General features: G+C 49.1%; 6 protein-coding genes and 2 long non-coding RNA genes across 22 annotated transcripts; 3 read left to right on the top strand and 5 right to left on the bottom strand.

Moving 5' to 3' along the window:
* Nucleotides 1-31,796: 31,796 nt before the first annotated feature.
* ANK1 (ankyrin 1) lies at nt 31,797-274,230 on the top strand. 9 transcript variants are annotated; one of them, XM_061404576.1, is made up of 44 exons: nt 31,823-32,297; nt 171,675-171,776; nt 193,761-193,859; nt 199,055-199,153; nt 199,914-200,012; nt 200,988-201,173; nt 202,191-202,289; nt 202,690-202,788; nt 203,051-203,149; nt 203,977-204,174; nt 206,729-206,827; nt 207,244-207,342; nt 207,799-207,897; nt 210,047-210,244; nt 210,701-210,799; nt 211,746-211,844; nt 215,129-215,326; nt 218,007-218,105; nt 220,307-220,405; nt 221,132-221,230; nt 222,303-222,395; nt 222,890-222,962; nt 223,713-223,736; nt 225,121-225,214; nt 226,610-226,688; nt 228,727-228,824; nt 228,910-229,134; nt 230,272-230,426; nt 230,714-230,925; nt 231,420-231,624; nt 231,911-232,007; nt 232,267-232,495; nt 233,876-234,001; nt 234,186-234,305; nt 235,564-235,639; nt 235,880-235,954; nt 237,714-237,845; nt 239,594-239,740; nt 254,791-255,349; nt 258,354-258,591; nt 263,681-263,764; nt 264,678-264,743; nt 265,061-265,194; nt 271,775-274,230. In XM_061404576.1, exons 1-43 carry the CDS (start codon nt 32,172-32,174, stop codon nt 265,157-265,159), a joined length of 5,700 nt encoding a protein of 1,899 aa, XP_061260560.1. In that variant the 5' UTR covers nt 31,823-32,171; the 3' UTR covers nt 265,160-265,194; nt 271,775-274,230. The 9 variants fall into 9 exon arrangements, with proteins under 9 accessions (XP_061260562.1, XP_061260560.1, XP_061260557.1 ...); XM_061404573.1 differs by having other exon boundaries at nt 264,678-264,818; XM_061404577.1 differs by lacking the exon at nt 31,823-32,297 and adding an exon at nt 164,781-164,956 and having other exon boundaries at nt 264,678-264,818.
* LOC133240043 (uncharacterized) lies at nt 74,950-89,737 on the top strand. 2 transcript variants are annotated; one of them, XR_009734081.1, is made up of 3 exons: nt 74,950-83,015; nt 86,904-87,519; nt 88,768-89,737. It is a non-coding gene; the product is annotated as an uncharacterized LOC133240043 (long non-coding RNA). The 2 variants fall into 2 exon arrangements; XR_009734080.1 differs by lacking the exon at nt 74,950-83,015 and adding an exon at nt 83,023-83,138.
* LOC133240041 (uncharacterized) lies at nt 159,097-164,514 on the bottom strand. Its single transcript, XR_009734079.1, has 3 exons — nt 164,180-164,514; nt 159,874-159,986; nt 159,097-159,785 (listed from the first exon to the last, which is right to left on the bottom strand). It is a non-coding gene; the product is annotated as an uncharacterized LOC133240041 (long non-coding RNA).
* A 1,386-nt stretch (nt 274,231-275,616) lies between the features above and the next one.
* Nucleotides 275,617-281,879, top strand: NKX6-3 (NK6 homeobox 3). Its single transcript, XM_061404571.1, has 3 exons — nt 275,617-277,748; nt 279,876-280,045; nt 281,640-281,879. Exons 1-3 carry the CDS (start codon nt 277,367-277,369, stop codon nt 281,877-281,879), a joined length of 792 nt encoding a protein of 263 aa, XP_061260555.1. The 5' UTR covers nt 275,617-277,366.
* A 17,022-nt stretch (nt 281,880-298,901) lies between these two features.
* On the bottom strand, nt 298,902-329,819 carry GPAT4 (glycerol-3-phosphate acyltransferase 4). Of its 2 annotated transcripts, XM_061404569.1 has the most exons (13): nt 329,710-329,819; nt 315,102-316,046; nt 307,466-307,535; nt 307,034-307,334; nt 306,277-306,351; nt 305,435-305,524; nt 305,204-305,297; nt 304,438-304,553; nt 303,659-303,714; nt 303,180-303,265; nt 299,899-300,027; nt 299,736-299,815; nt 298,902-299,556 (listed from the first exon to the last, which is right to left on the bottom strand). In XM_061404569.1, the coding sequence occupies exons 2-13, from the start codon at nt 315,264-315,266 to the stop codon at nt 299,448-299,450; spliced, it is 1,371 nt and encodes a 456-aa protein (XP_061260553.1). In that variant the 5' UTR covers nt 315,267-316,046; nt 329,710-329,819; the 3' UTR covers nt 298,902-299,447. The 2 variants fall into 2 exon arrangements, with proteins under 2 accessions (XP_061260553.1, XP_061260554.1); XM_061404570.1 differs by lacking the exon at nt 315,102-316,046 and having other exon boundaries at nt 329,710-329,752.
* Nucleotides 329,820-338,665: 8,846 nt separating this feature from the next.
* LOC133240112 (uncharacterized) lies at nt 338,666-342,037 on the bottom strand. Its single transcript, XM_061404734.1, has 5 exons — nt 341,999-342,037; nt 341,794-341,838; nt 341,515-341,538; nt 341,230-341,319; nt 338,666-341,010 (listed from the first exon to the last, which is right to left on the bottom strand). The coding sequence occupies exons 1-5, from the start codon at nt 342,035-342,037 to the stop codon at nt 340,384-340,386; spliced, it is 825 nt and encodes a 274-aa protein (XP_061260718.1). The 3' UTR covers nt 338,666-340,383.
* A 27,156-nt stretch (nt 342,038-369,193) lies between these two features.
* On the bottom strand, nt 369,194-383,736 carry GINS4 (GINS complex subunit 4). 2 transcript variants are annotated; one of them, XM_061404567.1, is made up of 8 exons: nt 383,542-383,736; nt 382,434-382,548; nt 377,338-377,424; nt 376,152-376,265; nt 373,023-373,120; nt 372,778-372,866; nt 370,333-370,423; nt 369,194-370,241 (listed from the first exon to the last, which is right to left on the bottom strand). In XM_061404567.1, the coding sequence occupies exons 2-8, from the start codon at nt 382,527-382,529 to the stop codon at nt 370,145-370,147; spliced, it is 672 nt and encodes a 223-aa protein (XP_061260551.1). In that variant the 5' UTR covers nt 382,530-382,548; nt 383,542-383,736; the 3' UTR covers nt 369,194-370,144. The 2 variants fall into 2 exon arrangements, with proteins under 2 accessions (XP_061260551.1, XP_061260552.1); XM_061404568.1 differs by lacking the exons at nt 382,434-382,548; nt 383,542-383,736 and adding an exon at nt 380,295-382,396.
* Nucleotides 383,737-401,854: 18,118 nt separating this feature from the next.
* On the bottom strand, nt 401,855-418,920 carry GOLGA7 (golgin A7). Of its 4 annotated transcripts, none has more exons than XM_061404562.1 (6): nt 418,831-418,899; nt 418,370-418,502; nt 413,127-413,279; nt 406,918-407,019; nt 405,640-405,702; nt 401,855-403,239 (listed from the first exon to the last, which is right to left on the bottom strand). In XM_061404562.1, the coding sequence occupies exons 2-5, from the start codon at nt 418,478-418,480 to the stop codon at nt 405,655-405,657; spliced, it is 414 nt and encodes a 137-aa protein (XP_061260546.1). In that variant the 5' UTR covers nt 418,481-418,502; nt 418,831-418,899; the 3' UTR covers nt 401,855-403,239; nt 405,640-405,654. The 4 variants fall into 4 exon arrangements, with proteins under 4 accessions (XP_061260546.1, XP_061260547.1, XP_061260548.1 ...); XM_061404563.1 differs by having other exon boundaries at nt 418,718-418,839; XM_061404564.1 differs by lacking the exon at nt 418,831-418,899 and adding an exon at nt 418,769-418,810.
* Between the last annotated feature and the right edge of the window lie 90,312 nt (nt 418,921-509,232).

The following is a 509,232-nucleotide window of genomic DNA, read 5'->3' as shown; positions in this document are numbered from 1 at the left end:
CCCTTCAGCTATTATCCTAAGTTCAAAGTCTCTGGTGAACAAAGTAAAGAAAGACATTTGTACACAAAACCTCTGCCAGAACGGAGGCTCTGCCTCATGTACAGGCAGGCTCTAATTGTTTAATTGATGTATTCCATTTAATAACATTGGTTGATTTCATTTTCTTTTTAAAAGAAAGTAGAAGAAAGCAGCTGTAGTCAATTATGTCAAAAGGACTGAATTTGATAGTTTTCCAGAGAAAGAGCAGTTGTATGTTGACTAGGAGACAGTGACAAAGGCTTTGCTACAGGCAAGGACCTCTTGCAAAAATGGAATAATTACACAATTAAAAAAAAAAAAGATTGTCCAGCTCCTATTTAAGGGAAAAAAAAAAAACCTAGAATTGACTAGAACCCCTAACTTGGCATCCCCGAAAGTTTTTTTTTCTTAATATATGTATTGTATTGATGTATAGTTCACTTACAATGCACATAGCAAGGTGATCCAGTTATACACATATATTATTTTTTAAATTATTTTCCATTATAGGTTTTTATTTTACAAGACATTGACGACAGTAAACCTTTGTTGCTTGTTGCATATCTATTTTGTCCTTGATGGAAAGAAAGTCTTGAATCTGAAACTAAATAGTATGAAATATTGGAAGAACAACCGTGGAAGGCTGAGAAACAAATTCTATTAGAATCACAAAGGAAAACAAAGCCAGAGAGGTCGAAGCCAGGCACTACAGCCTATCTTAGTTATTTCTTTGGGGCGCCAAGGTATTTTATTCTCTTTTGGTGTGATTGTGAATGGGCTCATTTCCGTGGTTTATCTTGCTGATAGTTTCTTGTTAGTGTACAGAAATGAAACAGATTTCTACACAGTTTGTGTCCTGGAGCCTTACTGAATTCATTTATGAACTCTCGGATTAGTCGTTTGCTGGTGGCATCTTTAGGGTTTTCATGTCATTTGCAAACAGTGACAGTTTGACTTCTTTTCCAATTTATATTCCTTTTATTTCTTTTTCTTGTCTGCTTGCTGCAGCTGGGACTTCTAACACTCTGTTGAATAAAAGTGGTGAGTGGGCACCCTTGTCTTGTTCCTGATCTGAGAAGGAATGCTTTCAGCTTTTCGCTGTTGAGAATGATATTAGCTGTGGGTTTGTTATATACAGCCTTTATGTTGAAGTATGTCCCCTCTATGCCCACTTTCTCGAGAGTTTTAATCATAAATGGATATTAAATTTTACCAAAGGCTTTTACTGTAGTAATTGAGATAATTGTATCGTGTTTATTCTTCAATTTGTCAATGTGGTGTATCACATTGATGGACTTGCAGATATGAAAAAATCCTTCCATCCCTGGGATAAATCTTGATCACGGTCCTTCTAATATATTGTGGGTTTGGTTTGTTAGTATTTTGGTGAGGATTTTTACATCTATATTCATCATTGATATTGGCCTGTAATTTTCTTTTCCTGTCATATCTTTGTCTGGTTTTGGTATCAGGATAATGCTAGCCTCATAGAATGAGTTTGGAAGTGTTCCTTTCTCTGCAATTTTTTGGAGTAGTTTGAGAAGGATAGGCTTTAACTCTTTGCCAAATGTTTGATAGAATTCACCTGTGAAGCCATCTGGTCCAATCTTTGTTGGGAGTTCTAAAACTACTGACTAAATTTCATTGCTGGTAATTGGTCTGTTCATATGTTCTGTTTCTTCCTGATTCAATCTTGGGAAATTGGACCTTTCTAAGAAGTTGCCCAGGAGAAGGCAATGGCAACCCACTCCAGTACTCTTGCCTGGAAAATCCCATGGATGGAGGAGCCTGGTGGGCTGTAGTCCATGAGGTCGCTAAGAGTCGGACACGACTGAGCGACTTCACTTTCACTTTTCACTTTCATGCATTGGAGAAGGAAATGGCAACCCACTCCAGTGTTCTTGCCTGGAGAATCTCAGGGATGGGGGAGCCTGGTGGGCTGCCGCCTATGGGGTCGCGAAGAGTCGGACACGACTGAAGCAACTTAGCAGCAGCAGCAGCAGCAGCAAGAAGTTGTCCATTTCTTCTAGGTCGTCCATTTTATTGGTGTATAACTGTTCATAGTCTCCTATGAGCCTTTGTATCTCTGTGATGTTTGTAACTTCTTTTTATTTCTGACTTTATTGACTTGGATCATCTCCTTTTTTTTGCTTGTCAAGTCTGGCTAAAGCTTTATCAATTTGGTTTATCTTTTCAAACAACAAGCTTTTCTTTTCATTGATTATTTTCTGTCTCTCTTTCATTTACTTCCTCACCTTTAGGATTTCTTTCCTTCTACTAACTTTGAGTTATGTTTGTTCTTCTTCCTCTAGTTGCTTTAGTTGTGGGATTAGGTTGTTTCTTTGAGATTTTTCTTGTTTCCTGAGGTAGGATCGTATTGCTATAAACTTCCCTTTTAAACTGCTTTTGTTGCGTCCCGTAGACTTTGTTGCGTTTTTGTTTTCTTTTGTCTCCAGGCATTTTTCTTTAATTCCTCTTTGATCTCTGCAGTGACCCGTTTGCCTCTTTAGCGGCATGTTGCTCAGCCCCCATGTGTTTGCAGTTTCTCCTTACAGTTGATTTCTAGTCTCATTGGCCTTTTACTTTCTTAACCGTCTTTTGATGAACAGAATTTTTCCTTTATGGATAGTGCTTTTTCTGCCTGGATTAAGAAATCTTCTCCTACCCTGAGGTTATAATATTATTCTCTGTAACTTATAATAGCCTCCTTGTTTTGCCTACATAGCTAATATCTGAAGTTGATTTTTGTTCACAACCAAGGTAGGGACCAGTTTCATTCTCTTCCCGTATGGATATACAGTTTTAACACCGCTCTGTCTTCCGCCACCTCTCTCAATCAACTATCCGTGTATGTGTAGATTTCACTCAGTTCAGATCAGTCACTCAGTTGTGTCTAACTCTCTGCAACCCCATGGACGGCAGCACACCAGGCCTCCCGGTCCATCACCAACTCCTGGAGCTTGCTCAGACTCATGTCCATCGAGTTGGTGATGCCATCCAACCATCTCACCCTTTGTCGTCCCCTTCTCCTCCTGCCTTCGATCTTTCCCAGCATCAGGGTCTTTTCCAATGAGTCGGTTCTTTGCATCATATGGCCAGAGGACTGGAGTTTCAGCTTCAGCATCAGTCCTTCCAGTGAATATTCAAGACTGATTTCCTTTAGGATGGACTGGTTGGATCTCCTTGCAGTCCAAGGGACTCTCAAGAATCTTCTCCAACACCACAGTTCAAAAGCATGAATTCGAAAGCACCACAATTCAAAATATATCAATGTGTAGATCTATGTCTGGACTATTTATCCTGTTCCACTGATCTATATCCATCCTGTCTCAATCATTTTAGCCTTAAGATAAGCCTTGATATTAAGTAAAGCAAGTCCTCTTAACTTGTTCTTCTTCTTCAGGAAAGACCAACCCTTCTAGGTCTTTTGTCTGCCCGTATATTTTTAGAATTAGCTTATTGGATTCCTTAAAAAGTCCTAATGACATTTTATTATGATTGGATTGACCCTTAAAGTCAGTTTGACAAAAGTTGACATCTTAACAGCACTGACTGTTGCATTCATTTAACATAATGCATTTGTTTGATTTCTTTAATTTATATAAAAAATTTAATTGATTTTTTTGCATACATGTTCTGTACTTTTTTATTTTATTCTTGTATTTTAATATTTTTGAAATATTAACTTTAAAAAATTTATTCTATGTTTATTTTTAGTATATAAAAATTTCAGTGATTTTGTATTTTGCCCTTGTATCCAGTAACTTTTTAAAATTCACCTAGTAATTCTAATAATTTATCTACACATTTTTGGACTATTTACCTATTTTGTCATATTATCTCTAAAATGAGAGTTTTATTTCTTATTTCCAATTTTTATGACTTTTTCCTTTTTCAGGACTCACAGTGCTGTTTAAATGGTAAAAGTAGGCACATCCTTCATCAGATGAAAGAAGATTCATTTAGTTCCCAGTGTTTTAAAAAGAGTTTTTATCAAAAATGTACGTTAAATATTATCAAGTGCTTTTTCTGCATCTATTGAGAATGGATAGGATATTTTTTCTCCCATAATCTGTCAATGTGGCCAAAATATTGATGCTTTTCTAATGTTAAACCAGTATTTAGGAAAACAAACTAACTGGTATGTGTGTAAATCTACTTGATTATATACACATATCATTAAAATGAAAAATGACAATTTCACGTAAGTTAGAGGATTAAAACAATCTTTCTTAAACATTTTTTGGAAAAAAAAAAACCCTAAAAATCTTCTTAAAATTCTATTATGTGCTGTTTATAAGAGAAAGAGCAAAAACTTAAGGATGATCCAAAATTTTAAATAAAAAAATAGGTATGTCAGGAAATTACTATAGTAGTAGGAAAGCTGCTATAGCTGCATTAACATGAGGTAAAACAGAATTTAAAGCACAAAGGATTACTAAAAGAGGACTGCTTAATAGTGATGAAGTTTTAATTCACTACTAATTTATAAAAATGCTACATACGTATATACACTTATTGTCATGACTCCAAAAGCAAAAATGGAAAAACTATGAAAAGAAATTAAAAAAAAATCTACAGTCATAGAGATTTCTTTCTAGATTAATAAGCTTTATTGGAGCAGTTTTAGAAAGCTCCTATACAGAAAGTTCCTATAAAAACCCTGTGCCTGTGCCACACGTGTGCACACCTTGCCCACTAAGGAACCCTCTCCCACAATGGAGCATTTGTTACAGTCGCTGAGCCTGCATTTCACGTCATTATCACCTTCAGTTCATAGTTTACATTAGGGTTCACTCCTGGTGTTGCAGCTTCCATGGATTTTGACAAATATGTATCATGTATCCACCAGCATGGTGATATACAGAACAGTTTTGACTGTCTTGAAAACCCTCTGGGTTCCACCTGTTCATCTTTTCCTCTACCCTGCTGCTGCTGCTGCCGCTGCTAAGTCACGTCAGTCGTGTCCGACTCTGTGCGACCCCATAGATGGCAGCCCACCAGGCTCCCTTGTCTCTGGGATTCTCCAGTCAAGAACACTGGAGTGGGTTGCCATTTCCTTCTTCCTCTATAATAAACCCTGCCAATCACTGATTTTTTTTTTTTTACTGTCTCCCTAGTTTTGCCTTTTTCAAAATGTCATGCAATTGGAAGCATACCTATGGAGTCCTTTCCCCTAGGTATGTCCATCCAAGGTTTTTCAGTGTCTTTTCATGTCTTGAAAATTCTTCTTTTTAATCATTGAATTATATCCTGTTGCCTAGACATGCCACAGTGTATATTTGCTTCCAAGTTTTGGCAATTATGAACAAGGCTTCTATAAACATCCATGTGCAAGTTTTTGTGTGGACATAAGTTTTGTAGTAGGAGAGTGTTCAGTTTTCTGAGAAGCTGCCAAATTGCCTTCCTCAGTGGGGCTACACCACTCTGCATCCCACTGGCGATGAATAGGAGCTTCTGTTGCTTGACATCCCCACCAGCATTTGCTGTTATCAGTGTTTTAGGTTTTGGCCATTCTGACAGTTTCTCACTGTCGTATTAATTTACAGTCCCCTAATGACACTTTGTGGAGAAGGCAATGGCACCCCACTCCAGTACTCTTGCCTGGAAAATCCCATGGACAGAGGACCCTGGTAGGGTGCAGTCCATGGGGTCGCTACGTGTCGGACACAACTGAGCGACTTCACTTTCATTTCTCACTTTCATGCATTGGAGAAGGAAATGGCAACCCACTCCAGTGTTCTTGCCTGGAGAATCCCAGGGACAGGGAGCCTGGTGGGCTGCCGTCTCTGGGGTCGCACAGAGTCGGACATGACTGAAGCGACTTAGCAGCAGCAGTAGCATTAATGACACTTTGAGGGTTTCCCAGGGGGTGCTAGTGGTAAAGAACCTGCCTGGCAATGCAGGAGACAAAGAGATGTGGTTCGATCCCTGGGTCAGGAGGATCCTCTGAAGGAGAGTGTGACAACCCACTCCAGTATTCTTACCTCCAGAATCCCATGGACAGAGGAGCCTGACGTGCTACAGTCCATAGGGTAGCAAATAGCCAAACACGCACGACTGAAGTGACACAGCATAGCACACAGCACAATGACACTTCATATCTTTTCATTTGCTTGCTTGCAATCCGTGGTCATCTTTGGTGAGGAATCTGTTCAGATGTTTTGCTCATTATTTAATCATGTTGTTATTTTTCTTATTGTGGAGCTTTAAGAGTTCTTTGTATATTTTGGATAGCAGTCCTTTATTAGATACATACTTTGTTGTTTTCTTGATGTTGTGTCTTGCAGAGCAGAAGTTTTAAATTTTAAGGAAGTCCAGTTCACTAACTACTTCTTTCATGGATCATGCCTTTGGTGTCTCTGAAAAATCATAGCTATGTGCAAGGTCAGCTAGGTGGTCTCCGAAATTACCTTTTGAGAGTTTTACAAAGTTTTGTGTCTTACACTTAGGTTTATAATCCATCTTGAGTAGAGTTTTGAGTTTTGTGCAGAATGTAAGATCTGTGTCTAGATTCGATCTCTGGTTGGGGAACAGAGATCCCCCCTGCCTTGTGGCCAAAAAAACCAAAACATAAAATAGGAGCAATATTGTAGCAAATTCAATAAAGACTTTTAGTATGGTCCACATCAAAAATCTTTAAAGAAAAAAAAAAAAAAAAAACAAATAGGAAAGGACTGAAAAGGACTGAAATCAGAGTAAGTCTTCTGACTACTCTGTGATAATGCTGGAAATTGGTAACAGAAAGATGACTAGAAAATCTCCATATATGTAGAAATTAAGAAATACACTTTTAGATAATTCATGGTCCACAGAAGAATAACAATTAGAAAATATTTTAAGCTGAGTTATTTGCCACCCGTATGAAATAGGGGGCCCAAGGGGGGACCATCAAACACTGCTAGCATCATAGTGAGAGAGGCGTCCAGGACACATCCGTGAAAATCTTCCTGCCAGAAAGTCAGCCTGATTCAGAACCAGCCTCAGTCTGTCCGTGTACAGGAGACAAGCGACTATAGAACATGCTAAACAGCACCACAGTGAGGCAGTCAGCAACATCCAGAATGGGAGGAACTTGCTGGGATAAGTGACAATTTCCCCAACAGGCAAATTGCAAAGAATAACGAAAGATAGGAGGTGGCGGAAGACCAGCAGTGCAGTGGGAATCTCTTAAGAGATTTAAGAGATGATCATGAAATGCAGTGTGGGGACCTTGTTTGAATCCTGAGTCTAGGAAATTAGCTTAGAAATGCTCGTGAGACAGCGGAGTCTGAACACTGTGTATTGGATCATATTGGAGGTTTATTATGATTTTATTGTGTTATTCACATCTTTAAGTATAGTATAATGATTTCATTTCATGTTTCTTTTTAAAAAGACCATTCTCAAAAAGAAAGATAATTTTCTTTTAGAGTTAAATGCTAAAATATGTATATCAATGAGAGGATATGTGTGAATGGGATTTGCTTCAAAACAACCCAGTGATGTTGTAAAATACATAATATTAGCAGTGGGCTGATAAATGTTGAAAGTCGCTAATGAGAACAGGAGAGTTCATTATACTATTTTCTCCACTTTTGAATTCATTAAAATTTTTCCTGAAAAATTTTAAAAATCACAAGATGCAACCAAAGACATATTTAGGGAAATTTATGGCTTCATTGAAACACCTGTATTCAGAAAGAAAGTCTGAAAAATGAACAGCTACTGTGTACCCATAAGATTAGTAAAAGTGAAAAGGATAGAAAATATAAACCACTGGTGAGACTGAGAAGAAAATGGGACTTTCATAAGCTGCTGGCAGAGTGCACATTAGTTCACCTCCTTCTGGAAACTTCTTGGGATCACCCAGTACGGTTGAAGTTACACACGTCCCGTCACTCATCCAGCAATTCAAAGGCTAAGAGAATGCACTGGTCACAGAAAACACCCTCTTCCAACTACACAAGAGAAGACTCTACACAGGGACACCACCAGATGGTCAACACCAAAATCAGATCGATTATATTCTTTGCAACCAAAGATGGAGAAGCTCTATACAGTCAGCAAAAACAAGACCAGGAGCTGACTGTGGCTCAGATCATGAACTCCTTATTGCCAAATTCAGACTTAAACTGAAGAAAGTAGGGGAAACCACTAGACCGTTCAGGTATGACCTTACGATTCAATCAAGTCAAATTTCTTACGATTATACAGTGGAAGTGACAAATAGATGCAAGGGATTAGATCTGTTAGGCAGAGTGCCTGAAGAACTATGGATGGAGGTTTGTGACATTGTAAAAAGAGGCAGCAATCAAGACCATCCCCAAGAAAAAGAAATGCAAAAAGGCAAAATGGTTGTCTGAGGAGGACTTACAAATAGCTGAGAAAAGAAGAGAAGCTAAAGGCAAAGGAAAAAAGGAAAGATATAAGCATCTGAATTCAGAGTTCCAAAGAATAGCAAGGAGAGTTAGGGAGACCTTCCTCAGTGATCAATGCAAAGAAATAGAGGAAAACAATAGAATGGGAAAGACTAGAGATCTCTTCGAGAAAATTAGAGATACCAAGTAAACATTTCATGCAAAGATGGGCACAATAAAGGACAGAAATGGTATGGACCTAGCAGAAGCAGAAGATATTAAGAAGTGGCAAGAATACACAGAAGAACTATACAAAAAAGATCTTCATGACCCAGATAATCACGATGGTGTCATCACTCACCTAGAGCCAGACATTCTGGAATGTGAAATCAAATGGGCCTCAGGAAGCATCACTATGAACAAAGCTAGTTGAGGTAATGGAATGCCAGTTGAGCTATTTCAAATCCTGAGAGATGATGCTGTGAAAGTGCTGCACTCAATATGTCAGCAAATTTGGAGAATTCAGCAGTGACTATAAGGCTGGAAAGGGTCAGTTTTCATTCCAATACCAAAGAAAGGCAATGCCAAAGAAAGTTCAGACTACCACACAATTGCACTCATCTCACACGCTAGCACAGAGAAGGCAATGGCACCCCACTCCAGTACTCTTGCCTGGAAAATCCCATGGATGGAGGAGCCTGGTAGGCTGTAGTCCATGGGGTCGCTAAGAGTCAGACACGACTGAGGGACTTCCCTTTCGCTTTTCACTTTCATGCATTGGAGAAGGAAATGGCAACCCACTCCAGTGTTCTTGCCTGGAGAATCCCAGGGACGGGGGAGCCTGGTGGGCTTCCGTCTATGGGGTCACACAGAGTCAGACACAACTGAAGCGACTTAGCAGCAGTAGCAGCACATGCTAGCAAATTAACGCTCAAAATTCTCCAAGCCAGGCTTACACAGTACATGAATCATGAAGTTCCAGATGTTCAAACTGGATTTAGAAAATGCAGAGGAACCAGAGATCAAATTGCCAACATTTGCTGGATCATTGAAAAAGCAAGAGAATTCCAGAAAAACATCTACTTCTGCTTTATTGACTACACCAAAGCCTTTGACTGTGTGGATCACAACAAACTGTGGAAAATTCTTAAAGAGATAGGAATACCAGGCCAGCCGACCTGCCTCCTGAGAAATCTGTATGCAGGCCAAGAAGCAATAGTTAAAACTGGACATGGAACAACAGAATGGTTCCAAGTCAGGAAAGGAGTATGTCAAGGCTGTATATTGTCACCCTGTTTATTTAACTTATATGCAGAGTACCTCATGAGAAATGCTGGGTTGGATGCAATACAAGCTGGAATCGAGATTGCCGGGAGAAATATCAATAACCTCAGATATGCAGATGACACCACCCTTATGGCAGAAAGCAAACAGGAACTGAAGAGCTTCTTGATGAAAATGAAAGAGGAGAGTTAGTTGGCTTAAAACTCAACATTCATCAAGCTAAGATCATGGCATTCGGTCCCATCACTTCATGGCAAATAGATGGGGAAACAATGGAAAGAGTGACAGACTTTATTTTCTTGGGCTCCAAAATCACTGCAGATGGTGACTGCAGCCATGAAATTAAAAGACGCTTACTCCTTGGAAGAAAAGCTATTGCCAACCTAGCTGCTACTGCTAAGTCGCTTCAGTCGTGTCCAACTCTGTGCGACCCCATAGACAGCAGCCCACCAGGCTCCGCCGTCCCTGGGATTCTCCAGACAAGAACACTGGAGTGGGTTGCCATTTCCTTCTCTGTTACCAACCTAGACAGCATATTAAAAAGCAGAGACATTACTTTGCCAATAAAGGTCTGTCTAGTCAAAGCTATGGTTTTTCCAGGAGTCATGTATGGATGTGAGAGTTGGACTATAAAGAAAGCTGAGCCCTGAAGAATTGATGCTTTTGAACTGTGGTGTTAGAGAAGACTCTTGAGAGTCCCTTGGACTGCAAGGAGATCCAACCAGTCCATCCTAAAGGAAGTCAGTCCTGAATATTCATTGGAAGGACTGATGCTGAAGCTGAAACTCCAATATTTTGGCCACCTGATGTGAAGAACTGACTCATTTGAAAACACCCTGATGCTGGGAAAGATTGAAGGCAGGAGGTGAAGGGGATGACAGAGGGTGAGATGGTTGGATGGCATCACAGACTCAATGGACATGAGTTTGATCAAGCTCTGGGAGTTGGTGATAGACAGGGAGGCCTGGCGTGCTGCAGTCCATGGGGTCCCAGAGTCAGACACACCTGAGCAACAGAACTGAACTGATAAAGCTAAATAAATACATGGAAACGTGTCCCTGGATACAGTTATAAGAAAGTTCATGGCAGTGAAATCTGTAATGGCTGAAGACAACCCTCATGTCATCACCAGTAAAGTGGATGAATAATGTGCATTGCGTACCTGCCAGGGCCGTGCACCAGTCACAGTGAAGGAACTACAGTGCATGTGATAAATCAGCCCTAGGAACAGTGGTGAGCAAAAGAAACCAAATATGAAAGATCCACAGGACACCAAGAACATGAACCATGCCATGAAACAATTGATAAATTGGATTTTGTCAAAAGAAAAAGCTTCTCTTCAAAAGACACCATAAAAGAATGACATTTCGTCCACAGGCTGGGTGGCATACATGCTTGCCATACATATATCAGCCAAAGGACTTCACCCAGAATGTATAAAGAATACTTCCAACTCCATAATAAGACAAACAGCTCAATTTAAAAAATGTGTTTATTTGCCTGTCCTGGGCCTTCATTGCTGCATGAGGGCTTTCTCTAGTTGCAGAGAATGGGGGCTGCTCTGAGTTGCAGCGCGTGGGCTTCTCATTGCGGTGGTTTCTCTCGTCGAAGAGCTCAGGCTCTTGGGCGCTCAGGCTTCAGTAGTTGCGGCTCCCGGGCTCTGGGCACAGCAGGGGTTGTGGTGCATGGGCTTAGCTGCCCTGCAGCATGCGGGGTCTTCCCAGACTAGGGATCCGGCAGGAGGACTCGTCACCACTGAGCCACCAGGGAGGCCCCAGTTAAAAAAAAAACAGGCAAGTGACTTAGACACTTCACCAAAAAATGTATGTGAATCACCAATACGTAGATGAAAAGGTGTTCACACCATTAATCATGGAGGAAATGGAAATTAAGACCACGAAGGGACCTCACTTCATGAACAGGTCTACCTTATGATCCTGGATGTGGAGCACTTTGAACTTTCATATGGTACAGGTGAGAATGCGTGTAATGCCACCACTCGGAAGAAGTTTGACAGTTTCTTATAAAGTCAGTTGTAAACTGACCACACACTTCACTGCATGTCCACTCCCTGGTTTTCACCCAAGAGCCATGGAAGTAGACATCTCTTGCAAAGACTGATCTGAAAATACAGCAGCTTGGTTTACAAATGCCCAACCCTGGAAAGAACCCAGTGTCCAACAGCTGCTGAATGGATCAACCAATGTGATTTATCCATCCAATGGAATAAGGAACTCTGCAATAAAGGAAAAACTATGGGTATATAACAACAGAGATGGATCTGAAAAACACTAAGCTGAGCGACAAGAAGCTAGACTCAAAAGAGGAATTTCTGTGTCATTCCCTTTAATGAAATTCTAGAAAAGGCAAAACTGATCTCTAGTGACAGGAAGTAGATCAGTGATTGCCTAGGGGTGGGGTGAGGAATTAACAGCAAAAAGAGACAAGGGACTTCTTGAGGTGATGGACATGTCCTGTATCTAGTCAAGCTAATCAAACTGCACATGTAAAATGGGTGAAATCGTTGTATATAAATTATACCTCATTACACTTGATTTAAAAACCAAACGAGAGATGTACAAGCATGTTCACAGCTGCATTATTGGCAATGGCCCCAAAATGTAAGCAGCCCAAGTGCCCACTGATGGGTGAATAGACAAGCGAAACTTGGTCTATGCAGAGAATGGAACAATACTGAGTCTTTTTTTTTGGCCGCACCATGTGGCTTGCGGGATCTCAGTTCCCAGACCAGGGATTGACCCCGGGTCATGACAATGACAAGCTGAGAATCCTAACCAGTAGGCCACCAGGGACCTCCCTATTCAGTCTTAAAAAGGAGGGAAATTCTGACCTAGGTGACAATGTGGATAACATCGGAAGACATTGTGTGCATGCATTCTAACTGGCTTCAGTTACATCCGACTGTTTGCGACCCTTGAGACTAAAGCCCGCCAGGCTCCTCTGTCCAGGGATTCCCCAGGCAAGAATACTGAAGCGGGTTGCCATGCCCTCCTCCAGGGGATCTTCCTGACTCAGGGATCAAACCCGCGTCCCTGGCACCTCCTGCCTTGGCAGGTGGGTTCGTTACCACTAGCATCACCTGGGAAGCCCTTGAAGACATTACGCTCAGTGAAATAAGCCAGACACAAAAGGACAAAAGCTATACGATACCACTTAGATGTACCTGGAGGAGTCAGGTTCACAGAGAGAAAGCAGAAGGGTCATTACTAGAGTCTTGGGAGGAGGAAGGGCTGGGGAGTGTTTGACGGCTTCAGAGTTTCAGTTGGGAAAATGAAAAAGTTTTGGAGGTGAATGTTGGTGGTGGTTTCACAGCAATGTGGATATACTTAATGCCATTTAGAAATGCTTAAAATGCTGAAATTTAGGTTATATATATGTTACGACAATTTTTAAAAGGAGAGAAGGGAAAGACCAAACAGGGGGCATTGGGGATCAGATTTTTATCCCTGAGTCTTCTGAGACTGCAGGTCAAAGGGTGTCTCAGGGGCCTGTTTCCCAGCAAGATGATGTTTGGGGGACTCTGCCACTGGGCACAGCCAGGTCACACAGCTGCTGAGAGAAGGGCTGAAAAGTCGCTGACAGTGGTCACCAGACGGGAACACACGCAGGAGAACGGGAGCTGTCTGAGCGAGGCTTATGTAACCAGCTCAGACATGAGTCCTTTACGAGGGCTTCAAGGAGGTCACGGAGACCCTCCCAGAGACAGCAACCAAAGAAGACCTGGCAGGTGATGTTTCTGGGTGCAATTAACTAGTCATTAGTAGTAAGTAAAGTAAGACGTGGGCTTCCCTGGTGGCTGAGTGGTAAAGAACCCACCTGCCAATGCAGGAGATGTGGGTTTGATCCCTGGGTCGTGAAGACCCCCTGGAGAAGGAAATGGCAACCCCCTCCAGTATTCTTTCCTGGGATAATCCCATGGACAGAGGAGCCTGGCGGGCTACAGTCCCTGGGGTCACAAAGTGTCGGACACGACTCAGCAACTGAGCACACACGTGATAAGACATACACACCTCAGACGATGAGAACCTCAGAGGAGGGTCCGTTTGCATGTTTGTCTGACTCACTTTGCTGTAAGGCAGAAATTAACACAACATTCTAAAGCAACTCCAATAAAATTTACTCCGATAAAAATTAGTTAAAATAAAAAAAGGTATGTTTGCAATGAGCAGCTCCTTCCTCTCCCGTCCCACCTCCTCCACGCCCTCCCCCTAGAGCAGCCTTGTGAAGGATTTCCCTGGGTCTTTCCAGACAACCTTCAGTGTGGAGTATGTGGTTCATTTGCCAGTTTCACTACCCAGACTCAGGTCCACCATCAACGCTCTTGTTCCTCTTCTCTGAATTCCTCACTCCCTTTTGCAGGGACTCAGGTCTCCAACCACCACACTGGGCATTGCCTCATTTTTGGTAAATGCTGGATGGCTCTCCTTTGTGGGGAAATGTTCATCACAGGCAAACGCAGACCCCTTTCCACTTCTCTCTGGGGCCACGTGGCCTCTCCTGTGGCCTGGTCTGGCGCTTGGGGCCTTAGCCATGTGGTGTCTCCTCTGCACAGGCCCACATGCTCGGTCAGCCCTGCAGTGAGCCACATGGAGGCTCCATCCTCTGGGCCGCCTAGACACTGCCCTGCCCCCACAGCCTTCCTGGAGCCTCTCCGCATCAGGTGCCAGCTTCTCCTTGTTCATTTTCTCTCCTCTCTCGTGCCTGGCTCCCTTCCTCCTAAGCTGGCTTTGCGGCAGGTATGTTTTCCCTGATCTCCACCTTCACGGCCTCAGCCTCTGCTCTTGCCTGCGCGGCCAGGCTCCCCAGAGCCTTTTCCTTCTGTGTGATGAGCACAAAGCCCAGTCAGTTCAGTTCAGTCACTCAGGTGTGTCCGACTCTTTGCAACCCCATGAACTGGAGCACCCCAGGCCTCCCTGTCCATCACCAACTTCCGGAGACTGCTCAAAGTCATGTCCATTGAGTCGGTGATGCCATCCAACCATCTCATCCTCTGTCATCCCCTTCTCCTCCCGCCTTCAATCTTTCCCAGCATCAGGGTCTTTTCCAGTGAGTCAGTTCTTCACATCAGGTGGCTAAAAGGAGTTTCAGCTTCAGGATCAGTCCTTCCAATGAATATTCAGGACTGATTTCCTTTATTGACTGGCTGGATTTCCTTGCAGTCCAAGGGACTCTCAAGAGTCTTCTCTAACACCACAGTTCAAAAGCATCAATTCTTCAGGGCTCAGCTTTCTTCACAGTCCAACTCTCGCATCCATACATGACTACTGGAAAAACCATACCTTTGACCAGACGGACCTTTGTTGGCAAAGTAATGTCTGTGCTTTTCAATATGCTGTCACAGATTGGTCATAGCTTTCCTTCCAAGGAGCAAGTGTCTTTTAATTTCATGGCTGCAGTCACCATCTGCAGTGATTTTGGAGCCCAGAAAATAAAGTCTGTCACTCTTTCCACTGTTTCCCCATCTATTTGCCATGAAGTGATGGGACCAGATGCCGTGATCTTCATTTTCTGAATGTTGAGCTTTAAGCCAACTTTTTCACTCTCCTCTTTCAGTTCCTCTTCACTTTCCGCTGTAAGGGTGGTGTCATCTGCGTATCTGAGGTTATTGATATTTCTCCCGGCAATCTTGACTCCAGCTTGTGCTTCATCCAGCCTGGCATTTCTCATGATGCACTCTGCATGTCAGTTAAATAAGCAGGGTGACAATATACAGCCTAGATGTACTCCTTTCCCAGTTTGGAACCAGTCCATTGTTTGATGTCCTGTTCTAACTGTTACTTCTTGACCTGCATACAGATTTCTCGGGAGGCAGGTAAGGTGATCTGGTATTCCTATCTTATAAAGAATTTTCCACAGTTTGTTGTGATCCACACAGTCAAAGGCTTTGGCATAGTCAAGAAAGCAGAAGTAGATGTTTGTCTGAAACTCTCTTGCTTTTTCGATGATCCGTCGTCATGGATGTTGGCAATCTGACCTCTGGTTCCTCTGCCTTTTCTAAAACCAGCTCGAACATCAGGAAGTTCACGGTTCACGTACTGTTGAAGCCTGGCTTGTGGAATTTTGAGCATTACTTTGCTAGCATGTGAGATGAGTGCAATTGTGCAGTAGTTTGAACATTCTTTGGCGTTGCCTTTCTTTGGGATTGGAATGAAAACTGAAAAATGTCCTGTGGCCACTGCTGAGTTTTCCAAATTTGCTGGCATATAACAGCAGCATCTTTCACAGCATCATCTTTTAGGGTTTGAAATAGCTCAACTGGAATTCCATCACCTCCACTAGCTTTGCTCATAGTGATACTTCCTAGGGCCCACTTGACTTTGGACTCCAGGATGTCTGGCTCTAGGTGAGTGATCACACCATCATGGTTACCTGGGTCATGAAGATTTTTTTTGTACAGTTCTTCTGTGTATTCCTGCCACCTCTTCTTAATATCTTCTGCTTCTGTTACATCCACACCATTTCTGTACTTTATCGAGCCCATATTTGCATGAAATGTCCCCTTGGTATCTCTAATTTTCTTGAAGAGATCCGTAGTCTTTCCCATTCTATTATTTTCCTGTATTTCTTTGCACTGATCACTGAAGAAGTCTTTCTTATCTCTCCTTGCTATTCTTTGGAACTCTGCATTCAGATGCTTATATCTTTCCTTTTCTCCTTTGCCTTTAGCTTCTCTTTTTTCTCAGCTATTTGTAAGGCCTTCTCAGACAACCATTTTGCCTTTTTGCATTTCTTTTTCTTGAGGATGGTCTTGATCACTGCCTCCTGTACAGCATTACGAACCTTGTCCCTAGTTCTTCAGGCACGTTATGAGATCCAATCCCTTGCATCTATTTGTCACTTCCACTGTATAATTGTAAGGGATTTGGTTTAGGTCATGCCTGAATGGTCCAGTGGTTTTCCCCACTTTCTTCAATTTAAGTCTGAATTTGGCAATAAGGAGTTCATGATCTGAGCCATAGTCAGCTCCTGGTCTTGTTTTTGCTGACTGAATAGAGCTTCTCCATCTTTGGCTGCAAAGAATATAATCAATCTGATTTCAGTGTTGACCATCCGGTGATGTCCATGTGCAGAGTCTTCTTTTGTGTTGTTGGGAGAGGGTGTATGCGTTCTCTTGGGAAAACTCTGTTAGCCTTTGCCCTGCTTCATTCTATACTCCAAGGCCAAACTTGCCTGTTACTCCAGGTATTTCTTGACTTCCTACTTTTGTATTTCAGTCCCCTATGATGAAAAGGACATCTTTTTCTGGTGTTAGTTCTAGAAGGTCTTGTAGGTCTTCATAGAACCATTCAACTTCAGCTTCTTCAGCATTAGTGGTTGGGACATAGACTTGAATTACTGTGATATTAAATGATTTGGCTTGGAGATGAACAGAGATCATTCTGTCATTTTTGAGATTGCATCCAAGTACTGCATTTCAGACTCTTTTTCTGACCATGAAGGCCACTCCATTTCTTCTAAGGGATTCTTGCCCACAGTAGTAGATAAAATGGTCATCTGAGTTAAATTCACCCATTCCAGTCCGTTTTAGTTCACTGATTCCAAAAATGTCAATGTTCACTCTTGCTATCTCCTGTTGACCACTTCCAATTTACCTTGATTCATGGACCTGACATTCCAGGTTCCTATGCAATATTTTTCTTTACAGCATTGGACTTTGTTTCTATCACCAGTCACATCCACAACTGGGTGTTGTTTTTGCTTTGGCTCCATCTCTTCATTCTTTCTGGAGTTATTTCTCCACTGATCTCCAGTAGCATGTTGGGCACTTACCGACCTGAGGAGTTCATCTTTCAGTGTCCTATCTTTTTGCCTTTTCATACTGTTCATGGGGTTCTCAAGGCAAGAATACTGAAGTGGTTTGCCATTCCCTTCTCCAAAGCCCAACCCACATTCAAATCTTCAACATGCCAGTGTATTTCTGGAGAGGTCTACATTTAAAGTGTGTTTGGTCTTCGTAGGTGACACAGTAACTTGGACTTCACGGGCTGTGGCCATATCTGGGTGCAGGGTCCTTGCAGAACAGCTCCTTGTAGAGGTGGGGGATGGGGTCCCAGGCAGTGAGGCGCAGGTGGCCTCCCTGTGGTCACACGAATAGATGGTCATGTTGAGGCTGCGTGTGATGGAGGTGTGGAAAGGGGTCTTGCTCATTCACTCAACAGACATTCACTGGCAGAGGCCACCACCAGGGGGGGACAGAGAGGCCACCTGTGGAGGCTCAGTGAGTCATTTATTCAAGCCTCAGTGTGCACCCCAGGGGCCACTGCTAAAGGCCACGTGGCCTGTCCCACTCTGGACTCCACTCAGGCTGGCGTGGTGTGGCCCTGAAGTCTGCCCCCTTCTCCCGGCCCCTTCCCTCCCTGCTGCTGCCCCTGCCAAGGCCGTCCGGGCCCTCCCTGCCCTCAGGACCCCGTGGGAATCGGGGAGACTCTTGGCTGCTGGCTCCTGGCACAACCTTGGGATGGATCTCTTGACCCCATGCTCCCAGTGGGCTGACTGTGCTTACTCACCTCGGGCCACAAAGCCCTCTGGAAGTGCCATGGTCCCTGAGCCCAGGCCCTGCATGTCTCAGGCTGCCTAGGCTGCTCTCCTGGCCCCTCCAAGTCACACTCCCTCCCCGGGCCTCAGTTTCCTCTCTGCAAGAGGGTCAGAGAACCTTGACCTGCCCTTGGCTCCGATGGGGATTCCGCCAGCAGCCTGGGTCTTGAGCCTTGGATCTCATTGGTGACCTTGACATCCTGAGGAGGGTGGGGGATGCCAATGAGATCTTCTGAGCCTGATGCTGAGACGCACCTTGTCCCTGGGTCACAGGGGAACTCGAAGGAAGCTGCAAGGTCCCCTTGGTGCTGGTGGGCAGAGGCGCACGTGGATCAGCCTCCCTCTTCAACCTTCCACGTTACCCCGCATCACCATCCCGCAACCTCTGCTCACACACGTGCCTGAGTCCAAAGTTGGGAGCCCAGAGCAGCCATGTAGAAATTCTAGGGGGAAAAGACAAAAAGGTCCAAAGAAATGCCAGGAGGGCTGGGCCTAACTCAGCACAGGATGAGGGCCCTGGGTGGTATTAGATGAAGGCAGATGTGGATGTCAACCCACATTCTAAAAGCGCCCGAGGAAAACCACTATTAAGGAAATGCGCACTGAATCCTTTAAAAGAAAATAAGAATTTTTTTTTTTTTAAGATCCATTATGCAGCAATCACCCTTTCCTTTTGCCCCCTTCCTTTATTTGATGTTTTTGGCATTTTCAAATTTTTATGTATTGAGTCTTCTTAAAGCCAGGCCCACAATTACAGAAAATTTCACTGGAGGGGGGAAAAAAAGGCTACATTTATGCTTCTCAGGGTGTGTTTTTAAATACCAAACAGAAGGGCAGGAGGGAAAAAAATTACACGCCTTCTGGTGCCAAAAGGAGATTAAGAAACGAAAAGGCCTTTTGCAGTTGGATTGAGAAGAAGGCACTGGGGGAGAAATAGTCCACTAACAGCTGAGCGAAGCCTGGCGCTCAGCACGAGCGCACGTGGTCGAGATGGCGAGTCCAGTTCCAAGCTCATTACGCGATCTTTAATAAAAGTATTCAGTGAAAGAAATATGAGCACCAGGGTGTTCTGGAGGCCTTTTAAAAATAGTTGTGGCTTCAATCAATTCATTAAACACGTATGAATTATATATGTGAGTGATGCCGTATTAGCGGAGTGTCTGCTGGGTCCTGGGCTCAGTTAGAGGCCCTGGGAATAACGCACTGACCACCACAGACCCAACCCTGCCCTCATGGGGCTGACATTCAAGTGAAAAGACATAAGAGAAACAAAATACAGAACCCAAACTCACAGTGTGACAGATAGCATCGAGAGTGGAGGAGAGAAATATACACAGGAAAGGGAGAAAGGAAGGGAATGGGGCCGAGAGGATGAGGCTTTAGGGAACATGATCAGGAAGAGTTTTATGGGCTTGAGGTGTGTCCCCCCATCCATACTGAAGTCCTAACTTGGCAGCATTTCTGAGTGTGACTGTATTTGGACACCAGGTCTTTAAAGAGTTGGTTAAGTCAAAATGAGATTAAAAAAAAAAAAAAAAAGAGATTGTGAGGGTGGGCCCTGATCCAAGATGGCTGGTGTCCTTGTAGGAAGAAGAGAAGACGGGGACACAGATGCACACGAGGAAGTTCATGGGGGGACACGGGGAGAAGACGACTGTCTCCAAGCCCAGGAGGGAAGCCTCGGAGGAAACCCACCTGCCCAGCACCTTGGTCTGGGACTTGTAGCCTCCAGATCCACAAGACAGTCCGTTTCTGGCCCCCAAGCCACTCAGCACGTGGGCCTTTGTTACGGGAGCCTTGGCAAACCCACATGAAGACCTCACCAAGAAGGGAACTTTCGAGCAGTGGTCGGAAGAAAGTGAGGGCTGAGCCCTCAGGGGCTGTGAAGCGTGAGGTGGCCGAGCAGGTGCAAGGGCCCTGAGGCAGTGGCGCAGCCCGTGGGGCCAGAACAGCACAGCGGGAGAGGATGCAGGGGTACCAGGGGGTCTGGGAGGTGAGGCAGGGGAGGCCCTGGCTTTTACTCTGAGCCGGGAAACCGCTGGAGGGTTTTGAGCAGAGATGTGAGACATGGTCTGACCTACATTTTACCGGAAGCATCCCGGCTGCCTGCCGTGTGACTTGCGAGCATATGTCGGGTAGATCAGTGAGTACGCAGGAGGACCAGTTAGGAGGCTGGTCAGGGCCTCCAATGAGAAATGATGTCAGCCTCCGCGAGGGTGGGCTGGGGTGGCGTGATAAAACATGGCTGCATTCTGGTTGTGTTTTGAAGGCGGAGTTGATAGGATCGGCTGACAAATCTCGTGTACACAGTGATCGAAAGAGAAGGGTCGAGAACGCTGCATCAACCGATCCACTGGAGGGAGGCAGCCTCCAGCACCTGGGATGGCAGTGAGGGGCGGAGCACCGGGGCTCCGTGTTGGGCATGTCGGGGCCTCTGGCCTGAGACTGGCTGCGGGAAATCCAGATGGAGACCACTGACCATCCGGGGTAAGCGTGGCTTGAAGAGCGACACGGGCCTCTTTGGCAGATGGAGGGTCTCAGCCGAGAGTGTGGGTCCAGGGCAGAGGGGTCTCTGCTGGCAGAGGTCGGAGGATCGGCACGTGGACCATAGCTGGCTCTGGGGTGGAGGACGAGGTCAGGAGAGGAGCCAGGGGCAGCCAAGGCCAAGAATTGGGGAAAGGGACACGGAAAAGCTGCAAAGGCTTTTAAATTGGGTGTTGTGTGTGTTAGTTACTCAGTCATGTCCGACTCCTTGGGACCCCATGGACTGCAGCCCACCAGGCTCCTCTCTCTGTGGAATTCTCCAGGCAGGAGCACTGGAATGGGTTGCCATTCTCCCTTCTAAGGGATCTTCCTGACGCAGGGATCGAACCCACGTCTCCTGCACTGCAGGCGATTCTTTACCACCTGAGCCACCAGGGAAGCCCTAAATTAGGTAGGGGCCCCGTTTTATAATCTGGAGATTTGACAGGACCATCACTGGCCGTGGGCATCTTCCCTCCCTCATCACTGGCCACTCAGCAGAGGCTTGTTGACACGGCCTGGGCGTCCCTGGGTGGGCTCTGGGGTGAGGGGATGGGGACCTCTGGTCCAGCTCTGGTAACTGCACACCCCCCAAATCCTCAAAGCCATCCTTCCTTGGTTCTTTCGCTGACTCATCTCCCTCATCCCCCCGGAAACTGCTGGGTCCCAAGGGTTCACCCTTTACTCACCTGGGTCTCTCAGAACCTCAGGGGGTCTCTGCGTCCCCTACTAGCAGATGCCTAGGATGTGTAGCGACACAGACACGCCGCCAGCTCTGGTCCTGGCGATGCCTTTCTCGCCAGGTGGCGCTGGGGCTGCTCACCTACCTGTGCTCATGTTTCCCATAAGCTGTAGCTCAGGGGGTTCTAAGGATGACACGAGACAACAGACACGGTGCCCACCACGGTGCCCGGGTGAGGGTGGTGGGGCGAGAGAGAGGGTGGCCCTGAGCAGGTGCAGGGCTGGCTTTTATGACAGTGGTCCTGACCCCTGAGTGAGTGAGACTGATTGATGCCAACAACTCAGGAGTTCGGGAAGTTTGCTTGGTGCCCAGCCTGGTGGATGGGGCAATGGGAGGAAAGAGAAGGGCAGGGGGGCATGAGCGAGTGTGACCACAGGGTTGGGAGGTGTGCAGACACTGTCCTCTGAGGGGCTATAGCGAGGGAGTGTGGTGAGGAGCCTGGGAGCAAGGGAGCCAGGGAGCCAGGGAGCCAGGGAGCCAGCCTTGACCACCATCACCCTGAGGGGCCCTTTACTTCCCTGGGCAGCAAGCAGGAAGGCAGCTGCTGAGCTTCTCAGTAACAGAGGAAAGTGAGTGTCGGGCGTTGAACTATGTCCCCATAAAGTGTTGCAGTCCTGACCTCAGCATCTGTGGATGGGACCCTGGGAGTGTCACTCAGCCCTGTGTGTGACATAGGACCCTCCCACACAGAAAAATGGTCTTTGCTGATGAACAAGTTAATATGAGGTCGTTAGGGTGGGTTCTAATCCAATATGACTGGTGTTTTTATAAAGAGGAGAAATTTAGACACCTGGCCCCCAGATCTGTTAGACGAGCAATTTCTGTGATTTAAGCTGCCCCGTCTGCAGCCCCTAGGAGACACCACGGTGAGTGATCAGATGAGGAGGTTCAGGCTGGAGGCTGGACTGGCCAGAGGGGTCACAGCTGGGCAGGGAGCTCCTATAAGGGAACTGGAGCAGGGCAGGAGTGAGGAAGAGCCCATAGTCGCAGAGAGGAAAATGCCACGACCCGATGAAAGACGCACAGGAGACCCAAGCAGACGCTGCAGGTAAGAGGAATATTCTAAAGGCTGATAAACACTTAGCTTGCACAGCTTCTCTCGCCATCAGAAATGCAAATTGAAACCACAGCAGGCAAGCTCTTCTCGCTCACCGGAAAGGCGGAACCATCAGTGATAACAAGCGCGGGCAAGGGTGTGGAGCCACTGGTGGGAACATCACTGGTGGGAACATCACTGGTGGGAACACAACTTGGTGTAATCACTTCGGAAAAGTGCTTGTGCCAAGCAAAATGCACACATGCCTGATGATCACGCCATTTCACTCCTGGGTCCTCACCCAGCACAGATGCGTGTTAATGCTTCTGTCCATGGAAAGGACACACTTGATTGCTGTGTCCATAGCAGCTTTATTTACAGCAACCTCCAGGCAGAAATAGCTCGCGTCCATCAGCATGAGGGGGCCTCTCAGGTGGCTCAGTGGTAAAGGATCTGCCTGCAATGCAGGAGACGTGGGTTCAATCCCTGGGTTGAGAAGATCCCCTGGAGGCAGGCATGGCAACCCACTGCAGTATTCTTGCCTGCAAAATCCCATGGACAAAGGAGCCTGGTGGGCTATAGTCCGTGAGGTCAAAAAGAGTCAGACACAGTTGAACAACTGGGCATGAGCACACATCAGTATGAGGATGGGTAAATTGCTGTACATTCACACCATGGAATATACCACACAGTAATGGCAAGGAAGCGACTCCTGAGAGATGCAGCAACATGGACGGATCTCAGAGATGCGATGTTGGGTGAAGGAAGGCCCTTACAAAAGGGTCTATGTTGTGTAACTCCATCGAGATGAAGTTTAAACCCAGGTCAAGTTATCGAAGGGGATGGAGGTCAAAAGAATGTTGACCTCAGGGGCAGGCACCATGAGGGAGGAGGTCAGACGTAGCCCGCTGCCACGCTGGAAACGTTCCCCACCTTCATCTGGGTGGCAGTACCCAGGGTGGACACGTTGAATTGCTGTGCAAGGAAGGGACAGAGTCTAGGGACTTTGCTTGCAAGCCACACCTCCTTGCTGACTCCGAGTTCAAACTTGAATAGATCCCTAGGTGATTTGAATGCGAGTTCAAATTTGAGAACAGGTTTTGAAGAAAGACTCTACTATCTAGAGGGCAGTGGAGCTGGGGGTGGAAGGGAGAGGAAAGAGGGAGCTCCATGGGACCCCAGGTTCCTGACTTGAGTGAGCAAGTGAATGCTGGTGGCGTCATCTGGGGACAGAGACGCCGGAAGGCGTGGGGCTGGGTGTGCCCTCTGACGATGCTGCCTCCAAGGCTTGGTCCGCTGCTTGACTCTCAGGAGAGAGATCAAAGCTCCAGTTAGAAACCCAGTGTCACTGGAAAGTGGGTGCAGGTCACTGCCAAGCTGGGGATCATGGCAGGAAAGTGAAAGTGAAAATCGCTCAGTTATGTCCGACTCTTTGCGACCCCATGGACCATACAGTCCATAGAATTCTCCAGGCTGGAATGCTGGAGTGGGTAGCCTTTCCCTTCTCCAGGGGATCTTTCCCACCCAGAGATCGAACCCAGGTCTCCCGCATTGCAGGAGGATTCTTTACCAGCTGAGCTATCAGGGAAGCCCAGGAATCATGGCAGGAGGAGAGCTAAACTGAAAGGGGCCTGGGCAGAACTGTTACTTATGAGCCCTGAGAAGAACTGAGTTCAGGAGACAGGAGGGGAAGCAGGCAAAAGGGGGGCGAGATCCGGGAACTCAGGGAGACACAACCGAGCCAGATGTCCCCGGGAGTTACCTTCAGGATGGAGACTTGGCTGTAGGTTCTGGGACGCGAGGACAGCATGTTCAGGGTGAGGAGTGAGTGGTGGGAGGCAGTGACTGTGCTTTCAGGCAGCTTGGCGGTGGAAGGAAGAGCCAGTGGTCCTGCGGACGTCATGGCTAGTGGAGAGGCATTCCGCGGGTATCTGCAGAGGCAGGGCTGATAGAAGCTGCTTTATTTCAGGAGGAGGGAGGGGACGAGGTCCAGAGGACAAGCCAAAGGAGGAGCGTGGACCAGGGGGGTGGGCATAGACAGGTCCACGTGCTGAGAGGTGAGGACGGCCAAGCTGGTGGTTTCTTCTGTGACGTGGACACGTGAAGACACGGACACACATGGAGAGCGACAGGGGACCGGGGGGGCAGCACAAGGTGCAGGGGGGCAGGCAGGAGGGGAGCAGACGGGGTCTCCTCGGGCTCTGGGGCCCAGGGCAAGGTGAGTGAACGCATGAATTTGATTCCAGCATTTTCCAAGAATGCAAATGTAATACCTCCTTCTGTTTTTCCATTTCCCCCGAGTATCTTGGCTTTAGGGTTCCTTTATCTCTTCAAATCCCACTCTGGAAAAGGCAATGATTAAAATGGTAAGTTCCATCATAAGTAAACCTTGGGCAGGAAACGAGGAATCCGGGAGCTCAGTGATCACCTTTGCGATGAGCTCCTGACATTATTTCGGACAAGCTTGGGAGACGAGGGAAAGCCTTCCTCAAATATCGGAAGGGACATCACACAGAAGAAGAGTTTGATGAGTCTCTGTGTCGGCAGTGCAGGGGCCGATAAACACGCTCAGGGAGAGGCTGTGGGCGCAAATGGAGCAGAGAATGGACACTGCAGGCCGCCTGGGGAGTGACCTGGCTTGGGAACGTGGGACCAGCCAGAGGGACCAGCGCTCACACTGGTTGGGAAATGGAAAGGCAATTCCTTCGGATTCTAAGTCTCTGATTTGGAGCTCTCTCTGGCTTGCATTTGACTTGCACACCTGCGGGGGTGGCACTGGCTGGGGCGTTGGGACCCACAGTGGGGCAGGACAGCCTCTGTTCTCAGAGGGCTCAGAGCTGCCCGAGACTTCCCGGTTCCTTCTTTGCTAAAAAGGGATGAAGAGCTCAGGGACAGAGTTGGACAGGCCTTCCTACCCCTCCTCCATCTAGGATGTCAGCCCCAGAATTGCAGCAAAAACTTAGACTCTACAGACTGACTTTTTGTTCCAACCTTTGGTTTCCTAGGTGGCGCTAGTGGTAAAGAACCCAGCTGCCAATGCAAGAGACATGAGAGGTGCAAGTTCGATCCCTGGGTCAGGAAGATCCCCTGGAGGAGAGCATGGCGACCCACTCCAGTATTCTTGCCCGGAGAATCCCATGGACTGAGGAGCCCGGTGGGCTACAGTCCACAGGGTCACAGAGAGTCTGACACGACTGAAGCGACTTCACACAGCACATGCACTGGGTCCCTCGGCTTACCAGCTAGAGACCTGGAACGAGTTATTCCCTCTGTGCCTCAGTTTCCTCACCTGTAAAATGGCAATGGTGACGATGGGAGCTCCCACATGGAGCTGTTCTTGGGGTCAAATATGCTCAGAAGAAGGCCTGGCGCACTCAGGGTATTTTAGCTATTTATATTATTTAGCGCAGGAGGCAGCTTTTATCTCGGGAAGCTTTATTAATTATTAATAATGTTTCTTTTAAGAACACAAGTCGGTCTAGTTGCATAAACTCATAATAACAGAATGGGGTTGGGAATTGGAAATTCTAGGGAAGAAAGCAAAAATATAAAAGTGGATGCCCTGCCTTTCCCTTAAGAGCAAAATTAAAAGACCCCACTGAAATCTAGAGTTTACTTGAGTAGTAATTGTCTCTGGGGAGGAGAGAAAAATAGGGGCTCCCAGGGACTATCTCCTACTCTGGGGTTTCAACTCGCATCCCACGGCCACTTTCCCGGACATCAGAGTGGACAGCCCGCACTGACCGTGGGCACACACAAGACCCTGGGGAGCAAGAAGAAAAGGCAAGAAGAGCCCAAGGAGGGTGATGGTCCTACCCCGCCAGCTGTCAAGAGATGTGGGAGGTGTCCCTGGCAATGCTGTGCAGAGCCCCGTGGATTCTGCTTCTACAGCTTCAGGGGGATAGGCTGGTCCTTTGGTTGCCTGCCTACGGACAGTACCACATGGGCACAACTCAGGGCATTGCTGTTTCTTCTGCACCACGGGGCCTGCTGAGTCACCTGCCCAACCAGTCATCTGCTGGTTCCCTTTAGGTCAGCCTGGGACTTAGGGAGCTTGGGTCTGAATTCTGACTCTGAGTATTACATGTATGACCTCAGGGAATTTAGGTCAACACACTTGGTAAAGAATCCGCCTGCAAAGCAGGAGATCCAAATTTGATCCCTGGATCGGGTTGATCCCCTGGAGAAGAAAATGGCAACTGACTACAGTATTCTTGCCTGGAGAATCCCATGGACAGAGGAGCCTAGAGGCCTTAGGGTCACAAAAGAGTCAGAGATGACCGAGCCACTAAACCACCGCCACCACCTGGCCTGTTTCCTCGTGTGAGAAACAGGGATAAGAAGGCTCTTGTCATAGAAGTAAATGGTGCACAATGCGTACCAGTGCTTTGGCCACAATTAATAAATGTGATTTCTTTTACTATCATCTATTGACATGGGGCGGAGAAGGCAATGGCAACCCACTCCAGTACTCTTGCCTGGAGAATCCCATGGATGGAGGAGCCTGGTAGGCTACAGTCCATGGGGTCGCTAAGAGTTGGACACTACGGAACGACTTCACTTTCACTTTTCACTTTCATGCATTGAAGAAGGAAATGGCAACCCACTGCAGTGTTCTTGCCTGGAGAATCCCAAGGATGGCAGAGCCTGGTGGGCTGCCGTCTATGGGGTCACACACAGTCTGACACGACTGACGAGACTTAGCAGCAGCAGCAGCATTGACATGGGGAGTGTCTGGAAGGGCTATCCTCTGAACCCCCTAGATCAAGGGTCCCCAACCTCTGGGATCCAATGCCTGATGATCTGAGCTGGAGCTGATGTAACCATACTAGAAATAAAGTGCACAATAAATGTAATACACTTGAATCATCCCGAAACAACCCCTCTTCCCCCACCCCCGCACCACCATACCTGGCCCATGGAAAACTTGTCTTCCCCAAAACCAATCCCTAGAGCCACAAGGGTGGTACACAGATGGCCAACACTTCCTGTCCTCTGACTAGGACAGAGGAACCCCTCCAGTGGCCAAGATAGCTGATGTTGCCCTTTTCTCCCATCTCTTCATCTGCTGCTGGGACTCAGCTAAAGCGCCCACGTCCAGGTCACCCTGTTGGAGCAAATACCTTCAGACGGCTCAGTCGCATCTTCTCCTTCTCAGTTTGCAGCCTTCTCAGTACCTAAGATCCAAGGGAACAACGTTATAAGTGACCCCCAGCTGTGGACCAGATTTCCGTCTTGCCCTCACTGAGGTTTTGGAAATCTAGGGCCATCCAGAGGGTATTTGGGGGAAGTGAGGCAGGACTTTTGTACCCAGCTCCCACTGTTGATCATTGTTTCCCCTTTGTGCCTCAGGGGTTTTTGTTTGTTTTGTTTTTGATCTTTGAAAGGCTCCTGTAAGGATCTAGACGTAGAGAAATCAGGACTCCAGAGCTAAAAATGACCTTAGACACCAATTTGTCTGACTCATTGCCTTAAGAAACTAAGCTCACTGCATTACTTTCTGTTTACTGAATTGCTTCTCCCTGGCCCTCCTGACCACCCTTTAAGGGAGGTATTATCAGTATCTCTGCCTATATATAGATAAGCAAATTGAGTGATTTAGTGATGGTTAAGAATATGCACTCTGGAACCAGACTGCTGCTGCTGCTGCTAAGTCACTTCAATCGTGTCCGACTCTGTGCGACCCCATAGACGGCAGCCCACCAGGCTCCCCTGTCCATGGGATTCTCCAGGCAAGAACCAGACTGCTCGGGTTCAAATTGTGGCTCCATTGTTGACTAGCTGTGTGACCTTGAGTGACTTAGTATACCCCTCTGTGTCCAGTGTCCCCATCTGAAAAATGACGCCAACATCCAGTGCAGTGGAGGGCTGAGTGAGGGTCAGCTCATTTTATTGTTGCAGAGGTCCTGCGGCTTCTGTTCCAGACCGCCACGGCAAAGCGAGTATGGCAAAAAGTGAGTCATCCGAATTGTTTGGTTTCCCAGTACAAATAAAATGATGTGTACACTCCATCATTAACTGTGGTCTGTTAAGCGTGCAAAAGCATGACATCATTAAAACCGTGCCTACCTTAATTAAAAAACACTTTATGGCTACAAAGTGCTAAGCAGCATCTGACAATGCGGGGTGGCCACAGACTTTCATGTGGTGACCCAAGGATGAAAGAGCAGATGAAACCAAGGAGGGTCTTGGAATGCAGGAGTGGAAAAACCAGACCCTTATCCACCTTCCCTTCCATCCCCAATGTTGTAACTATTAATGAATTCAGGTCCTCCCGACCAGTATAACCTGTCTCCCCTCCTTCCCCATATAGGAACAAGGTATTTGCCTTACTCTTCCCCCCAACCCAATATACCTGCCTCATCCAATCAGCAAATGACCTGCAAGACCCCTATCCCGCTCCTTACACCCAGGGTATAAAAAGGAATCAAGGACCCCTATTCAGCGTCAGCTCTCCCCGACCATGAGGAAGCCAGCCCACTGTGCTGGCAGCCACTCTCCCCTCCCCGCTCTCATAAACTTTATTCTTCTTTTCATCCTGCCTCATGTCTGGAAATTCTTTTCCAACCCACACACAGACCACAACATTTCACTTTGCAAAAAATGTTGTATCTGGGAAGTGCAGGAAAGTGAAATGCAATAAAACGGGATAGCCTGTCTTCCTTGAGCCAATACAGAGTAGACTTGTTGATTTCTTCAACACACATTTATTGAGTCGCTACGGTGTGCCTGGCCTGCAAGGTGCTGATGATACGAGGGTGGGCAAAACCAGCGTTCCTTCCCTCATGGACCTTAACATCTAGTGGGGAAGATGGGTGTCGGTGGAGACAGTCACATCGTGTGCAGTTGTACCACAGCAGGTCCTATGCAGGAGGCACAGTGGGGAAGGCAAGAGTTGGCAGGGCCTCCAGAAGAGCTTCCTTGAAGAAGTGAAGACCACTGTGATGTCTGATGATGGGCTGGACTTAGGCAGCCTGGGGATGGTGGGGTGGGGTGGGCAGACAGGCAGAGCAGTCCGAGCAGAGGGCAGTGAGGTCCAAGTCCCTGCAGAGGGACAGCACTGCCCCTTCAAAGGCTGCGGAGGCTGGAGCCCGGGGTACTAGAGCCAGTCTGAGGAAAGACCAGTTGGTGGGAGGAACCGTCTGATCCTTCAGAGCCTCATCAAAGATTTTCTTCATCCCCAGAGCAAAAGAAGGATGCTGAGCTGAGACGTGACAACCATCAGATTGGTGTTTTCAGAAGATTCGTGTGACTGCAGTGTTCGGGATGGGTTGTGGGTGACCGAGGGGATGCAGGGATGATGGAAGGAGGACAGGGGTGGGCACCAGTGTGTGGGCCTGGCATTCGGAGGAGAGGTCTGGGCTGGAGATAAAACATGTGCTTGTTGGCAGGGTAATTACAGCTGGGGGCACAGGGGTGCTGCTCTGGGAAGACAGTCTAGAGTCACCTTGTCCCAGTAACCACGAGTCACCTGCAGCTCTTACATGACTAAAACATGCCTCCTCTGAATTTAGATGTGCTGAGTATAAAGTACACACTGAATTTTGAATTTATTTGAATTTTTGCATTTACTATACTAATCAAAACAGCACTTCCCTCATGGCTCAGCCGTAAAAAATCCACCTGCCAATGCAGGAGACATGGGTTTGAATCCTGGGTCAGGAAGATCCTCTGGAGAAGGAAATGGCAATCCACTCCAGTGTTCTTGCCTGGAGAATCCCATGGACAGAGAAGCCTGGTGGGCTACCGTCCATGGGGTCGCAAGAGTCGGAGGCGACTTAGCAGCTAAACAACAACAAGAACAGTATAAAACAATGTGAACTATCTCACTGATACTTTTATATCGGTTGCATGTTGAAATGATAATATTTCAGATATAGTGAATTGAATAAAATATATTATTAAAATGAATTGTACCAATTTCTTTGAATTAAAAAAAAATGTGGTACTTGAAAAAATGAATTACATGTGGGACGGGGATTAGTGGCTCCTGTCATGTTTTGCTTGAACAACGCTGATCCAGGGTGAGAAAGGGAGAGGGTCTAGGACCCAGCCCTGGGAAAGAAGGATGTTCAAAGCAAGATTTCAGACAGCACCTAAGCTACGGGCCAGCAGCTGGGTGGAGACGGTTGCCAGGGACATGGAGATAGAATGCTCACTTCCAGGCTTTAGTTCGTCTGGTTAGCCTGCCTCTCAGGCCCTCAGTTTCGGAGGGTGGAAAGAAGCGAGTGTTTGACCAAAACTTTTCACTAATCCTGAAATACCGTCCTCCACCAATTCCTCTTTAGCTCTACGTGGACCAAGAGCTCCCTCCCACTGGCCGGGCTAGAAGGGTCCTGGGAAAGGCCCCAGACTGAGGGACGGTGGCTGGTACTGGGTCGTGCAGGGAGCTGGGGGAGGAGCCGAAGACCCCTTCCCCTCCGCAGCATGGGTCTGTGGCCGGTGACCCACACGACCAGGGGTGTGGCTCGTACGGCCGCACACACACGCGCAGAACGGGGTGTGAAATGCCAGGAATGGGGGGAGGGGGGTCCCCGGAGCCGATACCTAGATCCACTCCTCTCAAGAGACAACTAAAGGCAAACTTCGTCTAGGACGCGTTTCCCATCTGTAATTGGTAAATATGCAAATGAAAGGCCCACATGGTCTGGCCGGGCAAATCAAGCTCTAGGCGAGCGGCTGGGGGAACCGGCGCTTCCGGGGAGCCTGGGCACGGTGCCCCTCCGCGGACGCCCGGGCCGGAAGGCCGGGCGGGCGGGGGGTGCGTCCCGGCCCCCTCGGCCGCCGCCCGGGGGCGCTCCAGGCCCGGACCCGCCGCGCCCCCCCACCCCCGCCCGGGCCACGCGGGCCTGGCCTCCGCGCCCCGCGATGCGGTCGCTTCCGCCGCCGCTTCCCGGCGCGCTGGTCGGTGGGGCAGCCTGGGCGCGCGGCCCGTGGCCGGCCGCAGCCTCCCCCGCGTCCCCCGGCTCGTTGCGGCGGGGCCCTCCGGCAGCTCCGGGCGGCGCGGCGGCTTTGTTCCCGCGACCCGACGGCGCGGGGGCCCGTGCGTCTGGCGGCGGCGGCGGCGGCACTGCAGTGGCGGAGCCCGGCTGGCCCGCGCGCCTGCAGCCGGGCGCTCGCAATGCGCCAGCGCGGGCGCCGCGCGCGCCGAGCCTCGTCGGGCCGGCGGGGCAGCCCGGCCGCCAGCTGCCCCCGCGCCCTCCTGCGTTAACTGCTGGGGTCCGCCCCCTCCCCGCGGCCCGCCGCCCGCCGCTCGCCGCAGTACGAGCCGCCTCCCCGCCCCCGCCCCCGCCCCCCGCGCCGCCGCCGCCGCCGCCGCCGCAGGAGAGGGAGGGGGCCGGAGGGAGGGAAGGAGGGAGGCGGTGGGGCAGAGCCCAGAGCCCGTCCCGGGCGCCCGCCAGGAGCTCCGGCCGCGGCGGGAGGCGCCATCCGGGGGCCGCCGGGCAGCTGCCGCGCGCCTCGCCCTCAGCGCCTCTCGCGGCCGCGTCCCCGCCGACCCGGCCGCAGCCTCCCCCCGCCGGGAGGGCAGCTCCCCCCGCCGCGCCGGACCCCCCGCCCCGCCACTCCGCGGAGGGCAGACTCCGTTTTTCCTCCCCGGGAGGGTGTCGCCACCTGGATCGCCAAGTGCGAAGGGCCCGGGAGGCGGGGACCCACCGGAGCACGGTGACCGGCCATGGCTCAAGCGGCCAAACAGCTGAAGAAAATCAAAGACATCGAGGCGCAGGCCCTCCAGGAGCAGAAGGAGAAGGAGGAATCCAACAGGAAGCGGAGGAACCGCTCCCGTGACCGAAAGAAGAAGGTAAGGGGTGGCGGAGGGGGGGCGGCAAGCCTGGAGGCAGAGGAGCCCGGAGGTGGCCGCTGGGGGAAGGGGCGCGGCGGAGCCCGGAGAGACAGGGGGACGCGGGGCCCCGCGGCCGGTCGAGACGATGTTGCCGAGCGCAGGGCGCGCGGGGCAGGAGCGGTGGAGGGAGGGGGCTTCGGAGCGGCCGGAGGAGGACCCGGCAAGTGGGCTGGAAGGGCAGAGAGGGCGGCCCGGAGGCTGAGGGCGCGCAGGAGCCCGCCCGCCCGCCCGCGGAGACCTTTCAGCACCTTGGACAGACGCCGCGGGCCCGGCGCCGCCGGGAGGAACTTTTCCGCCCCCCAACCCCCGTAGTCGGCGCGGGGTGGGGGGCTGCTCGCCGTCTCTCCGGGGCTTTCCAAGGAAGCCGCTTTAGGAAATGCGGCCCCGGGCTCCGGAGACCTCTCTGCCCGCCGCCTCCCCGGTGACCCACTCTCGGAGGCGCGGAGAGCCTCCTTGCCAGGTCTCTGAATGGTGGGGCCTCTGCCCTTTCCCCACCCTCCTTGAACCCCGGGAAGCACCTTGACTGACCCTGTGGGGCCCCGGGGCAGAACTGCTTAGCCTGGTGGAGGCGGGGGACGGGTGGGCATTTGGCACCGTCTCCAGTTCGGGTCACTCAAGATGAGCAGCGGATGACCAAAGGAACTTCCCTTTGGAAGCCTGCCGTGAGTGCTGTCCAGCGTGGCCCAGGGGCCTGGTCAGAGAACAGGTCTCCTTTCTGTGTAGGAGTCGGTTGGTGGTGGGGGCGGGGGCTGGTAGTGACAAGACAGCCCCCATAAAGACCCAGACCCCTTAGGGCAATTGCTGTCTGCTCAGGACTCTGGGTCTGGGGCCTTCCTACCCCCAACTCAAAGCACCTTTTAATAAAGACACCTTTGGTGAGAAACACTTTCACTTGTGAAGGGAGGGAGTCAGTTGACTGGGCGAGGGCTCCAGTTGGGGTGTTTTGGAACCCCCCACGGAGGAGGCCAGGTGCCTATGGATGCGGTTCTTTGGGTTGGAGACAGGCCGAACTTCAGCTCCAGCAGAGCCATTTTAACCTGCGGACGGCAAGCTGGGGCATGGCCTGTGAACCCATTGCCTGGGAATGTGGCCCTCGGGGTTCCAGGACTGAGGACTGAGGACCAACTGAGACGCTGGTCTTGGTTGAGAAGGAAACATTTTTTTATTTCTTGAAATTGGCTACCTCTGAGAAAGAAGTTTGAAGCCTGTGGTTGAGAGCAGCGTGGGGACAGGCTGCCTGTGGGTCCTACTCCTCCTCGTACCAGCCAGTCGGCAAGACCCACATCCAGCCAGTTCCTCGAGATGAAATCCAGGAGCAGAGACGTTCTCTGATTGCACCCCAAGTGGCCGGTGCGCTAGGCTTTCCTATACCCCTTCCAAAGGCAGTCTTCCTCCCCCCCAGGGATTGCCTTCTCATGTGTAAATGGTAGTCTCACCAAGGCACCACCACTTTAGCAGGACCTAAAAAGAAGCCTTCTCCAAACTGACGGGGAGCGGGAGTTTGGGTTGGTGCCACTTAGAACACTCCATCAGGTCCTTCTGCTGGGTCTGAAATACTGGAGCCCATCTTGTGAGTCAGGCCAGGGGGAAGTCTGGTTATATCTGACAGTGCTCACCCACTTTCTTGGCATGAATGTAAACTTCTCCTTAGGAAGGCGTGTTCTCTATTTCCATCCCTGCCTCATGCTTTAGGAGCCAAGCCCATCCTCTCCCAAACTGCTCACTCAATGTTTTTATCCCACTTTTTGCTCCCCAGCCTCTTCCTTGAAAATATATATATATTTTGAGCCAGAGTCAAAACAAAACTCTCCCTTTCCTCTCTTCTGAGAATTCTTTCCATTCTCTGTAACTCCCTTCAGTATAACTCTGAATCCCAACCGCCTGCAAGACACACATAGAAAAGCAGCAAGTCCAATATTCTTTTTGTTTCTTAGTCTGGACATTCTTGGTCAACTTAATCTCCATGTCAAGTCTAGCTGATAACATATTCCGCACTCCCCCCTTCCCCCAACCAGTTGGGTTATTTTGTTTTACTAGCTGGTCACAGCATACTGCGTCAGTAAGCATTTGAAAATCTTCCACACAGATTTTCATTATTTTACGCAGTATCCTGGGTGCTAGGAGGGATACAGCAATAATAAGGAAATCTGAATTCAAAGTGATAGCGATGCTATAAACTCTTTAAGGGATTTTTGGGGTAGAGGGGCACTAAGGTACGAGGTGAGGTGTCGGGGTGCTGCGTTTGTGTTTCGTAATGCTAGTGAGTTCTTTTTGCCATCGGCCTATAAAATTTATAGCAAAAGGCAACGTCTCAAGAAGGTGGCAGGCCCTTGGGGAAAGGTGAGGGAGGCACAGCAGTGCAGAAAGGCTGGTTGGAGAGGGCGGAGGATGTGCGTGCAGGAGCTGGTTGAGCAGATGGCCGAGGTGGGGGTGGGAGCCCAAGGGAGGGTTCACATAAGGTGAGGTCTTCGTTAGACCCATTTTTCACCACCAAAGTCATGGTTTGAAGCGAAGTATGTTAAGACCGAGCAGCTGAGGACTCTACCCTGGTCACCCCAGACTCGGGGACGCTGTGGAACCACCCTCATCTCAGCAGGAAGAAAGAATTCACACATGCAGATAGTCGTTTGATGCCAGTGAACTGGTAATTCAGGGGAGTGTGGAGCTCAGCAAGGGCATTCTGGATTTACGGAAAGGGAAGGCGTTTGTCCCACGGGTAACCTACTTATCGGGGCCTGACGGAGCAGAACCGCAGCGCTCCCCGTTTGTAGAAATCATCACGGTTGTAACTTCAGCGGTGGTTGCAGCTTTTACAGTTGCTGGTATTGTGTGGGAAGGCGCTGGCTGAGGGGTGCTGTGCAGCGGCCCTGGAGGCTGCTGTTGTGACGTGCTGACTGACACAGATAGAAACCACCTCAACGCAGGGAACTGAGCTCAGACTCTGTAGCTAGAAAAAGGCCTGCATTCTTCTGGGGCTTCATTCAGCTTTCTGCTTGTGCAGCACACGTCCTCATCAGATGCCTGCTGTTGGAGCTGCAGCTTTTTGGGAAAAAAAGAAAAAATAAGATCCAGTATTTATGATGCTGACTTGATAAGTCCCCTGCGTCTGAAGATGGGGATGGAAGTAAATAGATTGCAGGGCATGTGTTAAGCAGGCATTTGCATTAAGAACGGCAGCTCTCTAGGGCTGGAGAAGCCTTGGGCATAAGGATATGTGCACTGTTTCTGCCTTCTTGGAGCTTGAGGTTGGGAGACGAGGATGAGGAGTTTGGAGACGAAGGTGAGGTGAGGCAGAATTCAAGAAAGGGGGAGGGGGAAGTGGGAAGAGGGAGGGAGGCAGACAGAGAAGGGGGCTGGACTCTCAGCCCTACTTTAAGGGGTGACCCTCAGCCTGCAGCACCTGTAAGTGCCCTGGGGTGGCATTTACTGAGCTTTCTCCTCGTCTCTTATTCTGTCCATCTCCTTCATCCTCTGATGTTGGTGAAGGAGGGGACCAGGCCCTGTTCACAGCTGTCCATCTGATACCCAGAAGGCATGCCATGAATGTGGGGGTGGTGATGGGTGGGTGAATGGGTGGGGTCTTATGTCTGTCTCTGTTCGCCCAGGTGGTTTTTGGTCATCACTTGTGTTAGGTGAGCAATGCGCTCTTGACTATCTTCAGTCGGCACCTGAAGAAAGCCCGACTTTTCTTTCATTCCTGATCACTTTGCAAACCACCGGAGCCTTGTAGGCAAGCAGTGGAACCATCTAATTTTTTGGTGCAGTGACTTCTACCACCGAGCCTGCAGTTAGTTCCTTGCAGGGTCCCTGCTGCACTAAATGTCAAGTGAGTTTAGCCATTTGGAACAGCAGTGTTTGCACAGGGCCCTGAGGAGCCCAGGTGAGGATACAGAAAGGAAAAAACAGAAGCCCGGGAGCAGAAAGTGGCCATCTCTGCTTAGCTGTGCAGACAGTGTTGTCGGCCCTGCCGGCCTCCACAGCTTCCTCCAGGGCCCTGGGCCTTCCTCATGCAGTGGGCGAGGCCCTGCTCCTGGACTGTGGAGATGTCTTCCGTTGATCCAGTGACTGGAATCACAGGGAGATTTAGGGGGACCTATGGGAGACTGTCGGCCCTGCCGCGTGGCCAGGGTTTGTTCCCAGGAAGAGGGTGGGATGGGGAGGCATGGGTGAGTAAGAATGGGATGAAGGGCAGGAAATTAGGCAGGAGGGTCCTGTGAACCCACCTTTCCCATTTGTAAAGGGTCCCGAATGTAAACTTCTGCTGGTACCTCCAAATGAGTCTATGCATTCAACCCAAGAAGAACACACAGGATCAGAAAGAGGCATGTTCCTCACGCATCCTTAAACCAAGGTCCTGCCATGAAATCACTGTAGTAGTGTATGTCGCGGTACGCCTTGATATTTGTATATGAAATCTCCATTTGGCTTTTGGAAAGCATCATGATTGCATGTTCGCTATTAAACGGACTCATTTATTTAGTTTTGAGCCTTTAAATGTACCATGACTTGGGTAACTGCCACCTTGGTGTCTCCTATTTTAGTACCCGGGGAGCCTCATTACAGGGACGTGGCCTTGCTCCTCTCTGGGTGCTGGGAGGCGCTGGCACTGGCTGAAGATGCGAGAACTTTCCTAACTCGCTCTCTGGCCATCTCCCAATCCAGGCCTCCCTCCCTGCTGCAGGAGCAGTTTTGGTGGGGCTGTTCCCTGGGGGCTACCTGACATCACCCTCAACCATCCGCTAGACCCAGAGAGCAAGGTCTTATGGGCAAAGAAGGTGTTACACCCTTAGTTGTATCTGGCAGCGTGTGGTTGGCACATTGCAGCCGCTGCTCAGAGTAGGTGGAGCAGCAGCTGAAATTCAGAACCTGGAGCAAGGGACCTCCCTGCCAAGGGGACCAGGAGCCAACCCTTGGACCCTTCTCTTCCTCGCTAGTTCTGCTTATCTCCTCTTAATATGACAAAGTTTATATTTTCACCTCAGTCTAAGGACTTGCTTGTTTGTTTTGGAAAGAAGGGGGAAAGAGTTGTTCAGTTCAGTTTAGTAGAGTCAGACATGACTGAGCGAATGAACAACTGAACTGAAGGACTCTTCCTTCGTCTTTCCATAAAAACAAGCAAGCTTTAGTGAGTGGGTTCCATGTGCCAGGCAGTTTTCATGTATGTTGGTTCATTCCCGGGCTTTGTCTCCATAGGGTGAACCCATCAGCCGTTCCTTCCTCCTTCACCATCAAAGCCCATCACTCTTCAAGAGAGCTTTCCTGAATCCTCCATCACTCTTTCTCTGTATTCTGGGTTGCCCCAGCCTTTGTTCTGGTGCGTGTGTGCACGCGCATGGGTATGTGTGTATGAGACATGTGTTCTTATTTTATCCCTTCTACTAGATTATAAGCTCCTTGAAGCCAAAGCCAGAGTCTTTCCACGTAACCACTCAACAAATATTTATGGCTTGAAATGATTCAGGAGCTACATTTAACTGGTTCAGAAGTTTTTCCCTTGGTCTTTGTATTTGATGTTTGAAGAGTTGGCCTTATAGAAGTAGAACCAAGTAAATCTGGGTTTTTTTTTCCCCTCCCTGAATTATTCCGACTAAAGCTAAGTCTGCTGTCATCAGTGTTTTGGTTTTTGGGAAAGACAAATATGCTTTGCTTGGCTCCATCTCGCCATTCCTGGTTCTTGAAAAGCAGCTCAAACATCTACCTCGTACAGAGCGCTGGGCTGGGAGTCAGGCGCCCGGATTCTGGTTTCAGTTCTTGTACTTACTGGCCACCAAATTTCTTTGAGCCTCAGTTTTCTCCTCTGTGAAATTGAAATGAGAATAAAGGAGGTGTATTTTGTAAACTTTAAAACTCCTGTCTATTTAAGAGGTTACAGTTAGTAACATAATAATGTTTGTTAATTAAATTATTCTTTCTGATGAATTCAAAGCCAAAGCTCTGGCCCAGACTTCCAGTGGTGGTGTGAAATCTTGACATTGGCTTGGCAAGGCCAGCCCATTATTATTTCATTGCTGGTAAATGAGAAAAAGGATACTTTAAATCATTTTCTCCATTTCATTTTCAGGAAAGAAATGAATTTCCTATTTTGACAAGATTTATTATCGCAGGCTTAGTTATCTCCATGGGTGCAGTCTAGAACTTTGAGATGGGCTTTATTAAAGCCCTGGGTGACAATTACAGCTGCCTGCCAAGAAAGGCACATAAACGGGGTTCCTGAACTTTCTGAGAATACCATCCCTGTTAGGGCCCTGGCTAGTAAATCTGGGGTGTGGAATATTACAGACAAACATGTGTTGTTATGGGCAGACTAGACTCCTCCAGGGAAGACCCTGTGCATCTCAGGAGTGTAAGCCCAGCACATCCTCCAGGAAAGGAGAACTTGCATGAGGAACTCTCAGGGATAAAGCAGAGACCGAGTGGCCGGCCAGTTTGAAACCAAAAAACCTTTTGTTTCTCCTTTGCTGCCCACGTGGCCAGGTGCTTTCCTGAGAAGAAAATTTTCCTGTGTTTTTGCTAAGGTGATAATATTTTTGCAGTGTCAGTTAATGCCTTTTTATCCATTTCAGGGCATCCTTGGCCATGACAGCTGCAAACAGCCTTCTTTGCTTATCCGAGGAGGGCCTGTATGTACTGAGAGGCTATGGGTCCTACGGGCATTGTCTCGCTGGATCCTCTGACAGCCGGTGACCTCAGAGCCGGGGCCTGGCTCCAAAACTCATTCACAGGCCTCTGCGCTAGGCTGCCTTCTTAGCTGTTTGTTACATCCTCGGTGTGTTCAAGGCTACCAGGTGCTGGGAGGGGAGTCAGAATGCCGGTACTTTTCCTGCCTACGCAGGAAGGATTTGCACGTTAGAGGGAAAGCTGCCAGTGTGGGAAGTAACCCAAGGAGGCTGAGAACAGGGACCAGTGATCTGGGCTCAGGACGGAAGCACTGGCGTCTGGATGCTAGATGGGTAGTGGGGTCCACAGGCTCCTCTGAATGTCCCTGGAGCAGCCCGTGGATGGTGAAGACCCCTTTGAGGCCTTGGGTTAAGACAAGGGGCCGGATGATGAGTGACTCCAAGGGGTGCCTGCTCTGTTTCCATCTCACCTGCCTCACAGAACGGTCCTTTCTCCCTTTACTGCCTGTTTTAGAGGTTTCTCTTCCTACCGGTGGTACAAGTGCTAAAGAGTCCGCCTGCCAGTGCAGGAGATGCGAGAGATGCGGGTTTGATCCCTGGGCCAGGAACATCCCCTGGAGAAGGAAATGGCAACCCACTCCAGTATTCTTGCTTGGAAAATTCCATGGATGGAGGAGCCTGGTGGGCTACAGTCCATGGGGTTGCAAAGAGTTGGACATGACTGAGCATGCGCCCGCCACACTTCCTGCCACAGAGCTGGCATCTTCTCTGTATAATCATTTAATAACGTGCTTCTACATGGAGTTATAGTGAAGACGTGTCTCCGTTTTCATCCATTCTCCCTAACTCTCCGGGACTTTTGCTTTCTTCTGGATGCCTGTGAGGTCCTGGGCCTCTATTTGTAATGCTTGCCAAGACCTCAACTTGGATGTGTGGGAACAGGAACAGCAGGGCCAGACTCTTGCCCTGAGTCCCTCCCTTGAATCTCTGTGGTTTCATTTTCCGTTCCTAAGAAGTCCAGTGGGCTAAGAGGTGCTCATGAAGAGCAGTGCAGTCAGAGAGAAAACAGGCTCAAGGGATGAAAAGGCACAGACTAGCCTTAAAGTCGAGTTGGGAGAAGTCAGGGTGGAGTCAGAGGAAGCATCCCAGGAAAGGGAAGGAAACGAGGCACTTCATTATGGACTGGCTGGAGCCATGACGCCTAACCTAGTTCTGAGATGGAAGGGATAGCCCCAGATGCTCACGGTGAGACCCATAAGGAAAGAGGGAGGAGAGAAAGAAACGGTCCCAGCAGCTCCCCTATGTTGCCAGTCTCAGAGCCACCCTGGGGAGAGGGTTTGACACGGGCAGACCTGCCCCACTGCCTCCCTGCAGAATCGGCCACTGGAGGTGGTGGGGCCAGGAGCCCGCCTGTGCAGTAAGGTCCCCCAGGTGATGATGCTTCCATAGAGCAGCGTGGGGGCTCTGTTCTAGCAGATAGACAGGAAGCAGCTGGTGGATGTGGCAAGACCAAGGGAGAATCGAACCAGCAGGTGAAGGGAAGAGAGGAGAGGGTAGGAGGTTTGTCTGGACTTTTATTTGTTCTGTGTCCACTTTCCCAAAGGAAGTGGGGAAGGAAGGGTTGACTTGAGCACTGTGGCCAGTCTTGTGGGAGTAAGCCTGGCTGGGAGTAGGGTCTGGGGAGGCTCTCTGGGGGAGAGGCTGGGTCCTCATGGACTGTTGAAGGTCAGCCAGGTGATGAGGGCCAGGACATTCAGCTGAGGCCACAGCAAGGGCGGAGGGTGAGCCAGTGGGGTCTGGAGACAGAGGTGGCCCAGGACCTGTGAGCCCAGTAGCAGGAGCTGAAAGAGTGCAGTCGGGAGGACAGGGGGAGCTAGAGAGGAAGCTGAGCTGGGGCCAGGCCAGGGCCAAAGCCCAGAGGAAGCTTGAGGAACTCCAGAGGGAAGTGTGCAAAGCTGCTGTGCCTCCAGGGCAGAGGTGGGTCAGGATAGGGCAGCTGCATGGTGAGCAGGGCATTGAGAACGCTGAGCAGTGGTCCAGAGGAGGGTAAGGTGGTCGTGCTAGGCAGCCAGTGGGGATGGAGAGTGTGACTGACTGTAGACATCTGGGTGGTGGAGGAAGTTGGTCTTTGTGAGTAATAAAGTGGGTGTGAGTAAGTAATCAGGGCTGATGCTGTGGGTTTCTTCTGGACATATGTTAACACATCCACGTGTGTGTGATATGAAATGGCAGTGAGGCCTCGTATCTGACTTGGTGCTGGGGTGGTTAGTTGGTGGTGCCCTTCATGGAGCTGGGTGCCCTTCATGGAGGGGGTGAGGAGGAAAATGATGAGTCCTTTTTACGGAATCTACAGTTTGTCTAGTCAAGGCTATGGTTTTTCCAGTGGTCAGGTATGGATGTGAGAGTTGGACTATAAAGAAAGCTGAGTACCGAAGAATTGCTGCTTTTGAACTGTGGTGTTGGAGAAGACTCTTGAGAGTCCCTTGGACTGCAAGGAGATGCAACCAGTCCATCCTAAAGGAAATCAGTCCTGAATGTTCATTGGAAGGACTGATGCTGAAGCTGAAACTCCAATCATTTGGCCGTCTGATGCGAAGAGCTGACTCATTGGAAAAGACCCTGATGCCGGGAAAGATTGAGGGCAGGAGGAGAAGGGGATGACAGAGGATGAGGTGGTTGGATGGCATCACCGACTCGATGGACATGGGTTTGGCTGAAATCCGGGGGTTGGTGATGGACAGGGAGGCCTGGTGTGCTGAGGTCCATGGGGTCGCAAAGAGTCGGACACGACTGGGCAACTGAATTGAACTGAACTGAACTGTTCGTGAGCTTCCTGGGGCTCACGTGCTGGAGGGGGAGCTAATAGGAAGTGTTCCTCAATGTCGGGGGAAGCTGTCAGACTCCATGGGAAGGAGAGGAAAGGCCCTCAGTTCAAGCCTGAGCTCTCCCACAAAGCCCTGGTGTGCACAGCGTCTGAGAGATCGCCTTCATTAAGGCCCGTGCACCCCACAAGCCTGCAAGACTAGGCCTTGGGGGAGCTCAGGCATTGACTGGCGGCTACTCATGCCTGCAGGGGAGGCCCAGGCAGAGGTGGACCGCAGTGGGGACAGGACTTACCATCTCAGTTCCCCGCCAGGCCTTGAATCCAGGCCTTTGGCAATGAGAGTGTGGAATCCTAACGCCTGGACCACCAGGGAATTCCCCGTCACTCTTTTTTTTTTTTAACTTTATTTTCGGCCGGACCGGATCTTCGTTGCTACATGGTGGGCTTTTCGCTGGTTGTGGTGTGCGGGCTTCTCACTGCAGGGCTTTTGCTGTGGACTGTGGGCTCTAGGGCGTGTGGACTCGGTAGTTGCGTTCCCAGGCTCTAGAGCACAGGCTCAGTAATTGCGGGCTTAGTTGCCCTGAGGCACGTGGGATCTTCCAGGACCAGAGATCGAGCCTGTGTCTCTCGCGTTGGCAGGCGGATGCTTAACCACTGGGCCACCAGGAAAATCACTGCCACTCTTAAAGATGTTACCTCGGTGCCATCACCCAGGTTGTGAAATGCTATGCGTTCATTCAAAATGATGCTTAAGAGAACAGGTTTTTAAGAATATGCTTCTAATAAAAAAGTAGGAATAGGCTTCAGCTGTAATAGCATTTAAAAATGTAATGTAATTAAAAGACAGAGAATGCCTTGCTTGTCAAGGAGGGTCCCAGGCCTCCTCCGCTTGTGTGTCTCCTGGAGACGGAAGCTGGCGTGGATGGATGACCTCACATGCCAGTAAAGAATTCCAAGGTGATGTGGACTGGAGCCCAGTAGGTAACAGAATGTTCTGGCGCCAAGTGGAGCTGGATTGCGGTCCTGAGAGTCCAGGCAGCTGGGTCTTGGCATGGGGAGCTGTCCATTGTAAACCAGCCTGAAAATGTATGTGTGTGTGTGTGTTGGGTGGAATGCTCAATTCCACAGCCAGAGTGATCTTCCAAAAATGCAAATCAGATTCCAATACTCCTGCCTTTAAATCCTTCGCTGGCTTCCTAATTGCCCTTAAAATAAAGTCCTAGAAGTTTACTCCAGCGTCCAAGGTCCCCAGTCTAGCCCAGAGCTGCCTTTCCCATCTCATCTCTCCTGCAAGCTGCACTCAGCTGTCCTCCGACCTTCTTCTAGACTCAGGATACGTACGTGTTCTTCGCCTTTGGACCTCCCGTTGGCTGAGTTTTTGGCCTCAAACACAGACACCAGCTCCACTGTCAGAATCAGTTTCAACATCGCCTCGCGGGTGCTAGATGGAGTTAGGCCATGCTGCCCAGTAAGGAGGCCAGGAGAGTGTATGGACCACTGTGTATGCCAGGAGGGCATCTTGGGTCAAGATGTCCGAGCTGCAGAGACGCGAACAGTGGCCTTGGATGGAGTCAGGTGGCTCAGGGACTGTGTCCTGGATGTTTGCTAACTGGGTGACTCTGGGCAAGGTTCTCAGTTTTCCTCTGAGTCTCGGTTTTGTCATTTATAGGGCAGAGGAAACATCTACTGGACAACCGCGCAGGGTTATTGGAAGGACTGAATGAGTTAATGTATGTGAAAGTGTTAGTTGATCAGCCGTGTCTGACTCTTTGCAACCCCTTGGACTGTAACCCGCCAGGCTCCTTTGTCTGTGGAGTTCTCTAGGCAAGAATACCGGACTGGGTTGCCATTCTGCTCCTGCAGGGGATCTTCTTGACCCAGGGATCGTACCCAGGTCTCCCACATTCAGGCAAATTCTTTACTGTCTGAGCCACTAGGGAAGCCCCCAAGCACCCGACGTACAGTAAGCACTCAATACCTGCCCGTCCTATGCCTTAGTTCCTGCTTGCACCCATCTCCCCCCTCCTCCATGGGGAGCAACCAATGAGATCCAAGGCGTGACCCTTAATAGGCTCACGGTTCCTTTCCAGAGATGGCCATCAAGGATTCCTCCCAAGGTTAGTATGCTCATCCAGCATTACTGCCAATGTCTTAAATGAATTAGGAAAAATGAAGAAATGTGAGCCTGATCTCAAATGCCAGTGAAAGCGAAGAATCGGAAACAGCCCAAGTCAGAAAGATGTCCAAGTCTGAAATGTCGGTAGAGTTGCGTTGAATCTATGGAGATGTTACTTTCTCCTGTGGTGTGGAGGTTTGGCAGATCCATTCACTGCCCTTGGAAAGAGGTGGTTTGGTCTCTGCCCCCTGGGAAATGAGAAGACCGCTGTGCCGATCCCAGCTCACGGCGGTGTGCCTGGTGCACAGGACCCAGTGCCCCTGTGGACGTGGAGCCGTGTCCTGGGAACCACAGTGCTGCAGCCGGACCTCGCACTCTGCCGTCGGTGGAGCAGACTATAGTTCAACAGTTGGCCTTTTTTTCACGTGATCTTCTGGCTTGTGTGTGTGTGTTGTGGCCTGAGGACCTGATTCTTGAGCATATCTGCCTTTGAAGGACATCTGGGCTACAAGCTGTGGGGTTGAGTCTTAGCACTTTAACCCGCTTGTCGATGTTGCCTCACTCACAACAGGACTTGGAAGAGGCAGATGGAAAGAGCATCTTTCATGACTCTGAACCAAGATGAAATGACTGTAGCAAGGTGAACGCGATAACACCATTAGATTCTTCTAGAGGAGTGTGTGAGGGTCTCTCGCATGAACTTAGCTTCCTCCACCCAGTTTATGCCTCCACTGTGCCTTCTGGAACCTCCAAGGTCACCCTTCCAGTCCGGCCTACATCCTTTCTCGTCATGAGCCCTTCTGGTTCCCTCTTGTCACCTTTAGGCTCAAGTCAGGCTTTTCCTCACGACTTCTGAGGCTGTTGACACCCTGCCTACCCCTGGGGGGTCTTACCCCATGCCCCCCATGGTGCCACCTGGGTTTATGGTGCCACCCTGCCCCCTGCACCTTCCGTACCCACTGTCACCCCCTCCAAGAAGCTCTCCCAAGTGTGGGCCAGGGATACCAGAGAAGAGGTGCCTGGCCTGAAGGGAGGTCAGGGAGGGGGATGTCCAGGACACCTTTCCACTCTGCCGTCTGCCACAGAGAATGGCACTTGCCGCCAAGTCCTAGGACTGCACAAGGTATGGACCCACTACCTTGCGTTTCTCAGCGGGTGATGACTGTGTGTGGTCTGCAGAGTAGGGGCCTCCCCTCCTCACTTATCACCCCAGATGATGTGCAAGCATTAGCTACGCGTGGCTGTGAACAAACAGAGCAGACTGTGGGATCAGGAGAGCTGAGCGTGTGTTCTAGTTCTTTTCTCTCTGTAGCAGCTCTGGACACTTCTCTGGCCTCAGTTCTCCACCTCTCCGTTCAGTTCAGTTCAGTCTCTCAGTTGTGTCTGACTCTTTGTGACCCCATGGACTGCAGCACACCAGGCCTCCCTGTCCTTCACCAACTCCCAGAGTTTACTCAAACTCATGTCCATTGTGTCGGTGATGCCATCCAACCATCTCATCCTCTGTCATTCCCTTCTCCTCCCACCTTCAGTCTTTCCCAGCATCAGCATCTTTTCTAGTGAGTCAGTTCTTCTCATCAGATGGCCAAAGTTTTGGAGTTTCAGCTTCAGCATCAGTCCTTCCAATGAATATTCAGAGCTGATTTCCTTTAGGCTGGACTGGTTGGATCTCCTTGCAGTCCAAGGGACTCTCAAGAGTCTTCTCCAACACCACAGTTCAAAAGCATCAGTTCTTTGGTGCTCAGCTTTCTTTATAGTCCAACTCTCACATCCATACCTGACTACTGGAAAAACCATAGCTTTGACTAGATGGACCTTTGTTGGCAAAGTAATGTCTCTGCTTTTTAATATGCTGTCTAGGTTGGTCATAACTTTTCTTCTAAGGAGCAAGCATCCTTTAATTTCATGGCAGCAATCACTGTCTGCAGTGATTTTGGAGTCCCCAAAAATAAAAATAAAGTCTATCACTGTTTCGATTGTTTCCCCATCTATTTGACATGAAGTGATGGAACCAGATGCCATGATCTTAGTGTTCTGAATGTTGAGTTTCAAGCAAACTTTTCCACTCTCATTTTCATTAAGAGGCTCTTTAGTTCTTCCTCGCTTTCTGCTATAAGGGTGGTGTCATCTACATATCTGAGGTTATTGATATTTCTCCCGGCAATCTTGATTCCAGCTTGTGCTTCATCCAGCCCAGCATTTCTCATGATGTACTCTGCATATAAGATGAATAAGCAGGGTGACAATATACGGCCTTGACGAACTCCTTTTCCTATTTGGAATCAATCTGTTGTTCCATGTCCAGTTCTAACTGTTGCTTCTTAACCTGCATAGAGATTTCTCAGGAGGCAGGTCAGGTGGTCTGGTATTCCCATCTCTTTCAGAATTTTCCACAGTTTGTTGTGATTCACACAGTCAAAGGCTTTGGCGTAGTCAATAAAGCAGAAGTAGAGTTTTTCTGGAACTCTCTTGCTTTTTCAGTGATCCAATGGATGTTGGCAATTTGATCTCTGGTTCTTCTGTCTTTTCTAAATCCAGCTTGAACATCTGAAGTTTCATGGTTGATGTACTGTTGAAGTCTGGCTTGGAGAATTTTGAGCATTACTTTACTAGCATGTGAGATGAGTGCAATTGTGTGGTAATTTGAGCATTCTTTGGCATTGCCTTTCTTTGGGATTGGAATGAAAACTGACCTTTTCCAGTCCTGTGGCCACTGCTGAGCTTTCCAAATTTGCTGGCATATTGAGTGCAGCACTTTCACAGCATCATCTTTTAGGATTTAAAATAGCTCAACTGGCATTCCATCACCTCCACTAGCTTTGTTCCTAGTAATGCTTCCTAAGGCCCACTTGACTTTGCATTCTGGGATGTCTGATTCTAGGTGAATGATCACACCATCATGGTTATCTGGGTCATGAAGATCTTTTTTGTATAGTTCTTCTGTGTATTCTTGCCACCTCTTCTGCTTCTGTTAGGTCCATACCTTTTCTGTCCTTTATTGTGCCCGTCTTTGCATGAAATGTTCCCTTGGCATTTCTAATTTTCTTGAAGAGAACTCTAGTCTTTCCCATTCTATTGTTTTCCTCTATTTCTTTGCACTGATCACTGAGAAAGGCTTTATCTCTCCTTGCTATTCTTTGGAACTCTGCATTCAAATGGGTATATCTTCCCTTTTCTCCTTTGCCTTTCGCTTCTCTTCTCTCCACCTCTTAAGCAAGGGAACTGGTTTAGAGGGCTTCTGAGACTCTTCTGGGCTTCCTTGGTGGCTTAGATGGTAAAGAATCTGCCTACAATGCAGGAGACCCAGGTTTGATCCCTGGGTCAGGAAGATCCTCTGGAGAAGGACATGGCAACCCATTCCAGTATTCTTGCCTGGAAAATTCCATAGACAGAGACGCCTGATGGGCTACATTCCTTGGGGTTACAAAGAGTTGGACATGACTGAGCACGCATGCACGCAATTAAGACTTTTCTGGGGGAGTAAGGGTAGTTCCATGAACATGTGAATTTCCAAGGCCTCGGGGCAGCTGGCCTGCAGTGGCTGAAGATGTGCCGGGTGGACACTTGGGTGCAGGAGGCCCTTGGGTGTCGAGGTCCAGCTCTGATGGACCCCAGACCTCTGGGCACAGGGATGTTGGCACCAGGGTGGAAGGCTGCGTAGCTCGAGGTGCTGGCTCAGTGTGTGGACACTCATCCCCTCTGACGGGTCACCCCCATGAGGCTAGCACTGTCGTGGGCAGACCAGGGAGAGGAGGGCGTGCTGGCGAGGGCCGGGGTCACGCGGGCTGCCGGAAGGCGGCCGTGCTCAAGGTCAGCAGTCTGGTCCTCTGGGCGCAGGGCCCATCAGGCAGCCCCCATGGCTCCTCAGACTCCTTGCTGTGGCCAGTTTGGTGCCGCCTCCTATGTTTAGCACGAGTGCAGCCTCTGGGAGGGCAGAGGGCACCTGCCAGGTGAATAAAGAATGAGAGCGCGGGCACCTTCTGTTTTCAGAGCTCGGCGAGGGAGGCTGTCACCTGCTTTCAAGGTCATGAGCAAAGCCAGCCTCCTCCCTGAGCTCGAAGGAGCCCAGGAGGCCCTGACTCTGATGGGGGAAGGGGCTCCAGGGGTCCCCACCGCCTGCCGTTTCCTGGAAAGCAGACGCGGTAGACCCCCAGCCCAAAGGACAGGGGACGCGCCACGGGATAGATACGTCCTGCAGTTTGTCAGCCCGTGCTGGCTCTTCAGAGACTCGGCTTTTAAAGCCGAATTACGTAATTTTGGAAAATCCCTGCTTTGTCACCTACTGAGTTCCCAAGGAGCCAAGATTTTCAGAAGTTGATGGTGATGGTGATGGTTCAGTCGCTAAGTTGTGTCCCACTTTTGTGGCCTCAAGGACTGTAGCCCACCAGGCTCCTTTGTCCACGGGATTCTCCAGGCAAGAATACTGGAGTGGGTTGCCATGTCCTTCCCAACTCAGGGTTCAAACCCATGTCTCCAGCATTGGCAGGTGGATTCTTACGGCTGAGCCACGAGGGAAGTGCTGTTTTATTAGTATAATAAATGCAAAAATTCAAATAAATTCAAAATTCAGTGTGTATTTTATATTCAGCACATCTAAATTCAGAGGAGTCACGTTTTAGTTATTTAAGTGTTAGTTGCTAAGTTGTGTCCCACTCTTGTGAGCCCGTGGACTGCAGCCCTCCAGGCTCTGCTGTCCATGGGATTCTCCAGGCAAGAATACTGGAGTGGATTATCATTCCCTCTTCCAGCGGATCTTCCGGACCCAGGAATTGAACCTGGGTCTCCTGCATTGCAGCTGGATTCATTACTGGCTGAGCTACAAGGGAGAGGTTGGTCTCCCCCAGTTCAGCCCCAGACGAAGCTCGTTTACTTTTTTCAGCCTCTGTCCCCCGTGGTCCTTGCCTTCTTCGGGGAATGCAATGCCCCAGGCCCTGCAAACCCATCCTCTTTTCTCCAGGGGCTAGGAGGGGAAGGAGCGACGTTCCAGGAGGGGGATGGCCAGGGCAGGGCTGTTGTTGGGCTAGAACCTTCTCCAGTGCTTGTGTCATCTGGGAGGTGAGTGCCTGGGTCTCAGCCCCCAGAGAGCCCCACGGACAGTGGCCACTGTCACATGGAGCTGGGTGGGTGGCCAGCAGGGCCCGTGAGTTACTTTGCTGTACTTTTGGCAGCTGGGCAGAGAGGCAGGTAACAGGTGTGTCTCTTGGGGGAGGACAGTGAGCCTGGGAAGACTCAGTGCGGTTCACACCGTCTGGACATGCCTGTGCTGCGTGTCTTCAGACTGTCTCTCTCTGAAGTCCTGGAGTCTGTAACAAGCGGGCGGTAGCAGATGTAGCAAGTGGTGCATTGAAATCCGTGTTGCGTTTAGTTTTCCACATCCCCCAGCTGCCTAGCCTGCTGCCCGCAGGGACGCAGTGAGGCCTGGCCATCAGTGGCCGTATTCTCTCTGCTGAGGAACAGGAGGGACAGCAGGGGACGTGACTGACCTGAGCCTACTCCACCCGGGAGGCTGGCTGAATGGGCCATTATATAGGACCTTGGAGGGCTCAGGAAGGTTAAGTAACTGCTCCAGGTCACACAGCTGATCAGAGCCAGGGCTGGGGTTCACACCAACTGCCTGATGGGAAAGCCTGCACCTTACCGCCTTTAGGACTGTGATGAGGCTCAGACAGAATGAAATACATTCCTCAGGGCGGAACCGTGAGGGGCTGGAAATGGAGGACATTTTAAAAGCCCTTAGCACTGAGCTTGGAGGTGGATGAGACCACCACACAGGTCAGTTCCATGACTCTGCAAGATGAAATGTGTCCCATTCTACACAGGCCTCCAAACCATGTGGTAGAGAAGGCATGAGCCCTCCCTTGTGAAGACTCAAGACGCACAGAGACCTGGAGATGGATACAAAGAGACGTCCAAGGCAGTGCCCCAGCAGTGCCGGCTCGTGGGAGCGTGCAGCACTGAGGATGCTGAGACGTGGCTGGGCGACCTTGGGACCGTTGCTTCACCTCTCTGAGCCTCTCACCCGTAGCACAGAGGGCCTGGACTAGGCCAGCTAACACAGCGTCTTCGAAGGGACCTTGGCAATCTCACTGCCCTGCCCCTTCGTGGGGGGACCGTGGTCCAGAGACAGGAAGTGGCTCATCAGATCACACAGCCGTTCCTAGTGGCCCAGCTCACGCTAGAACCAGGCCCGCAGGCTCGACTCTCGTGTGTAAAAGTGGCGAGAAATCCCTGCCCTTACAAGCTGGGATTCGTTGAGCATGACCTGGTAGGAGGAACTCAGAGAAGGGCTGAGGGACTCTGGTCCTTTGGTTCTATGTGGAAAGAGCCCTGCCACGTCCAGGTAGCAAGTGGGAGAGCCTGCAGAGATGGGGTGTTTCCCCTGCACTGTGGGCGGAGGGCCCTGCCGGGCACCCTGGCACAGAGAAGGCTGCCAGGGGGCTGAGTTTGGGTGGAGAAGCCTGAGCCTTCCCCAGGCCGGGTGGACGGAAAGGTGCTCTGGATGGATTGTTCCCACAAGCCCTCAGCCACTGTCCTAATTAGTGCTCTCCGGCCCTGCTCGGGACCTGTGCGCAGCCAGCCACAGCCTGCTGTGGATGCTGGGTTTGTTCCATGCATCCGCAGCCTCGGGGGCACGTTTGTGAAGGACACCTCCTCATTCTATACGCAGGAACTGAGGCCAGGGCAGGGGTAGGGAGCCACTTCTCCCAGGCACACGCATGAGCAAGCTCTGAACCTGGGCCTTCTGGGTTTTATTGGGAGGCAAGGCCTGGTTGCCCCTTGAGTTACCAAGTGCATCTATCTGTCTGTCTGTTATCTATCTTGTGCTGTGCTGTGTTCAGTCACTAAGTCGTGTCCAACTCTTTGCCACCCTGTGGACTGTAGCCCGCCAGGCTCCTCTGTCCATGGAATTTTCCAGGCAAGAATACTGGAGCAAGTTACCATTTACTTTTCCAGGGGATCTTCCCAACTTAGGGATCGATCCCACATCTCCTACATTGCAGGCAGATTCCTTACGGTCGAGCTACCTGGGAAGCCCTATCTATCTTCAGTTCAGTTCAGTTCAGTCGCTCAGTCGTGTCCGACTGTTTGCGACCCCACGAATTGCAGCACACCAGGCCTCCCTGTCCATCACCAGCTCTCGGAGTTAACTCAAACTCATGTGCATCGAGTCGGTGATGCCATCCAGCCATCTCATCCTCTGTCATCCCCTTCTCCTCCTGCCCCCAATGCCTCCCAGCATCAGAGTCTTTTCCAATGAGTCAACTATTCACATGAGGTGGCCAAAGTACTGGAGTTTCAGCTTTAGCATCGTTCCTTCCAAAGAACACCCAGGACTGATCTCCTTTAGAATGGACTGGTTGGATCTCCTTGCAGTCCAAGGGACTCTCAAAAGTCTTCTCCAACACCACAGTTCAAAAACATCAATTCTTCGGCACTCAGCTTTCTTCACAGTCCAACTCTCACATCCGTACATGACCACTGGCAAAACCATAGCCTTGACTAGACGGACCTTTGTTGGCAAAGTAATGTCTCTGCTTTTGAATATGCTATCTAGGTTGGTCATAACTTTCCTTCCAAGGAGTAAATGTCTTTTAATTTCATGGCTGCAATCACCATCTGCAGTGATTTTGGAGTCCTCCAAAATAAAGTCTGACACTGTTTCCACTGTTTCCCCATCTATTTCCCATGAAGTGATGGGACCAGATGCCATGATCTTCATTTTCTGAATGTTGAGCTTTAAGCCAACTTTTTCACTCTCCTCTTTCACCTTCATCAAGAGGCTTTTTAGTTCCTCTTCACTTTCTGCCCTAAGGGTGGTGTCATCTGCATATCTGAGGTTATTGATATTTCTCCTGGCAATCTTGATTCCAGCTTGTGCTTCTTCCAGCCCAGCGTTTCTCATGATGTACTCTGCATATAAGTTAAATAAGCAGGGTGACAATATACAGCCTTGACGTACTCCTTTTCGTATTTGCGTGTATTTATTTTAGAATGTTCCTGTGTTTCCTGTTTTTGTGGACACAGCATACTTAGAATTTTGTAGTTTGTTTCCTTTATTTTCTTTATTCAGTTCTCCTGTCTAGGGTTGGGGCCTACACAGAGCAAATGTGCTTCTGCTCTTTAGGGGCGCACGTTTGACTAAGGGAAAGGGGGCAGAATAGATGATTGAAATGCCAGAAATTGCCAGCTGTCCCAGTCTGTCTGGGACTGAACCAGTTTTAGGTTTGGAAGCCCTGTGTCCCAGACAAACCAGGACACTGTCTAATAGGTCACCCTACTAGAAGCAAGTCCAGAGTTGGGTGAACTTTTAAAAGGCCAGATAGTAAATATTTTTCAGTCTCAGTTGGAGACATTCAACTCTGCCAACCTGGCAAAGAAGCAGCCGTAGACAGTATACAAATGAATGAGCATGGCTGGGTTCCAATAAAACTTTATTTATGGACACTGAAATTTGGATTTCAGCATCTTTTCACGTGTTACAAAATGTTATTCTTTTATTTTCCACCCTACTATTTAAAAATGTGAAAGCCATTCTCAGCTTGTGGACTGTATGAGAACTGCCAGCAGGCTGGATTTGGTCCTTGGGTGCAGCTTGCCACGCCTTGGCTTGACTGCTGCTTCCTCATTAGACCTTGCTGAGAGGCTGTGCTGTGGTCATTTCTGTGTCCCTAGAACCTGCTGGTTGGATAAATCTGACGATTTACATTCAGCATGTGTGCAGAAACAGAATAATCACTGACTTCTTTTTTAAAAGAAGTATATATATATATATTTTTTTTTGGGCTGCATTGGGTATTAGTTGCACACTCGGAATATTTGCTGTGTCATGTGGGATCTTTCACTGTGGCTCACGGACACTTTAGTTGTGGCATGAGGGCTCCAGAGAGCCGCGGCTTCAGTACTTACGGTATGCGGGCTGCGTTGCTCCGGGGCAGGTGGGATCTTAGTTCCCTGACCAGGGATCAATCTCAGGTCCCTTGCGCTGCAAGGCAGATTCTTCACCACTGGACCCACCAGGGAAGTCCCAGTGGTTGACTTTTTAAAGGATCTTTTTGACACATGGAGACGTATGAGCATTATTGCTCCCATTTCACAGACAGGAAAACTGAGGCCAGAGGACTGGTCCACGGGAGAGTCTCAGGATCTCACCTCCGGCAAGGGCGCTATTACGTCTTTTTCCAGGGGCTCCTCTGGGTTTTGAGGTCCCCGCAGTTGCTGGGGAAGCTCGGAGGAGCCAGGCCAGCAGGATGGCTGGGCCGCGAGGGTGAGATTGGCTGTACAGGAGTGCATCTTTCGGTTGTGAAAACAGAAGCAATCTGGTGCCTGCCTGGCAGGGGGAGGCCTGTGTCACCGCACCTTGGTCTCCTTCCTGCGTCTCTGGTGCCGCGCTGCTCGGATGTGAGGCACAGTGTCTGTGCTGCTGAGGGGGGATTGTTACACATACTAAAATTAGATGTTTTGTTGGAATTATGTTAATTTGACTTAATTGCCGGGGGATGTCAATGTTCTTCAGAAATCCTGGTGCTCGGCAGTCTGGCTGAATAACAGTAATCCGTCCTGTTTGGGTAGCGCCTGCCACCCTGGCCCTTCCACCTTCATTATCTGATCTGATCGCTAACAACAAACTCAGAGGCCAATGGCCCAGAGGGCGCCATCGGGTGGGGGAGTGTGTGGGGGTGTCACGTGGGTCTGAGCTCTAGGTGCCCTCGGTCTCACTGGTGCTGGAGTTTGACAACTTTGTGCCTTTTTTTGAGCTGTGGGTGAGGCTGGAAACCCCTGAAGCTGCTGGGGGTCCTGTGCTTGCCTTTATGCTGTCGTGGTCCTTTTGAATTCTTCCTCGTTGTTCTTTTCTTTTATTGGAGTATAATTGCTTTACAATACTGTGTTGGTTTTTGCTGTACAGCAATGTGAATCAGCTGTGTGTACACATATATCCCCTCCCTCTTGGACCTCCTTCCTACTCCCCTGCCCCACCATCCCGTTCACGTAGGTCATCACAGAGCACCTAGCTGAGCTCCCGCTGCTGTACATCAGGTTCTCAATTGGGAGTTGTTTTTTTTTAAGATTCCTCATTTTTTAACATTGCATTTTCATTTTGCACAGGGCCACAGAAACCACGCAGCTAGCCCTGGCCATGAGATCACAGCCCGGCTCTTGTATATTTCTACCCTGTTAACCCTGGGATGTGATCTGATCTTGGCCATGGCAGCTGGGATGTTCAGAAGAGCATCTTTTCATAAACAAGTCCCCCGACCCTGGCTCGAGGTGAGGTTCCTGGATGATGTCCGGCAAGAGGCCAGCTGGTCATCCCCTGGCTCCTCCCCATTCCGCCTTCGCCCTGGACCACAGGGCAGGTGTGTGTCCCTGTGTGTGTAGGGGATGACTCTCCCGTCCGAGGTGAGGTTGAAAATGTACAGACGTGTGCTCCGAGCACTGCCTGGGGATTCGGCCCCAGGCTGGGCGCACAGTCAATCTCTGGGTGCTGTCTCCCCGGTGGGTTGAGCATGGGAGCCACCCTGGCTCTCCCGGTCTGGTGTAGACGACGCTCTCTCTGAGTTCTTGTTGCTGCTGCAGCTGGCGTCTGGGATGACGTCACAGGTCTCAGAGTGGGCGAAGCCAGGGCTGTTGGGCCCGCTCCCTGCCAGAATGTCGGTGCCTGGACTTCTAGTGGACTGTGTTCTGCCAGGAGTGACAATGGTCTGGGTCACTGACCCCCAGCTGGGTGCCAGGCGTGACTGCCAAGCCTGAGTCTCCCCCTCATATGCTGCCCTGTGATCCGTTCCCCAGACCCCCCTCCCCGCCCCACCCCACTCAGGGCCTTGGCACATGTCCGTGTCACTGTCCCCTGGAGCTCCCTGGGTCCTCCATGCCTGTCTCAGCACAAATGTCACCTCCCCAGAAAAGACTGCTCTGAAGTCCCCACTCAGCTCCCCACCAGCCGTCCATCCGCCCACCAGCACGTCATTCTGTTTGATTTAATTCATTATCTGGAATCATCCTATCCCTGGTACTTTATCTGTCTCCCTCTACCTGTGTAAAAAAGTACATTCTCTGCCATGTATACGTATGGCTGAGTCCTGTCGCTGTCCACCTGACCCTAACACAACATTGTTCATCGACTGTGGTGGTGATTTAGTCACTCAGTCGTGTCCGACTCTTTGTGACCCCCTGGACTGTAGTCCACCAGGCTCCTCTGTCCATGCCATTCTCCAGGCAAGAATACTGGAGGGGGTTGCCATTTCCTTCTCCAGGGAATCTTCCTGACCCAGGGATCAAACCCAGGTCTCCTACACTGCAAACAGATTCTTTACCGACTGAGCTACCAGGGAAGCCCGACTATGAAATAAAAAGCTAAAAAAAAAAAACAAAACAATTATCTGAGACCAGGGACCTTGTCTGGCTCATTTACTACTCTACTTCCAGAGTCAGAAAGAGTCTAGAAGTAGTAGGTACTTAATAGGTATTTGTTGAATGAAATGATGAATCTACCCTCCTGTAAATTAGGCACCATTAGTCTCATAGATGGGGAGACGGAGACCCGAGAGCAATTCAGAAACCTGCCCAAGGTCCCACTGCTTGGAGAGGAGGGATTCTGTGGGCTCCACAGTCCACATGTGCCGCCAGGACCAAGGTCTCCCGCCTCCCCAAGGACCCTGCCCCCGGCCCCAGCCTGGGGTTCGTGTCAGGAGCACGTGTGCACTTGTGCAGCTGGGCTCTCGCTCTTCCAGCCTGTGCTGTGCCTGGTGGTTCCTTTCCCGGGGTCCTCCTAAGTCAGTGTGGAAGTTCCGTACAATATCATTGCTTTTCTAAAATAGTGGATGCCGAAATTGCTTAAATTTACAGATTTTAAAATGAGTCTTTCTACTAAATCACATTCAGTTTTACATTTTACATTAGTTTTATATTGATCAAGTGGCCTTTATTGACAAGAAAAAGTTCCACAACACCTGCCTGAACCCTAATGAAGTAAATTGAAGTGAAAATCACTCAGTCATGTCTGACTCCTTGTGACCTCTTGGACTAGACAGTCCATGGAATTCTCCAGGCCAGAATGCTGGAGTGGGTAGCCGTTCCCTTCTCCAGGGGATCTTCCCAACCCAGGGATCAAACCCAGGTCTCCTGCATTGCAGGCAGATTCTTAACCAGCTGAGCCACAAGGGAAGCCCAAGAATCCTAGAGTGGGTAGCCTATCCCTTCTCCAGCGGATCTTCCTGACCCAGGAATCGAACTAGGGTCTCCTGCATTGCAGGTGGATTCTTTACCAACTGAGCCACCAGGGAAGCCCCTGACGGATTATTCCATCAACATGTGATAATGTACTTAGAACTGCTCAGAAAACCTAGAAGTGGTACAGAAACAGGAAGATTACCCAGCAACTCTTGGTTTCTGAATAAAATCAATCAGTCCAGTGAGGATCAGGTGAAGGGGTTTGGGAGGTTTCTTTCTGAGTTCTTCAGCGTTCAGGTCGGAAGTCAAACCTTTCAGTGGTTGGTGTAAAGGAAAGCGCCTGGCTTCTGGGGCTGGACAGACTTGAGCTCAGTCTAAGCCACACCGTGTGCTTCTTTATGAGCCTCAGTTTTCTTCCTTGTAAAACAGGCCTGCGGTTCCTCCTTAACTCCTCAGTGTGGCTTAAAGGTTAAGGGAAATGTTAAATGTACCACCCCCATTCAGGTGTATGCCCAAGGTCAGCCCTGTTCCTGGGTGGGGCTGGGAGATGGGTAGGGAAGGGACACGGACTCAGGACAGAACAGCTAGTGGGGGAGGGCGGCTCACAGCCTGCAGAAAAGGAGACTGGCCTCCGTGTCGGGGCAGCAAGGCCAGGGGAAGTCGATGGGATGCGAAGGCTTCTGTCCTGGTGGGAGGGTGCCGTCCCAGGCCCCACCAGGCGTGCTCTGGGCCGGAGGGGGAGCCTTGGAGGTAACCCAGTGATGAAGGCGGAGGAAGGAGGTGTCCTTGGGCTTCACTTCTCCTGCCTGTCTGCCCCCCCTCCCCCAGCCCTTGGCTACTTTAGATCATCTGAAAACACAGCAAAGAGAACACACAGAAGCTGTGGTCCCTGTGGAAGAGAGGGCACCCTGGGGACCCATCACGCCCAGGACAGCCTGCGCTTTGCTGCCTGTGGCCACGCGCCCCATGCGCTTCGGGCCGCCGTTACCTGGAGCAGCAGGGCACCTGGTCCGGCAGGGTGATCCGAACATTGTGAGCTTCCATCTCCTGTGTGTGCACGTGTCCGACCCGGGCGCTGAGTTGGCCCTGATGCTGGGTGGCCCCTTAGAAAGAGCTGGGAATTGGGGGTTGGGGGGCCTAGGGGTGGCATCTAGGCTCCACTCGGCCGGGGCACTTGGAGCTCTTCCCTTCGCATCTTGGTAGCTGTTCAGTGTCAAAACTGCGCCCTGCCACTGATGCATGGGGTGGGAAGGCCAGTGACCATGCTCTAGAGGACTTCTAGGTGCCCAGGGCTGAGGCTTTCATCTCCCTCCACACGGACCCGTCTGTGCATCACCCCTCTCTCCTCCTCACCCAGATCCCTGTGCCCCTGCTGGTGCTGCCAGTCCCTGTGGGCAGGAGCCTGGTGCGGCTGACACCATGTGCCAAGGGGGATGCAGAGACCCAGCTTCCGGACCCCAGAGCCTGGATGAAGGCCGGAGGGCCTGGGGTTTGAAGAAAGGGGAGGAAGGGGGCAGGAGGATGGGGATGTGGTCCTTCTGGTGCCTTCTAGCCTGGTTCCCTGCTCTCGCAGCTGCCACCCCGGGCTCCATAAATGCCCTGGAGGAGATTGTCCCAAGGGCCTCCCTGGGGCCGGCACAATGCCTTCCCCTGGACCACCGCAGTCTCCCACCTGCGCGTCCTGAGAGTCCCGCAGCTGGGACAGCGCTCTTTCTTCTCAGAGTTGGACATCCGTGGTGAAAGGGCCTGGAGGAATGGCCCCCGGAGGGCCCATCATCCCGGAGAAACGTAGTAAGTCACGACCCTGGAGGGAACACAGAGGGAGATGAGGCTGGAGCCAGAAGCCAAGCCCTCGGTGCTAAACTTTCTCCTTGCAGACCCGGAGAGTGGGGCGGCCCTCCGGGAGGCTCGCCAGGGTCTCCTTGGTTATCATTGGGGATGATGCGGGCACTTGTCATCACCTCCTCATTAGGATACTGTGCCCAGACATGAAGAGAGGGGCAGAGGGGACTCACGGTCCCCTGGGGGCCCGCTGTCTCCAGGGCACTCTGAGAACCGGGTATTCATCCAACACCGCTGGCCGTCCAAGGGCCCGCGGGCATGTGACTGGGGTCGGGGGTGGGCATGAAGCTGAGCAGGTTGACCTCAGGAAACTGCTCGTTGGCGACACAGTTCTTACCCCAACTCCCTGTCCTTCTCCTAGGCCCAAGGCAGCCTTTGAAATTTAATTTAGTCCAAACGAATTGTGATGGATGTGAGACAAAGCATGATCTGAAACAGAGGCATTTCCAGATTTCTGCGGGACCTTGGTGAACAGCAGTGGGCCGTTCAGTGAACGTAGAAGCTTCAGTCCAGGGTGGGCCTCCCCTCGACAGCCCAGGGCGCCCCCTCAAAGGCCCCGGGTACACGTCCCCTGCCTTGCCCACCCCAGGGAGCAGCTGCCCTCCCCCCACCCCAGGATTTCCAGAAATCTGGGCCCCTCCCCTCCCTGTTACATGTCCACGTTGCTGGTGTTCTGTGTCAGACCTCTGCCTCTGTCCCCAGGGACCTGGGCCCTCGGACAGTGGGTAGGACAGGCTCTGAGATTTGGGGCCAGGGCAGTGGGGAAGGGAGACCCCAGCAGATCTCTTAAAGATCATGCCAGGGAAAGACCTGGGCAAACCTCCTTTCTTTCCAAGGCTTCATAAAGCCTTGCTGCAGGCGTCACCATTAAAAAAAAAATCTTAAATTCCTTTTATAGTCTAGATTGAGGATTATGAAGCGAGGGCCCGCACCCGCTTGGCAGGCGCCCCAGCTGTGCTAATCAGACACCCACGGCTGGCTGTGTCCCCACAGCTCTTGGGGTCTGACCCCAGATCTTTGCCGTCACTGTCACCTTCGCCCGGGATGACCTTCAGTAGGATGGCTCAGATGGGAGGAGGAGCTGGGTGTTTGGGCTTTAGAGCTGGACTAGGATCTTGGCTTCAGATCACCATCAGGGGAGCTTCTGGTGTGTTAACTGAACTTCTTTGGACCTGAGTTTCTTTTTCTCTGAGATGGGGGGGCAGCAGTATTGGAGGGGTCCGTGGGGTAGTGGGCACAGAGGGCCTGGGCCAGCGCCCAGCAGATGGCAACTGATGGTGCCAGGCAGGGCAGTGGGGGATGGACAGAGGCAACCTGGGCTTGGAGTGGCCAAGTCTCTCGATGGCCATGTCCCAGCTCTGTTTGGGGGTGCTGGAGCCTCCTTGGGGACCAGCTCCTTCCCTCTGCACAACCTTTGAAATGTTTAACTTGAAGTCATCTTGCCTCATTCCTTGGGAGGAAGTGATTTGTATGACTAAGAGCACGAATCAGCTTGGGCAATGCGAGGCTCATCTGTTTCTGAAATATTAAAAACTCTCTGAAGTGAGTTAGAGCAGAATGATGACAGAGCCTTATAAATAATAAACCACTGGGGGCTGCTGCGGCCCTGTCCTCGGGACCGTAGGTGCCTCTCTCGGGCTGCCCCTCCCCGCCCCAGGGGGCCCTCCTCCCCAGCCAGGGTCCTCGGGAGGGGCTTTGCAAGATGCATGCATCCCTGGCAAGCACAGACCCTGCCCTCTGTTCCCAGGCAGCTTCCAGGGCTCTGTGCAACTTCCCAGCCTTCAAATCCACACTGTCTATCAGGACTTGGTGTATTTGATTGCTAGGTCAGCAGCTGTAACAGTGGACTGCAAACTGGGCAGCTTGAACCACAGAGATTTACTCTTCAGCATTTCTGGAGGCTGGAAGGCCGAGATCAAGGTGTCAGCAGGGCCAGTTCCTTCTGAGGCTGTGATGGGGGAAGGTGCCAGCCCGCTCTTCTTGGCTGCAGGTGGTTTGCTCCAAGTCTTCTGTGTTCCTTGGCTTGTAGACACGTCACCCCATCTCTGCCTCTGTGTCACGCAGCATCCTCCCTGTGTGTGTCTCTCTGTGTCCACACTCTCCCTTTTTATAGGTTACCAGTCACACTGACCTCATGTTAACTCAATTGCCTGTGTAAAGAGCCTACTTCCAAGGAAGGTCACATTCTGAGGTCCTGGGGGGATGACATAATTCAGCCCGTAACACTCAGGTGGGCATATGCTGAACTTGTGTGCCCCGGAAACCCTTGACTGTCATTGGAGAGGGGCTCCGGGCTCTTGGAGCTGGTGAGATTCCCCCCTCACTTACTGATGAGGAATAAGCTCCACGAGGGGAGCCTCCGAGGCAGAATGTTGGCTGCCTGGACCCCTCTTGCCTTTACATCCTGCTCCTGTTGTTGGGTCAAGTACATGCCTTCCCGTGACCAGGAGGAAGAAGGAGGGAGGAAACGTTTAGGGTGTGCCACGTACTTTCACATCTCATTTGATTTTTAAGAGAACATCTATGCTGGTTATGAGCATCCCCATTTTTCCTTTTATTCATAAAGTACATAAAACATGAAATTTACAATCTTAACCATGTTTAAGTTCAGTGGCATTAAGTAGCTTCATACTTGTGCAGCCATGACCCCCACCACCAGCATCCATCCACAAGCTCTCTCCATCTCACAGATCTGACGTTCTGTACCCATTAAACAACGCCCCCTTCCCTCTCCCTGCAGCCCTTGCAACCACCACCCTGCTCACTGTCTCTATGAATTTGACTCCTCTAAAGACCTTGCGTAAGTGAACTTATACAGCGTTTGTCTTTTGTGGCTGGGTTATTTCATTTAGCATCAAGTCCTCAAGGTTAACATATGCTGTAACATACTAAAGGATTTTCCCTCCTATTTGAGCAATGAATAGCATTGCATTACACACACACCACACACACGGCCATCTGCTCGTGGACATTTGAGTTGCTTCCATGTTTTGTCTGTTGTGAATAATGCCTCCATGAACACGGTCTACAAACATCCATTTGGGAGTTCCAGTTTCTCCACAGCCTCCTCAATACTCGTTCTCTGCGTCTTGGATAGTAGCCCCCCTAACAGGTGTGAGATGGTACCTCACTATAGTTTTGATTGGCATTTCTCTAGTGATTAGTGATGCTGAGCATCTTCCTATGTGCTCGTTGGCCATATCTGTATATCTTCTCTGGAGAAATGTCTACTCAAGTCCTTTGTCCATTTTTGAATCAGATGGTTTGTTTTTGTTGTTGTTGAGTTTCCGCCTACATTTTTAAGATGAGAAAATCCAGCTCAGAGAAGTTAGGTAACTGGCTGGAGATTGCATTGCATGGGCAGTGGTGGGCCTGGAATGAGGACCCAGTTGGTCCACAGCAAAGTTCTCCCTTTCCATTTGTACTGAGTGCTGCCTTAGGAGTGCCGCGGAGCGACGCTTGAATCTAATGGTCAGTGGGAAAGCGGGGGAGGGGGAGAGTCTAATCAATACTCAAGGGGGGGATTTGTTGAAGCCCCCACTCTCGGTTCAGCCCCTGCCTAGAGTTGTGGGAAGTTAGGTGGGCATATCCAGAGCCCTATCTTCCAGTGGCTTCCAGTCCCGTTGGGGAGAGAAGATTCGGACTCAGAAATGAATCAGAATTGGGACTGACACATACACATGGCTATATATAAAGTAGATAACTAGGGACTTCCCTGGCAGGCCAGTGGCTAAGACTTCTCATGTCCAGTGCATGGGGCCTGGGTTTGATCCCTGGTCAGGTAATTAGATCCTTCATGCCCCAACCAAGATTGAAGATCTGGCATTTCTCAACTAAGACAGTGCACCAAATAAATTTTAAAAAATTCTTCTTGTTTAAAATAATAGATAACTAATAAGGATCTACTACAGAGCACAGGGGACTCTACTCAATACTCTGTAATGGCCTTATATGAGAAAAGAATCTAAAAAAGAGTGGATTTATATATACGTGTAACTGATTCACTCGGCTGTACAAAAGAAAGTAACACAACATTGTAAATCAACTGTATTCCAATTAACATTAAAAAAAAAAAAAAAGAAATTGGAGACTAATACAAGAGCTATGTTACAGTCCACATCAGCCTGAGTAGACAAGTCATAGTCTGCACTGAAACCCCGGGGATGGGGAATGGGCCTCCCTGGTGGGAGGGGCTGGCCTCGGCAGGTGTGTGATCCAGGAGGAGACGGGGCGGGGGGCGTGCTCTGGAGATGGAGGCTGTGAAGAGGACCCTTCTTGAGAACGGTGGCTGCTGGCCATGAGTTTGGAGGACAGTGAGCAAAAAGGGACAGATAGGCCCCTTGATCACAGAGGGGGTGCAGCTTGTCTTGACTCTGGATGGAGCTTTCGTCAAGAGGAGGCTGCGACCCTGTCTCCCCAGCTGTGCTCCTGGCATGCAGGACCCAGGTGCCCCAGTCAGAGCATCTCCAGCAGGACCAGGTGCTCTGCGGGTGTGAGCATGGGCTGCTGCCGGTGGGTGCCAGGCCGACCCCTTCCCCCGCCTCTCCCAGCTCGACTCTGCACAGCTCAGAGCCGATTGTGCTGCCTCTCTCTAGAACTGGAGTCTGCTCATCGTGCCAAGAATTGGGCCTCTTAGGAATGCTCTTGCCCAGGGCTGCATGTCTCATGGGTGTCTGATAGCCCTGCGGTTCCATGACCCGTGGAGCTAGGGGTTCACTACGTGAATCCCAGTGCTTGCTAAAATCCCAGAGTCCTGCCCTCCTCAATCTGCCAAACTGGATTTTCTGGGGGTAGATCTTAAGAATCTGTATGTTGGATCCTTCCTTTCTTAAGTCTCTAGACGCTAAAATTTGAAAGGCCAACATTATTGCTAAATGACTGGACGTTTGGATTTGTGACAAAACTGAAAATACACAAATTCCTAGTTCCCTTTGACTAACATCCAGTTTTACGATGTTGTTTTAGTCTCTAAGTTATGTCCAACTCTTTGCAACCCCTTGGACCATAGCCCTCCAGAGTCCTCTGTCCATGGGGATTCTCCAGGCAAGAATACTAGAGTGGGTTGCCATTTCTTCCTCCAGGAAATCTTCCCGAGGCCTAGGGATTGAACCCAAGCCTCCTGCATTGTCAGGTGGGTTCTTGACCACTGAGCCACCTGGGAAGCCCTTTTTACTGTGTATGGTGTCGCCCAATCAGAATCTTGTGTCAGCTGACCAGAGCTAGAGCATCCAGGTGCTAGAATGCGTCTCCAGGCCCCCATGGGTGCAGCCTCTGCAAGTCCTTGGGCCCTTTTCCTCTTTAGGGTGGCATTTCTCAGCGGGGCCCTTGTCTTACCTGTGTTCCCCCATAGAGCCCATCATAAAAAGTATATATGTATAAAATACCATCTGGGTCCTGCCTCAGAATAACAGAAGGAAGATCTCCATAGATGTGGTCCCTGAATCAGCATTTCCAGCCAGATCCCCAATGTGGGATGTTCTTTTGCTCGGGAACATTCCAGAATCACAGGCTTCACGTCCCCACCTGGGACCTTCACAATGGCATGGGGCAAGATGGGGGACCTGCTGGTCCTGGGAGATGGGAGCCACTGGGGACCAGCCTTGTCCAGCCACACGGACTTTGAGACGAGGAGGGCCTCATTTTCTCATCCCTCCCTGCTCAATGGCTATGACTTTTCCCCCTCTGAGCACAGGAAGGAATTTCCCCCAAAGGAAGCCAGTATATATGGAGCTCAAGAATATGAAATGATTTAGCAAATGTTTCACGCATCCCTTTCTAATTAGGATACGCTTCACCTGGGGCTACAATTCTGGGCATTCCTCCTCCCCTGAACCTCACCCTCTTCTGTTAAACAAGCTTTGGGTGAAATTTCTTCCATCGGAAAGTTTGGGCCTTTATAAATTTTTATCCCAGGAACTTTGCTCCCCTCCCCCTCCCTCTAAATTTTCTAAGCTCTTTTTAAATAAGATCTGGATGGGAACTACTTTGACGCAGCATTTCCACAGCCCAGGCTTTAGTGAGGTTTGTAAATAATGAATCAGACCAGGGTCAATATCTTATAGCAAATGATTTAAGATTCCTATCAGACGATCTGTTGGAAGAGGTTCCCAGGCCCGTTTCTTAATTATTCACAAGATATATAAAGTTATAAATCATTCAGGAGACGATAATAAATGTGGTATTTCTGATGAGATTTCATACATTGTCTGGAGTCCGCATCCAGGCTGTGCACTTTTAGAATGTCCCTGAGGAGCCCTGCCTGGATCTTGGTGCAGTGGTTCTCACTGGACATGGTCCGCAACCCCACCACCACCCCAATCCCCAGGGAAAATTCGGCAAAGTCTAGAAGCATTTCAGTTGTTGGGAGAGGGCAGAAGGGTGCTGGCATCCAGTGAGTTGAGGCCAAGGGTGCTGCTGAGTATCCCACAATGCACAGGACCGCCCGCCCCCCACCAGCAAAGAATTCTCCAGCCCCAAGTCAGGAGTTCCGAGGTCAAGAGAGGCCCTATCTCAGTACATACCAATGCCCTTGGCCACAGAAACTTACCTGGGAAATATCCTTCACCCCTCCAAAAATATGTGAAGAGCTTCAACCGTGCTAGGTTTGGGGGAGACAGAGATGTCATTTTGAGGAACACAACTTCATGAGGTGATGAACAGAAAGCCAGCAGCCTGGTGGTGGAGACGTGCTGAGCAAGTGGGCATGACCAGCCTGGGTAGGGGGCGGGCGGCCAGGAAGGCTCTCCTGGGAAGGTTGGTGCTCGAATGAGATGCTGGGGCATCAGTAAGAGCCTGGCGGGAAGCTGCTCCAGGTGGAGACACAGAGGGGCTGCCATTGGCTGCGGCTGGCCTGCAGAGCACCTGGGGAGGAGGGGCGCATGCCTGGTCCAGATCCCCTCTTTCAGAAGCGTTGCTCCTTAGGCCTGTCTTACAGGGATTTTTCTTGGGGCTATGCTATCAGCTGGACGCCACAGGCACCAGGGCATGAGCATCTCCACTTGGCTCTCAGGTGGCTTATTTCCGAGAAGACATCTCCTCCCTCTACAGACCTTCACACTTCTTCCCTTCATCCGCCCCTTCCGCCCTGGAACGAGCCCGTCCTCAGAGCTGTGGGCCTCACCCGGCCACCACCCTTCTCCCCAAGACTCTTGTGCTGAGAAATCTCCTTCTGAGGCCTCTTAAGGAACTCCTAGCAACTTGTGTTACTGAGTCCAAGCTCACCCTGCTCGCCCCACAGTGGGCCAATGAATCCGAGAGAAGAGGGGCTGAGGCAAGGAAGAGACTTTAATTGAGGAGCTAGCTGACCAAGAAGATGGCAGCTAGTGCCTGCAAATAACTGTCTTATTGGGATCTGGGTGCCAGGTTCTTGTATAGATCAGAGATGGGGGGAGGTGAGGAAGCAAAAGTAAAAAGGCCATGAATCTTGCACACGCCTCCTAGAATGGCAGGCCTTGGGCAGGGGTATGTGTTAATTTCTTCCTTCCTGCCATCTGCAGGTGGACAGGGTTCTGAATAAAGGCACTTTGGTTAAACAGGCGGGCAAAGGGGCAGAATTCTCAGAGGCAGGCCCTTCTGTATGATTATAGTAACAGAAGCAATGAAAAGCAAGTCAAAGAAGCAGTTCCAACATGGAGTCAGATTCGGCTTCTTCTCTGCCACACTCGCAGCTTGACTGCTTCTCCGGGTGTCTGGGTCTGTCCTCTCCATGTTCAGAGTTGATGAGTGAGAAGGATGGAAAAGAAAATGACATTTGGATGGAAGACAGTCTGGTGCTTCCTAAAAAGTTAAACAGAACGACTCTGGGTCCAGCTACTCCGCACCTAGGTACCTATGTCTGTCAGTCACCCAGTCGTGTCCAACTCTTTGCAACCCCATGGACTGTAGCCCTCCAAGCTCCTCTGTCCATAGAATTTTCCAGGCAAGAATACTGGAGTGGGCTGGCATTTTCTTCTCCAGGGTGTCTGTGAAAGTGCCTTAGTCGTGTCTGACTCTTTGTGACCCCATGGACTATACAGTCCATGGAATTCTCTAGGCCAGGATACTGCAGTGGGTAGCCTTTCCTTCCTCCAGGGGATCTTCCCACCCAAGGATCGAACCCAGGTCTCCCACATTACAGGCGGATTCTTTACCAGCTGAGCCACAACCCCAGGAGAACTGAGAGCAGAGACTCAAATAGGTATTTGTCCATTCACGTTCACAGCAGACTATTCGTAATAGTCAAAACATGGAAGCAACTCAAGTGTCCAGTGATGGATGAAAGGAGAAGCAGAATGTAGTTCATACATACAATGAAAAGTTATTTTTAGCCTTAAAAAGGAAGGAGATTCTGACACACGCCACAGCATGGACGAACCTTGAGGATAGTATGCCGAGTGAAAATAGCCAGTCACAAAGCGACAAATACTGTCTGCTTCCATTCAGATGAAGTCCCTAGAGGAGTCAAGTTCACTGAGACAGAAGGTAGGAGGTGGTCACCAGGGGCTGGGGGACGGGGTGGGGAGCCATTGTCTCATGGACATGGAATTTCAGGGCTGCGGGATGAGGAGAGTTCTGGGGACAGCTGGGGTGATGGGCATGCAACAATTGTAAATGTACTTAATGCCACTGAGCTGTACCCTTAAAAACGCTTAAAATGGGAGATTTTATGTTATGTATATTTTACCCCATTAAAAAGAAAAAGGAAAGTTCAATTTGGGGAAAGGTCGAAGGCATACAGATTACCACTGGGTGGTCTTGTGTATCTGAAAAGGGAACGTAAGGCAAGGGGGAGGGCAGCTTCTCCACGGAAGGGGTGTCCGCAGAGGCCCTCCAAGTTCAGAGGAAGCTGGCGTCGGGAGAGGGGAGCGTGGGCAGAGGGGCTGGTGGTGGCCAGGTGTAAAGTGACTTGTACCCCCGGGTGCTGGAGGCCCGTGGAATGGCCGTGTCACACTGGCAATTTAGGGAGACCTTCCAGGATCGCTGTGGTCCACGGCTCTGAGGGATGCTGCAGAGATAGGGGAGCGATGGTGCTGGGGAGGAGCCTGAGGGCAATGGGAGGCGATATGGGGTTCAGCTGGGAGCTGCTGGGAGCCGAGGGAAGTGGGGAAGGCAGGTGGAGAGGAGCAGTTCCCCAGCCCCTACATTGGGAAGAGGGGAGCTGAGGAGGCAGGGTTCTAGCCTAAGGCCCCCCACCCCGGGCATCTGCTCTAGTAGCCAGTGGTGGGCATAGATTTGGCATTGGGGAGGAAAGTTTGGGGCCTTCCCTAGTGGCTCAGTGGTAAAGAATCCACCTGTCAATGCAAGAGACACAGGTTCAATCCCTGATCTGGGAAGATCCCACATGCTGCGGAGCAACTAAGGCCCCACACCATAGCTACTGAGCATGCTCTCTAGAGTCCGGGAGCCACAGCTACTGAACCCATGGGCTGCTACTATTGAAGCCTGTGCTCTGCAACAAAGGAAGCCACTGCAACGGGAAGCCCGCACTCCTCAATGAAGACTAGCCCCCGCTCAACTAGAGAAAAGTCTGCACAGCAACAAAGACCCAGCATGGCCAAAAATAATAGAAAAGAGGGCAGAGATCATTTCCTTTCTTTAAAAAAAAAAATTAGAGAAAAGACTGAAGCCTTGGGAGAAGGCAGAGATGCAGGCTTCAGTTCAGTTCAGGTCAGTCACTCAGTTGTGTCCGACTCTTTGTGACCCCATGGACTGCAGCACGCCAGGCCTCCCTGTCCATCACCAACTCCTGGAGTTTACTCAAACTCATGTCCATCGAGTCAGTGATGCCATCCAACCACCTCATCCTCTGTTGTCCCCTTCTCCTCCTGCCCTCAATCTTTCCCAGCATCAGGGTCTTTTCAAATGAGTCAGTTCTCATTAGGTGGCCAAATGATTGGAGTTTCAGCTTCAGCATCAGTCCTTCCAATGAAAATTCAGGGACTGATTTCCTTTAGGATGGACTGGTTGGATCTCCTTGCAGTCCAAGGGACTCTCAAGAGTCTTCTCCAACACCACAGTTCAAAAGCATCAATACTTTGGCACTCAGCTTTCTTTATAGTTCAACTCTCACATCCATACATGACCAGTGGAAAAATCATAGCCTTAACTAGACAGACCTTTGTTGTTTAATATGCTGTCTAGGTTGGTCATAACTTTCCTTCCAAGGAGCAAGTGTCTTTTAATTTCATGGCTGCAGTCACCATCTGCAGTGATTCTGGAGCCCCCAAAAAATAAAGTCTGTCACTCTTTCCATTGTTTCCCCATCTGTTTCCCATGAAGTGATGGGACCAGATGCCGTGATCTTCATTTTCTGATTGTTGAGTTTTAAGCCAACTTTTTCACTCTCCTCTTTCACTTTCATCAAGAGGCTTTTTAGTTCCTCTTCACTTTCTGCCATAAGGATGGTGTCATCTACATATCTGAGGTTATTGATATTTCTCCTGGCAATCTTGATTCCAGCTTGTACTTCTTCCAGCCCAGCGTTTCTCATGATGTACTCTGCATATAAGTTAAATAAGCAGGGTGACAGTATACAGCCTTGACGTACTCCTCTCCCTATTTGGAACCAGTCTGTTGTTCCATGTCCAGTTCTCACTGTTGCTTCCTGACCTGCATACAGATTTCTCAGGAGGCAGGTCAGGTGGTCTGGTATTCCCATCTCTTTAAAAATTTTCCACAGTTTGATCCACACAGTCAAAGGCTTTGGCATAGTCAATAAAGCAGAAGTAGATGTTTTTCTGGAACTCTCTTGCTTTTTTAATGATCCAATGGATGTTGGCAATTTGATCTCTGGTTCCTCTGCCTTTTCTAAATCCAGCTTGAACATCTGGAAGTTCTCGGTTCATATACTGTTGAAGCCTGACTTGGAGAATTTTGAGCATTACTGTGCTAGCATGTGAGATGAGTGCAATTGTGCGGTAGTTTGAGCATTCTTTGGCATTGCCTTTTTTGGGATTGGAATGAAAACTGACCTTTTCCAGTCCTGTGGCCACTGCTGAGTTTTCCAAATTTGCTGGCATATTGAGTGCAGCACTTCCACAGCATCATCTTTTAGGATTTGAAATAGCTCAACTGGAATTCCATCCCCTCCACTAGCTTTGTTTATAGTGATGCTTCCAAAGGCCCACTTGACTTTGCATTCTAGGATGTCTGGCTCTAGATGAGTGATCACTCCATCATGGTTATCTGGGTCATGAAGATCTTTTTTGTATAGTTCTTCTGTGTATTCTTGCCACCTCTTCTCAATATCTTTTGCTTCTGTTAGGTCCATGCCGTTTCTGTCCTTTATTGTGCCCATCTTAGCATGAAATATTCCCTTGGTATCTCTAATTTTCTTGAAGAGATCTCTAATCTTTCCCATTCTATTATTTTCCTCTATCTCTTTGCATTGATCACTGAGGAAGGCTTTCTTATCTCTCCTTGCTATTCTTTGGAACTCTGCATTCAGATCCTTATATCTTTCCTTTTCTCCTTTGCTTTTCACTTCTCTTCTTTTCACAGCTATTTGTAAGGCCTCCTCAAACAACCATCTTGCCTTTTTGCATTGCTTTTTCTTGGGGATGGTCTTGATCCCTGCCTCCTATACAATGTCACAAACCTCCGTCCATAGTTCTTCAGGCACTCTATCAGATCTAATCCCTTGAATCTATTTCTCACTTCTACCGTATAATCATAAGGGATTTGATTCAGTTCATACCTAAATAGTCTAGTGGTTTTCCCTACTTTTTTCAATTTAAGTCTGAATTTGGTAATAAAGAGTTCGTGATCTGAGCCACAGTTAGCTCCCGGTCTTGTTTTTGCTGACTGTATAGAGCTTCTCCTATCTTTGGCTGCAAAAAATATAATCATTCTGACTTCGGTATTGATCATCTGGTTATGTCCATGTGTAGAGTCTTCTCTTGTGTTGTTGGAAGAGGGTGTTTGCTATGACCAGTGGGTTCTCTTGACAAAACTCTATTAGCCTTTGCCCTGCTTCATTCTGTACTCCAAGGCCAAATTTGCCTGTTATTCCAGGTATTTCTTGACTTCCTACTTTTGCATTCCAGTCCTCTATGATGAAAAGGACATCTTTTTTGGGTGTAAGTTCTAGAAGGACTTGTAGGTCTTCATAGACCTGTTGAGCTTCAGCTTCTTCAGCCTTACTGATCAGGGCATAGACTTGGATTACTGTGATATTGAATGGTTTGCCTTGGAAATGAGCAGAGATCATTCTGTCGTTTTGAGATTGCATCCAAGTACTGCATTTCAGACTCTTTTGTTGACTCTGATGGCTACTCCATTTCTTCTAAGGGATTCCTGCCCATAGTAGTAGATATAATGGTCATTTGCATTAAATTCACCCATTCCAGTCCATTTTAGTTGACTGATTCCTAAAATGTCAATGTTCACTCTTGCCAACTCCTGTTTGACCACTTCCAATTTACCTTGACTCATGGACCATTCCAGGTTCCTATGCAATATTGCTCTTTATATTATCTGACTTTACTTCCATCACCAGTCACATCCACAACTGGGTATTGGTTTTGCTTTGGCTCTGTCTCTTCATTCTTTCTGGAGTTATTTCTCCACTGATCTCCAGTAGCATATTGGGCACCTACCGACCTGGGGAGTTCATCTTTCAGTGACCTATCTTTTTGCCTTTTCATACTGTTCATGGGGTTCTCAAGGCAAAGATACTGAAGTGATTTGCCATTCCCTTCTCCAGTGGACCACGTTTTGTCAGATGCAGCCTTGGGAGAAGGCAAAGCACTGGTCCAGGTGGATCAGGAAGGAAGGAAGCTGTTTGCTTACTCGTCCAGCAAGTGTCCGCTGAATCCAGTTGAAGTCAAACACCATGGTGGGCACAGCCAGGGGATACATGTCCCCTTAGTTACATGCTCAGGGAGATGGGCTGAGTGCTGGGTGCGGACTGGGCCCTCCCTAGGAATACAGATGGGGGGAGGCCCAGCTCAGCCCCAGAGGAGGCCCTGCTGCTCCCAAGAGCTGGCATCTTTAGACGGTGGCTTAAAGCCCCTCCTCAGACTCGCTGGGACGCCAGGGCCAGGGCCAGCCGTGGAGTTAGCACAGCCCCTGAGAGCAGCTCACCTCAGGGCTCCTTCATAACAGGCAACATGGTTCCTATCAACCCAGGAATCCCATGGGGCACGTGGCCGAGTCTCTTTCTTTTAATGATTTTTACTTGAAATTTCATTTATTTTCATCTGTGCTGGGTCTTCATTGCCGCACGGGCTTTTCTCTAGTTGCAGTGCTCAAGCGTTACTCTCTAGACGTGCTGCTTCTCATGCGGTGGCTTCTCCTGTTGCAGAGCCCGGGCTCTGGGGCACACGGGCTCAGGTGCTGTGGCTCCCAGGCTCCAGATTACAGTTTCAATAGTTGTGGCCCCTGGGCTTAGTTGTTCCGAGGCATGTGGGATCCTCTTGGATCAGGGATCTAACCCGTGTCTCCTGCACTGGCAGGCGGATTCTTTACTACTGAGCCACCGGGGAAGCCCGTGGCCAAGTTTGTAATGTGTGAGTCTGTGGCAGTGAAGTCTGCTCGCCCCCAGCAGTGCAGAAGTCGGCAGCCTTATAAGTTCTGGGTTTGTTTGTTTGTTTTTGCCAAGACTAAAATAGGGAGTTTGTCCCGGCTGAAAACTTGGGCATCTGCGCTCACAGATCCACACTGGGGCATCAGGCTGTTTGCACCCATGGATCCGAAGCTCATGGGGTCTCTGGAGGCCAGAGGATCCGAGGGACAGAGCCTGATGGAGTCTGGAGCCAGGCCTGCACTCAGAGCTCACAACCGGGCTCCAACTGGGTGGCAGGAATGGGCACGATGTCCTGGGTCCCTGGGGGCATAAGGCTCCCTGAAGGAGAGTTACCTGGATGCCCCTCTCGTTTGCTTGGGATCAAACTGGTCTGCATTCCAGCCAGAGACACCTTTCCTGGAGGCGTAGCGGGGTTGCTTGGGCTGTGGAAGGTTTAGCTGATGTTGCTGGAGGCGCGCTCAGTTGTGCCTGACTCTTTGCAACCCCATGGGCTATAGCCCACCAGGCTCCTCTGTCCATAGGATTCTCTGGGCAAGAGTACTGGAGTGGGTTGCTATGCCCTTCTCCAGGGGGAAGGTTGAGTAGGGAACACTTTACACAAAGCTAGGCATTCAGCTTCATATGCACGCAGCTTGGACCAAGGGTGCCTGCAAGAGAGAGGCAGGGAGATGGGTCCCCTGTGGTCCTGGGCTGCTCAGCACACACTCCACATCCATGGGTTCAGTGATCCGCACAGGGAGGGTGTTGGAGGGCCCCGAGTGATCTCCCTTTCTGCTTCACTCTCTCTATGCGAATCTCCCGAAGGGCTTACTTTGCCTTAAATTCTTCTGTTGATTTTATTGATGACGAACCAGTGGTTACGGTCTGCTGTTGTTTATGATGCAGCCCAGCATGGTCACCAGACAGCAAATCCTGCACTCTGACGCGAGGCCCTTTCCCGTAGAAGGACGAGCCCTGGGTGGGGAGGGCCTGGGGCTTAGATGGATCCTTCACCATTGGGCACACCCGCCAGTGCCTTCCTCTGCAGGACAGGCTGTCTGCAGCCCCAGTGGCCTCGGACAGTCATCCCGGGGCTGCAAATAAGGAGACCTTTGTATTGGCTTTTTCGTATATAATCCAGTGGGAGAAACACTATTCCAATCAGCTTTTGGGTGAAATGGCTAAAGAAAGATAGCACCGAGCCGACTCATTCTTTGCACCTGGTGTTATGTAATCAGAACAAACCTGAACTGACCTCTGGCGCTTTTTCAGTCCCAAGACTCTCAGGAACAGCCTGAAAGGAGGAGTGTTCGCTGCTCCAGGAAGGAGGAAGCCTCAGCTCTGGGCCCCAGTCCACCTCGCACAGCTTGTCTGACCTTCCTCAGGCACCGTTATGGGCCTCAGCTGTTTCATCCACAAGATGGGGTTACTAACATCTCACTGACAAGGGTGCTATCGGAAAAATTCTTCAGCTAGTCCAGCCTGGGCCTTCACACCCAAAGCTTAGATTCCATGAACATCATTCAAAGCAAAAATGTCTTTTTGTTTATTGTGTGTGAATAGGCACAATAACATGCATCCATTAATGTGAATTCATGGGAAAAAAAAAAGGCAAATTACCAAGCAGTACATCTTGCATGATGTCCTTTTGGTCAGTAAGTAAATATTTGCAAACTCCATGTGCCTAGGAGGACGGCCACCAAGTTGTACACAGTTTCAAAATTACTTTTAGCCAATGAGAGTGTAATGATTTTTTCTAAGAAGGCATGTTAGTAAAGTAGGATACGAGTCTCTCTGAAGACTTAGCAAGAGAGGCAGAAATCCAGAGAGTGGCTGCAAGCCCCTACCTCAACCCCAGGGTTCCTCGTGTGTTCATTTCTGCCCCGGGGTCATTAGGCCTGGCTGTTGCTGATGGGCTCGCTGGGGGGCTGGCGGATCATGAGTGTGGGGGCCTGGGGATGGGAAGTGACCCCTGGCTTAGCAGCAGAGTACAGACTCCCAGCTGGCTTTTCTTCCGTAGCAGAGCTCCACCGTGGCACCCTCATAAAGTGTGTTCCATGGGTTCTATTGCAAAATCGAACACTTCTGGCTTCAGACAAACTGCAGGGCCTCTTGGTCCATTTCTTCTGCGTTGCAAATGGATGAAGTGGTTCTGGGTTCTCGGCTAGTATTTCAGCCCCTCATCCCAGTGTTTCTAGGATGGAGTGTTTCTGAGGTTGTTGAAATGACAGGGGGGTGTCCTGGAAGCGGCGGTTGAGCACGTGTGACCCGTTCATATCACTTTTGCTGGCAGCGTGGCAGCCTGGTTGTGGAAATGTTGACTGGACCTCGGGCGTTGCTCTGGGCGCACGGGGTGGTGCTCCAAGGACCCGCCTCACCCCGTCTGTTCCTCATTCGGCCCCTAGGGCACCCTAGGAGAGCCACCTCCTGGAGAATGTTCTTAGTTACCTGGATACTCCTTCACTTCTGTGTTTCCCCCGAACTTGAGAGAGATGCCTACGTGGAAAACAACAGTTCCTGTTGTTTTTGCTTACTTGGTTTCAGGCACCATCCTGTGAGCACCGCCTGTACTGACCCTCACCACAGTCCTTGGAAGGGGACTTTCTTTGTTCCCACCTTACAGATGAGGAAGCTGAGGTTCAGGGAGGTTAAGTGAGCCGCCCAGGTCACACAGCTAGCGCATCCACTGTAACTCACAGCCCTGAGCGTGGCGCTTACCCTCCAGGTGTCTCCTGAGTACCTTCTCGGGGCAGTGGCGGGGGGCTCACCGTCTGGTCCCGGCCACGTTTTCACTCTGGGTGTTAGGTTTGGCCTCGACTGTTCGTTGACTGCCCTGTCTCCTTCGCCAAGGGTGGGGTGGGGGTGGCGGGCTCTGGCCCCTTTAGACCTTAGGAAGCCTGGCCCTGAGCCCCAGCCTTGGAGCTGATCGAAGCAAGATTGCTCCTCTTACCCAGAGGCAGCAACCAGGCCAAGCAGGACTCTCCAACGTGGGGCATAAATCTTGAGCTATTCTTGGCCTGCAGAGACAAGATTTTAATGACCTGGCTCCTCTGGGCTTTGGAGACTGTGCAGAATTTTAAGGAGTCCGTGAGAACTGCAGGCCCGCCCTGCCCCCTTGGCCCCTGCCTGCATCTTGTCCTCAGCGTCTGAGCAGGTTCTGTCTGCCTGTCTTGTTCGCTGATGTAGCTATCAGGAGGGCGGTGTCCTTGCTGCAGACCCTACCGTCTCTCTAACCGTATCTGCCTCCTCACTTTCCCTTCACTGCAAGGGACCTCTTGGAGGCAGAGGTCTGGCACGACAGCGGCAATTTTTCAGGGAATGTGGTCGGTGGGCACATTAATTCTGCCGGGTGACTGGGGCCAGGGTCGAGCTGCCCTGTGTGACCGCGGCCCCGCCGACCCCCGCCTGGACCTGTCGGACTCCGGTTCCTTAGAGGTCGGAAGCCAGCCATTCATAACCCTGTGCCCGAGCTGCTGCATGGGTAGTTTCATTCCTGGCAACAGTAGCCAAGGAAGAAATCCATCAATATGTTATTTATTGAGCACGTAGTCTGTAACTGTTGAAAACAGTAGCCACTAAAGCAATCTGGATTTAAGAAACTCAGCTCTTGCCAGAGGGCCAGGCCCCGGGAACAGCCTTCTAGGTGCTGACGGCCCACACTGTCCTCCTGCCCCCAGTCCACAGAGCCAGCCACCCGCTGTCCCCTTGTGCCTATTCCTGCTCCCCAGCCCTAGGCTCTTGTGGAGCCCCGTAGGGTCTCAGATATCCCCTCCCTGTGGGACCACCCAGTGGTAACCCCGATTCTGATGCCAGATTCCAGGCCCCTGTTCAGCATCCTTCTTCCGCTAGGCTCCATCTCTGATGACCGTGACAATGTTCCTGGGTGACCCCTGCTCTCACTCCCACCTCCCTTCCCGCTCTGAATCCTCTCTGCTCTTCACTGCCCGTTGTCTTCCCTCCCCCCAGCAGCCTCCTCCGTCACCATCACCCCACACAGGTGTTGAGAAGAGCCTTGATCTGTTCAGTGCCCTCAGGGGCATCCCAGACTCGGCGTTTGTGTAAGCAAGTCCCTTAATCCACGTACAGCCCTGTGAAGTAGGTTTCATTATTGCCCTTCTCTGCTGTTTGTTTTTTCAGACCAGGAGACTAAGGTGACCTTGCCCTGTGTTTTATAGGTGGTAAGTCAGGGGGACAGCATTCAAACCACGGTCTGCCTGCCCCTCTGAGCCCAAGCTCTAATCAGCAGAGCCTCAGATGCCCCCGGGTCTGCACTTACTGTCTGAATGGCTCACCTGGCTCTTGGTAGCCACGACCCTTAAGTCGTATTGTCTTTTTTAGGGACTGTGCTCATTTTAACTACACCCCGAGGACCACCCCCATGGTACCTCCCCCAGTGACTCACATGGAAAGAAGTGTTAAAAAATTGTTTCTTGACAGTTGATGTTGGTGTTACCCTCTCAGCCCAGGTGGATTTTTCGCAGAATTCCTCAATCAATGTCTTAGTATAAAGGGATGAGTCAAAGAGGGGGTTCAAGGTGTGTGAGGGGGAGAAGCTTTCTTGGGGAATCTGTCAGTTCTCATGAAGGAAAAGGAAAGGAGAGGGCGAGACTGTGAAATAATATGTGTTAAGCACCAAAGCGTAATACACAGTAGTCACTTTTTGAATGCGTTGTCTGAAAACTACGTTGTCTGAAAACTACGAGGTACTGTTATTATTCCTGCTTTTCAAATGAGAAAATGAGGCTCAGAGAGGTGAAGGGGCTTTGCCAATATCCAGAACTATTAAGTGAAGAATTGGGACTCAAAGCCAGTTTTCTCTGATCAGACTCTGTATAGTTCCCACTCTGCACAAATCCTTTTCTGTCTAATTTCTTAAGTAACCTTTAGGCCAAAGGTTTAAGTCAACTCTCATTGGTGTCGACATTTGATAAGGTTCAGGCATGTTAGAAAACCAGAGCAAAAGGCTTCAAGCTTGCATTTCTATCAGGGTTTGTTAACCTAGAATTTCTGGACCCTAGAGATTCTGCAAATAGCTCTTAAGAAGTTCCCTTAAAATTAAAAGCAAGAACGGTATTCATGTGCATTTTCCCTGGAAGAGGGAAAGGGGCCTTTATCAGCTTCTCACAGGTATCACGACTCAGAAAAAGGTCAAGGGCTTCCAGTTTAGAGGGAAAGGAAACAGATTCCCAAAGGAGAGTTCATCCGTAGACTTCTGATGGAGGCGACGTTGTCCTGGGTCATTGGCAGAGTTTCACGTGCGCTTGGGAGGGAGTCAGTGCCGGAGGGTCTCCCCAGGCCCCTTTGAACCTCTGGATCAAGATGTCTTGGCTCTGCATCCTTGGAGCCTGCAGCCTCCAGGCCCATCCTGGGCTGGGTGATGGATAGGATGTGATAGACCGTGGATGGTAGGGAGCCAGGACCTATAGGATTTTCCACTTGGCGGGGGCAGGTTCCGAGGGAGGCTCTGCCCTCCTGGGTTAATGCATTCCGATGAACTTGCTGATGCCAGGGGAACAGAGGGCAGAGATGTGTCTAGGCTGCAGGACACGCTGCAACGTAACGTCCAGTTCTGGATGATTCAGTGTTGTCGTGGCATTCACATTTATAAAAGTAGAGTCAGTTATCTCGGGTAAGGCAGAGCGCTTCCTCTTGACTTCTCTCACTCAGAATAATTTGATTTCCAACGTGGCCAGAAAACAGTGGCTCTGTGGGTTTTTCCGCACATCTAGTGGCTTCTTTCATTGAGTTGGACTGTGAAAAATACTCTCTAAACATGACCCAGTGATCTGAAATGTTGACAGGAGGAGGATGCCTTCTCGGCAGTGTGGTTGGCCCATGCATGGTCCAAACGGAGGGCTTGTCTCAGGCCTTGCAGCCCACTTTCTTCACCTAGCGATAAATGATGGGAAGAGGATGAATCTAGAGATGACCTGGATTCTGCAGGGTCCATACCTCTGTGACTTTGATCACTTCACGTTTTCTGGGTCCCATCAGAGAGTGTATCTTGTTTATTTACATAATTGTCCAGGCATCTGCCTATCTGTTTGGCTGTCTATCCATCTATCATTTATTATCTCTTCAACTAACATTTCTTGAGTATGAGCTATTAACCAACACTGCCGTTGGGAACGCGAAGATAAATAAAACATAGTCTCTAAGCTCTAAATACTAGAGCAGAGCTTCTCAATGTCAGCGTACAGACAGATCCCCAGGAATCTTATTAAAAGGCAGGGTCTGAGTTGTGGGTCTGGACCCAGAGTTGTGTGTTTTTAAGATGCTCACAGGTGGTGCTGATGCTGCTGGCCTGGCAGCAAGTGACTCCAAGGTCCTTAATGTGTCCCCCATCTCCTCAGCATCATTGTGAGGATCCAGTATATAAACTGTTAGTGTCAGTCACTCAGTCATGTCTGACTGCGATCCCATGCACTGTAGCCCTCCAGGCTCCTCTGTCCATGGAGCTCTCCAGGTAAGAATGCTGAAGTAGGTGGCCGTTCCCTTCTCCAGGAGATCTTCCCAGGGATTGAACCTGGGTCTCCTGCATTGCAGGCAGATTCTTTACCATCTGAGCCACCAAGGAAGCTCCAATGTATATAAAGGTACCTGTCAAATAGGATGTTTGTTCTTGCTGGATTTCAAGACAGTTGCGTGACACAGATGCTTCTGCTGGAGGTGTTCTTGGCCACCTGGTTGACTCAGGGGAATCAGGGCCAAGCTGAGGTACGTGGATGCTGAAAGATTCAAGTTTTAATCTTGATTTGAAGTTAGGTCAGTTTCTTTCTCATATTTTTTTCCCTTATAGGTTATTACAAAATACCGAGTAGAGTTCCCTGTGATACACAGGTCTTTGTTGGTTATCTATTTTATATATAGTAGTGTGTAGATGTCAATCCCAGAGAACCTTATATATATCTGCTTCACAGGTGAATCCTACCAAACATGCAAAGAACTTATACCAATCTTTCTCAAACTCTTCCAAAAGACTGAAGAGGAGGGAACGCTCTCAAAGACATTCAGTGAAGCCACCATCACACTGATACCAAAGTCAGACAAAAACACTACCAAAAAAGAAAATTACAGGCCAATAGCATTGATGAATATATTCATAGGAATATGTATTCATCTCTTTATATATGTATACATATATATGAATCACTTTGCTGAAAATAGCACAGTATTATAAATCACCTATACTTCTATTTAAAAAATATCAAGCAGCCACGTACAGCAAGTCCCCTCTTCCTGCTTCCCCTCCCTCTGTTTCATGTGAGCTTTTCTACGAAGGATGTTCTCTCTCTCTCTTGAGATTACTCTGTCCCTGTATCACCCACAGGACCTCAGACCACCCAGTAGGGAACAGCAGCCTGCTGCAGAGAGACGTGGTTTTGCTATTTAACTACTCAGCAAGATTGGCAGCCATATTAAATAGCCAAACATTTAACCCAAGGTGAATTAGTGAAAAAATCCTATGTTAGGTTGGTAAGGATGTCAACCTAACAAAGGTATGTCTGTCCTTTTTGAGGCAATGGTATGTATCTTATTCCGAGGTTGAGCATGGTACCCCTTTGTTAACTGGTGCAGTGTTAACCCAAGGAGCGATGACCTTGTGTTTTGGTAAGAACACCCGCACTCTTTAAGTGTCTGGTATAAGGTGGTAGGGGTGTGAGGGGATTGAACTGAGAGGAGACAAGAAGCAGTTTATTCTAGTCTCATCCTTTCACTCTCTTTAAGATATAAAAATTAAAATAAATGTGATTTGTAAAAGCAGTACACCAACCTCACCTAGAGCACAATCAATACTAAAATTTCAAGGTGAAAGATTACCCAGAGGAAGAAAAACATGAAGTGTTCGGACCCCAGAAGAAGGAAGAAATCTAAAATATATTTCATTGATCTCATCAGAGCATTTTTAAGTTTGCTGGTTTTCACAATGCAGAAATTCCAAAAGTTTATTTGAACACTGCACTCAGAAGACATTGTAAGCAAAGTTGCCAGAACATTTTCGTAGAGTAAATCATTTTTCAGCAAACCCTGGTTCTCTTTGGCATTTTGGTATCAGGAGGAAAGCCAGGAAAGAGAGCAGTTTTATTCTCTTGTAAATTGATGATGATCCCGTTCCTGAAAAGTTGAGCATCAAATGAATTTTGTAAATTGAGTCTTATTTTTGAATGCACTAGGGGAATCCCATAAAAACAAGAAGCCTTTTGGTTAAATGAATACTTTCTCTTTCTCACTCTCTCTCTCGTTTTGCAATTTAAGATTTTCTTTCTAGGTCTGGAATTTTGTATCTTTTGTCTGATCAGAGCAGGGACCACCTGTGGATAAAGAGAAGGGAAGGAAGAATAATCAGTCTCATCACACTCCTCGGGGTCCAGGCTAGGAGACCCTTTCAGGGAGTCCGGCCAGATGCAGGGGTCCTCTGAGCAGCCTTGTACATGGCAGGTCTTCAGGAGCCAATGAGCCCACATCCCAGATGGTGAGGGCGCCAGGCAGGGGGCCAGGCCAACCTGGGTTTGGCTCCTGGCTCTGTCACCAACCAGGTGTGCCCTAGAAAACCCATCTGACCTCAGCCCCTGCAGGTCCTCAAGTTCATGATGAAGCTGCTTCCCTTAGAAAGTGCTGGGGGGCGAGCCAGGACTGCACCATGCAAACAACAGATGCTCCGTAAGCGGTGGCTGCGTTTAGGGAGGGTTTCCCAGGTGGCTCAGTGGTAAAGAATCCGCCTGCAGTGCAGGAGACATGAGTTTGTTCCTGGATTGGGAAGATTCTCTGGAGAAGGAAATGGCAACTCACTCCAGTATTCTTGCCTGGAAAATCCCGTGGCCAGAGGACCCTGGTGGGCTACAGTCCATGGGGTCACAAAGAGTCAGACATGACTGAGCGACTAAACAACAGCAATCGAGTGTTTTGGTGCAGAGTCCCTTGACCCAACGGGGACATCCTGTGTTTTCCACACTTCTCTCTTTCTTGTCCCTACTTTAGCTGTTCTTACCATCTCCTAAAGATGGTCTTTCTCTCTGAGATCTGTGTGGGGAGGGCCATGATCAATCAGCAGAGTTTCTCACAATGTAACCAGAATGTCACAGTCACCATCTAGGTGTTTTGTTTTTTTTTTTTTTTTTGAATATTTGGCGGTGAGTTGGTTGCTAAGTTGTATCCGACTCTTACTATCCCACGGACTGAAGCCTGCCAGGCTCCTCTGTCCATGGGATTCTCCAGGCAAGAATACTGGAGTGGGTTGCCATTTCCTCCTCTAGGGGATCTTCCCAGCCCAGGAACTGAACCCGGGTCTCCTGCATTGCAGGCAGATTCTTTACCAATTAAGCCACAAGGGAAGCCCCTTTCAATATTTATTTTTATTTACTTACCTGGCTATGCCAGTCTTACTTGCAGCATGTGGGATCTAGATCCGCAACCAGGGCTCAAACCCAGGCCTCCTGCATTGGAAATGCAGAGTCTTAACCACTGAACCACCAGGGAAGTCCCTTACCATCTAGTTTTTACACCAACCTGCTGCCCCCATGTTCCCTGCCCAGGACAGAACCTTCAGGGGGCCCCTGGCTCTTAACTGACCTGCTGTCTGTCTCACGGCTAATGGCTCAGAACAGCCCCGACTCTCCATACTCCTCCTGCCTCCTCTCTCCTACCCTGGATGCTTTCCAAGGTGTCCCTAGGCCCTGCGGCCGCCCCTGCAAGGCTCAGCATCCCTAACGTTGCTCTCCTTCCCTCCACTTGAATTTCTCCCCCTAGGAAGATGTCCAGGGCTCAACCACCTATGGAGAGCCTGGTCTACCAGCCTTCATCCTAAAACCACAGAATAGGGTGCTGATATCTGACTGAGAAGGTCCCAAAGACCAAGGATCACCGTGCCGAGAGCCCCCAGTCCCGGTTATTTTTCTGAGCTGTCTGAGCTGAGCTAGCACACATTATCTGCATTTGGCAGAAGCTTTCCATACTTGGAGGCAAAGGAGCCATCCATCCCCAGAGGCAGAGAGGCTGAGGAAAGGGACCACAGGCAGGAGGGATGGAGGGGATGAACGTGATTGAGAGCTCACGCTGCTCTGGGACCAGTGCTGGGCCCTCCACATCGGGTTAGCCTCGTGAGAACCCTCTGTGCCTCCGGGTCCCCTGAGTCTGGCTGTAGGAGATTTGGGTCCAGTTGGTGGCAGGTCAGACCCTGGCCTTCCAGTTGAGTCTGTAACGTCCCTGGCCGTTCTTGGGCCTGACGAAGCCTTTGAGAGAGGAGAGGGAGACAGCAGGAGGAGCTGCCGAGCAAGCTGATGACCGTGCCGTGCTGTCAACATCGATCCAGATTCGATCGATTTCTGTCTGTGAACTCTGCAGCCCCGCTATTGATCCTGAAGCACTAGAATCAAAAAGGAAAACGTCTTCCTCTCAGAAGGTGGGCATGCCGGCCAGCTTGAGTGCTGGAGCGCCTTTGGAGTGAGGGGACACAGGTCAGATTCCCGTGGAGGGGACCTCCCTTCCAGAGACCACTGGACTCTTCTTGAAGGACCTCCTTGAGGTGGCGTGGGGATGTGCGAGTGGGCTTTGGCTCCAGCTCAGCCACTTGCTTTCCTGGCGTGTTGCACATGTTTTTCACTCATTTGTTTTCCATTCAGTAACCATTTATTGAGCACCTCATGTATACTGGGTACTTGGAATACATGAGTGAAGAAGTTCAGCCTGACACCTGTTTTAACAATGTTCCTTTTTTCTTGCTTGAGGAGGTCACTTTATTTTAAATTTTTATTATGAGGAATGTTAAATATACCCAGAAGAAGAGTTTTCACTAACCGCCCTCCCCATTACAGGGCACTGTAACGTGTGCTGGAGAGGTTGCCGTGAGACCTGAAGTCAGTTACTGAGCCCCACCAAACCTCAGTTTCTTCATCTGCAAGATGGGGGAAATGTACTTCCCTTAGAGGGCAGTACAGAGGACTGAAGGCTGCGCTTAGGGCCCTGCGTGCAGGGTGGGGAGGGCCTCATACCCATGAGCAGACACAGGGCTGCAGGGAGGACTCAGTGAAAGGATGGCGTAGCGATGGGGGAGGCATGGCACCAGTGGGCCCAGGGACCATTGGGGCCATGGTTGGACGCTGGTTGCTTATGGCAACTGCCTGACCAATAGCGGAGGCCCTCAGTAGACGATGATGATGAAGATGACGGTGGTGACGGTGGTGATGGTGGTGATGGTCCTTACAGTGATCATAATAATGGTGATGACAATGATGGTGATTCTAATGATGCTGGTGGTGGTAATCACGACTGTGGTGATGGTGGTGGTGACGGAGGTGATGGTAGTGATATGGTAATGATGATGACATTGATGGTGGTAATCATCATCGTGATGATGGTGGTGGTGATGATGATTATGGGGTGGTGAGATACGTTTTCTTGAATTTAAACATGGTTGATAAAAAAGAGAGAAGAGAGAAAATTATGTGCTAAGGAAAGGAAGTGAAAAGATCACTTAGAAGAGACGTCATCCTGTTCAGTGAAAATAATACATTAAATATGAAAGTATGAAAATGCTGAGATGACGTGAAACCCCCTAGTGTGGGTTGAGGACCTTCCATGTGCAAGGCATCAGGCTGCACGTTCTGGGGGCTCACGGCTCACAGTCAAGGTCAGGCGTTTTGCCTTTGCCTTCAAAGAGATTATCTTTGGGGGAGACACAACACAATCTCCTGATAAATTTTGACAAGTATTATTTAAATAGCAGCCCAACACTGAAGAAGAGCTGACACAGGTGAAGTGGATTAATCGGCCGTTAATGGTGCAGATGTTAAATGCTCCAAGGTCAGAGGAGAAGAGATCCCTTCAGGCAGAGCCATCATCAACCTCTTCTGATAGATGAGTTTCTGTTCAGTCCTCAAGGATATGTGACAGACACAGAAAGTCCCTCAAATATGGTTCAGAGGTCAATGCAATAATGTCAAGTTTGATTCAAACTTGAGTTTGCATAGAGTTTAGTGAGTTTTAAATAATTTTTAGGTGTGGTTCAAATCTCTGGGTTCCTATCTGGCACTGGAGAGAAGAAGCCCATTAAACAAAGCTTCAGGGCAGGCTGCTGCCCCCAGGCCTGGAGGCTGGGTTGCGTGCAGGTGGGGGAATGACTTAGCAGCCAGCCTTGGGCAATCCACCTCCCTGCTTGGACTTGGTGGTTCCAGCTATAAAATGGGAGTAACCAAACCCTCCACATGGCAGGGATTGTTGGGAGGATTACGAGATGACTTGAGGGCACAGTATATTCAGCTGTACAGACTCGGGTTGTTTACAAGTTGGTCTCATCTAATCCCACTTTCAAAAGGGTGAGTTTTTCCTTCACCCCCCAGGGACCCATTTTTCCCGGCCCCCAACACCCTGGGTGGTTTGATGAGAGACAGTCGACATAGGACAGAGTCTTGGGCAGAGATGTGAGTGTCTCCAAGCCAGGCTCTGGGCCAAGGGTAAGAGAAGACATTGGTTCTGTCCTTCTGTGTCTGGCTCTACAGAGACAAATGATGTCAAGCTAAGGGGGTGAGTGGCTATTGGTGTTTCATGTCTACAGGTCTCTTGGGAGGTATTTGCATTTTAGCCAAGACCTTATGGAGATTGTACTTTATGCCAAGAGAATTGCTCCTTGATGGAAATCTTGGAGGTTGAGAGATCTGGTGATAAAACTCTGGATACTTATCAGGAGGTATGTATTAGATTTTGTTACAAAATAATGTGTGTAGTATCCGATGTTGTTGTTCAGTTGCTAAGTCATGTCTGGCTCTGCAACCCCGTGGACTGCAGCACATCAGGTCCCTCTGTCCTCCGTTATCTCCTGGTGTTTGCTCAAATTCGTGTCCATTGAGTCGGTGATGTTATCTAACCATCTCGTCCTCTGCCAATCCCTTCTTCTTTTACCTTCAATCTTTCCCAGCATCAGGATCTTTTCCAATTAGTCGGATGTTCGCATCAGGTGGCCAAAGTATTGGAGTTTCAGCTTCAGCATCGGTCTTTCCAATGAATATTCAGGGTTGATTTCCTTTAGGATTGACTAGTTTGATCTCCTTGTGGTCCAAGGAACTGTGTGTAGTAGAGGTCTATTTTTTAAAGAAAATGACAAATCAACTGAATAATCACCATGAATACCATTCACGCGCATAAATGCATGTACGCAAAGATCCACAGAGTCGCACATCAAACTGATAACAACTGTGAATTTGGGGGAAATCTGGGATGGAAGGTAGGGTGGCCAAAAAGAATTCTAGTCTTCTCTATGATGTTTTGGTTTTGTTTGCTGCTAAGTCACCTCAGTCGTGTCCGACTCTGTGCAACCCCCTAGATGGCAGCCCACCAGGCTCCTCTGTCCCTGGGATTCTCCAGGCAAGACTACTGGAGTGGGTTGCCATTTCCTTCTCCATCGGTTTTGTTTGGGGGAGAATATACTCATGTGTCAGAATAGGGAATTTGGAGTTGGAGCACTGTGTGTTCCTTGAGTCTCCTCAGTGTAAATGAAAATGAGTAAGCTCTCCTGTTGGCCCAGATGGTAAGGAATCTGCCTACAATGTGGGAGTCCCAGGTTCGATCCCTGGGTTGGGAAGATCCCCTGGAGAAGGGAAAGGCAACCCACTCCAGTATTCTTGCCTGGAGAATTCCATAGACAGAGGAGCCTGGTGGTCTGCGGTCCTTGGGGTTGCAAAGAGTTGGACATGACTGAGCAACTAACACACACACACACACACACAGTCTTCAATGAGCTGTCATGGGGACTGAATGAGATGATGTGTAAGTAGCTGCCGTCACAATGCGTGGCACAGAGAACTCCCTCGAGAAGAGCCAGTGTCATCATTCCTTCTGTGAGTGATTGGATGCTCACCTGTCCATTTCCTCTTCCTGTCCCACAGGAAGACTACATTTCCCAGCCTGCCTTGCAGCTGGCAGTCACACTGCCAGCTCTGGCTGATGAACTGTGTGCAGAAGTGCTGTCTACCTGTCCTCACCACAGATCCACCCGCGCCATCCTCCTCATGTTTTATCTCCCCAGGTTAATGTTAGATAAATGTGTCTCAGAGGACGTCTACTCAGAAAGCCACCCGACTCACATTAGACGGTGACACAAGCAAAAAGCAAACGAGTTTGTGTTGAACCACTGAGATTTGGGGGTTGTTTGCTGTCAGCGCGGATGTGATAATCAACCCAATGTATCGTTTCCTAAATCCATATTGGAAAATCCAATAAGAGCTGATTGTGAAATTGCTCTGGGCTGTGAAGGGGCCCATGCGGAACTGGCCAGGCTGGGCAGTGAGGCTCCTGAGAGGAGGGCCTGGTCTCAGACTCCGGGAGGGCCAGGGATGGTGGGTGGGAGAAGGGCTCAGAAAGAGGGCTTCCAGGCCTCCGCCAGCTACAGAGAGGAGTCTCCATCTGCAGATGGCTGCTGCCGCTTCTCGAGTTACAGGAGAGTCTGTGGATCAGGCAAGGCTCAGGTCCCAGGATCAATTCTCTGCAGGCTGATAAGAGACTGGATTGTTGTTGGGGATTGGCCGTTGCCCAGGCCAAAGCAGAAAACCTGCACTGTAAGCAGTAATTAAGAAGCGATTTGCCCTTGGCCCCTGTTCCTGGGACGAATGCCAGGCCCTGGAGCCGGCTCAGCTGGGGGCAGGTGACACGCGCCCACAGGTGCCTCGGCCCAAGTGGGCCGGGGCAGAGCCCTGCCCTAGCTCTGGGCCTGGCTCCTCTGACGCTCCTGTTCTGTGGGTGAATACTGCTGCAAAGGGGGGCTTCTAGGGCATGAAGGTGAGCCAATCCCGGGGGCAAGCTTGCTGGTGTGAAGGGCACTGTGGAAGTGTCAGTAGCCGGCTGTGTGAACTTGGCCACAACACAGCCATGCCCTGGGCCTGTTTTCTCTTCTCTGCCACAGCCAGGGGGGGCCTGTTTGTCCAGTTCCGGACCCAGGGAGATGATCCGGGTGCTGACAGCGTCCCTGCCCTCTTGGAGCTTCCAGTCTGGTTCATCAGTCCATGTCCTGCAGACAGGCAGTCTTGGGGGCTGTGGACAGTGAACCCTGAAACTGGAAGCTTCTCCCTTTGCAGACCAGATAGTGGAGCTGAGTTTGGGGATGAGGTAGGGAGAAGCGATGGAAGAAAGCAGGACTTGTTGGTGAGCCCAGTGTATAAACATTCCGCACATCTCTGTAATATATGCAGTGACATATACTTTTTTGCCTGTGGAAGCTTAAAATCGTGTTGGTATATTTAAGACAGTTGTGGGAGGGGAGGGAGAAAAACAGATGGGAAGGAGGAACAGAGAGGCAATTTCCTTTTGCCTTGACTCTGGGCGGATTATTTCGTGGGAAGGCACGGTTTATGTTCCTCTTGGCGAGCCGTTTCCTACAGTTAATCATCCCCACCCCCCGCCCCCCACGGAGGTAGGGGAGGCGCTGCAAGACAGGAGTGACTCACCGGTTCACCACCAACCCCCCAAGTCTCAACCCCTGCTCCCCAAGGCCCACACCTTCCCATCTGGGGTCTCTTGTGCCTTCTAGGGAGCAGCCCCAGCAGCAAAACCCCAGCCAGGAGGCCACCAAAGGATGAGAACTGAGTGAACAAGTTGCCAGCCCACTGGCTCAGACATTCCCATCTTCGTGTGATGAGATCGGATGCCCTGCTCTTTCGGGGGGTGAAGTGTCTCTTTCAGGATAAAAATGAACAGGTGGATTAGTTTAGTAAGAAAAAGGATTTGCCTTTTTCTTCCCTGCAATCCTGTGGCTGGTGCCAGGGCTCGTCTCTGGCCCGGGGAGGTGCAGGGGGCTCCAGAAAGCTGATCCAAGGGCGCCTTCTGGGCTCCTGCTTCCGACCTGCCCTCCCTAGCCCTGCCCACCCTACCCACCCCCACTGGGACTGCCTCACTTGACTACTTAATGAGAGCAACAGCTTACCTTTGCAATCTGACTTATAAATGACACAGCTCTTTCAGACTTTTTTCTCCCCTTGTTTGTTCTTTGTCGAGTCTCTTTGTTGGTAGGTCTGTATCTCGAGTGGTGGGGAGGTTAAGTGATGTGCCTAGGACCAGTGGAGCCTGATTCTGTATCCCGTGGGCTTCCCAGGTGGCGCTAGTGGTAAAGAACCCCTCTGCCGATGCAGGAGACAGAGGAGACGCAGGTTTGATCCCTGGGTGGGGAAGATCCCCTGGAGGAGGGCATGGTAAACCCACTCCAGTGTTCTTGCCTGGAGAATCCCATGGACAGAGGAGCCTGGCAGGCTACAGTCCATAGCGTTGCAAAGAGTCAGACAGGACTGAAGCGACTTAGCACGCACACATGCCCTATATCCTGTGCTTGCCCTTGCAGGGCAGCACTGTGAGGGGTGGGGGGCATGGAGTGTGTGTGATGGGATGTCTGTGTGTGTCTCTGCGTGCAGAGGGCCGTGCTGTGTCTGGAGTGTGTCTGCATGTGGTGGGGTGTGTGCCTGTGTGTGTAGGGTGCAGGGATGATGGAGGTGGGGGAAACTGTTGTCTGTGTCCGCTCATCGTGGGCTGCCAGGTGCCTGTCCATCTGCCTTCTCCCCCCGGGCCCGCCTGGATTCCTGCAGCTTCCATGTTGCACCTGAGTCAGCCATCCTTATGAGACCAGGTCACACCCGTGGTTTGCCTGTGGGCATTCCCGAGAGGGTACCAGGGTTGAGCAGGTGGAGGGTGGACAGGGGCCGGGTGCAGCTGGCTCCTGAGACATCAGTTTCAGAAGGCCAGGGACACGGCCACACCTGCTGGCTCCCTCAGTGACAAATGTGTGGTGTCACGATGGGAGACTTCTGGAAGCCCTCTCGACTTCCCTTTCTCTGATTGCCAGACTGCACCATGTCTGGGGCTAACGAGCTCCATGCACATATAAGCTGCTGGAAATTCGTTCCCAAATCACCGCCTTCGAATCTCGAGAGAGGTCCCTTGTGTCGTGTTCTGGGGTTTGGTGAAGTCCGCATCCCCAGGTCCCCCTCCTTGAGATTCCCCAGACGCCTATCACATCGTCCCTTCAGCCTTTCCAGGAAGGCCTGGGGCTTGACTGCCCCACAGGACAGAGCGACTCTTGCAACCCCAGCCACCTGGTCCGCATCGCTACCGAGTGCGGGCTCTGTGTTGACCCAGGGCCGAGCTTTGCCTGCACAATGTCATGCCTTCCAAGTAACTTTATCCGAATGATGGATGCAGGTGGTTCACTGAAGGCAATGGTTCCCCCCCAACCCTGCCCCGTCTCATCCAACCCCATCCCCCAAGAAAGCATCTTTAACAGCTTCTCCATGCAAGTCTTCGGGTGGCTGTCTCCTGTCTTGATATTAACATGCTCTTGGTTAGTCTCCACCGCAGTCCCGAGGGGCAGCTGCAGTGGAGACTAACCAAGTGTCTGAATTTTACAGATGAGGAGACTGAGTCTTAAAGGAGACATGTGCTTTCTTCAGGGTCCCCGGAGCTGGGACACAGCCAAGCCACGGCCCGCCTCCCTGCCTTTACCTGAAAGCCACAGTGCGTCCAAGAGGCCACCCTGTGCATCTGCTCTTTCTGCCTGGCTGCCCCCGGAGCTCTGGCCCCCTCGCCACCCGGAGGGGGCTCCTCTGGCTCCAAGGCCGGGCTAGCCATAGGCACAGCGCCCTCTAGCTTCCACCCAGCTCGGAGCATGGCCATCACCGGAGCTCTAGGATCACAGTCTGTTTCTTCTGGAAGTGATGCTCCCAGGAGACAAGAGCTGGTGGCTGAGGGGTGTGCGCTGCTCTGCCCGCCCCACGGCAGCTGCCTGAGCATGCTCCAGGGAGGAGGGGGCAGGTGAGTGGTGGGAAGCATCACTTTTCTCCCTCCCGCCCTTCCTTCCTGCTTTCCATTCAGCTTTATCAAGGCATAACTGATATATTAAAAAGCTATATGTGTAATGTGTATAATCTGATGACTTTGGACACATGCGTGCACCTATTATGCCATCACCACACTCATAGTGGTAAACATATCCATCGCTTCCAAAAGTTTCCTTGCATCCCTTTATTTTGTTTTGATAGTTTGGGTATTTTTTTCCTGTTTAAGAACACTTAGTATGACATCTACCCTCTTAGCAAACTTTAAAGGGCACAATGCCAAGTCGTTAACTGTGGGCACAGAGCTGCACAGCAGCTCTCTGGGACTTGCTCATCTTGAGTAGTTGTCTGTATCCACCGAACATCCCGCTGCATTTCCCCGCCTGCAGCCCCCGACAACCACAGACCCATCATCCGCACCTGTGAGTTTCAGTGCCCTGGGTGCCTCGTATAGGCGGAGTCAGGCAGTGTTTGTTCTGTGACTGACTGACTTTACTCAGCATAGTGTGTTCAGGGTCCATCCATGATGTCAAAAGTGGCAGAATTTCCTTTCCTTTAAGGCTGAGTGATATTTATTATATGTGTATTAACCACATTTGCTTTATCCATTCATCTGTCGAGGGATATGGAGGGGTTTCCATACTATTGATACTTTGAATAATGCTGCGATAGACATGGGGTTACTAATATCTCTTTGAGAGCCCAGTGTCAGTTCTTTCAGGTATACAACCTGAAGGGGAGTTGCTGGATTATAAGGTGGTCTTATTTTGCATTTTTTTAGGAACCTCCACACTAGTTCTGAAAGCAGTCTCACCATTTTACACGCCCACCAACACTGGACACGGGCTCCTATTTCTCCACCCCCTCACCCACTCTTGTTACCCTTTTTGATAACAGCCATCCTGACAAGTGTGAAGCGACAGGAAGGGTCACTTTCATTTTCAAGGGGCCACTTTTTCCTTCTTGGCATGCGTATACTGCTACTGAGGCTTCCACAGCGGCTCAGTGGTAAAGAATCCACCTGCAGTGCAGGAGCCACTGGAGATGCAGGCTCAGTCCCTGGAGGGGGGGGGGGGAAGATCCCCTGGAGGAGAGCATGGCAACCCACTCCAGTATTCTTGCCTGGAGAATCTCATGGACAGAGGAGCCTGGCAGCCTACAGTCCGTGGTGTCACAGAGAGTCAAACCCAACCGAAGTGACTTAGCATGAACGCATACTGCTGTTAAAGTCAATTGTGTTAATGGACTGAATGTTTGCGTTCTCCCCAAATCAACGCAGTGAAGTTATAACCCCTAATGTGATGGTGTTGGGGGTGGGGCCTTTGAGAGATGGATAGGGTCAGATGAAGTTGTGAGGGTGCACCCCTCATGATGGGATTAATGCCCTTATAAGAGGAGGAAGAGATGGCAGAGCCTCAGCTATGTGGGGACATGGCAAGAAAAGAGCCATCTGCCAGCCAGGAAGAGGGTCCTCACCAGGAACCGAGTCAGCCAGCACCTTGATCTTGGACTCCCAGCAAACTGTGAGAAAAGTAGTGCCTGTGTTTAAACCACCCTGTCTAAGGTATTTTGTGATAGCAGCCCAAGTTGAATAAGACAAATTGAAATGTGAAAAAGTAGACAGCTGTAAGTTTAAGTGGTACCACTAATGAGTATGCATGTCTTATATTTTTAGAGCAATTTTAGATTTTCAGAACATTGCACATACAGTACCAAGGGTTCCCATACTCACTGCACCCAGGTTCTCCTGTTGTTAGCACCTTAGCCTGGTACACTTATTACAGTTAGTAACCCAAAGTTGACACGGTTTGTTTCACTGGAAGCCCACTTTGTTCAGGCTTCCCTAGTCCTCTCCTCACGTCCTCTTTCTGTTCCAGGATACATCCCTGACGCCATGCTACATCTTGTCATCGAGGGTCAGGCTCCTCTTGGCTGTGACGGTGTCTGACTGTCCTTGTTTTTGATGATGTAGACAGTTTGGGGAGCCGTGGTACCCACTGGTTTCCTAGGATGTCATTTGGCCGATCGGCTGTTTTCCTTTCCTGGGAAGGCGAGGTCCCCGCTGAAGCTGTCCAAATCTTACGTTGGGAAGTTCCTGCCGTGGGTGAGGATTTGGAGCTAAATAGACCAATTTTCCTGGGCAAAATTTCAATCAAAGGAATTCTCACCCCACCCATCTGTGCGAGCTGGAAATGGAAGCCGCATCCAGGGCGGGGAAGGGGGTTAGCCAAGCCTGTTGTGCGCCCTGCGAGGCTCGGGGGCGGGGGGTGAGAAGGGGGGGTGAGAGGAGCCCCACGGTCTGGGTCTGCTTCCAGCTCTGCCCCCGCAGCCACCCCGCTGCCAGTGACTCTGCATCTCCGCCTCGGTTGGTGGGAGAGTGCCGGAGACCCGCCTTGGTTAGCTGGCGCAGATACAGAGCACCTGGACCTATTAGCACCAAGCAGGCACGGCTGTGCTGACGTCAGTACCAGCGGTAACTGGAGAGCACTGACACGGAGGAGACTGGTGAGTTCTCTTCCGCAGCGCCCAGGTGGTACGGCTGTTTTTATACTCGCAAGATCCCTTTAAGACACAGCGCAGGAGTGTGTGGCATGTAGTAAAGTCTTTACAAATGTCAGATAGTGTGTTTCACTGGCACCTGGGCTCATTGCCAGCCCACTGACCCTCCCAGGCGATTCCAGTCCTACAGCTCTGTGGGTAACCCATGGGCTCTGCGGTCAGATGCATGAGGGTTCAAATCCTGGCTGCTCTTGAGACAGGCTGGGACCTGGGACCATCTCCTCCAGCAACGAAGTACAAAGAAATTATAAGGGACTAAAAATAACTGCGTGCATGAGCAGTTGGTGCAAATTATGAACAAAAGATACAAAAAGGCCAAGAACCCAACTACCCCTTCTGAAGGTCTGGGAACAAAACAGTGTGTTGGGAGCAAAAGCAGGGTCTGCATGCCCCCTACATGCACCACCACTGAGGGGGTGGGCAGACCACCTAAGGCATCCTCAGGCTTGATCCCCACACACCCCCTACCCTCACCACATATAAGGCACAAGCTCGCCCTCCTTGGCGAGGAGGATGCCCCCCGCTGCAGCATGAGCCCCAATAAAGCCTTGTCTGTATTCCTTGTCTGGCCTCTGATCAATATTTGCCGTAACAGTAATCTGGAGTTCCGTAGAAAGCCAAGAACCCAGACTGGTAGCACTCTCAGCACCAGCTGCGTGATCTCAGGTAGTTCACCGACCTTTCTGCACCTCACTTTCCCCAGCTGTAAAATGGGAATAACAGTAGCCCTTCCGTGTACCACTGTTGTCAGAGTTAAATGAGATGATGGGTGTGGCATATCGTAAGTGCTCAATAAAGGGGAGTGATTAGTGTCATCAACACATCTGTGGGGACAGCCTTTGTGGAATGCACTGTTCAGGGGAGTTGCGGGAAGCATGTATGTGTGCAAGAGGTGGCCTCTGAGGTCCACTCACCCCTCCGCTGGGGGCTCAGGTTACCTGCACTTTCCCCATAGCTTCAGTCCTTAAGGTGAATATGTTTCTGCCACCCCATATTGTTTATTGGGGTGTCATCTGAGTAAGGTAACGGTTTTAAAGTTCTGCCCTGTCCAAAGGCTACGCTGCATGCTTTCATACATATGATTTCACTCAATTTTCACAAATGTAATGCCATTTTACGGATAGAAAAACAGAGGCTCACGTATCCATCCACAGGTCACAAGACTGTTGGCAATGGGCTTGGAAGCCCACGGGCCTATGCTTTTGCTTCCCAACGCTTGACCACAGAGAGCATGTGCCCCAGTAATTACAAGCACAGCACCCTCATTATGAAAAGTAGACTTGAATCTCTCCCGGGGGCAAGGGCTGTTTCTGCCTTGTCACCTTCATCCTACACCTTAGTCCCGGAAGTGCCATGGATAAGGGCGTGATCAGTGGTTGCTGAGTGAGTACATGACTGTCAGGCTTATCGCTTACAGCCCTGTTGCATCCTTCAGCCCATCTCAGCCTCAGAACCACCTGGAGGGAAAGAGGCTGATAATGTAATCTCCAGCTCCCGGGTCAAGGAAATGTATGGGAAATGAACACTGGGCCAGGCTGTTCTGCAGGCGGATGTGTTGTAGGTGTAACCTTGTTTAATCCACGCGAGTGGACTCTGAGGAGGTGTCCCATGGCAGCAGGCTGCAGAGAGCCAGGATAATGGCCTCCATCCACGTCCAGACCCCTAGGCCCGTGTGCTGCCCTGGTTATCCCTTGCCCTCCTTTCCAGAGAGTCCTGGAGCCCTAAGCCCTCGTGGTCCTTAGTCCAGGCTGAGTTGCCAGCATTCAAAGCCAGGGTGCTGAGAAACAGAGCTTGGCCTAGGACAACATGATGCTCAGCCCCCTAAAACCACCCCTGGGGGGATGGGGAGACAGGAGCCCGCCTGCGCTGCTGCGACAATGTTGTCAGTAAAGGGCCTGGCACGGCGTCCAGCACGTGAGCTGTGCTCATAGCGCAGGGCTGGTCATCAGGCGTTCTTGCTCTCATCACACGGCCCCTAACGTTGCAGACGGGAGATGGCAGGAATCAATGAAGGGCGAAAACCCTGCCTCACTCATTTATGTTATGAACGACTTCCTCTTCCTTCCACAAGAGCAAGAACTGAGGTTGTTTTTTTTTTTTTTTTTTCCCTTCTTAAAAAAACTTGGGATTATTAACAAAGGAACTGAACCGTCAGCAGGTTTTCCTCATCAAGAAGGGATTTGCAGCACGAAAGGAGGTCATTTTGACAAGTCTTGTGAGCTGCGCTGGGTACAGGGGAACTTTTTGGCACATCTGGGCCTTCCAGAACTGCTGCCTCAGAGGGCCGCGTCATCCCCAACGGGGTCCATGGGGGAGCATGACTCCCTCCACTGGAGCAGCTGGGCAGGGTGCAGAGTGCCCTGGGGGGCGGCACGTGGACCCGAGCCGCTCCTCTTCCAGTCCTTCCGCCCTCCCACAGCAGGTCCTCTCCCCTTTCCCTAGTGGGGGCTCCCAGGACATTGGCCACCCTGGATGCTGTGTGCGAGGGTCCCAGGGGGTCGTGGGAGGTCTGTCTGCTCGGAGGAGCCAGGACCTTTGGGTGACGATGTCCCAGAGTAGCCGGGCCCCCAACTCAACATCTCAGATGGCAGAGACCTCAGGTGTCCCGAGGCCAGGAGTCAAGAAACTTCTGTGAAAGGCCAGACAGCAGATAAATACCTTAGATTTTGCAGACCATGCAATTTTTGTCACAGCTGTTATTCCTGATCTTTTTTTCCCCAACCATTTAAAAATGTAAAAAAACATCCTTAGCTTGTGAGCTGTACAAAAATCAGCCAGTGGCTGCCTTTGGCCTGGGGGCCATAGTTTGCAGACCCCTATCTAGTCCATGTTCCTCCTCTTGCCTCCTGAAGCCTCCTCCGCCCCCCACCCCTGGAGCAGGTGTTTGTCCAGCCCCGGCCTGAATGTCTTCCCAGCAGCGATCAGCCATCACTCTTGCTAATGAATGTGAAAAGGCTCACTGGTAGTGGCCTTGGTCTCCAAGACACCTCCTGCCTTCTAGCTACGCCCACCTTCTCGCTGTCTTCAGATCAGACGTTCAGTTGTTGGAAATTAGCCCGGCCCTGAGGCTCAGTGACCATCCTAGTCAGAGCACGGCCCTGGGAGGACCCAGGTGTTCAGTGATGCCGAGTGTGTGCAATGGCAGGAGGCGAGCAGTAGGCGGCAGCACTGAGCCACCTTTATCTAATTTCGCCCTCAGCAAGAGCCTCAGACCCAATAGGGCCCTGGCCTTTGCATCCTCATCATTGGAGGAGATGGAGACAAGACTGCTGCGCTCCACAGCAGGGGCCGGTGCTCCGGACTGCTCACCTGGGGCTCCGGACTGCTTACCTGGGGCTCCATCCGCCACATTGTTTCCTCCAAGACTGAGCCACATTCCTTCACTTTGGGTGCCCTCTTTGATGCCTCTAGGACATCCCCGCGGTGACCACTAAAAGTCCGCTTGGGACCCTGATCATCTCTCTGCAGGTCCAGGTCAAGCCACTCCATGCACCAATGCTGCAGTTGTGGGGGCGGGGCTGGGCCAGGCAGAGACTGCAGAGCAGACTCTGTTGTTGGGCTGGGGACCGTCTGAGTGGCCGGGCAGGTGCTTGGGAGTACACCTGGACTTTGCAAGAATGAAACCCCAGTATTGCCCCCTGACATCAGATCCACTTCTTTTCTATCATCCTGGCTAATTGACTGGTATTCCGGATCTGAAGCTGGGGTTCACCTGCCTCTCCCCTCTCCCTGCCTCACCGCCCATCTCCAGTTCCTCCCCAGGTCTGCTGAATCGCCTCCTTCGCGCTTTTCAAACCTGTCTCCTGCTCAAGACCTTGGCATCCTAACCCTGGACCAGCCCACCCCTCTGCCACCAAGCGCTCCTCCTAAGATGCACCTGGACTCGGTCCTGTCTCCCTCGTGCTCTCAGCATCCAGTTAGACCCCGGTCACCAGGGCCAGCCAGTCCTTCCACTCCCGTCTCCTGCCACACTGTTCCCTGTAAACCCTCCGTTTTGTGTGTGTGTGTGTTAACCTCCAGGCCTTTGGGCGAGCTGGGTCCCCCGCCTGGAGCGCCACCCCCGCGAGCCCCCCGATTCCGCACCTCCTCCGGGCCCACTTCTGCCGGTCCTCCCAGAGTCAGCTCAGACATGGCCTCCAGGAAACCCCGCCGACCCTCCTGCAGCCCCCCGCGTGCTCCCAGCTCTGTTGGGTGCTGGTTGCCCCCGGAACGCGACCTCCCTGAGTGCCAGCACCGTCTGGACGTGGCTGTGTAAGCGCAGCGCTTGCTCAGCAGCTGGAACACAGGCGCCGGGAGATGGGCGGTCGTCATAGCAACAGGTGACCGGTAGGTAGTGCTGGATGAGGCTGAGACACGCCCAGTCCCCACACCGGGCAGCTCTCACCCGAGTTTGGGGCAGCCAAGAACAGGAGAGGACCCGAGCGTAAGCGGGGACCATTCCCTCTGTGGCCATCGGAACTTCCCGAGATCTAGTCGAACCCAAGTCCCAGGCACTTCAGTTTAACCTTGTTCCATCTACCCCTGCAGACGGAGAGCAGCTGCTTCGAGTCGGCTGGGGTTTTTAATACAAATTCTGCACCGATTTGCCCTCTGTTAATGGCAAAATAAAAAAAGCCCAAGAAGAGAAGTGACACCCCCTTCCCTACATGGTGGGGGCCAGTGGGTGACACCTCCCCCAGACACCTGTCACAATCATGGGGTTTTGGAAAGTGTAGAGACTGCTGAGAGTCCCCTAGGGGTGACCAGGGAGGACCCAGGCTGGTGGCAGAGTCTATCTGAGTTGAGGGGGGCATCTCGAGGATGAGCCCTAATGTCTTTTTCAGGGGGTCTGATGCATCCTGGAGGGGCTGCCTTCTCCCCAGCCTGCTTGTGAGCAGAGTCTTGCTGGGTTTCCCTTTCCCACCCGCGGCCCTGGAGTCCAGCTTCCAGTGGGGAGTAGAGGTTGAAGAGAGTATCTCCTTTGCTGGCCTTTTCTGCCCCTTCCCCAGTGCCCCAGTCTGCTTTGGGGCCAGGTTTGTAGAGAGGTTTTCCTAACAGACCCAGCTATGCAGTCCCCAGGGGAGGCGCCAGGAGGCAAGCACTGTGTGTGCGTGGATTTGGACGCAGGAAGGCGTAACAAGCCACCTTCAGACGCGTGGTAGGCGGGGCCACACCGTGGTGGGGGGCGTGGGGGAGGATAGGGCTGCCCCGAGAGTTCACTTGGGGAATCCAGCAGTTAAAAAAATGGGTGCACATATCGCACGAGACACACAGCAAACACACTTACACCAACACGTTACTCCTCACTTATCTGCAATTCCAATTTATGGAGCTTTCTGTCTTTTCTCTGGCAACCCTGGTAAAGGCGGCTCCCTTGAAGGGGGTGGGCGTTCCCAGTGTCAGTCAGTCCGGAGACGAGTCCTCCTTCAGAAGAGGGGCTGGGAAGCTGGGCCCTGGGTACCAAAGCCATTCCTCTTGGCTTTACTTTCTTGGGGTTCCAGGTCTTTGCCCACGTGGTGGTGGGAGAAGCGGCCCCATCCCATTGATGCTGAGCAGAGCTAGGCAGGAGCCCGTGAGCTGGGCCTTAACCTCTGGGTTTCCTTCCCCCTTGTTGGACTCCCGAGCCTTTGGGGGGGCCTGAGAGAATGAGGGGAAGAGTGTTGTCCTTGGGGGGCAGCAGCGTCTACGGAGGCCCAGCAGGCGGGTGTGGGAGGTGGGCCCCCCGGGAACCGAGTTCACTTGGAAACCCCTTCTTTCTTCCCAGTGGGGAGTCTGGCTCTCTTTTCAGTCTTGGGGGATCTGGGCTTGAGTTTTAAAGCAGTTAAAAAAAAAAAAGCAGTAACAGTGAAATCCACCTCTTTTGTTCAGTCCTGTGGGTTATGATGAATGCACGGAGCCACGTCCATCACAGTGGAGACCAAATGCTTCCATCAGGCCCCCAGATTCTCTCAGGCAGCTCCTCACTAGTCACAGCCTCACCAACCAGCCCCACAGTTCTGTTCTCCGCCCCTGGTTCTGCCTCTCTGTACCCGGATCATGCCAGCTGCATATGAGAGCCATCCATGTTGCTGGCTGTATCCGTGATTCATTCCTGAGCAGTGATCCACTGCGTGGATGTGACAGGGTCCATTGACTCGCCCGCCAGGGACATCTGGGTCAGGTCCAGTTTGGGGCGATTATAAACAAAGCCGCTGCAAACACTCACGTACAGGTGTTGTGCGTGAAGGTAGGGTCTCACTTATCTTGGACACATACCCACTGGTGGGCCTGCCAGCACATGCCGAGTCTATGTTTGATGTTATAAGAAGCTCTCCAGGCCTGAGGGTTATGGGGAAACCGGTGGATACCCAAGCCTCCCACGCTTTTCAGTTGATGGCACCATATCCCTGTTCGGCACTTTTACTGACGGGGAGATGGAGGCCCAGGAGGTCCAATGACTAGTGATTGCATCACGGGCCTCTCCCAGGTCACCCTTCTGCTGCTTCTCACGTCCCCCTTCGTCAGCTCCTGCTGCAACTCCATCCTTGTATTATCTGCAGAATATGTAGGCAAAAGTAAGGGAACCTCACTTAGAAAAAGGAAGATTTGACAGGTCAGTTTTTTGTGTGTGTGAAAGGTCAGATAAGGGGATGGCAGGCTTATAAACAATAAGGCCTCCTCGTGCACTTGGAGAATCAGAAAGAGAATCTGAATTTTGGAAGACGATGTACACTTTGCTAGGGCACTATGAATTCCAGCTCCTAGCGAGAGGGTGAGACCAGGAGAAAGCAGAGCTTAAAGTGAGGACTGGGACTCTGGAGTTCGAGTGCCTGGGTTCGAATCCATCTCTGTTCGCTGCTCATGTAGCCTTGATGTGTCCTTTAGGGGACACGGTGGCAATGACCGCGGAGCTTCTCCATCCACTGATAAGGGGAACATGACCATAAGGATTAATCCATTGGGTGGAGAAAGTCAAGAAGCTTAAACACAGCCACATCGATGTGCTGAACTGGCTTTAATGAGAGGAGCACAGACACAGTCCTGGCTCTGAGTGGTTGGCTTGATGGAGTCACCTACAAAGGCTTTCTTCTGTGACTCATCTACTCAATGATTCTTCTGAGAGCCCCTCAAACTGCTGGCAACTCTTTGCTTCATCTTGTTTGGGCCTGACTACATCCCCCGAGCGCCGCATCTGGGACTTGTGTCCCGCCCCTGAAAGTCTGAGCCCCAGCCCTCACTTCCTGTATCTGCTCCAAGTTCAGAATCAAGACGGCAGGACCTGATACTCTCTGGGAATCTTGCCTTGACCACAGTCCCAGCTTTTGAACATTTCCATGGAGAATTAATTATTATTCACGCTGTCATTGGTATGTAGGTCATTTTTTCTTTGGAGCAGTTGATGGGATTTTTATTATCTGTGGAAAGCAGCCATGCCAGGATGGAGACTACTTTTGATTGATGATTTAGCTTAAAAATAGTTTCCTATTTTAATAATTCTCATCAGGAACAGATGACCCCAGAGAGCAACTGCTTGCTTATCTGGTAGGCTGTGTGCTTTGAAGAAATGTGTGTATTTTGAAGAAAAGGAGAGGTGCCCTGGCAGCTGAGCACTGGGGCAGAGATTGGCCATTCCAGCTTGACTCGCTGGCTTCTACACAGAGACCCACCGTGTTCCTCAAGCCGAGAAGTCAGGCAAGGCCAAGGGGGCTTTTTCCAGTTACATTCAGGCAGGCAAAAAATCAGATTCAACAAATATTGAGTACTCCCTGTGTGCCAGGCAAAACATGCCAGATGTTTTCATTTATATTATCTGTGGGATACGTGGGCAAAGGTGAGGGAACCTGAGAAATGAAAAGATTTGGCAGGTCAGGTTTTTCTTTGTAAAAGGTCAATTAGGGGGATGGCAGGCTTATAAGCAATAAGGTCTCCTCATGTACTTGGAGAATCAGAAAGAGAATCTGAATTTTGGAAGATGATGTACGTTTTGCTAGGGAACTATAAATTTCAGCCTTTAGTGAGAGGGTGAGACCAGGAGAAAGCAAAGCTAAAAGTGAGGACTGGGACTCTAGAGTCTGAGTGCCTGGGTTCAAATCCACCTCCATTTGCTGCTTATGGAGCCTTGAGCACTTCGTCTCTCTGAGCCTCAACTTCTGTACCTGCAAGTGGGGGTAATGATGGTCTCTCCCTCATAAAATCACTGTGAAGATTGAGTGACGTACCTGCAACCCTCAGAAACATCATCTAAGGTCTTGAAGCCACAGGAAGAAACCTCAGAGCTTTTTTTCTAGAAAACGCTGTAATTGAGGTTTTGCCTTGCAGCCTTGTGGAGGAAGCGTCGGAAAACCAGCTAATAGATCTGGAAAGGTGCTTCCCTGGCATCCCTGCTGTGTCAACAGAGGTCCCCGGACTGGGCGGAGGAGAGCGGAGGGGACTTGAGCACGTGGTGGCAGGCTGTGCAGTGAGCGCCCCCTCCTCCCGCCCCCTAAAGCCCATGTCTAACCATTGTAAAGTCGGGTCAGAATAGCATTTCTTGCATTTGATCTTTTTTTTTTTTAATTGGAATATAATTGCTTTACAATGTTGGGTCCGTTTCTGCTGTACAGTGAAGTGAATTGGCCATATGCATCCATGTATACCCTTCCTCCTGGGCTACCCTCCCACCCCCACCCTCCCCTAGGTCATCACAGAGCCCTGAGTTGAGCTCCCTAGGCTACACAGTAGGTTCCCACAGGCTGGCTGTTTTACCCGCGGTGGTGATATATTGTCAATCCTGGCCTCCCAATCCGTCTCACCCTCCCCTTCCTGCACCGTGTCCACATGTCCCTTCTCTACGTCTGCATCTCTATTCCTGCCTTAGACATAGGTTCATCTGTACCCTTTTTTCTCTACATTCTACATATGGTTGGTTTAGTGACTAAGTCGTGTCCGACTCTTGGGACCCCGTGGACTGTAGCCCACAGGCTCCTCTGTCCGTGGGATTCTCCAGGCAAGAATGCTCGAGTGGGTTGCCATTCCCTTCTCCAAGATTATACGTGTATGTGTTAATATTTAAGCAGTGAGTCCGCCCTCCGAGGCCCAGCGGCCACCAGGGGGCGCCGGCGACGGGGGCACCGCTGGGCCGAAGCGGGGGCGGGGCTCTGGGTCTCTGCGGGGGCGGAGTGATGGGGACCCGCTCCTTTTCGCTCATTTTCAGGGTTCTCCAGGAGGAGGGACAGCTCGCGGACACCTTCTCCCTCCCCAGCGCTTTTGCCAAATGCTTTCCCCCAAAGTCTGCAGCCTTGCATGGAACATTTAAAGAGAAATGAAAAAAATCACTGCCCCACCATAGGGTCCCCTCATAAAGAATGCGTCTGCAATGCATGAGACCCCAGTTCGATTCCTGGGTCGGGAAGAACCTCTGGAGAAGGGACAGGCTACCCACTCCAGTATTCTTGGGTTTCCCTGGTGGCTCAGCTGGTAAAAAAAAAAAATCCACCTGTAATGCAGGAGACCTGGGTTCGATTTCTGGGTTGGGAAGATCGCCTGGTGAAAGGAAAGGCTACCCACTCCAGTATTCTGGTCTGGAGAAGTCCGTGGACTGTATAGGCCATGGGGTTGCAAAGAGCCAGAGACGACTGAGCGACTTTCACTTTCCCAGAGTGTCCCGGATGGCGGGGCACGTGTGAGGAACAGGGCGTGCTTGGGTTACAAGTGCCCTCTGCCCAGCCCTGTAAGCGGGAATAATTCCGTTAACAGACGCATTCAAGGACATTTCAGTGCTATTTCAAGGACAGAGAGTGGGTATAAGACTCAAACAGAGGAGCAAACAAATCGCCCTTGGGGCACACAGGAGATGCTCCATCTGGTGACGGGGGTGATAATTATAAGGAAAGAGGGGCTTCCTAGAGGAAGTGACATCAGGGGTGACCTGGGCTGCTGTTTCAGGGAAGGGGTGTCGGGCAGGACTTAGAGGCTGGTGGCCTCCGATGGAGCCCGCACCTCTGCCCACGTCAGACGACATGGCCCTTTGAAATCTGGAACATGAGATGGGGAAGGTGCAGAAGGTTCTTCCATAGAACACTGGACCCAGGAGCGGGAGGGAGGCTGGCACGCCTGTATGGAAAAGGAAATGCAGCTCAGAGAGGTAAAGTGATTTTCCCAAATCATACAGCTAACTAGGCAGGGGCTGGGCAGGGGTGGGGAGCACAGGGAGGAGTGGTGAGGGTCTGGAGGGAAGAGGGGGCACCCAGACTTCCTGTTTCATTGTCCCCCGGCACACAGCCTTCACTGTGAAACTGAGCATCAAACATCAGAGTGAAAGCGAGTATTGGTTGCTCACAGAAGTGTGTCTGACTCTTTGCAACCCCGTGGACAGTTGCCCACCAGGCTCCTCTGTCCATGGGATTCTCCAAGCAAGAATACTGGAGGGGGTTGCTGTTCCTTTCTCCAGGGTATCTTCCCGGCCCAAGGATTGAACCTGGGTCTCCTGCATTGCAGGCAGATTCTTTATCATCTAAGCTACCGGGGAAGGCCACATCAAACACCAGATGATGAAGAATTGGTAACTCCAAGTAGATGTCTGGAATTACCCCCACCCCCCCCCCGCCCCGCCCCACCCCATGATCTAGGGCAGAATGTCCTGTTTAGATTCTGTGACCCTGGGACTGTGCTGAACTCATGAATGATCTTGGTCCATATTACTAACAAGTGAGTTGGAGAGAGTGGGGCACTGGCTCTTTCTTGTTCCAACTGGGGGGCGGGGAGTGGGGGTCTCTATGTGGGAGTGGAGGGAACAGCCTTTGCAAAATAGTGTCAGAAAAAAAATGCTGCTTCAGCGTGTCTTTAGTGTATCCTCAGTATCTAGAACAGTGCCTGACAGAAAGCAACAGATGTTGAGTGAATGAATGAAAAAAAAAGCTGCTTCAATGTCAGCAAATAACTCTTGTTAATTTGCAATCCCATCGAACCTAAATTTTCTTTGGAAGACCTTTTTACTCATATTTAAGTTTTGAAGAGAGGGTCAGAAGGAGAGTTTGCATTTCATTATTTCTTTGTTTGATGAACTGGCCAGACTGTGGAATGGTCCACCCTTGGTAAAATCTGGCCCAGGAAGGTCCAGTGTAGTTCTTAGAGAACCAGGCTGCGTCTCCGCCACCTGCCAAGGGAGGGGCTGAACATGAGGTGTGAGCCCCATACTTTTCGTGAGATTGGTGTTTATTCCTGGCTTCTGGCAACTTCTCTGAGAATTCCACAAACATCAGAGGGCAGGGGGTGTAACAGAATTCACAAAATAAGAAACTGTCTGAAAAGCAGCAGTACTTACTTATCATACATGAGGCACAGTCGCTGACCTTTAGGGGCTCACATTAATTCCAGGGACATAAGACCAATTCAGTTAGAAAAGATAAGACATGAGATGAAGCTCTGAATTTTGCCATCTGTATCACAAAGGCAGAACATATTGACAGGAACCAAATTAATACCAACTGGGATTACCAGACCAGGCTTGGCAGGACCGGGAATTAAAGGTAGGGGGAGATTTAAATGGATGGAGGAAAGGGAGGAGAATTTGTGAACAGCGCGCCTCAGCTACAGAGGGAAGAGTAAGACTGGTGTGTTTATTGTTGGGGTGAGGCTGGAAAAAATCTCAGTGTACAAGCCATTGTACATGGTCTAAATCCAGTTCTGAAAAAATATGTTTTATTCATATGCAAGAAAAAACTGCAAGCAAGTGTATCAAAATATAAACACTGCTTGTCAAATGATGGAGGGATGATGGATGGTTTTTAGTTTCTCCTTTTTACTTCTTGGTATTTTTTTGTTTATAATGAAACGATTTAGTCTTACAGTGAGGAAAACATAACACACGGTTCCTTGTTTTTATTCTTTAATGTTTGTTTATTTGGCTGTGCCGGATCCTGGTTGTGGCACACAGGATCTTATGTTAGCAGCACGTAGGATCTAATTCCCTGACCAGGGATTGAAGCGAGGCCTCCTGCATTGGGAGTACAGAGTCTTAGCCACTGGATTACTGTATAAGTCCCCATTGTTCCTTATGGAAAGAAAGATACACTCGTGTGTGTGTGTGTGTGTGTGTGTGCACGCGCTCAGTTCAGTTCAGTTCAGTTCAGTCGCTCGATCGTGTCTGACTCTTTGCGACCCTGTGGACTGCAGCACACCAGGCCTCCCTGTCCATCACCAACTCCCAGAGCTTACTCAAAACCACGCCCATTGAGTCGGTGATGCCATCCAACCATCTCATCCTCTGTCGTCCTCTTCTACTCCCATTTTCAATCTTTCCCAGCATCAGGGTCTTTTCCAATGAGTCAGTTCTTCCCTTCAGGAGGCCAAAGTATTGGAGTTTCAGCTTCAGTGTCGGTCCTTCCAATGAATATTCAGGGCTGATTTCCTTTAGGATGGACTGGTTGGACCTCTTTACTGTCCAAGGGACTCTCAAGAGACTTCCCATGTCCAGTTCTTTTGCAACCCTATGGACTGTAGCCCACCAGGCTCCTCTGTCCATGGGATTCTCCAGGCAAGAATACTGGCGTGGGTTGCCATGACTCCCTCAAGGGATCTTCCCCACCCAGGGATTGAACCCACATCTCTTGTGTCTCGTGCATTGGCAGGCAGATTCTTTACCACAAGTACCACCCGGGAAGCCTGTGTACTCATGGTCCTGTGCCCAGTACCCTGGTGCCTAGGGAGGCGAGCCTGGGATTGCACAGACCAGCACTAGGAAGATGTGCGCGTGGCAGGCCGCAGTGGTGAGGGGTGAGGACCCGTGGGTGGTGTGGGGCAGGTGGTGCCCTGCGGGCTGCATTGCATCCTGTCCACCAGTGGGGAGTGGAGGGGGCCTGGTGGGACGGGACCAGTGCAGAGGCTGTTACAGTGAATAATTCAGACCCAAGAGAACAGGAGACCCGGCCCTCGTGGGTCATGAACATTAAGGGAATGAGCTTGGCCAGAAAAGCCTTTTCTAGAAAAATACAGCAATTGCACAGGCAAGAAAGGAAGGATACAGCATCTAACAGTGGGCTGTCAGGGGTGCTGAGGGGCCCTGAGATGATGTGTTCCATCCCTCGGCCTGGATGCCGCGTGTCAGGGAGGGCTAATCCCCAGGACTCATCTCGAGCTCTTGTGGCTGGACTGATCATGAAATTAACACGGGATGGATTAACAGGAGAAAAAAGACACAAATCTGAGCTCGTGCCCATGGAGGTCACACAGAAACTGGGACCTAAGAAGTGGCCCAGGCCAGCAGCTTTTATACTTTTTAGACAAAGAAACTGGGTTTGGGCGCTCAGTTAATGAAGAGTCTATGCAGAACTTGGGCTCGGGGTCGTCAACGAGACAAGTAACAGGGTTTGTTCATACAGGTTTCCTGGCCCCGATTCCCCAGCACTGGTGCTGTTACTCCCCGTTTTCTGCCTCCAGATGCGGGAGATCACCTTTTGAGGAGGAGATTTATGTCCTGCTTTTTGGGAGACAGAGAGGAGGGTCCAAGTGTCCCTCTTGTATGTCTTTTCTTTTCCTTTTTTTAAAATGCTTACTTAAATTTATTTTTATTTACATACTTTTCGGCTGAGCCTCAAGGCAGGAGAGATCTTAGTTTCCCAACCAGGGGTTGAACCCATGGCCCATTTAGTAACTTGAATTCAAGGTAACCAGAGTGCCATGGAGGGAGATTTGGGAGCCACCCACTCTGAGACCCAGCCCCTCCTTCAGCAAGTGGTGAGACTTCCGAGTTGCTGGGCCTCTGGACTGGGGTTGAAGGGTCGTGGTTGCCTGCAGACCGTCACTCGCAGGCAGGATCCGGGTGCAATGCCTTCACTCTGTCCCAAACCCCCACCTGGAAATGTGGTGGCTCCCTGGTGCCTGGCGCCTGCCTGGGACTCAGGAACCTTCACTTTGTCAGCAGGGCAACTTCTCAGAGACAGCGGCCGCACAGGTGGCCCTGAGCTTTGGAGCTATACCCGGGGTGGGGGGACCCTGGGGTGCTGCATGGCCATTTCAAGGTGTGGAAGGGCAACTGGGCCACGTGTTGCCTAGGACAGAATCCTCACCAACGTCACTGCTCACCTGATCGGGACTCACCCATCCAGAGGCCTGAGAAACACTGGGTTTTCCCTGGTAAACACCACTGACTTCCATCCTGCGGGGGCTGGAGGCGATTCTCCCACCTAGAATGCAGGGGCTCAGTCAGCGAGCATTCCAGCATGAGTGGGATTAACTAAAAGTACGACCCCAAGGCCAGTGCTTGGGGCCACAGAGGCTGGAGGAGTCCCGCAACTTACCAACAATCTTAATAAAAGATGAATGGTGTATCGATCACTTAAGGTTCACAGGAGGATTGCTGTGTACATCATCCCGAGGACAAGGAGGTCGTGAACCCTAGAAGCCCTGGGAACAGGTAACCAGACTGGCTGCAGCGCGCGCCCTGGGTCCTCTGCTGGGAACTGGTGGAAATGACTTCACTTTCTTGGCCTGCCCACGGGTGACCTATGGAAAGCAAGAAAGTGGGGCCTTGAGGTCTTCACCCTTGAGTAGATGCAGGGCTGGAGCCTGTGAAAGGAACACGGGTCCCAGGCCCCACAGCAGGTTTGTAGCCAGCCCTCTCTACACATGAATCCCCTGGGGGACGGAACCCAGAGGGTCAGGAGTGTTTTCAGTATCAGCGCTACTCAGATGCCTCCATAAATGAACTCCCAGGGATCCAGTTCAGGAGAATCCTGCTCTGTTCTGAACTCTGATGTCTAGAGCTGAAGCCTTGTGGAAGTGGGGCTTCCAGGCAGAACTCCTCCTCCATCCCCATCATGCACACCCTGCCTGCCTTCTGAGGGAAAGCCGGTTTAGGCATTTGTGGCAAGTTTTTATGCCCCAGTTCTCAAATCGCAGAGTCCAGCTTTACTCTGTCTAATAACAGAGTGGTGGGTTCTCTCTTGAGATAGTGAAATAGAAGCAGTCGGAATTTGCAAAGTCTGAAGATGACTTTGCAGAGAACCATTTTTCATGTGGCTTGTGCTGACATCTTTGTCGGGAAGGGATTTCCCTGTGTATCACAATCCATCATGGCACAGAGAGTGTTGTAGGTGCCTTAGAACTGTCTGTTGTGTGGATCAGTTAACAAGGCAATGTGATTATGGTAACGAAATGAGAAGACATGTTTTTATGTTTAAAAATACTTCAAATGATACTAGGCGCTGCTTAGGGATATATCCATATGTTATAAAGGTGTGCAAATGTGTGTGGAATTACAAACACCAAATTAATATTATTGGGTTGGGAGGAAGTTGCAGAAGATGGGTTTAAGTGTTTCCAATGTTTTATTTCTTGAGAAGAGCGTTGGATACACAGCTGTTGTATTGTATTTTTCTTTGTCCCCTTTAGTATGTCTTCAATGTGGTATGATACATTTTAAATATAAATAAAACTAGTTTTGGAAGATATCTCATATAAAGATGGCTTCACAGGAGAAAAGCTGGAGGGCGGGACAGCTGAGTAAACGTCTGTTTCTCCCCAAAGTTGGGCGCTTTTTTCCTCACTCCCTTTCTTATCTACACCAACCACTTCTCTCTCCATAGATTGTGCCTTCCAGCGTTTCTAAGTAATTATATCTTCTACCACCGGCTAGAAGAAAAATACATCCATGCAGTAAGATGAGGGCGCCTGTTGTGATCTGAGCAGCTTCATTTCTTCCAGACACCAGCTTCTAAATAAAAAGATTGTGCATCATACATGAGAGGGTACAGACGTTGCTGGGTGGCCACCCATTTTGTGCCCACGAGGCACCTGTTACCTCATTTAATTCTCATAACAGCCTGAGATGTCGGTATTAGCCTTCCTACTTTATATATAAGTGATGGAGCTTGGTGGTTCTCAGCAGCTTGCCCAGAATAAGGTGCCCCCTGTTTCTACCCCACCCCCGCGCTGGAAGTCCTTGTGGGCTTCCCTGGTAGCTCAGACGGTAAAGAATCTGCCTGCAATGTAGGAGATCCATGTTTGGTTCATGGTTGGGAAGATCCCCCGGAGAAGGAAGTGGCAACCCACTCCAGTGTTCTTGCCTGGAGAAGCCCATGGACAGAGGAGCCTGGTGGGCTATACTCCATGGGGTCACAAAGAGTTGGACACGACTGAGAGACTAAAGCTTCACTTTCACCAGGGGTTCCCAGTCACGGTCACTCTGGGGCTCATGCCCAAAGTGGCCTCGGTTGCCCACCTTCTTGAGCTGTGGTCCCCAGAAGGGGGTGCAGATCCAGCCATGTGTTGGGGCTTTCTGCCTTGTGATGAGTGGCTCCCATTTGGGAGACACTTAGGAGGGTACCAACTGACTCATTGGAAAAGACCCTGATACTGGGAAAGATTGAAGGCAGGAGGAGAAGGGGATGAGATGGTTAGATGGCATCACCAACTCAACGGACATGAGTTTGGGTAAACTCCAGGAGTTGGTGATAGACAGGGAGGCCTGGCGTGCTGCAGTTCGTGGGGTCGCAAAGAGTTGGACACGACTCAGCAACTGAACTGAACTGAGCTAGAGGGTTAAGGATACAAGCCAGGTGGCTGTGGAGGGCAGTGAACAGCTCTGGCCCTCAGGAGTATTGGCTCATGATCCTGACAGTCCTGGGGTCTCCTAACTGGGGTCCATGTACCCTCCTTGGTGTGCAGGAAGATGCAGGAAGAAGATCTCCATCCTGTAACAGTTTCTACCTCGCTGTGTTTTTTTGTGTGCACATAATGCATTGGCATAGCAGTACATGTATATGATTCATAGATAAATAGCCAGATATTGAAGGTACAGGCTCAGAAATATTCGTATTAATAGGAGTGTGCAATGTAAAATGTTTGGAGGCTTTGAAAAGTCTACTCAACTGCCCTGGTCCACCTTGTTTCCAAGGTGTGTGAGCCACTGTGTGAGCACACGCATGAGGAAAGAGCCCAGGTCTTCTCGTCAGACACACGTGCTCCCTGGGTGCTGAGCGCACTAGACACGTGGGCACAGAGGCACTCTGGGGAATGTTGGTGAAATTCAGAGAAGAAACCTGGAGACAGGTAGATGTCTCACTTTTCAAGAAATCAGATTTCATAGTGCCACATTCTGGAAAAAAAAAATTTGGTGGCTCAGATGGTAAAGAATCCACCTTGGCAATGCAGGAGACCCAGATTCAATCCCTGGGTCAGGAAGATCCCCTGGAGAAGGGAATGGCAACCCACTCCAGTGTTCTTGCCTGAAGAATCCCATGGACAGAGGAGCCTGGCGGGCTACTGTCCATGGAATTGCAAAGAGTTGGACATGACTGAGTGACTTTCACGTTAAGCAGATGTTTAATGGCCATTCAGGGGAAAAATCATGGTCTCTGGCAGCTAGCTTGGGTTCAGCAGGAATGCATCAGCCCAGCTGAACTCCTTTCGTTCATAACACTCTACAGTGATTTATTGGGAGACATTGTTCATTTGTTCATTTTTTCATGCGTGCATACAATTCATGGTCCACTTGACAGGAAATTTCTGAGCATCTAGAATGCTTAAAAATCTCATGTTTAAATGACATCTAATGATGGGTGTATTGGAATATCTGGCCCCAAAGATCTTTCCTTTTAATAAAGGAGACCAACAGATGCACAAGTATCTATAACAAAATAGACTAAGTGCCACGTTTGCTGTTTTTCAAACACTTCAGTCCTGTCCTACTCTTTGTGATCCCACGGATTGTAGCCCGCCAGGCTCCTCTCCTTTTTCCCAAGCAAGAATACTGGAGTGAGTTGCCATTGCCTTCTCCAGGGGATCTTCCCGACCCAGGGATCAAACACACGTTTCCTGCATTGGCAGCTGGGTATTTTTTTTAACCACTGAGCCACCAAGGAAGCCCATAATTGCCACACAGTGCTTCTATTATAAGCAATGTGGTTCTTTCATAAAGGAGTGTGACCAGGATTCAGCAACAGGAGGATCGTCTAGAGACAGTGATCCTGACAGCAGAACCACACACTTCAGAGAGGAAGGAAAACACTAGAACTTCTAAAATTCTTATTATGAAATATCGTATTTCCAATTTTTTTTAACTTTATATATGTGTGATACTGGCAGAGTCACTCAGAAGTCTTTGTGGACAAAATGAAGAAAACTGAAGACAGTTTGGGTCGGATGAGATGGTTAGGGAACTTGAAACTGGTTGAGCAGCCATAGCCAAGTGGGACGCTTGGTGAACCTTTACCAGCCCCAGGAGAGGGCTTTCGTGACGTGCGTGGGGTCCCGTCCTCAGTGGGCACTAGCTGACCCCTTCAGTTCAATTCAGTTCAGATGCTCAGTTGTGTCTAACTCTTCGTGACCCCATGAATTGCAGCATGCCAGGCCTCCCTGTCCATCACCAACTCCTGGAGCTCACTCAGACTCACGTCCATCGAGTCAGTGATGCCATCCAGCCATCTCATCCTCTGTCCCCTTCTCCTCTTGCCCCCAATCCCTCCCAGCATCAGAGTCTTTTCCAATGAGTCAACTCTTCCCATGAGGTGGCCAAAGTCCTGGGGTTTCAGCTTCAGCATCATTCCTTCCAAAGAAATCCCAGGGCTGATTTCCTTCAGAATGGACTGGTTGGATCTCCTTGCAGTCCAAGGGACTCTCAAGAGTCTTCTCCAACACCACAGTTCAAAAGCATCAATTCTTCGGTGCTCAGCCTTCTTCACAGTCCAACTCTCACATCCATACATGACCACAGGAAAAACCATAGCCTTGACTAGACAAACCTTTGTTGGCAAAGTAATGTCTCTGCTTTTGAATATGCTATCTAGGCTGGTCATAACTTTCCTTCCAAGGAGTAAGTGTTTTTTAATTTCATGGCGGCTGCAGTCACCATCTGTAGTGATTTTGGAGCCCAGAAAAATAAAGTCTGACACTGTTTCCACTGTTTCCCCATCTATTTCCCATGAAGTGATGGGACCGGATGCCATGATCTTCGTTTTCTGAGTGTTGAGCTTTAAGCCAACTTTTTCACTCTCCACTTTCACTGTCATCAAGAGGCTTTTGAGTTCCTCTTCACTTTCTGCCATAAGGGTGGTGTCATCTGCATATCTGAGGTGATTAATATTTCTCCCGGCAATCTTGATTCCAGCTTGTGTTTCTTCCAGTCCAGCGTTTCTCATGATGTACTCTGCATAGAAGTTAAATAAACAGGGTGACAATATACAGCCTTGACGAACTCCTCTTCCTATTTGGAACCAGTCTGTTGTTCCATGTCCAGTTCTAACTGTTGCTTCCTGACCTGCATACAAATTTCTCAAGAGGCAGATCAGGTGGTCTGGTATTCCTATGTCTTTCAGAATTTTCCACAGTTTATTGTGATCCACACAGTCAAAGGCTTTGGCATAGTCAATAAAGCAGAAATAGATGTTTTTCTGGAACTCTCTTGCTTTTTCCATGATCCAGCGGATGTTGGCAATTTGATCTCTGGTTCCTCTGCCTTTTCTAAAACCAGCTTGAACATCAGGAAGTTCATGGTTCACATATTGCTGAAGCCTGGCTTGGAGAATTTTAAGCATTACCTTACTAGCGTGTGAGATGAGTGCAATTGTGCGGTAGTTTGAGCATTCTTTGGCATTGCCTTTCTTTGGGATTGGAATGAAAACTGACCTTTTCCAGTCCTGTGGCCACTGCTGAGTTTTCCAAATTTGCTGGCATATTGAGTGCAGTACTTTCACAGCATCATCTTTCAGGACCTGGAACAGCTCAACTGGAATTCCATCACCTCCACTAGCTTTGTTCGTAGCGATGCTTTCTAAGGCCCACTTGACTTCACATTCCAGGATGTCTGGCTCTAGGTCAGTGATCACACCATCGTGATTATCTGGGTCATGAAGATCTTTTTTGTACAGTTCTTCTGTGTATTCTTGCCATCTCTTCTTGATATCTTTTGCTTCTGTTAGGTCCATACGATTTCTGTCCTTTACTGAGCCCATCTTTGCATGAAATGTTCCCTTGGTATCTCTGATTTTTTTGAAGAGATCTCTAGTCTTTCCCATTCTGTTGTTTTCCTCTATTTCTTTGCATTGATCGCTGAAGAAGGCTTTCTTATCTCTTCTTGCTATTCTTTGGAACTCTGCATTCAGATGTTTATCTTTCCTTTTCTTCTTTGCTTTTCGCTTCTCTTCTTTTAACAGCTATTTGTAAGGCCTCCCCAGACAGCCTTTTGCTTTTTTGCATTTCTTTTCCATGGGGATGGTCTTGATCCCTGTCTCCTGTACAATGTCACGAACCTCATTCCATAGTTCATCAGGCACTCTATCTATCAGATCTAGGCCCTTAAATCTATTTCTCACTTCCACTGTATAATCATAAGGGATTTGATTTAGGTCATACCTGAATGGTTTAGTGGTTTTCCCTACTTTCTTCAATTTAAGTCTGAATTTGACTGTGGCCTGAGCCACAGTCAGCTCCTGGTCTTGTTTTTGTTGACTGTATAGAACTTCTCCATCTTTGGCTGCAAAGAATATAATCAATCTGATTTCAGTGTTGACCATCTGGTGATGTCCATGTGTAGAGTCTTCTCTTGTGTTGTTGGAAGAGGGTGTTTGTTATGACCAGTGCATTTTCTTGGCAAAACTCTATTAGTCTTTGCCCTGCTTCATTCCGTATTCCAAGGCCAAATTTGCCTGTTACTCCAGGTGTTTCTTGACTTCCTACTTTTGCATTCCAGTCCCCTATAATGAAAAGGATATCTTTTTTGGGTGTTAGTTCTAAAAGGTCTTCTGGTCTTCATAGAACCGTTCAACTTCAGCTTCTTCAGCATTACTGGTTGGGGCATAGACTTGGATTACTGTGATATTGAATGGTTTGCCTTGGAAACAAACAGAGATCATTCTGTCGTTTTTGAGATTGCATCCAACTATTGCATTTCGGACTCTTTCGTCGACCATGATGGCCACTCCATTTCTTCTGAGGGATTCCTGCCTGCAGTAGTAGATATAATGGTCATCTGAGTTAAATTCACCCATTCCAGTCCATTTCAGTTCGCTGATTCCTAGAATGTCAACATTCACTCTTGCCGTCTCTTGTTTGAGCACTTCCAATTTGCCTTGATTCATGGACCTGACATTCCAGGTTCCTATGCAATATTGATCTTTACAGCATCGGACCTTGCTTCTATCACCAGTCACATCCACAGCTGGGTATTGTTTTTGCTTTGGCTCCATCTCTTCATTCTTTCTGGAGTTATTTCTCCACTGATCTCCAGTAGCATATTGGGCACCTACTGACCTGGGGAGTTCCTCTTTCAGTATCCTATCATTTTGCCTTTTCATACTGTTCATGGGGTTCTTAAGGAAAGAATACTGAAGTGGTTTGCCATTCCCTTCTCCAGTGGACCACATTGTTGTAGATCTCTCCACCATGACCCTCCCATCTTGGGTTGCCCCATGAGCATGGCTTAGTTTCATTGAGTTAGACAAGGCTGTGGTCCTAGTGCGATTAGATTGACTAGTTTTCTGTGAGTATGGTTTCAGTGTGTCTGTCCTCTGATGCCCTCTTGCAACACCTACCCTCTTACTTGGGTTTCTCTTACCTTGGGTGTTGGGTATCTCTTCACGGCTGCTCCAGCAAAGCGCAGCCAGTGCTCCTTACCTTGGACGAGGGGTATCTCCCCACTGCCGCCCTTCCTGATCTTCAACGTGGGATAGCTCCTCTAGGCCCTCCTGTGCCCGCACAGCCACCGCGTGGGGTTGCTCCTCCCGGCCGCCGCCCCTGGCCTCGGACGTGGGGTAACTCCTCTCGTCGCCGCCCCTGACCTCAGACACTGGGTATCTCCTCTGGGCTGCCCCCCCTGACCTCGGACGTTGGGTAGCTCCTCTCGGCTGTTCCTGTACCGTCGCAGTCTGGCACTCTCGGCCGCTGCCCCTGACCTCAGACGTGGGGTAACTCCTCTTGGCCGCCATCCTTCGGGCATGGGGTCCTCCCGGCTTCTGCCCCTGACCTCAGACATGGGGTAGCTCCTCTCGCTGCAGCCGCCTGCACTTTAGCACGCCCGTCGCAGATAATGAGATAATAATAGCTGCATTTCCTGAGCGCACACTATTATGCCTGGTGAGCTTGTACACACGTGATCTCATTAGTCCTCATAGAAGCCCCAGGAAGTGGCCTCTGTGGTCATTCCCACCAGACAGCTGGACACAATGAGGTTTATAGAGGATCCCCAAGCCTGCTTGGCTGCCCAGGACTGGGGGAAGGACCTGGGCTTGTGGCTAGGAGGGGAGGCAGCCTGAGGAGGTAGAGCCAAAGGAGGTGGGGTTACAGGGTGGCAACCCCCAAATGTGAAGGAGCTTCTGAACCCCGGAGACAGTCCTCCTGGATGGTCAAGAGGAGGTGGCCCCATTCCCCATCGAGATTCTGCCACAAGATGACCTTTAAGGTATGTTACCACTTTGAGTTCCGTGATATGTGTGAAACACTGGACTTGTAGATGGTGGGTTTGCCGGCCGTAAAAGAGACATTGATCTGGTTCCGGGTAGCATCCTTGGAGGAGCACAGATGGCTTCACTGTGGACACCAGCTCTCTTCCAGATAGGCCAGATCCCTGGCCCGAGGGGTGGAGGGAACCAGTGTGAGTGGCCATTACCTGAGATTTGCCTTTTAGGGGAGGAATGAAAATCAGCTTTCAAACCTTTATATCATCTAATGTGAAACTTTAGATGCACTGATTATTCAGCTACATTTTTAACAGTCAGCATTTGTCAATATGACTGACTTCCTCTCCAAACGCTGCTGAGATGTAGGAAATGCCAGGTATAAATAATCAGACAAACTGCGCTGTGTCGGGAAGCATAATTTGGAGAATCAAGGTGTCTAAATGCCCTCCCAGTTGGAAAATGACCGCCAGACAGAACATTCCACACTTGAAATGTTATCATTGTTGGATCCAGGGTAAACCTAGAACTGGAGGGATCAAGGGAAATTCTCTATGTCTCTCTTTCTTTCCCTGCCCCTTCTCTCTTTCCTCCACCCGTCACCCCTAACATAGGACCCCACCCATTGGATACCCATGTGTGTGTGTGTGTGTGTGTGTGTTAGTTGCTCAGTCATGTCTGACTCTTTGTGACCCCATGGACTGTAGCCCGCCAGGCTCCTCTGTCCATGGAATTCTCCAGGCAAGAATACTGGAGTGGGTAGCCATTCCCTTCTCCAAGGGATCTTCCTGACCCAGCAGTTGAACCCGGGTCTCCCACATTGTGAGCAGATTCTTTACTGTCTGAGTCACCAGGGAAGCCCTTTGGTAGCATATGGTCCATGCTAAAATGGTGACCAGAGAGCCCCTGTGACCAGGTAAGCCCAACAGCAGGACCAATTTCCTTTTACAAAGTCGAGGAAGCCCTGTGGTGTGAGTCTGGGATTAGTTGGATGAGTGGATTCCAGCCTTGATCACTAATTAGCTGTGGGACCACAGTGACTCAGTTTGATTTTCTGTGTTTCCATTCCCTGATTTGTAAAACAAATAGTAATCATCAATTTTCACAATAATAAAGACTCTGGGATTGTCCCGAGGATCACACATCACAGTGTATGCTGATCTGTCTGCAAACTGCTCTACAAATGCGTATTATTACCTTGGCTTTTTTTTTTTTTTTTTTACCTTGGCTTTTATAGGGAGGAACTTCCCACAACTCTGGAGGCTGTTTACAAAGGTGCACTCACTCACTCACTTCAGTTGCTCAGTCATGTCCAACTCTTTGTGACCCCATGGACTGCAGCACGCCAGGCCTCCCTGTCCATCACCAACTCCTGGAGTTTACTGAAACTCATGTCCACTGTGTTGATGATGCCATCCAACCATCTCATCCTCTGTCGTCACCTTCTCTTCCTGCCTTCAGTCTTTCCCAGCATCAGGGTCATTGCAGATGAGTCAGTTCTTCGCATCAGTTGGGCAAAGTATTAGAGAGTCAGCTTCAGCATCAGTCCTTCCAATGAACATTCAGGACTGATTTCCTTTAGGATGGACTGATTGGATCTCCTTGCAGTCCAAGGGATTCTCAAGACTCTTTTCCAACACCACAGGTCAAAAGCATCAATTCTTTGGCGCTCAGCTTTCTTTATAGTCCAACACTCACATCCATACCTGACTACTGGAAAAACCATAGCTTTGACTAGACAGACTTTTGTTGGCAAAGTAATATCTCTGCTTTTCACTGATGTGGAATATGTCTCACTAAATATCAATACCCTGTGCTACCTAAATCTCAGTTCTAAATGTCAGGAAAGACTGTTTTGTGTGCCACAGAGATTTAAAAATTCCTTCCACTGCATTCCTCAAAATCATATAATTTATTGACTATCCCTTTGTCCATGATTGAAGGATCTAAGGAAAGAAATTAATACCTTCATTAATAGACGAGGTTGGAGTCTCTTGAACTCAGTATTCATCCCACTTGCATAATATCTAAGACAGATATTATCATCATTCATAAAGTATTATAGCTCGTGCATGCTTCAGCTTTCATTTCTCTGAAGGTGTTTTCACCCCCATTTCAAAAGATACTTTCAATGAATATCTATTACAGAATTGACAGCTTTAATTTTTCAGCACTTTATTTTTGCTTTAGTGAACTTTATAGATACATGTTTTCTTTTGGTCCCAATTTGCATGGAAAATCTTTTCCAGCCCTTCACTTTCAGTCTGTATGTGTCCCCTGTTTTGAGGTGGGTCTCTTGTAGACAACATATGTAGGGGTCTTGTTTTTGTATCCATTCAGCCAGTCTTTGTCTTTTGGTTGGGGCATTCAACCCATTTACGTTTAAGGTAATTACTAATAAGTATGATCCCGTTGCCATTTACTTTATTGTTTTGGGTTCGAGTTTATACACCATTTTTGTGTTTCCTGTCTAGAGAATATCCTTTAGTATTTGTTGGAGAGCTGGTTTGGTGGTGCAGAATTCTCTCAGTTTTGCTTGTCTGAAAAGCTTTTGATTTCTCCTTCATACTTGAATGAGATCCTTGCTGGGTACAATAATCTGGGCTGTAGGTTATTTTCTTTCATCATTTTAAGTATGTCTTGCCATTCCCTCCTGGCTTGAAGAGTTTCTATTGAAAGATCAGCTGTTATCCTTATGGGAATTCCCTTGTGTGTTATTTGTTGTTTTTCCTTGCTGCTTTTAATATTTGTTCTTTGTGTTTGATCTTTGTTAATTTGAATATCTCTGCTTTTTAATATGCTGTCTAAGTTGGTCATAGCTTTTCTTCCAAGGAGCAAGTGTCTTTTAATTTCATGCCTGCAGTCACCATCTGCAGTGATTTTGGAGCTCCCCAAAATAAAGTCTCTCACTGTTTTCATTATTTTCCCATCTATTTTCCATGAAGTGATGGAACTGGATGCCATGATCTTTGTTTTCTGAATGTTGAGTTTTAAGCCAACTTTTTCACTCTTCTCCTTCACTTTCATCAAGAGGCTCTTTAGTTCTTCTTTTATTTCTGCCATAAGGGTGGTGTCATCTGCATATCTGAGGTTATTGATATTTCTCCCGGCAATCTTGATTCCAGCTTGTGCTTCATCCAGGCTGGCATTTTGCATGGTGTACTCTGCATGTAAGTTAAATAAACAGGGTGACAGTATACACCCTTGATGTACTCCTTTCCCTGTTTGGAACCAGTCTGTTGTTTCATGTCCAGTTCTCACTGTTGCTTTCTGACCTGTGTACAGAAATCTGCATACATATTTCTCAGGAGGCAGGTCAGGTGGTCTGGTATTCCCATCTCTTTAAGAATTTTCCACAGTTTGTTGTGATCCACACAGTCAAAGGCTTTGGCGTGGTTATAAAGCAGAAGTAGATGTTTTTCTGGAACTCTTGTGCTTTTTCAATGATCCAATGGATGTTGGCAATTTGATCTCTGTGTTTTCCTAAATCCAGTTTGAACATCTGGAAGTTCAAGGTTCACATACTGTTGAAGCCTGGCTTGGAGTATTTTGAGCATTACTTTGCTAGCGTGTGAGATGAGTGCAGTTGTGTGGTAGTTTGAACACAAAGGTGTACATTTGTCATAAATGCAGAGTTTGACTTACAGCCCCTCAAGCACTTGAAATAATTAGATAAATAAATCTCTGCTAAGCCAGGATGTGTAACTGCCCAAACCGGTGGTCCTGCTCTTACCTTATAATATGTGTGGAGAAGCAGTAAGGAGTGGGATCACGGTGGGGATTCAGCGTTGCTCCCCAAATAAGGATGGTTCTTAAAAGCCTTCAGGCAGGGTGGAGCCTCCACCCTGGGTGGAGTCCCCACCCTGGCTGGAGTCCCATCGGTGTGGTGCGTCTGGCTGTCCACCTCAGGCCCCCAGGCCAGACCACGACTTGCAGGACTGGCTTGCAGCTTCATAAGTGGTATGGGGTGATAAGGCTACCTCAAGAACTTCACTTTTCGAAAAGTGAAAGAATAGTTTGTCCCCATTGCCAATGGGGTGCCTGAAAACAGTTCACCCATTTTCTGGAGGAAAATTGACAATGCTCATCAAAGCCCCAGATCCAGCTAGCCTAGAAAAATGTCTGGGAAAGATGATAAGGGAATAATCGCATTCAAGAACACAAAGATATTAACTGTCACATTGTTTAAACTGGCAAAATAGGGCTTCCCTGGTTGTCTAGTGGTGAAGAGTCCACCTGCCAATTTAGGGGACATGGGTTTGATCGCTGAACTGGGAAAATCCCACATGCCCAGGGGTAACTGAGCTCATGCACCACAACCACTGAAGCCCGAGTGCTCTAGAGCCTGTGCTGGGCAACAAGAGAGGCCACTGCAATTGTTACCGAGTCCAAGCCTGCTCTGCTCACTGCATGGCGGGCCAATGACGCTGAGAGGCGAAGGGTTGAGACAAGGAACAGACTTTAATCGGGGAGCTGGCTGATGGAAAAGACGGCAGCTAGTGCCTCAGAATAACCTCCTTATGGGGTCTGGATGCCAGGTTCTTGATATCAGAGATGAGGGGAGGCGAGGAAGCAATATAAAAAGGCCACGAATCTTGCGAACATCTCCTAGGACGCCCAGCCTCAGGCAGAGGATATGTTAATCTCTTCCTTCCTGCCATCTACATCACAGGGTTCTGAACAAAGACACTTTAGTTTAACAGTCAGGCAGAGGGGCAGGATTCTCTGAGGCAGGCCTTTCTGTACAATTATAATAACAAAAGCAACGAAAAGCAAGTCAAACAAACAGTTCCAACATGGAGTCAGAATTAGCTTCTTCTCCACAACAATGAGAAGCCAAGATCCACAACAAGAAGTAGTCCCCCCTCAGCACACCTAGAGAAAGCCCACACGCAGCAATGAAGACCCAGTGCAGCCAAAAGCAAATACATTTTATCTATCTTTCTCTTTCTGACTCACCTCACTCTGTATAATAGGTTCTAGGTTCATCCACCTCATCAGAACTGACTCAAATGTGTTCCTTTTCATGGCTGAGTAATATTCCATTGTTATATGTACCACAACTTCTTTATCCATTCATCTGTCGGTGGACATCTAGGTGGCTTCTGTGTTCTAGCTATTATAAACAGTGCTGCAGTGAACAATGGGATACGTGTGTCTATTTCAATTTTGGTTTCCTCAGGCATATGCCTAGGAGTGGGATTGCTGGGTCATATGGTGGCTTTATTCCTAGCTTTTTAAGGAATCTGCATACCATCTTTCATAGTGGCTGTATCAGTTTACATTCCCACCAACAGTCTGAGAGTGTTCCCTTTTCTTCACACCCTCTCCAGCATTTATTGCTTGTAGACTTTTTGATGATGGCCATTCTGACTGGTGTGAGGTGAAATCTCATTGTAGTTTTGACTTGCATTTCTCTAATAATAAGCGATGTTGAGCATCGTTTCATACGTTTGTTAGCTATCTGTATGTCTTCTTTGGAGAAATGTCTATTTAGGTCTTTTCCCCACTTTTTGATTGGGTTGTTTGTTTTTCTGGTATTGAGTTGTATGAGCTGCTTGTATATTTTGGAATTTAATCCTTGGTCAGTTGTTTCGTTTGCTATTATTTTCTCCCATTCTGAGGGTTGTCTTTTCACCTTGCTTATAGTTTCCTTTGCCATGCAAAGCCTGTAAGTTTAATCAGGTCCCACTTGTCCACACTGTTTACTTTTGTTTTTATTTCTGTTACTCTAGGTGGTGGGTCATAGAGGATCTTGCTTTGATTTATGTCATTGAGTGTTCTGCCTATGTTTTCCTCTAAGAGTTTTATCGTTTCTGGTCTTACATTTAGGTCTTTAATCCATTTTGGGTTGATCTTTGTGTATGGTGTTAGGACATGTTCTAATTTCATTCTTTTACATGTAGCTGTCCAGTTTTCCCAGCACCATTTATTGAAGAGGCTGTCTTTGCCCCATTGTATATTCCTGCCTCCTTTGTCAAAGAGGTACCCATAGGTGCATGGGTTTACTTCTGGGCTTTCTATCTTGTTCCATTGGTCTGTATTTCTGGTTTTTGTGCCAGTACCATACTGTCTTGATGATTGTGGCTTTGTAGTATAATCTGAAGTCAGGAAGGTTGACTCTTCCAGGGTCCATTCTTCTTCTTCAAGACTACTTTGGCTATTTGGGATCTTGTGTGTTTCCATATGAATTGTGAGTTTTTTTGTTCTAGTTCTGTGAAAAATGCCATTGGTAATTTGATAAGGATAGCACTGAATCTGTAGATTGCATTTGGTAGTATAGTCATTTTCACAATATTGATTCTTCCTACCCAGGATCATGGACTATCTCTCCATCTGTTTATGTCATCTTTGATTTATTTCACTAGTGTCTTATAATTTTCTGTGTATAGTTCTTTTGTCTCCTTAGGTAAGTTTGCTCCTAGATATTTAATTATTTTTGTTGCAATGGTGAATGGGATTGATTCCTTAATTTCCCTTTCTGATTTTTCATTGTTAGTATATAGAAATGCAAGTGATTTCTGTGTATTGATTTTGTATCCTGCAACTTTGCTAAATTCACTGATTAGCTCTAGCAATTTTCTGAAACTATCTTTAGGACTTTCTATGTACAGTATCGTGTCATCTAAAAACAGTGAGAGCTTTACTTCTTATTTTCCCATCTGGATTCCTTTTATTTCTTTTTCTTCTCTGATTGCTATAACTAAGACTTGCAGAACTATGTTGAATAATAGTGGTGAAAGTGGACACCCTTGTCTTGTTCCTGATCTTAGGAGTATTGTATTCTAATGCATACATATGGAATCTAGAAAAATGGTTCTGAATAATTTATTTACAGAGCAGCAATGGACAAACAGACATAGAGAATAGACTTATGGACATGGGGAGAGGGGAGGAGAGAGTGGGATGTATAGAGAGTAACATGGAAACTTACATTACCATATGGAAAATAGATAGCTATTTTAAAAACTAGGGAATTTGTTGTATGGCTCAGGAAACTCAAACAGGGGCTCTGTATCAACCTAGAGGGGCTGGATGGGGCAGAAGATGGGAGGGAGGTTCTAAAGGGAGGAGATATATGTGTACCTATGGCTGATTCATGTAGAGGTTTGACAGAAAACAACAAAATTTTGTAAAGTAATTATCCTTCAATAAAAAAATTAATTAATTTAAAAAGAGAAAAAAATACATTTTAAAAATTTAAAAATAAATTAGCAATATATTTTAGGAAACACCTAAGTGGTCAGCAGTAGGGGGTAGTTTAAGTGAAATAGCAAACTTTCTTAGGAACCCTTACTCTGTAACCAATAAAAGATGAGCAGATGTGTATTTTTCTTACATCTAAATATATTAATATTAAATAATATTTCATATGAAAAATATTTAACAAGAGAGGCTTCCCAGGTGGCACTGGTGGTAAAGAACCCCCTGCCAATGCAGGAGACATAAGAGACACGGGTTCGATCCCTCGGTTGGGAAAATCCCCTGGAGGAGGGCATGGCAACCCACTCCAGTATTCTTGCCTGGAGACGCCCACAGGCAGAGGAGCCTGGCGGGCTGCAGTCCATGAGGTTGCAAAGAGTCATACGCAACATAAGTGACTTGGCGTACACGCCCGCACATGTAGACAAGAGCGGGTTGTAAAGCACTGTGAGTCCTATTTCTGGAGCCATGTGTGTGTTCATATGTGTTGCACGTGCGCGTTTAGAGGTCTGTGGAGAGTCACTTAAATGGCAACGCCAGCTACCATTTCTGGAGTGCTGGCTGTGGGGCAGGCTCCATGCGTGTGTTATCCCCTCAGACCTATCACCAAACCTGAAGCCAGCACGTGTGTCTTGTCTCACAGTGGAGGGGATTTAGGGACTGAGAGCAGCAAGCAGGAGGCCAGGCTCCCGCAGCTGCTCAGGGTAGAACCCGGGTCTGTCTGCCTGCAAAGCTAGGGTTGACAAACCTCTTCTGACCCAACCTTTCTATCACAGTAGTGGTTCTGTTCAGACTGTGAGATTACGAGTCATTTTATTATTTTGAGGACTTCCTTGGTGGTCCAGTGGCTAAGACTGAGCTCCCACGGCAGGGGGCCTGGGTGTGATCACTGGTTGTGGAACTGGATCCCACATGCCACAGATGGAAGGTCACAGGGCTCAACTAGAGATGCTGCATGCCAGAACGAAGGCCTGGCGCTGCCAAATAAGTAAATATATATAAACACATATTTTAAAAACCTACCTTTAAAAAAACCTTTTATCTGATGATATATTCTCATTTCCTGTGTATTTAAATAGATGTGTGTTCCACGCAACTGAATTGGATGGGGATGTCAGCATGGGGAATGACTGGCATGAGGCTATTGGCATTTTGAAAATGGCCTCCAGTCCTCAGCTTGTTGAATTGCAAGAACAGGGGATTACATAACCCAGGCCATTAACTGGACTGTGACATTGTTCAGGGGATAAAAATAAAGTGCTTTTAGATCAGCACTTGTCCTCATAAAATTCTATGAAGCAAGCAGAAACGATTTCTTATACCCATTTTGTAGATGAGGAAAACTGAGGCTTGGAGCCTATAAGTGGCCTGTCCCAGGCTCTGTGGTCTGAAGTGACAAAGGATCCATTAACACTGAGACCATCTAACTCCTAGTCCAGAGCTGTTTACATAAGAAGGGAGTTTCAGAAAGAGGTGTTCTGGGGTGGAAAGAACCCCCTGGGAATTTGGGTGGGACTGAAGTTGGGTGGAGGGTCTGCAGCAGGAGTTCTTGGATCAGGAAACAAAGCCCTGTGACCTCTGAGGAGGTGGAAGGTCAAGCACTGATCCATCTACATGAGACCCTTTCGGGTTTGGTTCAAAGCAGAGGGCTGCTGATCTGGAGACAGGCCAGACAGGCTCTTTCTCCAGAAAAGTAACCTTCTTTCCCCCTGACCCCTCTCCTCCTCCAGACCACTGTTCTCCTAGAGAGAAACCCAACCCTGTAGACACTTGTAGAGAAGGAAGTTTCAGTGACATGGATCTGACCTTCTTCAATTAAGGCCCCCCTTGAAGACCAGTGTTTTATTCTCCAGTTTAAACCTAAGAGAGCAGCCTCCTTGGCAGTACATGTAGCCCGTTGCCTGCACGGCTGGCCCTAAGGGACCTGGAGACAGCCCTGCCCGGTGGACATCCATGACTGACATGCTGTCCCCAGTCCAGGCTCCATTCAGGTGTGCGTGGTGCCTTTGAAAAGCCCCAGGGCAGAGACCAGGGTCCAGACTGGCCAAGTCCTAATGTCCATCCACACCAGGCTGTAGAACAAAGAACATGTGACTGAGGCCCCCTGCACGGCCAAGTTCAAGTTCCCTGGCCGCCAGAAGATCCACATCTCCAAGAAGTAGGGGTTTACAAGGTCGAATGAGGATGAATGTGAAAACAGGGTGGCGAAAAGCGGCTCATCCTTGATGGCAGTCAGGTCAAATACAACCCCAATGGTGACCCCCTGGACAAATGACCAGTCCTGGACTCACGAGAGCCTTGGCGCTGTCCCCTCCTTACTCACGCCCACCAATGAATCCTACTTTCCTGTCCAAAAAAGAGAAAAAGAGAGAGGGGAAGTAAATGTCCTTGATTTCTTACAACTATCTCAGAACCTCTTAGAGATGGTCAGAGGTTTCAGGTACCGCCCACTATATTCAGCACATCACCCGTCCCCAGGAGACCCAGTGTGGGGCAGTGCACGGCCGTCTCTTAAACTACTTCCTGTCACGTGGCAGCAGTAAAGTCATACTCCTGAACCTAAGGTTGCAAAGTGTGGGTTAGACGCTCGCCGAGAGAAGGTGAGAGGGTCAAAAGGAGTGGGGCAATAATGACTCGATTTTCCACGCTAGTCTTCAGGGGGCGGGGTGTAAGTTCAGATACATGAACTGCAAGTGGCTCAAAGCCATTTGTAGGCTCACGCACTGCTGTGGGGACAGGAGACTGCCAGAGTAAGACACACGTTCCTTCTCGAGCTCCGTGACCTTGGCGAGCCTCTTATGCCTTGGTTACTTCATCATGAAAATGGGGTTATCACAGTATCTATGCTGTGGGGTGGACGGAGTGAGAGGTGAATGATGGATGCATTAGACTATTTCCTTAACCATCATGTCTGTGGTTCCATGCTTGGCATGTAGTAGTTGCTTGTAAATACTGAAAGATAGAAAGATGGAAAGAGAGAGAGATGGAGAGAAAGAAGGGAAGTGGGGACGGCGGAAAGAAAATTGAATGAACAAGTTCATGATAAGTGCTTAATAAATGCTATTATTATTGTCAAGCATTTAATTCTTCCACCCCTCCTCTGGAAAGGAGAAGTACAGTTCTGTTGATTTGAGTGTGGTTCCCTGGCTTTCTCGTGTCTCCTGATGGTGAGACTGTTCAGAGTAAGAGAACAAATCCGATGCAGCATTAACAAGGGATATCTGAGGAAGAGGAGGGCCTAGCAAAAACCATTGGAAAATCAGCACGTGAAATAGTACAGAAGGGTCGCAGTTGGCTGTCTTAGATCACTGAGCTGCGGCTGTACCAGCGTCTTCCTCTTCCTTTTCTCTGCATTCTTCCTCTTTTTTCACCCAGCAGAGCAAAGGCAGAGGACTCAGGATTTGGCTCTGCAGATGTCCTGAATGAATTCCGGTGTCTCTCGGGTGGGACTTTCATTTGCACAGTGAGGACGCAGGCATGGTTGCTCTCTGAGTTGTGATCAGCCTCTCTGGCTCCATGATTTTCTTTCATAGCTCAATGTCAGAGGATGTTTGATTCCCTGTATCTGCAGTTTGGAAAGTCTTAGGGACTCTCCCAGGTGCTTTCAGTGTGTGTGTGTGGGGGGTGTCGGTGGTAGGGGGTGGTAATGGTGGGGTGGTGTCCAAGGGCAAAACTATTCCCATAATACCAAGATCTTACTTTCCCTTCTCCTCTCACTCTCTCCAGAGAAGGCACTGGCAACCCACCCCAGTACTCTTGCCTGGCAAATCCCATGGGTGGAGGAGCCTGGTAGGCTGCAGTCCATGGGGTTGCACAGAGTCGGACACAATTGGAGCAACTTAGCAGCAGTAGCAGCTCACTCTCTCACAAGTGGAAAGAATATGAGATTTCACTGATAGTCCCTGAGATTACACACAGCCGCTAACCTTTAAGAAATGTCCGCTTGCCGAGTGTTGGTGTCAGATCCAACAAGAAAGTTTATGATTAACTTACAAGGCTGTGACAGCACTCCTCCCTTTCCCACCTACATATCTGAGTGAGGCTGACTTCATGGACCTCAGCCTAAACAGGTTACGACACTGGACTGCAGAAGCACAGGAGAATTCAGCTGCCTTTTCTTTTAAGCCAGACATTAGACAGATCTGTGAACATACAACAACCCTCTTCTTACTTTTTAAGAAAGTAAAGTCGTTTCCCATAAAAATGTTATCTAGGTCCGTCTAGTCAAAGCTCTGGTTTTTCCAGTAGTCAGGTGTGGATGTGAGAGTTAGACCACAAAGAAAGCTGAGGGCTGAAGAATTGACAATTTTCAACTGTGATGTTGGAGAAAACTCTTGGAGAAGTCCCTGGGACTGCAAGGAAATCCAACCAGTCCATTCTAAAGGAGATCAGTCCTGAATATTCATTGCAAGGACTGATGCTGAAATGGAAACACCAATACTTTGGCCACCTGATGCGAAGAACTGACACATTTGAAAAGACCCTGATGCTGGGAAAGAGTGAAGGCGAGAGGAGAAGGGGACAACAGAGGATGAGATGGTTGGATGGTATCACCAACTCGATGGACACGAGTTTGAGCAAGCTCTGGGAGTTGGTGATGGACAGGGAAGCCTGGCGTGCTGTGGCCCATGGGGTCGCAAAGACTTGGACACGACTGAGCGACTGAACTGAACTGAACTGAACTGATGTTCATGTGAAATAGGCTTACTGTGCCATGTTCAAGTGAATTAATAAGCACTAGTTTAAAAAACTTTCTGATTTAACTGCTAATACAATAAATATTAATAGATAAAGCCCACATTTAAGAAAATGCTCAATTATTTTTAAAAGATAAAGGGGTCCTGAAACCAAAAGGTCGGAGAGTCACTGTCCTAAATTTATGAGAATGAGTGGGTCTACCAATGGATTACTTGTTATTAGTTGCTGCTGCTGTTGCTGCTAAGTCGCTTCAGTTGTGTCTGACTCTGTGCAACCCCATAGACGGCAGCCCACCAGGCTCCCCCCTCCCTGGGATTCTCTAGGCAAGAACACTGGAGTGGGTTGCCATTTCCTTTTCCAATGCAGGAAAGTGAAAAGTGAAAGTGAAGTTGCTCAGTTGTGTCTGACTCTTCGCGACCCCATGGACTGCAGCCTACCAGGCTCCTCCATCTATGGGATTTTCCAGGCAAGAGTACTGGAGTGGGGTGCCATCGCCTTCTTCATAAAGTAGGCTACTGTATCCAAAATATCAAGGTTAGAGTGATTCAAAGATGTGGCAATGAATTGTTTCATGGGTCCTAAGCAGTCTAGTTAAGTGTCTGTTATTTAACCTCTTCAGCCTTATACCTTCCCCAACTCTTCATCCTGAAATACTTTAAGTGAATGAGGTTACGTCTTTGTTTCAGTGTACTGCTGAATGTAAGAATTTTGCAGCAGGCTAGGCTAGGGCAAGGTAGATAAAAGATGTTTCAGGTTTAAGAAAATGGGAGTAAGTTTTCAGAGTCTGGAACGTGTTCTAAAAATATTGAACGCTTATCAAACTTGTAGTCTGAAAACACGTGTGACATTAAAACAATTAGTGTTCCCCCTCCCAATAGTCACCTTCACTTTGAAAACCACACGAGGACAAAATGATTTTGCCGACAGCTCACCCCTCTCGTGGACAAACCACGGCAGGGAACAGACAAGGAAGGAAAGCTATCCGACTCATCTTATGAGTTTGGTATAGCATGGTAAGAAAACTGGAGACAATATGGGGAAAAGAAATGATAAACCAATGTGACGGCTTAAAGTATGAACACAAACTCTTTGATATACTCCCTTTGACAACACCCTTGCCCTTCGGTGCGGACTGGGCTTAGTGACTTGCTTCTAGCCAGTGGACTCTGGTAGAAGTGATGATGCATGCTGTCCTGCTGCTGTTGCTGTTTTGTCGCTAGGTCGTGTCTGACTCTTTGTGACCCCATGGACTGTAGCCCAGCAGCTCATCAGAGGCTTGTGGCTTCTGGCTTGCTCTCTTGGGTCCTTCTGGGGGCAGCCGGCTGCCATGCTATGAGGACACTCAAGCAGCTCTGTGGAGAGGTCCATCCAGTGAGGAGTTGAAGCCTTTTGCCAATAGCCATCCAAGTGGCCCACCCGAGGACCTCGCAAGCAGCCCCCAGCCTGGCTGAGCCATCAGGTGACTGTAGCCCTAAGACACCCTGCCTGCAATTTCATGAAAGACCCTGAGCTGGGCCACCCAGAGAAGCTGCTCCTGAATTCTTCTTCTTTTCTTTTAATTTTTATTTTATATTGGAGAATAGTTGATTTATAAGGTATTAGTTTCAGGTATACAGCAAAGTGATTCAGTTATATATACATCTACATATATCTATTCTTTTTCAGATTCTTTTCCCATTTAGGTTATTACAGAATATTGAGAAGAGTTCCCTGTGCTATACAGGAGGTCCTTGCTGGTTATCTATTTTATGTACAGGAGTATGTGTCTGTTAATCAAGCTTCCTGATTTATTCCCCCCTTTCCCCTTTGATGACTCACTTTTACATATATGTGTGTGTATATACCACACAATTGCACTCATCTCACACGCTAGTAAAGTAATGCTCAAAATTCTCCAAGCCAGGCTTCAGCAATATGTGAACCATGAACTTCCTGGTGTTCAAGCTGGTTTTAGAAAAGGCAGAGGAACCAGAGATCAAATTGCCAACATCCGCTGGATCAAGGAAAAAGCAAGAGGGTTCTAGAAAAACATCTATTTCTGCTTTCTTGACTATGCCAAAGCCTTTGACTGTGTGGATCACAAGAAAGTGTGGAAAATTCTGAAAGAGATGGGAATACCAGACCACCTGATCTGCCTCTTGAGAAATTTGTATGCAGGTCAGGAAGCAACAGTTAGAACTGGACATGGAACAACAGACTGGTTCCAAATAGGAAGAGGAGTTCGTCAAGGCTGTATATTGTCACCCTGTTTATTTAACTTCTATGCAGAGTACATCATGAGAAACGCTGGACTGGAAGAAACACAAGCTGGAATCAAGATTGCCGGAGAAATATCAATCACCTCAGATATGTAGATGACACCACCCTTAGGCAGAAAGTGAAGAGGAACTCAAAAGCCTCTTGATGAAAGTGAAAGTGGAGAGTGAAAAAGTTGGCTTAAAGCTCAACACTCAGAAAACGAAGATCATGGCATCCGGTCCCACCACTTCATGGGAAATAGATGGGGAAACAGTGGAAACAGTGTCAGACTTCATTTTTCTGGGCTCCAAAATCACTACAGATGGTGACTGCAGCCGCCATGAAATTAAAAGACGCCTACTCCTTGGAAGGAAAGTTATGACCAACCTAGATAGCATATTCAAAAGCAGAGACATTACTTTGCCAACAAAGGTCCGTCTAGTCAAGGCTATGGTTTTTCCTGTGGTCATGTATGGATGTGAGAGTTGGACTGTGAAGAAGGCTGAGCGCCAAAGAATTGATGCTTTTGAACTGTGGTGTTGGAGAAGACTCTTGAGAGTCCTTTAGACTGCAAGGAGATCCAACCAGTCCATTCTGAAGGAGATCAGCCCTGGGATTTCTTTGGAAGGAATGATGCTAAAGCTGAAACTCCAGTACTTTGGCTACCTCATGCGAAGAGTTGACTCATTGGAAAAGACTCTGATGCTGGGAGGGATTGGGGGCAGGAGGAGAAGGGGACGGCAGAGGATGAGATGGCTGGATGGCATCACTGACTCGATGGACGTGAGTCTGAGTGAACTCCAGGAGTTGGTGATGGACAGGGAGGCCTGGAGTGCTGCGATTTATGGGATCACAGAGTCGGACACGACTGAGCGATTGATCTGATCTGATATATACATATATATATGCTTTTTCTTATTCTTTTCCACTACGGTTTATCACAGGATACTGAATGCAGTCCCCTGTGCTCTCCGTAGGACCTTGTTTATCCATTCGACATGTAATACTTTGTATCTGCTAATCACAAACTTCTGGTCCTTCCCTCCCCCACTTTAATTCTCCCTTTGGCAACCGCAAGTCTGTTCACCATGAAAAGACACTATTTTAAAAAGTAAAAAGGTTAGCCCCACCCAGGAAAAAGCTTCTTGCAAAGTAACTGAGAAACGATTGGTATCCAGACCATGTCAAGAACTCTGACACCTCACTAAGAAAAAGACAACAGAACAGAGAAATGGGTGAAAACAGGCTTCACAATCCTTTCACAGGAAGGAAGAATAAATGGCCCAGAAGCATGTAAAAAGACGCCCAACCTTACTAGTAATCTGGGAAACGCAAATGAAAACTATGACCGTCGTTCACCTGTGTGCTCCGTCACTCGGTCGTGTCCAGCTCTTTGCGACCCCGTGGACTGTGGCCTGCCAGGCTGCTCTGTCTGTGGGAACCTACCTGGCTGACAAAAATGTCAAAGTCTGACAGTGTCAAGTGCTGATTCAACTGGGGAGCAACTGAATCTTCTGCTCATGGGAGTTCCATACACATCTTGTCAATTCTAGGAGAACTGAGTGTGCACGTTACAATCCCGTGACTTCACGCCCACTGACACACACGCCAAATGGATCTTACACATGCGCAGCAGGAAGCATGTCTAAGAATGTTTGTAGCAGTGAGTAGCAAAAACCTGAAGACGGCTCAAACTCCATTATCTGCCAAATGGATAAATGACTTGTGATAGTCAAGTACCATGGAACACCTTCCAGCAGTGGAAATGAACAAAAGACTCCCTCTGAAGCTCAGGAATTATGCTGCATAAAAAAATACAAATATTAGTAGAAGAATGCATATAGCAGGATGCTACTTATTCAAAATCAGAAAACATGCAAAACTAAACAATTTGTTGTTGAGGGATACATTCAGAGGTGTTAAAGCTGTAGAGGAGGCAAGGGAGTGATAACCAGAATTCAGGACGGTGCTTACACCTGGTGGGCGGGATGAGGGCAGCAGGCAGGAGGCAGCAGAAGGAAGGTGTGAATGTGGGGGCCTCTAACCCTCTCTTCATTAGCTGGGTCAGGGTTCTTGGTGCTCAGGTTTTTTACACATTAAAAAAAATATATATTCTTCTCCATCATGGTTTATCACAGGGTATTGAATATAACCCTGTGCTATACAGTGAAAGTCGCTCAGTCGTGTCCAACTCTTTGTGACCCCATGGACTGCACAATCCATGGAATTCTCCAGGCCAAAATACTGGAGTGGGTAGCCTGTCCCTTCTCCAGGGGATCTTCCCAACCCAGGCATATAACCCAGGTCTCCCACATCACAGGCGGATTCTTTACCAGCTGAGCCACCAGGGAAGCCCTGCTACACAGTAGGGCCTTGTTTATCCATTCTAAACTCGATTGTCTGCATCCACCAACCCCAAACTCCCAGTGCACTCCTCTCCCTCCCTGCCTCCCCTCAGCAAGCACAAGTCTGTTTTCTGTGTCTGTGAGTCTGCTTCTGTTTTGTGGATAAGTTCATGGCTGATTCACTTCCCTGTAGAGCAGAAAAACAAACACAGCAGTGTAAAGCAATGATATGCCAATAAAAAAAAGATGTGGCACATATATAAAGTGGGATGCTACTCAGCTATAAAAAAGCACTTGACCTTCATTTAATTATCTTTCTTTAAGCCTTCTGCAAGGCTATAGTGGGGTTTTTTTTTGGTATTGAAAATTCATGAGACCAATAAATACCAAATTCTGATTAGTCGTTACCTTTAAGCAAGAAGGGGATGGGATTAAGGTACATTGCACTGGGCCTTCAACAGTATCAATTATGTTTTATTTCTTTAAAAAATCTGACATGAGACAAAATTTTAATGAAACTGAGGGATGCTTCCTGGAGTATTTACACAGACATTCTCTGTAATTTTCATTTTGTTTGAAATGTTTCCTAATAAAAATACTAGAGGAAAAGAAACATGTGTGGAAAGTCTGGAGGGAAATGCATCAAAATCTGAGTGTGATCATATTAGGGGGTTGCAGAAGGGCTGAGATTATAGGTGATAATCTGCATTTTTCAAAATTTTTCAATGAGGATGTCATTACTCTTATAACTAAAAGTCTATTAAAGATTTTTAAGAATTTGAAAAAGAATATGTATGTATATATATAAGTATACATGAATATACATATATGAATATGTACACATATGTGTATTACCAAGTATATGACTGAGCCTTCAACGGAAATGATGACTAGACTTGAAGCAGTTGATCAAATGTATAGTTTGATATATGATCAATGATTGTAATAGTGTAACTCTAGAAGGCAATGGCACCCCACTCCAGTACTCTTGCCTGGAAAATCCCATGGACGGAGGAGCCTGGTAGGCTGCAGTCCATTGGGTCGCTAAGAGTCGGACATGACTGAGCATCTTCACTTTCACTTTCCACTTTCACGCATTGGAGAAGGAAATGGCAACCCACTCCAGTGTTCTTGCCTAGAGAATCCCAGGGACAGGGGAGCCTGGTGGGCTGCCGTCTATGGGGTCGCACAGAGTCGGACACGACTGAAGTGACTTAGCAGCATCATACATATGTGTACATGAATCACTTTGCCATACACCTGAAACTAACACAGCATTGTTAATCAACTATGCTCCAAACAACATTAAAAGTTAAAAAAAATCTATTAAAAACTTCTTCTATCAACTTATTTTCCCTCTTTTAAAACTGGAACACCAAGAACCTTTGAGACATTCAAACAGTTGCCGGATTCCTTCCTTACTAAGGGAATGGATTGGTCCACTCTGAACGAACCCGGTGTTCACCCTAAAGCCAGACGACGACTCAGCTTCCAGACCCTGGGTATAGACTCCCGGGTTGGAAACTGGCTCTGTTGCTTGAGTACGTTTCGTGTTCTTTCTGTGCCTCAATGTCCTCTTCTGTAAACTGCGCCCAAGGCTATGGATGCCTCAGAGACAGTTACAAGGATTATATAGTTGACTGTCACATGCTTAGAACAGCCTGGCATATAGAAAGCCCCGGGTATAAGCTTGTACATTCATAAGTCAGTGGAACAAAGGAGGCGGGGCTTGGAGAGGGGGCAGTGCTGAAATTTGGAGGGATCCTCGTGTTCCTGAAATAACCGGGCCTTGCACTTCCTGGGCTGAGACAGTGCCCATGGTTCCCTTTCAGAGATGAAGAGGAAAGAAAGGCAGAAAACACGTGAAAAGCCCTGGGGAGCAGCCTGCTGACCAGAGGCTGACAGTGTCACCTTGGCCCCATCAGACCTCTCGCCCTCCCTCATCCTGGTTGTCATGGGAGCCCCGCCCTGGGAAAGAGTCAGGGCCTCAGTTCGCAGTGAGGCCAGCACTTTGGAGCCCAGTTGAGCCTGGTTGCTGGATTTGTACTTTGTACACTGGCCTTTCCCCGCGATGAGTCCATGGGAGGAGGGCCTTGCACTGCCCACTGGGCTGGTTCTGGGGAAACTTCCAAGACACCCGGGTTGGCTCCGGGAAATCCAGAGCTGCTGGACTTTCAAGGCTCAGGGGCCTGTGAGATCCATCTTGTTGCCTAAAGCACCCTCCAATGGCCTTGCAGAATCCTCGCAGCCTGCCTGATGGTCCCCTTGCCAAAGATTTGAAGTCACAGTTTCTACTACATGCATTTTCTAAGTCGCTGTTATGCTCCGTGTTTAGTTCCTGCGGGCATGTTCTCTTCAGAGCCTAGGGACTCTGAAGAGGAAACTGTTACGGTTTCTGTTCTTCCCGGGATGGTGACCCAGCTCCTTGCTCCCATCACCCTGCTGGTGACCACCACGGTCGGTCCAGAACCTCCCCTGAGCACTTCCTCCATGCCAGCTCCTCTAATTACAAACTCCATCCCACGCCCAGTGGGTGTGGGCAGCACCCCGCCACCGCGAACCAGCCTGGCCTAGCCTCTGTCACCAAGTAAGCTCATTCGTCCTGTGGTCGAGTTGTCTGAAGTCAACCCTCACATGACCTGCTTCTTTGACTTTGACTTTCACTTTTCTGGCCTCTCAAACACACACACACACACACACACACACACACCTTTTTTTTTTTTTAATTCTGTGCTCAGGACATTGTTTTGAATTCTTGTCTATAATGATTGTGGGCTTCCCTGGAGGCTCAGTGGTAAAGAATCTGCCTGCCAATGTGGGAGCCTCAGGAGACTTGGGTTTGATCCCTGAGTTGGAAAGATCCCCTGGAGGAGGACATGGCAATCCACTCCAGTATTCTTGCCTGGGAAATCCCATGGACAGAGGAGCCTGACAGGCTACAGTCCATGGGGTTGCATAAGAATTAGACACGACTGAGTGACTGAGCACTGTAATGATCATTCTTGTTGTTCAGTCACTAAGTCATGTCCGACTCTTTGTGACCCCATGGACCACAGTACGCCAGGCCTCCCTGTCCATCACCAACTCCCAGAGTTTACTCAAACTCATGTCCACTGAGTTGGTGATGCCATCCAACCATCTCATCCTTTGTCGTCCCCTTCTCCTCCTGCCTTCAATCTTTCCCAGCATCAGGGTCTTTTCCAATGAATCAGTTCTTCACATCAGGTGGCCAAAGGATTGGAGCTTCATCTGCAGCATCAGTCCTTCCAATGAACAATCAGGACTGATTTCCTTTATTAAACATTGCTGGTTTGATGATGCTTATAGTGGGTATTTTTAGCCTAAAGGTGCCCTGGAACCTGCTTTGCCCTCCCCACCCGCCTCAGTGCTGGTCTGCTGGGGATGGCCCGGCCCCTCAGCTGGGGGTTTCCAGCTGCTGTGGGAACAGAGTGTCACGGAGTGGCCCTTGGTGGTGGTTTTTACCACAGCTGTAGCCTCACAGAAGGGCCCGCTTGGATCTGCGGAAAAGCTGAGGCCAGATGGCTGCCCATCGGGGCCCCTGGACCAGCCTCAGTGCAGAGAGTGGCCAAGGGGCCAGGAAAGAGGCTGGACAGACTTTTCTCAGGCAGGACAGAACCCAGTAGCGTCAATACAGCTGGAGAAGCAAAAACACCCAAGCAAAAACACCCATGTGTTACACCTGAGTATGTAACACAGCCCATGCAGGGCAGGCCTCGTATTTCATCCACTCCCTCTGCCACCGACTGCGATTCCAGGGCACCGTGTCCTCACCGGATAAAGCTGCTCCGGGCAGGTGCCCCCTCATCCGGTCAGTGATGGACGGATGTTGCAAAAGAAGCCTTCCATGCCAGGCCTCAGGAGCGTGGCGGTGGCTGGACCCGCTGGGCAGCCCTAACTCTTGGCCCTTTTCCCTCCTAGGCACTGTTTCTGGTGACTCACCTCTGGTTCCCAGGAATGTGGTTATTTTGAGCCCCAATGTTATTAAGATGGTGCCCAGATTCCCTGCAAATCAGCCATGAATGAAGACAGGGCCCCCCCGGGAAAGCCTGTGAAAACCTAGACCCCATGTCCCTGCAGCTCAGGGCTCCGAAGAGCCGTTTGCCCATGGGAGGGAAGCTACCTTCACTTGGGGAACTCGTCCCCTCTGGACGCCTCCTCCAGGCAGCACCCCTGGCTCTGCAGGACTCCAGCACCCAAACTCAGTAGCAAGCGCTTGGAGTGGCCCCCCACCCTACTCACAGCCCAAGGGACCCAAGGAGTGGGGCCAGGCTTCCCGGCTGAGCGCGGGAGAGGGCACCCCAGCAATCTGTAGGCCCCAGGCAGGCGCCTCCCCTCTGCTTGGCTCCTGGGCCCGATAGCGCCTGTGCTGCTGATAAAGCCTCAAAGGGCCTCGCAGAGGTGCGGTGGCTCCGGCAGCCCAAGATGTACGGACATACCATGGTGACTGACCTCAGGGACCCGGAAAGGGACGGCATGCACTTCCCAGGCTTCGGCAGAGTGAGTGCTGGGGCAGCCGCTCCAGGGAGGGGAGGGGGCGATGGGAAAGAGAGGAGGCCTGTGGGGCTGGGGAGGATCGGAGCTGCGCATTCACCCACTGCATCCCCGGCCCCGGGCTTTATAATCATATCAACAAGCGTTCTCTTTGTCCATGAAGGGAGCAGGTGGCCTCTGCTTGACTCAATTAATCCAGCTCATATTTTTCACTGCCCGAGATCTGCTGTCAACTTGAGTTCCGCCTACCTGGCTCTCTGAATTATATTCTTTGTTAGGGGTCAGGAAGGAGACTCTGAATGCTATTCCTTTGGTCTGTCTGCAGAGACTCTAGAAGCTCTCGTCACAAGCCTGTGCCCCTGGAGGAGCATGAGGCAGCTTTCTGGGGGCTGCTCTGTGGGGACCTGGGGTCAGCCCTGTCTGGAAGGGGGCTTGTTTTTCTCAATGACCCACAAAAGCCAGTCAAAGCGTTGTCCGGCCTGCTCTGTTGTTGAAACGGGGTACTTTGGATTCACGTTGCTAAGGAGAGGGAAAGGTTGAAGAAGGAAGGGCTGAAAGCGGCTCTGGGGTACGGGGTCTAAGGGTGTTCTTCGAGTGGCCTCGGAATGTTTCAGGGGTCACCCTACCCCCGATTCTCCCCATGATGATAGGAGGTATCGCCGTGGCCCCGTGGGCTGTGCCTGTGTAAGGTGTCCGGGGTCAGGGCAAGGTTCTTGCTTTTGGTGGTGGATTCAGGCCAGACCCAGACCCCCAGGGCACAGGCTCAGGGGTTGGTTGGTCTGCGCTGAGGGTCTTCTCTGGAAGCTGGGTCTGCGCTGAGGCTGAAAGTGAAAACCTTAGGAAAGTCCCGAGTGCGTCCCCCTTTATAAGCAGGGCTGTCTAAGCTCAGCTGAGCCCTGACTTCAGGGGTCAGAGACAGTGAGTTTCTAGAAGCAGGTGGCCACCCCTTGCCCCCCCTCCCCCGGCGTCTTTGCAAAACGAGCCGATTTATCTGGAGGTTTAGCTAAGCGAACCATGTTGAGAAAGGCAGGTTTTTCATTGTTTCTGTGGCCAAAAAAATAAAAGAAAGGAAGAAGGATAAGAGGGTGCTTTCTAAAGGCAAAGTAACTGAAAATGACTGTCTTCAAGGTCTGTTCAGCATTGAATCTGGCTTCTTCGTGTACTGCTGGGTCAGTCCTGGGCTGGCATCGGGGACGCGGCCATGAACAAAACACACGCACCCCTGTCTTGTGGAGCTGACCATCCAGCAGGACGAGGAGCCGGGCTAGAAACAAAATAAACGAGTGCTCATGTATTCAAAGATGAGAGGTGCTGGGGCAGGGAGCAGGCAGGGGGCTTCTGCCATCAAAATAGGCGCTTCTGCCATCAAAATAGGCGCTCAGCAGGCCTCAGAGAGGTTGACTTTGGCCGTTGTGTTTCAAAGCTAGATTCCACAGGACTATGAATAAAGGATTGTAATTTGTCCGGAATCTTAAATATCAGACTGTGTTGACGGTCGGAAGCTGCAGACTTCTCAGTTACATCATCACTGTCGAGACGGGGAGCCTAGAGATGGGGCAGCAGAATTTGTGATGCTGGCCTAGGCCGTGCTGTCAGACTCCAGTGGGACTGGCTCGCTGCTGGACTTTCTGTCTGACCCAGCTGGATGGATGGATGACGTTTTAGGCCTCTTCTCTCTGGGGTTGCCAGGATTTCTCACATCAAACTGCTGAGGATTGTATTTGCCCGTTATGATTTGGGGTAGGGGGAAGCTTGCTAAATGTGTTATGAGCACTGACAGACGTGATGATCCTGGTTAGGAATATTCTCAAGAACAAAGAATATTAGTTTTCATAAAGAAAGATAGTGCTGAGTCGTGTCCAACTCCTGCAACCCTATGAACTGTAGCCTGCCAGGCTCCTCAGCAAGAATCCTGGAGTGGGTGGCCATTCCCTTCTCCCGGGGATCTTCCCGACCCAGGAATCAAACCCTCGTCTCCAGCAGTGCAGGCAGATTCTTTACCAACTGAGCTACACGGGAAGCCCATTAGTTTTCCTATCTCCTATTTAAACAAACAAACCACTGAGCAAAGACCTGAAGGAGGTGAGGGAGGCCCTGCAGGGCTCTGGGGGAAATGGCCGATGCCAAGGCCCTGTGGCTGGAGGAGCAGAAGGTCATCGTGGTGGTGGGAGGGAAGGGTGTGGGAGGGGTGGGGTGCAGAGCTCATGGGGTCTTGTGCACCATCATGAGGACATTACTTTAACCCTGAGAAGGATAAGAAGCGTTAAAGACAGTCTTGGGATGGAACAAATAGGATGACTTGACTTATCCCTATACCTATGCCCTCTGAAAGCTTTTGCAACCAAACTCCCAAGTATGGAGTTGGAGTTATGGCTGACCCCTCGTGCAATAGTTCTCTGTCTATTTTAACTCTGGGATGTGCAGGGCTGGCTGCTGACATAGTTATGGATGATCAATTTCATAGTCATACCCAGGTATTAATAACCCCCTCTCCCTTACACTCTGCCATTTAATGAGGAAATAGTGTCACAGACGCTCTTAACTTTAAAAAATTACCGTGTGTAACATTAAAAAGGAAATGGAAGCCACTATAAAATCATAATTTATAGGCAGGACAGCAATTTGCCATCACAACTGTTGCTGGTCGCTCATTGTTTTCTGTGGAGCTCACTGTGGATGGAGCTCCTGGAAGTTAGCTGTCCAGAACGTTCACTGCATGAACACGAGGAAGCAGAGTTGCTAGAGGGAGAAGCTTGACTTTGTTGTAAGTTTTGAAAAGTAGCAATAGTCCTCTTGGTCTTCCCTGGTGGCTCAGATGGTAAAGAAATCTACCTTTAATGCAGGAGACCTGGGTTCAGTCCCTGGGTTGGGAAGATATCCTGGAGAAGGAAATGGCAACCCCTATAGTATTCTTGCCCAGGAAATCCCAAGGAAAAAGGAGGCTAGCAGGCTACAGTCCAGGGGGTCCCAAAGAGCTGGACGTGACTGAGCGACTAACACACACACACACACACACACAATGGTCTTCTTGGGTTTTCCCAGGTGGCTCAGTGGTAAAGAATCTCCCTGCCAATGCAAGAGATGTGGGTTCGATCTCTGGGTCAGGAAGATACCTGGGAGAAGGAAATGGCAACTCACTCCAGTATTCTTGCCTGGAAAATCCCATGGACAGAGAAGCTGGGCGGGCCACAGTCCATGGGGTCACAAAGAGTCGGACACAAGTTAGTGACTAAGCAACAACATATGGTCTTCTTATAAGTGGCCTTGCTCCCTGGGATCCATTCTTCACACACAACCAAGGTGATTTTGTAGGAAACATCCTACCCAGTCACTGCCCTGCTGTGAACCTTCTATGGCCTCACCCTGCTCTTAGGATGGAGTCCAGACTCCTCTCTGAGACCTCTCCAACCCTGCCTGCCCATCTTTCCCTGCCCTGCTTCCTACTCCACACTTCCAGCAGAACTGTCAGATCCTTCAACTGGCTGAGCTTGGAAATTATTCTATCATATGTGTGAACTTCACTCGCGCATGCTTTGTTCACTGTTGTTACCCAGCATGTAGCACAGAGCCTGCATACAGCAGGTATTCATGAAATCTGATTGCAATTCATGAACAAACAGTACATGACTTGCATAAGAGCACCTCATGACTGATGACTCGTTGGGTCACAAGGCTGCCATCCAAGCTCTAGTGGTTTGTGTGTGTGACTTTTTATACACTCTGTTCTCGGGATTTTTTTTTTTTTTAACTCCACAAGATTGTTTCTGCTTCCTCGGAACCCTTTCTGCATTAAAAAAAAATTTATTTATTCATTTAGCACTGGGTCTTTGTTGCTGCTCTTGGGCTTTCTCTAGTTGCAGCAAGGGGAGGGGGCTACTCTCTTGTGGTGCGGGGGCCTCTCATTGCTGTGGCTTCTCGTTGCAGTGACTTCTCTTGTCGCAGAGCACAGGCCCTAGAGCACAGGCTCAGTAGTTGCGGTGCACAGGCTGAGTTGCCCCTAGGCACGTGAAATCTTCCCGGACCAGGGATCGAACTTGTGTCCCCTGCACTGGCAGGTGAATTCTCATCCACTGGACCACCAGGGATGGACTCTGAGTTTGAGCAAGGTCTGGGAGTTGGTGATGGACAGGGAAGCCTGGCGTACTGCAGTTCATGGGGTTGCAAAGAGTGGGACACCACTGAGCGACTGAACTGACTGACTGGGCCAGCAGGGAAGCTCCCCTCCTTGTTGTTTTACTGGAACCTCCGTTGAGACTCTTCTGGTTTTCTACTACTACCTCTTTCCACTTATGTAGACAGGTGTCATCTCCCCCGGGGGCGGGGAGGTGGGGGGAGGGTGCAGCCTGGCTACTCATCTCTGAGTCAGGTTCTTCTCCCCAGCACCCACCCAGGTCTTGAATGTGGGACTGAGAAAAATACATATTTGTTAAAGGAAGTCGTTTAAAATCCACGAATGAGCCAGAACTCTGGCTTCTCCTTCACTTGCACACCCTGTGAGCGCTGACCGAGTGTTAGGAACGAGTGTTAGGAACGCATCGGGGGCGTTTGTTCGGAAAATCCGTCTCCCGCAGGCCCCACGCAGAAGCCGCAGTCACAGCCTGCTGCCCGGCCTGCCGCTCGGTCCCGATTCCCTGCGGTGTCCGGCGTGGCGAGGCCCGCGGGGCCGGCGCTGGCAGACGCGGGCTTTGTCATCGCTCTCCCGCCGGCGGTAACAGTCCATCAGGGATCGAGAGGGAAACAGGACTGTCGCTTCTGTGCCTCCCGCTCACCCCCGACCCTCGGCTGCTTGCGGAGACCAGGCTGATTCATCTCCTGGATTGACCGTCGCTGCTGGGAGGGAAGGCGCTGTGTAGAGAGGAGGCGGTCGGGGCTAAGGCCGGAGCCGCAGGCGGTGGAAGGTGGGCGGATGCAGGTGGCGGGGATGGATTGAAGGGAAACGCTCTTGAAGGCAAACAGAACCCTGCCCCGAGACCTTCTCTCCTGCCCGGGGCCTGGAAGGCAGGTTCCCTCCCGAAGAAGCTACAGGTACCACAGTTGCCAGGATACGGAGGAGGCCACGGGAGGCCTGTCTTGCCCAGCTCCCCCCTACTCTTCCCCATCCCCCACCCTCCACCCTCCCACTCTTCCCCACCCCCTCACTCTTCCCCACCCTCCCACTCTTCCCCACCTCCCACCCCCCAACTCTTCCCCATCCCCGCCCCACCACCCATCCCCCCACCCCCACCCCACTCCCCTAGCCCGGTCCCCAAGACCATATTGGTCAGAACACTGCCTTGCTTTTCCGGGATGATGGATTGTGAAGTGCATACCTTGTCAGGAAGAGCGCCGGATTTCAGTTTCCTTTGGAAAACGTGTGCCTGTAAAAGCTGAAAAGAAGTTGGCTTTGGTCCAGCCATGGATGGAGGGTGAAGATGATTTGCAAACATTGGAAGAAATTCCAGCTACTCTGAAAACCCAGTCTGGGCTCTGCTCCCTCTCCCACTCTGGCAGCCTCTCCTCCCAGCGGGGTGGATCGGGGATGTACCTGTGGTGGTTTTCTTTTCCTCTGGAGGAAGGGAATGGCTGGGGTGTGACATCTGTAGGTTGCCTCTGTGCCCCCCACCCCAGCCTCAGGGAGGGGGCTGGCTGGCATTTCTAAGTGGTGTGATTTAAAGGTACCCTTAGGCTAAGGAGGCCCCAAGTTCCACCATTAGAAAGCATCCCTTAGATTCTTGAAAGGGCTTTCATCTCTCAAAGTCTTCTATTAATTGCATATGCTTAAGCCTTTCTAATAGGTCTCAAGTCATACAGATACAAGGAAGTAATTCTTATCTTGTGGGTTTAGCTGAGGATCAGGCTAAATCAAGGAGTGGAATTTAGGGCAGGGTCACAGAATGGGATGGAGAGGGGTGAGGTGAGGACAGAGGGGTAGGAAGGAAAAGTCACTTTGCTCTGGACAGTGACTGGGATCGAGGCCCCTAGGCATATGTGCGTCCTGGGATGTGGGTTTCAGGCAGTGTGCCCGTCACAGTGTAGAACTCGATAAATGATGTTGGACTGAAGGTGCAAGTAGGGGTCAGTGGTAGAGTTACTCGGATTCTGAATGCTCCTCGTACACAGGCCATCCAGGGGGTCGTGAGGTCAGCCCACGAAACTACTCCTTGTTCCTCCACTAGACTTTGAAGAGCTGTCCAGAATAATGTAGTTCTGAATTATTATGTTAATCCATGCAGAGTCATGTAGCTCTCACTTTGCACACTTCATCTAAATGTGATCTTGAGGCCACCCTGAGAGGTGGGTGTTATTATGCCCACTTTCCAGATGAGAAAACAGAGGCTGCACAGTCAGTTAACTGGCTCAAGTCCCACAGCCAGGTTCCTGGCTCTTGTCTGTCTCCCAGCACCCTGTATATGCTCACAGGTTATGCATTCTCTTCATTTCATGTCCTGGTCATGCTGCTGAAACCATTATTTTATATGCCTGTCTCCCCACTGATCTGCATCCCAAGGCCCAAAGCTGGACAGGGCAGAGGTCTTACCCCAGCATCACCAAAGACTGGTACGACTGTGGTGGTCCAGCCGTCAAGCTCCCTGCCAGTTTCTCGGTGATGCTCTTGAACTAGTTTCCCTGAGACACCTCCTTGACAGATCGGATGTCTCCCAGATAACTAGCGGTCAGAACGTGGCTTGTCTGATCACAGCTTGGTGGGCTCCGTAGGTGCAGTATCCAGGCTTAGTTGCTCCGCGGCGTGTGGAATCTTCCTCGACCAGGGATTGATCCCGTGTCCCCCACATTGGGAGCGTGGAGCCTTAACCGCTGGGCCACCAGGGAAGTCCCTGGAATGTGAATATTTCTGAACGGCATCTTCAGACTGGAATTTCTTTTCCAGCTGCTGGGGAGCCCTCCCTAAGGGCTTTGGGTAGGACAGTGTCATGACTGTAGAACATTCCCTCTGATAGGGTGAGGAAGGGGGTCTTCAGAGTGTCAGGGAGTGGAAACCAGTTAGGAAAACATCGCCCTCTCCAGGCAAGAATGAGTAAGGTCCTGATTAAGGGGATGGCGGACCTTTGATATTCCCGAGGGGACGAGCCACCGCGCTGAGGGAGTCACTCAGCTCAGCTCAGCCCATGCTCACAGCAGCCCCTCCAGGAATCACTATCCATGTTACCCACGAGGAAACCGAGTCTCATTGCAGCCAGGAGGGGCGAGGAAACCAGGCTGCTCTCTGTGGCATTGTCAGGGCACCCCTGTGGTCTGGGGTCTGGTCCTCAGCTTTCAGGCCCAGCAACTTGTTCTGGAGGCGCCACCCGAGGACAGCAGGTCTAGGAAGCAACTTCATGCTACCCCAGCCTACAGAAGCCTCGTGTGGACATTGGCCGGCCGACTTCGCAGGGAGGAGGAGGGCCCCTGCGGTCCTCTGGCGTCCTGCTATCTCATGCACTTGGGTTCTCTGGCCAGTGAATTCACCCCATGAAGAGAATCTAAGTGGCCAGTTGGTTAGAGCAACGTCTGGGGAGTGTGCAGTCAGGGAAACAGGGGTGAAATCCAGGAGAAGATGTCATCAAGACTGCAGGGAGGCCTGATGAGCTATTCACACGCCATAGCCAAGAGCATCACACTGGTTACAAACGGCTGGTTGAACAAGACAGGAATAGAAAACGGGTCTCATCGCCCGTGTCCACGCTGATCTGAGTGGTACCAGCTGCTTGGAATGCTGTGCTGAGCAGGAGCCTGGAGCCACTTTTGGGCTCATGGAAAAGTGTCTGTGATGGATTAGAAGCATCTTCCGGGCACCAGGTGGGGGAGGGTTAGGATACTGGTGGGAGGGTTATAGCAGCCATTTCTGGTCCCTGAATGTTTTGCTTTTTCTGCTCTTCCATCTTTTTCTTTCTTCTTCCATCGAGCTGTAATCAGATGAGCCATGTTCTGACTGCTGTTCATTTGAGAGACATGCAGTCTGTCAAGGAGATATCAGAAGTGAACCAGCCCTGTGCATTGGGTATGGATTTCGCTGGTTACCTCTCAGAGAGTGAGATTATATCACATGTTCTATCTTCCTTGTCTCCCCTGGCTGTGACTGTCAGGTTCAGGGGTTAAATTCACGTGAGAGAGCCAGCAAGTGGCAGGGTCCATGCACAGATCTAGGCACAGAGCCCGCTGGCCCCCAGCCCTGAAGTGATGGCAGTGGGGGTCAGGTCATCACCAGCTGTGTGAGTTGCCACTCATCTCACCTGTTTGAATGGAGATTTCCAACCCAATTTCCTCAACCAAGCTTTGGATAGAATCACCTTCCAACCTGGACTGTTGACCTCCAACCCCATCTCTCTGTATCCATTCAAAGCCACCCTCCTTTGGGAAGAAAAGGGTCCCATTGTCCCTCCTCTCCCCACCTCCCACGCCACCCTCCCCCCGACCTGTCCCCTCCAGGCCATGGCTTCATCTACCAGGCGATTCTCTCTGCTTTCCTATGCCTCTGGCTCCAAATAGGTGCGGCATAAAAAAAAAAAAAAAAAAAAAGTGAATAGCAAGAGACTTCCCCGGGTGGTTCAGTGGTGAGAACCTTCCTTCCAATGCGATTTGATCCCTGTTCCGGGAACTAAGATTCCGCATGCTAGCAGGCAACTAAACCCTCGTGCCACAACAAAGACCCAGCACAGCCCCCCAGAATTTAAAAATAGCAATTGAACCCCAGCTCTGAGTGTGTGTGTGTGAAACTTACCAGTGTATCGAGTTTGTTGCATTGAATGACAAGTCAGCAGCACTGGTTTCCACTGCTGTCTTTTTTTCTTCTCCTTTATGACTCCCTCCCTCATTGAAACAGCGTTTTAGGAGAACTGCAGTCTTTCTCAGATTTGCTTAAGATGTATTTGCAGATGGAGTGACGAACTGACAAGCTGGGAGGTTTGGATTCTACATCTTCGTCTAAACTGTCTTCCTGTAGGTTTTTTTTTTCCAAACACTTCATTTTGAAAGTTCTTGTTTCTCCATCTGAAGAATACACTTGGCACCGAGGACCATGAGGGAGCTTGGCGTCAGGCGCTGTTTGTGTTCGCGGGTTGCTCTTTATGTCTCGGGCACAGAGCGATGTTCAAATAGATGCTCCGGGGTTAGGGTGCCTGTCCTAGCCCTTTCTCTCTACCCTGTTCATCCCAGTGTGGCCATTGGGAATTCTGACTCCAGACGCTGAATAAGTGGGATGTATTTAAAGCATGTAGTGCGTGCGTCGGCCTTGTTTTTTTTGTTTTTTTTTAAATTGAATTGTTGCTGATTTACAATGTTGTGTTAATTTCTGCTGCACAGCAAAGTGATTCCGTTACACATATGTATACTTTTTTTTTTTTTTTGGCTATGCCATGCGGCATGTAGATTCTTAGTTCCCTGACCAGGGATCGAAGCCACACACCCTGCATGGGGACCACAGAGAATCTTAACCACTGGACCACTTAGGAATTCCCTTTTTAAAATATTCTTCCCCACTGTGGTCTATCATAGGATACTGAATATAGCCCCTGTGCTATACAGTAGGTCCTTGTTTATCCATTCTATGTGCAACAGCTTACATCTGCTAACCCCAGCCTCCCCCTCCAGCCCTCACCCACCCATCCTCCCTGACAACTGCAAGTCTGTTCTCTATGTCGGTGAGTCCGTTTCTGATTTGTAGAGTAGTTCATTTGTGCCGTGCTTTAGATTCCACATGCAAGTCAGATCACATGTCATTTGTCTTTCTCTTTCTGACCTACTTCACTTAGTGTGATAATCTCTGGGTCCATCTATGTTGCTGAGAATGGCATTATTTCATCATTTTATGGCTGAGAAGTATTCCATTGTGTATGTGTACACAGTGTATCCCACTGTGTATGTGTGTACAGTGTATCCCACTGTCTATGTGTACACAGTGTATCCCACTGTGTATGTGTACACAGTGTATCCCACTGTCTATGTGTACACAGTGTATCCCACTGTCTATGTGTACACAGTGTATCCCACTGTCTATGTGTGTACAGTGTATCCCACTGTGTATGTGTACACAGTGTATCCCACTCTCTATGTGTACACAGTGTATCCCACTGTCTATGTGTACACAGTGTATCCCACTGTCTATGTGTATACAGTGTATCCCACTGTCTATGTGTATACAGTGTATCCCAGTGTCTATGTGTATACAGTGTATCCCACTGTCTATGTGTACACAGTGTATCCCACTGTCTATGTGTATACAGTGTATCCCACTGTCTATGTGTATACAGTGTATCCCACTGTCTATGTGTATACTGTGTATCCCATTGTCTATGTGTACACAGTGTATCCCACTGTGTATGTGTACACAGTGTATCCCACTGTCTATGTGTGTACAGTGTATCCCATTGTCTATGTGTACACAGTGTATCCCACTGTCTATGTGTACACAGTGTATCCCACTGTCTATGTGTACACAGTGTATCCCACTGTCTATGTGTATACAGTGTATCCCACTGTCTATGTGTATACTGTGTATCCCATTGTCTATGTGTACACAGTGTATCCCACTGTGTATCCCATTGTCTATGTGTACACATTGTATCCCACTGTGTATGTGTATACAGTGTATCCCATTGTCTATGTGTACACAGTGTATCCCACTGTGTATGTGTATACAGTGTATCCCACTGTGTATGTGTATACAGTGTATCCCATTGTCTATGTGTACACAGTGTATCCCACTGTGTATGTGTACACAGTGTATCCCACTGTCTATGTGTACACAGTGTATCCCACTGTGTATGTGTATACAGTGTATCCCACTGTGTATGTGTACACAGTGTATCCCACTGTCTCTGTGTGTACAGTGTATCCCACTGTGTATGTGTACACAGTGTATCCCACTGTCTATGTGTGTATGTGTATCTAGTGTACAGTGTGTACAGTGTATCCCACTGTGTATGTATGTGTACACAGTGTATCCCATTGTCTGTGTGTACACAGTGTATCCCATTGTCTATGTGTACACAGTGTATCCCACTGTGTATGTGTATACAGTGTATCCCACTGTGTATGTGTACACAGTGTATCCCACTCTCTATGTGTATACAGTGTATCCCAGTGTCTATGTGTATACAGTGTATCCCACTGTCTATGTGTACACAGTGTATGTGTACACAGTGTATCCCACTGTGTATGTGTATGCAGTGTATCCCATTATCTATGTGTACACAGTGTATCCCACTGTGTATGTGTATACAGTGTATCCCACTGTGTATGTGTACACAGTGTATCCCACTGTCTATGTGTCTGTATGTGTCCAGTGTACAGTGTATCCCACTGTGTATGTGTACACAGTGTATCCCACTGTCTATGTGTACACAGTGTATCCCACTGTCTATGTGTATACAGTGTATCCCACTGTCTATGTGTATACTGTGTATCCCATTGTCTATGTGTACACAGTGTATCCCATTGTGTATATGCACCGCATCTTCTTTATCCATTCATGTCAGTGGACTCTTAGGTTGTTTCCACGTCTTCAGCCTTAACTTGTTAATTGAAGCTCTTTCCTTGGTTTTTTGGTGTCTAGTTTTGTTTGTGTAACAATGCACATGTCTCCTGCTTAGAGCAATTGCTGGTGGCTGGGCTGGGAGTCTGTCTCTGGGGTCCCCCACGATCCAGTTGATCCCCTCCTGAGGCAGCTCTGCCAGGGCCCCAGGTGACCGTCCAGGAGACTTCCTTCCATCCTGCCCTTCCCACATGGAGACCTTCCTCCGAAACCTCCTCCCTCCCTCATCCCCAGCAAGCCCTGCCCCCTACTCCTGTTCCTTCAGAGTCTTATTCTGGAGCATCACTCACTCAAGCTGGTGAGTGATTCCTGAGCTCCCGAGATGGGCAAGCTCCTGCAGAAGTGAAGCCTGGGGTGGTGTGTACAGAAACCTCGCGATCCCAAAGGCGGGAGGAATTTGCCACAAGGAATAAAAGGCTTTGGAAATTCCCAAGAGAGAAAATCCTGCAAGCAGAGGAAACTGAGGGGAATTCCATGGAGATAGGGCCTCCAAGGTGGCTGTCAGGGAGAGGTTTAGTGCAAGGAGCTGAGGATGGAGGCAGAGGAGAGCATGGAAAGGCATCCTGGAGGAAGAGAACGGTGAGATGACAGCCCTGATTGGGCAGCATGTCATCAGTCAGTTCAGGGCAGGAGAGGAAGGGAGGGGTGAGGTCAGGCTAGACACGCAGCTGAAAGGGGGACCAAGAAGGGCTTGGGGATGACCTGCCAGGGTGTTCAAAGGACCTGGAAAGCAGTGAGCCAGGAAGGTTCAGGAAACTGACTCTTGCACCAGCCGGTAAGTTTCACAGGAGGGAATCTGGAGGTGGAGGCACCTGGGAGGTGGCCTCTGAGTTGTCCAGGTAAGAAATGATACAGCCCTGATTCGAGACGTGAAATGGAAAGCAGTGGATGCGTGCGATGATGGGAACTGAGGGCAGGAACTGTCACTGACACTTCCTGAGCCCCTATGTGGGCTGTGCTCTCGGGACTAGACAGGATCCCGGTCCTGGCCCGCAGGACTGCCTTACATGTAATGCTGAGGACACGGAGGCACAGAGAGGTCAAAAGGCTCACAGCTGTGATAGCAAGTGTGCCATGGAACTGGAATAAGCAGCCAGGATAGCTGGCCCTAGTGCCTGGCTTCTGAGCCAGTGGCTTTTCCTGCTTTCATGAGAGCAGCCGAAGCAGGAGGCTTGGGAGGCACGGCAGGGGTGGGCGGGGGTGCTGGCATTTCTCCTGCTGGGTCCTGTGGCAGGATTTCCTTTGGAACTCCTGAGCCCACCAGCCAAACCTTTGACCCCAGGGTGCTGGGGTAGCCCTGTGACAGGGTCGTGTTGGCCCAACTTTCGAACCCTTCCCATCACCCCTACTTCTCATCCCTTCAGTGGAGCCTTACTGGTTTTCCTGTACGCAGGGGTCTCCCCCCATAAACCAAAGCAGAAGCACCTCAGGAAGTGTGTCCCCATCTGAACTCAAAGCACAAATGCATGGCAGAATGTTTACTTAATTTGCAAATCTTCACCACGGGGTTTCTTTAAGTAACTAGCTCCCAAGTGCATAGGGAAATTATTATACATGAAAACTTTTGCGGAAGGCAAAAAAAAAAAAAAAAGCTTTAACAGAATGGATTCAGATGTACTGTACATGCTGAAGGTATCTAAAAATGCTTCCAATTTTCTCCTTGCCTTTCATATTTGTCCGTGAATTTAATTGCAAACATCAATCATCTAAAAGAGTGTCTGTGTGTAGATGGTAGCCTTGAATTGTTTCACAGGTCTACCTGAAGAAATGAAAATATGTGTGTAGATGGTAGCCTTGAATTTTTTAACAGGTCTAACTGAAGAAATGAAAATACAGTAAAGTTCACACATCCCAAACAGGACAATTATGGAATTGATTCTGTACATTCCCAAAGGATGTTTTGTTTTAGGAAGGAATCCAATAAATACAGTTTGCTATTGCATCAAATGTGAAAGTGAAAGTCGCTCAGTCGCATCCGACTCTTTGCAACCCCATGGACTATACAGTCCATGGAATTCTCCTGGCCAGACTACTGGAGTGGGTAGCCTTTTCCTTCTCTAGGGGATCTTCCCAACCCAGTGATCAAACCCAGGTCTCCCACATTGCAGGCGGATTCTTTACCAGCTGAGCCACAAGGGAAGCCCAAGAATACTGGAATGGGTAGCCTACCCCTTCTCCAGGGGATCTTCCCAACCCAGGAATTGAACCCAGGTGCTGTGTTCAGACTATTTCTTTGTTAGGGGGTTGACTTGTCTAAATACCAGTCTAATTTCCTTCTCCCGCTGGGTCTGTGGGCCTCAACACTCGCATGGCTGGTTTCATAGCTCTCTGTGGAAATGAGAAAACCATTCCATCAGGGGAAATGGATTTGGAATGATCAGAGGAGCTTTTTCTGGTGTGGCTATTTTTGGAATGCCTCTACCCCTGAGTATATATGGTGGCTAAGAATCTTAGGACTTTCTGATCCACTGATGTCTAAGGATCAAGTCCATGAAATCCTTGAAATTGTGAGCAGGATGGAATTCTCTCATCTACTTGGGGATCCAGACTGACATCTTATTGATTTAAATTTGCATGGGTGATTAGAGATAGAGAGGTCATAATTCCAAGTGTAAAAATTAATGGCTGCAATGTGCTATCTCTTGATTCAAATAAACTGCTTAGACCTTGATTCACTAAGTATCTGAGACCACCGCTTGAGAGATGGTTCTCAGCAGGAAACACCTCCCCTACACGGGCGTTAGGAAATACCCAAGTGAGGGGCATACAGATATTTAGGGACAGGCCTGCAGAACGCAGAAGTGACTCATTCCGGTGCTGCTTCCGCTGGGAAATAAGATCTTATTTCGCGGAGGTGGAGACTGGAATGGTTGGGTGACTTGCTTGCTGGCAAACAGATCAAAGGAGACTTGCAGTGGGTGATATGAGGAATCCCAGAGGATGGCAGCTCTTTGCTCTCCCAGTTGAAATACCCACGCAGGGAACGCCAGGCACATCCTCATTGACACAGACGGGCGTTTCTAGTACATCCCCTACTCTTTTTCTGGCCCTGTATTTAACCTTGAGAGAGTGCACGTTTCCTGTAACAGCCCTCCAGGAAATATTCTGTCTTCCATCAGGCAGCCCCCTAGAACTGGGGTGGGCTGGGGGCTGCCCTCCTATATGGGAGGAGGGCAAGGCAGGCTCATCCCTGCGCTGCAGGGCTCCTGGCCCCCTTTGGCTGGTCCCTGGCAGAAGAAGCTGGTGTCTGGCATCTGAAAGGTCCGGCATCCTTCTCTAAACCAAGGACTCAGCATACAGCGGCCGAGCTCCTGCTCTTGTACAGTCATTTAAACCCCCAGTGATTTGCATTCTTGGGTTTCTTAGCACTGTTCCCCACTTGGCCAAAGATGTTCTGACCACTCTGCCTTTGACCTTCACGAGGTGGGGCCGGCCCCAGATGTCTCATGCAAGCCAGGTGGTAACAGCCACGGACCGGCCCCCGCAGCCCCTACTGAATTTGTTCCGTGCCCCCAGCACTTGCTCTCACCTCCCGAGCCCTGGGCTCTGGGATGGGACCTGAACTTGACCTTCTGGACCTTGGCAACCTTTTGCCTCCCTTCCCCCACTCCCTTCTCCTGGTTCCCAAGCACGCCCCGCACCCAGAAGGGGAGGGAGAAGGGGCCTTCTGAGCAGACCCCAGGGGTGTGGACCATGCTGGACCAGAAGGTGGAGACTTGGCTTCTGGTCTGGTAAATACTACCGCTATGACCTGTGACCTTGAGCCGGTCACTCCATCTTTCCAGACTTGAAGATGAAGGGGTGGTTTCTGGATCCCCAAATCCATGCCTTTCCAGCTCATCCAGGGCGTGCAGCTCTCTCTGAGTTGTGTTTTGGTTTCCACTCTGGCTGGGGTTAGGAATGATTGCACATTGACCCCTTGGCAGAAGGCAACAGCAGAGTGTGCGGTGGGAATAAAATGAGGGCGGGGAAGGACGGTGATGAGAGCGGAGCCTGAACACCAGGGCCGGGGAGCCTGGAAGGTGGTCTTGCCAGCTCCCTCAGTGCTGGCATCCCTGGGGTGTGGTCTCCAAGCAGAAGGCAGGTGACATCACTGTTGCTAGGGGCTGGGACCCTGTGGTACCCGGGCTGAAAGGCATCTCTCGGATCACACGGAAGTTATGGGAATTGCACAACAGTTAGGAAGGGCCCAGGGCAGGGTGTCCTGGCTGTGCATGCGGGATGGTCCGAAGCTGGCTGAGGGCTGGGATGGTGGAGGTGGCTGAGGAGGCTGGAGGGCAAGGGGCATCCCGCTCCCCATTGTGATTTCCGACCGCCTGTCTTCTCCTCTCCCAAGTCTTCCAAATGGAGTCCCCAGTTAAAACACAAAAGGAGGACTCTTTTCCCAGAGAGGGAGACTTTCCCACAAATGTAGAAGCACAGGGCACAGACATTTCTCTGTAGCATCGCTGGTAAGGGATTTCACCCGTTTCCCAGCGAGGCATGGGGAGAAGTTAAATGTCGAAACCTCTTCTGGTTTTCTGTGTGTGCGTGGTGTGGCCTCTCCCCACCCCCACCAGCTTGCGCCCTCTAGAAGTGACCTCTCTGGCCAAACTGTAACACACCTGGCCACAGAAACGATGGAAGAGACAGCGGTGAACCCAGCGGTCCTCTGCCCTCCTCAGCATCCTGCCCACACCCAGCCCCAGACTCGATGCCCTCTGACCCACTGTTTATCTCTGTGTCTGATGTTGCCCTGACAGTGACGATCCACACACTCATACACACACACGCACACGCATGCTTGCATGTACACGCATGCACACAGATGCACACACATAATCCCTGAACAAGTACTGTAGCCCCCAGGCCTTGGAGTCCAGGAAAAGCAGCCCCTGTGGCCCCAGGAACATCAACCACGTGGGTGGGAAGAATCTAGTAAGAGGTAGGCGTCTGCTCCCCAGCACCCCCCAGGGGGGAGGGGCGGGCGTTGGGTGTAGAAGGATGAGTCATCCTTCCCGAGGAGGAGAAGAAGCTGGATGCTCTAATAATGAGTCACGCAGGTTAACTCAACAAACTCCTACGGGCACTTGAAAAATGCTCCTGCTATTTATGAATCCAGAGTCCAAGAGGAAGTCATGAAAGATATTGGCTCCAACTGAAGAGGAGGTGAATCGGGACCTCTGATCTGGCCTGATTAGCCAGCTGGGCTCCAGGTGAGGACCCGGGAGGGCCTGGGAAGAGGCTGCGAAGGTCCGTGACTTCAGCCTCCCTGGTCAGCCCCTGGACAGGGTCTGCTGCAGCATGCTAAGTCCCTTCAGTCGTGGCTGACTCTTTGGGACCCCATGGGCTGTAGCCCACCAGGCTCCTCTGTCCATGGGATTCTCTGGGCAAGCACACTGGAGTGGGCTGCCATGCCCTCCTCCAAGGGATCTTCCCGACACAGGGATCAAACCCATGTCTCTAAAATCTCCTGCATTAGCAGACTGGTTCTTTACTACTAGCGCCACCTGGGAAGTCCATTATAGAGGCCAGGTTGGTGGAAAGGGATATTTGCTTTATTTTGGATGCCGGCAATGTGGGGAGGGTGGACTCCCGTCCAAAAAGCGACTCCCCCTCCCAACTAACAATCACTAGGCAAGGACTTTTATAGATGGAGGGAGGGGGCTACATGCAGAAACAGCACAGTCAGCTCTGACAGTCATCTTCAAACTGGTCCTCAGTGGTCCGACCAGCATCACCTTGATTGTTTTAAGTACAGTTACTCTTCAGTTCCAGAGTCTGTCTGTTTCCATTTCTCAAGGTCAGTTCTTGGAATTGTGGCGGCTTATGTCATGGGCACAATCTGGTCGTCATGCAGTTAACCTCTTGCACCTGGGGTTTCAGTATCTATTAGACAGCTCACAGGATATGGCTCAGAATATTATCTACAGCCCTTGAGAAGGAACTAAAGGTCCTTGGCTGTGCCCAGTGACTACGTTATTATTTGGTCTCCTTTGGCTGCTCTCCTGTTTCCGCATGTTCTCACTTCTCTGATTAAGCTTATTCTTTGGCTAACATTTTTCCACCGACAAAAGCCAGGCAGTGACATGGGGGTGAGGACCGCAGGGTCCTGCTGTGTTTTCGGTACATGTGTCTTATTGCCTTATCCCCTTCCCTGCCCCACCTGAAGGCAAGCTCTGTGAGAGCAGATGTCTGTCTGTCTGAGGACACTCTGGGTCCTAGACGCTTAATAGGCACACAGATATTTTTTAAAGAAAGAAGCAAATCTAACAACCATCATCTTATCTTCCTCTTGCATAACGTCTCTGTAAGGAATGGGAACTCCCTTCAGCCTCATGACGTTTAAACCTCTAAAGGCTGTACTATCGTTAGGAATAAATTATTCTTTGATGTAGTTTTCACCCCATTCCCTAGAGTAAGCATGCTTGTTTTGTTGACTAACATACATGTTTTTAATCAACAAGTGTTTCTGGATCTCTACCTTCTGTTTATGAAGCGTGTATTCCCTTTATCTTCTAGAACTGAACACCTAGCAAACAGGGGGCTTCAGGTCAAATTGGTAGTGTTAAAATGGATCCCGGCGACTGCCTGAAAACTGGCAGCCTTTAAGGTTTGGTTCAAATCTCACTGCTGGATGAAAGAGTCCCCCGAGCGCCTTATTCCCCTCTGATCTCAACTCTTGATTTGAATTCCTGGTACTTCTTGATGGAACCTCTTACTGCCTTAAAAAAAAAAAATTATTGGAGTAGAGTTCACTTACAGTGGTGTGTTAGTTTCGGGTGTACAGCAAAGTAAGTGATCCAGTTACACATACACATATGTTCATTCTTTTTCAGATTCTTTTCTCTTGTAGGTTATTACAGACTACAGAGTAGAGTTCCCAGTGCCACACAGCAGATCCTTGTCTGTTATCTGTCTTATATATAACGTGTGTGCATGTTCATCCCAAACTCCTGACTGATCCCTCCTCCCACATTCCCCCTCTGGTAACCATACGTTTGCTTTCAGTATCTGTAAGTCTGTCTCTGTTCTTTAAATAAATTATTTCGTATCATTTTTAAATTGAATTCCACATATGAGTGATCGCATGTGTTTGTCTTTCTCTGTCTGACTTATTGCACTTAATATGATCATCTCTAGGTCCATCCATGTTGTTGCGAATGGCATTATTTTGTTCTTTCTTATGACTGAGTAGCATTCCATTGCACATATGTACCACATCTTTTTTTTTAATCCATTCTTCTGTTGAAGGACTTCCTCATTGCCTTTTAATCAGACACTCATGGGGTATCTCTTGAGCTGTTGTCTTACTGAATCTTTAGCCTGTGTATTGTTCTATGTATTTTCCATATAGCTATATCTTTCCCCTCTACTAGTTTGCAATCTTCCCAAGGTCAGGAACCACGGAAGATGCTTATCTGTGTCTTCTGTTGGGTTCTCAGATTGCACACAGCGATTCAGCAGTTCATACTTCAGAGTGGAAGAGGGAATGAATGAGAGAAGCAGACCTGTTAGTACCACTAAGTCCTGTATGGATAATTTTTCTCTGCTACTCTCATCCTAGAAACACTCACAGAACTCCAGGTTGATGTGGATATTGACAAATGATTTTCTTTTGGAAATGCTGATTTGGCCTCTAGGTGTCTGATCTCAGAAGTCCTGGAAATGTGTCTCTGATGGCCAAGAACTAGCTCCGTGATTACAGACATGATAACACCTGTTTTAGTGATAAATGATTCACTGCCCATTTCTCTTTCTTTTTCTTATACTTAACATTTATTTAGGGGTTCAAGGTGCAGGGGGGTCACTAAGAAAGGCCATGTTGAAAAGTAACTAGGGAATGGCTATCAAGGGTGATTTTAGAGTAGAAATGAGGTCTTCATGAAGTTATAACATTTTGGAGATGGCAAGAGAATGAAAACATCTATAACATTTTATTTCTTTAAAAAAGATATGAAGTCAAGGTTTCAGAGAAGGACTGTGTAGTCAGCCTTCATCATTATCCAGATGAGAAATGTCCAAGTGAGAGACAGATCTCAGAATTCACCCATGGTGGGTGGGGCTTTCTGCAGATGAAGTCGGATAGAGAGAAATGTAGATTGGCCTGATGACTTATAGCTTATTTCCTCACCTTTTTATTTAAATAATCATAAAAAGACTGATATAAATACTGTATGAAAAGATATTTGAAAGAGAAGCCAGCCGGAATTCACAAGAGGATTAAATAGAGAGATAATGGTCTCTATTCAATTATTAAGAGTACTATGATGAGCCCTATGTGACATATTCTGTGTAGCATCTGCCCTGTTGCCTTGGTAGTAAAGAGAAAATAGCACCGGGAAGGAGCAGGCAGTTGCCAAGGTGCTTTTCAGTGGTAACCGCTAAGAACCCTGTTGAAAGGAGCTTAAGAGCATCTTAAAGGACAGAGCCTGCCTTCCTGTTATCAAGTTGTGTAAAACAGCAACCTTCAGGGGCTGGTCGGAGGGCTGGGTGGTAGTTTAATTGGGTTTGATTGCCTTGAAATGTTTTGGCTCCAGGAAGAGAGAGAGGAAACCCTTTTGGTCAGCATTTGGCTGTCGGGGCCTGAATGGAAGGGGTGAGAATCCCCTGCGGGTTCCACCGCAGAGGATCCCCAAAGGCTGCACTGCCTTGGGCTGAGCATGCAGGGCAGCCGGGGAGGCTTAGCACTTGCTGCCTGGACCTCCCTTCGCCTGGTTTGGAAGGGGGTGTCCCTGAAGTCACAGTGATGATTCCAGAGAACTCAACTGGGGAGCCTGGGATTAAAGTCAACCTTATTGTTTCAAGTCTGTGCGTTTCCCCAACCCTCTGGGAAGGACAGTTTCAATCACCTCTTATTAAACCTTTAATATAATGAAACGGACTCACAGACACGAAGAACAAGATAGTGGTTAGCAGTGCAGGTAGGGGCTTATGAGATACAAACTCTATGTTTAAAATAAATACATGGATATATTGTACAGCACAGGGAAATAGAGCCAATATTTCACAATGACTCTAAATGGACAATAATCTATGAAAATCTTGACTCACTGTGCTGTATATCTGAAACTAATATAATAACTCCACTATACTCAATGAAAAAATAAAACCAAAAAACTTTGGGGGCCTGGGTTCATAGAAACAGTGGTCTAACATTTCGGCCTTGAACGTGTCTTGGAGCAGTAGCTAGGGTCTTTTCTGATTACAGAGAATGGCCACATTCATAGACAGGTCCTAGTTGCACTCAGATTTCCAGGATTGAACAATTCTTTCTGGAAAATTCTGAATTTCGTGTTTCTCACAAACCCTAAACACACCTTAGGCTCATTGAATCAAGCAAGACTCAGAGCAACTGCCTTCACTGTGCTCCACATACCACCCAGAGCTTCGGTGACTTTGGGTAAATTACTTAATGTCTTCATGCCTTAGCTTTGTCTTCTGTACAATGGGGACAATGATGGAAGCTACCTCATAGAGTGGTTGTTGAGGATAAAAGGTGTTAAGACAGGTAAAATGCTTAGAATAATGCCTGGCTTGTAAATTTCAGCTATCATTACTTTTGAATCATTTCTTTCTCCTGCCTTTTCATCTGTATCAAATTGTCATGACAGTGAAGTGTCATGGCCATGGAGCATGGAAGGGGTCACCCAGCATCACCTTCCCAAGCCCCAGTTCCTAGTGGATGTCTCTGCCAAGCGGGGAAAGCCTTGCTACCCAGGCTGGACAAACTCGGGGTGCACAGGCCACTCTGGAATCCTTCAGGCAAGTCTCCACGTAGCTGGCAATGGGCCACCCCCTCCTGGCTCTGTCTCTTTAAGGAGAACTGTTCAAATAAAGCCCAGCCATGCAGGGCTGTCAGAGCTGACACTTGACCATCCTTCAGAAACTCTGGTACGACGGCTTTCATTACTGATAGACAAGCCCCTTGCGCTACTTGAAAGAAAACAAGGGTTTCTGTGTTGGCATGTGCACCTGTGAAGTGAGTGCGGTTGTGCAGTTTCTCCAGTGTGTCCACCGCTCCTTCTCACGCCCCCAGGCTGCAGGGCAGCTTCCTGACATGTGAGGAAGCACTGGGTGTAGTTTAGTCAATGGGGCCATCTGACAGCACATGTGTTTTCAGAAACGTGTGCCATTCCCGCCCCAGGTCTGGGCTCTGCACTCAGCAGTCAGGCAACATGATCTGAATGTTCTCCACCTCACACCATGGAGAAAGTGAAGTGTGATGTTCTGACATGGGCCAGTGCACTTGCCGATGGGGGGATGCTCTTGGAACGACACTGATGCCTCTCACGACATCTCACACCCACTCCCAGCCTCCACAGGGAGATGTGAACTGCTGCAGACCTGAGGAGGTGGAGTTGCTCTGTGGGGCCCGGACTGGCAATTTAGAGCTGATGGAGATTGTGGGGGAAGGGCTGGGAGCCACGGGCTGGGGTGGGGACCCTTATCTGCAATGCAGCCCACCTAGGACCGTAACCTCCCCACCCAGAAAACCACAGTGGTCCCAAGGCTGTATCCACAGGCACCGTCATGGCTTACGGGGAAATGAACAATTGGGTCAAAGAGCCCTGGACATCTGGTTATTTTTTCACTGATGTGACATTTACAAACCTGAACTGATCAATTCAGATTCCAATTTGGCTAACGTTCCTGGAGCCTCTGGTGTGTGGGCAGAATCATGCTAACACTCACGTCTTGTTTTGATCCGGCCTGGCCAAAGCTCCCGTTTGGTTGAGACACGTGCTGAGAGCTGCTTCCATGCTGGGCACAGGGGTTCTGAGATGCACAGGAGAAGATGCCTCATTGCTTCTCTACCGCCCTGCCCGGTGGCCCCAGGACTGCTCAGCAGAAGCACTCGCTTGTTCTCAAGGCAGTTCATCCTTTAGGAGTTCCAGGTCTATGTCTTACCCAAAAAGAGAAATGGATACTGACGCTGAAACTTGTTATTGAACATCAAACATTCTGTTCTCTTTATCTGGCTATTTGATGAGAAACTGATGTTGGCTTCTTACTATTGGGGAAATAATCTCGTCCCCTGCAGACTCGCCCCTCGAGCCCCCTCCCCACCTTCTCTCCAGCACAGGGCAGGATTTCCAGAGTGGGGACTGGGCACAGAGACCCCTTCAGGGGTCAGGGTTTTTTTTTTTTTGCTTCCTCCTGTTGGCAAGCTTGGCTGTGGGCTCGCAGGGCTAAGGGGCAGGGGGAGAGGGGGTTTCCAGTTCTGATCTGAAAACCAGAAGAGAGAGAGATGACTGATACATATAAAGGCAGGTTGATTTTTCACACTGAGCGGGGGTATATTCTTAAAATCTCAATACTGAAACACACACCCAGCAGGCAACTCAAGGCTTCATGGTGAGGGGGCAGCTTCCACAAGGTCAAGTCCCAGAGGGGCCTGTGATGGACAGTCGGCCTCCAGTTCCAGCATGGAGGGGAACCCCTGTGTGTAGGCGAAGGGAAAATCCTAGGTCAGCTGCGCCCTCCCTGCCTCCCCGCTGCGAGCTCGGCTTTAAGGCTGGCCCTCCCTGGAATCCATGTAGCACCTTCTCGTAGGTTTAAAAATAGACTCCAGGCCTGCCAACCCTCTTAAAAGGAACATGATGAGCAGAGTGCCAGCATCGTGGGACCTGACACCCGGCTCCCATCAGCTCCCTAAATAGACCCCGGACTCCGGGTCCTGCGGCCACTGAACTGACTGCCGGGAACTCCCCACGCAAAGTTCAACAGGAAAGCAAGCCAGGCTCTCTTTCCCTCGCCTCTCTCGCTTTCCTCACTTCTGCAGGTCTGAATTTCTCGGTCCACTGGATTTCTCGGTTCATTCAACATGACAGCTGTACCATCTGTTCTGTGAAGTCCCTCCCTAATTAACCGGGGAGGGGGCCGGGGTGGGAGGGTGCAATGCTGTTCACAAGAGGGAAGACATTTCCCCCCACAGCAGCAGCAACACTCTAGACGGTTCGCAGAGTCCTGGGGTGGCTGACGGCTGCCCCAGGTGCAGATAAGCCAGCCTGCCTGTCTCAGTAAAGGGCGGAGCCCTGGCGCCCACCCTTATCGGCCTTGGACAGAGACTTGGGGCCGGGGCACCTCCCTGTGTGGGTGCAGGGCCCAGCAGATAGAAGAATAGTTGGGGGCAAAGCCAGCCTTGTCGGCAGGGGAGGAGCTGTGGCCCTGGGCCGGGCTCAGGAGCAGGGCTTCAGCTGTACGTGTACCCTGAGACCTGGTCCTCTGCTGCAGAGAAAATGGAAATGGAAAATGATGCAGTGAAAGAAAGCCCAGGAGGTGCAGCTGCTACAGCATCACAGCAGCGTGCTGGCGGTGCTGGGATCCTGTTCCCAGCCATGGCTGTTCTGACCTTGCAGAAGCAGTGACCAGGCCCTAATTTTCCAGTGTAGAAGCCAAATCAGTCATACCCCCTGTCTCAGGGTGGGAGGGGAGGAGGTCACCTTTGACCAAGGCTTTCATGAAGGAAGCTAGAGAGAAGGAGGAAAAAGAGCATCCTTGCCATTCACTGAGGACCTACTTTGTGCCCGGGTGGTGCTGGGCATTTTTACATTATTCGCACAATACCTGGAGCAGGAGGCAGGGGAAGGTTATTTTCATTTCACTGATGAGGGTGCGAATGCTCAGAAAAGTTATTTCCCTTTATCAGAAGTACATGAGCCTGCTAGCTTTGAGTATTTTAAAGCTTCCCAGAAAAGCAGATGATGATCGTGACATTGCCATTCCTGGAGGACCGAGCCTGACTTGATTGCAGAGGAGGATTAAAACTGGAGGGACAGGAGCCCCATGGGTCCTCCAGTTCCCTGCAGGGGGAGAGGCGTGGTCACTGCTCCAGGTGTGAGTTGCCAGGAGGGCCATCTCTGGAATCCCAGCTCTGACCTGAGTCTCAGCTTTGACATCCCTGGAGAGAGGAACCAGCTTGGGTCATGGCTGGCTCCTGCCGGAAGCCGCCTCTTCCTGTTCCCCCAAAAGGCTTCTGGGGAAGCAGTCATCCGAGGACCCCAAGCACCCGAGATCCTTTGCTTCAGGCTTCTGAGCAAAAGGAAGCATTCTCCCAGTTTGTGGATGGAGCTAAGGTTCACAGGGGATTCCGTGGCAGGGTGCCCGAGAGCCGTGTCCCTTTCTTCTCCCTGTGCCATCTCCGCCTGGCATAGGTGATGCGGCCTGGAGCACAGAACTCCACAACTCCTCCAGCACCTCATTAGGCTCATCTGTGAGGAACTGCAGAGACAGTTGGTAAAATATTCAGCACGACTGGGAAAAAACTGCACACGCCATGAACCCAGAAGATGGAACAAGTGATCCTTACCAAGCAGCCCTCATCTTTTCCTTAGCCCATCAATTCCTTTCTGCTCCTTTGCGTTGGCTGTTTGCTTTGATTTCAGTGACTTTCCTGGCAGATCTTCCAGGCACACTAAATACCTGTAATAAAAATGAATACGTAAACTCACTACCATGTGTAAAACAGATAGATAGTGGGAAATTGCTATATAGCACAGGGGGCTGAAGTCAGTGCTCTACGGTGACCTAGAGGGGTGGGATGGGGTGGGGTGGGGGGAGGTCCAAGAGGGAGGGGAGATATAGGTATATATAAAATATATAGCTGATACACTTTGTTATAGAGCGGAAACTAACACAACATTGTAAAGCAATCATACTCCAATTTTTTTTTTTTAAAGACACATTGAGAAGAGCAGCCTTCAGGCATGAAAATATACAGGAAATGGGCGAGCAGAAGTATGATTCCTTGTTGTCTAAGAGTGTGGGGTAATGGAAGGTTGAAGAGGGACAGTCCACGAAGAGGAAAAAATAAGGGCTATGTTTCTGAATCCCAAGAGCCCAAAGTAACCCTTAAAAGTCATCAAGTTTATCCTGTGTTTCTATGTACTATATCAAATAATGAGTTATGTTTCTCTGCTACTCCAAAGACCGCCCGCCCCCCAGCCAACAGCAAGGATTCAGCTCTTTCTGAATAATGAATTCTATTATGTCACATCCCTTAGCACTGGAGAAAAATTTTTCTGTCTGATCTAAACCTTCTTTGGATCAATTTAATCCCATGATTGACAGTTTCCTTATGACCCATGGAAATATTCATACATCGGTCAGCAAGCATTTATTTGGCACCACCACCCAGCTCTGTGTGGAGTGAGGGAGAGGGACTGGGCATACAGGGCACATGGACCACGCTGTCTCTACCTGTAGGAAGCTTATAGCTGAGTCATGGTGGCCACGGCAGCTGGGGAAATGGCGCCATATAATTTGTCCCACTCTGGGATCTGGGTTCTAGTGCTGGAGGGGGTTGCATACATCTTAAGAGCCATCTTCTCGAGCCTTCTGCCTTTTTTTTTTTTTTTTTTTGGCCGTGTGGCATGTGGGATCTTAGTTCCATGACCGGAGATGGAAGCAGTGCCCCCAGCATTGGAAGCACAGAGTCTTAGCCGCTGGACCATCAGGGAAGCCCCGTGCCATCTCTTCCTTAGTGTCAGTCACCCCAGGTCCTTCATTGAGTAACGTGCCTGGAGTTGTTTCCTTCTCCTCTTGGGCTTCGTCTGACTCTGCGTATCTAAGTTGCAAAAACCTCAACCCTTCCGAGGTCAAAACCAACCTCAAGAATTCTTGGAAGTCCTGAGTCTTCAAAGTCCTCTGATAATATCTCGGGCCCTTTCCCATTCTCAGCAGAACCATGGGTTGTATTCAGTTTGTGGTTCCACTATCGTTTTTCTTTGTGATTTCATTGAATATATAACTCATAGCATTTATGCTGTAAAGAAGTCTGGGCTTCGAAGTTAGATTCCCTGGGTATCAGAATTGGTTTGGGAATTTTTTTGCTATTTAACTTCAAATATTTCACTTGAAGGATCTCAGTTTTTGTGCTCTGGGGAGGTATTGGGAGGTTGGCATTGATGCATATGCACTATTGATACTAAGTATACAGTAGATGGGAGAAGGCAACGGCACCCACTCCAGTGCTCTTGCCTGGAGAATCCCATGGATGGAGGAGCCTGGTAGGCTGCAGTCCATGGGGTCGCTAAGAGACACGACTGAGCGACTTCACTTTCACTTTTCACTTTCCACTTTCATGCATGGGAGGAGGAAATGGCAACCTACTCCAGTATTCTTGCCTGGAGAATCCCATGGACAGAGGAGCCTGGTGGGCTACAGTTCATGGGGTCACATATCGGACATTACCGAGTGACTAATACCAAGTATTACCAAGGATATGAACCAATGGGAGGGGCTACAAACAGGCAGGAGGAAACTGTTGGAGGTGATTTTGGAGGTTCCTTGTCTTGACTGTAGTGATGGTTTTATAAGCTTATGTATCTATAAAAACTTACCAAGTACATGTAAAATATATAGTTTATAATGTGTCAATTATACTTCAATACAGCTGTTCAAAATGGTCTGTTTTTCAGTTCATTGTGTGAGTCAATTGTATTCGTGTTTTTGAAACGATTATAAGTACTGTTCTTCTTCCATTTGAGTAGGGCATTTCTCTCTCTCTAAATATTAATGTTGGAACAGTGCTTTGGAATCCCTTGAGATATTGCGCTGGGCTATGATCAGGGCTGTTCCAGTAACCATCATTTATTAATTGAAGCTCGCTGTGTAGACGCTTTTAGCAAATCTGTGAGGCAGTTTTAAGGGGCACCAGAGCAAAAGACCTGTAAGAGAACGCGTGTTTTTAAAATGTGTGCATTTTTGTGCCTGAAGGAGGGCCTGTGGTGAATCCCCCTCTCCCAGGCACCTGTCTTTGGTACAGGGATGTGGTGTTTTCCACCTCTCAGAGGTTGCCTGTCCTCTGATGGTGATGAGGGTCTTGGGCCTGGAGAATTCTGATGCCCTGTCTTCAAATACCAGTGTTGTCACAGGAGTTCATTGCATTATACACGGCAAGTCACTCTTTTCTGGGATCTTCCTGTCCCTCTCTCTTGATCCTTATTTATCCCTTTTATTGGAGACCTTCCTCTAATTGTCGAATAGCTTTGAAGAGGACCTTACTTGTTTTTTTTTTTTTAAATTGAAATATAGTTGATTTACAATATTAGTGTTCAGTTTCAAGTGTACAGCATAGTGATTCAGAATGTTTACAGATTGTACTCCATTTGAAGTTATTATAAAATATTGGCTATAGTCCTTGTACTGTACATTACACCCTTATATCTTATTTATATAACACCCAGTGGATTCTATCTCTTAATTTTCTCCCCTATCCCCTATCTTCCCCCTCACCGACCTCTCTCCCCACTAGTATTCTGTATCTGTGAAGCTATTTCTCTTCTTTTATATTCATTTGTTTGTCTTATTATTTAGATTCCACATATAAGTGGAAATGCATGGTTATTTGTCTTTCTCTGTCTGACTTAATTTCACTAAGTGTAACACCTTCCAGGGCCATCCATGCTGTTGCCAGTGGCAAACTTTCATTCTTTTAATGGCTGGGTAATATTCCATTACGAGCTTCCTTAGTTGCTCAGTCATAAAGCATCCACTTGCCAGTGCAGGAGATGCAGGTTCAATCCCTGGATTGGGAAGATCCCCAGGAGAGGGAAATGACAACCCATTCCAGTATTCGTGCCTGGGAAATCCCATAGACAGAAGAGGCTGCCAGGCTACAGTCCATGGGGTCATAATAAGTCAGACATGACTTAGTGAGCACATAACCACAACTACAATATTCCATTGTATATACCACATCTTCTTTATCCATTCCTCTGTTGATGGACACATAGGTTGCTTCCATGTCTTAAAAGAAAGTGAAGTCACTCAGTCGTGTCCGACTCTTTGTGACTGTATGGACTGTAGCCCGTCAGGCTCCTCCATCCTTGGGATTTTCCAGGCAAGAATACTGGAGTGGGTTGGCCGTCTTGGCTGTTGTAAACAGTGCCACTATGAATGCATTTTTTCAAATTAGCAGTTCTATTTTCTTGGGCTAACTACCCAGGAGTGGGATTGCTGGATCATATGGTAGTTCTATTTTTAGTTTTTTGAGGAACCTCCAGACCATTTTCCACAGTGGCTGCACCAATTTGCAAGAGCACCTTACCTTGGAAAACAGTCAGTTTTTCTAACCTCAGAGCATCTCGCGTGGTGTCCCCTTCTGGCACTGTGCCCACTTGGATTGGGGATCTTTCCAGTGCTGCTAACAGAAGGGCTTTGGGTCGGCTGGACACTCTGTTTCCTAGTAGTAACCTCGGACCTGACCTTAACCCCTCTGGGCACAGCTTGTCCACCCATACAACTCCAATAGCATCTTCTGGCTTAAGAGGTGGCTGCGAGGGTTAAATGAGGTAATGGCAAAATGCCCTTCACCTCACAGTTACTTAAGGGGGGACTGATGCCTCCCAAACACACGGCCCTCCCTCCTGTGCCCCTGCTTCGGGGTGGGAGGGGTGGGGAATGAGCCTGTGCTATCTGGACTGCTCTTTGCAGAGAGCGTGAAGCTGGACTCACGATACAAAACACGCATGTTGGAGCAAGTGGTGTCGCCAGCGGCCGTGACAGCTCCTGGGGTGCTTCTGCGGGCATCGCTCAGCGTAATCCCTGGTGTCAGCCCCACCTCCCCAACATGCCTTTGACATCGCCCCCCACCTCCCCCGCCCCGGAATGACCTCGGGAGAAGGGGAGGATGGTCCGGGAGCAGAATCTGGGCGCTTCCTCCGGCCCTGGGTGACAATGCCCTAAACCCCACGTCAGCCTGGAAGGATGAAGGAAGACGTAGTAACAGAGTCTGGCCTCGCGGCTTCCCTCCGCCGCTGCGCGCTCTCGGCAGGAGCTGGAATCTCAGGACACACGCGGGGCGAGAGCTGGAAACGCTCAAGGCGGCGATGGGCATAAATAGACTCTGCTGAGCTCACCCTGGCCGGCCCCGCCGGCCCCGCGGCCCATTCACCCGGGCGGCCGGGGAGGCAGGAGGCAGGGCGGCAACGCCATGCAGCTGGGAGCGCCTCACCTCCATTGGACGTGGGTGCCGCCCCCCCAGCAGCCGCAGGACTCTGCCCCCCGCCGGCCGCCCGCCCCGGCCGCTTGGCCAGCGCGCCCGCCGCAGCCTCCCGGCGCCCGCGCCGCGGGGCTCGGCCGCAGGCGCCTCGTCTCCGGAGCCCGCTTCGCGTGAACTTGCCCAGCAGACGCGAGGATGGGGGACACAGTGAAGAGACCCCTCTAGGAGCTGGCGGGCGGGCCGGGGTCGGGGGCCCGGGGGCCGGAGCCCGGCCGGGCCCCGCCGAGCGGCCGGCGCCGGTATTTTTAGCCCGATGCCGGGGAACTTGCTGGCGCTCCGCGCGCCGCCGAGCAGATAACGGGGGAGGGGAGCCGCGCGCGGGCTCGGGTTTCCGCGCGGGCGCCGGACGATGGCAGCGCGACAGGGCAGGTCGGGTCCGGACGCCGCGGTGAGTGCCTGGCCGCCGCGCCCGCGCGGGGTCCCCACCGCCGCCGCCGCCGCGCCCCCAGCCGCGGGCGCGCCGGGCGCCAACTTTCGGGGCGCGGGAGCGGGCGCGGGCGGGGCCGCGCGCCGGCCGCCCTTCTGCTGCCTCACGCCCGCGGGCGCCGAGGCTTCCAGCCGGAGCTGAGGAAAATTCCTCTGACCCGGAGGCCGCCGCCGCGGAGGGGCTGGTGCGGGACGCGTGCCCGGCGGGCGGGCGGGCGGGAGGGCAAAGCGGGGCGCACGGGCTGGCGCGCGGAGGTGCCCGGAGGAGAAGCCCGCCGGGCCGGCTCTGCGGTTGGGCGAGGGGGTCGGTGGGGGGCACCCGGCCACCCCTTGCGGGAACCCCCTCGGACCCGCCGGGATGCCCCGGGCTTGGCCTTGGCTGGAGAAGGGCCGCCTCCCGAGCCTGAGGCGCTCCTGACCCTTAGACCTCAGGAACGCGAGCGCCCGGACGTCCAGAAGCAGCGGGAAATGAATGGGGGGAGAGGGAGCCGGGCCGCCTGTCCTTTGTCATCCTCATCCTCCGCCCCCTGGAGAGCTGTCCCCATTTTAGCAGTGGGAACGTTGAGGTTGGGAACTTGTCCGAGGCACAGCATCAAGTGGCAGAGTGGGACTCCCCGCCAGCGCTGCCCACCGTCAGGGTCCGCGGGTGGCTCTTCTCCCGTCTGGCATCGCCCAGCCTCCGAGCCCACTGCCGGAGGAGCGCAGGAAGGGGATGGCTGGTTTCCCCCAGGCCTCGCACCGGGGTGGATAGCTTCGAAAAGGACCCTGGGGTCTCCGGCTTGCGCGCCTCGTTTCGTCAGTGACATCTTTAACAGTCCAACTTTCCAGAGAGAAAAAGGAAAGGGACCCAATGAAAACGCACCCTGGGGCCGCAGGGGTTCACGGCTGCTTCTCTGCAGTCGGTGGGCTTGAGGCAGGGGCCAGGCATGTGTGCGCCTGCGGGCGCTGCCCCTTCCTTTGGAGGCCCCACCTGGACCGCCAGGAGCGCTGAGTCCGAAGGGCGCTCAGAACTGGAGGGCTAGCCCGACGCACAGGCCCTGCTCTACGTGGTCTCTTGGTAGAGCTGCAGCCCCCTAGGACAGGGTCCAGAGCCTGGACCCGGAGATCCGACCCTGACTCTGGCCAAGAAACTGCCTTTTGCCCAGACAGGACCCTTTGGGAAGGAGATCCCCTCTTACTGCTGTTTACAGAAACTGATAAGAGCTCAGTTTCCAGTCATCGTTTTAGATGAGAATTTTGCACTGAAAGACCTTGAAAAAGTCATGATTCGTCCTGGGAACGCTCAGGTCCTCTAAGCTCCAGACAAGGCCTGCAGAGACCGTGGGTTCTCCCTGCCACCTGGTCTAAACCTCAGCTTCACTCTGGTGTTGGGCTCTGGTCTTGGGGAGCCTCCCCCACCCCCAGGTGCAATCTCCCCCCCAACTCCCCCCATCCCCACCCCCGGACACCAGGCTTGCTGACATTTGGCAGCTGGCTTCTGGCTCTCCCTCCTGGAGACACTGGAGCCCCCTGGGCTACTATCTCTTGCTATATTCGTATGGCCCCACTCAGGAAGTGCAAGTTTAATAATAGTCTGGGTGTCTCAGGTAACCAAGGGCTTACCTCCCTTTTCCGAAGAGCAGTCCTGATGGGAACTTGACTCCTAGGAGGAATCCTGGTCCCTTTCTTCCCTTCTACTTCCTTCCTCCCTCCAGAGGGGAGGGCTGAAGTGGGCACAGTCTGTGAGCGCGGGCAGAAGGCTTTCCCCATCCAGCCTGAGCTGAGCTGGAGAGGAATCTCTGGGCAGTGAGGAAGCACTCCTAAGATTCATGTCCTGACCTGGCCAGGATTCACTGTGTGACCTTGGACAAAGTGCTTAACCTCTCTGTGCCTCGTTTAGCTTCTCAGTGAGGAGGAAACAAGGAAAAGTATCTGCGTCCAGAAATTATTGGGGGGAGCCAATGAATCTGTTGATGGAGAGGGCTTAACAAAGAGGAAGGGCTGAATTCATGAAGGTAACTCCTGTTGTGATGGAAGGAAGTTCAGGGACATCACATGAGTCGACCTGTAGGGATGGGGGCTGAGGACACCGTGAGATGTGTGTGTCCCTTCCTGCCCTCAGTGCTGGCGGTTTTCTCATGGGAAAAATTAGATTTCAGTAAGGCTCAAGGTGAGGACGGGGCAGAGGTGCACACAGGCAGCCTTGGTGGGGTGATCAGAGGGGTGACAGCTCTTGGGGGTGATGCAGAGTTTAGGGGCATCGTGGATCGACTTCTCTAGATGCAGGGAACAGCCTTCTTTAGCCCCTCTGGTCTCTCCACTCAGAGGCTGCCCTGCAGGGACGAGCACTCAGGAAGGGCCAGGGGCTCTGCTCCAGTCTGTCCGACCACTGAGACAGTCTGGTGCGTATTTGTCACTTGTTTTTCTGGTTGGTGTTTACTCATGTGAACAGTCTGAAATGGAGCCTATTGGATTCTTTTGACTTTCCACCCTACTGGATTATAGACTGTTCCTAGATGCACCAGGAAGCGGCTCCCAGGACAGGTCATTGAGTTGGAGGTAATTGAATTAGCGGCTCGGCAGAATGAGCTGGCAAGAGGTGGTCTCATACTCCGAAGTGGGTCATTTGCTCTGCAACGCGGAGACAGTCCCTGGCACCCAGGAGGTGCCCACTGCGTGCTTGTTGAATGGGTCACTTTCTAACTCTGTCACGTTGCACTTCAAATCTTGAGGGCAGGGACCTACATGCAGAATTTCTACTCTCTCCGTCTTTGCCCTAGCAGGATCCTGGACTTGCAACAGGACCTCGGGAAATACTCATAGGATTAACCGAGGGGGTACCCAGTGGAATGACACCATTATTACCTGCAATTGACCTGTAAGATACCCCCAGGATCCTGCTTGGGTCCTGACTACCCTATGCCCAGAGAAGACCAGAGAGGAAACGAAAAAGCCTTAGCAATTGAACTTCACCTCTAATTATCTAGGTGACCTTAGCCAGTCACTTCCTTTTTGCCATCAGTTTTATCGTCAGAGAAGGGAAGGAGTGGGACTAGATGATTCCTTTCTAGAGGCCTGTCTTGGCCTCAATGCAGTGGCCAGGGTCAGAGCAGAGACCTACCGGGTTCCTTTCTCTGCTGTGGGTTCACTGCTTAATTGGAAAAGGCATGGGCCCCCTCCTAGCTCCTACATCTGTCAGGGCTTTTCTGGTCACCTTCAGGTCTGAAATTGCGGAGAATGCACCTCGGGATCAAAGGCAGTAGGAAGGTGCTGGCTTGGTTCAGGGAGTCGTGGCCTGAATCCCCGAGTATTAACTAGTGCAGAACCTGGGCAAACTGTTCACCTCCCCCCCAACCTCTAAAATGCACGCCATCATTACACCCACCTCAACAATCCAGTTTGTGATCAGGATTAAAAGATAGAATGTTGGTAATATATTGAATTGGCCCAAATGTTCATTCGGATTTTTCCTTAACAGCTTGTAGAAAAACTCAAACTTTTGAGTATTGGCCAGCCCAATACTTGCCCAGTGATTGGTATAAGTATTATAATTTCACGGTTCAATTATATACCCAACAGAAAGTATTCCGCCTTCCTCAGCCTAGTGTAGGTTGGGCTCCCCCTGCCCTCTATTTATGTGCTTGTCTGTCTGTTGTAAATATTCTCCTTTGCTGCCTAGATTCATTGTTTTGAATAGTGACAGAGTCATTAGCCAGTGTTGCATCTGTTTCTATCCACCATGATTAGTTTTCATCCCTAATGCTCTGGTTATGCTGCAGAAGATAGTTTGGGCAGGTGGGAGATGTGTTTCTAATACTCTCATTTTTGGGAGTAGTATACTGTATTTTTCTAAACAGCTGAGTCCTCACAGGCCTTCTGAACTGGCAGGCACAGACATTTTTGGAGGGACTAACCCTTGAGCCTGATTTCTCCGGGAATCCAGCTCATAGGGAACCCACGGATTGGTCCTCATTTCTGAAATGCATCCTCCTTTACAGATGCCTTGCCAAGAAGCCTGGGGACGCTAGGTGCCCTGTGTTTTAGGTCAAGGGAAGTCTTGGCCTAGCAGACGATTCATGCTTTGAGGGATTCAAAAGAGATAGAAGATGTGGTCTCTGACCCAAGAAGCAAATAATTTGCCCATGGGAAACAAGACTTGCATAAAAGAGGAAAGTGTATTGAAAATGCATTTTAAGAAATCAAGCTCTTGTTCCTAGATTTAAAGATGGTAAAGATTGAGTATCCAAGGTTAGCATCACAGAGGACAAAGGGCCTGAGTGGACCGTGAAGAAAGGCAAGACTGGGTTTAACAAATGAGAGCGCATCAGAGTGTGGGCCTGTCGGGAGACAGAATGGGAATGCCGGGGCGGGGGGGTGGGGGAGGACGGGGGAGGAACCCGCCATCCTGCTGTGCTGGGGGTATGAGATGCACATGTGTCATGAACCAGCAGACTCAGGGCTTGGCTTTGAGCTAAGGTACCGGGACCCTCGCGGGCCTGGAGTCGGGGAGGACTAGCAGGACATCAGGGTTTTAGGAAGAGCAGGGAGGTCGAGTGGAGAAGTATCAGCCAGGAGTCTTGGAGCAGGGCTGGAGGGCTGAGACGACTGGGGGCAGCCCTCGGGGGTGAAGGTCTGTAAGGCTGGAGACTCTATTTTTGACTTGGATTAGCTGTTTTATTGGCAAAGGCGTGCAGCCCCGCTCTGGTTTAATTGCAGGATGTTGCAGTTGTTGGCCGTAGATTTTGAATCTTCCGTGGTTAGGGGCCATCATATGCTCTAACAAACTGTTGCGCACTTGGTGGCTTAAAACGGGAGTAGCTTCTCTCACAGTCTGGAGGCCAGAGGTCTGAACTCAAGGTGTGGGCAGGGCTGAGCTCCCTCTGGAGGTGCCAGCGGAGATTCTGTGCTTCTGGCTCCTGCTGGTTGCCAGCTTCCTTGGCTTGTGGCCGCATCACTCCTATCTCTGCCTACGTCTCACGCGTGTGTGTGCGTGCGCACGTGCGTATGTGTTCTGTCTTTTATAAGGACACTTATCATTGGATTTGGGGGCTGGCTTCCTAGGTGGCGCTGGTGGTAAAGAACTTGCTTGCCAATGCAGGAGACCCAAGAAATGTAAGTTCAATCCTTGGGTCAGGAAGATCCCCTGGAGGAGGAAATGGTAACCCACTCCAGTATTCTTGCTTGGGGAATCCCAAGGACAGAGAAGCCTGCAAAGAGAAGGACTAGAGGTGGTAAAGAGTAGGACACGAATGAAGTGACTTAGCACAAAAGCTCGCAGGGTATCGAGGGCACTCATCTCAAGACCCATAACATCATTACATCCACAAAGACACTTTCCAAAAAGGACACATGCTGGGGTTCCAGGGGGTGGGATACAGGCATCTCTTGGGCACCACCCTTCAGCCCACGACAGCACGTTCTCAGATGAGGGGAGCATGAAACAGGGAGACAGAGCACCCCAGGATGGATCTCCTGGAGGAACAGCATAACCCCCCCCAAACCTAGACACTCCCCTTCACTCGTGGCCTGTCATATGACAGCCCTCACCTGTTAAACTCACCCCGAGTGCCCACCACGTGCAAGCCCTGTGCTCAGCACTCGCGCTGATGTAATCATTATAATCACATATAATCTGTAATATTTCCATTCAGTTTCACAGCCAGGGTATGGGACAAGCCTTGCCCTCCCCTTGCAGATAAGAACACAGGCGTGGAGGCACCTGCGGACCGTCGGACCCCTCTAGACGCAAGGGAGCTACCCGGAGCCCCCTGCGCTTGTCTGCCACGCTAGACCTTATGTCTAGCAACTCCTTTCCTGCTCTCTCACCCACTCTCCCTTTCTGGCTGTCATTCATCCCTAACACAAGCCAGCGTCCCAGGCAGGGCCTGCTTGCGTCTGTAGGGGGCTGAGCCTCAGCCTACGGACCCTAAGGGCTTTACTCTCGTTCTGGAAGACTGGCGAGGGGCACCTGCCAAGTCAAGGGGCAGGGCCAGGCTGTCGGTGCACCTCTTCCCCACTCTGTGACCCTGCACAAGTCACTTGGGCTCTCTGGGCCTCAGTTCCCGCATCTGTGAAATGGGGATGGCAGGAAAACTTACCTCCTGGAGATGTCTTTAATGGCTAAATGCATCTCTCTCCCCACCCCGCCCCGCCGCCACCCCGTGTAAATGGATATTATAGCCAAGTGCTGATAATGGTTTTCAGCATGTAGTAAGTGCTGTGTGCTGTTTAAGTGAAAACAAACCCCGCAAAACAGCACCAAAGTGCTTGTGTTTGGTTCCCGTGGCGCCTCTGCTTCATCTCAATGGGTGGGGCCGGGTGGTGGGGGCCGGGCTCCTGAGTGGGAAGGTGGAGTCCGCGGAGGCCCCAAGGCAGGGAGATGCTAGGCCTGCTGAGACGTCTCCTGGGTGGAACGGAAACCTCTAGAAGGAGGCCCCTCCCGGGTCCCAGCCGAGATCACTTGCTTATAAATACTCCAGAAGGAAGGCAGGCCGTGCTCTGAAGGCCTCCCCACCCTCCAGCCAAGAGCCATCTGTCTGGGGGGCTGCAGACCTGTGCACGCCTAGGGACCATGGTGGGCATTTAATGGGATGGGGTAGTGGCTGCCTCGGGACCTTGGTTCTGTTCGCAGCCCTGGGCTCGAGCGGCCCGTGAACCCCTCAGCACGCAGACCCACTCACAGCTGCTCTCTGTCCTCACAGGCCGATGCTGCTACCAGCTTTCTGAGGGCAGCCAGATCAGGTAACTTGGACAAAGCTTTGGATCACCTGCGGAATGGGGTAGACATTAACACCTGCAACCAGGTAAGTGAGAGGCAGGCGGTGTGTGGTCTCTGAAGAGTGGCTCTTGCCTGGAGCCGTTTCCTGAAGGCTCTGCCTCTATTAACCTTTTTCCCCCATGGCCTCAAACACCCCCCGGGGCTTCCACCCACTGAAGGCCCTGCTCCAGACGCGTGCCAGCCCCGCGGTGGCCCCGCACCCCACGGGGAAGGGCTGGTGCCCCAACAGCATGGGCCGCGCCCCGTCCACCCCCCGCGGCCTCTCCCCTCAGAAGTGCCCGCTGGTGCCCGTGCGGTCTTGGACTTTGTGGCCTTTGAAGTGGGGGGTGGGTGGAAAGACTTTGAAGGATGCTGTCGGTGGCGGCATTCATCCCCTTTGTCCGCGGCGGCCTTTGTGGGTTTGCCGCTGAGAAGGAGGTAGGGCTGGGGATTCCCCGTCGGGTGTTGCCGGAGGCTGGGAACCAGGGCGGCTGAAAGGGTTCTCTGGATGTTTGTGGTGCTGAGTGACGGGGCTCTGTGTGGGGAGGAAGCTGAAGGTGCGTGGGACGCAGTGGCAGGTGTGGAGCCCGAGGCTGGAGGCACTGCCTGAACCGAGAGGAGCGCGCTCCCTGGGGAAGAGAGGACGGGGTGTGGCCAGGGCTGTGCATCCGATGCCTTTGGTTTCGTTTGTCTGTTTTTGCCAGTCGGTTGAGTTGTTCGGCTACATGGCCAATTCCGTTTCTAACTGAGAAGAAATTTACCCATTCCAGCTTCATAAAAAGCCATCCTAACCATTAAAAAACTATTTTTGATTGTGGTGAGACGCACCTCACATAGAATTGACCGTGTCAAGCATTTGTAAGCATACAGTTCAGGGGCCTGAGTTACATCCATGCCCATCACCACTACCCATCCCCAGTTCATTTTTCAGCTCGCTGAACTGAACCTCAGCACCCAGCAAACTAACTGCCCAGCCCCTCACGACCAGCACCCTCCTGTCTGTCTCTGGGAATCGCATGGCAGTGAACTTACCCAGTTTGGCTTTGCGGACCAGCTTATTTCCGCGAGCATGGGCTCCCCCGGGTCTGTCTGTGTGGTGCTGGACTGGGTGACTTTCACAAACCAGCAGAAGAAACACCCAGGAGGCAGCTTAAGTTTTCCATTGGCGGCCTGGGCTCCTCAGCCTGGCCTCCCTGCCCCCTACTGCACTTAAAGTGCACAGGACCATGTGCCGAGATTCCTTCTGGATCCAGCTGGGCTTCTGTGGTCTAAATTCACATGTGGAAGCGCAGAGAGGATGGGGCAGGGAGTGTGGGATAGGAAACAGAGGTAGCAGCGTGAGACGGAGCAGTGGTCATGGCAAGTGGACTCCAGAGGGGAGACAAGCATGTGGATGGACTTGGGGTGCAGACTGGATGGGGAGAAGCAAGCCCTGCTTCTGTCATCCCTCCTCCCCAAACATCCCAGACCTGAGGCATTCTGGGCGGTTCCAGACAGCATATTATAAAAGCAGAGACATTACTTTACCAACAAAGGCCCATCTAGTCAAAGCTATGGTTTTTCCAGTGGTCATGTACAGATGTACTTGGACCATAAAGAAGGCTGAGCATCAGAGTTGATGCTTTCAAATTGTGGTGTTGGAGAAGACTCTTGAGAGTCCCTTGGACTGCAAGGAGATCCAACCAGTCAATCCTAAAGGAAATCAGTCCTGAATATTCATTGGAAGGACTGATGCTGAAGCTGAAGCTCCAATACTTTGGCAACCTGATGTGAAGAACTGACTCATTGGAAAAGACCCTCTTGCTGGGAAAGATTGAAGGCGAGAGAAGGGGACGACAGAGGATGAGATGGTTGGTTGGCGTCACAATCTCAATGGACATGAGTTTGAGTAAGCTCCAGGAGTTGGTGATGGACAGGGAAGCCTGCAGTCCATGGGGTTGCAAAAAGTTGGACACGACTGAAAGACTGAACTGAGTTGATAGGTTCAGCGCAAAAGGTTGCCTTTGGGGAAATGGACACTCTGGCCCCATTTCTTTCATGGAAAGGGACAGAGGAGCAAAGTCTGGGGGCCACGAGAGGGTGCTGGAGGGCTCAGGAGAGGGGCTGTGTGAGCCGTCGTGGTGTCCCCGCCCCCTCCAGGTGGGGGCACCTGCAGACGCACTCCTGGGGGGCCAGGAGGCAAGCTCCTCGCTTCCTTCGTTCAGGCCCAGTAACGCAGATGAGCGTCCCTCTGCAGGGAAGCTCCTGGTGAGAAGCACCAGTCTCCCCAGAGGCCCTTCGAGGATTAAGACACCCACTCTCCAAGGAGCTGCTTAGCAGGATCGGGGGCAACTGTGTGGTCCTGAGCCCTGAGCCATGGGCAGGTTCTGAGCACACAGGCAGGGCTCTCTCCTGACGGGGCTGCTGCCGATGAGTCCCCGCGAGCCCAGCCTTTCCCTGGGCCACAGCTCTGCAAGGCCCCTCCTCGGTCCATCACGGGCTCAGCCAGCATCCAGGCCACATATGCACATTATGGGCGCTGTCTCCAATAGGCTTAGTGCCGGAGGAGACTGCTAACTGCTGCCGGTGAGGAAAGACGGGGGATGATGGTTAAAGGAAGGGCTCCCCAGTGTGCAAAGCCCCTCCTGTTGGTTTAGTCCTGCGGCTCCTTCACCCCGCCACCCCTCCAGATCTAGGCTCCACTGGTCCTTGTCTTTCGCTCTGTGCCTGCTGCAGAGCCGCCCCAGGACTGCCAGTGTCGCCGGAGCCTCCTTCCCGTGTTACAGGGCGATCGGGCTTTTGCTCCGAGTGGACATACAGGGAGAGAGGATGACCGGGCACCGGGGGCCGGGGCGACGTGGGTCAGGACCTAAAGCTCAGCTTACCTTGGCGCACCCCTGGGACGGCACCCTGACTCTGTGACGTGCAGAGGCCCATCCCCCTTAGGGGATGAGAGCGTCTTCTCTTTAGAGCACACGCTCATGGTTCTGAGAAGATTAAAACACAGGCTCTTGTCCTGGGGTCACTGCTCGAGAATTTGCTTCCATTGGATCCTTTTGAACCGATGGACTGCAATCACAGTGACGGGGCAAATGCCGATCCTTACATAAGTAACACACTTTCAGAGGATGTTTCGTGGAAAGAACGAGAGTCGTTTGCCATAATCGGAAATAATTACTCTAAGTAGTGTGGAAAGAGGCTTATATAAGAGACATCTGAATATTCAGGGCAGCTTCCTTGGTGCATAGATTTTTGTCTACTGATTTTTATCACCATGATTATGGTTATAGAAAAGAACAAATCCACACACAAGGACACACACAGCTACATGTCCCCATGCCAGTATCTCTACGTAAATACTCCTTTCATTTATCCAAGCGTTTTTCAAGCTTCAAACCCACGTCGTCCATGTCTTCCCGGATACCTCCTCAAGTGTAGAGCTGGGCTTTAGGGATTTAATAGTTAAGAAACAAAAGCCATCCTCCTCATCCACTCTGACCCACAGTCTACTGACTGTGAGAGCTGTTAATTGAGTAATCACGCAAACGGAACTGCAGACAAGCTATGCTAGGAGCCCAGGAGGAAAGTCACAGGGAGTTAGGAGAGTCTGTAAGAGAGACTCGGGGTAGGACAGGAGGTCAGAGAAGGCTCTTGGAGGAAGAGCTATTGAGCTAAGGGGTGAGTCAGGGTTAATGAGGGGAGGGAGGGAAGAACATTCCAGAAGCAGAGAAGAGGCCCGAGAGTTTAGAGGGGAGGGTGGCAGAGCGGCTGCAGGCAGGAGGGAGAGATCAGGAACCAGATGAGGCAGGAGAGGTGACCTCGGGGCTAGACGCAAGAGGCAGGGGTGACGGTCACAGCAGCCAACGCCTGGGTCAGGTGCCCCAGGGCCCGAGCCACGTGTGTGCATCACGCGTGTGGGCACGTGTGCGCCCGCATGTTTCCTGCTCCACTGCACATGAACCCTCTGGTTGCAGAGTGAGGCGGGGGGTCTGGGGCTGGGCCAGAGCAGCCAGAGCGGCAGGGGTGTGGGACGGACCGAGAGGGATGGAGGCATTTCAGCCTTTGACCGCCTACACCACCGCAGGCACGTGTCCTGGTAGAGCGTCCACCCGGCTTGTAGACCCGGTGAGGGGCGCCGATCTTTACCCTGAGAGCCGAGGGGAGCGACCACAGATTCAAGCGCAGGAGCGGGGGCGGCAGGTGGCAGGGCCCACGGGTGGATACAGGAGAGCCGGTTTTCAGATGATGGCAGTGGTCTGGGAGGGACGTGTCAGTGGCCCAGGTAAGGGTCGTGGCCTTGGGGATGGATGAGTTGGACAGATGTGGGGGAAGGGGGAGGAGACTTCAGAAGGGACCCTCAGATGTCTGGCTTGTGCTGGAGGGTGGGTGGGAGTGACCTTCGCTCACTGACCCAAGAACTAGGAGCTGGTGTGTGGAATCGGGGTGAAGAGACGAGAACGGAGTGGGGATCCTCTTACAGAGACTTTGAGGAATCTGGATATTTGAGCCTGGAACCCAGATAAGAGGTCCAACCCAAAGATAGATATTTGGAAACCATTCAGCACTCGAGGAAGCGAACTTCTGGCCGTTGGCTGATGAGAACAAGATGGAGAGGTGTGTCAAATCCAACCCCTCAGTGTCAATCTGCACGTGTGGCGGTCAATGCACCCATGCTTATTAAACACCTTCTTTGTGCCAAGTATTGGGCGCTGAGCAAGATAGTCAAAAGGGATGACATCTGTGATGTTTCAGCTGGTGAAGAAGACGGGCAACAAGAGAGCAGGCATCTACCGTCTGCGTGTGAGACAGCCCGTGGAGGGGAGGGGCGGAGGGGTCTCGTCTCGAGGGTGGTTAAGGCAGGCCTCTCTCAGGGGGGGATATGAAAAGAAGTAAGGGAGAATCATGTGGTTTCCGGAGGCGAGCAGTCTTGGACGACGGGGGGGATGTGCAAAGGCCCAGGGGCAGAATGGGATTGGTTTGTTTGGGGAAGAGCAGGAACAGGGTGGCTGCAGTGGAGAGACGGAAGGGAGGCATGGTGGGGGCAGGTGGGGACATCGCTGGGGCTGAAGCTTGAAGGGCTTTCGGGTCACGGCGAGGACCTGGACTTCGCTCCAAGGGTGACAGGAAGTCTTCGGAAGGTGTTCCGTCTGATTTAATATTTAAGAGGTCACCCTGGCTGCCATGTGGAGGATCGTCTCGGGACACAGAAATGGAAGCAGGGAGATGGTGGGGTGTGAGGGAGGGGCCAGGCAGAGCCCCGAGGGGGCTTTGAATAAGGGAGAGACAGCGCAGAGGGTAAAGCCCAGCAACTTGCCTCCCCAGGGTCACAGGGTCATCGCCTTGGCTAGGGCACATGGGATGTGGGGCCTGGGGACCCTCACTCAGCCCAGGACCGTGTCATTCTCATCACCGGGGCTACCGCATGGCAATGGACTGGTTGGGCTGTGTCTCAACTCAGAGGCCGTCGTGAGGACCCCGTGGTTCCCAGGGCCTGAAGCTACGTCCCCTGCAGTCACTCTGTATCTCTCACAGCTCTGCGTGTCCAGCCGCCCAGAGTGGCCGTGTCTGATCTGTCCCAGTAGACGCTAGGTGTCTGGGGGCGAAGTCCACGGCTGCCTCTACCCACGGCACGTGGCACACGACGTGTTGTGTGATCAATACTGAGCTGAATAAATGGCTGCATGATTAGGCACATCCTAACATCAGCTTCCCACGTCCAGTTTCCAGATTGGGTGCTAGATTGCAGTATTAAATTAAAATATTTTATTATGGAGGCCACAGCAAGGTAAAATAGTACTTTTCTGGGATGAACTGATTGGCCGTATGCACTTAGCCATCAGCCCAATGAAAAGAGAACAAGAGGAGACCAAGTCAAAAGTCCTCTGTTCTCTCGGGAGAACAGAGAACAATTCCTATAATTGCCAGGTCTACACAGGGCTCTGACCAGGAACAGCCTGCTCTCACTCTAGGGACAAAAAGCCTCACTGTTTTAGGTTTCGTCTCTGTCCTTCTGACGCTGACCAAGCCTGGCCTTCCTGATAGGAATAGAGTTCCTTGAGACCCTTGGAGGAAGTTGCACATCTGCAGTGCTGGCCCCGGGCAGAGAGTTAGGAGAGCGTCACCTGGAGCATCCCAGTTACCTCCACCCCCTAGCCTGTCATCGTTCTCCGCAGCCTGACCCACTGCTATGCGTCTCTGTATCTCGTCATCACTCTCTGTCTTCCCTGCTGTGGTGGAGGCACCCCGACGGGCAAGGGCTTTGTTCTGTTCAGTGCTCCTTGTCAGGGATTCTGCCTGGCACATGGCAGGTGCTCATAATTTCAGTCCTGAGCTGTATAGTCTGCTGGCACCACGAAAGCTGAACGCTTATGTATTCGGTGCCCAGCCCATGAAGGAGCTGCACCTATGCACTGCCACTATTTTTTTGTCTTAAAAATTTATTTATGTGTAAATTTTTATTGAAATGTAGTTACAATGCTATGCTAGTTTCAGGGATTCAGCAAAGTGGTTCAGTTATATACATATATATGTATATATATATATATATATATATAAAATTCTTTTCTTTGCTTCCATTATAGGCTGTTACAAGGGACTGACTATAGCTCCCTGTGCTATACAGTAGGTCCTTGGGGGTTATCTCTTTTGTATATGGTAGTGTGCTTGCGTGCTCAGTCACTCAGTCGTGTCCGACTCTTTGTGACCCCATGGGCTAGCCCGCCAGGCTCCTCTGTCCATGAGATTCTCCAGACAAGAACACAGGAGTGGGTTGCCATTTCCTACTCCAGGGGGTCTTCCCAGCCCAGGGATTGAACCCACGTCCCTTGCGTCTCCCTGCATCGGCAGGCGGATCCCTTCCCCCTGAGCCACTCGGGAAGCCCCTGTGTACGATAACGTGTGTATTTTAATCTATCCCTCCTTCCCTTCTCCTGTGGTAACCGGGAGTTTGTTTTCTATGTCTGTGAATCTATTTCTGTTTTGTGAGTTCACTCGTAGTCTTTTTTTTTTTGATTCCACATATAAGCGATATCATATGGTGTTTGTCTTTCTCTGTCTGGCTTGCTTCCTCCAGTGTGATCATCTCTAGGTCCATCCACATCGCTGCAAATGTAAGCACTGCCACTTTTAAGAGCATAATGAAATAGTCACTCTCAGGATAATGACTCTTTTTCAGGATGGCGGTTTTGGCACCAGCCACATGCGTCAAATATGTGGCAATATTTGCTGCCGAAGCCAGAAGCTCGACCATCTGAGCAATCACAAAAACATAAACAATTTCCAGCACAGCCCACGAGAGCGTGCAAAACCGTCCGAGTTCCATCGATGTTCCCTAAATTTCCACGTGTGCCTTCCACACACAGCCCACCACTGCTGGGTACTCGTTTATCTTGAAGGTGAAGGGTTTTCAGCATTTCAGATACACGGAGCACCTGAACAAGAGCCACGGAATAATCTTTTCTGCAGCAGCCAAATGCCAAGTCTTCCGATCAGGAGTCACTGGGCTCTGGTGATTGTGATAATTGCTACCTTTCCAAATTACAGTCTTAGAGCTTAGAGGAGAGCGGGGCATTCAACTCTCACTTTTTTAGCTCGGAAAGCTGAGGTTCAGAGGTTACTTCTGAATGTCTTCTGAGCTTTATGACTTTGGATTTGGAGAGGTGGGTTGGCAAAGACCACCTGAAGTTTCTCTGCTCATTCATTTATTCTAAAAATTTTAGATGTATTTAGAATTTTTTTCTATTTGGTTTTTTTCCTTTTTAAGAATTTATTTTATTGAAGTGAAGTTGATTTACAATGCTGTGTTCATTTCTGCTGTACAGCAAAGCGATTTGGTTATGCACATAAATTCTTTTTCACATGCTTTTGCAGTATGGTTCACCACAGAATATTGAATAGTTCCCTGTGCCACACAGTAGGACCTTGCTCTTTACCCACTCTACATACACGAGTTCCACAAACATAAACCGAGCACTTACAATGCCCCCAGCACGTTGGTAGACCCTTAATTCATCCATGCCCTGCTCTCAGAGAACTCAAAGGCTAGTAAGGAAGCCCAGCTTGGAAATAGAAGCTTACACGTCTAGTAGCATCCAGGAGGAACACATAGGCTGTTTTCATTCATTCACTCCACACACTCCTTGAGCTGCTCTACTAAGCCACGTGCTGGCCACTAAGAGGGAGTCCCAGCGTCGACTCCCCCATCGCTCCCAGCCTGGGGGTGGTGGCTGGGATGCCAGTGAGTCAGAGAAAGCCTTGGAAGAAAGAGTGGGAGTCTGCCAGGGAGACTGGGCATGGGGAATTGTAGCGAGAAGGAGCGGTCGCTGCAGAGGCAGGGGCGGTGAAGGGTGTGGGGAGTGGGCAGGGAGTGAGGTTGGGGGAAATGAAATGTAAGAGGGCAGGATGGGGGCAGTCAGGTTAGGAGGGTACGTCTGGATCAAGGTCAATATGCAGCCTGTTACTCTTCTCTGGATTCATCCTTTTTTTTGCTGCAACGAGTGGCATGCAAGATCTTAGTTCCCAACCAGGAATTGAACCCACACCCCCTGCAGTGGATGTGAAGAGTCTTAACCTCTGGACCCCCGGGGAATTCCCCTCTGGCATCATCTTTTGCTTAGGAACTGCTCATCGGCATAGAGATTGTGTTCATCTACATCCTCCCCTAATTCTACCTGTACCCCCCACAAACTCACGCAGAAAGCCTCTCCATGTAATGACAGGGTAACACATGAAGCCTTCTGGTGGGCTTCCCAGGTCACTCATGGGTAAAGAATCCACTTGTAATGCAGGAGACCTGGGTTCGATCCCTGGGTCAGAAAGATCCCCTGGAGGAGGGCATGGCAACCCGCTCCAGTATTCTTGCCTGGAGAATCCCATGGACAAGAGGAGCCTGGCGGGCTACAGTCCATGGGGTTGCAAAGTTGGACAACCTGAAGTGACTGAGCGCACACGCACAAGCCTTCTGGAAGCGTGCAGCTCTGGATGAGTGATGAGGAGAAGGGGAGGATGTGTAGTTGCAGCCCCGATGTGGGAGAGAGGTGGTCCTGGGGAGGAGGGGAGTGCAGGTGAATGAGGGGAGTGCCAGATACCCCAGCGTCCAGTTCCAGGGACTCTCCTGGAACTCCAGTTTCCACCAGAAAAAGATGTTTATGAAAAAGACAGAACCTGAAAACCTCCTTCCCCTGAATTATTTTAAATAGGTAAATTACTTCTGCATTGCAGCAGAAATGAGCTATTTGATGTTCATCTTGCTAATTACAGTGACTAATTTATCGTTTGAAAGGAAGTTGATTGCTTGACTGGAGTCAGAGTGACCCGTGGTGTTTAAGAATCGCAGGTTTCAGCTCTCGGGTGTCTCTGCTTTCTCAAGCCCCTCCAGGCACGTCCACTTTGAAGGCCCGCATCCCTTTTGTGGGGTGGATGATAGAGCAGGTGCTTCATTAGTAAGGTCTTCCTGGGCTGCAGCCGGGGTCTCCCGATACTGAACTCCAAGGACGGGCTGACTGTGCAGCGGGCCCCCCTTCTCTGGGCAGCCTTCCTTGTGCTGGTTTTATCTTCATTTTCCTTCCCTCCTGGTGAAGGCAGAGTCAACAGACCCGCTTCGGGCAAATAAAGATGCCCACTTGTAGCAACAATGGGGACATCTCTGGGATCCTAGGGACTAGAAAGGTTGACAGCATCATCAGAATGATCTAGCATGCATCGCAAGGAAAGCGCACCTTCCAAAGTCCACTCAGTGGTTTGACTGCTCCGAGTTTATAACATGAAGACCAGATGTGCCATCTTCGTTTCGAGAGACTGAAAAGAAAGATAGCTCTGTGTGTGTGTCGGGTAGCATGCATGTGAGGTCAGTTCAGCCAACGCCTGGGGAGCACGCAGTGAGTGCCCAGGCCCCAGGCTGGCACCAGAGGTACAGAGAGAAGCGGGACCCTGCAGACAGTCCTACTTGGGGACAGAGACACGAGAGCTGGTAGACTCAGTGATAAGGTAGAGTCATCAAGCGCCCTGGGGATATGGTGGGGAGAGCGACTAACTTTGGGAGCTGGGAATACAGTGTAGAGGGGGGGATGAGAGAAGGACAAGGGAAGTCACAGAGGAAAATGACATGGGATCTGGGCCTTGGAAGATTTACCTCCCTGGCTAACAGAGGAAATGTAAACACGGTTCGCTTTCTTTCCGAGTAGAATAGACCAGGCATGTGAATTTGTCCTGGCATCGTTGACACTTGACTGTGAATCTCTAATAGCCACGTTTTTGGCATTTGTGAGAACCATCTTCCTAGGTTTCATTGTTTCGTGATTTTTAATTTAACAGCGGTTGAATACAGGGTGGTTGCTGAAAAAGTCACCCTTTATATAAATACAGAAAGTCGATCTCCTGTAAGTCTCCCCTTCTGCCCCCACTTCCCCCAATTCACTGTGAGAAGTTTGGCGTCAGTCTTGTATCTTTCTCTGCATCTCTGCAAGCAGAAACATATCTGTTGACTGTCTCCTGAGAGTGCCTACAACTGTTTGATTCTGGAATTGAGGAATTAAGAGGAAACAGGCTGGGACTTCCCTGGTGGTCCAGTGGCTGAGACTCCACGCTCCCAGTGCAGGGGGCCCGGGTTCAATCCCTGGTCAGGGGTCCCGCATGCCACGACTAAGGCCTGCTGCAGCCAAATAAATAAATATTTAAAAATACAAGATAAGAGGAGGCAGGCCTGCCAATTTGAAGACTCACAGACGGAGACCCCGAAGGTGAAGTGACATGTCTAGACATTAGGAGGACAGCTGAGAGGCCTTTGTTTGGTATCTAATGTCCTTCCCCTAAACCCCGCTGCTCTGCTTCTGAGGGACTGGCTCTTTTTATCCTTTTAAAGGAAGGCCAAGGTCTCGGACGTGGACACTCTTTCCAGTCCATAGGAGGTATTCTTAGTGGCAGACCTGCATGTCAGAGTTCCATTGTCTTATTGCCCTGAGCTCACCCTTTTCTGCATGTCCCTAGGGGCCTCCAGCCCCTGCAGCTGCCAGGCAGCTGAGCTGGGAGGCTGCCCAGGTGTGTCCAGTGAGGAGCGGACAAGGGACCAGGTTGAAGCATCTCCTCCAAGAGCTCCCAAAGACATGTGGGTTTCTTTTTTTGTTTTGTTTTCCTTCTTAAGATAATGAAAAGTGTTCGGGCATTTCCCTCCTTGTGAATATCCAGTAAACCCCAAATCATAAACAGTACCTGGGTCAGGAGATAAACTCCGGTTGTGATAGAGCAGAGGAGGGGCGTGCTCAGAGCTGCCCCTGAGCGTTCCTCTCAGACCCTGCGCCTTCCTCCCGGTTTCTGAGCTTCTCCTCCCTTCCCTGGTCCTGGACCAGAGACAGGCTGGCAAGGGAGCCGAAGGGTGATTTCCCGCCAGGGTGACAGCCATCACCTCGGTTCTTTCTGGCTTCTGATGCGTTAGATCCAGGATCATGTATTTTTAGCAGACCTTTCCCACCAAGCAGTCACACAATATCCGGGTCAGGAGGAGGCTGCAGGTGGGGGGCCTGCCCTCCCGTCAGCTGGTTCCCACACAGGGCTTAGGCTGCTCTCTGGGGTTTCCAGCCTAGAACGGTCTCTCGACTCTGGTAAAGGTGGCACCTCTTGGGCCTGTAGAACTCAGGGATGTGTGTGCTCAGCCTCCCACACAGTCTCTGGTCCTAGATGTGCAGGAACCCCAGTGGGCCGCCCATCCTCTCCCACCATAGCCAACGCCCAAGGTCACCCCCAGCTCTGCCTCGGCTTCTCTGACAGCCTCTTCTACCCTTAACCCGTGGCTCCCTCCTACCCAGCCCCTGGCTTTGTTTTTTTTAAATTTTAAACTTTCGCACCTATAGAAAAGTTCCATGAACAGTACAAAGAATCCTCTGTCACCCAGATCCTCTGACCTTTCCTGTCTGTCAATGTGTAACATATACAGAGATGGTGTCATTCCCCGTCACTGCTAAACATCCGGTGGGTACCATATGGAAGTCAGGACACTTTCCCGCATAATACAGGATCTCTCCAGGAGTACACTTCGGGCTCACTTGTCATGTCTTGTTGGTCTCCTTCGATCTGGAATGCTTCCTCAGTCTTGGCCTGTCTCACCTTCTTGCCCATCTTCCATTCTGTACTTCGAACCCCAGCTGTGTCTGCAGATGTTTACTGGTGACCGGGCTGAGGCCATGCATTCTTGGCAGGGTCCTGTAGAAATCAAGCTCTCTTTCCATATCCGAGGACGTTAACCTTGATATTGGTGTCTGCCAAGTTTTTCTGCTGTAAAATCATTGATTTTTCCCTTTGTGGTTGCTCAGTATTTTCTCAGGGAGGAATATTCCCATGTATTGCCAACACAAGTCTGTTTCCCGTCAGACTTCCAGCCACCATTCTTGGCAAAGATGGCTAGTTTCTGCCTGCGTTGGTTACCACTGTGATGGTTCCAAGGAATGCTTCTCCATCTTCGTCATTCCTTCACATTTATTAGCTGATATTCCACTGAAGGATAAGCTTTCCCTTCTTTCTTACTGATTCGTTTTTTCATTATTTATTTATACCTGTTCAGACTCATGGGTTCATTTGATGGGTTGTAGTCTGATACTCGCGGATGTTCAAATCTGAATCAGGCCACTAGCAGGCTTTCCAGGACGCTGGCTTCTGTGTTCTCTGACATGTCCACATCAGTCTTTGATTTCTTTACTTTATGGTGCAAGTTATCCCAGGGTCATTTTGTACTGTCCCTGCCCCAGTCCTGAATCACTCACTTTTCCAAGGCCTCTGTTTCCTTTGAGTGGAGCCTGGTTTGTAGACACCAAAATCTGGCCACTCAGGGTGCCCATTGCTGCTGCTTTCACGTGTGTACACGCATCTATATCGACTTCTACATCTGTCTGTGTGTGTGTTTTTAAAAATCCCTGAGATCAGGCCAATGCTTCTAATATTAATCCAAGACCTCAGGGCTCTGCCTAGTCTTTCCTCTTTCCAGGGTTTAAATTTCTTCCGACAGTGAGAAGCCTGACTCCACTGATTTGCACCACCTTCAAAGAGCTTGTTCATTTGCTCTATGTACCCACCTCCCAAGCACTCCAGAGCAGCCCCCGCCTCCCTCTCGGATGCCTCTGCAAGGCACCCCTCTGGCTCACCGTCCTGCACGCTCAGATGCCAGCATCTTCCGACTGGCGGGTGAGGGAAGGGAAGAGGAAGAAAAGGGAAGATGGGAACATCTCCGTTCCCTTTCGATTTTGTTTCTGTTTGGACCGAAAACTTAATGCAGGCAATTTGAGGACAGGCCCCAAGATTTACATTGTTGTAGTCATTTCTTTGTCAGAAGCTTAGTTCAAGCCCTTATCTCCTGAGCCCAGGATAATAGTCGCCTCGTCTCATCGTCTCCTTGGCCTTTGGTTTCCGTGGTCTCTGCCTCTCCTTCTTACCTGACCCTTTCTCTATTTCCCATCAATTTCAGGATTCAGACGAGGGATGGCCACCATTTTGACCTTTTTGTTTCTCTCCAGCGCCCCATTCAGATTCTTATTTCCTGCTCTGTTTCAGGGCGGCAGACCTGCAAATATATAACGTCAGTGATCTTGCTCCACAAATAAGAACCAATAATAGAGCAAAGCCAGAGGTCACAAATGCATCAGCAGGTTGTTATTCAGGAAATTAAGCTTCTGTAACATAGAGTAGAATACTTACCTTCTCTGGACGGATATAACAAGCTAACAGAGGATCCAGAGTGAACGGGAAAGTAGGTATAACGTATAAGAACTAGGTGTGTGATGCTCTGTGTGCACGTCCTTGTCCGTTATGGGAGAGGCTCTCACTGTTTGCCGACCACCTGAAGGCAAGTTACCTAGAAGCCCCTCTCCGGCTTCTTCTTGTTCCCCTCTGGGGTCCTTGGCTTCTTGGCTTTCTCTGCCGCTACTCTGGCTTGTTCTTCCAGGACTCCACTCCTTTCCTTCCCCATCAAAGCTTCCCCTGCCCAGGGCTCCATTGCCTCTGGCGGTAGCACAGCCAATTAATTAACCTGATAAGTCCAATCAATAGTAAGGTAGTAGGTGTTTATGAATAAAAAGGCCATGCTTCCCAGTCGCTACAGGAGCAGACATTGCTTAGCTCAGAGAAAAGGGGTAGGGGCTAGAATCATGAGTTTTGGGGGGCAGTGGGGTGGGAGGGGCAGGTGGGCACGAGGTCCTTAGGACACAGCCAGAAACTGTACCCGTGCGGGCAGGACCGGCTGTGTGTGCAGGTGAAAGGATCACCAAGTGTGAGAAAAGGCGTGGAACACAGCACGTCCACACCAGCACACCAGCATCAGCCTTGGAGGTGTTCTGGAGTTTCCAAAGAGGCCAAGGGTCTCCGGACACCGTGGCCTCTCCATCTGGAACAGTCCTCTACTCTGGACAGGACGAGAGTTTGAATTTCCTGTGACACGTCTCCTGTATTTGTACGTTGAGAAATCAATTAGCGTAATTGGGGCAATCAGAGACATGAAACAGAGGGATCATTTACTGAGAACAAATGTCTAGAATTGTCTGTTTTGCCAGTGGAATTTTTCACAGTTGGTACAAGAAAATACTGCAAATTAAATCATTCAGGCTGAGTGATTTTTTTTCTCTTTCTCCTTAAAAATGTTAAAAGAAACACAGCCTGGCTGAGATCTCCTCTCCCTCCCATCAGACAGATTGCTGCTCAGAAGAACCCACTAAATTGACATTTTACCTGGAAAAAAAAAAAAAAAGAGAGCAAAGGCAGATGAACAACCCCAGGTGTGAGTGCTTGGCATAAATCTTTTTGCCAGAAAGATACTAAAATGGTTGTCTGCCGTGTTAAGACCATGTGGGACAAGATCATATGGTGGCCAGGTGGCCTTGGAGACTCAGGATAGAGTTTCTAGGATGTGAAAAGCTTCAAAGAACACTGCTCCCACCCTAACAGCAAAAAAAAAAAAAAAATGCCTGGATACTCTGCAAAATTACAGTTTCCCCTAAGCCTATCAGAAAGCTGAGATCTCAAGGCAGCAAGGTTGGCCGAATTCTCAAAAGAGACAAGCCCTCCTAGGAAAGGCCACCGTTTCAGTTTTGGTAGATCCAGGAGAGAAAAGCAGTTGCCATAAAGCCGACGTCTTAACAGATTCTTGGCTAGCAGGCCAGCGTGGCTGCAGTGTGTCTGGAACCTCAGGCTGCTACGAGGTGCTCCTGAGAAATACTGGAGTAAATCAGATCAGAGAGCGTCCCTGGGGAGCAGAGAGCTCGCCACAGGAGAGCAGGTGTTGCCTGCGACTGTGGGATCGGGGTGGAGGGGACCACAGACAAAGCCTTGCCTGCATTCCAGACTCTTCATTTAAGTGAAGCAAAAATAGAGTCTCTCCCCTTCGGACCCCAGGCAGAAATCCCGTGTCTAGGGGAGAAGTAGTCACACTGCCTCTGCCTTTGGTGAGGGTGAGAGAGCTTCCAGCCCCAGGACACAGCCAGAAACCCCTGCAGGAAAGCGGGGGCACAACCTCTGTACCCCTAGGGAGGGCAGGAAACTGGGGCCAGTAACTGTTTTGTACCAAGAAAAAAAAAGCAGAGGTCTGCTTCTGCTAGTGGAGGAAGAGCAAGGAAGTGTCACTCAACACCAAGTATAGAGACAAGGCATGTTTTGCTGCTACGGAGAAGAGGGGAAGAAATGATGAAAAAAAAAACAACTTCCACCTTTCAGGTCCAAGAGCAAAGCCTGCCTAAGGCTGAAGCTGGGCCAGGACAGAAGAGAAGCTCTCTGCTCCAACCTTGTAACAAGGAAGAATGTAGGACTGCAGGGAGTGGGGCAAGAGTGTGGAGAAAGACCCCAGTGGAGGCACAAGCATGCCAGAATGGGCTGGAAGCTGAGGGGAGATCGGGAACACAGAATAGGCCTCTGGCATCCCAGCTCCGGCTCTGGACTCAAGGTGACAGAAGCCTGCCAAAGGCTGTGTGCGCCAGGAGTCACCAAACACCCAGGCGCAGGCCAACTCCTGAGTGCATTGACCCAGCTCCCCCACCCCCACTCCTGTGCTAACAGCTTCTCAGAAGAAGAGGCATGCCCATTTCCAGACACAAATTACTTCAGTCTCTACTGTTCTTCTGTGTATAATGTCTGGCACTCAATTAAAAATTACTATACACACACGCACCCAAAGTAAGAGAAAACAAAGCATTGTCAATAGACAAAGCCATCAGCAGAACCAGACTCAGAGATGACGACCTGGAGGTTGGAACTATCAGATGGACTTTAACTGTGCTTAGTATGGATCCAGTAGGGAAAATGGACACTATTCACGAACAGAGGAAGTTTTAGCAGAGGGGTGAAAACTATAGAAAGGTCTTAGTTGCTCAGCTCTGTCCCAGTCTTTGTGACCCCATGGACTGTAGCCTGCCAAGCTCCTCTGTCCATGGAATTTTTCAGGCAAGAATACTGGAGTGGGTTGCTGTTTCCTTCTCCAGGGGATCTTCCCAACCCAGGGTTTGAACCCACATATCCTGTATTACAGGCAGATTCTTTATCATCTGAGCCACCAGGGAAGCCCCAACTATAAGAAAGAGCCCAGTAAGAAATGGGCTAGATTGTAAGAAATGCTAGAAATTAAAAAAAAAAAAAAAAACTTTCTTGGCGATGAGAAATTTATTCAACAGGCCCAAGAGTAGACTGGACACAGCTGAGAAAAGAATCAAGAACTTGATGATAAGTCTATAGAAATGATCGGAACTGGAGGAAAAAAGGAAAAGAGTAATGAAAGAGAAACAGAACCGAGCAGGAAAGGGCTGTGGAACAAAATCAGTTGGTCTAACGTGTGTGTAGGTGGAGACCCAGAAGCAGGTGTCTTTAAGAAGAGGAATTGGCAAGCTGGCATTTTCCTGAGAAAGGCACGTGTTAGAAAACGGCCACAAGTAGCTGCTGCTTTGCTCCCCAGTTTCTAATTTAGTTGAACCTTTTCCTCTAATATCCCTCCATCTCCTTCTTGTTTATCTTCTACACCCAGTTATTTGAGTGAAGGAATAGGTGATTTCTCCCCACAGTCCCCCTCAGTAGCCTGTCTGCCATTTGGCACGGAGTGGAGTCATTGTCAGGTTAGCTGGACCAGCTGAAAAGGTTTGAGGAAGATTCAGCAGCCTTTTACTTGTAGCCAACATCTTGGCAAATAGATGGGGAAACAATGGAAAGCATGAGAGACTTTATTTTGGGGAGGGGGGGCTCAAAATCACTGTAGATAGTGACTGTAGTCATGAATTAAAAGACGCTTGCTCCCTGGAAGAAAAGCTATGACCAACCTAGACAGCATATTAAAAAGCAGAGACATTACTTTGTTGACAAAGGTCCGTCTAGTCAAAGCTATGGTTTTCCTAATAGTCATGTATGGATGTGAGAGTTGGACTATAAAGAAAGCTGACCACTGAAGAATTGATGCTTTTGAACTGTGGTGTTGGAGAAGACTCTTGAGAGTCCCTTGGACTGCAAGGAAATCCAACCAGTCAATCCTTAAAGAAATCAGTCCTGAATATTCATTGGAAGGACTGATGCTGAAGCTGAAACTCCAGTAATTTGGCCACCTTATGTGAAACTGACTCATTAGAAAAGACCCTGATGCTGGGAAAGATTGAAGGCAGGAGGAGAAGGGGACGACAGAGGATGAGATGGTTGGATGGCATCACCAACTCCCAAGCTCCAGGAGTTGGTGATGGACAGGGAGGCCTAGCGTGCTGCAGTCCGTGGAGTTGCAAAGAGTCGGACACGACTGAACGACTGAACTGAACTGATCAACTTGAACCTTGATTTAACTCCAATACAGCACACGGATCCTGATTTTAAAGGGGTGGTAGATTACAGTCCGCCTCTGTCCATAGTTACAGCTAAGAACAAGAAGCTCCCAGAATTTGCACCCCTCCCCTCTTTGTATTTGAGCAATAACAAATCTGCTGAAATAAAAAGGTAGTATGAAATGAGGTGTTTATTCATAAAACACTCTTGAAATACTGAAAGTAGTCTCCTATACAGACTAGCTGTGCCTCTAATAAGTCAGTTGTACAAGTTTCTTCGTGTACATGTGCAGTAAAGTCACTTTCAGGCTTTCAGTGACTTCAGCTGCCGGAGGTGAGCAGTCATCCACCCGCTGAGCCCACCTACTGGACAAGACTTGCTGCAGTTGGTCTGGGGGTTTGTGCATCCCTTGTATTCAGCTGCTTCACAGAAGAAAGAGGAGGGCGCTTGATGAGAATGGCTGGGGACATGGTTTCTAGAATTTGAGCTCATAGGTTTGGAATTCAAACTCGCGTTGCCATTGTCAATGGACTTGCGCCCGTGGCTGCGTGCAGGCTGCCCTGAAAAGACCTCCATGAAGCTTTCTGACCCCTTTAACCAAGCAACTCCTTTCTCGTCTGTGCTACATGGTCCTATACCTGCATTTGGGGCATTGTTCACATGATTTCTCATTTGTCTATGCATCTCTTTTCTCTACAAAACTGAGTCCTTCGAGACTCAGGGTTTGTGTTTCAGGCCTCCCTAGCACCTAGCATGGTGCCACGCACGGAACAGGTCCTCAGTAAATGTCTGCAGAAGCGGATTAAGTGTGTGCTCGGCCTGAAGCGACGGTCGCTGGGACAGGAGTTTGTCACAGCCGTGACCAAACCTCTGGAGCCTTTTGCACACTTCTCATAGCTGTGCCATGTGGGGCTTACCCTGGAGTCCTGGTGAGGGCGCTGCATTCAGATCATCCCAGAAATGGACTTGAAAGTACCTTAGGGTGACTGGGTTACAAAGTGAGAAAAATGAGCCATCAAGAAGACATCTTTGAACCAGGAGCTGAGGTGGAAGCTGAGTAGAGTATTGGAGACGCTGATCTATTTAGACCATCCTTGTCTTCTGCCAGAGTGCAGCTTCGGGAGGGGCATGTGACTTAAGGAGGGAAGCAGAGGGGCTTCCTCGGGACCAGGGCAGCGAACGAGTAAAATCCTGGGGACCATCTACAGGGCTCATGGCCAGCCCCACGGGGACGCTTACGGTGACTGGGAAGTCCCTCTAGGCTGCCTGGTAATCACAAAGGACAACCATGCTTTCATCGTCTATGAAAAGAGACATAGTAGTCCCTCCGGTTGAAAAGAAACAAAAACGCAAACCCTTTCTTCTGGGGAATCAGGTTAGCTCTGTCTGTGGTAGTGCCCTAGAAAGGCTGTGTGACCTGAGCCAGGCATTTGACTGTTCCAGGCCTCCGTTTTCTCAGGATCCAGGGATCTCCAGCATCCTGCTGGACACCGGCCTTCTCCGGGCAGATAGTACACTGACCCTGAGGCTCCAAAGAGCAGGGACAGTCACCCTGGGGCTTTAGCAGTAAACATGAGTGTTTTCTTTCTAGACTTGCCACTTCCCCAGCTTTGAGGCATATTCAGGGCCAGTAACTGCCCCCGGAAGGTGATTGCAACCCACAGCACCACTGAAACCCTAGCAGTCAACACACACACACACGCGCGCGTGTGCGCGTGCACACACGCACACACACACCCACCATGCACAAGCACAGCCACAGCCGAGACCGCTGCGGTGAGCAGACTGCGATTCCCATGACCACACACACCATCCTGAGTACCCGCGTAACCACGCTCAGCATGCCTGCGCTCAGCACACTGAACCTTCCAGACTAGGTGGCTGTTGGGTGTGTAGACGGGATTGCAGATCACAGTGCTGGTGAGGGAGAGGGTCTTCTGCCGTGAAGACCCACCCCAGTACTGAGTCAGGATGCAAAGCTGGAGAGTGGCTCCTGGGGCCACTAGCAGGTCACCTGACAAATTGCTTTTCTGCAAGTCTGTGTTTCCAAGATGATTTGAGGGGGGCTGGTGTACTTCAACCCCGAGCTGCCCTCAAGCCTACCCTTGGCTGTCTTCTGATACCCAAGGCACCTGTTGTATTTGCCGCATCCAAGACCCGACGTAAAGACGGTCTCATACACGTCCTTACTCTCGGGTCCCCTCTCCCGTCACGAGGCACCTGTGTCGCGTGCCTGCAGTGATCGCTCAGCACTCTCCTCTGTGGTTTTAGCAAAGCAACAGGACCCATCTGTTCATGGGTGGGGACACTACCACTCCCAGGCAGGATATGTGTGGTTTAACTGGAACCTTCTGAAAATGGTGCCCGGATGCAAAGTGAAAGTGGGTGTTTCGGGACCCCGAGGTGGACCTGCAGAGGTGTTTGAAGATGGGTGAGCCAGAGACCCCTCCGCTCACATCAGCAGGAACCAAGTCCCTCCATCCTTGTGGCGAGGGTCTTTCTTACTGGCCAGAGCCCGAGGTGGCCCCGGGGCACCCCCTGAAAGGGGACGTGTGAGCACAGGGTTGAGCAGCAGAGGAGACAGGGAGGGGAACGTGGGAAGAAGGGAGAATTGCTGGTGGGGAAGGAGGTGGCTGGAGATCACTGACTGATGAAAACCATTCTCTATGTGGAACCGAGATCTCCTTCTGCATTGGAACTGACAGCCATCATGTAGTCACTTATCTGTGCTCTGAGTAACTCCCTTTGAATTCGGCTTTTGCCAGGAAGTTTTGAGATATCTGAGTGCAAGGGCAAACGAATCAGAGGCAGAGGGGGACCACTGGGGCTGACTGGCTCCTGACTCTAGGACCCAGAGGAACTCCACCGGGGCAGCTGGAGCGTCAGCTGCTGACTGAGGGAGTTCTGCTTTTGTGGACTGATGATTGGGCCTGAAAAATGTTTGCTTGTTTTTTTTTCCCCCTAAAATTTAACTGTCAGACAAGTTTTGATCCTATTTGAAATGCCAAGGTAGCCAAGGGGCTATTTTATTTCACTGAAGTATAATTGTTTACAACATTGTGTTAGCTTCGGGTATATACCAAAGTGATTCAGTTATACATGAGTGTGTGCTAAGTCGCTTCGGTCATGTCTGACTCTGTGACCCCATGGACTGTAGCCCACCAGGCTCCTCTGTCCCTGGGATTCTCCAGGTGAGAATACTGGAGTGGGTTGCCATGCCCTCCTTCAGTGGATCTTCCCGACCCAGGGATGGAACCTGAATCTCTTATATATCCTGCTTTGGCTTGCAGGTTCTTTACCACTAGCACCACCCCGGGAACCCCTATATATTTACATATATTTTCAGATTCTTTTCCATTATAGGTTATTGCAAGATGTTGAATATAGCCCCTGTGCTGTACAGTAAACCCTAGCTGTTTATGTTATATGTATAGTCTTTTGTATCTGTTAATCCCACATTCCCAGTTTATCCCTCCCCAACTTCCTCTTTGGTTAACCATACATTTATTCTGTGTCTGTGAGCCTATTTGTTTTGAAAAGAGATTCATTTGTATTATTTTTTAGATTTCACTTATAAATGATATCATATACTTTTTCTCTCAGACTTATGATATACCCTAGAACTATTTTTTAGATAAATTATTGGCTTTATCTTATTATTATTTGGCCACACTGGAGGGGTTGTGTGATTTTAGTTCCCTGGCCGGGGATTGAACCTGCACCCTCGGCAATGAAATCAAGGAGCCCCAGCAGCTGGACTGCCAGGGAATTCCCCCAAGGGGCTATTTTAATACTAACTCTTCTGTAGAGGAAATCTTACAGCCAGATGATTGGTGGTATTTAGTTTTCCAATGACCTTCTTCCAAAATGCATTATTTTACTAAACATCCATCTAGTTCTACAAATGCTTAGGAGACCCGGGTGTTGCTGCTTTGCCGTTTCTGGTTGCTGCTGTGAAAATTAACCAGGGAGTTAAAGCTAGACCATCCCAGTTAAGTGGTGCCTGCACCCGGCTAAGATGTGAATTTCAAGGTCGCTGCTGGTTTTATGAGAGCTTCCACACTTCATTCACACCCGAGGGTGGGGGGCTTGTTACCACCCTCTTTCTTTCCATCTGACTCGCTACAGAAACCCTGCTCTGGAGCCAGCCTGGCTCAGTCCTGAGCCTGGGTAGACACCCCTCCGGGGTCCCTCGGGTCTCCCCTTCTGGCCCTTTCGCTTCCCCTCAGGGGCAGGGGCCTCAGGACACACGGACCCTCTAACCCCACCCTCCCTGCCTCTCTGCTCTCCACAGAATGGGTTGAACGGCTTACATCTGGCCTCTAAAGAAGGCCACGTGAAGATGGTGGTTGAACTTCTGCACAAAGAGATCATCCTGGAAACCACAACCAAGGTACGTCTCTTGGGGAGCCAGAGCTCTCCCCTGAAATTCACGCGTCGCCCCAAACCCGCAGGCCGAAGAAACCGGTCCTTCATGACGGAAACCCAGTCCTGCTTCTGAACGTCTCTCCTCCGTTCAGTTGCTTCCTAGGTCTATGAGCCCCTGAAGTCACTTGGAAAGCACAGGATCCCATTTCCACAAAATTCGGAGGGCCTTTATCCTCATCGCTAGACTATAAACCTAAAAACACAACCCCTCTCCCAGTGGCTTCACGCTGTCCCAGGCTGAGAGCACTGGAAGGTCCACAGGCAGGCGCCTCGTGTCCAAATCCTCGCTGAGGTGCTTCGTACTCTGTGACCTTAAGCGAGTGACTCAGCCAGTGAGAGGCCTTAGTATACGCATCTTTAAAATGGGGATTCTCATAGTCAGTTGCAGGATTGGTATGAAAGTTAAACATGGTACCGTATAGAAAATGTCTACATAGAAAGAAATAAGTATTGGTGACTATGTCATTTGTAAGGGCTCCGGAAGAATCCAGATCCCTCCCATTCATTCTTCTCCAGCAGGTTCTTGATCATTTCGAGATCTTGCTCCTTGATCACTTCCAAACCCATCTGCTCTCTTTACTGGGTCCCTTGAACAGCGAACAGAGTTCTTTTTTACTCCGAGCATGGCTGGCATCACACCTCTCATAACAGGAGGCTTCTCCCCAAAGCAGTAGATTATAAACACCAGTGACTCAAGTCCAGAAACTACAACCATGAAATTGATGCATTGATACATGTTGCGAGTGCATTTATACATGTTGTGAAATCAGTTTCATTTCTTATGCATCTTATTTGTTTATTCAGCACCCTTCAGCCAGCGTTTAAAGACAAACAACATTAAATCAAACAATCACCTCTGTTTACCATGTCCTTTGTTACCTACATCCTTCCTTTGTTACGTACATCCTGTGGGTTTTTTTTTCCCCTTGGCCGGTCCCCTCTGTGTCTTATTTTTCATTTGCTGTTTATTTAATGTGGCCTCGAGCACAGAGCTGATTTGTTTCACACAGCAAGCGTTTTGCTGCCTCGCGAGCTGAGAACAAGAAGAACAACACGTAGAGAACAGACATAATTTATGGTTATGAAGTGAGATACCAAAATATTATGAAAGTAGAATCGTCTCTGAGGTAGAAGTCTGTAATTTTCATGTCATTTCCCGAAGGTGAAGAGATCTCAGGGGTGAAATAGACTGACTTGCTCTTCCTGAGCGTGTACAGGGTATTTTATTTTCTAACCCCATGACAAACTGAATATTCACTGGAAGGACTGATGCTGAAGCTGGAGCTCCAGTACCTTGACCACCTGATGCAAAGAGCTGACCTATTGGAAAAGACCCTGAGGCTGGGATAGATTGAGGGCAGGAGAAGGGGACGACAGAGGATGAGGTGGTTGGATGGCGTCAGCGACTCGATGGACGTGAATTTGAGCAAGCTCTGGGAGATAGTGGAGGATAGCCAGGTGGGCGACTGTCCTTAGGGTTGCAAAGAGTCAGATATGGCTTCGCAACTGACAACAAATGACGGATACTGGCTGTTTCCACCCGCTTCCTCTGTGGGTGAAGAGTCTGCGGCTCTTTCTCTCCTGATGCTCTCGCCTACCTGGCTGCAAGCACAAGGCCGTCTGATAGGCTGTGGGGGACGGAGCGGCTGTGCTTTCTCTGGCATCCCCCCAGGAGCTGCAGAAATAGTACGCTCCAGCACGTTTTACGAGCTCCGAGTTTCCCCCTTTGATTGGTATTTTGCAAGCGAACACTTGGTGTGTCTTTGTTATTTATAGAGATGGTATAAGCCGGCGTGGTTTCTGAGGGCCCAACAGAGGGAGTTTAAAAAAAAAAAAAGAGTGAAGCTGAAACCGTGGGCAAAGCAAGAATCACAACAGATTGGGGAATTGTAATGGGTCTCGCAAGCAGGAGCAAGATTAAAAAAAGACACGACTGAAAAGCCAAAACCAATATAGATTCCTAAACTGTGCTTAGAAATTTTAAAAGTGTGAAGCAAATGTGTTCCCTGCCTCCCACCTCCACCTCCAGAGGCCAGCTGAGCATCCAGGCTGGTGGTGATCGAACATCGTTGACCGCCCCCCCTACCCCCGCCCTCACTCAGCATCTACCACAGCCACCCACCCTGGCGTGAGCTCTGGGACTCCCTGGAAATGGAGAAACTGGGTCTTTGTGGATCCAAATATAGCTAAGTAATTTTTCCTGCTGCTTTGAGGGCATGTTCCTTCACGCCGAGGGAGGGGCAGAGAAAAACCCATCTCCCTGTGACTCTGAACCCAAGGCTGGGGGGCTTTCTCCTGAGCCTTGCAGCGTGTGCAAGTGTGTGGATGGGGGGGTCCCTTCCTCAACCTGGGCTGCCTTCGGCCCAGATCATGAAGATGTCACGGGCTGAGACCCACAGCTGGGCCCCGACAGCCCTCCCTGGCCAGCTTTCTCTACGTGGGTTTATACAGTTGAGCCCTGCTGCAGTGGGTCAGGCAGGAAGGAGCAGATGGAAAGAAACATTTGACAACCCCTCCTGAGCTGGCCTGGTGCCTGGCCCACACGTGCTCGGCCTGTGCAAATAATTGGATGGACACGGCGTGCCTCCTTCTAGGTGGGGAGGCCTGGAGGTCCCAGTCCTAATTCCTAGAGAAGGTTCTTGTGCCAGCACCCTGTTCCTCTCAGTACAGGGAATGAGTCAGACCCAGGTGCCAAGGCCTCTAAATGTAAGAGCTTTGAACTTCTAAGAATAATGATAAATTAGCATCTATATACTCATTTCTGGCTCTTGCTCTCTGATGGACATTTGAGAAAGAACCCTTTTGCTTATCAAAAAGGAGAAATCAGAAAGACAAGTTCAGGAGGTAACCGGGGACACTCCTCCCTGAATCATGTCACACGGTAGAGACAAGAACCTGAGCCCTGAGGCTCTGGGGCAGCAGTGACCCGTGGGGGCCCCTCACCCCCCAGGCGCTTGGATTTGATGCTCAGACTCCCAGGGGAGGCACTTGGTTCCTAGTGACCGGTCAGTGGCCCCATCGCCAGGGCCGAATTTGAAATTCCAGTTCGGTGGGTTTCCCAAAATGCATTAGCAAGTGGATTAATTTAGTTAGAAACTAACTATAGTTAAAAACCATATGCCGAAAAAAGAAAAAGGGACTTCTCTGGTGGTCCGGTGGCTAAGTCTCTGTGTTCTCAATGCAGGGGGCCCAGGTTCGATCCCTGGCCAGGGAACTAGATCCCACATACTGCAACTAAGATGCAGCGCAGTCAAATAAAAATAATTATTAAAAAAAAAAAAAACCCATATGCCGCATCACTGACTCGATGATGTCATCATTGATGGACATGAGTGTGAGCAAGCTCCAGGAGTTGGTGTTGGACAGGGAAGCCTGGTGTGCTGCAGTCCATGGGGTCGCAGAGAGTTGGACATGGCTGAGCGACTGAACTGAGCTGATATGCCGCCTGAACTAGAAAAAGTGAGGTCGTGAGAAATCTCTGCTCCTCACGTAGCAGAGGGCCAGATGGGTGCAGCTGTGGTCCTTATTTGATGGACGTTGTCAAGTGCCTGCCGCTCCTGGAGCAGGGGTGCCCTTGGAGTCACGTGGGCGAGAGGGACTTCACAGAGAAGCAGGGAGGAGCCAGGCAGGGAGGCGGGGTCCTGGAAACAAACGACGCCTACAGGACCCAAGCCTATCCAGAAAGTGCAGTTACACACACCCAGGACGGAGCCAGACAAGAAACCCTGCCTGTCCCCCACCTTCTCAGAACCTGGCTTCCTAGTCTCTGCTCTCAGTTCTCAGCTTTTAAAAAGTTTACTTTAACCAGTCCCTCCCATCAGGAAGCTTACACAAGCCTCAGTCTCCTCCATCACAGGGCAGACAGAAGAAGCAAGAAAGAATCACAGTCCCATAATGACTAAAACCAAACCACGTTACAGAAAGTTAATCAGTGTGAAAAAGCAGAAAGTTATGCCCCAGGTTTTTGGGACGAGATAAAACCCCAGAGAAACAACTAAATGAAGTGGAGACAGGCAGCCTTCTGAAAAGCTGACTTTGAAACAGCTGTGACCCTCACTTTCATCTAGCGTTCCTTCTGAGAAAGGACTCTCCTCTCTTGCCTGCTGATCTCTGACTCACGGTATTTTATTATTCATATTTTTTGTTTGGATTTTCTGTTGCCAGATTTTATTTTGTTTATTCCCCGCCCCCCCGACACACACACACTAATTCCGTATTTTTTATTCTCTTCATATATGTTACATAGTCCGTTTTATTACCTTCCCCACCCCTTCACCTATGTCGACGGGCTTCCCCTGGTGGCTCAGCGTTAAAGAATCTGCCCGTAAGGCAGGAGATGTGGGTTCAATCCCTGGGTCTGGAAGATCCCCTGGAGGAGGGCATGGCAACCCACTCCAGTACTCTTGCCTGGAAAATCCCATGGACGGGGGAGCCTGGTAGGCTGCAGTCCATGGGGTCGCTAAGAGTCAGACACGACTGAGCAACTTCACTTTCACTTTTCTCTTTCATGCATTGGAGAAGGAAATGGCAACCCACTCCAGTGTTCTTGCCTGGAGAATCCCAGGGACGGCGGAGCCTGGTGGGCTGCCGTCTATGGGGTCGCACAGAGTCGGACATGACTGAAGCGACTTAGCATAGCATAGCATAGGCGACTAAACAGCAGCAACCCTCCCGCTTCTGCCTGATGCTTCACCCCCCATCCCCTGCCCGCTCTGGTCCAGCCTCTGGTCGGTGGGTGTTACCGTCATGGCACAGGGTGCTGGCCCGCGGGATCTGCAGCCTCCTTTGTCCCAGGCCTCATGGGGCTCCATGCCATCCTGCAGAGCCACAGCCTGCGAGTAGCTGGTCATCCAAGGAGCCGGCTTGCCCGGCAGTGCTTCAGAGGGTCTCCGCTGATGATGGGACCCTGAGCCTGCGTGCAGCCGATCAGCTGAGAAGGAGGCGCTCTTATTCCAGAGCATTGTTTTTTCAGGAGGACAGGAAGCATTTCCCTCCCTGGGCTTCCGGTGCCGCTCATGAGGTCTGGTGGGTCAGGCACAGGAGTGTATGCTGTGTGCCCCCTGGGGCCACAAAGGAAGCCTGCTGCCTGCCTGGGGCTGGCGCATGTTTCCCCCAGCTGCGGCAGGCCCCGGGAACCTCCTGTCCGCCCCTGTGTTGCAGAAGGGGAACACGGCACTGCACATCGCGGCCCTGGCGGGTCAGGACGAGGTGGTCCGGGAGCTCGTCAACTATGGCGCCAACGTCAACGCCCAGTCGCAGGTGATGCTCGGGCCCCAGGGGCTGGTGGGGCTGCCCGTCCGCTTCACCCCGGGGAGTGGAGGGGGGTACACGCGCTGTGTGGCCAAGTCCGTGTGTATTCAGGCATCTCCAAATGCTTTCTTGCCTTTTCCTGCTTCAGTGGGCATTCTGAGCATGGTGGGCTGGGTCATTGTGGACCCTGTTCCTGGAGTTGAATAATATGTCTTGTTTAGCTGTGTCTCGTCTATGTATGGAGAGGCATTATGGCGGGGTGGGGGGGAGTGTGAAGAAGGGAGTGAAATTAGTGGGCCGTGTGTGTGCACAGAAGAGGCTGACCATTCTGGGAGGGGCAGAAGCAGACTTCTGGGGAGGGTCACCCCACCTGGAGGCCTTTTGCAGTAACCCCGCTTCACCACTGCAAAGTGTCATGAGTTTTGACAGCTGGAGACACAGGTGGGAATGCTGCCCCCAGGGCTGGGTGGAAACAGGATATCGGAAGAGCCGTCCTTCAGTTTGGAGGATTTTGCACCGGTTTTAGCATCAGTCCATGGGGTTGCTAAGAGCCAGACACGACTGAGCGACTTCACTTTCACTTTTCACTTTCATGCATTGGAGAAGGAAATGGTAACCCACTCCAGTGTTCTTGCCTGGAGAATCCCAGGGACGGGCGAGCCTGGTGGGCTGCCGTCTATGGGGTCGCACAGAGTCAGACACGACTAAAGTGACTTAGCAGCAGCAGTGACATGGCTGGATTCCAATGGCTTTTCCTCTTGGTTTACAGAAAGGCTTTACCCCCCTGTACATGGCAGCACAAGAGAATCACTTGGAGGTGGTTAAATTTTTGCTGGAAAACGGAGCTAATCAGAATGTAGCCACAGAAGTAAGTACCTTGGGGATGTGGCCTCATGGCTGAACATGTCTTGGGGGGAGGATAGGGTCACAGGGGCATGGGTTCCTGGGACATGGCTTGGGATGCATCCTCTGTCGTGATGAGCATCCAGGGCACTGTCAGACCCTGCAAGGAGCTGAGAGACAAAGTCACAGCTGTTGTGGGATGCCCAGACACGTACCAGAGAAATTACCGCAGGGGTGAATCTGTCACTCCCACTGTGACCAACACTGGAGGCTGGGCAGGGGTGGGGGGCATGCGTGCATGTGGGTGACAGGTGTGCCTCGGACCTTTATAAGAAGTATAAACGTCTTGCTCTGAGCCCACAAACACCTTTGGACAAGTCACTTGACCCTGAGTTTTGTCACTGGTGAAATGATGGAATCGGAGTAGACGAAACCAAAGCTTCTCTTGACTCTTAGCATCAGACGACTCAATGATTAGATGGATGTTTTCATTCTGCTTCGCCAGTTCAAGGGGGCCCTGTGCCCCTGTACACACCGAGGAGCTTAATAGCAGTAGCTCAGAATTGAAACCTCGGTGCCTGCTGTGGTTTCCAGCGTTTGGTAGGTGTTCAGTAATCTTTGTGAAATGAATGAAGGCCTGATTGTCGGCCATCCGTCCAGGGCCCTGTCCTGACACGGGGTGATGACGTGAGAGGGAGGGAGGCAGAGAGACAGGGCAGTACAGCGCTCAGTAAAAGAGCTCGGAACAAGTCATAAAGGAAAAATTAGTTAAGTGCTATAGGAGAGTTATCGCACGTGCTGTGAGATGGCAGAGATTGAAATTGGAGCCAAGGAAGGCATTAGGGAGGAGGCGGCGACTAAGCTGAGCTTGCAGGACGTGGAGGAGGGAGGCGCTCCCAGGCCGAGGGCAAGGGCCCTGAGCGCTGAAGCGCAGGTCCCGCCCTGAGGACGGAGCGGTCAGGTCGGTCAGCACACATGAGTCTCTCCTCTGCCCCGCCAGGACGGCTTCACCCCGCTGGCCGTGGCCCTGCAGCAGGGCCACGAGAACGTAGTGGCACACCTCATCAACTACGGCACGAAAGGCAAGGTGCGCCTGCCCGCCCTGCACATCGCAGCCCGCAACGACGACACGCGGACGGCCGCCGTGCTGCTGCAGAACGACCCCAACCCTGACGTGCTTTCCAAGGTGAGGCGCCCGGCGGGGCTGGGAGCACGCTGGGGCCCTGGTTGGGAGGCCTCGGGGGCCCCACGCATTCCCCGCTAGTTCCCTGGGACCAGCCCAGACCAGAGAAGCCCCAGTGTGCACCCCGAGCAAGCCGCGCCACGCCCGCCATTCGCAGCAGCCACACTAGCGCCACACTTTAAATCCCCCGGCAACGCGGAGAAACACGTGCTGGGTCATTCAGAGCAGCGTCCCGGAGAGACAGGAGGGGTGTCTGACCAGAGTAGGGCTTGGAATCCAGCGCCTGACCCCTGGTGGTGTTAGAATTGTATTCCAGCCCATTCCCCGGCCATCCCCTGGTAGAGGGAGGTGGGCGTCCCCATAGGGAGAGGGGACCCTGAAGCGGCTCCTGGGGGCCTGGCCAGCCCACCATCTGCCCACGCTGTTCGATGTTCACACCGTTTGTAAGTTTAGGCTGTAAATGTCTCCCTCCCAGGGGAGATGATGTATTTGCACCAAGTCAGTCATGCAGCACCCCCCGCCACCCCCCACCCCGAAGTCATGGGGTTCCATCTGGAAAACTCTACCTGGGTTATTACTCGTGGGGCAAGATCAGGAACAGAATAATGGCAAGGGACACACCAAAGGTCAGAGGTCTGCCTCACCCACCCAGCTGAGTCATCGCAGCCCTGTAGCGGCTGAAACTGTCCTGAGAATTAAAGTCATAACCCCATAACGCTTCTCTCATTCATGAAAATCTCTTCAGAAGCAGCCGTTCAGAGGATTGGGCCCCATCTGAAGGGCTGGAGGTGACCCTGGTCTGTGGTTTGTCCATGTGAACCCAGAGACTGGGTGCCCCCCTATAGGCAGCACCTCACTTTTGGATGTAACTTGCTGTGGGATGTCTGATGACCCCTTCGGTCCAAATCTGCCCACGTGTGGGGTCCTCTGGTCCTGCCAGCTTTTCGGAGCCTGGGCTGATCCTGGGTAGAAATGACAATGCACGCAGTACAATGCTGCTTGTCCTCTTTTGTGCCCCAGACGGGATTCACCCCCCTCCACATCGCAGCTCATTACGAGAACCTCAACGTAGCCCAGCTGCTCCTCAACCGCGGAGCCAGCGTCAACTTCACACCCCAGGTGAGGCTCTCGGGGGTGGGGGTGGGGGTGCCCACACACGTGCGGTGGCTGAGGGTCTAGAATCCAGTGCCCCCACCTCTCGTGGCACCGAGGACATCCTCGCATTGCAGGTGGGACAGCCTGGAGTCTGTTAAGGCTCCCAGCGGGTGGGTTTCTAAGAGATTGCAGCCAGCCCGTGTTGTTGACTCCCTGGGAGACCCAGCTCGGCTAGCTTGCGGGAATGAACCACGATGCTGGCCTGTCCTTAGAGGCTTGGAAATCTTTCTTAGCAAGAAGAGTCCTAGCAGTGGGCTCAGGCTGGCTGCCTGTCTTGGGGTAGGGGCACCGGGGTGGGGGCCGCGGGGCAGCTGCTCCTCCCCCCAGGAGGATGCATGTCCTGACAGTCTGTCCCTCCTTCCAGAACGGCATCACGCCGCTGCACATCGCCTCCCGCAGGGGGAACGTGATCATGGTGCGGCTCCTGCTGGACCGCGGGGCCCAAATAGAAACAAGGACCAAGGTGGGTGCCAGCAAGCTGCACACCGAGGCCAGGGGAGGGAGTGCTACCCGCCAGGGCCCCACTCCGGGAGGTGGGCTCTCCGTGGCCAGCTGGGGGGAGGGCGTCCAGCCTCTAGAGCAGCCCGCGGGGCAGCTGGAGACCAGACAGCTCCATCGAGCTAATCCTTAAGGACTCGATGTGCCCCTCCGGCTGGGATGATGCTCTCTCCAGCAGCCTCTGATGGGCGCCTCTGGGGCTTTCTCTTTTTGACTGTCTTTTAAAGGATGAATTGACACCTCTCCACTGTGCAGCTCGGAATGGGCACCTGCGAATCTCAGAGATCCTGCTGGACCACGGGGCACCCATCCAAGCCAAAACCAAGGTGTGGGCTTCCTTTTTGCGAAGAGCATCTTTTAGGCATGGGCTGCAGGTCAGGCCGACCCGGAGTAGAATCCCATTTCTGAGAAACAGACAGGCTACTACCGCTAACCTCGCCACTGTATGCAATGTTGACCCCAGTGGCTGGCACATGGGAGGCACTCAGCTCTATTATCTAGATCAAGGTTGGCTAACTTTCTCTCTGAAGAGCCAGATATTAAATACTTCTAGGCTTTGCAGGCCATGGTCAAGGTCACAATGATTCAAGTCCGTCACTGGAGTGGGAAAGCAGCCCTGGCTAATGTGTAAACAAGCCGCCCTGTTCTAATAAAACTTTACTGACAAGCACAGGCAGTGGGCCGGCTTTGAGCCTCAGGCTGTCATTTGTCTGTTCAGCTCTAGATGTGGCCTCATCTCTTTTACCCGAGCTCTAGAAAAGACAGAAACTGAGTGCTCAGGGAGTCTTCAGAGCCTGGGGTGGACTGGATGATGTTAAAAAGAAAACAAAATAGTTGTTCTCAAAGTCCTTTCAGGGCTAGAAGGCCCTCAGTTCCAATATGAGGTCTTAATCTTCCTGGGTGGGGCTAAAGCTGTCAGGCTGCCCCAGTGCTGCGTACACCACCTCCAGGCCTGGAGGATTTGGCCGAGTGGGAAGGGGAAGGTTTGCTATCCGAGACCAGCAGGAGTGTGGAGGCCAGAACAAACCAGGCTCACTCAAGAGCCATGTGGAGGCACTGCAGCTAGGGAGGAGACGGGAAGCGAGGTTGGACTCGGTGCCCTGAATGTCCGTGTTCATTTCCTTTGCAATTGCTTGCTTTCCCTCTTCACCAGAATGGCCTGTCCCCGATCCATATGGCGGCTCAGGGAGACCACCTCGACTGTGTCCGACTCCTATTGCAATACAACGCAGAGATTGATGACATCACCCTGGATCATCTGACCCCTCTCCACGTGGCCGCCCACTGCGGCCACCACAGGGTGGCCAAGGTGCTTCTGGATAAAGGGGCCAAACCCAACTCCAGAGCCCTGGTGAGTGGGAGGCTGGCGAGCAGGGGCCAGAGAGGCGAGGGCCAGAACTGCAGGGCTGAGTCTCCACCCTGGAGACTCCGGGCAGGCGGAGGGCTGGGGTCCCAAGGCCAGGGGCCAGGCAGCCATGACCTCCCTGCCTGCCATGTTCCTGCACCTCATGACCGAGCCCCCATAACAGGCCAAGGGGCACACACAGTGCTTGTGGGGCTTGAGCAGAGGGGAGCTCAAGCCTAAAGCAAATTCCCTGCTGGGATCGTGGCTCCTCTTCCCTTGCCCCAGGCCGAGAGCTCCCTGGGAAGTTCCTGGAGGGGCCGGAGCGCTGCACAGAGCCTGCCCATGGCCCTCATCCCCTCTCTGCCCCTTCCCAGAGGAGGAGAATCTAGAAGACAGGACAGCTTCCAGGGCCACAAGGATGGCTCATCCACTCTTGATTCATTCATTCAGAAAGCTTCCCCTGAGCTCTCCCTCCAGCCGGGCATTGTCTGGAGCAGTCAGGGTTTTCTGACTTCAGCCCTACTGACGTTGGGGACCCGATATTCTTAGCTGTAGCCCACATAACACTGGGCTTCCCCAGTGGCTCAGTGATAAAGAATCTGCCTGCAAAGTAGGAGAGGCAGGAGCCGTGGATTTAATCCCTTGGTCAGGAAGATCCCCTGGAGGAGGGCATGGCAACCCACTCCAGTAATCTTGCCTGGAGAATTCCACGGACAGAGGGGCCTCGTGGGCTACAGTCCATGGAGTTGCAAAGAGTCAGACACGACTGAAGCAACTGAGCACGAACAGGATTCTTTGTTGTGTGGAGACTGGCCCGTGAATGGTAGGCTATTTAGCAGCATCCCGTCTCCAGCCGCTAGGCACTGACAGCACTCCTCCCCTAGTGATGACAATCAAAAATATCTCTCGGTTCAGTTAAGTTCAACTGCTCAATCATGTCCGACTCTTTGCGACCCCATGAACCGCAGCACACCAGGCCTCCCTGTCCATCACCAACTTCCAGAGTCCACCCAAACCCATGTCCATCGAGTCGATGATGCCATCCAACCATCTCATCCTCTGTCGTCCCCTTCTCCTCCTGCCCCCAATCCCTCCCAGCATCAGGGTCTTTTCCAGTGAGTCAACTCTTCACATCAGGTGGTCAAAGTATTGGAATTTCAGCTTTAGCATCGGTCCTTCCAAAGAACACCCAGGACTGATCTCCTTTAGGATGGACTGGTTGGATCTCCTTGCAGTCCAAGGGACTCTCAAGAGTCCTCTCCAACACCTAGATATTCACAAATATTCCTGTGGTTGGGAATGGTTGAGACAAACTCCCCTCCCCCAACCTTATCCATGAATGGATAGGGGTGGATAACCTTGAGAACTGCTAAAGCACTGAAAAAATAAGCAGAGAGACAAAGCCAAGGAAACAGAAATCCCTCCCCTTGCGGAGTTTATATCCTAGTATTTCCTGCTCACATAGTAAAGAGTCTGCCTGCAGTGCAGGAGATCTGGATTCGATCCCCGGGTCGGGAAGATCCCCTGGAGCAGGGCATGGCAACCCACTCCAGTATTCTTGCCTGGAGAATCCCATGGACAGAGGAGCCTGGCGGGTTATAATCCATGGGGTCGCAAAGAATCGGACACGACTGAGCAACTAACACACGTAACATGTTACAGTAAGGATGAGGTACAGGAATCATTTGACCAAAAGCTGATCAGCGGTTCCAGGGACGAGGGAATGTGATGTGCTTCACAGAAGTTCTCTTCATTGTAAATTTCCCCTTAGTTCAGTTCAGTTCAGTCACTCAGTCGTGTCCGACTCTTTGCGACCCCATGAATCGCAGCACGCCAGGCCTCCCTGTCCATCAGCAACTCCCGGAGTTCACTCAGACTCATGTCCATCAAGTCAGTGATGCCATCCAGCCATCTCATCCTCTGTCGTCCCCTTCTCCTCCTGCCCCCTGTCCCTCCCAGCATCAGAGTCTTTTCCAATGAGTCAGCTCTTCGCATGAGGTGGCCAAAGTACTGGAGTTTCAACTTTAGCATCATTCCTTCCAAAGAAATCCCAGGGCTGATCTCCTTCAGAATGGACTGGTTGGATCTCCTTGCAGTCCAAGGGACTCTCAAGAGTCTTCTCCAACACCACAGTTCAAAAGCATCAATTCTTCGGCACTCAGCCTTCTTCACAGTCCAACTCTCACATCCACACATGACCACAGGAAAAACCATAGCCTTGACTAGACGGACCTTTGTTGGCAAAGTAATGTCTCTGCTTTTCACTATGCTATCTAGGTTGGTCATAACTTTCCTTCCGAAGAGTAAGGAAACTTTAAACAGCAGGCTCTTTCAGTGCATCCAAAAACACGACCAAATTAAAAAAAAAAAAAAAGCTGTGCAGACAACATGTTCAGGACCATGCCCGGTGCATGGGGCACACCGCCTGCCTCTTCTGGTTTGTGGGAACCACTGATGGGCTGGGCCCGAGGCCGCCTTCTTATCAGCGAGGTGGTCAGGGTGTTCCCTGGGCTCGCGGGTAAGCCCCTGCTCATCCGTCTCCCTTTGTGTGGGGCTGCAGAATGGCTTTACCCCCTTGCACATCGCCTGTAAGAAGAACCACATCCGTGTCATGGAGCTGCTGCTGAAGATGGGGGCCTCCATCGACGCGGTCACAGAGGTAAGGGGAACCCCGTGGGCGAGCCAAGGGTCCCCGAGGGTCTTCTTCTAATAGCCATCTTCAGAGGTGTCCTTTGTGGCTGCGTCTGTGTGTGCCCTTGTCCACACGTGTACTAGTCTAGAACTCTAAAAGAAAGAATCAGGGATGGATAAGACCGGGAGCTTGTGTCAGAGCTCAGGGAGCTGTCCAAGGTCAGATGCAATATTCTGAGTTGTGAATATTTGTGGAATCACCCTGCAATGGGATTTCCCCCATCCCCCACCCCATTTCCTGGAAGCAGACCCATTTCCTTGAACTCCCTTTCTTGGGAAAACTGTTCCAAAACACCTAGAGGCAGGAAAGCCTAAGCTCCCTCTGGCTGTGTCTCTGGAGGAACAGGGAGGGCTCCTGTCTCACTCCCTTCTGGTCTGTTCCAGTCCGGCCTGACGCCTCTCCATGTGGCCTCCTTCATGGGGCACCTGCCCATCGTGAAGAGCCTGCTGCAGCGGGAAGCATCGCCCAACGTCTCCAACGTGGTGAGTCCATGGGCAGAGCCCGCCCTTGCTGGGGACCGAGGGCTCAGAGGAGCCCAAGCTCTCCTCTCCCGGACAGAGGCAGAAATCTTAGAATAGCAGGGACTTCTGACCTGGGGAGAATGTCTGTATCTCAGTGAAACTTGTTACATGTCTGTAAGTCTTGGGATTTTATTTTAGACAATAATTTGGAAACTTCTGTGTTATTCTGGGAATATATGTGCATTATAAACATTCCTTTGCTCTGGGGCTTACTTTTAAGTGTATCCTGCGTGCACATACACACACACACAGTCACACACACAGACACCCACACCCCAGGCTAAAGGCTGATGTTGCTTGCTGGGGCAACTCCACCTCTTGGGTGAAAAGCCCCCAAACTGGCACCATGGACCTCTGTGTGTGCCCTATTAGAAACCCGGCGCAAGTTAACACTTCTCTAATTTTGTTGTTTTCCAGAAAGTGGAGACCCCGCTACATATGGCAGCCAGAGCAGGGCACACGGAAGTGGCCAAATATTTGCTCCAGAACAAAGCCAAAGTCAACGCCAAGGCCAAGGTGGGTTCAGGAGGCAGCAGCGGTCCTGGACATGAGCCTTAAAGTGCAGGAGGAGCTCCGAGGCCGGGCTGCAGGGCTCGTGGGGCCGAGATTCCCTGCCCCGCCCACATGGTTGCACCCAACGCTCAGGTCCTGCTTTGCAGGGCTTCTGAGAGGGCCAGACGTGTGCTGGCATCAGAGCTGTTTCTTTAGGAAAACAAAAGGCCAGTGAGCAGTGTTTTGGAGCTGAAAGCATGCATGGTGGTTACAGTCATAGTATCAGAAGAGAAGTCACTTTTTCAAGGAAGTGTTGGTGGTGAAAATCAGGAATTACTTAATCTGAAAACAAAAGACTCCCCCTGGTGGTAACAGGCGTCTCGGAGGGACTGAGTGAGCCAAGGGGAGGAATTGCTGCTGACCATCAGACGTCCCTCCTGCACAGGCCACAGAGGTGCTGTTGAGTGTCAGGACTGCGGTCTGGGTTTGGACCATGTGACAGAACCCCCACCCCTGGGCCCAATAACAGAGATCTGGCCCACCGACTGCTTCTGTTTCAGGGGGAAACAGGGAGCGGCGGGGGACAGGGGATGAAAAGTCATCTTGCCCTTTCCCAGTTCTGACCCTCCATCACCCTTGGCATAGAGAAAACCAGGGAAGCCTTCAGGCAGAAAGACAAGCAGACACTCAGACAGGACAGACACCCTGGTTTAATTGCCCTTTGCTTTAGTGCACTTTGCAAATCATATGTTTTTTACTGGTTGAAGGTTTATGGCAACCCAGGTTGTCAAGCAGTTAGCATTTTTCTAGCAATGAAGTATTTTTCAATTAAAATATATATATATATATATATTTGGACATAATGCCACTGCACACATAACAGAGAATAATATCATATAAAAATAATTTTATAAGCACTGGGAAACCAAAAAAATCTCTGTGATTTGCTTTACTGTGATACCCATTTTATTGCCATGGTCTGGGGCCAAACCCACAATGTCTCTGAGGTCTGCCTGTGAGAAAAACCACAATGGATCAGTTCAGTTCCGTTCAGTCGCTCAGTCCCCTCTGACTCTTTGTGACCCCATGGACTGCAGCACACCAGGCTTCCCTGTCCATCACCACCTCCTGGAGCTGACTCAAACTCATGTCCATCAAGTTGGTGATGCCATCCAACCATCTCATCCTCTGTCGTCCCCTTCTCCCACCTTCAATCTTTCCCAGCATCAGGGTCTTTTCCAATGGTTTCCACTTCAGCGCCACTCCTTCCAGTGAATATTCAGGACTGATTTCCTTTAGGATGGACTGGGTTGGATCTCCTTGCTGTCCAAGGGACTCTCAAGAATCTTCTCCAACACCACAGTAAAAGCATCAATTCTTTGGTGCTCAGCTTTCTTTATAGTCCAACTCTCACATCCATACATGACTACTGGAAAAACCATAGTTTCGACTAGATGGACCTTTGTTGGTAAAGTAATGTCTCTGCTTTTTAATATGCTGTCTAGGTTGGTCATAACTTTTCTTCCAAGAAGCAAGCATCATTTAATTTCATGGTTGCAGTCACCATCTACAGTGATTTTGGAGCCCCCCAAAATAAAGTCTCCCACTGTTTCCCCATCTATTTGCCATGAAGTGATGGGACCAGATGCCATGATCTTAGTTTTCTGAAAGTTAAAGTTTTAAGCCAACTTTTTCACTCTCCTCTTTCACTTTCATCAAGAGGCTTTTTAGTTCCTCTTCGCTTTCTGCCATAAGGGTGGTGTCATCTGCATATCTGAGATTATTGATATTTCTCCCGGCAATCTTGATTCCACCATTCTCGGTGTGAGACTTCTTATATATGCAGTCTGCTTGATCCTAACCACAGCCCTATGAGGTCAATACCATTATTCCCATTTTACAGATGGGAAGGCTAAGTCTTTAGGCAAATTAGGAATAAGAACTCACTTGAAATGTTGTTATAGGAGTAAATGAGAGTTAAAAGGATTAAATGAGAAAGAACATACTGGTTTCTGTAACTTGGAGCCTTGAATCTCAGCTCTTCCTCTTACTAGCTGTGTGGCTTTGAGAAAGTCACTTAACCTCTCCGGGCCTCACCTGCCTGCTGTGTAAAATGAAGAGTTGGGTTAAGTAACCTTAGCGTCCTGTTCTTTGTTTTCGCTCTGGGTTCCAGGATGACCAGACCCCACTTCACTGTGCAGCTCGCATTGGCCACACAAACATGGTGAAGCTCCTGCTAGAAAATAATGCCAACCCCAACCTGGCCACCACTGCTGGGCACACCCCTCTGCACATCGCGGCCCGAGAGGGCCACGTGGAGACGGCGCTGGCCCTTCTGGAAAAGGAGGCGTCCCAGACGTGCATGACGAAGGTATGGCCTTGCTCCTCCTGTGGTCCAGAAGCAGCAGGCTGGTCTCCGCTGGGTCCCAGGCTGGGGAGGGCCGTCCCGCCCCTGTGTTGCCTTGAACTGTAGTTTCTCATCCACCCACCCAGCCTTCATCCGTTCATCATGGAATGTCTCAGGGTCTGCCCTGAACAATCCAGGTGGGTTCTGGAATGAGAGGAGGATGACGGTCCAGCCCCGGCCTTCAGCTCACTGGCTGTCAAATAACAGCACAAGCAGTCTGACTCCATCACAAGAGGACTGGTTGCCAGTCCGGGGTGTCTAAGAGGGACCGCCCATTCCGTGCCTTTTCCTGCATCTCTGTGCCTTTTCCTGCATCTCTGTGCCAGCCGGGGTGGGCGCCTCCTTGGCCGCATGCAGACCCTTTCCCTGGGGAGGACAGCGGAGGCTCCCAGGCTTCTGAGAGCCAGTGTTTCTCCTCAGAAAGGATTTACCCCTCTCCACGTGGCAGCCAAGTACGGGAAGGTGCGCATGGCAGAGCTGCTGCTGGAGCACGATGCACACCCTAACGCCGCCGGGAAGGTGAGCTTGACCTCGCGTTCCATCCGGGGTCAGATTGGAGCCAGGATGGAGGCGCAGCTTCCCACGGGTGGTGGCATCTCTACCTTGTGAATGGGTGGCCACGCGGGGAGAGTGGCCTCTGGGGGCACTGATCTTCCTGATGATGCCGCGCCCTTCTAGAAAGACCTGGTGGCCCCTCTGAGCCAGAGTGATGAGGGCACTGCCCCGTCGGCCGCAGGACTGAGGAGGTGACCCTCCAGGAGTGAGGTGACTCCCAGGAGTGAGGAGGTGGCCCCCAGGAGTGAGATGACCCCCAGGAGTGAGGAGGTGACCCCCCAGGAGTGAGGTGACCCTCCAGGACTGAGGAGGTGGCCCCCAGGAGTGAGGTGACCCCCAGGAGTGAGGAGGTGACCCCCCAGGAGAGAGGTGACCCTCCAGGACTGAGGAGGTGGCCCCCAGGAGTGAGGTGACCCCCAGGAGTGAGGAGGTGACCCCCCAGGAGAGAGGTGACCCTCCAGGACTGAGGAGGTGGCCCCCAGGAGTGAGGTGACCCCCAGGACTGAGGAGGTGACCCTCTCAGGAGTGAGGAGGTAGCCCCCAGGAGTGAGGAAGTGGCCCCCAGAACTGAGGAGGTGACCCCCCCAGCACTGAGGCGGCGACCCCCAGGACTGAGGGGGTGACCCCCCAGGGGTGAGGAGGTGACCCCCCAGGACTGAGGAGGTGGCCCCCAGGACTGGGGAGGTGACCCTCAGGAATGAGGAGATGACCCCCTAGGACTGAGGGGTGACTCCCAGGACTGAGGGGGTGGCCCAGGTTCCACTGGCTGTGTTCTCCAGTGGCCGGGCTCTGACATGGCTCTTCCGTGGATTTCCTGGGTAGCAGAAGTAACACGGACCCCTAGGCCTGGCTCCTGGGGCCTGGCCAGGGGGCCGCCCCATGAGTGAAGGCTGTCCCCGTCCCCCCACAGAGCGGCCTGACCCCCCTGCATGTGGCCGTGCACCACAACCACCTGGACGTCGTCCGGCTGCTGCTGCCCCGGGGCGGATCCCCGCACAGCCCCGCCTTGGTAAGCCTCCCGGCCGGTGCCCACCCCAGCCCCACCCCGGCCCCACCCCCTGGGACCCTGCTCTCACCCCCCAACCCCGGGTGGGCTGTGGCTGCTGCTGCCACGGGGCGGCTCCCCACACAGCCCTGCCTGGGTAAGCCTCCCTGCTGGTGCCTGCCCCGGCCCCACCCTGGGACCCTGCTCTCAGCCCCCCACCCCCACCCCAGGGTGGGCTGTGGCTGCTGCTGGGGGACCAGGAGCGGGGCAGGAGGCAGGAGCACTTCCCACCACAGGCCACCTCCCAGAGGGGGGACTCGTTCACCCAACAGATGTGTCCTCAAGCCTGACGTCAGTTGTCAGCATGTACAGCGTGCTCTTGATGCTGGGATAGGGTCCCCCCTGGAGAACATTCCGGGTGGGGGGTGATCTTGTGGTCTTGATGCTCGGACAGGGGACAGACACACTTGGAGAATATTTGGGGCGAGGGATAAACTTGCCAGAACCTGGAAGTGCAGAACCTGTTTTAAAGGCGGGTAGTCTCCCCCAGCTCTGTTTTCCTCCTGAGTTCAGGCTCTGAAGCGGTCCTCCTTCTGTCCATACATTACACAGGGATGCATGGCCACTGGCCGGCCTCATGCCAGCCCCTGAGATGCTCAGAGTCGCGGGTCCATCACCCCCGAGTGACCCTGAGTGTAGGCAGCAGGTGGGGCTTATGTTAGAGAGGACTGCAGGGGGCAGAACAAGGTACAGAGATGAAGCTGGACACCAGCATCACTGGGGGGCAGGCTGCCCTGCTGCGGGATGAGATGAGAGGGTGGCAAGATCTGCAAGGGCAGAGGGGCCTTGGGGTTGGTGGCTGTGCAGAGGAGGGTGAGGAGAGGGAGCAGGGCTTGAGGGCTAAGGACACACGTGGTCTCTCCGCTCACAGTTAGATGGACAGTCGAGACTCAGAAGAAAGGAAAGTGAGAGTGAGGATAATTTATGGATTTTGGGGGCGGGGAGTGAACCCCCGTGCTCAGCCTTTCAGCAGGAGGGGTCTCGGGTGGGTCAGAGTATGATTCCAGCCCACCCCTGCGGACCCCCGTGGGGACGCAACCTGGTCGGGGAAGATCGTGCCAGCCTTCAGATTGCCCTCCCCACTCGGATCGGATGCTCGTCTGAAATGTACAGCATCACCTTCCTGCAGACATAGCACACAGTCTCTCCCAGACACCCTGTCTCCTTGGGCTCCAGTCTCCCCCCACCCCGAGCTCTTGTAGCAGAGCCCACATCGCTGCGCAGACAGCACGCGGCCCCACGGGGGACGTGACTTACTCCTGCCTCTAAAAATAAAACTGCTGGACTCCCCTCCTCCTCGCACACCCCCCTTATATAAAAGAAATCGGAGCCAGCCCCATGGTATTTAAAGAGAGCTTTATCCACACATAAACCCTGTACAGATGGGTTTTGTTTCCATGGCAAAAAATAGTTTCCAAAGTAGTCTGGCAATTTTGTAGAATTTCACATGCAAATCTCTCTGCACCCAAACCAAACCCTTCCCTTTCTAATTTCAATGCTGATGTTGTTTTAACGTTGAGGCAGCTCTCTCTCCAGCGTGTGCATTCCTTTGTACGTGCTCACTGCTTGGGGAAAGAGGAGCCTTTTACGGCTCCCGTCATCTCTCCCTGACTCGCCTGCCCCTTCTCTCATCACCTAGAGAAGGTCATTCATTGCCTGTAGTCCTGGCTTGGAGGGAGCTCCAAGGGGCTGGCCCCTGATTTGAGACAGACAGTTGCTCTTGTATCTTGGTTTTAACCGGGGGTCACCTGGCAGCCTGAGCTCCAGGGCAAGCTTGCCTGTTGCCAGGACAGGATGCTGTTCTTGCCAGCAGACATCTTCCACTGTCTGCCCTAGTGGCCTGGACTCCTGATTATACCAACAAGAATAATTGCTGGAGTTCCTGTCCTCTTCACGGTGGAAGTCCTTGATCCTTGTTTCCATACAGGGAATGGAATGCAGGTTGCAGCGATGCACCCTGGGTGAGCATCAGCCTCACTACACTGCATCCTGACCCAGGAGCTTTTCAGAATGCAGAATCTGGGGCCCGCCTAGTCAGAATCTGCACTTTAACAAGATCCCACGTGATTTCATACACACTCGAGTCTGAGAAGCAGGGCTCCGGCTAAAAGCACTTGCATTCTGAAGCCAGAAGATTGTCTGATGCTCAGAGAGAAGGCTCTCCATGTGGGCCTGACTCCAGATCTCAGGCCTGATCCACCGAACCCCCCCTCTTTCCTTGGCACCCTCTTAATACAGTACGAAACTCATTTTGTTTAATTAATTTTACTACAATCGAAATGCCAATCTTGTCAGGGGAACACAGCCTCCAAAGGATTTAATGTTTTCTCATAACATAATCCAGTCTAAAAGGAGGAACACTAGAATGGTCTTACATAATTCCTCGAAAGAGAATGATTTTTGTTATTCAGTTTCCTTCTTTGGGTAAGTGACTTTTCCTTTCCCCATAAAATCCACTATGGAGACAGATCTTACCCTGTCCCTCGGTGCTTAAAACTGGGATTTTACTGTATCGGTCCACGTCCGCCTTGGACCACCATTTCTGTATCCATTCATCTGTCAAAGGACATCTAGGTTGCTTCCACGTCCCAGCTACACTATCCACTTTTAATGGCTTAAAAAAGTACAAAAGGGCATCTAGAGGTCATTGACTCTTTTGGCCCTAGTCACACAGCTGGTTAAAGTAGATCAGGGACTTGTAAAGTGACTGTCCTCCAGTAAAAATTAATAAAAAACAAAAGTGAGCCAAGGACTGACTCCACGTCCGCAGGTCCCTCGCCAGGGGCTTGTCCTCTTACACCACCTGCCTGAAGCCACAGAGCTTGGGGGAGCTCTTGGGCCAGCCGCACAGGGAACCAGAAAGAGCTCTCTTCTTCCTCCTCCATGACCTGTCTGGGATGCTGTTCTCATGGCAGGAAGGAGGGTCTTGTATTTTCATCCCCACCTAGCCTGCTGGTTGTTCTATAGGCTGCCTGGCTGAATCCTAGCATCTGTTGGGGACAGGGCACTCACGCCCAGAACATAGATGGAGAGAACGGGAACAGGGCTCTGCTGGTCTGGGAGCCTCTCCAAACCCAGTGGACTCGGTCAGTTTGTTTGTTTACTGAAGTGACCCTCCCGGGTGACACAGCCTTAAATCAGACCTCCTGGCCCCGCCTCGGAGGATAGGATCTCAACCGGAAGGCATGCGCTCAGCTTGTCAACTCAGCACTCCTGTAAGCAGGCTCTGGGGGCCCCTTCCATTTCAGAACGGCTACACACCTCTGCACATCGCCGCCAAGCAGAACCAGCTGGAGGTGGCCCGCAGTCTGCTGCAGTACGGGGGCTCGGCGAACGCGGAGTCGGTGCAAGGCGTGACCCCCCTCCACCTGGCGGCTCAGGAGGGCCACGCAGAGATGGTGGCTCTCCTGCTGTCCAAGCAGGCCAACGGGAACCTGGGCAACAAGGTAAACGCGCCTGCGATTTTCCTGTAGACGCGATCGCGTTGGGGCCAGCTGAAGCCTAGGCGCGCCTATGCTGTGCCTGGGTTCTGAATTAGGTGATGTACGTGTGTGTGTGACCCTTACAACAGCCCTGTGTAGGTTTTAGCTCAGTTTTATAAATGAATGAACAGGTTCAGAAAGGTTGCTAATTCCAAGATTGTAGGACCCCATGCCTACCTGATGCCAAAGCTGGTCCTTCCTAAATAGAATGACTCAAGAACCCACACAAAGATCACTGTTGAAATCCACTGCATGCTTTCCCACATAGAGGCCAGTTTCTACATTCAGGAATCTATGAAGTTGGAACTAAATATTCTTTTTCTGTAGGGAAGGCATTGTTTTCAATGCTGACCTGTCCCTTAATGGGATTATCAGTCCAGGGACTATTGGCGTGTGAGTAGAAAACCCTCCTGGTGTAGCGACCTGTGGAGGGAGGACCTGGGAATTTGTTCCCCGCTGACGTCCTTGTGGTTTTCATCAGCGTCTCCAAGGAATGCATGGCCCGGGAAAGGCTACGAGTCCCTCCTTTTGTTTTTTGTTTTGTTTTGTAACTTTTAAGCTTTTTGTTTTGTTTTGGGCTATAGCCAGTTAGGAACGTCGTGATAGTTTCAGTTGAACAGTGAAGGGACTCAGCCCCACTTATCCATGTATCCATTCTCCCCCAAACTCCCCTCCCATCCAGGCTGCCACAAAACATCGAGCAGAGTTCCCCGTGCTATACACTAAGACCTTGTTGGTTATCTATTTAATAGCCAACAGTGTGTACATATCAATCCTCAACTCCCTAACTATCTCTTCCCCCAATCCATTCCTCCAGAAACCATAAGTTCGTTCTCTAAGTTTATAAGAGTCACTTCTTTTATTAAGCAGCTGTTTTATTGAAATATAACTCCCATACCATAAACTTCACTGGTTTGAACTGTACTATTTGGTGGTTTGGGGTATATTTGCAGAATTGAATGAACACCACCACTGCCTAACTTCCGGACATTCCTGCCACCCCAGAAGGAAACCTCAGACCCATTAGTGGCCACATCCCATCTCCCTCAAACCCCCGTCCCCTGGCGACCATTCATCTGCTCTCTGTCACTGTGAATTTGCCTGTTCTGGACATTTCTTGTAAATGGAATCATACACTATAAAGAGTCACTTCTTTAGATGATACATGAAGGTAATACAGTTTCAGAAGGGCAAGCATTTTAAGGATAACTTAATATTTCTTTAAGAACCTACTGGATCTACTGGCTCTTTCTGGACAGGTTTGGACAGGTGACCCCCAAGAGGGAACCGTTAGGGCAGCACCATTATACTGGTCTCCTGCTGGTGCCATTTAAGTGAGCTCTGTCAGGGACCAGGGGCTGGATGGCAAAGCTTTGCCCTGGAGACACGCCCGCCCATCCACACCCACCGTCACCCGGCAGGCTACTGTGTTATCCCAGGGGTTGGGCACGGCACCCAGTAGCTGGGGCTGACCCAGGACCTGTTCTTCTCTGGGCATCCTTGCCCACTTGTGCTGGCTTCAGTGTGGGGGGCACTGCCCCTGGGCCTCCCGTCAGCTGGGGGGAAAGGACAGATGGTAGGGGAGGATGAGTGGAGTTTCTGGAGAGGGGGCAGCCCCGTTTGCCTCACGGTTAGTAAGGCTTGTAGAGTCAGATACAGGAGATAGAAGGCTTTCCTGGCATTTTTGTGTGAGTGCCCACATATCAAGCAAGATTTCTGGAGTATTATTATCCTTGTGAGACAGATGGACTTCCCTGGTAGCTCAGATGGTAAAGAGTCCACCTATAATGCTGGAAACCTGGGTTCGATCCCTGGGTTAGAAAGATCCCCTGGAGAAGGGAATGGGGCTACCCACTCCAGTATTCTTGCCTGGAAAATTCCATGGACAGAGGAGCCTGGCGGGCTACAGTCCATGGGGTCAAAGAGTCGGACACGACTGAGCGACTGACACTATACTATGCCCTGTGAGAAGGATGTGATAAGAGCTCCAAAAATCTGGCTTTTTTTGGTCCCAGCAGGATCTTCTATCGTTCCATCCTTTTTCCAGTGAAGCACTGGCTGGGTGTGCGGAGCACAGACTGCATTTACATGGCACATCTTGTTTTACAACGTGTTTTTGTCTCTGTTTTCTCAAGCGAGCCTTCCTTTGCCCTTGAAATTTGTCAGTGATAATCCCTATTTTCTCAATAAGCAAACCAAGACTTTGAAGCTCATCTCAAGTCATGGAAATAAGAAATGTTACCACTGAAATGGACAATAAAGTTCATGTAGTTCAGATATCAGCAAACTATGGCCTGAAGGCCAAATCTGGCCCACAACTTGTTTGTATAAATAAAGTCTTATTGGAACACAGCCATGCCCATTTGTTTACCTGTTGGCACGCATGCTTTCTCACTATAACTGATGCAGTTAAGCCCAAAATATTGATGATCTGGCTCTTAGCAGAAGCCATTGCTGACCTCTGGTTTAGTTCAACCACTTCATGTTTTCGCTAAGGATGTGGTGGCCTAGAAGAGCTTGCCCAAGGTCAAACAGCTGGTTGGTGGCTACAGAGCCAAGTTTGACTCCCAAACCTCAGTGCTTTCCCAGTGTGACCCAGAACTCTATCTTGGCTGCAAACTGATGAACTTCTTTTCCTTCCCAGAGTGGACTCACTCCCCTCCATCTGGTCGCACAAGAAGGCCACATTCCAGTGGCAGACGTGCTGATCAAACACGGTGTCACGGTGGACGCCACCACCCGGGTAAGTACCACAGCCTGCATCCTGTCCACACCTTCCCCCTGCGCCCACGGGCCTGCCCGCTCTGGCCTCCCTCACTGGTCCATCCCAGGAGTTTGGAAACCCCAAGGCCACCATGGCCCATTCTTGTCTGCCACTTCCTAGGGGCAGCAGTGGACCCCAGGCCAGTGGACTCACTTTCCAGTGGGGAGTTTAAGAAGTTGGTTAGAACTTTGAGCCTCTGTAGTGAGTCACGATTCCAGTCTCTGTCTTACATGAGCCAGGTGTCAAAATGTCAGGCTTCCCTGGATGTACTGGAGAATTCCATGCCTTCTAGTCTGGCATTTGGCTCGGATTGGTCAGCATTCCTTGAGCCTCTGTGTGCAGAGGGTTGGTGGGGGTGTGGGGGGCGGCTCTGGGGTGGGGGATGGAGAACAACCCAGTGCCCAGCACACAGTGGATTCTGCTTCGAGGCACCTGCAGATGATGTAAGAGGCAGGAAGGGACAGTGGGTGTGATGTCCGATGCGAGGAGGGCACTAGTGAGCCAGAGGGAGCATAGAGGGAGGAGAGGGTCTCTCCATTTGGTGGGAAAAGGAGGCTTCCTGGAAGAGGCATCATTTTGTTCCTTTTCACTGCAAGGCAAGTATATTAAATGAAACAGACAAAGCAACACCCCTCCAACCCCAGCCCCCTCCAGAGCCCACCCGGAACACCAGTCGGCAGTGTGACGTTAAAGGCTCCCAGAAAAATCCGAGACATATTTTATCCCCAACTGCCTACAGCCTCTACAGGAACCTGCTTAAAACCCAAGAATGTTCTGGATCTTTGAGGTCCTCTCGCCAGCCCAGTTTAGTCTTTTGGGATCTTGCCCTGAGAGATCCTATACTGTGAGTTAGAACTTGTTGCTGCTTTTGTTCAGTGGCTAAGTCTTGTCCAACTCTGCGTCCCCACGCACTGCGGCACACCAGGCTTCCCTGCCCTTCACCATCTCCCGGAGTTTGTTCAAGCTCATGTCCATTGAGTCAGAGATGCCATCCAACCGTCTCATCCTCTGTCACCCCCTTCTCCTGCTCTCAATCTGCCCCAGCATAAGGGCCTTTTCCTGTGAGTCGTTTCTTCGCATTACGTGGCCAAAGTACTGCAGGTTCAGCTTCAGCATCAGTCCTTCCAATGAATATTCAGGGTTGATTTCCTTTAGGATGAACTGGTGTGACCTCCTTGCTTTCCAGTGGACTCTTAAGAATCTTCTCCAACACCACAGTTGGAAAGCATCAGTTCCTCAGTGCTCAGCCTTCCTTATGGTCCAACTCTCACATCCATACATGACTACTGGAAAAACCATAGCTTTGGCTAGACGGATCTTTGTTAGACCTTAGAGATCTCAAAGCCAGCCCATCACTTCAGGTCCAGCCTGCAGGGTCTGGATCCAGATGGTCTCTGGGATTAGGCTCCGCAGGACACTTAGGGGCCTGGAGAGCCTTGGCCTGTCAGCCTGTGGAGGGAGCACTAAGATATTCAGCAGAACAGCTTCCTTGAGAATTATCTCCTCTGCGGACAAAATTCAAGTGAATAAATACGCAAAGTCCACTCATTTCAAGCCATGGCCAGTTCCTACCATCATGGTACATGACTGTACCACCTGGTAGCCCAGATAGCAGGGCAAGGCGGGTCTTGTCCGGGTCAGCGGGGACCTCCTTCTCATGCAAGGCCCCTGCCCTCCCAGCTTCCCCTGCTCTCCAAGTGACCCTTCTTGGCTTCTGTAGCACGGTCTCTCCCGCCTTTCCTCCTCCCTCTTTGCTCCCCGCTCCCCACCCTCTTTTCTGAACTCCCTGTAAATATTGCCTCAGTTCCGTGAGCCCCACTTTTTTCTTGCCATACTTCATCTGGGTGTATGGCACCCATGGGTGCCTCCTTGCCAGGCCCTCTTCCCCAGACCCAGGGCCGGTTTTCCCATTAGCCGCTTGGCTACCCGCCTTGAGTCTCTCCTGATCACCTCATGCTGCTCTTGCCCGACACCAAGCCCTGTGCCCCTCCCAGGCCCCTGGCCTCCGACAGCCTAGACAGCTGACCCCAGGGAACTGCTGCCAGCCTTGCCAAGGCCTCCTCATCCATCTTCCCCTTTACCGCTGTTACCGTGCGAGTTTCCTTCTCGTCCAGCTCAGAGTGTCTTGTGTTGTCCCCAGAAGCCCTGCCAGTCACCCTCTCTCCTCTCTTACTTTCCAGATGGGTTACACTCCACTCCACGTGGCCAGTCATTACGGGAACATCAAGCTGGTGAAGTTTCTGCTACAGCACAAGGCAGACGTCAATGCCAAGACCAAGGTATGGGGATGCCCAAGACAGAGACACGCTGGGACCACCCCACTTTGCTTCAGGGCTTGCACCTGGACAAACATCTCCTCCAGCAACAAAATTACAAAGAATCTATAAAGGACTAAAAATAACCTCGTACCTGAGCAGCTGGGGCAAGTCATGGACGACAAGATACACAGAGACCAAAAACCCAACTGCCACTTATAAAGAGCCGGGAGCAAAAACAGGCTGTCAGAACCAAAAGCAGGGTCCTGTGCGTGCCCCCTGCATGCAATACCATCCAAAGGCAAACCGCCTGAGTCACCCCTCCAGCCTGACCCTTGGACCCGCCCCTACCATGACTCCATGTCAGGAACCAGCTTGTCCCTTCCCCCTGGGGAGCAAGCAAGGGAGCCTGGTATTTGTTTTCAACCCCCCATCCCCGCTGCAGCAGGGGCCCCAGTAAAGCCTTGCCTGAGTTTCTTGTCTGTCCTCTGATCAATTTCTATTGACTGGAAAAGCCGAGGACCCTGGTCGGTAACAAGACCAGTGCCAAACAGAGGCACCTAGAATCACTCTGGGCACACGTGGGGCTCCGCCACAATTTTCAGCTTTGACGCTGGAGGAAGAAATGGGGAAAACGCTTTTTTTATTTTTTTACTTTGCATACAGAAGACATAGGCTCTGTGGTGAGTGGGCAGTGCTAGCTCATTTCTGTTGGTAGCTCATCCTCCCAAACGTCTACCCGCTTTACAGCTCGGATACAGCCCCTTGCATCAGGCGGCTCAACAGGGCCATACGGACATTGTGACACTGCTTCTCAAACATGGTGCTTCCCCAAACGAGGTCAGCTCGGTGAGTACCGCCCAGGGTCCTGATCCAGAGAGCTGCTCTCATAGGGGCCACTGAGATGTCCCTTCACCGGGGAAGCTCAGGTCAGCTTCCAGTGTGTCTGGGGCCCGAACAGGCTCCCAGGGACATGGGGCCTCTGTCTGGAAGGTGGAAGTTTATCCTAGAAGCATCGCTTATCCTCCCCCTTTTATTTTTATTTAAATGCTGTCAAAACCCTCCACAAAATCCCGGCTAAAATCTGTGAAGCTGTTCTCAGTGTGACGAGAGTGAACAGAACCAAATGTCATGGGTGGGTCCTGATGTTTGGGGGTCTCGGGGTCTTCAGCCACGTCAGCGGTCACTGTTCAGAGGTCACTTCCTCCCCGGGCAGTGGGACTGTCAGAGATACTGGCTTATCTCCGTGACTGCTTCCAGCTTGGACATCGTGAGGACCTTTGATTGTTGCTGTGGTTGCTGAAGCCATAGCTGTGGATGGGGCCCAGTCTGCATGGGGTAGACCCTGGAAGCAGAGAACTTTGAAAGGGCATGGGTTCAATCCCTGGTCAGGGAACTGAGGTCCCATATGCCATGTGGTATGGCCAAAAAGTTAAAAAAAGAAAAAAGAAGGAAAGCCTCATTATCCATTTCGTTTCAGTTAGTTCTTCCCTTTAAAATCAGAGTAGAAATTTGCTCCTCCCTTATTTTCTGGTGACGTGATTTCCGGCTGGCCTGAAAAGAGTTCACTGAAGTGTGTGGGTTCTTTGAACTGTTTCCATGATCAGTAACTGACACCCGAAGACCCAGCCTTGGGAGCCATGGGCAGTACCACCCGGGCCCTCTTATTCCTGCAACCCCAGCTGGTGTCTCCCCGACCCTGACCTTCCCACTGCCTCCCTCTTGGCTGCTCTTGACTTCGGTGGCGAGATCTCCTCTGAACACCCAGCACTGGCAGTTTAAGCACCCCAGCACCCCGTCTCCTTGAGCACCACGTACCACACCCGTCTGGGTGCACACGTGTGCAGGGTCTTGCTCCGGGGGTGAATGACTGGGGTGTGGGTCTGGGCTGATCACGCCGTCCGTCTGCTCTTCTCCCCAGAATGGAACCACGCCTCTGGCCATAGCCAAGCGCTTGGGCTACATTTCTGTAACAGACGTGCTCAAGGTTGTCACCGACGAAACCACTGTCCAGGTACATCTACTCCTCCCCTGCACACCCACCTCAGACTTGCACAGCCTGCAGGATGCCCCAGGGGGTGCCCTGGGAAGTGGAGCATGTTCTGGAGTCCTGGGATTCCTGAGGGAAGCTTGAAGCCCAAAGAATTGAGGGTTGGGGGTGCAGTGCGGGGTTGGCGGGGGCGGGATGGAGGGCAGTTCCTCCTCCATCAGGTGGGGCTTTACTGCCACCTGGTGGCCAGAAGAGTTGGGGCGTTGACCAGACCAAGGGGTGGCCCAGATGGAGTTGAGGGTAGGAACCAGGCAACCAGAAGCTGGAGGTCCGTTCATCTCCCTCTATGGTTCCTGCCAGACCCCAGAGACACTCTTAGCTGTCCTTTTCCTCATCTGGGACAAACCTCACTTCTTATCTCCTTCCGGTCTCCACTGTCATAACCAGATAACTGCCGGCTGGGTGAAAGGGCCCACTGCTGTGTTGGGGTTGAATTCCTCGCTTTTTTCTCTTTTCAGTTGATCACGGACAAGCACCGGATGAGCTTCCCAGAGACGGTGGATGAGATTCTGGATGTCTCTGAAGATGAAGGTACAGGCTGGGATCCATACCACGTGTGGGTCGAGTCAGGCTGAAGGGGACACTCGGGGCTCTGAACACTCACTCAGGGGGCCTCTGGCCATCACCCCGGGTCACTAGGTCGTCAGAGTCGCAGCTGGACAGAACCACTTTCTAATGATGCTGTCCGTTATCGAAAGGGCTTCTCTAATGTGATTTTAGGAGAAGGAAATCTACATCACAGAGATTAAAAATAGAAAATCCCAGAAAGTTGCATAAATACACGTGTGTTTGCATATAGCATCCCTGGAGTGTGATTCTGCTCAGATCAGCTCTCAGAGCCGCAAGGAACTGTCATAAAATTCCACCTGTGTGTTCCTTGTGCTTTGAAACAAATAGCAAGCTGTTTGATTTAAAACGCGTAAGAATTCCTTTTCATCAGCTGCTCTTCAGACCACACGGTGCGTCAGTCAGTTTTGGGGGTGGATCCATTATGAAATGACTGTATTCACTTCTGTGGGCCGCAGGGTACTTCTAGCACTTTTCCTGCCCCAAGTACACCTGTCTCCTCGCTGAAATTGGAAGAGAATCCTCATGATAAAGAAGGGTGGGGATGGACCAGATGATCTCTCTGGCCCCTTCCATCTTGGTAACCCAGGGGTTGTGTAGCTTGGTGGGCTAGGTGGTAAAAGCTCTCCTGAACGCCCTTGAATGAAACACCTCTCACTTTACCTGACTTCAATCCTGTCCTTCCTTAAACATGGCTCTTTCTTTGCTTTCCAGGAACTGCTCATATAACTATAATGGGTATGAAACTCTCTGTTCCCTGTGGTCCTTTCTCATGAGTGCATTTCACCCTCAGCAACCCAGGCTCTCACTAATCCACCCCTGCTTTCCATAACAATCAGAGCTTGACTCAAACAGGACTTTTCCGCCTGTAAGGTCCATGCCCCGGCGGGCGGCTCTGGCCAGTCCACATCTGTGTCCATGCCACTCCCCCTGTGTCTGTGGTCATAACTGCATGAGCTGCTGTGGTTCCATCCTGTAGGCTCCTGATCACAAGGCCAGGAGGGGCCGCTGAGGGGCAGGAAAGGACTCTGCGAGGCCCAGGGCCCCCGCTCCAGGGCAAGGAGGACAGAGGATCAAAGAGGCAGAGTCGGGGTTGCAGACAGAGGTTGAACCTCCTGGCGATGGGCTTCGGGAATGCGGATTCAGCCTCTGAGGTTACATAAGTCCCTAGTGCCTCTCCAGACGGATGGGCTCTGTTCCATGGGGGTTTGTTCTTCTGTTGCATGTGATGTGGAAGAGAACAGAAGCACCTCTTTAGAGAAAGAGCACCCTCCACAAGGGCTGTTCTGAAGTGGAACTTGTCAGGCAAAGAAGGTTCCTTCCAGGTCTTCCCTGGTGGTCCAATGGTTAAGACTTTGCACTTCCAGAGCAGGGGGTGTGAGTTTGAGCCCTGGTCAGAGCTTCCCTGGTAGCTGAGCTGGTAATGAATCCCCCTGCAATGTGGGAGATCTGGGTTCGATTCCTTGGTCAGGAAGATCCCCTGGTGAAGGGAATAGCTACCCACTCCAGTACTCTTGGGCTTTCCTGGTGGCTCAGCTGGTAAAGAATCCACCTGCAATGCAGGAGACCTGGGTTCGATTCCTGGGCTGGGAAGATGTAGGCTACTTACTCCAGTTTTCTTGGGCTTCCCTGGTGGCTCAGCTGGTAAAGAATCCCGCTGCAGTGCGGGAGACCCTAGTTTGATCCCTGGGTTGGGAAGATCCCCTGGAGGAGGGAAAGGCTACCCACTCCAGTATTCTGGCCTGGAGAATTCCATGGACCATATAGTCCATGGGGTCACAAAGAGTCGGACATGATTGAGCGACTTGCAGTTTCAGGGAACTAATCCCACATGTTGCGAGGCATGGCACCACCCCTCCCCACCACCCCCAAAAGGAAGAAAGTTCCTTCTGATTGAGTTATCTTCTCCAAAGCCTGGTGCAGTCTATGTTAGGGACTGGCTGCCCGGCTCCAGGGCTGTTGGTTGAAGATGAAGATGTTGCTATGGTCCCCTACGAGCATCAGAGACTTTGTCCCATGCCCTGGCTGGGGCGAGCGTTGAGAGGGGGAGCAGGAAAAACACTTTTTAAAAAGAAAGAGGGTATTTCCTTCCTATCACTCACTTAAACTTGTGTGGTTTCAGGGGAGGATCTTGGCCCCAGGGCAGAGAGGCCGGATGCCAGGGATGTAGATGAAGAGAAAGAGCTGCTGGATTTCGTGCCGAAGCTGGACCAAGTGTAAGAAATGCTCCCTTTGTGGGTGGGGAGGAGGTCTCCCTCCCCGGACTCAAGGTAGAAGATTCCAGAGCAGGGAGGTTCCAGGAAGCCTGGGCCTGGACAGAGAGCTGGTCCAGTGTCTTAGGATAAGCCAGCCCTGCACCAGGGGTGCCAGGCAGGGGCAGAGGTCCCCTCTAGAGCCTTCCACCCTCCTTGGGGTCCCTGCCTCCCACTGTTCCTCCTCCCCTCCCTCAGTGCTCTATCCACACCCCTCCCCCTTTCAAACACTCAGTTTTGCACTAGAAAAATCCACTGAGGGAGATCCCATTAGAAACCATTGTCAAAAAAGGGGTGGGTTATTATAGGATGGAGTTTCCCTGGTGGCTCAGAGGGTAAAGAATCTGCCTGCAATGTGGGAGACCCAGGTTCGATCCCTGGGTTGGGAAGATCCCCTGGAGGAGGGCACGGCAACCCACTCCAGTATTTTTGCCTGGAGAATCTCATGGACAGAGGAGCCTGGCGGGCTACAGTCCATGGGGTCGCAAAGAAGCAGATACAGCTGAGTGACTAACACACACACGTGTTATAGGATTATATGAAATCACATGTGTGAAATTTTGAAAATTGTAAAGCACCATAGAATTTAGAGAACCTTTCATTCAATTAAGAAATTTAAATAATAAGAAAGAAACTATTGCCAAGCTGAGCTCACAGGCCAGCCATGTCCCTCCATCAGCTGGTCCATTAGGGACTGTCCACAGAGGGTCTGCGCTGCCTGGCAGGTGTTCCTCATTCCTCCGGGAATGCAGTGAGCCGCTCCCAAGTGCATGTGTTGGCGCATGCAGGGATTCTGTGAACGAATGTGAAAGCAACAACTTTGTAGAAACACCGAGCCCTTTGGAGTTTTCTGAAAAGACAGTCATGTGCTGGCTTGCCCCAGGGCTTATGAGGGCCATGGACCAAGGAGAAGGGAACCTGTGATTAGTATTACTGAACTTCAGTTAAAAACACAAAACTAAGACCTCGACCACAGAGAACCTACAGATGTATCTGGTAGAATGAAAACACACACCCAGTGGTCAGAATGAGATGTTACGGCCAGAGCGAGAGTTCCCTCAACAAGGGGACTAAGGCTACAGAACTGGGGTGGTGCGTGCAGGAAGACTTCCTGGAGGAGGCAGTCTTTCAACTCGGGCTCAAGACAGGCTCTGGGGATAGGCCTAGAGGTGGAGAGGGGAGGCCAGGATGTAGCACCTGTGCCAGTGAGGTTCAGATGGTGGCGGCCAGAGGCGGGGGGTGGTCAGATTGGATAGGTGATCCTGGGGGTACAGAAATGTCTCACTGAGGTGCCCGGTGGAAGATGATGGGCTATGCAGAAGGATCGTGCCCTGATGTCCCAGTGTCTTCGGCATACAGGGTAGAATCTCCAGCCATCCCGCGGATTCCCTGCGTCACACCTGAGACAGTGGTGATCAGAGCCGATGAGCCAGATCAGGTGAGACGCGTCCTTTCTCTTACTTCCTCTTGGCAGGGGAACAGATTCCCCAGGCAGTGATTGCTCTGAGATGACCTGAAGCGCGGGAAGAATTCATAAAGCTCACAGTACTTACCAAGCGCCGCAGAGCCCAGGTTTCAGTGTCTTCTGCGGCAGCTGTGCCCCCAGTACTCATATAGCCCCAGCTCTTGGAGATCTGAGAGTCTGAGAGCCTGAGGGTGCCGGGATGCCCTCGTGCTAGTCTCTGTGGGGCTGAGAACTGGCAGCACAAGTTCTGGCTCCAAAGCCATGTTCTCTTGCACACACGCCCTGAGCACACGCCGTCTGCACCCGTGGGGCCATGGGTCCCGGGACCAGAGAGGGAGCCCCAGGCTGCAGCTGCACTTCTGTGGAGCTGCGGGCAATTCCGGAACTTGGCACCTTTTTGTTTCACATCCGTAAAATGGGACAGTTTCTGCCTCACGTTCCTCAAGGGATTACTGGGAGCTTAAAAATACCAGTCCAGGTGGAAAGGGGATGTCAAGGAGAGCTGTCCCCAGTGTGGCCGTTACTCATTATAATACCCTATTTGTGGCTTCCCTCAATGCCGCTTGAATTTGTCCCCCAAATGGGTGGGATGGCTTAAAACAATGTAATGCTCCTTGATTTGATTTTTATGCCAGCTGGCACTTTTTTTTCCCCCAGGGCAAAGGGGTTTTCTGGGATCAGAAGGAAGCAGTGTAGTGTTTAGAGGTTGGAAACGGCCGCCCTGAGCTTGGTCACTGAACCAGACCTGTCGGTTTTCCAGCAAAGGCTGGTCTCTTCCTCCGCTCTGAAGGGATGTGTGTCTGAAAGCAGCGGCCGAAGCCCTCGACCCAAGTGTGGCATTGGGAGAGGATGGCTGTGACACGGTCCGGTCAGCCCTCCCACCCTAGGGCAGGGCTGTGACGGTGGTGTCATGCCGTGGAGCCGGGGGGGAGTTTGGGAGATACGGTCAGATACGGCCCTGGCACTGCCATGGCACATTCACCCGGTTCTTCCAAAGACGGCGACGAGAAAGCTCCAAGGGAACCCAGGTTCTGCTGTTCCCTGGCCAACCGTGCGCTCTCAGGCCCTGCTAAGTCATGAACCGAGTCAGCAGGGGCTTCCTGGAGTCCTGCCAGATGCCCTGGAGGGGACCCCATGTGGGAGCAGATGGTCCAGCTGGGGAGGGTCTCAGAACGCAGAGGTTTGACTACCCAAGGGCTCAGCAGCGTTGAGGGTGGGGGGAGCCCTTCCAGATCAGAGTCAAGGGCAAGGGTTCTCAGAGGAGGTGAGAGGTGGACGATGCACAGGGTGGTCCAGCGAAGGAGATGGATGTGGGCGCCTGGGCCGATGGAGATGCCAGAGAGAGGGTCAAGTTGAGAATAAAGCTGGAGGGGTAGAATCTGAACCGATGCTCTTCGTGAGTCCTCACGATGGACATGCCCTGGGCCGAGGCAGCCTGAGGTCCTGCAATTACAGCATCACTGTGAGGAGGGGGAGCCGTCCCATTTGCAGAGGAAGAAGCGGGAAGCTCCCCTGCCCCTGGGATGGGGGGGTCTGTTCTCTTTCCCTTGATGCCCCAGTTCACGTGGCTTGCCCAGAGCCGAGCAGCTCATAGGTGATGGTGTGGGCTCCGGCGCCAACTTACGTGTGAAAAGGAGCTGCGTGGAGCTCACATGGAAGGGTTCATGGGGCAGGGGGGGCAGGGGGCAGGCCGGAAGTGCATGTGGCACGTAAGCTGAGACTGAGGCTGGAACGGGAAGGAGGACTTGCTCCAGCATCGGAAGCCTGGCCCAGGGTCTTGAGCCGAGGAGAAGCTGTGTAGGTCCCAGGAGGCCTGTGCTCCCTTTTAGACTCTGGGCGAGCTTTGTCCCAAAGGGTCAGTGAGTTCTGGGTAGCACCTCCTTCGCTGGGCTCTTGGTGGCTGGCTGAGCCTCCCTGGCCTCTGCGTGAGGTCCACTGGCCAGGACCACTGGCTGTGATCACCCGGGCCCGTGGGTGATAACAGCTGGCCTTTCCCCCGGCCTGTCCCCAGGTGTCCAAAGAGTATGATGAAGACTCTCTGATCCCCAGCAGCCCGGCCACAGAGACCTCGGACAACATCAGCCCTGTAGCCAGCCCGGTGCACACGGGGTGAGTGCCCCGGGAGGGGCTGGCGGCCCTGGCCCCGCTCGCCCGCCCGCCAGGGAGAGGCCGACACGGACCCGCTGTGCCCTAGGTTCCTGGTGAGCTTCATGGTGGACGCCCGCGGGGGCTCCATGCGGGGCAGCCGGCACAACGGCCTGAGGGTGGTGGTCCCGCCGCGGACGTGTGCAGCGCCCACCCGCATCACCTGCCGCCTGGTGAAGCCCCAGAAGCTGCCCACGCCGCCGCCGCTGGCCGAGGAGGAGGGCCTGGCCAGCAGGGTCATCGCGCTGGGGCCCACGGGGGTCCAGTTTCTGAGGTGAGAGGTCGCTCCCCTGCCCCTGACCGGTCCCTGCCGCGCCCAGGCCGAGGGAAGCTGAGCCCGGAGTCCCCAGCCCGCCTGCTTTCTCTGTGTCCTGACTTGTCAGACCTAGAAGCCCCTGGGCTCCTAGGTACACGTAGGAGGCTGGTGCCTGGGGTGAGCTTAGCACCCTGAGGTCCTGGGTGACGCTCTTAGCAGGGGATGAAGACAGATACTTTGGAGGCCCCCCCGGGGTTTAGTTAAGTTCTGAAACGGTCTTCCTAGAAGACAGCCTTGCAGCCTTGTTCCCAAGGACAAGACTGATGGTTTTGGAGGCCCCCCTCATCTTTCCTGCCGCAGACCTGCTTCTCCTGGCAACCCTGCATCCTTCAGGCACCACGGGCTCCATGCTGGCACAGGCCTGGCCCAGGAGGCCCTGACCTCCCGTCTGCATCCATGGCCTGGCTTGCCCCCCCCCCGCCCGCCCCATCTTTCCTCCACTGACTGCAGAGCAGCTATAAACTTTCACGCTCATTTCCCCTTAAATGTGACGCTCAAGGCTGTCCTTCGCTTCCCTGGTGGCTCAGTGGTAAAGAATCTGCCTGCAGAGCAGGAGATGCAGGTTCGATCCTGGGGTCAGGAAGATCCCCTGGAGGAGGGCATGGCAACCTACTCCAGTATTCTTGCCTGGAGAATCCCATGGACAGAGGAAGCCTGGTGGGCTACAGCCCGTGGGGTTGCAAAGAGTCAGACACGACTCAGCAACTAAATAACAGCAATGACTACAACCATCCTCCCGAGGAAATGCCCCTGTCTAGGCTGACGGAGGAGGATGCTGAGGCTCAGAGGAGTTTGGTCCCCTGTCCAGGACATGGATGGGTTCTCAAAGTCAGGTCCAAGGTCAGGGTTATTCTGCCGAGCCTCAGCCGCATGGCCATGGCAGGACGCACCCTGTGAAGTGAGCTTGGGCCTGATGAGAGGGTCCTGGGGCATCTCGGGAACCTGAGGTAGGTCTGTCCGCTGTGAGGACCAGCCCATCCGGGGGGCTCCGCTGCCCCCTGCCTGCCTGCTCTTGCCTCCCAAGCCCACCGCCATCGCCCACATGGCACACACGCCTGCGTCCAGCCCCTCCCCTGTACCCTCTGTCCGCCCCAGCCCTGTCATCGTGGAGATCCCCCACTTCGCCTCCCAAGGCCGTGGGGACCGTGAGCTCGTGGTGCTGCGGAGTGAAAACGGCTCCGTGTGGAAGGAACACAAGAACCGCTATGGAGAGAGCTACCTGGACCAGATCCTCAATGGGATGGACGAAGGTGAGTAAGCCCCCAGGGGCCCAAGCAGCGCCTTCCTCCTGGAGGAGGGGGTTTGAGGCTGTGCTGGGGGTGGGCTGGCGGGGCCTCCTGGGGTGGGGGATGCTCTGAGAATCTAGGGACAGCCCAGCTCTGGCGCCGAGGCCCCCTGCAGCCTGGTCTCCTTATGCCACTCCCTCGGGGCCTGGGCTCTCTCCCACCCCTGCAGGAGGGGGCCGCTGGAGCCAGGACGAGGGGCCCTGGGGGCCTGCGGGGATGACCAGCGGGCGGGCGTTTGTGTGTGGTTGCAGAACTGGGGAGCCTGGAGGAGCTGGAGAAGAAGCGCGTCTGCCGCATCGTCACCACCGACTTCCCCCTGTACTTCGTCATCATGTCGCGGCTCTACCAGGACTACGACACCATCGGCCCCGAGGGCGGCTCTCTGACGAGCAAGCTGGTGCCCCTGGTGCAGGCCACCTTCCCCGAGAACGCGGTCACCAAGAGGGTGAAGCTGGCCCTACAGGTGATGCATGCAGCCCCTCCTTGGCTGCTGGGGCCCCGTCAACCTGGACTGGGTTCAAGGTGTCAGGGCCCTCGGAGAAAGCCTGTGTCCTTGGAGATAGCCTTCGTGCCCCCCAGGACATCTCTACCTGTTGGTCCACTGCCTAAAAAATCCCGTCAGGGCTCTGATCTTAAGCTCAGAAGAGAGTTGGGTGGCCGGGATAGAGCAGATGCTCTGTTAAGTCGCAGGAAACCCTAGATGGCATGTTTAAACCACCGGGTCAGCACTGAGGAGAAGGCATGTGGCTCCCTGGATAGGAGCAAGGCCCCGAGGAGTGGGGAGCAGGGAAACGGGGGTGGGGGCTCAGACAGGGGAGCTGGACAGGACATCAGGCAGGACAGCACCCCACCCCCGCCCCTGGGGGACCTTCAGGCCTGCCGGGACAGCCGCTCTCATCCCCGCCCATGAGCCCCTCGGCTGCTCCGGGCTGAGCATCCCCTTTGGGCACCTCGCAGGCCCAGCCTGTACCCGATGAGCTGGTCACCAAACTCCTGGGCAACCAGGCCACGTTCAGCCCCATCGTCACCGTGGAGCCGAGGCGCCGGAAGTTCCACCGCCCCATCGGCCTCCGCATCCCGCTGCCCCCGTCCTGGATGGACAACCCCCGAGACAGCGGGGAGGGGGACACCACCAGCCTGCGGCTGCTCTGCAGCGTCATCGGTGAGGGGCACCCCCTTTGTCCTGGTCCTGCCATCTGGGGAGACGGGAGAAGATGGAGCTGGGGAGTGATGGGGCCCTCGGAGGGATGGGGGTTCTGCCTCCAGGTAGAGTCTCCCTGTCCCTGATGAGCCCCCAGACCCCAGAGGAGGGGGTCCTCCCAGAGGGGACGAGGTCACGGGGTGTAGGGTGGGGGGGTGGGGGGCTGGGATCAGGACCTCAGCCAGGTGTGCACGCCCTGCGTTGGTCTCTGGAGACGGTCCCCCAGCCCAGTCTACGCCTATGGCAGGAGGAACTGACCAGGCCCAATGGGAAGACATCACGGGGACCACCAAGCTCGTCTATGCCAACGAGTGTGCCACCTTCACCACCAACGTCTCTGCCAGGTGAGACCCCACCCTGCAGCCTGACCCTGAGGCTCCCCGGGCCCTGCACGAGGTGGGTGGCGCTGCCCCCAGGGGCGGCCGCGCTCAGGCTGACCTTGTGCCGAGGGTCCTCCGCTGTCCCTCCCCTTCTCCACCTGAAAGTGCCACCCCCACCCCCACTGGGGCTGTCACCGCCCTGCTCACAGGCCATCCTGTTGGATGGAGGGGACGCCCCTGCCCCAGACACCTAGGGACAGGCTCAAGGCTGCCCTCCTTTCAGGTTCTGGCTGTCGGACTGCCCCAGGACGGCTGAAGCGGTGAACTTTGCCACCCAGCTGTACAAGGAACTGACCGCAGTGCCCTACATGGCCAAGTTTGTTATTTTCGCCAAGATGAATGACCCCCGGGAAGGGCGTCTGCGATGCTACTGCATGACGGATGACAAGGTGGACAAGACGCTGGAGCATCATGAGAACTTCGTGGAGGTGGCCCGGAGCAGGGACATCGAGGTAGGGGCCGGGCCCCCGCCCCGGGCTCATGCCCTGAGGGGGCCGGCACCTCCAGGGGTCGGGGGGAGGTGGCGCTGGAACCCCAAGCCATCAGGAAGGCAGCCTCTGCAGAGGGGCTCCTGGGCATGTCCCTCCGAGTCCCTCTTGAAAAGCATCCTTGGGAGGCCGCCCCAAAGCTGAGGACACCGCCCTGCGTGTCTCAGGGAGGCAGCAGGCTGTCAGCCCAATGGTACTAAGAGCTGACGTTCATTAAAATCTTCACCTCCCAGATGCTATTAAAAGTGCTTGAGGGACTTCCTTGCTGGTCCAATGGTTACGACTTCACCTTCCAATGCCAGGGGCATGGGTTCGATCCCTGATCGGGGGACTAAGATCCCACATACCTCACAGCCCAGAATCCAAAACATAAAACAGTAGAGATATTGTAACAAATTCAATAAAGACTTTAAAAACGGTTCACATCAAAGACAAAAAAATCTTTAAAATTGTTTTAAACAATAGAAAATAAAAAGACTCGAGTGACATCATCTCCCCTGACTCTCACAACGGAGTGTCCTGTTCTTATCCCCAGTTTACAGATGAGGAAATCGAGGCTTGGCAGATTAGGTAACCTGCCCAAGGTCACACAGCTGAGTTAATGGTAGAGAAAGGACTTGTCCTAATCTCTCAGCCACACCAGGGTTTGGGCGGTGCCCAGATGGGGAAGCAGGGGAGAGCTTGGGCAAATGGGAGACCTGTGACGTGCGGGGCCTTGGTGTGAAGCTGTCGCCCATGCTGGAGTCCTCACTTGGGTTAAGATGTGTAACAAGAAAGGACTTTGGCCAAGGTCTGGCCTCAGAGGCTTTCCTGAGCCTTCCAGGGGTTCTGATGGGCCAGAAGGAGGAACCCAAGGCTGGGACCTGCCTCAAATGCTGTTTGGGGCACTAACCGGACAAAGGATTGTGTCTCTTTGGGCCTCAGTTTCCTCATCTGTCAAATGGGTTCTCAGTAACTTCTCCGTGGAAAGTATATACACAGTAGGGATTGTTATTACCGTGGGTGAGATTAAAATACCGTGTGGTCTTTCTGGCACTCACATAAATGAAACCTTGTTGGATGGATATTAAAAGAGAGAAATGCTTTCTGGAGCTGTATTATGATCTGCTAGTGGAGTTCTGAAGTCCTTTGATAAGCAGTGGTGATCAACCACACAGTGAGATGTGGAAAGTCCTGCTTATTATAAAAACCCTTTGAAGTAAAGAAGCATCTGCCGTGACCTTTCTAAAACCCTCCATGGAGCTTCCCAGGGCGCAGCCTCTGGGGTCGTGGGGAGGGAGAGGCCAGAGCTGACAGGTGGGGCCGGGCGTCTGTGTGTTCCCACCTGCTGCTTCTTTCCCACAGGTTTTGGAGGGCATGCCCCTCTTCGCCGAGCTCTCGGGGAACCTGGTGCCCGTCAAGAAGGCCGCTCAGCAACGGAGTTTCCTCTTCCAGTCCTTCCGGGAGAACCGGTTGGCCATTCCCGTCAAGGTGCGCCCTGCTCTCGCCCACCCATCACCTGGGTCTAGAAGCTCGGGAGGCAGCGGCCCCAGAGCCGGCCAGGCTGGTGGCCGGGGTCAGGGAGGGGGATGTCCTCTGAGCCGGCTGGGCTGGTGGCCAGGCTTGGCAGGGCGAGGGTGGCCCCCGACCCTCCATTCTGTGTGACTGAGTCCAGGTGAGGGACAGCAGTCGGGAGCCTGCAGGGTTCTTGTCCTTCCTGCGCAAGGCGATGAAGTACGAGGACACGCAGCATATCCTCTGTCACCTGAACATCACCATGCCGCCCTGCATCAAGGTGAGCACCCCGCCGGGGCCCTTGGCCAAGAGACAGCCCGAGACGCCCCGCCCCCGACTCCCCACCCCCGGGATGGAGAAAGGCCCTGGGCTCTCCTCTGACAGGCTGTGGCCCAGTCCTTCCTGCAAAGCTCAGGAACTAAGGTCAGGGTGCAAGGGTGACACCCGTGCTCACCCCGAGGCCCCAAGCTCCCCAGGACGCCCCCTCCGGGAGGTTGGAAGGCGAGGCCTGAGAACCGGATGGCTGATGGCTGAAGGTGTCCCAGCCACAGCAGGGCTTCTTCAGAGCCTCTTTCTCCTGAACTTGCTCGGGGCCAGGCCCCGCCTCCGGGGAAGGGAAGCCTGGTGTCTCAGCCCAACACTCGCCTGGGGCTCTGAGCTCAGCGGAGGCATGAGGACCGAGCGTCACCAGTGCCAGGGAGTACCAGGCTGCTCCAGGGATGGAGGGACCTCCTCTCCCGTGTTGGCGACTCCTGGTGTTTTCATCATCAGCCTTTCACGCCCAACAAGACAAGCAAGGCCACTTCCAAACGTCGAGGCTGGTTTTCTTTCCTGACTAAGGACGAGGGGGAACCAACTTCTTTTTCACCAGAGGGGCTCCTGAAGCCTTGAACAAGCACCCCGCTGCTTGGCCACAGGTCCAGCATGCAAAGGCTTGGGCATCAATACAGGTCTTTTGAGCAGAAAGGAATTCAGAAAGAAAAGATCTTTGTTGTTTTTTTTTTTTTTTAGAATTCAAACTCCAGCTCCACTGATTACTGTCTGAGTGGCCTTGGGTGGGTTGCCCCAGCCTCTGGGCCGGGGACTTGGGAAGAATGATGGTACCTGCCTCAGGCAACTCTGACCATCAGGCAGGGCCTGGCATGTGATTAGGGCTGCGTGAGCTTATTATTGGGTTTCCCCTCAGTGGTAAAGAAGCCACTTGCAAGTCAGGAGATGCTGGTTCAATCCCTGAGTCGGGAAGACCCCCTGGACGAGGGCACAGCAACCCACTCCAGTATTCTTGTCTGGAGAATCCCATGGACAGAGGACATGGGATTCACGGCAGTCTACAGTCCACGGGGTCACAAAGAGGCGGACATGACTGAAGCCACTTAGCACACACGCACGAGCTTATTATTATCACTAGAGATGAAGCGCGTGAACCTCATCGACTCCCTCTAGCCGCCCCCACACACAGCCTGTGTGTTATGGGGCTTCCGGTCCCCAGGGTGTCCTCCCCACACCCACAGCGCCCCCTCCTGGTCTCTCTCCTGCAGGACAGCGGAGCCGACGAACGGAGGAGGACGCTGACGCCGCTGGCCCTGAGATACAGCCTCCTCGAGTCCACAGCAGGTACTCACCTCTCTGTGCTCACTCCCATCCAGGGGGCAGCGAGGGGGGTCATGTCGCCGGGAGCTCCCCGAGCAGACACCATTGGCTCAGCCCTCGGGTGGGGTCTCCATGACCCTCTCAGGCTCAGCTGCCAATCGGGGGACACGGAGCGTGACCTGAGCGCTCTCTAGCCCCCCCACCCATGCTGGGCGGTTCTGTGTGCTGTCGAGGCCGCTGAACAGAATGCCGTGCTTCCCCCAGATTTCCTCAGTGGCACAGACCAGGCCGACATGAAGATGATGCTCATATCAGAACACCTGGGCCTCAGCTGGGCCGGTGAGTCAGGAATCGGGGCAAAAGAGCAGGGTGCCTGTCCACACCTCCCTCTGCACCGCCTCCCCTCTGAACAGCAGCGCTGACAGCTTGCTAAGCCTCTTCCCACTGTCCGCTGCGCACCTGACCCGGGGTTGTCTCTGATGGGGCTGCTGCCCAGACAGCGCCTTTGGGTACCAGGGGAGGCGGGCTCCCTCCCCCACTACTTCTCTCTAGTTTTCCTCTTGAGAAGCTCAACTTCTGACATTACAGGAGACCTTAGGGCGGATCCAGTGTGCCCGTTTTACAGATGGGGAGGCTGAGATCCCACTAAGAAGGGTGACTTTGGTTGTGCGGCAAGTTATGGATAGAGCCCTGAAAAGACCAGTGAACCAAGAACACACAAGCGAACACAAAATGTGTGTCCTGCCTGCCTGCCCACCACTCCCTACACCGCACATGCCATCTGTCCTGCCAGGGGCTTTGTTGAGGGAAAGGAAGAAAGACAGGGCAAAAAGCCTCTGCATGTGGTGTGTATGTGTGTGTTGTGTACGTGTTGTGTATGTGTGCTATGTGTGTGTTGTGTATGTGTATGTGTGTGTATGTGATGTGTGTGTGTGTATGTGTATGTGTGTATGTGTGTGTATGTGGTGTGTGTGTGTATGTGGTGTGTGATGTGTGTGGTGTGTGAGTGTGTGTATGTGTGGTTTCTGTGTATGTGATGTATATGTGTGTGTGTGGTGTGTATGTGGTGTGTGGTGTGTGTATATCTGATATGTGATGTGTATGTGGTGTATGTATGTGGTATGTTGTATATGTGTTGTGTGTGTGTGTGTGTGGTGTGTATGTGGTGTGTGTATGTGGAGTGTTGTGTATGTGATGTGTATGCGGTGTGTTGTGTATGTGTTGTGTGTACATGGCACGTTGTGTGTACATGACACATTGTGTATGTGGTGTGTGTATGTGGTGTGTTGTGTATGTGGTGTGTGTATGTGGAGTGTTGTGTATGTGGTGTGTGTATGTGTTGTGTGTATGTGGAGTGTTGTGTATGTGGTGTGTGTATGTGGTGTGTGTATGTGTTGTGTGTACATGGAGTGTTGTGTATGTGGTTTATGTACGTGGAGTGTTGTGTGAGTGGTGTGTGTGGCTCACACACATTCTGGTTCTCACCATCACTTTCCACGCTGGTCTTCCTCATCCCTGAAATGAGACTCAGCTCCTGTGCTCTCCTCTAAAGCACCTGCGAGAAACAGCCGTGAAGACAGCGGCAGAGAAGAGCTCGCCTTCTGCGATGGTGCCTTGCATTTAGATGGGGACTTGTATTCCCATTTTAAATGTAAACAGCTCCTTTCCCTGAAGAAACACAAATACACAGATGCGCTTCCGTTATGACTGCTTCCCGAGGGAAGGGCAGTGGCTTTTGCCTCACCAACAGTGCCGAGGGCATCCGCTGTTCAGCCCTCCCCTGGGACCCCAGCCGGTCCTTCGACCTTCCGTGGCTCAGCCTCATCACCCATATTCCAAGTGATGACAGCAAGAGTGTCCGTTCATTCATTCAGTCCTTATTACTCTCTTGTGATCACGCCGCTTCCTGGCGCATTTCCTGGGGATGCCACAGGGCAGGTGTCACCTTACACTAGGCATCCTTGGGAAGGAGGCTTAAAGTCCACAGGGGACTGCTCTCTCTCTCGGGTACCCCTCGGGGCGCCCCGCTCCCCACTCAGGCTCGGGGCCGGGGCCAGCTCCAGCTGGTCTCACCCTGGTCTTGGTTCCTTGCATGCAGAGCTGGCCCGGGAGCTGCAGTTCAGTGTGGACGACATCAACAGGATCCGTGTGGAGAACCCCAACTCCTTGCTGGAGCAGAGCCTGGCCTTGCTGAACCTCTGGGTCACCCGTGAAGGCCAAGACGCCAAGAGTCAGTACCAGGGCGAGGGCACAGCTGGGACCCTTCTCTCCCCAAAGCCTATGCCAGGAGCTCACCAAGCAGTTCTCCCCAGAACTTCTCCCTCCAGATTCCTGGGGTGCTGTTGACCTTTGGAACCAATCATTCTGCACACTCTGTCTCTCACACACACATACTCAAGTGCACACACACGCAGGCACACACCTCTGAGGGTCCCTGGTCTTCTGGGCAATCCCGCCAGGAGGGCACACCAGAACCTGGGCCATGACCTCTTCCCATTCTCAGGATGAGTTTGCAGTCACACCAGGACCCCTAAAAGACTGCGTCTGTGCAGGGTGTGTGCCTCTTGGTTGAATTTATCAAACGAGGACTGTCCCCTCAGAGCCCAGCCAGGAGTCCCCTCAGATGCAGTTCTTGTTCCCCCAGGATTTTCTTCAACCTGGAGGGAAGATGTGACTCACTCTTTTCAGCTCCTCAACCACATTCCCGAACACAGAACACTAAGAGAAACCGAGTGTTTACATTTGCATCTCAGACCAACTAGCAAGGACCAAAGATTTCCAAAGGACAGACTCCAATTCTTCTCTCTCTCATTTTCTTGTAGTATTCCTCTTGTCATTGTTCTGTTGTTCAGTCGCTAAGTTGCGTTCAAGTCTCTGCCACCCCATGGACCGTAGCCCGCCAGGCTCCCTGTCCATGGGATTCTCCAGGCAAGAATACTGGAGTGGGTTGCCATGCCCTCCTCCAGGGGATCTTCCCGACCCAATGTTTCCTGCATTGGCAGGTCGATTCTTTACTGCTGAGCCACCAGGGAAGCCCCAGCATTCCTTTTGGGTTACAAAAGAAAAACGTCTTTCCATGCCTTGAAATTCACCACTGTTGGGGTTTGGAAAAGGTCTGTTAAAGGATAACAAAACCCAAGCCTCCCTCACTTTACTGTGCTTCAAAGATACTGCACTTCTCCCCCCAGATTCATCAGGTCTCTTGGTGCCAATTTCCAGCAGCATCTGCTCATTTTGTGTATGTCACATTTGGGGAATTCTCTCAGCGTTTCACAGTTTCTCATGATGACTGCATTTGTCTCGCTGATCTGTGATCAGGGTCCTTATGTGACTATGAAGACTCACTGAAGGCTCAGAGGAGAGTTTGCATTTTTGGGCCATAAAATACCTTTAAGATATGTACCTTGTTTTTTTTCTGGATGCAATGCTATTGCACACTTAACAGACTAGAGTGTAGTGTAAATGTAACTTTCATATGCACTGTGTATCAGTTGCTCAGTCCTGTCTGACTCTTTGCCACCCGACCGACTGAAGCCCTCCAGGCCCCTCCCTCCATGGAATTCTCCAGGCAAGAATACTGGAGTGGGTTGCCATTCCCTTTTCCAGGGGATCTTCCGGACTCAGGAATCGAACCCGGGTCTCCGACATTGCAGGCAGATTCTTCACCATCTGAGCCACCAGGGAAGCCCCTAGAAAATCAAAGTTTGGTTTCTGGCTCTTGTTGGCTTTATTGCATAGTGTGGACGGAAACTGCATCATCTCCAGGTCTACCTGACTTATCCTAGAGGTAGTTTGTTTGGACTTTTAGAAAAGAAGGGGCCTGCAACCCCCGCCCCGCCCCCCCCCCCCCCCCCCGCGCACACACACACACACACACACACACTCAGAGCCGCGCGCACACAGACACACACATACTCAGAGCCGCGCGGGGCTTGGGTAGCGGCCCGCGAGCGCCCTCTCCCTCCGCTCTGCCCGCAGTGGAGAACCTGTACGCCGCCCTGCGGAACATCGACCGCGGCGAGATTGTGAACATGCTGGAGGGCTCGGGCAGGCAGGGCCGCAGCCTCAAGCCAGATCGCCGGCCCGCAGACCGGGACTACTCGTCGTCCCCCTCCCAGATGAATGGTGAGTGTCCCCCGGGCGTGGGGGGGCAGGCCGAGCCGCCGCCGCCGCCTGACCCTCCCTGGAACCTTCTCACCCGGTGGCCGGAGGTCAGTCTCCCTCTGGATGGGCGGTGGTGAGAGCAGAGGTGATGGGGGTCCGGGGGGCCCGGGGCCCAGCAGGATAGGAGGGGCGGCTGCCGCCCCCGCTCCGCTACCCTCCCCTGCTTGCCGCGCCCTCCAGTTCTGCGCAGACCCACCTGAGACCCCCGTCCGTCCGTAGGCACGAGGTTCTGGCGGAGGTCTCGGTTGGGGACCAGCGGAGAGGTGTCCTTAAGCCCTCCTGCTACCCCTTCTCTGGGGCTAAGCGGGCTTTTTCCTTCAAGCCAGTTTCTGCTTTTGTCTCCCTTTTTTCTCGCCCCATCCCTTCCCCATCACTTGTTTGGATGCGGTTTGGCCTGGCACAGAGCCCCTCCCCCTCCGGTGATCCCGCTCCACGGGGCCTTGACCTTTGCCCCCAGTACCCCCTCTGCGGCCTTTAGGACACCTTCCTTGCAGCAGAGGAGGGGCCGTGTGGGGAGCAGGGCCCAGATCCCGTTTCCCCTCCATCTGCGTCTGTAATCAGAGCGCATAGCGGCAGGCCCAGCCACCTCCTGCTGGGATGGTGGGAGCTGGGACCCTTCCTTCCTCTTGATCTCTTGACTCCACGTGCTGGGCCATCAATCTCTTTAAAACCCACAACTTGGATCAGAGACCTGAGGTTCCTTACAGGCCTCGAAAAACAATTTGGTTCTGGGGACCCGCTTTCCAGGTGCAGGGTATGCTCCTCCACTCTACCCCTCCAGCTTGCCCACCGACCTCCCCCGGCTCCCAGGTCACCAGCCATCCCGGCCACTCCCACATGTGTGCCTCCATGCGGGCCCCTGTGACCGGAGCTTGTGAGAGAGTGGAGGCAGGGGGCAGGGGGCAGGGGCCTCCCCAGTGAATGCCACGCCCCTCACACTGGTCTCTCTCCCCGAAACCTGGTGTCCAGCGCCCCCGAGCGCAGGACTCATCGGATGACTGCGTCCTACGGCCTGTCTCTTCTGCCTCTGACCTCACCTGGCCTGCTGCTCTCGCCCACACTGCCTGCCTTCACTGCCTCACCCCCGGCGGCCGGGGTTCAGGGCTCTCAGCCTCCCCAGATGCTTTTCCCAAGGACCCCCAGCCTGCCCCCTGGGGTGCGGGGGGCTGCCTTTCCAGCCAGGGCCTGTGTGCAAGCTCCAGGCTGTCCCCGGGGAGGAGGCACACTCTCAGCCCCAGCGTCCAGGGCTCCCAGACCAGCCCTCTCCCTGCCCCTTGGGGGACTGGCTGGACGTGACGGGGACCGCTAAGTGACCGACTCTCTTTCACAAGGACTGAGGAGGGGGTGGCCGAAAAACACTGCAAACTGGGAGAAATCAAGAGATGAGACACTTTGCCCTTTTTTAACTAGATAACCCAGACCCTTGGTTGGGTTTATTAACAGAAGCCCAGACTTGGTTCAGTCAAGGCAAGGCAGCAACTTTTGAGGGTTTTGTACCCCAAATCTATGGACACCGGGCACATAGAATTATATGAGGATAAACAAGGCAGGTACAACAATTAAAAACCTGTCAAGGGGACAGATCCTAAGCCAAGTGTTCTTATCACAATTAAAAAAAAAAGTTTTTTTAAGGGCAGTTACATACCTAAGTATTTATGAATGTCTCTTCTGGCCCTGGGACTCCCGTGGGGCCTGGAGACTCTAAAGCCGGAGCAGAGAGTTCTAACCCCCATGGGCCCGAGCCCCGTGCCCCGTGACTGTGGAAGGGCAGTCCAGTTGTGCCGCTCATTTGGCAAATATTCTTTGAACACTTGTCACCCACCAGAGGTTGTTCTAAGCCAGGCAGATAAGTCAGTTCTCAAACAGACCCCGAAAGGAGCAAAGCCCCAAACTCAGCCTTCATGGAGCTTGCCTTCTGTTGGGACAGGCAAGCAAAAATTTATGGAAGTGAGTTAGATAATGTGCTAGCAGGGTGATGAGGGGAAAAAATTGGAGTCAAGCAAGGTTGGAGTGTGGGATTGAGGGGTTAGATAGTCGGGTAGGAGTGGGTAGCATGTGAACAGAGGCTGGAGAGAGAGGTGGGGTGGGCATGTGAACAAGGGAGAGAGTGCCCCGACCAGCAGTCTGGGCAGGGGCCCCGAGCAGGTGGGCCTGGTGCGTCCGCAGAGCATGGAGGGTCCAGAGCGGAGGACGAGAGGGCAGGGGCCGCAGGAGGCCGGCTCCTCCAGGCTGCAGTGGGGACGCTGGTTTTACTGGGAAGGCGATGGAGAGCCATGGCCGGTCTGGAGCAGAAGAGTCCCGAGAGCTGACGAGTTTACCAGGGGTCCTCCCCACTTTGATTGCAGACACACTCTGAACGCTTCCGTGCTTCCTGGCCGCTCTGTCGCCTGTCAGCCCTTCCGAACCCCTCATCCCATGGGTGTCCCGACAGGCGCGGGCCGTGTGCCCTGCGTGCTCACTCCCGCCAGGCCGGAGCAGACACTCAGACGTACGCTTGGTCCATCCTGGCCTTTCGGGGCACCAGAGCTGGCTTCTGTGTGTTTTTCCTGCCTTCTGCCTTCCTGTCCCTGGAAAACCATGCCCTCCTGGCCCAGGGAGGAGGAGCAGGAAGGATCAGAGGTGGAAGAGCAGGCAGACGGCTGCCCCCTGCACTTCCTCTGGCTTTCTGTCCCTGGGCCAGCCCGGCCCTCGTGCTGATGGCCACGGCATTCCCTTGTTTCCTTTGTGCTTTCCCTGCTCTCTGCTCGTCTGAGCCTCCCTCGGCCACTGTGGACACTCAGGGCGGTGATTGGTTGCTCTGTGGTTTCAGGAAGATAGGAACCTGAGCTCTCTCATCCATCCTTCCTGGCTCTTCTTGCTGGGTTTGTCTGGACTGGCCAGGGCAGAAGGGCCAGTTTGCTTCTCCTGTACAGGAGAGAACTACCCCAGAATCTGGGAATAAATGTGAAATGTGAAGGAAAAAACTTGCCCATAGAGCAAAACAAAACAAAACAAAACTGTATTCCTAAAAATAAAGGATTTCTCATATGAAAGGGAAAGATGGATATCTCATATCCTATTCAGTCAACTCCATTTGATTTCATGGGTTGGATGCAACGTCTACTTGGAAATATAATATGTCTTGTTTCTTTCGACTCTTAGCCCAGCTAGGGAAGTGTGGCTTCCGTCTAAGGTCAGGCTGTCTGTCCACCTCTTGTCGAGTCTGCTGCTGACATCAAATTATTAGGGTCGTCGTTCCATCTGGGTTAACAGAGAGCCCGGGTGACAGCTGAGATAAGGAGGGGCTGGAATCAGGGGGTGGGTACTGCTGGATTGTCCTGCCCCAAGGCTGTGTGTTTGATTGCCTGTTACCTGATTTCCCCAAAATACAACCCCGAGGGGACAGCTCTAGACAGGGATGGGCTGGTGACCCAGGTATGGTAGGGTCACACGAGAGACTGCTCAAGAGACAGGCACTTCTGGATCTCAACCAGAGGACTCAGCCAACCTTCCTGTGCTCTGGTCCACCCAGACTTTGTTTGATAATCCTTGCTGAGCATGGCCTCTGCTCAGTAGGAATCCCCACTCCATTGAGTATGGCCACCTACAGCCTCAGATCCATGCTTGTGGGGGTGTGTGGGGGTCAGTGGGGTCTTCTGGAGACTCAGAGGGGGCAGGGAGCATAGCCCCCAAGCCCTGTGATCAGGGAAGGGGCTCCAGGATAAACACGAGGCAGAAAGAAGTCCTGAGGAAGGGTGTGCATGAGTTCTCTTTGTGGACACACTTTCATTTGGGTGAAATTCCACTTATGTGAACCCCAGGAAGTTTCAAGGTGGTAAAGTCACCAAAAATGAGACTCAGACATACTGTGACTGGCAGAGTTATTACCCTCTCTCACCCTTAATCACATCTTACTGAGATTCCCAGGAGTGATAGAATGTTTATCCAACCATATCTGAAGAGCTGTCTGAGATGCAGTCCACTTTTGGCTAAGATAAGGCAACAAGTACTGAACATATCCCTCCTGCTTAAAACAAGCAAAAAATGGACAAGCTATATGAAACAGCAGTTCTCAAGACACTGACATCAGGCAATAAAGGTCAGTGATATATGAAACGTGGAAAATAAATGAGATGAACCCTACAATTGCCTGGATTACTGCCTTGAAAGAGTTTCTAAGTCATGGAGGAAGGAAGAGAAATCCAGAAGAACCCCTGGTTAAGGAGAAGTTTCTGGCAATCCAAGGAGATCAGGGAAGCTGGAATTCCCTAGAGAGACAGCTGCACAGAGACAGCACTCTGGAGAGCTTCAGAAGGTCCCCCACAAATTTTGGTTGATTATTAATCGTCTATTCCCAACAGTCAGACTGATTGTCACAGACGTTGCATAGGGAACACAGAGTGGTCCTCCTCAATAATGGAGAATGATTAGCCCTAGATTGATCAGTGCTCCCACCTAATCAACCTTGAAAGCAAAACTCAAGAGGATCAACCTGTTTTCAAGTAACTCAACGACATAACAGAACAAAGCTCAAGAATCATTTGTTGTTGTTCAATGCTAAGTCATGTCTGACTCTTCACGACCCCATAGACTGGCTCCTGTGTCCTCCACTATCTCCCAGAGTTTGCTGAAATTCATGGCCACTGAGTCAGTGATGCCATCCAACCATCTCATCCTCTGCTGGTCCCTTCTCCTTTTTGCCTTCAACCTTTCCCAGCATCAGTGGCTTTTCCATTGAGTCAGCTCATCACATCAGGTGACCAAAATACTGGAGCTTCAACTTCAATAACAATCTTTCCAATGAATATTCAAGGTTGATTTCCTTCAGGATTGACTGGTTTGCTTTCCTTTGCAGTCCAAGGGACTCTAAAGATTTGTTACAGGAATACAAAATATCCAGCACCCAACAAGATAAAAGTCACAGTGTCTGACATTCAAATAATCCAATTAAAGATTCTCAGACACACATTCAAAGAGGCAGGGAAACAAAACCCATAATGAGAAGAAAAATCAATCAATTAAAACTGATGCAGATGTTAGAATTAGTAGACAAGAATGGTAAAACAATTATTATAACTATTTCACATGTTCCAGAAGTCAAGTAGAAACTTGGAAGATGTTTTTTAAAGACCCAAACCAATCCCCTAGAGGTGAAACTACAAGATATAGATTGAAAAATACACTGAATTAAATTTCATTAAAGAAGAAAAGGTGAACTTGGCAACATAGTAATAGAAACTCTCCAAAATGAAAGAACAACAAAAAATCTTTAAAAGCATCAGTGAGCTATGGGGCAATTTCAGGTGGCCTAATATTTGTGAAATTAGTTTCCAACAGAGAAAGGGGCTGAAAAAGTATTTGAAGAATTAATGGCCCAGAATTTTCCAAGTTGACAAAAACAATAATTACACAGATCCAAGAAGTTCCGTTAACCACATGAAACATGAAGTCTACTATACCAAGGCACATTTTAAACAAATTAGTCAGAACCAGTGATAAAGTTTTTAAAGTAGCCAAAGGTGGGGGAAAAGATGCATTATATATGGAGATAAAGATAAGGATTACATCATATTTCTCACTGGGAACAATGGAAGTAAGTCAGCAGAGCAATATCTTTAAAGTAGGACACATCTTTAAACTAGAACATCTCTAAAGTAACCTAGAATTCTATACCCAGCAAAAATAACTTCCAAAAATGAAAGCAAATAAAGATATCACCAGACATACAAAAACAGAAGGAAGTCGTCAACAGGAAGTGACTGCTACAAGCAATTTTTTTTTTTCATAAAACGTCCTTCAGGCCAAAAGAAAAATGACACCAGAAAGAAATATGGATTTACATGAACGAATGAACAGTGCCCAAAATGCTAACTATAAGGATAATACATAATTTTCTCATTATTTAAATCTCTTTAAAAGATAACTGTTTAAACAAAATAATATAATGTTGTGTTTATAACATATACAAAAGTGACATGTATTACAACGAAGGTACAAAAGTTGAAAAAGTTGAGAGAGAAAAGTGGAAGTATATTATTGTAAGGTTCTTATACTATATGCAAAGTGTTATCATATCACTTATAGGTAGACTGGGGTAGTTTAATGATGTATGCTAGAAGCCCAAAAGCAATTCCTAAACTACTCAAAGAATCATAGCTAATCAGCCACCCTAAGAGATAAAATGGAAATTTTCAATTAACCCAAAATAAGGCATAAAAAGGGCTTCCCTGGTGGCTCAGCGGTAAAGAACCCACCTGCCAGTGCAGGAGACATGGGTTGGATGCCTGATCTGGGAAGATCCCACATGATATGGAGCCACTAAGCCCGTGTACGACAACTACTGGACCTGTACTCTAGAGCCGGGGAGCCACAACTACTGGGTCCAAGCGCCCTAGAGCCCGTGCTCTGCAACGAGGGAAGACACCGCACTGAGAAGCCCACGCACCACAGTTAGAGCAAGACTTGTGCAGCAGCGAAGACCTAGCACAGCCAAAAATAAGTGAATAAAATTTTTTTTAAAAAGGCATAAAGAAAGGGAAAAGAGAACAAAAAACTGATGGGACAGAAGTAGAAATTAACAAATGATAGATTTAAACCTAACCACATTAATAATCTCATTATTGTAAATGATCTAAAAAAAACAAATTAAAAGGCGGATATAAAGGTAAATTTCAACTATATACTGCCTACAGGAAATGTCTTTAAGTATAAAACACAAATCCCTTAAAAGTCAAAGGGTGAGAAAACATAAACTATGCTAATGCTAATCAAAAGCAGACTGAAGTGGCTGTAATAATACCAAACAAGTAGATGTAAGAACAAAGAATGTTACCAGGGATAAAGAAAATAATTTCATAAGGATAAGCAGTCCATCAAGAGGGCATCACAGTCTTAAATGTTAAAGCACAAGTAACATAGCTTTCGGAGAAGGCAATGGCACCCCACTCCAGTACTCTTGCCTGGAAAATCCCATGGACGGAGGAGCCTGGTGGGCTGCAGTCCATGGGGTCACTAAGAGTCAGACACGACTGAGTGACTTCACTTTCACTTTTCACTTTCATGCATTGGAGAAGGAAATGGCAACCCACTGCAGTGTTCTTGCCTGGAGAATCCCAGGGACGGGGGAGCCTGGTGGGCCGCCTTCTATGGGGTCGCACAGAGTCGGACACGACTGAAGTGACTTAGCAGCAGCAACATAGCTTTAAAATACATGAGCAAAATCTGAGAAAACCACAGTGAGGAATAGACAGGACCACAGTTACAGTGGGAGATTTCAATACCCCCATCTTGCTAATTGATAGAACAGGTAGAAAAATGAGTACCCAAATAGATTTGAACAGCAGTCATTCACCTTGACCTGATTGACATTCATGGAACGTTCCACCCAATGACAGCAGAATACACAGTCTTTTCAGTTGCGCCTGCAACAGACCGACATAGAGCATATTCTCAACCAAGGGCCCCGACCCCTGGGCCACAGTCCACCCGTTAGGAACAGCAGGATTGAGTGGCGGGCAAGTGAGCGAAGCCTCATCTGTATTTACAGCTGTCCTCAACACCCACATCACTGCCGGGGCTCCGTCTCCTGTCAGAGCGACCGTGGTGTTCAATTCTCAGTAAATCGAACACAATAAATGTAATGCACTTCAATCATCCTGAAATCATCTCCTGCACCTGGTTCATGAAAAAAATTCTCTTCCACGAAACTGGCCGCTGGTGCCAAAAAGGTTGGAGACCATTGTCCTAGACTATAAAGCAAGTCTTGATAAATATCAAAGAATTTAAGTCATTCAATGTATATTCTCTGACCACAGTAAATTAAATTACAAGACAATAACCAAAAGATACATAGGAACTCCTTGGAAGCTAAATAATACACTTCGAAGTAACCCGTGGGTCAAAGAATAGAGCAAAAGGGAAATTAGAGAGTATTTTGAATGGAATGAAAATGAAAACACGCGATGTCAAAATGTATGGGATGCCAGCAAAGCAGTATTAGGGGGAAATTTATAGCACTAAACATCCACATTAAACGAGAGAAAAGTTCTCAAGTCAGTTACCTCAGCTTTGTAATATTTTAAGATACTGTAAAAAGAACAACTTAAACCCAAAGTAAGCAGAAGGAAGATAATAAAGATCAAAGCAGAAATTGATGAAACTACAAACAGAAAACACTAAAGAAAATCAGTAAAACCAAAGGCTGGTTCTTTGAAATGATCGATAAATTAATAAGCACCCAGCCAGACTGATCATGAAAGAGAAGAAAAGAGTTACCAATATCAAGAATAAGAGGTAATATCACTGAAGATTCTATAGGAAGCAAAAGGATGATAATACTATGATAATTTTATTCCAGTAAATTTGAAAGCATAAGCGAGATTGACAAAGTTCTTGGAAAGTACAAACTCAAAGCTCACATAGGAAGAAAGAGATACTCTGAATATAGTAAAGAAATTAAATGCATAATTTAAAACATTCCCACCAATTTGTAAGTTGGAGCAACCACTATAGAAAATAGTACAGAGGTTCCTCAAAAAACTGGTTGCCGTGTAATCCTGAACTCCTACTCCTGGGTGGATATCCAAACACAATTATTATTTGAAGGTGCACGCGCCATAATGTTCGCTGAAGCACTGTTTACAGTTGTCGAGACATGGAAACAACCTGTCCATCAACAGATGAGTGGATAAAGAGGATCTGGTACATAGATACAATGGAGTATTACTCAGCCATTAAAAAGGATGAAATAATGCCATTTGCAGCAACATGGACGGACCTAGAGATTATCATACGAAGTGAAGTAAGTCAGACAGAGAAAGACAACTACCGTGTCATGTCACTTATATGTGGACTCTAAAATATGACACAGATGAAGTTATCTATGAAACAGAAACAGATGCAGACATAGAGGAAGGACGTGTGGTTGCCAAGGGGGAGGGGAGCTGGGGGAAGGGGGACTGGGAGTTTGGGATCAGCAAATGCAAGCTATTATATACAGGATGGATAAGCAACAAGGTCCTACTGTGTAGCACAGGGAACTAGATTCAACATCCTATGATTAAACATAATGGCAAAGACTATGAAGAATATGTATGTATATAACTGAATCACTCTGCTGCACAGTGAAAATTAAGACAACATTGTAAATCAACTATACTTCGATAAAACAAATTAATAAAAAAAAAAAAAACATTCCCACCAAGAAAACTCCAAGCCTAGATGACTTCACTGGCGAATGCTACCAAACATTAAGGAAGAAATAACTCACTCAGAAAATTTTAAAGGACATAATATTTCCCAGCTCATCCTATGAGGGCCGCTTTACATTTTTGGTCAAAAAGAAAAGGAAAGAAAGAAAGCCATTATAGAAAAACTACAGACTGATAAGGAGTCAGTATTTATGTAGAAACTCTAAATTTTAGCAAATCTAAAGCCAACACTATTTAAAAGGACAAGCCATCACGATCAAGCGGGGTTCGTCCAAGGAATGGAGAATAGTTGAATATTCAAAAAGAAATCAGCATCTGGCTTTGCATGTAAGGAGCATGGATGTCACCACACCATGCTGACAACAAGTAAAAAGTAAAGACTTTGAAAAATCAGTAACTCTTCTAGAATCTGTAGGAGAAGTGAGGACTTAGGGCAAATTGCTGCTGCTGCTGCTGCTGCTAAGTCACTTCGGTCGTGTCCGACTCTGTGTGACCCCATAGACAGCAGCCCACCAGGCTCCCCCATCCCTGGGATTCTCCAGGCAAGAACACTGGAGTGGGTTGCCATTTCCTTCTCCAATGCAGGAAAGTGAAAAGTGAAAGTGAAGTCACTCAGCCGCGTCCGACTCCTAGCGACCCCATGGACTGCAGCCTACTAGGCTCCTCCGTCCATGGGATTTTCCAGGCAAGAGTATTGGAGTCGGGTGCCATTGCCTTCTCTGTTAGGGCAAATTACTATCCCCCAAATCGGACAGTCTGATTTGTGAATATGAAGAGTAGCAATTTACTGGAGCAGAGACCTAAAGGCATCTACAAAAAAGCCTGAAGCTAACATTACACTTGATGGTGAAAGACTGAGTGCTTTCCTCCCACATTCAGTGACAAGACAGCCATGTCTGCTCCTGCTGCTGCTGCTTTTTTTTCTTTTCTTTTTTTTAAATACTTATTTTTTGGCTGCACCTCGTCTTAGGGCACTCAGGTCTTCAATGTTCCTTGCAGTGTGTGGGATCTCTTCGTTGCAGCATGTGATATCTTGTTCCCTGACCAGGAATGGAACCCCGGCCCCCTGCACTGGGAGTGAGGTGTCCTAGCCACTGGACCACCAGGGAAGTCCCACTACCCCTGCTTCTGTTCACCACTGTCCTTGAGGTGCTACTGGTACAATAAGGCAAGTAAGAGAAATAAAAGGCAGCTAGGTTGGAGAGGAAGAAGTAAACTGTCTTTGTTCATGGACAACGTGATATATATAAAAATCCGATGGAAGCTAATAAATGAGTTTGGTGAGGTTGCAGGATACAATTTCAGTATATAAAAAAATCAATTGAATCCTATATACTAGCAGTGTAAAAGTACAAACTGAAATTGAAAAAAGAATAGCCTTTACAGTAACATTGAAAAAATAGAAATACTTGGAGGTGAATCTGATAAAAGATGTAGGAAATATACACTGAAAACTACAGAACACTGCTGACAGAAATTAAAGAAGACCTGAGCAAACTCCAGGAGATCGTGGAGGACAGAGGAGCCTGGTGGGCTGCAGTCTGTGGAGTCGCAGAGTTGGATACGACTCAGCAACTGAGCAACGACAAATAAATGGAGAGATCCACTGTTCTCATGGGTCAGAAGACTCAGTACAGGTGTCAGTTCTCCCTGAAATGATCGAAATATCTGATGCAGCCCAATCAAATCCCAGTAGGCTTTTTTGTGAAAAGTGACATTGTTCTAAAATTTATATGGAAAAGACCTAGAACATCCAAACAACTTTGAAAAAGGACAAAGTTGAAGGATTTATAGTGACTTCAAGAAATGGCAACCCACTCCAGTATTCTTGCCTGGAAAATCCCATGGACACAGGGGCCTGGGGGGCTATTGTCCATGAGGTCACACAAGAGTCAGACATGACTTGGTGACTGAACAAGATTTATTACAAAGCTACAGTGACCAATGCAGTGTGGTATTGCCATAAAGATAGATAAGTCAGTGAGTCCAGACATAGAACCACACATACAGGAACAACTGATATTCAGCAAAGATAATTCAGTGGATCATTTTTACCACATATCATGCTGGAGCAATTGGACATTTATATGCAGAAATGAACTTTGATTCATACCTTACATCATATGCAAAAATTAAATCAAAATGGATCATAGGTTAAATGTAAAACCTGAAACTATAAAACTTTTTGATTAAAACATAAGAAAAAAAAAAAACCTTAGAGATCTTGGATAAGGCAAAGATCTCTTATATGCAATACCAAAAAGCGCAACCCGCAAAAGAACAAATCAACGAGTTGGACTTCATCAAAAACATCTGCCCTTCAAAATGCGCTATAAAAAATGGAAAAAAAAAAAACAAAAAAAACAAGCTACTGATTGGGAGAAAGTGTTGGCAAATAATCATCTGATATAGGACTTGTATCCACAATACATAAAGAACTCTCAAAACTCAATAATAAAAAAACAACCCAAGCTTTAGAATGAGCACAAGATTTTAACTTAACCAAGAAGATATACAAATGGCAAACAAGCACACAAAAAGATACTCCGCATTATTAGTCATCAGGGAAATACAAATTAAAACTATTGATATAAGGACGTACACTACACAGCTGTAGGAAAACTAAAGTGAAAAAGACTCACCATACCAAGTGTTGAGGATGTGGGGAGCCTGGGACCCCCATGCACCGCTGGTGGGCATGTAAATGGGCCACTTGGGAAAAAACTTTGGTTGTTTCTTTAAAAGTTAAAGATATCCCAACAATGTGACCTAGCCATTCAGCAAAAACAATGGATGAATTGTCAATACATGCAACAACATGGATGAAATTAAGCTGAGTTAAAAAAAAAAAAAAACAACCCAGACACAAAGATTCCACACTGTATAGCTCCATTTAGATAAAATTCTGGCAAGTGCAACTAATGTCGAGTGACAGAAAGCAGATCAGTGGTTACCTGGGGGCAGGGTGGTGGAAGGAAGGACTGCAAAGAAGCCTGAGGAAATCTTTCAGGGATGATGAATGGCCCCCTCATCACTGTGCTGATGGTTTGTTTCATGGGTGTTTCCCTGTGTCCGAAATTATCAGATCATCTACTTTAAATGCAGGCATTTAGGGCTTCCTCCATGGCTTATGGAGTGATAAAGAGTCTGTCTGCCAACCTAGGGGACACAGGTTCAATCTCTGGTCCAGGAAGAGTCCACATGCCACGGAGCAGCTGTGCCCGTGTGCCATAACTACTGAGCCTTTGCTCTACAGCCTGGGAGCCGCAGTTCCTGAGCCCATGTGCCTCAGCTGCTGAAGCCTGCACACCCTGAAGCCTGTGCTCCACAGCAAGAGAAGCCACCACAATGAAAAGTCCTCGCACGGTGACTAGAGAGTGGCCCCCATCGCCGCAACTAGAGAAAAGCCTGCAGAGCAACGAAGACCCAGCACAGCCAAACAAATTTTATATATATATATATATATATATATATATATATATATAATCTGCATTTATCATATGCCAACTGTACCTCCATGAAGCTATCTTTAAAATATTGTATTGGCAAACTCTAGAACCACTCTGTGTCCCTTAAGCAAGTTGCTAAATCTCTAGTTTCCTCATCTATAAGGTAGGAGTAATGTGACAAATAAAAATAACATGTTGGATATATTTTCATGAGAGAGAACTCAATTAGTAATGGTAATAATGGAATAATGCTTTCAAGAATAATAACAAGAAGAAAACTAATTATGTGATTCTTAAACGGCCTGCTCATCTCTACCTGCAGAGGTTTCTGTGGAGGGTTGGAAGGCCGTGGCCCTGGTTTTCCAGTTCGGTCATAATCTCACACATAAGACTTGGTGTCACTATTGTGGGGGGCTCCGAGGCACACGTGTCCCCTACCGTCTGCTTTGTTCTTCCCAGTTTGGCCAGAGCTGGGGGGCTCCCTTGGTCCCTGTCACTGCAGAGCCCTCCCGCCAGCCCACACCACCCCCAGACACCATGGTTTCTTCCTCCTTCTCCTAATTTGGGGATGCAAAACCATGTAGACGTGTAGGAGTCTTGTAGATCAGGCGGGAGGAAAGCTCCCATGGAAGATTAGGAGAGTCAAGCACATAGCTCACTTGCCTGCAACCTTGCACACCTGTCCTCATTAGCTGTCGCCGTTTCACGACTTACGGGCCAGGTCATCCATCCTGGTTCCCGTGTCCCTCCTGATTCTGAAGGCTCCGCACGGGGACAGGCTTCTTGTCCTTGGAGTGGACAGTCCGGGGAACCAGCTGGGGAGATCGTGGGGTAGGTTCAGAGATGGAGGATCCAGGTGAGCTGGAGTCATTGGGAAAACGTCGTGAAAGAAAGAGGACGAAGAGAACCTGCCCCTGTGTGTGTGTGTGTGTGTGTGTGTGCGCACGCCTGTGTGTTTATAGTCCCCAACCCTTTAGCATGTATGGGGCCTGCCATGGAAGCAGACCTCAGTATTTTTTGGTGGGAGAAGTGAGTGAATGAGGACAGCTGAGCTCTGTCAGAAGTCTAGCAGCTGGAGGGCAGGAGCTGAGGCCCAGCTGGGCGTGAGGTGGGCCGGTCTGGCCAGGAGAGGGGCTGAAAGCCTGGACACAGCAGAGGGGGCCGAGTGACGTCCGAGTGGTGGGATGGAGAGTGTGGACACTGTGTTAGGGGCCTCTCTGGGCTGCTGGAAGGGCCCCTGGAGGCCCTGCAGGGCAGCCCCACCCACGCCGCAGGTCCCTTTGGGCTCTGCTGGATCTTCAGAGGTTGTGGGCGCAGGCGTACTCCCGGGGCCCCAGACTACCTGGACCCAGTGGAGAATTTTGGCTTCTAGCCCTTCCCCTGCCTGTGGATCAGCACCGGCTCCAAAGCAAGGGCAGCGATCCCCTCCCTCACCGCAGTTAGAAGGGGCTTAGGCTCCTAACACACACACCTATCTCACACTCATGCCTGCGCCCCCACAGTATCCTGACATCTCCACACCAGACCCAGTCAGGAAACTGTCCGGGGTCGGGGTCCTGGCATATCCCCAGGGAATAGGCGTGAGACCAGGCGGCATGTCAGGGGCCCAGGCCCTCCGGCTCCCCGCCCACGGGCTCACGGCTGACCCCGCCCGAGCAGGCAGACTTGCGAGGGAGCGGTGATGTGCCTGGCACCTCGTGGGCCCTCTGACCCGGCCTCCCGCTGTTAACCCTGGAGTACCGCCCCGCACCCCGCCCCCAACCTCGGTGCCACTTTAGACCCTTCCCAGTTCCTGGAATCCATACGCCGCTGCTTGTAGACGGCTGACCCCATCCCAAACCTCCTCGGGGTTTCCCGTTTAACCACCGCGCCGAGGTCTGCGGATGCTCTCTGTGCTCGCCAGACCCCCACCCCCTACCCCCGGCAAGGGCACAGTCACCCACAGTGGCTCTGGGGTTGCCCCCCTCCCTTGGAGGTGCCTCCCTAACAGAGCACCCCCCGCCCAGAGCTGTGCCCAGGGAACCAGGGTGCAACAAGAGAGCAGCCCCTCCTTCCACGCGGCTGTCGGAAGGCTCGGGCGCAAGCCTTTGGATCAAGGCGTCTTGATTCCTGCTCTGGACTCGGAAGAGCAAGGGTTCCATTCTCTTCTCTTGGCGTCCAGCCCCCACCCCCGGCTTGCCCCGCGCCCCGCGCCCCAGAGCCTTGTCATCTTGCCCACGTGCCTGGGCAGCAGCCGCAAGGCTTGGGCAGTCCCGCCCCGGAATGTGCATGCCCGATCGTGGCCAAGCCTGTGCGCTCGAGTGTGTGGCCCTGCACGTGCGCACGCATGACGTAGGGCGCCGCTGGAGCACGTCTCCTCTGTCTGCCCATCCAGGTTACTCGTCGCTGCAGGACGAGCTGCTGTCCCCCGCCTCCCTGCACTACGCGCTCCCCTCTCCGCTGCGCGCAGACCAGTACTGGAACGAGGTGGCCGTCCTAGACGCCATCCCCTTGGCGGGCACGGAGCATGACGCCCTGCTGGAGATGTCTGACATGCAGGTGTGGTCCGCGGGCCTCACGCCCTCACTGGTCACTGCTGAGGACTCCTCTCTGGAGTGCAGCAAGGCCGAGGACTCGGACGCCACCGGGCACGAGTGGAAGCTGGAGGGGGCGCTCTCCGAGGGACCCCAGGGCCCCACGCTGGGCTCTCTGGACCTCGTGGAGGACGACACGGTGGATTCAGATGCCACAAATGGCCTTATCGATTTGCTTGACCAGGAGGAAGGTCAGAGGTCAGAAGAGAAGCTGCCAGGTCATGAGAGGCAGGAGGACTCAACAGGTGCAGGGCAGGACTCAGAGCGTGAAGTGTCTCTTGTTTCAGGCCAGCAGAGGGTACACGCCCGAGTCTCAGAAACCCCCACCGTGAGTTGGGCGATGGACTCGAGCCAGGACAGGTAAGGGCAAGGGCTGGGCTGCCGGGCGGGGTGCCTTTTGCCATCCCGGGCTCCTGGGGGGTTCCTGTGCCTAGCAGCGAGTAAGGGGAACTTTTATATGCTGCTGCCCCCCAAACCTTGTGTGCCAAACGCCCTGGAGGAAATAATTCAGTAAGGTGCCAGCTTGCCCCTGCACCTCCCAGCCAGCACGCAGGCCTCTGTGTTGTGATAAAGAGTGGAGCTGCGTCTGCAAAGGCCAGTCCTTCCCCGCCCCACCTCCAACTCCTGTGCAGCCCCCAGGAGAGAGGCTGGGGGTGTTGGGATGGGGAGAGCGATTGTCAGGCTGGGACAAGCCACGGCCCTGGCAGTACAGCAGAGCCGGGGGCCCTGGGCCTGGTCACTGTTGTGTCGATTGTTGAAAGCAAACCATAATTGGAAACCTGGAAGCTCCAGGGCCCAGGCAAGCGGGTGGGCAGTCACAGGGCCTGCATGTGACGGAGCTGATAAGGCTGCCCTTTCTAGTTACGCCTCTCTGGAGGAGTGAGGCCAATTGGGCTTATCTGGGTGGGACAGAGCTTCAGCTGTTGAAGATGGTTCCTCTCCTGGGTAGCTCCTGGCCACGCTTCCCGCCATGAGAAGGCCTGGGACCCGGCCAGGCTGGCAGTGCAGGCGGAAGGGCCTCGTGCGCCTCGGTGGACACAGAGTGTCCAGGCCACGTCCATGCGGTGGACAGCCCACCGCACCCTGGTGCTTGGGCTAAGTGCAGAGGGGTCTTGGGGCGAGAGCGAGACAGACAGACGAGTGACAGGTATCACCGTGGCCTCTGGGGCTGGCCCAGGAAGGGCGTGGCCGAGGCCCTGTCCTCCCTGTTGCTTTGCTCCTCAGTTTCCCCAAAGTACACGGTTCCTGTGCTCCCGGGAGGCCGCGGCCACCCCCGTGGAGCTCAGGTCCAGCCTGACCATGGGAAACCTGCTCCCCTGTCCCCTTCCCACCCGTGTCCCCCTCCCAGAAGCCCCGGCAGATGGCGCCTCCCCAGGGAGGAGCCGCTCAGTGTGGCCCCATCCCCCAGCAGGACGGAAAACAAAGCCGTTTAGGAGACAGGATAGCCGGGATTCATTCAGTGCCCCAGATGAACCCTTTGATTCTTGAGGAAAATTGGGCAGGCTGAGCGGTGAGGATCCAAGGTGAAACTGGGCCTCCCAAGCACTGGCCCTTTGCTTAACAAGCATGGACTGGATGCCCGTGTGTGCTGGCCACTGCACCGCTGTGACAGCAGCGTCCCTAGACAGGGACCAGGGGCCTGGCGGCCAAGCCTCAGAGCATGACTGGCGGGCTCTGTGACCTGGGCCAGCCCTCCCGTGGGGACAGATGGATTTCATTCATTCACCCGACAGTGAGTATTGAGGCCAGCTGTGTGCCAGGCCCCTGTGCAAATGCCTCCAAGCCAGGGTTGTGGCCTTAAGCAAAACACTGTCGCCACCTGCGAGACATTTGTGTTCTTGTGCAGCGGTCCCCAATCTTTTTTGGTAGCCAAGGACCAATTTCGTGGAAGACAGTTTTTCCATGAAGTGGGGGTGGCGGGGGGGATGGTTTGGGGATAATTCAAGTGCATTGCATTTATTGAGCCCTTTATTTCTATTCTGATTACATCAGCTCCATCTCAGATCATTGGGCACTGGATCCTGGAGGTGGGGGCCCGTATTCTAGGGAGGGGAAACTGACAATAAACAGATAAAGTAAATGGAATGGAAAGTAATTTTAAAAAAGAAATGCTCATTAGTGCCAAGTGCTGAAAAGAAAAAATAAAGCAGGAAAAGGGGAGGTTGGAATTACAGAGAAGGTGGCCAGGGGCACTTGAGAGTGACTTGGAGGAAAGACGTAAAGGAATTCAGGTGACAAGCCCTGTGAGCATCTGAGCAGAGGTGCCTCAGAGGCCCTGTTGGTGCAAAGGCCTCAGAGCAGAGCATGCCCACTGCACTCCAGGGACAGCGAGGAGCTGGCTGCACCTGGAGCAGGATGATCAGGGAGGTGGTGGGGCCTGACATGGCAGGCCTTGGGGTCCTAGAAGGACTGTGGTGCTTCTTGGGTGGGATGGAGAACCGTCGGAGGGTTCTGAGCAGAGATCCAAGGTGATCAGGCCACAGCCAGATGCGGCCAGGGGTAGACGCAGGGAGATGAGGTGCAGGAAAGTGACATGGACCCAGATGGTTGGCCAGGAGTAGTCATGCTCAGGATGTATTTTTGGAAGTGGAATCCCAAGGATTTGCTGGCAAATAAGATATAGTGATTGAGAGAAAGAGGGGGTGTCCCAGAGGACACAGGTGTCCTTGAGCTGACACCTGCAGGACCCAGGGTGCCGTCTGCTGCAGGGTGGGGAGACAGCTGGGGAGGAGCCCCTCGGTGAGGACTTGAGCCCGCGAGATGCCCATCAGAGACCTCCAGGCAGGTGTCAAGGAGGCCGTTGGACACACAGGCCTGCAGCTCAGGGACGAGCTGCTGGGGACCCGCCGGTGGGCTTAAAGCCACAGGTTGAATGACCTCACCTGGGAAGTGGATATAGACAGGGAGAGAGGTCTGAAAACTGAGCCTGGGCCCTTCCAGGGTCAGACGCTGGGAAAGTTAGGAGGAGACACAGAGGACACTGGGAAGGAACGGCCGGCGAGGGAGGGAGGAGCCCGCACTTGTGTTCCTGAGGCTGTGGAAGAGCCTGCTTTGAGGGGCGGGGGGGTCATCCCACCTGCTGAGCCCCGCCGTGAGGACTGTGGGATGGGAGCACCATGGGGGGCTGGACGGCGGGTGTGGGGACCCCTGATGACCAGACCATCACGGGGCCACAGAAGCACAGCCATCCACTCAGAGGACAGGCCCAGCGGCACCGGTGTCCGCGTCTCTGGACGGGGCCGATGCTGTGTGCTGGTTCACGCCCTCCCAGCCTCCAGAGGGCAGGGCAGGCTCCAGACAGGCAGGACCCCCAAGAGAGGAAGCTGGGGGTGACGGGTGTCCTCGGTCTCTTCCCGGGGGCTAGGGTGCACGACTGGGATGCGGAAGGCTCTATCGTCTCCTACCTGCAAGAGGCTGCACATGGCTCCCGGCTGGAGGAGGCCCCGCTGGGCCCACACTTATTCCAGAGAACAGTCGGTGGCTCACCAGAGCTCGAGGAGGGCCCCGGGCCTGCGGCTGAGCAGTCTGAGGTCGGCAGGGAGCAGAGACCGCCCAGCCCCCAAGAGTGGACGCAGGAGGCTGGCAGCACCGTCTCCCTCCAGGTAAAGGTGGGCGCCCTCGGGCAGGGAGGACCAGGGTCCCCGGCATCCACTTACTCGCTCAGACCCCCGCTGTGAGTGGTTTCTCTTTAAAGCCTGGGGTGGTGGCTTCTCTTTCTGTCTGCCCATCTGTCGGCCTCCGTGACCCCTCTGAGGGCAGGGAGGGGCTCTCCTTGATGGGGGTCCAGAGACTCCCAGGCACACCTATGGTGCCCCTTTCCCGCTCCCCACCGCCGGCCGCCCTTCATATGCCTAAGGTGGTCACAGGATAAGAGGGGGGCTCTGTAGTTGTTGTTCAGTCTCTCAGTCGTGTCTGACTCATTGTGACCCCATGCACTGCAGCACGCCAGGCTTCCCTGTCCTTCACTATCTCCCTCAGAGCTTGCTCAAGCTCATGTCCATTGAGTCGGTGATGCCATCCAACCATCTCATCCTCTGTCGCCCCCTTCTCCTCTTGCCTTCTATCTTTCCCAGCATCAGGGTCTTTGGATGGCTGGTTTTGTTTTCTTTTTCTGTCATGTTTTAGGAAGAAGGGCTTAGAACCCAGAGGCCCGGCCGATGGCTGATTTGGGTCTTACCCAGTCTTTGGGGCCAATAACCAGCTACTCTCCTCCAGGCCCCTGGGTCCCCTTGTGTAAATGGGGTAGAGAAAGGATTGTCGCCAGGGTTCCCTGGGGTCTCTGTGCCCATGCGGGTAGACCCCTGTGGGGACAGGCTGGGACGGCAGTGGAGGGCGGGGGTGACCCCTGCACAGGCTGTGGCCTCCACCCTCCCTTCAGTCCCCGCTACTTACTTTATTTATTCCGTTTTGTCTTGACTCCCCATTTCCTTGGACATCTGTTTCAATGTGTTTTTTGAAACCTTTTTGCATTGTGAAAAATTACAAATAGATACAAAACCGGGTAGGATAGCCTATCACCTTCCAGCACACACTTCCCCCTGACGTTATCTTGAAACTAATCCCAGATGTCTTATGATCTTGCGTGCATGCTCAGTCGCTGCAGTAATATCTGACTCTTTTCAATCCCATGGACTGTAGCCTACCAGGCTCCTGTGTCCATGGGATTCTCCAGGCAAGAATACTGGAGTGGTTTGCCATGCCCTCCTCCAGGGGATCTTCCCAACCCAGGGATCGAGCCCAGGTCTCCTGCATTGCAGGTGGATTCTTTACCGTCTGAGCCACCAGGGAAGCCCAAGAATACTGGAGTGGGTTGCCGTTCCCTCCTTCGGGGGATCTTCCCAGCCCAGGGATCCATCCCTCCTCTCTCACGTCTCCTGCATTGGCAGGCGGGTTCTTTACCACTAGTGCCACTTGGGAAGCCCGTTATGATCTTGACATAATTTTTTTAAAATAATTGTATTTATTTGTTTACTTCTGGCTGCGCTGGGTCTTCGCTGGCACGGACTTTTCTCTGGCTGCGATGAGCGGGGGCCGCTCTTCCTTGCAGTGGCGTCTCTTGTTGCTCAGCACGGGCTCCAGGCGTGTGGGCTTCAGTCGTTGCCTCTCACGGGCCCTGGAACTCGGGCCCAGTCTTTGTGGTGCCCTGGGTTTAGTTGCTCCGCGGCACGTGGAATCCTCCCGAAGCAGGGATCGAGCCTGTGCCCCCTGCACTGGCAAGTGCGTTCTTATCCACAGAGCCACCAGGGAAGTGCTTGACATCGTTTTAGTTTGTGTTTGTATGAAGCGGGAGTCACCGCTCTGTAACATGTATCGATACTTTTAGCACATGCGTAGCGTGTGCTCTGCATCTCCCTGGTCCCTCGTCTTCCACGCGCATGTGTCCTCTTCCGCCCTCCCCTTCACTGCCAGCTTCTCCCCTCGCCCCTGTCCCAGCCCGAGCCTTGCAGGTACCTCTGAGGACCCCAGGACCGGGTGGGCTCCACCATGGCCTGGGCTGCTGGCTGCCAAGAGGTGCCAGGAATTAAACAGGGTTTTATTTAGAAGCCGTCCCTGACAAGGACATGCCTCCGATGGCCGGGCTGCTGCACCCGTTTTTAACCCCAGGCCACCCTGGCATTCTTGGTGGTCAGACTGTACCCATTTCTGCCACTCCTGGTCGTGCACACTTGTCCCAAAGCACCAGGCCCACCCCCCCACCCTGGGTCTGTGCCCCCCAGACCCAGGTCTGTGCACCGCGAGTCCTGGGGACGACACCGCATAGGAGCCTGTCTGGGCTCGGCTTTGTGGGGAGGGGGAGGACTGGAGAGAAGGCAGGATCCTGGAGAAGCAAACCCTCCAGGGTCATTGTGCCCAGCTGCCTCGTTTACAGATAAGGAAACTGAGCCCCAGGAGGCCCGGTGTCAGGGTAGGGAGAGTCCCAGCCCTCCCGGTCCCAGGTCCCCGTCTAGGGTGGATGGGAGGGTGGGCGAACTGTCTCTTCACGGTCTCCTGGGGCCCCGGGGAATGATTGAGAGGCCTGTTTAAGGTGACAGCGTGCAGAGCACCTGTTGACTGGTATTTCAGTGAGCCTCAAAGCTCAGTGGGGGCTGGGGGGTGATGGTTACTGTAACTAGGGACCTTAGCCTGGAAGGCAGCCAGCCCCTCTCTTCGGCCTGGTAGGCAGCATCTGACCTTGGGCTCCTGGCCCAGGCTTGGACCCAGGGCTCCGGGGCCCCCTACATGTGCTGTGTCTGCATCCCTGGCACTCCTGTGTTGCGATGAGACAAGTCATTAACCTCTCTGTGCCTCCCCTGCCCTTGCGTGATGTGGGAACACCAGAGACACGACGGTGTTAATATAACCGAGTTGATGTGTGAAAGGGCATGCAGAGCCCCGCCTGGGCAGTGGGCTGCGTGGGGTGAGGGCCGTCACAGTCCCTAGCGGTGGGTGGGCTCACAACCCACCCCTCATCTTGACGGCTGTAGAAACCGAGGCCCGGAGGAGCGCCCCCCGCAACTCCTAGCCACCCCGCTAGGCCTCCAGCCACCCTGCGAGACCTCCGCAGGGTCAGGGTGCCAGTCCTGATTCTGGTTCTTCCTGCCATGCCCGCTGCTGCCCAGAGAGGAGCAGCCCTGTCCTGGAAACGGGACTCCTTCGAGCCTCAGCTGCTGGGCTGCCTTGAGGAGCCAGGCCTGCAGAGGCGAGTTGCAGGCGCCTGGTTCCTGGCCCTGGCGCTGCCAGCCCCGCCTGGGGAAGAGCCATGAAGGAGAGGCCCTAAATAGACACACTGGGACTCACTTGCATTTAGGATGGCTGTGCTGCCTAAGGCAGGGCAGGGGGGCCACCGAGGGCCGCGGGGCTCATGAAATCACATGGGCTCCCAAGGCCCCCGCCACCAGTGCTGGACGCCTGCGCTCCTGGGGCTGACCACTCACCCTGGGGGGGTGCTATTTTTGAAACAAACCCTGCACCCTCCAGGGTGTTAGCTGGCTCCACCCCACGAGCAAGCCAGTGGACATCCCCGTGGTCCTGGTGGTAGCCGCCTAGGACACACACCAGGAACCACATTCTGCAGACGTCTGATTTTTTTCCCAAGTCCTAAATGGGACCCTTTTCCTGGGCACAGCTAAAGCTGCCTCTGGCTGGCACAGGGGCGGGCTCTCGGTGGTGGGGGTGGGGGCAGCGTTGTTCAAAACGCCCTTTAACACGCACGTCCGGTGCCCGGGACGCACACACCTGCCGGCTTCCCTCTGGCCCTGCTGGACAGCCCGGGGCAGCTGGCTCAGGAGCTAGAATTACTGGGGCCTGACGTCAGCCAGGCCGGGGGCAGAGGCGGGCGCTCAGCCGGGCAGGCACTTGCGCGGCAGTTCCACTGTGGGGGCCCTGCAGCCTCCCGTGCACGGGGGAGAATGGAGCGGGTCCTGGGGGGCCTCCGGAGTCCCCGGGGAGAATGAGCGGCTGGCCCCGCCACCCTGGCTCCGCAGGCCCTGGAGGCCTGGGCTGGTGAGCAGTCAAGGATGTGGACCTTCGTCACCCAGCTCCTGGTCACCCTGGTGCTGCTGGGCTTCTTCCTGGTCAGCTGCCAGAACGTGGCGCACATCGTCCGGGGCTCCCTGGGCTTCATGCTCAAGCACGTCCACCAGGAGCTGGACAAGGAGCTGGGGGAGAGTGAGGGGCTGAGTGACGATGAGGAGACCATCTCCACCAGGGTGGTCCGGCGCCGGGTCCTCCTGAAGGTAACCTGGGGTAGGGGGGGCGCGGGGAGCACCAGTCCGGTTGCCCCGCAGGAAGAGAGGTCGGGCGGCCTGGCTGGGAGGCGCTGGGGATGTGCAGGCCGGAGCTGGGCGGCACTTCCCCGCCCTCCCCACCTCTCGTCCCTCACGATGGCTGAGAAGGATCCGCTCTGGGACTCAGGAGGCTGGCCCTCCTTCTGCTTCTGTCCACAACCAGCTCAGGGAGGCAGAAAGACCCCACCTCGGGGCGCGAGCGTCTGTGGCTGGGGTGTTCTTCCCCTTAAAGTGCCGTAGGAGTAGACGCCTGGCTCTCCCTCCCTCTCCCGGGAGCTCCTCCGTCAACCTGCATCATCGCTGCCCCTGTTTTCCCCATTCCGGGGCATGATGGCAGGGATCCGTCACTCAGCGCTCCCGTGAGCCTGGGCTCCCCTCCCAACCTCAGGCCCAGGGTCCCCAGGGGTGCCTGCCCCCCCACCCCCGGCCTCAACTTGGAGCAGCCACTGGAAGTCAGTCCAACTCACTTCTTGCTGAGTTGCGGTTTCCTGCCAGGGTGGGGTCTCATCAGACTCTGGCTGCTGCTGCTACTGCTAACTTATTTCCTTATTGGGCTTCCCTGATGGCTCAGTGGGTAAAGAATCCGCCTACAATGTGGGAGACCCACGTTCAATTCCTGGGTCGGGAAGATCCGCTGGAGAAGGGATAGGCTACCCACTCCAGCATTCTTGGGCTTCTCTTGTGTGGCTCAGCTGGTAAAGACTCTGCCCGCAATGCGGGAGACCCAGGTTCGATCCCTGGGTTGGGAAGATCCCCTGGAGAAGGGAACGGCTACCCACTCCAGTATGGCCTGGAGAACTCCATGGACTGAACAGTCTATGTGGCCGCAAAGACTTGGATGCGACAGAGCGACTTTCACTTCCCCTTTCTTTCCATCTCATCCCCCCTTATCCATCTTGAGTTTTCTACCTTCCTCTGATTCCAGGGGAATGAGCTTCAGAATATTCCAGGGGAGCAGGTGACAGAGGAGCATTTCACAGATGAGCAGGGCAACGTCATCACCAAGAAGGTGGGTGCAGAGTCCCCCCTGAGCTGGGCAGAGGGCTTTGAGCTCACCCTCAGCTTCTTACTACCCTAACAGCAGGGTAAGCCCGGCTCAGATGGGACGGTTCGGGTACCTGCTGCAGTTCCAGACGTGGCGGTCCTTACTTTGCCTGATACAGCCTGAGCTCAGCTGGGGCGGCTGTGTTCCAGAAGGACGGGGCCCTGTGGATACAGCCCAAACCTAGTCCTGTGACGCCTGGCCCTGAAAACAGCTGTGTCACAGCAGTGTGGGGGTCCCCATGGGGCTTCCTGAGATAAAGAGGATGTGAGAATGCATGGGGTTGGCTGCAGGTTTACACCAGGAGCCGTGATTCTGCCGGACAAGGGCTGTGCTGGCTGAGGCTGAGCGGTGTGGCTCCAGTGCACACGCTCGCTTGGAGCAGGGCCCGGTCTTTCCTTTCACATGAGAAGCTTCACACTTGTGCATGTTCTCACCTTCCCACTCCTTGCACACAGTCAGTGCAGAGCAGACAGTCATTGGCATGTTCAGATGTGTGACTAGGGAACAGACAGTCGAAGGGACAGACACGCCCTCCCCGTCGGGCTCACCGTTGTGCAGGGAAGACAGTGTAAACGTCCGTCACACACCTGCAGGCAGAATGGACCCCATGGGCTAGAGATGGAAGTCACAGCGTCAGACCCACTTGTCCCTGAGCCCCGCTGAGACCCCCACAAATTCCAGGCCTTCTGAGACTGCCCAGTGCGGGCTCCCCATCCAACCATGGGGATCAGAGGCCGCCCCTGACCTTGACCACAGGGAAGGGCACCTGGGGCCACAGCCCGCACCCACTGCACCACCCTCTGGGACCTGCCCCCTTTCAAGCTCTTCCTCGACGGCTTCCCCAAGCCCCCTCCTACCCTCCCTCTCACTTTTCCAGATCGTTCGCAAAGTCGTTCGCCAGATAGACCCGTCCGGAGCCGATGACACCCAGGAGCTTGAGGAGGTGATTTCCAAGGGGCCCCCAGAGGACCCTAGTGAGATGGAGGCGGACATTGATTCCTTTATGACTCACGCCAAGGTACTGCTGGGCCCGCGGCCTCCCAGGCCCTCACCCTTCAGAGGGCCCGGCCCGTGACCTCCGCTGCCCCCTGCGCCAGCCCGCCTGGGGCTCTCCTCTCACCTGTCTGCCGGCTCCTCCTCGAGCCTCCTGGCGCTGGTGGCCCCGCTCCCGCCGCCTCCGTAGGGTGCCTGTCCTCTCTGGCCTTCCTGCCATCTCTCTGTGTGATCTGTCCTGCCTTCTGTCTGAACTGCTGTCTCCAGGTGGAGCTGAGAGGAAGTGGCCTGCAGCCGGACCTGATAGAGGGCAGGAAGGGGGCTCAGATAGTGAAGCGGGCCAGCCTCAAAAGGGGGAAGCAGTGATCTCCAGCCCCTCTTGTGGAATGGCCTCTTTGGAGGTAACACGGACATTAGTCTTGTCTGCATGGCCCGGTATCCCGCCGCCCCCACCCCCAACCTCCGCCACGGCCGCTCATTTCGCATCCCTATCCTTCGGACAACTCCCGCCTCTCCCAGCATGAAGTGGGAGGACCAGGCATCGCTGTGGTCTCCAAGCTCAGACTCCCGCTTACTAACGGTGCCCTCTGAGCCGTTTCCTCCTTGAGAGAACTGTCACAGCCTCTGCTGACCGGTTCCTCGGGAGTGCACAAACAGACACAGGACACGAGCTTCCCTGAGTGAGGAGCACTGGGGGCATCTCCGTAGGATTGTTATCCTGGAAGCCCAGCCCATCAAGGGAGCCTGGGGTGGGCGGGGGGCAGGGCCTCGGAGGGCGCAGTGGGGTCTGCTAGCTGTGAGGTTTCGTGCACGTGCCCAGGAATATCAGGGCGAGGCCTGGAACCCAGCTGTGCCTTGAACCCGGAATCCAAGGCTTCCATCCTCCTTGGTGTTTCCTGAAGTATGTGACTCCCTGGCTTTCTAGGAAGAGGCAAAGTTAACAACAGGAGGCTTTAGGGGTGACAGAGGCTGGGGGCGGGCGGTGCCTGGGCGTGATGTGAAGTGCGGGAGGAAAGGAGGCCGTGAGGACGAGGCGAAGGCTCTCCAGTGGGCTGAGCAGTGCTGGGCCGGGGGCTTCAAGGCCAGCTTGGACCTGCGTCCGCCCTGACGGGTCCTGTACTGAGCTGCCCCGAGGCCCTTCGCTGTGCCCAGCTCGGGTCAGCTCAGTACCGGGCGCGTCGGGGTGGGAGTCGGCCGGAAGCAGGAAGCACGTGGCCCCGGCGCCCGCGCGCACAGGGTTGTTGTCACTTACACCCCCAGGGCCTGGCTCTGGGCCCGCGGCCAGCAGGCTCGCTTTCTGCACTCGGCAAAAAAAAAAAACCGCAGGGCTGCTGTCTCCCGAGCCCCCAGAAGTGCTGACTCTGGGCTTCCCTCAGCACTTGGGGAGCAGGGGCGGGGAGTCTGGCCCATCCAGTCATAGGATAAAATTAGACCTGACTTCTCAGCAGCTTAAGGAGGTCACCGCGTTAACCCCTACACTGCCAGGGTCTCAGCGGGCTGCTGGTTTAGAGCATCAGCTGTGGTCAGTCCTAGAAATACTCTAGAGGTCCAAATACTTTGAGAAAGCAGAGCGGAAGGCAGAGGACACTCTGGGCCTTATTTTGCGTAGGGCAGCAACGTTTGGCTCGGGTTCTGCTGATGTTCCTGAACAGGAGACAGGTGGCCCAGACCGCAGGCGAGGGGAAGGACGGAACCTAGACATTTTGGAAATTTTTTTCTGTAGATCTGCAAAGTTGCTGAACCCTGCCACACACACACACACACACACACACACACACACAGGAGATGCAGGTCCAAGACCATCGGGCGTGGGTGGCGGGGTGCGGAGCGGCCAGGCTACTGCCAAGGGCTGAGGCTTCTGCCAGGAAGAGGCCAGGAAAGTGTGCAGTGCCGGGACCAGCGTGGAGGAGGCTCCTGTCTGGTCCCAAGAACCCAGGGGACAGCCTGCAATGCTCTACCCCCTGAGCAAGACAGACTGCAGACAAGATGGGGAAGGGGGTGAGGGCTCTAAGTCCTTCATGCTTTGCTACCTTCCACTTGCAAGCTTGCACAGGCCCCCGGGGTTCACGGATTCCAAATAATTGCTAACTTGCACAGTTGCCTACTAGCTACAGTTCATTGTAACCCCGAAACCCAGCATGCCCAGCGCTTCCCTCCCAGGGCCTTTCAGGGATGTGCAGGGGGGTGAAGCACTGAGTCCCCTGCGGGCCTGTTCCCAGCGGAGGTCAAACAAGGTGACCGTCTCTCTGTCCCTCTTTCAGATCACACTCAGATCCAGTATCCTTTTGGTGTCTATTTTGTGTCACCTTTTTAAATTTTTTTTTCATCTTTGTGCTGTTGGTGGGTGATTTCACTGTTATAAACGGTCCTGCCTGTCTAGTGTCGCTAAGAGCAGCAGGGCTGTGATGGGCCGAGTGGAGGAAATCCGTGTGTTAGATGAGCTTCATTCAGTCATGAGTTAAAGCTCTGCAGGACAAGAGTTCAGTATTAATAATGCAACAATATCCAGTTGACCCTTGAACAACTTGGGACTTAGAGGGCACTGACCCTCCAGGCAGTTGAAAATCTCAGCACTGCTCTGTCTGCCTGAAAAAACAAAGGCTTTGATGAATGACTCACCCCCAGGGCAGGAAGCTGGAACAGTCTGGATAGAATCCTGGGCTCAAACCCTGGTTCTTTCAACTCTACGTGCTGTGATCTGTAATCCAATATGAACTTGTTCATTTAAAGATCTTGTGAAATGAAAATGCAAGTACTATATTTATTAAAAAAGAAAGCCAATGTACAAGTGGGTCCATGCAGTTCAAACCCATATTGTTCAAGGGTCAGTGGTACATTAAATATGTTGTCTTTGATCAGAAATACACAGGCTTGTGTGTTCATAGGTTGAAAAACATGTCATGACCAGAGGCTGGCAGGAACCCTGAGCAGCACTTTGCTGGGGAGCAGTGGTCCAGGCCTGGCTAATTCAGGGGTCCTGGCGACTTGAGAGAACATGCCCCCTGCAGACAATGAGAACTGACTGAGAGAGTGGAAGCTGGGCAGGGATCCAGGGTCCAGGTCTGGCTCCTCCTGCTCCTCAAGCTTCCGTCTCCCACGGGGAGGATGAAATTACTCCCTCTGAATGCGTGTCACTCCGGTGCTGTTGTTGTTTAGCCACTAAGTTGCGTCCGACTCTTTACAACCCCATGGACTATATAGCCCAGCAGGCTTCTCTGTCCATGGGATTTCCCAGGCAAGCATACTGGAGTGGGTTGCCATTTCCTTCTAGGCTTAAAAATAACCATGGTAACCATGAGGGCAACTGTGAGGAGTAAGGAGAATACAGGGTGTATCCTGGCACTCAACCAACTGCAGGTCTTATGTGCAGTGTGACCCAGGCAGGTCAGCTGACCTCTCCAAGCCTCAGGTGCCCCAGCATCTTCCCCTTGTAGGGTGGTTATGGTGACCTGTGGGTTTACGATCGGGAAAGGGTTTTCTAAATTGTCCAGTCCCAGTCCACTGATTCTCAAAGTGCCACCCACACCCCTGTGTCGCCCTCATCCGGGCGCCTGGTGACAGTGCAGACTCCCGGCCCTGCCCAGCACTACTGAGCCAGTCCTAGAGCTCAGGACTGGGGCAAGCTCCAGGGATTTTGACTCAGACTGAAGAGTGGATTAGTAGGACCCATTCTGGTTTTTCTTCCCAAATTGCCTAGAGGTCCTGCGGCACAGTTGTAGACTTGATGCCTAAAAATGAGCTGAGATGAGATGGTGACAATTGGTTCAAAGCAGGGGAACAGCTCAGAGGGCAGAACACCCCAACCCCCGGTGCCCACTTCAAGTCTGCACCTATCCCGCCTGCCCTTGGGAAGGATTTCGCATGAGTCCTGGCAGGCGGAGGAGGGAGCCTTCTAGTCGCATTGAAGCATCTAGATGATTGCTGCGAGTCAAGCCTGGTCAGTGTGCAGCAGGCAGAAGCAGCTGCTGGGTTTTGCTCTATGTCCAAGAATCAGGGTGTCAGCGCTGCCAGGGCACAGCAGGGAGCAGGCAGCCTGCGCCCTCTAGGTTAGAGGTGCCCAGCCGGGTGCTGGGCAGTGCCACGCATGGGATAGCTGTTGCTTTTTTTGTTTCCTTTTTCAAGAGACACTTTCCATTCAGACACTGTGGTTGCAAAGCCTTGTGTTAGCTCTGAGGAAAGAGTATTTTAATAGTAAATAAGTAACAGTTAGCCGCTTCAGTTGTGTCTGACTCTTTGCTACCTTGCACCACGCCCCTCTGTCCATGGGATTTCCCAGGCAAGAATACTAGAGTGGGTTGCCATTTCCTTCTCTAGGGGATCTTCTCGACCATGGGATCGAACCCAGGGCTCCTGTATTGCAGGCAGATTCTTTACTGTCTGAGCCACCAGGGAAGCCCAGGGTATTTTAATAAGTGAAAGTTAACCTATAAAGAACCCACCTGCTGATGCAGGAGACCTAAGAGACTCGGGTTCGATCACTGGGTTGGGAAGATCCCCTGGATAAAGAAATGGCCACCCACTCCGGTATTCTTGCCTGGAGAATCCCATGGACAGAGGAGCCTGGCGGGCTATAGTCCATGGGGTCGCAAAGAGTCGGACACGACTAAAGCATCTTAGCACAGCACAGTCTCCGTAGGAGGAGACAAGGAGGGCTGAGGTCATATTTTGCTTACTTTCCTCTTTTAAGTGACAGTCCACTCTCACCCCCAGCCTCCGCAGGTATGGAGCCTGGGGCTGCAGGAGAGAGGAGATACCCCCAGACGCTGGCAGGGGTGGGGGCCAGTGGCATACAGAGAGAAATGACATGAGGGAAAGCCTGACCTGCCCAGCCACTGGGAGCTGCAGGAGGCTGTTGTCTTAGCGTTTTGGGGGAGACCTTTCTGGAGGGGCACCCAGGGCAGTGGCGACCGGAGGTCCACACTCCCTGGCCACCCCTGCCGCTGCCGGCTGGTCCCAATGCCTCCTGGAGCTGAGCTCACGCAGAGACAGGAAGAGCGATTACCCCAGAATCATCCCTCTCCGCGTTGAACCTTCTCCTCTGCTCTGTGTCAGGGCCGAAGAGCGGGAGGAAGATCCCAGCTTGTCTTCCCCAGGCTCAGGACTCTGTAAGGGCTCTTATGGGCACAGCACTAGGGTAGGCACTCTGGAGCCCACGGGAAGGGTATGTACGTGCACACTCAGTCGCCTCAGTCGTGTCCGACTCTTTGCAACCCCACGGACTGTAGCCTGCCAGGCTCCTCTGTCCATGGGATTCTCCAGGCATGAACACTGGAGTGGGTTGCCATGCCCTCCTCCAGGGGGTCTCCCTGACCCAGGGATCGAACCCAAGTCTCTTACATCTCCTGCATTGGGAGGCGGGTTCTTTACCACTGGCACCACCTGTGAAGTGCCCCCCACAGGAAGAGTAAAGGCTGGCTACTCCCCTCAGAGTGTTGATACTCCAGCCAGGGAGGTCAGCAGACGAGAGACAGGACAGACAGGATGGAGCGTTTCCGGATCCTGACCATGGCGGCATCCAGTACCGTTCAGTGTCCTGAGCGCTTCCTAGATGGTTAGCTGTCCAGCATCACAAGAGTCAAACGAGCTGCATCCTCCTCATGGCCTCATTTTACAGCAAGGGAAACCGAGTCCCCGACAGCATAAGTAACTTGACTGAGACCACGCAGTAGGAAACCGGCAGAGACAGGAGCTGAGTGCAGGCAGCCTGGCTTCAGAGTTCATGCTCCTAACCTGACTGTTCGTTACATGCCAGGCAGTGACACGAGACGGGAGAGAGAAGGGGAGCTAGAGCTTTCGGGAGGGCTTCCTGGAGGAGAGGGCTGGAGGGCAAGGGGCCGAACTTCAGCCGAGAGGAGGGTGGATGGCGTCCTTGATGGAGGAGCCGAGGTCAAAGGCAGGCAGCAGTGGGCATGGGGTTTTGGACTCCGAGGAGGTGGCTTCACTAACAGGGACACGGGCCGTGGTGGAGGGGTCCCTTCCAGGGCGACAGCTTGCTCACGCCATAGCAGCAGCAGGCCTGGCTTTTCGGTCTGGCAAGGAGCTTAAGCCTGCTCTCCATCCCTGGGGAGCCACTCAGGGCTGAGTTCTCCTTGGTCACCTCCAGTCTCCTCCCCAACCCTGGCTCCTGTAGGACCCACGACGAGCTCCCTGCCTGGAGACAGCTGTGCCTCAGATGAGTTTCTGCCTTTCTGTATCACTTCTGGCCCCGCTTAGGAGGCTGTCAGCTCTTCTTCATGTTAAATTCCTACAGATAGAACCCCAGGTGGCCGATCTTGCAAACTTGGAGTTTTACCCACCCCCCCAGGCTGGAAGACGTGGCCCCATGGGGTGGCAGGCATGCCATGTGGCTGTGACTTGTAGGCTGCAGAGTCAACTTCACTCGGCTGGCACAGCTGCCGTCTTCCAGCCTGATACACCTCGTCTCCTGGGGAGAAAGCCTCTGGTTTTCAAAGACCTCTTGGCCCTAGTCGAGGCTGTCCATCTACAAGACACGGGGAGAGGAGCCAGAGGCTGCTGATAGTAAGAGTCATGGACAGAACCGAAGTGGCACTGAGGTCCCTTGAGGCCATGAGCTCCCAAGGCCATGCCCACTCCGTGCAGGCTGGCACACAGGAGACACCTGTGCCTGTTGGCTGGACTGAACTGAACAAGCCGGGGCGGTGCCACCTAGCCCGGCCCCTCTCCTGGGGGCTGGGTACACGGGGGGCCTCTCCCCAGGTGACCATGCCGTCCAGGGAACTCATCTGAGGGCATGAAGCTAGTGGCAGCCTCTGGGTCCGGGAGTCGGCCTGTCGGGGTTTCAGGAAGGTCCTCGCGGGGTTCAGCACCTTGCAGCTCCTGCCTTGCTTGGGGAGGCCGCTTTTTCTGATTCACTCCTGCCTGGGGGCCACCAGCGCAAAAGCTCAGGATGGCGGTTTTTTTTTTTTTTTTGCTGGGGTTGCACTTCTTCTAAGTGACTCCTTCTCTCTGTGTGTCCCCCAGGATCACACCTCGACACCCAACCCTTGAACTTCACATACTCTGCCACGCACCCAGGAGGAGAGCTGGCCCGGAGGCCCCGCGCACGCGTCCCTGGAGGCTGACGGCATGACCTCTGTAAGGGACTTCCTTTAGTCACCTATTCGCATGAATGACTGTAGACGCATGACCTACAGTCTTCAATCCTGCCTCTAGCCACGGTGGATCTCTGTGGGGAATGTGGACGGAAGCAGCCAGAGGGGGTGTGCAGAGAGAGAGAGGGACGCAAAACACGCGCAGGAGAGCGCCAAGGCAACAGCAACACAAGGGCTCTTTTGTGGCTGGGATGAGATATTTTTTAAATCATTTCAATTTTGGCTTGTTACAGGGTACTTTTTTTTTTTTCCCCCAACCTCATTCTGTAGGAAATCCATGTGAGCTTCCTGGAAAGGGGGGGAAAAAATGAGCTTCCTGAAAAGGGAAAAAAAAGAAAACTAGACATGAAATCAGTTCCACACCATTAATCCCTTGCCCTCATCTGCCAGCCTTGCGCACCCACACACCTCCATGCTCCATGTGTGACCATCCTTGCCCGTGGACCGAACCTTCCAGAACCTTCCAGAATGTGCTACACGGCATCAGGAAACACACACACGCCCGCACATGTACACCTCTCCCCTCTGCTCAGTATACACACAGATTTTACTGTGATGTCCGAGGCTGTATAGACTCTCCTGTGGATAAACTGGAATTTTTTTTATGTTGTCTCTCTCTCTCTCTCTCTCCTCGCCAGTATTAATCATCTTCCAATGGAAAATCATTACCTTCAGAATGCATTCGGGGGTTCCTTGTGTCAGGGACTTAAGAATCTGAGGCGAGGACCCCCCAGGCTTAGCTGCAGGGCTCCAAGGGAGCCAGCGCCCCATCCCGAAGGGTCTTTGCTCTCAGCTGGGGGAGGGCCGATGGCTGTCCCAGGATTGCACCAGCATGTTCAATAGAGAAGAGGTTTTCTATACCTTCAAGCACTTATATCCTAGTCTGTGTTCAAAGTGTAAACTGTACAGTAATCAAGCCTTGTGTATATGAAAACAATAAATACTATGCAAACCAATAGAAACACTTTAGCAGTATGTACAGAGCACTCACAAACAGCTCAGCTCCTGAGGACTTCTCCAGGCTGCGGGAGAAGGAACTCCACAGCCTGTCTTTCAGTAAGAGAGGAAGGAAGGGCATAGGGCTAGCGAATACGGACCTGCCCAGTTCTTAGGCCACCCGAGGTCTCCCGGAGCGAACTTGGTGCTGTAAGTCCAGGCAGCCTGTGGGATGGGGCGGGGGGGGGGGGGGTGGCCTGGGCTGGGCAGTCAAGGTGCCCCCGCCCCCCGCCCCCCGCCTCCTGGAGACGCAGAGCAGGGGGCGCGGGCGGAGCACAGGGGGACAGATGGCTGACCACCTGGAGGCCCCAGCCAGGAAGGAGACCCTCCCGGCCCAGGGCGCCCCCGCCGTCAGGGCAGGAAGGAGACGAAGTTCCTCGCCTCGGTGCCATCAGGGAAGAGCCTTAAAGTTACACCAGAGCCCCCCACCCCGACCCCCGGCAGAGGGAGGCCCGAATCAGCACAACGCGCCCGCCCCGCGGCGCCCTCCAGGCCCGGAGAGAGACTGCAGGCTCTTCTCGCCCGCCCAAGGGCCACACTGTGTGTGGATGTCCGGCCCCCGTCCTCCCCGCCGCTCTGCCGAGGTGTCCTCCGAACACATCCGAACCTTCCAAGTAGCACAGAAGCTCCCTCGACGGCAGAGCGCGACCCCCACCCCCCAGCGCCCCCGGCCCCGGCCGGCCCCAGAGCACACGTGTTCCCGTGGGTCCAGGCGGGGTCGGGGTCGGCCAGGCCTCCAAGGGGCGCGCGGGGAGAGGGAGCCCCCCCCAGCGCGCGGGGCGGCGCGCAGAGCATCCTCGCCGCCGCCAGCCTGACCCGTCGCCCGGCCCCGGCGCCCCCCACCCCTCCAGCGCCCCCGGCCGGCTGGACTCGCTGAAGGCCAAGGAAGACAGGTGCAGGGCCGCCTCCCGCCGCCATCGGCCCCGCCTTGCCCCGGCGCCCCGACCCGGTAGCCCCCGTAGAGCCCCGGCCCCGGCTGCGCTTTGGCCCCTCGCTCTGTCTGGCTTGGCTGCTTGGCCCGCCGGCCCCGGCCCTCGGCGGCATGCCGCGTCGCTGCTAGTAGGAGCTTGTAGGGGAGGGGTTTGGGGTCGCCACACGATGCCTAGAGAATGCTGCAGTCTGCACCTTAGACGCTTTTTAGAAGTTTTGAAATTACCTTGATTTTTTTAAATTGTTATGAAAATGATTCTTTTCTTGACTCTCCCACACGGCTCTGTTCTCTGGAGGAAATTTCCCCCCTACCCATCCTTCTCTGATGTATAGACCATTCTCCCTACACCAGCTGAACAAATGTCAAAATTAATAAAGAAATCGATTCATGGCACAGGCGCCCTCTCTCCTTCCGGCTCATCTTTAGGGAGTTGGGGGTGGGGGGGAGCGGGGCTGGAGGAGTCTGGGGGTGATCAGTCTGCAGGAAGGCTTTCACCCCACCTGCCCACCTTCTGGGAACATGGGCAGCCCCTTAATCAGGACCACCCATTCTGGGAGAGGCCCCTCACCCCCCAGATGGTAGAGCACATTGCTGTCCCACCCCATAAGGACCATGTGATGGGGGCAAATCCAAGATGTTTGGAGGGGGCAGCTGCTGCTGCTGTTGCTAAGTCGCTTCAGTCATGTCCGACTCTGCACGACCCCATAGACGGCAGCCCAGCAGGCTCCCCTGTCCCTGGGATTCTCCAGGCAAGAACACTGGAGTGGGTTGCCATTTCCTTCTCCAATGCATGCAAGTGAAAAGTGAAAGTGAAGTCGCTCAGTCGTGTCCAACTCTTAGTGACCCCATGGACTGCAGCCCACCAGGCTCCTCCATCCGTGGAATTTTCCAGGCAAGAGTACTGGAGTGGGGTGCCATTGCCTTCTCCGTGGAGGGGGCAGAGGGAACCACAAAGAGCAAGGTAGGTGGGTAAGCCCACAGCAGGCATACATTTCAGGGAGACCCCCAGCGCTCCCTGTGAAGGTGCCTCATCCTTGCACTCAGTGCCAAAGTTCAAGAACTTCCAACAAAATGGCTCTGATTTCCTAACACTTCCTGCAAGGCTAGCCACCAAGCTGGCCTCAGTTTTCTCATCCATCAAATGGAGGAAGGGATCAAGCAAGTAGTAAAGTCTCTTCAGTCTGTCATCCTGGGATCACTGAACACAAATGCCCTTGTCGACCTTGGAGTGAAATAAGAAATTATTTACTCTGGCTTCTCCTCCTAAGTTTGCATCATTGGTGGGGGAGCCAAGTCACAGTCATAGGGTCTTAGGAGTGCCCCCAGCCTCAGCCTGATTCTGAAGCGTCTCTCTCAGTATCCAGGCCAAGCGGCCAACCGTGCTGTGCACCACCATCACCCAGAGGGATTTTAAGACACAGGTTCAGAATCACAACTGCCAGGGTGGGTTCTGGCAGCCACGTGGGGAACTGGAATATGGCTTCCCAAAGGGTGGTGATGGACAGCTTTGTAGCCCAGCCAATTCAGATGGATAAAAAAACCTTTTCTCTTGTGTTTAATCCAAACTTCCAGAAAAACAAGGTCCACAGCCTTTGTGAGGTCTTTTTTGTGTTTAACCTGAGTCACTTGCATGACAGGGTCACACCCAGTTCTAGCCTGAGCAGATAACAGAAGTGTGGGCAGAACCGGCTCTCTGTGAAAGGGGAGCCATTCTTACAACCTGGGCCCTGGGCCTCCTGCTGAAAACCCAGGAGCAGGCTCGTCTCTGCCTGGCAAAGGGCGACCGTGGGCCAGAAAGAAAGGGCTCTGGGACTGCCAGGCAGAGAAGAGACACAAGTCCATCTGTCTGGCAGCCACTATGTTCCCTGTCGTGTTGCATGTCCAAACCAGTGACATGCTGATGGGCATTTCAAAAGAAACTACAGACGGGGAGAGAGTGGAAGAGAGGTTCAAGAGGGAAGGGACGTAGGTATACCTATGACTGATGTTGGCGTTTGGCAAAAACCAGCACAATATTGTCCCTGGAGAAGGAAATGGCAACCCACTCCAGTATTCTTGCCTGGAGAATTCCATGGACAGAGGACCCTGATGGGCTACAGTCCATGGGGTAACAAAGAGTTGTACACGACTAAGCGACTAACGCTGCAGCACAATATTGTAGAGCAATTATCCATCGATTAAAAATAAACAAATTTAATTATTAAAAAAAGAAAGAAAGAAAAATAAACTGCAGGAAACTATGCTGTTTCATGCAGAAATGATTCAAGTTACTTACTGTGTTTTCCCTATTTGTAAAACAAGAAAGCGGCCCTGGTGGAGCCTTGTATGTTGTAAAAATTTATTAGGAAAAAAAAAAAAAGGCATATGGGTGCCCTGTGATTCAATCTCGTCTCACCCATCAAATATTTACTGAGCACCAACCAAAAGCTGGCACAGGCACCCATCACTGAATCAATGGCCATCTCAAGCCATCAACCCATCCAACCCAGGTGCCAAGCCAGGCAGAACATGGCAGAAGCACAAATAAGTCCTTGGAGGCGGAAGGGAGGACAGAGGGGATCAGGGAGAGCCAGAGGTGGAGCCAGAGCCTGGGGAGCACCCAGCCAGAACCCTCAGAGGGGTCCCACTCCCACCCCCGGCCCAGCCTGCCTGGCAGGCTCCCACCTCAGGCTCTCAGGCCCCAAAGCCCAGCCTCCCCACTTACCCATCCCAGCACGGAGAAGGAGGGGCAAGCCTCCGTGTCCACTCTGTACACTCTCCCAAGAAGCCTGGGCATCTGCTCAGAAAGCGGCCTGGGCACCTCAGGGTAGCATCTCCCGAGACCACAAGGGAGGAGCTGTGCCCTCCAGCTGTCCCAGAGGCAGCCCCCCAGATACCCACTTTTTCCTAGATGCTCACTTGAACCAGGAGTGGGTAGACCTTCTCGGAATGAACAGAGGTTCCTAAGTGCTCACTCTTTCTCTTTCTGTCTCTCTCTCTCTCTCTCTCTCTGTCACATACACACACACACACACACACACACACACACACAGAGGTTGATTTTACAGTCAATCTTTCAAAGTGCAATTTGTCTAGGAAAAGCCAATGTGAGGCCCGAGAGGGTTTCCACCAATGGCGAGGCGACTCCGGCAGCTCAGCCAGTCTCGGGTCTGTATTCTAATGGGCCCCATCTTTATCAGGGAAATGTTGCTTCTCTGAACTGGAAACTTCTCATGGAGGGTCCCCAGACTCTGAGGCAGAGAAGGGGCCTGAGCTGAGGCGTGGGGAGCCGCCTCTCCCCAGGCAGGGGGAGACAGCAGGGGTGCTGGGGAAGGGGTGGGGGCTGGCACCTGCCTGGGGACACCTGACTTCCCGTGTCTGACGTGGTCGGGGACCCGGACAAGGACTGGGCTGGACACCTCGGGGTGAGGCCGGCCCGGGGCTTGAGCCGATTTGACCCTCGGGAGCTGCCATGGGGTTCTGGGCTGGACCTCAGGGGCTCTAGGAACCCGGATTTGGGGTTCCGGCCTCCCCTTGGCCTGCTGTGGGGGGGCCATGGAGTCCAACCTGCAGGGCCCCTTCCTGCTGAACAACACACCGCTGGCCCAGTTCTCGGAGATGAAGGCACCTGTGTGCCAGTACTCCATGCAGAACTCCTTCTACAAGCTCAGCCCCCCGGGCTTGGGTCCCCAGCTGCCGGCCGGGACCCCCCACGGCATCACGGACATCCTGAGCAGGCCCGTGGCCGCGCCCAACAGCAGCCTCCTGCCCGGCTACCCCCACGTGGCCGGCTTCGGTGGCCTCGGCTCCCAGGGGGTCTACTATGGCCCCCAGGTGGGGAGCTTCTCCAAGGCGGGGAGCGAATACCCCACCCGGACCCGGAACTGCTGGGCGGACGCGGGCCAGGACTGGCGAGGCGGGCGGCAGTGCGGCAGCAGTGAGTACCGGGAGGAGGGGGGAGCGGACGCTCATGGGGGGCGCAGGTGGGGGCGGGGGGTTCCCCTGGCAGCCTTTGGACTGCCTGAGGCAGACCCTGGGTCTGTCCCTCCACCCGGGACGGCGTAGGGTTCTCCCCTCCCCCTCCCGCCCTGGCTTTGCCTGGATGGGCATCTTGACCCCTGCCCCCACCCCTTTTACCAGCCGCCTTCCTGGGGACCCTGGGGTCCAGAGAGGACCACACAGCCCACCCCATCCTTTGTAAGGTCCTATTCACCTTACTTCTCTTACCCAGAGCCGTGTCACCACTTCACTCCAGTGAAGAGAATTCCCCCCTCATCACCTTCGCAGAGTCCCCCCACGCCCCAGCAGCACTCAGGGACATGAATGTACCCCGACCCCACCTGGGTCATGCCCCGATCCCGGGGGGCCGGTTCCCTCCTGGGGGTGTGTAGGTTCAGGTCAACAGCAGCAGCCAGGCCGCCCAGCCTCCAGGAGGCGCTGCTGAGCCCCATCCCAATGGGCCCTCCTTGTTGGTGGGGGGCCCCTCACCCACCCTTCCCCAGACTGTGGCTTTCAGAGAGTTGGTGCGGGGCCTCAGGCTGACAGTCGGGGCCTCAGGCTGACATTCGGGGCCTGGGGGAGGTGGCGGGTCGTGCAGAGGCAGGGAGACCTCCCCCGGGAGGCACAGGGGGGTGACCGTGGCTGTCAGAACCACCCCCGGGCCGCATTAGGCAGAGGCAGAGGGGGCGTCCACTTCTGTCCCCCTTCGGAGGGCCTGCACTGCAGCGGGGGCTTGGGGCGGCCCAGGAAAGCCTGGAGCACGCCTGCCTCCCACCTCTGTGGCCTGAAACACAATGAGGCCCACAGGGGGCCTATCTTACAGCTGGTTTGGGGGTGCTTTACCCTCCCCTCCATGTCCCCCTTTGCACACACAGCCCCCTCTCTGCACCCTGCCCTTCAACCCCAAAAGCACACACACACAGCAAAGCATCTGAGAGTCAGGGGCTGGATTCACTCAAGGGGAGGGGACCAAAGTGACAGTCTCTCCAGGGGTCTCCTCTCCTGTCTCTGCCTCGGTTTCCTCACCTGTGACCCGAGGACATGGGATGTGGGGGTCAGACGATGCTGAACGAGGCCCAGCATATGAACCTTCTGCTTCCCCGGGGCTCATCCACACTCTCCTCCCCTGCCCTCCCCACACCAAGCTCCTGAGAGGCTGCCCTGGATGGGCAGGGGTCACTTCTCCCACCTGCCTCCCACGCTTGTTTGGGTATTTTAAAAAATTTATTTTTAATTGGGGGGTAACTGCCTTACACTGTTGTGTTGGTTTCTGCCGTACAACAATGTGAATCAGCCATAAGTATGTATGTGTGTGTGTGTGTATATATGTGTATATATATATATATATATATAATCTCCCCCCTTAAGCCTCCCTCCCACCTCCACACCCCATCCTACCCCTCTAGGTAGTCACGGAGCAGAACGCCCTGTGTCTGAGACAGTATCACTGAAGCATATATATTGTCACACGTTAAACAGAGAGCTGGCAGGAAGCTCTCCAGTCCTGTATGACACAGGACTCAGTTCTTGAGCCCTTGCCTCCAGACTCTCCGGTGGGGTGGAAGCCTCATGGCTCCCAGGCCTGGGGAGCAGGCAGTCACTTGGAGCTTAAGGCTCTGGTTTTCCCAGAAACCTGGAAAACGGTTTGCTCTTTCAAGAGCAAGAAAGTGGAGGAGTTCCCAGGCCCCCGGGGTCCTGATCATTGGTAGAGGCATCAAATCTGTTTCTCGGTGACCTGAAGGGACATCCCAGAGACCCAGAGGAGGCTTCTCCTGCCCCTTAGTAGGGCGGCATCACTGAGTAGCAAGGATGTTCCATGGGGAGACACAGTTCTAAGCACCCTCTGGCCGCAGTTAGCTACAGCTTGGGGGCAGGTGCCCTTGCGGTCCCTGCCCACCTAGACAAGGCAGAAGCAGGCTGCTCAGGTGAGAGGGGCCCCAATGACCCCGCAACCTCAGCAGCTTCTATGTAGGGGTGCTCACCCTGTGGGGCAGGCAGGGCAGGGCAGGGCTGGGACTCCCTCACACTCAACGCAGTAAGGGCACACTTCCTTCCTCCCCCCCAGCTCCGGACCCCCTGGGCGACAGCATCCACAAGAAAAAGCACACCCGGCCCACCTTCACGGGCCACCAGATCTTCGCCCTGGAGAAGACCTTCGAGCAGACCAAGTACTTGGCTGGCCCCGAGAGGGCGCGGCTGGCGTACTCGCTGGGGATGACTGAGTCGCAGGTCAAGGTGAGTCCGGGCGGGTGAAGAGGCTGTCTGTGTGGCAGTGAGGAGCCCACCGGGACGGGGCGCCACTGCCTGGCAGGGAGGCAGCCCCATGCTCGTGGCAACTACAGCTCAGTGGAAGGCTGTCCAGGTGTGTGGGCACTGCCTGCCCACCCAACCCTGGAGACGGCAACAGTGACCATCACCCCGATGGCTGTCGTCCGTGGCACCCTCTTCTGAGAGCCGGATGTGTAACTGCCCATTTAAACCTCACAGCAACTTTGTGTGTGTGCGCAGTGCAGGAGCGCAATGGTGGGGTCTTATTACCCAACTTGAAAGTGAAAAGTGAACATGTTAATGGTTCAGTCAAGTCCAACTCTTTGCAACCCCATGGATTATAACCTCTGTTCACGGGATTCTCCAGGCAAGAATACTGGAGTGGGTTGCCATTCCCTTCTCCAGGGGATCTTTCCAACCCAGGGATCAAACCAAGGTCTCCCGCATTGCGGGCAGATTCTTTTTTTTTTTTTTTTAAATGTATTTACTTTTTAATTGAAGGATACTTGGTTGACAACAGGCAGATTCTTTACTGTCTGAGCCACCCACCGACTCAGCCAAGTTTTTTGCCCAAGGTAACTGGCTAGTAAGTGTTGGGAGTCAAACCTGGATTACAGGACTCCAACCCCATGCCTTCCCCAGCCCCTGCAGGGCCAAGGCCTGAAACTTCAAGAGCTGATGGCAGCCTCTGGGCCAGATTAGCACTCACTTCAGGCTTGTTCCGTTAGGCAGCCTTGGCCTTGGTTCACCACCAATATAAAATAAATTTAAAGAACTTGAAAGTGAATATAACTCCTCCCCACAACTGCCCATGAACCTCACTGCCCAGGTGGAGGCAAGGCTCAGCGGGGGTACCCCTCCCACTGCACACCTCCCACTTGAAAGTGGGTATGCAGGCTCCTGGGGCAACCCTGGCAACTCTGAGGCTCACTGTGCCCTGAGGGGCTTCGGGTCGGGGCACCATCTCCCGCTAGCTCTGAGCTGTGCTGGAACTGCCTGGATCTGTGACAAGGTGATGGGATTGAGTGGAGTGGGAGGTACAGGGGCAGCTGGGGACCTGGTCCGGGCTCCCCCAGGGCCCCCAAACCACCCTCATCCCCCGTCCTCCGTGCCCCCATACCCTCTCCCTCCGCAGCCTTCTCTGCCCAATACTAACTTGGCTGGAGAGGAAGCGCCCTCTCCACATGGCTCTGTTTCTTTGGGTCCTTTCTGCAGGGTTCTATCCCCAGCAGTAAGCATATGTTAGTTTTATTGTTGGAGAAATTATTCATTAAGTTCACTGCACGTCTAGGAGGTTAAAAGCCTTTCAGCCCCTTCCACCCCAATACCCAGATGGCAAAGGAGAAGATGTATACCACACGGAAGGGTTACAGGGAAGCCGAAAAAGCTGCTGCACTCAGCTTTTATTTTATTGCCCTCTTCCAAAAAACAAACAAAACAAAACAAACCAACCTGGTCCATTGCTGAACCTAGTCCAGGATGCAGAGTGCTTGCCGCCGCGGGGAGCCGCCGGCCCCAGAGGGGCGTGCGCGCGCCAGCGTCAGAGCCCCTGTCGTCCCAGGTGTGGTTCCAGAACCGGAGGACCAAGTGGCGGAAGAAGAGCGCCCTGGAGCCCTCTTCGTCCACGCCCCGGGCCCCGGGCAGCGCGGGCGCGGGCGGGGAGCGCGCGGCCTCGGAGACCGAGGACGACGAGTACAACAAGCCCCTGGACCCCGACTCGGACGACGAGAAGATCCGGCTGCTGCTGCGCAAGCATCGCGCCGCCTTCTCGGTGCTCGGCCTGGGTGCCCACGGCGTCTGACCTCGCCCGCCCGCCGCCTCCGGGGTCCCCGCGGTCCCCGCGCGGGCTAACGGGGGCTGCGGGGGGGCAGGGAGGAGGAGGCGGAGGGGTCGGGGAGGGGAGGAGGAGGAGGGAGAGGAGCTGGAGACGGCGAGGAAGAAGGAGGGGGAGGAAAGGCCAGCCTCCCGGGGGGTGCGTGCTTAGTGTGGGCTGCTCAGTCGTGTCCGACTCTTGGCCACCCCATGGACTGTAGCCCTCCAGGCACCTCTGTCCATGGGGGCTCTCCAGGCACGAATCTGGAGTGGGTTTCCCTGCCCTCCTCCAGGTAGGGGGCGCAGGGAAGGAGCCAAGAGGGAGACACGAGCCTGGCCCCTCCGCCCTCTTGGCCTCTGTGGGCACAGGCCTGGCCTTGCCAGCTCTGCAGACTCTACGAGTACAGGTGGATGAGAATGATCAAGCTCTGCAGCCAGCACACTGGCCACGGGGTCCCAGACACGCCACCGTGGTAGCTGGGGTGGAGAGGGCCCGCCTTCCCTCCCTGGCTCAGTCAGGGGTCTCCCTCTAGGCTGATTAGAGGAGCGGGCAAGTCCAGGGCCTCTCCCCAGACCCTGGCACAAGAAGCATCCCACCTTAGAGGCAACAGCTAAATGCTGAACCCCTGGAGGGTTGGACCCCCCCTCCACCAGGGGCGGGGAAATGGGTTCTAGCCAAGAAGGAACACCCCCACACCCCAACTTAAGGATCACACCCCTGGAGGGAGCTGTCCTCCTGCCATCCTTTCTCCACCTTGCCCTCAGAGGGCATCCCCCCCCTCCGACCTCTACCCAGGACAGGAGGAGATTAGAAGCCCCACGGGCTGGGAAAGAGGAAGGTTGTGGACAGAAGCAGAGAAAACAGGAGAGACGCCTGGCAGCAATGCTGCGTCTTGGAGCCTCCCACTGGGCGGCCCTCGGGGCCAGAGCAAGGACGGGACCCCTGGAGAGAGAGGAGCATCCTTCTTGGGGGAACACTTGGGGCCGGAAGGGACCTCGGAACCCCTTCTCCTCCGGTGGGGTACCCCCACAGGAGAGGAGAGGACGGCACCCGGGGCTTGCATGGAACCCACGACCCTCACTTTCCTGGGATGCCCTGCGGCAGGGTCTTGGAATGGGTGCTGCAGAGGGGGCCGCTGCCCACCAGGCGGGAGGGGCTGGGGCTTTGGGAGGGGGAGGGGTGGCCTTAGAGGCATGCAGCCGCAAAAGGGACCAAGAGTTGGCCCATCTTCCCTGGCTTTTAAAATATAAAAAGTAAAAATAAAAGTCCCAGAACCCTCCCCAAGACTCATGTGTTTCCGTGAAACTGGCTGTGGGGGTCCCAGATGTGCTGGCTGGGGTGGGGGTGGGGGGTCCCTCCGGATGACAGCATCTCTGCTTACAGAGTCAGGGAATCTGCAGGGCATTGGGCAATTTGAAGTCTAGCTAGTATAGGCCAGACAACATGGTGAGAGAGAAACCCAAGGGCGTTTAGCGGGGTCCCTGACCCCCAAGAGTCCTCCCAGGAGTTCCCCCAGGAATTTCCTCCTGGGGGAACCTATCTGTGGGGAATGAGGTACCTTAAGGAAAAGATCCTAGAGCAGAGAAGAGCAGCACAGACCCCACTGAACACCAACAACTCCTCCCACGTGGAAGGCCCCAACTGTCTCCCATGACCCCACCAGAAACCTGGGATGGGAAAACAGACACCCAGGAAGTCCCCAGACCAAGTCCCGGAAGTGGGCGGGGCCACGTGAGCTGATGCCGCTCACAGCCTCTTGCAAAACCTCCTGCAAAAGCAGAGGTGAGAGGAGACGTGCTTTCAGCACCTTCCAGCTGTAACCACCTGTGCCAACAGCAGCAAGGCCTCCAAGCTATAAGCAGCCTGCCCTCCTCTGCTGTCCCAGCAAGTCCTTCTCTGATCCCTCGAGCCCCCAGGGTGGGAGAATCGGGCTGGTAGAGTAAGCCTGGAGCAGGAGGGAGACCCCAGCTCTGGGGCCTCTCAGAAACGGAGGCACCAACCCTTCACCATAACCCTAGCGGACCCAGAGGATGGGGGAAGGTGACGAAAAGATTCGGATGCTTTTGAGGTGTAACTCTCACTCCGTGATGAGGTCATGCTGTCTCTCTCCTTGAAAAGTGGGAAGGAAATAAGCAAACACCCCCTTTGTGTGCTCCTGGCCACAAGCTAACACAGGAGGCTGAGCTGCCGCAGGCGGGGCCACTGGGAGGACTTGAGGACCCTCTGGGCACAGCCACAGAGAAAAAAGCTCTGGAGGCCAGGTAGGGGCCCAGGATTTCCTGAGCACTTTGCAGAGAGTTTGGGAAGAGGAGTCGCCTGAAGGAGACTCACCACATATGTGTGTAGGCGTATATGCTAAGTCAATTCAGTTATGTCTGACTCTTTACAACCCTATGGACTGTTAATCGCCAGGCTCCTTAGTCCATGGGATTCTTCGGGCAAGAAAACTGGAGTGGGTTGCCATGCCCTACTCCAGGGGATCTTCCTAACCCAGGGATCAAAACTTTGTCTCTTGTTGAGTCAGTGGGGAAGCCCCTCTCAACAGGTGCAAAATCATGAGGCAGGTATGGAGGAAGCAGTCAGGGACAAGAAAGCAGGCTCTTGCTCTCTTTGTAAGTATATTACCATCCTAATACTCCATTACAACTGTAATTCTTGCGTGTCTGATTCACGCTGTTTGGTGAAGTTGCTCAGTCATGTCCGACTCTGCAACCCCATGGACTGTAGCCTACCAGGCTCCTCCATCCATGGAATTTTCCAGGCCAGAATACTGGACTGGGTTGCCATTTCCTTCTCCAGGAGATCTTCCTGACCTAGGGATATGAACCCGGGTCTCCCGCAATGTAGGCAGATGCTTTACCCTCTGAGCCACCAGGGAAGTCCACGCTGTTTGGGGTTGGTATTAAATCAAACCCAGGGAAAGTTTTTTTCCGCTGGGGAAACATTTGCTAAACTAAACAAAATCTCCTCCAGTGTCCAAATTCTTGGGGCCCCTGTCACTGGAACCTTAGGACCAAGGAGCCCAGCCTTTCTGATGTCCCCCTACCACACCCCTGCTCCCGAACACAGGTGCCAAGCAACGGAGAAGCACAGCTCAGGCCTCGTCCAGGGACCAGACTCGGAGTCTGAAGGAGAAGGGCCAGGAATGAATGGCCTAGATGGCTGAGGGTAATCTGGGACAAGTTTTGTCCTCTGCAGAGGCGTAAGTGTGCACATGTGCGCGCATGCGTGTGTGGCGTGTAGCTGGGGGGAACTCAGGACTGTTTTGCTTCATCCATCATAAAGACATCATAAGCCATAGACTCCCCCTCACTTCCCCTTTTTATTCCTGGTCACAAAGGGCTTTCCTGTATATGCTGAGTCAAAGAAACAATACAACTTTTAGAATATTCATGCTTCTTGCAATTTGACCACATGACAAGCTTTTCAGGGATGAGCAAAGAGAAAGCAATTCAGCCTGGGCTCCCAGGAGTGACAGCGTCCTGCCCTGCCAGCAGCCCAGGCTAGGCTCCTGCAAGCAGGCAAGACTCTGCCCCATCCACAGCCCTCCTGTCTGTGGCTTCCAGTGCAGAAAGAACCCAGACCTGCCTGTCCCAAGCAGGGCGAGGGTGAAGGTAAGGATGGCAGCATCTTAGCAGGTTCTGAGTGGCCATATCCCAATGGTGACAATCAATGAGAAGACTGGGAATTAAAATCACACCACTGGCAACCCCTCTTCCTGCTCCAGACATCAGCCAGCCTGAGTCTTTCCTGAGTGTGGCAGAGGGAACTGTGTTCCATTAGCGCTGGGCTCAAATGCTGGCACCACCACTCTCTGTGTCCTTGGATGAATGACAACCTCTGAGCCTCAGTCTACTCATCCATAAGATGGGACTAATTATACACAGCTTGCAGGGGCTTCAAGATCAGAACGCGCAGGCATGCCTGACCTGTACAGACACCCAGCAGCATCTGCTGTGTTATTTCGAGAGGGGTGTGGACCCCGACAGTCCCCAGTTTGCATCGCCATGTCACCAAGTAGTCTCTGGGTCACTGTGACCCAGTTAGGCAACCTCTTGAAGTCCAGTCTGTAAAGTGAAGCTGACATGGGTGTCAGCAAGACCCAGCCGAAGATGCACTGAAATCCCCTACAAGGCATAAAATGCAGTGGGCATGCCCATATCAGTGTGCTCACGCCCTCTCCTTCCTCCTCAAATTCAGACCGCCAGGAAGTGGTAGTACATGCATGCTGAGTCGCTTCAGTCATATCCAACTCTGTGCCACCCCATGGACTGTAGTCTGCCAGGCTCCTCTGTCCATGGGATTCTCCAGGGAAGAATACTGGAGTGGGTTGCCCTGCCCTCCTGCAGGGGATCTTCCCGACCCAGGGATCAAACCTGTGTCTCTTACATCTCCTGCATTGGCAGGGGGTTCTTTACCACTAGCACCACCTGCAAAGCTCGGGAAGTGGCAGAGTCCATCCTAAATGGGTCTTCTGTACAGCGGGACAGGCAGATTCAAAGTCACAGATACCCACTCCTGAAAGTACGAAAGCACCAGCCAGTCAGTCGCTATGTATAGAGGTTATGGAAGACTTGGTGTGTGACCAGATCTATTTACCTGCTCTTAATAAAAGCCTGTGGTTCTGGACTCTGGGACAGGGTGCCAAGCCAGATGCCAAGGGCTGAATTCGTCTTGCACATATGTTTCTCTGGGACAGAATTGTGCCTTTTATAGGAACTTTAACTGGTCCTTAGGCAGGGGAGACCTCGTCCAGTGAGTGATCCCCCCCTTTCCCAGCATATCTCCAGCCCTGGACCCCATGGGCTCCATCCCCTGCCTGATCCATCCTGCTCTGAAGCCTGGATACCCTGGACATGGTCCACATTCCAACAGCAGCGGCCTCACCTGGGACCTTGTCAGGAAGGCAGGCTCTCAGGCCCCATCTCAACCCTCCCAAATCCACGTCTGCATTTTTAACAAGATATCCAGATGGTTTGTAGGAACACGATGGCAGTGTGAGAAGATGGAGGGTGGGTATGACCACGTAAGTGGGTGTAGACAGCCCTTCCTTTCGCAGAGCACACTGTGTGGCCCAAGTTAGGAGCTCAACAAAAAAACTGTTAGGGGACTGCCCCGGTGGTGCGGCGGTTGAGAAGCCACCTTCCGAGGCAGGGGATGCAGGTTCCATCACTGGCTGGAGAACTAAGATCCCACGGGCAAGTCAACCTGCGCAACTCGAGAGGCCCACAGGCTGCACCTACCAAGCCCGTGTGCTCTGGAGCCCATGCTCTGCAACAGAGAGAAAGCGGGTGCAATGCAACAAAGACGCAGTGCGACCAAAACCAAGACCAAACAGAAAAACTTAGACACAAAGAGATGCACTGACCTAAGCTGAGTTCTGTATCGCCAAATGCCCATGGGGGTCTATACTTCTGAAATGCCCTTTCTCCTTTTTCCTCCTTTTATTATTTAAATAACAAATTATGTATTTATTTATGAAACCTGGCGTACTGCAATCCATGGGGTCACGAAGAGTTGGGCATGACTTGGCAACTGAACAACATTTATTATTACTTTTATTAAGAATATCTCTACTTTCCGATGTGTGTTAATTTCTGCCATACAGCAAAGTGAATCAGCTGTTGTTGTGGTGGTTGTTATTGTTCAGTGGCTCAGTCATGTCCAACTCTTTGCAACCCCGTGGACTGTAGCCCATGGGATTTTCCAGGGAAGAGTACTGGAGTGGGTTGCCATTCCCTTCTCCTGTTTTATTAATATGTGGCTTCAAATGCTGTGGATCTACCTACCCAAGGTCAAAATTCGTTGACTTCCACTCTAAGGCCAGAGCTGTGTCAACTCGCAGGTATGTGAAAGTGAAAATGAAAGTCGCTCACTCGTCTTTGCAACTCCATGGACTGTAGCCCACCAGGGTCCTCTATCCATGAGGATTCTCCAGGCAAGAATACTGGAGTGGGTAGCCATTCCCTTCTCCAGGGGATCTTTCCGACCCAGGGATTGAACCCAGGTTTTCCACATTGCAGGCAGATTCTTTACTGTTTTGAGCCACCCTGGAAAGCCAGGGCTGTGTCAACTTGCAGGTGTATGAGGACCCGAAAGCTACAGAGGACGTGAGAGGGCTCGGTGAGGTCCCCTCATCAAAGGCTCACTATCAAGAGCTTTGCAGTACACGACTACCCCGTACACCGTTTCCCTTGGTATGGTTTCTGCTGTTGTATAATTGACGTCCAGTGTTCCTGGGTGGAGCAGACACACCACAGACAGAGAAGATGTTCATTTCGACAGTTTCCCAAGCTTGTGTGACCGCAGGACTTGCCAGAGATACAGATTTGTAGGGCCCTTCTGGGATACTCCCCCTCAGGTGGGTGTGGTCCTGGAATGTGCCTGGTTACCAAGTGCCCCAGGACTTGGGAATGGACAAATTTGGCAAATGGTGATCTTAACAAACGCATTCTAATCTATCTAGCTCTCAATTGATTTTGGCTGTGCTGGGTCTTTGCTGCCATGGGACTCTTCTTTGCAGGGCAAGGGCTTCTGTAGTTGAGGTATGTGGGGTCTTAGCTCGCCCACCAGGGATGGAACCCAGGACCCCTGATTTGGGAGGGTGGAGTCTTAACCAGTGGACCACCAGGGAAGCCCCTCACAAATGGTGATCTTCAACAGCCAGTTTGACTTACATCCACAAGTTTCGGCTCTCGCTGAGTTATTCAGTGACCTGCGAAGAGTTCCGCAGCCTTCCCTTCCTGCCCAGGGGACAGAGAATCGCACAGTCACACAAGGCAGCCAGGGTGTAAGTGGCAAAGATGCTCATCCCCAGGAAAGACAGAGAGATGGCAGGACCCTTCCAGTTTTCCGCCGTCACCGGCATCAGCCTTGTGGCTGTGATTCTGTGGGAACGTCCGATACACTCAAACCCCCTAGGATTCTTGCGAGAGACCCTGCTTGAATTGAGGAATCTGCTCACTCGCCACCGCTAGGTTCTGGGTGAGGAAGCAGTGTCGGCCTCGCATTTCCAGCGCCCATTGGCGGACCACGGAGGAAACAGGCCAGGGCAGGGGTCTCCAAGGCCCAGCTGCAGCGACACTGTAGACTTCCGCGCCCTGCCCAGTGAATGGCAGCGTCCTTCCTGTGAGGAGGAACGCGCTTCTGTGGTTTGGGCTCACCCGGCACGGATCCCTGTGGCCTCTGATAAGGCCACCCTGACTTTCCACCGAGAACAACCCTCCTGCCACGTTTGATTGATGCTGTTTGGGTGGGCGGGCTCACCCCCACCCAGGTGCGGATGAGTGATGTGGCCCTGAGCCAATCAGTGAAAGCCACCTCCTTGGTCATGTGACCAGTCGGTCCAGGGATGGGCCTGCGGCTCGGTCACAGCCAATGAGCGAAGGACTGGGTTGTTCTGGGAGCGCCGGCTTCCCGCTCTACCTGCAGCAGCTTGTGGCCTGGCCATCCACCTGTCCCGGAAGGGGGCCAACCCAGGGGCACCTGAGAGGCGGGAGAGAGTGGAATTGGACCGGTGGCACTTTTTTCAGCCAGGCCTGGTGTCCCTCTAGCCTTCTCGGGACACAAGACACATTCTAGTGTCTTGAGTCAGGATGAGTTGGGTTTCTAAAATTTATAGCTGAAAGAATACTAATAGAGCAAGAAAATGCTTCTGTTAACCCTCCTGTTTGCCTACAGGCTGGCCCTGCTACGGAGCCTGTGGTGGACAAGGGGACAGACGAAGGGGAGCTGGCCTGGGTTCGAATTTCCCAGGCTCCCTCTCTACTCCCCACTCTCTTCTCTCAGCTCTGGCCCCCGGATAATGGACCATCCTTAGTGACAGAAAGGAACTGGGTTAAACTGGATTAAACCTCCCATCCCGGGTGTTACGTCCTTCCCTCATAGCTCAGTTGGTAAAGATTCCGCCTACAATGCAGGAGACCCTGGTTCAATTCCTGGGTTGGGAAGATCCGCTGGAGAAGGGATAGGCTACCTACTCCAGTATTCTTGGGGCTTCCCTCGTGGCTCAGCTAGTGAAGAATCCGCCTGCAATGCGGGAGACCTGGGTTTGATCCCTGGGTTGGAGAGATCCCCTGGAGAAGGGAAAGGCTACCCACTCTAGTATTCTGGCCTGGAGAATTCTATAGACTGTATAGTCCATGGGGTCGCAAAGAGTCAGACACAGCTTTCACTTTCCCTCTCCCAGGTGTTTATTAGCTCTAAGCCATGGTCAATTCCTGATGAGAGCAGCACCCAGCCCTCATTGTGGGGAGCGACATGGCTTCCTTGCGGGGCTCTGCCGACTCAGGCTGCCTTGGAGGAGATGGCCTGGTCTGTCTGTCACCCTCAAAGCTGAGGACACCGTCAGGGGACCCTGACAGTCCAGGATTTGGAGTAGCAACCTCCTCCATTTCCTTCCCCAACCCCCCAGCCTCCTCTATCTGTCTTGAGCTGTTCGGCAGCAAAGAGTGGAGCCGCGGGCCCCTTCTTGCCATGCTTGAGCTGCACTGAACCTACTATTTTGGTTCAGTCGCTAAGTTGTGTCCGACTCTTTGCAACCCTATGGATTGCAGTCCACCAGGCTCCTCTGTCCATGGGATTCCAGGCCAGAATACTGGAGTGGATTGCTGTTTCCTTCTCCAGGGGATCTTCCCAACCCAGGGATGGAACCCACATCTCTTGCTTGACAGGCAGATGCTTTACCACTGCGCTACCAGGGAAGCTTTGTAGTGAACCTGCAAAGTAACAAAACAGAAGCTGCCAGGGTCCCACCTTGTTCCCATGGTGGTCCTGATGCTTCTCTACCAGAAGCCCCACTTCAGATGGCCCGGCCTGTCCACTCTAATACTCTGCCACTCTTCAGAGCAATGCACCAGAGACAGACGTGACCTTTGACAACAGCCTCGGGTGTGAGCGGAGGTGAGGACCCCGGTTTGCACAGGTGGGAAGAGAGCTTCAGGAGACAGCCAAGGAGGTGGGTGGGGAGCTGACCTCCAGACCTCATGGTGCAGGTCTGGGGAGAAGGCCTCCCCCCTCAGTCAGAGTCCCCCCGGGGCTCGACACATTCTTTAACCAATTCCTCCTGCTCCTTCCAGGGGGAGGGATGACGCTGGAAGTGGCGGAAGGGCTGGTCCTTCCCATGTGGAGCAGCTTGCCAGCCTCTTCGGCAGAGTCGCAAGAAGGCCCGTGTTCAGAACCCCCCATTAGGCCTCTCTTAGTGGGGCAAACACACATCATTAATCTTGGTAAAGTGAGTGAAGCACATTCACCTGTCTGAGCAGGAGAATTAATGTTGTGTCAATAGGAAATTCGTGTTTACCTCTGGCCTCTACGCCTTCCCTTTGCTACCAAAACCCCAGAGCAGACCAGCCCAGGGGCAGGACGGTAATCAGAGGAGAAAATCAAAACCCCCAGAGGCAGGTGGGGCTCAGACATGGGGGTGGAGACAGAAGTGCCTCGGGGCACAGACGCTGTCCCTGGGCCTGGGGACGTGTGCTCCCCACCCCACGGGACGTGGTGGCCGGCCAGGGGTATCTTTTTCCTTTTCTTCCCAGCACACAAGGCTGTGATCTCTCACACCAGCGGGGACTGACTGTGGCCACTGTTTACTGAGCACCTACTAAGTGCCTGGCACTGTGCATGGTGCCTGGGACTCATTTCCTAAGAGTCCTACAAAGCAGGTATGCTGTCGTCTTCTGAGATAAAGAAGATACAGCAGGCTGTACAGCAGACATTAATACAGCATTGTGAATCAACTGTACTTCAGTAAGATTAGGATTTCCCTGGTGGTCCAGTGGTTGGGACTCTGCCGGCCCATGCAGGGGCCACGGGTTCGATCCCTGGTCTGGGAAGATCCCACATGCCTTGGGGCAACTTAAGCCCATGCACCACAGCTACTGAGCCCGAGCGCCCTAGAGCCTGCGTTCTGCAACGAGAGAAACCACTGCGATGAGAAGCCCGTGCACCACAACTCGAGAGTACCCACCCCCACTCGCTGCAACCAGAGAAAAGACTGCACACAGAAACAAAGACCCAGAGCACCCCAAAACAAATAACTTAAAAATATAAGATTCTTTCATTCATTAAAAAAGATACTGCGGTGCGGAACAACGCCAATGTCAAGCGGAGAGCAGGTGGGCTTGAACCCAGCTCTGATCCCTAAAGCCAGAGGCACTTTCGCAGCAGGCAGGGTCAGACCCAGCGCATGAGGTCAAGTGCAAAGACAGGGTCTCAGAGAAGGCCCTTCCGGGTCACTGTCCCCCGCCCCCGCCTCCCCACCCCCACTCCAGGAATGCCTCACCAAGGGAGGGTCAGGGAGAGGCCAGGCTGGGCCGCCGACTGGAGCATGAGGGTGTGTGCGTGCCTGTGTGCCCCAGGAAAAGAAACCAAGCTGCCCGATAAGGTCTCTGGTTTCCAGAGCAAAGCGCCTGTTAAACACGAGGCAGATGTGAGCAAATAAAGCTGTGGCGTCCAGAGAGAAAATCAATACGAGATTATATGCCCGAGCCCCATCGTATACCAATTAATAAGGGCGGGTGGCGCTGGGTGCGGGGGGGCGGGGGGGCGGAAATAAACCCGCTGGCCACAGGCAGGGGCCGACCGTGTCTGCTGCCCCAGCCCCACGGCTCAGTTGGGGGCTGCCGGCCCTGGTTCCAGAGTTGGGGGCCCAGAGTGAATGGTGTAGCCTGGGAGGGAAGATGCACAGAGCTTCCCTCAGCCAGTGGGCAGCGAAGGGAGAGGGCCTGATGGATGAGAGAGGGAGGGGGCATGGAGCCCCCCGGAAGGAAGCAGACAGCTCACACCATGCAGATAGGCTGCTTGGGACTTCACTTGCCACACACACACACAAATAAAATACAAAAGGGGTTTGCTTTGGAAAGTGATCGGGAACAAAAATGCAAAACAATGGCAACAATGGGAAAACCAGAAAACAAATTTCTACCCCCAAGAAATGATGTTGAAGCCCCTGGTTATGCTGCCCATGTTTTATTTAATTCAGAAAGTACAAAAGAATCTAAAAAAGAATGAACATATATATGTGTGTGTGTGTGTGTGGATTTGTGTAACTGAATCACTCTGCTGTATACCTGAAGTTACACAACCTTGTAAATCAACTACACTTCAATAAAATCAAAACTTAAATTAAAAAAGAAAGTACAGCCAAGCCGTTAATCATTTTCAAGAGGAGTAATAAAAGACAAGTGGCAAGGGCTTGCCACACAGGACAGCGTGACTGCGTGGGTGGAGCTGTCCAGAACATTCCATGGACGGACTTCAGGCGCATCGCCGGGTGCCAGGGACAGGGCAGTGTGATATGCAGCCACCTGCCAACAGACAGAGTTTACCAAGTTTAGCAGTGACCCTGCCCCAGAGAGCTGGCTTTGGCACCATCAGGACAAGTTAAAAGTGCCGACATCCCAGGGAGAGAAAACCTGAGTGTGGGCCTGGTGCCTGGTCGGTCCCAAGCGCAGTTACAGATGGGGAGGTCCTGCCCTCATGGCGGTCAGGAAGAGAGGTTTCGAGCAAGAGCCCCTTCCCTGGAAATTCCCAATGCTCTTGGGGGAAGGAGACCTGACGCTGTGTGGGATGCTGGGAACAAAAGTGGAAGGAAAGATGCATATCAGGGATGAAAAGGTCACCTCCTTCCAGAAGCCTCCCTGTACCCTGAATACTCCCGGACGCAAGCCCCAGAGGCAGAGGCCCCTCGTGAGTGGGAGTTCTGCCGCCTGAGGACTGTTGCATGCCAAAGAAAAACGAAATTTGCCAGCCGAATATTTTTTAGACATTTTGCAAGATGCACGGCCTCCCTGACAATTTTTAATGTACTAACTGCCTGGTCCAGTGAGCTGATTAATTGGTGCTGGAGAGATCAATAAAAAACAGAAAATTAAAACAATTTTAAAGTGATTAAGTAGTTTAACACCTGTCTCCCGTCACGTCAGCGCAGGAAGAAAAATAAAGCAGGTGTCGAAGGGGCTCCTGAAGCAAGAGAAAACAGCGCCTGCCTCGCAGAAATGACAGATCACGGCTGGGGGATCAATCTGACTGCTCGCAGCCCTTCCCGAGCCCGGGCTGCAGCCGCCCAACCCGGCGCCCCAAGAGCTGGGCCTCCCCGCCGGGGCCCTCCTGCAGAGACGCTCCTCAGCTCTGGAGGGGCAGTGTCTGCCCAGACCCCCCAGAAGGGGGCGGGAGGGGTCAGGGGCAACAGAACACCTAGGCTCAGGGCTCTGGATGGCATCAGATGCAAAGGGACCAGCTTGCCTCCCAACCCCAGTCCCTGCCTGCCATTCTGCACCGAGTCTGCAGCCCGCAAAGGGTCATGTGCAGTGAAGAGCAGCTTAAGAACTCTGGACTCTGGGATCACCAGGTCCTCCATTCTAGAAGGTTCAGGCCTCCACCCTTATTCTCAAGAGACAGAGCCTGTCCACTGTCCACTCTGTCCACTGTCCTGCCTGGCTCTGCCTACAGGTGGTACAAGCACCTGCCTGGCACTGCCCAGATGCCCCTGTAACTCCATGTGCCAACCTCACTCACTCCCCCTGCCCCCACCGCTGGCAGCAGTTAACAGAAGCCACACGGCAGGACTCACCTTCTCCCAAGGTAATGTACTTGACTCAGAATCCCCTGCAGGTAGATTCACGGAGAAATCCTCAGATGGATCTTCTCCGGCATCCCTAACGCAGAGTGGAATGAACAAGGATGGGGGAAGGGAAGAGAGGAGAATGAACAAAGGCCAGAGGTGAACCCCAGGTGAGGCAAGGCCCAGGTCTCCTGTTTCACCTCCGAAGGGGACTTAAGTTGTGTGTATATAAAGTGCAGAATGGGCTTCTCTGATGGTTCAGATGGTAAAGAATCTGCCTGCAATGCGGGAGACCCGGGTTCAATCCCGGAGTCGGGAAGATGCCCTGGAGGAGGGCATGGCAACCCACTCGTGTTCTTGCCTGGAGAATCCCATGCCAGAGGAGCCTGGTGGGCTACCGTCCATGGGGGTTGCAGAGTCGGACAAACACTTCTACACTGAAGTGCAGAATATACTTACTGTGGCCCATGTCCTAGAAGCTGTCCTGTGGCTCCCCTGCCTGGGGTCACTTCTACGTCTCCCTTGGGGGGAGGGGACCCGAGCATTAGGCATGGGCCCCAGAGCTCCTCGAGCACCCCCTGCACAGGGGGCAGGACGGGCCGTGCTCCAGGACAGCCGTGTCACCACCCCCTCGCCCAGCAGGACGGCCGCACACTCGTCCCCTGCCTGCCCTCGTCCCACCCACCTTCACTGTCCCTGAGGCCACAAACTGTTGCCCCTAAGACCAGGACAGAAGAGGAACTCAAGCAACAAGAGAAATTTCACAGCAGGTTTAAAACATTCAATTTTTAGGACATCTTAACACGTGATTTAAAGATTTGATAACATGTTTTAAAAAACATTAAAGCCCTCAGCGGAACTTACTAGCCATCCCCGCTTCAGAACCCCTTCTTGCTGACACAGGTCACGCTGGATGTGGATGGAGGAGGTGGTCAGGGCGGGGGCGGGGCAGGGAGTTCCCAGTCGCATGCTTCCCTCTGGGCTGGGAGTTCTGGTTCTGTACCCCATGGTTGGGCCTCTCTGGACCCAAGTCTGTTTGGGGCCATACTAGTCTCAGTGTAAACTTGCCAGACCCTCTACCGCAAATTAAACCCTCTCCAGCAAACTGCATGCTGATGACAAAAAGCATACAGTCTCAGACAAAAGATTCCAATCTTCAGCAGTTTGGCCACTTTCTAAGACAATCTGTACAGACAGATCTCCATGTGAAATACAAACCATCTCTTGGCAGTCTCTGCCACAAGCTGTGACTTCTGTGATCTGACCAGGAGGAAGCTAAGATGCCACCCAACTTTATCGTGGATCCCAAGACTGTGATCTCATGGATCTCAGTCTGTCTGCTGAGAGCGCCTACTCCAGGGCGCACACAGGCTGTCTACAGCACAAGGTCTGTGCTATCCAGACGGTAACCTCAGGGGAGGCTCAGCCCCCGCACTTCAGCCCTCCTCGAAGCAAACACAAACTTCTGGACTCAGAAGCCCCCCGGTGCTGGCAGCTTCTCCCTGCAGAGTGAGCCTCGGGCTGACGGAGATAAAGTTTCCCCGGGCCCAAGTTCCAAACTCGGCTGTTTTGTTTCTGTTAAAATGCAATTGTTTTTCTCTGGAGGGTGGCCGTGACTGCTCGCCCGTCAGGAAGATGTATGAAAACCTCCACTTCAATTCAGCATCCCTTTTCTCCCAGACAAACACGGTCGGATTTTAATAAATCAGAAAGCCACACTGTTTAATAAAAATTTATTGACTTACAAGTGATTATTTATCAAAAGACCATTAATAGCAGGTACTGGAATGATGTGGTACTGGGTGGTGCTGGGAGACTAATAGGAAATCGATGCGCTGGCCGGCTGGGATGCATACAAGGAGCCCTCCCCCCGGCCGGCCGGCGCAATTCCACTCGCAACACAGACCAGACGCTACCCCTGGTGCAATGAAAAGTTCCCCTTTTTATTTATCGTTTACAAATGAAATGATCAATACTTTTAATCTAGAGCAAAATTTATTAACTTTCCCATCGGAGAGAGACGTATTGACTTGGGGGGAGAAGGGGTGAGCGCGGGGCAAGATGGATGGCAGGATGGTCGTCTCTGAGCCCGTCCAGTTGGTGCGTGGGCAGCTGCCCTCCCAGCCCAGGCGTCCAGCCACTCAGGGCAAGGGCAACCCGAGAACTCAGGTCTGGCTGCCTGGGATGCACCCCAGGTGGATCTGGTCGTCAAGGACTTGTGGGGAGGCACCGTCTCACAGATCCCGAGGTTTTGGTCAACTCGAGAAGGAAACAGGGTGTATGGACCCAGAAGACTTCCGCAGGACAGCAGGGTTAGTGCCCTGGGGAGATGCTGCTGAGAAGGGCTGAGCTGGGGTGATGCCCATGGGCTCGTCGCTGCCTGGTCTGGGCACTCAGGGTTCTGCGGAGCAGTTCCCCGCCCCACCCCTTCACATCAGGCTGCAGGGCAGCAACCTGGAGCGGGGTCTGACCCAGTAAAGAATCAGGTCCCCGAGTTGGACATCATCCCAAACTGCTCGCTGAGCCCTGGCCTGGAAACAGACTTCTATATGGGGCTTCCCTTCAAGGGCATTTTGCCTGCCTTTTCACAAAGTTCCTTCTCCAAACAGCTGAGGAAGGAGTCTCTCACATTTTAGTGAAAAAAAATCTTTCCAAGATCCACAATCAAATCCACCCAGCCCCACGACCACCAGAAACCCTGGGATCCTCCTTGACACGTGTGACACTCTCTGAAGGGGTTGAGTTTCGCTAGCCTGATGTTCTGCACAAACCAAATGGATCCAAGCTCACTTATGACGGAACCTAGACGACTTCAGAGCTCAGAGCTGAAGTCTGAACAACAGATTTAAAAATTGCATTTCAGACATGGGAAGGGCCTTAGAGGTCATCCAGCCCAAGTCCCTAGTTCTGGGTCAGAACAGACCCAGAGAAGTAAGGCCCAAACGGCAAACCGGCAGCAGGTCCACAGGTGGGATTAGGAGCTAGCCAGCGCTCATCCCACTGGTAACAGGCCTCACGGCTGCCAGGGTCCCGGGAGCGGGTGCATTTTGTACATCTCGTTGCTCCACGTGTTTCTTTTCTCATTCCTGAGTGTCGAGAGGTTCCCACATGACCGACTGACTCAGTTACCCCAAATCAATTATGAATAGCTGATGACTACCTGGGGGGCAGCAGGGTCCCCAGTTTAAAAGGACGGAGCAGTCTGATGAGTCTATACGCTTATAACAAGCACTATATAGAAGTTTCAGAGATTTCTTTTCATAGGGATGTTAATTCCCATCCCTTGTCAGTTGGTAAAAGTAAAAATAATCGTTAGTCTCAAGTATTTCTTTACATAACAGCCATTCTAGATCAGGTTCTTATAATAATCTCTGCTGTGTCATCAGCAACAAAGTAATGTGCTGAAAAAAACATGAGAAAACGAAAACCGACATGTTTCCAAGGACCTATGAAAATCACGAAGCAAACGCACTAAGTGGCAGAAAGCTTTTCCAAAAGGGAACTTGATTTTTGCGAAGATCATTCCAGAGAGCTTTTAAACCACCAAACAGTACTGCTATAAAAGTCTAAAAAAATCACTATTTATTCTTGCATTTTGTACAACAGTTCATAGGAGGATGTTCTTACTGTTAAAACAGTGTTTTGGTTTGAGAAGAATAGAGCAGAAAGAGAACTCCTCACTGGTTGGCGGGGGATGTGTGGGAGGAGACGGGAGACTGTTCAGGGAGGAAGGGGGCAGCTAGGCTGAGAGTCAGACTGAGGTCACAGGAGATGCCGTTGCTAGTCTGGAGTCCCCTGAGCCGGGCTCCACAGCCACCACCTCCCCACATCGAGTCCAGAGGACGGCTTGGCCAGGAGACACTCCCCACAGCTGCTGCAAGGCCCCCAAAGGTGCGGGGGCTGCTGTGCCAGTGCAGGGCGGGGGGGGGGGGTGCAGATGCGCAGACAGACGGATGAGTCGGGGGAGAGGCAGCTCTATCCTGAGCGCTGAACCCAGTCAAGCCAGTACGTGGACACCGGGAAGGGGCCTGGCTTTGGACCTGCCTTCCAGGGACCACAGCTGGGCAAGGGAGACCAACAGCTTCCTTCTGGCGGCACGAAGCCACATGCCTGCCCGCCCCGGCTCCCGCCTGGTCCCCAGATCTCAGCATGGATCCCCCTACTTGTACTTCCAGATTGTCTCCTACCCCGCAACGTCACACACTTTCAACCCCGCAGCACCCACGTTGGGGGAAACACCATCTCAACAGTGCTGGGGATTTCAAGTCACCCAGAGACGTGCAGACATCTGACAGGGGCTTCACCTTCTTATCAACACCGCAAGCCCCCATTCTGGAAGCCAAGCCCCCGTGCTGGTTAACTCAGAGAATCACAACGCTGATGAGAAACCCGCTGCTCAGGGTCACACCTGGGGGAGAGAGGGTGAAGGGAGAAACCCCTCGATTCAGTCACCGTCAAAGACAACTTTATTGACTCACAGGAACGAACCCCAAACCCCAACGTGGCTCCAGCTCTCCCTCACCCGCCCCCCTCCCGGCCCTGGACCACCACACTGGGCTGGCCGCCCTTCCTTCACAACAACCCAGGGAGGCAGGCGTCCCCACCCCCCAGTCTGGGGGCAGACGAGCGTGGCAGCCACTGAGCTGGGGGACCAGTCTCGGCTGCGCCGGCCCCTCGGAGGGAGAACAGCACTCCCCTAGCCCTGCAGACACAGTCTCTCCCGTGAGTCTGGCCCCGAGGCCGGGCGCTCCTGGGGCAGCACTGCCTGGCGAAGTCCCCTGCACACGGGCATCAGACAGATGGCGCCCCAGGCCCCTGCAGGGACGTGGGCTCCCACCCAGCACTCAGGCCGCTCGGGCTCAGTGGGGAGGGACTTTAATGGCATTCCTCCAATGGACTCAGCGGAAAGGGACACGAGGTGGCTCGTCCCGGGGCGGTTAGGCGGTTCGGACGCTGGAGTCCTTGCGTGGAGCCGGTCCAGGCGGCGGCGGGGCTCAGGACCGGCTCCGGTCCTTGTGGTTGCCGACAATCATCTTGCTGTACAGCTTCTGCTGCTCCTCCTTGAACGTGTCCTTCACCTTCTCCCGCTTCAGGCCGCCGTCCCTGACGAGAGCATGGCAAGGCTGGGCACCTGAGCAGCAGCCCGTGCCCACCCTGCCCCCGGCCAGCTGTGCACCCCCCACACCCAGGGAGGGGGCGTCTGTGTGGACGGAGTGAGCCGGCAGCAACCGCCTCAGAAATCCCACCCACAGACCCGGTGAGCAGAGCCCGGCCCGACTCACCACAGCAGGTCCACCAGGCCACCCTGCCTGGCGATGGCAGACTTCACCCTGTTGGCAAACTGGACCGCATCCTCCTCCGCCTGCAAGAGAGGACGTGTGCCAGCCCCTGAGCTGGGCGTGGGGCACAGAGTGTGGGGGCCCTGGGAGCAGGCTGGGCACCTACCTGTCTGGTCATCGGGGGCAGGTACCACACGCTGCAGACGATGGCCCAGCTGGTCATCATCCTGAGCAGGTAGGTCACCATCCCGTACTTGCTGCTGTTCCAGAAGGCATCCCCGAACTGCGGGTCATACTGCGGGGCGACAGGGCGGGGTGTGTGTGTGTGCGTGCACACGTGCAAGAGTGTGTGTCAGTGTGTGCGCATATGTGTGTGTGTCAACAGTATGCATGTCAACAGGCTGCGTGTGTGCGTGTGTCAACAGTGCTCTGCATGGGTCCGTGAACAAGCTCTAGTGTGTGCGTGCGTGTTTGTGTGTATCAACAGTGTGTGCGTGTGTGCACAGGCTCTACGTGTGTGTGTGTGTGAACAGCAAACTTTCCGAACACCGCCCCCCAGCCGGGGTGAGGTCAGCAGGAGGACACGGCTCCCCGCCTTAGGACCCCAACATTCCCCAGTAAGCGCACCCTGGGCACCGCTGGCCTCCAGCAGCGTCTGCCTCCTCAGCAGAGCAGGGAGGTGGCTCTTCCCTGCCGCGTCCTGTCTCCCTCACAGGCGTCCGGCATCTACTGTTTAGGTCCTCAAGCCGACCTGTGCGCGGAGGACAGGACCACGGCTCCACAGATCCAGCCCCGAGTCAACAATCACCAGAGTGCCCACACCTGCTCCTGTCATGTCACACACTCACAAGCACTTCGACACGCAGCTCCCCAGAGAGAGAGACCTCCTTACGCGACGGCCAGCCTTCAAAGCCCACCTCTGGGGCCCAGACCCGGGAGCAGATGGCGAGGAAGTTCTGCTTCTGTCCTGACCCTTCACGGGGCTCGCTGACCGTGAGAAGCCAAGAGGCCACCTGGGCGGCCAGGCACAGAGGCCTTCCCCAGGGGAGTGCCCATCGGACGCTGTCCCCTGCCCGCCCCTCTGGTGGAGGCCCTGGCAAGGGGCATGTCGTGGGCGACGCAGCCACCGCTGTGACCCACATTCTCCCAAACACGAGTGCAGCGGGGCAGGCGGGATGGCAGATGACACAGAGGCAGCGAGCAGGGCCGCGTCCTCAAGGAGAAAGCCTGAGAAGGATCAGGGCTGAGCCGCCACAGGGTCTGGGGCTCTCCCAGACGCGACGCTAGATGGAGAGTGACTGCAGTGCAAGCGCCCAGGATCCGAGTGAAAAAGCAAAGGAGACCCCACGAGACTCGGTGGCCACCACAGCGGGCGCCCCTGGAGTCCTCAGGAAGGGACACTGGCTGAGATGCCCGAGCGCAGCCACTTACTCTTGGGGGGACTGGGTTTGAACTGTGTGCTTTTCTTTCAGGACTTTCAAGCCTGCATTCTATGACTCTCAGAGTAAAAGTTAAGAGAATTGTGCCTAATTGCAGACCCGACTACAGAAATGAAGGCACTCAGGCTTACTCATAGAAACTAAAAACTTGAGATGTAGCCCTGAAGGCGTACTGGGCTCACGTTACACCACCACCAGGAAATGTGGGAGAACGGATCTCATGTGGGATGGGAAGGAAACACTGCCACAGTTCACGCAGCAGGACCGGAGAGAAACCCTGACCTCACATGTGAGAGCCTTCTGTTGAGGCCTGAGTCTCTGCTCCACGCTGGGCAGACACCGTGGGGAGAAAAGCAAGGCCAACGCTCAGATCAGCAATACATCCCTCCAGATCAGACAATGCCTTCCTCTTGGTGGAAATGCAGGGAGCGCTTGGAAACTGCTGAAGTTATGCAAGTTTGGTTACCAATGACGGCTTTACAAAAACTAGAAGACTACTTGGGAGGCAGAAGTTCTTAATCACACGTGCGCTTTCCTCAGCCTCGGATGGGAGGAAAATGGCTGTGCCCGTGTTCCAGAGAGGAGGCAGCTGTCCAAGGGTCCACACTGAAAACGCCAAGGCCAGCGTCTCACTGAGATTCCCAGCCAGCAACACCAGCAGCACCCAGGATGGGGTCGAAACACAAGTTCTGAAACTGTGGGCGTGGTGCCCAGCAATGGGCATGCGCATAGCCCCACCAGCTGACGCTGACACAGCTGCGAAGACCCAATGCTGGGGCTTCCAGGCACCATGGGTAAGAATCACCTGGCAACGCAGGCAACACGGGCTCCACTTCTGTGGTCCGGGAGGATCCCACATGCCGCGGGGCAACTAAGCCTGGGAGCCTCCACTATTGCGCCCGTGCACCTAGAGCCTGTGCTCGCAGTAAGAGCAGGCGCTGCAGTGAAAAGCCTGCACACCGCAAGGAAGGGGAACCCCCGCTCACCACAACTAGAGAAAGCCTTTGCACACAGCAACCGAAAAAACACGCCCAACACTCTGGAGCGAGGAAGAAGGGCTTCTGTGCAGCAGCTGGTTTTTAACAGACACCCAGGGGGAGGCCCTGATTCCCAGGATGCTACACTGCAGGACGGCACGTGTGCCACGGCAACGCTCCCCATTCTCACACCACGGCAGACCCTGCGGACAGAGTCTCTCCTGTTCCTCCAGACCAGCATCCTCAACAACTCCCCGGCAGCCCTGGTTCCGGGACCCATTAGTCACCCTGCAGCCGCTCGTTCCCAGCCAGCCCTGGCCTGTCACCTCCCTGAGAAAGCGACGTGGCCTGGGAGCCTGCGCTTCCCCCAGGGGAACGCCGCCTCCCCAGGTGCCGCCAGGTGAAAACAAGGACCATCCCTACAGACGACCGAGGCCCATGAAATCCTAACCACCACTCTGACTCAAGCTCACCCTTACCCTGATCTGTCAACCTAAATACTTTAAACATAGTGACAAAGGCTGTGTATTTTTAGAGGTAGTAATGTGAGTAACTTGGCATTCTTTTAGGAATAATAACATACATCTATTTATAAGCACAAAGGGCTAGGAGGGGAGAGAAGGAGGAAAAAGGAAACCCGGCAAAGTGCGCCCCTTCTTTCTAAGCGAGTCTGAACAGTCAGAGGTTCAAGCTCCTGCAAGGTGGGGCAGACGGGACAGGCTCCTGAGGTCCCTTTGTTTTCATGAGTGGCCACGTGAGCCAAAGCAGAGGAGCCGTTTCCTTCTCCAGTGACAAGGACACACGTCCTATGCCCACCCACCCGCACCTTCAAGCAAACGCACAGATCCCCCGGGCGTCCCCGCCCCGCAGGAAGCCCCCTTCAGGTGGAGTGCCTTCCGAGCTGCTGGGTTTATGAACAGAGAGGAACACGTGGGGAGATCTGCCAAGCCCCGAATGCTCTGCGGCGTGGGCTGGAGCCGCCCATTTGCAGCGGCCGCGGTGATGACCACTGGCCCTCGGAGGGCTCCTACCTTGATAGCAACAGGGTAAACTGTGGCTCCAATTTCGAAACTTCCCTTTTTGAACATCATCACCGATGTATTATTGATGCAGGTTCCTAAAATGCAGAAGACGGTAAAATGCTTTTCTTTTCGGTCCTTTACCCCAGAGATCAGTAATAGCTTATGGATTAAATAGAATAGTAAAAGCCCTCTGACAGCTCTTCTGAGAGGATAAGCCTGTCATCTCCCCAGCGCAGGAACACACGCTGGAGAGAGGCAAGCAGACCACTGTTACTGCTTCCTCTTTTCTCCTTACAGGACCACCCCCCGGGGCCCTGGGGAGTCCGGAGCGGATGCCACACGACAGCACTCGCAGTCCACACTGAGTCCCCTGAGCTTCCAGTTCCAGGACCAGCCCAAAGGGCCCCCAGCTGAGGTGGTGAAGACAGGTTCCTTCAACACAGCCCTGGACTCCCCTAACTGCCCGGCCTCCCCACACAGCAGCTTACCCTCTGGAAAGATGAGGATGGGCAACTTGCTTTTATCCTGCACGTGCTCGGTCAGCCTGCAGAAGAGAGAAATGGAGGGGAGGGCCAGACAGCCTCACGTCCATCACCATCCATACATCTGTGTCAATACCCTGTCTAGATGCGATGCTGGGTGCGGTATGAAGGCAGGCTAATGAACACGACCCTTTAATAAACCCATGATCTAACAGACAAAAGGCCTAAGGACAGGGAACCCGGGTTGATTACTATTTAACAGCTGTTGAGTGAAGCGCCTGAGTCTGAGTGTAGACGCTGCAGCTCTGATCTGAGACTCCCTAACAGGCTCACCCGCCAGAGCAGCCTCAAGAAACGCTTGCCCCAACTTCCTAGGGCCGTGCCAGGTGGGCCTGCAGCCCTGAGACGTGGCGCAGGGAACTCCGGGCGGCCCACTGGCCCTGGGGAACGGGCCTCTCACCATCACTTGTGCCGCGTCTGCCTTTTATTTTCCTTGAAAACAGAGCTGCGCTTTATTCTATTGCTGGAAGTGTGCTTCCACGTGTGACAGTGAACTCACTTTGAGATTTGAAATCACATTAAAAGTTCGTAGGCTGCTATGACAATGGGTTCAAGGAATTAAATAAAAAAAAGGTTAAAAACACTACTAACTTGTTAACAGCACTAGAGTTTTCATACTCTCTATATTCCACATTTCGGATATGGAGGCAGCCGGGCTCAGTGGAGAAGGCCGGAGGCACGACTTGCCCTAAAATCAGACTGTGTGTGTGTGTGTCATCGTTTACCTTCTGGCCACCAGGTGGCGATCCTTCACTTCGGAGCGCTCGAACCAGACGTGGGGGCAGGCCTTGACCATGGCTCTCTGGATGACTCCCATGAGGCCGCCGTGCACCTGCCCCACCTGCTCGCAGAGGAAGGGGCAAGGGGAGTGAGACCATCCTCACACAAAGTCCCCGATTCCCAACCTCCCTCCCCCTACGCTTTACTGGTAACCAGAGATTCCTTACTGTTCAGAAACCACCATTAGTTAGACTCTCTGAATTTAAATTCTCCTTCTAACCTGTGATAGCAGATATGCAACTGAAAACCCTACAAAGAACCGTGAAGCGGAGCCCCCATGTTCAAATGCCCTCCCTGCATGGATTCTCCAAGGCCTCTGCGCCCCATCCCTTCAAATCCCCTCTCGGGGGGCTTGTGGGAAGATGGATACATGTATATGTATGGCTGAGCCCCTTTGCTGTTCATCTGAAACTACCACAACACTGTTCATCAGCTATACCGCAACACAAAACAAAAAGTATAAAGTCTGGGGGAAAAAAGAAAACCCCCCTCCCCACCTCCACCCCCCTTTCCACTGCCCACCTACACTTTCCCCACACGCTCAGCCACTCGGCTCACAGCACCCAGGTCCCCAGGAGCCCCTGAGGCCACGGAAACCAAGGCAACAGCCTAGGCTGGGGCCCAGGTCTGAAAGCACACTTGCCCGCTCACCCGCTGGAGACAGAGCTCCCAGCCCTGACCAGCCAGAGGACTCTCAGAGGCAGGCCTTACCATGGCGTAGTAGCCGTCGCTGGCCAGGATGATGACGTCAATGGGTGACGTGTGGTTAGCCACGCAGATGCCGCCGTTTCTAGGCCGGTTCTTCCTGTTCACAAGGTTCGAGGAGCAATGGGAATTTGCGTGAGATGATGCATCTGGACATGCGTCTGGCCGGGGCTCCAGCCCCCCAAGTTCCGGCAGCGCCACCCCCCCGTGCCACCCCGAGCCCCCGTGGACCCTCACCTGTCGTGGTAGGTGATGATGGCCGTCAGAGCGCGCACGCAAATCCGGTAGCACATGAGGTGAACGTGCTTGCTCAGGAACTCCTTGAACCTGCGACAATGCGACAGAGAGCTCTGCTGTTACCTACACGCACACAGGGAGTCAGCAAAGGGTGCCAGGTCTAACCATCTAACCACTGCTGCCTGCGCCCTTCACAACTGTATATAAAAGTATTTTTATAATTATCAGTGTCTACGGTAAGCATTAGCATCTCTCTGTCTACAGACAAAGAAAGAAACGATGAGAACGGCTCACATTCACCGCGGGTGATGGACTCAGAAGTCTCAGCCCGAGAATTTCCAGCAAAGGTGAGTCCCCTAGATTCTTTGCCAATGACAGCCAGAGGCAGGCGGAGGCCAGAGAGTCAAACCTCCCCATCAGCTGGGGCAGAAGAGAGGTTTGCCAGCCCCAGAACTTCCCAGGAGGAGCCCATTTCTTAAAAAACAAAAAAAAAAAAAGGAAAAAGCAAACAAAAAGAACCTACCTACCTACACTTCTCACCCTCTCAACAAACAATTCATCAACACAGTAGAATGCTCAAAACTCAACTACTTGCTTTGTAAAGCCTGCTAGCCCTGGACACTACCATTTTGTGGTTTCTCTGTTTTGTCTTTAAAACTGGAAGAATGCGAGGGCTGGAGGGCAAAAAGAACAGTCTCAGATAAGATCAGTGAGCGGGAACAGAGCTCTGCTGCCGAGTCAGTTACCATGGAGCTACTGACTCCATCTAAGAGCCTGTGGTTTGGGCCACGCCCCACGCCCCCTGTGGTACCCGCAGAGTCCGACGCCCACACTCCGCTCACCTCCCGTTTGGCAGGTACCCCACCATCGTTGTGCCCACCACCAGGAGGCTGATCCCCGTGAAAGCGAGAGCTATCCTGTAACGAGAAGACAAGTTACAACACAGCAGACAAACTCCTGCCCCAAGTGTAGACTTGAATGTGTGAAAATGCCAGATGCCATCGCTGGCCCACACGGGGCTCCCGCCGAGAGGGGAACCGGGGCCGCTCACTGTCCCAAGACAGGGTGCCACGGACTTGGTTCTCAGCCGACTGACACCCCCGCCTCAGGCACTGAGCAGCGGCCAGAAAGACAGGGCAGCCGATGGCTGGCCGTGCTGCCCTCAGGCACCTGCTGTCCTGCAGCCTCACCCTTCCCCTTGGCTTTAACCCCTGGCAAAAGCACAGCTTCTCCGTGAAGCAGCAGGAAGTAGGGTCCAAGGTGCCAGCAGCCGGCAAGGCCTCCTCAGAACAGCCTGTGCACAGAGGCCCGGGATCAATACGCCTCTGTCCTGGAGAGGAGGCTGCAGCAAAGGACCAGCCAGGCCCGGGGAGGGGCCACAAAGAACACCGGGCTCCCGTCCCTGGGCTTAGTCCGTCCAGACAAGCGATCTGTCTTTCAGAAACTCAACTATTTCTTATTTCTGTCTGCTACGCAGACAACCCAGGACCCTTCTAAAGGACAAGCACCCTTCCGAGAGCCGGACTGCCTGGCCAATGGGAGGACTCCGCCCACCACCCTCCTCCAAAGTGAGAGCACGGGGTGGGGGCCGGGCCTCACCTGAGCGGCAGCAGGAGGCAGTAGCGGATGAGTACGCCCAAGCCCCACAGCACGGTGAGCCGCAGGCTGATGTACTGGAAGTTATAATTGGTCCTGCTCAGCAGGTTCCAGGACTCCAGCTCCTCTGCCGAGAACCTCTTGGTCACCTCGTCGTCCATGATGGTCTCCATTCCTTTCCGGCAGAAATAGAAAATGTCCGAGAGCTCAAACTCGGGAGTGTTGTCCAGGGCCTTACTGCTCCCGCTCCGGCGGATTTCTTTGATCTCCTCCTCTAGTGACGTGGGGTCTTTTGCAATGATTCCTGCAAGAGAACAGTCTCATCAGGTGGTCTGCTGGGAGAAGGGCATCAGAAATGCCCAGGGCATACTCCCTGCCTGCTGCAGGGAGCAGGGGTGGAGTGGAGGTCAGGGGGGCGCCGGGGCCCTGTCTTACCATTGGTGTAGGGCTTGTAAAGCTGGTGGTTCTTCTCCTTGGCTCCTCTCTCCATCCTCAAGGTAGCCCACTGCAGGGGGAACAGCAACACATAGGGTGAGCCCCTTCCCCTTTCGGGGGGCTCCTCCACTTCCAGTCTGTGACAGCCTCAAGCCCAGTCACCCCAGATCAGATTGCACCCGGGAGCGAGGGCTCTGGGGAAGCTCGGAGCCCTCTCCTCCGGGCAGACCTGTCCCTGATGACCTGGACTGAGAGCCTCGTCGCCGGCGGTCAAGAGCTGTGAACTGAGGAGCCAGGAGAGCTTGGGGCTCGCCCCCTCTGCCTCCTGGGTCACGAAGGAGCCCGCCGGCCGCCTGTCCACAGACCCCACTGGTTCCTTCGTTTCTGCCAAACGACAGCTCTTCACCAACTGCTAAGCCAAGCGTCTGGGAAGGTACTGCCTACCTCCCAAGTTATTCCAAGAAAGCAACGATTTTAGCTTTTGAGTTGATAAAAGATTTAAATATTATGTATATGTGGACTGTCCATTCACCCTCTGAGTAATCTCTAACGGGAAACGCCACAATTTGACAGAAAAAGCTTGAAAGTAGCTTAGTGTTAATTTAAAAAAAAAAGCGTTGAAAAAAAAAACTAGGTTCGAATCCCAAGTTTGAGAGTTCTGTGTGCCTTCAGCAATTCATCCCATCACGCTGGTCTTTTTTATCCACAAAACTGCAGGAAGGTACATCAACCTCCCCTTCACGAGGACACGAGAGGCTGTGTGTGACAGACTCTGGGAAACTGCAAACCCCCAGTGCCCTCATTTTAATAAAATAACACGGACTGCAGGGAAGATTCTCTTCCCCTCGCCCTTCATCAGAACCCTTTTAAGTGCCACCTGAGAACCCGGGGCTGGGTGGCTCCTACTAGCAGCAGGGAGGGGCGAGCACCCCAGCTCCCGCCTGCCCAGCAACGGGATGGCGACGAGCAAGGACATAGAACTGCCATTCTAAAGGTGTCCTTTCAAACTTCCGTCTCCACAGTTACGCAAGAGAGAGAAGAACCCTGTCCTTCCACGATGCTGCGGAATCCATAGAGCCCAAAGCCTCTGTGAGACCCTGCTGGCAGAGCCTGAAGCGTGAGCGGGGTGGCGGAGCGAGCAGCAGAGCGTGCGCCTCATCAGCAATCTGACCGCGTGTGGAAACCTCTCAGATGCCACGGTCCAGAGAAGACGGGCCGCTTACAGAGCCACCCACGCTAAGGTCTGAGGCGGGAAAACGCACACGACCCGTCAGGTTCTTAGCCCCTGATGGATTCTGGCGCGGGGGACGTTTTTCCTAGAAGAAAATGTAAATGTAACTGCTTTAGTGCAGGAAGATGAACTCCCATCTGAGAATGCCATCTAGGGAAGAGGCGATTAAGGGGCAAGCCTGGTACAAAGACACAGCTCGATCGCCCAGAACGTCTCCATTCTGGCCCAGACTGCCTCGGTGCTGAAGCCCGAGTCAAAGAACCTCGGTGCTGACGCCTGGCTTGGACTGTAACAGGTAGGGAGCACGTGCCCTCAGGCCACCGGAGCACCAGAACAGACATCTGTGAGCACCGACTTAGGATGCAAAGTTCCAGAAGGCTGTGGTTTCTGCTTTAACTGGAAAGATGCTGGCTCGGCGAGCCTGCGGCTTCTGGCTCCATGGTAAACATCCCCCTGTCCTCCTGCTTTGTACTTCTAGCTTTGCTTTTCCAAACTTCGGGGACATCACAAAATGCGTCTGTGTGAAGGATGAAGTCAGCAGAGCGGGGCAGAGGGTGGGGCGGGGGCCGCCTGGGACTGGCACCCGGTGACCGCTGCTTCGCCAGGCGCAGGGACTTGGGAGGGGTGCTGGCATCAGCACCATCTGAGAATGGCATGCCTGGCTTCTCTGAGCCTCACTTTTAAGAAGTAGCGTGTGCAGATATCCAGAATGAAAGTGAGAACCCCAGGTCCAGAGATCATTTCCCCAAAATCTCCTCTTCCTTCCCTTGATCCAACATGCCACTTGAGTCCCTGTTCAGGGTCACGTTACTTAATTATTCCCTTCTCAGCTTCTCCTGTACAGAGACTGTTAGGGACACAGACAGGCTGCCCTGTCAACCAAACCCAAGACAGCTCTCGGCAGGTCAGGCAGGCCAGACCCTTAGAAGGTGGGCGGGGTGACGGGTGCATCTTTGCTGGTTAGTCACTCTGCTGCGCTGCCGCTCAGAAGCCCAGCACCCGGGGAAGGCCAGACAGCCCCTGCAGCCTCGTCTCAGTGAGACCTCCCCTCTTCTCCAGCCGGCCCGCACCGCACCTTCCTCGACTGGACTGTGGATGCCCAAGAATCAGCCCCCAGAGAAGCCAGGCTCCCAGCACCCCACCCTCTCCCACTTCCCCGGCAGAGATAGCATCTTTTAACAAGTCTCTCTTCCATCCCTGCTTTGGCTAGAATCACTCAGTGAGTGATAAAGTGTCTGAATCTTTGCGACCCCGCAGACTATACAGTCCATGGGATTCTCCAGGCCAGACTATTGGAATGGGTAGCCTTTCCCTTCTTCAGAGGATCTTCCTGACCCAGCAATCGAATCAGGGTCTCCTTCATTGCAGGCGGATTCTTTACCAACTGAGCTATGAGGGAATAACTTGGTAGCTGCCATCAAATTCACAATCCTGACTTCACACCTCACGTTTCGATCACCTGCTGGTCGCGACCACGTGTCTGCACCCCTCCGCCCTCACATCTGGTGTGAGAGGGAGAGGCAAATGCACACGCCCGGACCCCACCGTGCTCCCCCCTCACCCACCCTCCTCCTGGGATACCCAAGCTGCCCATCTGTCCACCCAGTCCTTCAGCCCACCCCGGACACTTCCTCCCCAGCTGCCTGAGTCAGGCCACCACCGTCCTCTCTTACCTACACAGGTGCGACAGGTCCCACCGTGCTCCTTCCTCCCTCCAAGCCAAATGACGCACACTGGTCTCCTCCCCTGGCCTGGGCCTTCAGGGGCTTTTCAATGGCTTCTCAAAGCCTAAAGAACAGCCGGTTTTATAAGCTACCTCAGCCCCTCCAGGAACCCGATGGCTCTCCTCTCCTGAACCAGGCGCTGTCTCTAAACCAGACTGCCCCTTCTCGCCTCTACCTACTGCATTCCTAGAGCACTGCTTCCTTTGTAAATCCATTCAAATGCCAAATCTTAGATGAAACGGTACCTTCCCAACTCCTGCAATCAGAGCTCATCCCTACCCGCATATTTTAACTGGTATCACATTCTGAATCGGTTCTGTAGGCAGACATCAGTCTTTCCTACTCAACTATAGCTGCCTCAGAGGGCAGAAGCCAGAATCCACCCAGACGTGCGGGGCAGCGGAGTCTGATCAAGTGCCGTGCGGCACTTAGTAGGCAGTCAATAAGGACTGGGTTTAATTCACCAATGACCAAGGTTTCTCTTCATCAAGGTCTCCAAAACCACTTCTGAGCACCCTCCCCGCCGTAATCTCTCTCTCACCTCCTTCCGTTCGTCCTTTGAGCTACTTCCCCCCAGTCACACTGGAATCACCCTTCCCATGGGGGCAGGAAGGGGGTGCCGCTGACACACATCCCCTCTTGGACCTGTACCACGTGAAGGAGGCATGCACCACGCTCCCACTCCCTGGAGGAAGCAGACTGCCAGGTCTGAGGACTTAGGTCAAGTTTCACAGTTGGTAAGAAAACCATCAAAAGGGTCGCGCCTACCCACCACAGTGCCACTGCCTGTCCAGCCTCTCTGACCTGCTCACCTCCATCACTGGTTTCCAACCAGTTCTGCTGTGCAGCCTGATGTCAAAGCACAGGACAGCCGCCTCCTCTGACCTGGTCAATCCCTTCACATCGGGCAAAAAACTCAAGTCATTTTCCCACCCTCATATTTCTCCTTTATATACAGACTTTCTTCACTCCTTTCCCAAATCATTCTCAACTGAGTTCAAAGTCCACTTCTAGGAATTGTACCCCAAACAATATCACCACCATTGTGCTGTGTAATAAACCTGAAGCTCAAACATTAAGAAAACTAAAGCATTTCCACTCAGTGTTAACAGGACCTGCAAGCTGTCCTCCAGGAGGAAAGACACCAACTACGCATCCCTCCAGCCCCTGGGCAGGGACACCAAGGTATGCGGAGAGGTGAGCCATCATGGGAGACCAGCTGCACCCACTCGGGTCCTCCAAAAGCACGGTGTTTACACTGTGCAGGCTACCAGACAAGAGCTTGATTCATCTTTATGAAGATTATCTAGTAAAATGTGCAAAACAACTGGCTGATAAGATTGTAAAAGAAAATGCAGACATAAAATTATATGCACAGGCTGCTAAGACTGCCATAAAATATTACCACAACCAAAAGGTAACACAAAACTATTGTTATTTGTCTGGTTATCTGGTGCTGTGGAACAGACCACCCCGTAACTCACTGGCTTAAAACACTACCACCGTTTACTCTGCTCTTGAATCTGCAAACCGCACAGGGTCTGGCATGGGCTGGTGGAGGCTGAAGGCAGGGGCTGAAACTCCACGAAGGCCCGTGGGCTCCCAAGGGTGGTGGCTGGTGCCATCAGCCTGTCATCACAGCCTCCCCAGAACTGGGAGCTAGAACTCCACATGGGGCCTGGGCTTCCTCGTGGCGTGGCGGCTGGGCTCCAGGGCAAGTCTCCAGAGTCAGATGGGAGCTGTGCTGTTGCTCCACCCTAACCTCACAGGTCACACAGAGCCAAGGCCACCATGTTCTGTAGGTTAGAAACATTCACCACGGCAGGGTCCCACTCTGGAGGAAGTCAATCAGATTCCACCTCATGATGGTAGATGTTAAGAGTCACTGGGGGAGCTTTTTTTAAATGCCCACCAAAACCAGTTAGACCAGAATTTCCAGGGGATAGTCAAGTGCTCCCAAACAAGTTATTTTTTAAATGTTCCCCAGGTGATTCAGATGCGTAGTTGGGAAGAGACCCACAAAATGAAGATGATCTCTAAGCCTCCTTCCAACTGCAAAATCACACAGAGCACCCCAGCTTATGAAGGGATGAAGATGATAAAAAAGGCAACTAAAGGTGCTGTCTTTATTAAAAGCACCCACAAGTTCAGGTGTATTTTAGATGTATACATGGATACACAGATGGATTTCCAAGATCTAAAATCAGTTTGGCCAAATCCAACTTGTATTTCACACTCCTGCTGATAAAAATGGCATTCAGTTCTTAATGTCCACCAAGATCAAATCACAGCAACAACCCTGCTCAGATGGTGAGAAAGGACCACTCTTGCAGAACCGCCTGCTGCCCCTGCTGGTGCACATCAGCCCTTCCTCAGCCACCCCTTACTTGGGCTCACAGCCAAGTGGTCGTCATCATCCAGGAAGCTCGACAGGACAGGAGCCCTGGGATACCCAGAACCCTCCAAGTGCCTGACACACACCTCCAGGAAATACAAGGTACAAACTGAGATCCTGACATCTGAAATATTGAGGTCACCAATGAGCGTGCACACACACACACACAAACACGCATACACGACTTCCATTTCCAGTAATTTTCAAGATGTGGTCAGCAGTCTCTGATGGCTCAGGAATACCTGTCCCATGGAACTTTAAAATACTGATTTGAGGAGACGTTTTCAAAATGGAATAGGGAATGTACATAGATTCTAGGTCTTCTTCACCCAAAGTGACCCAAATTTTAAGAATTTAGCTACTACAAAAGGACTCTGATCTGATTATTCCTATTTTTCTGTTTTAAAAATAAGGATTCCCGTAGGTCTATGCTTGCTTAAATAAACCTGAATAAAAGCTTGCCATGACCGTGAAGCTATCAGCTGCCTGACTCGCTCCATACCAATGCACGGTTTCCAGGAGCAAGTGGGTGTGGGCAGTTACTTGGTTCACAGGAACCCTGGGTTCTACTGAAGACTTTCTTGGACTAAAGTTCAAGAAGATTACATTTCATAATTAAGTAAAACAAATACTAATGACTGACTAGATTGCCACTTCTCAAGCTTTACTGTGCACCTGGGCTTCTTGGAGTACAGATGCTAATTAGTAGGCCTGCATTTCCAATGTCTTAGGTGACACTTGACTGCTGGTCTCAGAGCATTCTCTGAGTAGCAGACACCCCCAGAGACCATATGGAGTGCTCAGAAATCTTCGTACCAAACGCGAGTGCTCAAGTAAGTCCAAGCACACCATAGCTCACTACGGACAAGAGCCTGAAGGTGGAGAACAGCCCATCAGTGGAGGAGTGGATGACCACGTCATAGTACAAACACATGGTGGAATATTACTCAGCCACGAAGACCAAAGTATTGACACGTGTTACAAAGTTACACTGCACAAGAGCACTCACAGGAGAGCACATTTTATAGCATTTCGTTAACAGGAAATACCCAGAACAGGTAAATCCAGAGACAGACCACAGATTCACGGCTGCCAGATGCCGGGGATTGCGGGGAGGAGACAGAAACGCAGCTGCTTAATGAACATGGGTTTCCTTCTGGACTAATGAAGAGGCCGTGGAACTTCACAGAATGGCAGTCATACAACCCTGTGACTACGGGAAACGCCGATGAACTGTTCCCTTTAAAATGGTTAATTTTCTGTAGTGTCAATTTCACCTCAATTTTTTAAACGTGAAAAAGTTATATTCTTACACAAACATTAAATACCGAAACACAAGATGCAATAATATATGTAGAAATATTTTTTGCTCTAATGGAGCATTTCATCTGGCTCACTTCATCTTTCTGAATCACTATTTCTTCACTGATAAAATCTGTCATTGATAAGACACCCTGGTCCACTGCAGAACTACAGAGAACCAAAGGACAGCAAGTGAAAGTATTCTGAACTATAAGATACTACCTGAACAAATACACCTGCAGTCTTTTCACTATTACGAGTGCATTTCCCCAATCACACATGGTCTCAGCCGTGGAAAAGAATAGCTGAAGATCTGGGGACTACTGAAAACAGATACTGCTCATCAATTACCAAACCTCTGAAGAGATGTTGAAAAGCTCACAGCACAGACCAACTTCCAGGAAATACCACTTCTTGCCCATTTCCTTAACCCCATGACCAGTTCTGTTCAGCGGTCTAGCTACTTAGGTTCTGACATATGTTGGGAAATATTCTTCTCCTCTGTCTTAAAGAAACTAGCACAATTCTTCAAATGCCCTTTTCTGTGACTTCTTGCCTCACGTCTAAAAACCTATTTAAGATAAATGTTTGAAACAGAAAAGAGACCCTCCCATACTTATCAGTGAGGGAAAACGCTAGCAGCAGCTCTGACTTTCAGCATCTGTTACATAATCACAGGCGGCGTCCTGCAGTGACTGCTTCTAAGTCCCTCCTTTTGAAACATACAGGCCAGGTGTGGTCCCTCTGCTCAGACGGACCAAACATGCCAGTACCTGAGCTCAAAGGAAAAGACTGCTGCGGCTTCACAAGCTCATGTTAGTTATCCTTTCTGCTCAAAATGCCACTTCCTTCGCACTCTACCAACACTCTCCACGTCCCTCTGAGAGCTCACAATCAACCAGACACAAACAACTCTTTTTTTTTTTTTTGGCTAACGGCACTTCTCTCCTTGGGGAAGCAACCATTTGTAGATAGCATACTCACCGCAAAGATCTTTAACAGAGTTTTCATGTAGAGCTTTCGGATACCAAAGGAGACTCCGAAAACGGCGGGGACGATGATGAAAACCAGGAGGAGGGTGAAGAGGACCGTCAGGGAGATGCCCAGGAGGCTGACAATCAGGCTGTCGAAAGGCAGCAGCAGGAACATGGTGGGGATGCAGGCCAGGCCAGCGCCCTCCTCCCCGAGAACAAAGCTGGCCTCAGATGGTCCTCTCCGTCAGCACCGGGCTGGGGAGGGCCAACTCCATTCCCAAGTTCGCATCCCTCGACGGCTGGAACGGAGACTGGGCAGAGGGTGAGAGCTGAAGGGGGCCCCGAGGGCCTCCCTGGAGGAGACAGGCTGCAGGCAGACGGGGCGGGCTCAGTCTTCAGGCCAGGTGGGGCAGCCCAGCCAGTGGGTGGCCCGGGCGCACTCTGGGCTCTGTTCCGCTGGCACTGCTTCCAGAAGTTTCCCTGTATCTCCTGCCCAAGAGCATTTAGCAGATAAATCTGTCCTGAAGGTCTGTCATTGCCAGAAGTACCAAGAAGAGTTCAACATGCTGCCAGAAAAAGCCTGATAACTCCAGAGGTGGGTGTGGGGAGGTTCGACTCGCTGGCACTTCCCACAGAAGTCTTGTGAACGTGAATAAGTGGAAATTAAATAACTGTTTTCCTTAAAACTCCTTCATAAGCTGAAAACTGTGTTCACATCTGGCCCCATCCTTCCTCTGGGGGCTCCTGGCACACCGCTCCTGGGACCGTCCGCCCTGGAGAGCTACAGGCCTTGCCAGGGGCACAGAGGCACTGGCAGGGAATGGCTCATACTGCCCGCGGGGAGTGTGATCCCAGGCACGCCTGGCATTGGGCTCCTCTGGATGCTCCTCCCTCAGGCCCTCTTCTCGGCGGTGACCTGGGGTCTTGGCAGGAAGTTGCTTACATGCTGCTGAAGCTGGAGGAGGAGACAGAAACACCGTCAGGCATGCGACACAAACGGCACCGAGGGGAGGGCGCCCTGCGCTCAGGGGTGGGGGCCGAGGGCCAGGGCCAGCTCCTCTCATCCCCAAGGTCGAGGGGACCAGGCAGCGCACACAGGCAGCACATGCGGGCGTGGACGAAAACTGTAGGCGTTTCATCCAGGTTTCAACCCCGCTGGTGTAAGTACCGCTGGAGCCACTCACACTTTTCTAATAGGAAACACACGCGTGTCTGGGCTCAGCAGATGCAAACCATTACATGTAGTGGTTTGTCCACCACTACATGGACAAACAGGATCCCACCACGCAGCACAGGGAACCATATGCAGTGTCCTGATAAAACGATAATGGAAAAGAATATGAAAAAGAATGTATGTATATGCTTAAACTGAGTCACTCTGCTGCACAGCACAAACTAACCCAACACCATAGATCAAGTATACTTCAATTAAAAAAAAAATCATTAGAGACCTCAAATTTAAAAAATGAATTAAGGAAAATATATGGACACAAGACACCTTTCAAGAGATAAAGAGGGCACACTCCAAGGAGAAGATGGGCCTCCTCGCTGTCCCCCACTGCCTGGAGCTCTGGGCTGCAGAAGCAGCCCCAACATTAGGACACTCCGGATGCTTCCTGAGACGTTCCCCCACACCCTGGGACACCGTTAGGGATCGCTCCTGCCCCAGCCACCCAGGCAGCAGGAGGGCCCGCGCTGAACACTGCTTTCTGTCTTATTTCCTGGCTCGACACGTCCTGGGACAGTGCTGCCTCCGCACCAACGGAGCTCCCTTCCTGTAGACAGGTGCACAGTTCTCAGCTGTAAGAATGCTCCGTGAGTCGGTTAACAGCTCTCTCCTGAGGGTGGACACCAATGTTTCTACCCTTCTGTTGTTATAAACAATACAATGAACCTGTCTATGTGATTCAGCATACAAAATGCACGTGCAAATATATTTTCAGGATAACCTCCTAGAGATGGAATTGCAGGGGAAAAGGAAATCTAGGTATAACGGAAAAAAATAACTCTTGTTTTTATTTCCCCTGATTTACTGACAAAAAGTTGGCTTAAAGCTCAACATTCAGAAAACAAAGATCATGGCATCTGGTCCCATCACTTCATGGGAAATAGATGGGGAAACAGTGGAAACAGTGTCAGACTTTATTTTTTCTGGGGCTCCAAAATCACTGCAGATGGTGATTGCAGCCATGAAATTAAAAGACGCTTACTCCTTGGAAGGAAAGTTATGACCAACCTAGATAGCATACTAAAAAGCAGAGATATTACTTTGCCAACAAAGGTCTGTCTAGTCAAGGCTATGGTTTTTCCATAGCCTTGGTCACGTATGGATGTGAGAGTTGGACTGTGAAGAAAGCTGAGCGCCGAAGAATTGATGCTTTTGAACTGTGGTGCTGGAGAAGACTCTTGAGAGTCCCGTGAACTGCAAGGAGATCCAACCAGTCCATCCTAAAGGAGACCAGTCCTGGGTGTTCACTGGAAGGACTGATGCTGAAGCTGAAACTCCAGTACTTTGGCCACCTCATGCGAAGAGTTGACTCACTGGAAAAGACTCTGATGCTGAAAGGGATTGGAGGTAGGAGGAGAAGGGGACGACAGAGGATGAGATCGCTGGATGGCATCACCAACTCGATGGACATGAGTTTGGGTAAACTCTGGGAGTTGGTGATGCTGACAGGGAGGCCTGGTGTGCTGCGATTCATGGGGTCGCAAAGAGTTGGACACGACTGAGTGACTGAACTGAACTGACAAAACCGACACATTAACACTGAGCAACTCTGCGGAGCCAAAGCAGGATTTGATATGGCAGCCCACTCCAGTACTCTCGCCTGGAAAATCCCATGGATGGAGGAGTCTTGTAGGCTGCAGTCCATGGGGTTGCTAAGAGTCGGACACGACTGAGCGACTTCGCTTTCACTTTTCACTTTCATGCATTGGAGAAGGCAATGGCAACCCACTCCAGTGTTCTTGCCAGGAGAATCCCAGGGACGGGGGAGCCTGGTGGGCTGCCGTCTCTGGGGTCACACAGAGTTGGACACGACTGAAGTGACTTAGCAGCAGCAGCAGAGTGTTGGTCAGAGAGTCACCTTTTCTGTGTATGTGGTGAGACCATGTAAGATCTACCCTCTCAACAACTTTCAACTGTAATCACTATCCCAGAACTTTCTCATTTCATAAAACTGTAAGTATTTACGCTTTGCCCGACATTTCCCCATTTGTCTTACCCCTTGGTCCCTGGTAACCACCATTCTTCTGTTTCTGCAAGTGCATATGTTCTGAACGCCACATTTATGTGAGAATATACCGTATCTGTCTTCCACTTCTGACTTGGGAAATACAGGGTTTTTTTTGCTGCACTGTGTGGCTTGTGGGATCTGAGTTCCCTGAAAGGGCATCGACCCCTGTGGCCCCTGTGGTAGAAGTGCTGAGTTCTAACCCCTGGACCACCAGGGAATTCCCAGAAGCACAGTTTAGTTTTACAAGATACCGTCACATTTTCTTGGTAGATAACTCCTCCAGCCTTTCTGGCCACTTTTTTTTTTTTTTTAAGATTTATTATTCTGTTTCTGGTTTTGGCCAAGCTGGTGTTGGTTGATGTGCTCCAGCTCCCTCTGGCTGCGGTGAGCAGCGGCGTCTTCCCTTGCTGTGAGCACGGCTCCAGGCGCACGGGCTTCACTAGCGCCTGGCTCGAGGGCTCTGTGCCCAGGCTCAGGAGCTGTGGCGCACGGGCTTAGTTGCTCTGCAGCAGGTGCGACCTTCCCGGGGATCAAACCTGTGTCCCCCTGTATGGGCAGGCGGATTCTTAACCACTAGACCACCAGGGACGCTCCGTCCATTCTTTTATTAGAAAGGCTGTTTACATTAGGGTTCACTCTTGGGGTTGTACATGCTAAGGGTTTTGGCAAATGTACAGTGTACAGTGCTAGGTACCCATCATTATAGTAGCGTACAGAATATCTTCTGCTCTAAAAATCCTCTGGGCTCTGATTTTTCATCCCTCCCTGCCCTCAACCCCTGGAAATCACCGATCTTTTCACTGTCTCCAGTTAGATTTTTTCCCAGAATGTCACCTAATTGGAACCTTACAGGATGTAGCCTTCTTGGCTTTTCACTTAATACAGTCCCTTGTTCCAAATGTGGGAGCATCCTCTCACTTTTCTCTGGCAAACATTTCTGTCCTCACACCAATCTCCTTCTGGCTTGGTTCCAGTACATTTAAAAGTTCAAGCAAGGGGACAAGTGCACAGGGGCCTGACTTCACTGTGAGTCCTGCCCACTGCAGTACAGAGTTCAAAGGCCTTTCTCATGTTACTTCACAACCTGTCAATATGTACTCTCCATTTTACCAGTTAGGGAACTCAGCGGGGGAGACCCGGACCCCATTCCCTGACCCCTAACTGCTCCCGCCACGTCCCACAGCCCTGGCAGGGAAACTAAGACAGTGAAAAGATCGGTGATTTCCAGCTGTTTCAGGGGCAGTGGTCCTCCACTTCCGCTTCCACATGGTCATCGCTAACGCTTATGCAACACCACCAAGACGGACACTGAGCTCACACAGTAAGCACCTTCCACGGGCCGTCCTCACCGAACTCCCGCCTCGCCCCACGGTGGCGTTACTGTCAGCCCTGCTGTGGACAGGTGAGGGAAAGAGGCGGAGCGGGGGAGCTGCCTGGGGCTGCACGGCTGCAGCCAGCGGAGGAGGCACGTGGACAAGCGCGCCCATTTCCCAGCCCCGCCCTGTAACCCCCAGGACCTCCTCTCTCTCAGACACCCTGACTACGCCAACACTTCCTCCACACTGGGCCAGGTGCGTAGAACTTCTTGTGACCAGGGAGAAACCACAAGACAAATCTGCATTCCTGTAGCAGAGTTTGGTGTTCTCAGAATCCAAGATACAAACCTGTTTGCCTATTTCTATAAACTGGTCAAGCTGTTGGTACACGCCAGATTTCTAACAGTGTCCCAAAGGACATTCAGGAAGTTAGATCTATTTCTGAGACTAAAATCAAGTCAATCTGCTGAGTCACTGTATTCCTTAAACCTGTCAAATTCCAGCCTAATCCCAGGGCCGCATCTCTATCCAACTCCCCAACCCCTGTGCCAGGGGATAGCTGCTGTCACATAAGCCACGATCACCTTGACGTCCATGGGCCCAAGGTGACAGACAGCAGGGTGACTTTGATTTCCCAAGTCAGAGCTTAGATCTCTTTACTCTGGACCACAACCAACTGAGAATTCCCAAGGTTATTCTGGGTTCATGTCCTCAAAACATGAAAGTAAACACATTTAGCAATAAACTAATTACTTCACCTAGTTCAGAAGTGGGCACACCAGGTCCCTGGGCCAAATCTGAGGCAGTTTTGATAAGGTTCATGACCTAGGAACAGTGTTTACATCTTTATTGACAGTCCTAAGAAAAAGGATAATGTGACAAGACCACAGCCTGCAAAGCCTCAGCTATCTACTAGGCGACCCTTCACAGCAGCAGCCTGCAGACCCCTGACCCCAGAGCTCCTTCCTCCCCTGAGAGGCAGTGAACTGCCCCGCTGTCCCTAGCCCCCTACCCAGACTCCACCCCAGAGTACCAGACTCCAGAACACAGAACAGCAACTAGCCAAACAAATTCTGTAGCCAACACCGAACAATCCTCCTGTGGATTCTTAGAAGTATGGACGAGGTAAGAAAGCTGTGGGTATCAAACGGGCCCCCAAACATGTTGCTGGATCCCGGAGCCGCCATTACACCCAGAGGTGCTGGTGCCTTAAGGCCCCTCAACACGGACTCCAGTCTCTGGAAGTACAGCAAACTGTTCACATCAGAACTATCACACCAGTTGCTAGATAAATGTTCTTGTAGGAAAGGCAACAGAACTGCAACTCCTTGACAGGAAGCAGCGGAAGTCATCAGCTCAAAGCAATAGTTACTTTCTCTTCACCTCCCCCACTTTCAGCCAAATCCAGAGTCACTTGGACCAACGTTCCCCCAGGAGTCCAGCCAGTCCAAGGAAACCCTAAGAACAAAGTTCTGAGCCTTTCGGGAGGGAAGGTGGTCTCATCACAGGAAGCTGATGGTCCACCTCTAAGCTAATGAGACTCTTCAACCCCGGGGTGCAAACCAGAGCCCCCAAACGGGACACTTCTCAGTTCTCAGGGTGACTAGCTCAGGGCACATACCCCATGCCCCACACCACGTTAGGTATGAAAGCATGTTGTGGTAAACACACACACCTACACGCACATTTTCCACAAAAAGGCACACACACAGCCATCACTTCACACTTCGATGACTGTCAACAAGAAGAAAGTTGTGGGTGGAGACAAGGGACCTCTCATACACTGCTGGTGAGAATGTAAGCTGCTGTGTCCACTGTGGAAAACAGTATAGTTCTTCCTCAAAAAACTATAAACAGAATTACCATACGATCCAGCAATCTCACTCTTGGGCATATATCCAAAGAAAACAAAAAACAGTAATTCAAAAAGATTATGCACTGCAATGGTCCCGGCTGCATTATTTGCAATAGCCAAGATACAGAAGGAACCTAAGTGTCCACCAACAGATGAACGCATAAAGATGCTGTGGGGGATGCACACAATGGAACACCATTCAGCCGTAAAAAGGTGAAACGCTGCTATCTGCAGCAATGTGGATGGACCTGGAGGGCGTTATGCCAAGTGAAAGGTCAGTCAGAGACAGACTAGAGAGTGTACCAAAGAGGAGCGACTCACAGATAGAGAGCAAGCCAGTGGTTACCAGTGGGGAGAGGGAAGGCGTAACAAAAGGGTAAGTGATTAAGAGGTATGAACTATTGGGTATACAATAAGCTACAAGGGTATCCTATTCAACATTGATGATACAGTCAATATTCTATAATACTAATAACTCTAAATGGAGTATAACCTTTAAAAATTATGAATCCCTATATGGTTCACTTGTACCTTATATAATATTATATACCAACTATACTTCAATTTATATATATGTTAAAAAAAAAAAAAGAGTTCTGGAAGAGAAAATAACAGGGATCTTACAAATTTAAATTGAGGCTTCTAAACCAATTCTGACTGGATCACCAGGCATGTGCATGCTGAGTTGCTTCGGTAGTGTCTGACCCTCTGGATCCTATGGACTACAGCCCGCCAAGCTCCTCTGTTGCTGGGATTCTCCGGGCAATACTGGAGTGGGCTGCCATTTCCTTCTCTGGGGGATCTTCCTGACCCAGGGATGAACACGCCTCTTGCGCTGGCAGGCAGGTTCTGTACCACTAGCGCCACCTGGGAAGCCCAGGCAGGGACTACTAGACTCCCAGCTGCAGGAACTGCTTTTCTGTCAGCTCTCCATGGCTCTGTGACACACCCTACACCTCAGGAGGCCACACCTGCTGCTGAGGAAGACGTCAAACACCCATTCAGAAACAAGACAGGCCTCTGTATGAAAGATAAGTGCTTAGGCGACACAGTGTATTTTTAAAGCACACTAAGCACAACGTCTATTGCACGTTAGATCTCAATAAACGGTACCTATGATCACTTCATTATGATCAGAGGACACCCTGGGTGCTGTCCACAATACTAAGTACCAAACTTTAAGAGGTTGGATGGGGAGGAAGGCATTTCAAAGCATGTCACAAAATCCACAGACCACAAGCTACTACACGGTGCCTAGCAAGCACTAAGAGCCTAGACAAAGGTCAGCTGTCAAGAAACGAGAATGAAAACCACAGTGAGGCAGCAAAAAAAGTTTCTGATAACCCGTCCTATTGGCGAAAAAAGAAAAGACCCTCAAATACTACTGACTGGCATGCACAAGGATACAACCTCTACACAGAACAATTCGGTAATCACCGTCAGAATTTAAATTACATATAACCTTAGGTCCAGCAACTCTACTTCTAAAAACTCTTACTAAACATAAACTGGAGCAGTAGTTCTCAACTTGGGGCAATTGATTCTACCCACCTTGGGACCATTTGGTAATGTCTGCAGACAGGAATCAAAAGAAAGACATTAGGATTTGAATCCTAACTTGATCACTTTACTAGTTTGAGTGTGCGTGCATATGTGTGTGCTCTGCTCTTCAGTCAAGTCTGACTCTTTTGCAACCCCGTGGACTACAGCCCACCAGGCTGCTCTGTCCCTGGGATTCCCCAGGCAAGAAGACTGGAGTGGGCTGCCATTTCCTCCTCCAGGGGATCTTCCCAACCCAGGGATCGAACTCATCTTCTGTACTGGCAGGCAGATTCTTTACCACTCACCCCGCTGGGAAGCCCAGTCTGTTATTTTGAGTAAATAACTTAAATGTCTTTAAGCTTCTGTTCAACAACACCTGCCAAAAAAAACCGTTCACTTTCACAGTGCCTAGAACAAGGGAAATGTTCAAAACACATCATTACTACTATGCTAGGTTCCTGTTACTACAGAGAAGGGGCTCTGGAAGGTGTTTCCCAAGCCATGACGTAACACTAAGGAGAAATCTGCTTTCGACACCACTGCTGCAGGAAGGCGTTTACAACCCCAAAGATGGCTAGAGCAAGCCACGACTTTATTAGTCAATTACCGAGAACTCTAATCCAAGCTCTTCTAATGGCTTAAATTATCAAGCCTTGGAAGAGTTAAGTGATTGAGACGAGCCGCAAAGCTGCCCGTAAGAGAGGCAGGACTACATCTCAGATCTGGGTCCTCCTCTAGGGGTCTTTCTGCGCCCTGGGCTCTATTTTGCTCTGGGCAGGTATCCACTTTTCAGAGTTTACTCAGTCAGGTCACAGACCAGCAAATGCCCCCATTTTGATGTGATGGTAAATAAAGGCATGCACACAGAGGAAATATACACTGGGGTGAATCTGCTGTCGAGTGTGTCAGAGGAGTGGAGTGTAAGAAACTTGCTTGAGTAGGATGCTGCTGCTCAGGAGGAAAGGTGTAAACACATTTCCAAGGAGATGGGCAGCCCAGAGCTGCTGGGTGAAGCAAACCTGAGCTGCTGAAAATCCAGGGATACGCTTACAGCCGACAGCAATCCTGAATAAAAACAGATGGTCCGAGACAAAGCCAGGATATGTCAGGCTCAAGGATGATTCAACTTACTGGGAAGACGACAGGAATATGGTCAGCTTCAGGGCCACTGTCTTAACTGAGGTCGACCTCAGTTAAGGCCTAAATACTTTCTCCTTGCCCAGAAAGGCCTCATGTGAGTTGGATCTGGGTAATAAGTAACATGGAACCAAGTTCAACATAAAGCAACATCACCAGAAAAGAAAAAAAAGGACAAAGATACGGGACACACCGCTATTCTGGAGTCATCAGGTGAAGAAAGGACAATTTGATTTGCTGGGGCTCTAAGGCCCTGAACACTGCTCTCAGAACTCCATTTGAAAATTGGTGCTTTGATTTCTGAGTAATGTATGTGTAATTGGAAGCAACTTCCTGTCCTCCTTTTTTCAGCACCTTTCTGTCTGGTTTATCTCACTTGGCATAATCCCTTTGAGAACCATTCAGCTGCTGCCCATGTCAGTCCCTACTGCTGAGCTGTTGCCCTGGGTAGAACAGGCCACAGCTTCTTTACCCGCTCACCCAGCAATTGGTCCTTCCAGTTAGGGACTGTTACAAATAAAGCCACTACCTACCAGCCACATAAGGACACACACTTTCACTTCTCCTGGGTAAATACAAATACCCAGGAGTGGAATGAGGTAGCATTTAGCTTTAGATGAAACTGCCAAACCGGTTGCTCAACTGGTTGGACCGTGTGTTAATTCTCACCAACAGTGTCCGAAAGTTCCATCTGTTCTACATCTTCACCAACAGTTGTTATGATCGATCTTTTTAATTTTAGACAGGCTAATGGATGTGAGGTGTTTATCTTACAGTTTTGTGTTTCCCTCCTGACCAACGATGTGAAGCATCTTTCGTGTGCTTACTGGGCATCTGTATGTTTTCCCTGGTGAAGCGTGAAAATCTTTATTTTTTATTGGGTTATTTTATTATTGAGTTTTGTCACTAGCCATTTTTTAAAAGTCAAGCTCCCTCACCCCTGCGACTAAGCAGTCTTACTTAAAATGAGAAAGCATTTCATCACAAAAATCTGTGAAACATGGGACTTCTTTGTTCAACTTGCCACAAGGTTGAAACAACCCTAAATATGCAGAGAAATCACTGAAACAGGAAAGAAAAAAAAAAACTCATGACCAAAACCACAAACTTCCCTGACGGCACAGTGGATGGGAATCTGACTGCCAATTCAGGGGACAGGGTCCTGGTCTGAGAAGATTCCACATGCCATGGAGCAACTAAGGCTGGGCCCCACAACTGCTGAAGCCCGAGCTCTAGAGACCACAGTCTGCAACAAACAAGCCACCGCAATGAGAAGCCTGTGCGCTGCAACGAGGAGCAGCCCCGCTCACCGAAATTCGAGAAAGCCCATTCACACAGTAAAGACCCAGTGCAATGGGAAAAAACCCTCTAACCTCAGACCTGCATTCTACCAGGAACGTAAAACGCTCTTTCATCTGTTTTCAGTTGACAGTGATTCTGTGCTGTCTGACCACGTGTAACCCCTGAGCACTGGAGAACGTGGACAGTCGAAATTGAAATGAGCTGTAAAAACAGACACTGGAATTTCAGTGATTTAGGGTGAAAAAAGAGGAATGTAAAAGATCTCATTAAGAACTTGTATGTTACTGAAACACATACATTACTGCGTGTAAAATTAGACAGCCAGTGGAAGCTTGCTGTCTGATGCAAGGGGCTCAAGTCTGACGCTTGGTGACAGCCTAGAAGGGTGAGATGCAGTGGGAGGTGGGGCAGGACACACACACCTATGGCTGACCCATGTTGATGCATGGCAGAAACCAACACGATGCTGTAAAGCAATTATTCTCCAATTAAAAACAGACAATTTAACAAAGGGATTGTATGTTGATTACATGTTGAAGAGACAGTCTGGATAATTTGGGTTAAATTATTAAGATTATTTTCACCTGTTTCTTACTTAGCACTGACCACAAACTTTTGAGGCAGACCCTGAAGATAATGACATCTCCAATGGGTAAGGAGAAACATTCACACGTATAGTACCTTCCCCTCCCTAGTCCTCTGAGGTGTGAAGAGAACCGTGCAAAGCAAGGGGCTAAGAACTGGACTCAGGAGTCCAGTCTGAGGTTGGACGCTCAGCTCTGTTACTCTCTGCTTTGTGTGACCGTCAATAAGTCATTCACCTTCTGTGGATTTAAGTCCCCTCACTGGTTTTTTGGTTTGTTTTTCTATTTTAAAAGTCAACAGAAGTGTACTATATGCCTACATTTTACAAAGTACTTTTCTGGAGTTGCAGATCTTGAGCTCACTGTTTAATAAGAAGGAAAACACCCTAACAATTCTTATGCTGCTGCTGCTGCTAAGTCACTTCAGTCGTGTCCGACTCTGTGCGACCCCAGAGACGACAGCCCACCAGGTTCCCCTGTCCCTGGGATTCTCCAGGCAAGAACACTGCAGTGGGCTGCCATTTCCTTCTCCAATGCATGAAAGTGAAAAGTCAAAGTGAAGACGCTCAGTCGTGTCCGACTCTTAGCGACCCCGTGGACCGCAGCCTACCAGGCTCCTCCATCCATGGGATTTTCCAGGCAAGAATACTGGAATGGGGTGCCATTGCCTTAGTGCCCCAACAGAGAAAGCCAGCCTCCAAATGGCTGGTGGCGTGTGCATGTCCGTGTTTTATAGGAAAGAGCGCCTTAAAGGACTTATGAGGAACCCCAAGAACTGATAATGCTCCTCCTAACTAAAATCCATTCCTCATGCTACAGTAAGCGTTATTATACAGGGCACTGATGACACTTGCTTAGGTGCCCACCCCGCCATGAGCCTAATGATACAGGAAGACGTAAATGGCCTGCTATGATGAGGTTCTGTTTTACCTAAAGAAACAAATCTGCAGTACAGCTCAAGCTCGACCAGGCCCATATTCTCCAGCACACACGACCTTTGCCCCTCAAAAAAAAAAAAAAACAATTCCCCCCCAACCACCCCATGTCTTCAGGAGTAATGATTTACCAAGATACCCAGATGCTGTTCACTGGAGCCACATTTCCATAAGCTAGATGTGCATGACAATTACTGTATTTAGGTCACAAACTCACAGAAGAAAAGTCCATCCTGAAAGTAAATTTATAAACAATTACGTCATATCATACAAACTGAACTTATAAGCAAACTCAGAGAAGTCTACATACAAGAATTCACAGCATCCCTCAGGCAGCATTTAAGGGTAAAAAAAACCTAAGGCCCAGGTAACTAAATTTACCTGTCTTATTTGAGACGAGGAAACTTTATTGGATAAAGTACGATAGAAAATGCAGATTATGGTTTAAAAGAAAAAAGTTTAACCTATAACAAACATAGTGCTGGATTCTTATCTGCTCATGTCAAGGAAGGATGTTTTATGGGAGGGCGCTATTGTTTCCGATGCTACGAAGTGCATAACGTCAAGTATAAGTAAGGTAGTTGCTGAGTCGTGTCCAACTCTTTGTGATCCCATGGACTGTAGCCCATGAGGCACCTCTGTCCTTGGGAATCTCCAGGCAAGAATAGTGGAGTGGGTTGCCATGCCCTTCTCCAGATCTTCCCAACCCAGGGATCGAACCCGGGTCTCCTGTGTTCCAGGCAGATTCTTTCCTGTCTGAGCCACCAGGGAAGCCAAGGGTAAACCCCCCTAAAAATCCTTCCAGTTTCTCTTCGTCACGCTTCATTAAATAGCTATGAGTGTAATCGAAATCTTCAAGTTTGTTCTCGTTCTCAGTCTGGAATTCCACTTTTAAGGTCGGCATCTTCCCATGTTTCCTCAAAGCTATGATGAGAACTCCTCAGTTTGTCCCAAGTCTAGCTTAAGAAATAATTTACGGCCTGTCCCAAAGTTTCGTTATTCCAGATTTTGGCAGAAAGGATCGTATTTGCCCACCCTAGCCCTTCATCAGAAGAGTTTTCAATCACAGCCCTTTCACACTTTTCTCTTTTCCAGAGAAAACACCCAAAGGCAAGCAGCAGGGTACAGGAGGAAGACTAGATGCGGCTTTGCTGCTACTGCTGCTGCTAAGTCGCTTCAGTCGTGTCCGACTGTGCGACCCCATAGACGGCCTCCTCCCAGGCTCCCCCGTCCCTGGGATTCTCTAGGCAAGAACACTGGAGTGGGCTGCCATTTCCTCCAATGCACGACAGTGAAAAGTGAAAGTGAAGTCTCTCAGTCGTGTCCGACTCTTAGCGACCCCATGGACTGCAGCCTACCAGGCTCCTCCGCACATGGGATTTTCCAGGCAAGAGTACTGGAGTGGAGTTCCATTGCCTTCTCCGGAGATGCAGCCTTGGGAGATGTCTTTTCCAGCCTCAGTTCAACCTCTCACACTCCCTGCAGCTCGGGACAAGTCATTGAATCTCTCTGGGCCTTGAGGGCTCATCAGAAATGAAAGTTAAGACAAGATGCTCTGGAGCTCTCATCCCCACCTTTTGTTTTAACCTGTCCTCCAGGTGCTTAATTATTTTAGATGTCTTTTCCGATCCTTCTCCAATGCCATTAAGTGCTTCTGAGTTGAAGGCCTTGTAATGGTAGGCTCAGTCCAAATGCAAAGTCATAAAGTAAGATTTTTATTCTGACTCTCAAGCTACTTTTGACATCAAGGATTTATCCTAGAGATATGGGGGTGGAGTGAGGGGGATGAGACAAGCTCAATCACAGGTGAGCTCGTGAGTTTGGATGAGGCATACATGCTGGTTCACTGCTCTACCTCCTTCTCTGTCTGAAATTCTACATAATACAAGATTGAAAAAAAAAAAACCGTTGTGAAAATGAGAAAAGAATATCGAACTGGCATTAACACAGGGCTCTTTTTCTACAATCTTTGGTCTAAGGATAACTGCTTTTCATGCCATTTCTCTTGGTTTGAGGTAGAATCTACATGACAAGGAACTAAGGAGAGGTACTCGAACTTCAACCAAAATTAAGGGAAATGAACCAGAAAGGGAAATCCTCAACGGACCCGTATAAAGTTATTCCTGAGCAGGTCCACACGGCACAGAGACCTTCCCTGGGCGGTGAGGCACTAGGGTCCGGTACGGGGCTGTCTTCCACATAAGTGTGGTGTTTCATACGGTGTACATTTTCCCTAACTTTTCAACGGCAAGTTAAAAGCCCTCGGCGCCACGGTAAGCCAGCAAATACACTAATTCCTCTGGTAAGAGGATGCTTCGCGGGGCGTGAAATCAAAACGGAAAGGCAAGGATTTCGAGGCTTGAGAAATCCCCAAGAAAAGCAAAATGCGGCTCCTTTGGGTATCAAGAGCGGAAAATCGACATCCCGGGGCCGCCTCAGCCGTTACGGCGAAGGCGCTTCCCCGCGACCTCACACACGCCGGAGGCGCGAGGGCGCAGGCCCGGCCCCGGACGGAGGGCGCGGCGGCGACGGGCGGGCCGCTCCACCGCCCGGAACCCCCCACCCCGGCAGCGGCAGTGATGCCTCCCGAAGCCGGGGCGGCGCAGGGAGACGGCGGTCCCCGGACCAGGCCCTCGCGGGCACCCGCCCAAACCCCCAGCCCCGCTAGAGGTTCATGACCTTCAGGAAGCGGCCGGCAGCGTACGACTCACCCAGCGCGAGGCTCCGGGCGCCAAATCCCTCCGCGGACCGTCCGTCCCGCCCTCGCCGTCGCCGCCGCCAGCCCCAGGCGTGCGTAAGAACGTGCGCGCGCCCGCCCTTTGTCTACGCCGCCTTGACGTGACCCTCGCGTCCCAGCCCCACCCCCGCCCGCCGCCGTCTAACCTCACGCCCCGCACCCACGCGCCGGCGCGCGCCCGGCAGAGCTGGGCGTGGCCCCGGAGGGCGGGGCGATAGGGGGCTGGGCGCCGGGAGAGGAGCAGACGGGGCGCCGAGTGGTGGGCCCGGGAGGCGGGGAGGCGGGGCCCAGAGGTGGGCAGGGCTGAGGAGGCGGGGCTCCGAGGGGCGGGGCGCGGGGAGATGACTGACAGGGAGCCGAGTGTGGGGCCGGGGAGGTGGAGCCCAGAAGTGGGCGGGGCTTCTAGGGGCGGGGCGCGGAGAGACGGGCAGACTGGGCGACGAGTGGTGGGCTGAGGAGGCGGAGCCGAGAGGTGGGCGGGGATGAGGAGGCGGGGCTCCGAGGGGCGGGGTGCGAGGAGACCGGCAGACGAGGCGCCAAGTGGTGGGCCGGGGAGGCGGGGAGGCGGGGAGGCGGGGAGGCGGGGAGGCGGGGAGGCGGGGAGGCGGGGAGGCGGGGAGGCGGGGAGGCGGGGAGGCGGGGAGCCAAGGGACGGTGCGGGAGGCGGAGAGGCGGGCTGCCGCGTCGCTAGTTCCATGTGGGCGCGCTCAGGAGCTGCGGAGCTGCCAGCTGGCGGGCGAAGACCTCTGACCCCACCGGGCTAGCTGCTGCAGAGACCAGCATTGAGCGCCCTGGGCGCTCCTGGAGCGTGCCTCCCAGAGACTCCTGCTGTAATAAGAGGAAAATGAAAAAGTGAAAGTGAACTCGCTCAGTCGTGTCCGACTCTTTGCCACCCCGTGGACTGTAGCACACCAGGCTCCTCCAACCATGGGATTCTCCAGGCAACAAAACTGGAGTGGGTTGCCATTTCCTAAAGAGGGGTCTCCACGCTTCTGCGCTGTGCCAGGACCTGAATACTGGCTGCTTCGCCCTAGGAACACTCGTTGTAGGTTCTGAAGAGAGTGAAATGAGCCCTGATTAGTTAAAAGAGGCTTGAGTCACCAAACGGCCTTGTCATCTTGGGGCCGTCGTGAGTATACAGTGAGATACAGATCGCTTGCGGTCGGCACGCTCAAGAAATGCTAGCTGACATCACCACCACCACCACCATCATCAGAGTCTCCTTTGCCAGCTAGCAAAAAGCCAAGGAGTTCAAGGGTTGGTGTAGGCATTTCCGAGTCCCCTCAAAGGTGCAACTTTTCAATGTCTACCTCAACTTGGAACCAACATCTCTGCTAAAGTCTGGTTACTGCCTGCTGGAGTTTCCACGTGTTTTTCTCACCATGTCTTCAAACTTCAAACGCCTGACCCGAGCTTATATCATCTGTCTTAAAGTTGATCCTCCTTTTTAAAAAAATCAGCCCTTTCCTTCTTAAAAGGTCAAGCCCTCTCTCCTAGTTTATTCTGCACACTGCTGTCAGATTGCCAATCCACGCTAAATGATCTGACAGTGGGTCTTGAGGGTAACGTCCACATTCTTAGACCTCAAAATCGACGTACAAGAATGATGGCTCTGCTCCCAGACACTGGGCTGCTCCTCCTTATGCTAAATGCTACCATACCTGTGGGACTTTTCCCGAATTCACTAACTTAATCATTTATCCATTCGTTTAACAAACTTTGGTCCCAATGGTGCAAAGCTGAATAATGCATGGCTATGTCTAATCTTCAACTAGATTAAGTTCCGTAAAAGAAGAAACTGGTCATCATCAGTGTCAGAGATCAGGCTTTAAAGTGGCCACCACAATCATAACTGCTTTTTGGGTTCTTACATCTGCTCTCCTTTCTTGACCCAGGATCAGTCAAAACGTAGAAGTCGTCCATTCACCTGCTTTGCTCATATGTATTCATGTTTAAATTTCTTAACAATTCTTACCATACTCTGCAGTTCTTTGTGCATAGTAATTCTGAAATTTAAAAATATTTTACACATACTAGAGAATGAACACAAATGCCGTTGACTGATTCTTTGCCCAACCATATAGTAGACTCAGTTGTTGGTTATCAACACACACACGTGAGAATAGGCACACACGTTCCCTGGGGCTGTCTCTAAACCTCTTGAGTTCAGGAAGGTAATCAAACTTCATTCCAAAGAGGAAGCCAATAAGAACTGGGTTAATATAACTCCCTTAGGCTTCAAAGTTTTGTTTGCAAAGGCGGATAATCCGGGCACATCTCTGTCGTGGTAATTTCTAGGCAGGAGGAATACAAATGGGAGGAAGAACATGAACAAGGAATGCTTGAAAAAATTAGACACAAAGTAGGTTTACCTACAGAGGACGCCTGTTGCCGAAAGCATATATCCAACAGCAAACCCCTTGTCACTGTGAATTTATACTTTTAGATTATTATTAAAGGTATTTTTGCATTCTAGAATGAGCATACTCTTGTACCACAAAAACTACATGAGTAATTTTAAAAACCTGATGAAGGATAGTCCTTTAAGAGTTGGGGATCACAGGGTTCAGGGGCTCAGTGAGAAGTTTAATAACCTCCCACACCATCCTAACTTTGAGTTCATTTCCCAAAATGAGCCTCTACAATCACTGCATTTGCTGTGTGTGTGACACACGGTCCTATGAACTGGGAAGATACTTCTTTCAAAAGATACTCTTTCTCCAGTACAAACATCCTGCAAGTGTGCTGTGTACCTTCTCTCCTATCCAAGTCACCTGCTGTGTGTGCAAAGCCTTTGACATTTGTTGAGAGGCGAATCCTCAACTAGAAACATTGATTTCCAACTCTCAAGAGGAAATGTCAAATTAAGCAAAAGTTGGGTTCTTTTAAAAAAATGTATTGTGGTGAAATACACATAAAATTGACCATCCTAACCACTTCTAAGTATGCAGTTCGGTAGTGTTAAGTATATTCACATTGTTGGGCAATTAACCTCCAGAAATTTATCATCTTGAAAAAAGAAAACTATATCCATTAAACAAAGCCCCCTATTCCCCCTGTCCCCAGCTCTAGGCAACCACCATTCTACTCTCTGTTTCTATGAGTTTGATACTCAAACCTCACACTCATACCTCATGTAAATGAAGTCATAAGATTCATATCTTTTTGTGACTGGCGTATTTCACTTAGCATAATGTCCTCCAGTTTCATCCAGAATTTCCTTCCTTTTTATGGCTAAATAATATTTCATTATAGGTACAGACCACATTTTCTTCACCCAGTCATCCACTGGTGGGCGTTTGAGTTGCTTCCACCTTTTGGATACTGTGAATAATGCTGGTATGATATGAATGTACAAATATATGAGATCCTGCTTTTAATTCTCTTATTTATACACCCCTAAATGGAGTTGCTGTATTGTTTGTACTGTTTAGTTCTATTTTTAATATTGAGGGGAACCACCATTTGAGGTGTTATTCTTCAATACATGAGTCTGGAGTTGGGAGGAAAAATCCAAGCTTGTGATGTAAATTTGAGACTCATCAGAATATGGATGATATAGATTTTGGATGAGAGTAATAGAAGAACATTCGGACTTCAGTAGGACTTTGCCGGTAAGAGCAAAATGAAGACAAGTTTTTCAGTTTGTATTTGTGGTCCTCAGTATGAAAATACGTGAACTCGATTTTGCCAATTCACAGCAGGATGATCTGGCTTTGGGTTGTGATTTTTGTAGTAATCAAACCTACAGGAGTCTCTGATAACAAGATAAGGCTCATTCATTAATTTAGCTGGATAACTGAAAATGCTAAATTAACTAATAGAATTAGGATAATAGTAGAATTGGGCTAAGAGAATCCACAGGTCAGTTCATACTCTTAGTGGCAGGAAATCTACTTGGGAAACTAAACCAACATCAATAGGTTGTTTGTTGACTATAAAGTTCAAGAAAAGAAAAATGGAATGTGTGACTCTAAAGGCTCTAGCAATTGGATATACCCGCCCTCAAAGTCTACTTGTACAGCATTCTACCTGCCACGTGGCTGAGAAAACCCTGGCTGAGCAGAGCATCGTCTTGGATGAGTACGGGAAACTACTTTTCTTCATCCAGCTCTCTGTTTTCTAACATTCACACCCACCTGTCATTACCACCTCCTTTAAGTTGCCTTTCTGAGAGTCTCAAGAAAAGAAAAAAGAAAAGGAGAGCTTCAGTTGGTCTAATAATAACTCAAAAAGTAGCTTTAGTTTAGTAAGCTAACTAAAATGCAATTTCTGGCTAACATCTGGTCACCCTTTAGAGACCCATGTTAGCGGTCAACTCCAACAGGACATGTTCTCTTATTTTTCTGTAGTGTCCCTGACACTCTTAGTCCAGGAATTGAATCCGCATCCTTGACAGTGAAACTGGGGAGTCCTAACCATGGACCAGCAAGGAATTCCCTATTCATTTTTTTTATTATCTCTTTATGTGTCTGGCTTCCTTCGCTGGGCTGTGAATTTTTAAAATTCATTTTTCTATTCCTAACAGTGAATATAAAGTCTGGCACATAGCAGTTGCTCAAAAATCAATGTTTGTTAAATGAGTGAAAACTACACAGTGTAACTACCAGAAACTTGACAAATTATTTATGCAGTTAATGAAATCATGAAATGAGCTAGTACTGAATGCATGAAATTTGGTAGACAATACATACTCTGTATAGGGAAAAATAGTAAAAGGGGTGTATAACAGGAAAAACACCAGAGCTCAGTGAATGGACACATTACCCAGACAGAAAGAGCATTATAAATTAGGCCAGTTTATCTTAGCTTTGATTCTTCAAAGGTCAAAAGAGTCCTGGGCCACTTTCTTTCTTTCTTTTTTTTTTTTTAAGATTATCACTAGAAAAACTTTATAGGATTACAGTTGTGACACATAGTACATATATATTTCCAAAATTAATAATTTTAATAGTAAAGGGGGGCAATAAACAACAGCTGTGCTATTTACAAGCTAATGTAGCCCAAAGTGGGGTTTGGCTGCTCACTGCTCAAAAGTCAAAAAAGAGGCCAGGCTGGTGGAAGGGGAAAGTTGTTTTATTTTGGATGCTGGCAACTGGTGGTGGAGGGGAACGTGAGGAGTGGCAGACTCCTAGCCAAAATCTGGCTCCCTGCCCCCAACCAGAGGGCAGGAGCTTTTATAAGCTGAGGGAGTGGGCTACTCGTAGAAACAGCACAGTCAGCTCTGACTGTCATCTTGAAATTGGTCACTGATGGTCTGACCAGGGTCATCTTGATTGTTGTAAGCCCAGTTAATCTTCAGTTCCAGGTCAGTTTGTTTCCATTTCTTGAGGTCAGTTCTTGGAACTGTGGCAGCTTATGTCATGGCTATAGTCTGGTCATCATGTAGTTAACTTCTTCCATCCAGTGGGGGTTTCAGTATCTACAAGACAGCTCACACGATATGGCTCAGAATATAGCCCTTGAGCAGAATGAAAGGTCTTTAACTATGCTTATTGACTAAGCTATCATTATTGTTTAGTCTTGTTGAGTTGTTTTGTTTCTGCATTTTCTCACTTCCCTGATTAAACTTATTCTCTGGCTAAATTTTTCCATAGACAAAAGGCAGGTGGAGGATGTGGCAGGATAGGGGGCAGAGGGCGGCAAGGACCAGAGGGTACTGCTCCATTTCAATAAAACTTGACAAAAATATCAAATATAAATTCAAAGCGCAATATAGGCTTGTGAAATTCAAAAACAATGATGAGTAGCATCTTTCGTCAATCCTGTTAGCCACGGCTGTGGTTGGATGCATAACGACACTGGAGATAGTACCAAAAGTCTAGATTCCAGACCCCAGTAATTGTGAGACCTGACCCACAAGATCTTCCAGACTTCCCCTCCCCAGTGGTGGGTTTTAACATGAGCTGCATTTTTTCAGAGGCTCCTTGATGATATTTCAGAAGTCCAGTTTCATTACAAATAGATTACAACGCTTGCTCCTTGGAAAAAAGTTGTGACCAACCTAGACAGCATATTAAAAAGTGGAGACATTACTTTGCTGGCAAAGATCTGTTTAGTCAAAGCTATGGTAGTAGCTTTTTCAGTAGTCATGCATGGATGTAAGAGTTGGACTATAAAGAAAGCTGAGCGCAGAAGAAGTGACGTTTTTGAACTGTGATATTGGAGAAGACTGTTAAGAGTCTTTTGGACTGCAAGGAAATCCAACCAGTCCATCCTAAAGGAGGTGAGTCCTGAATATTCGTTGGAAGGACTGATGCTGAAGCTAAAACTCCAATACTTTGGCCACCTGATGCGAAGAGTTGACTCATTGGAAAAGACCCTGATGCAGGGAAAGATTGAAGGCGGGAGGAGAAGGGGACGACAGAGGATGAGATGGTTGGATGGCATCACTGACTCAATTGCTGTGAGTTTGTGCAAGCTTCGGGAGTTGGTGAAGGACAGGGAAGCCTGGCATGCTGCAGTCCATGGGGTCGCAAAGAGTCAGACACGACTGAGCGACCGAACTGAACTGAACTGAACTGAATATTACAGCACATTGTAGGGGTAAGCCACCATTATAGCTGGCTACTCATTTTTCCTTTTGACACTGATGAGATAAAGATTCACATTTTAAGGCAAGGCAAGACAAATTTAAATTGAAAAATGGAAATAAAAATAAAACATAAAATAGAAGATAAACATAAAATAAACATAACACATACATAAACAAAAAGTTTAAACATAAAAAACCTATAAACTCTGTCCTTTGGGGCCGCCTCTGTTCCCTCCCGTGTGCATTGGGCATCTGCATCATGAATTAACCGGACCTCTCCAGTTGCAGAAATACCTGCTCAACCCAGAAGATCCATTTTTCTTCTTCCAGCTCCAGCCAGAAGATAACATGCCTTAGATGATAACATTCCTTTCTCAATCTTGTAAGGGAACACGACGACCCACCACTCACCTTGCCCCTACAGACATCTTTGGTGAGCTTTATGTCCAAGGCCAAGAGATCACATCCCTTAAAGATAGAAATTGGTGGAGAACAGACTTGTCGGACGACCTGGGGAGACACTGGTCACACCTCATGGACATTCTTAGTTTAAATACCTACTTATGACCTTATTAATGCCACTAGTGATATTACTTGTATTCTGCTAATTTTACAAGACTTGTTTCTTGCAAATGTGTGACTGAGTTTCAAATAAAATTGATGATGATTAGGTGACTTAAAATGATTGATCAAATATATGTGTGTGGGCTAAGGTCATGTCCGACTCTTTGCAACCCTACGGCTGTAGCCCACCAGGCTCCTCTGTCCATGGGATTCTCCAGGCATGGGCAACCCAACTGGAGTGGATTGCCATGCCCTCCTCCAGGGGATCCTTGTGATGCTGGAATCGAACCCACATCTCTTGGATCTCCTGCATTAGCAGGTGAATTCTTCACCACTAGTGCCACCTGGGAAGCCCTTGATCAAATATATAGTTCTATAAATTAATGATTAGACTATATTATAACTCTAGGTAAAGGAGGAAACAGCAAGAGGAAAATGTTTCTGGACCACAAGAGACTAGCAAGCCTAGCAATCCAGAGGCTTTGAGCTTCTATTAACAGGGCCAAATGCAGTGATAGCCCATTGAGAGGCCTTTCAACAAAATCCTTGTCTTACCTGGGAATGAGCATTCCAAGTGCTGTGGGACAAACTAGTCACAAAATGCTTCCCAAACCTTGATCAAAATTAAGACTGAAAGGGAAGGGATTGTAAAATAAAGAATATTGCCCACCTCCAGTGCAACAAGAATCAAGTCACTAGCCACCGCAGCTGCTCACCTACAGGACATCTCGAAAGGAATTCTGGGCAAAGATCAGGATGAGACACTTTGGGCTCTGGGAAAACTGGCAGAACTGGTCCTCAGATAGTCAGATATTTTCAAGGAGAAAATTTTATGAATCCGTTTTCTTGCATCTTCCCATAGTTAGAGAAGCACTAAAACCACTAAGAAGGATGTCTGTTCTTCGAGAACAGCAGTAACCTTCTACCAAGATGAGTGCTTGAAAACCGCTTGCCAAAATCACCTGTATACAAACTTCTTCCTTTGCCTCTACAAAAGAGCCCTTAGAGCCTTTAAAAGGCTATCTCCTGGGTTATAATCCTCAGGTTGGTGCGAATAAAATTTTCCATTTTTTTTTCTTAGATTGATTATTGATTAATAGTCAACTGCCTATTTTTCATGGACAACTCTTACTAACTTTAATTTCAAAAAGTGCCCCCCGCCCCAATCCTGACAACACATTCTATCGGGACCACTCACCTTATTCCTGATTACTTAATGGAGTCAGGACTAGAGGTAGGATATAGAGACTGGGGGAGAAAGCAATGGCACCCCACTCCAGTACTCTTGCCTGGAAAATCCCATGGGCGGAGGAGCCTGGTAGGCTGCAGTCTATGGGGTGGCTAAGAGTCAGACTTGACTGAGCGACTTCACTTTCACTTTTCACTTTCATGCATTGGAGAAGGAAATGGCAACCCACTCCAGTGTTCTTGCCTGGAGAATCCCAGGGACGGGGGAGCCTGGTGGGCTGCTGTCTCTGGGATCGCACAGAGTCGGACATGACTGAAGCAACTTAGCAGCAGCAGCAGCAGCAGCATAGAGACTGGGAGGAATCTGGCGTGGTTACAGTAGCCTCCCTTTTTGGATGAGGAAGGCACAGCTGTGTTTAAACTATCTCTGGAAGCCTGTGTGTTTTGCTGGCTCTGTCTTTACGCTGTTAACCACCTGGTTATTTTACAGAGTTGGCTGGGGCAGGCCCTTTAGGGAGAAAAACAAATAGAGAACATGCTTCTTGCTCAATCACTATGATTGCATTTATATAGCCTGCCTCCGGCACAGACAATTGTAACCCAAGAAGTCAAGGATCAGAAGAGCTAAAGGTTTTTTTTAGACACATTTATTTAAAATTTGTCATCCATGAACAATAATCTGAGAGAATGAACAACCTCTGAAAAGAGGGTAAAGTCTTCCAAAGACTAAAAGATCTCAGACCATTGTAAACTGAAGCTAGAAGAATACTTGGCACACACTAAAAATTCATGTATTATACCAATGCACACATTCTGAGCATGTCAGGGGTGGCCAGTCTGGGGGCCAGCAGTGTACACGGCAGCCTTTCCAGATCTGAGGGAGGTGTTGACTAAGATAAAAACCACCATGTGAGAGCCATGAGTTTCAGTTTGATTGAAGAACTTACTGAGGACTGTAGCTGGGGAGACAGCCTCTCAGATAGCTCTGAAGAGCTGCTCTGAAGAGATCAGGTCAGTATATATGTGATTTTGGCAAAGGGATACATGCATTCAAGCATATGTCTCAGTAGAAGGTCGCTGCTGGTCACGAGGAGCGTGTATTTCAGTTAATGATTTTAGAGCTTTTCTAAGTAGAGGAAGATGCAAGAATCCAGGTTCGTAGAAAATTTCTCCTGCAATATTTCTAACTTTCTGAGGGCTCATCTGGCCTGTTTTCCTGGAGCACTGAGTACCTCATCCTGATTTTTGCCCTGAATTCCTTTCAGGGTGTGTTGTAGATCAGCTACTGTAGTGGCTAATGACTTGATTCTTGTAGAATCGGATGGTGGGCAGCATTCTTTATTTATGACAGTTTAGTGGACAGTTTCAATACAGGGTGGTAAATACAACAGGGAAAGTGTGGGTATCCACAGAAGCAAAGGTCAGCCTTCTGGCCTCAGTAAATTATAGTTTTTAAAAGGTGCATGCTTAGTTGCTCGGTCGTATCCAACCCCATGGACTGTAGCCAGCCAGGCTCCTCTGTCCATGGGATTCTCCAGGCAAGAATACCAGAGTGAGTTGCCATTTCCTCCTCCAGGGGATTTTCCCCACCCAGGAATGGAACCCCCCTCTCCTGCATCTCAGGTGTAAACATTAATTTTTTTAAGTGTGCCTATTTTAAGGTAGACAGACTTGTCGCAGACTCTTATCTGCTGAAGAGGAGAAAGGTCAATCGTTTACAGCTTGAAAATGCCTCAACAAACATTTCTTTTGGCAAAAGTTGAAGAAGCAAGGGACTTCCCTGGCCATCCAGTGGTTAAGACTCTGCACTTCCAGGGTAGGGAGTGACGAGGTTCCATCGCTGGTCTGGGGAACTAAGATCCCACAGGCCGCAGGGCTGGTCAAAAGAAAAAGCTTAAGAAACTACCAGAAAATGAGCCTTTTCCAAAGGGAGAGGGAAGTGAAAGAGCCCATTTCTGCGCTCAGTTCCTCCTCCCGTCCCCATCTCGGCCTACCCACCGGGCACCTTGCTTACAGACACTCTCTTCCAGGCCTTTGAAATAATTATAACAAAGCTTTGTTTACATCTGGCTTCTCTGCAGAGGGTGAAGGGGACCGGGCGCCACTGGCAGCCTCTTTCTTTGAGAGATAAGAATGCAGGGCATTCAAGGCTTGCTGAGGGGCTAGGAGTTGTATTCGTCTCATCTCCCCACAGTGATGCTGGAAGAGTCCGAGACGGGCTCCAGGGGAAATCGGAAAGGCGCGCACACCCTGAGCCAGGGATTCTCGCTTGACGCAGAGAAAGTAACCCGCGAGGGCTCCTATATGTGCGCCCTCGAAGGGTTCAGTTTCATTCTGATGGGCAGGGCGGTGAACTGGGCGTCAGGCACTAACTCTGACCTTGATCACCATCCGCTGAAAGCGGCTGAGCACACTATAAGAGAAGCACAACTGGATGGTTCCCCCAGCTCGGGGGACCTCGCGGCAACCCCGCGCCGAGGGCGAAGCTGCCGCCGGTTCTTTCAGGACCGAGCGCTTGAGTGGCGGCGCTTCAAGGACTGAGCCCCAGGGACCCAGAGCGACGCGCACGGGCGGCACCTTCTGGAAACCTAGCCCTCGAGCCCGCACGACGCCTCGCTGGAAGCTCCCGGCCACGGGGGTTCTGCAGACGCCTCGGGGGACCCCGGAGTCCTGCCTGGGCCCGGGAGGCCCGGAACCGAGGGTCTTGGCTTTGGCGAGCTGGGCGGTGCGGGGCGCGCTCCCCTGGACCCACCGCAGAAGTTCTTCTCTGAGTCTGCGCCCACAGCATCTCCAAAGCTGTGCACGGACGTCAGCGAGAGCCCCTTGGTGTCTGCGAACACCACCCGCTTCCTGGGCCTCCGGGCTTCGGTAGGTGGTGCCAGACAGGAGCGGAAGGCCGGCCGGGGCCGCGGATCCCCGTGGCCGATCCGCGGGGGTGCGCGCCGGCCGAGGCAGAGGTGCATGGGGCGGCGCGCGGGCGACCCGGACCTTTGAAAAGAAGGGGGAAAGGCCTTCTGATGACAGGGCCGAAGGGCCAGCCTTTCCCGGCTGCGGCCCGCCGCCCCCGACCCCTCGTCCCACCACCGTCCTTCTACCCCCCTGGGTTCCCGGCCCACCGCGTCGGATGAAACTGGACATGGAGAGGGTCGGTCAGAGCCGGGCAGAGCGCGGCAGGCCCAGCGAGCTGTCACGTTCAGGAGCGCTTACCCCGCCTCGGGACCGGGCGGCAGCGGTGGCAGAGATGTCGCTCCTCCGGTCTGAGACCAGGTGCCCCCCGCAGCAACTATTTATATGATCCTGACCCCCAGAGAATCAGCTGTACTGAGGCCACTGCGGAGGCAGCCTATCAGAAAAGTCTTTCGTGTCAAACGTTGGGGGAAATGGAAAAGGATGTAACAAGGAGCAAGCGTGACTCAGACACTGTGCCCAGGCGATGGCACTGCGTCTCTGACTTGGCAGGTTCAGGGTCACCTGTGGGAAGGCGAGTATTACCGGTAACGGGATGAGCCCTTTGGGCTGGAAACAGATGGGCTTTCAGGAATGGGAGGCTTGCCCAGGGCTCACGGCACTCTCCGCCCCTTCTGTGGCTGAGCCAGCCTCGCCCCCTTTTCCTTAGACTTCCTCAAGCTGCCCGCTTTCTGGCTGCTTTTCTCCACCACGGTTTCCTCCCAATCACACTTCTGTTACTGACTTCTCTCCCCGTGTTGGATTCTCTGTTGACCTACTACCTTCTACTTGTGTGTGTGTGTGTGTCTTTCAAGGAGGCCATACCTGGACCCGTACTGAGAGCTGGCAGAGAGACCTGGGCAAAGATCTCTGGTTCAGGCACTTGTGGCCAGAGTTACAGGGTCGTGGGATACAAAGTAGATTGATAAGGCATCCCACCTGTGTACCTGGATGGTACTCCAGGACTCTGAGCCTCTGTTGGACAGGCTCAGATTGTGTCAAGTGGTGGAGAGACCCCCCTGAAGCTTACCCCTTTAGCTTTAATGTACCCCAAGTCCTCAACACTCATACTTTCCTGGAAATCTAGTTTGTAGGCTGATGATTTGGAAGGGATGGGATTTGATTTTGTGCCCCTCTGCCATAAGGGTGGTGTCATCTGCATATCTGAGGTTATTGATATTTCTGCCTGTAATCTTGATTCCAGCTTGTGCTTCATCCAGCCAGGCATTTCGCATAATGTACTCTGCATATAAGTTAAATAAGCAGGGTGACAATATACAGCCTTGACATACTCCTTTCCCAATTTGGAACCAGTCTGTTGTTCCATGTCCAGTTCTAACTGTTGCTTCTTGACCTGCATACAGATTTCTCAGGAGGCAGATCAGGTGGTCTGGTATTCCCATCTCTTTCAGAATTTTCCAGAGTCTGTTGTGATCCACACAGTCAAAGGCTTTGGCATAGTCAATAAAGCAGAAGTAGATGTTTTGCTGGAACTCTCTTGCTTTTTTGATGATCCAGCGGATGTTGGCAATTTGACCTATGGTTCCTCTGCCTTTTCTAAAACCAGCTTGAACATCTGGGAGTTCACAGTTCATGTACTGTTGAAGCCTGGCTTAGAGGGTTTTGATCATTACTTTTCTAGCGTGTGAGGTGAGTGTAATTGTGCGGTAGTTTGAGCATTCTTTGGCATTGCCTTTCTTTGGGATTGAAATGAAAACTGACCTTTTCCAGTCCTGTGGCCACTGCTGAGTTTTCCAAATTTGCTGGCATATTGAGTGCAGCACTTTCACAACATCATCTTTTAGGATTTGAAATAGCTCAACTGGAATTCCGTCACCTCCATTAGCTTTGTTGGTAGTGATGCTTCTGAAGGCCCACTTGGCTTCACATTCCAGGATGTCTGGCTCTAGGTGAGTGATCACACCATCATGATTATCTGGGTCATGGGAAGATCTTTTTCGTATAGTTCTTCTGTGTATTCTTGCCACCTCTTCTTAATATCTTCTGCTTCTGTTAGGTCCTTACCATTTCTGTCCTTTAGTGAGCCCATCTTTGCGTGAAATGTTCCCTTGGTTTCTCTAATTTTCTTGAAGTGATCTCTAGTCTTTCCCTTTCTGTTGTTTTCCTCTATTTCTTTGCATTGATCACTGAGGAAGGCTTTCATATTTCTCCTTGCTATTCTTTGGAACTTTGCATTCAAATGGGTACATCTTTCCTTTTTTCCTTTGTGAGCTTCTTGATGAAAGTGAAAGAGGAGAGTGAAAAAGCTGGCTTAAAACTCAACATTCAAAAAACTAAGATCATGGCATCCGGTCCCATCACTTCATAGCAAATAGATGGGGAAACAATAGAAACAGTGATATACTTTATTTTGGGGGGCTCCAAAATCACTGCAGATGGTGACTGCAGCCATGAAATTAAAAGATGCTTGCTCCTTGGAAGAAAAGCTATGACGAACCTAGACAGCATAATAAAAAGCAGAGACATTACTTTGCTAACAAAGGTCTGTCTAGCCAAAGCTATGTCTTTTCCAGTAGTCATGTATGGATGTGAGAGTTGGACTATAAAGAAAGCTGAGCACTGAAGAATTGATGCTTTTGAACTGTGGTGTTGCAGAAGACTCAAGAATCCCTTGGACTGCAAGGAGATCCAATCAGTCAATCCTAAAGGAAATCAGTCCTGAATACTCATTGGATGGACTGATGAAACTGAAACTCCAAAACTTTGGCCACCTGATGGGAAGAACTGACTCACTTAGAAAAGACCCTGATGCTGGGAAAGATTGAAGGCAGGAGGAGAAGGGGACGACAGAGGATGAGATGGTTGGATGGTATCATCAACTCAATGGACATGAGTTTGAGTAAGCTCCGGGAGTTGGTGATGGACAGGGAAGCCTGGCGTGCTGCAGCCATGGGGTCACAAAGAGTCGGATACAACTGAGCGGCTGAACTTAACTGTGCCCCTCTGACCATCTTGTTGTGGCTTCTTTGTTCTTGGAAGTTGGATATCATTTTTGGTAGGTTCCAGTGACTGAACAATAACAACAAAGTGTTTTTTGGGTTGTTTTTTTGTCGATGGTTGTTCAGCAGTGAGTTATGATTTTTGTGTTTTCCTAAGAAGAGGTGAGCTCCCGTCCTTCTACTCCACTATCTTGTCTCTTTCCGGGTTCTTACCTTGGGCATCCTTCTCAGTCTCCTTTGCAGACCCAGTACACTGTCCCTACCCCTTAAGCTTTAATGTACCCCGAGTCCTCAGCCCTCACATTTTCCACTTTATACCTTCCTGCCCCACCCCACCCCAACTTTCTACCTTTTCCTTGGGTGTGTTCATCTGATTTTGACAATATTCAATTGCTTTCCTATGCTAACTCCCAAGTCTGTGCCTTTAGCCTGGAACTTTCTCTTGTGCTCCAGACTCCTAGATAATGATTCACTCTTTGATCTGGGTGGTGGTAACTCAGGTATGTCCCTTGTATAACTTTCTGTATATGTGTTTTATTTCAATCAATCATAAGTTTGTTTGTTTGTTTTTTAAAGGAAGGAGGTTGTTGATTATAAAATTGTTTGGAGATTTTATTCTTACAAAACAGCCTCAAAGTATATATAGGCAATGTGCATTTTTTACTTACTATATAGTGGACATCTTTTCATATTAGTATAGACATAGCCCATTTTTCACTCTAGTGCGTGGGATTCCATCATCTCAGTCTACTGTACTCTGCTACAGACATTTAAGTGGTTCTCAATGTTTTTGGCTAATGAAATAGTCCAACCAACAGTCTTGTATACGTAAATTTGTGTACACGTGTGAGAATTTCTTCATGACAGATAGAATGAAGACTGTTAGTTCAAAGGTACATTTAAAAAATTCTGTAAGTATGGTCAAATTGCCTCCAGAAAGGCTGTGTAAATTTATAATTCCACCAATAACCTTGAATTGCCTTTTTCCTGTACCCTCACCATCACTAAAAATGATCAAACTTTAAATACTTGCCAATAGGTGGAAACTATCTCATGATTGTTTTGATTAAACAAAAATAGTAGTAGTATTTTTTCATGATTTATTGGCCATTTCCTTTTCAATCAAATGCATATTCCAATCTCTGGCCAATTTTTCTAGTAAACCATTTGTATATTTTTAGATTAAGTGATAGTAGCTCTTAGGTTAATAAATGATATTGGCAGAGTGGGCTAGCTAGCTGGAGGAAAATAAAGGTAAAATTCTACTTCACACCAAAAATAACGGAAGAATTTAAGAAACTATAAATTGTAAGAAAGAATTATAGGAGAATATTTGAATAGTTTTGGGGTGTGAGAAACTTTGTATGGCAAATGACACCATAAAAAAATCAACAGAACAAAAGACTAGTAAAATGTATTCGGAAATATTTAACCAACCAAGGTTATATTACCACTTCCTGAGTCAGGTTCGATCCTTTGTATTTTCTTAGAAAATCAGCTATTTCCTCTCAACTTTAAACTTAAATTTAATGATATGAGTTAGGCATAATGTTTTATTAATTTTTTTAAAAAGTTCCTTGTTATCTGCAGTCCTTTATTTTCATTATTATTATTTTTTTTTGTTACACTGGGTCCTCCTTGCTTCTAGCAGGCAATGAGCAGGGCTTGCTCTGGTTGCGGGGGCTATTCTCTAGTCGCGATGCACAGATTTCTTATTGCTGTGACTTCTCTTGTTGCAGAGCAGGTGCTCGGGTAGTTGTGGCATGTGGGTTTAATAGTTGTGGGGGATGGGCCCAGCTGCCCTGTGGCATATGGAATCCTTCCAGACCAGGGATCAAACTCTTGCTTCCTGCATTGGCAGGAGGATTCTTAACCACCAGACCACCAGGGAAGTTCTCTGCAGTCCTTTTATTATTCCTAATATACTTTACTTGTGTTTTCTATTTTTTTTCATGATCAGATGAGGTTTTCTTAAATTTTATAGGCAGTGATTTTCTTTTGTCTAGTTCATGATTTTTTGTTTTCATTTTATGATTTTCCCCTTTTCTTTTTCTACTTTGTTTCTACTTTCTTCAGTGGAATACTTTATTTATTTTCCATCTTTTACGTTTTCCAAGAAATGCATTTGGGTGTACATTTTTCACAGAAAAACCAGGACATTTTTATGTGCAGTACTCTCATGGCCATTTAATTTTAAATAGGCTCTAATTTCCACTTCAGTTTTCTCTTTGACACAAGAATTGTTTTGAAGAGTGTAATTGAAATTTCTAAGGGATTATATTGGGGTGAGGATGCACTTTTCATGTTGCTTTTGTGTCTTGGGTCATCCTTCATCCTTTCTTCCTTATGAGACAAATATTTATGGATCCCTACTGTGTGCTAAACAATGTGTTTGCTGCTCCAGTACAAAGGTGAACAAAACCGGCAAGGTTGCTGATCACCTTGGGGTTTAATTTCTAGCATGCAGAAAACCTGGAATTTATTAAAATTTTCTTTGTTGGCTAGTATGTGAACAAATTTTCTTTAAAAAGCAAATGTTTTCTCAGTTTGTTCAAATAAGGTTCCTCCACTTGATCTTCAGATTCTGAGAAAAGAGAGTTCAAGTCTCCTGTGATGATTGTATTTTTGTCAAATTCAAATATTCTCCCAGAGTTTAGGCTTCATATTTTTGTAACAGTATCTTATTTGGTGCGTGAAGCACTAATATATCTTCTCAGTGATTTCATCTCATATCAGTCGATGATAAACCACTTTATCCTAACTAGTATTTTTTGCCTTGCAGTCTATGTTAACAATGCTATTGGGACTTCTATTTTGCTTTGTCAGTATCAGTCTGTTACAGCTTTGTTTATTTCTCTATTATCCACTTTTCCACTATGTTAAATGTTGAGTTATTTGGGGGAACAGAAAGCAGTTGGACTGTGCTTTTCTAGATTTGACCTCTTTTTATCTTGCCCTTTCAGAAAGCTCTGTTTTCGGTTGACCTATATTGTGTAAATTTGTTTTTCTCTGTTTATATTGGCTGATGCCAAGTATCTAGCTCAGCATGATCTTGGCACTGCTATCAGAGCTCAATTAGATTGCAAGAGCAGTTTCACAGGCAATTATCTAGACTTCTTTTATCAGGATTTCGTGCATTTATCCTGCATGCCTTAGACCTCTTGAATCTGTTCAACACAGAAATATACCTGCACACACACGAATATCCCAAAGTCTTAAAGATTCTAAAAATCCTTCACCCACAAAGAGACCCTGACTTGGAGGGAGATATTCAACCAGAGTGAGAACTGGAAAAGAGCTCCTACACACTAAGTGACCTCACTATTCAACACAGGTTTTCCACGGGGCAGCTGGGAAGCATAGCCTGTGTGTGAGCTGCCTGAAGAGCAGGAGGCCAGAGCATAAACCCAGTGGACAAGCAGCATGGGATCAATCGGGAAAAGACAACTGAACTTCTGAGTCCGAAGGGCTGGGTTCCAGTCTTGGCCAAACCTCCTCCTGATGATTATGGAAAAGCCATGATATATCTTCCGATGGGACAGTGACACCTGTGACAATGTACAGGAAGAAGGCAGGGCTTCCCTTGTGGCTCAGAGGTTACAAATCCGCCTGCCAACCCAGGAGACATGGATTCAACCCCTGGTCCGAGAAGATCCCACGTGTCTCAGAGCAACTAAGCCTGTGTGCCGCAACTGTTGAGCCTGTGCTCTAGAGCCTGGGAGCCTCAACTACTGAGCCCGTGTGTCCCAACTACCGAAGCCACGCACTCTAGAGCCCGTGCTCCGAAACAAGAGAAGCCAGCACAATGAGAAGTCTGTGCACGGCAACGAAGAGTAGCCCCCACTTGCCACAACTAGAGAAAAGTCAGAGCAGCGACGAAGACCCAGCACAGCCAAAAATAAATAAATAAAATAAAATTTTTAAAAAGAAAGCAATAATTGATTAACCGTTTCTATGTGCAAAATATTTTGGAATTCTCAAAACCCCTTCCGTACTTCATCTTACTTTTTCCTTACAACAACCTTGTTATGGTGTTATTTTGTTATCCCTATTTTACAGATAAGGAAGTCATTTCTGCAATATTCCTGAGTTAATAAAAGTGCGTATGTAGGGCTTGAGCTTAGTTTTCTAACTGCAAATTCCATGCTAATGCTTCTAGCTTGATGGCCCATCCAGGTGGTATGGATTTGATTATATTGCTAGTGCATACCTCCTACCATCTTGTGATTTCTTCTGTATACCTTTGGATGTAGAATATCTTTTTTTTTTTTTTGTAGATTCCAGACTTTTCTTTTTAATTGATGGTTGTTCAGCAGTTAATTGTAATTTTGGTGTGCTCGTGAGAAGATGTGAGTTCAGGGTCCTCCTACCTTGCCATCTTGCCTCCAACCCTCTGCCCAGGATCATTTTTGACAACCAAAAGGCACCTTCAGATGTAAGGAATTATATTGATTTTCTGAAAGAGGTATGTATGGGACACGAAACCTGCAGAGGACTGTTGGGCTGCAGGCAGATGGAAAACTGGAAGGCAACTCATATTTTCTGGTCTGGTCTTTTGTAAGTGTTAGGTGAACAAATATTTATACCTTTCAGGGCAGAAAAACATCTATTCATTGGCATCTCCAAGACCATAGCTTCTGTGACCTTCTGAACCACTCCAGTTAACTTGATGAGAAAAGGCCATTTCTTCAGGACACAATATAGGTCTCTTTCCTCTTCATAAAAGACCTAGGTTGGGCTTATGTTACTCTCCTGACTCTGGTCTATATATGTTCCAAGCATGCTACCTCATGCTTTAGAAAAGCAGTTTGATTTTTACCAGACTCCATTGTTTTCCTCCTAGGGTCATAATATTAGAAAATTTTCGTCTTTTAACATTCATTAAAAAACAAACAAACAAACTTGCTTAATTCCTTCCTTCTCTTTTCAGTTTGTTTCCTAACCATTTCCTCCTGAATTTTTATCCCACAAAACTAATTTGCCCCTTAAAAACCAGGATCAAATTGGGTCATCAGATCTAGTTTATGCCTTGAATTACAACATGCAAACTGATATCTTGTCATTGATCATCATGTCCAGATCCCCAGAGGTTCTGGTTCATTCACTAAATGGAGCAGCTTCTAAGCCACCATGCTTGGCTCTGAGTCACAAGCAGTGAGGCCCTTCCTGGGTGAGAGGGGACAGTCTTATGCCTTTCTTAGAGGCCCCCAGGGATGGACATTTCATGAATCCCTTCTCTGCTGTCTTAAGCTTGGGGCAGTAAAGCAAAATACCACGGACTGGGCGACTTAAACAACATTTACTTCCCATAGTTCTAGAGGCTGGAAGACTTGGATCAGGGTGCCAATGTGGATGGGTTCTGATGAGAGCCCTCTTCCTGACTTGTACATTGCCGCCTCCTTGCTATGTCCTTACATGGTGGAGAGAAGTATGGCTTTGGTCTCCTCCTCTTCTTGTAATAGCGCTAATCCCATCATAGGCGCTCCATCCTCATGGCCTCGACTATACCTAATTACCTCCCCAAAGACCCCATCTCCAGGGGACTTCCCTGGTGGTCCAGTGGTTAAGAATCTGCTTTGCAATGCAGGAGACTTCAGATCTGACCCATGGTCAAGGAACTAAGATCCCACATACCACAGAGCAACTAAGCCCACACACCACAACTAGAGAGTCTGTGGGCTGCAACGAAGGAGTTCACGTGCCATAACCAAGACCTGACACAGCTAAATAAATAAACAAATATTTTTACAAAAAGACTCCATCTCCAAATACCAAGGAGCTTCCACACATGAATTTTGCTGGTGGGGTGAGGGAGACACAAACCTTTGGTCCATAATAGTCTCCAGTTTATACTTTTAATCTTTGTAATTCAGAGACTTCTTCATGTTCAGAGAACATTTCTTTTAAAATATAATTTTATTATTGTCTGGTCCTTTTAAAGAATGAACTACTATTTAGCATTACTCTAAAAATTATTTATTTTAGGGATATATATATATATATATACACCTCATGTGTGTGTTCATTATTTAAGCTAAACAATTCCTTTCCTTATTATGGCCTGTTTTCTATGCATTTGGTCATTTTACTCAATCATTTAACTCTAACATAGAAAGGGAAGCATATGCACAAATATTTTCTTGGTGTTATTATTTTAGGTTGGTGGGATTTTAGGTAATTTTCATTTTCTTCTCTCAGCTTTTCTTTTCAAACTATTTACCAGACATACATATTTTAGTAATTTAAATAACTAAACTTAAAAACTAAAAGCTATTCAGATGATTTTATCATTTTGATACTGATTTTATCAGTATGATTTTAGGACTGAAACAAATGTACAGACTAATGGGAAAGGACAGGCAAGCAAGAAACACACACACAGTTGGAATCTGACAGTCTTAGAAGTCAGAGGGAAACACACACATGCGCACACCTCTCAAAGTAGTGTTGGAATCTGTGGACCTTGCTGGTCATTGGAAGCCAGCTGCCGTTTTCAGTTGTAGGAGCCAGCAAATCTCATTTTTCCTAAAGCTAATTCAGGGTGACTTTTATCACTTACAGCCAGAATCCCTATTCTCTACCCTTGTCTCATGGTTAGCTCATCCATCCCAGAACGTCAGCCTCACCTGAGTGCTGATGAATTCCATATCCCACTCCAGACCAGATCTCTTTCCTGAATACATCCCAGACACTTAGGCTCCTACAGCATCTTCCCCTTTCATATCCCATGAAATCATCAAGCTCATGATGTTCACGGCATCATCACTTTCTTTACTCACTTCCACCTTACAAATCTGTTCAATGTTATCCATCCTGTATCAATGAACAGCATTGTTTTCACAGTTACCCAGATCAGATGGGTAGCTAGCCTTTTTTTTCCACTCTAGTTCCGCCCACTTCCAATCTAAGTGCTCATCCTCCTGCCTTAGACTTGCTCTTTGCTAATGTTCTTTTTCAAATCTCCAACATTACTCTCTATTCCTTCTAGATCCTCCCTGGAAGGTTTGCATTCATCTTGTTTTATCCTCATGAGGATGGTTGGCTTCCAGTCTATTAATTCCACCATCTGGAGGATGTGAATCTGTTACCTGTTTCCTCTATTGGTTTCATCCTCACATGCCCAGTTATCTCTATGCTACATACTGTATTTGACAGATTATGCATAGGGACTTCCCTGGTGGTCCAGTGGCTAAGACTTCATGCTTCCAATAGAAGGGGCCTGGGTTCAGTCCCTGGTCAGGGAACAGATAAGAGTTTGTAGGCTATAATGAAAGATCCTGCATGCCGCATGTAAGACCTAACACGGCCAAATAAATCAATAAATATTTCTAAATAAAAATCATGCATAGAAATCAGCTTCCCTGGTGGCAGAGTGGTAAAGAATCTGCCTGCCAATGCAGGAGATACAGGTTTGATCCCTGGATCAGGAATATCCCAGGAGAAGGAAATGGCAACCCACTCCAGTATTCTTGCCAGGAAAATCCCATGGACAAAGGGCTCTGGCAGGCTAGAACTCACACAACTGCAAAGAGTCGGACATGATTTAGTGACACACACATGCATAGAAATTATTTAAGGCCTAGAATGTTCTCTTTCCTCAGAGACTATTTTAGTGCAGTCAGGTGCCTGGATTGCTTTAATCTAATTTACAATTTTGAAATTTTCAGGACCATCTACTGGATTCCAAGCTGCTAAGGTCTCTGTGTCAGGGGCTGGTGTCCTAATTCACCTGTGCTTCTAGAGCCTGATTCTGAGCCCAGGGTGGTTTACCAGAACTCTCAGCCTTCACAGGCCCAATTATTTCCCCCTGGTTCCACCAGGCCAGGGCTGCTTAACCTTTTCTATCCCCTTGGCAATTTGATGAAACTGTGGACACCTTCTCAAAACAATATTTTTAAAAACCTGAAATATGTAGAGAACAAAATATAAAAAAAGAAATCAAAGGGGGAAAAATTAAAATATATGACATTACAAAGGAATCCCACTACATTGAATAGAGTTATTAAAACATTTAAAAAACCTTTTGATAGTCATACATGGATTTCTTTATTAAAGCATTAAACAGCAAATTCAGGCAGTGGCTCTAAAAGTGACTGCAATTTAGAAATAGTGATGAATGTAAATGACATTTTGAGATACAGCTATAAATATAGTGTGAAAATAGCTGATTTCTGTTGGTGACAAAATTGCAGGAATACAAACGTTCGTGAGGCTTGTGGCCCAGACTCACAGTAGAAGGAAAATCCAAGTCTCATTTAGAGGTGAGTGAAAAGAAAGTCGAAATTTTCTTCTTAACCAGGTTCATGGACCCCTGAGCCACCTGCTCATGAACCCCAGGTTTAGGGTCACTGCCTCTGCTGTCAGAAGCACTGCTGGGTCATGGCTACCATGTTGCCTTGTTAACACTGGACTCACCCGTCCTGACCTGTTTCCGCCCCGGATCTTGTGCAACAATTCCTCACTAGCTTATTGGCCATTTGATGTCTGTAGACAAATGCTTTCTCTATTTTGTCTGATCTGTAAATTGTCTTCAGCATGAGAGGTGACCCCAGAGATGCTGGCCCATCACCACGTGTCTCCACCTTTACAGGCTGCCGGGTCCTTATTCTCCTCACCTGGATGGCCAGCATGGCCACTGGCTTCTAACCCTATAGTCTGCCCGCCATTCTCTGCAGTCCCCAGGGGGATTTTTCTAAATGCAGATCAGATTTCTAAAAATGTAAATCTGACCATATCAGTTCTTAAGGTCTTTCAAAGGCTTCCAGATGTTTCAGTGCAAAAATTCAGATTTTTTTGAGCACAGTAAACCAGACCCCTGTAAGAGTCCTATGTCATGTAAATCTTACAAGTCTCCTAGGAGACCCTGTAAGACGGGCGCTCTCATCCTATTCTCTTGCCAAGCCCCACTCCTTGGGGGCCCAGAATGATCTGTGTGCTTAGAGGCTCCTGTGCCTCTAACACATGGCATTTCCACCCAAAACAGCCATTACCTCTTCCCCCCTTGGCCTGGCTAACTCCTTGAGTGTTTCAAGTCCTGGCTCAGGCATCACCCACTTCTGGGAAACTTTTGCTATTTCTTCATCTTTGGAGGTCTTCTTATGCTCTTTCTTAACACTCCTTGCCCGTTCTTACGTTTGTAAAAGCGTGTCATCTGTGATTTGCGCTCTGGTTGGTCTGTCTCACTAGATCATAGGCTGTTTCAGGTCATGGGGCGTCCTTGCTCTGAACGCACAAGGGCACAAGTGGGTTACACACCCCAGTGTCTGGCCCTGTGGGTTCATGGACCAACTGAATGCAGTTACACTTGGCAACTACTTATATGGGTTGCCTCACTGATCTGACCTATCCCCTCTTTCTAGAGTTCTAAAGAGGCAGGACTCTACAACTCTTGTCTTTATTACCACTTTTCTTCCTGCGCCTCACTTAAGAATTTGTGTTCTGTGAAATGGCTCATTCTCATACGGCATTGTTTTTGTTTTTTTTTTAAACGGCTGTGCATTGCTGAGAGAGCTTTTCTCTAGAAAACGGGCTACTCTCTAGTTGCGGTGCACAGGCTCTCATTGCGGTGGCTTCTCTTATTGTGGAGAATGGGCTCTAGGGCACACAGGCTTCAGTAGCCACGGCACGTGGGCTCAGCAGGTTCGGCTCCTCAGCTCCGGAGCACAGGCTCAGTAGTTGTGTTGCATGGGCTTAGTCGCTCTGCGGCAAGTGGGATCGTCCCAGATCAAGGATCAAACCCGAGTCTCCTGCATTGGCAGGTGGATTCTTTACCACTGAGCCACCAGGGAAACCCCCTCACGTAGGTATTTTGAAAATTAGGAACTTGAGGTTGCTCATATATGCCCAAATGACTATGCTGTGCTTATTTATTCTTTACTTAATTCTCCCTGGGGTCGTTTTTTAAATTAAGACAAAATAAAATAGAAAAGCTGGAGGTATGAAAAGGAGATCAGTATTTAGGGAAAGATCCAGGCCAAGGTCACAGGAAACTGAGATAAGACAGTGAAACAGGAATTGCCTCTGAGCCCCGTGTTAGGAAGGCTGAAAGGGAAAGTGATGGGACTCATCTGCATGATAAAAAAGAAACATATGCATTTGAAGAGGCAAACGTTTATGGCACTAAATTTTAAGAAAAATGTATTACACGGATCCTCATAAAGAAAAGAATGGGTCATGTGACTGAGTGAGTGAGTGAGAGTCGCTCAGTTGTGTCCAACTCCGCGATCCCATGACTGTAGCCTGCCAGGCTCCTCTGTCCATGGAATTTTCTCCAGGTAAGAATACTAGAGTGGGTTGCCATTTCCTTCTCCATGTGACTGACAATGTCTTCAATTGTAATTTTCAGAAGACAGGAAGATGTTGTTCACAGGGCTATGTCTTTGCTGAAAGCAAGGAACTTATACATTAGCTCAGGGATGTTGCTCTCTGGGTTTCCCTGGTGGTTCAGAATCCACCTGCCAATGCAGGAGATACAGGTTTGATTCCTGGTAAGGAAGATCCCTTGGAGTAGGAAATGGCAACCCACTCCAGTACTCTTGCCTGGGAAATCCCATGGATAGAGGAGCCTAGAGGGCTACAGTCCATGGGGTTGCAAAGAGTCGGACACTCTGCAGTGAAAAGGAAAAAAGAGGAATGAGTTTTTCTCTTTCCCTTTCCTGAGAACAAAGAAGATAAAGAGAACAGTGAGCAGGCCTGAATTTTCCTAGTTTTTACTTTAACTGTAAAATGTGTAAAACCTGCATGTCTGTTAGTTTGGTTTTCTGCCCCCTAACTCTGCAGGAACTACAATTCACATTTTTTCCTTTGACTCTATGCTAAATATATCCCCTATCTGGTGTTTACACTTACAACACCCTTCCCCTTGTAGTTACATATCAGAAAGAAGGCCACAGAGCCAGCCAATTGCCAGACTCAATTACTGATGCCAGTCAGTAACCACTCCCTTTACCAGACTGTGGAGGGTGGGGGATCCTGGCGACCAGCACCCACCGGCCACTCCTCCAGGCCAGGTCATCTCTTGTCCCCTGCTGGGTCCTGAGTGCTAGAGAGGTCTGCCTGGCACACAGCAGGTGCTCACTAACAGCCTTGAGGGGGTACCTGGTCCCCTATTTTACACAAGGGGACACTGAGGCTCAGGCCTCCCGCCCCCACTTTCAGGCCAGGCTTATCTGGGAGAGACCCATGGGGGGCAGTTCAGTTCAGTTGCTCAGTCGAGTTTGACTCTTTGCGACCCCATGGGCTGCAGCACGCCAGGCCTCCCTGTCCATCACCAACTCCTGGAGTTAACTCAAACTCATGTCCATTGAGTCGGTGATGCCATCCAGCCATCTCATCCTCTGTCATCCCCTTCTCCTCCCACCTTCAGTCTTTCTCAGCATCAGGGTCTTTTCAAATGAGTCAGTTCTTTGCATTAGGTGGCCAAAGTATTGGAGTTTCAGCTTCAGCATCAGTCCTTCCAAAGAATATTCAGGACTGACCTCTGGATGGACTGGTTGGGTCTCCTTGCAGTCCAAGGGACTCTCAAGAGTCTTCTCCAACTCCACAATTCAAAAGCATCAATTCTTTGGCGTTCAGCTTTCTTTATAGTCCGACTCTCACATCCATACATGATCACTGGAAAAACCATAGCTTTGACTAGATGGACCTTTGTTAGCAAAGTAATGTCTCTGCTTTTTAATATGCTGTCTAGGTTGGTCATCACACTTCTTCCAAGGAGCAAGCGTCTTTTAATTTCACGGCTGCAGTCACCATCTGTAATGACTTTGGAGCCCCCCCAAAATAAAATCAACCACTGTTTCCACTATTTCCCCATCTATTTGCCATGAAGTGATGGGACCAGATGCCATGATCTTAGTTTTCTGAATGTTGAGCTTTAAGCCAACTTTTTCACTCTCCTCTTTCACTTTCATCAAGAGGCTCTTTAGTTCTTCTTCGCTTTCTGCCATAAGGGTGGTGTCATCTGCATATCTGAGGTTATTGATATTTTTCAAGCAATCTTGATTCCATCTTGTGCTTTATCCAGCCTGGCATTTCGCATGATATACTGTGCATATAAATTAAATAAGCAGGGTGACAATATACAGCCTTGACATACTCCTTTCCCAATTTGGAACCAGTCTGTTGTTTCACGTCTGGTTCTGTTACTTCTTGACCTGTATACAGATTTCTCAAGAGGCAGGTCAGATGGTCTGGTATTTCCATCTTTTAAAGAATTTTCCACAGTTTCTTGTGATTCACACAGTCAAAGGCTTTGGCATAGTCAATAAAGCAGAAATAGATGTTTTTCTGGAACTCTCTTGCTTTTTCAATGATCCAGTGGATATTGGCAATTTGATCTCTGGTTCCTCTGCCTTTTCTAAATCCAGCTTGAACATCTGGAAGTTCACGGTTCACATACTATTGATGCCTGGCTTGGAGAATTTTGAGCATTACTTTACTAGTGTGTGTGGTGAGTGCAATTGTGAGGTAGTTTGAGCATTCTTTGGTATTGTCTTTTTTTGGGATTGGAATGAAAACTGACCTTTCCAGTCCTGTGGCCACTGCTGAGCTTTCCAAATGGGGGGCATGTCACCTGCAAACGCATGTTTTCATTAGCAACTTGAACTGTTGACTGATGAATGTTTATGACTATCTTTGAAACAGCACAAGGGGAAGAAATCAGGATCTCATCACCTTTCTTCTTCATCCAACTCCTGACAGCCAGCCCTTGCTTATATGAGCCCCGAGATTTCTTATGGAGCTGGGTACACAGTTCTTGAGGCGTGAACCTTCTGTGTTCCACTCTCTGCCAGCTGAGAATAAAAGCCACCTTTCTATTTCCTCCAAACTCTGTCTCCATATTTTTTTATTTGGCTTCAGTGGGCAGAGAAAGCCAAGATTTTGGCCAGCAATAATACAACTGAGTGACTAAACAACAACCGTCGCTTTCTGGGATCAAGTTTGATACGGAAATAAAACTTGAGAAGCAAGAGAGACAGATGGATGGCACTGCCCTTAATATGTTTCTTGTTTCCTTTATTAAACTGTGGGCATGCTGTGGCTAGCAGCCTGTTCATGACTTGAGTTCACAAAATACAGACTTGAGGTGGTTTATTGGAGATCGAAAAGTTTTAGATGTGAGAAGATGACAGATTTTATGATCTTTTATAAAAATAAAGGAGGAAGGCTATAGTCTTATTCAGACTGAAGGCCAATGACTCCGTCTTGAGGGCAGCCATGCCTGCACACAGAGCTAAGCTATTGCTGTTTGTTAGCAAATGAAGTCAGGTGAAGCATATGCTATTTTTCATTTAGGTTATTCATTGGAAGGACTGATGCTGAAGCTGAAACTCCAATACTTTGGCCACTTGATGTGAAGACTTGACTCATTGGAAAACACCTTGATGCTGGGAAAGATTGAAGGCAGGAGCAGAAGGGGACGACAGAGGATGAGATGGTTGGATGGCATCACTGACTCAATGAGCATGGGTTTGAGCAAACTCAGGGAGACAGTGAAGGACAGGGAGGCCTGGCGTGCTGCAGTCCATGAGGTCACAAAGAGTCGGACACAACTGATCGACTGAACAACATGCCCAAATCGTCTTGTTGGCACCAGTTGCTATTGTTAGCAAGTCCAAACTCACTCTGCTCACCACACAACAGGCCAATGAATTCAAGAGACAAGGGGTTGAAGCAAGGAAGAGACTTAAATATGAGAGTTAGCTGACCAAGAAGATGTCAGGCTGGTGCCTCAAAATAACCATCTTAGAGGGGTCTGGATGCCAGGTTCTTTTATAGATCAGAGATGGGCGGCAGGTGAAAAAGCAAAGTAAAGTTTCCATTCATCTTGCAAACGTCACCTAGAATAGCAGGCCTCAGGCAGGAGTATGTATTAATATCTTCCTTTCTGCCAGCTACAGGTGGACAGGGTTCTGAATAAAGGCACTTTAGTTGAACAGTCAGGCAGAGGGGCAGGATTCTCTGAGGCAGGCCCTTCTCTATGATTATAGTAACAGAAGCAATGAAAAGCAAGTCAAAGAAGCAGTTCCAACATGGGGTCAGAACTGGCTTCTTTTCTGCAACACAATTACTGTGGAATTATTTATATCTTACTTAATTCGCCCAAAGAATTCTGGTGGAACTTGAATAAAGATTAACTAGTAAACGTGTAAGTATGAAAAAGAAATTAGGAACCACTTAGGGAATGAGAAAGGACAATTTAAGCAGGAAGCTGGAGTACAATGCTAAGACTAGAGCTTACTTTATAGGGTTGTTATGAGGATTAAACAAACTAACTTGTGGAGGGCAATCAGTTCACTGTCTAGGACACAAATGCTCAAAAAATATTAACCTCCTAGGACTTCCCTAGTGGTCCAGTGGTTAAGACTACAGGGGGCAGGTTCAATCCCTGGTCAGGGAACTAAGATCCCACAGCCTAAAAAAAAAAGTTAGTTTCCTTTACCCACTTCGTCTGCAGGCAATGAGTAGCCACAGAAGTTTTTAGAGAGGCAATGACATAGTTAGAATTTGACTTGAGGAAAATCATAGGTTCATGGATAACAGAAGCAGTTATTTGAACTTTTAAAACATTTACATTTGAGCTTTGGAAAAACTTTGGATCTCAAGCAGTACCTCACTTTAAAGGCTGACACCAGTCTTTCATAAAAGCTTTGAACCCAAGAAAATAATCTCCTTTCAACCTTTGTAGTCGTGGCTGTTAAGACAAATTTTCTTCTGAGCCAATCTCGTATTTTCAGATTTACTTAGGAAGCCTTCGTAGGATTCCTGGTAAACTCCTTGGGGGCAGAAATAGTTGTTGACTTTTGTCCTGATTCTCACAGAACCTAAAAGAACTGGACAAGAAGCCAGGCTTGGGCAAACATGTGCTGAATTGGTATTGAATATTTTTCCTTAACAAGGCAGGAGAAAATGTAAGCATCGTGATGTGTAGAACATGATCTGCTTAATGCAGAAAAAACTCCCATGGTAAGAAAAATGCCATCTCCTCTAAAGGAATGCGAATGGTAGTGGTTATGAGACAGGTCTGGGGCCCTTTGCTGCAGTGCTGCAAATGTGTGCAGCTGAACACACGCCTCCTCGAGCTACAAAGGGCAAAGAAATGATACGGGACTAAATACCAACATGCATGAGAAGCTGGGGCGAATCCTGGACCAAAAGGTTCAAAAAGACAAAATCCAACTGCCATTTCTGAAGAGCCAGGAGCAAAAACTGAGCACTGGGAGCAAAGGGAGGGTACTGTGCATGCCCCCTGCACCCAGCACCACAAAGCGGTGGGAGAGCACCCAAGCCACCCCTCCCCCTGACCTGTGGACACACCCGGTGCCGATGCTGTTGTTCAATCGCTCAGTCATGTAGGACTCTTTGCCAGCCTGTGGACTGCAGCCCGCCAGGCTCCCCTGTCTGTGGGATTTCCCAGGCAAGAATACTGAATTGGGTTGCCATTTCCTTCTCTAGAGGATCTTCCTGGACCAGGGAGCGAACTCTTGTCTCCTGTATTTGCAGGCAGATTCTTTACCACTGAGCCACCAGGGAAGCCCAGACATACCCCTACCCTCACCCCATTTAAGGAACAAGCTTGTGCCCTGCTCTGGGAACAAGCAAAGGAACCTGTTACTCACTTTGGCTCCCCCAAATTCCACTACATCAGGGGCTCCAATAAAGTCTTGCCTGAATTCCTTGTCTGGCCTTTGGTCAATTTCACTTGATTGGGGAAGGCCAAGAACCCTGATCAGTATCAGTTATTCCCCCAAGGAGTCTTTTTGCAAGACTTGCACTTACTCCAGCAAAGTTACCATTGCTCAAAATATTTTTGGATCTTCTTTCCTTTTGTGGAGGGAATGAAGAGGATGGAATCTGGAACTCTGGTCTCACTGGGGTTTGAATCCACCTCCTCTACCAAGTAGCTGGATGTGGCCTTCAGTGGATCAGTCTGCTTTCTCATCTATAAAATGGGGATGTCAATATTACCTACCTGACAAATATACAAAACATTAAAAATGTATTTAATAGTAGAAACTGTTGACTCTCAGACAGATATAAAATGAACACATGCCAATGATTTCATTTAACTTACTATTTAATGAGAGAATCAGGAAAATGTTAAAACCAGTTCAAATAAGGATTTGGCTTTATTCTCTACAGAACAAAATTCAATTGCATTGCCATGGATAGGAATCACTTGCATAGCAATCGTTAGGAAATATTCACATTACTATCGGTTTTCTATGAATTAACTTCTACCTCTACAGAGTTGTAAAATAGCCTATTCAAAAACACGGACATACCCTACAAAGATCAAGCCATCCCACTGAAAGGATATCCAGTAATCTCTTTTGTTCACTCCAAAAATCTAAGTTTTTCCTTGCATAGGTTGTTGTAAAGATTTACAGGGTTATCTACTTAAAGCATATGAGAGGCTGATTCATAGTAAATAAGTGATAAACATTGGATATTACTATCATTATTGCCTTCATGTCTATAGTGCATTACTTTGAAAATCTTGATAGCTGTTTTTCTGCTGTGGAAGGGAGATTCAATTTTTTTTTTTAAAGGGCAAAGTTATTTGAAGTCAAGTCTGCTAAATATTAATTAAAGAACAGCAATTTTGTTTTTGAAGTAACTGAAGTTTCTGATTTTTTTGACAAGATGAGTGTTCTTTCAGGTCTCCTTGACTAGATACGTCAAAAAATCAGTTCTCAGAGGATTCTGTGAGGTGGCAGAGCAGGAAGCACCGGGAATCTGTCTCTCCACCCAGACAGCAATTGCAACAGGAGAAATGCTCAAGGGAGCTCTCTGGGGTGAAATGAAAGGACACCAGACAGTAATTTAAAGTCCCACGAAGAAATACAGATCTCAATAAAGGCAAACACACGGGCGATGGTAAAAGCTAGTATCATTGTAACAATGGTTTGTAACTGCACTTTTTGTTTTCTACATGATTTAAGAGACTATACATTTTTAAGGAAAAAAAAGTCACATCAATTACAAGTGTAAAACTAATACCACTGTAACTTTAGTTTGTAACTCTAAATCTAGACTAACACACTTAAATGAATTTTTAATTTGTGTTTTTTGGGCATACAGTGCATAAAGATGCAGTTTTATGATATCAACCACTGAAAGGGGAGGTGACAGAATTGTAAGAAAGCAGTGTTTTTGCTTGTTTTTCTGTTATGGCTTTGCTGCAGGTTGTGGGGATCTTAGTCCCCCAACCAGGCATGGAACCAGCACCCCCAGCTTTGGAAACACAGAGTCCTAACCACTGGGCCACCAGGGAAGCGCCACGGAGCAGTTTTATAAAAAACTTATTTTGCCAGGAAAATCCCATGGGCAGAGGAGCCTGGTAGGCTGCAGTCCATGGGGTCGATAAGAGTCGGACACGACTGAGCGACTTCACTTTCACTTTTCACTTTCATACATTGGAGAAGGAAATGGCAACCCACTCCAGTGTCCTTGCCTGGAGAATCCCAGGGACGGGGGAGCCTGGTGGGCTGCCGTCTATGGGGTCGCACAGAGTCGGACACGACTGAAGCGACTTAGCAGCAGCAGCAGCAGTGTTCCTTGATGACTAAGATAAGCCAGTTTACTATTTCATAAGATTGGAGGGGATCATTATTCCATAGACTCCAGATTTACTTTTGTAAATCCTGACTAATCATGGTTTTATCCTCTGGTGATTTGAACATTTTATCATATCTACTTTGATCTCTTATAATGCTTTTGCCTTAAGGTCAATTTCATCTGGTATTAATGTTAATTAATTAATTAAAAATTAATTAATACAGATTTGGGGAAATTAGTGTTTGTATAGTATATATATATATTTCTACTCTTTTAGTCTGCATATGTGCTTTAGATGTATCTCCTTTTATTGGATAATAAATTTTAATAAATTTTCCTTTAGTTACAAAAAATAAAAAATAAAATAAAAAACTTATTGAAGTTAAACTGATATAAATTCAAACGAAAGTGTTAAACTTTATCATGTTATCCTCATGATAACCACAAAGAAAATGGCGAGAGTACATGCAACAGAAAATGAAAAAGGAATTTAAACACTCCACAACAAAAAATCAACAAAAAAGAAAAGAAGACAGGAATGTAGGAAATGAGGGGGGAAATGGCTATAGGGCATATAGAAAACAAAGAACACGATGACCAAAGTCTGCCCCTTCTTATCTGTAATTAACTTAAATGTAAATGAATTAAACATTCTAGTCAAAAGACATAGATTAGCAGAATGGATAAAAACACATGATCCAACTATATGCTGTCTACAAGAGACTCATTTGAGATGCAAAACACAAGAGGCTGAAAGGGGAAAGATGGAAAAAGACATTCCACGTAAATAGTAACCAAAAGAGAGCAGGGGTGACCATACTAACATCAGACAAAACAGACTTTAAGTTTAAAAAGTTTACAAAACAAAGGACATTATATATTAGTAAAAGAAGGTATAACAATTATAAGCAAGAGCCACCGGGGAAATCTCATAAGCAATAAGATATAGCAATTATAAACATTTACTACCCTAATGAAGGGCTTGCCACGTGGTGTGAGTGGTAAAGAACCTGCCTGCCAGTGAAGGAGACAGAAGAGACATAGGTTTGATCCCTGGGTTGTAAGGATTCCCTGGAGAAGGGAATGGCAACTCACTCTAGTATTCATGGGCTTCCCTGGTGGCTTAGCTGGTAAAGAATCGGCCTGCAGTGCGGAAGATCTGGGTTTGATCCCTGGGTTGGGAAGAGGCCCTGGAGAAGGGAACAGCTACCCACTCCAGTATTCTGGCCTGGAGAATTCCATGGACAGAGGAGCCTGGCAGGCTACAGTCTATAGGGTTTCCAGGTCAGACACGACTGAAGCAACTTAGCACGCATGCACACTCGTGTCTTTAACTCTTTTTTGTCTGTTTCTCTCTTCAACTCTGTCAGTTTTTGCTGTATACATTTTGATGGTATGTCATTAGGATGGTGCGTGCATGCCAAGTAGCAAGCTCGGTGGTGAAGACACCAATGTGCTGCGCTGTGCTTAGTTGCTCAGTTGGGTCCAACTCTTTGTGACCCCATGGACCGTAGCCCGGACAGGTTCCTCTGTCCACGGGATTCTCCAGGCGAGAATACTGGAGTCGGTTGCCATGTCTTCCTCCAGGCGACCTTCCCAGCCCAGGGATTGAACCCAGGTCTCCCACATTGAAGGCGGATTCTTTACCACCTGAGCCACCAGGGAAGCCCATGAATACTAGAGTGAGTTGCCATTCCCTTCTCCAGGGGATCTTTCTGACCCAGGAATTGAATCGGGGTCTCCTCCATTGTAGAAGTATTCTTTACCAGCTAAGCTACCAGGGAAGCCCAAAGACACCAATATCCACTCACAATAATGGACAGAACAAACAGAAAATAAGAAAACGGAGGATTTATAGAAAACCACCTAGATCTACAGACGTATACAGAAGACTCCACCCAACAACAACAGCATCCGCTTTCTTCTTAGGTGCACAGGGGCATTTTCTAGAACAAACCATATATTAGGCCACAAATTAATAAGTGTCAATGAATTTTAAAAGACAAATAACATACAAAGTATCTCCTCTGGCCACAACAGGGTAAAGTTGGAAATCAATAGCAAAAGTAAAATTTAAAAGTTCACAAAATTATGGAAGTTAAATAATACACCTTTCAACAAACAACAGCTCAGAGAAGTCACAAGGAAAATTTAAAAAAATACTTAGACACAAATGAAAAGAAAAACACAGGACACCAAAACCTGTGGTTCATAAAGTACTGCTGCTGCTGCTGCTAAGTTGCTTCAGTCGTGTCCGACTCTTTGCAACCCCATGGACAGCAGCCCACCAGGCTCCTCTGTCCATGGGATTCTCTAGGCAAGAATACTGGAGTGGGTTGCTAAGAGGGGCAATTTATAGCGATAAATGCTCACACTAAAAAACAAGAAAGAGAATCAACAAGTAACTTTATAACTTAAGGAGCTAGAAAAAAGAGAACAAACTAAACTCAAAGTCAGCAGAAAGACAGAAATGATTAGGTCTAGAGCAGAGAAAAACAAAATAGAGAAGAGAAAAACGATAGAGAAAAATCAATGAACCCAAAAATCAGTTCTTCAGAAAGATAAAAAAATGGACAAAACTGCACCTTGATGGACTAAGAAAAAAAGGGTGAGGACTCAAATTACTAAAGTCAGAAATGAAAGTGGGGACATGACTACAGATTCTACAGAAATAAAAAGAATTTTAAGAGTTCTATAAATAATTGTGTGCCTAAAATTTGATGATCTAGATGAAATAAAAACAAATTCCTAGAAACACAAACCACAAGACTAAATCAGAAAGAAGCAGAAAATATGCATAGATTTTATACCGACTGAGGGGATTGAATCAAGCATCTCCCAACCAAATAAAGCCACGGACTTGATGGTTTCATTGTGAAGTCTACCAAACAGATAAAGAACTAATGCCAATCCTTCTCAAACTTTTCCAAAAAACTTAACTCATTCTATGAGGCCAGCATAACCCTATACCAAAGCCAGACAAAGACACTACAAGAAAACTATAGCACAGGGATCTATACTCAATATCCTGGGATAAACCATAATGGAAAAGAATATAAAAAAGAATGTAGATATGTGCACAACTGAGTCACACTGCTGTACAGCAGAAATTAACACAACATTGTAAATGAACTATAGTTTAATAATAGAAGAAGAAAGGAAACAACAGACCAACATCCCTTATGAACATTGATGCAAAAATTCTCAAAAAATACTAGCAAACTGAACTCAACAGCATATTAAAAGGATTAAACACCACAATTAAGTGAAATTTATTCTTAGAATGCAAGGATGGCTCAACATAGGAAAACTATCAATGTAATAACTTTACAATTATTATAATAGCAAGTGAAGGAAAAAACAAAACCTCTTATCAATTGATGTATAAAAAGCATTGGGCAAAAATCAACACTCTTTCATAGTAAAACCAGTCAACAAAATGAGAAGAGAAGGAAACCAGCCCCATATAATAAAAGCCATATGTAAAAACCCACACCAAACATCACATTCAACAGTGAAGGACTGAAAGCTTTTCATCTAAGATGAGAATGCCCGGCTTCACTTCTTCAACACAGTACAGGAAGTTCTAGCCAGAGCCTTTAGGCAAGGAAAATAAAGGGTATTCAAATTGGAAAGGACTAAGTAAAATTAGGCTTCCCTGGTGGCTCAGTCAGTAAAGAATCTGCCTGCAATGCAGCAGAAACAGGTTCAATCCCTGGGTTGGGAAGATTCCCTGGAGAAGGGAATGGCAACCCACCCCAGTATTCTTGCCTGGAGAATCCCATGGACAGAAGAGCCTAGTGGGCTATAGTTCATGGAGTTGTAAGAGTTGGACATGACTTAGCAACTAAACCACCAGCGCTACCACCAAATAAAATTATGTTTGCAGATGATATGACCTCATGTATAGAAAACCCTAGAGACTCCACAAAAAAGTTGTTAGAACTAAAACATGAATTCAGCAAAGTGGAAAGACAGAAAGTCAACACACAAAATCCAATTGCATTTCTATACATGAACAATCTGAAAAGGAAATTACGAAAACAGTTCCATTTGCAATAGCATCAAAAAGACTAAAATATCTAGGAATTAACTGAGACGGTAAAAGACTTGTACAATGAAAACAGCAAGACACTGCTGAAAGAAAGAAAAGAAGACATAAATCAATGAAAACACATTGCATGTTCATGAGCCAGAAGAGAGAATATTGATAAAATGTTAATACTACCCAGAGATCTACAGATTCAAAGCAATCTCTATAAAAATGTTTTTTTTTTGTAGAAAGAGAAAAAACCCATCCTAAAATCTCTCCTTTTAAGATTCATATGGAATTTCAAAGAGCCCACATAACCAAAGAATCTTGAAAAAGAGGAACAAAATTTAAAGAATTGTGCATAAAAGATACTATCCAAAGAGTAAAAAGGCAACCCACAGAATGAAAGAAAGCATTGGTAAATCATATATCTGATAAGGGATTAACATCCAGAACATATACTGAACTCCTAAAACTCAATATCAATGAAAACAACCCAATTAAAAAAGCCACAAAGCACTTGACATTTCTCCAAAGAAGATATAGGAAGAGCCAATAAGCACATAGAAGATGTTGAATCACTGGAGAAACGCAAAATTACAGTGATATAACTCCATATTCATTAGGATGGTTACTATTTAAAAAAAAATAGAAAACAAGCATAGGCAAGGATGCAGAGAAACTGGAGACCTTGCGAAATGGTAGAGCTGCTGTGGAAGAGTGTGGGGGCTCCTCGAAAAATTAACAACAGAATTACATTATGACCCATCCAAGCTCTCAGCAGCATTACTCACAACAGCTGAAATGTGGAAGCAGCCCAAGGGCCCACTGACAGATGGATGGTCTGTCCATACAAGGGGGTATTATTCAGCCTTGAAAAGGAAAGCATTTCCAACACGTGCCACAAACTGGATGAACCTTGGGGAAATTATGCTAAGGGAAAGAAGCCAAGACAAAAAGACAAACTTGTCGCAAAAAGACAAACTATTTGCTTCCACTTAACATGGTAATTCAGTTCAGCTCAGTTCAGTTCAGTGGCTCAGTCGTGTCCGACTCTTTGCGACCCCGTGAATCGCAGCACGCCAGGCCTCCCTGTCCATCACCAACTCCCGGAGTTCACTCAGACTCACGTCCATCGAGTCGGTGATGCCATCCAGCCATCTCATCCTCTGTCATCACATGGTAATTAGAGTAGTCAAAACCATAAAGACAAGGCAGCAGGGTGGTTTCCAAGGACTGGGGGCAAAGAGTTACTATTTAACGGGTAGAGTTTCAGTTTTACAAGATGAAAAGTCACAGGCATGGAGAGTGGTGATAGATACCAACAAGGGGAATATATTTAATATCCCTGAACTGTGCACTTAAAAATGGTTAAGATGGCAACTATATGTATTTTATCATAATACAAAAAAAAATCAATTTTCAACAATTCCAAATGTTTGGAATGTTTAGCCTCCCATTATAAATCACTTAATATTCCAGTACTTTGGCCACCTCATGCGAAGAGTTGACTCATTGGAAAAGACTCTGATGCTGGGAGGGATTGGGGGCAGGAGGAGAAGGGGACGACAGAGGACGAGATGGCTGGATGGCATCACTGACTCGATGGACTTGAGTCTGGGTGAACTCCGGGAGTTGGTGATGGACAGGGAGGCCTGGCGTGCTGCAATTCATGGGGTCGCAAAGAGTTGGACACGACTGAGCGACTGAACTGAACTGAACTGAAGATTACATGAAGTATTTTTTAATTGAAATAGTTGATTTACAATACTGTGCTAGTTTCAGGTGTACAAGCACGACAATTCAGTTATATATATGTGTGTGTGTATATATGTTATACATGTACACATTCTTCAGATTCTTTTCCCTAATAGGCTACTACAAAATATTGAGTATAGTTCCCTGTGCTGTATAGTCAGTTCTTGTTGGTTATCTGTTTTCTATACAGTAATAAGCATATGTTACTTCAGTTCAGTTCAGTTGCTCAGTCGCGTCTGACTCTTTGTGACCCCATGAATGGGCAGCACGCCAGGCCTCCCTGTCCATCACCAACTCCCGGAGTTCACTCAGACTCACGTCCATCGAGTCAGTGATGCCATCCAGCCATCTCATCCTCTGTCGTCCCCTTCTCCTCCTGCCCCCAATCCCTCCCAGCATATGTTACTACCAACCTCCTAATTTATCACTTCCCCCACCCCTCTTTACCCCTCAGTAGCCTGTGTTTTCTATGCCTGTGGGTCTATTTCTGTTTTGGAAATAAGTTTTTTTTTTTTTTTAGATCTCACATATAGGTGATACCGTAGGATATCTTTCTGAAGTACTGGTGAATAACACTGTTATTCAACAGTTCCCCTTGAAAGCTTCACGGTCAACTCGTGTCCCTCGCAGAGGCAGCGGGGGTGTGCAGGGCGGCGTGGAAGCCTGTAGTTGGGCAGAGTGAACATAGCCGGGGTCTTGCTGCAAGGTCACAGCTGATACGTGCTTTTGCTGCAGCTGGAAAACTCAGACAGGGACCTGCAAGCACTTCTCAGGGACCTCGCTGGCGACAAGCTTGTAATAGAGTGTGACGCCGTTACCTGAATCGGTGTCCCGTCACACTTCCAGTGACGCACTGTTACCTATAAAGCAAGATGCTCCCCACACGTTGAAAACGTTAGAGACAATGTCACACTAAATCACACCGATTCCCTATACTTGGTTTTGAAATTCAACTTCCCCTTTATTTTGAAATGACTCATCTAAACCAGTCTTCCTTTGAACAGGTGACCTAGGAAGTGAAGCAACGCATGCTGTGCCCGTCCCATGTGTGCCTGGCACCGCGGGAAGGAGTGGGCGACACGACACAGCTCCGTCCTCTCCTCTCCAGAGCAGCGGAAGCGGTGGGACAGGAGCACGCAGGCGACCCCGAGGAAGGAGACCTGGGTGCAGACTCAGTGCCAGATGCTAACCCTCTTTTCCCTCTATTCCCTGGAGGCTCAGACAGTACAGAATCTGCCTGCAATGTGGGAGGCATGGTTGGAGCCTTGGATTGGGAAGAGCCCCTAGAGGAGGAGGGCATGACAACCCACTCCAGTATTCTTGCCTGGAGAATCCCCATGGACAGAGGAGCCTGGGCTACACTACACGGGGTTGCAGAGAGTCAGACACGACTGAGCGACTAAGCACAGCACCGCACCAGCAGCCCTGCCTGCTTCTGAGGGTGCTGGAGGACCAGGGGGTCCTTGCTCCCAAAGCAGGAAGTGATCTGGGCCCAGACCACCTCGCAGACCTCACGTGCACCCTTTCCACTGTGCCACTGCCTTCCAGCCTCACTGACTGCAGCAGAATTCATTTCTGCCACAGGGCCTTTGCACAAGCTACCTTTTCTTTGCCTGGAAAGCCCTTCCCTCTGAGCTCTGTCTCTGGCCCCTTCTTGTTATTCAAACCTCAGCCTAACTGAGTGAGATTAGCTGAAATTAGTGAGAGCCCCTCAGAGCACCCCCTCTAAGCATGCTGGTGAGCCCCTATTCTGATTCTCCATGAGGCACTGCTCCCACCTAGCAGAGTCAGTGAACCTCTCATCTGGGTGGAACCCCAGCACACTGGACTGTACCCGGCACGCTCTGCTCACTGAACGGTTTTCAATGAATGGCTGAGAAGGGTGAGAATGCTCTGGAGAAAATGAAGTACTGCATGAGATATAAAATGCTTTTACTAACGAATAAAAAACACTCCCCCCTGCTTTCACTGAATGTCTTCTCTTGGAAATGGCAGCAACATTGCACTGGTTACTCTACGAGGCTACATTGTGTAGATGGGAACCTGCCTTCCTGGGGAGCAAGAAAGGCTGGAACCCAGTTCCTCTGCATCATGTTTCAAGGGAAGACAATTCATCTGCTGTCTGTACATCCCTCCCTGGGTGACACTGCCCGTTCGCTGAGTTGCATTCCGTCCATTTCCCTGGAGAAAGTGAACGCGGGTCGCAGGAGCGCTGCTGCCGCTCTGACCAGGTCCAGGCCAGCAGGTGGCCCGCAGGCTGGCCTGCGGAGGCTGCGGCTTGGATGCACCTCATCAGACCACACGCTGGGGACTGCCCACGGCTCCTTCTGCCACAAAACCCAGATCTAATAAGTTTATTGGTTGGGTTGTGAGGCTCAGCTAAGCGTGACACAGGTTAGCTCTAAGTCCAAGAGGAGAGGTTCCAGAAGGTGAGTTTACACGAGTCAGTGACTTCCACAAAGGGCAGCCAGGCGGTTGGAGCTATTTACACTCTTCCTGCCAGGAGGGCTGAGCACATGCTCCTGCCGCTGTCAGGTCGGGCCCACGGGTCCCCTCATCACAGACAGTGATGGCTTTCTGTGAACTGCCCTGGCCTCACTTTCCTCAGTTCAAACATCACCACCAAGGGGGTTTCAGTGACTCCGGCAGCAAGATCAGCACGGCTGCACCATCATCTGCTGATTTTGGCTGGAGTGGCAGAGCTGAGGACGAGTAAGGGGGCTGCTCTGAGCAGATCTCCATGGCCCAGGGACCCGCGGCACCGCCGAGATCACTGCTGTCCTTGGCACGGGGTAGCATGCAGGGTTTCCAAAAATGTGTCTTCTAAGGTCCCATGGCCTCATTTCTCAGTTATTTATTTCCGGTTTTAAATTAGCTGTATGGCCCCAGAAGCGACCAGGGGTGCAACGGTTCTGTATCGCATCAAGTGCTGTGAGCCCTCCTCCAGGTCGATCACGTAGTCCCTGGAAAAGGAAGGGAATTCTGTACCCGCCCAGCTCAGCGGCAGCCCTGGTGGGACTGCTTCCCACCGTCCGCAGCGCAGGCATCACTCACCTCTGCTCATCGTTTTCTGGTTCCACCAGGATGTTTTCTTGCCGCTCTTTCACTCTCAGAAACACGTATGCGTCTAGGTCTGGTTTGGGAACTGCCAGAAGAATGGTAACGTCATCAGCAAATGCTCAGCTAATAAGAGCAAGAGGGAAGAGCTGCTGAGATTAACTGCCTCAGTCACGAAGGGACCCTTGATAGAAAGCATGGTGGAGGGGCGGTTGTTGCATGGATTTGAGGAGAGATCTGGGCTCCTTCTAGAAACAGCCTACTTCCTGCAAGGTCTCATTCAGGACCCGCTTGCTGGACAAGTGGAGAGGTCTTAAGATAAGTGGAAGCCTGGGAGGAAGGAGTAAGGACCACTGGAGAGAAACATGCCTGAGAGTCTCAGGAGGACACAGCATGAGAACGGAGCCAGAAAACAGATCTGTGGAGAGGGCGGGAGGCTGGGATGTCAGGGAGATGGGGTCACACGGTGATGGCCTTGGATGTCAGGCTGAGGAACCCAGGCCACTGCTGGAAGCTGCCCTCCATGTCCCTCCATTGATCATAGGTTAGGCTGGTTCCCCTCCTCCTCCACCAGCCACACCTCGTCAGGAAGAGCCCAGAGCCGGCTGCTCCTCCAGCCCTGCACTGCCAGCAGAGAGCCCCACCACCCAGTGGGGTCCAGAGAACCTGCTGGACCACTCAGTGTTCAGGGCCCAGCTCAGGTGTGGGGCTGCCCGTGGTTCCCCGTCCACTGAGAAGGCTGAGGATAACTGGCTGCAAAAGTCAGGCACAAGTCCCCTGGGCTGCTCCCGGGTTCTGGACCTCCAGAGACTCCAACATCAGCAGAGTCAGCTGGGCCCACTGGGCAGCTGCTGATTCGAGGAAACCCTCAAAGGATGTTAGGTTACGACAACCTTCCCTGACCCTGCCAGCAGGGTTTCCATGCTCCAGGGGCCTGAGGGGGACTCAGGGCATCTGGGCTGAGTGAGCCAGGTTCTGATCTGCCCAGGGCAGGCTGCCCCCTGCACAGCTCCAGTCCTGGGAACCTGGCTCTGGTCCTTGGAAGGGACCTAAGACAAGCAACGCTTGAGTGTCAGGAGGTGCTGACCAGCATCAAGTAGAAGGCAAGGCCTGGGCCAGCTCAGGAATCGACACAGGCCCATCGGTGGTTCCCAGCTGCTTGAACCCAGTGGACACAACAGATAGTGCTGGGCAGGGATGAGGTTCGTGGCCCCCACTCTACTCATATGTGCAGACAAAGAGGCTGAACTGGACAGGGAGTGGGCCTTCTGTGTCCCTCAGGCAGGTTCTCCAAAATGACCAGTTCAGAGTTCCACAAACCCTGCTTGGGCTGGGCTTGCTCCTGGAATTGTGTCCCCCCAAATTTACATGTTGAAGCCCTGAGCCCCAGAACTTCAGGACAGAACAGATTTGGAGACATGGCCTTTAAAGGGCTAAAATGAAGCCATTAGGGTGGGGCGCTAATCCAATCTGACTGGTGTCCCGATAAGAAGCGGGACGGACACCGGAGTGTGTGTGTGTGGCAGGCCAAGGGGAGATACCTGGGGGGCCCCGTGGTGTCAGCACACTTGACCATCGACTCTGGCCTCTGAATCTGCGCAAGAATCCATGCCTGCTGTTCAGGCAGAACTGAGTACGGCGGCCAGAGCTAAGTCGCCGGCCCCCTGCAGCAGGGTTCACAGCGTGGCCCCCAGACTGGGTCGGGGAGAGACGTAATTGGGGAGAAACATTCAAGGTGGGCTGTCCTAGCCTCAGTTTGTGGGCCTGGACTCCAGGCCCCCTGGGAGGTCCTGCACGGAGACAGGGAGCTGGCAAAGATGAGGTGTGGACTGGAGCCTACGTGCCAGGGCCCCTGCTGGCTGAGCCGACCTCAGGAGTTACCCCCAGGACCCCTGCCCCTCTGCTCAGCAGACTCTTGGGGGGACTGAGTGAGGGGGTGATGGCTGTGCCTCTTCTCTTTCCACCTCAGTTCTGTTCCCCTTTCCTTAGCCTGGAAATTGCTCACAAATAAAGATCAGGAGCCCTGAGGGACACCCTGGAGGCCTCCTAGCCAACATCCCCCCCATCCCCAGAGTGGGGAGACAGGCCCTGCACAGCCTAGAATCTGTGAAGGAGAGGCTGCCCCTCCCACCCACCTCACCCCCGCCCAGAAAACAGAGACCTTGGCTGCTTCCATGCCCAAAAGAGCCCAGCACAGCATGGATGCCCAGGAGGTAACTGAATATACCACGAGGCTGAGTCTACATTTGGAGAATTTCCTCCGAACCAGAAGAAGATAAAAGTGATGCTCAAGCGGCTACAAACGGCTACCCTGGTACCTGCTTTTAACGATTCTTGGTTTTTAACCCAGAACCCTTCCTCTCTGTCTCTTTTCTGCTCATCTGTCTACATATTTATTTTCCTTCGTTCGAGGGAAGAGAGTGAAGCGAATGTTCTGCTCACCTGTCCTCAAGAGATCCACCTTCTGTAGATTGGGAGGCATGTGCTTTAAGGCCGTGTCCTTCAGATAGGTCTCTGTGTTAGCCAGGAACCTGAAACACACACACCCAACGCCGTGACGACACACCCGGCGGAGCCACCGGGGCCCCCAGACCCACAACAGGGGCCCTGCCACCGGCCTCAGGGACACAACCACGCAACCCACGCTCCACGCCCGGGGGGATAAAGGCGGGTCCGCGCCGGCTCACTCTTTGGCAAAGACAAACTCCTCCGGAGAAAGGATGGAAGGCTCCTCCTCTCGGCGGGTCTTCTCCTTTTCAAGGATGTGAGGGAAAAACTTCTCTATCTGCGGGACAGGAAACACCTGTCAACGCTTCATGCCATCAGTTAGTTTGACAAAGTGGGTCATCAAACGTCTTGTCTGATTCCAGCGGTACACAGACAAGTCTCCTGAGACAGGCGGGGGTTAATCTAGAAAGTGACTTTAAAAACGGTGAGTCTTGGGCTTCTCTGGTGGTTCAGTGGTAAAGAATCTGCCTGCCAAAACGCAGGAGACACAAGTTCAATCCCTGGTCCAGGAAGATCCCACATGCCGCGGGGCAGCTAAGCCCGGGTGCCACAACTGTTGAGCTTGTGGCTCTAGAGCCTGGGAGCCGCAACTACTGAGCTGGCTACTGAAACTCTCAAGTCTTAGAGCCCGTGCTCTGTGACAACAGAGGCCACTGCAACAAGAACCTCGAACCGCAACTAGAGAGCAGCCCCCAGTCTCCACGACTAGAGAGCAGCCTGCACAGCAGTGAAGAACCAGCAGAGTCAAAAATAAGTAATAAATAAGGCAAGACTTGGGACTTCCCTGGTGGTCCACCGGTTAAGACTCCTGCTTCCACTGCAAGGGGCACAGGTTCAATCCCTGGTCGGGGAACTAGGATCCTGCATACCACATGCGGCCAAAAACAGGAAAAAAAAAAAAAGGTGGGTCTTCATGGTTGAGCCTCTTGCTAATCATAAGACCTACCTGCCACACTTCAAGAAGGCAGGTTTCAGAGAATTCGGAGGGAAGACCAGGGCTTGAAAGAGCAAGACAGTTTAAAAAGGGTGAAAGGGTTTCATGAAGGAAACTCTGGAGAGACAAGCGGAAATGGAGTTTAAGAGGCAGGATGGGGCTGTCGGCCAGCATTTCCATGTAGCTGTACAGGTGTCCTTCTGCGAGACGAAGCAGACACAGGGGCGGGACAGACAGACACAGAACATACGAGCTGCAGAGGAGTGACACTCGAATCAAAGAATATAACTGGCAAGGATAAAGTCCACAAATGGGTGAGGCTTGGAAAAACGCTAAGAGCTACCAGAAAACAGGACAACAAAGCTAAAAGCCACAGAGAGCTGCGTGGTCAGGAACCAGAAGGCAGTCTCTTGTTTGGGGTCAAGGCCGTCAAGATCACCTGGGCCAGGGAAACGCCTTTTGCAAGCAGAAGTGAGGAGGAGCTGGAGGCCGAGAGGAGGCAGCGTTTATCCTCAAAGGGGTGAGGTCTTCCAGCTCAGAACCACTGTCTTGTAGGAGGAGTTAAATTCACATGTGTACGGGGCCTGAGTGTGTCTCCCGTCTTCATGTGGACTGTCATTGCTGCTGCACTAGAACGCTTACCATTTCAGAATCTCAGTCACTGAGCTCACAAGGGGTGGGAAAGATAAGAGGCAGGCGCGTTTCCTGATTTTCAAATATACAAAGGAGGAGGGGGATCGTCAACACAGATCAGGGTCCTTCAGGTCGTACGTGTTATTGTATTTGAATAAATACTGGAAAAGATAGTTTGTGAACTCATAGGAAAGTGACTGGTGACCGTGAAGAGGATTCACCCAACCACACACACAGAAAACTGAGCGGCCTGGTAGCTGAAGGTGGGCAGAGGCAGGCTGTGTGTCTCAATTTGTTCCAAACAGGCGGTACTGTCTCTGATGCCTTTGTGGACAAGCTGGAGCAGGGGTGGGGGGACCGGTGACAGTACAGGCTAGAGACTCATAGACAACTCAACACCGGTTCAGTGACGGATGCTGACCCACGGGGAAGGCCCAGGGGACCCATGTCTGACTCTGGCCCAGTCCTATTAACGAGCCACGTAAGACCTCTGATGACACACTCATCAAACTTGCGGAGATAACGAATAAACTAGGTGACGAGATCGAGATCCAGAGACCAGGGAACTGCCCAGCTTAATAAGGAGAAGCTTAAGAGGGACAAGTTTTGAGCTCTACATGGAAGGATCAAAAATCAAGCCATGCAAATATAGGACAGTGACAGGAAGGGGTAATAATCATGACAGCTGAAAAATTACATAAGAGGCTGGCACTCATGGTAAGTGCAGAATGAACCCAGGCTGTCACCATCAGAGACGCCATGCGACCCCGGGTGGCATTACTCCCAGTCTGATGTCCAGGAGAAGGGAAGTGACCATCCTGCTTTTCACACAAGCGACCAAATGACAAGAGGAATTCCATGTTCTGTTACAGGTGGGATAATTTAAGGAGAATACTGACAAATGTTTTAGGGAAGAGATCAGGAGAGTTAAGGGAAATAAATGGCTGAAATGTTTAACTGAGAGGACTCTGATGAGCCTTTGTGAGCGGTCCTCAGAATTGGAAGTGACCGCACGTGGAAGATGGTACATCGGGGATCATGGTGATCCCTGAACAACAGGGGGTTTGAGGGAACCACACCTTCGACCCCAACTCCTTGAATAACTTTGCAGTTGGTGCTCCGTATCCAAGGCTCTGCACCTGCAGATGCCTCAACCGTGGACCACGTTTATAGCACATATTTACTGAAAAGATCCGTGTATCAGTGGACCTGTGCGCTTCACACCTATGCTGGTCAAGAATCAGCCGTATTTGCTTTGTCGTAACTAAGAGGACAAGTGGAACCAAATGAGAAGAATCTTCAAGGAGGTAAGAACCTCCCAGGGTTAAAACAGACATCATACAAAACACTGAGTAAGAATTTTTGCAGTTCTGTTTTTATAAGTCAGATACAGCTGCATGTCATTATCACGGTCCACATGACACTGCCTGAACGACATGCAAAACACTTCTCAAGACGAGGTCCCCTCTGGTCAGTAGTCTGTTCAGCCCCTTCCAACACCTCCACCCTCAGCACTGCCCCGCGGTCACTCCAGGGGGCGCCATTCTCGCAGCAGGCAGACTGAAAGTGTCCCCGGAGGAGGAGGCCGACGGCTACCCGCGCCTTTCGTCTGCTCCTCCAGGACAATATGTCGCCCTCTTGACTCTGGCTCCCCTGACATGGGGCCTGGGGAGTGCTTCCAGGCCCGGGACGCTCCCAGCCCCCACCCAGGACCCTCAGCCCCCACGATAGGCTCCCCGACCTTCATGAGCCGACAGCGCAGGTAGCTGCTCAGGACAAAGCGGATCCGCTCCATCTCCATCTGATGGATGCTGACCTTCAGGTCCCCCTTCCTGGCCCTCTTGAGATTTTCTTCCTGTTCAGAGAGAAAAAGAAGTTTGTAAAGAAAAAAAAAAAAAAAAAACGAGAGTCAAAGACTAAGAACGTTTTTTTGTTCAATCTGCCTGCGGTCCGCGAGGACCGTCATCATTGGCAACACCGAGGACTCGGAGGCTACACTGAGGTCAGAGGAGGACAAAATACTCCCTGTGTAAGAGCTCTCATCTTCTTCTCATCTCTTAATTATACAAACAATACGTGACCACAAGCTCATGACACAGTGCAAGCAGTACTCATTCACTTTTAGAAAAAGACCATTTCAATAGAATCTGAATTTGGTCAGTCAGAAGAACTCCAACCCGAAGAACTCCAACCCAAGTGTAAACTAGATAATACAGCAGGTAAGAAATGTCTAACGGGTCTTAAAGGCAATGTGAAAACACCAGTTGAGAACCTGTAAAATACCAACGTTTTAAAGCTAGCCTGAGGCTGGTAGTGGCTGAAACTGGCTCATCTAAGCCGAGGACCACATACTCAGGGGGCTTCCCTGGTGTGGCAGTGGTAAAGAATCTGCCTGCCAATGCAGGAGACGTGGGTTCGACCCTTGGGTTGGGAAGATGTCCTGGAGAAAGAAATGGCAACCCACTCCCACGGACAGAGGAGCCTGGCGGGCTATAGTCCACGGGGTCACAAGAGAGTCGGATACGACTTTGCGGTTAAACAACAACACACTTAGAGGCTACAGGGCCAGGCTGGTAAGGAACATAGAGAGGAGGGCACCCAGGGGCCGGCAGCCTGGGGGGCATGCTGGGAGGGGTGGCCCCTGCCCTGCACTTGTCAGCTGTTCTCATGCACAAACGTGGGAAGGCTGAGAACAGGTTTTCAGAAGCTGACATCCCTGGGGTATCATGGGAAGCTGACGTCCAGATGTTCCCAGGAGCTCCCAGGCTTTGTAAGCATAGATAAGGAATTTTACATTAAAAAAACTAAAAAACAAAAAACCCCAAACTAGGCTGGACCCAACAAAACAGATTTGCTCTCAGACTTTCACTGCGCTCAAACACCTCCTAAGGGTCTCTCCTTTGGACCCTGAGGCAGGCACTGCTTACCATGTGTTCCAGCTGCTCCATGACACATTCTACGATTTCAGACTTGTTTTCCAGCAGCTCAGGGGCAAACTTTTCATTCATCCAAGCCTAAGAGACAAAGCCAAAACAGAGCATTACTCACCATGGAGCAAAATAACCCTGTGAGTCAGCACATAACCCTAAAATCACAGCGACCTCAGCAAAGAAAACGACCAGTTGGAAATACTGGGAGTGCTTTGAAGAAAAGTTATGTTTAATGACGGCTTCTTTATTTCCTTTAGTGGGAAGCCTGTGTCCCTAGCACACTTACAGCTGAGAGTAACCCCACGTGGTGTCCACAGGTCTATACCCGATATTGCCCACCAGGGGGCACTAGCACCCTTCCATCCTGAAAGATGAAGCTGAGCTCTACAAACCTCCCATCTCTTCCTTCCTGAAGCTTGGTGCACTTTACAAATACTTTTTCACTTATCACTACAATATCTGAGAGGAAACGGATTCAGGTATCCTTTTATGTTATTTGCTAACTGCATAAGAGTACAAAGGATCACAGATGAAAATGGAAACTCATCTGTTATGCAGTTTTGGAACAAGAGGTTAAATCCCTAATTCATGACTCAGGCCCAGATGCTTGGTACACTTCAGAAACCACCAAGGCTTAGGGAACTGAAATACCCGCAGGGGGCTGAGGAACCCGCACTTATCTTTCAATCACAGAAAATTTAGTTTTAGCATAGCTCAGAATTACAGGCCAGGCAAGCTCCATTTATCCATTTTGACACCCTCAGCCTCTGTTTCTCCAGTCATCACCATCCAGAAGCATTATTAAATACTGGCTATTGCTACTACAGCAAAATTTTTTCTTTTTTGTTTTTCAGGTGTTTAGGCTTCTGGAATAGTTTGCAGATATATAAAACTAACCAGAAAGAGGGTCTGTATTTTCAAGCAGCATAATGAATGAGAAAAGATCAAACTGTCAGTAAGGACTTACAGCAGGAGTTTTTCTTTTAACTGACTTTAATATACACTGAATAGGTAAAAAAAAAATTTATGAAATACATAAAATGAAAAACAGCGGTAAACAGCTGAGTGCACATAACTTCACTAAAGAATACCATCTTTTTATAAGTCCCCTTGCCTCTCTCCCTCCCTCCTCAAAGGTGATCATTAACCTGAATTTAGGGTTTAATTTTCTGTCATTTCACTACATCTGTTTGTATCTCTACACGGTGCTTAACAACCTTCCCATGACAGGGCACTCAAAGAAAAGACAATGTTTGTATGGTACGCTGGGCAAAATGGAGGAGATGTGGGGAGATTTCTCATGTACAGTATGAAATCATGATAATAAAAATACATAACACTAGGGGAAGTTTATACTAGTACAAAACGTCCAAATAAAATCTTGTCAAAATTTTTAGTGAAAATCTTGTGTTTAAGTTCAGTCCTTTAAAATCCAGTTCTGTGTTTGAAATGACTTTGAAAAAATTTTAACGACAATCTGTTTGTCACTGTTACTGGGAGGAAATGTGCCCGCCTCCACTGCTCAGTTTATATGTTAAAGTCCTCACTCCCAGCGCCTCAGAAGGTCTTTGGAGATGAGGTCTGTAAAGAGGTAGTTAGGTTAAGATGGCGTTAGTGACTCAACGGACACGACTCTGAGCAAACTCTGGGAGATAAAGGACAGGAGGCCTGAGAAGAATCAGGCAAGACTTAAGCTCAGTTCAGTTCAGTTCAGTCGCTCAGTCGTGTCCGACTCTTTGCGACCCCATGAATTGCAGCACGCCCGGCCTCCCTGTCTATCACCAACTCCCGGATTTCACTCAGACTCACGTCCATCGAGTCAGTGATGCCATCCAGCCATCTCATCCTCTGTCGTCCCCTTCTCCTCTTGCCCCCAATCCCTCCCAGCATCAGAGTCTTTTCCAATGAGTCAACTCTTCACATCAGGTGGCCAAAGTACTGGAGTTTCAGCTTTAGCATCATTCCTTCCAAAGAAATCCCAGGGCTGATCTCCTTCAGAATGGACTGGTTGGATCTCCTTGCAGTCCAAGGGACTCTCAAGAGTCTTCTCCAACATCACAGTTCAAAAGCATCAATTCTTCGGCGCTCAGCTTTCTTCACAGTCCAACTCTCTCGTCCACACATGACCACTGGAAAAACCACAGCCTTAACTAGACGGACCTTTGTTGGCAAAGTAATGTCTCTGCTTTTCAGTATGCTATCTAGGTTGGTCATAACTTTTCTTCCAAGGAGTAAGTGTCTTTTAATTTCATGGCTGCAGTCACCATCTGTAGTGATTTTGGAGCCCCCCAAAATAAAGTCTGACTGTTTCCCCATCTATTTGCCATGAAGTGATGGGACCAGATGCCATGATCTTCATTTCTGCCTTAAGCTGCTGAAGGACAAACTGGTTAAACCAGAGGTTAAAATGCGGTCGTTAGGGGGCACCCTAATCCAATGTGGCCGGTGTCCTTGCAGAAGAGTAGGAGGCGGATTCGGAGCGACTCGAGGGTCAGTCCGTGGGCGCCTTCTCTTCTTCGTGGACGTTCACTCTCTGTGTGAAATTATCTCCAGGGAGGAAAGAGCACGTGAGGACACGGAGACAGTCGTCTCCAAGGCCAGGAGCGGGGCCGCAGGGGAGACCGAGCGTGTCAGCCCCTGAGCTTCTCTCAGACAGAGGAGCCTCCAGAAGGCAGAAGACACGCTTCTGCTGTTGGAGCCGCCCCGCCCCGGTACTTGTTAGGCAGCCTTAGCAAACTCACACGACCGTTAAGATGAGAAACTCTGTGTTTTAGGCAGTAAGTTTGAAATCTTTTATTTTCTACAAGCATTCAGGAGTATCCTACACGGGCTCCTGGAGCCGTGCTCACCAGTGGCCGGTCGGGCCACCCCACACAGCGGCTGTCCAGGCGGTCGGCCGCCCACAGGGCATCACTGCAGGAGAGCCTCAGGCCCCGGGTGCAATTCCTGCTCACCCCCTGCCGAGGCCGTCAGATCCACCGTCCTTGGGTTGCCTTCCGAGGAGCCCTGAGGACACTCAGAAGCCATCGGTCTGGGGCCCCGCTGTCCCCGAGGACCGGGGGCAGCATCCGGGCCCTTGCGGAGCCTCGGCCTGTGCGGCCGCCATGCTGGCCAGCTCCGCCCTGGATAACAGCCTGGCAGGGGCCTGAGCTGTACAGTTTCCTTAGCAACCATCGTTTGCTCTTCTACATGATGCTCCTGAGAGCTATCTCTGCGGCGGCAGGAGCTTTTATCCATCTTCCTACTCTTTTCCCCCCTCTTTATGTGTATATCCCTTCCTCTAGGTATGCACCTGAGAAGAGAATAATTGGGCCATGGGATATGTGTGCCTTCTTCAACAGAAAATGACAAGTTATTTTTTAAAGTGACAGTACCACGTTTCACATCCACCGTGGTATGAAAGGGAACGCGTCAGTCGCTCAGTCCTGTCTGACTCTTTGCGACCCCAAGGACTGTAGCCCGCCAGGCTCCTCTGTCCATGGGATTTTCCAAGCAAGAATACTGGAGTGGGTTTACAAGTGTGCCAAAGGCTCTACACTCTTGCCAACACTCCCTACTGTTCACCTTTTTCATTTCTGCCCATCTGATGGGTATGAGTGATATCTCACTGGGTCTGAAATTTTCAGGGTGTCTGTGAATCTCCAGATAGTATATGCACAATTCTGTGTGAGTGTACATGTGCATTGCTCTGGGAGGAAGTGCCAGAGTTTTCACCAGATTCTTAAAAAGGTTTGTGATAGAATTTATTTTTTCAAGGATTTTTGTTTGTTTAATACATCTGAAAAGAATGCATATACAAAGAATTGAGATATAAGAAAGCACTGGTTCAGCACTAATGAGATCTATAAGAATTAGGATGTGGGGAAGATTATGTAACATTTCTAAAACTTGGAAATTGCAACTCAAATAAGCTGATAGAATCTCTATTAACACTTACGAAGAGTCTTCATAAGACTTTCCCCAGGATTTTTATTAAACTAGAAAGCCTCACCTGGCTGCTCCAGGGTTTCTCATATACAAAACAGAAATAAGGGGATTTCCCTGACTGGTTAAAATTACGTTCCTTGGGTTTTGTCACTCACAATGGCATGTAGGGCAGGGGAGAATGAAGAATCCTAAAGTAACAGACACAAGAGAGTTCTGGAAAGGGGGCAATTGCAGGGACAGCAATAAGGCAGCAGGTGGACTGAATCAGAGAGACCTGGGTCACTTCCTGGCTCTGATGCTGTCTGTGGCCCTGGCGAGTTACTCTACACCTCTCATCGCGAAGCTCCAGTTTCCTCACCTGCGGAGCAGAGATAACACAGTACCTCCCTCAGGGGGTTGTGAAGAGCATTACTGCTCACGGCTGACACTCAGTGAGCCCTTCACACGCCTCAGTCTACACTCAGTACTTCACGCACGTTATGTCACCCAGTCCTCACAACAACTCCATGAGGCAGCCACTACCATTACCTCCACCTTATAGTCAAGGGCATGCTAGACACAAGCTATACAACCTGCCTACATTTGTAAAACTGACCAGAGGCACGGAGGGGTTTAAACACAGATAGTCTGAACTCTTTAACCACCAAGGCTTCATGAGACCAGAAATATAAAGAACCCTGACACACGAGCAATACTCAATAAACCACAGTGACTACGACTAAAAGGAGAAACATCCCAGGAGTGATCTGAGGCAAGCAGTAGAAATGTACAGAATGGTTGGCAAAAGAAACTGGAGGAAAAGGAAGGATGAGACCAGTTTTCTCCTAAAGGTGTTTTAGCATTTTCTAGAACTTTTAAGTCTCTATCAGGCACTTCTGTAGTCCCCACAAATACCAAGTAGATCCTTGCTTTGTGAACCATTCTTGTAACTGTCCCCAAAGCTGACCTTTACTGGACCCACCTGAGGATTCTGTGTTCGACATTATGAAGTTTCTATCTGGCTGTGCCTATACTTCCTGCTTCTGTGGAGATGGTAAGACACAGTCTCTTCTCTTCTAAGAAGCCTTGAATTCCATCCCCTCATTTCTTGAATCCTGACATTTGCAGCGCTGGACTAGCTAAAGAGGCTGTGCTTGCAGCAGGGGGATTCCCTGTGGGCTGCTTACCTGCTCCAGCCGGTCGATGAGCTCTGCAGGGGTCAGGACCACCTCCTCACTGTCCCCATCAGAGTCCTGTCCCAAGAGGTCTGCTTCCTCTGCCATCTTCTCTGAAACCAGGAACCTAATAAATAAAAGAACCCATACTATGCTGTGTGTTTGTATTTATTTGCAAGAACACGCAACTATGGTACCTGGGAAAAAGAGGTTTACGTGGATTGTAGACGCTCTTTGGCAGTGGCCAGAGAGTTCACTGGCTTTGGTTTTGTAATGCGTTGCCTCTTCCTTCAAATCTTAGGTCAGGGATCAATTTCTCAAAGCCCTCACTCCTTATAAGGGTTTCCACGTGCTCGCTGAATAGAGCACCAATCACATCTGTTTGCCTTCCAGGAGGAGGTCCTTTCCGCAGTGGCTGCGCTGGCTTCGGCTCTAATATTAATCGTGGCACCTCTCAGGGCTGGGGACACAATGATCTGGCCGGTCAGTGACTCAGAGGCTTAGGAAGATGGGTGATGGAGACGTGGTCGCATCCTTGGAGCCTCAGTCAATTCAGTCAGTTCAGTCGCTCAGTCGTGTCCGATTCTTTGCGACCCCATGGACTGCAGCATGCCAGGCCTCCCTGTCCATCACCAACTCCCGGAGAGCACCCAAACTCATGTCCATTGAGTCGGTGATGCCATCCAACCATCTTATCCTCTGTCGTCCCCTTCTTCTCCCACCTTCAATCTTTCCCAGCATCAGGATCTTTTCAAATGAATGAGTCAGCTCTTCGCATCAGGTGGCCAGAATATTGGAGTTTCAGCTTCAGCATCAGTCCTTCCAATGAACACTCAGGACTGATTTTCTTTAGGATGGACTGGTTGGATCTCCTTGGAATCCAAGGGACTCTCAAGACTCTTCTCCAACACCACACTTAAAAAGCAACAAATCTTCGGCGCTCAGCTTTCTTGGAGCCTCAGGGATTCCGAAAGCACATTCCTCCCTGCTCCCCTCCTGGCATCGCGGGCATAGGGTCACCGCCTCCCCCCAGACGCACGCGCACATACCCCCCGCCCCCCCCAACACACACACAGACACGCGGCGAGCGCGCTTCCAGTGGGCCTACGCGAACGCTCACCCGGGTCGGGGCAGGCTGCGAGGCCCTCCGAATCGGCGGGCAGCGACGGCAGGACGCTCGCGGGAAGCAGCCCGAGGAGCAACCGGCCGCAGAACGCTTGGCTCCAGCCGCTTCCCAAACAGACCAGAGCGTTCACTTCGCAGATCCCGCGCTCCTCTCTGACACTTCCCGTCCAGGTGCAACGTCACCGCGCACTAGCGACGCTGTCCAATCACGGCCAGGAGGCCCCGCCCACCCTGGGGGCGGGGCCTGCGTGCCCGCGGCCCGCTTTCCCCGCCCCTTCCCTAATGGAGGCGGCGGGGGGCGGGTCCCGCTGCGCCCCGCCCACCTCTGTCAGGGTCAGGCGTGCGGCCCCAGCTCACACAGCCCATGGGCTGTCGGCAGGGGGCGCCCGGCCCCCGCAGCTGAGGACTCGGGCGGCGTGAGTCTTCGCGCCACCCGGCACCGGCACCCGCGTGTGCTCTGGCCGAGCCCGGGCGGCAGGGAGGTGCACTGTGTTAGTTAGATCAGGCCGCTTCCACCTTTAGGGTCGTCTTCCCCACCCTTCTGGCTCCCGCGTCTCTGCCGGGGCTGCGGCTATGGCCACTACCCCCGGCTCTGAAGGCCTTTAGGCGAGTGGTTCTTAAAATGCGGTTCAAGACCACCAGCAACAAATCGGGCTGGGACCCCTGAGAAATGCAAGTTCTCAGGGCCAACCCAGACCTGTGAAATCAGAAACGGGTGTGTGGGTAGGGGGAGTTCAACAGACTTGGCTCATCAGATGATTCTGATGCAGATGACCTTGGAGAGCCATTGCATTAGACAATCCCAGCTGCTCTCTAGGTTGACATTTACAGTTTATGCCTTCTGCCTTGACTGTAGGGCAGAAGCACACACACGCGCGCGCGCACACACATACACATTCACAGAGACGTACAGACGATTCCAAGGCAAAGGCCCTTTGAGCTGTGTGTTATAGAATGAGTTTTATTAATGACAGATGATGACCTTTCCCAGGTCCCTTTCTGTGTATCACTTGTTGGTGATTCAGTGGTTTTCAGCTGTAGCAGGTTGGGTTTTCCTGAGAGACCTGCTCTGATATCCATCTCATCCTGAACTCTTTTTACAGCAACATGACCGCTGACACCTCTCCATCCAGAGATGGAGCTTGTAATCTCTCCTCCTTTTAAAAAAAATGTTATTATTTTGTTGAAGTATAGTTGATTTACAATGTTGTGTTACTTTCTGCTCTACAGCAAAGTGATTCATTATGCCTATGCATACATTCTTTCTCATATTCTTTGCTATTATGGTTTATCACAGGATATTAAATAGGGTTCCCTGTGCTATACAGTAGGACCTTGTTGTTTATCCATCCTATATATAACAGTTTGCATCTGCTAATCCCAAAGTCCCACTCCATAACTCCCACATCCCTCCTTTCCCTTGGCAACAACAAATCTGTTCTCTATGTGTGTGAGTCTATATCTGTTTTGGAGATAAATTCACTTGTGTCTCATTTTAGACTCCACATGTAAGTGATATTACATGGTGTTTGTCTTTCTGTGTCTGACTTGCTTAGTATGATAATCTCTAGGTTCATTCGTGTTGCTGCAAATGGCATTATTCATTCTTTTTCATGGCTGAGTAGTATTCCACTGTATCTATGTATCACATCTTCTTTATCCAATCATCTATCAATGGACATTTAGGTTGTTCCATGTCTTGGCTCTTGCAAATAGTGCTTCTATGAACATAAGTGTATGTGGTATCTTTTTCAACATCATTTTGCCCAGATATATGCCCAGGAGTGGATGTGATCTCTCTTCTTCAGGCTGGGAAGATCTTTGTACATGCTGGACCGAGAGAACAGGGCAGAAGTGATGCTGCCTGGCTTCTGGAGGTGAGTCATGACAGTTGATGCAGCTTCTACCAGCTTTCTTGAGCTGTGTCCCCTGGGAAGGGACAGGTAGGATGTCTGGCTTTCCCACGGCTGCCATGAAAGGTCCATGTGCAAAGATCACATAGCTATGGAGAGCCACGTGTGAGGAGCCCCAGCTGTTCTGTCCTCCGGAACTCCAAAGTGGGTGAGCCTTCAGATGGTTGTTCTAGCTCTAGACTTTGAGTGACCCCAGCTGACCCTGAGAGAGCAGGGACAAGACATCCCTGCAGGACTCTGCTCAGGTTGCAGATTTGTGAGCAAAATATGGATGTTTTAAGGCTCTAAGTTTTGGGGTTTTTTTTCTTTAGTTTATTTTTTATTTCTTTCTGGTTGCACTGGGTCTTCATTCCTGCACGCGGGCTTTCTCTAGTTGCAATGTGCAGTCTTCTTATTGCAGTGACTTTTGCTGTTGTGGAGAACGGGCTCTAGGTACATGGACTCAGTGGTTTTGGCTCCTGCGCTCTGGAGCACAGGCTCAGTAGTTGTGGCACACGGGCTTAGCATGTGGGATCTTCCCAGAGCAGGGATTGAACCCGCAATCTCCCCTGCATTGGCGGGCAAACTCATTCACTGTGCCTGCAGGGAAGTCCCCTTGGGTGGTTTTTAATCAGCCTCAGGTGACCGGAACAATAGTCTCTGAGCATAATCCCACTCTTCCATAATTCTCATCCCTACATAGCTTTTCAACAGTAATTTTTTTTTTAATTGGCCAAGCAGTGCAGATTTCAGGATCTCAGCTCCCCTACCAGGGATCGAACCCTCAACCTCTGCAGTGGAATAGTGGAGTTCTAACCAGTTGACCACCAGGGAATTCCCTTCAATTGTCTTTTAAAATATTCTTCAACTATTATAGATTGGAGTCAAAGCGTGCCGATAACTTCTCCGTGCAAGTACCAATTGCTCACTCAGAGACTGCTCGTCTCTGTGCCAGCTGCCTCCCCAGTCCCACAGCACCTCCTCTGGGGAGCTGGCATCCAGCTCCTGCTTCCTTCTTTCTTAGAGCCGTGACCTGGGACACATCACTTTTTTGGGCTTTGATCAGTTGCATTGCCTAAGGGAGAACAAAAAGGCAGAGGGAAAGATACAAAATCAGGGCCCCCTTTTGCATCTATGATCTTTGATTCCAACTAATATTCATCAGATAAAATAACTTTAGCGTAAAATGAGTTCTCAGAGAAAGATTTCTTCTATTGATGTGTAAAGAAGGAGCATTTAAGGAGCCATCCAAAGAGAATCTAAAGGAGCAGCACAGACTTATGGTGGGACGGTTGGCCTGTGACGTTCAGGAAGGTGGGAGAAAAAGACACGTCTTAAGTTACATTATGCAGAAGGAAGAGAAAAGTCAGGAACATCTGGTGCGTGTATCCCTAGTGTCAAGGAGTTTTAAAAAATAATTATTTAAAAAATAATTACATAGCTGTGCAGATGGAACGTCTTTCATGAAAATGATCATGTAAAAAAGGGAGTTACATAAGTTACAACAGCAGGAGGGTAAAGTTCGGTGGTGATACATGGAATTGTAGGACAGAATTTATAGGCAAGTTCTGATGATTCAAAAAGCAAGATGAGGAACTTCCCTGGTGGTCAAGTGGTTAAGAATCCGCCTTCCAGCCCAAGGGATGCTAGTTGGATCCCTGGTCAGGGAACTAAGATCCCACATGTGGGGTTTGGGGTTGCAACTAAGCCTGTGCGTGGCATCTGCTGAGCCTACACTCTAGAACCCATGTACTACAACTGAAGAGAAGCTCTTGATCCTCAACAAAAGATCTTGTGTGCTATAACTGGTCCTGATGCAGCCAAAAATAAAGAAAGAAAGGAAGGAAGGAAGAAAAAGATGAAGATGAACATGCCAACATGAATTCAGACCGGTAAAACGTGAAGCTACCAACATAGCAAAAACAGAAAGAAGTTACTGCCCAAAGGTGAAGAGGATATAGAAAATAGGACCCTAGACAGGTGAAGAAAGTCAATGCAATTTCTAGATACTGCTCAATGAAGGAATTCATCGCAGTTAAAAGATGGCAAATGGAAACAGCCAAAATAGATATAAGAAATAGCCATACATTAATACACATTAATAAGAATGGAAATACACATTAATAAGAATGGACCTAGTTTTTCAATCACTAAGGATAAAAGACAAAATATACATGTCTATACAGTACCGTGATCCTTTCTGGAGAAAGACACTTTCTAAATACAAGGTGATACCACCAGTATTGTTCACATATCATCACTGCCCTTGCTCATTTGGTCAACAGCTGTTTCCCAATGTTTCCTTCCTCTGAATTCTTGTTCTCAGTACTGTAATAAGCAAAACACAAAGGCTTGGGGAGTGTATTCCTTAAGTAGCGTGTAACCCCCGATCGTCTGAATGAATGAAAACTTGGACCAAGATTAGGAAATGAAGATTAGGAAAAGATTAGGAAACTTGCATTTCTAAGTGCAGCATCATTTTAGCCTCACAAAGAAAGCTGTTGACCAGTGAATTCGTAACTCTTTTTCTGGCCAATGGTAAAACCCCACACCCACTTGTCTGACTGAGATGCTGGAAAACTCAGGAGGCCAGAGCCCTGAAAAATGTAAAATCTGGGCAGTGCTTGATATTTCTTTTTCTTTTTGTACTCTCAGACTTTAGTTCCTTGTCCCTTATCCAAACCCCGCCTTTAAGCACATTAAATTAACCCATATAGGGACTTCCCTGGTGGTCCAGTGGCTAAGATTCTGTGCTCCCAATGCAGGAGGCCCTGGATTTGATTCCCTGGTCGGGAAACTAGAACCCACACGCCACAAGGAAGACCTGGCACAGCCAAATAAGTAAATAGAAATAATATTAAAAAATTAACCCATGTATGTTTCCAATAAAGATATAAATTTGGAGAAGACTCTTGAGAGTCCCTTGGACTGCAAGGAGATCCAACCAGTCCATTCTGAAGGAGATCAGCCCTGGGATTTCTTTGGAAAGAATGATGTTAAAGCTGAAACTCCAGTACTTTGGCCACCTCATGCGAAGAGTTGACTCATTAGAAAAGACTCTGATGCTGGGAGGGATTGGGGGCAGGAGGAGAAGGGGACGACAGAGGATGAGATGGCTGGATGGCATCACTGACTCGATGGACGTGAGTCTCGGTGAAGTCCGGGAGCTGGTGATGGACAGGGAGGCCTGGCCTGCTGCGATTCATGGGGTCGCAAAGAGTCGGACACGACTGAGCGACTGAACTGAACTTCTAAGTTTTGAGATCATGGTTTCACGAATGATGTGGCTTTGTAATATTGTTTAACTGAACCAAAAAAAAAAAGTGAGCACGAATGTTTAAAGCTCTCTTCTCCTACCTGCTTCCTTGGAGGAGCACGGTGAGGTCTTTCTTTGCGCTGCTGCTAAGTCGCTTCGGTCGTGCCCGACTCTGTGAGACCCCATAGACAGCAGCCCACCAGGCTCCCCCGTCCCTGGGATTCTCCAGGCAAGAACACTGGAGTGGGTCTTTCTTTAGTTTGGTCTTAATGTGTCTCTAGTTTCCGACACAGACACACCCTCCAGCCCTGTGTCTTGTTGCCTCCTATTTGATGGGAGGATGGGCTTCCCTGGAGGCTCAGAAAGTAAAGAATCCGCCTGCTAACGCAGGCGATGTGGTTTTGATCCCTGGGTCAGGAAGATCCCCTGGAGAAGGAAATGGCAACTGTCTCCAGTATTCTTGCCTGGAGAATCCCACCGAGAGAGGGGCCTGGTAGGCCATAGTCCATGGGATCTCAAAGAGAGTCGAACATGACTGCGTGACTTTCACTTCTTTGATGCAGGATGTCTTTTCCCTCCTGAGTCCACGACAAGCCTTGGGAATACCAGAAAGAGTCAGTTTGCTGTGGAGGGGTAGCCATCTCCAGAAGAGAAAGCTGACTCAGGAAATACAGCGTCTGGCTTTGACTTCAACTCTAAGGAAGGCTTCCCCACCCGGGCAGAGCTGTGGGTGCCATTGCCCTGCTTTGCCTCAACTTGGTCAGGGAGGAAGCAGAGGCAGAAGCCCACCAAGGCTGGCGGAGAGGAAGACAATGCTCTTGTGTCCCACTGCTGCTGGTTCACGTCCTTGGAGCGTTCCTTGGAGGGGAGTGGACAAGACACCTCCTGGCCAGCTCCTCATGGCCCCCGGGCTGAGACCACTGCTCTCAGAAGCACAAGGCCACTGTTGGAGCTAGAGGGAATTCCCCGGGAGGAGGAGGGAGGTGACCGGGCGCTCTGTGATTTGAGTCTCACTCTGAAAGCAGCTCTGTTGATTTTCCCGTCATTCGGGTCTCTCCCCTTACATGCTCTTCGCTGCATTCACGTGAAACTACTCAGGGACCTGCGGGAGTTTTGTCTCTTTTCCTTGCCCCTGCCGTGCTCTCTCTCTAGGCTCCTCTCTTTCCCTTTAACCACCTGAAAAGAGAGCTTCAGAACTCAGCTGAAGGACCTGTACATCTGAGAGATCATCTTTGGCGTTTAGGTCACTGGTACATCTGACAGGGCTTCCCTGGTGGTGCAGATGGTAAAGAACCTGCCTGCAATGCAGGAGACCCGGGATCGATTCCTGGTTGGGAAAGATCCTCTGGAGAAGGAAATGGCAACCCACTCCAGTATTCTTGCCTGGAGAATCCCATGGGCAGAGGCGCCTGGTGGGCTGCATTTCACGGGGTCGCAAGAGTTGGACACGACTGAGTGACCAACACGCACACACATATCTGACACTATTCTGATATAGCATTTGTCACGCTATATGGTAGTGCAGGGACTTCCCTGGTGGCTCACTTGGCAAAGAATCCGTCTGCAATGTGGGAGACCTGGGTTCGATCCCTGGGTTGGGAACATCCCCTGGAGGAGGGCATGGCAACCCACTCCAGTATTCTTGCCTGGAGAATCCCCATGGACAGAGGAGCCTGGCGGGCTACAGTCCATGAGGTCCCAAAGTGTTGGACACAGCCAAGTGACTAAGCACACAGCACATACAGCAGTGCAGGCATGTCCATTTCTCCCGTTAAGTTGTGAATTCCCTGAGGGTATCTCCAAATCTAGTACAGTTCAGTTCAGTTCAGTTCAGTCGCTCAGTCATGTCCGACTCTTTGCGACCCCATGAATCGCAGCACGCCAGGCCTCCCTGTCCATCACCAACTCCCAGAGTTCACTCAGACTCACGTCCATCGAGTCAGTGGTGCCATCCAGCCATCTCATCCTCTGTCGTCCCCTTCTCCTCCTGCCCCCAATCCCTCCCAGCATCAGAGTCTTTTTCAATGAGTCAACTCTTCGCATGAGGTGGCCAAAGTACTGGACTTTCAGCTTTAGCATCATTCCTTCCAAAGAAATCCCAGGGCTGACCTCCTTCAGAATGGACTGGTTGGATCTCCTTGCAGTCCAAGGGGCTCTCAAGAGTCTTCTCCAACACCACAGTTCAAAAGCATCAACTCTTGGGCGCTCAGCCTTCTTCACAGTCCAACTCTCACATCCATACATGACCACTGGAAAAACCATAGCCTTGACTAGACGGACCTTTGTTGGCAAAGTAATGTCTCTGCTTTTCAATATGCTGTCTAGGTTGGTCATAACTTTTCTTCCAAGGAGTAAGCGTCTTTTAATTTCATGGCTGCAGTCACCATCTGCAGTGATTTTGGAGCCCCAAAAATAAAGTCTGACACTGTTTCCACTGTTTCCCCATCTGTTTGCCATGAAGTGATGGGACCGGATGCCATGATCTTCGTTTTCTGAATGTTGAGTTTTAAGCCAACTTTTTCACTCTACTCTTTCACTCTCATCAAGAGGCTTTTTAGTTCTTCTTCACTTTCTGCCATAAGGGTGGTGTCATCTGCATATCTGAGGTTATTGATATTTCTCCCGGCAATCTGGATTACAGCTTGTGCTTCCTCCAGCCCAGCGTTTCTCATGATGTACTCTGCATATAAGTTAAACAAGCTGGGTGACAGCCTTGACGTACTCCTTTTCCACTTTGGCACCAGTCCGTTGTTCCACGTCCAGTTCTGTTTTTTTTGGTGACATAATCCTGGCCACAAGGCTTGTCCTTGACCATGCCCAGTTCTAGCTGTTGCTTCCTGACCTACAGCACCCATCGTTTCTGCACGCCTTCATTTCTTCATTCCACAAACATTGCTGAGCATCTAGTGACACTTGAGGGTCTACTGCCTGGCCCTGTGTAGGTGCTGAAGATAGAGCAGCGAAGTGGAAACACAGACCTCGTGATGGGAGACAGAAAATAAACTAGTATCAACTGATTGTCAGGTGGTGATAAAATAAAGCTGGTACCACACAGAGAACATTAAGAGTAAGGACAGTGTATCTGGTTGGGATAGACACCTTCTTCCATTCAGGCTGCTGTAACCATGCGTTGTGCTAAGTCACTTCAGTCATGTCCGACTCTTTGTGACCCAGTAGACTGTAGCCCTCCAGGCTCCTCTGTCCATGGGATTCTCCAGGTAAGAATACTGGAGTGGGTTGCCCTGCCCTCTTCCATTAAATACTATAAATTAAGTGTTTTATAAAGCACCAACATTTATTTCTCATGGTCTGGAGGCTGGGGTGTCCAAGGTCACGGTGCTGAGAGAGTCAGTGTCTGATGAGGGCTTGCTTCCAAATGGCTATCTTTTTCACTGTGACCTTACATGGTGGGAGGAAGAGGGAGCTTTCTGGGCTGCTTTTGTAAGGGCACTAATCTCATTCACGAGTGCTCCACCCTCATGACTTAATTGCTTCCCAGAGGTCCCCTCTCCCAATACCATCCTCTTGGGTGGGGGTTAGGGTCTCAACATGTGAATTTTGAAGAGACACAAACATTCAGCCTTCAGCAGCCTCCCTGAGGAGCTGACATGTGAGCAGTGCTTGCAGGAAGAATGAGTCAGCTTCAAGGTGATGGGTATGCAGCACTGTGAGCAGAGCCAAGGCTGTGCAGTTACTTTCTCACTGCAGAATACACAATGACCATGACTTTTCCTTTTAAAAAAACATTAAACATATCTTCTGAAAAACTATGCCCGAATAGCATTTATCAGACCAAGTAAGATGATTTTCTTAATGATTTTCTGGATAAGAGTCAAGCAAAGAGAAATGTGACTTTTCCGTCAAGAAATATGTATGCCTTTGTGTCATGAACCTCCGATGAAAAGCTTCTGTGTCTAAGTGCTGGGCAGGCCCTCTTGTTTATTAGGTCCACATAATTTACTCTAGGGAAATGTGTCTAGGTCTAAATGAAAACCAGGCCAAACTCAGTATTTCTACATGCTTATGTCTTAGGGCAATGCTCTTTTTTAAAATATATATATAGCTATAGGAAAAGTTTTGACCACAGTCATAGGAAAAAGCTAAAGGGCAGCCTTGCTTAAGAATGAACCCTGTACTGGTACATGAAAATATGCTTAACATCACTAATTATTAGAGAAGTGCAAATCAACAGCACAATGAGCCAACTCACACAGGTCAGAATGATCATCATTAAAACATCTACAAATAACAAATGCTGGAGAGAGTGTGGCGAAAAGAGAACCCTCCTCCACTGTTGGTGGGAATGTAAATTGGTACAGCCACTGTGGAAAACAGTAGGGAAGGTCCTCAACATCTAAAAATAGAGTTGCCATACGATCCAGAAATTCTACTCCTGGGCGTATATACAGAAAAAACTATATTCAGAAAGATACACGTGCCCCTCTGTTCATGGCAGCACTATTCATGAGCGCCAAGACGTGCAACTCAAATGGCCATCGACAGATGAACGGGTAAGATGTGGTGTGTGTGTGTATATATACTCACACACACAATAGAATACTACTCAGCCATAAAAAAACATGAACCAATGCCATTTGCAACAACATGGACACAACTAGAGATTATCGTACTAAGCGAAGTCAGACAGAGAAAGACAAATATGCAATATCACTTACATGTGGAATCTGAAAATACGATATAATGAACTTATTTACAAAACAGAAACAGACTCACAGACATAGAGGAGATTTATGGTGGGACGGCTTGGGAATTTGGGCCTAGCACATGCAAACAATTATATAGAAAATGGATAAACAAGGTCCTCCTGTACAGCACAGGGAACTATGTTCAGTATCCTGTGATAAACCATCATGGAAAAGAGTTTGAAAAAGAATGTGTGTATATATGAATCCATACACATGTATATGTATAACTGAATCACTTAACATCTTATATATCAACTATATTTCGATGAAATAAATTTAGAAAAGAATGTACCCTGTATCAAAACTTCATTCATTGTTCTTCATTTTAATGCCATCTTCCAGGGAATTCGCTGGTGGCCCAGGGGTTAGGACTCTGTGTTTTCACTGCCTAGAGGGTGGGTTCAATCCCTGGTTGGGGAACTAAGGTACTACAAGCCCACGGTGTGACCAAGAAAAGTAAAAAGTCACCTTCCTTTGATTAGTGGACCGTAGGCATAAAACCATTTTGAAAACTTCACCTTATGAATGAAATGGGTCATTCCACTTCAGACTAAAGTTTATTAAAAATATATATATATATTTTCATAGAGACAACTCTTAGAATAGAGTCAAGTTCATCTATATATAAGTATGGTTTCCTTGAACTAACAATATACAGTAAGATTTATTTTAAAATGTTCTCCAGTTCCAAACTTTCTAACTAGAGTTATAGAGATGGAATTGTATTGTAATTGTTACCATTTTGTTTTCATTCCTACATGGAACATCTATAAATTATACATCTCTTGACGTGTCAGTACTTGAAATAATAAGGAATAAGAGGCTTGAGTTAGTAGAAAAATGTGAAATTTAAAAATTTGTGACATCTTAAAAACTTTTGGCATTTTGTCTAAATTTCTTCACTTAACACTTCTTACAAGTTTCTCACTGGTGAAACTGAATATTTTGATTGAGTTCAGTAGTCACCCTCTGTCTATCAGACAGCTAAAGAATAGCATGATTAATTATGTCCCATGGCACTGAGTATTTTACTATTAAATTAGTTAGAACAGATAATGTAATAATTCCATCTTTGGAATATCCAAAAGGGATGCAAAAAATTAGATTTTCCAGTTTACTCTGTGTTCAGTCAGTTATAAAAATATTTTCAGCTGAAAATACTGAAATTTTGGTCATGAAGTTCTAATTGCTGGTATCTTGGGAAACGAACCAGAAACCTTGGGTCGGTTGGTCTGTCAGAGGTGATCTTGCCGTAAGCAGCTGTCATCCTGTGAGCTGCTAACTCAGCGAGAATCAGTAAAACCTGGATGCGACCCACGGAGCTCTGTGAAGGCTGGAACTACTTTGGACTGTTCCCTGTTGGTGGTGAAGTGAGATCACACGTTTCCCAGTCACCCTCTTTGTTTCGTCTTAGACGTGTTTACTTTAAGAGAGAAATTCAGCTTGACCCTGAACTTTACCCTTAGCTAGAGTTTGCTTCTAGGCTGGAAGTTCAGTTCAGTTCATTTTTTTTTTTCAGACGCTCACTCACATACCTGTAAGTGGGAAAGAGCTATTTGTCCATATTTTTCACTTTTTTTAGGGGGGGTTATAATTAGAACTAGCAGGACTTAGAGGCTAGTGTCTCTTGATAATGAAACTGAGGAGACCAACTGGCCGGAATGCATGGAGGAAATTGAAAATAGAAACCCGTGATTGTGAAATCTGGGGATGGCGGGGGGGGAGTGGGAGAGGTAGTGTGTAAAGTTATCAAAGCCCATTCTGATCCTGAAGATGTTAACTGGTGTGCAGAATATTTAGGTTACAGTAGTTTACATTGGCAAATATACGTAGTTTTTTATTTTAATTTTTTATATTTAATTTTCATTTTATATTGGAATATCATTGATTTACAATGTTGTGTTAGTTTCAAGTGTACAACAAAGTGATTAAGTTCTTCAAATATATATATATATATATATATATATATATATATACATTCTTTTTCAGATTCTTTTCCCACATTGGTTGTTAGAGTATTATTACCCTTTCTTTTTAAAGTATAGTTGATTTAAGACATATAATTGTTTTTGTCACAAACAGTTTTTAGGCATTTGATGAAGTATGGAAAACAAGGCATTTAATACCAGGAGTTCGATCTCGGCCCTGTGTTCCTCTTTCTGACCCCCCCTCCTCCCCCTCCAAAGGTAACAGGCTGGCATTCCACACTCCAGGCATGTTTACATATTTTACCAAATATGTTTGAACCAAAGAAAATATGATAACAAAAACTGTGTGTTTGTGTACCAAGATAACTCACAGAATGCAGTCATAGAGCAACTTTATTTTTGTCCCTTGACATTTCAGTTGTTGGATATAGATCTTCCCTGTCACTGGATGAAAACTGACGAAGGTCCATGGTTGCTCTTGTCACTCTTCGATTGAAAAAAAAAAAAAAAATCCCATGATCTCTTTAAGTCACAAAGCATAGACCCAATTCATTCATTAAGAAGTCTTGTTAACATCAGAACCCCCCTGGAGAGAGGTGCCATACTGGGGCTTTGAATCGGCGTCCCGCGGCCGAGCAGGCACTCAGCCCTGGCAGTGGACAGATTGGCGAAGTCCACGTGGTTGAGCCACATGCTGCCCACCCCACTCCCCTCGGTCCCAGAGCCATTTCACGTGGTCCCACAGAGGAAGCACCAGGGGGCTGGGATGAACTGGCCGACAGCAAAGTGCTCTCCACTTTCTCGGTAAGAAGCTCTGCAGGGGATACTCTCTGATGGGCACTCACACGGCGTGGGTGACCAGCTGGCCACGCCCCGAATCAGTGCGCATGCTCAGATCAGGCCTGAGCATCCCTCCCTCCGGCCGAACCTCCCGGAAGCCCGGGGACCAGGGAACCAGGGTGAAGCTATGCACGGGTCCAGGTTTCCAGAATGTAGAGAGGACACCGAAGGAAAAAGGATCGGAGGGACGAAGACAGTGTCCGCCGACCGCACATGAGCCGACGGCCAGCTCTCCATTCTGCCCCGTCTTCCACGAGCCCCTCTTTGCTCCAAAGCCATACACCTCAACTCTACGGCTCTGCATGCCATGCTAGCTATGCACGACTTCACTTCTCCTAGAATCAGCATGTCAAGTTCCATTAAAAACAAACAAAAAACCAAACAACTCTTACAGGGACTTTATCAGGCAGTGCGTTCTTCAGTTTCTAATAAGCTGGTCTGTTAAGTGAACTGACTAGTTTTACCCTTTGAGCCTAAATGCGCCCCTCCCCCCGCCCTCCCGTTTCAGAGGCATTTTCACCTTCTGCCTCTGTCACACGTGGGTAATATGTAGCTGCATTTTATCCAGACACCACACAGTTTCCTTAATAAACAGAAATATTGTGTTCATTTCAAAATCAGTGTAAAACTTGGGGACAGAAAACGATGTACACAAGCAACTTTTCCTTTTTTTCAGAATTTTGTTTCTATCAGGGATCTGATTATTTTTAATGTATAGCCCTTGCTGGCAGAGGTTGGTAAAGTGACTATTGTCAATATGATTGCTGTTGGGAATCCTGGTTACTTATAGATGATTTTTCCTATCCTCAAACAGTGCTTCCAAATCATTAGATATCAAGCAAAGATTTTTCTCTGCAATATTAAAAATGCCCAAACACGCTGTCAGGCCTTTCCTTTGCTGAATGTCTAACTGAAGCACTCCTTGTTTTTAAATTAGACAATAACATCTACAATAACGTTCCTTTTTCATAATCTTTCAAATATCTGAGAAAATATGAATTAGACTAAATATTTGTACATTGTATGAGATGCACAAAGATGTGCAAAAATTGTGAACACTAATCCTTTAATTGGAAAGAAAAGGTCATAAATCATCTAAGTTTCTGAGTCCTTGCATATCACAGAATCTGAGCTCCTATAGTTATGTTGCTTGGCACTTATTTGATTGTTCCCAGAAGACTAATTGCCAAAACATTTTGAATAAAAATTATGATGTTCATTTCCTGGCAATAAATTGGTCTGTGAAAATATGAAGTAACAGAATATATACATGAACAGAAACATTAAGAACAACAGGTCTGGCAGGCAATGGACTGATTTTTCACTGCCATCCCCCCGCCATATGCCCCCACTTGCCTTAAAAAAAAAAAAAAAAACTCTTTGTATGAAAAACAAAAGGAAATTCTTCAAAGACAAAGTGACTTAATTAATCTGAAGATTAAAGATTTCATTACCAAGGTAAAAAGTGACAGTACAAAGTTAAATTCTTGACAAGGTCCTAAATACTTATAGATTCTACGAAAAAAACCCTGAAAATTCTACTGGCGTAAATTTGTTTTAACTTGACAGTGACCCCCAGCCATAGATCTTTAGCTTTGTCCACTTTATTATTTCTTTTTTGCAAAATGGAGGCTTAAAATTTTTTTTAAGTAGGTAATGGCACCCCACTCCAGTACTCTTGCCTGGAAAATCCCACGGATGGAGGAGCCTGGTAGGCTGCAGTCCATGGGGTTGCTAAGAGTCGGACACGGCTGAGTGACTTCACTTTCACTTTTCACTTTCATGCATTGGAGAAGGAAATGGCAACCCACTCCAGTGTTCTTGCCTGGAGAATCCCAGGGACAGGATGCCTGGTGGGCTGCCGTCTATGGGGTTGCACAGAGTCAGACATGACTGAAGTGACTTAGCAAGTTCCTATAGGGCTTCCTAGTTTTAGGCATAATTTCTCAGAACTTCACATCTGCACCACTGAAGGTTTATGGGAAGAGCTTAGGATACAGCACAGAAGAGCTCTATCCTTTATTTGATCACATAATTCTGTTCACTCATTTTGGAACAGCGTATATGTACCACTGTACTCCTAACTATCCTAGAACTTGGGAGGTCTTAAGTTATATTTTGGCATTCACAATTTATGGCAGATGAGATGGTGCTCAGACATTTGCTATTCTCTATAGGTTTCCAAGTTTTGTGGTGTGCAGAAAACTACTATAAAACCATAAACTCTGTGGGAGGAAGAATAAAGTCTTCACATTTCACACATCTGCAGATTAAAGTTGGTCATTGTGTAATGGTTCTATTTATTGATGCTTATCTTCCAGCCAAGGACAAATGATGCGGATCACTTTGACCTATATCAATTAGCATTTATCCCATTAAGAAGTGATTTGCAAGCCTGTTGGGGTCATTTTAACTGCTAAATGAAGGACAAGCACATTCTTCATCCAGTTTCTTGGAACTTTGTACAGAGAAGTCTAGTCAGTAAAATCCTAAATGAATACAAAGTATCATTTGCGCTTTCCAAGGTTCCAGAAAACTTTGAAAAGTGGAAACTTTCTAAAAGTGAATGTTTATCAGATTAAAGAAGTTTAAAGAATTCAGGAGAAAAATATTACAATACTTTAAAGTGTTTTCTAGTTTTAACCATTCTCAGGTAGCCCAGATGGTAAAGAATCTGCTTGCAGTGCAGGAGACTTGGGTTCAATCCCTGTGTGAAAAAGATCCTCTGGGGAAGGGAATGGAAACTCACTCCAGTATTTTTGCCTGAGAAATCCCAAGGAGTGGCGCCTGGAAGGCTACAGTCCATGACGTCACAGAGTTGGACACAACTGAGCAATTAACACACACACACATGGATTTAACATAACACACTGGCAACGCCAGTGACATACAGAATAACAAAAGAACGAAGTGAAGTATGAGGCCCCTTCTTTTTATTATGTTTGTCAGAAGTTTTGAAAGCAATTCCTTTCATTTCCCTGGAATTCCTGATCCAGAGGGAAAAGCTCACTGGAATCAAGAATAGTTATCTCTAGGCAAAAGTCCTAGAACCAGACATCCTGGAAGGTGAAGTCAAGTGGGCCTTGGAAGCATCACTACGAACAAAGCTAGTGGAGGTGATGGAATTCAGTTGAGCTATTTCAAACCCTAAAAGATGATGCTGTGAAAGTGCTGCATTCAATACGCCAGTAAATTTGGAAAACTCAGCAGTGGCCACAGGACTGGAAAAGGTCAGATTTCATTCCAATCCCAAAGAAAGGCAATGCCAAATAACGTTCAAACTACCACACAATTGCACTCATCTCACACGCTAGCAAAATAATGCTCAAAATCCTCCAAGCCAGGCTTCAACAGTATGTGAACCGTGAATTCCCAGATGTTCAAGCTGGATTTAGAAAAGGCAGAGGAACCAGAGATCAAATTGCCAACATCCATTGGATCATTGAAAAACCAAGAGAGTTCCAGAAAAATGTCTACTGCTTTACTGACTATGCCAAAGCCTTTGATTGTGTGGATCACAACAAATTGTGGAAAATTCTGAAAGAGATGGGAATACCAGACCACCTGACCTGCCTTCTGAGAAATCTGTATGCAGGTAGAAATTCTGTATGCAAGAAGTAACAGAATCAGACATGAAACAACAGACTGGTTCCAAATCGGGAAAGGAGTATGTCAAGGCTGTATATTGTCACCCTGCTTATTTAACTTATATGCAGAGTACCTCATGAGAAATGCTGGGCTGGATGAAGCACAAGCTGGAATCAAGATTGCTGGGAGAAATATCAATAACCTTAGATACACAGATGACACCACCCTTATGGGAGAAAGCAAAGAAGAACTAAAGAGCCTCTTGATGAAAGTGAAAGAGGAGAGAGAAAAAGGTGGCTTAAAACTCAACATTCAGAAAACTAAGATCATGGCATCTGGTCCCATCACTTCACGGCAAATAAATGGGGAAACAATGGAAACAGTGAGAGGCTTTATCTTTTTGGGCTTCAAAATCACTGCAGATGGTGACTGTAGCCATGAAATTAAAAGATGCTTGCTCCTTGGAAGAAAAGCTATGACCAACCTAGACAGCATATTAAAAAGAAGAGACATTACTTTGCCAACAAAGGTCCGTCTATAGTCAAAGCTATGGTTTTTCCAGTAGTCATGTATGGATGTGAGAATTGGACTATAAAGAAAGCTGAGTGCCAAAAAATTGATGCTTTTGAACTGCGGTGTTGGAGAAGACTCGAGAGTCCCTTGGACTTCAAACCAGTCAATCCGAAAGAGTATCAGTCCTGAATATTCATTGTAAGGACTAATGCTAAAGCTGAAACTCCAATACTTTGGCCACCTGATGCAAAGAACCAACTCTTTGGAAAAGACCCTGATGCTGGGAAAGATTGAAGGCTGGAGGAGAAGGGGATGAGAGAGGACAAGATGGTTGGATGGCATCACCGACTCGATAGACATGAGCTTGAGCAAGCTCCTGGAGTTGGTGATGGACAGGCAAGCCTGGCATGCTGTAGTCCATGGGGTCGCAGAGTCGGACACGACTGAGTGACTGAATGGAGGAAAAGTCCACCTCTAATGGAATCTGAGCACAGATACTGTCTCTTAGAACAAGACTTCTATAAAGGGGAGTTTGCGTTGCTGTGTGCTGTGCTTAGTCACTCAGTCACGTCTTATCCTTCGTGACCCCATGGGCTGTAGCCCACCAGGCTCCTCTGTCCATGGGATTCTCCAGGCAACAAGACTAGAGTGGGTTGCCATGCCCTCCTCCAGGGGATGTTCCCAACCCAGGGATCAAACCCAGGTCTCCCTCATTGCAGGCAGATCCTTTACTGTCTGAGCCAGTAGGGAATCGTAAGAAAACTGGAGTGGGTAGCCTATCCGTTCTTCAGGGGGTCTCCCCAACCCACAAAGTCTCCCACACTTCAGGTGGATTCTGCACCAGCTGATCTACGAGGGAAGCCCCAGGGAGTTTAGGAGTCACTATTAAGTCAAACGCCTTACATCTCGTGCATTTATGTACACGGATACGAGTGCTAAGTACAGTATATGTAGCCGTGTTGTGGAATGCTGGGTCAGGGACGGATGCGAGGGCAACGAGAAACCAGCCCTGCTCTCAGGGAACTGAGGGGCTGGGTTGGGTGGCAAGGGGAAGGGGAGGTTAAGTATGAAGGTCAGACATGGCTTGAAGACTCCAACTTCCTTTATGAGACTGAAACAAGCAACAGAGTCTGTGCCACTTGACAAGTGTTGACTTATCCAGGAACCAAGGCCAAATGGAATATGGAAGGAACTTAAGTTGGAATACAGACTCTATTTTATAAGCTGTTACTCTCTGCAAATGCACTTTATTAAAAAAAAAAACCACAAGAGACATCAGATGATCTAAGATTGTCATGATCCTGTGATACTTTTCCCCAATGAAACATTCCAATCTCTTATTTAATACATTTTGACTATTGGGGACTATTTCTTGGTTTGGAGCCCTGTCGCTAATATATCTTCATTTAAGAGATAAAGCATGTAAAAAACTGCTGAGTGTGACAAACCATATAAATGTCAGATGTTTGTTTAAAAATACTAAGCTGCACTGGACCAGGGGTTCTCGTAGTATTGTCTATCTGCCAAATTTAATACTGTTTCATTTACACTTTACCAAATCACACCAAATATGACACAGAGACAATTTGTTTAAGAAAAGTTTTACTAATGTGTTAATATTTCAGCAAAGTTATTGCAACGGGTTGAAAAGGCAGACAGACACACTATTATAGGCTATTATAAAGTAACAAGTTATACAATTAAAATATTACATGGAACTATGGGATTTACTGAATAATTAACAGATCATAAAAGAAATTAAATCTGAAAGGTTAAATCCAGTATTAGCACCTACAACATCTCTGAAAGTAAAACTTTTAACTGTTTCATTCTCTCCTAATACATGTCTTATCCTTCACCCAAAAACAGTGCTCTCAAACCCCGAAGGTGAAGGGTATGGGAAGTCCCCGTGCTAAGAACATACAGCCCAAAAAAGAACTCCAAACAGTGACTTGGGACTTGACACTTTTAGCTGGAAATCACTTATCTTACTGAACTTGAACCAATCATACATGTTTCTGTGCACGGAATACTGTATATGATAAAGTCTATGAATCATAAGGACTGCCATCAGGGAGAGTTAAAAATTAGCAATGTACAGTATTATTCCTATCAAATTTTTTTTTCTCTTAAGTTACATTTATAACAAAACTATAATTAAAATATTTATTACACTTGCTCATTACACGTTCAGGGACACAGCAGGGACATTTGAGTTTGATGGTTTAGCATCCACTTTATTGTGCTTACTTATTTTTATAAGGAACAAGCGACACATACCACATCTTCCCAATGTTTGAGGTGATGCAGTAGTAACAGAATTCTAAAAAAAAACCAAACCTGGAAAATGCATTAAATACTGCTTTAATTAGGAAATGGCTATAATAAAACAAGTAAAATAATACATTATTTTTCCAATGAGCTTCGGTTTGGGAAATTAAACAGCAGAAGTAGATCTTTAAGCTTTGAGTCACAGCAAAACTGGTAGTTCTCTGAAATCTGAGAGATGCGTTAGCAAAACCAGACACAGCCCACCCTTCACCAAAATCCTGGAGAAAAGCATTTCATGAATTCGGGGGAGTAAGACTGAATACTGGCTAGGGCACGACTTGCTGAAGCCCAAGGAATGGTGAGAACCACTGGTGCTGGTGGCAGGTGAGAAATAAACTGTGCTGGGCTGACCAACTGCATATGTTTTTAATGGCTTTGAATGAAAAAGTGAAACGCTTCACTGCATTTTCTCAGAAACTGATCAAAAGATTGCAGAGTCCTACACGATTTGGAGACACAAAGTGGATGCTGAGCGACTAGAGGTCACTCCAGGTGCGGAATTTTAGAAAGTCAGTCCTTGGAGTGAATGGCACCGTGGCTCTGGCAGCAGATACGAAGGAATGATGCTCTGGAGAGGAGGTAGGGGGACGCTCTGCGGTCGGCCGGTGGACAGGTGAGGGTCCCAGCTGGAGGTGGGATCTGCAGTTAGAAGGGGAAGCAAAGGTTTAGAAAGCGACACCGACTGACCTCCCAAGAGCAGCTGCTGTGACCTCCCCGCGTGTGGGCTACACTCCATTAACCCAGGCTCTGGCTACTGAGATGCCCATATCTGTCTCATCTGCCGAAGGGGGTCCACGGCTCGAGGGTCCAGAGATCCAAGCCTGAACGTTTGCATCTCTGACCAAGCATGTCTCGAGAAGCAGGACAGCACAGGGGTGCGCGGCCAATCCAGGCCTGGCTGCCTCCTGCCGACCTGCCAGTCTGGGGCCCTGGACAAGTAACTGAAATCCTCTGGGCCTCAGTCCCCTCGTCTGAAACACAGGGATGCCGCCACGGACCTCAGAGGGTGTTGTGAATGATGCGGGCACACAGGGGGGCCCACAAGCGCTGGGTGTTTTTATTATCACTTCTTTATCATGATAGATTAGTGCTACATTCTGTTTTTTAAGTAAAGAAGACAATCTTAATCTGAAGAGAGAAAACAACCATCAGTTTGTTGGGTAACAAAGGTATCAAAAAAATTCAAACTTTTTTAAAAGGAGCAAGATATAACACTCTTTTTTAAAAAATAAAGGCCACCTCCATGATTTGTGTGCTCTTAAGTCATTAATTTTAATTCCCATGTAATGCTTTAAGCTGCAGACACCACGTACGCTTAAGAAAAACGACAGAACTGAATTCATTAGAGAGTTTTCCCCTCTCCTCTAAGACCTCAGCCCACACAGGATCCCGGGTCTGAGGAACACACAGCTCTGAAAACTAAATTACACTGAACGAAAATATTTGCATTCATGAAATTACCACAAGTTCCTAATGTAAATCTCATTTCAAAATTTCACTGTTGTTGAATATTGATAGATTCGTCTCTGGTGTGCAATTGCTCCAAATCCCGCGCCACCTCAGAAAAACAGTGTATTAAAGCAATAAGAGCTGCAAAGTGAGTCATGACAAATGGGTTGTGCCAAAGCAGCGCAGCTGCAACTGATCAAACAAACGTATCCCAGCGGCCGTCACCAAACCCACACGTAGGGCTCCTGGCTGCTCGTCTGAGAAACACCAGTTTGCAAACCGCACGTGAGAAAGTGTGTGAACAGGTAACACTAAGTGCTCCAAAACAGCCTCAGTAAAGACTAAAACACACGGCAGAGCGTGTCATTGTTTAGGTCTGTGTCTTGTAAGAACTCGGGGGACACATTCCCTGGCGCTCAGAGAAGGCAGCTATGTATTCACAGCATTCAACAAATGGTACAGGGCAGACAAGATGTTATTTTTAAAAGGTACTGGAAAAGAAACGAAGGGGAAAAGCACTTAGAATAATGTGATGGACTCTCTCTTTCTCCACATCTCTGCTGCTGCATGTACTTACAGGAAGTATGGTGAAAAGACAAGGCTTTATGGTCAATCAGACTCGGGTTGGTAACCCGGGACTCATTAGCTGTGTGACCTGGAGATCATCACTTAGTCTCTTCCTATCTTGGTTTGCTTATCTGTTAAGTGGGGGAAATACTGGGCAGGATTCTCGTGAGAACTGGAAACACCGTCTGTGTAACACCTAGCACACAGCCATGCCCTCAAAACGGCAGCGAGTATCATTACTGTTGCCCTGGGGAGGAGGCTGTCTGCTCTGGTTGAATCTGTTTCTGCGCGGCCTCCTGTGAGTCAGGGACAGCTGCCTGCGGACGCGCTCAGGAAAGCACCGCGGTAGAATTACTACTGGGAGGCAGAGAGTAGGATGGAAACATGCAGAAATCGACCATTTTTTTGGTCACTTAGAAGGCACAGTGGCTTCCAGGTGATTCTTCCCGCACATTCCCACCAGCATTCATCAATTCGTTGCTCAGTTGTTCAACGTCATTATATGGATGTGTGAGAACATGAACATTCTAAAGAGAAAGAACATTTATGGTTCTACCCACTGGAGGTAAGGTTTTTTCTAAAGGGCTATGAAGCCACTTAAATACATGAAATATTTAGAATCTCCCTATTCTGAAACGTTTCTTTGGTTATTAAAGCCATTTGTAATGGCTTTAATGACAGGGAAATCTGTCAGGGAAAAAAATGTCAGGGAAATCTCTGATCTGATTTTTATGTGTAAGACCCATGTATTAAAATGTCCAGATAGTTTTGAAATATTAAAATAAGACTGCCCCCAAACCCCCCAAACAAAGTAATAACAAAACCAGTCTGAAAACAACAAAGGGGGAAGAAAAAAAATCAGGATTAAACTATCACTTGGGGTAACAGAATTTGGGTTAATGACACATTTTAAATATCAAGTCAGTACAAAGAGTATGCCAGGATTTATGATGCAGGCGAGAAAATTTATGCATCCTACAAAATTACAGAAATGGCACATAAATCATACGATTTCATATTTACCTTTAATTCTATGGTTTATCTTCCACTGCTCATGCCTCTGTCTTCATAAATGGTAATTTCAATCTGAACAGCATGACTGTTAAGAAAACACACTGGAGAACAGAACACAGAAACTGGGACTACGGAGAGAAGATGGGTGTGATCTGTGCGGACTTGTCTTTACTTAACTTAAAAAAAAAAAGTTGTTTTGGCTGCGCCTTGCGGCGTGTGGGACATCTTCGTTCCCCGCGTGAGACTGAACCTGCAACCGCCGACTGGAGGCCGGAGTCTTAACTGCTGGACCGCTAGGAAAGTCCCCTTGTCTTTACTTATCTTACATTACCATTTACATAATTTTAAATTATTAATAATTATTATTTGCTTTACTTGTTTCAAAACATTAAAAATTTCTCCTGCTTAAGTTAAACAGGGTGTTTTCCACACCTTGCTGAAAAATTCAAGAAATGTAATTGCTTGTGGTATACCACAGAGTTCCTCTCCAGACATTATTTACTTTTTAAAAGAAGAAAAGAATCTGAAAAAGGATACTTTATTGCAGAACTAAGGGGGATGCTCTTAACTGAGCATCCATAGTGAGGTAATGACGTCAGGGGTGCAAAGCACCCTGAAATTGTATGCAAACTTTTTTTTGTGAGAGAGCTCACGACCTCTAAAAGTTTAAGAAACACTGATACAAGTATAATAAAGCCGTTGAAATGCTTATCAGCCGGAAGGCCTGGGATTATCTGACCTAGGTTTTAAAAAAATTTTATTTTACCCAGTTATTTATTTTACTTGTTATCAAGCTAAATTAGTTTTTTTTTTTGCAATTTTATTTACCAAATTACCAAAATAAACTTCATGATTTTCAAAGTCAACTGCCCCTAAAATATGCAGTTATGTCAAAGGTAATGAAATGATACATCTGGCAGCTGTGACTGATTTCAACGAGTCAGATGAACCCACGGAGCTGCGATTTATTTGGACGACGAGCTCTCTGCGCACTGAGTTCATGCATTTCAAAGGGGCCTTTGGTGCAGCCTCTGCAGCTGAGATGCATGACTCACCCGACTCCCATTATTACTACAAGATGCTGCACAGCCACCAAGACAACGGCAGCCCCAACACTAAATGCTCCAGAGCCCAGCACGATGCCCGGGAAGGAGTTGTGCTGGAGGGAGAGTGTGCCTTCCAGCAGCACAGCCCACAGCAGGTTCGGGAACTGAGGGAAATCCTCTCTTACCCGGGCTGACGGGGCCATCAAATACTCAGACCTCATGATCTGGACTGAAAAGATACAACTCGCAGCCCTCTCTCGATGGGATCTGTCAGGAGGAGGCCTTGTGGGGCATAGATCTTCTCATTCTGCTCTTGAATGTATTTGGAGACTTTCTTCAGGACCTGACCAAAGAGAAACAACACAGCTCTCTTACCAACTTCATCAGATTTTCCTTTTGAGTATTTAGCTGAACTGCAAAATATTCAGGCAGTGGAATTAGTTTTCAAAGCAAGAAATAGGTGTTCACGTGGAGGGACAGCTCTGACTCCATGGCTCATGCCCTGGGTCCCCAACACCCGCCCCCCCAACCCCAGTTCTGAGCACGTCCATACAGCCTAAGTCCAAACAGAGATGCAGCCAGATGGTGGCACGGGAGCCACGCCCCTTCCCTCCGTCCTGGATATGGAGAAATTTGGAGGTGACCATACACACACGTTACGTGTCTTCCCCTTCCCTACTCGGGAAATGTGTGACATGTGACCTCCTCTAATATCAGGGACAGCTTCTGGCTTTCTCCTGGACACTTGAGAGATGCTTCTCGGGACTTCTCTGCAGTCCAGTGGTCAGGACCCTCGGGTCACTGCTGAGGGCCCATTTGCACGCCTGATCGGGGAACTAAGATCCTACAAACCGTAAGCCATGCCCCCCACCCTCCCCTCCAAAAGAGAAAGAAAGAACTGCTTTCTCCGCTGTACATTTTCATCATTTAAAGTCGTAGTACAAAGCGGGCATATAACAAAGGGAGTCCAGTGCATTTAAAACTGAGAAATCTGTGTCCTTCATCAGGCACGTTTGTGCTGGCTGCCATGGAGGTCTGGTGACCAGTGCTCTACATCGTCTCCCGGCCTGCACGGGAGGCTGCTCTGAAGCCTGCTCTTGTGTCCTAGATGGGAACCTCGATTTATAAGTTTAGGATTAAGGTTGTAAAAGTCAAAGCAAACGTAGACAAAAACCAGATAGGATAAAAAGGAACTCCTGGAAATTGCCAAATCTTAAGCTTTAATAAGGGCAATTCTGAGACAGATAACCTAGAAGAAAATAAATCTTAATAGCGATACACAAAATCAAAGAGTCACATGTTTTATTTCAGATTCAAGGTCATTATAATCCTTTGCTGGCTCTAATCTTCAAAGAGGCTTTGATCCAATTCTTTAATTATTGTATGTTTCCTTAAATTCACACTACCAGAATATGATAAAGTCACAGATAAATGTGATCACAACATAAAGGGAAAAAAAGAACTGTATGAAAATAAAGCTGGAAATGAAGAAATTTTATTTAAGTGTGGGTCTATAATGTACCAGAACAAACCAACATATTAGAATGATAAAATGTAGCTGCTTTGGCATAAACTGATTTAGAATTTAAAACTCCATGCTGCTTGTATAATGAAGGACAATAAACAGTCTATTCAGGTTACATCTCTGGGGAATAATATAATCTCATGTTTTACGTTTTTTTAAAAAGAGCATGATATTATTAAGAGAGCCATCTGCAGGGTTATGAAGTAATGTAAGAATACTATTTCTAAAGAAAAGACTTTTTCACCTAATTACCTAAAGTACATATGTCATTCTCCTATTTTCAACTCTCAAAGAATTTGAGCAGTGCCTGGTCTTAATGAGCAAAAAAAAAAAAAAAAAAAAAATCTCAGTCACTCTCTTTCCACCAGGATTTGTCAATCATGCTGCTGCTGCTGCTGCTAAGTCACTTCAGTTGTGTCCGACTCTGTGCGACCCCACAGACGGCAGCCCACCAGGCTCCCCCATCCCTGGGATTCTCCAGGTAAGAACACTGGCAATCATGCTAAAAAGAGGGGAAGCAAGTCACCCACTAAGGTGCCCAATTCAGGATTCTCCCTCTTCTCTCCAATTTCCTTCTGTGCTCACGTGCCAAAGCTGGAAACCGGAGAGCCAGGCTCCTCTCGGCCCGTCCATTTCCACCGGGTGGACACCGAGAAACCCGCCTGCATGGCTGATTTCAAAGAAAGGATTCCTTCACACAGCTCTCCTCCCCTCCTTGAGTGCAGGTTATTAGCAAAGACACAGTCATCCTTTATTCGATTCAAGCAGAACTCTGTCGTGCAAGGCTTTTGTTTAAACTTTGATAACACTCATGGACATTTGGGTTTCAGTTCAGAAAGAAGACAGTCAGTTTTCCTTGGGTGCCAGCTGCAAATCCTCCCATAGCACTGCAGTGAAGGCAGCACCGTGCTAACCCAGACGTGTTGTTAGCAACAGACAGCTCACGGATGTGAGTCAACTCGTACCTCGCTCCTGACAGGACAGAGCACCGTTCTCAGCCTCCAGGAACTCTGTGTTGACATTTTATTCATACTTCACTATTTTTAGTAAATCGTTGTTAAAACAAAGTATAATACCGAACAAAATTATCTCTGTTATCCTCAAACCCGCAATAAAAACCTCAGTTTGTATAGTATTTACAAAGTTAAACACTCAGACTTCAGGAAAGGCTATTGTCCTCTTTGAGAATAAGCCTCTCAAAGCCCTTGAGGAAAGATAACCGAAGTGGGGTTGAGTGAGAGGCCCAGGGGCTTAGTGTTTCCAGAAAGATCTGAGTTCCTCTGACTGTGCTCTTTTCACATAACAGCCCATGGGCAGCAGGGACGCCTCTGGTGGACGAACACACAACTGCTCCTGAAAGAAGAACGTTCCACAGGCCCATTTGTTCCCTGATTAAGCAATGGAGAGGAATAACACTGAAGCCTTTATCTTCATTGTAAATCAATAAATAGCACATTATAGAAAAAAAAAAGCATGATTGTTCTAGTGGGTTTTAAAAGGCCTATTTACAATCTCAAAAAATTTAACCCACATGACAAGGTGTAAGTGTCATTATACTTGGCTTACTGTTTGTAGACTGCAAGTTTTAGTGTTCAAAACGATAAAGATTAAATGACTCAATTTTGTCCCTTCATAAAGTAGAAAATAATAGCGCAGGAATTCCTAAGGGGCAAACTGGAGAGAGGGAGTGGCTGAGTGCTCTAACATTTTTATCATCTTATCAAAAATACAAATACACATTTACAATGTTTTCTTTTAAAAGTACATGGAGATTATATCCTTATTATGAACATTCCAGTTATGTACTTTGCATGATCTAGTTAATTCATGTCCACATTTCTTATATAAAATCACATATTTATAAAATGTGCCATAAATTTGGGTTTCTTGACTAATTTTATTGGGTCTTTATTTGCTTTATAATACTTACTCAGTAAAAGAGACTTTAATTAGACTTGTAAAGTAATACCTTATATGTTACTTATGAACTCAAGTCCATTATTTTCTGATGTTGAGAAGTGCCTTCCAAAATTAATAATCAAAATAATCAAATAATAATAAAAAATATTTTAATTAAGAGTTGCTAAATGTTTTAGTAGATAAAGAAACTAGCAGCTGCTAAAAAAAGATTACTTATACACTTATACACTCGAGGTAAAAAAAAAAAAAAAAAAAAAACCTGTACATGTAAGTGCATACGTATCTGATTAAAACATATATGTACACACACACTAACTTGGTTTTTAAGTCCATCTTAAGAAAACTTTATTTAGCACCTGCCATAAATAAAATAAAGCAATTTATTAATTCAAAGATCCATTATATTTCTTTTTTGGATTTACCTTGTTTTTTTAAACAATGCTGTGTTAATTACTGCTATACAGCAAAGTGATTCAGTTATACATGTACATAACATTCTCTTTCATATTCTGTTTCATGATGGTTTCTTTCCTATGTCTCCTAGTCTACATCTGCTAACACCCACCCCTACTCCTTGGTAACCACCAGTCTAAGACCTGCTTACAATTGAGAACTCAGATTTGGGGAGATGAACTTGTCCATGACTCAAAACTAGGAAATGACCTAGCTGGCACCCAGTGATCAGTCTCTTTATAACTGATGCCAGAGGCAGGTATCTGTACCTATTTTAGCAAAGGCACGTGAAAAAATAAGTTAATTAAAATTTCATCAACAAATTCAAAAACTACAGTGAAATAACAATTCAAGCATGTAATATTCCATGAGGCATGAATAAAACACTCTGGAGGAAGTATTTCTGCCTTAAATTGGAACTATTACACGTCTTCGACGGCCACGTGGCATGAGTGTCTTACCGCATGAGCCCAGCCCTCCCCGCCCACCCCCTCCCGTGGTCAGTGACTCCCCAGCGCACCCGGCTCCTCCTCCACCACCTCGTCCCTTGAGTCCGAGCACCTCCTGCTGTCCCTGCCGCTCCCTCCCTGCCCAGGCTCTTCTCCTCTCCTGCCTGGACTTCTACGAAGCGTCTTACTTGCACTTTTACACCTTTCTTCCCCAGAGCCAAGAAATCTGTTTAAAATGAAAATCAGATCCTACCACCCTCCTGCTTGAAAAGCTTCAGTGATCCTTCCCTGCGTGGAAATAAAATCTAAGCCTCTCTCCAGGGAGAACACACTCCACGGTGAAGGACGCAGGTCCCCTCACCTCCCCCACCACCTCCGCCCTCCCCTGCTCTGCACGGGGGACCCACGCTCTGCGTGTCCTCCTCCGTCCTCCTGAAAGGCCCCAGGCTCCCCATCCTTCACGTGGCAGCTGAATGTTAGCACTCCAGAGGCCCTTTCTGACCCCCCATCTAAATTAGTCTCTCCAGTTATGTTCTATCCTAGGGAAGCTTGGTTTTTTCTAAGACATTTATCACAACTTATAATTCTGTGGGTTTTGTTTTCTTAGTATCAGTTTTTACTAGACTTATAAACTCCACAACGTCAGTAACCATGTCTGCCCATTCAGTTATATCCTCTGCACAGTGCTTAGCACATAGTAGATGTTCAATAAATATTAATCGAATGGATCCCGTGTCCCTTCACTCATCAAATGTATCACTAAAGAGGAGCTGCTAAGACAAAACAGACTAAAAGCGGATACGGATCCTTTGTGACTTCTGATGTCGAACGTTAAGCAGGAAAGAAAGTATGTGACATGGAGAAGGACATAAACTGCCTGTGTAGCTCTTTAAATGCTCACCAGGGGATTCACACCAGGATGGTAAGGAAGAACATGGTGGTATGTTCAGCCAACAGCTCAAAAAGCTGGAGCTGCACGTGTCCACTCTCCACCACATGGAGTACAAGACAGCCACCGGGAGACTTCGGCCGGAGAGGGTGTGACACTAAACTCCTTAGAGCCTTCCCTTTCTAAACATGGTCAGAACGGAATGATCCTCTAGGGGTTTACTGTGATTAATGTACATCCATTCATTGAACACACGAGTGCCTCCTACGCCCAAGGCCTCGTGCTAGGTGTCAAGAGGGATACACTGTCCTTGATCGCAAGAAAAACACATACTTGATGGGCAAGTAAGACAGGAATATAAATGCTACATTCCTCAGCAGAGACTGCTTAAGTACCAGAAAACAGATTCCAGTAACGTGCTGTGGGGACAGAGAGGAGAAAAGGAGTCCAATCAGAACAGAGGGCGAAAAGTCAGCTGAGAGCGGGACTGAGGGACTGAGGCGATTCGGACACGGGAAGGGCATCTCAGGTGGAGGAAGGCTTCTCAGAGGGCGCACCTGGCTGAAAGATAAAGTGAGGACGGGGGGAGACAGGCCTGGGAGAGGTGAGCTGGGGGAGGGCTTGAGAAGGCCCCTCATGCTGCAGGAGAGGCACGGCTGTGTTTCACGACACAACAGCTGTTTGGAAATGCAAGAGAAAGGCAGGAAAGAGGCTCTGTGGCTGTGGTGTTGGTCTAGGAGAGATGTCACAAGGGCATAAATCAGGGGGTGGCAGAGGGTGTCATAAAGTTAATGAATGGGGAAATGGAAGACAGCTCGGTCTGACTACTGGTACAATTCCCCTCTTCTTGACCCCCTGAAGATGCTGGGTGAAAAAGACAGGGTGCCGCTGAACCAAGTGGGGAGGTGAGGCTTGACTTTCAGACCCCTAAGTTGAGAAGCCAGCAGCTCTGGGTCCAGCAGACAGTTCAAAGGGGAGATAAGCACTCAGGTGGGAGGAGGAGATGGAGGGTACACATTTGGGGAAATAAAAACTCAGCACTCTTCTATGTGTCTGGTCACAGAGGCAACAATAAAATCTGAATTATTATTATTATAAAAGGCCCTTTAAATTTTATAGCAAGTGTCACCATGCAAACATAACCTGTAACAAACCCACATTTTTTTTCTTTTTTAAATGATTGTAAGAGATTGGGAAAACATGGGCAGGCTTACCTTCTCATAATGAGTTTCCATGCACAGGAAGATGGTGTACGCCGTTAGACAAGCCAGGCAGCCTTCCAGATACGACTGGCCCCCAAGCTTCTCGGCCTCGGCGTAAAGGTTATTTAGGGTCCGAACTGTTTCTTCAAACTGCTGCCGATCAATCTGTACCGAGAAAAGAATTTTAAAATAAGTTTTGGAAAAAAAAAAAAGAAGATGAACATGTCACTCCTGCCTGCGATCCCTAAATAGGTCACTGTCTTGTCAATATTTTTATCTGTCGGCAAACAAATTTTCAGGTGATTAAATCTGGATCTAAGTTGCTGAAACTGGTTAGTGTTTGTTTAGTTTCATCTTTCTTTTGGACACTGTGTTATGTCCAAGTTGAAAAGGGTGTCTCCCGATCCTCTGTGCTGAATCACAAGTAACTTAATTAAATAACACAGTCCTTCCGGCCCTCCATTCTCCCACACTCCCATTTACAGAGCTCGTACTTTCCGGTATCACCACAGGCAGGCCTTGGAGAAAGGTGAGTAAGACACTGACTTGTCCTCACGGCATTGAGAGTCATGAGTGTAATAGACATGTAACAGTGAAAACACAAGCAGCCAACAGGACACTGCAACTGAGGCGTGCGTGAAGAACGAGGGCACCCGAGGAGGGGCGGCACGCTCCCTCAGCAGGAAGGGCAGGCGATCCTAAATCGTGGTCCCTCAATGCCGGCATCGACTGAGGCCAAAAAGGGGAGGAAGGACACTGTCAGCAGATCAAAAGGGGCAAACTCTGTATGCTTTCCCATCTCTTTTGCAGTAACCACTTGGTTACTAAGAGCTCACACTGGACGAGGCAAAATCGCCCACTCCCGCGGGGCTCTTCTCACCAAGCACGCCTATGACCTTTTTTCTAGTCAGTGACGCCATCACCTCACACGTGTGCTAACACGACCGTCGTATCTCCTTTTCTCCAATGACCCCGCTTTCACTTTCTTCTTCCAGTTTCCCTTTCCTTCCTTCTTTTAACAGCACTTTGTCAGTTTCAAATCTCCATGGGAATTTCAGGGCCCAGGTAGAGCATTTCACCCAATTCTATCATTCTCAGCAGGTAACAAAGCCCAACTTATCTGTCCTTATCCTCAGCCTGCTCTCAGACAGTATCCCCCTTATTCCTAAAACGAATACCCACTTACATATTAATTCTTTCCTTTATGAAGGCTTTACACAGAAACAGACTCAGAAAGAAACTCCAAGAACCTTAATACACACTTTGAGACAGAACATTTCCAAATTTCCAAAACACTTCCAAAATTATGCTCCAAGAACATAATTCTTTGTTAACAGATTATCAACCTTAAGCTATTAGAAAACCTTTAGGTAAGAGGCAGCTGCCTTGTCCTTCATGTGGAAAATGGTGAAGATTCAGTGAGCCAAACGCATGAAAACCTTAAAGTGGTGGTGACTCAACCTGCCTTTCAAAAGGAGCTACTTTAAATTTCCCAGAACAGGAGTGTTTCTGATGGGGGCTGGGTGAGTGGGGACAGAGCTGGGAGCCAGGGCCGCCCCTTGAAGACGTGCCGTGTCACTGACAGTCACTTGGGCAACCCGTCAGCATTCCCAGAGCACAGACTGAGAGGAGACCTGCTCAGTGAGCAAGTGTGGATGGGAAACTGTTATCTCCACCTGGTTCTGCCAAAGTTAATGTCTTCTGTTTGTTCATCAGTAAAACCATGAAAGTCCAAACAATTTCAAACACTCGCACTTGATTCATCTACAATGTTATGATCTGAGAAAGAAACTTCTCTGAATTTTTTATGTTTCTTTGGATAGAATGATTAAAAACCAGGCGATCCAACCCAGAAACTTTTTTTTTTTTTAAGCCACACCAGGCGGTCTGTGTCATCTCAGTTTCCCAACCAGGGCCTGAACCTGCGTCCCCTGCCTTGGAAGCGCTGAGTCTTAACCACCAGACCGCCAGCAAGTCCCCAACCCAGAAACATTTGACTTCTTTCCGATTTGGAATTACAGATCCCACTAGAAACACTAATTCTTAAAAGTTATTCCATGACTGCAATGCTTTACAGGATGGAAGCAAATCATAAACCATTAAAAAATTTTTTTTAAAAATCCAAGGTGAAGATTTAAAAAAAAAAAATAGTTGAATTGAAAAAAAAAAACAGATGGGCGTTCCTTGGCAGTCCAGTGGTTAGGTTTTGGCACTTTCACTGCCGAGGGCCCCAGTTCAATCCCGGGGCAGGGAACTAAGATCCTGCGTGCTGTGCAGCGTGGCCAAAAAAAAAAAAAAGTTAAAAAAAAAAAGTTAAGAGCTTCTTGGAAAGATTTGAAAAAAATGCATGACAGGTGGCAGTAAAGGCGAGGACACACAAAACGAAGGGCCCTGCAGGGCGACCGCCGGCCTCGCGCTCACGCCCCGCAGGCTCCACGAGGCGCGGCCGTCCGTGCCCCTCTGGGTGCCTGGACACCGACACAGCAGCTACACTGACACCTGGAGGCTTGTCAAGTTAGAGCGGCTTGGACCAATAAGCAGTGGATGTCTGAATGGAAACAGGAGTCGGGCTCATCTGCCAGAATTTTTGTTTCATGTTGAACTACCTGCCGAAAGCATCAGGCTGAAGCTTGTCAAAGGTAACGAGTCAAAGGTAATTTCTACTGACCAGCTGTAGAGACATAGTTTTAAAGGGATGCAGGGAACAAATGCCTCAATTATAGCTCACTCACTTCTCTTTCTGCCCACACCAACGGTTCCTAAGATGTCTGCATGCTGGCTAAAGTTAAGAATCGAGCTTTAAAGAAATGTCCTGGCGACAAAGCGCTTACACATCAAAGTATTATGTTCTCAGAGGCAGTGAGAAAGTAAACTTGTTAACACACAGAACTTGTTCTTACTCTCAAATTAAAGGGTACAAATGTGTGTGTGTTTAATGCTTTAAAGTCATATAAAACAGCTGGATGTTTATTTCTCCCTCTATTACATTGCCAAGTACGACGTTCTCACAAAGGGAAACTCAGCCTCAGTGGCAGCGCAATCAGTACAATTTCTAGGTTAAGCAGTAGAGAAACAGAGAAACCTTTCAATTTTCCATCAAACAAAGCAAGGAAAATTTAAACCTGTAATTTAAATTTAATCTCAACACACTTTAAAAAAAAAAAAAAAATCAAAGCTTTCCCAAACAGTTTCAAGTATAAGCTAGTGTTTTAACCCAAACATTTAAAAAGAAAAAAAAAAAAAATTCAAGGGTAGCTCAGCTGATAAAGAATCTGTCTGTAATGCAGGAGATCTCGGTTCAATTCCTGGATTGGGAAGATCCCCTGGAGAAGGGATAGGCTACCCACTCCAGTATTCCTGGAATTCCCTAGTGGCTCAGATGGTAAAGAATCTGTCTGCAAAGTGGGACACCTGGGTTCAATCCCTGGGTTGGGAAGAGTCTCTGGAGAAGGAAATAGTAACCCACTCCAGTATTCTTGTCTGGAGAATCCCCGTGGACAGAGAAGCCTGGCGGGCTACAGTCCATGGGGTCGCGAAGTCTGACTGAGCGACTAAGTGCACACACACATAGTACTCAGAATCACAAGTGGTGCTGGGCTACACGAAGTCAGAGAAACGGAGGGACTCCAGAATGTGGCAAGCGCGACTTCCTACAGCCATCCATGGAGTACTGTCACTGCACCGTTTCTGTATTCAGACCATAAAATAAAGGTTCCACCACACACAGAGTTGAAGGCTCAAGTCTGATTCTGCATAAATAGACTTGGCTCAATTATGAGCTGGAAGTTTGACTTTGAAATCCTTTAAACAAAGCATCAAGTGACATCCAAATAAGTGTGGGGCAAAAGAGTTGTTTACATTCTGATCTGAAAGCACATAAACAGTATTAAGTCAGAGTTTCCCTAAGAGACTTAAAAGTGAAACATTTGATCTATTTCATATAAGTACTAAAAAAGCCTGTTAACTATAATGCTAAATTATTTTACAAACCACATTCAGTAGCTCTAGCCAACAGGCAACTTGCTCAATTTCTATCTTTTCAAACCACCATGGAGGTGTCCAGCTAGTGTCAGGCTGAGTTATCTCATAACATGGCAACAACAAACTGCAACAATTACAGGACATTTCATAAACAAACTAATCTACAAATCATCTTTATAAGGTGTGCTGGGTCCTTAATTTGCATTTAAAGAAACATACTTGGGCCACTAACCTGCTGAGGGTTCTAAATCAAGCCAAAGCACACTGTCATTGATCTTTGTTGATTTTCCCACCTTGGCAATCAGGTAGAACGACCTACCCCCCACAAGCTAATTTTAAATGACTGCTGCACATTGCTCCAGTACATACTCATCGCCACCTACCTACTCCATGGCCAGCACTTCACATCTCCACACCCATGCCCAATCACCCCTGACTCCCTCACCCTCTTGTCAAAGAGAAAAGAACCACAAAACCTGCTCCCATCTAACCAGAAGCTGACCTCTGAGCAGGAAACAGGTTCACCTTACAAACCTCAAGACCAAACAGTCTGTCTTTGGAGTATGAACACACCTAGGCACAAGAAAACACACACATAGTCTCACTTCGCTGCACCTTTACAGTAAGATCCAATGACCATTATTATTCTTTTTATTAAGTCTGAAGAAAGGAGAAACACCCCTTCCTGCGCCCAAGACCGTCCAGAGGACCCACCTTCTGATGACAGTTCTGGCCCACAGGCCAACAAAAGTCGGCTCCCAGCGATAATCAGCATAAGGAACTAGTTGAGGGCCTCGTTCTGAGATATTTCCCTGTCCAGACCCATGCACTACTCTGTGTTTCTCAAGGTTCGGAAAAGGCCTGTCTGCGCTGCCCAGCACAGCACCGAATAATAAACCAGCACAAGCGGCCGGACGTTCGTCACTCGAATGATGGTGATCTTTGCGTGGTGAGGTTGGAGAATGCAGCTTACACAACACGCCGAGGTGGGTGGCCTGGAGGGTCAGGAATCAAGTGCCTCATCACTGTGGTCACTAACCCGGGGTGGGGTGGGGTGGGGAGGACAGCAGCGTACCGATTCCGGCCCTGGCCATCATCAGGTCATCCGGCCCGGCGGCTTGGCCTCATTCCTCCTGCTCCCGACCCCGGGTCTTGCTTACCAGACCCCTCCTGGCACAGCCCTGGCCCAGGCCCCAGCTGTGCCCGGCCCCTCCCAGACCCGCACTCCGCCGCCGCCCCGGCCGAGCGCAGGTGCGGGGAGCCCGGCTGCGTACCCGGTTCTCCAGCTCCGCGGGGAACTTGGTCTGGAACTGGCAGCGGGTGCCACTGCTGTAGTCTCGCTGAATGAAGACCTTCCCGGACACCGGCGCCTGCTGCGGCCTCATGGCGAGGACAGGACGGGCCGCGCTGCGGGTTCGGGGGACACCAACCACGGTCATACCCCCGGCCTGGACCCAGGACTCCGGCCCCCCAGCCCCGCAGACCCGCCCAGCGCCCAGAGCGGCCCAAGGCCTCCCGGCCCCACTCCCCTTCACCCATGCTGGCACCACGGCCCTTCAGCTCCCTCCCCGGCCCAGGCCCCGCGCCCCCCCACAGCCCGGTTCGGCCCGGGAAACACGAACCCGCCTCCTCTGCCCTCCAGCTGCTGTCGCAACGCCTACGCCTCCACTTACGTCCTGCCGCAAAAGGCCTCTTCCTCCCCAACACCTCCCCGCCCCTCTGCTCGAACACCTACCTCAAGTCTAGGGCCCACCCTCTCCTCCGGCCGTAAAGCAATCCTGTTGAGACTGCGCGCTACCGTGCGGGGACGCGCTGTGGGCGGGGCCAGCGAGGACTCCGCCCCCCGCCCTGCCCGTAGGAGTCCGGCTGGAAGGAAGAGACAGGGCGGGGCTGCGGGGCGGGTCCGGGGGCGGGTCCTCAGACCCGGGAGGCGGAACTGCGGGCCCTGTGGGCGGGGCCGCAGGATCCGCTGGGCCTGGCGGCGGGGAGAACCTTGCAGACTGAGCTCATCAGAGGATACTTGGCCTGTAGGCTGGGGATTTCTGTCCTGTGTTATTTCCCTGCTGTGTCATTTCCTCATTCGTCGTGCGGACAGAGTTTCTAATCACTGACTGAAAGGTTTTATTTTCGCTTTTGATTGGAACTCTCAGTTTACACGTGAGAAACCACTCAACCGTACAAAACAAACTGCTCACACGCATCCCCTCCTCCAGCTTTCCTGGAGGTGTTGTCTTTTCCTTCCACCCCAAAGATTTTCATCTAGCACCCCAGCCTCTGCCCCTCAGGTGACCTGACAGGCTTGTGTGAGCCCTTGGTGCCCTCCCCGAGCTCAGCATACCTTTGCAAGGCAACCACAGAAGGCCCTGGTGTGCCTGGCTGATACACTATTCCACCTTATCCTCTGTTTTGCTTTCCCAGGTTTCAGTTACCACCTGTCCCCCCAGTCAACTTCAGTCTGAAAAGATGAAATGGAAGTTTCCAGAAATAAACAATTCATGTTTTAAATTGTGTGCCTATTCAGTTCAGTCATTCAGTCCTGTCCGACTCTTTGCAACCCCATGGAATGCAACGTGCCAGGCTTCCCTGTCCATCACCGACTCTAGGGCTTGTTCACATTCATGTCCATCAAGTTGGAGATGTCATCCAACCATCTCATCCTCTGTCGTCCCCTTCTCCTCCCGTCCTCAATCTTTCCCAGCATCAGGGTCTTTTCAAATGAGTCAGTTCTTCACATCAGGTGGCCAAAGTATTGGAGTTTCAGCTTCAGCATCTGTCCTTCCAATGAATATTCAGGACTGATTTCCTTTAGGATGGACTGGTTGGATCTCCTTGCAGGCCAATGGACTCTGAAGAGTCTTCTCCAACACCACAGTTCAAAAGTATCAATTCTTTGGTACTCAGCTTTCTTTATAGTCCAACTCTCACATCCATACATGACCACTGGAAAAACCATAGCCTTGACTAGACGGACCTTTGTTGGCAAAGTAGTGTCTGCTTTTTAATATGCTCTCTAGGTTGGTCATAACTTTCCTTCCAAGGAGTAAGCGTCTTTTAATTTCATGGCTGCAATCACCATCCACAGTAATTTTGGAGCCCAGAAAAATAAAGTCAGCCACTGTTTCTACTGTTTCCCCATCTTAGTTTTCTGAATGTTGAGTTTTAAGCCAACTTTTTCCACTCTCCTCTTTCACTTTCATCAAGAGGCTCCTTAGTTCTTCACTTTCTGCCATAAGGGTGGTGTCATCTGCATATCTGAGGCTATTGATATTCCTCCCAGCAGTCTTGATTCCAACTTGTGCTTTGTCTAGCCTGGCGTTTCTCATTATGTACTCTGCATAGAAGTTAAATAAGCAGGGTGACAATATACAGCTTTGATGTACCCCTTTCCCGATTTAGCGTGATGAAATCTCTTGCTGTTGGCTCCATCTCTTTGGGATTTCCCAATCACTCACCTCTACCGCTGACATCCAGTCACTGACACAATCGTGATCCAGGGTTACCTGAAACAGACGATCCTCTGACCTAGTGTCAGAAGTTAATACAGCCTAAGGCTATATCACAATGCCTACGTCATTCACCTCACTTCCTCTCCTCACATAGGCACTTTGCACTTTATTGTCTAGCATGATCACAGGAGAAGGGTGAATACAGTACAATAAGGTATTCTGAGAGACCACATTCACATAGTTTTCATTACAATATACTATCATTGTTCTATTATTATTAGTTGGGGCTTCTTTGGTGGCTCAGATGGTAAAGAATCTGCCTGCAGTGCAGGAGACCCAGGTTCGATTCCTAGGTCAGGAAGATCCCCTAGAGAAGGGAATGGCAACCCACTTCAGTATTCTTGCCTGGAGAATTCCACAGACAGAGGAGTCTAACGGGCTTTGGGATCACAAAGAGTTGGACACGTGGACATGACTGAGAATTGAACACTTTCACTTTCATTATTATTAGTCATTGTTGTTAATCTCTTACTGGGCCTAATTTATAATCTAAACTTTATCATAGGTATGTGTGTGTAGGTAAAAACAGTATATGTGGGGTCTGGTACTATCTTCAGTTTCGAATATCCACAGAGGGTCTTGGAATGGATCCCCTTGGGTAAGGGGGACCACTGTATAACTTGTTAGCACCACTCTCTAATACTGTCTAATATATATTTAAATATTTCTCCTACTGTATTTTAAAAACAGCTTTCAGTTCAGTTCAGTTGCTCAGTCGTGTCTGACTCTTTAAGATCCCATGGACTGTAGCATGCCAGGCCTCCCCGTCCATCACCGACTCCCGAAGTTTACTCAAACTCATGTCCATTCAGTCGGTGATGCCAGTCAACCATCTCATCCTCTGTCGTCCCCTTCTCCTCCCACCTTCAATCTTTCCCAGCATCAGGGTCTTTTCCAATGAGTCAGTTCTTTGCATCAGGTGGCCAAAGTATTGGAGTTTCAGCTTTAACAACAGTTCTTCCAAAGAATATTCAGGACTGATTTTTTTTAGGATGGACTGGTTGGATCTCCTTGAAGTGCAAGGGACTCTCAAGAGTCTTCTCCAACGCCACAGTTCAAAAGCGTCAACTCTTCAGCGCTCAGTTTTCTTTATGGTTCAACTCTCACATCCATACATGACAACTGGAAAAACCATAACTTTGACTAGACAGACTTTTGTTGGCAAACTAATATCTCTGCTTTTTAATATGCTGTCTAGGTTGGTCATAACTTTTCTTCCAAGTTAGGGAAGAATAAATAGCATACAATAAACTGGAGGTATTTAAAACAGACAAATTGAAAAGTTCTAACTTACCAACTGTGTATTCAGCTGTGAAACCATCGCCTTAATCAAGATAGGGAACATTCATCGCTTTCAAAATGTTCCTGGAGTTCCTTTGTAATCCCTCCTTCCGGCCCCTCCCCAGTCTCTTTCCCCAGGCAGTGATCTGGTCCCTTAGTTCAGCAGTCCCCAACCCGTTGTTGAGAACCAGGCTGCACAGCAGGAAGTGAGCTTCATCTGCCGCTCCCCATCACTGGCATTACTGCCTGAAGCATCTGCCCCCACTCCAGTCCACGGACAAATTGTCTTCCATGAAACCGGTCCTTGGTGCCAAAAAGGTTGGGGACCGCAGCCTCAGTTTGCATTTTCTTGAATTTCATACGAAATGAAATTTCACTTCCTACAGTGTGTACTTTTTGTCTGGCTTCTTTCACATATGCTAATTATTCTGTAATTCACCTGTTGTGTTGTCAAGAATTCATTCCTCTTTGTTGCTGGATCACATTCCATTGTAAGAATACATTGTGTGGATAGCTTGTTATTCATTCTTCTGTTGATAGGCATTTGAGTTGCTTCCTGTTTTTGTCTATTACATGTGAAGCTGCTGTTGGACATTCGCCTGCAAGTCTTTGTATAGATGCATGTCTTCATTTCTCTTGCGTAAACACCTAGGAATAGAATATCTGGATCGTGGATAAGTACATGTTTAACTTTTCAGGAAGCTGCCAAACTGTTATCCAAAGTTGGTTGTATCATTTTACATCCCCACCAGCAGTGGATGAGAGTTCCGGTTTCTCCACATCCTTGCCAACACTTGGGTTGTGGTATCTCCTTGTGGTTATAACTTTAGTTTTTCTCTGACTAATGATTCTGAACATCTTTTCATGTATTTATTTGCCATCCATACATCTTTTTTAATGATGTATCTGTTCAGATCTTTTGCCATTCTTTATTTGTGGCTGTTTTCCTATTATTGAGTTTTAAGAGTTATTTATATATTTTAGAGAAGCGTCTTACATCAGACATATGGTTTGCAGTCATTTTCCCCGTATTCTGCGGCTTGCCTTTCTCGTCTCTTAACACATCCATGGGTTTGGGGGGAGTAGGCTGTGGACATCCTGAGGAGGGCACTACTCTGCCTACCACTGATATGGAGTGAAGTTCATTTTTTCCTTCCATATGGTTATCTAATTGTTCTAGCACCATTCCGTGGAAAGACTCTCCTTTCTCCTTTCTCTCCTTTCTCCACTGCATTGCCTTTGTGTTAAAAATCAGTCTTTTTCAAATATTGTATATTAACACATATATGTGGAATCTGGGAAAATGGTACTGATAAACCTCTATGCAGGGCAGGAATAGAGACACAGATGTAGAGAAGAGACTTGTAGACACAGTGTGGGAAGCAGAGGGTGGGACGAACCGAGAGAGTAGCACTGAAACATATATACTGCTGTATGTGACATAGATAGCCAGTGGGAAGTTTCTATATACACAGGGAGTCCAACCTGGTACTCTTTGACAACCTAGAGGGGTGGGATGGGGCGGAGGGTGGAGGAAAGGTTCAAGAAGGAGGGGACATGTGTACATTTATGGCTGATTTGTGTGGTTGTATGGCAGAAGCCAACCGAACTTTGTAAAGCAATTATCCTCCAATTAAAAACAAATCAGTTGTGTGTGTGCCTGTGTGGTACTGGATTTTGTATTCTGGTCCATCATCTGATCTCGTTGTACATTAAATGGCTATTAGTGTTTGTCTATGATGTTAATGCTTCCTTACTGACTCAGTAAGATCTCTTGGGAGTTGCTTTCCCACATACTCAATATTTATAGTTGGGAACACCCTAAAACAGGCACAATAGTCTCCACCTTCAAACCTCAGTTTAGTGGCGTAAGCAAAGAAAACAGTTTTCGTACATCGTGTAAAAGGGTAATATTTTTGGAACTATTTCTCGGTGAGCCTGCCTGAGGGAAAGCACAACTCAGCTCTTGACACTGGGAAAGAAGAATCTGGTTGAGAGAGGAATTAAAGGACAATATGTCAAACTGAATGTCTACCCTCCTCCACACACTCATGCGTCTGTACTCTTTCAAAAAGAGCCTGCTGGGGGAGGGTAGGAGGTGTGGGGGAGATATCCAGGATGGCAGAGCAGGGCAACTTGATCACTGCTTCTCAAGATTTAGACCGGAAGTCTCTCAGCATTAAACCGGCCACCAGAGCAAAGCAGGTGTTACAAGTGCTGGATAAGAGATGGCCAAGGCTGGTGGGCCAGAGTTGGTATTCCAAGTCTCCTGTTCTGGGTCTGCACCTGTGACTGGGGGAAAGTCCTTTGTGGAAATGCCCAGAGATCCAGGCACATGGAAGAAGCCTGGGATGGGGATGAAGAGGCTGCAAAGTATGAGAGCCTTTGGCTGGGCAGGCAGTCTTCCACATTCCTGCCAGCGTGATTCTGCAAAGAACTGTGTGTGACCAGCCTTATCTTGGCAATTAGCAGTGCAAGATGCCCAGAGACTAGGCAGGGCAAGCTAGAGGATGCCAGAGCAAGAACCCAGCTCTCCTTCCCCCAAGGCAGAGTGTTAGGCAAACCCCTCTAGATCTTGGATTTCTTCCAGGAGAAGGAGGAACTCATAGTTGACTGCACTTCAAACCCAACCCAGGTGGGAAAACATACTTGGAAGGGAAGTTTTCATGAAGAGACAACTTTAAGATTTACTCCTACTCTTGTTACAAAGTAGGAATAAAGAGAATAAAGAGAAAATAAACTTTTATTTCTTTAAACCACCTATCACAGCCTCTAAATTTTGCCTCTTACAGCCAGCACTATAAAGTTATTCCCAAAGATGTAAAATCTGATCGTCCGTGTGAATAGGAGTTAGCTGGGAGAGGTGGGCTTTTTCCTACCCTTGTTTTTGGTACCAATAAAGAAGGCTAAGCGCTGAAGAATTGATGCTTTCCAATTGTGGTGCTGGAGAGGACTCTTGAGAGTCCCTTGGACTGCAAGGAGATCCAACCAGTCCATCCTAAAGGACATCAGTCCTGAATATTCATTGGAAGGACTGATGTTGAAGCTGAAACTCCAATACTTTGGCCACCTGATGAGAAGAACTGACTCATTGGAAAAGACCCTGATGCTGGGAAAGATTGAAGGTGGGAGGAGAAGGGGATGACATAGGATGAGATGGTTGGATGGCATCACCAACTCGGTGGACATGAGGGTGAGCAAACTCTGGGAGATGGTGAAGGACAGAGGAGCCTGGTGTGCTGCAGTCCATGGGGCGGCAAAGAGTCGGACACGACTTAGCGACTGAACAACAACATTGGGGTTGAAGTTCTATCTAACTAAATTAAGCTGTTCCTAGTATCCACAGGGAATTGTCTCAAAATCCATGGATACTCAAGTCTCTTACATAAAATGGTGTGGTATAGCTGGCCCTCTGTGTCTGCGGGTACCACAGATTGGTGGAATCCAAGGATGCAGAATCCAGGAATATGGAGGGCCCACTGTATTTACTCAGATAAAAGTGTGACCATGGAATTGCTCTTCTCCCACTGAGAATGATTAAGACTCAATTGATGTACTTTTACTGAGTGTCTCCCAAGCTGTGTTTCTGCCTTGATGCACCTGATGGGCGACAATCACATTGATGAAACACTTCCACAGACATGCCTAGACAAAGACTGGGGTACAGAGAAAGATTTCCATTTCTATCAGTCTTCATTCTCTTCCTCCTTCCTTTACTTTTCTTCCTCCTTCTTCTCCTCCTCCTTTTTTTCTCCCCCTTTCTTCCTTCTTTGGTTGTTTTTCTACTGGTGGTAATGTTGTTGTTTAGTTGCTAAACTGTGTCTGACTCTTTTGCGACCCTATAGACTGTAGCCCGCCAGGCTCCTCTGTCCATGGGATTCTCCAGGCAAGAATACTGGAGTGGGTTGCCATTTCCTTCCCCAGGAGATCTTCCTGACCCAGGGATCAAAACCGTATCTCCTGCACTGCAGGCAGATTCTTTACTGCTGAGCCACACAGGAAAGCCCTGTTGGTAATGAGTGGCTTAGAATGATCCCAACCTAGTCTCTGTGTTCAGCATATTTTGGAATTCTGTAGCCTGGGTCGGGAAGATCTCTGGAGTGGGGAATGGCAACTTGCTCCAGAATTTTTGCCTGGAGAATTTCATGCACAGAGGAGCCTCTGGGGCCACAGTTCAAGGGGTTGCAAAGAGTCGGACATGATTGAATGGCTGAGTACAGCAGCAGCACGACTAATACATGCTCAATTTGAGCTATCAAAGAAACCTACAACCATGGCGTGGAAATGCCCTTGAAAAATTATCTAGAGACTTTCCTGGCAGTCTAGTGATTAGTACTTGGCTGTTTCCTGGCCGTGGGCCTGGGTTCAATTCCTGGTTGAGAAACCAAGATCTACAGGCTGCATGCTATGGCAATAAAAAGAAAAGAAGGAAAATGATCTAAACAATTCCCTTGCCTTGTGGCAGACACACCAATGGTAGACTTCTAAGGACTTCAGGAAATAGTTCACAACCTTTCACACAGTGACCTTTTAACATCTAATCCTTCCGATTCAAGCTGGCTTTCTGCAAATTCTCAGTGGTCATAGTCAAAGGGTTGCACTGTCTGCCCTAGGAGGTGCGCACAGGGGGCCCGCCGTGGGTGGGGTGTGAGTCGGTGACCTGTGAGGAGGACTAAGGGTGCCCAGGTCCCAGCTGCGGAAACCCACTGCTGACGTTCCCCGAGGCTCACCAACAGGCTTCCTAATGGGTCCGCATCCCTCTGACGTCCTCCAAGGGCCCTGGCCGCTTCTGTCTCCTGGGTGGGGTTTGACACAGCTGGGGAAACCTGGCGCTTACTACCTTCACACTTTCCTTGTGGGAGAAATCAGAGTCCCAAAAGCTTTCTCCTGGCACTTTTCTGTGCCACCTTGGGGGCGGAGGGTAACGTGGATGAAGGAAGGTGTTCTCATATCCTCTTCAATATGTCAATACAGGATTTTTTTCTTAATATGTATATTTTATTGAAGTATAGTTGACTTGCAACGTTTCTGGTACACAGTAAAGTGATTCAGTTATACATATATTATTTTTGAAATTATTTTCCATTATAGATTATTGTAAGATATGACTATAGTTCCCTGTGCTATACAGTAAACCTTTGGTGCTTGTTGCATATCTGTTTTTTTTTTTTAATTAGAAATCTAGCCTTATATACTAACTCAAACAAGCAGAATCAGAATGTCATAAATTTTTAGTTAGGCAAAAATTCATAAATTTTCTAATATATATGTATATACATGTTGTTTATATATATGTATACAAAAGCTTTATTATGCTTGATAAAGGTTAGAGAAAGAACAAACAAAAGAGATGGAGAAATTGGAAAACATAAACTAAATGAAATGGGGGCACTGAATATGAACCAGATAAAGTCCACTTGTTCTTTTTTTTTTTTTAGTCCACTTGTTCTTGAACATGGCTGCTCATTAGAAACATATCTGGAGTTCTGGAGATTAAAAAAAAACAATACTAGGCAATTGTGTTTTTCAAAAAATTCCAAAATAATTCTGATATGCATCTGGATTTTACAAAAGATTACAGATTTTTCTATTAAATCGTAGTTTTGGTGATATAGAGTTCTATTATTTTTCTGTTGGCCAATCATGATACAATGGGATTAAGTGAGTAATAGTTACATAATTACAATAGTAAAAGATGTTTATCAGTTTTCACAATCAATCAGATCAGATCAGTCGCTCAGTCGTGTCCGACTCTTTGCAACCCCATGAATCGCAGCACGCCAGGCCTCCCTGTCCATCACCAACTCCCAGAGTTCACCCAGACTCACGTCCATCGAGTCAGTGATGCCATCCAGCCATCTCATCCTCTGTCGTCCCCTTCTCCTCCTGCCCCCAATCCCTCCCAGCGTCAGAGTCTTTTCCAATGAGTCAACTCTTTGCATGAGGTGGCCAAACTACTGGAGTTTCAGCTTTAGCATCATTCCTTCCAAAGAAATCCCAGGGCTGATCTCCTTCAGAATGGACTGGTTGGATCTCCTTGCAGTCCAAGGGACTCTCAAGAGTCTTCAACACCACAATCAATAGCCAGACAAAAATATATATACATACAATTACAATATTGGATTTTTAAAATTTTACTTATTTATTTTTGGCTGTGTTGGGTTTTCGTTGCCTGCACGGGCTTTCTCTAGTTGTGGTGAGCAAGGGCGCAGCACGGGCTTCTCGTTGCGGTGGCTTCTCTTACTGTGGAGCACAGGCTCTAGGGCGCTTGGCTGGGTAGTTGTGATGCCCGGGCCTAGTTGCTCAGAGCCATGTGGGTCTCCCCAGAGCAGGGATCCATCCTGTGTCCCCTGCAATGACAGGTAGACTCCCATCCACTGTACTACCAGGGAAGTCCCCGGTACTGGATTTTTTTTTACTCCAACAGTGTGCTGGAACTTCTCTGCTGAACTCCTGAACTTTCACCAAAATGCTCTTCTCCATGAGAAATTATCAAAATTAGTGTTCTTTGTAAGAAAGAAGGTAGAAAACTCCTATCCCTCTTTTTTTCTGACATCAGTTTTCTGCCACAGGTAATTTAGAGTGACTCCAAATTCATTCTGTAAAGCAATTTAAGACTCAGCTGTGGTTATTGCCTGGGTCCTGGAATCTCTAAATGTAAAGTTTTGCAGTAGATCTGTGCACTTCCTGAGGGCCGGGCTGGAGTAAGATGAGCATCTGCAGCACCATCCTACCAGGAGCCACAGAGCGTGGCTTGGAACCACCCAAAGGCTTCTGTAGAAGTGCGAGTTTGGTGATACTGCAAATGACAGACAATTATTTTTTTGTTGTTGTTATTTAAAATAAAATAAATTAAAATAAGTCAACCTTTGTTTGGTGTATGCCGTCCGTTAGTCCCTTAATAATCTTATTAGTTATCACATCAGCTGTCTTGGTATCGAAGTGCTTGTGTTCAAGTGACCCTTATTATACTTAACATTGGCTCCAGTATTGAGGGGCCAATAGCAGTGATGCCGGCAATTTGGATTTGCCCAAGAGAAGCTGTAAAGTGCTTCTTTTAAGCAAAAGGGTAAAAGTTATCTACTTAATAAGGAAAGAAAAAAAATCATATGCTGAGGTTGCTGAGGCCTATGGGAAAAACAAATCTCCTACCTGTGATACTGTGAAGAAGGAAAAAGAAAGGCACGCGAGTTTTGCTGTTGCACTTCAAACTACAATGGCCACGGTGTGTGCTGTTTAGTCAAGATGGGAAAGGTGTTAAATTCGTCCAGTAACGTATTTTGAGATAAAAGAGAGAGACACCACATTCATAGGACTTTCTTTACCAAAAATTGTGCAATTTTATTTTTAGTTATTGTAGTTAATCTCTTATTGTACCTAATTTATATATTAAGCTTTATCATAGGTTTGTATATACAGGAAAAAATATAGTATGTATAGGGTTTGGTATTAGCTGAGGTTTTAGGCATCCACTGGGGGTCTTGGAAGGTATTCCCCAACAGATAAGAGGGGACCACTGTCATCTGAATTAGATACCATCTGTGATCCTATGCTAGCTCTAAATGATTATTCTTCTGTATCTTTTCAAAAGACAAAATGATTACTTTATTCTTTTGTATCTTTTCAAAAGACCTTTAGTATTTTAAGGGACCAAAGTCAAGCTACTGGTCTCTAGTCTTGAAGCTTCATTTGTTTCTCCTTTTTGAAACTTGAGTACTGTCGATGTCTAATTTCTTTGACCCCTACATGTTTATCGTATTACTCTGTCCACACTAAATTCTCAAGAAATGATTTGACAATGAATTCATCCAACAAATATACACTGAGCACTTACTCGCAAGAGCTGAAGATGAAGTGGTGAACAAAGCATGCAATAAGATCTATTAAAACTCAACACTTGCGGGCACCAAAGGGTGGGAGAAGGGAGATCATAGCAAGTAGATAGGCTTGAAGGAGGAGCCGGGTTCAACAGATGGAGCGCTAATAGGATATTCTAGCTCTGTGTCGGGGAATGATGAGTTTGCATGGTGTGATGGTTAATTTTATGCCAACTTGGCTGGGCCAAGGGATGCCCAGATAGCTGGGTGTGTGTGCGAAGGTGTTTCCAGAAAAGACCAGCGCATGAATTGGTGAACAGAACACAGCAGGTGGTCCTTCTCACAGTGGGTGGGCATCACTCAGTCCACTGAGGGTCTGCATAGAACAAGGCAGAGGAAGGTTGAATGAACTCGCTGCCTGACTGATTGGGCTTCAACATTGACCTTGTTCAGCTCTCAACATGGCTGTTCTCAGGACTTTAGACCCAGACTGGAATCTATACCATCGACTCCCGAGCTCTTGGGTCTTCAAACTGCATCACCAGCTTTCCTGGGTCTCAAGCTTACAGAGAGCAGACTGTGGAACTCAGCCTCCAGAAGTGTCACTTCATGTGTAAGAGTCTCTTTATATATAAATCTGCCTGTCTGTCTTTCTGTTTGTCTGTCTATATGTTTTCCTGTTTCTCTCTGTTTGTCTCTGTCTCTCTATATGTATGTTTTAGGTTGGCCAAAAAGTTTGTTTGAGTTTTTCTGTACCATCTTATGGAAAAACTGGAAAGAACACTTTGGCTAACCCAATATATGTGTGTCTGTATATATATTGTTTTTTGGGAGCACTCTGATAACTGATATACCTGGAGTGACCAGAGCTTGCTGTCTTCCTAGGTGAGGGCAAGGTGGGAGTAGGGATAAAAGATCTTTAACAGCGTGGAGAGATAGTGGTGAAAACCGTACATCTTCTACCTCCTCCTGTATTGCCTGCTCTTCTTCAAAATAAGTGAACCAGTTCCCTTTGTCTTGTATGGAAGGATCTCTTTTCCAAAGCTTCAGCCTTTTTGTATGACTTTTGGAACCTCCTGGCGTTTGGAACTAGAGATAGGACTCCAGGAAGAGCATTTGGCTGTGCTGAAGATAATCAGAAAATGGCCTTTAGCCCTTTTCTTGTAAACTCTAGTTTTTCTTTTTTTTTCCTGATCAGAACAAAGCAAGCTTTTCAATATTGGATCCTATTCTGTATCACTGACTCATGTTCAACTTTTGACCCAGGGATCATTTTCAGCCCTACTTACAGACAGCTTTCTGTGCCGCAGTTTATTTCCCTCTTCAGCTACCACCCCTCCTGGGCTTTGTTCTGTTCATACCCGACTGCTTTCTCCAAGGTCCTTCATCAAGATTTGAACCGCAAGGTGTGTTTATCCTAAAGACATTTGAAACTGTCCTCCGCGGCCAAGCTCGCGCTGCTACCAAGCCCCTGGTTTCTCTAAGACTGCTTTTGGTTGTTTCCTCCTGACGCACCGAGGCAGGCTGGATGGGAAGGTTAGACCACTTTTCTTAGTTTTTGTTTCTTGTTTCCAGGTGCACTCATACGATGGATGGAATTCCAAGGAGCTTGTCTCTTTGTGTTGGCTCATTTGAACACAAACTAGCTCCTGTTTCAGAAGCTTGCCTGTCTTTACTGGATTTTGAGATAGCGGTATTAACCTCCCTGCGTTGACAGCGTCTGTTCCTTCCCATTTAAATCCCACCATCCGAAGCCACATGTGCCTTCAGAAAGCTGGCTGAACAGATGCCTAACAGTCATCATGAAAGAGCTGTTCTTGCCTGCACTTTTGTGTCTTTCATTGTGAAGGAGAAGAGTGGATTCAACAAGAGTGCTTTGCCTTTATTGTTTGGGTTTATCACGCAGACCTCTCATACCTGAGAGGTGGTGGCAGGTTCAGAGATTTCAGACGCTCTCCACCAGCACAGCACAGAATTGTAGAGCTGGAAGCAAGACGGGCTTCGGGACGTGCAGCCTGTGTGGTGGCACATGGCTCAGCGCTTACAAGGACCCCATGCTTGCCTAAATGTTCTGCTGTTGCATCTTGAAATTCTTCATTTTTGAACATGGGGATCCAAATTTTCATCTACTGAAGGCTAAGAAGGGCTTCCCTTGTGGCTCAGCTGGTAAAGAATCTGCCTGCAATGTGGGAGACCTGGGTTCGATCCCTGGGTTGGGAAGATCCCCTGGAGAAGGGAAAGGCTACCCACTCCAGTATTCTGGCCTGAAGAATTCCATGGACTGTATAGTCCATGGGGTCGCAAAGAGTCGGACACGGCTGAGCGACTTTCAAGGCAAGAAGAATAATAGGGCATGAGGCACACACCATCACTTTCTTGGGTAGATGTCTCAACTGAAGAAAAATGCATAACCTACAAGTCGTGACTTATCTTTTATTCAAGGAACTTAACAAGGACTATAGCCTGGAAGACAGCCTCTCAGCACTGAGCAATTATTCTCATGAGGAAAGGGAGGAGCCAGGATACAAAGGAGTTTTTGTTAAAAAGAAACAAAAAACCATGTAGTGGAACATCAAAGTGAAAGTCCCTGAGTTGTGTCCGACTCTTTGAGATTCCCTGGACTGTAGCCCTTCAGGCTCCTCTGTCTATGGGATTCTCCAGGCAAGGATACTGGAGCAGAGGTTGTCCTTCCCTTCTCCAGGGGATCTTCCTGACCCAGGGATTGAACCCAGGTCTCCTGCGTTGTAGAGAGAGTCAAAATAATCAAAAGATTATTGCTAATCACAAAAACAGACGTCTCAAGTTAATGATTTTAGTGATTTTATATGTATGGGAAGATGCAAGAATCTGGCTCATGGAAACTATCCTTAGATATGCATCATAACTGTCTAGGGCCCGCATCCTGCTTTTCCCCACACTGCATTCCCCTCAGGGCACACCGTCAGGTGTGGCTATGGTGACTTGATGGCATTGTTTAATGGAAGGGCAGGAGACATCTGTGGACATCACCAACAGATGGTTAAGCTATCATCTCTCCGTGGAACCTGATTCAGTGTGAATTTTGACAAAAATTTAAAAAAAAAAAAAAAGAATCTCTCTTAGAATTCTATCTTCCAGGAGTTGGAAGGGCCCAGCATCAATCTCAGAGTGGGACACCATGAAACCATCTTCGTGACTTCTGGGGATGAAGACTTCACATGTCCCCAAGAGGTCTTTTCACGTCCACTGCGGGCTGTGCCATTTTCTTTTTTCTTTATAATTGATTTTTTAAATTTATTTGACTGTATTGAGTCTTAGTTGTGGCATGTGGGATCTAGTCCCCCGACTGGGGGTCGAACCTGGGACTCTTGCATTGGGAGCCTGGAGTCTTAACCACTGGATCACCAGGAAAGTCCCCTACTTGGTTTTCTTATAAAGGACAAATATTTGCCAGACATGAAGGATTAATACCTATGGTACCTTCATAGTAATACACATTCATAGTAATACACATTCTAAGGCATTGGCAAAATGAGAATTGAGGCTGTCAGAAAATTTAAGATTTTTTTTTTCCACTGAGAGCAAGCATTGCTGAAGAAGAATGCATACTTAGATCTTCGCTTTGGTGGGGAGTAAAATTACTCTGTTCTTGACATTTGGCCATTTGTTGTTCAATCGCTCCGTCGTGTCTGACTGTTTGCGATGTCGCATTTGGCCATGGAGACTCCTTTATAGAGGGGAGGGGTGGGAGCATTCAGGGCTAGAAATGAATCAAGAGGGATGAATGAAGGAAGAATCCACCCCCACCCCACAAAGAGAAAGAGAAGATGATGCCTCGGCCTTGGGGAGGACGCTGTTTGGGGCAGCTGTTACCGGCCATTGGTTGAGCATGCTCTAGGATCCTCTCCACTTTCTAAACCACCTGCTCACATATGTTATTGAACCCTGTCCTGCATAAAGCACGGAAGGTTCATGCACCTATGAATCCGTCACACCTGTCCTGCTGGGTGACGCTTAACTCTGCGGTTTCTGTACTGTTTGGCTATGTTTTCAGTTCTTTCACATAAGACTTGCATGATGTCCCTACTAAACTCCATCTTGCCCTTAAAAATCAGTCTCACTCATGCCTTGCCTGGTGTAGTGAATCGCCTACATTTAACCAGCAGAGTTTCTACTTTGTCATTTTAGTCGCTGATAGGCAGGATCCTTTGAGTAACAGAGGTAAAAAGAAATCACTGTGTAATCAAAGAAGTGGTCCAAGGCCCTTCTACCCCAAATTCATCTCTGTTGTTAGATTTGCTGCTTTGATCTCATCCTCTTAGTCAGGAAACCACAATTGACAAAACAGCTATTTCTCCTTTTTTTTTTTGCCAAATTTTCAATATATTTTTAAATTGAAGTATGGTTGATTTACAATGTTATGTTAATATCTGCTGCACAGCAAAGTGATTCAATTATACATGTATGTACATATTCTGTTTTAAAATACTCTTTTCTATTATGATTTATCACAGGATGTTGAATATAGTCCCCCGGGCTATACAGTAGGACCTTGTTGTTTCTCTGTCCTGTGTATAATAGCTTACATCTGCTAACCCCAACCTCTTACTCCGTCTTTCCCCCAAACCCGTCTCCCCTGGCAACTACCAGTCTGTTCTCCATGTCTGTGATTCTGCTTCTGTTTTGTAGGCAGGTTTATTTGTGTCCAGATTCCACATGTAAGTGATATCATACGGTATTGGTCTTTCTCTTCCTGCCTTCCTTTACTTAGTATGCTAATCTCTAGTTGCATCCTTGATGCTGCAAATGACATTATTTTGTTCTTTTTCATGGCTGAGCAATATTCCATCATATATACATACCACATCTTCTTTATCCAAAATGACAATTTCCTACTGGAGGCATGTTGATATTCATCAGTGTGTTAGCCTAGACTGATTTCTCTTTTTCCTAGGGCCTTGAAAGGCCTTGAAGGGCCTTGAAGGATGTGATGTTTTCTTTCCATGGAGAAGTGTGGAAGTAGTTTCAGTTCAGTTCAGTTCAGTTCAGTTGCTCAGTTGTGTCTGACTCTTTGCGACCCCATGAATCACAGCACGCCAGGCCTCCCTGTCCATCACCAAATCCCGGAGTTCACTCAAACTCATGTCCATCGAGTTGGTGATGCCATCCAGCCATCTCAACCTCCGTCATCCCCTTCTCCTCCTGCCCCCAATCCTTCCCAGAATCAGAGTCTTTTCCAGTGAGTCAACTCTTCACATCAGGTGGCCAAAGTATTGGAGTTTCAGCTTCAGCATCAGTCCTTCCAATGAACACCCAGGACTGATCTCCTTTAGAATGGACTGGTTGGATCGCCTTGCAGTCCAAGGGATTCTCAAGAGTCTTCTCCAACACCACAGTTCAAAAGCATCAATTTTTCGGTGCTCAGCTTTCTTCACAGTCCAACTCTCGCATCCATACATGACCACTGGAAAAACCATGGCCTTGACTAGATGGACCTTTGTTGGCAAAGTAATGTCTCTGCTTTTCAATATGCTATCTAGGTTGGTCATAACTTTCCTTTCAAGTAGTAAGCGTCTTTTAATTTCATGGCTGCAATCACCATCTGCAGTGATTTTGGAGCCCCCAAAAATAAAGTCTGACACTGTTTCCACTGTTTCCCCATCTATTTCCCATGAAGTGATGGGACCAGATGCCATGATCTTCGTTTTCTGAATGTTGAGCTTTAAGCCAACTTTTTCACTCTCCTCTTTCATTTTCATCAAGAGGCTTTTTAGTTCCTCTTTACTTTCTGCCATAAGGGTGGTGTCATCTGCATATCTGAGGTTATTGATATTTCTCCCAGCAATCTTGATTCCAGCTTGTGCTTCTTCCAGCCTAGCATTTCTCATGATGTACTCTGCATAGAAGTTAAATAAGCAGGGTGACAATATACAGCTTTGACGTACTCCTTTTCCTATTTGGAACCAGTCTGTTGTTCCATGTCCAGTTCTAACTGTTGCTTCCTGACCTGCATATAGGTTTCTCAAGAGGCAGGTCAGGTGGTCTGGTATTCCCATCTCTTTCAGAATTTCCCACAGTTTCTTGTGATCCACACAGTCAAAGGCTTTGGCATAGTCAGTAAAGCAGAAATAGATGTTTTTCTGGAACTCTCTTGCTTTTTTGATGATCCAGCAGATGTTGGCAATTTGATCTATGCTTCCTCTGCCTTTTCTAAAACCAGCTTGAACATCTGGAAGTTCATGGTTCACATATTGCTGAAGCCTGGCTTGGAGAATTTTGAGCATTACTTTACTGGTGTGTGAGATGAGTGCAATTGTGCCATAGTTTGAGCATTCTTTGGCATTACTTTTCTTTGGGATTGGAATGAAAATGGACCTTTTCCAGTCCTGTGGCCACTGCTGAGTTTTCCAAATTTGCTGGCATATTGAGTGCAACACTTTCACAGCATCATCTTTCAGGATTTGGAATAGCTCAACTGGAATTCCATCACCTCCACTAGCTTTGTTCATAGTGCTGCTTTCTAAGACCCACTTGACTTCACATTCCAGGATGTCTGGCTCTAGGTGAGTGATCACACCATCGTGATTATCTTGGTCGTGAAGATCTTTCTAGTTTGGGCACAGGGAATAGCTCAAGGGAGCTCCTAGAGGGTTTCCTGAGGATCCAAGTGCTGCCCAAAGGCATAGGGTGCCTGGAAAAGGGCCTGGCTAGGTCGTAGTAGGTACCAACTTGTGATGTCATCAGATACAGTTTGCTAAGAGCTAGTCCAGGACAAGACACTAGCCCTATACTGTGTCCACTCTGCAGAGAAGTTTCCTTCCCCACTGCCCTTAGTAGCTGTCTGATAAGTCAGTCATCAGATGGGGCTGCAGAGAACAGGGCAAAGGCCGAGTGGACCTGGACCAGGGAGGTGAGAAGAGAGAGGTCTGAAGCAGGTGGGCTCTTGCATGATGACCTCTAAGGAGCAAGTGGGAGAAGGACTTTGGACGGGAAACTAGAGGAAGATGAACTTCTCCCACTCTGTGGCAGTGTGGGCACGGTTTTGCTATCAGGTCCCCTTAAAAGATGAGCAGACCGAGCCAAATAACACAACGAGAGTCAGTCTCATCTCCCAGGATTTAGTTCATTTTTTCATGTGACGAATATTTTTTGAGAGCTGATCACTTCCAGGTGCTAGATCTTGGCATAGAGCTGGAAAAAAAGCAGGTGGTCCTGCCTCATGAACTACTGCTCTAGAGAGGGCATACCCTCCCCTTCTTCCCCACTGGCCACCTTTCCATTATGCTCCCTTCAGGGCTATGCGTGCTGGTTTCATTTTCCCTTCAAATTTGACCTTGGTAACATGGTAAAGAGAATGAGAAGGCAAGCTACAGACTGGGAGAAAATATCTGAAAAGGCACATCTGATAAAGAAATGACATCCAAAATATAGTAAGAACCATTAAAAATGAATAATAAGAAAACGAACAACTTGATTTAGAAATGAGCAAAAATGTAAACAGACATTTCACCAAAGGAGATATACAGATGGCAAGTAAGCATATTAAAAGTAAGCATGTCATGTGTCATCAGCAGCATGCAAATGAAAACAACAAGATTTAGAGTGAACAAAACCCAGAACACTGACAACACCAAATGTTGATAGGAGGTTATGGAGCAACAAACCCTCATTTGTTGCTGGCGGGGATACAAAATGGATCAGCCACTTTGGAAAACAGTTTTGGAAGTTTGCTACAAAACTGAATAACTCTTCTCATAAGATCCAGCAACTTCCTGATATTTACTCAAGTGAATTCAGAACTTATGTCCATACAAAAGCCTGCCGACAGGTATTTATATCAGCTTCATTTAGATTTGTGAAAATTTGGAAGCAATGAAGATGTCCTTCAGTAGGTGAATGGATGATAAACTGCTGCAACAAAACAATTAGTGCTAAAAAGAAATGAGCTGTGGAGCCACAAAAAGACTTGGAAGAAATGCGTGTTTCTAAGTGAAAGAAGCCAATCTGCAAATGCTATATACTGTATGATTCCAACTATCCGACAATGAGGAGAAGACAAAAATAAGGTGATGATAAAAAGACCAGTGGTGCCAGGGGGGCGGGGGCAGGGAGGGGTGAGCAGACAGAGCGCAGAGGATGTTTAGGGCAGGGAGACTGTTCTGTGTGACACAGCAATGGTGGATCCATGTCACTACGCATTTGTGAAACGTGGATGGAATGTCCGCCACCGAGCGAGCTGAAACGTGCACTATGGACTCTGGGTGATGTGTCAGTACGGGTTCCGCCGCTGCAACAAATGCACGACTGTGCAGCAGGATGTTGGTAGTCGGGAGGGGACGTGCGTGGGGACAGAAGCAGATGGAACTCTATTTTCCACTCAGTGTTGCTGTGACCCTAAACTGCTCTAAAAAATAGTTTATTGCATTTAAAAACCAAACCCCAGAACTCATGGGTAAATTTGATTTGCGGGTAGGAATCGTCATCACTCCAGCTTTTGTACCTCTTTCTCCCACTTCACCTCCTCATGGATGACATTCCCAACCATTTATCCTTTGTCACCTCTGGCTTCTGTTTTCTTATTTCCTTCCTTCCTTTTACTTTGTCAGAGTTCATGGAATGTCAGTGTCCTATACTAATGTTTCCGCTAACATTCAATTTCCATTGAAAAAACTCTCTTAACTTTTCTGATGCCCAATAAACTTTAACTCGCTCCCCAAATCTCTCAAAGCACAGGCTTCCCCATTCTCACCAGTCACTGGTTTAATTCTATTTAATTGAGTCTGTCCTTTATATAGCGGCATGTGGCTTCAATATGTATGCTTTCTGGATCTCCTAATACGTTATCTCTTAGACCCAGAGCATTTATAAAGATGTTGCAAAAGGAATTTAATTAAAAACAGATGGATCCTCTTTGAACCACTTCCTTATCAATTAACATTACCAGCTGTCTCATTAGTGCAACCCTGGAGAAGAGAGAAACCATGTAACTCTTTCCTTTTGTAGATGAAGAAAGTGAGGGTCAGAGATATGATTTTGCAAAGGTCACACAGCTAGGGAGTGACAACACTGTGCTGGGAGTGTTGGAAGACCCAAATTCTAGTTCAGTTAGGTTTCTATCAGCTTAGATCCTACCAATAATGTGTGTTTTCCGGGTCCGGGTGGTCAAGGTTTCCCTTTGCAGAGTGCTCCAGCCATGGCGCGGAGGAAAGTTCATTCATTTCCGCTGACTTTCTCCTCTTGTCCTTCCTCCTTCACCTTTTCCTTCTTCTGTCAAACAGATAAAGCAAAAATACATTTTTTTTTCATGATCTCACACCTTTCCTGGGGCTTCCCAGTTGCCGTTAGCGGTAAAGAACCCACCTGCCAATGCAGGAGACTTAGGAGATGAAGCTTCGATCCCTGGGTCGGGAAGATCCCCTGGAAGAGGGTACAGCAACCCACTCCAGTATTCTTGCCTGGAGAATCCCATGGACAGAGGAGTCTGGCGGGCTGCATAGGGTTGCACAGAGTTGGACATGACTCAAGTGACTTAGCATACATGCAAGTGCATCTTTTCCTTAAAAAAACAAAACAAAACAAAACAGAAGAGATCATTCATGATACAAATGAACTTTCTTACAAAACAGAAACAGACTCACAGACATAGAATACAAAATTATGGTCACCAAGGGGAAAGACGGGGAGAGGGAGAACTTAGGAATTTGGGATTAATAGATATACACTATTATATACAAAACAGATGAATAAGGACCTACTGTATAGCACAGGGAACTGTATTCAATATCTTGTAATAATCTAAAATAAAAAAGAATATGTAACTAAATCACTTTGCTGTATACCTGAAGCTAACACAACATTGTAAATCAACTGTACTTAAAAAAAAAAAGATCACTGCAAAAACTTCAGAGGCCATTGAACCTAGCCCTGTCATTTTACAGGTGAGAAAACCGAAGCCCAGAGAGTTGAATTAATTTGAAATCACTTGCTCCAACACAGAGAAAACATACATCTGAGATCAGAAGTCCACTCTGCGGACTTGTAGTGGAAAGTGCCCTCCTCAGCCTCTTAGGACACCCTGATCTGCAGCTGGTGGTGCTGTATCACCCAGGGGTCCATTAGGCAGCTTTGAAAATGCACCACTATAATTTCATGTGAAGAGGATCCAATACTTCTAAAAAATGTCCCTGGGTCAGAGATATCACTGTTGCCCTGAACCGCTCAGAAGATGAAAAGCAGAAGTTTGTACTGGCACAGTCTCTACAAAGGAAGAATGTCCTTTTTTTGTTGTTGCGAAGAACCACAAGGATTATCAATTTCATTGTGTTTTCCTAGGAATTTGAGAGAGTGAGAACAGATTGACCTTTACTCACACATTTTTCCTCAGTTTATTTTGCTGATAAACATATTACCATTTCCAGACCAATTAACCTTTGACCTCCAGAATCCTGCCTTCCCAAGACACAAGCAAGATCAAAGATTGTTTTGTGCAATGAAACGTTAGGATGGCTGTTATTCCACCAACTCAGCTGCTCCAAATTGTGATTTTTATTCCTCTTCTTATATCTATTTTCAGAGGTTTCCTTTTTAAAATCAAAACCCATCAGACTTATAAATTTTAGCATTGCTTGATAATAAATTTGAACACAGATTTTAAGCCCATAGGCTTAAAGTAGCATTTGTTAGAAACTTGTCTACATTAAAAACGCAAAAGATATTTTGGACTTTAAAAACCATTAAAAATGTTTAATTAGTGCTAAACTTCAAAGCTTAATTTTCATTTCCCAATAATCTTAATTTTGGTCTCAATCAAGTGGCAATTTCAGTAGTTTGAAGCAGAGAGGGTGTTATTGTTATCAAGTCCAAGCTTGTTCTGTTTGCTTTGCAACAGGCCTATAAATTGGGAGATGAGGTGTCAAGGCAAAGAATAGCCAACTTACTCAGAGAAATGTCAGCAGACAGAGGGGATGGTGGACTACTGTCTCAAAAGAACCATCTTACCCAAGCCAGAGTTTAGGCTTCTAAAAGGGAAGGGGGTGTAGCTGGTTGCTGCAAAGTTCATGGTGTTGGAATCTTTGGTTCTTGCAGCTGTCCATACAGTCCTGGTCACCATGCTCCGGTAAACCTCCAAAGAGACAAATATTCCTTGTTCTACAACTTTTTATCTTGATAAGAATGGACAAGTGTTATACCTTTAAAGGTCAGAGCCCTGAGAACGGGCTTCCTGTAGGCTTCAGGCCACAGGCAACAAGCTTTTACACAAGGTGCGGAGCCAGCATGACTCAGCACAGGCCACAGGGCCCAAAGGTCAAAATAAAAGAAACAGGCTGAATACAGAGTCAAACTTGTTCTTCCTGATTTCAATATGGGTAGAACTGTGTCCCATCCCAGATTCCAATGTTGGAAGTCCCAACCCTCAGTATCTTAGATGTGACTGTGTTTGGAGACAGCGTCTTTAAAAGTAATTGAGTTAAAAGTGGTCATATGAGTGGGCCCTAATCCAACGTGACTGGTGTTCTTACAAGAGGTGCATAGGACACAGTCACACATAGAGAAGGACTGTGTGAGGATACAGGGAGAAGGTGACCATGTACGAGGCCAGGAGAGAGGCCTCCGGAGAAAACTGCTGGCCGACACCTCGGTCTCAGACTTCAAGCCTCCAGGATGGTGAGATGACAGACTTCTTTGTTTAAGCCTTCCAGTCCGTGGTACGGCAGCCCTAGCAAACTAGCAGGGAGAGGGCTCTTGGAGGGCACAAAAGGCCCTTGTTTCTCTTCCAGAAACAGCAGGAAGGTGGTGCCTCGCTTGCCCTAGGGGCTGATGAGAGGCTGCCGTGTGATGTCGGTGGGAATCCCTGTGGTTGTGCAACGTGGCCTAAGTCTCCTTTGATTCTGCTCATCAGCCTCCTGCCCTGGGGGTCCTGTGACACTCGGATGGTAGCTTCACATTGCTGCTCAGTGCCCGCCCCCCTCCTGCTAGGGCCCCAGGGAGCTCAGTAAAAATACAGATTCCCAGGCTCATCTGCAGATCTACTGATCCTCCCTCCCCCTACACCCCCACAAGGGATGCACAGGAATCCCGATTTTTCACAAACTTCCCAGCAGATTCCAGTGGGAATGCAGGGTTGGGAGCAGCTGGATTGGGTCATCTGTAAGCTTTCTGCCTGAGCCAGTGTTCTGTGCTTCTGTGCAGAAGGCTTTGATTCCTGACCTCCAACAAAGGGGCTGGAAGCTGGAAGCAAATTGGCAGTGGGATCTTGTCTCCATCACACACTGATTAGGGCCCTATTTTATTGCCTGCACATTTCCCTGCCCCTCTCCGGATGTTCTGAGGCATCACAAGACACCCTGGGTCAGCTGATGGGACATGGGCTGCTCCCTGGTGGCAGGCTGTTGATGGCGCACAGCCTGGAGCTGGTTTGGGGTTTAGCTAAAGGGATTGGAGACTAAGCATGAGACTGGAAGGAAGACTCCGGGTGGCCCAGGGCCGTGGTGGTGCATAGACTGATGCACCGAATTCCATTCCCAGTTTTACAATGTTCTAGTTACCTGGTGTTGGACAGCTTAGTTGGAACTTCAGTTACTTACTTGCAAAATTTATTTATTTTCTGCTCTCCCTGTCTCATGGGATGATCCACTAAGATGATGGTTATCAAACCACCTTGAAAAATAGGAATCCCTTTCACTAGTCTCTGCTCCTATCATTAGGATATGCTGATAGGGGTGGCGGGGTTCAAGCAGAGGTCTTTGGAAATCTGGAAAGACGAGCCGAGAAGCTGGAACATTTTCTGATATATGTCTAGTTGAGCCGTGCAGCTTTGGTTAATGCTGAGCCAAGACTAGGGGTTGCAATGCCAAATACTAACTGGTTCCAAGGTTCCAGGCCAAACACATGGCAGAGTCAGAATACACGTATGTCCAGGTCTGCTGATGCTCTGATGGGATGCTCCTAATGTCATTCCCCTGGCAAGGGTCTCCCTCCCCAGTCCTACCCTCGAAAGGGCAAGTTCCAAAGAGAATCTCACAAGAGTCACTGTGGCCGTCTTTTATCAAGTCTCTTTACTACCCACACCCTGATTTGTGGAAGACCCATCTGGTTTCTCTACATACGTGTTGGTATTTGCACATCTGATTTTCAGCCTCACAGTGTTTACAGATGTTAACTAGTAAAGCCCCAGAGAGTCCCTATGTGAGACTGGCAATTCTAATTTCAATTTTATGAAAACAGCAACTGAGAAATGAGGGGACTTCCTCCAAACTCCTATTAGTAGGGAGGCCAGATTCGAGAAAATTGATTATTTCAGCTCAGACTACACAAACACATCACTCCCTGGTATATCAGAAAGTCCCTTAGTCACCTCTTCAGTGGCTTGAGGTTAGTTGGAGAGATGGATTGAAGTAGATGGTTTTTCTGGTTTATTTTATTCTTTTTTCGTGTCTGTGTATGTGTGTATAGATATGCACACACATACATAAATACAAATTTTAAACAAACACCTATTTTCCCCAACAAAGTCTTTTGTTGATTGTTTTTGAACCAGGAGCTGAGACTGACACATTGCTTTTGGTTTTTAATGTCTCTTTAATCTCTGTTCTGGAGAAGGCGATTACACCCCACTCCAGTACTCTTGCCTGGAAAATCCCATGGACCGAGGGGCCTGGTAGGCTGCAGTCCATGGGGTCGCTAAGAGTCGGGCACGACTGAGCGACTTCAGTTTCACTTTTCACTTTCATGCATTGAGAAGGAAATGGCAACCCACTCCAGTGTTCTTGCCTGGAGAATCCCAGAGACAGAGGAGTGGGCTGCTGTCTATGGGGTCGCACAGAGTCGGACATGACTGAAGCAACTTAGCAGCAGCAGCAGCAATCTCTGTTCATCTAGAACAGTCTCATCATTTACTCTTTTTTCCACAACATTGACATTTTCAGAGTCCACGTCAGGTGTTCTACAGAATATCCTACATTCTGGATTTGTTACTCTTTTCATGGTGTTTTGGACCTGTTCCTCTCTCTCCCACTTTCCTGGAAAATAAAAATCAGGACCAAGGCTTGATTAGATTTAGGTCAAACATTTTGGCAAGAGTAAATCACAGGTGATGCTGTGCCCTTGTCTTGCACCTCATCAGGAGACACCGATGCTGTGCGTGATCACTTTGTTACAGTGGTGACCGATGGATCTGTCAGTTGTAAGGCACACTTGCACCCTGGCTGTCAGAGAGGCAACACTTGGACACCCATGGACTCTCCTGCTCCCAATAACATCTCACCGAATGGTTTTATCATCTTTGGATGATTCTTACCTGACTCACTGATTACTCTGTGGGTTGCAAAGAGCTGTTTTTCTCAGTGTATCATTTTTTTTCTTATTACCAGAACTTCTGTAAAGAAGAATTTTCCTCTGTGCCTCCACAACCCCTTCTCTTTCCTTCTTTGAGAATCACCGTGGACTTGTGCATTTTATATATTTAATATAATATATGTAATATATTTATTACAATAAGTTACAGTCACGTGTGTGTGTGTGTGTGTGTGTGTGTGTGTGTATGCTCAGTTGTGTCCTGCTCTTTGCGACCCCATGGACTGTAGCCCTCCAGGATCCTCCGTCCATGGGATTTCCCAAGGCAAGAATACTGGAGTGGGTTGCCATTTCCTTCTCCAGGGGTACAGTACTTGTGATGCTAAATTTCCCCAAATTGGACAGCCTTCGTGCCTTCGAGTGGCCCCGTGTCCTTCTGGTTTGACCCAATGCTCCTCGTGTGCAGTCCTTGCTTTCTGGCCGTTGATGTATCCTTGTCCCTTGTTCTCTGTCCCCAGACTTGAAATCAGTATTTGCTCAGAAAGCCCTGGTTTCCTTTCACAGGAGGGGCATGAAAAACTGAGATCTGACTTAAGTGTACTGACCGTACACTTGAAAAGGTTAGGATGTTATGTGTCTTTTACAACAATTAAAAGAAAAAAGCAACAACCAAGATGCAGGTGCTGGGAAGACATGTTCATTGTTACTGTCAGTTTCCATGTCATTTCAGTGGGCAGAGCAAGGAAAGAATACTTCATGAGTTTATGTTAATATTTCCAAATGTAATCTAATATTGTGGGCTTTTTTCCTCCCTTCTTTTATACAGGAATATCTGCTCTCATTCTGAAAATCTTGATGTACAGAATAACTTATTTAACTTATTTTCTTTATCTTGTCATATATATAATTTCATGTCTATCATCACAATATCCCTGCTAACAGTTTACCAAATGAAGTTTAGTTTTTGTCTTTTGCAGGACTTTTTTGTCCTTAGAATATAGTCATACAGAGAGAACAGAACCAATGTTGATGCAGAGAGTGTGATATTCAAAAGTTACTTGAAACAATACGTTGTTATTTTGATATCCAGTTAGGCTGATTTGTTTCTGTTTCCTATGCATTTAAGTTTTTTCTCTTTTTGATTGAATTTTAGGTTTTAAATATTTATAAAGTTTATGGTGAGAGTTGGACCATAAAGAAGGCTGAGCACCAAAGAATAGATGCTTTTGAACTGTGGTGTTGGAGAAGACTCTTCAGGGTCCGTTGGACTGCAAAGAGATCAAACTAGTCCATCCTAAAGGAAATCAACCCTGAATATGCATTGAAAGGACATATGCTGAAGCTAAAGCTCCAATACTTGGGCCACCTGATGCAAAGAGCCGACTCATTGGAAAAGATCCTGATACTGGGAAAGAATGAAGGCAAGAGGAGAAGGGGACGACAGAGGATGAGATGATTGGATGGTGAGAGAGTCAGTTCCAAGGTAGGTTGATAAGAAGTCCAGGGGTCTCCAAGGAGAAAGGGGTCTGGAATTCTCAAGGAGGAGGAAAGGACATTTTTTTTCCCCCTCTACATTCCTTCAGTTCAGTTCAGTTCAGTTCAGTCCAGTTCAGTTCAGTCACTAGTCGTGACCAACTCTTTGCAACCCCCTGAATCACAGCGTGCCAGGCCTCCCTGTCCATCACCAACTCCTGGAGTTCATTCAGACTCACGTCCATCAAGTCAGGGATGCCATCTAGCCATCTCATCCTCTGTCATCCCCTTCTCCTCCTGCCCCCAATCCCCCTCAGCATCAGAGTCTTTTCCAATGAGTCAACTCTTTGCATGAGGTGGCCAAAGTACTGGAGTTTCAGTTTTAGCACCAGTCCTTCCAAAGAACACCCAGGACTGATCTCCTTTAGAATGGACTGGTTGGATCTCCTCGCAGTCCAAGGGACTCTCAAGAGTCTTCTCCAACACCACAGTTTAAAAGCATCAATTCTTCCGTGCTCAGCTTTCTTCACAGTCCAACTCTCACATCCATACATGACTACTGGAAAAACCATAGCCTTGACTAGACGGACCTTTGTTGGCAAAGTAACATCTCTGCTTTTCCATATGCTGTCTAGGTTGGTCATAACTTTCCTTCCAAGGAGTAAGCATATTTTAATTTCATGGCTGCAATCACCATCTGCAGTGATTTTGGAGCCCCCAAAAATAAAGTCTGACACTGTTTCCACTGTTTCCCCGTCTATTTCCCATGAAGTGATGGGACCAGATGCCATGATCTTTGTTTTCTGAATGTTGAGCTTTAAGCCAACTTTTTTACTCTCCTCTTTCATTTTTATCAAGGGGCTTTTTAGTTCCTCTTCACTTTCTGCCATAAGGGTGGTGTCATCTGCATATCTGAGGGTATTGATATTTCTCCCAGCAGTCTTGATTCCAGCTTGTGCTTCTTCCAGCCCAGCATTTCTCATGATGTACTCTACTTTCCTCAGTTTTAGTCAATTACACAACTCAGTTTAAACTCTGTACTAGGGATTATACAACAATAATATATCCTGCTTGAGGACAGTTTCTCCTTCCTGAAAAAAACCTTCTGACTAATCCTGATATCTTAGAATGTATATTATGAGAGTGGGTCTGGAGGATCTTTCTACTGTTAAATTCTAATCTTGTTATCCTAAAATGCAAATTGTGGGAGTGGGTCTGGTAAAATTTTCACAAACTTGAGACATTCTTTTGATTCATTGTAATAACTAATTAAAAGGTATATAACTCCATTGCTAACACTAGCAACGGGGTACTCTTTCTGCCCCCCTTCTGATGTCTATGTCAGAAGCTTTCTCTATCTCTTTCATACTTTAATAATAAAACTTCATTACACAAAATAATAAAGCTCTGAGGATCAAGCCTCGTCTCTGGCCCCGAATTGAATTCTCCTCCAGAGGCCAAGAATCCCGGCGCCTTTCGTGGTTCAGCAACAACCTTTCAGTGGCATCACCAACTCAATAGACATGAGTTTGAGCAAGCTCTGGGAGATGGTGAAGGACACGAAAGCCTGGTGTGCTGCAGTTCATGGGGTCGCAAAGAGTCGGACATGGCTGAGCAACTGAACAACAACAACAAATATTTACAAAGTTTAAAGGTCAGAATCATATAAAAATTATACTACTTGGAAAATCCTTGGTCCATCTACCTCCCATTCTGCACCCACCTGTTGATCCCAGAGTCTGCCATTTTCATTTGTGTATGGTTTATATTTCCTGTGTTTCTTTTTGAAGCAACAATAACAACAAAAATGTGTATTTTTCCTCTCTTTCAAAAAAGAAATTATATTTTACTTCTGAAGTATACTTTAGGTACTAAGTATACCATTTGTGTTTTTCTTGACTTTTCCTTGGATCTTGGAAATAATTCCATATCCATTCACTAGAGACCTTCATTTTTTTAAGGTTGCATAGAACTAAATTGAGTAGATGCAGCATAGTTTATTTAAGCAGTCTCTGCTTGGTGGCCATTTGTATTTTTTGAGTCTTTGGCCATTGCAGATAGTTTAATGACTGAGTGTGTGCACATGTCATATATGTTTGTTGAGCTGGATCTTCAGGGTAGATTTCTAAAAACCCCAACTCCTTCAAGCCTTTTGCCAGTCTTTGGCTAGTATCTGTTTGTTTCCTCTTCAAACGCTTTGTCCAAATTAAAGCAAAATGTAGTATGAAATATGAGAGATAGTTTTGGATAATTGTTAGTGAACATCAAAACTGAACAAAGAATTTTAATCTTTAACTCTGCATAAAAACGCACACTCTCCAGCACAATCACTTGTAGACCTTGTAGTGTGTACTTATGATTAGCCTTGTCTTTGGGGTTGGACTACACATAGGAATTACACAGGAATTATCCTCTTTTTTGGCTTGTGTTCTCTCCCAGTGCTTGAGTCTTTGCTATTGCTGTGTTTCAGAATTCAAACCACATCTTAGGGAATTTGATTTTTTAAAAAAATTTGACTCATAGTGGTTAGACTTCATGTGAGCACAGTTCGGCTGAATGGAGTATGAATTTTTACTAAGTTGGATAACTCCGTATAGCCCAGGGTCTCTGCTCAGACATTCAATCACATACTGTGCTTACTCCCTGACCTCTAGGTAATTAAAATGCCTCTGTTTACATGTAGATAGATAGTATATAATCACTCACTCACGGATATCAAGAATATTCATTATCCTAACCGAGACCAAGTTTAGAACCATTGAAGTCCTACTCTGAAATAAACTGTAACTCCATCTGTCAATTTCTAAGTTTACTGCTCCAATCTCTAAATCATGAAATTCTTGTATCTCTGCCACGTCCCTTTCCTCTAGGAACGTTTGGTTTAGGAAAGGATGTGATTGATTCATCCACAGAGAACAAGCGAGCTGCTGTCTCTTGTGCGTCCATAGTGTTTTGTACGTATGATGTTTGTGTCTCATACAGCACTCAAATGTGTGGACACAAACTTGTGACAATAAAGTGCGAGATTTCCCCTCTGGACTGCCTTGAGAGTAGAGTTGGCATCCTTCCACTGTCACAGTCTGGGGCACAAATGAGTGATGACCATCCCTTATACTCATTCCTCCTGGGGCCTTCACACGTACCCACCAGGGAGAGCTGAAACATTTCAGGAGATGATGAGAATGAACAAAAACCCTATATGGATATCTGCGAAGAGTTGGACGTGGGGAGAAAGAGCAAGCTACCATCTTGATAAATGTGGGCTAAAGAAGGCATTCTAATCCAAATCATTCAGCGAAGAACCACAAGAAACCCAAGATGTAAGCCAGTAAGCTCCATCCTATCTTCTCTGCTTTTCTAGTCTAGCTCCCAGGTGACCACAAGCGAGTCTCTGCCTAGGTCATCCCTGGGTCATCTTTGCTTTGCTATCCAAATAAAGTGATGAGGTCAATAAGAACTTCTTACGTTCCTATAGAACGAATGTGCTGCTTTAGGAAGTGTCTTTTAGGAAGCTCTCCAGGCTAACTTTCCTTTTGAAGCTATGCAGAGCTGGTGTGTCCATCAGGGTGCAGACAGCCTCCAGCTGGACCTCCATCCTCCCATCCTTCACCCTCCATTTGGAGTCACAGAGCTGGCCCCAGTGGAACCCCATGTCTAGCCTCATAGGCGGGGCACATACAGACTCTGGGTAAACTCCCATCGGCAGGCCCAGACCCCGTGTTTGGAGGAGGTTCTAGGTAACCCTGAGATATGCAGGTGGATGGACAAGTGTCCCTGCTGTCCAGAAGGCAAAGTTCACCAAGAGCAGTGATGGCAAGAAGAAAGTGACCATCCTGACTTCTGAGGGGCCCTGAGGATGGCATTTGGCATGAGACTTTGGAATTGCACAGATCTGGGAGAGACAGAAAAGGGAAGGGAGGGAAGTGCAGAGAGGGACGTGCCTAGGAGGTCTGTTTCTCTGGCCCTTTCTTTTCCCAAACGCGTGGATATTTGGAGAAACAAATTGGCCAATTTGGTGAGAGATGAATACAGAAAAAAGTAAGAGAGATACGTAGCAGAGAGTTTTGCAGGACAAGGCCAGTTTCTATCAGCTAGAGACCCAGGAAACACTAGCCAAGCGTAACTGGGCTGCACCAGGTCTAGTGGAAAGGACACATTTAGGTAAGCCGACAAGGAGAGGGCTAGCCCAAGCTGCCAGCTGATAGATGAAAGGCCAGCGTCACAGAGGTCAGGCTGAACTGAGCGGAGGGCGTGGTGGGAAACATGTGGGAGATGAGTTTGGGAGAGGAGTTGAGGGTGGGGGAGTGTGGTGGGGGTGGACAGAGTGCTTTGACCACCCGGCTAAGAGCTTTCCATTTTACCCTAAAGTCACAGGCAGAATCAAGTTTTGTGTGTTTTGAAGTACATGATATTTTTTTTGGGGGGGTCTCAATTGAAGAAAAAAAATCCAAAATTATGAAAATGAACTTGCTGGGCTCCTTGCCAGGGCCTGTGCCAGTGACAGGCAGGGAAGATGAGCCCTCATTAGCCTTGCTGTGCCCAGGGGTACCTTGGATGTTTCAGAGATGGGGTCGGGGAGGTGGTTTCTCAGGCTGCCATGCTTGTCTAGAACTGTCTGGTTTGGGGTTGGATGCAGACACAATTTTTGGAGCACCCGGATTGCAGTCAGATGAGTTGGGGTGCTTACGGGGAGCTCTTGGAATAAGTTCAACACAAATGGAGTGGCTTTAAAATGATGGAACTTTATTCTCACGGTTCAGGATGCTGGGCCTCAAATCGAGGTGTCTCAGGACTGGGGCTGCTAGAGGCGCTGAGGGAGAAACCCTCCGATGCCTCTCTCCCAGCTGCTGGTAGGGGCCAGTGATCCCAGGTGGTCCTTGGCTTGTTACTTCAGTCTCTGACTCCATCCCCACGAGGACTCCATCCCCACATGGCCTACTTCTCTGTCCCCTCTTCTGCTTTAAAAAAAATTTTTTTTCAAATTAATTTTTATCGGAGTATAGTCACTTTACAGGACTTCCCAGGTGGCTCAGTGGTAAAGAATCCTCCTGCCAAGCAGGAGACCTGGGTTGCATCCCTGGGTCAGGAAAATCCTCTGGAGAAGGAAATGGCAACCCACTCCAGCATTCTTGCCTGGAAAAATCCCATGGAAGGAGGAACCTGGCAAGCTACAGTTCCTAAGGTCGCAAAGAGTTGGGTAAAACTGAGCAACTAAACCCAGCAGTAGCAGTTGCTGTATCAGTTTCTGCTTTACAGCAAAGTGAATCAGCTATACATATACACATATCCCCTCTTTTTTGGATTTCCTTCCCATTTAGGTCACCATAGAGCACTGAGTAGAGTTCCTGTGCTATATAGTAGGTTCTCATTGTGCTGTGCTGTGCTAAGTCGCTTCAGTTGTGCCGGACTCTGTGCAACCCCAGGGACTGCAGCCTGCTAGGCTCCTCTATCCATTGGATTCTCCAGGCAAGAATGCTGGAGTATTTGCCTTGCCCTTCTCCAGGGGATCTTCCCGACCCTGGAATAGAACCTGGATCTCCTTCATTGCACGCAGATTCTTTACTGCTAAGCCACCAGGGAAGCCCCATTAGTTATCTATATTACATATGAATGTGAAAGTTGCTCAGTCGTGTCTGACTCTTTCCGACCCCATGGACTATACAGTCCATAGGATTCTCCAGGGGATCTTCCCAACCCAGGAATCAAACTGAGGTCTCCTGCATTGCCGGCAGATTCTTTACCAACTGAGCTATGGTGATGTATGTATGTTAATCCCAGTTTCCCATTTCATCCCTCCCCCTTCGCCCTTAGCGTCCATAGGTTTGCTCCCTGCATCTGTGTTCTCGTCTTATAAGGACACTTGTCAATGGATTTAGGGCCCCCATTCAACTCAGGGTGATTTCATTTTGGGATCTGCAAGGACCTTATTTCCAAATAAGGTCACAATTGCACATACCAGCAGTTAGGACTTGGACATATCTTTTTGGGGGGGAGGGGTCACTATTTAACCACTCTGGGCACTAAAAATAAACTGTACAATTTAATGCCCATGTCTCCACCATGGACCTAAGATCTCTTGCTTCCGTGAACTCGCACCCAATCTGAGTCTTGACTATGAGGCCTTGGGTGAATTATTTAACTCTTCATTTTGTCCAGTGCAAATGGAGATGCTTGATATAGATTCTCACATTTTCGTTCACAGTAGAACTTAAAAATCTCATTGCGCAGGCTACATCTCATATCACTGAAACCATAATCTCTTGGGGTGGGGCTTACTCATTCATATTAAAAAAACACAAGCACCGGGAATATAGCCAATATTTCATAATAATTTAACATGGAGCATAATCTATAAAAGCTTGGTGCTGCTATGTTGTACACCTGAAACTAATATAATATTGGAAATCGTCTGTACCTCTTTTAACAAACAGACACACAAACCCTTCAGTGATTCCAATTCGCAGGGAGTTTGAGACTGGTGCTTCTCAGCTTTAAATTTGCATATGGATCACGGGTCGGGGGCAGGGTGGAATTTGGGGATGTGAAGGGAGGAGTCTGTGAAAATGCAGATTCCATTTTGCGGGGTCTGGGGGCCTGAGACTGCATTTCTAAGGAGTTCCCAGGTGATACTGACCCTGCCTGTCTTGCATGACCTCACAGCATCTCTGTGAGGATGCTACGTCTTATGGAGACCAACCCTCTGTAAGAGGGCATCCTTGAAGGAGTGACATCTGAACAGACTCCTGGAAGTCGAAATTGCCCAGGGGAGACAATTGTTAAGGGAGAACGTTCCAGGTGGAGGGAGAAACCTGTGCCAAAGCCTGGAAAAGGGAGGGGCACGTGGACTCGAGGAACAGGGGGAGGTGGAGAGGATGAAATGCAGGAGATGGAAGGCAGCTGCTGGAGCCGGAAGGGGTGGGGCTACGTCGGGTACTCAGCATCCCCTTCCGTAATCGCCTCCGTGTCTTTGAAATTGTTTCAGTTCGGTTCAGTTCAGTTCCTCAGTTGTGTCCGATTCTTTGTGACCCCATGAACCACAGCACGCCAGGCCTCCCTGTCCATCACCGACTCCCAGAGTCCACCCAAACCCACGTCCATTGAGTGGAACATCCAACCATCCAACCATCTCATCCTCTGTCATCCCCTTCTCCTTCTGCCTTCAATCTTTCCCAGCATCAGGGTCTTTTCCAATGAGTCAGCTCTTCACATCAGGTGGCCAAAGTATTCGAGTTTCAGCTTCAATATCAGTCCTTCCAATGAACACCCAGGACTAATCTCCTTTAGGATGAACTGGTTGGATCTCCTTGCAGTCCAAGGAACTCTCAAGAGTCTTCTCCAACACCACAGTTCAAAAGCATCAATTCTTCCGCGCTCAGCTTTCTTCACAGTCCAACTCTCACATCCATTAATGACCACTGGAAAAACCATAGCCTTGACTAGACGGACCTTTGTTGGCAAAGTAATGTCTCTGCTTTTGAATATGCTGTCTAGGTTGGTCATAACTTTCCTTCCAAGGAGTAAGTGTCTTTTAATTTCATGGCTGCAATCACCATCTGCGGTGATTTTGGAGCCCAGAAAAATTAAGTGTTCACGCTCACCCTTTCCCAGGAAACTCCTCCAGGCAGACAGCTTGTGCCTCCTAATTGTTTCTCACCTTTTTCTTTTTTCACCATCATCCACCACCTTGACCCCATCACTGAAGTTTACAAAGACCCTCACCTACCTAGTCTTCATTTAATTTTTATAAGGTTTAAGATTAAATCGTTGTTTACAGAAGAGGTAGTTTAGATTCAGAGAAGCGAATCCACTTGCCCAGAGTTATGGGGTGAGTGGGGACTCTTTTTTCCCCCTCTCCCTCCCTTCTTTCTTTTTTTACTTCTTTTTACTTTTTCTTTTTACTTCTTTTTCTTGTCTTTCTTTTTTTACAAAATGGAATATGAGTAGATGTGCTAATATTTTACATTCTGTCATATTCAAGTGACACAATCTCTCATTATTTTATTCACATTCTTAAATATTCTTCAAGAAGCTTTTTTTAATTTTTTTTAAAGTGACTCCTAGTAGTCTGTTATTTGAATATATCCTAATCCAATCCGTCGATCCTATATTACTGGGTATTTGTTTTCAGTGTTCTTGATAGTCGTTGTTCTCAGCAGTAAACAACCTTTGAAGATATTTTTGATCACTTCTTTAGGAAAAAATTTATAGATGGGGTTAGTGGATCAAAGGCTGTGTACAATTTAAAGATTTCCTACATGTATCTCCTTCCGGTCGGACTGAACAGATGTAACTTCCCGTCAGCAGCGTGTGAGGTCGTCCTGGGGACAACTCTTCAGTTAAGCAAGGCCGGTTGATCTGTAGCACTTCGGTTGCTGAGAATACATCTATGAAAGCAAAGCAACGAGAGAAACAGCATACTTCACAATATGCTGCTCTTCACAGCGGGACCCACTCCTTCTCCTTGGTTAGCGCTCATCTCTTCCCCATCTGGTTTGAGTCCTGAGGATCCAGGGTAGCTTTGCTCATGTTTCTCTGGGTCTGCTCTCCCTCTTGCCCTCCCCCTCCTCAAACCTTCTTGTCCATCTAGATGGAGCTTGGGTACCACTTGAAGTCTTTGTAAGACACGTGAACTCAGGTTGAGTGCTGTCTATGGTCATACCACCCTGAACACGCCTGATGTTGTCTGACCTTGGGAGCTAAGCAGGGTTGGGCTTGGTTAGGACTTGGATGGGAGCCCCTTAGATTTGTTACCTGAAATTTTTTTCCAGTATCAGGAATTCCAGTTTTATAGTCTTAGGAATTCAGGACTTTTAGTGTTGCAAGGGACCGAGGTGGTCATCAGGCCCATTATTCCATCTGCAGTAACCAGCTGGTGGTGGTCGAATGATTGGGTGTCCATCGCTTGATGGTCCCATTTTGGGTCCTTCAGGTGGTTACACAAGAGATTTTGAATCTCTTGCTCAGAGATTAAAAAACTGTGGAATATTTCAAACATACAAAAATCCAGAAAATAATGTGATACCCATGTCCTACTATGTGTATTTACCAAATATTAATATTCAGTTATATTTGTTCTAGAAATCTCTTCAAAAAAGAGAAAGAGTTCTAAATACTGGTACTACAACTGTTCTTTTTTGAAATTGTCTTGACTACTCTGGGTGCTTTTGTTTTCATATAAAATATAGAATAATGTTGTCCCGTGATTTGTAAAGCTAATCTCCATTTTTGGACATTTTTGCCCATATTTCACTACTGTGAATCATGCTTTGATAGTTTGTACATAAATATTTATGCACATTCTTATTTTCTTTCTTAGTATAAATTGCTAGGAATTTACTTGCTAAGTCAATGATTAAGCATGGTTTAAAGGGTTTTCACACAAATTTTCACACTGGCCACCTGAAATGTATGAGTGGCTTTTTCTTATGCTCTTGCCAACACTGGGGGTTTGTTATCTTTAAACTCTTTTCTGTAATAAGATAGATGTAAAGTGCTACTCTATTGTAGTTCTAATTTGCATTTTATTAGTGACTAAGGAAGTTGAAAATTTAATGCTGTGTTTGTGGACCCTTGAAAGTGTTTTGTGAATTGACAGCTTATCTCCTTTGCTCATTTTTGTACTGGAATGTTAATATTTTGATGTTGATTTCTAAGTGCTTTTTATTGTTAAACACATTGCAGATGTTATTTTATTTGCATTTATTTGTTTACTTTTCAATTTTCTTTTTGTTTTTTGAAACAGAAGTGTAAGTATTTTATTTAGTCAAATCTACAGGTCTTCTCTGTGCCTTTTTCTTTTAGTGTTAAGTATAGAAAAGTCCCTGTTATCTAAAGTTCGTGTAAGTCTATTTTATAGTATTACTCTATTCTCCTATAATAGATTATATAAATCTATTTTCTTTCAGTCACTTTTACATTTAACTTTTAAAAATTTATTTATTTTAAGAATATTTATTTATTACTCTTTGGCTGTTCCGGGTTTCCATTTCGGCATGCGGGAGTTTTTAGTTGTGGCATGCGAACTCCTGTTGCTGCATGTGGGATCTAGTTCTCTGACCAGGAATAGAACCTGGGCCCCCTGCATTGGGAGCACAGAGTCTTAGCAACTGGACACCAGGGCAATGCCTAACTTTTCAGTAGAGCTGGAATTTTGGATGAGTCATAACTTTCTTCCCATCGTGTTTTATGCACCCGTCCTGGCACTATTGCTCATCTGTTACTATCCCGGATTCTACCTTCATCTTATACCAACACTTACATATATTTGGGTTTGTTTGGGGTCTCTCTGGTCTGTAACAGTGGTCTGTCCTTTTGTAGTGTATCCCATTAATGTGCTAATTATTATAACTTTTTGATGATTTTAATTTCAGACATATTTTAATAATATGCCAATAATTGTTTTAGTTTTTCTTAATTATTATTGTATATCTTACATAGTTTTTGTTCCAAAAACCAATATATAAATATTTCATAATAAAAAATAAGTCATATATACACGTGGCCAATAGTTTCAATAATGAATTGCATAAAGTGAAAAGTAAAATCCCTCTTTCCCTTTCTCCAGTTCCACCCCCAACAGGCAAAAACTGTTAACAGTGTCTTCTGTGTCTTTAGAAAACACATATATTAAAATTACATGTGTGTATAGATACTTACATATGAGGAATCATGTTGTATAGAGTTCTCTATGATTAGTTTTTTCATTTAAAAACACATCTGGTATGGCAGAAACCAACAAAATTATGTAAAGCAATTATACTTCAACTAAAAAAGAAATAAAAATAAATAAATAAAAATACATCTGAACGTCTTTCCATACCAGGGCACAAAGTTCTAAATCATCCATTTAACTGCTTTGTGACAACCACTGCGTGGATAGAATAGAATTAATTTGGCTGGTCCTTGATTGAAGGCCATTTAGGTCACTTTCAGTTTTTTTTCTTAGTACAGATAATTGCTCATTTTATTTCTTGCTGAACTTCAGATCATATTTTTCCTATTTAAAAGATGAAAATTGCATTAAATTAAGAAAATAATTTATAGAAGGATTGCCATCTGTTTATTTTTTAATCTGTCCATCCACGAGCAAACCACATCCTTCCATTTATGTGACTATTTTTTATGTACCTCAGTAAAATTTTATAAGTCTTTTCAAATAGAGCTTTCACAATTTTGTTAAATTTATTCCTTGGGGTTTTATTTTGTCTTTTATTAGATCTCACAATGCTATTATTTCCTGTTGTATTTTCTAACTAGTTATCTTTGGCAACTGGGTAAACCACTACTTTTTGTGTGTATTTATTTTATAATTAGCCACATTACTCAATTCTATTTGTAATTATAAGAATTTTAGCTAGTTCTCTTGTGTTTTATAAAGTCAGATGATATGTAGAAATTATATTTTTCTTTCCAATAGCTATATTGATATTATTTTTATATGGAAAAGTACAAGTTATAAGAAACACCCGTGTACCTTCTACACAAAAATAACAATGGTTTTATTATTTCTTTTCCTTTTTTTATTACAAAGGTTAAAGCTCTGGAACAAATATGAAATAATATTTTTAAATAGACATATTTGTTTTGATTCTACTTTTTTTCCTAGTTGGGGACATGAAAGACACTGGATTGTTCCATAAAGCAGCACTTTCTTGAAAAAACAATACTTTTTAGTGTGGAATGATGTTGGATTTACAGAAAAGCTGCAAAGATAGTACAGTGTGCCCGTGTATCCCATGCCCAGTGTCGTCTGTTGTTAACACCTCACACAACCATAAACCCAAGAGACCAACATTGGTACACGAACATTAACTAAGTTCTAGACTTTATTTGAATTGAACTGCTTTTCCCACCAATTCCCTTTTCTATTTCAGCATCCAGTTCAGAAAAGCACGTTCCATTTAGGTGTCACGTGTCATTAGTCTCAAGCGGATCTGTGACAATGTCTTCATCTTTCCTTATTTCCGACGGCGTGTTAGTCAAGTGTTGTCTCGAAAGCTCCTCAGTTTGGATTTGTCTGATGTTTCTTCACATCAGACTGATGATTGGTTTCAGGGAAGAAGACTCCAGAGGGGTCATTTCTTTCCCATCCCATCATGTCAGCCGTGAGGACTTGTTATCAACATGACATCGCTGGCTATGAGATACGCGGCCCCAGGCCAAGGTCGTGTTTGCTGGATTTCCATTTTGCAAAGTTACTTTTATTCCCTCTCATCACTCTTTTAATTGGGAAGCAAGTCACTAAGTTGCAGCCTATACTGGAGGGGATGCAGTTTGATTCCAATTAAATTAGAATGTGTCTAGCGTTTTGCTGTTATGTCATCAGTCTTGGCTTGATATATTAATGGATATTCTTTATCATATTAGAGAAGTACCTGTGAGAAATGTATTTTTTTACATGAGTCATCAGCAACCTAAATTATAATATAGGAAAGAAAATGAAAACATTGAATGTAGGGGAAAGAGAAGGGCTTTGAAGAAATTAATATAATATTCAGGAGAAAGAAACCCTGCTACCTGCATTAATTCAGAGGTTGTGTATCTGAACTAAGAGAAAAGTCTGATGTATAGATACTGAAAGTAGTTAAACTTTAACTCAAGCCAGGAAAACCAGGTGGTTGTCTCATAAAAGCCTGGGCTGCTTCTTTGCAGAATCTGTGACGGTTTCTTCTTTTCCTCTACAGGGTCAAAAAGACCATACATTATGGGAGTTCAACCAGGGTTTGTGGAATGGAATTGCATAAGCCTGTAAGTGTGTTATCCATCTCCAGAGGAATCTCTTGATGCTTATGCCATGTGAAATGTACTCAAGCCAGAAAACATATCTGCTGCTACTTTTAAATGTTCTCTAAAAAGAAAGCCAGATGCAAAGGATCTAAAAAGACATTTATCCAAAGGAGATACACACAGGACCGATAAACAGATGGAAAGATGCTCAACATCATTAGCCATCAGGGAAATGCCCATCAGATCCACAGTGAGATACCAGCTCACATCCAATAGCACAGGTGGGAACCAAAAAAGACAGATAAGGGATGTAGTGAACTTGGAATTCTTTTACACTGCTGGCAGGAGTGTAAACTCCTGCAGCTGCTGTGGAAAACAATCTGGCAGTTCCTTTAAAAGTTAAACATAGCAAACGCAGCAATTCCACTCCCAAGTATAAACCCAAGAGAAATGAAAACACGTGCATCCGTGCTAAGTCGCTTCAGTCACGTCTGACTCTTTGCAACTCCATGGACTGGAGCCCACCAGGCTCCTCAGTCGGTGGGATTCTCCAGGCAAGAACACTGGAGTGGGTTGCCATGCCTTCCTCCAGGGGATCTTCCCAATCACAGGACTGAACCTGCATCTCTTGCATTTCCTGCATTGGCAGGCAGCTTCTTTACCACTAGCGTAGCTGGGAAGCCCAGTGAAAACACATGTCCACACAAAACCTTGTATGAGAATGTTCATAGCAGAATTATTCATAATAGCCAAAAAGTAGAAATAATCCAAATGCCCATTAATGGATGAATTAGCAAATGAATCATGTCCTAGTGATACAATGGAACATTATTGGACCATAAAGACATGAAGTAGTGAATGATGCTACAACATGCATGAACCCTACAGACACTGGACTAAGTGCAAGAAGTCAGTCACAAAGGATCATGTACCATATGATTGCATTATAGGAAATGTCCAGAATAGGCAAATTCATGGAGACAGAGAGCAGACCGTGGGCTGCCTACGACTGACGAGGCTGGAGAGAAATGGGCAAGGTCTGCTAATGGTTATAGGATTTCTTTTCAGGGTAATGAAAATGTTCTAAAGCTGATTGCAGTGATGGTTGGACAACTCTGCGAGTACACTAAAACTTATTGAATTGTGTGCTTTAAACAAGTGAACTTCATAGTATGTGAATTATATCTCAACAAAACTATTACTTTAACGTTTTTTTATTAAGTATAGTTGATTTACAATGCTGTATTAGTTTCAGGTACAGCAAAGAGACTCAGTTATGTACTTTTTTAAGATTTGTTTTCCATTATAGGCTATTACAAGATATTGAATATTGTTCCCTGTTATACAGTAAATTTTTGTTACTTATCTATTTTATGTATAGTAGTGTGTATCTGTTAATCCCATATTCTTAATTTATCCCTCCCCAAGCTGTTGTTTTTGGAAAAAAAGAGGAGAAAGAAAGCCAGATCTTGGAATATGGTTCCAATTTAGATACTGAGGGCATAAACTCAGGCCACAAATTAAGTGAATGATGTAGGGAGGGTGGGAGGTGGTTACACAAACATGTGACATCACAACTGCTCTAGAGCTGGGGATCTGTGTTCACACCTGGGACAGAGAACGTGACCTCCAAAGTGATGATTTGAGGGGCACTTGGGAAGGTCTAGCACTTAGGTCTGAAATTCTGTTATTACATGTCAGGATCAGGAGGTGTTTGTTAAGATGGCAAACTTGAAATGTAAGTAGTCTAATAAACATCTTAGTGTAAATTTACACGGGAGTTCTTCCTGATTGACAGCTGGAAGGGGCAGGTTCAGATAGCGAAGGAGAAGACAAGTTGCAGAGAACCTACCTGGGCGGATGACAGCTGGGGGTGTGCCAGGGAGCTGGGTGGGGGAGGGCAGCTGAGGAAAGGAGGCCAGAGAGGCCCCGCAACTTAGCTGGGGTCACCCCTCCCAGCTCTGGCCAGGTCTCACGGCCTTTGGAACCAAGTCCAGGGGCTCAGTCTGGCTTGTGCATCCCTCGTCAGTAAGTTTTTCATGCCTTTGGTTCTCTTGTGAATTCTAGAATTTTTGCAGCCCTCTGGGAGGGATTAAATTGCACTCTCGCTTATTGCTTTATCCCTCTGGACAGCCTCTGATACCACGGTGCTGTTTGAACAGGACTCTGTTCTGCCTCGATTGTGCCTTTGCAATTACTCATGAGATGAAGCTCTGGGAAGATCAGGTCAGCGGCCTCTCACTCAACTGTAGGCTGTCCCTGGCTCCTGGCCGCGTTCCACCACTCTGTCAGCTCTGCACCCCTTCCAGTGCTGCAAAAATATGTCTCCGTGTTGATCCAAAATGGCCTGGAGGGGACTTCCCTGGCGCTTGAGTGAGTAGGCCTCTGCTCTTCCACTCTTCACGCTCTTCTGCAAGGGACATGGGTTCAATCCCTGTCAGGGAACTAAAATCTTGCATGACTTGCAGTCAAAAAAACACCCTCCGCCCCCCACATACACACAAATGGCTTGAAGCTTGGCCACACACCACCATATTGCAGTCCACTGACTCAGAACCACTGTGCTGCCTAGAACACACACACACACACACACACACACACACACACACACACACGTACATCCTATAGAGGTAACCAGTTCAGGGCTAGGGTCTCTTCTGTTTTCTATTAAAAATGTATTTTTTATAATAAGCAAAGTTGGACTTGGGTTCATTAGAAAGTCTCTTCCCTTCTCTGGACTTCAGGTTTCTTACCTTTAAAACAAGGGAATGGGACCTCTGGGGTTTTTCTACCCTCTACGGTGATGATTTAGGATGAGAAAATCTGGTTTCTAAAAGTGCGAGCTCCTTCAGGTTAGAGATGCTAAATGATTTGTTAAGAATTTCCCTTTTTACAAAATCTAACTGTAGTTTTTGATTGCAGTTGAGTATGGGAGAATGAAGGGGAGTGTTTTCAGGCTTCCTCCTACCTTCCAGAATTAAACAGAAAAGATCCCTCTCCTGGCTGAGACCCACTAGTCTAGCTCTTCTCTGGGCCCCGAGGAAGCGCTCAGTAGGGGGCCTCTTGATTAATTGATTGCCAGCACACTGACCCTGTGTACTCATCTTCTTTTGCACTGTGTGTGTCTCCAAATCTTTCTTTGATAGCTTTTTGGTTATGAACTTTGCCTTTCTCCTTCTGGTTTGCTTCAGCAAAGTGGAGTGCACTCCAAGATATGCCCATTTTTCATCCTCCCCTCTTTGTCTTGGGACAGCCTGGGATGCTGGCGATACCTTCCTTTGGCAGCTGAGAAGCTGGGATCCATTAGGGCCCATTAGCGCACTGCAAGGGAGTGATCCAGCGTGCGGGTCACAGTGGCACCTGTTTAATTGCACAGGGATCAGAGGGACCATGCCCCCTCTGGGGATTGCCTCAGGAGGGATCAGCAGAGCAGCTGCCTTCTCCTTGGGACCAAGGAGACCAGAGAGGGAATTTGGACCACTCCAAACTCCCTCTCTGCAAAGACAAGTTGGTCAGTCTGCCGACGCCCCATCTGTCTGCCTCAACCTTTTCTCCCTGCTCCCACGCCTGCCCCATCCTCAGGGCATGAACTCAATCAATCTCTCCAGATGGAAATCAGACAGCGGGACTAATGGCTCAGCTCCCCCAGTACCTGGACTGCATCCAAGGCTCTGGACACATTCCACGGTGGGACGGCCCATCTCCTTCAGGGGCGCTTTTGCTAATACAGACATCTGAGCAAGGAGACTCATCTCACGTCACCCCCAAAGACCCAGACTAACTGGAGCACTGTCCCCACAGTGCCCCCTGGTAGGAGTCAGGTGGGTCTAGTCATCAAGGGAAGACCTGGGTGGGTGGGCAGCAGCAGAGAGGGAGCTGACTGGTCTAATATTCAGGGGAATCAGCTATGTGTTGTGTGAGACAGCGGTCCCCAACCTCTTTGACACTAGTTTCGTGAAAGACAATTTTTTCACGGATGGCGGCGGGGTGGGGTGCGGGAATGGTTTGGGAATGATTCAAGTGCACTGCATTTATTTTGCACTTTATTTCTATTATTATTGCATCAGCTCCACCTCAGATCATCAGGCATTAGATCGCAGACATTGAGGACTCCTGGTTTAAGATACTGCGGCAAATCAGTCAAAGCACCTGTAGAAAATCAGCTTTAGCCTTGGAGATGTTCCCCCAACTCTGAACATCAATGTTTGCATGAAGCTCCTTAAATATATGCAGCAGAGATACCAGACTTTGGAGGAGGAAGGAGCATGTGTAGAGGAATGGGGGGAAGCAGGGGGAGGCTGGTGGGGGGAGAGGAAACTTGTGGTTCCTGTCCCACGTCCCCCACCTGGAAGGCCTCATCTGGGTACGTCTTCCTGCTTGGGGGCCCTGGGTAAGAAGGGCTGATGGAGCCACGGTGCACCCAGGATGCATGGGTTTCTTGGTAAGTCCTCTCTTCCCTCCTTTCTCTCCTCCTTCAGAAGCTTACATTGGCTTCTGGGAGCAAAACAAAGGACACATACTCTGTCCTTAAGGAACTCGTGTTCTGAAAGCAGAGAGGAGAGACCACAGCACAGCCCATGGAAAAACCACAAGCTTGGGAGGCAGAATGCTTGAGTCTGAATCAAGCACCCACTTATGAGCTTCGTGTCTCAGGACAACTTAACTTACCCGTTAACTTCTCTGATCTGTGCCTTCCACTAGATATGAGGGGTTAAAACATCATGTATGTGTATGTAATATAGAGATACAACAGGTGACCGCTTCATCATTATGTGATTATGCAGGTAACACAGGTACAAGTCAGGATGTGATCAGGGATGGAAATGGGGAACCGACCAAGTGCTCCCGAGTCACACAGCGACTGAAGAGTGAAGCTCAGAATCCTAACCGGCTGACTGCCTTCTACAGCATGGGGACTGTGGTCTTGGTTTTCAGACAGCATGCCCTTTGATGGTTCCATTTCTTTCTAATAACGCTCTTCCACTGGGCTTCAGGAAAGCTGTTCTTGAGGGGGATCTGCAGATGCATGAATATGTTCCGTGTGCCAGGTTAAATTCTAAGCTTCCTCACCGAGGGAATTCAAGGCAGAAATTTCCTGTGGGTGCAGGGAATTGGGCCCAGAGCAGGAAAGCCAGGCTACATACAGCTTTGCTGCATCCCCTGGATGCACATCTGACAGAATGTGGTCCACTGGAGAAGGGAATGGCAAACCACTTCAGTATTCTTGCCTTGAGAACCCCATGAACAGTATGAAAAGGCAAAATGATAGGATACTGAAAGAGGAACTCCCCAGGTTGGTAGGTGCCCAATATGCTATGCCCAATAGGAGATCAGTGGACAAATAACTCCAGAAAGAATGAAGGGACGGAGCCAAAGCAAAAACAATACCCAGTTGTGGATGTGACTGGTGATAGAAGCAAGGTCTGATGCTATAAAGAGCAATCTTGCATAGGAACCCGGAAAGTTAGGTCCATGAATCAAGGCAAATTGGAAGTGGTCAAACAGGAGACAGCAAGAGTGAACGTCAATATTCTAGGAATCAGCAAACTAAAATGGACCGGAATGGGTGAATTTAATCAGATGACCATTATATCTACTACTGTGGGCAGGAATTCCTTAGAAGAAATAGAGTAGCCATCAGAGTCAACAAAAGAGTCTGAAATGTAGTACTTGGATGCAATCTCAAAAATGACAGAATGATCTCTGTTCATTTCCAAGGCAAACCATTCAATATCACAGTAATCCAAGTCTATGCCCCAACCAGTAATGCTGAAGAAGCTGAAGTTGAACGGTTCTATGAAGACCTACAAGACCTTTTAGAACTAACACCCAAAAAAGATGTCCTTTTCATTATAGGGGACTGGAATGCAAAAGTAGGAAGTCAAGAAACACCTGGGGTAACAGGCAAATTTGATCTTGGAATACAGAATGAAGCAGGGCAAAGACTAATAGAGTTTTGCCAAGAGAATGCACTGGTCATAGCAAACACCCTCTTCCAACAACACAAGAGAAGACTCTACACATGGACATCACCAGATGGTCAACACCGAAATCAGATTGATTATATTCTTTGCAGCCAAAGATGGAGAAGCTCTATACAGTCAGCAAAAACAAGACCAGGAGCTGACTGTGGCTCAGATCATGAACTCTTTATTGTCAAATTCAGACTTAAATCGAAGAAAGTAGGGAAAACCACTAGACCATTCAGGTATGACCTAAATCAAATCCCTTATGATTATACAGTGAAAGTGAGAAATAGATTTAAGGGACTAGATCTGATAGACAGAGTGCCTGATGAACTATGGACGGAGGTTCATGACATTGTACAGGAGACAGGGATCAACACCATCCCCATGGAAAAGAAATGCAAAAAAGCAAAATGGCTGTCTGAGGAGGCCTTACAAATAGCTGTACAAAGAGAAGTGAAAAGCAAAGGAGAAAAGGAAAGATACAAGCATCTGAATGCAGAGTTCCAAAGAATAGCAAGGAGAGATAAGAAAGACTTCTTCAGAGATCAATGCAAAGAAATAGAGGAAAACAACAGAATGGGAAAGACTAGAGTTCTCTTCAAGAAAACTAGAGATACCAAGGGAAGATTTCATGCAAAGATGGGCTCGATAAAGGACAGAAATGGTATGGACCTAACAGAAGCAGAAGATATGAAGAAGAGGTGGCAAGAATACACAGAAGAACTGTACAAAAAAGATCTTCATGACCCAGATAATCACAATGGTGTGATCACTCACCTAGAGTCAGACATCCTGGAATGTGAAGTCAAGTGGGCCTGAGAAAGCATCACTACGAACAAAGCTAGTGGAGGTGATGGAATTCCAGCGGAGCTATTTCAAATCCTGGAAGATGATGCTGTGAAAGTGTTACACTCAATGTGCCAGCAAATTTGGAAAACTCAGCAGTGGCCACAGGACTGGAAAAGGTCCATTTTCATTCCAATCCCAAAGAAAGGCAATGCCAAAGAATGCTCAAACTACCGCACAATTGCACTCATCTCACCTGCTAGTAAAGTAATGCTCAAAATTCTCCAAGCCAGGCTTCAGCAATATGTGAACCGTGAACTTCCTGATGTTCAAGCTGGTTTTAGAAAAGGCAGAGGAACCAGAGATCAAATTGCCAACATCCGCTGGATCATAGAAAAAATAAGAGAGTTCCAGAAAAACATCTATTTCTGCTTTATTGACTATGCCAAAGCCTTTGACTGTGTGGATCACAAGAAACTGTGGAAAATTCTGAAAGAGATGGGAATACCAGACCACCTGACCTGCCTCTTGAGAAACCTATATGCAGGTCAGGAAGCAACAGTTAGAACTGGACATGGACCAACAGACTGGTTCCAAATAGGAAAAGGAGTACGTCAAAGCTGTATATTGTTACCCTGCTTATGTAACTTCTATGCAGAGTACATCATGAGACACGCTGGACTGGAAGAAGCACAAGCTGGAATCAAGATTGCTGGGAGAAATATCAATAACCTCAGATATGCAGATGACACCACCCTTATGGCAGAAAGTGAAGAGGTAAAAAGCCTCTTGATGAAAGTGAAAGGGAGAGTGAAAAAGTTGGCTTAAAGCTCAACATTCAGAAAACAAAGATCATGGCATCTGGTCCCATCACTTCATGGGAAATAGATGGGGAAACAGTAGAAACAGTGTCAGACTTTGTTTTTTGGGCTCCAAAATCACTGCAGATGGTGACTGCAGCCATGAAATTAAAAGATGCTTACTTCTTGGAAGGAAAGTTATGACCAATCTAGATAGCATATTAAAAAGCAGAGATATTACTTTGCCAACAAAGGTCCGTCTAGTCAAGGCCATGGTTTTTCCTGTGGTCATGTATGGATGTGAGAGTTGGACTGTGAAGAAAGCTGAGCACCGAAGAATTGATGCTTTTGAACTGTGGTGTTGGAGAAGACTCAGGTCCCTTGGACTGCAAGGAGATCCAGCCAGTCCATCCTAAAGGAGACCAGTCCTAGGTTTTCATTGGAAGGCCTGATGCTAAATCTGAAACTCCAATATTTTGGCCACCTCGTGCAAAGAGTTGGGAGGGATTGGGGGCAGGAGGAGAAGGGGACAACAGAGGATGAGATGGCTGGGTGGCATCACTGACTCGATGGACGTGAGTCTCAGTGAACTCTGGGAGTTGGTGATGGACAGGGAGGCCTGGCGTGCTTCGATTCATGGGGTCGCAGAGTTGGACATGACTGAGCAACTGAACTGAACTGAAGTGGATGCACATGGGGCTTCAGAAAAGGCCCTTATTCCAGAGGAGTGCAGGGCTCTGGCACTCACATGAGAACCAGGCACCAGAGTGTGGCTAGGAGCCCACTGTGGTCTTTTTTTTAAAATTATTTTTGATTGCACTGGGTCTTTGTTGATGTGCACAAATCCAACGAGTCCATCCTAAAGGAAATCAATCCTGAGTGTTCATTGGAAGGACGGATGCTGAAGCTGAAACTTCAATACTTTGGCCACCTGATGCGAAGAACTGACTCATTGCCAAAGACCCTGATGCTGGGAAAGATTGAAGGTGGGAGGAGAAGGGGATGACAGAGGATGAGGTGGCTGGATAGCATCACCAACTCGATGGACATGAGTTTAAGCAAGCTCCGGGAGTTGGTGATGGACAGGGAAGCCTGTCGTGCTGCAGTCCATGGGGTAGCAAAGAGTCGGACACGACTGAGGGACTGAACTGAACTGAACAGGCTTTCTCTAGTCGCAGCAAGCGGCAGCTACTCTTCCTGCAGCTTGCAGGCTTCTCAGTGTGGCGGCTTCTCTTGTTGGGGAGCGCGGGCTCTGGGCATGTGGGTCAGTTGTTGTAGCTCCCCGGCTCTAGAGCTCAGACTCAGAAGTTGTGATACCTGGGCTTGGTTGCTCCACCGCATGTGGGACCCTCCTGTGTCCCACAGGGATTGAACCTGTGTCCCCTGCACTGGCTGGCGGGTTCCTACCTGCTGCGCCATCTGGGAAGTTTGCCCACCAAGGTCCTGGTCTGGATGCAGTTGGTGTTCGGGGGTTGAGCATCCTTTTTGCTGGTCCCGTGAAGCTGAACTAAGTGAGGAAGCAAAGGAAGGTGCTGGTCTCCAAGGCTCTTCACACATTCTGCCTCCAAATGGCGTCACACCAGGATCCGTGGAATGCCAAGAGCAAGGTCAAGCCTGTGGGAAGCAGCATCTGCTACCACCAGATGCCAGGACGCTGAGAAAAAGTGGCATGTCCCTTGAGGTCTCACAATTATATCTTTTTATGTTTGTGCAGAACTTAATTCACGAAGCACTTTCACAGTCCTCATCCCTTGACTTTTCTGCAGGAGCAAATCTGAGGCCACATGATGAGGCGGAACTAGCCCCGGGGTTGGCATGAAATGGACCTGCGTTTGAGTCTTTCTTCTAGATCGAGTAGCCGTGACCTTGGGTAAGTTATTAACTCTTCTGTGTCTCAGTTAACTGCTCCGTACAGTGGGGATTATCCACCAGTGGGGATTACAGGACATCTGATACACCGAGGGCCCCGGCGTCTTACAAAGGCTCTTCTTCCAGCTGCTTCTGGTTCCTTCCTGCCTGCCGTCTGCTCCTGCAGTTCAGTGCTGCCTGGGGTCTGTGTGTGAAACGGGGGTGACCGTTGCAAGGCTGCCAAGACAGAAATCCTCCTTGTCTCTCTTGTCTTCTGGGTGGAACGTGGGTCTCTGGGCAAGAGAGTTGCAGGGGCCGCGGTGGGGGCCCAGGTAGCTCAGGTGACTCATTATCCCTGCTTCTGTGTGTCCCCGTGAGGGATAATGAAGGGGCGCCTGTACTATGGTGCAGGCACGTGACGTGAGTCAGCGTCACTGCCAGTCCAGAACAGGGAGGTGGTAGGTACTCAGCATGTCTCCTTGTGAGTGGGATCCACATGGCCTGGGTGGGGTGGTGGTGGAGAAACACAGGGAAGGTTCATGCGAGCCCCTGATAACAACATTCACATCAATCTATGTACCATCTTATTTTATGTGTGCTTCTTCCTTTTTTTTTTTAACAAAACAAAGGAAATTTATTTTAAGAAAAAATTTCTTAAACTTTTGTCTTTTTTCTACATTAAAGGTTAGATAACTTTTTCTCAGTGCATCCAATGGATCTTTTTTTTTTTTTTTCTGTAAAATTTTTATTTTACATTGGGCTGTAGACGATTTGGTCTTCTCTGGTGGCTCCAAGGGTAAAGACTCTGCCTGCAGTGCGGGAGACCCAGTTTTGATCCCTGAGTCCAGAAGACCCCCTGGAGAAGAGAATGGCAACCCACTCCAGTATTCTTGCCTGGAGAATCCCATGGACAGAGGAGCCTGGTGGGCTACAGTCCACGGGGTCACAAAGAGTCAGACGTCACTGAGCGACTAATACAGACACGCACAGTCTTAGCTGATTTACAATATTGTGTTAGTTTCAGGTATACAGCCAAGTGATTCAATTATATTTAATACATGTATATTTATTCTTTTTCAAATCCTTTCCCTGTTTAGCTTATTACAGGATATTGAGCAGAGCTCCCTGTGGTATGCTGTGGGTCTTTGTTGGTTTCTATTTTAAATTTCTATGTGTGTTTCTCTTCAGAGACAGATGGGTGGATGAGCTCCTGTGTGATACAGCAAGTTCCCACTAGCTCTCTGTTTAATGCATGGTAGTGTATATATGTTAATGCAGCTCTCTCAATTCATCCTGTCCTCTCCTTCCCACTCCAAGCCCACATTGTCCATTCTCTATGTCTGCATCTCTATTCCCGCCATGGAAATGGGTTCATCTGCACCATTTTTTCTAGAGTCTACATATATGCATTAACACTTGATCTTTGTTTTTCTCATTCTGACTTACTTCACTCTGTATGACAGACTCTAGGTCCAACCACATCTCTAAAAATGACCCAATCTCGTTCCCTTTCGTTGTTGGGTAATATTTCATTGCATGTAGTCGCCACATCTTCTCTATGCATTCAGTTGTCATTGGACATTTAGGCTGTTTCCATGTCCTGACCTTTGTAAATAGTGCTGCAGTGAGCAATGGGGTACATGCATCCTTTTGCATTATGGTTTTCTCAGGGTGTATGTGCAGTAGTGGGATTGTCGTGTCGTATGGTAGTGAGCTCATTCTTAATCAAAACCTAGCAACCAGGTCCTTTAGCTCTAAATCAGTCATTTATATTTTAGCATACGAGAATTAGAGTCAGACCAATGGTGACATTCCCTAAGTGAATTCTGTCACCATTTGGATCTTTGGCATCTGAGATTGGTCCAGTTGGTTGTCCTTTGGAACCAAGTTCAATTTGCAAGTGCCTGTTGAGATCTTGGAAGGCAGTCAGATTCCAAGCCTGGATCACAAGGGTCTGTTGCTGCAGAAGAGACTTGGAATGTGGAACAGAGGCCAGATGCCCCCTGTGTAAGGACCTCTGTGAAAGGTGGAGGGCACACCTCCACTTCCGGTCCTCGCACAGGCTTGGGAGCAGGCACTCCTAGTCACCGCTCCGGACCTCTCGGCGTGCTGGGGAAGCACGTCGTCTCCCTGTCCGGTGACCACCATCGTTGTATCAGAATGCTGATGCTCTTGGCTGAAGCTCACTTTCCTCCCTCCATGTCAACACCGTCGACGTTTCATCAGCAGCCCAGGCTCTAGAAACCACATCCTGGCACCTGGAGAGGTGGAATCTCACTTGATTTATGCTCCAGGTGATCACCCTGGGATTTAGGGTGGAGTCTTTTCATCACAGGGACAGAAGCCATGGGATCAAGGCACGTAATTCATCCCAGCCTCAGGAAGAATGAGGCAGCAACAATAAGCCATTCTTTCCTTTTCCCAGGGAAGCTTTAGAACTAGACTCTGGTATCAAATGAGAGGCTTGATAGCACTTCCAGCTTCTCTTGTGAGACAAGCGACACAACATAACCATCTAAAAAGCAGAAATAGAGACACGGAGGTAGAGAGCAAACTGGAGAACAAACAGATGGACAGGAAAGGGGAGTGGGATGAATCGGGAGATTGGGATTGACATATGTATGCTGTTGATTTGTTGTTGTTTAGTTGCTAAGTCGTGTCTGACTCTTTGCAGCTCTGTGGACTGTAGCCCACCAGGCTCCTCCGTCCATGGAATTTTCCAAGCAAGAATAACTGGAGTGGGTTGCCATTTCCTTCTCCAGGGGATCTTCGTGACCCAGGGATCCAACCCAGGTCTTCTGCATTGGCAGGCAGATTCTTCACCATAGAGCCACCTGGGAAGCCCATGAAACTGTTGATACTAAGATGCTAGACATAGTCCTCTCTCTGAATGAAAGCTTACCAGACCTTCTATCAGGAATCTCAGTTTCAGGAGAAGAAGGTCTTGATTGGGCTTTTCACAGGTAGGTCGTTTGTTTCCAGTGAAATGCCTGAGGAATTCGTGGACCCTTCGTAAATATCTGCTGTGTGAAGCAGCTGTGGGGAGACTGAGGTTGACACGTGTGCACACACTCCCCTGCCTTTGCCGTCATTTCTGAACAAGCTTTGGGGAGAGGATAACCTCTTTCTGCCACGTCTCTGGGGACTGGGGCAGGGCTCCAGGGATGAGTAAAATGAGCCCCAGCATCTGGGAATGTATTACTAGACACTCTTCCTTCACTAGCTCATCAGAGGGCCTTTCTGAGAGCTTTCCAGAAAACTCACGAGAGAAGCCCTTATCACTTGCACTCCCCTCTGCTGTCTCTAATGGTTGTTATCTGAAAACTGTCTAGACTGTAGATTCCAACCGGGCTGAGGCACATGAGGATGAAATATGTCTCCACTTGGGGGTGGAGTGGGCATGATGAAATATCCCTTTCCTGACCTCCGAGGCTGACTCCCTCACAGTCAGCTAGAGGCCCCACAACGTGGGGAGAATGGGATTTGTCAGTGTCTCAGTGATGACCCATCATAAGGAGACTAGAGACAGCTTGGCTTGCACAAGGGTTTTTTTTTGCAGGAAAAGCCTTTAATCTTGCCTTTTACATGGTATCTGGGATCGGGTTGGGGTCAGTCCTCCCTACTGCTGAGAGAGCATTTTGGTGGGAGGGTGGGAGGTGGATTCCAGCCCCCTTTTGGATCCGTATCTAACTTTTTTTTTTTAAGAAACAAAAAATCTCCTTTTATCCCAAAGCTCCTCCTGCTAGCATCCAGCCAAGAGTGCATTTTTTCTGCCGTTTATTAAACATGTTGCCTCTCAGATCTTATACTAAAACCTATTTCCTTTCTGTAAGGGACAAGTTGAAACCAGGGAAGTTGCCTTGTAATTTTTTCTACTTTGATTCTCCTGTTGGCAAAAGGCATCTCCAGCTCTCCGGTTATAGCTGGGAGTTGCTCCACAGGTGGAGGAAGGGAGTTAAATCTAGATTTGCTGCTCCCAAGGAGGATGGGGGTGGGGGTGGGGTCTCTGAGGGAGCCGGGCCCCCCCTCCCTGTGTAGCGCTCGCTGACTTGGCATCAGGAGAGTGAGTCAGGGGAGTTTGCTGGTGGTGAAAACTCAGTTAAACCCAACCCTCTCTCATTCAAACCACCATCAAATAGAAGCTATCTTCTACTATTACAGACACAGAAGGAGTTCTCCCTGCTCTGTGGGGTCTTCCTGCCCTGGGTGGTCTTTATCTCCTGCCGCATTCATCTGAAGGCAGTTGACTCTTCAGGGTGAGAAGAGACTTAATAACACCCCCACCTGAGCCTGGAAATCTCTGCTGAGAAAACAGCTGACTTTTCTGCAGGTTGTCAACAGGCTCTTCCTCAAGTTGGGTAGAGGTCTGGCCTGCTCCCGGGCACCGGTCTCTGCCTGAAGAAACTTATTTAATCTAAGTCACTCTGTTACTCACCAGGGTTCCTGGTCTTCTTAATCAATAGAAATTCACAAAAGGCCAGACATGAAATTCAGGCAAGGCTTTAATAGGGCCCCTGCTGCAGTGGGGAGAGTTAAAACAAATAACTGTTTCCCTTGCCCCCTCACTGACTCCCCTAAGTGGGGCAGCCTAGTTCCTTATATGGGGTGAGGGAAGGGTTGTGCCCAGGGGTTGGGTAGGAGGGGTGGCTTAGCTGGTTTGCCACCTCCCCTCCTTTGATGTTGAGTACAGGGGGCATGCGCAGTTCCCTGCTTTTGCTCCCAGCTTCTCAGAAGTGGCAGTTGAGTTTTTGGTCTTCTTGCATCTTGTCGTGCATCATTTGCCCCAACTGTGCACGCACGCAGTGACTTTTGGTCCCTTATACTTTCTGTGCATTTTGCTACTCAAGGAGACATTTGTCCAGGTGCAAGCACTTTGGCAAAGGGTGTCAGGTCCCAACTTGTGTCAGAGTTAAACTTCCATTTCTAAAGGGGAGAGTGGTTTCCTCTGCCAATCACCACTGCCCACATGGACAGACCTTACCGTTGTTCAAAACAAGCTGGAAATTCAGATTGCTTAAACGTGCAATCTCTTACTTTCTGAATCCCGGCAGCTACTTAAAGAAACGTATTTTAGAAGAGGGAAGCCAAACACATCAAGCCAGCAGCAGCTCCTGGGTCTTTGTGATGTTAAAAATGAAGATCAGGGGCTGCGGGGCTGCGGGTGTGAGAAGAGCCCACAGCTCTGAAATGTTCAGAACCCCATCCCCCACCATATTCTCTGTTCCCCCAGGAACCACTGACATGTGGTCCTTAAGTGTTCACATCCATGGATGGTGAGGAAGGGCAGAGAGCGTGTCCAGCCCAGAAGCACGTGGCAGGGAGGCAGCTTCCAGCAATGGTGTGGGTGACGGGCGGTGAGAGAGAAAGCAGGGACCATTTGGTGCCTGCTCCCCGCAGAAGAGAGAGCTCAGAGAGATGCTGGATGGGGTAGGGGTAGCCCCTGGAGATCCCTGGGTTGCAGAGGCTCCTGGGCCCCTCCAGAGTTTTGAGAAAATAGCGCCACCACCCCACAGGGAAGGGAACAGCTTACCTTGCCGGGGTGGACAGACGGGAGCTCGCTTGGCAGAGCTCGGGCCAGGGGGTAAAGAGGTGGCTTCTCTGGCGTGTGGCACGGGTGGAATGGGCCAAGAGGGGAGGTGGGAGATACTGATATGGGCTTCTCTGAATTCAGAGTCAGGGGAGCAGGCTGTCATAGGGCTCCAGAGGGTTTGTTGTTATTTCCTGGCTGTTATTGATACCTTGGTTAACATTTCTCTCTTTCTCTCTTTTTGCTATATGAGTGTGAGGGTGGTGCCAGTCATAAAGAAACTTCCTGCCAATGCAGGAGATGTGAAAGACATGGGTTGGCTCCCTGGATCAGGGCGATCCCCTGGAGGAGGGCATGGCAACCCGCTCCAGTGTTCTTGCCTGGAGACTCCCGTGGACAGAGGAGCCTGGTGGGCTGCAGTCCATCAGGTCGCACAGAGTCGGACACGACTGAAGCGACTCAGCATGCAGCACACTGTTTCTGCTCTGTCTCTGTGTTCCCAGCCTGGTAAGCCCTTGATGAGTGTTTGGTGAGTGAGTAACTTGCACACATGTACCCTGTGTACGTAATCTGTGTGTCGATGTGTAGTGATGGTCATGGAGGGGTCTGCATGCATTGCTCATTGGTCTGGGGTTTACCTCCGCTCCCAGGAGTTCAACTCTTGGGAGGGTAACCTGAACCCCCAGGCAGATTTGCCTGTTTATTTTCTTAACTATGATCTTTGATGAGTAGAAGAGTTGAAGTGCAGTGAAGTGAAAGTCGGAGTCGTGCCTGACTATTTGTGACCCGCTGGACTACACAGTCCATGAAATTCTCCAGGCCAGAATACTGGAGTGGGTAGCCTTTCCCTTCTCCAGGGGATCTTCCCAACCCAGGGGTCGAACCTGGGTCTCCCACATGGCAGGCAGATTCTTTACCATGTGAGCCACAAAGGGGGCCCCAGTAGAAGTGTTAAACTCTGATAAAGTCAATTTTACAACACTTTCTTTTGTGATTATTGCTTTCAGTGTCCCAAGGAATCTTTGTCTCTTCCCTAGTCGCGAGAATATTCTCAACTTTTCTCTAAAAACTCCGTGATTTTTAGCTTTTATATTCAAGTTTCTTATCCACTTTGAATTAACTTCTTGGTATAGAGTGAGATAGGAACTGACGTTTATTTCTTTCCCCACATGAATATCCAGTTATCCACAAACAGTTCATTGAGGAGACTTCTCTTTCTTTTATTGAATTGCTTTGGCATCTTTGTTGAAAATCAAATGACATTATAAGTATGGTGTTATTTCTGGATCCTTATACTTTTTCATTGATCTGTTAATTTTTGTGCCAGTACTAATCTGTCTTGATTACTGTAACTTTATGATAAGTCTTGAAGTCAGGTTGTGTAGGACTTTTTTTTTTTTTTTAAAGATAGTTTTGGCTATTTTAGACCTTTACATTTCCATATAGAACTATGAATTAACTTGTTGATTTCTATAAAACAAGACTTGCTGGATTTATGATTAGAATTGAATTAAAAATATGGATAAATTTAGGGAGCATTGATATATCAAATTGATATATCAAATACTAGGTTTTCTAGTCTATAAATGTATTGTATCTCTTGATTTATTTAAGTCTTTAATTTCTCTCAACAATGTTATGCAGTTCTCAATGAAGAGGTTTTGCCCTTCTCTTGTTAAATTTATTCCTGAATATTTCATTTCTCAATGTGGTTGTAAATGGAATTTATTTACTTATGGATGTGGACCATTTTTAAAGTCTTTATTGAATTTGTTACAATATTGCTTCTGTTTTATGTTTTGTTTGGTTTTGTTTTTTTTTTTTTTGCTATGAGGCATGTGGGATCTTAGCTCCCAGACCAGGGATTGAACCCACACCCCCTACTTTGGGAGGTGAAGTCTCAACCACTGAACCACTCGGGAAGTTCCTGTAAGTGTAACTGAAAATGTAAAAATTTTCCTACTGATTGATCCTAGTATACTAAAGTACAACTGTTAGTCAAAAGTATATAAAAGTATATCCAGAGTATATAAGTCTGGGTCCAATCAAGAGAAAGTGACCACACAATAATTTGAATATGGAGAGTTTAAAGGATTATTAAGAAGAGATTAGAATGATGAAGGATTGGCTAGTAAGAAGTAAACAGAATTCTGTAGAAGAGAGAAAGAAGAGTTAGAAGACACAGTCACTGATCCTTGGTCTGATACAGAGCGCCTACAGAAGAGACTTCCCTGCCCAGGCAGAGGCAGAACCCACGCAACAGGGCACAGCCGTGGCTCCCTGGAGAGCAGAGAAAGTGCTGAGGGGCAGGGCTGGGAAAACCTGCTGGAAATCCACCGGCTTGGGAGCCAGGAAAGCAAATCACTGGCCATGACTAGAAACCGCCAAGCGTGCTGGAGAAGTTGTGAGCACAGCAGGAGCTGGAGGTATTTTGCTACAAAGTGTCGAAAGAGGGGTGGGAGTGGAATTGCAGAGGAAGCTGCTGGCTTCTGTGCACTTGGAGAGGCGGGGGCTAGAGAAGGTGTGAGTTTCTTTAGAGGGCTTGGCTCTGTAGAAGCCGGCACTCTGGGCAAGAACCCTGGGAGCAAGCATGCGTGTGCCTGCTAAGTCGCTTCAGTCATGTCCCACTCTTTGAGACCCCGTGGCCTGTAGCGGTCTAGGTTCCTCTGTCTATGGGATTCTCCAAGCAAGAATGCTGGAGAGGGTAGTCATTCCCTTCCCCAGGGGATCTTCCTGACCCAGGGATCGAACCTGGGTCTCCTGCACTGCAGGCGGGTTCTTTACCGCTGAGCCACTGGGGAAGCCCTAAGCCTAATGTTAGCTTTAGGTTTTTATGTCCATCCTTTTGTTAAGTTTGAGGAAGTTCTCTTCCATTCCCACCCAGTTGTCTAATGATTATAATGTTTGCCCCTGCTCATTGGTGCTCAAAGCTGAGCTTTGGGCTTCTTGCTTTCTGTGAAGGACTCATGTTTGACTTGACATCTGGTATAGACCCTGATTCCTGCCTCCATGTGAGGCCTATTATATTTGAACTTCTAGGGAGCCAGAGATGGGCAGGTTTTCCTAGGAAAACCTTGAGCTTGAACACTTTTTGAAGACTCTTTGGATTTTTGCTCTTTGGGGGCATTTTTGGCCTCTAATGCACTCCCTTATTCTCTTGACAGCTCAGTCATATTTTAAAAAATATTTTCTTTAGTCTGGTATTTTTGTGTGTTTTTGTATTAGGAGACATTCAGTTCATCTGGTCTGCCATACTGCTGGAAACAGAACCCACTCTAGGGTTTTTAGAGTTGAAAGGGCTTTTAAGTTTAATCTCATCCATTGCTTTTTTTTTTTCTTTTTTTAAATATATTAATCAACCAAGCTCCTCAGAGTTGTATTTGAACTCATTTGCTTTGCCCACTGTTTCACATTGTACAAGTAAAGCAACAGTTCCCCAAATTCAGGGCTTCTAAGCCCAGTGTTCTTTTCCCTATACCAAGGGTCAACAAACTATGGTCAGAAGCCACTTTACTTTGCCATTTGTCATTGTATGGACTGTGAGCTAAAAATGGTTTTACATTTTTTAATGGTTGGAAAAAATAAAAAAAGAATGATATTTCATGGCATGTCAAAAATATATGGAATTTAACTTTCAGCATCCATAAATAAAATCTTATTGCAACACAGCACACTCGTTCACTTATGTGTAACTTATGTGCTACCAGGGCAGAGTTGATTAATTGGGGCAGAGATCATATGGCCCCCAAATCCTATCATATTTATTATCTGACCAGGTACAGAGAAGTTGTGGACTCTTGCTACATTAGGCTATCTTTGCTCAGTGAAGCTAAAACATCAAATTCTCCATTGAGCCTCTAGGGGGAGACTTTGAGTAGGGCCTTCAGTTAAGGTTTGAGTCCAGCCAGACACTGATGATTTTGTTCAGATTCTTGCATGTGGTTCCATGTATACAGTTCACACGTATTCCAAAACTTCCACCTAAATTCAAAGACCTGTAGCTTAATACAAAATATGCATGGGAAACATGAAGGAACTATGTTCGAGACTCTGGAAAAGCAGCTCAAAATCCCACATAATACACTAAGAAAATTGAAATCACATGGTATCCTTGGTCAATAAATGAAGAGGCGGGGGTGAGTCTGGGTTGTCATCGAGGGACACTGTTGATGAGGGATGATGACGGATGATGTCATTGAGGGTGATGTCACTGAGGGAATGTCATAATCAGGTTTTGAAGGTTTAGAATTGAAAGGCCCATTCGAATCCTTCCATGTCCAGAGTCAGGTTGACCTGGGTTCTAATCCTGGTTCTGCCACTTTAATACCTTGTAATATTAAACATTCACACAACTCGTTTGAACCTAATTTTTCACAGCAGTAGTGTTCTACACATTTAAATATATAGGCCATCTGAAACAGAAGATGGCTTTCTCATTTTACAACTAAAAAGATTCCTAAATACTTGAGTATGTTATTAGAAGTAAAAGAAATAGTCACATGTCTACCTGCAATCATTTATTAATTTAGTTATACACATTTTAAATTTCACATGTTTGATAACATGTCAATTCCAAGCAGGACTTTTTTTAATTCTCATGTTTTAAGAAATATTTTTAAAAAGATTTTTACAAGTATCTTTTTATTTATTATTTTTAAAAATTATTTATTTATTTTAATTGGAAGATGATTTCTTTACAATATTGTGGTGGCTTTTGCCATACATTGACACGAATCAGCCACGGGTGTACATGTGTCCGCCCAACCTGAACCCCCCTCCCTCATGCCTCCCCACCCCACCTCTCTGGGTCTTTCCAGAGCACCGGCTTTGAGTGCCCTGCTTCATGCATCGAACTTGCACTGGTCATCTGCTTCTCTCAAACCATCCCACCCTCTCCTTCTCCCACAGAGTCCAAAAGTCTATTCTTTACATCTGTGTCTCTTTTGCTGCCTTACATATAGTATCGTTGTTACTGTCTTTCTAAATTCCATATATATGCTTTAATATACTGTATTGGTGTTTCTCTTTCTGACTTACTTCACTCTGTATAATAGGCTCCAGTTTCATCCACCTCATCAGAAGTGACTCAAATGCATTCTCTAGAATTTTATGAGTATCTTTAATTTAGTGGCATTGTCATTAGCTGGAGTGATTTTCTGAGTTTTTTTAGGCACGGTTTTTAGGAGCATAGCATCCTACTTTCATCACGTTGTTTGAGATACAGTACCTTTTGAATCAGGATATGATGCTGTTCTTGGAAATTTTATTCAGGCTATAATTTCCCACTCACATAATAGTGTGGAGAAGACATATACGTGTGTTCTCCACCGCCTACTTCTTATATTGTGTTGTATGAAAACATTTTTAAATTGGAGATAATTGTAGAGTCCTATGAAGTTTTAAGAAGTGACTTTACCCAGCTTCCTCCAATGGTAACACTTTGCAAAACTATACTACGATCCTACATGCAGAAAACTGACACCGGTATGGTCTATTGATCTTCTGATCTCTCCAGTTTGTGCATATTGTTATGCGTATGTGTGTGTTTAGATTTGTGTGATTTTATTACAAATGTAAATGTGTGGGTCCACCATTACAGTCAAGCTATAGAACAGCTGGATCACACAGGGGTCCCTCCTGTGACTCTTTTATAATCGCATCCGCCTCCCACCATCCCATTGCCTGTCCCTGACCTCTGGCATTCATTCGCTCTGTTTCCATACTTTGGTCATTTCAAGAATGTTATATAAATGGAATCATACAGTATGTAATTTTTGGGGACTGGCTTTTTTCCCACTTATATAATTCCTTTGGGACTCATCCAAATTATTGTCTGTATCAATAGTTCATTCCTTTTCACTGCTGAGTTGTATTCTGCAGTATGGGTTGCATGCGTGCTTGCTCCCTTGATCAGTGATGTCTGACTCTTTGTGACTCTGTGGACTGTAGCCTGCCAGGCTCCTCTGTTCGTTCATGGGATTTTCCCGGCATGAATATTGGCGTAGGTGGCCATTTCCTCCTTCAGAGGATCTTCCCTAAGTCTTCTGCACTGAAGGCAGATTCTTTACCACTGAGCCACCAGGGAAGCCTGTAGTGTGAGTTAATCAGTTATTTAGCCATTACCCACTGAAGGACACTGGACTGTCTGAATTTTAGCTTTTATCAATACATCTGCCATGAACATCCATGAACAGTTTTTTGCCTAAAAACGTTTCTGTTTCTTTTGTTTCCAGAATGATATTTAGAAGCTCATCAAATCCCAACATTTGCAATTGTGAGTTCACGTCCCCAGGAGTTTATTTATTCATTCCACAAATATTTTTTATTTTCTATGTTCCAGGCACTGTTCCAGGTGCAGGAATATGCAGGTGAGCACGTGTCCTGTCTTCTTGGAGCCTACCTTCTAGTGAAGAGTGACGGAACAAACGCTTACACTCATATATAATCATTATGTGTTCTAATTGTAATTCATTAAAGAGTGCTACTTTTTTTTTTTCTTTTTCTTCTCTTTGAACAGATCCTATCGGTTGACCTCTGGACATCCAAGTCTAGCATTAAAGGGTCTCTTCCGCTTGCGTGTCCTCCCTAAGCAGTACTTTATTATTTACAAATGAAGTCATTGAGAGACATCAGATAATGTTTGGGAATCTGTAAGGAGCTGAAGGTAAGGCAACCTCTTACTTTCTGAGGGATGCTTGGAGACAAAATGTTGCTTCCTGTTGAGGCTCATTCCTGCTTGCTTTGCAACAGTACCATGACAGAAAGTCAGAGGGCTAACAGCGCTCTGGGGGATGATAGCGTGTGTATACTGCTGGCATCTTGATGTAAAAGCAAATTGCTTTGACCTGTTTTACGGCCAGGGTTTAAAAGACTGCATTTGTGAAGTCTAGTGCCAGAGGCTCTGTTAATCTATTCCAGCAAAGATATCACACCAGAAGGTTTAGCTGAGTCTATTACTCGATTAAGTTTACAGCAGAGCTTTGTCACCTGCCTTAATCCATCTGATATCTTCAGGGGCCTTATGAATAAATTAAACAAAGATAGGATGGCAACCTCCTGCCTGCATCCTTTAAGTCTTTGATGGGGACACCAATATCTGCCCTTCCTCCTGACTTGAACTCTTGTCTCTGAATTACTTCCTGGTGGGAGTGGGAGCAGTTTCAGAAGCTTCTCTTTGGCCCTTCTAACCAAAACGGCTTACACCTCTGCACACGGAAGGAACATGAGGGCCTTGCCAGCCTGAAATAAACTCTTCCCCATTTATGCCCTGTGTGGCCAAGGAGCTAACCATGAGTCACTGTGAGATGAACCGGGTTAGGGTTCCATTGATCCTCCAACCGTCAGCAGGGAGGCCATGATGTTCTGAATGGGAGGCCGTGACGGCACTTTGGATCCCTGGTGTCCGATTCCTGATCCTGGAGGATCCCACGTGCTGCGGAGCAGCTGAGCCTGTGCTCTGGGGCCCAGAAGCTGCAACTCCTGAAGCCCAGGCACCCTAGAGCGCAGACTCTGCAACAAGAGAAGCCCCCACAGTGAGAAGCCCCGGCACCACAGCCAGAGAGTAGCCCCCTGCTCACTGCAACTAGAGAAAAGCCTGCATGGCAACAAAGACCCGGAACAGCCACAAATATTTTAAATAAAATTAGGTATAAAAATGTGCTATGTAGAAGAAACACACTTAAAAGAAAGCACCAGAGATAATAAAAGGAATGAGTGAATTCAACAAATGCAAACCAAAGGAAACCAGAGAGGCCAATATTAGTATTTATTAATATCAAACGACATGGAATTTAGGATGAAAACACTAGATAGAATGAAGAGAGGTCCTCCGCGATAATAAAAGACACAACATATGAAAAAGAAAAGTTATCAACTTACATGTGCCAACTGCACAACAGTACAGTCATAAGTCCAAAGCAAAATAAAAGAACCTGCTAAAAAATAAAAACTTAGTGCAAAATTTAGTTACTCGTCTTTGGGTTTGAGTTGTGCAAGGGTCAGGAGCACGCATCGTTGGTGTCACATGCTGCAGATAACATAGGGTTAACTGGAAAAAAACTTATAAGCTGGAGAGTAGCAGAGAGATAGCTGCACTGAATTCTTATTATTCCACAGCACCGTGGTGGCTTAGTCACTAAGTCGTGTCCGACTCTTATGATCCCATGGACTATATGTAGCCTGCCAGGCTTCTCTGTCCATGGGATTCTCCAGGCAAGAATACTGGAGTGGGCTGCCATTTCCTTCTCCAGGGGATCTTCTTGACCCAGGAACTGAACCCTGGTCTCCTGCATTGCAGGCGGATTCTTTACCAACTGAGCTCTGGGTCCTGATATTTGCTACTGCACGCTCAGTGGGCCATCCCAGAGCGCTCTAGGACAGAACACGCACACCTTTGCACCACACTAGGTATTTATGGGTTAGCTTCTTCAGGTAAGTAGAGCTTCGTCTAGGGATCTGGGGTTCAAGATCAATGCTAGGGGTCTGCACAACGAGGGCTCTGGGCACAGCCTCACACAACAAGAATGATGACAACCACCTGTCTCTTGGCAGATTGGCTCAGCCCAGTCGAGGCAGCTCTCAAAAGAGAGAAACAAACGAGCCTCCAGGGCTTCCGTATTTGCCTCTCGCGCATTTGAATCTGAGTATCAGATTTTAAAAGAACATGGAGGAACTGAATAATGGTATCAATAACCTAGACACAATCAGCACATTGAATTTTTAAAGTAAAGAACATACATTCTATATATATATATATACATTTTTAAACTGCTGCTGCTGCTGCTAAATCGCTTCAGTCATGTCTGACTCTGTGCAACCCCATAGACGGCAGCCCACGAGGCTCCTCCATCCATAGGATTCTCCAGGCAAGAGTACTGGAGTGGGTTGCCATTGCCTTCTCCACTTTTAAATGGAACTATTGCTTATTTACAATGTTATGTTAGTTTCTGGTGTACAAAACAGTAACTCATATATATATACGTGAATATATATATATATATATTCTTTTCCAGATTCTTTTCCATTATAGGTTATTACAAGATATTGACTATAGGGCCCGGTGCTCTACTGTAGGTCCTTATTGTTTATTTTGTATATAGTAGTGTGTATCTCGGAGAAGGCAATGGCACCCCACTCCAGTGCTCTTGCCTGGAAAATCCCATGGACGGAGGAGCCTGGTAGGCTGCAGTCCATGGGGTCGAGAAGAGTCGGACATGACTGAGCGACTTCACTTTCACTTTTCACTTTCATGCATTGGAGAAGGAAACGGCAACCCAGTGTTCTTGGCTGGAGAATCCCAGGGACGGGGGAGCCTGGTGGGCTGCCGTCTATGGGGTCGCACAGAGTCGGACACGACTGAAGCGACTTAGCAGCAGCAGTGTGTATCTGTTAATTCTTAATTCCTTATTTATCCCTCCCTCCTCTTTTCCCTTTGGAAACAATAAGTTTGTTTTCTGCGTCTGTGAGTCTGTTTCTATTTTGTAAATGGGTTCATTTGTATCGTTTTTTAGATCCCACATATAAGTAATGTCATATGATATTTGTCTTTCTCTGTATGACTTACTTCACTTAATATTATAATCTCTGTGTCCATCCATGCTGCTGCAGTATTTTTTTTACTAAGATGTGACATACAACGGTTTCAGGTGTTTGATGCATGTATAATGATTTAATACATGTATATGCTGTTAATGGCTTCCCTTGTAGCTCAGTCGGTAAATAATCTGCCTGCAATGCAGGAGACCCGGGTTCCTGGATCTGGAAGATCCCCTGGAGAGGAAAATGGCACCCCACTCAAGTATTCTTGCCTGGAGAATCCCATGGACAGAGGAGCCTAGCGGGCTACAGTCCATGGGGTCGTAAGAGTTGGACACGACTTAGCTACTAAACTACCATCACCATATGCTGTTAAATGATCTCTACGTTTAGTTAGTATCCATCAACACACATAGTTGTAGCTTTTTTCTGTGATGAAAACTTTAAGATTTACTCTCTTAGTAAGTTTCAAATATACAACATACAAATATACAGTACAGTATTAACTATAGTCACCATGCTGTAAATTATATCCCTAGAGCTTATTTCTTTTATAATTGGATATTTGAATCTTTTGACCTTCTTCATCCATTTGCCTACTCCCCACCACCCACATCTGGCACCCACCAATTTGTTCTTTGTATCTATGATCTTGATTTTTCCTTTTCAGATTCCATATATAAGTGAGATCATGTAGTATTATCTTTATCCATCTAGCTTATTTCACTTACCATAATGCCCTCATGATCCATTCATATTATGGTGCATGGCTGAATTTCCATTTTTATGGCTGAATAACATTCAGTTATATGCATATATATTCTTTATCCATTCATCCATCAGTGGACACTTACTTTTTATATGTTCATAAAACCTTCCTTAAAAATTGACGAAAATAAAAACAGTAGAAATTTCATAGGACACTTCTTTTTGAAGATCTTATTGGCTTTACTTAACAACTCATGGTAGGGTAGCATCCCGTCTAGCGAGGACAAAGGCGCTCCCCAATAGGACAGTCATGATGAACCAATGAAATTAGAAATAAGCAATTTAAAGGGGACTAATCAATGTTAACTGTTTGAAACAAGAGACACCAGGATCAAAGAGAAAATTTAAAAGGAAATTACCATCTAGAAACAAAGAAAAGGAGAATTACTGAAATAGAAAGCTAACAAAAAAAAGCAGTACAGCAAATTAACTCATCAAATTAAAAGAATCTGAATATAACAGTAAATGCCAAGAAAGCCTTGAATTACATCTATCAATTGTTATTAATAAAACGAGTATTCCTATTTAAGAGGAAACCCTTTAATTTTAAGACCACCAAAATCCAATAGCAAATATTACCCTAGAATGAAGACATTAAGACAATTTAAGTACCAATTAAAAAACTAGAAAGAAGGATGCCTACAATTACTCTTATTATTTAACATTATTTCAGAGATTTTAGTAAATGTGATAAGGTAAGAAAATTAAAAAAATAGGCACAAGGATTAGAAAAGAACAGAAAAAAATCATCTCTTCTTGTTACTAATAAGATCTTACAATATGAAAATCCAAGGAATATTGGGTAAAAACCTACTGAATTTAATAAATGAATTTGAGTGAAAAATAATTTATGAAAAGCTAGTTTTTTCCCATTACCTAACAATAAACACATAGCAATGAAAGTAGAAAGATTGTAGAATTTAAAATAGTGACAATGTTATTTAACAGTAAAGACCCAGAATCTACGTAAAAATTTATTTCTAGCAGGCATTAGGTCTGAATGTCACATTGTGTTCTTGGATGTGAGAATACTAAAATAAAAATGACCATCCTCCCAAACTGACATGTCAATTATTGCAATTTCAATTTCAATTTTTGATGGTATGGTTTTAGAACTAGATGAAATGATCTTAAATTTTACATGGTGGAATGTTCAAGAATAACTAAGAATATTACGAGAAAGGAGAGTGATATGAACTTGCTTCATATGCAACATACACAATGAAACCTCTGTAACAAACCAATATGGTGTATACGTAGGGAGAGACAAGTGGGTCATTGGAACAGGCTGAACAATCCAGAATTAGATGTCAGAATAGCTGACAGTTTAACATAAGACAAGTGTGGTGCTGGTTTAATTCAAGGGGAAATAATAGGCTCTTTAATAAACGTGCAGGCATAACTGGACATCCATTTGAAAGAAAAAAATGGACCCCATTCTTGTATCAAACACAGGCATAATTCCAGATGCATTAAAAACAAACGTCAGACAAATGTAAAAGAACAAATTTAAATTTTGTATAAAAAAGACATAGACTACAGGAGTTAGAGAGATTCCAAGACTGGAAACCCAAAAGTAACAAAACAAAAGTGTAGCTGATTTGTCTACACAGTCATTTAAAGTTTTTGTATAGAACACGCTTCCATATACAAAATCTATAGGTTAATAATATTTGTAATGTAGGCGGCAAAGAGTTAGTTTCTGTACGGCATCTCTTAGGTCTCCTGCGTTGGCGGGAGCCAACTTGACCACGAGTACCACCTGGGAAGGCCCGTAACATGGGAAGAGCTTTAACAAATTGACGAAAGACACACAAGCCAGAGAAAAGCAGGCAGTGTGCTTGAATAGACGATTTACAAAACAAATAGTAAAAGACTGTATGAAAAGATGTTTTGACTCATTAGTAAACAGGGAAATGCGAAGTAAAGCAACAATAAAGTATCAACTGATACCTATTAGACTTGCAAAACTAAAACGAACTCCAACTTCCTATTCTCAGGGGTATGAGTGAAAGACACTCGTGTTTACAAAATGCAAAGTGTTACATCCTTTTTGGAAAACAAGTGGGAACATCTATTAAAATTTAAAATATTATACACCCTTTGAGAACAAGCTATGCTTCCAGGAATTTATTGCATAAAAGCCAACACACACACTTCATGAGCACATATATGTTTATTGCCTCATTGCTTGTAGTGGCCAAGAATTGGAGGAAAAAAGAGAATTCTTTGTCAATCGGAAAATGGTTGAATTAATAATGATACACCCACACTATGAAATATTGTGCAACCATTAAAAAAGAGAGAGAGAGCCACACCACATGACTTGGAGCGATTTCCCTGAGGACATTTCTGAGTAATGCAAGATGGAGAAAAGTGTGTATAAACAAATGATATCAGATAAATGTCCTGCGTGTATGTATGTGCTTGTGGGCATGCCTGTGTGTGTGTGTGCACGTGTGCAATATTATCTGGTTATAGAGAAAAATATGGAAGCACATCCATGAGTTTTTCAACTTGGCTTATCTGGAGCATGGGCTTCCCTTGTCGCTCAGCTGGTGAAGAATCCCCCTGCAATGTGAGAGACCTGGGTTCGATCCCTGGGTTGGGAAGATCCCTTGGAGAAAGGAAAGGCTATCCACCCCAGTATTCTGGCCTGGAGAATTCCATGGACTGTACAGTCCATGAAGTCACAAAGAGTCAGACATGACTGAGTGACTTTCACTTCATTATCTGGGGCATATAGAGAATGGGGCATGAGATGCTGAGAAGGCAGGGAAGGGGGCCAGGGAAAGGTGTCATGGAAAACTGGCATGGATATTATTCTCGTAATTATGTAAAATTATCAAAGTTCCACGGCAACACATCAAAGTGAGAACACAGCTATGATGTGCATTTCATGTGTGCATATATGTGAAAAAAATAGAAATCCTCCTTCAAGAAACAAATTGCAATGAATAGCCTAAGAACTTTCAAAGAAGATGTTGTAACTTTTAAACATCAACAAAAAACAAAGGCTGCCAGACTATATGATCCATAAAAATAAGTATCAGACCAGTTTTACTGATCATTTTATCCCCAACATGTAGCATAATGACTTCGTAGCATTCTCTATCGGAGAAGGCGATGGCACCCCACTCCAGTACTCTTGCCTGGAAAATCCCATGGACCGAGGAGCCTGGTAGGCTGCAGTCCCTGGGGTCTTGAAGAGTTGGACACGACTGAGCGACTTCACTTTCACTTTTCACTTTCATGCACTGAAGAAGGAAATGGCAACCCACTCCAGTGTTCTTGCCTGGAGAATACCAGGGATGGGGGAGCCTGGTGGGCTGCTGTCTATGGGGTCGCACAGAGTCAAATACGACTGAAGCGACTTAGCAGCAGCAGCATTCTCTATTCGTTGAATGAATGTTGTCGAATAAAATAAAAATAAAATCGTGATTACCTTTATTTTTGCCTCCCCAGTTGGTAATGATTAAAAATTACCATATTTAGCATTGGGACAGTGCATGAAGCAGGGCTGGTGGAAGTGTAAACTGGTTCATGCTTTGGAAGAGTTTGAGTTCATTCACACTTTCAAGGAACAGAAAATCCCCATGATATGTAGTCCTTGCAGCTTAGAAAAATTTATCCACTTGTTTCATGAAACTTCTATTTAGGAAGCCTTTCTTTCTTAGAAGTTCTTTTCCTTTCCTTCATGACCTTTATCACAATTTGTAACTTTATTTAAAATCTCTATGTACTACACTATGCCATTCTGTACCATATACTATATGTGATACTATTTAGAGATTTGTTGTGTGATTCTTTGCTTATACATGTCTCCTGCATGAAATAAGATCAAGGCCATGTTCCCCCTCCCCCCGCCCCAGCCTTTCTGTAGGCTCTGCAGCCCCAGCGTCTCGTTGAGTGCCTTGCCCATGGTACAGAGTCAATAAATACCTGTTACGTGAGTGAATGACTCCAAATTCTGATACACACCTAGGGAGGGTACCAAACTTAGCTGGGGATTGCTGCTGCTAGTGTAGCAGAATGGCTCTGCCCTCATCATCAGGTTGTGATCATCTTGATCACAAGTGCCCTTGGCTTTTTCATTCTGTCTATGCTTTGGCAGGTGCATACTTGTTGGTCTGTAATTGAACACTGGGCTTCCTTGGTAGCTCAGACAGTAAAGAATCTGCTTACAATGCAGGAAACCTGGGTTCCGTTCCTGGGTTGGGAAGATGCCCTGGAGAAGGGACTGGCCACCCACTCCAGTTTTCCTGCCTGAAGAATATCATGGCCAGAGGAGTCCCTGATTACAGTCCATGAGTTCGAAAAGAGATGGACATGACTGAGCGACTAACACTTCACTTCAGTTGAACACTATGTCGCCAGTGATCTTGCTGTAAATGCTGTTGGTTTTCAGATTTTAGAGTTACTGAAGCGTGGTAGATTCAGATGTGGCTTCTGGGTGGATGGGGCAGCCCTGTCTGTCAATTTGAGTAGAGTTATCTGACCGAAGGCGAGATGTGGATGAGCCTGGAGAAGATGGGTACCCACACCTTCACTGCACAAGCATCAAGGTAGGGGGTGCTGTGAGAGTTGATGGAGCAAGAAACAAATGTTTATATTATTCAAAGATGGAAAGGAAACCAGTAAGAATAAAAATCATAGCGTAAATATCCAACATTCGAAGGAGATGACCTGGGGGAGATGAGAGCACATGAGTTAAAGCCTCCTCGTTCACGTGGTTCCAATAGGTCTTCAGTAGTTACCACTTTATGCGGTGAGACATCGTGGTCTTAGTGAAGCATTCGCTTTAGTTTCTTAAGAAAAAAGAGAAGAAGCCAGAGACTTTAAAAGTGATTGTCCCAGGGTTTCCTGGTGGTCCAGTGGTGAAGAATCTGCCTTGCAATGCAAGGAACACCAGTTTGATCCCTGATCCAGGAAGATCCCACGTGCCACGGAGCGACTCAGCCCACAACTGCTGAGCCTGTGCTCCAGAGCCTGTGCTCCGCAGGAGGAGAAGCCACCCACAGTGAGATGTTCTTGCACCAAAACAAAGAGAAGGCCCCGCTTGCCGCAACTAGAGAAAGCCCACACACAGCAACGAAGACCCACCACTGCCAAAAAATAAAATAAATAAATGTATATAGTTTTTTAAACGATTGTCCCAGGAAGAGCCATAACAGGTGGTCGGGGTGGAAAGAGCTCAGGTGAATTCGCATCATGAGCTTTCTTACGCTATTGATCTCGTTGCCCGTGTGCATATGTTTTGATAGGAGTCCTCACTCTGTTTTATCACAGGAGGTTCACAGGAAACCTGAGCTTGGCAATCCCATGTGAAACAGCCGATGCTCTTATTTTCTTGTTGTCAGCCTCCCTCCAGCATCCATGAGTCACAGCATCGTCTCACGGGGTGATAGCCCCTCTCCACAGGAGCACCCTCCCCATTCTCTGTATCTTGTTTACAGCTCTGGCAGGATGCTCTGGTTGGGATCAAGTGGGGATATGGGAAGGCCTTTCCTTCCGGAGTGTCAGCCACCAGCGCCCACTGCTGTGGGATCATCCATCCAGAGACTGAGCAGTGGGCGATGGGGGGCCCGAGGGCATGGCTGGAGGTGAATGTCAGCATCCTCCGTCTTGACCATCACAGCCACGATTTCACAGTGCTGTGAGATGTGAACGGGCGAAGCGGAGCGTGTTGGAAAGAGCACGTCCTTAGGAGTAAGAGGGTGTGTGTTCTGGCTCGTTGATGGCTTTCACTTCACCTACTCATTCCTCATGTGTGAAATGTCCCGGTCCAGCTACCTCATTATGAGGATGGAAAGATGGGGACAGGTGAAAGTATTTTGTAGATAAAAGAAAACTCTCTACAACTGAATATCACTCGCTGTATAATGCAAGTTTTATACTCATCATCTCTTGCTCTTGCAGCAGCTCTGAGACTCAGGAAATAATCATCGGCCCATCAACTCCTTCCTTCATCAAAAATTCATGGAGTCCTTCCTATGTGACATGCTCCGTTCTAGATGTCAACATTTATTGTATCATTTAGTTTATTGTTAACTCACTTACACCCAGAGCTGTGCTGAGCTGTATTGTAATATAAAGCAAAAGGAAAAACCAGTGATACCTACCCTACTTTTTTCATCATGCATCTCTTTACATTAACTTTAATTTTTTAAAAATAATGCATGAAAATGTTATTTATCTGATGGCTGAGTTTTTTGGGGTGCTCCTTTGCATTCTGTGCCTGATTCAAGTGTTTTGCTTACCTCACTCTGGTCTTAGCTCTGCTAATCACCCTGTGCTGCTGCTGCTGCTGCTAAGTCGCTTCAGTCGTGTCCGACTCTGTGCGACCCCATAGACAGCAGCCCACCAGGCTCCCCCATCCCTGGGATTCTCCAGGCAAGAACACTGGAGTGGGTTGCCATTTCCTTCTCCAATGCATGAAAGTGGAAAAGTGAAAGTGAAGTCGCTCAGTTGTGTCTGACTCTTAGCGACTCCATGGACTGCAGCCCACCAGGCTCCTCCGTCCATGGGATTTTCTAGGCAAGAGTACTGGAGTGGGGTGCCATTGCCTTCTCCGATCACCCTGTGAGGTAGGCATTATCCTAATCATGTCACAAAAAAGGAAATTTTAGTTCCGGGAAATTAGCTAACTTGCCCCAGGTTGCAGTATGAATAAGTGGTAAAGCAATAATTTAGATCCAGGTCTCTGTGACTTTATCCCACTGTGCCCTGCATCTTTTAATAGATGGAATGTACAGGAAAATTCCTTTGAGATTTAGAAAGCACTATTACCATTTTAAAGCTTATTTATACTCTCAATGTGTTTCATTTTGGGCTTAAATACTTCTATAGTTTAGACACTCATTTTCTTTGTATTACACAGCATTGTAATATACATATAATACAAAGTAATGAACATTACAATACTTGTAACATACAGATAGGAATTTGTTTAATAATAGTTACATGTATAAAATCACATACAGTATGTTGTTGTTTTATTCGCTAAGTTGAGTCTGACTCTTTGTGACCCCATGGATTGTAGCCCACCAGGCTCCTCTGTCCCTGGGATTCTCCAGGCAAGAATAGTGGAGTGGGTTGCTGTTTCCTTTTCCAGGGGATCTTCCCAGATCTGGGATAGAATCTGCATCTCCTTCATTGGCAGGCAGATGCTTTACCACTGAGCCACCAGGTGCTTCCATGTATTTTATCTGTTTGTTTTCCACAAATCAATGATTTAGAATAGATGAATATATTTTTCTGTTTCTTGAATGAGGAAATCTAGGCTTACAGAGTTAATGACTTATGGAAATTTACACTTACTCCCCGCTCCTAAATTTCATTGTCATAATAGGCCAAATGTGGTCACAAGCTATAATCAGCATGCTACAGGTGAAGAAACTGAGGCCAGAGAGATGAAATGCCTTGCTCGAGGTTACAGAGCTGCAAGTGGACAGGAGAATGTGGACCCAGGTTTCTCTGACCCCAGAGCCCAGGGGCTCATCTTCCACCATCTGCCTGGTGTTTGCTGAAGCTGGAGTGTGGCTGGAGGAGCAGGAAGAGGTGAGCTCTGACTCCTGCTTCCTTTGACTATCAGACCGATCAGAACGTGCGTGTGTGGTGCTGGGGCTGTGGGTGCCCAGGGCAGACGGGGCGCAGTAAGAGAGAGAGGAGGTGAAGGGAGGAGCAGGAAACCCAGCCTGGCTGTGCCAACCCCTGGCAGGAAGCACCTTTGCCTGTTCAGCCAGGCTGAGGGCAGGCGGCAGCAGTGCCCAGGGTCCAGCCTGGAGACTCGGTGGACAGCCAAGCTGGAGGTGGTTTCTAAGGGCAGGAGTTAAACAATCAGCTTGGCTACCTGAGTGTGTAACTGAGCAGGACCCTCAGGGGCCTTCCAGGACAGACGTTCCCCCCACCCCCCACCCCAGGTCCTGCACTTGCCTCTTGTGTGTAGACAAACTGCAGCCTCCTAGGCCCTCCCTAAGTCCCAAAGAACAAATTTAATTGGAGGTGAGAAAACACAGAAACAAAGGGGAATAGTCAAGCTAGAAAAAATAATAATAAATTAGTCATTAAAAGAAAGTCAAGGACCTTTAGTTCTTCCTCGAGGGCTATTGATAACATTCTGTGCCAAATCTTTGAGCTGCTTTGCAGATACTGAAACCCCTACCAGGTGGAAGAAGTTAGTTGCAAGCTGTCCATAAACATGTAAACCCCACGGAACCAGAAACTGTCTGGCCGGTGATGCTGACTCCTGATTACCTCCCCACCAACCAGTCAGAAGAACATCCATGAGCTGGTCACACATCCTGCAGCCCTCCCCCTCCCCGTCTTTAAAAACATTTCCCTGAAAGCCACCAGGGAGTTCCGGTCTTTTGAGCACTACCTGTCTGGACTCCTTGTTTGACCTTGCAAGAAATGCTATATTTTCTTTCACTGCAACCCCATGTCAGTAGATTGGCCTTACCATGAGGGGGCAAGCAGACCTAAGTGCGTAAACCTGGTGTGATGAGAAATGGGTGACGGGTTGGCTCTGGCATATTCCTCAATGCTCTTTTATTTTCTATTCTGGGTGCTAATGATGGCGGGAGTGTTCATAATTCCAGAGTGGAAGATTAGAGGGAGAAATTTAGTGAGATGATTCCAGCAGTCTGAGCAGACATGGGATGAGGCAGGGACTGGGATCCAGGTCAACCTGTGTTTCAGGGATAATCACAGAAACCCAAGCAACAGCAGGTCTGAGGATCTTCTCATGGATTAGTTATCTCTCAGAGGGAACTTGCAGCTGAGAAATGGCATATTTATTCTCAGTTTGCACAGAATTTTCATTACCCTTCATCAAGAGTTCCTCCATCAGGGAAATGGCATCTTCTTCCAGCAGCATTGTGTGCGGTCACTCCAGACCAGGAGGGAGCACTCCTGCCAGCTGGTGGCCCGCCCTGTGGGCCACGTGCCTGGTGAACCAGAGGAGATGCCTTCTGAAACTAGCCCAGTTTTGTGAAGGCCAGCCAGGTGGCCTGGCCTTGGGCATAGATCCTGCTGGGCTTTGAGGAAAGAGATGACGCCATCAAACCCTGGGCCCTGCCTCCAGGCTTGATCTCCTCCAACTTGCTCTCCAAACCAGAGCTAGAAAGATCTTAGTCTATTTCAGGGACTTCCCACCTTTCTAACATAAAATTGGAGCCAGAATTATCTCTTCATAAACACCCCCACCCCACTTCTCACAGCCCCCTCTGCCGGTGCTGTGGATGAACAATTGTAAGCCGTGTTCACAGGTCACCTCCCTGTGCCTGGCGCCCCTCGCCCTGGACGCCCTTTGCCGGGCTGTCTTCTCTAGCTCTTGTTCAGATGCTATATGGCTTCTCTGGTGGCTCAGATAGTAGAGAACCTGCCCTCAATGTGGGAGACCTGGGTTCGACTCCTGGGTGGGGAAGATCCCCTGGAGAAGGGAATGGCTACCCACTCCAGTATTCTTGCATGAAGAATCCCATGGACAGAGGAGCCTGGCAGGCTATAGTCCATGGGGTTGCAGAGTCAGAAATGACTGAGCAACTAACACTTACTTACTTACAGATGCTATATTATCTGGGAGGTCTTCCCTTTTCCCCCAGATGGGGTCACAGGCCCTTCCTGCGAGTTCCTGCTCACCCCACCTTGCCTTGGGGAGTGGTGGTAGTGGGGGCAACGGTGTGTTTTCCTCATGGACCCCACCCCCGACCATAAGCTCAGTGGTCCTCCCACTGGCCTCCTGGTTCCTTGATTGTCTCCTCTCCAACATCCCCCACCAGCTCAGCCACACACTCCCACATACGTCCCCATCCCACCTCTGTCCCCTGTACCTTCTACATTGTAGGAAATCAGCGGAGATGACTTGGTGAGTGATCTTTATTAAACATTGTTCTGGGACTTCCCTGGTGGCACAGTGTCTAGGCATCCGCCTGCCAGTGCAGGGGACGCACATTCCATCCCTGGTGGGGGAAGATTCCACATGCCATGAAGCAACTAAGCCCCAGTGCTCCACAACTACTGAGCCGGCACTTGAGGGCTTGGGAGCCTGTAGCCTGTGTTCCTCAAGGACAGAGGCCACCACGATGGGAGGACTGTGCAAGCAATGAAGAGTAGCCCTTGCTCTCTGCAACTAGAGACAGCCCCGCAAAGTATTAAAAACCCAGAACAGCCAAAAGTAATTAAAAAAAAAAAAAAACATTGTTCCCCAGCAGTCTTGGAACGTGTCATTCTTGAAACACCTGTGGACTTTGGGCTGCAAATCCCTGGGCCTTACTCTCAGAGATCCTGCTAGATCTGCAGCTGGGGCCCAGGAGTCTGCATTTTAACAGATTTCCAGTTGATTCTTAGGCAGACGGAAAGTTGAGAACTGCTGTTCAGGTTTTATTAGTGATGGAGCAATATCCTCTTTAGGGATTCCTGGTGACTCAGCTGGTAAAGAATCCGCCTGCAATGCCGGAGACCCTGGTTCAGTCTCTGGGTTGGGACGATCCCCTGGAGAAGGGAACGGCTACCCACTCCAGTATTCTGGTCTGGAGAATCCCATGGACTATAGTCCATGGGGTCACAAAGAGTCAGACACGACTGGGTGACTTTCACTTCAACATCCTCTTCACTGGCACAGTTAGAACCCCTGTCCAATAATCTTGCAGACCTGCGGGTCCCCTTTAAAGCTGAGGGTGAATGGGACCTGGTGGCCCCTCCAGGGCAGTTTCTCCACCTAAGACCCCCTCCCCCGCCCGCCCCTCCCTGCCCCCCCCACCCCCACCCAGGGAGAAATGCTCTTGCCTTTGGCCTGCATTGCCCTGGTGGGCTGGTCCCCATCACCTGTGGGCGTGGCCGTGGAGGAACAGGCTTTGTTCTTCCAGAGAGAGGGTCTCTCAGCAGGCCAGGAGGAGCCAGCCTCTCTGCCAGCAAGGACTGAGACCTCCCCAGGGAACTTCTCCCTGTGTGTGCCAAGCGCCTTGTAAACGTGGTAACAGGGACCCAGCTCGCTAGCTAACAGATCAGACAGGGGAGCTGGGGGCCAGGGCTCCGCGGAGAAATCACGTGGTTGGCTACTGCTTTTAAGCTTTCCTCGTCCCCCCTCCCCCACTTCTGCCAACCCCTGCCCCCCCTCCACTCAGCTTGAACTAATTAGGCCACTAGCACTTGCTAATGAAGGCTAATAAACACCTAATGGAGAGTCTGGAACAAACAGGACTTAAGGGCTGGAGCAGAACCTAGGTGTCTCCATCTGGATGACCCTGGGAATTAGCCAGGACTGGGGAAAGGATTCTCGGAAGCTCCTGAGGTGCCCGAGGGCAGAGTCCAGCCATGGGGACCCAGGAACACCCTTCTTTGCCTGGCCTCTTGGAGGATGCAGCATTAGAGCCGAGGCTTCACGATTGGCCAAACCTTAGTTTGGAGAGAAGGTCGGGGGTGCAGCTGCCCACAGTGGGATCCCCTCCCCCCCCCACACCCCCCACCACACCCATGTCGCCTGATAACAGGAGAGGCCGTGTCAAACTCCCCCAGGCCCTCTTTTGTGCTCTCAGAATAATCAAGTTTCAAAGAAGAGAACAGATGGATTGCATTTTCCTAACTTTTAGCTGGTTCCAATGTGCAAACAGTTAAGATCATAATGTTAACATTTTCTCGATGTTTTATGTGCATATAAAATATTCCTGAAGAATGTGCTTTTGAATGCAAAGTTTGATCCAATTACAATTTTATAGAGTTTATAAAAACATAAAAAGTATGTTTTCTGGGTGTCTGAGACCCTTTTGGCCTTTACAGTAAACTTGGAAGCTTACAGGGAAACATAATTGCCACCATGTCAGAAAGGGCCCTATGGAGCTTAAAATGATGAGCCCATTATGTAAATATGGAAACATCCCATAGTCTCTTGGGGTGAATGAGATACTGATGAATGGAATTAAAAACAATCCTGTGGTCTTGGATCAGATTGGAAATGGTTGTTGTTTTCTGTCTTTGAAGAGCCATAAAAAAAAATAAATAAAGGGAAAAGAATCTTGCGAACTTAACTTCTGTGGTTTAAAAACTATAAGGTGGCTCTGTGCAAAATAAAATCAGGCAGCTTCCCCATTAGTAGTGGGAGAAGAAGTGGCTCCATAGCAAAAAGCACAGATCAGAAGACCCTAGGCCAGCATGAATTCTGAATTTGGCAGAATGTGCGGGAAACTTGCACTGGAGCATAGTGTGTGGGGGTGTGGGGGGGGCTCCTGGGAAAGGAGACGGACTCTTTCCATCTCATCTTCACATGCACGCATGCGTGTTTAGTCGCTTCAGTCATGTCCGACTCTTTGCGACCGCATGGACTGTAGCCCACCAGGCTCCTCTGTCCATGGGATTCTCTAGGCAAGAATACTGGAGTGGGTTCCCTGGGCAAATAACCTCAGCAGTCAGAGCCTTGACACCTTGCTGTTGAAGAGAAGGGCAGATTCGAGGAGCTCTCTGCTGCCTCTAAAATGCTGTGATTACCCCTCTCCCTGCCCTACACTAAATGTGTTGGAATCAGTTCAGTTCAGTTCAGTTCAGTCACTCAGTCCTGTCTGACTTTTTGCGACCCCATGGACTGCAGCACGCCAGGCTTCCCTGTCCATCACCAACTCCCAGAGTTTACTCAATCTCATGTCCATTGAGTCGGTGATACCATCCAACCATCTCATCCTCTGTCGTCCCCTTCTCTTCCTGCCTTCAATCTTTCTCTGCATCAGTATCTTTTCCAATGAGTCGGTTCTTCACCTCAGGTGGCCACAGTATTGGAGTGTGTTGGAATAGGATGTCCAACACCCATCTCCCATCAGAAGGCTTTGTTCTTGAAAACTAAAGTTGATACCAAGCGTGTATCGGAATCCATTGGCTTGCAGCTGGATTTTCTGGTGCCAAGAATAAGTGTTCATCACATGACCAGCGCTTCACATTCAGAGATGTTGGTTATGAGTAGCTCTCGATACTGTAGTGAGAACATGCACACAGTTGTACCAAATGGTTCTGTTTGGCACACGAGGATCGGATTTCTTTGTAGGGACTGGTCCAGCTCCCTGTGGCATTTAGGTGCCTGATGAGAGAGGAATGTCTTCCACTGCACAGGTCTGTGGCAGGTCCCCCAGCTCTGGATAAACCCAAGGTCATCTAAGGAGAATTGCCCTCACCATGTGCATTTGGGTCTGCACCACTGATTAGGAAAATCGTCAGCTCTCAGAACTGGAGAAAGTATAGGAATTATCTTGTCTGATACACAGGGGAAATGTGTGAGGCTCAGGGAGGTCAAATGGGCAAAGTCTCAGGTCGGGACTCCTTCCATCTTGATGAAACCCTTCTGGCGTCTTCCTTATCCAGATGCAGAGATGCACGAAACCCACGTGGCTGCAACCAAATGAAGGCATAAGCGTTGTCTGAGTTTCTGAGGGCTGTCAGAACAAATTACCCAAAACTCGGTGGCTTCAAATAATAGAAATTGGCTCTCTTTCTAGTTCTAGGCTACGAGTCTGAAACCAAGGTATCAGCAGGGCCACACTTCCTGTAAGCTGCAAGGAAAGATCCTTCCTTGTTTCCTTCTGTGTGAGCTTGGCCCCCGGCACTCCTTGGCTTGCAGCTTCATGACCCAGCCTCTTCCCAGCTCTGTTTTCATGTGGCCTTCCCTGTCTCACTCTGAGTCTTCTTCTCCTCTTAGAAGGACACCAGTCGTTGGATTTAGGGACCATCCTAACTCGATCCCGTGTTGATCCTTAGCTAATTACATCTGCCTATTTCCAATCCCCAAGGGCACGTTCTGAGGTTCTGGGTAGATGCAGATTTTAGGGAACACTGTTCACCCCATGGCAGGGGTGAGAGGCAGGAAAGGAAGGCAGAGAGAAGAGCAAGGTCCTGTCTCTTCCTGAAGCCAAGTGCATCCTTTCCTCGCCATGTTCACCCTAGATGTCCCGCCTCCACCCCCTGGATGTCTGTGAGGCAGGCTTCCTTCCTTCCTTCAGCTCATCCCACCCTCACGTCCTTCAAGCCTTCTTGCTTTGTGTGGGGGTTTTAGATGCCATTTGTAACAATGTTGGCTTTTATTCTACGTGAAACGAGAAGCTCTTGGAGGATTTGGAGCAAAAGAGCCACACGATCTGACTTCTGTCTTATAGGACTCACTCTGGTTGCTGTAGGAAAACTGACTGTAGGAGGGGAGGATAAAAGAGAGAGTGCTGTGGCTTTTGAAGTAGATTAGGGGACTTCCCTGGTGGCTCAGATGGTATAAGTGTTTGCCTACAATGCAGGAGACCCAGGTTGAATCCCTGGGTCAGGAAGATCCCCTGGAGAAGGAAATGGCAACGCACTCCAATATTCTTGCCTGGAGAATCCCATGGATGGAAGAGCCTGGCAGGCTACAGTCCATGGAGTTGCAAGAGTCGGACAAGACTGAGCGACTTCACTTTCACTTTCAGGGAAGAGATGCTTGGAGTCAGAAGTGGTAGAAATGGAGGAGGTAATCAGATTCTGAGCTTATTTTGAAGGTAGAGTGGAGTTTCGGTCATTATGGTTTTTGAGATGTCCACAAGACACCCAAAGGGGATGTTGATTAAGCAATTGAGCATCTAAATCTGAAATTAAGGGAAGAGGGACACATGAGAGAGAGCTATCTGGAAGTCCCAGCAGTTACATGGTATGTAAAGCTGTGTTCCTGAAGGAGCTCACCTCGTAGGAGAGGAGGAGGAAGATAAAAGAAAAAGAGGTCTGAGGACCGTGCTGTGGACTGCACCATTTAGGAGCTGGAAAGAAGAGGGGCGGGGGGGGCGGTGTCCAGCAAAGGAAACTGAGATGAAGTGGCCAGTGAGACAGGAAGAGAGAGAGGAGAAAACGTGGAGAAGGGTTTTGGAATGGAGGGGGGAACCGAGTGGGGAGAGGCTGGCTGACAGGTCCCAGAGGACGAGGCCTTAGGACAGTGAGCATCCCTGCTGGCCTTGATGAGAGATGCTCAGAGGATAAAGGCATGATTCAACGACTGCCCTGCAGGTACTCGGGGTTGGCTAGAAAGGAGGCAGATCCACCCACTCCCACTGCAGGGGTGGGTCCTTCATGGTCTCAAGGGTCAGTTGACCTGTGATACTTGCCAGTTGGCAGCCTGGGGGGCCACAGGCCCTAGAGCTGGGCAACGAGACCAGGAGGGCAGTTGGCTGAGGGGATTCAGAGAAAACATGTCCTTGGGACCAGAAAGGAATCTGGGAGAGGTAAGTCCTTCTTCTTTCTTTGGTCTCTGAACCTGACCCTTGAAGATGCCAAATCCTACCCTGCAGAGGGGTCTGTCCCTTTGGAGCACAGAGAGGTCGACTATACTGCCTCCCACACCTTCCATCTGCTCTGAGCAAGGAGGCAAGAGAAACGGATGGCGGGCCTGACTGTCTGGCCTCCCAGGTTTGGGGCAACACTGGGCAGGAACCCCCAGCACAACAGTTCTCATGTCTCCTCCGGGCTCCAGCACCCGCCCCCAACTCCCCCCACATCCTGGTTTATTCACTTTCCAGTAGTCATGTATGGAGGTGAGAATTGGACTATAAAGAAAGCTGAGCGCCAAAGAATTGATGTTTTGAACTGTGGTGTTGGAGAAGACTTGAGAGTCCCTTGGAGATCCTAAAGGAGATCCTCAAGGAGATCCTAAAGGAAATCAGTCCTGAATATTCATTGGAAGGACGGATGCTGAAACTCCAATACTTTGGCCACCTGATGTGAAGAACTGATTCACTGGAAAAGGCCCTAATGCTGGGAAAGATTGAAGGCAGGAGAAGAAGGGGACGACAGAGGATGAGATGGTTGGATGGCATCACCGACTCGGTGGACATGAGTTTGAGCAAGCTCTGGGAGTTGGTGATGGACAGGGAGGCCTGGCGTGCTGCAGTCCATGGGATCGCAAAGAGTTGGACACAACTGAGCAACTGAACTGAACTGAACCACTGTAGGAGTTGCTTTTAACTGCAAAAAGCCTCTTACAATCTTTTCACAGTTAAAAGGGAGCTTCTGTGTGCTTCCGCTGCAGGGGTATCCATCTCTGGTAGGAGAACCAAGATCCCGAATGCCTTGGGCAAGGCTTGGCTGAAGAAAACAAACAAACAAACAAAAAAGGAGTCCTGAGCTTCTGATGCTGGAAAAATCCGCTTAGGTCGAAGCACTGAGACTGGAATGGACAATGCTTAGGCCTCCGAGGCCCCGGAGATTCATTTAGGAGCCAGGGTGTGCCTCCAGGGGACATCCCGTCCAGGCAGCCAGCCCCTCTGGGTTTTCTCCAGGCGTTCCCTCTCCTGGGCAGGTTCCTCAGGGGGTTTTTAAACCAAAGCACTTCACAGGAAGCTAGAAGAGGAGTCCTAAGAAACACACAGAGGCCAAGGATGTGGGGGTGAGCAAGAGGTAAGAGATTTTTGTTCCAAAGGGAGGCAGCCTAGCAGAGGATGCTTTCATTTAGCCTGTGATGACAAGATAAGGAATTAATAGGTTTAAGCTGCCTTGAGGAACACAAGAGATAACAGTGGGTGATAAGCCTTCCAACCAGATGGCGCTCCAGACAACAACCGGGCGGGAGGATCCCTGGGCTGCAGCCCAGCCTCCCTGAGTCCAGGATGCTAGAGCGTTAGCAAGGCCCGCCTGCGGCCTCGGGAGTGGGGCAAACGGGCAAAGCCACCAGTAGAGACCTGGAGGAGGAACAGGCCACCCAAGGGGGAGGTCTGTCCCAGCTAGGGGGACGCCCTAGCCAGCCAGGACTGACCTGGTGCGAGTCCTGGGTGAGTCCCTTTAGGATCCTGAAACATTCCCGGATTCCACGTCAGGAATGCAGGAGCTCCCAAAGTGAATTTCCTCCAAAGTGACGCCATTTCCTAAAAGCCTGTGCTCTGGAGAATGATGGGGCCATTGGGAGAAGGGAAAAGGGATAATCGAGTTCCTCTCTGCAAAGCTGGACTTGGGCAGCTTCCAGATCCACTGTCTCAGGAGCAGAGCTTGCTGAGAAAGAGGGTCTGCTCTCTAGAAGCAAACAGCAGGAGGCCATGTGTGTCTGCTCAGCGATTTTAGGAAAGAAGTTCTGGCCACTGGTGACACTCACTCCGTGGGTTTGTTTCTCCTACCCAGAATGGGTCATTTTGGCTAAAAGTCAAGCCCTCCCCAAACCCACCTTGCACCCCACCCCACCCCACGAAAAAGAAGAGAAAAGGAGAGAGAAGAACAGAAAAAAGACAAACAAAGGCAATAAGTGGATTTACAGGATGCATTTGGCAGCGACCAGAATCTCGAGAAGCTGTCAAAGCAAGCGTCTTTATGGAATACAGCAGATGCTGCTGGGGCTGGAACAACTCACCAGAATTCTTTTTCCCAAAAGGTCCTGGGAGAGGGAAGCTCTCTAATTCCTGATGCTCTTTCTTACTCCCTTGATAAGATTCAGGCCCTCATTCCCCTCAAGCGTCACCCCACCTAGTCTCCCTTCTCCATCGCTGCGTTCTCTCCCCCCGACGTGTCACCCGCAGTTGGTGGGGTAGAGCGGGGAGAAGAACCATCCAGGAACTCCTCTGCAGCCCACCCCCGAGGCCCCCACGCTGAGCTCTGGAACACCAGGGTAATTTGAACCTGCATCTGTGGATAGCTTCGTCTGTGTTTACAGAGAGAAGACAAGCTGCAAGAAACAGGATTGGATTTGTTATTTGTAAGTCAAACCAGCTGTGATCTCCCGTCTATGGCTGCTTCCTTTGCAAATGCCAAATGTCACTTGTGGTTGGAGCCCCTTTTCTTCCCAGAGAGTTGTTTTCCCTTCACGCAACCAGCTTTCCTCCTGTGCCTCTTCCTCCACCAGCTGCTCCCTGGCAAGGTGTCAGTGTGGGGCACCCCCCACCAGCCCACCCCGAGAGAAGGCTCCAGCCCCAGAATCATGGTACCTTTTGGAGGCTGCTGAGCTGGGGTGGGGTTGGGGGTACCAGGCTGGGGTAGACTAGACCCTTCCCAGAGTCTTCCTTTCACCTCCATCTTTTAGAAATCAACTTGATGTCTATCTCCATCAAATTCTGAACCAAGAATCACTTTGGGAGGGGAAAAAAAAGACACGCTTGATCTAATTTATTGTTATCAGAGGCAGCATCAGAGTGACTTTTTGAATGTTTGGAGACATTTCAAGCAAGTAATATTGAAATTGTCCTACAAAAAGAAAAAAAATGCATCTAAATTGGTCAGTATCCGTCTTTTCCTCATTTGGGTAGATGCTCCTTGGGAACTGGGACCCAGTCAAGTTACTAGGAAGTTCCATGTGGAAATTTCCATTCAGTGTCTGTTGAATATCTGCTGTGTCCTCAACTTCTGTCCCCAAAGAGCACACAATCTACTTAGACGACAGCAGAAGAAAAGCTTATAGCCATGTAAAAAGTTTGTTGTATTTCCTTGAACTTTTAACCAAGTTGAAGCCAAAGGCAATGGGAGTCCAGCGTAGGGAGTCATAGTAGGCTGGGGGTGATCAGGGAAATTTTCATGGAAGAGGCAGGATTGAGCAAAAATCCAAAGGCCAGGGGGCAGTGAGGATAATGAAGCAATGTGGAAAATGTGGGGCTGGGGGTGTTGGTAAAAGTTCAACAACAAGCTCCCCCACTATGCCACCAAAGTGTTGGCCAATTTCCCTGGTGTAAATACTCCCATCATGGCTTGGTTCATGGTCAATTTCAAGGCACTAACCTGGAATTCACTGAATCACTGAACAAAGAGTCAGGAAGAGATACATAGTAGCCATATCATTCAGTGGCACTTTGCCATACAGGTAAAATAGAAGCAAAACATGAGTTGAAACAGTGCAATAAAAAATTAGGAAGTGGTCGCTTTTGAGTATCTATTCCCTTTGTTTTTGATATGGCTTATATCATTTGTATGACTAAGTTTACAAAACTTGGTTTTTAATGATTGTTTACCTTAACAATGAGATCACAAAATCTCTGAATACTTAATGGTTGATACTCATGAGCCAGTATGGGCCAACTCCAGCACACCACTGGTACAAACCAGATAGAAGCATGGGATGGAGATTTATACAGAGTGTTTGGTGAATGTTGTACCTAATGGAAAGTTTTTATTTTTATTTTTTACAGCACTAATGATGATTAGCCTTGATGTTCCTGTTCACATTCTATTTTCTTCTGTTGGATCTAATCCTAGGAACTCAGATGGCTAGGAATCCCAGCTGCCCGCCTCCAGAGCTCCAGAGAAAAATCATATAAATAAATCTTTTGTTGTTGTTGCTGTTTGAGACTCCATGAAAGACAGTTATTGAAACATCATTGGCCAAAAGTCACTTCTTTGAACAAGGAGGCCTTCCCCAGGGAACAAGCCAGAAACTTCTGCTTCTTTTTCTCTCTCCTCCCACGGCTTCCTGCGCTGGACTCTGTTCATAGGTCAGCTGGAAGAAAGGACCACTGCGGGGGATCTTTCTGGAAGGAGAGACAGGTCCCTGCATTCATTTCTCTCCAGGAAGAAGGCTCTCAGACACAACTTGTGCTCACACTGGATTTTCTCGCCCAGTTAACATGACTTTTGGACATCAGTATATGACTATTCCCTGGAGAAGGGAATGGCAACCCACTCCAGTATTCTTGCCTGGAGAATTTCATGGACAGAGGAGTCCATGGGGTTGCAAAGAGTTGGACATGACTGAGTGATTAACACTTTCAGATTTTCATATAACTGTTAAGCTCGGGAATGATGATATTTAAAAGGAAAAAGGAAGAGAATGAGTTGGTCTGTTCATACATTAACCCCACAAGTTGTTTCCATATTCAAATTGCTGAGCAATTCTTTTCCTGAGATGGTATGGGATGTTAATTCTTATATTATTATTTGGAATGATTTGAAATGATTTGGAGTGTTTTGACCATGGTGTACTTTAAATCCCACCACTAGAGTCTTCCTTTGGAATTCTGAAGGCCTCTCAGCTCAGAACTTGGGCAAACTCCAGGAGATGGTGAGGGACAGGCAAAAGTTTGGAGTGCTTGAGGTCCATGATGTCAGGAAGAGTTGAACAGGACTTGGTGATTCAACAACAACAGAATTGAGTTTATAGTCACCAGATGACATTTGCCCTTGCAAACGTCTTAGAGTTCTATTTCCCTTCCTGATCTGTTCTCCAACTGCAATGGTGAGAGACCATTGCACCAGGTTCTGGAGACATAGAGAGAAACGGAGTGTAGGTGAAGTAGAGAGCAGTCTGGGAACTGAGCTCTGAGGCAGGTGAGGGGCCCCCACAAATAGCCTTAGGAGTGGCCAGTGATGCAGGGGAAAACCATGAGAAACAAGTGGTAAGAAGCATAGAGCATTCATTTTTTCTCTCAGTTTTATTGAGATAGAACTGATGCACAGCACTAATGACCTACATATATTGAGAGATGATTACCGCCATAAGTTTAGTTATATAGACACCAAAAAGAAAAAGGGGGGGATGTTTGTTTTTTCCTTGTGATGAGAATTTTTAGGATCTACTCTGTTAGCAGTTTTAAAATATACCAGATAGCAGAAGCATAGGACATACTTAAAGAAAGATGCTGTGATTTAATTGTGTCAAATGCTGGTGAAAGTTGATATAAGAGAATTGACATTTAGGTTTGGTAAAGAACCTGGTGACTATGTGTATTAGTCAGAGTTCTTTGGAGAAATAGAACCAATGGTATGTACATGCATATATAGAAAGTGACTTATTTTAAGGCATTGGCTCATATAATTCTGGAGCCTGGGAGGTACAGATCTGCAGGGTGAACCAGTGGGCTGGAGACCCAGGAAGACCTGATGCTGTGGTCCAAATCTGAAGGTCATCTGCTGGAGAATTCCTTCTTGCTCAGGAGAGGTCAATCTTTTGTCTATTCAGGCCTTCAAGGGATTGGATGAGGCCCACCTACCTACAGAGGGCAATCTGCTTTACTCTAAATCCACCATTTTAAATGCTAATTTCGTCCAGAAGCACCCTCACAGAAACACTGAAAGTAGTGTTTGACTGAACTGCTGGGCACTGTGGCTCAGCTAAGTTGGAATATAAAATTAACCATTGCACTTGGGCAGCAGCAGTTTTGGTGAATTATTGGGAGCAAAGGTCTTGTTAGAGGAGGTTCAAGACATAATGCAAAGAGGAGAAGGAAAGCCACAGAGTGGCGACCACTCTCTGAAGAACTTTCGCTGTAAAGGGAAATGGAGAAATGGATCAGTAGGTGGGGAGATGTGGGGTCAAGAAAGGTTTCACTTTCAGAGATGAGATATTACAGAATATTTACATATTGATGAGAATTATCCAGTAGGTGCAAAAAATGATGGAGAAAAGGGAGAGGACAATTGCTAACAGGAGTGTTTGTTTAGATAAGAGGCAACAAGATCCTATGTACAGCTGGGAGCGGCCTTAGGGAAGATTTGATGGCAGGATCATGTAGAAGGTCTATTCTGATCGCTTTAGTTTTCTCTGTGACATAAAAGAGTTACTGTTTATGAATGATATGGGAGAAGGGGCTCTTGTAATATAGAACTTGATAGCAGAGACTGGGTTGCAAGTTCAGGAAAATGATGGCTATTTGAGATTGATTAAGCTGAGAACTTTCACTGCTACAGCCTTTCTCAAAGGGAAGAGAGGGAGCTCAGAGAGAGGAGGTGAAGGAAAGGTCAAGCATTTCTCCTTAATGTGGAGAACACCTTGAATATGTTGGAAAGCAGAGAGAAGAGAGAGAGAGAGAGAGTCAGAGAAACACAGCCAGAGACAGAGATGGGGGCTCTGTAGGAGGACAATCAATTATACAAGCTCTCAGATAGCTGAGGACCATTTCTACTCACCTTTGTAGTCAATGGGCAGCTTGCCAAATACCCTATTTATTATAGATTCTTAAACATATAAGCAAATGGTTAGATTTGTTTTCTTCACTTAACAAGCGATAGGGAAGAAATTTTTATTTGAACCCACATTATTTATCTCCTGCCATGTATCAAGGGCTATGAACTCGAGGGAGTTCTAGAACTCAAAATTTATGCAATTTTCTTCTGTTTATCAAGTTTAGCTTTTTTTTTTTTTTTTAACTCTAGTTTATCCATCACTCACTGAACTCTGTTTTTAGTCTTTTGGGATTTTTTTTTTTTAAGTGTAGGCTAACAGGAAATTCTTCTGTAATTTTTAGGTTTCAATAAAGGCTCAAAATGTGCCTAAGAGAAGATGGGGAAAGATGTAGGTAGGTTGGGAGATTTACTGTGAAAAGAAAGAGAGGGCTGCAATTTTTAGAATAATCTCCTCTTGCTGAATCCACTCAACATTTTCAAATCTCCATTTGACTTGTCTTAGCAGTGATGGGAATTAATGACTCTTCCCTCCCTGCAGGCTCACAGTCATCTACTTTGTCCTTAAATGTCAGATCCCCAAAGCTATTCCTTTAGGCTTCCTCCCTTTCTTGACATAGACTTCTTCACTAGACAGACTTCCCCACACAAGTGCTTTCTGTAGGCAGATTAACGCACTCAACCCAGACATCTCTGTGGACCTTTAGACCCACACATTCAGATGCCTACTTGGTATTCCTCTAGAGGTCTCCAAAGCACCTCAAATGCAAGCCTCAGAACCAGCCTAATGACCCAAGCTACACTGATGAGTCCCTCTTTTCTTGTGCCACTACATCTCATTACAATTATATGTACACCTGCAATGGCTATGATTAGCCTGGGACCACCTACAGAATGAGGCCTTGTTGACCTGTGAGTCACTAGCTCTGACTCTGGGGCTTGGCAAAAGCAGACAGATGGATGGATGAATAAGTAAATGAATGAATTCTCTTCCATCCATGAAAGACCCTGTGATTTTTCAGTTCCAACAAAAGTAAAGAGTACTATTTGGTTTCCCTCCCCATCATGGCACTGAAACTGTTGCCATAAAAGTCATCACTACCGCTATGTAGCCAATATGTGGACACTTTGGTCTCATCTCAGGAGCCCTCTCATGTGACATGATTTATCCTTCCTCTTCGGTTTCATGACATTGTTCACTGTGGGTTTTCTGTCATTGGAGACTCATTTTTTTTTTTGGTTCAGTTCAGTCACTCAGTCACGTCCAACTCTTTGCAACCCCATTGCCTGCAGAATGCCAGGCCTCCCTGTCCATCACCAATTCCTGGAGCTTGCTCAAACTCATGTCCATCGAGTCGGTGATGCCATCCAACCATCTCATCCTCTGTCGTCCCCTTCTCCTCCTGCCTTCAATCTTTCCCAGCATCAGTGTCTTTTCCAAGGAGTCAGTTCTTCACATCAGGTGACCAAAGGATTGGAGTTTCAGCTTCAGCATCAGCCCTTCCAATGAACATTCAGGACTGATTTCCTTTAGGATGGACTGGTTGGATCTCCTTGCAGTCCAAGGGACTCTCAAGAGTCTTCTCCAACACCACAGTTCAGAACATCAATGCTTTGGTGCTCAGCTTTCTTTATAGTCCAACTCTCACATCCATACATGACCACTGGAAAAACCATAGCCTTGACTAGATGGACCTTTGTCACAAAGTAATGTCTCTGCTTTTTAATACGCTGTTTAGTTTGGTCATAGCTTTTCTTCTAGGTTGGTCTAGGTTGTCATTTTTTTTTAAATGAATTTTACTTCAACTTTATTGAAGTCTAATTGCTTTGAGGAGTACCGGTTAGATATGTTGTAGGATGCCTTTCTATCAGATTTTGTTTAGTGTTTCTATTGTGATTAGACCATGGGTATGGTTTTGGGGAGGAGACCACAAGCAGATTCCATTGTCATCACACCTTATCACGAGTGTGTATTATCTAAGTGATCTGTCACCATTGATGATGACCTTGATCACCTTGTCAGGTCTCTCCACCATGAAGCTGAGCTTTTATTTTCCCCTTTGCATACTATAGCCTTTGGAAAGAAGTCACTGTGCATGAATCACGCTTCAGGAGTGGGAGTTATGTTCTTTCTCCTTGAGGCCACGTGGAATACTTACTTAAATTTTTTTTGAATTCTTGTCTCTTTTTTGAATTAATTTGTCTCATTTATTTATTCATTTGTTTATATCAGTATGGATTCATGGATATTTCTTTTATGTTTTAGGTTATAATTCAATACTACTTTATTTTACAGCTCAACTTGTTCCAGCTTTTGGAGCTCTGATTGGTTCCTGTGTCTCTTTGACACACTCCCATCAGTCACCAATGTGTGTGTATGTGTGTGTGCACATTTTCCTGACTACTTTTTAACTTCCTGGCATTAAAAGATGCTCCACATTGACAGAGGAATGGATAAAGAAAATGTGGTATATGTATACAATGGAATATAACTCAGTCATAAAAAAGGATGAAATAATACCATCTGCAGCAACATGAATGGGCCTAGAGATTATCATCCTAAGTGAAGTGAGTCAGAAAGACAAACACCATATGATAGCATTCATATGTGTAACCTATGCAACCTTTGTGCAGTAAAGTTCTGTGAGTTTTGACCGATGCGTAATGGCATGTACCCACCATTACAGTATCATAAGAATAGTTTCATTGCTTGCAAATCCCCTCTGCGTCACCTCTTCAACACTGTCACTACCTCCCTGAATCCACTTACGCTCTTACTGAATCTATAGTTTTACCTGATACAGAATGTCATGTAACTGAATTATACAGCTTTTTAGGCCTTTTTAGTGATAGGCATTAAGGGCATCTATGTCTTTTTGTGCCTTCATTAATCATTTTTTTTTTAAATCACAGAATAACATTCCATGATTTGTATGTACCCCAGGTCATCAATTCGGCATACCGAAGAACATCTTGGTTGCTTCCAGTTTTTTGGCAGTTGCAACAAGGCTGCTAAAACATTCACGTGTGGGTTTTCTGTGTGGACATACATTTTCAAATCAGGCCAGCAACTGCAAGACACATGGTGATGAAGAAAGATTTCCAGCCCAGCAGGTACCTTTCAAACAAAAACACACAAAAAGCTTGGGTCTCCAACTCAGCTTCTTACAAACAGCTGTTTTCCTGGGACTCTAAACCAGTTTCAGAGAGTATACTCAGAATCCTAGAAATAAATACCTGCTCTAACATGTTTCAAAGGACTGCCATATGGATCATTCAGCCAGGGATGAAGATAAAGTCTTTAAGCGTGCTCCCTTAGGGTCCTGAGTAAGAGGTCTGGGAGTCCAGTGATGAATCTGATCTTATCTGAGTCATGGCACCCTAACTGTTAAAGGAAAAAAGATTACACTTATTAAAGATGGCAAGGAAGACTTTATTCAAGGTGAATAGTGGAATAGGGCTTTTATGGTAGGGAAGAGAGATTAGAATCAAACCTGAATACAGTAAAGAACGGTGGGGATTTGTAGCCAAGAAGCAGGATGGGAGATTGGTGGATGGAGAATTACTAAGATACAGGTTAATTCCTTGCTAAACTTAACTGACAGGAGTTTTGTCCAGGGCAGAAAGTCAGAAATGGAACTCCGAGGAGGCTGATTCAAGTTTGGTGAAGGAGAGAGTCTTTGTTATGTAAACCAACAAATAAAGGCATACTAACTTACTAATAATGCACGTGCACATTTATTATCTATTTGCTGTTGTGGCTGGGTCTCCCTTGCTGCACAGGCTTTTCTCGCTGCAGCGAGCCAGGGCTCCTCTTCATCGTGCAGCCTCTAGGAGCCACGGGCTTCAGCAGTTGCGGCCCGTGGGCTCAGGACTCGTGGTTCCCAGGCTCTGTGCACAGGCTCCACGGTTGTGGTGCGTGGGCTTAGTTGCTTCGAGGCAAATGGGATCTTCCTGGATGAGGGATGGAGTCCGTATCTCCTGCACTGGCAGGCAGATTCTTTACCACTGAGCCACCAGGGAAGCCCTTTCAGAT

Source organism: Bos javanicus, chromosome 27, assembly GCF_032452875.1.
Source record: "Bos javanicus breed banteng chromosome 27, ARS-OSU_banteng_1.0, whole genome shotgun sequence".
Classification (NCBI taxonomy): domain Eukaryota; kingdom Metazoa; phylum Chordata; class Mammalia; order Artiodactyla; family Bovidae; genus Bos; species Bos javanicus.
The sequence above is the reverse complement of the archived record's forward strand: the minus strand, read 5'-3'. Positions and strand labels throughout refer to the sequence as shown.

What these genes read in the sequence shown, in the direction of transcription:
- ANK1 (XM_061404573.1), top strand. Translation starts at nt 32,172, where the DNA reads ATGGCTCAAGCGGCCAAACAGCTGAAGAAAATCAAAGACATCGAGGCG. An exon ending in GGATGTCTCTGAAGATGAAG is followed by an intron (nt 222,963 to 223,712) that starts GTACAGGCTGGG and finishes TTTGCTTTCCAG; the next exon opens with GAACTGCTCATATAACTATA. An exon ending in TGAAGGCCAAGACGCCAAGA is followed by an intron (nt 237,846 to 239,593) that starts GTCAGTACCAGG and finishes CTCTGCCCGCAG; the next exon opens with TGGAGAACCTGTACGCCGCC.
- NKX6-3 (XM_061404571.1), top strand. Translation starts at nt 277,367, where the DNA reads ATGGAGTCCAACCTGCAGGGCCCCTTCCTGCTGAACAACACACCGCTG. An exon ending in CGGGCGGCAGTGCGGCAGCA is followed by an intron (nt 277,749 to 279,875) that starts GTGAGTACCGGG and finishes CCTCCCCCCCAG; the next exon opens with CTCCGGACCCCCTGGGCGAC. An exon ending in TGACTGAGTCGCAGGTCAAG is followed by an intron (nt 280,046 to 281,639) that starts GTGAGTCCGGGC and finishes CTGTCGTCCCAG; the next exon opens with GTGTGGTTCCAGAACCGGAG.
- GPAT4 (XM_061404569.1), bottom strand. Translation starts at nt 315,266, where the DNA reads ATGTTCCTGCTGCTGCCTTTCGACAGCCTGATTGTCAGCCTCCTGGGC. An exon ending in TTACAAGCCCTACACCAATG is followed by an intron (nt 307,335 to 307,465) that starts GTAAGACAGGGC and finishes GTTCTCTTGCAG; the next exon opens with GAATCATTGCAAAAGACCCC. An exon ending in GGGTACCTGCCAAACGGGAG is followed by an intron (nt 305,525 to 306,276) that starts GTGAGCGGAGTG and finishes GCATTGTCGCAG; the next exon opens with GTTCAAGGAGTTCCTGAGCA.
- LOC133240112 (XM_061404734.1), bottom strand. Translation starts at nt 342,037, where the DNA reads ATGAGTGTTGAGGACTTGGGGTACATTAAAGCTAAAGGG. An exon ending in AGCTCTCAGTACGGGTCCAG is followed by an intron (nt 341,539 to 341,793) that starts GTATGGCCTCCT and finishes ATCTGTTTCCAG; the next exon opens with CCCAAAGGGCTCATCCCGTT. An exon ending in CCGCCCGGTCCCGAGGCGGG is followed by an intron (nt 341,011 to 341,229) that starts GTAAGCGCTCCT and finishes TTCTTTTCAAAG; the next exon opens with GTCCGGGTCGCCCGCGCGCC.
- GINS4 (XM_061404567.1), bottom strand. Translation starts at nt 382,529, where the DNA reads ATGGCAGAGGAAGCAGACCTCTTGGGACAGGACTCTGATGGGGACAGT. An exon ending in TGGAGCAGCTGGAACACATG is followed by an intron (nt 376,266 to 377,337) that starts GTAAGCAGTGCC and finishes CTCTCTGAACAG; the next exon opens with GAAGAAAATCTCAAGAGGGC. An exon ending in GGTGGATCTCTTGAGGACAG is followed by an intron (nt 370,424 to 372,777) that starts GTGAGCAGAACA and finishes TTCTTCTGGCAG; the next exon opens with TTCCCAAACCAGACCTAGAC.
- GOLGA7 (XM_061404562.1), bottom strand. Translation starts at nt 418,480, where the DNA reads ATGAGGCCGCAGCAGGCGCCGGTGTCCGGGAAGGTCTTCATTCAGCGA. An exon ending in CCGCGGAGCTGGAGAACCGG is followed by an intron (nt 413,280 to 418,369) that starts GTACGCAGCCGG and finishes TTCTCGGTACAG; the next exon opens with ATTGATCGGCAGCAGTTTGA. An exon ending in TGGAAACTCATTATGAGAAG is followed by an intron (nt 407,020 to 413,126) that starts GTAAGCCTGCCC and finishes CTCTTTGGTCAG; the next exon opens with GTCCTGAAGAAAGTCTCCAA.